Genomic DNA, 495,812 nt, shown 5'->3' with positions numbered 1-495,812 from the left:
TTCATTTTTCTACGGCATAGTTCAAAATCAATCAATCGTGATGATTTAAAACGGCTTTTTAATTAATGTTTTTTTAAATGTTCATCTTTCCGTTCCCATGTTCAATTTGTAAAAAACCGATTGCGAAAACGCACAGGGCAATGAAATGCACTGAATGTAAATGTAACTACCATATCAAGTGCGGAAGAATAAATAAAATTGTATATGATAAGCAACGGAACTCGAAAGATAATTGGTTATGTCAAGAATGCCTCTTCAATCAGCTTCCGAATGATGAATGCATCAGTGACATTAATATTCATGACGAATTTATTGCCGACACAAATAATGTGAATGAAACCCAACAAGATGGACATACATGTACAGAAGACATTTACGAGCATTTAAGCGAGGAATTCAACGTGTTTAACAAAGGCCTACATTTTATTCACCTTAATGCGCGGTCATTAGTTAATAAAATGTCTGAACTAAGGCACATCGCATCGAAGACCAAAGCTACTGTTATATCCATCAGCGAGTCGTGGCTGGACGAATCCATCACCGATAACGAGATCAAAATTGATGGATATACAGCGCTCAGGAAGGACAGAAACCGGTCTGGTGGTGGAGTTTGTATCTACGTAAAAAATGAACGCGCCTTCACACGTAGAAATGATCTGGATATCGACGATTTTGAAGCAATATGGATAAATATATATCTGCCTCGTTCAAAGGAAATTGTGATTGGTACATGCTACCGCCCACCAAAACAGAATGTAACTTTATTTCAGAACAACTTTGAAGAAACTGTATCAAAAATCAAAGAGAGTAGTGAAATTTATATTCTTGGTGACTTTAACATATGTACTTTAAATATTAATCCAGTATCGCAAAGATATAATGATTGCCTTATAAGAAATGGTTTTAGTAATGTTATTAAGGATATAACTAGAATAGGAAAAGAAAAAAGCTCATGTTTGGACCACATTGTTACTAATGTACAAAATAATGTGAAGCAATCTGGAGTAATTAACATTGGCCTTAGTGACCATTTTCTTATTTATTGCACTAGAAAAATACCTAAGTCTCATGTTCATAAAAATGAACACAACTCCGCAAAATTACGATCTTTAAAAAACTATAATGTAAATAACTATCTTGAAACACTTAACGATATCGATTGGTCTGTTGTCACTAATAATGTCGATGTAAATATCGCGTGGTTAACTCTTAAAGATATCATCATTAAGGTGATCGACTCAATAGCGCCAATAAAAAAAGTTAGACTTAAACAAAACATAGCACCCTGGTTTACCTCCGAAATTGCCGATGAAATCAAAGTAAGAGACACACTTTTAAAACAATTCAAGAAAGATAAATCTAATCTAGATATATACAAATATTATTGTGCCTCTAGGAACAAAGCTCAGCGGCTGATCAAAAAAGCTAAATCTAATTATTTTCTCAATAAGATTGATGAAAATAAAGACAACCCTAAAAAATTATGGAAAACCCTCAAACAGCTCGGATACGAGAAGAAATGTAAAACAAACACTAAAATCGTTCTCGATGACAATGGTAAACAAACTTTCTGTCCAAAAGGCGTTGCCTCTCGTTTTAATGAGTTTTTCACGAATGTTGCGTCAACACTCGTCAAAAAACTCCCAAAATGCATAGGTCTTTTCACCATGTCCACTAACGATCTTCTTAAATACTACGTTAAATTAAAAGGAAAAATGTTTAAGCTAGAGCCTGTTACCATAGAATTTGTTAAAACTCAACTCGAAAGCCTAAATGTAAACAAAAGCGTCGGTCTAGATAATATTCCCTCAAGATTCTTACGTGACGGTGCGATAATCTTGGCTGAACCGATAGCTCATATCATTAACCTTTCGTTTAAAACTAATTGTTTTCCTCATGATCTTAAAATTGCTAAAGTTACCCCTCTATTTAAGAAAAATACTAGAACAAATGTTGAGAATTATCGGCCGATTAGTATTCTGCCTACGGTATCTAAGATTCTTGAAAAATCTGTAGCTATACAAGTTGAAAGGTATCTTTCCAAAAATAATATACTTTATGCCTATCAATCCGGTTTTCGGCAGGCCCATTCAACTGAAAGCAACCTCATAAATCTCATCGACGGTTTAAAAAACAATAAGTCCAAAGGCCTTCTTACTGGAATGGTTCTAATTGACTTACAAAAAGCTTTCGATACCGTCGATCATGTGATTTTAATTAACAAGCTAAAATGCATGGGTTTTAAGTGTACTGACTGGTTTCAATCTTATCTCGCTAACCGCACACAAGTTGTCAGTGTGAATGGTACCTGCTCTGAACCTCTTATAGTTACTCATGGTGTACCGCAAGGTAGCATCTTGGGCCCTATTCTTTTTCTATGTTATTTAAATGATATTGCTTCTTGTATTGATTCTGATGTTCAATTATTGCTTTATGCTGATGATTCTACGATTCTGTATTCTCATCACGATGCCACCAAAATCGCTCATAAATTAAGTACTGTCCTAGCTAAGTGCCAGGACTGGTTAACTGAAAACAAATTATCTTTACATGTTGGCAAAACCGAAAGTATTATCTTTGGTAGCAGAGCGAAGCTTAACAAAGTAAAAGAGTTTTCTGTAGAATTAATGGGCCGTAGAATCAAAAGTACTAAGCAAGTTAAATATTTAGGTATTGATTTAGACCAATATGTATCATGTGATATCATTGCAACTAGTGTTATCAGTAAAGTTAAGTCAAGGTTGAAGTTTTTACATAGGCAAAGTTCGTGCTTGAATAAAAAATGTCGTAAACTATTAAGCACTGCTTTAATACAATGTACATTTGACTATTCTGCCTCGGCATGGTACGGCGGTGTCAATAAGAATCTTAAACATAAATTACAAACTGCCCAAAACAAGATGGCACGTTTCATTTTAAATGTTGGTCCGAGGTCTCACATAGGTGCCAAAGAGCTTTCCGATCTTGGGTTTCTTAATGTCAGCCTCAGAAATAAGTTTTTAAGATTAAATTATGTTCACAAAATTCGTTATAACTTTAATACGCCTTCTTTCCTTAAGGATAACTTTTTGTTAATTTCTGATCATCACAACCATTTCACCAGGGGTACAACATTTAATTTTGTCACTCCTAAGGCTACTGGCGTTAATGATACGACTTTTTATTTCTTAGGTATCCGTGACTGGAACAGGCTCCCCAATTCACTCAAATCAATACAAAATAATGCAACCTTCAAAATAAAACTTAAAGAATATTTTAATAATGAACAGCTTGGTATTTCAGTTTAATTAAGCTATTTTTAATATTGTTTTTTTGATGTTTTCTTGTCTTGTATGTATTTTCTTGTTTTTTCATTTTTACTGAGTCATACTTAACGATAATTGTACTAGGCCCAACCACTCACTTTTCAGTCATTACGGATTGGACCCCATTGGAAATAAGTTTACTTTTTTGTCGACTTAATGGGTTATCCAGGTATTCTTTTTATACATTGTATATTTTAACTTTTATGTATGAATATCAAATAAAATCAATCAATCAATCAATCAAACCGTTGCGCTTGTAGATCCGGTCGCCGGATTACATCATAAACTGTTAAGGGTTATTTTTGTTATAATTTCGAGGAACTAATAAAGATTTTTCACTCGGCCCAGTCGCGACGCGACGACGGTCAAGGCCTACAGCCAATTACGCTTACAAATTGTAGTAGACGACAGAGGCCTACTAATATTAATTTAAACTTGGCCAAATCAGGAGTGCAGTTTAATCATTCGCTGATATTAAATACGATAGGTAAAAATACAAATGATGGAGATACACAAGAAATATTAATTCTGTCCACTAAATACTCTTTATAAGATTTTCTTTCAAAGATCAAAGAAACATCTAAAATATGTTTTGAAAACAATCGAGTTAGAAAAATGAACGTGATTTTATCACAACGTGATTTGCAATCACCGTAAAATATATTTACATAATGTATATAAAACGCGGTGGTATAAATGATTGTAAAGTGAAAATAGCGTGTCCGGTATTTTTTATTCGGACCAGTTAGCTGTTCTTGTTCACGAGAGTAAACGACGGTAAACTACGGTGTTATTGAGTGTTAGGCCTAACTATAAAAACAACGGTGATATTTACTGCCGTATCACATGGTTTGGATGAGTAAGATTTCCGAATTTATCCATGAACGAAGTTCTCAAAACAGTATTTACTATTGGGAACGAAGAGATGTTCGTTTGTAAAATTACACTCAGAACAAGTTTAAGTAAAACTTAAGCTATAGAAAGTAATGTCTGAATAAGTGTTGAGTGTTCATATAAAATTTAACCCTATGATTTTTTATGAATACATTTTTTCCATTTATATCTTTCTGTTTGGTTTTATTCATTTGAATGTATCTGTTTTTACAATGTATAATAATAATATAGTTTATAGATTCCAAATGGGTCAAAGTGACCACTGTTGGGAATTGGGAAGTCAGGAATGTGTTCTTGCCAGTTGCTAGGCAACTAAGGTGATTATCTTCATTATGATGATGATTATACCTCACTTCCACTTGTGCCTGCTGCTCACAAGAAATATCTATACATCATGTTTAACAACTTTAAAGCAGGGCCCTGTTTAAAGGATGTCACCTTTTTCATATTTTGGCTCTTTTCTTAGATGATGAAAAAAGTCATATTTTCATCTTTTGCGTTATAGTTCATCACATTTAAAAGAGCGCGCATCTATATTTAACGTATTCAAATTTCTTCTACGTTAATATATTGTTGCTGAGATAATTTCCTTCCGAAAATTCCTATCTTTGTGTTTCATTTTGATACCGTCGACATGTTAAAAATAGGAATAAATGACGGGTCCCGTAATTTTACCTATTCCGCACTGTATGTAATAATATGTATTCAGAATATACTTGTAACAACATATTATATTCTTCAGTTCAGGTCATAATGCCATAATCTTTCTCTGTGTGCCAAACTCCAACGTATGACGTGCACATGGCGTTTATCGTGCGGATAACTAACTCGTCGAGTTCATGTCTAGTTTTATTTGTATCTCCTTTGAGATCCAGTCATCAGCATTGCCATTTTTTCTAAGTGTAATTTGCCTTTTCATTTTTCTACGGCATAGTTCAAAATCATCCAATTTAATTTTTGATATAAAACGGCTTTTTTAATTAATGTTTTTTTAAATTTTTATATTTCCCTTGCGTTTGTAGATCCGGCCGCCGGATTACATCATACACTTTTTGTTATTAATGCGAGGAACTAAAGTTAAGATTTTTTACTCGACCGTCGGCCCAGTCGCGACGCGACGACGGTCAAACATTGTTCATATTACTGTTAGGTACTTTAATACTCTGTCTACACTATCAAACTAGTTTGACAAAAAAAATGTGATGTGCCCAAATATGGTGATATGACATCATTATGTCCATATATGGGCACATCACATTTTTTTGTCACATAAAGTTTGACAGACCTTAACGCGGTAAGCCGAATATTTACCGTAACGCGGTGAACTCAGTCTGGTCTACTGTATGCATGTAATTCATAGCTAATTTACATACAACGAGTTTAGCCTGAGAGCTATTTGTAGAGTTGACCAAGGACATGCTCTACACAGTTTTCAATGTTATTGTATGTAGGATTATTTATTGTACAAATCCTGTACATGATACAGTACCTATATACAGTAAATATCACGGTCTGAAATCATGGCCTCCTACTGTATTAAATAACATTAATACTGTATATTAAATCTCTCGGACTTGGCTAGCTTGGCATAATAATAATAATAATAATAATAATTTATTTGGAAAACGATATATATATATTTTATATTTTGCTTAATTTAACATATCTGTTATTTTCTATTTGTCAAGGATTTTTAGTTTTATGTAATTAATTTTATTTTTTTGGTTTTATTTTTACTTTTCTGTTCTTGTTGTTTTTTGTATATTGTATCTGTTCTGAGGGTCCCAAATGATCAGCAAATGCTGGATGGATCACCCTCATTAAATATGGTTAAAATAAAAATAAAAAATAAATAAACAATATAAAAATATATGAGTATAAAAATATAATAACGGAAGTTCGATAAAACCAAGTCAAAAATAAACTGTAATACTAATACCAATTAAATGCAACCCACATACATAACCTTGGACACTAAATTAGCATATTAATTAGTATAATGAACAAAGGAATATACAGTACTTAGAAACTATGTTAATATATACACACTTTTGATACACAGTGTCTACCTGCAAAAAAAAAAAGGAACAATAGGAACCCAAATTATGGGACATCAATAAACAGGAAAGCATAGATTAGGTTAATTCAGCTGAATAGAATTATTCGATGACTGTACAGACAAACAGAATTGATCAAACTACAGTAAGATAGTGGAATATAGAGTAATAATACTAGCCTCGTTTTCAATATTAAAATGCTGATGAGATGTATCAAGTTACAGTGACTAAAAGCTTTTATAGTAGAGTAGACCAGTAGCGTACAGCGCGTTTGTCTGGCGGTGCCCTTTTGTACGAATTTTAGAACTATATTTAGAAGTTCGCCCAGTTCACAAGCGTCGATCTGGGTCATGCTACTGCACATACATCCAGGGACCATACCATACCATAGTTACTTTTAAAATTCTGCCCACCGTCACTTTCGTTGTGTTTACAACTCCAACGACTAGAATAAAGGCTGTCGTATACTATTGATAACATTTCGCCCACTCATACAAAAAAAAAAGGTTCACGCAAACGATTTTTTTTTATTTACGAATACGCCACTTGGCCCTTTCATGCGTGGCCGGGTACATTGCACTTTGTTCGCGGATATTTTATTTACCCTTTGGATTTTTATAGTAAATGTTTTTTCTGCCACTATATTAAAATGTATAAAACTAAATTATTTTTATTATACAGTACCCACTACTGACGTCCATAACGTTATAGAAGTAGAGGGCTGAGAAGAGAATATTTTTGTTCATCATAGTTTTTTTTGTATTTCCGTGTAGTAGGCCTACCCTATCGGACGTTCCGAACTTTGAAGTAACAGTTCTGCAAATTAACTTTGTGTTCAATATTTATTAAAGCAGCTTCATTTTTTGTCAATTTTTTTATAGTTAATTGGTAGGCTAATACTTAATGTGCATTAATTGATTATATTTATTAGAAAATGTATTACCGTACCGGAAGTTACCCTGACGTTTGCATGGGTTTGCATTGAACCATTGAACGCAAACAATATTCATATATTTTTCATTATAGGTTTAACCATGGAGAAATAAGTTTCTCCATGGTTTAACTGTTGAACTTTTTAGACTTAACGACACATCGATTGACCTGACCTAGGCTGGTCATCGGTCATCCCAATTACCCAAATGTGTTTATAATGACTTAGGCCTTCAGGTTGATCGTAACATTTGCTAATTAAATGACAACATCATCTTGTATATAGGCCGGTCACTATCAGGTAATACACCAATCAGAAGCTTACAGTTTAGAAGCTCTGATTTCGTCAATGGTGTTTGATAATTTACCTAAGTTTATAATGGAACATGCTAAATTTATTGTTTTAACATTGTTGGGTTTCAGATATCAAGGTAACACATGGATTAAACATAGCAGTTAATGATGAATCCTTGTTACGTTGTATACTGTATATTTAGTTACAATCAATATTTAAAAGTTTATAATTAACTAAAAGAGTTTTAAAACTTTAATTTTCATTCACTGTAGGCCTACATTTTTATATTCTCAATAAATGCAGTCGTATAAAATGTTGATGGGTCGCTAACATGTTATTACGTATAGACATTACACTGATATACAAAATAACTGATAGATTAACATCTGCAGATTTACATTGCATAAGATACCTTTGTTGCGTTTAGGGTAGATGCAAACAAATACATAAACAATCCTCATTACCTATATGGATATTTTGAAAGAAGAGAGACCCAAAACAAATTTAAATATTGACGTTATTGCAGGTCACTGTTTTAAAGATTGTTCAAAAACACAGACTTCAACAAAAACTTGTGATTTTGTTCCTTACAAACTTGGATTGGTTTACAATTTTTTTTATAAATCATCAAAGTGATGAACAAAAATAAAATGTGATTCCAATTTTAACCATACATAATTAGAAGTATCACTTTTAGATTTATCCAATTTTATTTTCCCAGCCGCTGACTCACTATAATCAACCACTTATTCATCTATATACACCTATCGCCAAAACATTTTTATTGAACAGGTCTCACAGACTACTGTAGGCATACATTATATATCTCGTACACTCTCTTTTCTTTCCTTGCTTTGGGGTTTGCGCATGCCCAGTCCGAGTTTCAAAATCATCCGTTAATTAGTACGCTTCCGCGTGATACATTCTCCTCCGTCCTCCCAAAGGCACTGCGCGAAATTAGTGGGCACTAAGAACCGATATAAATATGTTACACATTAATAAAAAGGATAGTATTTTGGTATGAAATGCATTATAAATATAGGTAGCAAAATTATTGATTACCGATATAAATGTGTCAAATATTGGAATAATGTGCATAAGTGTATTGTGATGTCGGATACACATAAAGTATAGTTTAATGAGGGAAATGTTGTGATGTGTATTTAAAAGGGGGCATGGGAAACATTTTCTGACAATTTCATGACAATTCGCCTTTTGTTCATGTTTATATTTTTATACCCATATCAGTTTATGGTAATATTAAATATGACTTGTAGGCCTATATATTATAAAACAACGTTGCTCAACGTTGAAACGGAATATGACAACATTCGCTGTCAATTCCTGAACAACGTCGGCTACCTAAACACAAATTAGAGGAAATTTATTTTCTGGTTTCAAAATAAATTATATACATTCGATGTCCCTTTTATAGACAATTATATTGAAAATGTTTATATTTGTATACCCATATCAGTTTATGGTAATATTAAATATGACTTGTAGGCCTATATATAACACAACGTTGCTCAACGTTGAAACGGAATATGACAACATTCGCTGTCAATTCCTAAACAACGTATAGGCTACCTAAACACAAATTAGAGGAAATTTATTTTCTGGTTTAAAAATAAATTATATACATTCGATGTCCCTTTTATAGACAATTATATTTAAAATGTTTATATTTTTATACCCATATCAGTTTATGGTAATATTAAATATGACTTGTAGGCCTTTATATAACACAACGTTGCTCAACGTTGAAACGGAATATGACAACATTCGCTGTCAATTCCTAAACAACGTATAGGCTACCTAAACACAAATTAGAGGAAATTTATTTTCTGGTTTAAAAATAAATTATATACATTCGATGTCCCTTGTATAGACAATTATATTTAAAATGTTTATATTTTTATACCCATATCAGTTTAAGGTAATATTAAATATGACTTGTAGGCCTATATATAACACAACGTTGCTCAACGTTGAAACGGAATATGACAACATTCGCTGTCAATTCATAAACAACATATAGGCTACCTAAACACAAATTAGGAATTATAGTTAAATCTTATATAACACAACGTTGCTCAACGTTGTTGTGGATTTGAAACGAGGCAGGTAAACATTCGCCGACAATTCATTGGAAACATAGAGTTATAATTATAACACAATTAAATGAAATTTTATTTTTGTTGGTTCATAGGTAGGCCTAATTATAAATGTCTATATTCTTAGACACATGTTAGTCTATAATATAAGGGAGTGATACTTAAATGTTATATAACACAACGTTGCTCAACGTTGTTGTGGATTTGAAAAGCAGGGTAAACATTCGCCAACAATTCATTGGCAACATAGAGTGATTTTACAAATGCCATGTTTTAGTTCATAGGTAATTATAAATGTCTATATTCTTAGACACATTTCAGTCTATATAAGGGAATTATAGTTAAATCTTATATAACACAACGTTGCTCAACGTTGTTGTGGATTTGAAACGAGACAGGCAAAACATTCGCTAATCCCTTGGCAACATAGGCGACCTACCGATATCATTTCAACACAACTAGAGGCAATTTCATTTTCTGATAATTAAGTAATTACTGTATTAATGTTTATATTTTTTTTTATCAGTGCCAATTAAGGCAGAGATAGGCATTTTATAATGTTGCTCAACCTTGTTGTGTATTTGAAACGGGACAGAGAAAACAATTAGTGGCAACAAAGGCGACCTACCGATATATTATAACACGATTAGAGACAATTTCATTTTCTTGTTCAACATTAATTAAAACTGTTTATATTGTGCCAATTTAAGGCAAGGATAGGCCTTGTATAATTATAACACATCATTGTTCAACGTTGTTGCATATTGTGTATTTCAAACCAGACAGGGAAAACATTCGCTAATAATTCCTTGGCAACATAATGCGACATACCAATGTTAAAACATAATTAGAGACAATTTCATTTTCTGATATTTAAGTAATTAATAATTATTAATGTTAATATTTTTTATCAGTGCCAATTTTAAGGCAAGGATAGAATTGTATAATGTTGCTCAACGTTGCTGTGTGTATTTGAAACGGGACAGGGAAAACATTCGCTATTAATTCCTTTGGCAACGTTGGATACCTATATTACAACACAATTCGAGACAATTTTATGTTCTGATACTTTAGTAGTTATTAATGTTTATATTTTTATATCAGTGCCAATTTTAAAGCAGGGATGTGGCATTTTATAATATAACACAACGTTGCTCAACGTTGGTGTGTAAACGGGACAGAAAAAACATTGGCTAATAATCCCTTTGGCAACGTTGGCTATCTACCGATATTACAACACAATTAGAGGCATTTCATTTCTGGTTCAAACTTACTTATAAATGTTTATATTTTATACCCGTGTCACTTTTATGAATAGGGAATTTTATAATATAACACAACGTTGCTCAACGTTGTTGTGTAAACGAGACAGGGAAAACATTCGCTAATAATCCCTTCGGCAACGCTGGACCTACCGATATTACAACACAATTAGAGGCATTTCATTTTCTGGTTCAAAATTACTTATAAATGTTTATATTTTATACCCGTGCCACTTTTATGGCCCATAGGGCATTTTATAATATAACACAACTTTGCTCAACGTTGTTGTGTAAACGGGACAGTGAAAACATTCGCTAATAATCCCTTCGGCAACGCTGGACCTACCGATATTACAACACAATTAGAGGCATTTCATTTTCTGGTTCAAAATTACTTATAAATGTAGTATATTTTATACCCGTGCCACTTTTATGGCCTTAAGGCATTTTATAATATAACACAACGTTGCTCAACGTTGTTGTGTAAACAGGACAGGGAAAACATTCGCTAATAATCCCTGTGGCAACGCTGGACCTACCGATATTACAACACAATTAGTGTTCAAAATTACTTATAAATGCTTATATTTTATACCCGTGCCACTTTTATGGCCAATAGGGAATTTTATAATATAACAACGTTGCTCAACGTTGTTGTGTAAACGGGACAGGGAAAACATTCGCTAAAAATCCCTGTGGCAACGCTGGACCTACCGATATTACAACACAATTAGAGGCATTTCATTTTCTGGTTCAAAATTACTTATAAATGTTTATATTTTATACCCGTTCCACTTTTATGACCCATAGGGCATTTTATAACACAACGTTGCTCAACGTTGTTGTGTAAAAAACGGGACAGGAAAACATTCGCTAATAATCCATGTGGCAACAACGCTGGACCTACCGATATTACAACACAATTAGAGGCATTTCATTTTCTGGTTCAAAATTACTTATAAATGTTTATATTTTATACCCGTGCCACTTTTATGGCCCATAGGGCATTTTATAATATAACACAACGTTGCTCAACGTTGTTGTGTAAACGGGACAGGGAAAACATTCGCTAATAATCCTTTTGGCAACGTTGGCTATCTACCGATATTACAACACAATTAGAGGCATTTCATTTCTGGTTCAAACTTACTTATAAATGTTTATATTTTATACCCGTGTCACTTTTATGAATAGGGAATTTTATAATGTAACACAACGTTGCTCAACGTTGTTGTGTAAACGGGACAGGGAAAACATTCGCTAAAAATCCCTGTGGCAACGCTGGACCTACCGATATTACAACACAATTAGAGGCATTTCATTTTCTGGTTCAAAATTACTTATAACTGTTTATATTTTATACCCGTTCCACTTTTATGACCCATAGGGCATTTTATAATATAACACAACGTTGCTCAACGTTGTTGTGTAAAAAACGGGACAGGGAAAACATTCGCTAATAATCCATGTGGCAACAACGCTGGACCTACCGATATTACAACACAATTAGAGGCATTTCATTTTCTGGTTCAAAATTACTTATAAATGTTTATATTTTATACCCGTGCCAATTTTATGGCCAATAGGGTATTTATAATATAACACAACGTTGCTCAACGTTGTTGTGTAAACGGGACAGGGAAAACATTCGCTAATAATCCCTTTGGCAACGCTGGACCTACCGATATTACAACACAATTAGAGGCATTTCATTTTCTGATATTTAAGTAATTACTAATGTTTATATTTTTATATCAGTGCCAATTTTAAGACAAGGATAGAATGTTATAAAATAACACAACGTTGCTCAACGTTGTTGTGTAAACGGGACAGGGAAACATTCGTTAACATTCCTTAGTAACAGAAGACCTACCGATATCATTACAACACAGTTCGAAGCAATTCAGTTTTCTGATACTTAAGTAATTATTAATGTTTATATTTTATACCAGTGCCAATTTTAAGGCAGGAATAGCCATTTTACAATAGGCTATATTACACAACGTTGCTCAACGTTGTTGTGTAAACGGGACAGTGAAAACATTTTCGCTAACAATCTACCTAATAATGGGTAGCACAGACTTAATGTGCATTTTATACCAAAATACTATCCTTTTTGTTAATGTGTAACATATTTATATCGGTAATTATTTGTGCTACCCAATATTTATAATGGGTGGCACACTTTATGTGCATTTCATACCAAAATACTATTTTTATTAATGTGTAACATTATATCGGTAATTAGTTGTGATACCCAATATTTATAATGGGTAGCACATACATACCAAATACTCTCCTTTTTATTATGTGTAACATATTTATATCGGTAATTAGTTGTCGCCGACCGTAATTCATTGGAAACATAGAGTGATATTATAACACAATTAGAGGAAATTTCATGTTTTGGTTCATAGGTAGGCCTAATTATAAATGTCTATATTTTTAAACACATGTCATTCTAAGGGAATATTGAATTTTATATAACACAACGTTGCTCAACGTCGTTGTGGATTTGAAACGAGGCAGGGTAAACATTCGCCGACAATTCATTGAAAACATAGTGATTAATGGACAGTGGTCGTCATTTAAACGGTTTAAATGACGACATATAGAAAACAAATGTTATGGCAACAACCAGATTAGTGTATGCCTAATGCTCAATTTTTAACATACGCGTATCAAAAAGTAAATTACTATATCAATTTAGGCCTAAATGTATCATTTAATAATTTAATACGGCGGATTGAGTTCTGATAGTTAAGGGTGTTACTAAAAAAACAACTGAACGATATTCAATACCGTTGTCGTTAAATTAACATTACGGTATCGCTATTTACTATCGTTAAGAAATACGTAAAAAATATGAATGCGCGTTGATTCGCCGTTAATTTGTATATTAACAAATAATAGCAAGTTGTAGGCCTATTTGAGTCCAACAAACTCGCGTGATTGAAAGCCAACACAACAAACTGTAGGCCTTAGTATTAAAAAGTAAAGTACTATAATTATACAAAAATGTATCATAATACATACAGATCGAGTTCAACCATGTATATACATTTCCTCCATGGTCAAACACATAATATGTAATTGTTACAAAGTGATACGATATTTATAGAGAAACACAACAGTTCTTTTCAGAGTGGTGTATCGCAAACTTTATATCAACGATATTTATATAAATTAAAACTAGGACTACATCGCTATTTGTAACTGTACTGTCGTTGTCGTTCATCAACTTTAATCAAAGATGTTTGCGTGCTTTAATAAAGTAAATGTAGAGGGCGCACATCTGATAGGTGGATATATGGTGGTGTTGCCGCGCCGGCGGTAACGTGTATGAAAGAGTCGAGCGCGATGAGCTGCAGAGATGATGATGGTTTGGCCGCCGTGTAATTGGATATGTGTGCACAAACAGTTTTTGGTACTAGGCCTAGGCTAGTACTGTATAGCCTTATTATACAGTTTGAAATAAAAGCGTTTTTAGAATTGGTTAAAATACCAATTTAAGAAACGTAATATAATATACACTGTAGTAGGTAAGGAAGCCTATCTAGCCTAGACTCTAGTAGAGGGAGGGGCTTAGTAGTAGTAGCCTTCCATAAATCACCGGCATGTTTATTGATATGACCCTGGTTATAATTAGTGGTGACAAGGGATTACCTTGGCGATGTATTTTATGACATTTATAGCAACGTTGTTTACCATAGTTTGCAACGGTGTTTACCATAGTTTACGACGGTAATAACCAGTAAAAAGTGTTGTTTTACAGTGATCTACGGTAAACGACGGTAGTTTTTTTTTCAAAGGGAATATCTCCTTCTCGATTGGTGCATAATTTAATTCGGCCGAATTTAAAAACCTGAAACCATATGCGACTGGTTGGTTCATTTGCATGATGTCTGCCCCGTAACCGTGGTTGCTCGCATCTGTGGCGAGTGTGACTGGTAGTGTCGGATCGTAAAACCTTAACACTGGAGCCGTGGTAGCAGCTATGATAAACTCATTGTGCGCTCGCTCTTGGGCAGTACTCCAATCAAATTCGTTCCCCTTTTTAAGAAATAGTCTGAGCGGCTCGCTCATTTTGGACATGTTAGGGAGAAACTTTGACAAATATGTCATCATTCCTAAGAATGTTTGGAGCTGCGCTTTATCTACAGGCTTCGGCATGTCTCTCAAGGCTCTAATTCGTTCTGGATTTGGTTTTAAACCTTCACTGGTGATTAGGTGCCCCACATATTCTACTTCGCTTCGGTTTATTTCTGACTTATCTCGATTTAATTTTAGGCCTGTCTGTCTCACCCGGTCTAAGAACTCTTTGAGCCATTGGAAATGTTGCTCGGTATCTTTTGCAGTAATTAAGAAATCATCGACAATTATATTAACAGGTACTCCTTCAAAACCTTCTATCATTGCCCGTTGCCTTTCTTCAACGATGGAGTTTATTCCGAATGGGGCTCTGTTAAATTTATAACGGCCCCATGGAGTGTTAGTTTGAGCTGTCAGTAGCCTGATGTGGCATCAAGTTTTAAGAAGATTTTAGCGTTTGACATTGTAGCGGCAACCTCTTCCACGGTTTTCATTGGGTAATGTTGTCTTAATATGGCCTTATTCAATTCTCTAGGATCTAAACATATTCGAACTTTACCGTTCTTCTTCGCAACAGATGTGATTTGGCTGACCCACTCTGTGGGCTCAGTAACGCGCTCTATTACCCCGAGTTTGGTCATTCTTTCTAACTCCTCTTTAACTTTATCTTTGATTCTGTGCGGTATTTGACGTGGTGGGAGTTGCTTGGGCTGTATAGACTTGTCTACCTTAATGTCGAATTCACAGTTCTTAAGACAGCTCAACCCTTCAAACAAATCTTTGTTTGCCTCTAGTAGTGACTCGATTTTGGCATTATAATTTACTTGTTCTTTCTCAATGGATTCCACCCGCTTAATTATGCCTAGTTGTTCACATGATTCTAAACTAAGTATAGGCGAACAAGGCCCCTTTATAATTTGGAATGTTAGCATCTGCTCAACATTTGCTTTTGATACTTTAGTTTTCAAAAGCATTTGAATTTGGCCCATTGGTTTGACTATTTTGCCTCCAAATCCCTTTAACCTATCCTGTTTCTTTATCAATTTTCGCTGAAATTCAGCATCAATTAAAGATATTACATCAGGTGAGATTACATTAGCTTCAGAGCCAGTATCTATTTTAAAGGATACTGGAAACCCATGTTGTACCAGGCATTCCTGGAACCAACCTTTTGCAGCCCTCTCTCATTCTAATTCCGATATTGTTATTTCTGTAATTTCAAACAGGTCGCAATTGTTGCTGTCTTCGTCGCTTTCCACTCTGAGTTCCTTCATCTGTTTCTCTATGTCTCTTGTTCTGCACGCCCCGGCTGAAATGTCCCTTGCGGTTGCACAAGTTGCATTGCGCATCAATTGCGGGACACCTGACACCATCCTTGTGGTTGTAATAGCCACAACGTCCACATTTGTTATGGTTCCCTGTAGTGGTAAACCTCTGCGATGGATGTTTGTTGTGTAGATTGGTTCAGCGGCTTGAAAATTCTTACCGTGTGAGTTTGTATTTCGGAACGATTGTCCATGCTTTTGTGGTCTCTCATATTGCCTCTTGAATCTCATTTCGTGGACCGTTTGCTCTTGGCTTTTCATGGACTGGGCTTCTTGAATGTCGTTCATTTGACGGGTTGTACATTCATGTGCTCGGATCATGGTCAGGGCTTGGTCTACCGTCATGTTCTTGTCCTTTGCGATGAGTTTCCTTCTGGTGGTTTCATTGTGAACCCCGGCTATGATACGGTCTAGCAGCTGTTGCTCCTTGTTTGTATAATCGCAGTCTGCCAGTATGACTTTGGCTTTTGTGATAAAACTGTCAATAGTTTCTCCTTCCTTCTGTTTCAACGCTCTGAGTTGAAATCGTGCTACCCGGAAGTTTGATTTTGGGGTGACATATGCTTCGAATTTCTCCCAATGTTTATCCACAGTTTCGTCCCCATCTACCAGGTTACAAGAATCTATAATATTAGTCATGTCCCGTTTCGCCTACCCAAAGTAGGAGGTAGCGTAGTTTGGTTTTGTCTGGCTTGTCAGTCAGTGGACCCTCGAAGATCAGTGTCACTGTGCGCTTGAACTTCCTTAGTGCTTCCGGCAAATTCTGTGCCTTCCAATCTATCGTAGGTATTGGAATTCCTGTTAATTCCACCATGTTTGTGGTCACCAGTACTTACTTCACAGTTCCTGTACTTCTGACACCATGCAATGTCCGATATTATGTTTAATATGTGTGATTCACTAACGAAAATAAAATACAATGGACGTGTGTGCTGGAGTGCTTTATTCACCAACCAATACATCAATCCACATCAGATAAAGGGCGCTGTATCATTATTCTACATGATCATGAATACAATACATTACAGTTTGACTAGACCTTCCAGCTACAAAACCATGTTGACAGGTTGACAATAGTTTGTGAGAACTTAAATGATCGAAAAAGTGCCTACTGACCACTCTTTCTAATAACTTGTCAAATGTTGAACATAGGGAAACCGGTCTATAATTGGTGATATCATTGGTTGCACCAGCCTTGTGTATAGGAATTACATTTGCCATTTTCCATTCGGAGGGGAAAACTCCTACGGAGAGTGACAAATTATATATTTTGGCCAGAGGCTCACAAATGTATGCAGAACTCCACCTCCATGACAATTCCTGTCAAAAAAAATGAAGATTAATTAAATCAGACTTTGAATATGTTATTTTGTAGTTTTAATCAAGTTAATCACTTCAGTAGAAAAAAAAAATGTTTTCACTTATAAAATGACAAAATAAATGGGTAAATTCAACCAAAAACCTATTGGCTGGCAGCCATTTGACATTTTTTGCTTTAAATTAGTTTTTTCAGGTAAATACATTTTTTTTAAATCCAATTTTTGGTCAAAGTGGATAACTATTATGTTAAAAATTTTGTTAAGAATTATTTTTCACTAGGGGGACAATACTTGCTAATTCTTCCTCAATTTTCAAAACAGAATCACTAATTATTTTTTTAATCTCTATTTGCTTAAGTTTAGGGAATGCTTTAACAGTATGACAAGTTGAATAAAAAAAATGCGTTAAGGCATCTTTTTTAACCCCCTTCTTGCTGTCAATGTAATCAACAATATAAGTATTTACATCTGATGATTTCCTCTTTGTTGCTGACTGCTCGTACTAGCCTCTGAATCGGAGTCTGCCAAAACTGGTAATGAATCATCAATGACACCATCCACGATGTTGCTTAATAACTCACTGCATACGCCACTGACATCAGTGTCTGGCAAATTTCCTGTACTTCTGAAAGTAGATCAAAAATACTGTACAGTTATATTTTTGGCAGCTTCAGCCTCATGTTTGAATGTGCAAGGTTCTAGGTAAAGTCTTGAGAATCTCTACCAGTAAATTATACGAAAATGGACACGAAAAAATTAACTTCATATTGAAGAATTTTATTAATATAATACCTTACCTCCTGGCGGTAACAAATGAATTTAAAAATTGCATTTGATCGGCCCATTTATATTTGTGGAATTTACCCCGAAGTCCTTGCCCACTTTGTGTTTGTCTCAACTTCCTTAAATACGAAACATATGCATCTTTGATGTTTGTAAACTTTTTTGATGCAATCTGCCCTAAAGTATAACATAAGGTAAAAGTAAATATGATTGCATCATAATAAAAAATGTATCATAGCGCACATAACCACCAAAGGCAACAACAGATACAGATATTTTATTGTCATACAAACCAAAATAGTACAGTATGAAATTTGTCTTCTTGTTGCGAAAAAGAATACACTCAATTAGTAGAAAAAAAAAACACTTGCAAAATACCAAAAATGTTATCAACAATGAAAATTCTAATTATCTTATCTAGCTTTGTTTTTATTAAATACACTGACTGCTGAAGGTAGAAAGGAATTCCTAAATCGAGTTGTTTTAATACGCATCATTCTTAATCTACCAGACTTATTAACTATAAACTCTCCATGCAAGGGATGCGTATCATCAGCGATAATAGATTTAACTTTCTTATTTACAAGATCATTGCACATGTTTTCTAAGGGGTTTAAGTAACATACTGGTACTGTAGCTAATTCAGTTTACAATTTTTTAAATTTATTTGTTGTGTTTTTTGTTTTTGTAATTTATACTCTAATATTGTATGCCGGAAAAAGGTGTGATTTTAAATGTTTTTTTTTAAATAATTTTCAGGAATTGTATTCAATAGATGGGGTGCAACAACGAAAAAGCATGACTTCAAACAAGTAAAGTAGGCTGTGTGGTACTTACCAGACTCCAATCCTACTTTAGATGCAATTTCATTCCACACATCTAGTTTCCTTCCACACATCTAGTTTCCTTCCACACATCTAGTTTCCTTCCACACATCTAGTTTCCTTCTTGAGTCTTTGTACCCCTTGTCACTTAAATCATATAGTAATGAATTCTGTTCCACCTCTATAATAAGACGTTCTATCTTTTGATCGTCCATTTTTCTATAAAAAACATAACTGGTCAGTACAGTAAAACATGTGAACAATCCCAACAAGGCCTAGGCTAGCCTAGCACTGGCCTAAATACAGGTCAACCCGTACCCATGCCAACTCGTACCCACCAACTCGTACCCAAATTTTGGCTTACTCGTACCCAAAATTTTGGCTGACCCGTACCTATCATTGGCTGACCCGTACCCATCATTGGCTGGCCCGTACCCAAGTTTAATGCTATTTAAAGTATATTTATATTACATTTAAACCCAGTTTTATTAAATTTTTAGATACCAATCATATGTTCGATATTATAATGGCAAAAACTATTGACCTAAAAAGTATAATAATATGTACAGACTCGTACGAAAAAAGCACAGCTTTCATCGTATTTGCGTACGTCGTATTTGGTCAAGTTAATACTTGAGGGCGCTGTTTTATATGGCTCTGTGGAAGATGTCAGTGGTCGGCTGTGCTGCATTCTATTTTTTTTCATTTATGTTTTATTAATCTATTATTTTCTACGAATAGTAGTACACGGACATTGAAATACCCACTGTGATGATGAAAACTTGAATTATTAAAAGTAAACATGAATATCTTTTATACATAATTTGTATTTTCATTTTATTTTACAGATAATGAAGTAATGTGCTTTTTGAAAATCGTTTTAAAACGAATGGTTTTTGTTGTTTTGTTTTGCAAGTTTTGGAAAATATTAAACTGTTTTAACATTTCGAAAATAATAATACATTTTTAAGTAGTCACTCGAAACTATTTAAGTGGATACCAGCCTCATTGCTGCTATGAGCATCTTAGTAGTAGATTAGATTATTGCCGTTTATCTAGTATACAATGACGGATGTGAGAGTAATAATAAAAGGTAACCTCCCAATAATTTAACATTTAATTACAAACGACGACATTTGCTGTTATTACGTTTTCATTTTATAATGATTATTACTGTATTATTATGACTACAAACCAAAATAAATACTACAAACGTAAAAAAATCATCTTATCGCTGACAGATACGTAAGTACTCAGACACGTGTAGGTAGGCCTTCAGAACGTTTATATTATTTTAGTAAATAAGACATCCGTTGCCATGGAAAAACGATCGTAGTTCATTCATTTGTCTTATTTGACACATTATAGAATGCGTATTTTTTTTTAAAAAAGGGAATCCCTCGTCAGCTGTAAGTTATTGAGGAAACATCTACCAAAAATGTTTAATTACCGTAAACAAACAGATAATTTTACTGAATTATTTAAGAAAAAAAATAAATAGAAAACGATCATACGCCACATTGCGTTGTCTATTTTTGGACACACTACAAATGGACCCGTGCAAATGCGTTTTTTTTTAATATTAAAGAGGAATCCCCATTCAGCAAAAACACGTACGTACTCTCTTAATGTAAAAGAGTGAGAAACCACTCAAACTAGAGTGAACTTCCACTCTTTCAAAGAGTTAACTGAGGGACAACTCGTTTTGGAGTGAAAAAAAGAGTGGTCACCAAATCACTCTAAAATGAGTGAAACCAACTCTAAAAAGAGTGAACATTTTCATCACTCTTTTAACAAGAGTGGAAATAATCCACTCATAAAAGAGTGAAAGTGACCCAATCTTTCAAAAAGAGTGAAAATAATCAACTCATAAAAGAGTGAAAGGAAACCACTCTTTTAGGAGTGGTATTTTTAGCTTATTCTTTTTATACTTGTATCTTCTGTCTGCAAAAGGCTGCTCCTGTGATCCCAAACTTGGTAGAGTAGCCTTAAAAACATGCATTGCAAACACAATTGTGCACAACCAAATAAATGAAAACGACATTGAGCTATATTAATTTGTTTATTTTGAAAAGCAAATCTCTTCTCTACATACTGTATAATTAAGAGGTAATTTAAATTCATCAAAAACATTTCATTTTAGTTACTCCTCATCGCGAATAAGATGGGAATATAACTCCCTAACAGTTGGTTTGATGTTTGTTGTAATTTCGTACAAGAGACCTTCAAAGAAATTGAAAAAGGTCACAAGCGGACTGGCAAATTGGACATTAAATATATAGTGAATTTTAAAAAGTCGATCAATTGCCTGAACAATTGTGTTACCACCAGGAATAGATGTTGCATCAACAATAATAAAAAACTCTGTAGGTTTTTTAACATCACCCAATGCAAGGATAAATGGCTGTGCATATATCTGGTCTTTTCCTGATGCAAAGCTGTCAACATCTGTCCCAGCCTGAAAAATATAAAAATACAGTATAAAAAGCTGAAAAATATGAATTTATCACAAATCCTCCGATACTCAAAAGGTACTATAGTCTATTATTTATCACATAATAAACACCACCATTTTGTATCTTTAATCACCTTGTTAATATACAGATCAACAATGCACGCTTGTTTTTGATCAGGTGGTTTAAATTTCAATTTGGTATACTGCACATTAGGCCTACAAGTTTACAAAATGTATGAGCTATAGGCATTTTCCAGTTGCCTTCCTTCTTTTCTTGTTTAACTTCTAATTATACCCATTTCCACATATGCAGAAAATAAATAATTTTTAACCAGGTTTGATCTCCAGATACAAAATTATGCTGCTGTGAAAAGGGTATTTTATACACTACAGTGATCTTGTGAGAAGCAAAGGAAGAAGATGACATTGCATTTTATTGCTCATTTTAGTATAGTCACATACTGTGTTTCAGTTTTGAGAATATTTTCATATGCTAAGAGTATTTTACAAAGAATGAAACACACATTTTGTATAGATCTATTGCAATTTAATGATGGAATTATAAAAACGTTTAACAAGTACTCACTGGCTTGTGTTGTACAATGTAATGAAAAGCATCGTAGACTTTGCTTTTCCCACCTCTTGATATTGATGGTAATTTTTCTAACAGATATCTGAACACATCCAGATCATCTGCAAAAAGAGTAAATGCACTTAAAGTTACAGTAGTTGCTTATTTCTGTTTTTAGAATTTTGTAAACCATCTTTTGTATATAAAATGTACTAAGATTATTGTATATTTTTTTAATCAATGAATATACTTTACAATGTAATGTTTCATATTCATGTATAAACAGGGAAGAGTATATTCCCTGATGCAAAAACTTTGTTGTTACATAATTAACAACAATTATCATCGTTGGTGCAGTTCCTGCTGCTTACTTGGGCTCGAATTCAACCCTAGACATCAGCGCAAGCTCGGTGGTCTAGAGGCCTGATGATTTGGTGGCCGTGGGTTTCCATCCAAGAACTTGAATATTTTTTCGCAATTGTTTTAAAATGTATTGAGTATTCGGTACACATTAAGTCAGAGTTGGGCAAAACATCTTCCTATTAGTGTAAATAAGTTATTAAATAAAACAGGTAAGAATTAACACTCTTTATAAACTTACTGAGTTTTGATTTATGCATCTGCACAAACTTGGGATGGTAATATGGCTTCCATTTGATTAACATTTTGGATCCACATCCTGGATACATCAGTTCAAATTCCAAGTTAATCTGAAACATTGAAATTATTACTAATCAACCTAAAATTTTCTGAAATTTTGTGTGTTAAATATTTATTTTATAATTTATATCCTCAGAATGAGAAATGATTCTCAAAGTAAACTTGAATGTGTAAATTTTACTCTTAAAATAAACATTCAGAAACATGACATAAATTTTCTCAGAACATAATTTGGAAGATTTGTACAAACATTAGAATGGATTCTATTAATGAGACAGTTTTTTTTTCTATTATATTTATAAACAATGACTTACCAGCTCATACATATCACGGAACCTTGGCACCATTTCAAGAATGCCAGTGATTGAAGGACAATTCATTTTCATCTGGTTTTTTCTGTAGGTGAAGGTACTCCTTAGACAATTTTTTATTTGAGTAGTATTTTCTCTTGTAGGGGGAAAATACTTGAACCACTCCATCTGCAATACAACAATTTCAAATTTCAACTTTCATGAAAACAATTTCTTTATAAATATCTAATTTTGAAAATTATCAAACTATTAAATTAACCAATCAATAACAAAAATTCACATGGTAGTCTGGGAGCAAGTTGTCAACTAATCTGAGTTTGTTTTGTCATGGTTTGTTTCATCAACTATTAACGGATATGAACAAGTACTACATTGAGGGAAATCACTGGTTCAATTTATTATACCTCCTCAAAATTTGCTTAATAAAGATTTTACTGACGACTTACCTGTTCTAGTACTTCTGGTGTGACCTCCTCTACTTTATTTATTTTTGCTTTTTTGGCAACAGGTTTTTTAGCTGTGTTCAAGGGAGAAGTTGGACCCATTCGCTTAGCAGTAGCACGTACAGTTTTGAGCCTATATTCAATCAATCCATTGCCGTTACTGTAATATAATTCCTTAAGAAAATTTAAAAAAAGAAGTCAATTTAAATATAATTGTGATGCGCACTGGTTTACAAACTATAACAACACATACTGTAGGTGTTCTGAAATGATGCCAAGAAGACATAACACATTACGGTAAAATTACATTAATAATTTAATAATATGTCCAGACATACAACATCATCAATAGAACCATGAAATTGACAAGGCCAAATTCAATTTCATTCTCGAGATTTTTATAAGAATACAGTAGTATTTCCATGATACTTACATGGCCTTGGCATCCAGGCGTTCGGTCCTTTAGATGTGGAAACTCTGCCACAAGTGCTTTTGCCAGGCTTTCCTTCTCTTTACTTCGGGGATACCTATATAAAAAACAGGGGAATAATTTATTCAAGCTTAACAAAGACCTTGCCAACAATTTAAGTTTCAATCTTTTTTGCTGAGTGGTCTAAAAAGTAGTAAAATATCAGTATGTTTACACCTATAACAATGGGAGTAAATTACTGTCCTGCAGGTTTTATTTTTAACTTAGCCTATGTTAATTAGTGGTTTGATAATTTTTAACAGATCCATATGCAGATACTGTGACTTTTCCAAGTGGATACGTATCTAGTTTTTTCATTCTGTTCAGATTTTTTCTACTCCCGTTATTATAAATTGTTTTGCATCATTGGCTGTTTTTATGGGATCTCTCTATGCCTATTAAATTTATAATAAAACAAAAAATACATTAGATGTGGAATACTTACAGATGTCCAACCTTGTCTGTCATATGGCTTGTTACTAATTGAACTAGTATCCTTCTTGCAGATATGTCAAGTTCTCCCTTTTCTAATTGTTTCAAGACCTTTTCCCCCTTTGCGGTTTGCCTTAAAATATCAGCAATTGTTGAGTTCTGAAATTAGTTATTTGGAAATAATGTTTTTTTAAACAATCATTTGCAATCTGAACAGTTGAAAAAGAGTGGTGTCCAAATTGAAAATCCATCACCAAACAAACTGAAACATTAACACGTTTAACCACCTGTGGTAATTAAGGTGATTGCGACTGAAATTATTATTATCATGTTCCATTGTACATACCTCATAATTAATGGGCACATTCTTGTGGGCAGGAGCTGCAATCACTTGTCTCTCGGGTGGTGCAGGTACCAACATTTCAGTCTCAAAATTGTCATGACTAGACTTTTCTTTTCTATGTTTTAGGGCGAGGGTTATTTTTCTTCGATCACCAAAGTTAAGGCCAAATTCTTTTAGGTCTTCTTCTGTAATCGATTCCAATACTTCATTATTATCTACACCATTTTCTAAAAAATATATATATATATATAAAAATGAATTTGAAACGATAAAGATGAGGAAATCTGTGAGAATGAGAAAAAGTCGCCCCAACCGAGACTCGAACTCGGACCGTCTGCTTGATATGCAGTTTTTGATATGCTTTTTCTCATTCTCACAGATTTCCTCATCTTTATCGTTTCAAATTAATTATTAAATTTCAGTATATCACCGGGCGGTTTAGAATTAATGTTCTTTGCCTACTGTGTTTATATATATAAAAGTATCTCTTCGGAGATCCCGCCTCGTGAATAAAAATACTGAAAGATGAGGGCGTATCAATTTGATCTCTGTTGCGCGTGCGTACAACTGAGGACTAGTGCTGTTCCGCCGTACCACGCCGAGAATGTTAAAGAGTCGCTATCCAATCGAGTTTGAACAATACCATGAAAGCCCCAGTGGTCTAATGGTTAGGGCAACTGCATATCAAGCAGACGGTCCGAGTTCGAGTCTCGGTTGGGGCGACTTTTTCTCATTCTCACAGATTTCCTCATCTTTATCGTTTCAAATTAATTATTAAATTTCAGTATATCACCGGGCGGTTTAGAATTAATGTTCTTTGCCTACTGTGTTTATATATAAAAATGAGTTATATCACATTGTAATAATAAGAAAGAATATAACTACAGTATTCTAGTGAAAATACACAGAGAGGAAAAAAATGTACTGTATACATAAATTAGATACTTGTATGATAGTAATTATCGCTGGTCGCTGTACCCCTCATGTGCAGTATGAAAGATCCAGCAACATTCTTGGTATATTCTCGGTTTAGTTCTACATGATCTTCCTGTATGTTGGCTATATCCTCTCTCTGAACATACTCTGCATCGTTATCAACATTATCATCATTTGCATTATTATCTGGACCTATATTGTCAAGTAGAGGTGGTTGTAATACATCATCAAAAACATGTTTGTGGCAACGATTGATGTGCTTCAAAAATGAATTCATTAACGTGAATGATTGACGGCACCCATCCTGATAGCAAATTAAATTTTCAATGCCTGTTAATAAATGGAAACACCTAAGATGCAATGCTAACTTCCTTGTGGTTGGAAATGGCCTCTCACATTTAAAGCATATTGCTGGCATTTTGTAACCATAACCATAGAAAAATGTCTAGGATATGTACAACTTAATCTGTTTTATCAGGTCTATGTCATCTGCTTGATTCTTCAAAACTGTCAGATATTAAACAACAAAACAATTTAAAATAGCAAATTTAACATCCCACATCAAATTTCTATCCATTTTAATAAAACAATTGTTTTTGTCCTAAACTATCAAATTCTTTAGCTTGGAAATCAAAAGGTCTGGACTACTGAACTGGAGATATTGAAACCGATTAGACTAGAGTATAGTTTACAAACATTCTAACATTATATTCCTCATTTGTGTTTAAGAAAACAACGTTCTGAAAATAATACAGTCCATTTCCAGGTGTCCACTAATTTGTTACAATGTTAAACATGTGTACCAATCAGGACAGTTTTTAACAGAGAGCTTTTGAATAAAGTTTTTGTTATCATGTTCGCTTTTTTATTTATAGATTCCCAAAAATTTTGATTGAAAATTGATTTTATTTTTTATTTTTATTATTATTTAATAAGGTTTATTATTAGGGGCCTATAGTCTGTTCCAGATTTACGGAAAAAATCTCAGCCATTTTAAAAACTAACCATGTACAGTTACAAGTATATCGCCAAGCCTACAGTAGGCGAGTACTAACCTATTGTAATTTACAGATCTCTGAAACTGTATACGATTAATCATTTTTTATTATTTATAAGGTTTATTATTAGGGGCCTATAGTCTGTTCCAGATTTACGGAAAAAATCTCAGCCATTTTAAAAACTAACCATGTACAGTTACAAGTATATCGCCAAGCCTACAGTAGGCGAGTACTAACCTATTGTAATTTACAGATCTCTGAAACTGTATACGATTAATCATTTTTTATTATTTAATAAGGTCAATAAAAATAGGAAGGATATCATGAAAAATCATTATATGAAATGCAAAAAATAGCCTAGCAGGCCTACTACTAGGAGGCCTAGTCTACAGGAATACCCAGCTTACAGTATAGTTAGTACTAGCTAAATAGAGCATGAAGACTGATATATTAGGCCTAGGCCTATAGATGATAAAAAATCAGCACCAACAAATCTCCCCTTTTCAAATTTTGTTGGGGTAATATAAGTAGGCCTCCGATTCGAGTCCTAGGCCTAAGTAAGTTGGGAGGCCTGGCTGGCTGTGCTCGGTCCTGTGAGTATGAATGGCAGCAATATTATATTATTATTTAATATTAGGCCTAATTATCATTATTATTTAATTATTAATATTATATTATTAGGGGAAATCTAGGCCTAAACTAGCTAGGCCTAATTATGATGTCTCACCTACCTATAATAGGCCTAGCTAGGCTAGTAGTAGTAGGCCTAGCCAGCCTAGGCCTAGCCTTAACTAGCTAGGCCTCTCTCTAGGGCCTGGCCCTAGACTAGGCTATAGCCTAGCCTTATTTATACTTGTAGTAGGCCTAGTAGGCCTCTGTCTAGGCTACTATTTATAATAGTAGGCTAGAGGCATAATAGCGGGGCCGGTAGAATAGCTAGGCCTAGACCTAGGCTAGTATCCTAGCTAGGTATAGGCCTAGATTAGGCCTAGTAAATAATAAGGCCGCAGTAGAGGGCCCTCCGGCCCATGCGTATGTTCGTTAATACGCCACAAAAAAAAATATTTTATTTTATTTAAGTGAAATTTGTAAATATCATGTGGGTAGCCTAGCCGGGTCTATAATTAATACAACACATTACAAAACAATCATAATCATTTCTACAATACACGGTGACAAAAACATATCCTGATTAAATGTTGATCTTGTTCACCAAATATCTGGTGTAAAAATTCGTCTCGTTGGAATGTAAAGTATGCAAATTATTAGTACAAGTTACATGAAATATGCAAATTTGAGGGTGAAATTACAGGTTCCTATATATCGAAAACCACTAAGGCTAGAAAGTTGATTTTTTCAATAACTTGTTCAGAATATACATACTTATATTTACTCTAATGAAACATTTAACGAAAAAATTACCGGAAATACAACAATTGACCCTCGACCCTATTTATCAATGTTTGCATACATAATGTGACTAAAATGTCTGTAGAGACTTTGTTTTGGACTCAAATAACTCTGATACATGTTTCCTATAGTCAGCATAAGACCGCTTTGTAATTCCCAAAATCACGCCTTCGTCATGCACCTCAAAATTATGCTAATTAGTAGTACAAATTACATGAAATATGCAAATAAGGGGGTGAATAAATAAATAAATTACAGTCTTCCCATATCTCAAAAACGATTAATGCTAAAGAGTTGATTTTTTCACAGCCGTACATGTACATATTTCTATGTGCTCCAATGAAACATTTTACAAAAAATTGACCGGAAGTATGACATTTGACCCTCGACACAACTGGTGCTGACCGGGGTTCAATTAGACCGATCCCTGGTTAGCGACGAAGGCGTATCCCTTTACTTCGGTTTGGGGGTTTTTTTGGCATGGTTGGAATTCCCTTTTTTCATATTAGTTTATGTACAGCGTTTAGAGGTTTCACAACATTAGGCGCTATATAAATCCAGGATATTATTATTATTTCTCAATATTTGCATATAATGCAACTAAAATGTATGTACAGACTTTGTTTTGGCCTCAAATGACTCGGATACAGGTTTTATATAGCCAGTATAAGTCAAGCACCTGAAATGTATGCAAATTAGTAGTACAAGCTATATGAAATATGCAAATTACAGTGAATTGCCTTATGTATCTCGAAAACGCTAATGACCGATAGAGATATGGCAACTTTCTTGTACTACTAATTTGCATACTTTCAAGCGAAGTAACAGAGGTGTGATTTTGAGAATTACTAAACAGTTCTATTCTATTCTGGCTATAGAAAACCTGTATCTGGGTCATTTGAGACCAAAACAAAGTCTGTACAGACATTTTAGTTGCATTATATGAAAATATTGAGAAATAGAGTCGAGGGTCAAATGTCATAATTCCGAAGATTTTTGCGTAAAATGTTTCATTAGAGCGAATATAAATATGTACATTCTGGATCAAATCTGAATTCAAATCAACTCTTTAGCATTAATGGTTTTCGAGATATGGGAATTAGACTGTAATTTCACCCCTAATTTGCATATTTCATGTAACTTGTACTAATAATTTGCATACTTTCAACGTGTGTGACAAAGATGTGATTTTGGGAATTACAAAGCGGTCCTATGCTGACGATAGGAAAACTGTATCCGAGTCATTTGAGTCCAACAAAATTATCTACAGACATTTTAGTCGCATTACTGTATGTATGCAAACATTGATAAATAGGGTCAAGGGTCAATTGTTGTATTTCCGGTCATTTTTTCGTAAAATGTTTCATTAGAGCAAATATAAATATGTACATTCTGAACAAGTTTTTGAAAAAATCAACTCTCTACCTTAGCGGTTTTCGATACATATAGGAACCTGTAATTTCACCCCCTAATTTGCATATTTCATGTAACTTGTACTAATAATTTGCATACCTTGAAGGTGAGTGATACAGGTGTGATTTTGAGATTTACTAAACATTCCTATGTTGGCTATTAGAAACCTGTATCCGAGTCATTTGAGGGCAAAACAATATTTCTACAGACATTTTAGTTTCATTATAAATTATATATATGCAATATTGAGAAATGGGGTCGAGGGTCAAATGTCATACTTCCGGGCATTTTTTTGTAAAATGTCTCATTACAGCAAATATAAATATACATATTTTAAATATTTTAGTGAAAAAATCAACACTCTAGCATTAGCGGTTTTCGAGATATGGCAACGCTGTAATTTCACTCCCTAATATTTAATATTACTTGTACTACTAATTTGCATACTTTCGAGGTGCGTGACGAAGGTGTGATTTTGGGAATTATAATACAGTTCTATGGTGGGTATTAAAAAACAATATCCAAGTCATTGAGTCCAAAATAAAGTCTCTACAGACATTTTAATCACATATTTATGTAAATATTGAGAAATGGGGTCAAGGGTCAAAATTTGGTACTTCCGGACATTTTTTTGTAAAATGTCTCATTAGAGCAAATATAAATATATATATTCTGAACCAGACTGTGCAAAATTGAACTCTCTACGATTAGTAGTTTTGAAGATATGGTAACCCTGTAGTTTTACCCTAATTTGCATATTTAAGCTAATTTGCATACCTTCGGGATGAGTGTCAGAGGTGTGATGCTCAAAAAATAATTACCTTATCATATGTAACCATTTAAAAAAAAAATCTCTGTTTGCAATTTGTTTCACTCAAAATGCTAGATTGACTAGCCTAATCCCGCATCTGTGTTGCTTCTTCCCTTTTCTCTCTCTCGTCCTCCAATCATCAGCTCCCCGCGAGTCCCACGTCCGACGATCAAGAAAAGGAGGAGAGGAGGAAGGTCATAGTACTCAACGCTGATTGGTCAGAAGAAAAAATCCGTACGATTTTACAAATGAAATGGCTTCCAAATCCATCACTCCAAATTCGTCCACCGGACTACCATAGGTAGTCTCTGTGGTTTTGGTCTACGTGGAAGTTGTGGAACATTTGTTCTATATCGCCCATAACAGCAACTCCCCGATTCTAAATCTGATGAGAATTCCAAGGAGACTGTTCATTTGATCAGGTTCCTGTAGAAAGGATTCATTTAGGGATGTGCTGTTGAATTTTGCACTTGCATCAAATACAACTCTTATACTTGATTTCTTGGGATGGCGGAAGGCAAAATGTGGTAAGTACCAGACAGTTCCATGTGGTGCACGGCGTTCGTTCTCTGGTACTGGCGAAGCATAATTTTTAGAAAATATAAAATATTTTCTCAAAGAATTTTTTTTTTCTTTCATCATCTCAGGCTTGCGCCGAAGCGTTTTTAAAAGATTGGTTAGACGACCTTCCACTTGGCTTCGGTTGTTCGGCAAACATGTTTGTTTAACTTTAAAAGGTAGTGGAAACAAATTTCCATATTCATTGGTATGTGCACCATCTCCCATCTGTCTTATAAATCTGTGGTCTTCTACCGACATGGCCTTTCTGTTGTCGCCAGTTGTTTCTACAAATATATCAGGCAGGGTTACTTTTGATGTGAGTATGTCTTTGGTGTAGATATGATTTACACATGTGGCTGTGGATTGGTCGGTGTTTTTTAAGACTGTTCGCTTGACCGCAGCATGTGGTCTTCCATCAGCTGCGCCGGTATATATTTGTCCGGAGACTGTCCAGCCAAGGTTGTTTCGTTGGGCCCACAGTGTGCCTCTAGGTCCATTTATAGATTCTTACTTTTAGTGCTTCGGGACGAGAAGTAATATGTCAATGCCCTCTCTCAATTCGGGTATGATTTCTGCAACAGAATTAAGTGCTTAAACTTTCTGCACAATGCTAGTGTTGGAATTTCTTTTCTATCTACTCTATTCGTAGTTTGGTCCGTCAAGGCCAAGTTGATTAAAAATGTTGGGGTCTCCCAAAAATGTGTTAGATTTATCGTCTGGGACAACGTAACCATAGATTTTGATAGACGGGTTTTCCTTGTGAAATATTTTAGTTAATACTATTTTAGCGCATGATCTCAATAAAGTGCAGGTAGAGGTTCTAGTGCAGTGGTTGTTTACTTCCTTTGGTTTTTCAACTGGTTTGGCCACTGTCTTGTCCTCTTCCTTTGGTTTTTCAACTGGTTTGGCCACTGTCTTGTCCTCTTCCTTTGGTTTTTCAACTGGTTTGGCCACTGTCTTGTCCACTTGTTTGGCAGGTTCTTCTATATGCATAAATGATGCATGTTTTTCAGATTGACATTTCTTGCACTTGACATTTGTTGAGTCACAGTCTCGTGCTTGATGTTTTCCTCTGCACCAAAAACACAGCCCCTTCTGCATACAGAATTGCTTTCTCTCTGCTATGGGTTTACGGTTAAAGGCAATGCAATCTGCTATCGTATGCCCTTCCATTTTGTGGAAGGCACAACTGTTGTCGGAAGGTTGCTCCCTTTTGGCTGTTGCCATCACTCGCACTGGTGGCGGTCTTGCGAAGATTCCTGTCATCTGATGGTTTGGGTTCCAATTCTATCGTGTATATTTCAAGATCATTCCTCATGCTGGCCTGTTCAGATATGAATGCCATTCGGTAGATTCGAGAGAACAGGAAAGAGATTGTGTGGATAGTCGAGTGTTGTAAGTCCTGGAAGGTCTTTCATCTGAGACCGTGTGTCGTTACAAAGATCTGAGAGGTCGCGCAGTTTCTTGTTTTCTTCTACCCTAAATCGTGGGAAAGCACTTAGGGTTTTCAAGATCCCTGATGTTATCAGTGTTTTATTACCGAATCTTTCTTGTAACTCCTTCCACGCCTCATTATAGGCGGTTTCCGTGTCCATAACGAAACAATGACGAAATCTGTCTACAAGTTGTTTATCTTCTCCCGATGTGTATTTCGATAAGAATGCAAGTTTCTGGGTTGCCGGAGTTCAAGCTTGGTGGACCATGGCTTTAAAGGCTGCTGACCAGGGTTTGAACATTAGAGCATTTCTGTTGTAAACATCTGGCTCGTGTGTAGGTTGACGTTGCCTTGCTAATTATTCTGTGATCTCCCTTGTCAGATCAATTTTCGAGTGGCTGTTGGTGCTTCAGGCCTTAAAATGGCGTTTGCTGCTGTAGTGTTTTTGTCAATAGTACGCTTGACATGGTCGTTGGATGTGTGATCCGGTGAAAATAGGTTAGGTTTGGTTAGTTCTTCTTCGACTGTGCGTAGAATGGCTGCCGATCTGGCCTGTTCTGTGGCGGCAGTCTGTCTGGCCCTTTGGATCGTTAATTCGGCCTCTGCTGCTGCCTGCTCAGCGGCAGCTTGTGCCTTTCGTCGAGCAACCTTCTCTTCAAAGTCTGCCATTTCTTTGGCTACAGCGGCGGCACCCATGGCACTAATTACTGACGATAAGGATGGCGATTTTGAGGACCGTGATCGATGGCTCGTTGAAGATACATGAGACTTTGTCTCTAATAAAATATCATTAGTTTTTCGCTAGCTCTAATAATCATATTGTTCAATTGGTTAGTGTTGTCTAGGTATATGGTTTTATGGTGAAGTAGTTCATATTTATATGCATTTGTTTTGTCTAGTTCATACAGTTGTGACAGTTTGGTCCAAGTTTCGGAATATTGTTGTAGTGCCCGCTTGGCTTCTGTAATTGTTACCTTGATTGTTTTTTTATCGTCAGGTGTTTCGTTTAATTCCTTCACAAATTGATCTGTTTTCCGCCAATGATGTGAAAAGTGGTTAAACTTTATTCCAACGTGTAAACTATAGAAGAATACAATAAACACTCTAAACGATAAAATGCAATAAATCGATCAACGTTATCATTATTAGTTGAAATGCCTAATTGAATCTACTTTACTTTAAACCTTATAATAGCCTCAAAGATTAGGTGAGGTTTTAATCAATATATATAGTGGGGCTCCTTAGACCCAAAATACTTCAAATTTGGGTAGAAGCATGAAATTTGGTATGGTAACTCGTATAAAAAATTCGCAACTTTTAAGATTTGAGGTCATTTCAAATTTTACCTTTGACCTCAGATAATGTCTGATTCCTCAGAACTCGTAAACCGTACACTCTAGAAACATGAAAATAATGGCAAATGATGCAGAAGTATTACTTTCTATTCATGTTTAATAGAAACATATGCATTTGATCCAATACAATGCGAGTTATAAAATAAAAGGCTAGTATACTTTGTATATAGTCCACAATAGTTTCAGTAATGATAGACATTTTGACGAAATGTAATAGGAAATGCTATTTTTCTGCACTATGGACCATTGACCTTGACTTGCACTGTAACTAATAAACGAGTGGTCAAAGAAATTTTAAAATCGTCTCAAATTGCTCAGACCATACATATTTATATTTATTGTAATGAAATAATTTGTGAAAAAATCACCGGAAGTAAAGTTATTAACCTTTGACCTAATATACAAGAACTTGATGTACAATATATGCATTTATTTATTTGAGCATGTATTGGCAATTATTTGTGTTAGGGATTACAAAATGACTTTATACATATCATTTGAATATCTAATTTATAACTCACTATTTAGTTTTTATATACTATAAATATTATATACTTTATAGTGTAAGTAAGCACATTTATCTATGTAAAGAACTTTGGACGATAGTAAAAGTTACAGTAGAAGTTCATTGCACTGTATTCATTTTCCTCCCATCCACTTCACTAATTAATTACGTAGTCAAATAGATTCTTCCTGCAGTTTTCCTGGAATGTTAATTGCTATACTTTTTACTTTTTCCTGATAGGAAGCTGGAGATCCAAAACAGGCTTAAAACATCTTTAATTACATCAATACCATGCAGAATAATTATTGTGTCAGCAAAAAAAGGCACAAAAGGTACAAAAGTTGAATAATCAACCACTCTCATTCCTTGACTGTCTTAATGGCGACGAGGATGCTGACACAATAATTATTCTGCATGGTATTGATGTAATTAAAGATGTTTTAAGCCTGTTTTGGATCTCCAGCTTCCTATCAGGAAAAAAGTAAAAAGTATAGCAATTAACATTCCAGGAAAACTGCAGGAAGAATCTACTGGCGATACATTATTACCTTGTCATAGATGACAATTTGAGTGCTTGGTTCAGTTGCTTGGTTAGATATGTTCCTTGGTTTTGCTTCTTGGATGTTTCGAGATATGAGAAGCAATCTTCAAATGCTAACATTGACTGCCATTTTGTCGTCGCCAAGCCAAGGACCACTTTGTGAGAAGTCACCAAGAGGATTTTGATGTTTACAGCATTTTATGATTTCATCTCTTTCTAGACGCACACACGTCATGACCGTCAAGCTACTAAATGTTTTTAGTTTCATTTTCTTTTTAGGGAGTCCATAACCAGACTTTGCACACAAACTTCAAAAAGCTTAACTCCTTTTTAAGATGTATTTCAAATTAATTACATTCTTTTATTTTCTGTTATTGGGTCATCTACTTCATGCCAAGCCGATTCATTTGTGGCAGGTGGAAATGTATCAGACAAGCATATAAATGAAAACCAGTCATGGGCAAAACCAGTCTGCAAAATACCCTCCTAATAATATGTGTTATAAATACCATCAAATCTGCTACTACTTTTAGCCATACCATAAATCTTCAGTTAATACATTTATAGAAGTTCAAAGTGGCAATTGAAACCAATATTTGAAAATATGCGAGTTTAGAAAAGACAACTGAATGCAACATAATTATCCTAGTAAACGCCAGGCTAGTGATCTGGTTGTTCGAGTTCAACTCAAAGTATTAATTATGTATTCTTAATGTAAATCAACATCTCAATATTTTTAATTATAACACAAAAGCCACTGCTTGGCCAATAATTAATTACTAGTATAGAGTATTAATTTTAAAAATATACTCGCGCTTTATATAAACATCATATATGAGTGGAAACATTGAATTTGTCTAAGAATTTTAACAATAAATGTTGAATAATTAACAAACATTAGATGTGTGGTATATAGCTACAAACACCATAAAACCAACTAATTGCCACTTCTAAAGTTGACTGTGTTAACATTTACCATGATAAAAACTGTCGTTTAACAATGATTGTTAATTTGTTTCGGATTGTACATTTTTGGACATGAATAAACAGTATAAATAAATTAAAAACTTGTTGATATTAAGAATGAATTCAATTTGCTATTTTATGCATTAGTACATGACGCCAAAAAAATGTACAACCATAACACTCATGACCACGGCCAAAACATCATCCGAGTAAAACAAAATTGAATTTGTCAGAGTTTTAACAAACGTTTTATCCAAATAAAAAAAAAATAATGGTCTTATTATAGCCAAACACCATAAAACCATCAGTTGGCACTTATAAGGTTTACTGTGGTCATATTTGGTACTTACTTTGATAAAAAGATGTTAAAACAAGGATTGTTTTAATGTGTCGGGAGTGGACAATTTTTGGACATTTTAAACAGGACATAAACAAGGCCAACAGCCATTAAGTCGCGTGCTACAATGCATAGTGATACCGGACCAACAGACAGACAGACCGACAGACATAGTGAACTATAGAGTCGCGTCCACGCGACTAAAAACTTCAATATTAAACGTGTGTTTTTTTTGCATTATACTTGAATTGATCACCTATAACAACCAGTATTAATTAGTAATTCATAACTTTTGCCATGGTGGCTTCAACTGGTTAAAAATTATTATCTGAGAGGCTAAAATGCCGCCTCGAAGCAGGTGCAGGTGGCTCGTTAACAATACACAAAATTTCGGAGATCGGCAGAGTGTCTCGTTCAGTTTTCTTAGGCTATGCAAATCTATTAATCCCAGTTAATGGTTTCATAAAATTAATGGTGGCAAAATCATCACCATTGCTCATCGTATACTAGTGCCACCCATGATCCAACTTTTAAAACTGTAGAAGCAAATGATATTTGATGTCGGTGTCAGTTTACACGTATGCCTACATTACACATGATGAACATTGATAAGATGGTATTACACAATGATGATTGATTGCGTTCTTTTTACCTGGTGTGACATAATTCTCAACCGAAACAGTTTCAACCTCATTGTGAGTGATTGGTTCTACCTCATCTATTGTAGCAGTTTCAACTTCATCATGTACAATGGCTCCAACTGTAAGGTATATGTTTACAACTATGTTTACAAAACAAAACATTTTTGCAGTAGTAGTAGTATATATGATGTATGTTTATATAATTATAAAGGTAACTAGAATAGAAGACTAAATTTACCTTTTGCAACTTGTAAGTTGTGGGTCATCCACGTTCAGCATACAAGATGTTTCTGCAACCTGTTCCTTCTCCTTTTGTACAGAAGACACAAAAGCATGAAAGTGGTCGGCTCTATGTTTGGTAAGGCCATCCAGTACTACTGCGAACGTGCATGGATCTTCATTGTTCCATTGACTGTTTTGGTCTTCTGCTGGGGTCTTTCTCTGTTGATGTTCTCAACAAAGAAGAACTTCCTAGTGGAGTTCCTAGTTAGGAACATCTGTGATGGAAATGCTGCACTGATACTAACATCTGTAAAATTCTCTTCACAGTACTTAAATAATTCTTGAGCATTTCTTACCAGTGCCTTTCCGCTGAGTTGTACAGCACGTGTAACAGAATGTTTTACTACTGCCGAGAGGCCGTCTGCTGCAACTTTGCCATGAGTGGACTTGTAATTACTTTTTCTCAATATTGACTGCTACAGAAATCTGAGAATTGGGTAACTTGTGTGACTCCATATTTGTCTTTCAAATACGTGCATGCGAGATCACAGTAGACAGCGGCTGCAGCAGCATCATGCTTCAAATCAGGTGATAATGCTTACCATGTTAATTATGTGAGTTGCTGATGATTTGGAGTCTCTGACATTTGTGTGGGCTACCATTTCATGAATGGTTACTTGATTTTGTGACCAGTGCGCAGACTGAACCTCATCCTGATAAGCACAGGCATAATTTTGAGCAAAATCTATTACCATGACTGCTGACCGAGGGGGCATTACATTTTTTGCATCAGTAAACTGACCTTATTGCCAACGTGCACGGAAGAGATGGTTGCTAAGGGGGTTGACTTCTTTTGCAGTTATTTTAACTATTTTCGCAGTTATTTCAACTACTTTCATGATGGTTGTGGTGTGAGTCACTAAACAGGTGCAAATTTTAGGTTTTTTTCCCTTGTCCATCACGAATCATCTTCTCCTCATGTACTGTTTGCCACTTGTTGTAACTTATTGGCTGATCGGCAGCCATGTTTCTCAAAGGCTGGTAATAGGACTTCACTGTGTCAACACAAGATTCACAACTGGAATTAAGGCATGTAGGATTTGGATTTTTGATGTAGGCACAGAGGTTGAGGTCAGCTACATCTTTCTCTCCTTTTAGTTGGAGGTTCCCAAGGTGATTTTTTTGGCATGCCTGATTCAAAGCTGTTACAAGAAACTTCACATTTTCACACTTCAGACAGCAACATATTATACTTAGATTTATTTATTTTTTTTTTTTTTATATTTTTATCTTGTTATTAGTTATCCGCATTCAGCGGATAACTCCTTGTAACTGTCCTGTTTCATCATCTTTTTTTTTTTTTTGGTTATCCGCAACTTAGTTGCGGATAACCCTTGTGATTGTAAATATCTTTTTTTTTCATCTTTATTAGTTATCCGCTTAGTAGCGGATAACTCCTTGTAATCGTCCTGTTACTTTTTTTTTTTTTTTTTTTTTTTCTTATTTCTTTCTCCCTCATTTTTGTGTCTCACGTATCTCAAAAACTTGTGAACATAACATTTCATAACTTTGTCAACATATGGGCATTTACGTGAAGTTGTGCACCTCCTATTTTTGAATGACGTCAGAGTTGCGCAACGTGACTTACGCGCGATTTTATGATTTTTAATGATTGATCATAGCTTAAAAACCAAGCGTAATTTTTTTTTTACCCTTTATGAAAATTTAAGTCATATCAAGGGCAAACTTTTAGTTAACTAAAAATGGCATGTTTTACAAGAAGTTACGTGCGCACGCGCATTTAAAATTTTAAAATGCGCAAGATTAATTTCTAATCAACTTTTTACGCCATTCATGACATTTTGCGCATGTCAAAATTTCCCGCGCGCGCGAACAATTTTACGCGTGCAGTGCGCACACAGCATGAAAATCATGTTTTTTTCTATTAAATTGAGATTTTCCAGCCTTTCCTAGTCATTTTTAAAAAGATTGACATCATTTCAAATTAAAATGACGTCATACGTACACGTTGATTTAGACCATTTGCATACGTTTTAGTTGCAAAAGTTACAAAATATTGTCAAAATTATGCCTATTTTGAATCTATTATAGCTCCTCAGGATCAACCGTTACCCCCGAGTTTTTTAACTTAATATGTAAGCAGATATGTTGTAGATATGAATTCATGCAGAATTGTTTCCTTACGGATGTTGTGACGTCATCGTATGGCCACACAAATGTAAAAAATAGGATTTTTGTCTCTTTCGTTATTGCTCATCATATTCAATGGAGCGCATCACGCTTATCCGTCTTCCATTTTCTCCGAGATTTTAATATTATCTAGGTCAATCAACTATCTTTCGCATGAGTTAAAAATATTTTAATTTTTATAACGTCATTATGCCTAAAAATTTAAATTACGTGGGTCATTAATTTTATCTTTACAGTAAATTTTAATCTGTTATAGCTCGTAAGAATAAAATGTAATAACCACGATTAAAACGTTTTCTGGAAGCTATTGGATTGTAGATACAAAATCATGTGAAAATTTTGCCAATCGGATGTTGTGACGTCATCATATGGCCAGTTAAATAAAAAAAGTCGTATTTTCATATTTTGTGTCATAGTTCATTACATTTAAAAGAGCGCGCATTAATATTTCACGTATTAAAATTTCTTCTACACGTTAACATGTTGTTGCTGAGATAATTTCCTTGCAAAATTGCTACCTTCGCATTTCATTTTAAAACCGTCAACATGTTAAAAATTGCAATAAATAGCGGGTCCCGTAATTTCACCTATTCTACATGTACACTGTATGTGATACGGATACAGATTATACTGTGTATACTATATATGAATCAAAACAATAGAATTCAGCAATAACAACATATTCTTCAGTTCAGGTCATAATGCCATAATCTTTTTCTGTGTGCAATATTTCAACGTATGATGTTCATGTGGCGTTTGTCGTGCGGATAACTAACTCGTCAAAGTGACGAGTTTCATGTCTAGTTCTTATTTCTTTCCCGGATTTTTGTGCGTCGCATATCTCTCATCCTTGTCAACATAAGATTATATAACTTTGTCATAAGATTTACCTGTAGGTGTAGATGTGCAAGAAACTTCGTTATATGACGTTAGAGTCGCGCAACGTAAGTTACGCGCGATTTTATGAATTTCAATGATTGATCATAGATTATAAACCAAAAGTCATTTTGTTTTGACACTTAGTGAAAATTTAAGTCATATCAAGGGCAAACTTTCTATGGATTAAAAATGACATGTTTCACAAGTTACGCGCGCACGCGCATTTAAAATTAAAAAATGCGCAAAATTAATTTCTAATCAACTTTCTACGCTGATCATGACATTTTGAGCATGTAAAAAATTCCCACGCGCGCGAAAAAAATTACGCGTAAGGTGCGCACGGAGCATGAAAATCATGTGTTTTTTTCTTGAATTATGATTTTACAGCCTTTCTTAGTCATTTTAAAAAAGATTTACATCGTTTCAAATTAAAATGACGTCATACGAACACGTTGATTTAGACCATTTGCGCGCGTTTTAGTTGCAAAAGTGACAAAATTTTGTCAAAATTATGCCTATTTTGAATCTATTATAGCTCCTCAGGATCAACCGTTACCCCCAATTTTTTTAATTTAATATAGAAGCAGATATGTTGTAGATATGAATTCATGCAGAATCTTTACCCCTCGGATGTTATGACGTCATCGTATGGCCAAACGAATGTAAAATTTTGGATTTTTGACTGTTTCGTTATTGCTCATTACATTAAATAGAGCGCATCTCGCTTATACGTATTCCATTTCCTCATATATTTTAATACTGTCTAGGTCAATCAACTATCTTTCGCATGAGTTAAAAATATTTTAATTTTTATGACGTCATCATGTCTAAAAATGTAAATAACGTGGGTCACCTATTTTCATCTTTACAGTAAATTTCAATCTGTTATAACTCGTCAGAATAAAAAGTGATAATCATGATTAAAACGTTTTCTGGAAGCTATTGGATTGTAGATACAAATTCATGTGAATATTTTGCCAATCAGATGTTGTGACGTCATCATATGGCCAGTTGAATTCAAAAAGTCATATTTTCATCTCTTGCGTAAAAGTTCATTGCATTTAAACGAGAGCGCATCTCACTTTTACGTGCTCAAAATTCTTCAAATTTGTATTAATGTAATTATTTAGATAATTATCTTCAAAAATTGTTATCTTTATATGTCAATTTGATGACGTCATCTTGTTAATAATTGGATTTAAAAGATGGGTCTCGTAATTTCGTCTATGCTGCACTGTATATAACATACAATATATTCTGTAAATACTGTAATATGCTGTATGCTACAAAATAGGTACAATTCAGCACTGTAAACATATTTAATTCATGTCATAGGATGGCATAATAATTGTCGGCGTTCATATATTTTAAACGTATGTGCATGTTGCGTTTGCGCGGATAACCCGAACTCGTCAAAGTGACGAGTTCAAATCTAGTTTTCTGTATTATTAGTTATCCGCTTAGTAGCGGATAACTCCTTGTAATCGTCCTGTTTCAATTTTTAGTTATCCGCTTAGTAGCGGATAACTCCTTGTGATTGTATTGGATCAATATTTTTCTGTATTATTTAGTTATCCGCATTTAGCGGATAACTCCTTGTAACTGTCCTGTTTCATCATCTTTTTTTTTTTTTTTCTGTATTATTCTTCTTTCTTTCTGTCATTTTTGTGCAGAGCGTATCTCTAAAACGTGTAAAGTTAACATTTTATAACTTTGTCAACATATGGGCAATCACGTGAAGTTGTGCTTTCCTATAATTGAATGACGTCAGAGTTGCGCAACATGACTTACGCGCGTTTTTATGAATTTCGCGTATTTAACATAGATCGAAAACCATACTAGACATGAAACTCGTCACTTTGACGAGTTAGTTATCCGCACGACAAACGCCACGTGCACGTCATACGTTAGAATTTTGCACCCAGAAAAAGATTATGGCATTATGACCTGATCTGAAGAATATGATATGTTGTTAGTGCTGAATTCTGTCAATTTTGTGTCATATAGTATATACAGTATAAACAGTATAATCTGTATACATGTTACATACAGTGTAGAATAGGTGAAATTACGGGACCCCCGTTTATTCCTATTTTTAACATGGCGACGGTATCAAAATGAAACACTAAGATAGCAATTTCGGAAGGACATTATCTCAGCAACCACATGTTAACGTGTAGAAGAAATTTGAATACGTAAAATATAGATGCGCGCCCTTTTAAATGTGATGAACTATTACGCAAAATATGAAAATACGTCTTTTTTTATTCAACTGGCCATATGATGACGTCACAACGTCCGATTGGCAAAATGTTTACATGAATTCGTATCTACAATCCAATAGCTTCCAGAAAACGTTTTGATCATGATTATCACGTTTTATTCTGACGAGCTATAACAGATTGAAATTTCCTGTAAAGATGAAAATAAGTGACCCACGTTATTTACATTTTTAGACATGATGACGTCATAAAAATTAAAATATTTTTAACTCATGCGGAAGATAGTTGATTGACCTAGATAATATAAAAATCGGGGTAAAAATGGAAAACAGATAATTGGAGATGCGCTCTATTAAATGTCATGCGCTATGATGAAAGATACAAAAATCCTATATTTTATATTCGCGTGGCAATACGGTGACGTCACAATGTCCGGTTAGCCATATTAATGCATGATCCAAAATCTACAACTCATCAACTTCCAGAATGTGCAATAAAAATAACTTTCACCGTTTAGTTTAGGAACTACGAATGTTTAAAAAAGGGCATAATTTTGACAAATTTTGACGATTTTTTGAACATTTTCATCAAAAATGCACGTAAATTATCCAATTTGAAGTGCCCGTATGACGTAATTTTAAGTCGAAATTGTTCAAAAGTTGGTAAAATTACTAGAAAAGGATGGAAAAACATAAATCACGTGAAAAAAATTGTTTTCAACGCTACGTGCGCACCACGCGCGTAAAAAAATGCGCGCACATGGGAATTTTTTACATGCTCAAAATGACATGAAACGCGTAGAAAGTTGATTAGAAATTAATTTTTCGCATTATAAAATTTTAAACCCGCGTGCGCGCGTAACTTCGTGTGAAACATGCCATTTTTTTTTCACAGTCAGTTAGCGCAAAATATAACTTAAACTTTTGTTAAGTTTCAATTTAAATTGTTATATGGTTTTTGATCTACGTTAAATACGCGAAATTCGTAAAAACGCGCGTAAGTCATGTTACGCAACTCTGACGTCATTTACAATAGCAGGTGCACAACTTCACGTGAACGCTCATATGTTGACAAAGTTATGAAATGTTATGTTAACACGTTTTAGAGATACGCTCTGCACAAAAATGACAGAAAGAAAGAAGAATACAGAAAAAAAAAAAAAAAAAAAAAAAAGATGATGAAACAGGACAGTTACAAGGAGTTATCCGCTGAATGCGGATAACTAATAACAATTTAAATTGAAACTTAGCAAAAGTCTAATTTATATCATGCGCTAACTTTTTGTGCACTAAAAATGGCATGTTTTAATCATATGGCCAGTTAAATAAAAAAAGTCGTATTTTCATATTTTACGTCATAGTTCATTACATTTAAAAGAGCGCGCATTAATATTTCACCTATTCAAATTTCTTCTACACGTTAATATGTTGTTGCTGAGATAATTTCCTTCCAAAATTGCTACCTTCGCGTTTCATTTTAAAACCATCAACATGTTAAAAATTGCAATAAATAGCGGGTCCCGTAATTTCCCCTATTCTACACTGTATGTGATATGTATACAGATTACACTGTGTATACTATATATGAATCAAAATAATGGAATTCAGCAATAACAACATATCATAGTCTTCAGTTCAGGTCATAATGCCATAATCTTTTTCCGTGTGCAATATTCCAACGTATGGCGTGCATGTGGCGTTTGTCGTGCGGATAACTAACTCGTCAAAGTGACGAGTTTCATGTCTAGTCTTCTTTCTTTCCTTCCTTTTTGTGAGGAGCGTTTCTCTAAAATGGGTAAACATAACATTTCATAACTTTGTCAACACATGGGCATTTACGTGAAGTTGTGCACCTCCTATTTTGAATGACGTCAGAGTTGCGCAACGTGACTTACGCGCGATTTTATGATTTTTTATGATTGATCATAGCTTAAAAACCAAGCGTAATTTTTTTTTTACCCTTTATGAAAATTTAAGTCATATCAAGGGCAAACTTTTAGTTAACTAAAAATGGCGTGTTTTACAAGAAGTTACGCGCGCACGCGCATTTAAAATTTTAAAATGCGCAAAATTAATTTCTAATCAACTTTTTACGCCATTCCTGACATTTTGCGCATGTCAAAATTTCCCGCGCGCGCGAACAATTTTACGCGTGCAGTGCGCACGCAGCATGAAAATCATGTTTTTTTCTATTAAATTGTGATTTTCCAGCCTTTCCTAGTCATTTTTAAAAAGATTGACATCATTTCAAATTAAAATGACGTCATACGTACACGTTGATTTAGACCATTTGCATGCGTTTTAGTTGCAAAAGTTACAAAATATTGTCAAAATTATGCCTATTTTGAATCTATTATAGCTCCTCAGGATCAACCGTTACCCCCGAGTTTTTTAACTTAATATGTAAGCAGATATGTTGTAGATATGAATTCATGCAGAATTTTTTCCTTACGGATGTTGTGATGTCATCGTATGGCCACACAAATGTAAAAAATAGGATTTTTGTCTCTTTCGTTATTGCTCATCACATTCAATGGAGCGCATCACGCTTATCCGTCTTCCATTTTCTCCGAGATTTTAATATTATCTAGGTCAATCAATTTTCTTTCGCATGAGTTAAAAATATTTTAATTTTTATAACGTCATCATGCCTAAAAATTTAAATTATGTGGGTCATTAATTTTATCTTTACAGTAAATTTTAATCTGTTATAGCTCGTAAGAATAAAATGTGATAATCACGATTAAAACGTTTTCTAGAAGCTATTGGATTGTAGATACGAATTCATGTGAACATTTTGTCAATCAGATGTTGTGACGTCATCATATGACAATTTTAATTAAAAAGGTCAAATTTTCATATTTTGCGTAATAGTTCATCACATTTAAAAGGGTGCGCATCTATATTTTATGTATTCAAATTTCTTCTACACGTTAATATGTTGTTCCTGAGATAATTTCCTTCTGAAATTGCTATCCAAGTGTTTCATTTTGATACCGTCGCCATGTTAAAAATTGGAATAAATGGCGGGTCCCGTAATTTCACCTATTCTACACTGTATGTAATATGTATACAGATTATGCTGTTTGCATGTATATGCTATATGACACAAAATTGACAGAATTCAGCACTAACAGCATATCATATTCTTCAGTTCTTGTCATAATGCCATAATCTTTATCTGTGTGCAATATTCCAATGTATGATGTGAACGTGGCATTTGTCGTGGTGCGGATAACTAACTCGTCAAAGTGACGAGTTTCATGTCTAGTTCTTCTTTCTTTCTGTCATTTTTGTGCAGAGCGTATCTCTAAAACTTGTAAAGTTAACATTTCATAACTTTGTCAACATGTGGGCATTCACTTGAAGTTGTGCTTTTTTATTTTTGAATGACTTCAGAGTTGCGCAACATGACTTACGCGCGTTTTAACGAATTTCGCGTATTTAACATAAATCGAAAACCATATAACATTTTAAATTGAAACTTAGTAAAAGTTTAATTTATATCTTGCGCTAACTGACTGTGAAAAAAAAATGGCATGTTTCACACAAAGTTACGCGCGCACGCGCGTTTAAAATTTTAAAGTGCGAAAAAATAATTTCTAATCAACTTTCTACGCGTTTCATGTTATTTTAAGCATGTCAAAAATTACCACGCGCGCGCAATTTTTTACGCGCGTGGTGCGCACGTAGCGTTGAAAACATACTTTTCCCGCATGATTTATGTTTTTCAAGCCTTTTATAGTACTTTTACCAACTTTTAAACAATTTCGACTTAAAATTACGTCATACGAGCACGTCGAATTGGATAATTTGCGCGCGTTTTTGATGAAAAAGTTCAAAAATTCGTCAAAATGATGCATTTTTTTAAACCGTCGTAGCTTCTAAACTAAACGGTAAAAATTATTTTTATTACATATTCTGGAAGTTAATGAGTTGTAGATATCGGATCATGCATTAATATGGCTAACCGGACATTGTGACGTCATCGTATGGCCACGCGAATATAAAATATAGGATTTTTGTATCTTTCATCATAGCTCATCACATTTAATAGAGCGCATCTCCAATTATCTGTTTTCCATTTTCACCCCGATTTTTATATTATCTAGGTCAATCAACTATCTTTCACATGAGTTAAAAATATTTTAATTTTTATGACGTCATCATGTCTAAAAATGAAAATAACGTGGGTCACTTATTTTCATCTTTACAGTAAATTTCAATCTTTTATAGCTCGTCAGAATAAAACGTGATAATCATTATTAAAACGTTTTCTGGAAGCTATTGGATTGTAGATACGAATTCATGTAAACATTTTGCCAATCGGATGTTGTGACGTCATCATATGGCCAGTTGAATAAAAAAAGTTGTATTTTCATATTTTGCGTAATAGTTCATCACATTTAAAAGGGCGCGCATCTATATTTTACGTATTCAAATTTCTTCTACACGGTAATATGTGGTTGCACTAACAGCATATGATATTCTTCAGTTCAGGTCATAATGCCATAATCTTTTTCCGTGTGCAAAATTCCAAAGTATGACGTGCCCGTGGCGTTTGTCGTGCGGATAACTAACTCGTCAAAGTGACGAGTTTCATGTCTAGTTTAAATTTATTTATGTACATGTCCATGCTAGCATTATTCATAAGTCGTTGCATAATTATCTATATACATTATATTTTGTCTGTAACATAGTCATCTAAGTATGCTGGTTGTCGGGTTTGACGTCGTGGTCGGTTTTGATCGGTAGTTTGACCATTTCTGTCATTTGTAACCGGTATGTCGTCATCCGAGTCATAGTTGTCATTGTCATATCTGTCAATGGATGGTATTGGCATGATGTGCCTGTAACCTTGACGTCACGTGCGGTTCTGGGAGTCAAAACGAATTAAACGCGTTCACAAAGGTATAGATATAAATAATGTTTATTCAACACGGCAATGAAACGAACGATTTGACAAATTGGTAAAACGATTGGTTGAATGGTCAAACAATTGGTTGAGCACACAATGGATAGATGTTGAACGAACACACAGCAGTGGAACGAACGATAGACTGAACGGTTTAAACTGTAAATTAATGGATAATTAAAGCCGTCATTGTAATTAAATAATCAATTGGTATAACAAATTGGAACATCTAAGCTAAATATCCTCAACAATCATATTAAACTAGATTTATAGAAAATGATCCATTCATTATTACCATTACTTCAATTTAACAGTAGATTATAGTTAAAATGTCATGTAAAATATTGTAAACAATGACATAGCAGTGATCAAAACAATGAGCAAATATGCCTTACTTGGCCTATCGAAGTAGCAATCAGACAAATGAATTAACGTTAATCATAATCAATCTAGGCTTATACATAGTATAATTGAGTCAGTATAGACATTTCACTAGGCCTAGGGCAGGCCTGGATCGGTACTGTAGGCTAGGTAGCTGACAATTTAGCACAGTACGCTATTTATTAATAATCAACAGTAATTTGTAATTATCTAGTAGGCTACAGTTAAATGATACAAAAGATTATATTATCTAAATATAAAGCATCATAAACTTACATCTGTTTCTTCACCAGAACCTATAGATTACAGTACATATTTTTAACTATCTGTATTTATCTAGGCTATGAACTATCCCAAAGAACAATTTTGAGAAAATCAGCAAACATGAAATAGAGGGTGACGTAATACTATTTCCTATTTTCTGCCTTGAGTAACTAGTAGTCATTGTGATTCAAAGTTAACAGTGCATTCTGTCCAGTCTATAGATATCATTTCCACATTTCACAAGATATGATTTATGAGGTAGTGATTTGTGAATTGTTCCAACTTTGTTCCACAACTTAGATGTTGTATCATAAGACTCTAACTTTCTGTCCGTATTGTATGGTTTCTAGAGTTTTTGAATGTTTGTTATAGTTCCGCGCTTGTTTTTGTTTTAGCTCATCCTTCTTTTCCTTTAAGTCAATAAGTTTTGGTTTTAGCGCTGACTCATTAATTGGGAGGTTTGATCTGATTTTCCTTGAGAACATCATTTCTGCTGGACTAAGTCCATGCTCGAGTGGTGTAGCACGATATATCTGTAGTATATATCTTCCTTTGTCTCTGTACATTTCTTGATAATTCCTTTGACTATCTTTACTGCATTTTCAGCTTGTCCATTTGACTGAGCAAAATATGGACTGGAAGTTGTATGTTCAATGTTCCATTCGTTGGTGAATTTCCGAAATTCTTCACTGACGAATTGTGGACCATTATCAGAAAAGAGTACAAATGGTGTACCATGTATCGCAAACCATGATTTCAGTATGTTGATTACAGCTGCTGAAGATGAACTTGTTAGTTGACGAACTTCAATGTATTGAGAATAATAGTCAACACAGGTGATATAATTGTTATTGTTTACCGTGAAAAGATCAACTCCAACTTTTTGCCATGGTTGGGTGTTATCGCCTGCATATACCATTGGTTCCTTTGGTTGCATTGGTTGGTGTTTCTGGCATGTCGGACAAGATTTTACTTTGTCTTCTATGTCCTTGTTGATGTTTGGCCAGAATATTACTTGGTTGAGGGTTGTGGCATATTTGTTATTGCCTTAATTTTCTCTGGATCTGGCTTTATGCCTTTATCTGTCAGTAAATCACCTAGGAATACAACTTGTGTTGTATATAGTAAATTATATATGTAATGTAAAGTAAGGGCTCTAAACACAGCGTGTACAACTAAAACATTTATTCAGAAGAGAGAGAACAATTATGGCACGCCAAAGGCGTCGTTACAACATGCATATATAACACATCCTCCCTACCATTTTAAGAATAGTAAAGACTATGAAGTTTGATTTCTAAAACATGTAATTAGAGTTCTGTACTGTTCTGTAATCATTCGTAATTATAATGTTTCAATCAAAGTTTTCTGAATAGTATCTTTTCAATGCAAATAATAAATAATAAAGTTCAACTAAAATCAACTTCTTGTTTCATGTCTATTTACAAGTCTAGTCTCTTTGGTGGGCGAATATTATTTCTTTTTGGATATCGACGTATGGGTGCAGTTTGTTGTGTAGGAGATGCGCTGCCAGTTGTGTCGGTGTCGGTGTTAACATTTCGAGTAAGGTTATCTGATTGTGGAGCGTCTGTTGGATTTAGTATTTCTGGAACATGGTCATCCTGGGTGAATATTTCTGTAGAAGTGACATTCACCATAGTTGGGTGTAGTTGATCAGCATGACGCCTCCATAGTGTTCCTAGTCCTGTGTCAACTGTGTAAGATAGTGGACCAGTTTTTCCTTGTATTTGAGCTGGTATCCATTTCTGGTTTGTGTTACGATAATCACGGACCATAACTGATTGTCCGGGTTGAAACTCTCGGATACTGGTTCCACAATGTTTTGCGAACTTCATACGATCTTGACCTTTCAAGACAGTAGCTGTTATATCCGGTTTCAAAAGATCCAAACGTGTTCGTAGATTGCGTCCGTAGAGTAATTTTGCAGGTGTTTCCTTGGTATGTGTATGAGGAGTTGTTCTGTACTTAAACAGAAATGTACTCAGATGTTGCTGTAGTGAACGACAACTGTTTCCTCTTGCTTGCTTAATGGCCAATTTAAACGTTTACACAAATCTCTCTGCTAGGCCATTTGTTCTGGGGTGATATGGGGATGATGTTGTATGTCGAATACCATTTGCTTTCATGAAATCTGTAAATTCCTCCGACTTAAATTGAGGACCGTTGTCCGATACAATTTGTCTGGGAATACCATATTGACTAAACATAATTCGCAATTTCTCAATAGTCAGTTGTGCTGTAGTAGATCTCATTGGATAAACTTCTGGCCATTTGCTATGGGCGTCAACAACAATTAAAAACATAGAGTTCATGAACGGCCCTGCAAAATCTATATGTAAGCGATCCCATGGGGCAGATGGCCACTCCCAAGGGTGTACTGGTGCGGATTTTGGCATTTTGCTTGTTTGCTGGCAACCGATAAAAGATTTACAAACTTGTTCAATTTCGCAATCAATGTTAGGCTACCAGATGTAAGAGCGAGCTAAGTTTTTCATCTTAACAATCCCAATGTGTCCATCATGTATTTCATTAAGAATAGCAGCACGAAGTCTATCTGGAATTAGTACTCGATTTCCCAAACACCCTTTATGGCAAGTAAGTTCTGTAAGACGGCGCTTGTAGGGTGTGTACGCTTCTTTGTCAGGAAGTTTGTTAGTCCCTTTTAAAACGGTATCTAATATGTGTGACAGAATCTGATCTTTCTGTGTTTCTTTCCGTATTTCTGTACTTGATATCGGCAACCTTTCAATCTGGGAGGTGTAGAATGTAGATGCCTCATCGACGTAATCAATCACATCTGTGGGTATAGGCAATTACTCAATCCATCAGCATTCCCATGAGCGTGCGTGTTGCGATATTCGATATCATATGTATGTCCAGATAGGTAAAGGGCATATCTTTGTAGTCTTGCAGCAGTCATTGCTGGAATTGACTTTTGTGGATTTTAGCGGCTTATGATCTGTAACCAAAGTAAAATGTCGGCCATGCAGGTAAGTATGAAACTTTTGTATTCCCCAATAAAGTCCTAATGCTTCCTTGTCTATTTGGGCATAGCCCTTTTCAGCTTTTGTTAAGGAGCGAGAAGCAAATGCAATTGGTCTTTCACTTCCGTCTGGCATATGTGAAAGAACGCTACCAAGGCCGTATGGCGATGCATCACAGGCTAGTTTAACTGTTAGTTCAGGATTATAGTGGCATAGAACTTGGTCTGAAGTTATAAGTTCTTTGACCGCTTTAAAAGCTTCATCACATGAATGTGTCCATTTCCAAGTTTTTTCATTTTGTAAGAGTTCATTCAGGGGTGCGACTATGGACGATAAGTTTGGCAAAAACCTACGATAGTAATTTATTAAACCCAAGAATGATCGCATTTGCTGTTTGTTGTCAGGTTTTGGCGCATTGATAACTGCATGTATCTTGTCAGGGGATTTCTGTAACCCTTTTTCAGTTATCACATGACCACAGTATGTGATGTCTTCTTTGAAAAACTCACATTTCTCACGATTTACTCTTAAGTTGTATTTCTCTAATCTCTCTAAAATTGTGTCCAGGTTTTTTAAGTGTTCCTCAGTTGTTTTTCCGCTGATGATCATATCCAATATGCAAGATGTAAAGGGTACATTTTGCAGTACCTGGTCCATCGCTCTTTGCCAGATTGCAGGAGCTGAGGCTACACCAAATGGAAGTCGGTTATATCTAAATAACCCTTTATGCGTATTAATAGTTAACAGTTCCTTTGAAGTGTCTTCCACTTCCATCTGTAAATATGCTTGTTTAAGGTCAATTTTTGTAAATTTCTGACCTCCTGCTAGAGATGCAAAGATATCTTCTATTTTAGGTAATGGGTACTGTTCTACTTTCATCACAGGATTAATTGTAACTTTAAAGTCACCACAGATTCTAACTTGCCCTGACTTCTTCTGTACAGGTACAATGGGAGCTGCCCATTCGCTGTATTTCACAGGGCTAATAATCTATTGATTTTGTAGTCATCCAAGCTCTTTTTCGACCTTGTCCCTCATTGAATATGGGACATTTCTTGGCTTGTGGAACTGTGGTTTGCTGTTTTCAGCGATGTAGATACTAGCTTTAATATTCTCCAGTTTCCCCAATTCATCTTTAAAAACAGCTTTATGTTTTTCTAAAATTTCATCCAGACCTTCAGTTGTTGCTTTTGCCTCATCAATGGCTTTTATTTCATGCCAATCTAATTTAAACTTCTTTAGCCAATCACGTCCGAATAAGGCTGGTCCGTTCAATGGAACGACCAATAACTCTGCAATTTCTTCATGATTGTTAACACACACTTTAGTATTTAGCATGCCTATTGGTACAATAGTCTCACCAGAATATGTTTTCAACCTAATTGTAGTTTTCTGTAATGGTAACGACTGGAATGATTTCTTGTAGGTCAACTCTGGAATCAGTGATACTGATGATCCAGTGTCCAATTCCATAGGGATTTTCTTTCCATTTATAGATGCAAACACTATAATTGGCTCAACTTTTGACTTATGATTTGCATATAGCATAGGTTCATAGTTGACTTCCTCTCCCTGTACATACTGTACATTCTTTTTGAGGTTACCAGTGTTAGGCTTTGACACATTATTGTCTTTCTTTTTCTTCATGCATACTTTTTCTAGATGTCCTTCCTTGGAACAGTAATTGCAAACAGTATGTATGTGCCTGCAGCGATCAGCTTTATGGCCTGTATTGCCACATCTGTAACAGTGTGTAGATGCTTTACTTTGTTTATGACCTTGGTGTCTTTTAGATTGGTAATTTTTTGTAGTAAATTTATTTACATTGCTCTCACCTGTAGTATTTGGTGTCCTTGTTTTCTGAAATTCTGTAGCATCACGACTTGCTGTTTCCATAGCTACATCGGTTTTAATTGCATCATCTAATTTAAGGTCATGAACCGCCAGTAAACGTTTCTGAATGTTCTCTTGACGCAACCCGCAGACGAAAATGTCTCGCAGTGTCGAGGTCAAAGTGTTTCCGAAATTGCAATGAATGGCTAACCTTCGTAGTTCAGCAGGTAACGGGACGATTCGGCCCTGAGACGATTCGGCTCGGGACGATTCGGCCCTGGGACGATTCGGCCTGGGACTATTCGGCCCTGAGACAATTCGGCACACTTACATTTATCAGCTTTGATATGCATTTTATAAGCATAAAATAAGCTTTTTCCCCAAACTTTATTTTCAGAGAGACTATGGGGTAATACTACTACTAGGGATAAAGATGCAATAAAGCAAACATTTTGAAAACATTGTCGAAAATGATCAATTTTTAGTCACGCTAACGATGTAAACAAGTTACGCCCTCTGTTGGCCGCTTGGCGAATGCACGAAATAATCAAGGTTTTCGAAGTAATAAATTGAATATAAAATTACGTTTTTTTAGTAATTTATTATATATATTATATCAACATTGTCAATATCAATAAAATGCGGATTGTTTACCACCAAACTTGATAAATACCCAAAACAATGAATATATAAAGTGATACGTTTCGGCCCACAAAGTGGGATGTTTCGGGCCAAAAGTGGGCCGAATCGTCCCACCAAAAGCGGGCCGAATAGTCCCGGGCCGAATCATCTCAGGGCCGAATCGTCCCTGAACCAGTTCAGCAATGTATGAAGCAATGCTTTCCCCGCTATGCTGTTCTCTTTTGTAGAACCGAAATCGTTCAGCGGTTTCCGATGGCTTTGGGCAAAGATGTGTCGTGAGCTTTGTAATTAAATCTGCGTAAGACAGTGTCGCTGGTTTCTCCGGTGAACACAAAGTAGCGTGTACGTTTTCGGTCCGATGAGTGCAAGCAATGCCGGTACCTTCCGATCATCATCGACCTTGTTGGCTACAAAATATTGATCTAACCGTTCAGTATACGAATCCCAAGCTTCTAAAGATGAATCAAATTCTTCCACCTTTCCTATTATAACTGCCATGCCCATCCTCGTCGCCAAAATTTATGTTGTATATAGTAAATTATATATGTAAAGTAAGGGCTCTAAACACAGCGTGTACAACTAAAACATTTATTCAGAAGAGAGAGAACAATTATGGCACGCCAAAAGCGTCGTTACAACATGCATATATAACAACTTGCTTGACACAGAACTCACATTTTCATTTGTTTAGCTTTATGCCGTTCTTCTCTATGATGTCAAGTACTTGGCTTAGTTTGTCTCTATGTTCTTCAATTGTTTTAGATGATATTATGATGTCATCTTGCATTGAGTTTACTCATGGTATATTTTCCAACAAGTTGCTAATTGCCACTTGGAACCCTTCGCTTGCGCAGTTAATTCCAAATGGTAAACGTTTGAAGATGTAACGTCCCACAGGTGTAATAAAGCATGTTAATTGAGCACTTTCCTCATCGAGAGGTTGCTGCCAATATCCTGATGTGAAATCTAGTTTTGTAAAAAAATTTGCATCAGCGAATTCGGCCATAATTTCTTCCCTCGACGGTAGCTTGAAGTGTTCACGCTTTATGGCTTTATTGAGATTTCTAGGGTCAAGGCATAGGCGAATGTCACCATTGCGTTTGTTCACGGTAACGATGTTGCTTACCCATTCAGTTGGTTCCTGAATTTTTTCTATCACACCAAGCTGTTCCATTCGATCAAGTTCCATTTTAACTTTATCTCTTATCTTGAAGGGTATTTTCCGACAAGGACTTTGAACTGGTGGAATCGATTTGTCAGTGTGTATGTGATACTTCCTTGGTAAGCACCCAAGACATTTGAAGACATTATCGTGTTTGTTTACAATATCTTGTACACGATGAATGCCGTTAGTGGTGTTTCGTTCCACTGTATTCAGTGACGCTTCCTCAAAGTTTGGTATTATTAGTTGTAGCTGCAAACATGTATCGGCACTTAAATAGTTTATAATCTGTCAATTTGTCATCAACTATGTATACTGCAAATGTTCCTTTACGATCCTTACTGTACGCTATGTCCAAGTTGCATTTCCCCAAAATTGGGATAGCACCATCAGAGTAGCTTTTAACTGGCGTACTTATGGGAATGAGGAGTGGTTTGCTGTTCAGTTTGCTGTATTCCGTGTATGGCAATATGTTAACTTTTGCCCCACTGTCAAGTAGAAATACAACTTTGTTGTTTTTTATGTCAAGTTGACAGAAAAATCCATGGGAGGGTTTGAAATGGCGTTTCAATTGTGCTCAATAGAAAGGCTTCCTCCTCAGATTCAGATGCTACAACCACATTCGCTTTTTTAAAGCTTTTGCTGTGATATTTGCGTTTATCATCTTTTGCGTGTGTCTTTACGTAGCTTGTTTTCGTTATGCAGCATTTTCCGAAGTGATTGCGCCCGTTGCATTTGTCACATATTTTACCAAATGCTGGACATGATTTTGGTCCATGTTTTGTGGCGCACCTTCTGCAGTCAAAGTGTTTAGTAGTGCTCCTTTTTGAGTTACTATGATTATTCATGCTCAATGCATTTAGTTGACTTGCCGATGCTTGCAACGTGTCATCACTAACTTCTTGATTTTGTGCAATGCTGATTGCCTTGTCCAGGGTGAGATTTTCCCCTTCATCCATACACTTTTCCTTGACTCTGGGATGAATGGCTCTCAGTACAATAGCATCGCGCAACATCCGTTCCTCTAGATCGCAATAGTCGCACAATTTTACAAGAATTCTAATGTCCGTCAAAAAGTCATTAAAATTTTCACTTTTGTGCTGGCATCTTTTGTGGTCTAAGTCTATTGTTGCCTTGATCACGTTTCGCTTGGGTTTTAGGTAATTTTCAAACTTATTTACCAAAAAGCTGGATTTTCATTGCCTGTATTATTTTTTTTTAAAGTATTATAATTTTCCAGATTTTTTTTTATAATTGCAGGCCGTTTTTCGAAAGGTCCAAGATTTGAGCTTACAACGAACATAACGGACGGATCCTGACACTCGCATGATTGTTCGCCGGCTGATGACACTGCCTGTTGCTCGTGTTGAACATGTTGAACAAGTGTACATGGACAACGAGGATGAGGTGGTTGATGTTTTGGCACTCCGCGAGTTGATGGATTACTACCGAACAACCTGGATCTACGGAACCATTTCCACTCCTCGTGACTGGGTCGTTTGCCGACAAGTTTTTCCGTACAAACAACAACATTGAAGGTTGGCATCGGCGAATTAATTACCGTGCGAAACGTGGTTGGTGTGTTAGTTCAATATTGAATCTCAATTTAACATAGTTGTCTTTGTTTCTTAGGTCACCTACACAAAAGAAGAAAACATTTTTATTTAATTACATTTTTTATCATTAAGTTTCTTCTTACACTTACAGTACTTGATGTGCGAGTTCCTGATAATCGTCTATATGTTTTTTTAGGTCACCTACGAAATGGAAGGAAAAAACATTTTTACAATTAAATTTAATATTTTTTATCATTGTGAATTTCTTCTTTGACAGGCAAACTTCAGTTTTATTTAATGTGCGAGTTTTTGTATGAGGAGGGGATAACAGTATCGCTAACAGTGGAATTCATTTTTCGGCAGGATGTGCAGCGATTGACATGACGACGAAGCATCGCCGCCAATACTTGTTTGGTGCGATTGTGAAACAAATATAGAGCCGGTGAGCGAGGTGTTCAATACCTGATGATTGCAGCCAGCAGACTGATTAAATATAACTAAAATGCAAATTGGAGTAGAATAAGACTAATAAAATAAACTGGAAATTATAATTAACGATAATAATAATTAAACCAAGTATTTTAATAAATAATTAATAATGTATAAGTATAATTAACGATAATGTATTATAGGTTATAGATAGTATTATATATAACAAAAAAAACAATAAAAAAGCAAACTCAAATTGTAATATCTTATATAATGTACTGTACATATGATTTGTAATAAATGTATAAATTATAACACGCTTACATTGTTATGTTTTATAAATACTTACTGTGCAATATTACATTTTTGTACATTCTACAGAACCACAAACAATGCTACGGTCTAACAATACAATGTCTGATTGGCGCGCCATAGAAATCGGTTGTGGCCGAAAAACTGTCTGTGGCCGAAACGGTCATATTCTTTATGGGTACGGGTTGGTACGAGATGACCAGCACCCATTTATGAATGCGTCTACAGGCGAGCGTAGGCCTCCTCCTGATCCTAGCCGGTCAGTGTTTACAGTCATGTCATGATTATAAAATTAATTATTCGAAAGAGAAGCAATATTGTTAAATGTTATCAAAATATTTATGTACACTAATTTAAAACTTATGCTTGGCATATTACACAAGACTTCAAATAAAACAAAAAAAACTAATTAACATATTTAAAAATCTTTTATCTTTTATCTGATCCTTGGTTGCAAATTCACAAAGAATGAAATCTACAAAGTGAAAACCACACCCAATACTCTCATTCATACTGGTCATGTTGTTTTGGACTTAGGTATATTGTTCTTTTGTGGATTGTTATGCAGACCACAATGTTTTGTGATTAATAAACAACAGTTAACACCTTTGTACAGTACTTACCAGTCTAGGTACAGTACAAAAACACTTTTTAACTCTTAAAATAATCATCCATCCCATCCATAACAAAAATGTACAATCTTACATTTTTGCATAACTAATTTCTACAGAACCACAATAAACAATAGCTACAGTCTAACAATACAATGTCTGATTGGCGCGCCATAGAAACTGTCTGTGGCCGAAACAGTCATGGGTACGGGGTGGTGGGTTGATGACATAGTTGCCATTTCTGGCATTATTATGCTTTTTGGCATTATTTAGAGGCCCACTGCATCTGGCATAATGCCGCGGCATTATTTATCCGTTTTTAGTATAATCTGGCATAATTTTGTGTTTTTTGAACAACTAAAAAAATAATATACCACAGAACAAGAATAATATTTTGTTTAATCTTGCAATTTCGTACATATCACCTTACACATTATCATATCGTACAAAACAGGTTTGTCAGGTTTTTTCGTACAATAGTGCATCCATCCTTTTGTTTCGGACTCGATCGACTCTAAGGATAGGAAGGCTGCTCACAAACTACCGTGTGTGCGATAGGCAGCACAACGAAACCGACGAGGCTAGCCGTGATTGACCAATTATGTACATTGTATTGTCGATCAGCTTTGCTCGATGGGCTACCCCCATGAAACATGGTTAAATAAAAACAATATGAAACGAAATTATAAGTCTACAGGACCAGCCCACCATGGTTGGATGGAGTTAATAATTTAGAAAAATAGAGTTGCCCGGAAATTGAACTCAATATGGAAAGAATATAAGTCTCCAAGACCAGCCCCTGCCTAACCTAAATTAAATCGCCACCCGATTTGTGATGTTGTAAATGTTATGTTTAGCACAAAAATCTAAATTTAACAGTGTGGCGTGTTGGCCGCGAATGATTAACAATATCATCTTTCCCACTACACCTGTACAAACTTATTTGCATAACAACGCCGGCATACCAACGATGAGATATAAATTCTTTTCTAAACACGTAACGAAGAGAGTTATAATTCCATTTTTTCTGACATTAAATTGTTAGTCATTCGCGGCGGTCAACACGCCACACTGTTGAATTTTGATGTTGTTAATCTTTTAAATTATATTATCCTAAATTAACTTGACTCTCTAAATATCTCTCTTTCAAAATAAAAGAAAAACATTTTATATTTATTTTTAAAAAAAAATCCGTAGAGGTTCGAACCCCAGCTAGTAGAGCTGGGAGAATCCAATCCAAACGATAGTTACTAGAGCACTACCCGTTATGCCACAATGTACACGAGTAATGAAAAGTGACAATAGTACAGTCTTATACGAGCTTCATATTACGTCATTCTAATCGTTACGTCATAAATTTGCATGTTCATGACGTAATCTTGAGGAAACGAATCTAGTTTTAACGTTGCTATGAACCAGAGGGCCGGATAGCTCAGTCGGTAGAGCGTCGTGGAACACGATTATCGTGGGTTCAAACCCCATGCCGGTCGGTGGAAAAGAGTTAAAGCTATGCGAGCTTCTGTGTTTGGGGTTCACAGATTTAAACGTCCCCCTTTCCACCACACATCATGAGGCAATAACATCAAAGCATCTGATGTGTGGTACCCCCAAGGCTATGAGAGAGCCTTACCGTGCTAGAGGCAAGGGAGCACACCATCATTTTTTTTTTGGCTACCTGCCTCTTTCCGATCTCGTAAATTTTATGTTTGGCGCCCTCAATTTTAAGAACACCTAAGTTATGTCAGAAAATTAGGAACAAATAAATAGAAATGTGTAAAGATGCCGATGCCTGGCCTGGCCAGTGTATTCTCTCTATTTATTTAAATACATATACATTATTGTAATAAATAATTTTCACAATTTGTTGTGAATTTTTAACTTTGAACAAACGAAAAGGATTTCAAACCATGTACTACATTTTACTGTGTTTGAGCATGAATAAATGATATTGAATTAAGTGAATAATTGATAATGAGAAATCAAAACAACTGATACAATGAATTAAATGATGAACAATAGCAGCCTGAACAAAGCCTGGCCATCCAACCAACCCAATGACATAGTTGCCATTTCTGGCATTATTATGCTTTTTGGCATTATTTAGAGGCCCACTGCATCTGGCATAATGCCGCGGCATTATTTATCCGTTTTTAGTATAATCTGGCATAATTTTGTGTTTTTTGAACAACTAAAAAAATAATATACCACAGAACAAGAATAATATTTTGTTTAATCTTGCAATTTCGTACATATCACCTTACACATTATCATATCGTACAAAACAGGTTTGTCAGGTTTTTTCGTACAATAGTGCATCCATCCTTTTGTTTCGGACTCGATCGACTCTAAGGATAGGAAGGCTGCTCACAAACTACCGTGTGTGCGATAGGCAGCACAACGAAACCGACGAGGCTAGCCGTGATTGACCAATTATGTACATTGTATTGTCGATCAGCTTTGCTCGATGGGCTACCCCCATGAAACATGGTTAAATAAAAACAATATGAAACGAAATTATAAGTCTACAGGACCAGCCCACCATGGTTGGATGGAGTTAATAATTTAGAAAAATAGAGTTGCCCGGAAATTGAACTCAATATGGAAAGAATATAAGTCTCCAAGACCAGCCCCTGCCTAACCTAAATTAAATCGCCACCCGATTTGTGATGTTGTAAATGTTATGTTTAGCACAAAAATCTAAATTTAACAGTGTGGCGTGTTGGCCGCGAATGATTAACAATATCATCTTTCCCACTACACCTGTACAAACTTATTTGCATAACAACGCCGGCATACCAACGATGAGATATAAATTCTTTTCTAAACACGTAACGAAGAGAGTTATAATTCCATTTTTTCTGACATTAAATTGTTATCATTCGCGGCGGTCAACACGCCACACTGTTGAATTTTGATGTTGTTAATCTTTTAAATTATATTATCCTAAATTAACTTGACTCTCTAAATATCTCTCTTTCAAAATAAAAGAAAAACATTTTATATTTATTTTTTTTTTTAAATCCGTAGAGGTTCGAACCCCAGCTAGTAGAGCTGGGAGAATCCAATCCAAACGATAGTTACTAGAGCACTACCCGTTATGCCACAATGTACACGAGTAATGAAAGGTGACAATAGTATAGTCTTATACGAGCTTCATATTACGTCATTCTAATCGTTACGTCATAAATTTGCATGTTCATGACGTAATCTTGAGGAAACGAATCTAGTTTTAACGTTGCTATGAACCAGAGGGCCGGATAGCTCAGTCGGTAGAGCGTCGTGGAACACGATTATCGTGGGTTCAAACCCCATGCCGGTCGGTGGAAAAGAGTTAAAGCTATGCGAGCTTCTGTGTTTGGGGTTCACAGATTTAAACGTCCCCCTTTCCACCACACATCATGAGGCAATAACATCAAAGCATCTGATGTGTGGTACCCCCAAGGCTGTGAGAGAGCCTTACCGTGCTAGAGGCAAGGGAGCACACCATCATTTTTTTTTTGGCTACCTGCCTCTTTCCGATCTCGTAAATTTTATGTTTGGCGCCCTCAATTTTAAGAACACCTAAGTTATGTCAGAAAATTAGGAACAAATAAATAGAAATGTGTAAAGATGCCGATGCCTGGCCTGGCCAGTGTATTCTCTCTATTTATTTAAATACATATACATTATTGTAATAAATAATTTTCACAATTTGTTGTGAATTTTTAACTTTGAACAAACGAAAAGGATTTCAAACCATGTACTACATTTTACTGTGTTTGAGCATGAATAAATGATATTGAATTAAGTGAATAATTGATAATGAGAAATCAAAACAACTGATGCAATGAATTAAATGATGAACAATAGCAGCCTGAACAAAGCCTGGCCATCCAACCAACCCATTGATTGCTACCCCTATACAAATACTGAACAGTTGGTATGCCGTGCGTTATTATGCAAATGGTGCAGGTGTATGGGGAAGATGGTATTGTCATTGCGGTCAACACGCCACACTGTTGAATGTTGATGTTGTTGATCTTTACATTAGAAGATTATTCAAATCTTGTAAAAAAACAATTTCTCCGGGCAGGAACCTAGCAGATCCCCTCATTTAGTTTGAAAGTAATCTCGAAAAGAAGTCCATCTGGAAAAGAAGCCCGCCTAAGAATACTAAAAAAATGAAGGAGCACATTTGGCTTCAATTGGCCTTAGTGTTGGGGCGGGTAGAGCACACGATAACATCTTTTATTTTTCTGTGGCTTTCGCCACCCGATTTTTGATGTTGTAAATGTTATGTTTAGCACAAAAATCACAATTTAACAGTGTGGCGTGTTGACCACTACACCTGCACAAACTCATTTGCATAACAACGCCGACATACCAACGAGGAGATATAAATTCTTTTCTAAACACGAAGACGAAGAGAGTTATAATTCCTTTTTTTCTGACATTAAATATTGTTAGTCATTCGCGGCGGTCAATTTTGATGTTATTAATCTTTTACATTTATTATCCTAAATTAACTTGACTCTCTAAATATCTCTCTTTAACATTTTATATTTATTTTTAAAGATGCATACCGATTCGAACCACAGCTAGTATAGCTGAGAGAATCCAAACGATAGTTACTAGAGCACTTTGATTTGATTGTTCGCATTTTAAAATTTTAAACACGCGTGCCTGCGTAATTTTGCGTGCAACACTCCATTTTTACTCCATAGAAATTTGACCCTTGATATGAATTATCATTCTTTTGGTTCTGAATTTAAGATAAATTTTTTTAAATTGTATAATCCTGCGTATGTTACGTTGCGCAACTTGGACAGCACCGAAAACCTTATTACGACATCTTCAGATACAGGTCAATCTTCTGATATAGTTATACAATGTTGTTATGTTGAGAAGATTGGGAGATACACGCACAGCAAAATTCGTGGAAAGAAAGAAGAATAAGAAAAGATAAGAAAAAAAAAGATCCTGACAATAACAAGGGGTTATCCGCGAAGTGCGGATAACCAAAAACATTTTCTCCTAGAGAATTTGTTTTCCATATTTCAAATTCAGTTCCATTTGCATCGTAGCAGCCTTATTTTTAGTCGCGTGCAACGCGACTCTACAGCTCACTATGTCGGTCGGTTGGTCGGTAAACACTAAGTTTAGCATAGCACGCGACTGCAGCCATGTATGGCCTTGTTCCAAATGTTCTTACCTCAGCCCCAGTGACCATGGTGGGCCGAGGTCCTAGAGACTTTTATTTCCGGCCATCGAGCAGCTCTATTTTTCCAAATTTTCTTACCTCAGCCCCATATATTTTTTCCTATTTTAAATTATAAGTGCCATTTTCGGAACATGGTGGGCTGAGATCCTGGAGGCACTAATAAATATATTAATTATTTCATTTGAAATTAAGTGCCATTTCCGGCGATTTGTTTTTTCGTACATAAGTTGGGGACCCCATGTGAAAGATAGCCGAACTACAGTACTTACTTCCTAAATATAACTAAACCTTAACCATAACCACACCTCATGGATATGAATATTAATGTTTATTTTGTGACGTTTCACAAGGGGTCCCCAACTTATGTACGAAAAGAAATATCGCTTCCGGCCATCGAGCAGCTCTATTTTCCCCAATTTTCCAACCATGGTGGGGCTGAGGTCTTGAAGACATTAATATATTTTTAGGATATTTCCAAACATATTTCAGCAAAAAAATTCAAAAATTTCCGTGGCTGTAGCAGGTTTTGAAATTAGTAGTGACATTTGCAATTACCATTTTCGCACCACCTCAGATATTGGGAATTATATTATTTTATTACACACAAAACTAAAAATATAAATTTGTAATTAACGACATGGGATAACAGTTTTGGCCCACTTTGTGTCAGTTGGGGTTTTACAGACGTTTTTTAATTAGAGCCACATTTTGGGGATTTGGCATTATTTTTCCCAATCTGGAATTATTTGAGACAGGCTACGGCATAATTTAAATTTTATCGCTGGCGACACTGTTGATGACCAGGGGCGGATTGCAATATAAAGACTTTGTCTTAGGCTTAGATCTAAGCCTAAGACCCCTCGCGAAAGTCTTAGCTAAGCCTCTCAGCAAAGTCGATTGCAATATCGCGGTCTAAGCTAAGCCCGATAGAAAACCTTAGTTACCACCGTTGAGGGCATTATTTGTGTGTACAAAAATAATAAAAGCTATCGTAAATAGATAAACGCCCTCAAGCTATAGACAAAATAACACGTGGGTAAAACTCGCGCGAGAAAGTGCTATCAATCATTAAATGACTTTTCTAACAACCAATAACAACACGCCATTTACTACAAAAAAGGGATGATTTATGAATATTTATGAGACCCCGCAACCGTGTACGTTGCACGTGTGGATTTTAATAAGGAGGTGTGTGTGTAAACGAAATATTAGAACAAAATCGAAACACATTTTTATACCACTGACGGCTGAATATTAATTACATATAGGCCTAATTAGTAAGTTTTATATTGTTTATTACTACTACTTTACTCTATGCCTAGGCTCCTCTAGTCTATCTAGGCCTAGCTAGTAGTATTATAGTAGTACTGTACTGCATATAATACAGCCCGTGGCCTAGCTAGGCGGGCCTAATGAATTAGTGTAGGCCTAACCTTTCATTCAAGATTAAATTCCACTTATTATTATGCATGTGTAGCCGGCAAATGTACTATCTAGCCTGTAGAGTATATAGACCTATAATAATAGACTGGCCAATTAATAATATTTCACATTATATTATATTATATATACTGTAATACGATAGTAGTATACCTATACTATATAATATTTATTATTATTTATAATAATATATGCTTTCCTTTTTAGACAAATGTGTATGAGGCCTACTTCAACAAGTTCAACAGTCAGAGAATAGATAAAGATGGAAAACAACGAATTATACTACTAGGCCTGTTTCACTTTTGTTGAAGGCCAAGCAAGGCTCAGCTAGTAGTATGATTTTTTACATACATCTGGATTATACTATTTCATCATGAACTTTGTGTGTAATTTTTTGCAGCAATTTACAACGATGATATTGCCAAAATGCTGTACGAAACAAACATTGACTGAGAATCAAAATAATATTACTGCGTGGCTGTGTACTAAATTGTACTGTAATAATATTATAGTACTAGTAGTAGTAGGCCTAGTAGTAGTAGGGCCTAGATAGTAGCAAGTAATTACAGATTCATCATCAGCCTATGTTGACACTACACTACTAGGCCTAGCCTACAGAGTACTACAAAACATGGATATATATTTAATGGAATGGCAAAGCTAAGCAGTAAATAAAAGAATTAAGGTATGCATGTTACTTGACATTGTTAATTGGTTTAAACTAATATTAATAATAATATTCATAATATTAATAATGTGTTCTACTTGCACTTGTTTTTTAATGTTTTTCTAACAAGTTTAATTTATACACCACTACCTACCTCCTCCCTCCCTTATAAATTATTATTAGATAGTAGGCCTAGTCGTTGATGTTTATTTAATATTGGTTAACTCCTTTTTTTTGGAATTTGTAATTTTTGTATTGTTCCATATGGACAGTTCAGTCTGAAATAAAGTTGAATTGAAAATGAATTGATTGGTATTGTAATTTTGTTTTAGATTCATGCTGAAGAATTTTAGTACCAGTATTATTATATATAGTGTTTCCATGGGGCCTTTATATTTAAGGTTAACAATTTTAATTTATACAGTATTTGTTTGTTGTAAACAAATATTAGGATGCAGAATATTTCATTATTTAATTAAAATAAAAGCAATTCTGCTTAAATAACGTATACAATTTTATAATAATAATCATTGTTATTATTTGAATATTATTTATAATTAATAACTATCTAGCCTGAGTACAGTAAGAATTGAATATATGTTTTTTAAATCACTGAAATACTAATTCTATCATTTTTAAATCAAGACAACTCTGTATACTGAACTTCTTTAAGTAGTAGTACTAACTACAGTAATAAAGAGGCCTAAACTGTAGCCAGGCCAAATTAAATAGCCTAGCTTTGTTTACATTTCCTAGCCTAGACTAAACTTAACTAGCCTAGGCGGTCAGTATTTAGTAGAGTAGGCCTAGTCTAGTGATCGCCGATGTTTAAATTTTTTTTTCTTTATATCACTATTTGGTTAATTCGATGAATAAATCATTGTGGGAGATCCGCATTATATATTAATTATTAAAGCTTTAAAAAAATGAAAAGACTCTTGATTGTACTATTTTATGTTACGGTATCGCGCGGGGATTTTCCCTTCGTTTTATCGTCTGACTACTGACAAACGACTCGGGAGTTATTAATAGGCGGCCTAGTTGTAGTATAGTAATAACGCGACGATGGACAACAAGCGTAGGCCGACGTTCACCGAAACTGAAAAAATATGCCTTATAGAAGCTTTCTCATACAAAAAAGACATTTTGAACTCAAAATTTTCGTCAAGAGTTTCGTTGCACTCAAAGGCTGAGGCATGGAAAGAGGTTTTAAGTAGTGTAAATGCCGTAAATGGTGAGGTTAATCGAACCGTCGACGAAATTTAAAAAAAATGGAAAAATTTATTGGCAGATGCCAAAAAAGACCTGAATCGTCAAAAAAATCCTCCTACTGGAGGGGGTCCACAATTTGTTATGCCGAAATGCAGTGAAATGGTTATCAATGTATACGGTGGGGAAGACTCCAGTTTGTTTGCTGGTTTATCCAGTGGAGTGGAAAGTTCAATTGGGAGTCGGTCAGCACTATCATCAGCTGCAGCAGGTGTGTATTTTTTTTTAATAGGGCTAGGCTAGCCTAGGCCTAGGCATATTCATAAGCCTAGAGGTCCTAGGCCTATTTGTTATGAATTTGGTCACAGGTGTACTAATTCAAATTTTAAATTCAATGCCTATGTATTGCAAACATTGTTAACATAGGCCTAGTTGTAAACAATAATAATATTATTATTAATTTTAAATATTTTTTATAAAATAGCAAATGACGATAATAAATGAGTTTCATTTATTTTAAGGACCATCATCATTATTAGAGCTCCCTACCAATATTCCCTCGGCCTCGACATCTCAAGAACCAGCAGAACCGATGAGGAAAAGAACAAAACATGGTGATGATGATGACGCATACCAATCTTTTTTAAAGTGGCAGACGGTATTAGCTCAGAAGAAAGTTGAGAAAATTGAATTGGAGAAAATTAAACTAAATGAAGAGGCCAAATACTACAAAGTTGCAACACAGAAGTGTGAATTAGAGCTAGCTGTATTGCAGTCCCAAGTTACAATTTTTGAAGAATAATTAATTAAATTTGGTGTTTACAAATAATTTGCAAATCTTTAATATATTATATATAAATTACAATTTATATACAATTTAAATATACTGTATTTAATGAATAATTCATTAAATTTCTATTGGTGTTTACAAATAATTAACAATCTCTAATATATTATATATAAATTACAATTTATATATAATTTAAATACTGTATTTAATGAGTAATTCATTAAATTTCTATTGGTGTTTACAAATAATTAACAATCTCTAATATATTATATATAAATTACAATTTATATATAAATACTGTATTTAATGAGTCATTCATTAAATTTCTATTGGTGTTTACAAATAATTAACAATCTCTAATATATTATATATAAATTACAATTTATATATAATTTAAATACTGTATTTAATGAGTCATTCATTAAATTTCTATTGGTGTTTACAAATAATTAACAATCTCTAATATATTATATATAAATTACAATTTATATATAAATACTGTATTTAATGAATAATTCATTAAATTTCTATTGGTGTTTACAAATAATTAACAATCTCTAATATATTATATATAAATTACAATTTATATATAATTTAAATACTGTATTTAATGAGTCATTCATTAAATTTCTATTGGTGTTTACAAATAATTAACAATCTCTAATATATTATATATAAATTACAATTTATATATAAATACTGTATTTAATGAATAATTCATTAAATTTCTATTGGTGTTTACAAATAATTAACAATCTCTAATATATTATATATAAATTACAATTTATATATAATTTAAATACTGTATTTAATGAGTCATTCATTAAATTTCTATTGGTGTTTACAAATAATTAACAATCTCTAATATATTATATATAAATTACAATTTATATATAAATACTGACACTGTATTTAATGAGTCATTCATTAAATTTCTATTGGTGTTTACAAATAATTTAACAATCTCTAATATATTATATATAAAGTACAATTTATATATAAATACTGTATTTAATGAATAATTCATTAAATTTCTATTGGTGTTTACAAATAATTAACAATCTATAATATATTATATATAAATTACAATTTATATATAAATACTGTATTTAATGAATAATTCATTAAATTTCTATTGGTGTTTACAAATAATTTAACAATCTCTAATATATTATATATAAAGTACAATTTATATATAAATACTGTATTTAATGAATAATTCATTAAATTTCTATTGGTGTTTACAAATAATTTAACAATCTCTAATATATTATATATAAAGTACAATTTATATATAAATACTGTATTTAATGAGTAATTCATTAAATTTCTATGGGTGTTTACAAATAATTTACAAATCTTTAATATATTATATATAAATTACAATTTATATACAATTTAAATATACTGTATTTAATATATTAATACCTGTATTATGTACAATGATGATGCTGTTATGACAGCGCCACAATTATTTTAATTAAAAATTGAATCTAATAAACCTTTAACATTTATACAGTATAAACATTTTTTTGCAAATTTAATTAGCAATTGCATTTGCAACCATCTGCCTGATTGCACGTCCATTGTTGTCTTCAATTTGTTCATTGCGCTGCCCTGCATCCCCTATATCAATATCCTCTTCATTTTCAATTTCTGGTAAACCCAAATTACGAGCCATATTATGAAGGACCATTGTTGCTGCTACCACAGCGCAGGTTCTGTGAGGCTGCATACGGTTTTCTTCGTGCATGCACCGAAACCGCCTTTTCCATGCACCTATTGTCCTCTCGACAATACTTCTTGTTATGGAATGTACATTGTTATACCTTCGTTCTTCCCGAGTAATTGGATTTATAAAGGGTGTCAACAGAAATGGCCGTAAAGCATACCCAGAATCCCCCAACAAATATCCTTCTGGCATTTCACCATTTTCAAAAGCTACGCCAATACCACTCTCTCTAAAAATTCTGGAATCGTGCGTTGAACCGGGCCAACGCACTACACAATTTGTGAATCGCATGTTTGCGTCACATACGACTTGGATGTTCAGGCTATGATATCCTTTTCTGTTAACATAAACAAATTCGTCAACTGTTGGAGCTTGTATCCGGACATGAGTGCCATCAACCGCTCCAATGACATTTGGGAAACCAGATATGTCGTGAAATTTAATTTTTGTTTCCCTAATGCTTGCTGCATCCATCGGGAAAAACACATACTCATTCATATGTCTCTGTAAGGCCAGTGAAACTTGCCTTACAATTCGGCAAGCTGTTGATTCATGAATTCCTACAAACAAAGGAATACAACATATTATAATCTTGAATTAACCTAAAGTATTAAATAACAATTGATAATAGAGAATATGTATAAATTTAATTTTATAAATTTATAAGAAAAATGTAACTTAATTTATATATTAAAATTATAGATATTTTTACCATAATTTTATTTTTATTAAAAACTAAACTAAAAGATAAAAAAAAAACAAACAAGCAGCCTATTTACTAGTACAAGCTTACTAATTGGCTTGTTGACTCCGCTCACTCACCATACCGCCGCCGTGCAGCTGGTGAATATTTTTAAATGGGTAAATAAACTTAAGGTGCGAGAGAGTAAACTAGCGCCGGCGCGATACTAGCGCCGGCGCGATAGTCATTGTCTAGGCCTAGGCCTAAATAATTATAATTTATTTTACTTAATTAGACTAAGTATTTACTAATTTTATACCTTCATTATTATCACTAAAAACTAAACAATATTATTATTGTAGTTGTGCTAATTATTAATTATTATTAATACTTACCAGAAAGATCGCCGGAAATGTTATGCATTGACCCACTTGCATAAAATCTAAGTGCTGTGCACACTTGGAGGATCGGTGGGACTGCATTATTCCTATTCGTTACATTCAAATCAATTGCTAGATTATCGCTAAGCGTCATTATACTTTGCCGGTTGAACCGAAATTTTCTATATAATTCGTTGTCATCATATTTATCAAGCGGATGCAATCTATCGCGAAAAATACGACCTATTCTCTCGCGATAGCCTTGCACCGCGATAAAGTTCGCCATTTTTTTTGTCTTCGCGACGAATTCTAAGCCTGCTACGAGGAGGCTTAGAATCTAAGACCGCGAAACGTCCTCTCGTAGGCTTAGACTTTATATTGCAAGAGGCTTTATTCTAAGACCTCCATTGAGGGCGGTATAAAGCCTAGGCTTAAGTCTAAGACCGCCGTTAAGACCTTTATTGCAATCCGCCCCAGCACCCATTCATGAATGCGTCTACAGGTGCGTGTATCCTCCTGATCCTAGCTCAGTGTTTACAGTCTAGTCATGTCATGCCAAAACTCACTCCAAATAAATGTATTGACCAGCGGTATACCTCAAGGTAGCGTTTTAGGCTCGATATTATTTATATCAGGGTCATTCCACAGTATTTTTTTGTTACGGACGGGACATTTTTGAGAATATATCTTAGGTATTAAAAAGAATACAATACAAGATTCAAAGTAGAATGAATGTATACATAATAGGCCTATGGCCAATGTTAATTATGAAAGTCAAAAAAAGAAAAAAGACTGTACACAATTGTTTTTATTATGAAAATTGTATGCATCGCTGATGGGACTGCCGGTGTAAGATTGAACATTGTCTGGTGCTTAAAAGTGTCCACCGGACAATTTTCAGCATTGAACATTGTAACACCAGCTGTTGAAAATGGATGCAACCACCCGGGCAGTTTTCATCGGTAACAAAATAGGTCCCTCGACTATCACATCACCTTTATCCTGTAACAGTTAGATTAGGCCACTGGACATTCAACTCCCATTAGGGTGTTTACAACTTGAATTGCAAAACATGTCGATTCAAATAAATATTATTATTATTATTATTGTTATATCAGGAGAAATAGTCTATTAAAATTATTTTTGGTTGAATTTAACCATTTATTATGTTATTTTATAAGTGAAAACATTTTTTTTTCTACGAAAGTGATTAACTTTATTAAAACTACAAAATAACCTATTCAAATTAGTCTTCATTTTTTCATGTTTTTGTGCCAACTATAATTTAAAGCTTTGGACATACTTTGCCTTTTATGACATGCACAGGTTGTACAGAAATTTGTCTTAATTATAGTGGTCTTTAACGAAGGTCGTTAAAAAGAAGACAATATATATGTCGTTATGGACGGGACATTTTTAACGTCGCGGACAGGACACCTTTGTCCAGGTTAAACAATTGTAGAATTAAGCATTGGATTGCATTGGAGCCATTACTTACTAAAGACAAGTGAGGAAAAATCCCCAATCGAAATGTCTCAGAAGTAACGATTATGAATTTTGAAATGAAGTATGAAATTAATAAACAATTTTGATAAAATACTTGATTATGAACAATTGGAGCTTACTGTTAAATAAAAAGTTAACTACAGTATATTTATGGGGAAAATGTTAACAAGATGCATGGTTTTATGAAATGAAAAGGATTTAAATGATCCCGTCCCAAAAATGTCTGTCCCATTCCTACAAAAAATGTCATTAATATATTTTTGAAATATGATATTTTCACCTAAAGTTTCAAAATATTTTTTATAATGTATTGCATATAGTTTTTAAAAGGAGAAAACAAAATATTAAATTGTGGTATCAATAATTATAACACCATAAAAAACACCATAAAATTACTATTCAAATGTCGCGGATGGGACAATTATGAATTTTGAAATGTATATATGAAATTTGATAAACAAAATATGTGTTATAAAATGCTTGACTATGTATGTACAATAGCAGGGGCGGACGCAGGGGGGGGGGGTTGCCCCAGTTGCCCGGGCAACACCCTTAATTTCATGGTAAATGTTTTTTTCAGTCACTAAATTAAAATTTAGATCCCATTTTATCAAATAATATTAACCATTAACGTTAAGAAGAGCCTATATGTAAATTGACAGACTGCTGTCGTTATGTCGTCTAAAAAAATTCAGTGTCCCCGTAGAAGATCTAGTAGCGGTTTATACTGGCTACATTAGGTCTACCCTTGAATATGCGGCACAAGTGTGGCATTCAGGTATAACTAACGAACAGAGCAATGCTATTGAGAAAATACAGAAGAGAGCATTCCGAATCATTCTAGGCCATAAATATATACTGTAGATTATCCTATCCTATCCTCCTAACCTTATCAGAACGTAGAACAAAGCTGTGCCTTAAACTTGCCGAAACTTGCGCAAAAGACGATCGCTTTTCATGGTGGTTCAATAGAAATAACACAGCTCACAATATGGTTCTTCGAAATCCAAAACAATATGCTGAGCCATACATTAGCCAAAGTCAGCCGTTATAATAGTGCAATCCCATATTTTACCAGAATATATAGGCCTAAAGATTTAACAACAGCGTGCATCATCTGTTGCCTCCCTTGTGTATTTTAGTGAATTTTTATACCATTTTAATGTTTTTAATGAATTGTTAATGAGTTTTTTTATATATATTATTTATAAGTGCATTTCCGTATCGTAATTTTTATAATTAGTAATTTAAAGATAATTCTTATTTTTGATATCTAATTGGTAAATTTGTCTTTATATGTGTATATTGATCAGTGCAATTTTTATTGTTATGTAAATCCTAAGCAATTTTTCAGTTTCTTTTCTTATCTGTGATTTGTGGAAAAAAAAGTGAGAGGCGCCCTATCTCGAGCGGTTCTGTAATTTTGTCTAAGCGGAGGCTCGGCGGTCCGTCCGTGGAGCGGAGAGTGTGATATCTTCATACTATAGGCCTGGCCTAGGCCTACACTATCTTTGGATATTCTTTGGTTGTAGGTTCTCTTTGGTGTGTGAGTCAAGCTAAGGCAAAGAATAAAACTGTACTTTGACAATTAAACAGTAAGTCTAAGCTAGGCAGGCTAGGCTTGAAGTATGGTTTAATTAAAACAGGAGCTTATAAATGGACTCTCTACTACTAGCCTAGGCTAGGCCTAGACTAGCCTAGAGCGACTAGGCCTAGGGGCAGGCCTAGTAATATTATTATCGGGTGCTGGTCAACCCGTACCCAAACCAACCCGTACCCATGCCAACTCGTACCCAACTTGGCTAACCCGTACCCAAATAATTGGTCAACTCGTACCCACTTTGGCTAACCCGTACCCAAACCAACCCGTACCCATGCCAACTCGTACCTAAATATTTGGTTTACTCGTACCCAAGTATTTGGCTTACTCGTACCCATTATTTGGCTTACCCGTACCCATTTTTGGCTTACTCGTACCCATTATTTGGCCTACTCGTACCCAATTTGAATAATTACTTGTAATGATTTGATCGGCGCAAAACTAGTGGTATTTTTATATTTAAATTGTTTTTTATTTTACAGGTCTCGGTGAAATGTGTGCTAATAAAAATGACCATTGATTTGATTGTAAACTTCGTTTAATTAGGCATATATTTGTAACATTTATTTAAATGTAGTATTATAGTTTTATAAACGTATGTTTGATGTGTCTTTTTTATTTACGTAAGAGAACATTAATTAATAAAAAAATATTTTAACTGTTGTATAGTTAGTATTACAATTCAATTAAGCCCAGGTAAAGTACCAACAACGTATTCTTTTATACTTATCAATTTTTATTCTTTTATTTTATTCTAATTATCTTCCCTGATTACATGCGATCAAGTAATTATTATTTCTATTGTATTGGTATATTTAAAATTGGTTTAATTAACAACGCCCTGTTTTAAGCAAAAAGCCTGCAGGGCTATGGGGTCGAATTACTCGTAGATTTCGTGTTACGTGTTTTTGCTGACCGGGATTAACCTTTTATTATAAAAAACACGCATTTATAGGGCGTCAAAGAGACGACTCAGTAATGACGTATGATCGTTTTCCATATATTTTATTTATTAATAATTCAGTGAAATGATCATATACACGTACTGTCGTACTGTAAGGCAATTAAACATTTTGGCAGATTTTCTTCTATAACAGCTACGTGTTTTTGCTGAATGGGGATTCCTCTTTAATATACAAAAAAACGCATTTGTACGGGTCCATTTGTAGTGTGTCAAAAAATAGACAACGCAATGTGGCGTATGATCGTTTTCTATTTATTTTTTTTCTTAAATAATTCAGTAAAATTATCTGTTTGTTTACGGTAATTAAACATTTTTGGTAGATGTTTCCTCAATAACTTACAGCTACGTGTTTTTGCTGACGAGGGATTCCCTTTTCTAAAAAAAAAAATACGCATTCTATAATGTGTCAAATAAGACAAATGAATGAACTACGATCGTTTTTCCATGGCAACGGATGTCGTCTTATTTACTAAAATAATATAAACGTTCTGAAGGCCTACCTACACGTGTCTGAGTACTTACGTATCTGTCAGCGATAAGATGATTTTTTTTAAAGTTTTTGTAGTATTTATTTCGGTTTTTAGTCATAATAATACAGTAATAATCATTATAAAATGAAAACGTAATAACAGCAAATGTCGTCGTTTGTAATTAAATGTTAAATTATTGGAGGTTACCTTTTATTATTATTCTCACATCCGTCATTGTATAGGCCTACTAGATAAACGGCAAAAGATAATCTACTACTAAATGCTCATAGCAGCAATGAGGCTGGTATCCACTTAAATAGTTTCGTGATTTTAAAATACAAGTGACTACTTAAAAATGTATTAAATATTTTTGAAATGTTAAAACAGTTTAATATTTTCCAAAACTTGCAAAACAAAACAACAAAAACCATTAGTTTTAAAACGATTTTCAAAAAGCACATTACTTCATTATCTGTAAAATAAAATGAACATACAAATTATGTATAAGATTCATTCATTCATGTTTACTTTTAATGATTCAAGTTTTCATCATCACAAACTAGTGGGTATTTCAATTTTCGTGTACTACTATTCGTAGTAAATAATAGATTAATAATAACTATTTATAAATGAAAAAAAATAGAATGCAGCACAGCCGACCACTGACATCTTCCATGTAAAACAGCGCCCTCAAGTATTAACTTGACCAAATACGACGTACCCAAATACGATGAAAGCTGTGCTTTTTTCGTACGAGTCTGTACATATTATTATACTTTTTAGGTCAATAGTTTTTGCCATTATAATATTGAACATATGATTGGTATCTAAAAATTTAATAAAACTGGGTTTAAATGTAATATAAATATACTTTAAATAGCATTAAACTTGGGTACGAGCCAGCCAATGATGGGTACGGGTCAGCCAATGATGGGTACGGGTGAGCCAAAATTTTGGGTACGAGTAAGCCAAAATTTGGGTACGAGTTGGTGGGTACGAGTTGGCATGGGTACGGGTTGACCTGTATTCTTATTATCTAGGCTAGGCCTAGCTATGCCATAGAATGGTACGGCTATGTCGAAGATGCTAGTCAAGTCGCCCCATCGCAAAGTCGCCCCATACAAAGTCGCCCCATCGCAAAGTCGCCCCAAAACACAGTCGCCCCATCGCAAAGTCGCCCCATCGCAAAGTCGCCCCAAACGTTTTATAGTGCGTAAAATATCACAATGATACATAAAATAACACGGAACAAGGGGAAGCCCCGCCATGATGTAGTCTCAGGTCACACGATCGGCACGCTCCTAGAGGAGAGGAAGCCCCCGACTCCGCGGTCGCATTAACACGCTAGCTCACCAGAGAAAAACCCCCGTAATTACTCCGCAGTTGTCGCACAACAACGCACCATCTGAAGAAGGGGAAACCCCGCCGGAGTCACTCTGACTTTTGCGATGATACCGGTCGCGTTCGATATCGGTCGCGTTTATTTTGTTCGCGATAAAATGATGTTAAGACCTAGATTATTTTTACTTTGGTCGATGAATATTTATTATTATTATATTAATAATTGATTTTTTTTTATTTTACAGATCTATGAGAAAGATGTGTGCCTTAAAAAATGACAATTTGTAAAAATAGTTTAAGATTATAGTATTATTCGGCATAATGTCATTTAACAGTCAGTACATACTTATTTTGGGTTAACATGAAATATTTTATAGGGAACGTAGGCTACGTCTGTGTCTTTATTTTATATGCAACAAATTACGTAAAACATTCAGTTTACTATTAGTATTACAATGAACATTTGATTATAAGCCTGGAAAGGCAATCCCATCATTATCCATTATAAATTGCATCATATCACCACTATATGTCGTAAATGATGACGTGCGTGTTTGTATTCGTCGTACGTCCGTGTACGTATATTATTCCGTGCCTCTTCACTGTCTTGTTTAATTTAAAACACCCGATATTATGAGGATATTTATTAGGTATGATAATTATAATGTTCTATAACCAAAAGGGTTGAAAGGAATTTCTTCAGTAAAATGATCATTGTGCTGTTGATTAAAAGGCGACTCACAATCTGAAACCAATCTGTTTCCTCTCAGCTGCTATGTCTTTCTGCTGACCGTCGGGGATTCCCCTTTTTAAAAAACACGCACACGATACTGTACGATGGTTTTTCCATGGTCAAAATGTAGAGTTTTAATTTTACTAAAATACCTGCATGTGAAACGATCATATCGGCGATGAAATCCTTTTTTGTTTAGTATTTTTTATTTCTTCATTTTGAAAAGTCATAATAAAATTAAATAACAATAGACATATAACTTGTCAATAAATGCAAAATGATCAATAAGTAGCCTATAACACTCATTGTCTACAACGCTGTTTGTTTTAACTAAATCTAGGCCTATACGAAGGCCTACTACACATTTATTATATGATCCTAAAAAAATGAGCTGGTATCCACTTGTAGGTTGAAGAAAGATGTGGCTCTGGTAACTAATTTTAAAATCATATTATATTAACATTTTCGAAACTATAAATCAGGGATAAACTTTTTAGAACTTTCAAACAAGGAACTATTTTTTTTAATGATTTTCAAAAAGCACATTACCCTCCATTAAAACCTGTAAAATAAAAATTAAAACACAAATTATGTATATAATACTAATAGGTTAAACATTATAATGTATACGACATTTAGCGCGACCAAAGTAACAATGCGATCGATATCAAACGCAACCGATATGATTAAAACAGCGTACTACCAGGGAAGAGTTAAATTACAATTTATTTTTAGTAATTTAACTCTTCCCTGGTACTACTAGCGGCGGCGCTTCATACCGAAATAAAGCCGCCAATGGAGTTAATATGTGATATGGTTTTACGAACAAACACATCGCGCTATTTGCAACGTGGCGGACGCACACTTGTTCCGATAACCTTGTAGCACACGTCGCCTACAATTTAAACCATAGCCAATTGTTTATAAGTATAGAAATAAACTACATTAAAAGTAAATTGTAAGAAGTAAAGGTAGCGATAGGTCTATTTAGGCTTATTTTAGAGCCTATATAAAAAGTGTCCGTATTTTTATTTTACACTTGTTTTTAAAAATGTTAGGTACGTGTGAATACAACTTACAGAGATCTTTTTTTTTTTTTGCATTTAAATATGTTGCTATGTGTTTTTTATCTATAATATTTGCCTATTGTTTATTATCTAAATGTATGAATAAATACATTTAAGATATTCATAAAAAAAAAAAAAAAGAAATAAATAAAACCGTGGGCGACTTTGCGATGGGGCGACTTTGCGTTGGGGCGACTTTGCGATGGGGCGACTTTGCGATGGGCGGCTTTGCGATGGGGCGACTTTGCGATTGGGCGACTGTGTCGGGGCGACTTTGTGATGGGGCGACTTTGTATTGGCCGACTTTGTATGGGCCGACTTTGCGATGGGGCGACTTGACTGGATCCCGTCAAAAGCGAAGGTAGGAATTGGGTGCAGGTCAACTCGGCCCTACATGAACTCGGCCTCAAGTCAACTCGGCCTCAAGTCATTTCGGCCTCAAGCCAACTCGGCCTCAAGCCAACTCAGCCTCTCAATCCAACTCGGCCAAAAATGAATCGGTCAACTCGGCCTCATTGAAGTATGGAACGCAAAAATTGCTAATAGTTAAAGACCCCTTCCCTACCTATTTTAGATCTAATTTTGACTGATTGATTGATTTCTGAAGTCAACACAGATACATACAATAAAAAGATGTAAGCAATTAAAAATCAGTACAACAGACTTGAGTTAAAAGGATATCCCAAAAAACTTATTTCCATTGGGGTCCAGAAACACAGAGAAACAAATTGCACAGATTCCTTATACTAAAAAGAAATTAGATTAAAAGTTAAAATCCAAAATGTTAAAAATGAAATATTTAAAGATGTATTGTCCCCCAAAATCATGAAAAATAAAGATTTTTAAAATCGAACTTTGAATAGGCCATTTTGCAGTTTTAATGAAGTTGTTCACTTCCATAAGAAAAAAAACGGGGAAAAAATTATTTCACCTATAAAAAGACAAAATAAACAGTTAAATTACCCAAAAACTCATTGTCTTCCAGACAATTTGACCATTTTTTGCTTTAAATTACATTTTTCTCAGATAAAAAAATTTTTTTCAGACCCAATTTTTTGTGAGACTGATTAACTATTATGTGACATTAAAATAACATATTCAACAAAAAAATTTAAAAAAATATTTTTTTAGGGGGACAATATATCTTTAAAAGATTTAAAATTTGTAAAATGCTTATTTAAAAAATTTAAAAATACAATGATTTTAGAGTCTGTTTAAAAAAGGTTATGTTCGACGATTTCTTAATATTAAGAGGAAGATTGTTCCATGCTTTAATAGCGTTAAAATAAAACGTTTTGCTAGCACATCCTTTAATTATTGGGATACGGAAGTTACACATAGTGCTACTTCTGGTCACCCTCTCATGAAAAAACCTGATAAGTGTAAAATGCTCATTTAGGTACGATGGAGCAGTGTCGTTAAAAATCTTAAAAACATAGCATAAACTTAAAAAATTAACCCTATTTACCACATTTAAAATTCTTAATTCATGAAGTTTCGACTGACCAACATGAGTTTGGTTCTTTCAAAATTCTTTGAATAGTCTATTTCTTTCATGAAATAAAGTTAGAATTTCGGCCTTCATCCACTCTTCTGTCTTGCCTTTGATACGTATGCACCGAAAATACCGGGTTTTCCCCAATTTGTATCAACGGAGTTCGGCAAAAATAGAAAGACAATTAATGTAGCAACTATACAACGTCAGGCTAGGTATAGCTAGCGTACGCTGTTCGTACGTTACCGATGTTTACAAAACTAAGCCTACTGTAGCTAGGCTAGGCCTAAAGACCGTCCACGAGAGGTCATTCGCCGCGAGCTACTTAGGTAGTGCATTGTTTCTCACTTTTTATCATAATTTACCATAAAACGTACATTTAAGACAAGGAATGACCTGGTTTAATGTTTTTAAAGTAATATATGTATTATTTTTACAAAACGTCACAAATTGTAGGGAAGGGGTCTAATAACATAATAATAATATTATAATATAATGGCAGGATTAGTAAGGTTTGGCCGATTAACAGATGATCGAGGTCAAGGACGATTGGGGCCAGACGATCAGGATTTTTTAAGATGGTCAGCTACCGACGCCTGTCTCAACTGTGTGGACGTTCGGGCCAATATAATTAGACAATCGGGCCCATTATAAAAATAAATTAAAGACGATCGGGGCCAAGAAAACGAATTGGATTTATAATTGTTCACCATAAAATAAATTAAAATGTGTTCTTTCCACGAGTTTGTGATACAAAATAATTTTATAAACTATGTACTTAAAAAGCCTAGACCTGTAAAGATTTCCATGGTGACAGAATCTCTTCTTTGGGACACCTATAATATTCAGGGGACACTTTCCCACGAAACAAGTGGATATTAAAGGGGAACGGGGACACATGCAATATAATTTAAACAGGCGATACTGACTTAGTTGCTGTTATTACGTTTTTATTTTAATTATACTGATTATTACTGTATTACTTATGACCAAAAAACGAAATAAACAATTTTAAAAAATATCTTTATGATTATCGCCGACAATACGCAGCTCAAACGCATGCAGGTAGCCTTTCAGAACGTTATATCTTCGTCCGTCCATTGCCATGGTAAAAAGCGATCGTCACATCATTCATTTCACACACTATAATGCGTATTTGATTTTAAGGGAATCCCCGGTCAGCAAAAACATGTAGCTGAACAAACTGTATATGATCATTTCACTGAATTGTTTTATACAAAAATGAATAGAAAAAATCATGATTGCGTTATTAATGCATGTTTTTTTTATATATAAAATGGAAATCCCCGGTCAAAACACGTATTTCACTTCCTCTCGGTATGTATGCCGAGAACTCAATTATAAACTATAATGGAATGGATTTACAAACGATACACTTGTCTATCGGGCCCAATGTTAAGACGATCGGGCCAAAAGTGATAAGACGATCGGGCACATAAAAGAATGGGCCCGATCGTCTCTATGATGGCTCTGATCGTCCTTGGCCCCGATCGTCTGTTCACCGGTTAGGCATAGGCCTATACACATCATAGGCTAGCTAGGCCTAGACAAAATAAAACGGAAAATTCAATATAAACTATATTTAATTCGTCACTATGACGAATTATAGGTTATATACATTGATTTAAATAAAGATAATTGATTTTTAAAAGATATATTAATTGATTGATTTTCTCAGAATCTTTAATTATTTATAATGATAGGATCTTGCTTATATGAAAAAATGTCGGCGGGAAGATTCTTTCTATATTTGGTAAGCCTTTACCATATTTGGCAAGTGAATTAGGTTCCTGATTGGTGAAATTTTACTGGATTTCTGGAGGCTCTTCCATGCAAAAATTCATCACGGTTTGTCACTAGGTGTAAACAATTTCTACTTGGTATAAAAATGGCGCATGCGCAGGGAAAAATTGAGCACTCTGCATCTCGACTGTTTTATTAATTGTTGACAAAAATGAGTACTGTATACTGTACGTAAGTGCAAGTAGTGTACATTTATTTTGGTTTATTTTGTATAATAAATCAATATTTTTTTAGCTTTAATGAACTATGTGACATATCAAATGAAAGCCAATCAGATATGCTATCCAATTGAATTGTAAAGTTGAAATTATAAAGCTAATTTAGAAAATGTGTTATACAGTTAGTGTAAATATATTTTGGTTTATTATACATTTAATTCTAGTGTTTTAAATAACTATTTGGTATCAAATTAAACCCCATAAAACATGCTACCTAGTATACAGATTATCCAATATGTATTGAAAATGAATCATTTTTTGGGAAAATATAGAATTATATAATATTATAAATAAACCAAAATAAATTTACACTACTTACTGTATACTCATTTTTTCAAAAAAAGTCGTAATTAAAGATTTTCAATACAAGTTGGGTACCAATGGATAGTATATTGTATGGGGTTTTATTTTTTATACCAAATATAACGCTAGAATTATTTAAACCAAAATAAACTTACACTAATTTATACTCATTTTTGTCTAAAGTTAATAAAATATTATGCACATTTTCCAAAAATAGCATCACATAATTAAAGATTTTCAATACAAGTTGGGCAGCTATGGATAGCATATTTTATGCGCTTTCCTTTGATACCAAATATGTCTTCCAAACATTTGAATTATTTAATATCATAAATAAACCAAAATAAATTTACACTATCTAGTAGTATACTCATTTTTTGTCAAAAATCAATAAAATATGCACATTTTTTACAAAATTAGCATCATAATTACAGATTTTTATTACAAGTTGGGTAGCAATGGATAGAATATTTTATGGACATAGTTGGGTAGCATATTGTGTATGCTTTCATTTGATACCATACAGTTTGTCCATTGGCATTTTAAAGAATAATTTAACCCGAAAATGTGTTTTTTGGTTATTTTTGGGTCAGTAAAAGCATTTCCGGTCATTTTTTCGCTAAAAGTTGTGTTAGACCGAATATAAATATGTATATTCTGAACAATTTGACACCAAAAGCAAATTCGAGATATAAGAACCACACATTTTTAACCTTTGACCCCGGTTTTGTTTTGGGCATATTCGCCCCGGACAGCGAATTTGGAACATATCCCATGTTGTTTCTTGTGGTCAAATTATCCTATAACAGTTGAGATATTCTCTCCTAAATTAAATGCATATAAATCTTACCCAGGTCCTAGAGTAAAAGGAAGTGGTGAGCTTTTGCAATTAAACTCGTCAAAATTGAGCCGTATATTTATTCACTGTAGCATGTAAACTACAATATTTAAACAATTGAAACTTAGTTTTGTAAATTTGTATACCTTATCAATCATAACAATAATATATTGTTTTCCTTTTTTAAGTAATGGAGAGACGCTTTTTGCTTCTATTTGGTTCTCAAACTGGACAGTCACAAGCCGTGGCAGAGGAGATATTTGAAAAGGCCCTTGAACATGGCTTTCAACCAGATCTACACAATATCAATGAGACAGAAAAGAAGGTGTTGTATTGTTTGTAACTATTTTGTATATTTTACCACAGTGTTAAATTCATCTTGGAGCTTTAACAGTACTGTAGACAAAGAATAAGATTTGTAACAGGCCGTTTTTTTGCTACAAGCATTTTAAGATTCGAGACACTATTCTAGAAATAGGCAACTATTTAGAAGCAGGTACAAGGATGTTTGAGTAATTTGGCCAGAGGAAATTAGGCCTATGTAATATACAGTTTTGCACATACAGTACTGTACAGTACTGTAGATTTTCACGCTGCTGCTTTAGCCAGCTACGTCCCAAGAGGACTACTCATTCAGAAGCTAAAGCAAGCAGCAGTTATAGTTCTAGAGGCTGACATTTTTGGTGATTTGTAAACTAGGACGGGTCTTGCTAAAATGACAAACCCCAAAGCACGTCTGGGAGAAGAGAGTCTATGAAAAAATTTGCTGAAGACAGTAATCTGTAAAATCTTGTTCAATAAATAATGACTTTGTTCTTGCTGTCAACATAGGCCAGTATTATAATAATTCACTGTCAAATAATCAAAACATTATTTCTGGTATTTACAATGAGTTCCATTTGACTGTCAATTTAGACCGATATTATACAGTAATGTAGTAGATTTTCACGCTGCTGCTTTAGCCAGCTACATCCCAAGAGGACTACTCATTCAGAAGCTAAAGCAAGCAGCAGTTATAGTTCTAGAGGCTGACATTTTTGGTGATTTGTAAACTAGGACGGGTCATGCTAAAATGACAAACCCCAAAGCACGTCTGGGAGAAGAGAGTCTATGAAAAAATTTGGTGAAGACAGTAATCTGTAAAATCTTGTTCAATAAATAATGACTTTGTTCTTGCAGTATTATAATAATTCACTGTCAAATAATCAAAACATTATTTCTTCCATTTGACTGTCAATCTAGACCGATATTATACAGTAATACTGTAATTCGCTGTCAGATAATCATTCAATTATTATCAAAACAGTCAATATAATAGTCAAGAATTTGATTGTAATAAGATACAATTTGTTGAAACTTGAGGCATCTAGGCTTGATGAAGTGACCCCCAGACTTGACCTTAGCAATAAAATAAACTAAAGTGACAGAAATTGAGTCTGTTTAGTATAATAAAGTAATATTATTTAGACATCATTTTTACAGATTCAGTATTCAATTTTGACATATCAAAGTATGAATTCTTGTTGTATTTTACTTCAAATACAAAACTTTTGTAACAAAAAAATAATATTTATTCATATATAAAAACAGAAAAGAAATGTTTAATTATAACCCAAAAACCATTGTCTGACAGTAGGTATCCCAATAAAAAAATTCATTCATTCATTTTTTGACTTACGTAATGGACTTAATGTAATTAGCATTTTGCAATTTAAATGATTGAAATCCGATTACCCGTTCTAAAGTTATGGTTATTTAAAGTGGTAAAAAAATATACGATTTTTTGCTTAAAAATGGTGTTTTTTGCAGTTAAAATTGGAAGCATTTTTAAAAGGTTATAACTTTTACAATAATGAGTTAAAAGATTTGTTAAACCTATAGATATCACAGAGTTGTACAACTCTATTTTTTTTTTTAGCCTCAATGAACCCTATTTTAAAAATTATTGGTCCGCAAAGTTGGTCGGAAAGCATTCATTTTTGATGGATTTCCCTAAAAAAGGAAAAAATGGCAATATTTCAATGATCTGTAACTTTTGAACTACTGTACTAATTCATTCATTTCATTTTTTTGTACTTGTTAGAATGTAGTGTATTTCATTAATCAATATATTTGAAATTCAGAGATATGTGTAATATGAAACAAAAATATTTTGTTAATGGTGAAATTTAAAATTATCAACAAAAAAAATGAAAAAGTATGTTAAAAACTGTGTGTACTGTTTCCTTTCTTTCACACTAATTTTTGGTAAGTATGATTATTATATTATTTTAATATACTTTATATTCATAATTTCAATCATAAATACTATTATATATAACTTTTGGATACGTAAAACAAGATTTTAGGCCCGTATGATTATGACACCAAATCTAAGCTGGGCTAAAATATTTTTAACCGTAAGTACATTATTAAATTGAAATATGGAGCTAAAGTTTAGGCCAAGTAACAGCTTACTCGCGATCAGCAGTAGATCCCGTCAAAGTATTTCGGTCGCAGTTAATAATAATAATAATAATATTTATTCGGTCATCAATGTAAAAATAACCAGGAATGAGAATAGGCTAAAGCCCAAACAGATTCTGCACTCACTCCATACAATACAATCAGTTAAAGATAAAACCATATACAAGAAAAATACAAATAAATTATACATAACATGAAATATAGTGTTTTGTTAGAGCAGCCTTAAATATTGAAATTGTTAGTGAATCTTTTATGTCATTTGGTATTTGCTCCCATAGTCTAGGAAAGGAAACAAAAACAGAATTATGAAAAGTATTGCCTTTCGAATTCCAACGTAAAAGCCTACCCGGACATCTTTCACTAGTTTTAATATACTCATTGAAAGAATGGGGACAGTAACCTTTCAACACCTTAAATCCTAATGAAAGTCTATGTAATTTAAACAAGTCATCAATAGATAATAATTCAAGCACTTTCAACCTATGAAAATAAGATGTGTCCCAGGAACCTTCCTTTCTAAACATTATTATCCTTGTTGCTTTCCTTTGTATACTTTCTATTCTATTAATATATGATTTCTCAAATGGTGCCCACATTGAACAACAGTAGGTAACCACTGGAAGTAATAGAGCTTTGTATAAGTTCAACATAGCTAACCAGGACATATTTTTACTACATTTTGAAATGAAACCAAGCAATCTACTTGCTTTACAACATATATAATTAACTTGTGTATGACAAGACAACGAACTATTTACATAAACACCTAGAAATTTGAATTCTGTAACTTTAGGAATATTGTCTGATTCTATGGTATAATCCCAGTTAACTATCTCTTTACATCTTGTAACATGCATTACGGCGCATTTGACAGGATTTAAGGGAAGTTTGTTTACATTTGCCCATTTAGCAATTAAATCTAAATCCTTTTGAAGCAATTTACAATCATTATTGTTATAAATAGGACGTGACAATGTGTGATCATCAGCAAATTGAAAAAGTGAAGAAGAAATATTATTTACAATATCACTTACATAAATCAAAAATAAAAGAGGGCCCAAAACTGACCCTTGTGGTACCCCTGAAGTAACATTTACCCACTCTGACTTTTCTCCTCTGTAAATAACCCTTTGGCGTCTATTTGAAAGAAAATCTGTAATCCATGCATTAGTGCTTCCACCAATGCCACAGTTATTAAGTTTCTTAATTAATCTTTTATGAGACACCTTATCAAATGCAGACGAAAAATCAAGAAAAATAATATCAATATTTTTACAACCTTTAAGTTCTAAGCTCTGTGCCCATGAATGAAAAACCTTTGAAAGTAAAAGTTCAGTACTATACATTTGTCTAAACCCAAACTGATTTTCTGAAAGGATATTATTGTATTCTAGATATTCCCTTAAGCGATAGCAAAGCAATTTCTCAATAATCTTACAAATTATGGGAGTTAAAGACACTGGACGATAGCTTTTCATTTCGTCTTTGGGTTTTCCATTTCTTTTGAAAATAGGTACAACATTTGCATCCTTCCATTGTTTTGGTAAAATACCTTTTTGTACAGTTAAATTAAAGAATGTACATAAAACATTAGCCAATTGTGCCTTACATGACTTTAAGAATATTGGAAGCAGACAATCAGGTCCTGGTGATTTGGATACATTTAACTGTGAGAGGGCATAAAATACCTCAGGCATCACAAAGGGTTCACATTCAAAGTTGGTAAGACAATCTATTGTATCCAAATCACAATGCTGATCATTATCTATGCAAAAGTTGTTTACAAATTGTGTATTGAAAAGATTAGCCAACACCTTAGCATCAGATACCATTGTGTTATTTATCTTAAAGCTAATAACATCTTAGTCATTTTTTATAGACCTTATATACGCCCAGAATTGTTTTATATCAGTTGTAGCTTTGTTTGAAATATTTACAACATAATCCCGATGGCTACAATATATTGACTTTTTTAATTCCCTGCTACAAGATTTGAATTTATTTATGCTTTCTTCAGTTCCTACTTGTTTAGCAATTTTGTACAACTTTCTTTTCTTTGTGCAAAGCTTTTTGATTTCTGGAGTTATCCAGGGAAAAGATTTCGATTTTTTACATTTCCTAGTTGGTACAGATTTTGAAATTGCAAAATTGATATTACTAGAAATACTTTCCCATATATCACTAATATTATTATATTGAAAACAATTCTCCCAATTAAAATTATCTAATATAGTCTGCATTTTTGAAAAATCAGCCTTTTTAAGAGCATATACAGTTTTAGTTATGTCCTTAGCACGTTTATATGACACTTTAACAGAGATCTCAACTGCTTCATGATCACATGATTCAAAATTATAAATTGTACGACATTTTTCAATCAGTAGTGGATTAGAAACAAATACTAAATCTAAGAAATGTCCTTTACTATCACGTGTAATATACGATGGTTGTTTTAAGACTTGAACTAACCCAGTAGAGTTTGTTGCATCTAATAGACCATTCGCTAGGCTAGTTAAACCACTACTTTTATCTACCTGTATATCATTCCATTCAATATGTATATTAAAATCACCAATAAGCGAAACCCATTTGTACTGAGTCATTTTTCTTTGTACTTTTTCTAAATTTGTGTATAAAGCATTTGTGTATTGAATATTGGAAGATGGTGGTCTGTAATATACACCTATAAGAATTTTTCCAATACCAGTGTAACACTCTAACCACAATAACTCCAGTATATTATCATTTAGTTCATGACACTCAGATGGTTGTAATGACGTTTTTACAGCAATGAGTACTCCCCCACCATGTGAGTTTCTATCCTTTCTAAAAACTATATAATCGTTATTAAATAGTTGACTATCATAAATGGAATTGTCAAGCCATGTTTCTGTCATAGATATAATATCATAAAATGAAGAATTAAATCGAGAATTTATATCATGCAACTTATTTTTAACACTTCTTACATTGCAATAGAATATATTTAGCTTGTTTTTACTATCAGAACCTAATTTTGAATCTATCATAAAATCACTTTGGTTTACATTATTACTTAAACTATTATCATAAGTACATTCAGCATTAATTTTAGCATTAGTAATAGTAATTGGTTGTGAAGCATTAACATTGATTATATTTACATTTCGTTCTTGATCATTTAACACCATTAAGTTCGTGTCGGCTATATCTTCTTTGCCAATAACTGACCTTCGACCACGCCGTATACAGAGTCAAATGTAACACATTTGCATTGTATACTTGCATAATAAATCTTCCGCACATTACACCAATTTTAAGTTGTTAAATTAATGTCTAAAAACAGATTTTCTACGACGGAAAAGGACATGTCAAGCTCCGACATCACTGCTATCCATCTCTCATCCATCCATCTCGCTTCGAGCCGACCGAACTCGAGCGAGGAAAACTAAACGACGGAACGTACCATTCGCTAATAGGGTGCATTAATGTATGTAACGGAAAACACCACAACACACGCGCGCATATTTTACAGTACAATATTTTACTCACTACAATATTCACCGGATTATAATGGTTGAATCTTTAAAATTCTGAACAGGATTTACGCCTCATGCACCATTTTAAAATGTAGTTCGCACAATTACCATGCACAATACGTTTGTAAATCTATGTTTTATCGATTTCAATGTAGATTTAGCTATAATTTAATACCAAAATCCATAATATTTTTCCATAAACAGTGATTCAAAATTGGATTTTTGTCACAAAAATTGACTTTCCGTTATAAAAAACCTATTTATAGAAGACGATTTTCATCTCAATTAAAAATATTTTTGGCTTTAATTTACATTTTTTTCAGGTAAAAAATTGTTTGGTTAATGTGAATAACTATTATGTGACAATAAAATGACACATTCAAAGACAAATTTGAAATAAAAAATATTTTTCAGGGGGACAATATATCTTTAAAACTGTTACGTCAACAAGCGAGCAGCGTTTTTTTGTAAGAAATATGTCTTGTTTATGACTATAATCTATATATACATTTAGGTAAGGGCAACAGTCGGTAAATTGCGCCTTACTTCTAGAATTTTTACTCGATGGTATATAAAGTTGGTTCATACGTTCGACACTGATTTTAACCACCTAATGTAACCATGTTTACTAATTAAGTTGAGTTAGAAAATTAGTTATTTACAATTAAAACGAATCGAGGTTCAATGATTTGCCCCAAATAAGGTGTTTTCCAATTGTGGTATACATTGTCTAATGGATATCGCAAAAATTATACGAGGATGCTTCGCTATCATTCTCCTCCTATGATAATTGTTTTTAATAGCTGAGAATTAATTAAACACCTCGAGTACAGCATCATAATGTTGAAGACAAGCCGATTTTCTTTAAAAAAAACTATTTTTATAGATTTAATATATGTTTATACATATTGCTTGGCGATGGAATAGAACATTCCAATCTCTCTTCCACAAGTGTCTATTCCCTCGTAATAACACGAACAGAAATTCATCCATTTTTTAAAATGTGACTGCAGAGGCGAGATATAGGTATTTTTTAAACAGTTAATGAGCTTGCGTTTTCAGTCGCTGTTTATATCTGTACAATCAACTTTATTATTGCAGTTCAACCACCACCCCTCCCTCTCAATGTCATGAGTAACGTTGTAAAGCCACTACTTCTTATTTCAATTGCTCAGACAGTTAACATATATAACTAGATTTAATCTTGTCACTATGGATGAGTTAGGTTATCCGTCGCACAAATGCCACATGCACGTCATACGTTAGAATATTGCGCACAGAAAAACGATTATGCCATTGTGACATGAAGAAAATAAAAAGAAAACATAATTCAAGCGACATGAAACTGCGTAGAAAGTTGATTAGAAAATGAATTTTCATATTTTAAAATTTTTAATGCAATATGCCTCTTTTTTTTCACAGAAAGTTAGCTCATAATATAAATCAAACTTTTGCTAAGTTTCAATTTAAATTGTTATGGTTTTCGATCTATGTTAAATACGCGAAATTCATAAAATTGCGCGTAACTTACACTGCACGACTCGGTCTAACGTCATATAAAAAAGTTTCCTGCACATCTACAGTTACAGGTCAATCTTTTGACAAAGTTATCAAATCTTATGTTTACAAGAATTAGAGATACAGCTGCAACAAAATGTTGGGAAAGAAAGAAGAGTAAAAAAAAAAGATTGTGACAATAACAAGGGGTTATAAGTGCGGATAACCAATAATATTTTACACTGAAAATGCTAAAATACCAGTAGATGTATAAGTAGTATACAACAAATATTAGGCCTATATATCTATCTATAATATAATAGCACTAAAGCCAAAATCGGGTAATTAGCAATATCGAGAAAAGAAAGCAGCACATGTGATCAGTGCAACTGCAGTTATAATATAACGATAGTGTGGGTGTGTGCCAAGTGAAACGAGCTGTAAGTATAAAACTGTATTCTTGCACATGTTTCTTGCGCCTCCCAAACATAAGAGCACCCTTTTCCCATTTTTTCAAACACCAAATGCAGTGGTGATAACACTAGGTTATGTTTCTATATATAAATTTACGTAAGGGCAAAATTAGATAAATCTCGGTTTATTTCTAGAATTTTTACTCGATGGTATATAAAGTTGGTTCATACTTTCGGTACTGATTTTAACCATCTGATGTAACCCTGTTTACTAATTAAATTGAGTTAGGTAATTAGTTATTGACGATTAAAACGAATTTAGGTTCAACGATTTGCCCCAAATAGGGGTGTTTTCCAATCGTGGTATACACTGTCTAATGAATGTCCATGGAAAAATACCCGCACACAATAATACGAGTATGCTTCGCATTTTCCTATCTCCTCCTACGATAATTGTTTTTAATAGCTGAAAACCGGTTGAACAGCTCGAGTATAGCATCATAATGTTGAAGACAGGCCGATTTTCTTTAAAAAATACTATTTTGATAGATTTAATATACATTTTATACAACTGTTTTGATCTGCGATAAATGGAACATTCCAATCTCTGTTCCACAAGTGTCTATTCCCTCAGGCGTCGTAAAGACAAGTACTGTACAGTCATAACAGAAATTCGATCCATTTTATCCAATCTGTGCTGCAGAGGTTGGATATAGGTATTTTTTTTAACGGATAATGAGCTAGCCTTTCCAGTCGCCGTCTATTATGTACAATCATCTTTAGTATTGCAGTTAAACCACCACCCTCCCCTCACTGGCATGAGTAGCGTTGTAAAGCCAGTAGAGGACAGGCCTACAGTACAAAGGATCACATGCCCTAAACGCAGAACAACTTTGGCGGTTATAGGAACCAACTTAAGTATGAATTGGCTATAAAAAACAATTGAAAACCATTAGACCTACTAATTAAGTTAAGTTAGATAATTATTCATTGACGATCAAAGCGAATTTACGATTTTCCCCGAATAGAGGTGTTTACTTTATTACTGACAGTTCCTTCTGAACGTTTATATTAATTAATAATTTAATTACTGTACAAAAAAATATAAACGTCGTATTAGTGATGTATCGTTACATGTACTGTACTATTTCAATCGACTGTACGGTGACAGTTTCAACAAAGTATTAAATAGCAATGTTTTACTGTGTTTAGTCATGGAGGTATAAATACCTCCATGGTTTAGTGGTATATTATTTATAAAACATGAAAACAATTAATATTTCGTTACTAAATGGATAAAGAATATATTTAAAAAATGTTCGTCTTTGCACCCATCCCTTTATTATATTTTTGATTCCTGAACCTTAGAATCATTATAAGAATATACCCGTCCATTGGACGGGTACCTGCTAGTAATATATAACATTTCTTAATTGCAAGACATTGTTGTAAGAAAACAATCATGTTTGATACGAATTTTATAAATATGAAGATACAACTCCATAATAAAATAATGAGACAGGAATGTGGAAGGCCTATAGCATGCAGTACAGACAATTTAAGTTTATTTTTCATTTTAAAATTCTCATGATGACAATTATGTTTGGCTACAGATTACATCGTGTTTGACTGTATTTATTTGCTCTGTGTTCATTTTTAAAATTTCCAGTTATTAAAATTAACGCCAAAGTTCCTGTATTCAAGGGCCATCTGGGCAATTTCAAGAGTATACATTTACATAAAAGGAAGTAGGTTTTTATAGTACGTAATTAGAGTTTTATTTGTATTCGGATTAAGGACATTTTAGTAAATTGTGCGTAACCTTTTTCTCAATGCTTTAGAAAGTGGGTTCATACTTTCTGTGGGTCATTCTTCAGTAAGTGTCTAATTTCAGGTTTATAAAAAATTTTTTAAATTTTAAAAGTTTATTCAGATAAATGAACATGTATTACATGGCAAGCGTATGTTTGGTGCAATCTTTATTATATATTTCGTATTTTATTCGTATTTATAAATACATGGTTCAATGTTACTGTCATTTCCGTCACATTTATGGAATATACAAAGATAGAAAAAATAACGGTTTAGGAATTATAAAATTATTTCCATTATTAATTCTTTGATACTATACATTATTTTTGTCTCTATTAATCAAAAAATGATTGTTTTAACATGTATTAGTATGATGTTATACGTTCAAAACCATTTACTATTCCAAAAAAATAATAATTTTCAGAAAATAGTATGACTGTCACTGATGTTTTACAAAATTCTGTTGAACATATATTACTATCCATTGACATAGTAGAAGAATATTGTTTATATTTCAATTATACCACATAATTGCGTTCATTACTTAAATATTTTAGGATTTAAAAGGATAACATATCCATGTGACGGAGATGAAACCGTGACGGATATGACGAACCTAAAAAATCATGTGACGGAGATGACTTTAAGATATGATTTGATTATGTTTATTGACCAGAGTCACATAGATATACAATGTAATAACATAATAAAGATATACAAAACAAAATGTGCAACAAAAAAAGGCCCTGGCAATAACAAAAAGTCATATCCGTCACGGGCCGTCATCTCCGTCACAACGAAACATTGGGAAATGTGACGGAGCTGACCGTGACGGAGATGATGTATTTAGCATAGGACAGCCTAGGATCACATCGTAGGCATGTCTGACAGCGGAGACGGATTTCATACTTCTAGATACCGTGAATAACTTGTACTTCCAGTTGAAAAAAAACAGAAATTATAATTATTTAATGAGTTCTATACCGTTCGGATATGACATTCAATAAAGGTACGCAACTGTAATTTTTCTAAAACCTCGTTTTATTAGCTTTTTTCCTCTTTTATTGAAAATGATGGGCGGCTAGTTTTAAATCAATATCTTCGCATGTTTACAATGCGCAGTCAATTTTTTCCCCGCCGTTCATTAAACTGTAGACGGCACATTTAAATTATGTGACGGAAATGACACAAAACTGCGGGACAAGCTTTTTCTAAACAAAAACTTTAAAGTTTGAGATGTAATGTATGTAGAGATGTATTTTGAAGAATATAATCGGATGAAATCATGATTAACTAACTTTTTACAATATTTTCGATAACAAAAGTCCTGTTATCAAATATATACGGCGATCATAAAATTGAAGATGTACGATCGGGACATAGGATTTTAGGGGGTTGCCTGAAACATTTTTATAAAAATTACCAACATCAATGTAATTATCTTTGTTTTGTGTAATTAATTATATTTAAAATAATGTTGATTATGATTTAAGTCAAGAATTTTTATTTTTTAATGATGAATTTTCAGTCTCTATCCCACCAAAGTATCGGGACACGATTTTAGACACTTACTGAAGAATGACCCCTGTACTAAATTGTACCAGCAATTGAAAACCATTAGGCCTACTAATTAAAGATGTATTGTCCCCCTGAAAAAATTATTCTTAAAAAATTTTTTGTTGAATATTCCATTTTAATGTAACATAATAATTATCCACTTTGACCAAAAATTGGATCGAAAAAAATGTATTTACCTGAAAAAAATGTAATTTAAAGCAAAAAATGGTCAAATTGGCTGCCAGCCAATGCATTTTTGATTGAATTTAACAGTTTATTTTGTCATTTTACAAGTGAAAACATAATTTTTTTTTCGTTTTTTTTTCTATGGAAGTGATTATCTTTATTAAAACTACAAAATAACATATTCAAAGTCTGATTTAATTAATCTTCATTTTTCATGTTTTTGGGGGACAATACATCTTTAAGTTGAGTTAGATAATTATTTATTGATGATTAAATCAAATTTAGCTTAAATGATTTGCCCCGAATAGAGGTGCTTTTACCAAAACCGCTGTATCACATAACTTTCTAAGGACCCGTTTAGGCATAGTTATTTACCTGAGTTAGTTGCTTTCTTGAACACAGTTAGCCTACCGCAAACTTTAGTGGGTAGGAACCAACTTAGCTGTGTAAATAACTAAGTACCGCATGAACTGGCTCTAAAATACTAAACAAATTAGGATAGGCCTACAGTACGAAGGATCACATGTCCTAACGCAGAACAACTTTGGTAGGTAGGAACCAACTTAAGTATAAATTGGCTCTAAGAATTGAAAACCATTAGACCTGTTAATTAAGTTGATTTTGATAATTAATTTTATTGACTATTAAAGCGTATTTATGATTTGCCCCGAATGGAGGTGTTTTTCACAAACTGTTTTACATTATATAAACACATTACTGACAGTTGCTTCTCAACGTTTGTATTAATTAAGACTAATTACAAAAAAATATAAACATCATAGTGGTGACATATACTTTACTATTTCAATCGACTATTTGTGTAAATTTGACTCAAACATTTGGACATTTGGAAAAGTTTCTCTTTCGGAAGTAATTCCACAGTTACAACAAAGTTTTAATTCGCAATGTTTTACCATGTGTTTATTGGTATATTATCGAAACAATAAAAACAACATATTTTGTTACTGAATGTATAAAGAATACATTTAAAAATTGTTCCCATTTGCACTCATCCTTTTCCTCATCCCTCAACCCTAATGTTACATGCAAAACACTGATTTGGTTTGTTTAAATTTGACTCAAACATTTGGACTTATTTTGTGATTTTCTCTTTCGGAAATAATTCCCAGGGTGCTAATTTTAGTTGACTACTTAAATCACTGTGTCAATTTATCGTTCCTGTAAACAACATGTCTTATTGTCCTGCGGTATATGTACATTTGAAATCACCACTTTTTTTTACGCTGAAATTGTATTCGAGAACCATCTGTGGGCACGACCTAGATGGTATGTGAGCAAAGCGAACAACCTCTATACTGGAGTTTTAAGGTCTAAGCCATCGCTAATTGGTCTTTAATATCTCGTGTTAGGCAATTATACACTGGGACTTAACTGGGATCATAAAGTCGGGAGTGGGATTACATCCATATGGTACTAAATTTGTCATCCCTCTTAATCAGCAAGCAATAAGAATTTTCTTCAAACAATTGCTATTATCAATTGGTTATATGATGTTATGCCATTGGGATTAGGTAATGTTGCTTTTGTTTTTACCAGTTCAACATTGAAAAGGAGACTTTATTGGTGCTTGTGATATCAAGTACTGGTGACGGTGAACCTCCAGACACAGCTCTCAAGTTTTGGAGAAGAATAAGAAAGAAAACATTGGGAAGCGATTACCTTGGTAATCTTCGCTATACCATTCTAGGTATGGTGAATACAAATATTAATACAAAATAATTCTACATAGAAAAAAGCGATTAAAAATGTAGATATTTTTCACTACAGTTGTGCAGCACCTCTCAAGATATTCTCAACCTTGCCTACTTCCTTTTAAGTAAAATATGTGTACTGTAAATTAATGTTCATTGATTTTATGCTTTCATTTAACAACTTTCATTATACAAGATTATTGATATTGTCTTTTCTAAATGCTGATAATATTAGGTCTTGGTGACAGTAACTACTCAAACTTTTGTCAGAATCCAAAAAACTTTGACTTGCGTTTTCAACAGCTTGGAGCTCAACATTTTTATTCAATGGGTTTTGCAGATGATGCCATTGGGTATGTTGGGTGTTTTTTAACTCTTTGGTATGTGGATGTATGAATTGATTCCAAAAATTAAAAAATGCAGTGATTTTGTTTTTAGAGAATAAAAGCTATGTGTCCATTTAAAATGAAAGATTATGTTTTATTTAGGCTACATAATAAAACAGCATGATAAAAAAAACCATAATTAATACAAATTCGTTTTTCCATTTTGGATTTTTCACTTCATCACCCATCTCAAACCAACACAGCCAAAAAACAACCATTGTGAATGATCAGAAAAACTAGATGAAATAATAACTTTGAGTCAATTGTAGTTAGGAAATCTGAAGACCAACTAAAAATTCCTAAGAGAAAGGATGGAGGAAAATTGTTTTTTTTTTTTTCAGGTTAGAAATTGTTGTTGAACCATGGATTGACGGTTTGCTGTCTGCTTTGACAAGTCAATTTTCAGAAAAATCTGAAAACTGCTCATTGGACCATGCGATAAGTGACAAAAACCAACAAACAGATTTAAAACCTCAGATAGATGAAACTGATAATGTAAAAGATGATAATAAACAGGATAATGTAGCAAATGCAATTACAACTGTGGATTTAGCTATAGTTTCAACTGAAAAGGAGCTTGGTGACATTAAGGTTGTTGAAAAAACAATTGAAGTTTCATCATTGGTGAAAAGTATACCTCCAATAGAAGGACAAATTGTTGTCCCAGCATTACCTCATTCATTTCTTGAAGTCCATTATTCTGAAGATGAAAGCATTGTGAGTTTAGTATTATATGTGATTTAACATGCATTGTTATTTTGGTTTTAGAATAAATAATTAAATTTGAATATACTAGATTTAATTCTTTGTTTTCCTTCCACTCTTGTTAGAATTTTGTCTAAATTACCATTTCTTAATTCAAGGTGCATTTGTTTTATTAAAGGGGACCCTTTTGAAAAAGGCATTTAGGCTTATCCACTGCTTTCCATGTTATGTATTTATTTTCATTAAATATTATGTTGTTTTATCAATTTTACTGTTCTTGAAAAACAATAGATATTACTTACTTATTTATAGATCTTTGAATATATTTAGGATGTTTCCTGACACAATTTGACTTCATTTGTAAGCCTTATGTTTTTTTTTAATCTACAATCAATAGGATCTTGATTCATTATGTATTCAAAACGGAGCAGCATTACCCTCAGCTACTACAGATATAGTTATGGCAAATATTGTAAATGTGTCTACATTAACAAGACAGGATGCTGTGAAAACTGCCCTTGAAATTCAACTTGAAATTACGGTAATATCTCTGTACATAACCAGGTAACAATTTCCTGGGGTTATTATCAATGTTGTTGCAAATATTAAAATTATATTTTATAATAAACAATAGACATTTTAAACTTGGAGGTATCCTTTAAAAAAGAAATTAAAGCATATATGAAAAAAGCTAATATACACAGAAAAGCACACACCCTGGGGACAGGAAAAAGTGTAAACTTACAAGATTCGTCTGCTTACAATAATTTAAGTTTATAGGGCCAAATTATTTATGTGCAAAAGAGACTGATATTTCACCTAATATCTAAAGAAATCTGAGTCTTATTTTCAAGAAATCGTAATTTTTGTTTCTTTAAATTTGATATTAAATGTGTGTTCAATAGTATTTGCATACGGTTTTTGTATATAAATTGTATTTGTTGAAAAATGGCATGTGTATACATATGTTATATGGTCAAAAGGTTTACAGAAGTTGTTACAACCAGAGGCATAGATGATTTAGTAATAATGTATATGCTTTTAATGAATGTTTGTTAATGTTGTGAGAGTTTTTCAAGAATATTGGCAATTAGATAAGTTTAGTTCATTGTCAAGTGATGCATTGCAACATGTTTTATGTAATAACTGAAGAAATCTTTCCAATGAAAATGTGTACTATTTCCCTATAAATAACCTCTGAACTTTAATAATGTTAATTAAATTATCGAATAAGAAATGTGCTAAAAACTCTTCTTCATAGTTTCTCAAATAATGTTGTTGTTAATAGGAATCTGAAATGACCTTTGAACCAGGTGACTCCTTTGGAATTGTTTGCGAAAATAGTAGAGATGAAGTAGAAGAACTTATACTGAAGCTTTCAGTTACAAATGTTGCAGATTCTGTATGTTACTTAAAGTTGAAAGAGGAAACAAGAAAAAAGAATGCTGCCATCCCTCCATTCCTACCCACACGTACAACTATTAGACACCTTTTAGTTACATGCTGTGATATTAGAACACCCATAAAAAAGGTAAGTTAGATAGTTAATCCCTTTTCATCATCATTAAGCCCACTCTTGTTATTTTCGTAAGTAGAGTGGTTGACCTGACAGGGTTGTCAGCCCAACAAAGTGTTTAAAACGACATGAGTTGAAATGAAACAGTATACCAGGTTATCGATGTTTTACGATGAAATAGCATGGCTTCCACTGTGGTTTTTCGATTGAACGTTTCAACATTGTGTGAATATTTAGGAATTTAATCATTATTTTTATCCATATATTTTTAAAAAATAAAAAAGTATAATATTATGTACCACACAGTGACATATTTTTGAGTAGTCAGCCGTTGTTGAGGAGATAATAGCGAGTTTTGACAGAGAGTCTTGTCGCATTGATCGGCGGGCCAGGCCCCAGGTAATCGGCATCGCTCCTTCATTGTTGATTTTCTCAAATTGAAGATTTCCTGAGCAAGAAAGTGACTCGTATATTTTTATTAATAACTCTTCATATAATAAACCAATTTTAATGAACAACACCTCAATTTAAAGCTTATTAAATATAGATTGTGAATATATAAAAATCTAAAAAATAATTTTTTCCGACACTACGCCGATTTTGTATGCCTAATATTGGGTGTCAATAAGAGGACAACAAACAATGCGGTCCTTGGTGATTTAGGTAGTTATCTGATTTTGTATAAGATGCTTAGTCTATCTGCTAAATATTGGCATGATTTGTCTGGGCCAACACTTAACAACATCACTAAACTGTTCATTCTACCAAAAAAAAAGAACTATAGCTGACACTCATCCTGTGTCACATTCCTCCCATTTATTTTCCTTCTTATCCCAGCAAGATGTTCTTGTTTTTTTGGCTACCCACTCAATTCTCACATGTCATCTTAACGACCTGTTCCCTCCCAATAACGCCATTCATAAATAAAACTACTTTCAACACAGTATTAGATATTCTGGGCCACTCATGTACAACAATTTACCCCCCTCAATTTCTAGTGCTGCCACCTGTTACTCATTCTCCAAGAAAATTAAAGATCACTTTTTGTCTCATTACAAAAATCAATATGTTAGATATGTTCTTGGTCATTTTTCCATGTTACATTACTTGCTAGTTATTTTTCATTTGACATTTTTTTATTCATTACTATGTAATTTTACTTTATTTTTTCAACTTGTATACTGCTACTATAATCTTAAATTGTTTATTTATTTATTGTTTATTTATTTATTTACTTGTCAAGCCAATTCCGCCCCAAGATTTTCATCTTCTTGAGATTCTGCTTTCGTCCAATATTTTATTTTTTAAATCTCAATCTGTCATTACAGTTTTTTATTAACTTATTTGTCTTTTGAATTGAATTCAATCTCAATGATGTATGAAAGACACTAACTCTTTGGTAATCAATTCAATGCTGGACAACAGAAACTTGCAATCAAATAACTCTATATTTACTTGGTCCAGTGGTTTAAATTCTCTACTTCAATTTTAAGGTGACGTCTGGACAAAACCAAATACACTTAGTGCCTCTTAGTTAAAAAGAACAGTGTGTCAGAAATGAAAACACTGGAGATTCGTAATTTCATGCAAGGGTCTCGACTGAAGCCGCTTGATTTATTCTCGCAATAGGCTAAATGAAAACTACAATAAGAAGCAATATAAATCAGTATAGAATATACAATGGTAACCAGGTCAACTATAACATAACAATAGTCATAGTAGTTATTATTATTATTTCTAAGAAGTTTAATCTATGTTGTTTACCTCCTTGCATCTCTAAATCTTTTCACATCCGTTGTCAACAACTGTCTCATTTACATGTCAACTCCTGAACCCTAACCTATATAAATAGAGGGCTCTCGCATAATCTAAGACTGCATTTACCTGGCTCCCTAAATTAGGTTACCTAATTTAAACGAAATTCTAGTGCAACAAGACCTGAAGTTGAGATGTCTACCCTTACATATTATTATTTTATAATTATATAAACTTAACTATCAAACTGTAAATAAATTATTCAACAATAAAATCGTTTCGGCTGCCTCGTACATTTTTGTTCTGAGTGATTCATCATTCAACTGGGTGGCCTGTTTCATTAATGATGCAAGTACTCTGCGCACTGAGCGTATGTGACGGTCCCAAACGCCTCTTGCGTGACTGGCAGAAGGTGCATTCATCTTGAACTCAAAGCTGTCACATCCTTCCTTCAGTAGAAACTGTGATACCTGGTCGAGGTACATTTCTTTCAAAGCTTTATCTAGTTCTGTGTGAGTTCCCACAAAATTAGTAACGGTCCATGACCAGTTACACGAACAATTATTATTTGTTGGCCTAATTTGTTGACTAATGATATCAACAACAATCAGTCGAAGATGGGCACTTATTGCCTATTTAAAAATTCTTTTGTCTCTGAAAACTATTGTCGATGATTCAATGTCGAAATGCATAACCATACTTTGCCCTCTGATAGATGTACATTTTGGAATAGGAACGAAATTGAAGATGAATTTCATTTTATAATTTGTATAGCAGTATTAGAAAGGGAGCAATTTACTTTGATTATTTAAATGACAATGACAAATTCATTTTTCATATAGGATTTCATAGTATTTTTCGGTTGTTAACCGTTTAGAAACACACAGAACTGGAAAATAGTATAGTAAGTTCATTATGGCTAGTGCGCTATATTATGTCAGTATATAAATATTCTCTTAAGATAAAAATTGTATCTTCTACTTCTTATAACGGTAAATCAATATAGATATTATATTGTGCTATGAGAGTGTCATTTCTGGCCGACAGAGGTGCCATTTATCATGAATTTCAGAGTAATATTTCCAGCCATCTAGGAGTGCCAGTGAACTAAATTCATTTCGCCACAGGCCCCCACGAGGGGCTGTGGCTAAAATACTTTGTGTCCGAATCACCACCCATCAAATCTCTCAGGTGACTATTCCTAGCCGATGCACTCATTATTGAACAATTTTGATCCATCACCTTAGAGCGCTGTTCCGCAACCTATGGATCGCAACCCAATGTTTGGGTTGTAAAAGAAAAATGATGGGTCTGGAAATTCTTTCCGATGCTGAAATATTTTATCAATTATACACTGATCTAGATGTGAAATGTTCTCAGTTTTGTAGAATCTAGAACACTACTTACATTTAAAATCTACAGTTTTTTCCCTATGTTGAGGCGAGTAGCGTACCGTCACAATTGGGAATCGACGACGGGCAATGGATGCTTTTGACACATATTTGTTGTGAATATACTAGTGGGGAATTACCTACCAACTGGTTACAATGAACATCCAATAGAAACAGGTCCATCCCAAATGATGTTACACTCATAGTGATGTTATTCAGGCACTAGCCGGGGAAACTTGTTATGGTTCGGGAGAACCACTCGACGTTAACATTGAACGCAAATGTTATCCTTAATCGTGTGTGTTTACCGGCCAAAAAAGTATGCTACGATCGTTTGCCAATTGCGAGTGCGCTAGTATTAGAGTGTCATTTCCGGCCAACTAGAGGTGCCATTTATCATGATTTTTACGTGCGAGAGTACCATTTCCGGCCATCTAGAGTTGTCATTTAGCTAAATTCGCTTTGCACAAATATGCAATGTTGGGTCGCGAGAATTCCCAAATTTGGATCATGAGTTCGCGGTCAAATAAGGTTGTGGAACGCTGTCTTAGAGCATATCAGCTTGACCTTATCAATGCCTTTTTTCTAGTTTCCATTTCCTGTAATATTTTCCTTGTGATTTTTTTTATGGCTGTAGACCTACAGCTAGGCCTAATTCCTTTAATTCATCCATTTTTGTAATAGTATGATTTACCTTAGTCAAACACTCTTGATGAACATCCTTGATATTATCTTGTAATTCTCAAAGTTCACCTTTGATATTGTCTTGCCTTAATAATGTCAAACTTTCTTTGAAATGTTTTGACAATTACTGATACAACTCACATTCCATGCCTCTATATGAGTCCAGAGCTTTGATGTTACAGGTTACCACAGAAGTCTTTTTTCGAAGGTGGTCTAGAGGTGGTGTCTTCCCTGCCTACATTGCTCTTGTCAGCTGATATTTTGGCTGATGCAGCCATGCCTAACAATCCAGTGAAATCCGAAAATAAACAACAAAATAACACAATTCCAGATTTCTAATCTATAATATATATATCGAAGTATAAAATACTGGTGTTACTTCTAGAAAAAGGCTACTCAATAATAATAATTTAGAAATTTATGTTTCACAAAATTCGCCAATCCAGAAAACCTGTTTGTCTACACAGTGCACCCTTATTGCGTGCATGATTTTGATATCATTTTGCCTGACATCAATTATGTTAACTCCACCATAAGTATACAACTGCAACAAGCACTAGCCTCAAGGCCTACAAACACCTACCTTCCACCACACTACGCACAAATTCTGTGTGATGTGTAAATTGGACAAGCTGTGCGGTTTTCCGCTTACCCTTGCACCGTTACAGCTCATCTGCCTCTCCATCACCACCACAATCTGTTTTCCATAAAGTTTTTTTATTTATTCTTTTATTCTTTTTTATCCTCCACATCTGCCTTTAAACTCTGACCTCATATCATTTTGTTATTGTTTTGTACGTTATTATCTTTTATGTCAAAGTATGTAAATCAATGTTTGGAAACTTGAATCTGTGTAAATTGGCCTTTACACTGGTTTCAGTTATATCACGTTAACTGTCTTGGGTCGCTGTCAATTGATCCGCTCGGCTGAGATCGACCATTCCAGTGCGGATCTATCGAGAGGGACCTACGACAGGCCGTTCTTGATAGGATCAGCTCACAAGACATGTAAACATTTATCGAGAAAAAAAACCAAAATAATTTGTTAAATTAATAGAATTATTGAGGAATTAACTGTGAGTAGTCTAGAATATTGTGATATGACAGGTAGCAGAGTTTGACACAATCTCGCCCCTGCGACCTGATAGACCGGCTTAAACACGACTGAACTATGCTTTAAGTGTATACAAGCCAGGTCCACTAGACTAGAAGAATATTTTTTAACCATGGCCAATGAGTGCATTGAACTTTTTCAAACAGTCAGAAAAGTAGTAATGTTTTTAATGTTAATATAAATGTATTGTCAATCAATCATGGTTGATTATACTAAACCGAATGTTTAAAAAAGATTGCTTACTTTCCCTTGCTTTTCAACATTATGTTACCTGTACTGTTACATGCATTGAAAAAACAAACTTGAAGCCACATCATTTTACATATAAAAATAATTATAATACTTCACAATAAAAGTGTACTACAGATTACACATTTTATAAGTTTGGTTAAAAACAAAAGCAATACAAATGTAATTACATCATATTGTTTTTCTTAGGGATTTATCCGGATGCTTGCAGAATACACACCAAATACTTTAGAGAAGGCTCGTCTTCAAGAGTTATGCAGTAGGCAAGGATCATCGCAATATACACATTTTATCCGAGAGCCTAATCTCTCACTTTTAGACATTTTAAAAGCATTTCCATCATGTTGCCCACCAATAGAAAGAATACTTGAACATTTGCCAAGACTGTTACCAAGACCTTATTCTATTTCCAGGTATAATATCTGCTTTTGATTCAACCTGGGATTATTATAGTAGTCCCAGGTGTCAACGAACTTTCAAATATTAGTTTTATCATTGTACCTGTTCATCCATTTTTATAACTAATCAATTTCTCCCCTGAAATATTGATTCAAATTTGTTTGGTCCTAATATATATAATTCCCAATAAGATCTCAAATTGTATAATGCATCGATAAAAGCAGTCTATCTGTTATATTGCGTAGCCTAAGCATACATGCCTCAGCGAAGAATGAACACACACAGTATGTCGCTCAGGTGCTGTGTACTGTGTAATTTTCAAATGTCTCTTACCTTACCAATATTCACTTAGCAAATTATTGTGGAAGGTATTGTTTTTGGATCATGAAACTACAAGAGGCCTTGTTGTGCATGCCTCCGATGGAAGGGTGTTGGCTCTATATACGAACGAATCAGCCAACACCGCTAAAATAATACATACATTGAATAAAATCCAATAACCCATGACCCACATTACGCATGTATGTAAATATGGATTTCGAATCAACCAATGATCATTTTGTTTCAAAATGAAAAAGATCGAGTACATACAGTGCCGAACTCTTTTTACTAATATTTTACAAAACTCCGTCTGGAACCCAGACTAGTACAGAGGGTGAAGCAATGCCAAGTAAGAAAGAATATTTCTCATAGTCACACCAAAATGAAATCAATTGCATTTTCTTTTATATTTTCTTCAGTTCACCACTGGTTTCTAGAAAACATCTCAATTTTGTGTTTAATATTGTTGAAATACCATCCGGATCAGGCCGACAATATTCTCGCAAAGGTGTCTGTACTGGCTGGTTAAGTTCATCACAAATAGATTGTAATAATAAGCCAAAGGTAAGAATGATAAAACAGAAAGTGGTTTTCCCCTTCAATTGAACAAAGAAACATATTACATAAATTTAAAAAATTTGGAATAATTGAAATAATAATAAATGAAATGCCATAAAAAAGTTTTTCATACATAATTTACAAATAATCTTTGTTGTTGAAATATTTATAATTTTTCTGATGAAAACGAGTTAAAGAAGGAAATGTACAACATTTACTATATATATACTAATCTTTGTTGTTGCACTATTTATCATTTTTGTGATGAAAAAGAGTTACAGTAGAAAAGGTGTTAAAATATTTAATTATATATTTAAGAGCTGTTATCTTGCTTACGCCAGATAATTAAGTGACGGATACCAGATAATTAAGTGACGGTTACCAGATAACAGCTCTTAAAATATAATTAACTAGTGGCCGAAACGGGCTTCCGTATTAATCAATCATGACTCTACATCAATGTAATGATGACAAATAAATCTATTGCAATACTGTTATGTACAGTAAATTACATTCCAGTAAATTACATTTCTTGTTATAAAATACAGACTCTGTTTTTATAGCTATTAGAAAAAAGCTTTGCCAAGCTCCTGTGACAATGGATAGCTGCTTTATCATGCAATTCAATTTTCAGATTCCAATATACGGAAGAAAGAATTTAAGCTTTCATCTTCCCAGTGATTTATCTATTCCAATGATCTTAATTGGAGCAGGCACAGGACTCGCTCCATTTATTGGATTTATGCAGCACAGAGAAGCCCAGGTTAAGCATGATCAAGATCTACTTTGTGGACCAATTTGGCTTTTCTTTGGTTGCAGGCACAACGAACGGGATTACCTTTACAGGTATGATATAGTTTTTTAATTAAATACATAACTCACCTAGGTTCAGCTTTTAAATAAATTACATTTTAATATAAAATATCTAAATTTAATTTACTTTTTAACTTGACTGTGTCCATTAGTAATAACATAATCTTTGCTATACTTTGCCACTAAGATTAGACTCCTTACACATATTGCAGATATTCAACTGCTTATAGATTTTAAACCCTTGCTTTCTTTATCAATAGACTATTCTATTGGAGTATATTACTGTTTAAATTGTTTTACCTTAATATTTTGAATGTTGACAGACTATTAATTGAATAGAAGCCATAAACCAAAACACAACATAGACAATACGATTTAGGTGTTTATTAAAACAAGAACAAATATACAATACCTCATAGGATATATTTTATACTAATATAAAAAATACAATATATTTTATTGAGCCATTACCTTGCTTAATTGTTTAAAATTTACTTCTAAATTTTGAGAACACCTTAAAATTCTCTGCTACGCAAAGGGTGTGTACCCTTTGAAAATAGTACCGAAGTTCCACAGTTCAACACCCACTTTACCACGGAAATTCTCAACATTATCTTGATGATGTTCTAGCTGCTATCAACCAGTTAAAAGAAAATTAGGGTGCTGGTCCTGACGTTGTTCATCCTAAAGTATTGAAAGAATGTGGTCTAGTGCTGGCATTACCTCTATATTATTTATTTGTTTCTTTATTCTGCAGGCACTTTTCAGTAATAGTGCACTGATTTTCAAATTGGTAATATCATAACAAACATAATAAAGTAAAAACAAAGAGTAATCAAAATTATAAATGTAGAAAATATACACTAAAAATATAAATCAACTAGAGGGTACTCCGAGAGTACAAACCTCCGCCTACCATAAAATTCCCCTACATAAAATGCCACCTGAATATTTTTTTTTTACATTTTTTTTTATTAGTTCTAAGTGTAAATATGCTAACTGCACACTACAAAGTTGTGGATGACAGTGTGGTGTAATGGTTATGTATCCAGCCTCTCACAGTTGAGATCGCTGGTTCAAGTCCCACTGAGGTTTTTTTTTTTATTGTTTTTTTATTTATTTTTTTTTATTTTTTGTGGACCTTGATCTTTGACCCTGACCCTTCAAAATTTAACCACAATTATATGGTGTGTCATTGTCATTGTGGCTAAGTTTGGTGAGAATCGGATAAAAACTGTGGTCTCTAGGCAGTAAAATAGTTTTTTGTTAGTTGTGACCTTGACCTATGACCTTTCCCCTCAAATTCGAACTCGTCCAAGCTTTTGGGGCATAGATCATTGTTGCCAAATTTGGTGAGAATCGGATAAAAACTGTGGCCTCCAGGCTGTTCACAGACAGACACACACACACACACACACACAAACATACAGTGAAAACATAACCTCCTTGGCGGAGGTAATTATAGAAAAGAAAACTGAAAAAAAAATGTTGCGTATTATTTGTATTGTGGAGTGAAGTTATTATTATCTACTGTCACGCCTATTCACAAGGGCAGTTCCCATCCGTTGCATGCAAGCTTATGGAAAAGATTTTAAGAAATGCTATAGCCTGGAGACCCATATCTTGCTCAGTATACACTAATATGGCTTTCGAGCTCGACGTTCCTGTCTTACCCAACTTTTTGAGTTTTTTCAAGATCTTCACAATGCAGCTGATGACAGAGATCCAGTCGTTATTTACCTCGACTGTAAAAAAGCCTTTGATACTGTCCCGTATCTACGACTAATTAATAAATTAAAATGTTATGGAATCGGCTCTCCTATCCTTCAATGGATAACTAATTTCCTTCCTTCCCTTCCGGAATACCCCAAAAAATAAGATTATTTATCCTCGTTAGATTTTCCAACTCATCAATTTTATTTTCTAAATCATTGATTATATGGCTGGTACTATCTTTTTGATTATGTCCTCAATTTCTTTAGTTGCAAACACTAGACCTTCATCTAAATCGCTAATGTTCTTTTCAATTTTTTTTTAGCAAATTCAATCCTTTGTAACTTGAGTTCAATCTTTTCAACCCTACCTGTAAAATCTTTCAGCATGCTAAGGATATTGTCTAGTTTCGAGTGAATGCCCTGCATGTCCTCCTTACCCGACTGTACACTAACTATGTGACTTGCTTCCGGTTGGTTTGGTGCATGGTCCTTCATCTGATTTTTATCGCCTTGCTATCTCCGATTGTCTAACATTTTGTGTTTCTGGCTTCTTTTTCTTTGAGTTGGACATTTTTCTCCAATTTTCCAGTAGAAACAATAAAATAGCACAGTCTCAACACATGTATAGGAGCTCACAAGAAAGAAACATCTTAGCTCTTGTGCATACCGCCTTTTTTTAAATCCATTTCTGACAACGAAATACTTCAAGCTGACCTTACAAAATGACGACAATTGAGACAGAAATGGTTAACCGAGTTTAACGAATCGAATAGTAAAACAATGCATTTTGACGTACAAAATCCTAAATACACCCTGGAACCTGTCAATTACATGAAAGACATCAAGGTTTTTGTTACACATAACCTGAAATCAACAGTCCACACTAATAAATCTTCAGCAGATTAAAAGATTAACAGATTAAATGAACATGAACATGTATCACAAACTACATACAGTAGCTAGCAAGTCAATGAAAGACTACAACATTTAGAAATTCAATTTCTACTGTACCAGTGGCGGATCTAGGGGGGGTGAATAGGGTGGCTAGCCAGCCCCCTTAATTCTCAAAAAAAAAAAAAACCAACCAACCACCCGCGACCGTCGCTAGACGTGGATTCGACGCACCTGACTTTTTTATATTTAGGAAGAGTAGGCTAGAGCTAGCATTATAGTTGTGTAAATAGGCCTACATAGTGAAAGAGCTAAGAGTTTAATTACTACTATTTATGAATTCAAGAGTTTAAAAAGAAAAGGCGATTTAAAATCTTCGGAAAATACGCACAACTGAGTTATTTTCAAAACACACGCACGTACCACCGTCACATTGTCTAGCTCGCTCCTCGTGCAAATGCTGGCGTCATCACTCTCCAAAAATACACCATTTTCCATTTCAGTTAGCGTTAGCTGTACATCGTGGAGTGTAATATCGTGAACTTTTTTCTCGCGTATGAAGGTTTTTTATATAATAATGGTATGCAGTATAAACGATTAAAATAAACGAGAAACAAGGTGTTCTTTTATTATTTCATAGGCATAAAATAAAATGTACACGGCCGAAAAAAAGTGTGTGGCGTATTTGGCGTTTTATTGATTTGTGTTATAGACACGGCGATTACTACATCATTGTAATTGATTACTCAATTACATTGAGTTATTCACCCGGCTGTAGGGTATATATCTGAGGTTAAGACCACCAAAACACAGTACACTAACACATGCACAACACGAGGCATTTGCGGAGTACCGCATTACCAAATGTTCATTTCGTTTGAAGTGTTTTTCGATCAAAGTTTATTATTAGTTTGTCGGAAAAGATCCGTACAGTATTTAGGAAGGATTTATTTAAATTTACAATATGTAACATTTGTTATTAAATGTGATGGAAACAGTTGCTCTAGCCTATTAAACAGTGTGTAAGCATCTTTTTTTTCACAAATTTTCTGAGGCTCAGGAGGGGGACACCCCCTCCCAAACCCACCCCCGCTCGGTGCTACGCACCTTGTTTTGCCACTTTCGTGGCCACCCCCCCCCCCCCCCCCCCTCGTCAGATCCTAGATCCGTCACTGCGTACATAATCTACATTGTATTGAGTACTATAATTGTTATTTCTGTATGAAATCACTGAACAAAATACATTTATTTTTCTTTCTTTTTATCATGTAGGTCGGAACTAGAAAGATTTCATGAAGTTGGCATACTTTCAAATATTTCAGTTTCATTTTCTCGAGACAATTCAACTTCTGCACGATATGTTCAAGATAACATACTTCTACATTCTGATTCAGTATGCAAGTTGCTTCTGGAAAAAAATGCTGTCATTTATGTATGTGGGTAAGTATTTTTCAAATTTTCAATATAACTTTTAAAATACAGATAGTTCTCCTTTGGGATACAACCCCTATTAAGGTGACACTTTCTCGTAAAACTATTGGCAACTATCAGCACTACAGACAACTTCTATTAGGGATACCCATACTTAATGATATTGTACTGTATCAAATATAGTAGTTGAATTCAAATATTCTTGACAGCTTCCATTATGTTTGGGTTTTATATAAACTAGAGGGGGAGCGAGCGAAGCTAGGAAGGTGGTTCTCGAAATGATAATGAATCGGGTAAAAAGGTTTTAGAAGGACGTTCTCCTTGTACGTTTTCTGTCGGTTACCATTATTGAAAATGCTTGACAGTCGTAAAACTAAACCTACTCTGTTTCACAGTGTCTTAGATGATTAATAACATTTTAAAGTATAGTTTATTCAAATAAATACCATCCTAATAATTAGTACATTATTTAATTTAAATCTTTTGAAACTAACTTCGGCGACAGAGTGGACCGTTTCGGCCCAAGAAAGAAGACATTACGGCTTGCAACATGGGCAGACATCCCGGTCCTAACGGGACACAGATAGCCTACAGTTATTCCTGCCAGCTTACTCAATAAAACTCGGCTATCGGGATTTGTACCGAAGTTTTTCCATTGTGCTCGCCTATGTCAGAATTAACCATAATTTATATATAGATACTGTACATATGGTATAATCCAAACATAACTATGAAGTAATAATAATTATTATAGTTACAGTATTACTCCATGACCTATCGTACTGTACTCCTTTTAAACTAGTTTCAAATGCCTCTTTTTCTTTGGCTTATTCTGTTTCACCATCAGCTTTCTGTCAGCAATTTCACCCCAGGTTCATGACTAGTGACTTGTATAAATTACAACCTTTACTGGAATCACAGTAATAATCTTTTCTCATATTTACTCACTTTAACTTCAATGTTCATCTTCAATTCCTATCACATTCTTGATTTAGTCTCTACCATCTTTTCCTACATGAACTATTATATTCATCAGGTTTTATCTCTCAAACCACTGTCACCTGCTCTGGAATAATTCCATTACCAATTATCTTTATCACCGCTTACAGAACATTTTGTTTAGTCTCCTTATTGTATTGTTATTACCTCCACCAGAATGTCAAGAGGTTTTGAGGTACGTCAATCGGGTGTGTTTGATTCTTTCTATATTTGTTAGCAGGATTACTCAAAAAGTTATTATTATTCAATATTCAGATGCCTGGGCAGAGGTTTGCGCTCTCGGAATTCCCTTCTAGTTATTTCTGCTGTCTAGGTATTTTATTTATTTTGGCCTAAACAGCATATTATGCTAACAATCAAGGGACCCTCATACACTCTAAAAATATACCACATCAATCGCAAAGAAACAGTTGTGCTGATTTAGACTAAAACTTTGTTCTGATATCACAATTTTGTTTTCCTCTCAAGGGATGCAAGAAATATGAGTAAAGATGTCAATAACACCATTGTCACTATCATTAGCCAACATCAAGGTATTGCTATGGAAGAAGCAAAATCAGTAACTATGAAACTAAGACAAGAAGGCAGATACCTTGAAGATATTTGGACCTAAACTTTTGTTTTATAATTTATTTAAATAATGTTTAATTTTCATGGTTTTAAGTAACAGTTAATTAGTTTTTGCTTTTTAAGAAGATATACATACCAACTATTTCGCAGTTTCTGACAAATTCAATTAAATAGGGCCTATCTGTTGCTTAAAAAGCTTCAAGAAAGCGTTTTTCATAATATCTTTTATATTTAAATTGTCACCTTTTGACATCTAGTGTTATTCCACTGTTTTTAGTACTTTACTTCCAAATGTTACTAGTAATAGTAATATTATCATGTGTATCAATTTTCCATTAGATCTGTAGGCCTACTGTAAGTTTTTAAACCAATAGAACCTTTGAACTGTGTTCCAGATTGCATCTAGAAATAAAAATACAATTTTAACATTGATATGTGTGAGGCTTTGTTTTGTGTGCGGCTTTGTTTTGTGTGCTATTTTCCTGCATAATAACTTTCAGTGTAACTGGTCTTAGGTTGCTTCATTTTTTTTAAAGTCAAGGTAAAATGTTGATTAGTCAGAAACAAAATAGTACAAGGAATATAAGTACTGTAATGGTGTGTGGATGTACCAGTCAAAAATAGACACCAAACATCAATTCTACATTTAATTGATCAACATAACAGATTGATTAATTTAAAACAACAATATTACATTAAAACCAATTAGGCCTACCGCAAGTCAGTGAATTATCACTACCCTTCAGGAAGTAATTAGTAACACATCCATGTGTTGTACAATTATTATAAGGAAGACAACTTGTGTTTCTCCGTTTTCAAGTAATGTTCGGAAATTATGTTTAAAAACATCTATGTGAAATTTAGTATGTCAGACAACAAAATTATTATGGATGTGTTAAGGTCAACTGCAAGCATAAATTTCAGATATTGGTTAAATTACATGAATTAAAGATGTGTAACCGAAAAAAACGACGAATAAATATGAATTTTTCAAAAAATCCATATGGTCGGTAGTCGGTAGTTCAACCTGATGATCTGGTGACTCTACATGAAATTAAGAAAGTGCACAAAAAGCCAGTGAGTATACAATTTTGTTAATTTCATATAGCGCGAAAATTAAGTTGAATAAAAACACCAAATGTAAAATTCAACTTATATTACCTATTAGTCAAAAATTAATTGTGAGTAAACAATTTCTTTACCACTATTATTACAGACGCCAGATGGAAATATTTAAACATAATTATCCGATAACATTTGTTGCCATCGTTTATATAAATGCGTCTGCTACAGTGTTTTCAACAAACTATAGAATAATAATTATCGGAATGTTTGATCAATATAAATGTTTTGGTCTGTTTAAAAATACGGCATATCAGCAAGCAAGTCAACAAAGTACCTCTAAATATTGAGTATCATTTTCTCTCACACCATATCGGTAACCTGTTCGCAAATAATATTAGTTTAGTAAATGTAAATAATTGATTTAAAATGTAATACCAGCATGTGCAAATTACCAATAAACCAATAATGTATTGGGTTTAGTTTATTATTTATATATTTTATTGTTTTTTTTTAATAAATTAGTAATTCTCAGTAAACACTAAAACAGCAACTTACAGGAGGCAACAAAGGAAAAGAAAAAAATAATTATGATGTCCATTTTTACCTTTTTTAAAGAAACAAACGGGTGGAGCTCTGATTGGATGATTTGTTGTTTATTTGGGATATTTAATATCCGTTTAGTAATTTGGTCAATTTACGATACAACGTCATCCAATTCCTGTGTCACCTTGATGCATATTATGTCGTTGCTTTAAACTGACGAAGAATATTACCAAAAACATTTTCATTCTAAATTTGACAGAAGTCAAGTTCTTAAATTGGCTACCAGTCTTTTTTTTATTTGTGCGTAAAGAATACCAAACCACTGTTTACATATCAATGGTGATTTAATGGAACAGTAGCTACAAAGGGCGTGATGATGGCACAATTATAGCTCCGCTGAATTTAGGAAACGTGCAATTAAATAGTAATTCCTTTTCATTAAACAAAACCACTTATATTTAACCGATTTTTACATTATTCAGATGACACTACGTACAAATTACACTGGTGATAATCTGGAAATGAAATCGGAATGGATTGTGTAATATGCTTATTCTTCGTATTAGTTTCTTCAAATGTGAATCGAATTCGTTTAGTTTTGGGAGATAACTTTAACCAAGCTGGTGTGTGCCCTCAGAATCAGAGGTAAATTATTATCTTGATATTATAATTTGTGGTTTTGCTGCTACGATTTATTATTTTAAACTACCTTAAGTAAAACAGGAATTTGTTTATATATTCGTTATTATTGTCTGTTATATTATACTGCAATTTTCAAGATTAATTAATCGTTTTATTGGATTTACATTTTATTTTTTTATAACAACGTTTCTACCAAATGAGATATATTCGTAAATTTGTAATATATTATTGATATTAATAACCGAAAAAATGTTTATGTAATAGAGTGATTCGTTATCGTATTGTAACACAAAAATTACCATCAGCAGCGTTACCACTGTGTTCCATAGGTTTAATTGATGTACTTCAAACAGAATCAAAGAAATGCAGAAGGTAGGACTATATTTAGCATCAAAGTTTAAATAATTAATAATAATTAATGTTTATGAGCAAAATTAATTAAGTTTATGTTGAATAGGAAGTATATTTTCATGAGTTAATGGATTTACTGTTATACGGGGTTTCAACGAATGAAAATAGTTTCCTTATTCAACGAATACAGAACGTAAATTATTTGTTTTATATCACGTCAAATCCCTGTCAAAGCTCTACGAGAGACATGAATTATCCTAAATATATCAGAGTGGCATACTTGTACGCAAGTAAATATTATTTGTTCTGTCCACAAATACAGGGATTCTGCTAATTTATGAAAATGGCATTATTGTACTATTTTAATCACTAGGGCGTTTTAACAATTTGTGTCACTGACCTATGAAATGTCTTTCCCTCCGGTGATGATGACAAACATAATGAATCATAGGTTGATAAATGAATTCCATTTACCAGGATTAGAAATTACAAGTTTGGGACTAAATGGCTATACTTTAAATTAAAGGACGTCATGTTATCACTTAAGCTTTTTAAAATAATGATTTATCTAGTTTGATTTTTCATACTAATGGTAGGTTTGTTTGTTTTTTTCTTTATTTATTTATTTGTTTTTACAATGTTTTAGAAAATGGGCTTACAATATTGCCTGTCGATAGCAATTTGGTTCCCGAAGAAATACTTAATTTCATTGTGATTGGTGCTAACCCATGATATATTCTTTAATCTCTCTACTTTTCCCAAGTCAAATTGAAGTTCAAATTAACATCTAAAACCAAAAGAACAGATAGCCTACATATTAATAGTAATAATTGTTTTTTTTTATGTAGAGCCACATCAGAAGTAAAGGAGGTGACTAGATTGGAAAAATATACCACAAATATTACGATTTTCACATGTTGTCCAACCTTCACACCCATCGGAAACATTTGTGTACCAGAAGCAATGTCAGGTAATGGTGATATGATATGTTTATGATTATGGACGAACATTTATTGAAGATAATGTAGGTCTAGCTGTATTTTTCAATGAAAGTGGTTCAGTCGATGTAGTGGTATTGTAGAATTTTTCCCCGCAACAGGCACAGTAAACACAGATATAACGTTGGCTTCATTTATGAGTGTGCCTCCGAAATGTTTTTGAACTATAGGTTTTTAGGTATTGTTTGAAATAAATGCATACTAGACCTACCAACTAAAATAAAAATTGTGACTGTGCTTAAAATAATTACTAATTAAATCTAATTCTTTGAATGTATTCATTTAATGGTTAATTGTAACTTTCCGTGATTTAATCTGATCTATTTGTTGCACTCACTCTATACTATGGGTTCACTGTATACTATGGGTTCTAAGTTACCGTATTAATGTATACTATACTATATTATTTATCAACAGAAAACGATACAATAATCGGTTTGAACCAGAAGACCGAGCCAGAGAAAGGTATTGACATGGACGTGTTTTTAATGGCATTTAGCATTGTTGCTGCTGGCATTGTTACAGTAATACTCATAATTATATTGTCTGTCCAGTGTAGATGGGTTTCTTGTCTTAAGATTAGAAGGTATGTATAGCTTCAATGTTTTCAGACAAACAGTTTAAATAATGGATGCTTAGAATATAGTGCCTATCAATGTTCTCTTTATTCCTCTAGTCAGCGTGAACTGTGTTACGTCTCATGTTCTATATTTATTTTGTGTTCAATCTATCTTGCACATCTATATTTTGTATCTCTAAATTGGTTACAGTGCGATACTATTATAAGTAGGCCTCTGTACGCCTGTAAATGTATAATACATAGCATATTATATTTTATCATTGGTAAATTGGTAGATTATTTGCCTGATTAGGCTACATAGTGAATCTTCATTATACATTTTTTTTTAACATTTAGATTAAAAGAAAGTGGGATAGTCCGAGTTACAAGACGCGGCAAAAATCGTAAGTAACAGTAACAATGTTCATCACTATTGCCGGTTACCGTACAATATAATTAGTCATGGAACATCAACAACAAAAAAATATTTCTTGTCTGATTTATATTTACAAAATATAAATTAAAATGATTTCCAATATTGAAAATTGTTATTCAACATTTCGTTCGTTCGTTCGTGATCGATTTTTAAAATCTGAATCATCATTGTCTATAATATAATACGAATACGAATACGAATACGAATAGAACTTTATTGCAATCAAACGAAAGATTGAAGTTTAACAAAAGCGTTTCACTCAGAAAAATAAAATGCAATATACAAATATAAAAGACATTCAGAAATGTAGAACATACAATCAAAACATTAAAACAAAATTACAATTAAAAATCACTTATTATAAAAACAATAAATATAAAATTCAAATTGTTAAAGACATAGGCCTGCAGGATAAAAATTTAAAAGTATTAAAAATGTTTACAAAAGTATTAAAAATGTTTATAATAAGACTAATTGCGTTGTTAAGAGTTTTTATATTTTGTTTTTAATATACTTAAACTTGGTGGTCTGATTTGTTTCTGATATGTTCTCCATGTCTTTTCCATAGTCATGTTTACTGAAGGAATTGATAATAAGCTTAATCCAATACAATCGTTAACACTGTTAATAGTTTTTCTATTTCTTTACGTCTAATATTAGGCAAAAATTATTATTTTAATTTCAAATAACCAAATTTTGTAGGAAATACAGAATAGAACATGAGCCCATTCATTTTCCTATGTTTGCTTCCAAGACCATGTAACCTTTTCACATCAACGGACATTAGGACCATGTACAGTATTTAACATATTCAAAATTTCAGATCATATAAACTATGGGACGAACATTTGCTTGGTATTTAAAGGGTCCTAAAATTATTTAATTTTAATTTGACTGTAAAAAAATGAAATTAAAAATATTAGAATGTCATTGTTATCTATTTTCTTAAAAAAACATTTGTGATATGATGATCATTTATACAGTATCGATATTTTATATACTCTTTTAATTTAGGTAACTCACGTCAACAGTTTGCATTTCTCGATTTGGCTCAGTCTGCTACAAGTAGTCGATGTTCTTGTATTGCTATGACAGACCATACAGATTTTGATGATGACGACACGTCTAATTCTACTAGTTTAAAGAGACGATCCTTGCCATCCGTTTACGAAATACAAGGATTCCACGTTCAACAAGAAAATCATACCAATCCTTATCCTGTGCTTGATCCGCCATTACACAGACCCAGACCTACAGGGAGAGCCGAATTACAGGAACCAAGTAAAAACCATTTTGATTGTGATGATTATGCAGTAGTGTTGTCGTTTGGAAACAGTTTTAAGCACAATCCTTCGACAGAAGAAGACGCAACAGCGTCCGCTAATGACTACATAACAACCCTGCGTTCAAAATTTGGAGATTTCAAAAGTAATTCCCGGCATGGTCACGTATTCTCAACTGACATGAGTGTTACCAATGACTATGTAACTGGTGTTGGAACACGTTTAGATGATATGACTGTAGGATATGTAACGACAATTGGAGCGCATCCTGACTGTTCGGAATCTAAAAATGACAAATGTCGTTTATTTCCAAGTCAGTTTTTTGCAGCCTCAGAACTGGATAGTGTTGCAGAATACATAACTTCAGTTAAAAAAACACACGATAATATTCGTTCGATGGTAAACCGAGAATCAACTTCCACCTACGATTCAAACTACATGACTCCAATGGATGCAACTCGAACATTATCTTCCAATGCTACCAGTGCGGACTACGATGATGTTGATCTACTCCACAATAATTTCATTTCTGAAGAATATTAACATTGTGAGATTATCTTAATTGCACGTTATTTAACTTAATTGAGAGTAACTAAATTCTTCTGCTTAGATATTTAATGAAGAGGTTTAGAGGATTTTGTGCCGGTGAACCCGTTCTACTTCCTCTTTCCAGACATGCTACAGCAACGCTTAAATGCAGTGAAACAAATGTAACACTTTTGTGAGAGCCTGGGTTGTCACACTTACCGCGAAAATGCTTGTTGAAATCAAAAGTCAAAGTACTTCACTTGCACTGGTGAAGGGCTAGTGTTGCTCTGCAACTTTTTCTGCCTGTACTTTTCTTTTTGGTTATTGAGATCCAAACACTGATACCCACAGCATTTCCATAGTCATGTCATCAAAATATCCGGGTCTATACGCTGTGTTAAAAGTAGGGCAGGGTGTCCTTTTCATGGGCAATGATTCCACCAGATGAGCGAGAAGAAATAAACGATTAAAGTAATTTTTTGAATTTTACTTGTAATATTAGGATGATGCAGGGTCGTTGTTCCTTTATACACTACTCAAAGTGTAAATATTGAAATCAAATGACGTGCACTTTATAATCATGATCACAACATGCATCTATATATAAATTATGCCTATTTCTGACATAGGTGAGCACAATGGAAACATTTCGGGAAAGACCTCCGCCTTTGATACCTACATCACCTATCTCAGATGTACCGCGAAACGTAGATCTGATAACATTTCTCTCTATTCCTTTATTGTTCCATATTTCTCTCTTAGGAAGATATCATGGAGGGTTTTAAAACGAAATTATAGGCCTACTACAAATTAATAAAGATCAAATTTAAAATATTCATAAAACATCTTTGTATAATGTGGGGAATAGTATATAAAATGACATCGGGAGAACTGACCTTTTTTCCCCGATATCCGAGTTTTTGAGTAAACTGAAAGGACTGTATAACTGCGCTACCTGTGTCATTTAGGACCCTGGAATACTTCTGCCTATGCTACAAGCTGTCTCAAACGTGTTCCTTCCTATCCCGAAACGGCCCACTGTGTCGCGGAAGTTAGTTTTTATTTGTAGTAGAATTCATACTATATAAGGGCTTTTTTCGTTAAAAGCAAAATTCCAGCTGATTTAGTGTCTTTAGAATGTAAAATAATAAAAAAATATGTTGCCATTAAAAAAAAGCTTAAAGGCCCATTTACAATAGGGTGATAACTAACATAACATAATAATAATTACATAAATGATAGGCTTATGACAACATAGTGATAACACAAAATGGTGACTCTCAGTAGGCCTAGAGTACACACTTCTTCATATTTTAACATCTCATCAACAACATAACATCGACCTTCACAATAAGGTATAAATATACTTGTTTTAATATTGTGGTCCTGTCTGAGATACTACAATGAAATAAAAGTTTCAGTGAAAAGAAATTAGATCTATAGGCTAATTTAGAATTTGAAGTAGTTATCTTGACTTCAGATAGCCTTATGTTTAGACAATCCTATGAGAAGTGACTATTTCAGAGTGGGGGGCGATCGAAGTGAGCTCACCCTTTAGTCGCTTTAAATTTGTACGGGAGGATTGTTACACAATTGATTTCCCAGTATTACGAATACGCAAAGCACAGAAAAGTAACTGTAGATTTGGAACTCAATGATTAAGTAAAAAAGAAATATTTCTTACAAAAAATGCTGCTCGCTTATTGACGTAACAGTTTTAAAGATATATTGTCCTTCTGAAAAATATTTTTTATTTCAAATTTGTTTTTGAATGTGTCATTTTATTGTCACATAATAGATATTTTACCTGAAAACATGTAATTTAATGCAAAAAATACTTAAATTGTCTGTCAGACAATGGTTTTTGGGTTATAATTAAATGTTTCTTTTCTCTTTTTATACGTGAATAAATAGTTTTTTTTTTGTTACAGAAGTGAATAACTTTGATATGAAACACAGATTCAATTTCTGTTACTTTGGGGGTCACTTCATCACGCCTAGATACTTCAAGTGTAAAGTATCCTATTACAAACAAAAACTTTAATGGGCTGTTTTGATAATAATTCAATGATTATCTGACAGCGAATTACAGTATTATATACCGGTTCAATCTGTTGATTTGCGTCAACCAATCAAAGGGCAAGAATCCAAAATCGTTCAACCGTGAGCCCTCATAGACTCTTTTCCAAGACGTTTTTTGGGTCCAGCAGCTGGTACCTATAAATTATAGTCGAGAATCCTTTTTAGCAAAAACGTCAGTGTCTAGTACTATAATTGCTGCTTGCTTTCAGCTTATAAATGAGTCATCTCTTGTGACGTAGCGGGCTAGAGCAGCAGCGTGAAAAACGACATGGAAAACATAATTCTGAAGTTTGAATATCACAAAGCTTACTTTACCACTTTTTCTCGCCAGCTAATGCCCAAGAGGACATAATCAATAAGAAACTGTATCAACGCGAAAGCTATTTATCTAAGTCTGACAGTTTTAATATTTTGTATACTCGACTAATTGATAGGTCCAAGCTGCTGGACCCAAATAACGTCTGGGTAAAGAGAGTCTATGAGGGCTCACCGTTGAACGATTTTGGATTCTCGCCCTCTGATTGGTTTACGCGAATCATGTCAATAGACTGCGGAAGAATTTTCTCACGTGTGCCGTTGTCTCTCTGAGGACTACTGTCCAACACACGTCGGGTAAATAATGTAATGAAATTCTTTGAATAAGGTTAAATAAACACTCTTTTTTATTTAATAAACATGTAATATATATATTTTTTTTTTAACGTAATTTTTAAAGTTCATACAATTGCCTACTGAGGGCGCAATTTATATACTTAGTTCGTGGCTAAAATCGATTATTTTCGGCGATGTTTTGGACCCTATAAACTATATTTCGAAACTACAAGTCAGATTTTCATAACTCTTTCTTCATTTTAATATTGATACAAAATATTAACTGGCAATGTATGCTATTAACTTCTAATGTTACATCGTTATCACTAGCCTAGATAGTAGACCTATATACTAGTAGTATGTGAGTGGGTCGCGGGTAGGGAGTTAATGCTCCTAGTACCCTGGAAATATAGGTTTACTGAAGTTTAGTTTATGATTATATTTTTGTTCTGTACAGTAGGCCAGACTATATTTACACAAAATGTTTACTACTGATTGTTAAACAAAAATAATAAATTATTATATCTGAAGAAAGAACAATGGTTTAAAATGTCAAAAATTCGAGCGGCGTTTTTTGTAAGAAATATTTCTTGGAATATCCTTACAAATGTTGTATACCAATTTGTACTGTCGCACTGTAGTAATCGTAATCATTGTATATAACAACACTGTCACACTTTCTAATAACTGCTGTAGCAGTTCCCTTCGTTAGACCTACAGCAGGCTATTATGTATTCAAAAGTAATGATTTGTGAAACCGATTTATACTAGTTTATATTATGTAGCTAGGCAGGACATGGCAAACGGATATATAATTGATTTGAAAACCGTCATTTTGGCGCAGGATTAAATTTCAATGCTGACCACAATGACATCCGGAGTAGGTCTACTGTATACTTATTTTGGTGACCTACAAAGAATTGTATTGTTTTATAGCAACCACTAATAATCATATACTCAAGATAGTTATTCGTATTTTTCTTTTACAGTAGACTCATTAAAAAATCTATATAGGCTATATATTTTTTTTATGGATTTCAATCTCAAATGTTTGATTTAATATTTAGATAGGTACATATGGAAAAGTATAATGGAAATGACTCAAACCGATACCAGATAAACACCTTTACGTCATACTATTAGAAGTTGAAGCAATGTATGTATGTAGTCATACTAGTTAAATAACAATAAGGAAGACATTGACTGCCCCTGATCTGTTGCTAAATCATTGGAAAGATGGGTGACATCTATCGCGGAAAATCATGGCTTTTTTGTGTTATTTTATTCATTTTGTTACTAGGTCTAAGTATAAATGATGATGTGGTTTGTGGAAACATAACCGATAATAATGACAATGTATGTACTACAGTAAGGTTAGTAAGAAATGTTATTATGTTTATAATAGGTTTGTGTAAGTAGTGAATGTTAAGACAGTGGAACGCGGTTAAGACAGTGGAACCGTAATTACGTAGCCATAACATCGGCAGGGGTTCGAGGCTCACTCACTCCATGGTTCTGGTGGTAGAACGAGTCTTCTCGGATACGGACTATAAACCGTAGGTCCAGTGTACACATCTAGCTCGTGTGCACTTTAAAGAACCTAGTACATCTTTCGAGACGAGTAGGGGGTTACCCCGGTGTATTAGTACATCACAGCCACTGATCACCAACTGGGCCCTCTGGGAGACCAGTCTTTGACTGAAGAGGTCGCCCAGTATAAATATATATTTCAATTCAATCAATGTCATTATTTTACTCAATACAAGACTTTGAAATAGATTGATGCTATAAAGTAGTGCTTAGTGTTATCAATCGTTTGGTTATTAAAGAAACTGTAATTACTGTAATTGGTTTAATGCAACATGCATCCCATTTTCACGGTATAATGTCCATCGACTTAACCCTGTAGTATCGTGTCTGCTAATGGAAAAAGGCCCAACCATAGGACCTGATTACTTACACCTACCCCTCTAAACAATCCACTATGAAAACGGTTCTCGGTATTGTATAACATTTTTCCAGAATCATAGGAAAGTACTGTCCGTGTTGTATTAAGGACATCTCATAAGGCTACAGGTTTTGATGGTATTGTTTTAGAAATCCTAAAACTAGTCTGATCTGGTGTGATTAAATAAATAAATTATAATAAAATAATATGATAAGCCTAATACTGGACAACATTGTTGAAATACAGCACTGAGAATCAGGTTTAAAACTTGAACCCTGGTATATCGATCGATTGGGAAGCTGACGTTTTTGAAAAGAGCAATACAGTGTGACACATGTGGGTTGAGCGCAAGGTAAATTCAATGTTGCCTGAGCATTATACGAATAGTTTGATACCCGTAAAGAAAAAGTATTAACATCTTGATAATGTGTATAGGTTAGATATGTTGTCCAACTGTGAAGCATTCATCTTATATTCGAACAATTGTGATTTACATTTTGATGGTAGATTGTGTGAATTTGTTCATCCGGAAAGGTACGTTTATTTTTGTTTTCACAGACGTATTCAGAACGTACATATTTCTATTTGCCCTAATGAAACATTTTACAAAACAATGACCGGAAGTACGACATTTGACCCTCGACCCCATTTCTCAATATTGTATATAAATATAATAAAATTAAAATGTCTGCCCTCAAAATAATGACTCGGATACATGTTTCTAATAGGATATAATAAGACTGTTAAGTAAATCTCAAAATTTCACCTGAATCACTCGCCTGGAAAGTATGCAAATTAGTAGTACAAGTTACATGAAATATGAAAATTAGAGGGTGAAATTACAGGTTCACATAATATTAGGCTAGAGAGTTGATTTTTTTCAAAGACGAGTTTAGAATGTACATATTTCTATTTGCTCTAATGAAACATTTTACGAAAAAATGGAGGTACAACATCTGACCCTTGACCCCATTTCTCAATGTTTGCATACAGAATGTGACTAAAATGTCTGTGTAGAGACTTTGTTTTGGCCTCAAATGACTCGTATAGAGGTTTCCCATAGTCGTTATACTTTGTAATTCCCAAAATCACATCTTGATTGCACACCTCAAAAGTATGCAGATTAGTGGTACAAATTACATGAAATATGCAAATAAGGATGAGGGGGGAATCACATGTTCACATACTATATCGAAACCCATTAATGCTATGAGAGTGGATTTTTTTAAAGCCTTATTCAGAATGTATGTATTTATTTAATTTGCTCTAATCAAACATATGACCATATTTCTCAATATTTAAATATAATGCAAATAAATGTCTGTAAAGACTTTGTTTTCGCCTCAAATGACTCGGATATAAGTTTCTGATAGCCAGCGTAGGACTGTTTAGTATTATTCTCATACTCGCCTCCAAAGTATGCATATTAGTAGTACAACGGGTGAAAGTTGCCATATCATTATCGTTGTAATTTGTAACTTGTACTACTAATTTGCATACTTTCGAGATACGTGGCAGGGGTGTGATTTTGTGAATTACAAAGCGGTCCTATTCTGGCTTTTGGAAAATAGTAGGCCTATTCATCAATTCATTTGAGGCAAAAACTAAATCTCTACAGACATTTTAGTTACATAAATGCAAATATTGAGAAATGGGGGCCAATGTTGTACTTTTTGTCATTTTTTTTATTACAGAAAATACAAATATGTACATTCTGTGAAAAATCATCTCTCTAAACATTAGCGGTTGAAAATATGGGAATGTTGTAATTTCACCCCATAAATTACATATTTCATGTAACCTGTAACACTAATTTGCATATTTTCGAGGTGCGTGATAAAGGTGTGATTTTGGGAATTACTAAACGGTCTTATGCTGGCTATAGAAAACCTGTATCCAAGTCATGTATGTCTGTACAGACATTTTAATTGCATCATTTATGCAAAATTGAGAAATTGGGTCATGGGAGCATATTTCAACTTGTACTACTAATTTGCATACTTTTAAGGTGAGTGATACAGGTGTGATTTTGAGATTTACTAAACAGTCCTATGTTGGCTATTAGAAACCTGTATCGGAGTCATTTGAGGGCAGAAAAAAGTCTATATAGACATTTTAATTTAATTATATATGCAATATTTTGAAATGGGGTCGAGGGCCAAATGTCGTACTTCCTGTTATTTTTTGTAAAATGTTTCATTAGAGCAAATTGAGATATGTACCTTCTGAATGCGTCTGTGAAATCGTTTATATAGATTAAAGTACAGTATAGCGATAAACGGTGAATTCAAACTAAATATAATCAAATGAATTCATGAATCTTGCACAGTGACATAGATAAAAAGACTTGATTTTTGTATTCGATAGTGATACGTCTTTATTACAAATCAACTGTTGTCCCGGATATACTGGTACTGACTGTTATGAAGGTAAGGGTTATGATATCCATTGCCATAATAATGTTTATTATAATGATTCATTATCATCATCATCACCACACCATCATCAACACCACCACCACCACACCATCATCAATAATAATAATAATAGTGGCCGATCTGTTTCGGATCACAAAAGCCCATTACAATGTGAAATACTGAAAACTGTTGATCTAATCTATCATTTATGCATCATATTTTACTTCTCTTGATTTCTTCTTCCATTGGTAGAATGTCCGGAGAATATGTTTGGACTTAATTGTCTTGGTAACTGTGAATGTCAAAATGGTGCCACATGTAACCCTATCAACGGATCATGCACATGCCCTGATGGTTATACCGGTGAATTTTGTGAGCGTACCTGTACGGAAGGATTATATGGTGGTGGATGCTTATTGACATGCCCTGATTGCCACACAGACAGCTACTGCGATCATATCAACGGTAGTTGCATTTGTCCTCCAAAACTTGAAGGTGAACTTTGTTCGGAAAAACAAAAGGGTAACCCAGACTTCTGTAGTTTTTGTCCACCAAGTGACGTATGTGGTGAAATTTCGTGCTGTGATTCTAGCAGTGACTTCTGCTTATGCGGACCTGGATGGACAGGGATTTATTGCACAGAACCATGTGAAGTAGGAACCTTTGGAAAAAACTGTAAAAATTACTGTGAATGTGAAAATAATTCTACTTGTTTGCATACAGACGGACGTTGCATATGCACACAAGGCTGGACAGGAACATTATGCAACGAACCTTGTGAAAGTGGGTTTTTCGGGAACCAATGTTTTCAGAAGTGCAACTGTCCAAATAATAGTACGTGTGACCACATAACAGGGGCATGTCATTGTGCTGGTGACTGGCAGGGTATGAGGTATCGTATTCTGTTTAGATTGATTTTATTCATTAATTTAAATTATTTATGGACCTTCTTCTTAAATTATGTAGTCCTGCTTTAGTTTAGATATAGATAGTGAATTATAATTTAATCAAATTAACTATTACGTTTATAATAATGATATATAATATAACTGCACCGCGCGGTACATCATAAATCGGCAATTACATGATATAGATGTAATAATTTACTGCAATACCGTATTTATTCGAATAAACTTTTTTAGGGGTAGTTGGGTGGGGGTATTTTTCGAGAGGGAGGTGTTTATTCGGGTGAGGCGTTTATTTATTTGGCATGTAATATTATGGTAACATATATAATCAAATAAATACCATCTTAGATATAAAACAAGGCCAACAGCCATTAAGTCGCGTGCTACAATGCATAGTGATACCGGACCGACATACAGACCGACCGACCGACATAGTGAACTATAGAGTCGCGTCCACGCGACTAAAAATACAACACAATTATATTAAGAAGTGATAAGTAAAAATTGTATCAACATTCTTGGTAAATTGTGGATCTTGTCAATCAATGAATTCTACTAGAAATAGAAATGCAATAGTGTGTATGGGGCGTTTATTACAGGATATTATTAGTACATGGGGCGTTTATTACAGGATATTATTAGTAAATGGGGCGTTTATTACAGGGTATTATTAGTAAATGGGGCGTTTATTACAGGATATTATTAGTAAATGGGGCGTTTATTACAGGATATTATTAGTAAATGGGGCGTTTATTACAGGATATTATTAGTAAATGGGGCGTTTATTACAGGATATTATTAGTAAATGGGGCGTTTATTACAGGATATTATTAGTAAATGGGGCGTTTATTCGAATAAATACGGTATTTCTTAAAATGAGTTCAAGAATGAGTTGACATTCGTTTATTTACAGATGTAATGAAGGAATACATTGTAAACCTAATGAAGATTGTCGGCCTGCAAACGGAACGTGCATAGGTAATAACTATTATTTTATAGTACCGGTATCGATAGCAATTGTCATGATAATAACATGATAATAATAATTATTATTATTGTTATTATTACTATTATTTACCTCCGCCAAGGAGGTATATGTAGTCGATCGCGTGTGTTTGTTTGTCTGTATATATATATATAAATCCAAAGGCAAATTACTGAAAAAAATGACAATGCTGTGGGTATCAGTGGCTGGATCTCAATGGAGATTTGTATTTGGCGTTGCTGTTCTATTGTTAGTCAACAGAATCTATTGCATACACATGCTTGTAGTGAAATTAGCCTAAATCACACACAGCATTAAGACACACACACACATATATATATAATCAAATTGTATGATAAGTGTTTTTATTTGGTTTTAGGTAAATTCCATGATTGGTTAATATTGTCATCTGACCCTTAGTCGCAAAGGATTGTTCTTAAGGAGACTGAATAAATATCTATATATAGCACAGCAATGTAATAAAAGACCAAATTGTGCTTCAATAAATTGGTTTTAATGCATATAGGCCTAATAATAATACAATTGTAATTTGTCAATTTTGAACTTTGACCCTAATACCTCAAAAATGCTTCCTATCCTGATCGATTCGTAATCTACGGAAAATTCTGGTCTAGAAAAGTTGGATTCGAGCTTAAAAACGTTTAATGACAATTACCGGTATCTTTATCAACAGCCGATGTGGAAACTATTTCAAAGAGGACACCACCAATTAAAAGTGGTATTGCAGCCGGTGCGGGCGCCACCACATTCCTCTGTCTAGTTGTATTGACAGTATATTGCATGAAAAGGACAAAAGTACAATCAAGGTATGTGTACCAATCATCAGATATCTAACTTGCATTATATGGTCGAATGTGCATATATACAGATCTAATCCAAACTTTTTCTATAATACGTTAGATTCTTTTAATTTCGACTATTATATACCGTATTTTTGTACAGTGTACTTTATTTTCTTATAATAATTAAGCATACTGTATTTATTCTTTACTGTTTTAGAACATTTAGTATGGAGAGAAAAGTTCCTATTTCTTCGAATGGTAAGTGATCAATTAAAATTAATAAATATTTATACTTGTTTGACTTACCTACTGTAATATATTACCTTTATAATATACATTGAGTATAAGTAATAAATATCGCTGAAATTATAGAAAACGAAATCTGAGTGAATCAGTCTATTATTATACTGCAGGGCCTCAACCACCACCACGACCAGGATTCGCAACGTTCAACAATGAACCAGTTTACGATTCTATTGGTGAAGATGGGCATTATATAGAAATAATTGATAATAAGCCATCAGGCATCTATAATCCCGAATATATAATATCAGGAGGTGAAGGTTACTTAATACCAAGCACAAGACCTACGTCATCAGAACATCAGGACACAAGCAGTAGTGGATCAAATTATTCAACTGATAGTTCGTAAAATTATGTGATTGATCATACATATATATAAACAGGCAAAGAACACTAATTCTAAACCGCCCGGTGATATACTGAACATTTATTAATTAATTTGAAACGAAGAGTCGCTATGCAATCGAGTTTGAACAATTACCATGAAATCCCCAGTAGTCTAATGCTTAGGACATCTCCATATCAAGAAAAAGGTTCCGGGTTCGAATCTCGGTTTCGTTTTCTCATTCTCACAGATTTCCTCATCTTTATCGTTTCAAATTAATTAATTAATTACACTTCAGTATTTCACCAGGAAAGGTGGGATCTCCGAAGATATACTTTTTTATATAATATAAACATCAAGGCACAGAATAAATTCTAAACCGCCCGGTGATATACTGAAATACTGAAATTTAATTAATTAATTAATTTGAAACGATAAAGATGAGGAAATCTGTGAGAATGAGAAAACGAAACCGAGATTCGAACCCGGAACCTTTTTCTTGATATGGGTATTTCATGGTAATTGTTCTACTACTACGCACGCGCACCAGAGATCAAATTGATACGCCCTCATCTTTCAGTATTTTATTCACAGAGCGGGATATAATGGATATATAGTATAGTGACAGCTGTTATAGCTACCAGCATTTTGAAATAATTTTGTATAAATAAATAAGAGAAAAAATGTAACACCAAAATAAACCGTTTTTTCAACGAACATGAATTTGAAAATGATATATCACAAAAGAAAGAAATTAATGATAATAATAATTGATGATAATATCATAAATTCAGGTTCTATGATTAACTGTATATATAGTACTGTATATCGATCTATACAGCAGCGTGGGAGCAATGTTATTGGAATTAAGTACTTTGTTTACTGCTGTGTTTTCTTTCAAATTCTAATTTGAAATACAAATTTAACATGTGTTCTTTTTGTTGCTACCATGAGTGCGGGAAATTTACTTTACAGAACCAAATACACATAATGGATTAGTCTTAACTCGAATAAAATAGATAGGTATATAAGTATATTATTAGAATAATATAATTTTTTTTTAATAAGTTGAATTGGTGGTGAACTGGTCAAAAACACTATTTGAACTTAATATTGTAAACCGAATTAATCAACACATACAATGTTATAGTACAAAACATTTTCTTTTTAGACAATACTTTAAATATAATAGATACTCGAGACATTTTCTACGAACGTCGACTGCTTTTAGACACAAAATCGTATATTTATTTTACTATACACTTGAATTCAATTAATAATTGAAGTAAGTAATTACATTTATATTGTTCAAGTTTAAGTGTACTATGTTTTTCTTATAAAACATCGGTATGTGATAATGTTTTAATCTTAATAAGAATTTGAAAGTGTCATTGAGTGTCAATGAAAATTAAAGATTAAAATTAAACTCGGTTCGTTAACCTCAATTAATATATTATAATCTTTAAAATTAATTACTAAACAATTTTAATATTCCAATTCGGCTTTTTGGTGTGGTAAGTTGCAAAATTTGAAAATGTAAATGTTTTAAAAATGAATCCGTTGAAGAATTATGGAGGTCTGGTCTTATTAGTAAAGTGAGTGTGTCATGTATTATATTATTATTGTGTAGACCTACTGTAAGGCCAATTTACACAGATAAGAGGAGCGGTAACGGTAAGCAAGCAGAAATGCGCGTATCGTACCACGTAGAATCTGTATCTATCCGTTTTGTGTAATCGGTCATAAGAAATAAATACAGAATAACAGATTCTATATTTGTGTTGACCGTTACTGATCGTCTGTATAAATGCGGCGCGGTCTATAGCCTATTCAAACGCCATGATAAACTAAATACAGAATTAGGGATTATGCCCTTTACAACAACATAAAACAAATAATGCATTCATAATGTTATTATTTTTAATGTTTGATTATTATAATTATTACTACAATAAATGGTACAATTCAGTTTCTTGTTCAGTTTAATACCCCTTTGTTTTCATCTGATCTGCACGAATAAGCTTAATTATTATTTAATATGCATTGCCGTAAAAAATTGAATAAATGGATTATATATAAATTATTTACTAAATCCAATAGTGTAGGCAATACATGTTTGTAATTTTAAACAGTTGCATAGAAATACCGTTTGATATCCTTATTAATGTATTTTATAAACGTGTTGCGGTAATGCCTAATGGTTTAAAACCCCAGAGAATAATGACACTGAACTTGAATGTTGACACAGAAGAATTATATATTCATTTATATAAAACACATTGTAAGTGACTTCACTAAATAAACATCATAAATGAATCATTAGAAATTGAAAAATCGCAACTTCATTTGCTGTCGTTACTCAGTCACAAACAGAAACCGAACAAAGGCATATTTACGTTAATGTTACAAAATCGATATGTTTTATTTTACGTTTGGGACAAAAATTATTTAATACTGTATTAGATGATTTGAAACTTACGTTTTAGTGCTATAATAAATATAAGTATCATACTACTAAGTTAAATTCACCGTTTTATACATCGATTAAGCACAACGCACATTGACATTTTAAAAAGCAAAGGCCCTGATGACAAAACATGTTTAAAAACAGATACATGTCAATTTAATTACAAAACAAAAACATCTGATGCTATCTAAGAAAGTGATTACAAGAATATACCAATTACTGACTATAAAACAGAATAAGAATATTCGTTTATGTTCTTACTCAGAATTGACTCCAGTGTATCGCTTGTCAAACGTTTGACCAACCGTCGATATTTCGTATTCTAAATATTCATTGACTTGCTAAAAGCATTTAGGCCTAAGACAAAATGAATGAATAACAGTTTCTAGTGCAATATGAATAAAGTTAACAGTACAATAAAACGATACCATTCTTATTCAATTGAACATTTTAGGAAATTATCCATCCAATGACGTTTTAATTGTTAATAATAATAATGCTAACATCATTCACTGAAAATATATTCATAATCTGTTGCATTTTCATTACTAAAACATCATTTATTAAATTTATTTTTATGGATACTATAGTTAGTACTACTTGCTTCAGTACTATATACTGCATTTACGAATGTTATTTGAAGGCAACTAATTCATGTTGGTATACTTTCTAAATGTATAACATAATGTCGCATATCGTGTATCTCACGATTCGTCTCTCATGAGTTGTCTACTGGTTGTTTAGGTCATTTTATTTTCCGATAATGAACTACTGACCATGATTTTTAATGCATTTTCATGGTTCGATTTCTGTTATAGCAATCTTTGAACAGACCTGTTTCAAGACAATATTCGCACTGCGAATTTAGATTGATTCTGCTTGTAACAGATGATAGTAATATATCTATGCTCCTGGCCACGTTTAACTCTTGTATCATTATAGGATATTATAATAATATTGTCCATAGGATTAAGGAGTCTACACCATGTAAACGTATAATAAGGTGATTTTGATTTATTCGATTGATCAGAACGTTTTGAATTATAAAAATTGATTTGAGTTGACGATGGTTTTAGTAATTACACCCGAATACAGAGGAAATCGTAATGACGAGGCGCGCTGCATTTAACATGGTGTGTCATGTTCTGTCGGTGTGGGAGGGGGAATGACGGTGGGCGAACCCGTGAGTCACAGCTATGTTTTACGTATATGGTTATACACTATACAAACACCTTAATGTGTTCGTATTTAGAACTATAAAGTAGTTGCATCAAGCAAACATGTTTATGATATAGGCAAATATATAGTTGGATGTATTAACTTTTGTATTCGAAAAAATACAATATAACTAATTTGTTCTCCTATCTTTACTAGTTTGTATTATTATATACAAATAAATACATTCATATTTGTTTTGACAATTGTAAACAGGTATGGACTTATCAGCGTGAATTAGAAGTACAGTGCTATAAATTAGTCTTGGTAGCCTATACCACGCTGCCAATCTAGGTAAGGATATTTACCATGAGCATGAATTGACAAGTAGCTGCAGCTAAAAAAGGCTGATTATATACAGTAATGTGACATAAATATTGGCATTTTATCCATACTTTGATCTTGATTAACGTTTAATTTTTGTTATATCCTGCATATCGGTTTAAAATTGATAATCCGTAAAGTCAAATGAATTGTTGATTAATCGTGGTATCCTACAAAAGAAAACATAATTAGTATTGACAAATTATAACACAAATTTAGGCCTATATTATCATTGTTGTATAATGTTTTAACTGTTGTTATTATGACAGCCATTCAAAGAAGCATGTTCATGTTTCCTCAACATCACATAAGATAGACGGTTGAATATAACAACTCAACTTACTTTATTCATATTATTTTCCATCCGATAAAACAAACAATATTATAATGGCATTGCGTCACATATGTTAATTGCCACCTATGGCTGGTAGCTGAAGAGAAACCAATAAGGGTCTTGATAAACACTGATATGACTTTGGATGTGTACAAAATGTATTTACCTATTCAGTATATGCTGTTTTCTTTAAATTATTGTGTTCAAATACAGTGAGCATCCAAGGTGACACTTTTCGAGCTTCATTTTTATTTTTAGATAAATTTCCAATCCAACTAGGTGCCGATTCCAGTCTCTTTTCTGTAGCAAAGCTGTGTATAATGACAAATAAGAGTATCAAATTATTCAGAGGTATAACACATTCGATGATAAACAATAGCTTTTATAATAAGAAAAAAAACTTATGGAAATTATAAATAAAGTCGAGTGTGGTTTTTTATGGATAAATGTGATGTGAGAAGCAATTTCACGTGCGAGATCTCGACCAAACAGGATTTAAAGAAAGTGATTTCCGTACCAAATGTACTTACTGAAAAATTATGCTTGTCGTTGGTAGGGAGAGGCAGTGTTTATACCTAACATAGTTAGAATATCAATTAATAGGACAATTTGACTGGTTGTTAATAAAACGGAAACAAAGGTATACCGTCATTTTAAAATAGCACCAATTATTATCATTATTAATATCATGATACTAATTTCTCAGTTTATAATGAATGCCATCAACCAAAATCATGCATGAGATATCTACATAAGAATAAGACAGTTTCCAAAACAATTACTAAGGCTTGAGTAAACGCATAAACTGCTCAAGTAAATGATTTGATTGAATAGGCCTAATAATTATTTGCAATGCCACCATATTAATTAACTAATTTGATCCAAATTGATCCGGTTAGCACAGCAAAGTTTAATCTATCGTTATTTTTCTAAACCACTTGATACCTTTCTTTTTCTTCACAGACACGAATTAGGCCTAATGGTAATCAGAAAATAAAAATAAAGCACACACTAAGCAAGATAAAACAATACACTTAGAGGTATCAAACACAGAGTGGTCAATATATGTTTCATAAGAGGCGTTTACAATTATAAACTGCAACATATATTGGGGATATGACATAAGAAAACAAGGTAGTCCTATAACTTCATTTGAGCAAAATAATTGTGTATGAAAAATTGCAGGAACAAGACAGAGGAAAAGTAGAAGGGAGAGGAATCGGTGTCCCTCCTTTCTACATGCCCGACCAGAGAATTAAGAACGGTAGGTCTAACATTTACATCTGGTCTAGTTTGATTGGCTCTGAGTAAAAATTAACACTATTGTATGAATTTACTTGTTGCCTTGTGAGATAAAAATGAATGAAATGATTGTAATAAAACTCTTTAAAACGGCAACCAATCCATTGTGTCAATATAGTACAGTATGGATCCATTATCCTTTCGCTATTTTTATTGAAGTTTGTTTTTACTGTTATTGATACAGTGTATAACCTTTATAGTCACTACTATTATGCTACTAGAAATTAGGATTATTACTTGCCTATTAGTATTGTCCCGTTTACCCCAGCGTTGGCGTGATCTGATTCTACAACCTTGTGGTGGGCATCCATTTGGTCTGGCAAAGCACGAGGTCAGTAGCATCACAACAAACAGTGTAACTATACTCAACCGCATCACCATTGTTCTTCTTTATTACATAGAAAAATATTTAGAAAAATAAACAATTATTAGAATAATTAATCTTTCTACACTAAAGACACAATGACAATTGAATGTGTTCGTGTGTGTTTAAATAATAACCAAATGAATTACTTAAACCGGATAATTAGTTTTTCTAATTGAATGACTTCATTTAATATAGTTAGCAACAAATTTAGTCTATTCATGAAAACACCACGATGAAGCGTGCAAAATGCGTACACAAAGTGTACATAAAATATAACAAATACTATTGACCGATACTGAAGTAAGTACCACTTTACTTACTGATACAGTCACAATAATTTGCTCTTCAATAGAGAAACAATGTGTATTGTGATTTATTGTTTCAGTTTATTAAAGTGTGTAATTTAAGATTAAAACGAAACAAACATACGATAGATATCACGATTGTTAGTAATAATGGTAATTTTCGTATTCAATTAACGAGTTTCCTGATGGAATTGATAGAATTGACTATTGATTTACAATGATGTTAATGCTATTTCTGCGACATTACGAATACATAACGTAAATGAATGTAAAGGGGTACCGCTAGTATCTCCCCTACGCTGTTATTATGCCAATTCAACAATGTACAATTAAGACCGTTGCAAAGATTTATACATATCTTCAGAAACAAATTATATTATGAGTTGCAACACTTCACCTTGGAATTATATCACAAAGTATAAACGGCAAAGCTCGCGTATTAAACTAATTCCAATCAGTGTTGCTCATCTGAATGATAATGTTATACATAATTAAAATGATTACAGTATTTAGTGCTTATAACATCAGGTATTCTAACAATTAGGATGATAATATAAATTATTTATTACGAAATGTAATCTGGTATCAAGCATGTAAATACTGATCAATCGGTATCGAGCATTCGGAAATTGAGTGTTGTATAATATCAACCTCATTCACGATGACCAAGTAAGAAAAGGGGTGCATGTGATCAGATATGTTATTAGGTTCGAGATTGCCATCTGACCTTTTGCCACCCGACCCACTGCCACTTAGCCTTTAACCACCCGGCCTTTCTCCAATGGCTTTTGTCACCGGCCATGATTACCAAGCTCTGCCTACACTTTCATTTGCCTATATGGACATGTTGAAGTAATATTATTACAAATCATATTTGGTCACATCACATTTTTGTTGTCAAACTAGTTTGATAGAAGACAGAGCGTTAGATTATAGTTGGGTTTTTTAAGTAAATTTCATTTTAAAAGAAATTCAAAGCGTTTATATCTGAATTCGTTTATACATATGCCTACTCGAAGAAACTGTCATTGTTTTAACAAGAGATTGATCTTCAATAATTATATATTATTTGTATAAATCCTTCACTGACGATGATGATTGAATCTTTTGGTAAAAGTGCACGACACTAACCTGCCTAAAAACTAGCAGGTTATATAATTGTTGCATTTAGTTCGTTTTAATAGTTAGCATATTAAAATTCCATTCATTTTATTGACATCGTCTAATAAATATAGCTGCAATTGAGAATGTTATAATTATGCTTTTAAAATAAAATCGAGATAAGATATTTCCAATGAAGAAGCGTTGCTCCTCTGAAATGCTTTCACTCTAAATTTAAAGAAAAATAATAATTTGAAATGGCTTATAACGCAGGCCTACATCTTTCCAGGCGGGATATATACTGGTACCATGAACTTAACATTACAATAATTTATTAATATATTGTAATACATAAACAAAAATAAATAAAGTAGATAAAGACGTTCTGAAAGACAATGAGGTAAATGTGTATTATAGTGTATGCATTGGAAATGAGTGTAGACATGTTGTCGTGTCTAACATACATCATGGTGTCACAGGTCAAAATGCAAGAAAATCGATTTTCATGAAATTATATCGTATTTGGCTAATAATTAAAAAAATATGCAACAATAATTACAATCTGCTGCATCCTTTTTTATTATTAAATATAAAAAATGAATGTGTCAACTTAGTTAGAAAGACGTGGAGGTTGAGGTAATATTAATTCAAAAGTTAACAATAATCATATATTAGAAATAAAGTAGAATATTTCATCATTGATCATTTTTAGTTTTATCCATTTTGAATGATTCCTAATAGTTCTGAATCGATCATGTTACCTACTAAATACTATCAGGTTGTGCAATGCACTTTTAGGTACATTTCACCTAAACAATTCATATTTCACTCAAGAATTAACACTTACCGCTGTGTGAAAGATATTGCAATGTGGCAATAAATTTTTGCGATGTTTCAGTGATGCATTTATAAAATTAGAACTTATTATGATTTCTATATCATGTATGCAAAATGATAATAAATCAGGAATTAGTAGTGGGATTAATTCAAATAACCTGTGGTTTTTGTCTTAAAATTGTTTGCAAGGAGGTGGTTATGTCTTATCAGATTAATTTGTCATGTTTGTCTTTGTAAACGATCTTTTAACAATTTTCTAAGCCGTCCTCATTTTGCCATTCCTAAAATGGATCGGAGTAAACGAACATTGACGAATAACCTGTACAAGTCAAAGACATTCTAATATCCATCCACTCATTGTTACAATATACTAAATATTAACAACCCGACCGATAGATTTAAATGACGGAAACTTATATTGTTCAGACACTGAATCTTGACACAACAAAAAAACACGGTGAGAAAAGATGCTTTTAGCTTTGATTTTAGATATTCAGGGTTACGAAAAATAGCGATGCACTTCCTACCACAAAAGCCTACAGTTCTGAACAACACAGCAATAGTAAACGAATAAACAAACGAATTGAAAGCCTGCCAGTGATTATTAATTAATTTGGTCGATTTTCAGAAAATGTGGGTGGGGGGGGGGGGGTGTTCTTGCTTGCTTGTACCTGTTTAAACTATCCAAGAACATAGTCAGCTGTCGTTTAATTACGCTGTTTTTAATAACTGTGAACTGAAGGCTGTTACGTCTCGTGTGAACCAGATTGTGCAGTTATTGTTAATGGTTCTCACTTTAGGTTTTTCCAAGTCACTAAACATAAAGGCGGCGAATTATCAAGGCTATTTGGCTGTAATATACTTTGTCAAAAACCATACATATGTATATAACCTAAGATTAGGTAATTTTTGAAAAAATAAGGTTGCCTTTCTTTTGACAACATTGCAATCGTCATAATTTATTTTCGTGACTATTGTTTACTGCTCGAATCGGGTACAGTTGATGTGCACTAAAGTATAGATGTATACGAAATGAAATTAACGTCATGACGTTGTTCCGTCACTAAACACCAGTGCATAATATAATGAATACTCTCTCTCCAGTGTACGATAATTATTTTTAATAGCTGAAAATTTGTTAAACAGCATCATAATGTGGGTTCATACTTTCCGTACTTAATTGTACCAGCAATTGAAACCATTAGGCCTATGATTAAGTTGAGTTAGATAATTATTTTTGCCCAAAATAGAGGGTTTTTCACAAACTGTTTTACTGCATTGCTTTTACCAAAACCGCTGTATCACATAACTTTCTAAAGACCCATTTAGGCATTATTTATTTACCCGAGTTAGTTGCTTTCATGAACAATTACTGTAAAATAAAATGCGTTTGTATTCATTTGTTTGTAAAAACTGATCCCGATAATGTCTGTATAAAGTTTCGATCACATTCTTGGGCGGATGCAAGAGCACGGTGCGATCGCACCCACTAAATTAAAAATGTGCATTTGCATGAGGTAGGCCTACAACTCATAATTATTGTTGAATAATTGCGCATAAAAAGATATTACGTTTTTGTTACATATATCTCGCGTGACATCACATACATTTGCACCAGTCATTGGTACGTGTAGTCGTCAAGCTTGTGGTAGCACCTGATCTAAGCGAACTTATAGGCCTACTACTCGTAAATCTGTCAGTCAATTTCGGGATTTTTTTTCACAAATGACATACACTGTAATGATAAAAAAACAAATGAGGAAAATAAAGAAATAGGCTACATGTACAAAACAAATTAGGCCTACAAAGAAAAATTAATTTTAAAAAAGCGTACACTGTATCAGAGAAGAGTGAATTCTTCCATGACTGTATCAATGAACACAAATTAAAATAACAACATTTGCAAAACATAATGCGTTATGTAAGTAGCTTAATTTTGAAATATGTGTAGCATTTCTGTACACGATAGCGTGTTTGTAACATCAAAGAAAAATCAGTCTTCGCCCTAAAGGTTCAAAATCTTTTTTTTTTTTCTATTGAAAATGACTGATGAGTGGAACCACTCTATAGCAATTTTGTATTTTTATTTTAAACTCTATATTAAAGTTGAAAGTATAAAGGTGAAAGGAAATGCAGTATGGTGTTGGACTTCACCTCAATCAGATTACCAATGATCTCAATTTCTACTTCACTGGTGATTTTTAAAATGTAAATTGCATCGAGCACCTCAACCCCACCATGATTAAAACTGAATTGCTTTGATGCTATATTGACCCCTACATTAAATACAGCATGCGCCCAATTATCGAAGAATTGATTAACTCCGTTCATTTGACATGAAAATATGGAATGTATCAATATTTTACCAGTAAATCAATGGCTAAAACAAAAGTGTGTGAATGTGATTTACACAATTATTATTTTTCTCTCGTCTAAAACCCGTTTATTATAATAAATATCAGAATTACGCCTTAGTACTAGATGACATCATAACGGTCGATGATAATTACGTTACACCACTTTACAACTGTTCAATCAATTTTAAACAATGATTACAAGCTATCAATCATAACAATTTACCTGTACTCTTTAGTATCTTTCGTCTTTTGTTTCACGTCAACCGAGAATTCCTGAAATATATTTCCATAGAGACGTTATCATGTTATTTTTATATAATTTGCATAGAAATACCGGTATCACACTAAAATTATGTAATACTGAAAACAGAAATACAAATGATGTGAAGTATAGTTTATGAGATAATGAATGAATGTTCTGTGCCTAATGTTATACTGAAATTTAATTAATTAATTTGAAACGATAAGATGAGGAAATCTGTGAGAATGAGAAAGATTTGAACTCGGAACCTTCTGCTTGATATGCAGATGTCCTAACCATTAGACCACTGGGGCTTTCATGGTATTGTTCAAACCCGATTTGATATTGACTCTTTAACATTCTCGGCGTGGTACGGCGGAACAGCACTATTCCTTCAGAGATCAAATTGATACGCACAAAGCGGGATCTCCGGAGAGATACTTTATATATATATATAAACACATTGGGAATAGAACATTAATTGGCTAGCGACTCTTAACATTCTGGGAGTAGTAAAATACTGAAAGATGATCGAGTGCGTATCAATTTGATCTCTGGTGCGCGTGCGTACAATAATGAAGTAAGTATAAACATTAGAAAAAGATTACCAATATTTCAATCTTTAAAAAATCGAGATTCGAACCCGGAACCTTCTGCTATATATATATGATATTTTAAAGTAAGTTTATACTACTTTTCTGGTGTTTAAAACTCGTAAATACCGATAAGATCAATAATACGAAGTGAATCGAAGAAATTTGTTGTTGCGATACATGATAAACCCATGCAATCATGCTTGACATTTTGAACGCCATGCGTTTAATAAATATGCGATGCAGCAATGGCCCATTGTTTGTAATACATACATAAAACAATAAATCCAACGTTCTATTGTGTTTGTTTTTTACGTCAATTGACTTAATTAACTGTTCTAGATATTTTCGTCAGGTCATCTCAAGTAATGATGCGAACAAAAATATATGATTGTGAGCTTGAAATGGTTATTTTTATAATAACACCTAAGGGTAATTTAATAAGAAGAATATATAAGTAAAATAACTTTACAAAGAACAGCGTCTAAAACGTGTACAAGAAAAGCAATAAAGTGCCTTTTATAAGTGTTCATCAGAACATGTCTATATTTAAAAAAAAAAAATGTATGTTAAAATATTTGGAACACCTAGGAGCAACGTTCTATGCACGCTTCGTCATATTTAATAATTTTAATATATTCGGAAGTAATATGTCTTATATATCAACCACGTTACTGTCATCTTACATCAAGGTTGGAGGAGATCCCACAACGAGTGTCACACAAAAATGAATGCAAAGCAGTAGGACACATTATTAAGCTAGACATATTTGCGGATATGAATTCTACAGTCATATTTATAAAATGGTTCAATAGGATAATATTGATAGTATCACTAAAGAATTTTACAGATTCAATCATGTAGTTATTATTTTATTTTAAATTTAAGTTGCAATATTTGAACTTTGACATTAATTGTTCTATTATGATGAAAATGGTAGTAATGGTAAGAATTATAATGAAGTGATAACTATAAACATTAGAAAATATATTTCAATTGCATGCACACGGTTCGTAATAAAGAAAAGTCATAATGATGTAACTTATTCAAAGTCAAGTATGTTTGTTAATGATGACACTTGATATTTAAAAATTACGATATAGTTGATAATTTGAATTGCTGTGCTTGTCAACAGTAATATTTGATAATGTGTATCGAATATCAATCTATTATTCATATCTTTTGTTATTTTGTTGACACTTGCTGAAAGGAAGCTTGCTTCTTAAAATAAGTACCGGTATTGATTAAATCCACTTTAAAAGGCGCACACCCACATCGACAACACTAGTATTTTTATCTCAGGAATTAGGGTTCTACTACAAATAATAATGCATAATGTTCTCATAAATCGTTGTTTTCACCCCTAATACGTGTTATTCATATAATAAAATCGATAATACTAATTTTGTTGTACTCTTAAGTAAAATATAGCACATATCTAAAATATTAATTTGATAGATAATACTAAAAATTATACCATATTGGTGTGGTACCATTTCTCGATATTAAATTTGAATGTACCTTACCCATGTTACTTTTTAGAATGTTTTATAGGTTTACAAAAATTTAAACAATCGCAAAATAAAGTGTAAAACTATCAAGATGTATTGTTAGTTTTATCGGTTCCTGTGGGTTGTCTAGTTTCAAAATTCCAATTTTAGAATTTGAATCTGTAAAACATTAAAACTCAAATATTTAGACTAGGGGATCACCGGCGAATGGACATTAAGTACAGTAATAATTACGTAAATATGTATTTTACATATAAACAAACTACAGAGTAAACTTAAATCATGTCGAAATTAGTCACCATATATTAGATAACTGCCCATGCGTTGAATTCTGACCATCTATCATATATGTCAAACATATTTTTAAAAGTTATTTTCTGTTGTTAATCGCGTTTGAAAACAAATATCGATGTGTGTAACAGAGAGGAAAGTTGATCTCAATTACATATTGCAGTAAATATAAATATAACTAAATCATTCCCTGGAGAGAATCGTTCAAACATAATGGCCACAACACACCAAATTCATAATTAACAGTCTGTTAATTTTACTTACGTTTTTGTTTTGACTGTACTCTTCCAAACTAAAGAAATGGTATTAATGTGACTATCGCATCTGGAAGAATATCTACCTTCAATTAGCAAATACACAGATCTGTTGAAACAGAGAGCGCTTTCAGCTTTCTTAATGAAAAGTCGTGCGATAGTTAACGTCTATATAACTGACAATTGCCGCTGGTAACGTTGGCAATGTGATTTCGTCAGCACAATTGATGTGTATTGCAACAAACTAGGCACTGTTCACAGTATCATGGAATGTTTAAAATGTACAATGTCGTCACGTTAAACGCGCTCGTTTGCGATACGTCGACAGGTTTCTCGTGTAATCCCTAGTTACCTGCAATTGTTGAGGCGGTAAATTGCAGTATCCAAGTGGGCATTAGCCGTCAAAATAAACAGACCTACACACGGTTAATGAATCTCAAGCGTCTGCTAATTATTGTAATATTGCAAGTGTTTTATGTAATTAGTAATCGTTTTTAGTTTTAAATATCAAACGGACCACCACCTGTGAACGAGAATATTAATGGTTTATGTATAATTTATTCTTATTATCATTACGCCCCGGATACTGTTATATTTAATTATCGATTACGTATGTGTAAACAAACACAGCTACATCGCTGCAATATCATACTTTTTAACAATTAATCTCTATGGTATTTCTTTACTCCATGGTAAAAATAGTATATTGTATTTCATACAGTAAGATTTAATCGGGTTTTCGCCCAAACTATTCTACATTAACAGCTACAACAAACACATATGCTAATTGGCTTTCGAGCATCAACGAAGGGAAGTTAACTGGTACTGTCTTTATCGATATGAAAAGGCCTTTACTCTGGTCCAGCATAATATTTTGATTAATAAACTTCCATACTTTATCACCCTCTTCTATTAAATTGTTTACTTCTTACCTCAATCAACGTTTAAAAAAGGTTTCTATTCTTACCGTACTTCTTCTTCTTACCGTAATGTTACATAGAATCCCCAAGGGATCACAGTTGACATGTACGCTGATGATACTATCCTCTATATTTCTGATACGCATGTTCCTAATATTGAACAAAAACTTACTTCTGATCACATTAATTTGCAAACTTGACTTTCATGCAAACTGCTGTTTAATCACACAAGCACCGAAACAATGTTGTTGGTACAACACAAAGATTATCGCATCATCCACAATCAACATTCACATTAATCAGCATCTCATAAAACAAGTCAATTCACACAAGCATTTTGACACAAACGTAAATCGGAGAGTCGGGACTTTTGTTTAAGGTATCATAATGTTAAGTAAAAGGTACACATATCCGAAATATAATTATCAACTACTGGTACCAACTTCGCACAAAAAGATAATATCATCTACTTTGTGGATAAGCATTTTACATTAATGTCCATCATTACTATAACTTTACCTTTTTTTATTTTATAAAGAAGCATCAGATGATTGTAATTACGATGTAAAATAACAAAAAGGTGTGTAATGATACTAATGTAATTATTTCTTGATAATCAGGTGTTTCTTTAAACACATGTTATTATTCAACATTTTAATTTTATAGAGATCAAATTACCATCAAGAGTATTGGACAAAATGGCAAAGTGTTTTCTAATTAGACTTTTGCTTAATTTGAAAAGGGCATTTATCAGTATACTGTTTGATGCTTTATTGAACTATTGTGTGCAGTAAATTACTTAGGCCTAACCACAAAAAATGGAATTACGATCTCTTAATTAAGATTAGAAAAGGTGACTTATAAATAGAATTTTAATTGTCTACGTTAAGCGACATTTTTATTGATCTTTAATTGGAAAACGGTCATTTTTATGTTTTATATACCATATTAGCTTTCAACAGTTAATACAATGTATACACACGATGAATAGGCCTATAATACCACGGAGGAAAACTTACTTAATTACAATTTCAGTTTCTGTTTTCTATGTATTCTTTCTTTGACTTAGACTTTATGGTTGGAAATTCTGTGCAATTTTAGGCCTAAGTTTCTCAATACGAGTTATTTGTACGAATTGTATGATTAATGTATTCTAATGAAGATGTTCTGAAATATATAAAAAATACATTCAAATTGTCGACCAGCATTAGGCCTAATCGAAAACAACTTGGTGGATCATGTAATAAAGTGAAGTAATTTTGTTACATCAGCAGGCTATATAGAAAATATATCGGAAGTTGTCCAACTAAAATTAGAAGCGCAATGTTATTACCTTCTAGGAGAGATCACATCTTTATGACGCCTAATTTCATCAAATGTAAAAGGCTCAAAAGATGACTATCGATCGGTTAAACCAACGCCTGAATTTAATAATACTGTATATTCATGTCATAATTGAGCACATCCTATAGATCTCGCTATCCGTGTCCGATTATATCATCCCAAATTTCAACAATTGTCATGAGACAATTCTCTTTACAATATATAGTGGGAGGAGGGGGAGTATCACCACCTGATGGGGACAAATTGCCATCCAACTTTCTAGACCATAATTTTCCGTAGATTAGGAATCTGGCTTGAAAGCGTGTCGAGATATAAGGGGTCAAAGTTCAAAATTGACCAATTTTATATATATAAATTAATTAATAAATATACTTATATTTATATATTAATTAATGTTCTATGCCTAATGTTACGGTCCGAGTTCGAGTCTCGGTTAGGGCGACTTTTTGTCATTCTCACAGATTTCCTCATCTTTATCGTTTCAAATTAATTAATTAAATTTCAGTATATCAACGGGCGGTTTAGAATTAATGTTCTTCGCCTGATGTGTTTATATATAAAAGTATCTCTTCGGAGATCCCGCTTCGTGAATAAAAGTACCGAATAGATGAGGGCGTATCAATTTGATCTCTGCTGGTGCGCGTGCGTACAATTGAGGGACTAGTGCTGTTCCGCCGTACCACGCCGCGAATGTTAAAGAGTCGCTATCCAATCGAGTTTGAACAATACCATGAAAGCCCCAGTGGTCCACTTTTTTCTTATCTTTATCGATAGGCATACAAATTAATTCTAAACCGCCCGGTGATATACTGAAATGTAATTAATTAATTAATTTGAAACAACAAGATGAGGAAATCTGTGAGAATGAGAACCGAGATTCGAACCCGGACCTTCTGCTTGATATGCAACTGTCCTAACCCGTATCCGGATATTCACCCCCTGGACATTTACCCCCCGGAAAACTACCCCCCGGACAACCACCACCTGGACAACTACCCCCTTAGGACAACTACCCCTTTAGGACAACTACCCCCCGGACAAATACCCCCCGGACAACTACCCCCTTAGGACAACAACCCCCTTAGGACAACTACCCCCTGGACAACTACCCCCCGGACAATTACCCCCTAGGAACAACCTGACTCTGCAACAGTGTATAATAGGTAGTTGACCGGGGGTAGTTATCCTAAGGGGGTAGTTGTCCTAAGAGGGTAGTTGTCCGGGGGGTAATTGTCCGGGGGGTTGTTATCCTAAGGGGGTAGTTGTCCTAAGGGGGTAGTTGTCCGGGGAGTAGTTGTCCGGGGGGTAGTTGTCCTAAGGGGGTAGTTGTCCGGGTGGTAAACATCCGGGGGGTAACTGTCTAGGGGGTAGGTGTCCTAGAACCGTCCTAACCATTAGATTCTCGGCGTGATACGGCGGAACAGCACTAGTCAATAGATTATACGCACGCGCACCCAGAGATCAAATTGATACGCCCTCATCTATATATCAGTATTTTTATTCACGAAGCGGGATCTTCCAGTCTGGCACCAGCAATCATATCGAACGTTAATGTTTCGATTTCACGCGGGTACCCGCATATTGATTGTGCGGTAGTGAAAACGAAACTATAAAGTTCAATTTGATTTGCCGGCGCCGGACCGTGCCGAAAACATGTGTGAAAGACCCTTAGGCATCTGGATTGAGTACAGAATCATTGTCATACATATTAAAAAGAAAGGAGTTAGAATAAAGGATGATTATAGGTAGGACAATCATATAGAGATGACCTACCACTAACATAACTATACGAAACAAAGAGATACATTTATTATGAACAACAAAACGTCGTAATGTCAGCAATAAAAGTCAAACGCCTTGGGAAAGTTTGAGTTAATAAATATATCACCAGGTCACCGAGAGAAATCGGGAGAGACCCGAGTCCATATTAATATATCTTTGATTTAAAAAAAAGAAAAGCCGACACGGGAAAATAATCGTCTAGACGCCCGGAGATAGCATCTGAGGCGTTTTGGCCAGTCGATTCTTGTCATATAATTATCTGAATATAGTGGGTTTTATAGACCATATTTAATATACGGAACTGTTTTTTTTTTTCGCCAATAGCCTAAAGCCTGTTTTCCCTTCGCGAATTTTTACACATTTTTTACGCGATCGTTAATGGTTTCTTGGTTCTTTCGACGTTGCTGGGACACATGGACGTGAAGTTTTGCAAAGCCAAGGCCGGTCACGCGCAGCCGGGCCCGTTGAAAATTGAAAAAGTTACGGGTTTTGCCCGGGGTTTTGATGCTTCAACCCAGCCGTCCTAGGACATGTTTTCGCTGATATCTTAATCTAGGCGTTACACTAAAGACAAACATTAAATTAAATTGTTTTTATATTAAAATTTAGTTTTACTTACACTTGTTATTTTGAAATATCAGACTTTAAAAGAGTAAACTAAAAAATAAAGAATTGTCAGCGCGTACGTAATTTTTCACAAACTATGGTGACGTAATTTATGAACTATTTGATTGGTCAGTCAGTTTTACCGATCGTAACGTTGAAGTTGAACTCGGCCGGTTCAACTTTTAAAAAAAATTGAAAATTTTAAAGATATATTGTCCCCTTAAAAAATAATTTTTTACATTTTTGTTGTTGAATATGCCATTTTAATATCACATAATAGTTATTCACTGTGACCAAAAACTTGAACATTTTCCATCAAAAAATTTTAATTTAAAGCAAAATATACCTAAATTGTCTGGAAGACAATGGTGTTTGGTTGAAATCAACCATTTCTTTTGTCTTTTTATTAGTGAAATAATCATTTTTGATGATTTTTTTTCTATAGAAGTGAATAACTTTATTAAAACTGTTTTTGGGGGACAATACATCTTTAACGATTTTTAATGTTGATTTGTACCCCCTTTTCCTGTAAAATCGTTTATAAAATCGTATGTAAATGGGCCCTCCCCCTCTAAATCCGCCCCTGAAAGCTATTTAGAAATTGTAGTCAAAAGAGAGTGGTACAACACCCCCAAGCCCACCAACTAATTAATTTAAAATAGGAAAATTATTGAAACGTTTCTAAAAAGAAGAAAATTGTCCGGTTTGAAGAAATTAAATGGTTACTTAGATTATCACATCCCGGTTCATGTATGAATGGTTTCGAATAAGTACGGTAACACATTGACAATTTCAGGATTTCATCAAGAATCATTCTCGGACAAACCTTATTTTTGAAGGGAAAAGAAAGAAATATTATTAACACTATTCGCTCATGCAGTGAATGTGTTACTCATATTTTCATTTAATTTAATGGAAATTCTCAATAATTAGTTTGGTTGTAGTTATAAGTGGATTGCTACTAATAATATCACTTTTGATAACATATTTTAATCACAGAAAATGAGTATATTGTGAAGGACCATTATCATCGACTAGATGAGCACTGTGATTAAATGTCCGCTCTTTCTCGACCAATAGAATCGACACAGTGACGCAATATTAAGTAGGTCTAAACATTTTAGCGGTGGATACACTAGTTTCTCAACACCGCTGATTTTACCACCCAAAAACGTTAAACAATTGAGATAATGTAGTTATGTTTAAATAATCATTCAAAATCAATTATTACAAAGAAATCTTGTTAACCGATCTTGAAATATGATACTACTTAATGTATAGTAAATTGAGGCTTTTGGAGTTAATAACATTACATTAACTCATTATTCAAACAAAATAATAATGGAGGAGTTGGACTATACACCACGGTTTTGCTGGCTCATAGTATCCACTTTCATCTACAAGAAGTAGAACAAGAGGATAATTAATTTTATATGCATTGGTTATTTGGTAATTTATTAACAGTGTTTTAATGTAACATTTTACTACTTTCTGCAATGGCGATGTTCAATACCACGTTAAGAAACATCGGTATTCCGCCGAAGTTAAGATAACGTCTATATATCAGATTGGCATATAAAATGCATCGGTTCAAGCGTACTTATGCAAGATTCTCTACTCTCATTGGCTCATCCTTCACTGCATTCTGGCTGCCGTGGGTCCGAAGAGGGTTAAGTCTTAGTTTTCAGTGTACCATCTAGTGATTATAAATAACGGAAGATTTGATACCACTTGTGGGCATTTTGTACGTTAGTTTCACGTAGAAGTTATAGAAGTAACCGAGTGTTGACAAAGTGCGAGGCAGCGAGGCAAGCGAGGCACGCCATATATTTGTGCGAGAGGCATCATTTTATCATTTCCAAAAGTGCGAGGCATGCGAGATATATAGTTTACAATTTCAAAAAGGTGCTAGGCATATCTTAACGTGCTATTATGCTATATTATAGGCCTAATAATCAATTATTCATATTTTGCTATTATTAGCAGCAGGTAGCGGAACGATTCTGCCCTGTGAGAGGATTTGGCCTTGTGGCGATTCCCCCTCCTATAGCACGTGCTTTCAGCAGCCAACGCACAGACTTCTCTCTGAGCGGCGTGCCAAAGACATTTTTGACATTCCATTCTCTCTCTCGCAAATAAAGTGAACCGCAGCGATGGTCAGGACAAGTTCAATAACTTGCGGTGAATAAAAGGTAACTGATATGCCGATCAAATAACATGCCGCAAAGAAAAAAATTGCGAGAGAATTCTGGAGCGCGTGTGAAAAAGACTTACGTCCGACAATCGTAATACTAGGCTTAAAGATGTATTGTCCCCCAAAAACATGAAAAATGAAGATTAATTAAATCAGACTTTAAATATGTTATTTTGTAGTTTTAACAAAGTTAATCACTTCCGTAGGAAAAAAAAGAAAAAAAAAATGTTTTCACTTATAAAATGACAAAATAAATGGTTAAATTTCACCAAAAACCATTTGCTGGCAGCCAATTTGACCATTTTTTGCTTTAAATTACACTTTTTTCAGGTAAATACATTTTTTTTCGATCCAATTTTTGGTCAAAGTGGATAATTATTATGTGACATTAAAATGGCATATTTAAAAAAAAAAAAAAAAAAAACATTTTTTCAGAGGGACAATACATCTTTAAAATTAAACTTTAGCTAATATGCTTAGCCCTAACCTAAAGGCCTATGTAGAAAATAATTTAATCCATTTTGATATAATAATAATTGGTGTAATACTATTTCTGTTTTAATAGGCTAGGTATATTACGAACGATTTTTATTTATTGTTGTCCATGTACGTACGTACTAATAAACCTGGCGCTAGTTTCCTTCGCTTGTATTTTGACTCCAAATTTGATAACTAACTTTATCGTGTGAATACCACACCTTAGAAGTATGCCTCATAAGTACTTTAATAAAAGAATCACATAAAAAGTAATAAATAAATCTTTAAATTAATGATTTTACAGGCCTGTTTCTCGCACACTGCGAATTTAACTTATTCAATGTTTAATATTTTTGTTTCCATGGAGCGCCAAAAGAGCAACAATAATAGAGAACTAAAACTCAGTGGAATGCGTCAATTTCTCATGCATTCTCATTATTGGTGAAAAACACATTTAATTTCAATATATTAATTAATTTGTCAATAAAAATGATTTAATATGTTACTGCTGATACTGTTCTGTTTTCAAAGAATAATAATCGATCCTAAATCAACATCACTACCTAGCCTAGACCTAGGACATCCTCACTAAGGCTATTATGGTGAATTTTATTCTTTAAAAGGTTAACGAAACCGTGTACAGTATCAACAGTAACATTTGTCCTTACTGACAGTGACAAAATCCATTGAAATTGTACGTGATTTTCACCAAATAATGCGTTAAATATATGGATTTCACAGAGTTTTTAGCCCTCTAATTAATTTTGCTCTTTTGGCGTTCCATAGAAACCAAAATATTGAACGAGAAAAACGTCTGTAAAATCCCCAATTTAACGGATTTATTGTCTGATTTGTCTTCATTAAAGTAGGCCTACTAATTCTATATGGGGTGGTATTCACGATAAATAATTTTTTTGATGATGGTAAAACCATGGAGGACGGTATAAAAATATACCTCCATGCCTCGCATTTTGTGACTTGCCGAGCTTGCCTTCCCTGCCTCGCGTGCCTCGCACTTTGTTACTACCCGAAGTAACCATCATGTGATATATTTTAATAGTTAATATTTTAATAGCTGAATTTCAACTTCAAATATAAAGTTTTGTTGTTGGTAATAAATACATTGATTAACATTTTAAATTGGAGAAACATTTTCAACATTTGTAATTAATGAACACCATAACTTTAACTCTTAATAAATACTGCACTATAATACAGTCATTTTAGCAAATCTTTCTTAACATCAATATCTTTTTTTTTAAATAAACATACATAAAGCCTATTGGTAATATAACTTGGTGTGCTGTTCACTAACCATGATTGAGATAAAATTAGATGTATAAGCATCACATTTCTCGTGTGTTCTTGGCGCTTTTGTTTCAACAATGGAATTATCCTGGCCATATTAAATAATTTAGATTAATTTATGAAATACATCACTGAATACACATAAAAATGTCTAATTAATGATTGAAATACTATCACTCACATTATTGCCAATCGTTGTTTTCGATCCAATAGTAGTACGGTAGTGTAACAATTTAATTACAAATACAGGTCAAATTAAATACACCTAACAACTAGTAAAATCTAATTCAGTCAATTAGTATCTATGGAATTCAACTTACTCAAATCAGGAGACACCTCTCTGATGAAAGAGAGATACACTAAAATAAAAAAAAATGTCAGTATATTTTGATACAGTATGTTGTTATTTTAGGTATAGTGGCAATATGATCATCATCAGCTGCTGCTCATGTGCTTTCAGACTGTTACTGAGTGATTTAATTTACATTGTTTCAAATTAGTAATAAGTGATATTTATAAATTATGTGGCATGTATTAAATTATTGTCATGTTGACGCAATAATGTACTACAATAACTATTTTAAAACCTTTTGGTGCCCAACCTTTGTACAAAAAAGTTTTAAAATAGTCCAATTCCTCATTTGATAAATTGTTATGCTTTAGTACTTTGTTCGTCCTTGGTTTTTTGAGATGGTTTGTTTAATGGGTTGATGTTCACTACTAATATTAAAGATTGGTTAAATATTGGCTTTGTTATATATGTACTACTGTAATTTATATATATATATATATTCTTTTTTTTCCGGTGGTCTCTAGGCCTACAATCTTTTCAATTCAGCTTTTTACAAAATTTTCTTTACTGAATTGAATAAAAAATTACCTTGAATAATATGTGTACATGGTACTTTTAAGTCATGTATGACTATGTTTATATATGTTGGTACCAATAACTGCATAATCTGCAATAATCTATCAATTATGCTTTTTACTACATGACATGATTCCAAATTGTTTTTAAATCAGCATTGTATTAAATTATAATATTGTATAAAGTACTTGTAATAAAAACCTCCAATTAAAGACCAATTTATAATGTCAAAAAAGAGTAGTCTTTATAATTAAAGATGAGTATTAAATTATTATTAGTATTCAAAATATTGCATTTCACTTAATTTATATTCTCATTTTAAATAAAAGCATTCAAAATCATGTTGTTCCAGTCACAACCAAAAACGAAAATAACAGTTTTATTATAATGTAAGTATATACATTGCAAAACCTTTCAACATTTAAAAAAAACGCAAATCAGCAAATAAACTAAACAGCTGGTTAAAACAATTTTATCTAGAATTCTTCGACTGATCCTTCAATACGGTATTTCATTGTAAAAGAGAAATCTTCAATTTTACTGGGAATTACCATTGTGTTTTACTCTTTTCAAATGATGTTGCCTTGCCAATTGAAGAGCACACCACAAGCCTGTCCTTGCCTTCCTTGTTGCTAAGTTCAAATGAGCAATGCTTGCAGCTAATCGCATTATATCTGCTGAATAAAAAAACAAACAAAAATGTAATGTTAATTTTAAATTGTAATGACTTGTGTCTGACAAACATTCAATAAATTAAAAAACTACACCTTCCTAGTTAAAATATAAATAAAGTAGGAAACCTTTCATTCTAAAACTAATAGGAGAACCATTTATGCTGTCTTTGATAAAATAATATTTTTTAAAAATCCAATCAAATGACTTCATGATCAATAAGAACAATAGAATTGTTGTATCGTCATGATATTATTTACATCTTACATTTACGTCATTTGATTGGATTTTAAAAAATATCATTTTCATCAAAGGTAGCAGTATAAAAAAACATAATATGACTTCTGAGACTTTTGAAAATAAACTAAACTAGAAAGAAAATAAGCACTCACATTTATTTTCCATTTTTTGAACACTAAAATGCTGAGTTGAAGTTTGATGAGCAAGTTCATCTCTACGGCAAGTCTCAACTTTACGAATAGCATCCATCCAGTTATCGTTGACTTTCTCTACACTAGGATGTAGAGCTTCAGCTCGCAGTCCTTCTATCTTACTGGCTATAGTAATGACCTTTAATGAAAATTACAACTACTACATTATCTAGTCATCCAGAAACAATTATCTGGCTTTACCATTCAAAAATGAGGTATGTAAAATGTGAATATTATCTTTCAGTTTCATAAACTATTTCTTAAATGAAAACAGCATGCTTAACCAGTAATTTAATACATTCATTTTGGTGAACTAAGGGCCTGTTTATACCTTATTATGTTCTCTTATCATGTCGACAATAAGCCTGTCAACCTTTGATGGATTAACTGGTAACTTTGGAATTGGAATAGTGTTTGAGCTGCTCATACGTCTACCAGGATTCATTACAACAAGGTCAGATTCAGTCTGTAGATGTAAAAAGTATACAGGCACTTCATAAGTTGCAATTGTAAATGTTTTAAAGGTATAATAAACAAGAAATATTTCTTACAAAAAATGCTGCTCGCTTGTTGACGCAACAGTTTAAAAGATATATTGTCCCCATGAAATTTTTTTTTTTCAAATTTGTTTTTGAGTGTGTAATTTTATTGTCACATAATAGTTATTCATGTTAACCAAAAAATGTTTTACCTGAAAAAAAAATGTAATTTAAAGCAAAAAATACTTAAATTGTCTGTCAGACAATGATTTTTGGTTAAAATTAAACGTTTCTTTTCTCTTTTTAGTCGCGCGCGACGCGACTCTACAGCTCGTCGGTCGGTTGGTCAGATATTTGACAGTGAATTATTATAATACCGCCGTAGGTTGACAGCAAGAACAAAATCATTATTTATTTATTTACAGATTACCGGCTACATGCATCTCAATAATACTGTATTATCAGAAAATGTTTTCATAGACTCTCTTCTCCCAGACGTGCTTTGGGGTTTGTAATTTGAGTATGACCCGTCCTAGTTTACAAAATTCCAAAATTGTCAAAATTACTATTAGAATGCAAGAAAATAACAAAATACAAAATTTGACTTACTTTTTTCCGTTCTCTTTCCATAAACCTAAGTTGTTCAGAGGCTCCTTCTAACTGAATATGTAGATCTGTTGACAAACTGGGTTTTCTTAAGAATTGATTCATATACTGGCCAGCATATGGAAATCCAGTTTGCACATTATGGTGCACATCATACATGTGAACATTTGACTGATGCAAAATTGGGCTGTTGATATGATGGTTGTAAAATTGTTGAGATGCCGGCATTTCTGGATTAACATCAACTTGATTATAATGTTTTTGAAGTGGCATAAAAGAATGATATTGTGGCTGAGTGAGCCTTACTGCTGGAAAATTTGGCATAGACAAGGAGTGTTCATCAGACAATTGCTGTCTAGTTTCAAACACATGTTGCATATTATTGTAATATTTATCTTGAATGTAGGAATCCCTGTTTTCAAAATTGCCAGACAGTCTTTCAGTAGGTAATGCCTTTGTGTGGTAAAGTTTGTCAAATCTGGAATTACTGGCAGTACTGTACATTTTACTAAAAGTCGAGCCATTCATAGGTGAAAAGGAATGTGACCGTAATGCTGGGCTAGTATTTGAGACTGAGAATGATGATGAATCATATGTATTTGGAGAACTTGAACCAGTTGAAGACAATTCAACGGAAGGTTTTATTTTGAAAAACCTTTGATCATCACCATGGTGTGAGGAATTACTTTCCTGATTTGGCTTGTTTATGTCATGCTTATGGTCAACATTTGGATTTGTAGAAATCTGTGATTCATTGATTGGTCTTTGGTCATATACGGAGGAAATAATACCATTTTCAAAATATCTGTCGCTTATAATATTCAGTGCCTTTAACTTGTTAATAGCATCTTGTTGCATTGTAGAATCTGTAGATTTTAAATATGTATTTCCAAAAACATCTTGAAACGAACCTGAATAGAATAATTTAATAAAATTGCTAAATCTAGAAACTTCATGTCTTCTGTATAATATGATGAAAACTGTCGTTTATGACTGGATGTAACAAGCATTCATTCATTCAAGGGGTTTCATGCATTCTATACAATAAAATTTGCAGTACAGATGAATGAATTCCTATTAGCATTTTAATATACCAACACATTTTGAAGAGCACTAATCAAAGCCATCACCCAGTAGATATTGATATTTAAAATGTATAATTACCTGGATTTGATTGATCTTGATGATCATATGTTGTACACTGGTGTTGAAACTGTGAAGTGTTGAGTTTGCAAGATTCAGGAAGTTGGTTTGAAGGTAATGTTTCAGAAAAATTGAAATCATATCCATCAACAGTGGTACATTTAGAATTGCTACCTAAATGCTGAGTTCTAAAAAAGTGGATTTTAAATAACAATTAACATTACAACATAAAGATTCATAGCCAATTCTTCTTATCTATATAAATTTACATAAGGGCAAAATTTGGTAAATCACATGTAACTTTTAGAATTTGTACTCAATGGTATAGTAAGTTGGTACATACTTTTGGTACTGAATGTAAACCCTTTTACTAAGTTTAGTTAGATAATTAGTTATTGATGATTAAAACGAATTTAGGTTAAACGATTTTCCTCAAAAAGGGATGTTTTCCAAATGTGGTATAGGCCTACACTGTGTAATGGTTGTCAATGCTGAAACATACATGCACACAATAATACAAGGATGCTTCCAATTAATTGCCTATCTCCTACAAAAATTCTTTTCAATTGCTAAAAACCGGTTAACAGCTCGAGTACAGCATCATAATGTTAAAACAGAAATACTACTACTTTTAATAGATTTCAATATACGTTTTTACCAGGGAAGAGCTTCCCTGGTTTATACAAACGTTTTGCTTTGCAATGAATTCTCTTTCAAGTTTCAATACATTCATAACAGAAATTCGGGATAGGTATTTTATGAGAGATATTGAGCTAGCACGTTTTCGGTCGTGGTATACAATCAACTTTATTACTGCAGTTAACTTGATAAGTTTTGAACTGTAGAATTTATTCCACCCACATCAAATGCTTTAAATGAATTTTAAAGTGCATTAAATTGAAGCACTAGAGAAGCACATTTATTTTAATAACTTTAACCTACCTATCATAAAATGAGTAGTTAGGATTTAATACTGCTTTGATAGGCCTACTATCTTTTTCATCTGGCTTGGTAGTTGCCCCTTCATCAATTATCTGTGTTACAAGATCATCCAATCCACCAAATTCATCATAGAAACTAGTCTTAGCAGATTTACACACATCAGCATTTCCATATACTTCATCTTGGTTATTGGCAGACCATGGAGTGAACAAATTACAGTGACCTCCAAGGCCCTGTCCAGCCTCATGTTTCTACACAAAAAATGCAGCAGATACACAGAACAGTGAAATATTTTAAACACTGTACTACTACAATACAAACAAACAAAACTAAAGTTGCCCTTAGACATGGAACTCCACTCAACTGTGTCGACATAAGCGCTCTGAGCAACTGATATGCACACCTGCCGACATAAGCTTAGTTCCTTTCAGTTCCTCTCAGTTCCTTTCAGTTGCTCATGTTCTATTTTTCTGGAACTGAAAGGAACTCAATGCAACTAAGATTTTTACGACTCAACTTCGTTCAGTTCCATGTCGACATAAGCGCTCGGACACTGGTTCTTTTCAGTTCCGTTCAGTTGCTCAAAGAGGCCGTGCTACTAGGCCTAGCCTTTAATTAATTTTTTTAGTAGGCTGGCCCTCCTCCTCTAGTCTAAGCCTAGGCCTAGTCCTAAAGGCCTACCTACTAGGCCTAGGGCCCTAGCCTAGCCTACTACTAGCTAGGCCTAGCTAGTATTGACCTCATTTTTGGAAATCATAGTGTTTACCAGGGAAAAGCATATGGTTGAGTAATGCAGTGGCTCAGTCCATCATATAGCCTAGGCTAGATGTATTGCATGCCTAGCTAGGTAGGCCTAGCCTACTAGTAGTAGGCCTACCTAGGCTAGGCCTGGCCTATAAAAGTCTAGGGCCTAGGCCTAGCCTAGTATAGGCCTATCCTACCTAGGCCTAGAGGCCTGACCCTATCTATAGTAGTAGGCCCTAGCCTAGCTAGGCCTACCTAGTAGGCTAGCTAGCCTAGGCCTATCTATCTAGCCTACTATAGGCCTAGCCTATGCCTAAGCCTAGCCTACTATTCTAAGCTAGGCCTAGCTAGTACTAGGCTAGCTAGGCCTAGCTAGCCTAGCCTAGTTAGTAGGCCTAGGTAGGCCCTATAGTTAGGCCTAGCCTAGTACTAGAAATCTAGGCTTATGCCCTAGCTAGGGTATAAGCCTACTTAGGCTAGGCCTAGTTAGCCAGGCCTACCTCTAGGCCTACCTAGGCTAGCCTCTAGGGCGGCTAGGCCTAGCTAGTGCTAGCCTAGGCTTAGCCAGCTACCTAGGGCCTAGTCCTAGCTAGAGGTTAGCCTAGCCTACTCTAGGCTAGAGAGTATAAGGGCCGCCTAGCTAGCTAGGGCCAGGCTATTACAAAGTCAGATATGCAAGGCTACAATTTCCTACCGGATTTAATTTGTTTACCATCTTTCACTTTCAGTTCAGGTAATACTAGGCCTAGGCTCAGGCCTAGGCTACATACAACTATCTCTATAGTTAGGCCGGTAAGTAGAGTGTAGGCTAGTTAGGCAGCTTGTGTGATGATGGATTGGAAAAGAAACATAAAATAACATTATTTACTTTTTTACGCATCCCTGCCTCCTACACACCCCACCTTTGATGGGTGTTGAATTTAATACAAACTGTTTTTTACAATAGTATGAACTGATAAAAGCACATTTGTTGTATTGTTTTAGTTAAAATATAAGTCACGTAAACCAATATTCTATAATTTTCGAGGAATTTATTTTTCAATACATCAATTAAAACATATCCATGGAGCGGGAGTACATCCTTTTGATTAAATCACTTATCAGTCAGACATATTCGCGCGTACGACGGCGCGCTGTGTGTGGTTGTTTGTACTGTGGGCCGGGGGTGTCGTGTGGTGTGCATGTGTGTCGTGTTGGGGTGGTGGTGGAGTAGTATGTGGCGGTACGTTCTGTTACTGATCATCCACGCCGGGCCGCATTATTTTTTCCTATTATTATTAGGTTAAGGCAGAAACTATAAAGGGCCTGACGGCAAACTGAAAAAAAATGTCTTCTAATGAAGACAATAATAATGCCTGTGTGTCGACGATAAAACGGAAAGAACAACATGACGAACTTGATACACAAGGATAATAAACCAACAAAAAACGAAATCGGAAGCCAATTAATTCTTCTTTGATATCGGATTCGAATCAACAGGAAGATGTCGCTCTATATTTCAAGAGCCAGGCCATCCCAATTGTTTCAGCATTTGACCGCCGACGAAGACAACGACTCGCTATGTAATGGTGAAAATAAGCCAATTGCTTTTTGATATAGAATTCGAGGAGTAGCAGTGGCGTATCCAGGATTTTGAAGTTGGGGGGGCCGGGAATTGCCAATTTGCCGACAAAATTGGTGTCATTATCTGTACATACACCTGATCAATATGAATGTTCTAGGATTGCATAGTCATATATTGTCTTATATGGGATAACGATGCAAAATTAAAACCAAACCAACATTATCTGTTAGTATGTTGTATTCATATTACAATAAAGAAAGAATTAGGAAAATCTGACTTGTAGTTTTCGAAATATAGGGTCTTAAACATCGCCGAAAATGATCGTTTTTAGCCACAAAAGAAGTAAAACACTTGCGGCCTCAGTCGACAATTCTATTAACTACGCCATTTTTGGTTAAAATAATTACATATAATTACGTTTTTTAGTAATTAATTTATATATCACCATTGGAAATATCAATAAAACATGTTATTAAATGCTTATAAAATAGTTGTTTACTTAACGGAATTCGGGCAAATTCATTGCTCTAACTTTGTGTAGTAACGATCAGAGAGATTCATGGTACACGCGCGAGAGAAAACATTCCGCTGCGGGTGATTTGCATCCACCAATCAAATCAGCTAGAATCCAAAATCATTCAACCGTGAGCAAGGCCAATCGCGAGAAAGCTCAGCTTTGATTGGCTTACGATGACATCATATCACAAAATGGTGGTTTTGTAGTTGAGCCTCACGGAATATTCTGTTCCAAAAATGAAATACATGGATATTTTTTATGGTATGTGTGCTTTTTCTTTAAAAATTTTGAATAATAAAGGCCTCATATCGAGAAAAAAAACCGGGTTTTTGGCACTTATAATAAATATATCTTAGACAAAAAAGCACATGGCATGTAGAACTATATAATCTTAGCGTAGGAAGACATACAAATCCCAGGTCATGAGAGGCTCAACGGCAAAAACAAGGTTGAATAGGGTAAGGTCAAAGACTTTTGAGTAAACAATCTACCGCGTACGGCCGTACGTACGTGCTAGGTAGTACGATATTTTGACCACATTTTTTACGTGTTTCGTTAGATGTAATGAAAATAAAAAATAGTTGATCTTAAGGGATCAATGATATGATATGTAAATAAACAAACACTCAAAAGAATTATGTTTACAGTTCAATTATTGTCAGAAAAATAGTTTATTTTTTTCCCCGGCACCTTTGTTTGCCGACGGACGCGATGGTGTGCCGACGGACACGAAATCAGGGGGGGCCCGGGCCCCCCCGGCCCCCCCACTGGATACGCCACTGAGGAGTAGGCCTAGTAAAACAGACAGATTTAACATAAGAACTGTTACTATTTACTAATAACATTAAATGCTTCTTTGCAAATAATTATATACCGGTACTGTATACATAATAAATACAAAAACTGTTATTTACATTTCAATTGAATCGGATCGGATACGGTAGTAGGCCTAGGCCTATACTGTAATTAAAACAAATAATGATTTTGTTTAGTGTTATTTATATAGTGAAAATAAGTACTATACTGTATACGTCTACAAAAACCGTTATTTACATTTCAATTGAATCGGATCGGATAGTATACCTTAATTAAAACAAATAATTATTTTGTTTAGTGTTATATAGTGCAAATAAGTATTGTACTCATGACATGTATACGTCTCTACAAAAACCGTTATTTACATTTCAATTAAATCGGATCCGATAGTATAGGCCTACTGTAATTAAAACAAATAATTATTTTGTAAGTGTTATTTATAGAGTGCAAATAAGTACTATACTGTATACGTCTACGAAAACCGTTATTTACATTTTAATTAAATCTATGGCAAGCCTCAGCTGTCTGAAGTATTCAAAATATTATATTATTATATCATTTTTTATTATATTATATATTGTATTGTAATGAATTATAGGTTTTGCGTTATATTACTTAGTTTTAGCATTATATTATATCTATTTCTAATATATTATGTGAAAAATGTAACAAATTATTGACTTTTTGTATTATATTATTGGGTTTTAGCATTATATCATGAACATTTACTATTATATTATTAATAAAATACATTATATTATAATATAATTGTATTATATTAAACGCATTTACCTTATTTTATAACATACAACATTATTATATTATACGGATTCGTTAGTTATATTATTATTTTGTATGATGTTATTTATACGTCACGGCTTATTTCACTTCTTCTAACTCTCTCCCTCCCTCCCCCTGTTCACTAGCAATCAGCGGCAGAATCTTAATTGTGTGACTGTTGAAGAATAACTAATTATCTTTACTACGTACTAGGCCTACTAGGGGATCTAGCCTAGACGTAGCTAGTTAGACAAGTGACCAAGGACCACCGGACAGCTATAAATAATACTACAATACAATAATACTACTACAATAACTACTACTGCTACTACCTAGGCCTAGCTAGTAGACTACTAGGTAGCCTACTACTAGCTAGGCTCTAGGGCGTATGTATGATATTAACTACTAGGCCTAGGCCTACTAGTACTAGGCTAGGCCTAGACTTAAGTTGTAGTAGGCTAGGGCCGGGCCTGCTGCCTTAGGCTAGGCTACTACTACTACTACTAGGCAGCCAGCCCATGATGGGTACGAGTAAGCCAAAATGTTGGATTTATAAGTAAACCAAAATTTGGGTACGAGCGAGTTGGCATGGCCCGGGTACAGGTTGACCTGTATCCTTCTAGCTAATCGTACTAGGCCTAGTCCTCAAGTAAGTCTACGCTACCCAGTCCGGCTACAATATGGTCTATTTTGTTTTACAGCTTTATTAATAGCTGGGTTCAAATCTGTGTTGGGAAGGCTTTTTCTCATTCTAAAACAGATTTCCTTATAATAAAATAATATATGAATTTGTAATATTGTAATGTATACATAATATAAGTAATTGCCATTCCATTTATTATTATTAATTATAAATTATACGGTTACCCCTTGATTATACTATAGTATAATTTCCTTGTTATATTTTACAATATTTTCTTCATAATTCTACAATTTTGTCTTTCACAGCACAAATTTATCATACTGAATCATCACACACCAAGTCTCATAAATCTCTACTGTATTTGTCCAAGCTACTCCAGCTACATGGTATTGCCTTGAGGCTAAACTACACGGTATACTGGCACTACTATTTACCATTTCAATTTCTGAACATAAGAGATGAACAACTTATATGGATGGATAACCGTAAGAGCGAAGCTCGTTTACCGGTCACCCGTTAGTGCAGTGACATTACAGACAACATAAAGACAGGACAAAGGTGCAATACATAACAAGACATGTGAACACTTGTGTTTGCAACCCCTTGGATAAAATAATATATTTATATAAACCGCCGATTGTTTGATCATTCACTCGGTATTTTGTTTGCGTTCAAGTTCAATGCGAAAGTACGTCTAGGAGAAGCCCCGAAAAAAGCACACTGGGTGAAGGCAAATGCAATTCTTATTATAGCTCTATCTATAATATTTATTTACAGAAATTTGTTGAGAAAATTAAATATACCAATGTAAATACATTGATACAGTTGAGTACGTATCGGCTGGTGGTCTAGAAAAAAATAATCGGTTCCCATAATGTGAACTACAGTACATGATACCATAGATATTATAGTGTAAAATAATTAATATTCACTATTATAATTCTCTATGATGATGATACATTTTATACTTCATAGCCACACATAAATACTGATGTACATCGGAAGGCTATATACTTTATGCATGCTGACTGGCAGTGATCTAAACAATTATAGGTACGCAGTTGTCTGGCGGTGTCCTTTGTATGAATCGTTGGTGCCCCAGCTCGCTGTGAGACGCGTCAATATCATGTTACATGCAGGGACAAAACATTTATTTTTCAGGCTAAAATCGGCAATTAGAAATTTACAGACACGCTGGGCATGATCAAAAAAGAAACATCATATATAAAAATCAACACATAATACTGAGACTATATAAATCACTTGTACGTCCACATCTAGACTACTGTATGCAGGCATGGAGTCCTCACTTAGAAAAAGACAAAAAGACATTAGAAAAAGTTCAAGCACGGGCAACCAAAATTATTCCTAACCTGAAAGACCTACTATACGAAACGCAGCTACAAAGATTAAGACTCACAACGCTTGATTGAAGATAGAAGGAGAAGAGGTGACCTTATACAAACATACCGCATTATAACACAGAAAGATAAAATTGAGCCTACAAAAATATTTTAAGAAAGCCGAGTATGGAAAGACAAGAGGACACTCGTACAAACTGAGAAAAGAAAAACCAAATCTGGACAGTAGGAAATTCTTCTACAGCAGCCAGCGTGTAGTGAATGACTGGAACAACTTACCACAAAGTGCAATATCTGCTCCAAACCTACTCTGCTTCAAGAAAGAGGTAAACAAACACATGGGTTTATAATGGGCCAAAATCCCCCTTAACCCTGCCACACTATCGAAAGAAGATGGACTGTGGTGATTCAAGGTAAATTCAATGTAAATAATCTTAATTCAGCCCACCCAACTATCAAATTTACAGCTACTAAATCCCTAAATCACTATAGTGACCATAGAAAATGGTACACTCAAAACTGACCTATTCCGTAAACCCACGGATAAAAATATGTACCTGCTCCCTAGCAGTTGTCAACCCCGACACTGTACTAAAAACATACCATATTTAGTGGTATATTATTTATAGGCTTATAAAACATGAAAAATATATTTCGTTACTGAGTGGATAAATAATATATTTAAAAATTGTTCCTCTTTGTACCTATCCTCTTCCCCATCCCTCAACCCTAATGTTACAGGCGCGAAGCGAGCATACCATCTAGTGCTAAAAATTGACTACAATTAGTAGATACTCACCAATGTTTAAGTTGCAATTGTCAACCCCAAACGACACGCAATTGACCCATGGCAGACGATCTCTTTCCAAGACTCAGTTTATTTCCCGGAAAAGTGTCTCTGCCATTGAGGCTTCCTCACCAGAAGAACTACATATATCGTAAAACTTCATTTCGACCTTCCGATACAAACTGCTATCTATTTTCAAACATTTTGTCTACCACAATTCTAACAAAATAAAAAATTACCATATTTATTTAAATAAACGCCCCACCCCCTCTTGAATAAACACCCCTTTTCTAGTAGAATTCATTGACTTCCATGATCTACAATTTACAAAGCAGTTTGATAATACATGTTACCCTTGAATAAAAACCCTCCTGAACAAATTCAAATAAATACGGTATTTAATATTATAGTAAGGAATACTATTACTATACGTACCTTTAATGAATGACTTAAAAAATCAGTACTTAAGTACACAGCGTATTCATTTTGCGGAGAGGGTCAGATGCGCGTCATAATGATTAGATCGTTTTTATACTTTTGATAAAACATTTTTGAATATCTAATTATTTTGAAGAATTACACAAGACAAAATAATATTGTTTTCAGACACAGGGATATCATAAGAGATGGTGTTTAGAATCTACCGTAATCACAACACAACAGCACAACACCCCCTCTTTTTATTTTGCAGTGTCAGAAACCATTGTAATTAGGCCAATTATTGTTTCTCCATGTTTATACATTCATCCACCTCTCCAACTAATTTGTGTAATCTGCAGGATATCTGTGACTACAGTTACATTGAAATAAAATCATCAAGACACGCAATATGAAGTACTGAAGACATTTTAATACTCTTGCTTTGGTTGAAAATATCTGAGTATAACAATACACACTTATTATATATTATATAATTAATTTTTATGATTGGTTTCATGAACTACATTTGGTTAATACACACTACCATACATACAAAACTTGGTTACATATATACTTTATGCTACATTGAAATATTGTTGTAAATGAGATATATGCAATATATATAATTATATTTATGATATAAATCATGGAATTTAAAGATGAAATATAAAATACAAGCAATCATAATATTTACTTCACGCACGCACTACAATTAAAATAGGCAAACATGTCCAAAATATGTAAACTATATCATATATGCTATTAATATTGGAATGTAAAAAATCCACTTTATATTTATATATTGTTATTTTATAAACACATTATTAAACATGAAATCATTAAAAATACTCTAATATTCTAGTATTCTTTGGTCTTTACAATTTAAAGTATAGATATGATGCTCACAGCTGTTTATATTTTAATACACTCTATACTGATATTATTTGCATAATTTGTATACAGTATGTTTCACTTTCAGGAACAGAAGTAAGTGTAATATTTTGTCCAGATATCGAAATCACTTGCTTTTTCTGTTGACAGATAACTTCTGCAAATAAAAAAATATATAAATTACAGATCTCCCTATTTATCCTTCTAGATATTGTAGGTGATATCCCATCTAATTGCAATTTATTCAGATTGTTTTTGATACACAAACAAATATTTTTACTCAGTGTACCCGAGTCTAGGACTCACTAATCTTCTCCATCTGGACACTATTGAATAAAAAGTGCGATTTATAAAGTACTACTCCTCCCTTATTCGTTGTAGTATTGAGCTGGGATTTGGCATGAATATACTACAGGGACATGTCCTCAAAGCTATAGAGCCGAATTTTTTAATTTCAAACTGGATGCAGCCATATTACATCTCGAAGATGGTACCGTATAGCCGTACTTGGTAGCGAGGTTATTGATGTGTATGTGTTACATCCGGTCTTACAGCTTCTTTTGCTGTACTCCGAGTATCGCACATTCATGCTTGTTTAGTTAAACTAAAGGCATTGCATTTTCCACTGTAGCAATGCACATAAACATTATGTCACACTTGGAATGTGCCTGACTTTATTAGAGAGCAGCAAACAGCACACATACTTGTGTTTAAAATTTACCTAATTTGATGAAGTTTTTAAATTTTGATTATGAATATTATTTATTGTATATATGAAACGATATTTATAACCTATTATTAGAGAGCAGCAAACAGCAATACAATAAACTTTATTTACCTAATTTGAATTTTGTTTTCACTTACAAATGATGTTTTTTTTTATTAAAAATTATGATTACCCCAAATACTTTTTTTCTTATGATTGATGTTAGTACCAAGTATAAACTCCCAGCAGAAGCTAGCCTTAAGTTAGAAAAAACAGTTCATTTACAGTTTTAGTGACTATTTTCAAATTATTATGGTTAAAACTTAATGAGATACAGGCAAAAAAGTGTATTTTTACTTGTGTGAACAGCGCCCTCAATCTTCATTTTTTCCCTCAAAATACCACATTTTTATGTGGTTTCATAAACTTAGCTGGTTGTAACTTTTTAAAAGATTTGTTGTCAGTGACGTGTAACTTACATACCCCTTCTACCATATACTAAGTAAGTTTCTGAGATAAAATGAAAAAAATATTTTTATAGCTTGATATTTTTCTTGAGGTTATTACATGGTGCACGCTAAAAAATATTTTGATTTTGTGCTAAAAATCCATCTTTTTGGTCCAGTACAAACAATCTTGTACACACATTCTTACACAAACAGCATATTTTATTGGAAAGATAATCATAATATCTATCCAATAAAATATGAATTTTGTGTATTAGTATCTGCTAGATAGCTTTTATTAAACCAAAAAGATGGACTTTTAGCTCAAAATTTAAATATTTTTTGGTGTGTATCATGTAATAACCTCAACAAAAATATCAAGCTATAAAAATATTTTTTTCATTTTATCTAAGAAACTGACCTACTACGTTATAAAAGTGGTATGTAAATTACAGGTTACTGTAAATAATCTTTAAAACAAAGTTATACCCTGTTAAGTTTATGAAACCACATAAAAATGTGGTATTTTGAGGGAAAAAATTAAGATTGAGGGCGCTATTCACACAAGTAAAAATACACTTTTTTGCCTGTATCTCATTAAGTTTTAACCATAATAATTTGAAAATAGTCTTATTTGATAGATAATTAAATTTTCTTTATATCAAAAAAATAAAACTTTATATTAAATACACAAAATTCTGATAAATTCATGTGAAGTGCTTAAAATCAGCAAATATAACACATTTTAATATTATAACAAATGCTAGTGATGTTAATAAATTACAAATTTAGTGATCATAAATAGAATTCTTTTACATTTCTATAAAATGTTGTTATTATACAACATATAAATGTAAATTTATCGAACAATTTCACACAAAAAACCCTTTTACGGCCAATAGTTTTTGAGATTATAGGAATGTATACTACCAGTACAGGTCAAAGGTCAATAAAAATATTTTGGGTCATTTTCTTGAAAAAGTTCTTATTAGACTGAATAGAAACATATACCTTCAGATTAATTTGAGCCCTATTTAAAGTTTGTCCAACTGTTAGTTACGGAGTTATATGATATGTAGGTCAAAGGTCAAAAATGCCAAAAATCATACTTCCAGCCATTTTTGGACAAACTTTTCCATTAGAACAAATATTAATATGCATCTCCCAAATAATTTGACACTAAAATTATTTCATTTAATCTAAGCGTTGCAAAGATATGACCATTTTGTTTTCAATGGGTCAAAACATTCAAATTGAGGTCAGAGGTCAAAGATGAATTTTAGAAATTTGACAACATGGGTTTTTATAACCAGCATGATTCAAATATTCATAAAACACAATGTTTACACTTTCCCCATGATCTGCACACGAAGGCACTTTTTTTGACATAGGGATCTGGACTAAATGTTCAGAACAAATTTATTAGATTCCTTACTCGCACTTGTCCTAATTATTATACTTCTCTTATTTCTCTTGAAAATCGTAGAGTTGTTTTTGATATGGCGTTTTTATACAACTCTTTCAATTCTGTTTATGATTTTCCTCTTGTTGCTTTGTTTAAGTTGAATATACCAACTTGTACTCGCAGCAAGTGTTTGCTTCACGTTCCTTGTGGTCGTGTTGAATGTACAAAACGAGGTATTTTTCAGCGGTTACCTAACACATTCAATAGGTTGCTTGTTACTTGTTTGGATATTGATTTATTTTATGATAGTTAGGTAAAATTATTAAATCTCTATAATGTTCCAATCTTTGTTTTTGTTATTGTTGCTTATTTGAATTTATTATTATAGTTTATTATGTTTAGATTCAACCTGTTAGTGGCGGTTTCATCGCTGTTGGTTGTCAACTGAATAAAATTTAAAAAAATAAAAGTAAAAAAATAAAATAAATAACGAATATACATTGATATATTAAAAGGCACACATATCCACAAAGTGCTCAAGGCGCTTGAAATAAAAAAGATCTCTAAATTATGGGGTTAGTGTAATTGTGATTTATTGACCATAGAATGATTTGATTTGAATTTATTAGAAAAATCATCATAAAAAATACTTATATACTTCGCTCGTGTGTTTATTGTTTGGTAGGAGTTAATTTGAGGGTGGTACTTATTCGAGGGATACTTTACATTTTTTAGTTTTAATAATATGGTACATTTACAAATAACATCCTCTAGTAGATATGAAAAGTGGTAAAAAAGAATAACAAATGTTTGGGTAAATCGTTGATAACAGTCCAATGAAATCTACTAAAAATAGTATAATTGTGTTATAAAATAATACAATATTGTGTGTATAAATGTGGACGGGCGTTTATTAGATGGTTGTTAATTAATTGAATTGATGTTTTATTGGGGAGGTGTTCCGGGCGTTTATTCAAATAAATACCATCCTAATTGGTATAATTAATACATTATTCCGTAACACAGTGAGCCGTTTTGGCCTAAGAAGGAAGATGTTTTTAACGGCTTGCAACGTGGGCAGAAATATCCCAGGGTCCTAACTGGACACAGATAGCACACAGTATACATAAAGTCCTGGCAGCTTACTCAACAACTCGGCTATCAGGGTTTCATTTGATATCAAACAAAAGCTCTTATCAGTTCTCTCGATGTAATTTTATATACTTATTCCCCACAATATACTCCTATGTTTTATGAATATATTTAATTTTATCTTTATTAATGTACTACTGTACCTTCACATGTGCGGTCCGAAAAAAACTAAAATGGCTATCGCCACCAACCATGCAGGAAGTTGCAAGGTGATTGACACACCTTACCGTGAACCCGGAAATTACTTCTATCTACCGTAGAGTTAAAAATCTACCGATGAAATCAGAAATATTGTTATAAAACCCTTTATAATATCTTCCTAAGATAGAAATATGGAACCATATCGTAATAGTGGAAACTAATGTTATCAAATCTACGTTTCGCGGTACATCTGAGATAGATAAGGTAGGTATCCAAGGCGGAGATTTGTCCCGAAGTTTTTCCATTGTGCTCGCCTATGTCAGAATTAACCATAATTTATATATAGATTACAAATAATACATTTATAAAAGATTTTCCAGGATAGCCCAAAAAGCTTATTAGCTTATTTCCATTGGGATCCTTTTATAATCTAAAATAATAAATATAAAAATTACAAAGTATTGCATTAAACACGTAAATATAACAAAAACAATAATATAATAAAACAAGTTAAATTAAAAGACTATGATTGACTTATAATTAAAAGACTATGATTGACTTTATTATTTGGTTGAACAGAAATGTGATTTAACATTTTTCTTAAAATTAAATTTGTTTTCTATTTGCTGAATGAAATGAGATAGGTTATTCCATGCCTTTATGCCTGAATAATAAAACATTTTAGATATTTGACTATCAGATGATAGCCATAAGAAATTTCAATGATGCAATAGGATGGTTATTGACACAAACTTTATTTTTCATGCTCTTGCATTAGTATCGCATGATTATGTCTGTGTTGAAAAGTACAGTTCCGTACCAGAGGATTCTGTTTTATGGCATTCCTTTCTGTGATGCAATACATGTCTTAAATCAACAGACTAGGAAAACCCGAGAAAACATTAGTTCTCAATCTCATAATGGCAAAGAAAGACCAGAGTAAAGTTTAGTTAGAAACTTACTAAATGAGTACATTACCTGTACTTTAAAAAATACTTCCTCGCTATGAACACTATTATCGAGTCTAATGGGATACCAAATCTTTTGGAAATATTGATGTAGACTCTGTTACAGTAACTGAAGGTGACTAGAATGAAGTATAGTACAATATGTATAGTACTGTAGTACGTCTGTATCTCTAACATTACACATACATTTCAGTCAATATAATGCAATTTACAAATAAAATCACATACAAGGTATTTTTTAATATTATTCGCTTCCACCATCTAAATATTCAAATATCACCCTTTTTTGTATCATAGAACATTTACTTTCTGTACTTGGGGAAGCCAATGTCAATCGGTTGTAAAGAAAAGGGACAAATTGCCATCCAATTTTCGTAGACCAGAATTTTCCGAAAGGTAATCGCTCAGGATACGAAGCGTTTTCGCGATATAACAGGTAAAAGTTAAAAAATGACCAGAATGCATCAGAGGCGGGGTTTTCTTGACACCAATTATTTTACGAAGTTTTGGCTCAATTTCGGTTGTTTTAATCAGCTTACAGAGACATTTTTTACCTACTTAAATCTGAGTTATGCAGAGAAATTATATAGTACACTACAGTATTCTATAATTGATAATTAATTGCACGATTTTGGAAGTGGGGCCTTTGTTTTTCAAGGGGAGGTTAGCTGGTAAAAGGGAGGTTCACGCAAAAGGGGGGGGGGGGGGGCGCCTGGCTACTGGCCTGACAATTTGGTCTTTTATTACATCTTTATGATTACAGATATCTATTCAATCAAATTCGGAGTGGAGTTGTGGCTTGGTGGTTATGATGCTTGGCTACCACTCCAAGGGTCCTGGGTTCAAGTCCCGTCACATGTCAGGATTTTTTCTAAGGACCAAATTACTCCACTCCCAAAGACTTGTAATAAGACTTTGTTTATGTAGAGCATCTTGTGTATATGCTTGTCTTGTGAACCTCTGAGGGTCCCTAATGATCAGCAATAGCTGGATGGATCACCCTCATTAAATATGGTTAAAAAAAAAAAAAAAAAAAAAAAAATCACCTTGTGAAAAAAAATCCTTCATGATAAAGGGTCAAATGTAAATATTGACAAATCATAGAACATACTGTACCTATAAAACCAAAGTAAAAACTAACAAACAAAAATTTGATGTTTCATCATTCTGTTTTTCAGACATGAAAGACTTCTCCAAAGCATTTGACTGTATCGATCATACTTTAGCTATCCAGAGACTCTTCGAGCTTGGTGTCAGAAGCGAGTTATTGCCATGGATAACCAACTTCCTTACATCTCGTCGGCAACGAGTGCAAAACCACTCTGTAGTCGACGACTAAACATGCTATCACGTCTCAAACGGTTTGGTGTCCCTACTGAAGATTTGAGTAATATCCAATAAGCGAGTAGCCCCGGTTTGGCATGGCAGTATAACCAAGGAACAGATTTACCAATTGGAGCGTATCCAAAAGAGAGCATGGCGCATTATCGTTGGTGCGGATTACGTATCATACACACTGATCACTGAAGCAGTTGGGACTCCATACCATGACCGAGAGACGTTACCGGCTATGCACTGAATTTGGAAAGAAATGTGCTAATGTGTATAGATATGCTGAGTGGTTCCCGAGAAATATGAGTACGCATGGCCTTACGGAAAAGTAATACATACCAGGTCCCCAAAAATAAGACAAATAGATATGGAAACAGTGCAATCCCGTTTCTTACTCATTGCATCAACAGTATTGATTAAATAATAAAAGAAAATAAATGAATAATGTAACCAACTATTAATTAATTTGGCATATATTGGAAATTTCTTGCAATTGTACTCATTTTATTTTTATTTCTCATTCAATTTTGTATATAATGTTTTGTTTAATTGTAATTATTTAATTGTCTGAAGTCGACTGATGTAAACCTTAATTAAGAAATAAATGTTAATTCTGCAACCTAAATATAAGACTATATATTTTATACTGTAATTGAGCAATAATGTAAATACTGTATCTTGCGATAATTTTGTTTAATGATGACCATTACTTTACTTGTCTTTTGAATGTATATTGTTCATTACCATGTAATTCAGCAGATTTGCTGCAAATTGGTTTGTTTGTTTTTTAATAAAATAAAATAAAAAAATAAAAATTATGAAATAGGCCTACATTATTATGATGCTAACATTATGTTTTATTATTTTTTGGGGATTTTTAATTGTTCGTTTTATGTGATATTTTCAATTTATTTTTCTTGTATGCCTACAAGGCGGGAGGCACATAAAAAAGGAGGATAAAGTTGTTATATTTACTACTTTCAAATTTGGCCTATACCACTAGAAAACATCTTAAAGACAAACCACCAACAATTAAGAAATTCCACTGAACAACAGGAGACTGCAAGAATATCAACCAGATTTAACTAAGTCACTCTCATAACACCTATTCGCAATTGGCCTGTTTTTATATTCAACAATTCATAATTTGTTCATAATTTTTTATTTTTTACAAAAACAGTGCCTTATTGGCGATGGCGAGTTATTATTTATGTTTCAAAAATTATTTCCAAGCTTTATATGTAAAGAAAATGTAGTTTCCAGTGAGGGACTATGAAAAGTAACATTTTGATGTTCGTTCCATGGCCAATACTCAATAGGAATTCAAAATGGTAATACATAATTTCACAGGGTCAGGAAGGGGTGGAAAGCCTATTCAGACCCTGATAAAGACTAAAATTCCTACAACTCTACATGCTCTCTTAAAGCGTTCATATGCTCACCTTCTTCTTGTCACAGAAAAACTAATTATATTATGGACTTCACGAAACAGGACGGTTATGGGAGGACGATGGATAGCCTGTGTTTGCTAGAGCTAAAATCATAAACAATCGACACACTACAGCTGTTTTATTAGTTACACACCCTTGCGCAAAGACAACGACTGGCCAGAGAGAGACAACCATGCCTACTAATAGCTACTACTAGCCTATATATTATGGCCTATTTCAGGGCTTGGATTAGGGGGCCTGCCTATATACCTTCTGAATATCTTGGCCCTGGTGGTACAGTATAATCCTTCCTAGCTAAGGGCCTCGCATTCAAACGCAGAGCAAAATGTATGCTTTTAGCACATACATTTTAACCCAATAAAAATTAAACAATTTAATTAGAATTTCAAATGTTATTTTAAGTTTAATTTGAACTGTATATTTAAGGTTATATGTACATTATTCTACTCTTTCTCTGTAAACAGAAAAACGTTATCATCCTCAAAAAGTTAAGACAGAATTTCACGCTAAGCTCCGCCTACTTTGTTAAAGCTCAGGCCTAAATTATTTATGCGCACCGTCCTTTGGCTTCCCATCCTGTTTCGTAAAGTCATTAAAATAATATGTCTGGAGAATTAACAGTCACTTCTCGTAAAGAAGCAGTCTATTACATGAAGTGGTTAATGTACCAGTTTATTCATGATTATCAAGATTCTTGTTCTCTTTCAATGTATTTGTGATATATCCATGAAGGTCTTAATTCCAGGGAGTTGCTTAATTCTGTCTGTCCTTGAAAGTAATTGGCCTTCTTCCCTCAAATTGATACATTTATTTATATTACACCAATTCCCTTTTTGATCAAGATCTGAATGTTTTATTTTTGGCCTTTTTCATTGATTTATCATCTAATCTATTGACTGAGGGAACAAATTCACAAATTGTACATCTCTTGACCTTTCCCGTCGCCATGCAAGCTATGTTTAGCTGAATCAGGTATTATCACCCGGAGTGTAGTTTTGTAATTGGATTTCTATCACAGTAGTGAGTTATGGCAGCCTTTAGTTTCACAATCTGCTCCTGACAGCCATTTAAATAGAGGATCGTAATGTTGGCTGATATGTTTTACTACTTTACAAAATACCATACATTTTGGATTTATTTGTATGTGCTTTGTTAGTTTACTAAGTTTTTAAATTAAAGACAATTTCTGTACTGATCTTACACTAAATAATAATTGTACAAATAAAATAGAATCTACTCACATATCTTGAAAGATCAACTAGAAAAATTGATTCTAAATCCAGTAGACAATGGAGAATCAGTAGATTGTTGAGAAGGATCACCACTAACAAAACGTACAAAGATCCTTCTTGTTGAACCCCAGCCTACAATGTCTGCTGGTGATCTCTATAAAAACAATCAGTATTATTAATAACTACTAGAAATGTACTGTAAATAGGCCTATTAAATCATTTTTTTTCCCTCTAACTTTTATTTTACTTACTCTGGACGCACCTTCATTCAAGAAGTGTGCCACTGTTTCAAAAGTGTAGCTTCCAAATAAATTATTATTATGTACAAAACTCTTGTTTTGTTATTGTACATTTTTAGCGCCACTTAATAACACAGTGTGTCACAAACTTACCTGTCCACAGTAGCGCCCTATAGCTGGTGCATTAGAATCTTGTCCATTATATATTTCAACTACACCATTGTTACATACTCCTTCAGGTCCAGGTAAGTTAATTTGTGTGAATGATAGTGTAACTGGTCCTCTGCCTGCTGGTACTTCAACAAGCCACTCACAGGTAACATTGCTGGGGTAAACCTGTGGATAAAGTGGACTTGTGAAACTACCACTTGGTCCTGTAATTGGTCCTCCACAGCCTAAAAAATAAATGAGAAAATTGCAGATATGTAATTACCATAGTTTTTAGAGGTTAATTAGCACATTTATTCACCTCATTTTTTTTCATTTTCTTTTATTTCATTTTTCACACTTCAAATAAAAAATGCAAGATTTATTTATTGATAACTTACCTGGTGATATGGTAGATGCTGAAAATGTAAGATCAAAACCAGCATATGTAACAGTTGTATCTGTGACAAATCTTAGGATCGCCAAATTGCCATTAAAAAACAATGGATCTGGAATAGTAGTGCCACAATATTTAGCAACTTCTGTACTTGTATCAGAAACATTATATATCTATCATTGTAAAAACAAATAAAAAAACTTGAATTTACTAGTATTTAATGTTTTTATGCTCAATAAACAAAATAAAAATGTTAAAACGTATTTATTCTGGTTTCTGGTCCTCAAGCTTAACTGGAAACTGAGGAAATTCAGATTAGGCCCTCCACAGGACCAACGGCTTTACATCCCATTCGAAGGACAAGGCAATGAGAGTAAAGCATTTTGCCTAAGGATACAATCAGTATGGGTACAGATAGGCTCGACCCATGCCTATTACTGTATATACAGCACCCACCACAATTCCCAGAAGGTCTCCAATTCAGAATGCAACCATTGCTTAACTTCGGTGATCTGACAAGAACCAGTGTTTCAACACAGTATGTAATAATACTGCTACTCAACAAGTGAACATTACTAAGTATATCTATTGTATGGCATAATTGAAATCATTGTCTATATTTTGAATGGTCATTAAAAACATTCTTACCGATAGGTAATCATAATCACAACTTGTATGGAATTCAATATCAAAAGAAGTAAAATAAATTGACAAAAATGTTCCTTGGGATGAAGTGATGTTGTTAAAGCAATCATGATTGTCATTATAAGTTCCCACTGGCCAGTTGGGACTGGTGACACGTCCGCTATCCTTAGTTATGTCATTACTACAATCTATAAATTAAAAGATCCTAATTTATATGTAAGGTTATTAATATCTATAATTAATTGAAGGTAAAAATCTGATCAGTAATGTATGTAAAAAAAAACGGTAAAATTCCAAAACTATAACACAATATTATAAATAAAAATACTTCCACAAAATATCTGAATAGTAATACAATACAATCTTAATAGTTAATTCACAATAAAAGGAATATACTAACTACCTGATATATAATATGTTAAGCTGAATCCTTGTCCAGTTGATGAAAAGTCAGTTACAAAATTGATCTGTGCTGAACCCCCAACTGAGTTGAACACTCCTGGAATAGTTGATCCACAGTACTTCATCACTTGTCCATTTGATCTCTAAAAACATAATTACATTATTAGTTTTAGCTAATAATCCTTGTTTGATGAAGGTGAGGTGAAGGATTCAAACTTAGTTAAACAATTAAATGGGTTTTTGTGTCCTTTACAAATGCCCAGGAACGCTTTTTATTGTTCTGTTTATTAAACAGACTGTTGACATAGTCAGCATAAGATTTAACAATGGACCGTTCAACCAAATTCTAAATGGCTTTGTATGATTTCCAATCATCTTCATTCGCTTTACTTTCTTAAAAACACAGTTTTTCTTTTGAATCAATTATCCATGGATTTGAATGTTTCCTGGCTTTCCATCTAACTCTGGATATAGAATCTCGAACTGCAGCATCAATTATATACATGAAACATTCCAAGGATGAATCAACATCATCATCACTTTTAACAGGATTAGCCACAGTAGATATATAATGTTAGTTACAAAAAGTAGGTCAATTACAGACCCTTCATTCTGGTTTTCATTTGCTGGTCTTGTAACTTCTTGTACTTCTGGGTAAAACCAAGTGGATCAGTAATATCAAACATTGATTTTAGGTCATTTAAGTTTGGGTTTAAAACATTGAAATAGGATTTAAACCTTTGTTGTTGAAATTTGGGACTATTTTTATTAATTACGGGAAATACTTTGCCAAAGAAAAGACTATGGAAAACAATGTGGCTGTTGTTTGTAAATATATAATTACAATAATGCAGCCTAGGACTGTAAGTAGGAGGAGGTAATTGGATGGTCGTCGTAAGATATTTATGATTATGAGATGGCAGTTACAGGTTATAAATCAAGTTCGTTTGGCGTAGAACATGATGACCAGGCAGCCCCATGTCAATTGGTTGCTGGTCCGCCATTGCTTGCTGCTCTATTAGGTGTATGGACGCTACAGGGGATAATCTGAAGTGAAATTTGCACACCAACCAAGAAAAGTAAATACCTAAATGTCAGAACCTTGTGTCCTGGCATGGAAAACGTCTTACAGAACGTGGCATTGATTGACCATGAACTTGCTATACTATGCATGGGTCTTAGCTCTCTAAGAAACGAAAAGAAATATCAACGACAATGCTCAACGACTTCTTGAAATATGCACAATGTTGGGTATGTGTATTACCAACACCTTCTTCAATAGCAAGCTACGTCATAAAGTATCATGGAGAAATCCAAGCTCGGGGCATTGGCACCAGCTCGATCTAGTGATAGTACTGACCTGGTAGTAATAAAGAATACTCGCACATATCATAGTGCTGACGGGGACACAGATCATTCATTGGTGTGTAGCAAAGTCAAAACACTCCCAAGAAATTTCACAATTCAAAGAATGAATCAGCCAAACATGAAAAATGAGAAGTACATCAATGATTTTGAAGAGGTTTTCAATCGAAAATATGAACAAGTAGATCAATGAAGACACAAATATTGTACAATCTGAAAATATCAATGTATGATGCAGCACTAGAAATCTTTGGGAAGAAAGGGAACATGATGAAGAATGATTTCAAACCTATTCAAACCTTTGGTGGACGCAAAAAGGCATGCCTATACTAATCGTAACAGGCATGCAACTTGTTAGAACCTTCGAATCCTAACAAAGGCAAAGTGCAAACTGCTGCTGATAATGGAGATGCAAGGAATATGAATGTATGATTCGAAAAGCACTTGGACCAAGAATAATAAAGATGTCACCATTGAAAGCTGTTGACGGATGTATCCTGTCAAATAAAACCAGTCAACTGGCAAGATGGGAAGAACACTACATGCTTTAGATAAAATTCCTTGTGTTCCATCTTGACACCAGGCCTGATACTGAAGAACTTAGGAAAAAAAAATGTTGTTTTATAAGGAATAAGACGTACTGTTACTATTTTATCTATTTTTTGGTTATCCGCACTTGGTGGATAACCCCTTGTTATTGTCAGGATCTTTTTTCCACGAATTTTGTGTAAAAAACTTTGTTATATGACTTTCTGTGGAAAAAGTTACTTCTAAATACGAAAAATCAAGTAGTTTGACCAATTTTTAGACAATTTCGACTTAAAATCACGTCATATGAGCGGACAATTCACACGTTTTTTATGAAAAAGTTCAAAAATTTGTCAAAATTATGTTTTTTTTTAAACAGTCATAGTTTCTAAACAACATGGTGAAGTTTATTGTTATTACATATTCTGGAAGTAGATGAGTTGTAGATATCGAATCATTCATCAATATGGCTAACCGGACATTGTGACATCCTCGTATGGCCACTCGAATATAAAATAGAGGATTTTTGTCTCTTTCGTCACAGCTCATCACATTTAATTCATATTATTTGTCTCAGCAGAATGGTGCATGTACACTCCCTTGGTATGAACTGAACATAAATAAAGATAGTTAAAATTGTATGGCATACTAAAATGAAACACAAAATATTCTTACCAGTGGGAAGTCTCTGAGCTCAAGATGGTCATATATGCAATTGTCATGGCTTTCAATGTCCATTGCATTGACCTTGATACGAACTTCTTCACCATTTGGTGCGGCCACTGTCCATCGACAACGGAGGTTGTGGTCATAATTATTAGGGTAGTTTGGTGAGGTGATAGTTTGCGGTGTACTGGTTGCATTGTAGACACCTCCACATGTGGCTACAGTAAAAAAATTGCCATATATTTACACTACTATTACTGAAATTTGATTTAATTAATACAAACATCTATTACCAGAGGGAACTCCCAAAGTATAATTTTTGAATACATACATATTAAAAACACTATATTTGCATTTGGACTATCACACCCAGAAACAACATACTATTGCAATATTTATATTCCTCTTTCTTGAATAAAATTGGGAAAAGTTAAAACTTTCAATTTTAAATAAATCGATGAATCAAAATGATTGAAAATATGGTTTTGTTGTGTAAAGTGAAACTGTTTTAAAACAATATTCTAATACACAAACAGACACAAAAAACCATAGGAGAATGAAATATAATCCGTTTCGGAAGATGTTATAATTTTGTGACATGCTCGCTCCTTGCTGTAAGTAGACGAAAAACCCTTAGGTATAATATTATTAGTACGCTTGAACAGAACAGAGCGATATAGAAAGTGTGGTATACCAACAATTATTAATGCGATCAACAAAATGTAATGGGAAACGGAATGAAATCAGATTTTTTTGGTTTCTTAGTGTATAAATTATACGCGGGATTTATAATGAAATCTAGAGAAAACAAGGGTGGTTTATGACATATATGCGGAGGGTATATGGCTCAATGTGCAGTGATATCGGCGATTGTATTAGCATTACCAAGATCCTATCTTTCATATTATAAATAATTAAAGATTCTGACAAAATCAATCAATCAATATATCTTTTAAAAATCAATTACCTTTATTTACATCAATGCATATAACCTATAATTCATCAGTGACTAATTAAATCTAGTATTTTATTTATTTTGGTATAAATGGTTTTTTTTAAACTTGCAATATTGAATATTATATGTGTTTTTTATATATGTTTGTTAACAAACATTTTCAGCCTCTAAAAAAGTGCTGCTGTTTTGTAGCTTTTTATACATACCGAAATAAATAAAATACAGTCATATTCACACACCATTACCATTAAAAAAAAAAATCAATACAGAAAGAAATACAAATGTGTACTTACGGTCAACGCTTCCATAGGTGATAGTAAAACCTGTACCCCCGATAGATGAATCAGTTAGGAATTTAACATACAACTGGTTGGATGATGCATTAAAATTTGACGGAGCATTGGGGCCACAAAATTTACCAACCAATGGTGCATAAGGACTTATTCCATCACGAACCTATAACAAAATAATTTTAAATTAAAAAATATATTTTAAAGTCATGAAATCATGCTGGTAGTGCATCAATCATTGTGGTCATTTTTATTCCCTATATGTATAGATGCGTGCTACATTCAACAGTATAAACTCTCTCTATAACTTATTATAATATAGATCAAATTGATTTTGATTGAAAACAGAGGCTGGAATATCAGTAATATTTTATCAATTTGTCAATAGAAATAATTTATTACTACTGATACTGTACTGTTTTCAAAGAATATTATTGACCCTAAATCAGCATCACTACAATGACTCATATCCACAGTATTTTAAATTTTAAAAAGGTATTGCATGAAAAATAAATATTTATAAAATCAGATTTTGAATATGCTAGTTTTAATTCTTTTCCATAGGTTAATAAAACGAACAAAAATAATGATTTCACTTATGAATGAACAGTTAAATTTAACCAAAAACCCATTTTCTCACAGACAATTTGATTATTTTTTGCTTTAAATTTTCAGGTTGATGATTCAATTTTTTAGTCAAAGTGAATAACTATTATGTGACATGTTGATATAAAGTTTGCGGTACACCACATGTATTAATTCTGAAAAGAACTGTTGAGTTACTCGATCAATATGCTTTGATCGTCCTCAGGAGTGAGAATAGAAACATTCTCACTCCTGAGGAGGATCAAAGCATATTGATCGAAACGTCGAGTAACTCAACAGTTCTTTTCAGAACTAATACACATGGTGTACCGCAAACATTTGATTTCGCCATGCAAATCTTCAAACAATATATTATGCGACATTAAAATGTAAAAAATATTCAGGGGGACAATGTATCACTGCCACTGCCACTAACAAGAACACTATTTATTTATTACAAATCCGAAACCTAAAATTGATAGTGACCAGGCCGTGTCTAGAGATTAACATGGGTAACAAGTGGTTAGCTCTAATCTCTGAATGTCTGCAATATCATCACAAGTTAAGGATTTGTTGTATTTTTATGTGATTGTCTTTCATATAAGTAAACTTGTGAGGCCTAATTCTAAAGTGTGCTCCACTATAAAGTTAGTTAACACATTGTGCAGAAAGTGCAGTAGAAGAATAGTAAAATTATATTACCTCAATATAGTCATAGTCACACTTTCCTCCAAGCCCAGACTCAATATCAAATGAAGAGCCAAATGAAAGTTGAACCAATTTGTTGACATCAACTGATATGAGCCAAGTGCAAACCAAGTTGTCTTCATACAGGCCATTATTATCTACATCAATATCTGTAAAAGTGCCTGATGGTGATGTTAGACTTCCACCACATCCTTGTGCCACACCTTGATTGAAATAATACATGAAAATTAACAGATTTTGCAAAGTGAAATTATTCTTTTAAAAAGAAGTTCAACTTCAGAAGCCAAGAAACAAAAGATTCATATTTCAACTGTAGTTACAATAATTTAATTTATTTCTCTTGATTTTTCCCTCTGTATTTTATAAAGAGTCTCATAATAGACTAACAGAAGGTGGAAGCAGCTATGCATGAATTATAGATTTTCTTTCATATATGCACCAAATAGTTATATTTACAAGAGAGAAAAATGGGTAAATGTTATTTCATGGGTAGATCAAGAGTTAATTTTGGGGTCCCTTTATTTTTTTCCCCAGTTTGCCGATGATGATACCTTTGGTAACGCTCAGCTAAGGCAATCATTTCAAATTTGGGTAAATGTACCTAAACTAAAAATGTGTAATAGAAATTTCTTTTTTATGAATTTGATTTCCTTTATGTTTTTTTAAATGCCTCTCTAGAAAACAAAAGATTAAAAAAAAAATCTAATATAAAAAAAACACAATGAAACATTGGGGAAACTATGGATTATCAGAATGTAATAAATCCTGTCCCAAAAATTAGATGTCTGTGTGTATATGTAAATTATAGTTAATGAATTTTTTTTCAACCTACTGAACGTCTCATAATATCCAGCTTTGAATCCTCCGTGTGTTGCAGATACATCCGAGAGGAAGTGGAGTAGCATTGTTTTATTTGTACTCTTTATAGGATCTGGTAAAACTTCTCCACACAATGGTCCAGCTAGTACAGGATCATTTGTTGTTGGTCCATCATAAATGGTGAGGGAATCATACAAACATGATGAATGTACTTCAATATCAAACATTGAAAAGCTGGAAAATGTTATTAGTGCATATTAAAAAATAATATATATAAAATTCATCTAAAACCTTTTTTTGTAAACATTCCTGAGTAAGGTCATAATTAGGTTTGATTAAATCTTTATGTTGTACTGTATTTTTTTCATCCTTTTTTACAAATTCACAGGCATAGAAGAAATTCTACACCACCTGGTGATAAAAAGAATGTGTGTGAATGAGAACAAGCTGCTCTTAAGCAAGATTCGAACTTGGAACCTTCTACTTCTTATTTTCCTTGCTTCATGCTCATATCGTTACAGATTAGCGTTATTATTCTGTTTCAAATAAAAACAAATAAACAATCGATTTTACTGCTTACACCAATTCCACCACTCTATTGTCATTGACTGTAATAAGCCATGTACAATTCTCATTGTTCCTGTATGTTCCTGTATCAGTTGTTGACACCTGACCAGCTGGGCCAACATATTCACCACCACAACCTGCAAATAACAATACATTTAAATACCTGGGTGTATTTAGGAGTTCTCGTAAGTAAAATATAGATTCTTATTAGCATAGATAGCATAGATATTATACTGAACTTGTACAGCACAGTATAGCTCATTTTGATGCTTTACTCATATGGTCCATACCATTTTTCACATATCAGGGATTAGCTTGCTAGTCATATTCACCATTTATGTACCAGATTTCTGACAATACCCTATGCTTTTTCGAACATGTACACTTCCAGAGGTATTAAAAGTATATTTTGCCAAATTTATTACAAAATGAAAATATGTTTAAAAATTTTTTTTTTTTTAAACTAAATTTCCAATTTAAATAAAAAGTATGAAATAAGTTGTTTTAAATGTTTGTCATTGAATGTGATATTTTTTGTATACGAATTTGTAATCCATTATACTGAATGTTCAAAAGTTACATATTAATACAATTTGTCTCAAGACTAGTTATGGCACTTTGCAATTGTTGTGTTGTAAATCAAGCTTTTTGGTTTGGAAATTATGGGATTTAGTTTTTAAAATAAATAAAATAAAAATAAAATTGTTCTGAAACATGGTAAATTATGTATATCGGCCATTGCAGTCATCTAAAGAATTAAGATCCAAAAAATATTTACTACCAAATTGTGATAATAGCAAAACTGTCTTTACTAGCAGCAAAACTGATGTACCTTGTTCAAATTTGAGTGAAAATCCCACTCTAGTATCTGACGCATCACTGTAGAAATTCAAAAACATTGAGCCTTCACTTTCAATTTGATCTGGAAGAGAATCACCACAATATGTGCCCAATACACTATTGCTACCATTATAGATTTTAAGTCCATCATATGCACAGTTTGTTCCTTCTGCAAAGACAATATTCAATAGTTGTTAATTATAAATCTCGAGTAAGTGTAAAGATTCTGGGATTTGGTCATACCCACTCCTGAAGTATCTATATATAAATTTACGTAAGGGCAAAATTCGGTAAATTGTTACTTCTAGAATGTTTACTTGATGGTATATAAAGTTGGTTCATACTTTCGGTACTGATTTTAACCACCTGATGTAACCCTGTTAACTAATTAAATTGAGTTTTATAATTAGTTATTAGCCACGTTCACATAAGATTTTATCGTGCTTTCGTATCGTGATATTGAATATCACGTTAACAGGAAGAGCGTTCACATAGAATTTAACATTGTGATATAAGTATGCTAATGAGGTGCACTGATGCGTGAAAGGCCAAACACGCATGTTCGGAGCACACGTGGGAAGGGATTGTTGATTTGTTTTTGTAGTGTGGGCATCTTCTTAACTGCTTCTATACTGCTTAACGATAACAAATAATATTAATTAATAGGCGTTGTCCATGGTTCTCTTGCGGATGAGCCATGGCATCTTTGCCTCAAATATTTTGTGTCAAACAGTAGGCCTAAGTAGCGAGCGTGAATTAATTTGAAAACAAACCTGGCCCGTCTGTAATTTCACGCTTACCTTTCCGAAGTTGTTACAATTTCGGCAGTAATAAAGAACGTTCAAAATCGATGATATTTATTAACTCCGTAAATTTGCAGAACTTTAGGTTTCAAAACACATGATTTTAACTATAATTATCTCATCTTGTTTGAAAATGGAGTTGGTAAGTGATTTATTTACACAAACATTCCACCGTACACTCTCTATTTGCACGATGGATTGATCGCGGACGAATTTATTCACTAGGCTATACATATTTGTTAGTGTCCCACACATGATACATTGGTCTATTAAATCACACCACAACTGTACTACATCGAATATTTTATTATTACAGTTCTTTAATTTTAATATATTTACTGAAATTCATGACAACAATATTAAATATGCATATATAGGTCTATGTACAATAGATGTTTTACTTCGTGAAAAGAATTCGGTCTAGAAATTTACGATGTTTAGGAATTAGGTTTGTTTAAAAAATCAGTTCCCCGTCAAGTCTATAAATTGAAGAATATGAATTCATCTACACATGAATCACAACGATATTTTATTATCCATTTTGTGGTTAAAAATCAATAGTTTACAAAATAAAGGCAAGTTGATGTGTGCATGCAAATAGCAGAAGTGTCAGCCTTTTCATAAGGTCGTGCATGCCTTTGTGGTGGATCGAGTGTGGGTTGGACGGTCTAGACTAGCTTTCGAAATAGTCATGGATGTTTCACATTAATTTCTGGTTCGTTCTCCCGATTTCGATTTCGGTATTTCATTCTTTAATCGTCTAACTAACTTGATGTATGATGTCCGAAACGATATACTGTACTGTAGATATATGTAAACCTAAGAAATTTAACTATCAAAGCAAAAACAACTTGTTGAAGCTGGCGGTCAAAGAAATCAAAACTACAACAATGGTGACTTCTTCTGGTGGGTGGCCAATGACGCAGTAAATAACCAAGCGCTGATTGGTTGAATTTCGTCTCTGCATATAACGGTGTCTAATATATCATGATAACTTCGTAAGATCATGTTAATTAACAGGCTCTACGAGAGCATGTTAGCCGGAATTAACGTGATAAACAAGATCACGTTAACGACTTCCTGCAGGTTCATATAGATACATCATGATAAAGAAACTCACGATAATTTCTGAACGTGAACCTAGCTATTGACAATTAAAACGAATTTAGGTACAAAAAAAATAAACATGTAATTTACTATTTCAATCAACTATGACAGTGACAGTTTTAACAAAGTATCAACTTTAAAAACAAATGTTTTACTGTATTTAGTGGTATTATTTATAGACCGATAAAACATGAACAAATAATTCTTTACTGAGTGGATAAAGAATATATTTAAAGATTTTTCTTATTTGTACCCACCCTCTTCCCCATCCCTCAACCCTAATGTTAAACATAATTGGGTTTCTTTTCGGAAGTAATTCCCATGGTGCTAATTTTAGTTCACTACATCAATCATCGTGTCTATTTAGTCGTTTCTGTAACGACATGTATGTTTTGCGGTACATACATTTGAAATCACCAGTTTTTGTACGCTGAAATTACTGTGTATTCGAGAACCATGCCATCTGTGGGCACAATCTAGATGGTACGCAAGCGAAGCCAGCATGCCATCTAGCTTTATTAAATTCAAAAACAAACCATCTTTGATGGAATTAATAAACAGAATTACCTTCAATTTCAAATGGCTCTTGAAATCGTATACGAAGTCGCTTTGTTGAATCATAATTTATAAGATAGTCACATAATAAACCATTATCATAATTATTTGGATAGCCAGGAGATGTAATTGTTCCATTTGTAGTGTTGAACGTTAAACCACATTCTAAAAACAAAGAATAACATCTTATTATTTAAAAGATTTTTTTTATGTAAAAAAAAACACTTAAAATAGTGAGAGACATGATTTAAACTTGAATTGTCCATTTTTAAATTGCTCAGTTTTATTGAATTGTGAATTAACATATTAATGTCTGGACACTATCTTGATAAACCTTATTTTCTTTTATTCCATGACAGTGCTTTCTTGGTCAGCATTTATAGCGCTCAAACCCTAGCTGCCTACCTACAGTCCATGTTCCCTGAAATCCTGTCCCTTCATTTGAGTTATCTGAACGCATTCTGAAGGTGAGTTGATTGTTTGTTGAATTAACTGTTAATGGAGAAGTGTTTCCACAGAAGTTGCCAAGAGGTCTGTCGGATGTAGAACCTCCATCAAATGCCTTTCAATAAAATTAAACATATGATACAAATATTTCATTTCACAGGGAAACAATTATTTTTTATATGAAATATTCAGTACTGTATTATACATTCAAAGATATAGATAAACAATAATAAGTTATCATTGAAGAGTTTTGAATACATACATAAAATACATTAACTCATTAACTCCTAATTGTATTAAACATTTAATTTTGGAAAGAATTTATTTTTAATATTCATTACTCATTTACTTACCAGAAATCCAAAATATACATTGAATACATATACAAAATATAATTGAGTACATATACAACATATACACTGGATTTTTAATAATAGGTTTTGAAATTCAGATGGAATGAATGAATTTATAAATCTTACAGTCAAAACATCACCAGTACATGAGTAGCCGGTTCCTTTAATATCAAAGTTATTGTCAAATTCAAAGTTGATGTGGTAACCGTGTTCAACAATAATAGTCCAGATACATTCTTCATTTGAGTGGTAATTACTTGGATAGTTACTACTTTTAATGGTGCCAGTGTTCCCATGGAAATTTCCTCCACATCCTGGAAACATAAGTAAATATGATATTAACTTTAAAAACAAACTGTTTTTTTTTAAAGTTTTGTATAAAATGTATTCAAGTTCTTTTTGTCTTATTTTTGTTTATATTGCTATAAGTAAATAATATAAATTTGAGTATACCTGATGTAACTGTAGTCCATTCCAATCTGAAACCTTGAGCTGCTTCAAATGCATCAGACATAAATTGTACTAATGCTTTATTTGAAGATGTTGTGACAGTTGATGGAAGAGTGTTTCCACACCATGGATTTTGCCCAGAAATCTTTGGTGAGTCAAAGTTACCTCCATTGAAAACAGCAAGATAGTCATAAATACAATCAGGATGACTTTCAATGTCAAATGCTGTAAATGATAACTGTGAGAAAAACAGACAATTTGTAGTTATTTATCCATATTAAACTTTTTCCTGATTTTTAATATAAAATAAAGAAATGTAATTATGAGTTTCACAAATGAAAGAATATATACAAAATAAAATAGAAATTTGATAAGACTATTTTGTAACAATAATAGTTTTACTGAGAAAGGACAAGTGTTGAGCTAGAGTGTTGAGGAGTTCTGCCCAAAAGCTGTGCACATTTTTTTCTGCCTGATTTACTTTATATCGTTTATCTTCATTGAGATCCAGCCACTGATACCCATAACATTGTCATTTTTCAGCAATTTGTGCCTTTTGTGCAAATAATAATATACACTGTTTTTTAAAGGCATGGGATATTTTGTCATCTTAATGTGGTACTGTATTTTTTACCACACATGCGTTACAGAATTCGTAAAATACAACTTGAATATAATCTTACCGTAAGCTGTGATCCTGGAGGTCCTTCAACCAGCCAAACACATTGATCAAAATGATTGTAATCGAGTGGAAAATTTGGACTTGTAATTACACCATCTGTTCCAGACACTAAACCACCACAAACTAAAAAGTAGAAAATAAACAAATATAATAATTTACTCATTTATATTTTGCAAATTCCATTAAAATATGTTCAAATGATGCACAAAAAAAGAAATCTTTTTTATACTACTACTACTACTACTACTACTACTACTACTACTACTATAACGCCTTCATTTATAAACGCTTCTCAGACTGAGGGGTATGAAAATGAAAAGGTCAAACGTATACATTATGTGACAGACCTGAGGCACCATATGTGGCAGAAAATCCCTCAAACTGAACTGTGTCATCAGTGACAAATCTTGCATAAAGAGAAGGATGTGGAAGAACAATGGGTAAAGGTGCATCTGGTCCACAGTATTTACCAATTAATTCCCCTGACACATCAACGCCTGTAAATTAAGCACATATAAAGAATATATACATATTATAACTCAACTTTTAAAAAATGGTAGAAAGTATGTAGAAATGTATTTCAATTTATTTATGAATTCCATTTGTATGAAATTTAAGTTCAAAATAACGACAAGCATACATCAAAGTATAAATGCGTGTGCTCTCCAATGGCAAATTTAATATACATGGAGCAAGGTTTGTTAATTTTTAAAATAACTAGATGTATTATGACAAGTTACAGCAGCACTGTTCTGTCAGTGTCCACATTTAATTATAATTTTTGACAAGACAATGTTACAAATCTAAATAAAAGAGTATTATTATCACAAACATATTAAAATGTTAATTAAAATTCAGGTTACGCAGAATTGAGATACACGCTCTTTTAAATATATGAACTATGACAAAAAAGATGAAAATCTGTCTTTTTAAACTGGCCATATGATGACGTCACAACATCCGATAGGCAACATTTTTACAAGAATTCATATCTTCCATAATAAGTTATCTTCCATAATAAGTTTAAATCACTTTCTTAGGAGCTATGATAGATTAAAATAGAAATATTTGTTCACAAAATTTGCATTATATTATATGCTAGAAAAAATTATCAACTTACCAGCCCTAATTTCCAGAAAGTCGAAATTACAATTGCTGCCATCTTCAATATTCCAGCCACTGTCAAAATCAAGATATATACTTGAGTTTGCAATGTTAGGATTTGTGATGATCCAAGCACAGTCTAGATTGGCACTGTAGTTGGCAAATTGATAGCCAGGGCTGAAGAATCTTGCTTCTGTAGATTGTGACGCTACTAACGTACCTCCGCAAACTATAAAAAATTAATCAATGTACATATTCATTTAATACCTACTATTGGGCCTTCCCTGGACTGACTTATCACAAATGTGAAAGTACAATCAATCTTAAGGCGACATTGGGCTAACCTAAATTGATTGATTTCTGATTGTAAGACTATACAACAAGAACTATATTTTATTATTGATGGTTTTAGCTTATTCAATACAAATACCCCCCCCCCTACTTTAATTTAAGTGCATGTAAAAGTTCAGAATTATAATTTACACATGCTTTTACCTGATGCATCCTGTGAATCGTAACGGGCTGAAAACCCACGAGCATTAACATTGCTGTCTGTACGAAAAACAACACGCATATGATTTCCAGATGATGCAACATCTTGTGGGGCTGTAACTCCACAATATGTACCAAGTATTGGAGAATCATTCTCTAAACCATTGTAAACCTAGAAAAAGTGAATGAGTTTATTGACTTAGGTCACACTGATAACATATTGTGAATAAACCAATCCGGGAGTGTTTAATAACAATAGCAGGTTTTCAAAATTGCAGCACCATTGCATTGATTTTCTCCCACACCTGCTAACTAGTAGAAAAAGGGCCGGTCACATGCGCATATATACTCTGGCAGCCTTAGATGTGATGACATGACCACAGCAACAATGCGAGTTCACATAAATAACCTCAGTAAAAATCACTGCTTCAATATCAGTTATATCATAGGTCAACCTAGTTGGTAAGGCTCTGGCTCTGATTTTTGCACACATATACTGCTTCTCATTGCCACATCAATGTCCCACCGCAACTTGGGTTAGGTAGGAGCTATCATTAAGTTTAGATGTAAGAGAGGATGTGTCTTCAAAACACAATAATACAGGTACTGTATTTAGTTAGTGGAATTGATTTAAGACACCAGTAATTATTGTTATTAAAGATATATTGAAAAATAATTTAATAGGTCAGGTCGCATAATAGTTCACTTTGACTAAAAACTGGATAAAAAAAAATGAGTTACCTGAAAAAATATAATTTAAAGCCAAAAATAGTCAAATTGGCACTTTTATAAATGAAACATTTTTTCTTTTGTTTTTTTTTCTATGAAAGAGATTTACTCTATTAAATCTACAAAATAACCTATTCAATATCTGATTTAATTATAATCTTCATTTTTCATGTTTTTTGGGAGACAATACAACTTCAATTGAAATTTATTGAAAGAAAAAAAAATACCTTTACACTATCAAACCAGCAACCTGAAACATCTTCCAAATCAAAATCATCAAAATTCAGTGTAATTCTGTGACCAGTTTGTACACTAATTTTCCATTCACACACACGGGCGTGTGCATATAAACCAGGATAATTTGGTGATGTGAATGTTCCTGTACTAGTGAACAACTCTCCACCACAAGCTTAAATAAATCGGAATAAAAATAAATCGGAATAAAAATTATTCATGTTTTTTTTGTTTAATGATAAACAGTATTAGGCTGCTTATATATGGCTTCTGGCACCAGATATATTTTATAACAGACATATATATTCTGTAAATAAAATTAAAATAAGCGCATTTACCTTCTAAGCTGGATGAAAATCCCATTATAAAACCTGATGATTGCTGAGTAGAATCAGTTATGAACTGTACAAATGCAAAACTATCAGAAGTATCAATGGCAGATGGCAAGGATGTTCCACAGCTTGTTGCCAAGACAGGATCTAAACACAATTAAAACATATACTTACAATAATTTATGTAAATTGTAACCTAGGCCCTGTTTCTGCTGCCAACAAAATATCGTATTTAATACGGTATTTTTTGAATAGCGTATTTATACCCTATTTTTTTGGCAGAAGAAACTGAGCTCATAAAAAAATACCATATTTAGCAGGATTACTCAAAAACTAATTACAAGATCTTTACCAAAATGATATACAGATAGATATGTGATCAAGGACCATTCCATTAAATTTTGGAGGCAATCTGGACCATGGTTCCAATTCTGGACCACTTTTCAGTATAATTTTCAGCAAGCAGTCTTAAAATAACAAGTAAATTGAAATTAAACTACTTGTCCAAAACACTTCATTTTTGTACAAGAGGCAAGAGTTATAATTTGTGATTTGTATTTTGTAACTATTTATTTTCAAATTCATCCGTTTGTTTTTGGCGTTGCTGTTCTATTGTTAGTCAACAGAATCTATTTTCAGTTGAAAGGCTGGTTACATAACAATTAAACCAAATTCGCATACACATGCTTGTAGTCAAATTATCCTAAATCACACACAGCATTAAGACACACACAAATATAATCTTATGTAGGAGAACCCTAATTAGAATTGGCTTATTTGTTTTATACAGTAAATACATACGGATTATGTTTATTTACATGCATAACTAATTATATCTTGATATCTTTATTTATTCGAAAAAAGGAAAATACTTTTTAAATTTTGTACATTATAATTATAAAAAATATATAATACTACTACAAAAATATCACAATGTAAAATACAAATAAATAAATTCAATTAAATGTAATTTTGTAGGCCTACTTTATAGTTCAAAACCCTCACAGTGAAAAAAACAAATTAATATTGCAGGCAGATATTATAATATCTTAAAGTGGTATTTGTGCTTTGTTGGAACATACAATGGAGGTTCATGAAATCATATCTTTAAATAACCTCATTATAGAAACAAATTGGGTTTGTTTAAATGAATCCAAATAAAACATCTGGACTCATTTTGTGACAAGTTTCTCTTTCGGAAGTATTTCCCAGGTTGCTAATTTTAGTTGACTACATAAATCATCGTGTTTATTTATTCGTTTCTTCTGCGGTACGTACATTTAAAATAAAACTTTTTTTTTTACACTGATATTACTGTGTATTCGAGAACCGTCTAGTTATAGAAATTTGTATTAGTCTACATTTGTATCTAAGCCTACAAGCACATTTCTGGATTTTCTATAACCTGATCTTTGTAATTAATTCAGATCCACCCAGGTAGAGTGCTCTATACACCTAGGTAGAGATCTATAAAATAAAACAATGTAAGTTGAACTGATTTCATATTTATTTAAAAATATATGAATAAATATGAAATCATCTTAGTTCATCTCGTATTCTTTTATTTTATGTTTACAGTATATATATATTTCATCATCAAATGTAATAATTTAGATATGTTCTTACATGAGCTATTTTTACCATCATAAACGACAACCTTGTCTCCTGTTGCACAGTTATCATTATTGACACCAAGATTGAAGAGAGAAAAACTGATTGTTAAGTAGTGGCCAGTTGTCCCATGGAAGATCCATTCACACTGCAAGTTATTCTCATAAGCTGCTGGAAAGTTTGGTGATGTAATGTTTGCACCAGCTCCTGACACAGTTCCACCACAAGTTGCTAAAATAATAATAATTTTACTTATTTACCTAAAATAACAAAATGTGATAATAATATCCTGGATTTATATAGCGCCTAATGTTGGGAAATCTCTAAGCACTGAACATTATTACCCCAGTCATTTTTTTTGGATCAAGCATGTATGGAAACATACTGTCATAATGCAGCCAGCAATCAGCGCAAAGTTGTGTCTTGATCTAACTGGGTACCCATTTATACACCTGGGTGGAGAGAATCTTGCCTAAGGATACAAGCAATGCAGCAAGAGTTGGATTTGAACCTTGATCTCATGATCAGTAGTCCAACGTCCAACACACTGCGCCACATGCCCTCACTGTAGATATGACCATCAGTTGTGACTCTACAGGAATTATATTGCACTTATTATACACAAATATTAGGATTGACATAAGTAAGCTGTATTACTGGCCTAGCGTTCATCAATTCAACATGGAAACAGCTAATTAATTAAATAAAGTTTACACAAAAAAGTAGCAGAGTTTCCATACATTCTGCCATCTCCCTCTGAAAGTGCAATTTCCTTCAATTTGAAAAGGAGAAAACTCTGGTATAATGGTTAGGGCAACTGAGTCGCTATCCAATCGAGTTTGAACAATACCATGAAAGCCCCAGTGGTCTAATGGTTAGGGCAACTGCATATCAAGCAGACGGTCCGAGTTCGAGTCTCGGTTGGGGCGACTTTTTCTCATTCTCACAGATTTCCTCATCTCTATCGTTTCAAATTAATTAATTAAATTTCAGTATATCACCGGTCGGTTTACAATTAATGTTATTTGCCTAATGTGTTTATAAATTTATCATCAGAGTGCACTTTGCATACCCATTGTTTAATATACATACCATATTTATACATTGCATTGAATCCTGCTGCTTCACTTAAGTAGTCAGAATGGAATAGTATGTACATTGCATTATTTAACGATACTACTGAGTTTGGAATACTTGTGCCACATAGTTTGGCTAATCTGTTGGAATGCTCCGTTGGTCCATCATGAATTTCCAGATAATCTAAATCACACCTTAATAAACCAAAGGAAATGTTTGAATCATTATGTAACATCAACGTCTAAAATATGACTTGGAATTTGAAAGAGATTTAATTTGTCACTATGACGAATTATAGGTTACATGCATTGATTCAAATAAAGATAATTGATTTTTAAAAGATATATTGATTGATTGATTTTGTCAGAATCTTTAATTATTTATAATATATGAAGGTAGGATCTTGCTAACGCAAATACAATAGCCAGTATCACAATCCGATCAAAGATCCCTCTGTTTATAATGTCATAAACTCCCCTGGTTACATAATAAAAATATAAGTTTTTTTTTCTCTAGATTTCAGTATACATCATGCTTATTATCTATACATTACTACTACTTTTGTTTCCCAAGGTGACTCGATCTCGGTACCTTGAATGCATACACAACTAAAAGTTAAAGAAATATTCCTCCGTGTATTTATTATGCAGTAACCACTTTGGTGAAGATAAATTATTACATACCTCAATGAATTGTAATTTTTTACTATGATGACATCTTAAAAAATTTTTTAAATGATGCACTGTCAAAGTATATACTTTTAACTTTAATATATAAACATTTTAAAGAAGTTATATGCGCTACACATGTACTTGAAATTTATGAGTACCAAATTTGGTTTAAGTATGATACATGCTTGTGAAGATATGATTACAAACGTGATTTCATTAAATTGACCACGTAAGTTTTGATTGCGCATCGTGAAAACGTAACCACATCGATTCCTGGCCATAAGGAATATACTCTGAAATGTTGACTTAGCTAGATGAAACTGATCTCAAGAAATAAAAAATAATGCCAAGGAAAGAACAAATAAATAAAGATTCTAACAGAATCAATAAGGTATGATAATGCATATAACCTAATTATGGGAAGATATTTTTAAGCATCAATATACAGTACATTCACTGAAGTAGAGACAAAATACATTATGTCAAAATATATCCTTCAATGAAGTGTTTTCTTACTGAGAATTAAATTGAATATCAATGGAAAGAAAGTCAATCTGGATGGCTTGACCAGCTGGAGCACTAATTGTCCATGCACATTCTGTACTACTTGGATAGTTATTTGGATAGCCTGGTGATGTGAAATAACCAGACTGTAGCTGGTCATTCAGAATAATGTTATCTCCGCAACCTAAACACAAAGAATATGTATCGATTTTATATAAAGCAATAAATAACTTTTTCATTTTAGATCATTAGCAGGTCTGGTGAATATTTCATTTATAAACAGAAAACACTAAGTATAAGACCTAGCAATGTTTCAACTATGAAATAATGTTCAAACTGTGTTGATGTACTTTCTTATATTTAGTAACTTCATTAATGTTAGCGCATTAAAAAAAAATCCTGGATTCCCTGATGGAAAGAGTAGCCTTTATCTAGCTGCTTGTTGTACTGGACCATTTTAAATATTTTATATAGCTAACAATAATAATAACAATAACAATGTCAATCACTTCCACATTGCAATAAATCATACATGGTAATGGCCTGGTTCTGTCAAAGTAAAAAATACATATGAGCAAAATATAATTATAAGATTAGATTACTTAGCACTATTGATCACTACCATAAAATATCAAAATTGAAGGAAATGTAAATAAAATATCAAAATTAGACACCATCTAATTCTGTGTAGATACAAATAGATGTTTACCTGTTTGTAATGCTGTGAATACTATACGGAAACCTCTATTATTGGTGTTTTCATCAGTTACCATTCTTACTACCACCAGATTACTACTTGTGGTTAGCATAGTTACACCAACACTACCACAATATTTAGGCTGTCCTAGAGCTGGAGAATTGGTTGACTCGCCGTTAAAAAACTATTTAAAATAAATAATGTAATGTAACTGTTTTTGTTCCTTACAGAAAATAAATGTTTGTTATAATTTAATAAGGGTTTACAAAATCAACTTTATATATTTTGTCAGCATTATAAAATATATAAAATACTGACTGCAATTCAATGCTTGTGTTCTCCAGTTGATAGTATCGCCAAATGTGTTATACATTGATGTGTTATATCAATCAGCACTACCTGGTTCACCCGAAATCTTACACTCTGTTTTTATTAAAAAATGTTATACCTGTAAATAATCACTGTCACAGTTTGTTGAAGTTTGTAGTTGAAACTCTGTAATGTTAACTTGTATTGTGCGACCCGGACTAACAACAATATGCCATTGGCAATCAAGATTATTTGCGTAGTTACTTGGGTAATTTGGTGATGTTAGGACACCTTGATCTGCACGGATTCTACCACCACAATCTAAATAAAACAAATAATTATAAAATTATATGATAATAATAAAAATAACATTCTACAACTACTGGTGTTAAAAAGAACCCAATATATGCTGATATAATTTCAGTTGCACTTAATTGAGCATGCAGTGCACATTCAACTCGTAATTCTATACAGTACATACGTGTTGTATAATTAGCCTGAAATCCAGTATAATTTACAGATGCATCAGTTTGAAAAACAACTAATAGAGTATTGTCAGATGAAACTATTGGACTTCCTACATCACGTCCGCAAAGGTTGGCCAATTGTGGTTTTTCTTGCGAATCTCCTGTAATTAAACATGGCAATTTATTGTCTAATCTATATATACAAATACAATTCAATACAAATTTCATTTCTTTATTCTTCAATTTTAATTCACATTATTCACTGGAAAGGACAAAGTGATGTTAAAATCAGTTTCTAAAGAAATTAAACTGTCAACAAACAAATCAAGTAAATCATTATCTATGCTCATATTAACACCAAAAAAAATGGCAGTATTCAATATTATACAATTCCATTATTGATACAATCAGGACATACCATCAAATACTGAAACTGAATCCCAAAAACAGCCAGCATGTGATTCCAAATTCATTGTTGTAAACTGAAGGTACACAGTGGATCCTATGGGTGCATGGATTAACCAGGTACAATCAAGATTAATATCATATCCATAGGGAAATCCAGGTGACTGCAGAATCTGATTACTTTCTGTAGACTGCAGGTCAAAGTGGCATAACCCTAAAATAACAGCAACAAAAACATTATTTTAATGCTTACTATACATACTGTATACATTTCTGAAAATAGAAAAATACATTCTTAATGACTTGAATTAAGTCTTCATATCAGACCATATATCGATTATTTTTTTTTAATTCATAAAAAGAAGGTATTCTACATTCTGTAAACAAGAGGCTGGCACTACAATGTCGAGGCCTTTGCACAACATTCTTAACCCATTATTGTAGCATACCTGAAGAGATCGCAAGGTACCATGATTATAGTTGCACCATAATGTAGCACATTTACACAATATGTTCTAAATAAAACACATTTCACATCAACAGAACACATGCTAAATTTTCTGACCAATGAATTGGCTCTGATACACATAGATCTGCATTACCGCTTTATATCTAATTCATCGCTTACTGTAGATCCAAGGAGATACCATGACCAAGATATGTGGTTGAATCAATGTATTCTAAGCTTTATCATTCGCAGCAAACAAAAGCAGGGCTGAAACAAAAACTCTTATGTAAAGAAAATCCTCGAAATTAATGAAAACTCCCTGTATCTCTTGCCTGACACGTCACATGGAGCTACAAATTGCAGGGAGGGAGATGTTTTATCACTGTCATTCAAAGTTAAACTTACTCTAAAACTGTGTTTCTCTGTTTTTGGGCCCTATTTAAAAATGTAATTTTCTAGTGTGATGTTACACTAGCATCCAAATAAGGTCACACTATGATTTACGTCATTGTTTGCCAGTTATTCTTTACACAACTGGAGAAATCATTGTCATTCACAATTCAGCCCATAGACGTTGCAGAATTTTCAAATGTTTCTAATAATTCAAGGAATACAACTTTCAAGTACAACCTAAATTCTCTAACTATTATCATTGCAACTCCAATAACCCTCAATTGCCTTACCACAACACTGCATAAAACATTTTCCTATTATTATTAGTAAAATAAGCACAGTCAATGCCATGGCTATTACCAAGTACTACACAACCTAACGCAATAATATTTTTTCATGTGATCCCAAATAATAATTTCAATTCTGTTTTTAATGAACAATTACCGATCATCACTTAAAGTCCTCAGGACAGATGTATATTATAGACTAGGGGTTTGTCACCTTTTTTACCTTTTTGTTGAGTTTCGATTTAGGTACACGTTTACTTTCCAATGATTCCCCTTAACTGATTGACACATTGTAGGCCTAAGTTTTTAAGTATTGCAGTACTGAATTAATAGTATTATAGTTCTGTAAGTATAATATATATATTTATTTTGTGTCAGTATGTAATAATAAACTACAAAAAAAAAACAAAAAACAATTATTCATATTTATATTGGTTAAAGACCCTAAATATTTTAAGTATTGAAGATATATTTAAAGTGTATAGGTTTTAAAATAATGCATGGCCTCTGTCCCTCATCCTTTAATGAGTTTGAGAGATCAAGTGAGAGGTGTAAAGGGCGTTTAATACATTGGAAGGCTAAGACTAATACATTTTTAAATTCATTGTTTGTTATTTTTCTTAGATTATGGGAGCAAGTTAATGAAATTAAACAATGTGCTACAATTTCAGACTTTAAAGCCCAACTGACCAAACATTTGATCTCAAAATATTAAGTTGTAATTGTTTATATTGTTTATTCGATGCAGCTTATTCTTAATTGGTGTATCCCATTATAACTTTGTTTTGTTTTGTTTTGTTTTTAATTAATTTGTACTACTTAGTTTTGTTATTTTTGTATTTTATAATAATGATGGAGTAAGAGCAGTTTTCTGTTTGGGCTCATGCTTATTACTTGCTCCTGGCAAGATGAAATGTAAAACATACTCTTGAGAACTTTTGCCGAATAAATATTATTATTATTGGTTATCCGCACTTGGCGGATAACCCCTTGTTATTGTCACAATCTTTTTTTTTTTCTTCTATGTTATTCTTCTTTCTTTCCCGGAATTTTGTTGGCAGCGTATCTCTAATTCTGGTCAACATATGATGGTATAACTTTGTCATAAGATTGACCTGTAGCTGTAGATGTGCAAGAAACTTCGTTATATGACGTTAGAGTCGCGTAGCGTAAGTTACGCGCGATTTTATGAATTTCAATGATTGGTCATAGATTATAAACCAAAATTCATTTTGTATTGACACTTGGTGAAAATTTAAGTCATATCAAGGGCAAACTTTCTATGGATTAAAAATGTCATGTTTCACAAGAAGTTACGCGCGCACGCGCATTTAAAGTTTCAAAATGCGCAAAATTAATTTCTAATCAACTTTCTACGCTGATCATGACATTTTAAGCATGTCAAAAATTCCCGCACGCACAGAAAAATTTACGCGTAGGGTGCGCACGGAGCATGAAAATCATGTTTTTTTCTCCTGAATTATGATTTTCCAGCCTTCCTTAGTCATTTTAAAAAAGATTGACATCATTTTAAATGAAAATGACGTCATACGAACACATTGATTTATACCATTTGCGCGCGTTTTAGTTGAAAAATTTAGAAATATTGTCAAAATAATGCCAATTTTGAATCTATTATAGCTCCTCAGTTTTCTGGAAGCATTTCATAGGATGGGATAATTGTCGACGTTCATAATAGTTTAACGTATGTGCATGTTGCATTTCCGCGGATAACCCGAACTCGTCAAAGTGACGAGTTCAAATCTAGTTATAGTTGATTTTAAATAGCTTTTGTTGAATCAAGTTAATTGGTTTATTGGATGCGTTTAATATCTCTGTCTGCCCAGTGTTTGAACTAAACTCAGTCTTAACTCAACTTAGTTGCGGATAACCCTTGTGATTGTAAATATCTTTTTTTTTTTCATCTTTATTCTTCTTTCTTTCCCGGAATTTTGTTGCAGCTATATCTCAAATATTTGTAGACATAACTTTTTATAACTTTGTCATAAGATTGACCTGTAGCTGTAGATGTGCAGGAAACTTCGTTATAAGACGTTAGAGTCGCGCAGCGTAAGTTACGCGCGATTTTATGAATTTCAATGATTGATCGGGCAAACTTTCTATGGATTAAAAATGCCATGTTTCACAAAAAGTTACGCGCGCACACGCATTTAAAATTTCAAAATGCGCAAAATTAATTTCTAATCAACTTTCTACGCTGATCATGATATTTTGAGCATGTCAAAAATTCCCACGCGCGCGAAAAAAATTACGCGTAAGGTGCGCACGGAGCATGAAAATCATGTTTTTCACTTGAATTATGATTTTACAGTCTTTCCAAGTCATTTAAAAAAAGATTGACATCATTTCAAAATAAAATGACGTCATATGAACACGTTGATTTAGACCATTTGCGCGCGTTTTAGTTGCAAAAGTGACAAAAGTTCATTACATTTAAACGAAAGCGCATCTCTCTTTTACGTGCCCAAAATTCTTCAAATTTGTATTAATGTAATTATTTAGATAATTATCTTCTAAATTGTTATCTTTATATGCCAATTTGATGACGTCATCGTGTTAATAATTGGATTTAAAAGATGGGTCTTGTAATTTCGTCTATGCTACACTGTATATAACATATACAGTTTATTCTGTAAATACTGTAATATGCTGTATGCTACATAATAGGTACAATTCAGCACTGTAAACATATTTATTTCATCTCATAGGATGGCATAATAATTGTCAAGGTTCATATAGTTAAGTATGTGCATGTTGCGTTTGCGCGGATAACCCGAACTCGTCAAAGTGACGAGTTCAAATCTAGTTTTTCTATATTCTTCTTTCTTTCCACGAATTTTGTTGCACGCATATCTCTAATTCTGGCTAACATTAGATTGTATAACTTTGTCATAAGATTGACCTGTAGCTGTAAATGTGCAAGAAACTTTGTTTTATGAATTTCGAGTCGCGCAGCGCAAGTTACGCGCAATTTTATGAATTTCAATGATTGATCATAGATTAAAAACTAAAAGTCATTTTGTATTGAAACTTTGTGAAAATTTAAGTCATACCATGCGCAAACTTTCTATGGATTAAAAATGGCATGTTTTACAAAAAGTTACGCGCGCACGCGCGTTTAAAATTTCAAAATGCGCAAAATCAATTTCTAATCAACTTTCTACGCGTTTCATGTCATTTTGAGCATTAAAAAAATTCCCACGCGTGCGCATTTTTTTTACGCGCGTGTGCGCACGTAGTGCAAAATCCTTTTTTTTTTGCTTGATTTTTGTTTTTTCAACCTTTTCTAGTAATTTTACCAACTTTCAAACAATTTCGACTTAAAATCACGTCATACGAGCACGTAAAATTGAACAATTTGCGCGTGTTTTTGATGAAAAAGTTCAAAAATTCGTCAAATTATGCCTTTTTTTAAAAAGTCATAGATTTCAAACTACGTGGTGAAATTTTTTAAAATTACAGATTCTGGAAGTAAATGAGTTGTAGATATCGAATCATGCATCAATATGGCTAACCGGACATTGTGACGTCATCATATGGCCACTCGAAAATAAAATATATGATTTTTGTCTTTTTCGTCTTAGCTCATCACATTTAATAGAGCGCATCTCCACTTATCCGTATTCCATTTCCCCCAATTGTTTATATTGTCTAGGTCAATCAATTATCTTTCGCATGATTTACCATTTTTAAAATTGTGATGACGTCATCATGTTCAAAAGCGTCAATAACTTTGGTCACTTATTTTCTCCTATTTTGCACTGTATGTAGTACGTATACAGTATATAGTGTATACTGTATATACTTAGAAGTGACACAAAATAGAGAGCACACTAACATTTTTTCAATGGCATAATCGTTATACTGCGCGCAATATTCTAACGTATGACGTGCATGTGGCGTTTGCGCTGCGGATAACCTAACTCGTCCGTAGTGACGAGTTCAAATCTAGTTTCTTATTTAAATTGTATTTTTAAATTGTAGTTAAGTACAAATAAAAGAGATTCAGTCAAAAAAGAATTTTAATAGAAAGGAAGGAAAATTTTAATTATGTATGATATAAATTTAGTAGAATAACTTTTTAACTTGATTTTGTGTAATCATGTATTTTACCATGTCATGTTTTTTGAGATGCAAATAAAACAAACCAAACCTATTGGACGAGTTCTGACGGCATGGTAGAAACACGTGCACTAGTACAACTGTGGATGTTCAACTTTGTGATTTTTGATACTGTATATCAACAAAGTTTCTTTATTAGGGAGTTTCAATTTGTGACAACCGATGACCAAACTATGTCATGTCAGTTCATTTTGCGCATGCAGGAATATTGGGACGTGTCCTCGCCCCTCACTTGAAAAACAGGTTTGTTGGGTTTTTAGGTCCAGCTGATGACCGATGATATGACCTAGGTTTGTAGTGGTGCCCAGTTGTCGCAAATGGAAAGCTCCTCATTTATATTGAATCAGGTCTTATGAACATTAAACATCATTTATCAATATTACCTGGAGTTGGTGTAGCTCCAATCTCTTGCCATTCAATCAAAAAACCCCTTGCAACAACACTAGAATCTGATAAAAAGTATAAGAAAGCAACACTACCAGTAGTGTACACTGTAGCTGGTATGGTAGAACCACAAGCCGATAGTAGTACAGCAGAATTTAAATCTGCACCATCATGTATCTGAAAACAAAGTCGAATTTTCACAATAAGTAAGATCTGCAAACATATAAACATTAGTTTTTTCTTTCTTCTACACTGCTGAGCTAAAAACACACCTGTGTCAGGTTTTGATAAATCTCCTTTTTACATCTGAATAAGTAAACCAGGACGGGCATGTATTTAGACTCTTTTTCTGCGCATTATAATTTCTACAATTGGTTATATAACCGAAATATGTCTACTTGTAAAGATTAATATTTCTTATCAAATTTAATCATACTACTTCAGTATTTTTGTCATTGTATGTAATGAAATACTAAAGTTAGCTGGCAACCAACCAATCATTTGATAAAAGCATGATCAAAATAAAAAATTGTTAAACAAAACACACCTTAATTACATCATATGAGCATAAGTCATTTACACCTGTTTCCAGTTCAAAATCTAGAAATCTCAGTTGCATTATAGCACCTGGAGATACTGTGACAGTCCATCTAAACACTACAGATACAGGATAAGCTGATGGGTACAGAGGGCTAGATAACTGACCAGTTGTACCTGAATAATCATTTCCCATTTCTACATAAAGAAAAAAATGTTAGTAAAGACACTTTCCATACAATTTTGACGTTTTGTAAATACAATGCATACATATATAGATTGGGCGATCAGAAAGTTTATTCATGTGAAAAGCCACAAAAGGTTTGATGGGCTGATTAAGTAGATATGGCTAAGATTCAATAATCAATATTGCTGCCGGGTCATATCCTGTAAATTTTCCCTGGGGACACCAAAAAACGAGGGGTAAAAAATGGATTTAATCATGTGAAAAGCCACAAGGCTAAAAGTTGTTGGACATTGTCCACATATGTGTATACAATGGTAAAACAGCAATGACAGCAACTTTACCCTGTAAGTTGACCGAGACAGTAGCCCCAAGTGACCACTAAAAAATAGTGTTATTCATGTCAAGAGCCACACAGCTAATTTCTTTTGCATTGTAACTGTTACACATTGGGGATACACAAAAATACCATTGACAGCAAATTTATCCTGTAACTTTCCCCAGACAGTAGCCCAACAATGCCCGTTGGCAATCATGCGAAGAGCCACACGGCAAATTCCTTTTACATTGTAGCCTAACTATTATCCTTTGGGATATACGAATACCGTTGACAGCAACTTTATCCTGTAAGTTTCCCAAGATACATACAAGAATTAATAACTTGAAGAGCCACACGCATATTGTATAACTTTCCATTGCAGGGGATATACAAAAATACCATTGACAGCAACTTTATTCTGTACGTTGCCCAAGACAGCCTACAGATTTTCCAGCCACCACAACATTTAACCACACGGCAAATTTTTTAATTTTTTTCGTCATTGAAATTATTACCCTAGGGATATACGAATATACCAGATATAAAAAATACATGTGAGCCAGCAGCAATTTTTCCCCCAGACAGTAACCCAAACATTTACTATAACACTAAGATTTAAGCGCGTGAAGAGACGACTAATTCCACTTTATAGGCCTTCAATCTCTAAGTTGGCCTAGACAGTAGCTCATAGACAAGATGTGAAGGGCTAACATGGCTAATTCTGTTTTTATTTGAACTGTACACATTCGGATACACTCATGACAGCTACAACTTTATCCCGTTAGCTTCTGAATTTTCTTGATTACAAAAGCACACTCATTTGAGTGAACAATATCAATATTTGCTGTTATAGTATGTCAATTTTCGTCAAAGTGACAATTAAATTCTAGTTTATTTTTGTTTTTAAAAGGTATTCTGTATTTTGAAACCATTGATGCTTTAAAAATCTCGAAAAGAAGCACACTGGGCTTCTCTTTTCAAGATAATATGGGCTTTTTTTCGAGATAAATTATTTGAATATCAAAAGAACAGTTATTTATGATCAAGTTTATATCATACATTTATTTTGCAGTTTAAAATGGTATTTTGATCATGATAAAAAAAAACTCCATTTCATTTATAACCATTTTCTTTCTAGCGAAGGTAATATTCTCTAAAAATCTTAATACCATGTGCCTGCGCATGATTGTGGTTTCTCAATGTTTCTTCTAAATGGCAATGTCTCCGAAACACTGTCTTAATGGTATCAATGCTACTTTGATAATCTAATTAGTTACACTTTATATTACATTAACCTTAGGCTACTTTATTCATGATTTTAACAATACGGATTCTCCTTCTAAAACATGTCTATAATTACAGCTGTAAACTTAACCAATTATGATATCATAACTCAAAAGTACTGATCTTGAGTTTAGTCAGTGCCCAGGTTTAAAATGCATAAATAGTGCGTTTACTAAATGGACTTGCTTTAGTTATTCCTCTATCACTTTAATTCCGCATAATATCTATTTCACTGCCCCCTATGAGTACACACCCCATAATCTGCATCCGCTGAATGTGGGATTTATAACGATGGGATGGTCAGTAAGTCATCGCTACCACTAAACATTGACAGGAGAATAAGAGCCGGGAAACGTTATATTTGATGTGATAACTTATATGAAGCAAATGTGAATAATGTGGCCTAGTATTCGAATTGTGGTTCTGATAGATAGTTATGAATTGTATATCATATACTATGTAAGATGATAATTTAGTTATTATTCGACACATTAAATCATTTAGGCATCTATGTTTTTAAATGATTAATCTTGGAGGACGGCCATTAGGGTTAATCTGTGACAGTTATAAAATGCCGTATGTTTTCACATAATTACCATATATCTATATATATACTGTAATTATTATAATTTCGTATAGGTCAATGTGCAAAAGTTAAAGATGTATTGTCCCTTGAAACACCATATCAAAGTAGTATTAAAGTTATTCACTTTAAGTCGAAAATTCGAGCCAAAAACAACAAGTTTACGTAATTAACAGGTAAATTAATTTGATTACATTTCGTCTGGAAAATCGTCGATAGCGAAAGTAAACATAGATTTCAAACCATGAGTATGCATTATGTATGATTCTAATTAGGATTGTTTACAACTCGTGACGGTTGAGAAGGTGTTCTCACACAGATCCCGAAGAAGTTTTATGATTATGCATACAGAGTAGCCAAACAAGCGCATTGCATTATGAGATATGCTTTGATCGAAAACTTTGACTGGAAGTCGAAGTTATTTTTTGAACAAAAAAACGTCTGTATTCCAGTTAAATGATTTTTTTTCGACTAATTTTTGGTGAAAGTTAATAACTATTATGATACTTCAAAATGACCCACTTTTTTTCGAAATCTTTTTTTTTTATAGTTTTTTGGAATTAGTCAAAGGGACAATACATCTTTAAGAAAACGAATTAGCCATTGTCTTCGATTTATTAAACCTAGTAGGGGACCGGAATCGGAAATTTGAGGCATTGCTGTCAATGGGATTTTTGTATATCCCAAAGCCATGGGGATTTTTTGGCTACTGTCTGGGGAAACTTACAGGATAAAGTTGCTGCCAATGGTATTTTTGTGTACCCTAATGTGTGACAGTTACAATGCAAAAGGAATTAGCCGTGTGGCATGAATAACACCATTTTTGGGTGGTCACTTTCTAGGGCTACTGTCTAGGGAAACTTACAGGATAAAGTTGCTGTTGCTGGGGACCATGTCCAACAACTTTTAGCTGTGTGGCTTTTCACATGTTTAAATCCATTTTTTACCCCTCCTATTTGGTGTCCCCAGGTAAAATTTACAGGATAGGACCCGGCAGCAATATTGATTATTGAATCTCAGCTATAAATCTACATAATCAGCCCATCAAACATTTTGTGGCTTTTCACATGATTAAATTCTCTGGGTACCCAGTCTAATATTATATAAACCAGGTCATTCCTTGTGTTAAATGTACATTTTATGGTTAATTACGATAAAGAGAAAAACAATGCACTACCCCAGTAGCTCCCGTCGAATGTCCTCTTGTGGATGGTCTTGAGCCTAATTAGGCTAAGGCTAAACTGTCTAGCTTTTAGCAGAATATATTAATACAAATTAGGGGTATTTCCGCTGAAAAGTTACAGTTATTCCATTTGTTTTGCCTTCGCGATCAAAAGTGGGTGTATCACAGAAGCAAAATTATTTTTACCATTTAAAGAGGAAAACAATTATGGCAATAAGCCCATATAGTATTTATATTTACATAGAATGCAGTTTGTGACCTTAAATTAGATAAAAAAAAACGTAGGGAATGATAATGCAGGTTTATATATTTCGATTCCACTGTATAACTGTAATTAATAATTTGTATACCTACTTTGTGCATAAGCAGCCATGAATCCAATACCAGTTCCTGATCCATCAGACACAAATTTTACCCAAAGTGACTGTGTAGATGATATATTAGTTGGAATCGTATTACCACAGATTCGACCAATCAATGTGCCCGTTTCATCTGACTCACGAAACTCCAAATAATCACGTCCACAGTTGGAACTCGACTCCATGTCAAAAACACTATCATAAGTGGGAAATCAAAGAGTTATCCAATCTCTACTCTTTATTAAAATTGTTTAGGAGATTCTATTTTTAATATTTAATGCATATTTTATACATTTCAAACTTTGGACGTTCAAAAGTGGGACATATATTGATTAATATTTTTTTCTGATTAGCCTAAATATTTGGAAAAGCGGGAGAATTCAGGGTTGGGCGGAACACAACATCAACATCCGCCAAACAAAGTCGATAACTATATTAAACAATTAAATGTTAATGTTTGTTCTTGGTGCTACCCTATTGGACTAAAGTAGCTACGCACAAACAGTTACATACAATATGACATCCTTTGTAGACTTTGTATACTGAGCCATGTTTGTTGTGTACCAAGACCTTATATTATGAAGAATTGTTTGGGTTTGGACTGCCGTAAAAGAAATAAAAAGGGCATTTATTTTGATCTTCTATACATTTGCTGTGTGCTAAATTCATTGTTCCTCTTTCACAACAGGTCAATTTTTCTGGTACTGGTAATGAAAGGTCAATGCTAAAGCAAAAATACATAATTACAGTAATTTTTAATAAATGTATTGAAAAACATTTTTCTTGATTTTTTTTATTGATTTTTTAAATATTTATTTGTAGTTGTTTTATTTAAACGATCTATTTCTAATTTAATTATGGAATGAAAATGTTATACTGTATATAAGTGATCAAACAAACACAGCACAATGTGTAATTAAAAGGTAAACATCTTGACAATCGACTACTTGTATACTAAATTTAAAAAAAAAAATGTTTGCGTTTGGAAAATATTTGTTTATACTATTGCTTTTGAAATACAACAGCGCCACCTATTTTGTACTTTTGCCGCAAATGTTATTGTTATGCCTGGTTTCACAATGGAAATACATTTTTGGAGATATATATATGTACTAATTTAGATCAAACCTGTCGTATTGTTGCCTTTCAGCCAAGCTAGGCCTAGGCGTTTTAGCCTTTATTTGGTCGTTTATTAACATAATTAACACTACATTAGGTGCGTTTATCAAATTCATATAAATAATGATATTTAATATAATTATTAAAAATGTGATCAAATGCAAGCCTTGACTAAGCCTACCTTTTATTTGATTCAAATGACAGGAATCTATTTAGATGTTATATAAAACAAATCATGAATGTTTTATATTTGTGTAATGGTACAATATATATATATATATCAATTTGGCTTCACCTCATTGAAATACAACCTTTCATCATTTACCTCATGCCATTATTTTTACCATTACACTCATAAACATTCATTATTTGTATAAAACCATAATGTTTTTGCTTTTGACTACTGAATTTAATTTCCTTGTGGTGATGAACATACCTGAATGAAACCTGTACTCCGGAGCCAAGAGAGGACTGTATACTCCAAACACATTCTGTACTAATAGGATAGTTGTTTGGGTATCCAGGGCTATTAAAGAATCCAGAGAGTGCTGTAAAGTCACCGCCACAGGCTAAATATAAATATATATATATAAATCCAAAGGCAAATTACTAAAAAAATGACAATGCTGTGGGTATCAGTGGCTGGATCTCAATGGAGATATAAAAAAAAGTGAAAAGCTAAATCAAAACGATAAAGTAAAACAGCCAGATAAGTTAGCAGAACTTTCAGGCAACACTAGCCCTTTATCAGTGCAAGTGAAAGTACTTGGACAAAGATATATAGATAAAATTTAATTAATTAATTTAAAACAAATAAGATGAGGAAATCTGAGTCGCCTCAACCGAGATACGCACCCGGAACATTCTGCTTGATATGCAGTGTCCTAAACATTAGACCACTGGGGTTTTCATGGTATTGTTCAAACTCGATTGGATAGTGACTCTTTAACACACTCGGCGTGGTACGGCAGAACAGCACTAGTGGGATCTCCGAAGAGATACTTTTATATATAAACAGGCACAGAACATGAATTCTAAGGTGATATACTGAAATTTATTTAATTTGACAAGATTAAGAAGAGAAAAAGTCACCCCAACCAAGATTTGAACCCAGAACCTTTTCATAGTAATAAACCTTAATCTGTAACAAACAAATTTTTACCTGAAGTTGAGGTAGTATAAGTAACTCTAAATCCAGTCTTTTGTACTGATACATCTGATAAGAATGTAATTGTTACTGCAGCACTATACGAAGTAAAAGCCTGAGGCAAGACAGTACCGCAATAAGGACCTATAACTGGCGGTGCATACTCATCATTTCCATTGAAAACATTAACATTGTCATGTGCGCATAAACCATCAGTGCTTTCTTCAATGTCGATGTGGGTGAAAGTTAATGTAATTCTATCTCCTGCAAAATTTTTACCAATCATATTACAAGAATAATATCCTCTGTACAGTACTAATATGAAATATGATCATAATAATTATGTTCTTGTGCTTTGCAACATATATAATAATTATTTTTTGCATTACCTGGATTATCAGATTCAATAACCCAAGAGCAGTTCTGATTGGCATTATAATTATTAGGATAATTGGATGATTTCACAACACCATCAACTGTTGCATCCCGTCGTCCACCACAAGCTGGAAAGGAATTTATTTTAAAGTTAATTTTTATTAAAAGAAACAAATTCGCACAAAATGTTCTTTTACGAATACACAGGAAAATATTTATAGATAAAGGTTTAGCATATTTACAGATAAAAGAAAACAAAAAAAAATAGATTTAATTTGTCACTATGACGAATTATAGGTTATATGCATTGATTTGAGTTAAATGATTTTTAAAAGATATATTAATTGATAGATTTTCTCAGAATCTTTAGTTATTTATAATATATGATAGGATCTTGCTAACGCAAATACAGTAATCGGTATCACAATCCGATCAAAGATCCCTCTGCGTATAATGTCATAAACCACATTTGTGACATAATAAAGACATAAGTTACTTTTTATCTAGATTTCATTATAAATCACGTGTATAATCTATGCACTAAGAAATAAAATTGAACAAACAATACGGATAATAAAAATATCTTATTTTGTTTCGTTTACCAAGGTGAGACTCAATCTCAGTACCTTGAATGCCATAGACACAAGCACAGACCACCGAGCCATACACAACTGACTAAAAGTTGTAGAAAGATTCCTCCGTCTATTTACTATACAGTAACCACTTTGGTGCATATAGACAATTACATACCGCAATGAATTAAAATGTTTTACTATGATGACATCCTTAAAAAACTTAAAAAATGATGCACTGTCAACCTATGTACCTTTAACTTTAATATATGAAAATTTTAAGGGAGAAAGTTAATGTTAAGTTTGGCATTTCGGCCTAAGAAAATGTCATAATTTATTTTTAAAAATTGAATATGCAATTAATGATGAATTTATCAACTTTTGTTCTCTTAATTTCATAATAAATCATACATATGATACATACACTTCAAGAAAATGAAATAGAGCATTCCGACGATCTATATTAATTTTAAAATTTAGCATATTTTCACCATTTTGTTAACTTACACGTGCGTAGCCTGTCACTTTTGACGTGCTCGTATAACACAATTTCAAGTTGAAAAGTGAATCAAATATGATGATATTATTGAAGAAAGGTTGAAAACAGAAATCGGGCAAAAAGAGTATGTATTAACGTTTAACGCGCAGTGCGCGTGCAAAAATCTGCGCACTCATGGCAATTTTTTAAACGCTTAAAATTGCCTGGAACGTACTCTAATTTCATCAAAAATAAATTTTGACAATTTTAAAAATATTAAGCGTGCGTACGCATGCGTTATATTCGCTACGCACGTAATTGTATTGCCAAATGATGAAATATGACCTGAAATTTATGAGTACCAAATTTTGTTTAATTATGATGCATGCTTGTGAAGATATGATTACAAACGTGATTTCGTTAAATAGCGCGTAAATTTTGATTGTGCACTGTGAAAACATAACTACATCGATTCCTGGCCATAAGGAATATACTCTGAAAAATTGACTTAGCTAGGTGAAACTGATATTAAGATAATTGACGGACAAAATAGTGTTAAGGAAAGAATAAATAAATAAAGAAATAAATAAAGATCCTGACAGAATCAATAGGTTATATGCATGATAATGCATATAACCTAATAAACAAAACAAACACTTAATTATCTTTGTAATGAAGCGTAAATACATAATAGGCCTAAGTATAAACAAGTTCAAATGATGCAACATTTAAATCCAAATTTACAAATTAATTTTCATTTCTACTTTCTCAAAAACCTGACACTAAGATACGGCCAAGTATAGTACTGCTATTAATTACTGCTTCGTTCCCACGCACAACCTTTCGTAGCCTACACGTGGGGCATTGTTTTATGATCGCAAACCCACAAATATTGTTTTTATTACGCTCCCACACAATACCACGGAAGGTATTGTTTTTGGATCGCGATATTACGAGACGCTTTGTTTTGCTATGCCTCCGATGGAACGACGTTAAATATACACCAATGTTACCAGGTATCAAAAGAGAACAATGCCAATATAATAACCCACCTTGGATCGACAAATTCTACCCCTACAGCTACGCCCAAGTAGGCCTGCCTAGCTACAGGCCTTGGCTAGGCCCAGAGCCTAGCCATTGTTGATATTAAATATTGATAAAATGTTCTGTTTCCATTTCGTCGTATGGGAGTTTCTCAAGAAAAATTGATTTAAATCAATATATTCCTTCAACTTCAATACTTCAATAAACTTTATTGTCAAACTCATAAATGGCTTGAAACTTTGGCTGAAAGTACACACATTAAAATTGTCTAAAAACATTGTCGCACAAACAGTAAAAAAGAAAAAAAATCACATAAAACAGAGAACAAGATGTTATATAAAAAAGTTAAAAGAGGACACAAAAAGTATAAATTGAGTTAAAAATACAGATTTAAAAAATACAGATTTAAAAAACTTATTGCAGTTATCGTTTCCACCTTAGATTAAAATGCCTCATAGCAGGTTTAAAAAATACAGATTTAAAATACTTATTGCAGTTATCGTTTCCACCTTAAATTAAAATGCCTCATAGCAGATGGGAGAAAGGATCTACGTAGGCGTTCAGTGTTCCAGCGAGGATATGTAATGCGCCCAGACCGGCTTAACGTAATGTACTGGTTAAGGGGGTGGCTAACGTCTGACATAATAACTTTAAGTTTATTTGTAAGTGCATTGTTAACAACTTCATCTGATTTCTTAATATCGTTTCCTATTATCTTTTTGGCAGATTTACTTATTCTTTGTACTTTTTTCATGCATTGCTGATTTAAATTGTTGAACCAAACTATTGCATTAAAAGTTAAAACAGATAAAATAACAGATTCATAAAATAAAGTCAAGATCCTATTGCACACATGAAATTTCTTCAATCTTCTCAAAAAGTACAGTCGTTTATAACAATTTTTGGTAACTAACTTAGTGTTTTCCTTCCAATTATGTTTATCATCGATTACTGTGCCTAGATACTTAAAGTGACTAACAACTTCCACTTCATCGTTTAATATACATAGCTTATCATGTGTTTTGTTACCTTTTCTAAAATCAATGATCATTTCTTTAGTCTTGTTAACATTTAATTTTAGATAGTTATTAGAACACCAAGTAGAAAAATAACTGACATTATCAAAATATGACTTAGGGTCATCATGTTTTATCAGGCCAACTAGACCGGTGTCATCAGCGTATTTCACAGTAAAGCATTTGGTTAAAACTAGATCATCTGAACATTTAAAATCATTAGTATATAAAGAAAATAAAATAGGAGATAAAACACAGCCTTGTGGTGCACCAGTATTGCACATAAGTTTTTCTGAAATATTATCATTAAAACAGACGAATTGTTCCCTATCTTTTAAAAAATCATTGATCCATAAAATAGTAGCTGGATTTATACCCAAGACATTCATTTTCTCCATTAAAATATGAGGTTGCAAAGTGTTAAAAGCGGATGAAAAATCTAAGAATAAAACTCTGGCATACGAATTTGGCCTGTCAACATGACCAAGTATTTTATGTAATAAAGTTGTAACTGCATCTTCTACACCCCTTTTAGAACGATAGGCAAATTGACAGGGATCCAAAAGACTCTCAGTCTCACTTAAAATCTCATTCTTAATTAATTTTTCGAAACATTTCATAGGTACAGCAGTTATGGCAATGGGCCTATAGTCATTGAGAGCTTCAGGTTTATTATTCTTTGACAGGGGGTGAATTAAGGATTTTTTCCAGATTCTAGGAATTTCAAATGTACGCAGTGACCAGTTGAACAACAACGAAAACACTTGCGAGAGTTGCTCATTGCACTCTTTTAGCACCTTTCCACTGACTTTATCCGGCCCTACTGCTTTCTTAATGTTAATTTTCCTAAACATGAACTTGACATCAGATGTGTCAACCACCACAGGGTTGTCATGTAATCCGCTATCTACTATCTCGTTAACAGTTTGAGATCTTTTTGCACTAAAGTCCTTGTCGTCAAACCGAGTGTAGAAAGAGTTTAACTCGCTCGCCATTTTTTTGCCATTTCCTGCTGTAATATTATTACCCATCTTATTTCCATAACCTGTCATGTTGCACATACTATTCCATACCTGCTTGCTGTTTCCAGACTTAAACTTTGATTCCACTTTTTTTCCATACTGTTTCTTACTGCGAGCTACTTCTTTTTTAAATTCCTTCTGTATTTTTCTCCTTTCATCGTGGTTAGCACATTTTTGCTTTCTTTGCACTAATTTCTTAATACTTCCATTTAACCAAGGTTTATTATTAGGGAACAGCTTAATTTTCCTTTCCTTAATAATACTTCCAACACAAAAATCAATGTATCCGGATATCGCGTCTGTCGCATCATGAATTGTGGCACCTTCCATAAAAATATACCAGTTGGTTGATTCAAAGCATCCTTTTAACTTTTCAATGTTTTCGTGGGACCACTCTTTTACAGACCTGATAATAGGTTTAATTGCCTTTATTCTCTGAACATATTTAGGCATCAGGTGAACAGACTTATGGTCAGAAGCGCCAATTCCTGGTTTTATCATGCATTTATAAGCCTTAGTAACATTGCCATAGCATTTATCGAGAATGTTCTCACCTCTAGTAGGTTTGTCTACATACTGGTGGTAGTGTGGTACTGCTTTATTTAGTTCGCACTGATTAAAGTCGCCTGCAATGATTTTAACCGCGTCAGGTGAGTCATTCTCCATGTCTCTTATTAGATCATGTAAATAATCAGCTGAGTTTTTCACAATTGCTGAGGTGGTAATGTATATGGCAGTAATAAAAATCTTAGGAAATTCAAGATATTTGAAGATAATAAGGCCTAAGAGAGAGCGTAAGTACTTCGATATCCGGTGAACAGTATTGTCTGAAAATGCTTACATTAGAGCACCAGCGGTTATTTATATAAATGCATACACCTCCCCCACATTCCTTAAGCGCATCTGGTGTCCTATCTCCTCGTACACATGTAAAACCATCAATATGGCTGGCTCAAACTTTGAGTGTCCTTATTTGGTTGGAACCATGTTTCTGTCACAACCATTAAACTTACATCTCTGTAGTTATTCAAGGTAGATACCTTAGTCGTAAGTTCATCCAGCTTCTCCCTGACAGATTGAGCATTGAACATTATGATCGAATGAAGCGGTGGATTGAAGGTTCTACGCTTCAGTCTTTGACGAACGCCTTCTCTCCTACCCCGCTTCCTAGGTTTCAATTCCCGCGGAAAATCATCCGCGAAAGCGGGCTTCTGATAGACAATGGGCTAACCTGCAGTGATTTTAGGGCCTGACTACTGTACACCAATCTCCTTGATATTGCACTTAAACACATCTAGAAATCACAAAAATCCACAAGACAGAGAAACACAAGTCACAGATATAGTTTGTCAAACATCAATAATTATCAAAAATCAATCAAAAAAGCGACTTAGACAACATTTATGCAGAGTGTGGACAAACACGTCGCTAACGAAGCAGCGCCACCAGTAAACCCCGCGCCACCAGTAAACCCTCCATGTTAAAATATCAAAATAATACTACGATTGCGTAAAAAGTAATTCTAAATATGGCCCTATATGAACGAATCAGCCAACACCGCTAAAATAACATATTCGTTGAAAAAAATCCAATAACCGACTGGGAGCAAAAAAAACATGTGGAACATCGGTGGTCGAGACGAGCACGAACCCAAAAGCGTAGGGTGCATTGTTTTTTTTTTTAAACATTAATCACTAAACATGGAGGTATACCTCCATGGGCTAAATAAAAATATCGGGTGCAACTGCTGTATTTTCAATCATTGTTCCCCTTGATTCATTGATAACAATGTTGTTTGTAACACATTACAATAGATGCAGGGCAAAACAATGGCTCTTGTAGGATTGCGATCAAAAAACAATGCAGTTCGTAGGATCGTGATAAAAAACAATGTCTCATAGTCACGCATAGCCACAAAGCTGGAACGTGGGTTTACGTTGCAGTAATTTTTAGCTGTACTGTATATTGATAAAATTATCTCAAACTTGAGACTCATCGTTGTGTTCACATTCCAAAAATTGCAAACAAGAATCAGTAGATTCTTAGATAAGTGAGGAGCCTTCACAATGATGATTTTATATGTGCTAGAGAAAGTGTATGATATAATTGCAATTTCATAAAATTAACTAATATTGGTAATTGTACACAAACCAGTGTCAAAATTTGCTTCAAATCCAGTGCTTGATACACTGCTATCACTCAAGATTCGGATGAACATGTGATTGGATGTTGAAAAATAAACATCAGGTATATCAGATCCACAAAGCTTGGCTATTAAAACAGCAGTATCATCTATTCCATCAAACAACTAAAAAACAAACAAGTAGTGAATGAACCTAATGTTGAAATCTCATTTTGAAATCATAAAATTTAATTCTTAATCAACTATTAAAATCGAGTGTGTACATCCTTCCATTTCAATAAATTAGGCCTAATTTAAACCTTAAAAAAAATATATATAAAATAAAAAAATCAATTGTCTACCTCCAAGTAATCATACTGGCAATCATTGACATTTTCAATATCAAATGCCAGGAAAGTTAATTGAACACGGTGGTCATCAGCTACATTTATCAGCCATGTGCATTCATAGTCATGTGGGTATGGTTGTGGGAAATTCTTGGATTGTATATGGCCACTTGGTGCAGTTTGATTGCCTCCACAACCTGAAAAATACATTTTATACAAACACACCTAATCATAGACACATGATGTTTGTCAGCATAACTTTTTTTTTGTCCACTCCTGTGGAATAAATATTCTTGCAATAACCAAATAAACTTTAGTTTTCATGTGCCAAACAACTATTCACATATAAATGACTTTTCAACTTGACAGCTGAACAGTGTGTAGCATAATGAATAATCTAATAATAATGTGTGTACATGCTCAACAGATCCACAACATATTTTGGGAAGTTCTCAGATAATAAAATCAAACATACCATTACTATTGGCCAAGAAGGTTGCATTAAAGCCTCGTCCATTAATGCTATTGTCAGTATAGAAACGGACATACATTTCATTACCAGTAGTTGTTACAACTGTAGGCTTGGTTTGTTCATTACAAAGTTGTGTAAGATAATTCAGTGAGTCATCTGTGCCAGAATATACCTAAAACACAAGTTGGTAACAGGATGCTAATGGAAATTGCAGTATAATCTTTTTCTTATTGTCTTGTTTAGTACCCTTTAGCAAGGATTAAAATTTAAAATTGTAATGCAAAAGATATGATACTAAATTCAGTTCGGCACCAAAAATGTGCCATTTTTAGGCCCTGGGGCCCCCTATTTTCAAAATCCTGGATCTGCCACTGAACATTCTGCAAATCTTTATGAAGGGCCGACTTTAAAACAATGTTTTAACTTCACTTTCATCATTTAAACAAGCATGTTTATAACATCCAAATATAGATATCCTGAATACAGTTGGAAAATTGACAAGGGAAAAAGTGATGTCATTTTGGTTACAATTGAATGTCATCTGCGTATATGTGAAATTAAATATTCTCATGACGACCAATCACACTGAAATTGTAATGAACGTAGTACGAGAAAAGATGAGGACCACAAACCATCTTGTCCTCAGTGTTTTCATTGCTAATTTTAACCAATTTACTAGATTACAAGTAGGAGTTTTAAAGGCAAAAATGTTAAAACGTTGTAACTAAGGCGATCTTTTTTACAAAAAATATCATCTAAAAAGATCCTTGACCATCATAAGAGGAGGTTATCTGAGTTATGATTATATTTTACAAAATTATGGCTAAAACATACCAATAAAGCATCAAACTGGCAATTAGTAGACGTTTCCAAATCAAAATCATTTATGGTTAACGTGATAGAACTTCCAATTTCTGAAGTGACAATCCAGTCACATTCTACTTCATGTGGATATCCTTGAGGGTATCCAGGACTTGTGATTACACCACTGTTGTCATTAATTTCACCACCACATCCTACAGAAGAAGCAAAGAAGAAGCAAAATGAATGTGTCCTTTATATTACAGAATACACGTTTTAATGTAACTAATTAAACGTTTTGATTACACAGTGAGCGAGGCATTTGTTTTGTCTCTCCATATGTCACAAAAGGCAAGGTTCTATTTTATTATTAGCGATTAATCCACCATGACCATGTCAGCACACTTCTCGATTGTTGAAGTTGAATTTTCTCTTTGTTTCGAGTGATGTGCAAGCTGATTGGGTCTAGCATTTTCGCTTAGCAATGTAGATAGCTACGCCTAGCCTATGGCCTAACTTTAAACAACTCAACAGTAATATCTTTGAGAATTTCTTGATTTTCCAAACCATTTACTTTTGCGATCATTGTACAATCTTGAAAGTTGTTAAAATTAAGGGCTCACAAAAATGTTGGGCTTTACCATAATTTAAAAGGAGATTGTTTAATGGGTTTTTTCCTTCAAAATGTTTAGCAAAAAAGTGTAAAGCATTAACATATTAACATTTGAGAAATTAGGACATAATAGAAATTCTATTTTCAACAAAAACGAGTACAGAGGTATTACCGAGTATTTGAGGTACACAGAATATTCACAAAAAAATAGGAAGACAAAGAAATAACAAACAAACAATGTCTCTCGTCTTAAAACACCTTACCATCTACAGCATATATTGCTCTGAAACCAAATTCTGAAACTGAGGAATCTGTTGCAAAGTTAATCCAAAGATTAGAACCAGTACTTCGAAGACTGTAACCTTCTGGCAAAAAAAGTTGTCCACATATAGTTATTATTACTGGTGCAGTCTCATCTTCACCGTCGCGAACCTAACAAATACAAGTATATAAAAATCAGTGTAAGGTATTTAGTTCTATTGTCCTCAATCAATATCAATTTAGAGTTAGCTTCTAGAAAAAGTAATTGCAAAACCTTGAATATTGACTAATCAATTAAAAACCATTGATTAAAATGTTTGTAATTTTTTCCTTGTTCTTATTCCTGGATTGTTCTTTTCTATGTCTATTTTATGTTCTGTGGTTCTGGTTTAAAGAGTTCTACCAGTGATTGCGACATCCCTGATTCATTACTCTGTTCATGATCTTTCATTGCCTTTTTGGTTTCTCTCTTAGTGTTTTTTACTCTTTCAAAGCTCTAGTCGGAGTATGGATAGCAATCTCCTAATGTGTCTCCTAATGCATTTCTTGATGTCTATCTCCATCTGTGGACACAATGCTTCACATCTGTTGACTAAGGTATTAATAGGGACTTTACATTTTCACTATGACTATGTCAACTGCTACCTATTGCGTCGGTTTTTTCTTTATATGTGGGTGCACTAGATGACTGGCATGTCAACTAGCAAATTTGAGCACTTGTTCAGTGTTTGGCGTTTGCTCTCTAACAAGAAGTCATAGCCGAGAATGATCTCACAATGATTTTCTGAGAATGTAGTAAAGTGAATTATATTTTGCAAATTTTGATTTATTGATTTTTTTTTTAAATAAAGCTTTTAATAATACAGCTTATGGCCTGGGTCTTATCACTAGGACACCAGCCTTCATTTAGAAAATTAAGGATCAGGTTAGGCCTAAGCTACACACGTGACCTAAGCCTGTGTACTTCCACTGGCGCAGCTAGGTGGACGGATGAGCGCTACAAGGAATTACCAAGTCATATATCATATGTTCACTGGCACGTCAACGAAAATGTCCACCTAATCTATACCTGTCAACGAGCAACTTTCGACTACGACCCATGTTCCTTCAATTTCACTCAAATCTAAAAGTCCCTAATAACACTCAGTTTGTGTTCCAAAGGATGATTAGAAGTTAAGTGCAGACACTGGTGTGTTTGTGTTGGTTTTCTGTAAACACCTGTTGGTCGACGTTAGTTAAATATTGTAGGGAGGTCTTCGGTGCCTATGGGGATAGCAGCTATGATGTCATCTACGTATATCTGCACCAGATGATAGGTTTGATGTAGCTGTACTGTTTGCTCGTTTTTCTAGATTTTCCATAAAAATGTTGGCCATAATGGGACTGACTGGGCTTCCCAATGCAATACCTTCTTTTTGTTTCCGTACTGTATGTGGTGTTAAGAACTATATTAGTATACAAATAATGTACAAGTAAAGAGTGCGTTAGTGGAGATGACTCTCCACTAATGTACGAATTTAAACATGTGCATTATTTGTTTTATAATATGGGTCTGTGAACCATTTTCACTTATATATTTTTGGGTGAATACACCAACTAGGCCTAGCTTAGAAAGAAGCCAGGCCTACCACGGCAAGCACCACTAGTCGGCAACCAAATCACCGCCCAGTGTAGGCGATCATACTCGTAAATCGTGCATCAAGCCTAGCACGATCGGTATTCTGCAAAACGAGTTAAATGCAGCAGAGTGCTGTTATGCTTTTTTGCTGCGCACTTTTTGCACTTCAGTGCATGATAGTAAAAAAATAAAGAGCGTGCACGTAACTCATTTCAGCGCATCTGATTGGCTACATCCTTGTTAACTTCAAATTTGATTTTAAATGATTCTGTTCAAATATTGTTTACATTTATATCTAAGTGCTCTGCATTATTTCAATGGTCTGGTTTATAGTTGTCTTTGTAAACAATGCAGTGACATCATATGAAATGACCGCGTGTTTGGTTGGTCAATTATGATGTTCTTCAAATCCATGGCAAGTTGTTAATGTGAAATGCTGCATTGTCCACTAAGGGTGAAAGTATTTGTGAAAAGCTGACACAAGAACGAGTGATTGCGAAGAGATATGATGGGTGATGATAGACAATGTCACTTGGGCTATCACATAAGGCTATCGATGCTAGTAGCTGCAACGCAGACAAATAAGTCTTTTATTATTCATTTTTTTGCTGACTGGTCATTCTCTTGCACAGCTCCATCCTCTTCCATAATCAATTAAGAAAGTCAATTTATTTGACATCTTTAAACAATTGGCTGAAAACCCATCTCTTTCGCATAGCATATGAAATGATGTAATTTCCACCTTGTTTCGAGCCTTGTGGTCATAGCACTTTAGAGAAAATTTATTTTGGTTAAGCGCTATACATATATATATTATTATTTTTTATGTTTTATCAATAGGAAAAAATACAAACATAAATCATTTAAAACCAGATAAATTTTTTCGAGAATTGATTAAAAAGTTTATTAAAACCATTACTAGGCTAATATAACAATGTTAAGATTGAAAATAATAAGGTATTAACAAACCTGAACATAATCATAACCACAGCTATTATGATCCTCCAGGTGTAGATTAGTAAATGTAAGATTTATTGTACTACCTAGATTTGCCTGAATACGCCATACACAATCAACATTATGAGGGTAAGGATTTGGATAGTTAGGACTCTCAATTACTCCATTTCTTCTCTTAAGAACAGTATTACAGTCTGTGGAGGGAAAAAAATCCAGTATTGGCCTATGCATAACTCACCTAGGTCTATTGTGATACTTAAAAGTAGATACAATGCATTTATTCCTGAAGCTTTTTTATATTGTGAGTTTTGAGTTTATTTTCATTTATTTTATAGAGGAAGATATTTTCAGAATTGAATCATTCTTCTTACTTGAAGCATAGGATGCCAGGAAACCACGGCCACTAATACTGTAGTCAGACCTGAACTTCACTCTCATCTGGTAATCAGTTGATTGTGTAGGTAATAATGGAAAAATGTCACCACAAAATGTTGTTATAACAGAATCTGCTTCTGTTGCTCCATCATATACCTAAAAAAGAAACTAATGTAATGTAATGGATATTCTGAACAATTTTGAAGTCCCCATGGCCTGTTGTTAACAAGATATAGAATGAATGTGCTGCTATCAACAGCATTTATTTGTCTAATGTAAAATATCGGAAGTTTGCTTTCTGTACACTACATATCATATTATACAGATATTGCCTGCTTAGAGGTTAAATATAAGATTTGATAGTCAGGCTTATTACAAAGGAGGCCTAGCTACACCCGACCCAGCAGTAGATATTCAACTTGTTGTTGGCTATGTAATATAAGGAAATATATTCCCTCAAACAAAATATCATTCTCAAGGGGTTGTAAAATCTTATATTTTACCGATATAAAAGGCGATATCTGTTATATTACATAGCCAACAACAAGTTGAATGTAACTGCTGGGTCGGGTGTAGCTAGGCCTCCTTTGTAATAAGCCTGCCTAGTTAGGCGTTGCATTCACTTTACCTTGCGAAGAATAATATACAGATAATTACTAATTAATGATTCCTTGGCAATAAAATATTCACTTAGGCCTAGGTTGTTTAAATTAACAGAAGAATTTCCATCAATAAGCCTACATTAATAATAATAATACTATTATCAGGTAGGCCGAATAACCGGATGTTCAGCGCGCCACGCATACCAGGTTACTACTATTAATGACAGGGACACGATAATTACTCGGTCAATATCATACTCGAGGATATATACGAATTACTCACAGCAGTAGTCATGTGATGCAGTTTCAACCTATCACGTTCACATATTTACATAGGCTATGTAGTATCATAACATATTACACATAAAAAAAAACACACATTATAATAAAAATATAAGAATATATATACGAATATGTCTAAACGTTTACAATCCGAATTTCCAGCAAACTTTAAGAAAATACGGCACTCTCTAGGCCCAGGAACCAAACAAGCTTAACTATAACTAAGGGCAGAACTTGCTTGTCTTTGTACATTGTTTTGAGAGCTACTTTTATTGCTTTTTATACTTGGTAATAAGAAAAACAATTTTCTGCTGATCTATATAAATCTTGATATACCGAGGACATTTTGGACACTGAATTCTTCCCTGAAGAAAAGAAGGTTGTTCTCAAAGGAGAAGAAAATCTAGCTTGTGAAGGAGATCTAAGCTTGGAAGAGTGTAGCCAAGCACTGGACACTATGCCAAATAACAGATCGTCTGATTGGACAGATTTCTATAAAATATTTTGGCCAGAAATCAAATTTGTTGTTGACTCAATTAAGTGGGCCTTTATAAAAGGAAAAATGAGCTGTTCACAAAATAGGAGCATCATTACCTTGTTCCCGAAAAGAGATAAACAACAATCGCTGCTAAAAAATTGGATATTTCCCTTTTAAATACAGATTACAAAATTGCTACAATTGCTTTTCAATTTTTCAGAGTGTATTCCGTATGACCAGTAAGTTAACAAAATGGTGAAAATATGCTAAATTTTAAAATTAATATAGTCAGAATTCTCGTGAACCCTATTTTTCATTTGTATGTATCATATGTATGACTTTTTAGCCACGTTCACATAAGATTTTATCGTGCTATGGTATCGTGATATTGAATATCACGTTAACAGGAAGAGCGTTCACATAGAATTTAACATCGTGATACAAGTATGCTAATGAGGTGCACTGATGCGTGAAAGGCCAAACACACATGTTCGGCGCACACGTGGGAAGGGATTGTTGATTTGTTTTTTTAGTATGGGCCTCTATGTAGTAGCTAGCCAGCAGGCCTAAGATAACAAATAATAACTAATAATAACTAATAGGCGTTTTTGCAGAACTTTAGGTTTCAAAACACATGATTTTAACTATAAAAATCTCATCTTGTTTAAAAATGGAGTTGGTAAGTTATTTATTTACACAAACAAACATTCCACCGTACACTCTCTATTTTCACGACGGATTGAACGCAGACAAATACGAAACTATACATATTTTTTAGTCACATGATACATTGGTCTATTAAATCACACCACAACTGACGTACTACATTATTATTATTTATTATTACATTACAGTACTTTAATTTTAATGTATTTACTGAAATTCATGACAACAATATTTAATATGCATTAAGGTCTAGAATAGTTAGTAAAAAATTCGGCCTAGAAATTTACGATGCCTAGGCCTATTTAAGAATTAGCTTTGTTTAAAAAATCAGTTCCCTGGCAAGTCTATAAATTGAAGAATATGAAATCATCTACACCAGGGGAGGATTTAGATGGGGGTGGGGTGGTAGGTCCGGCCATGGCCCCCCACCCCCCCCCACCCTTTTGTAATATATATATATATATTATGCACCCATTTACATACGATTTTACAGGAACAGGGGGTACAAATCAACATTAAAAATCGTTAAAATCTTCAATTTTTTTTAAAAGTTGAACCGAGTTCAACTTCAACGTTACGATCGGTAAAACTGACTGACCAATCAAATAGTTGATAAATTACGTCATCATTGTTTGTGAAAAAATACGTACGCGCTGACAATTCTTGATTTTTTACAACGCGACGATGTTTTTTGTACTCTTTTAAAGTCTGATATTTCAAAATAACAAGTGTAAGTAAAACTAAATTTTAATATAAAAACAATTTAATTTAATGTTTGTCTTTAGTGTAAAAACTAGATTAAGATATCAGCGAAAACATGTCCTAGGCTGGCTGGGTTAAAGCATCAAAACAACGTAACAACGTTGAAAGAACCAAGAAACCATTAACGATCGCGTAAAAAATGTGTAAAAATTTGCGACGGGAAAACAGGCTTTAAGGTGCAAAAAAAAAACCAGTTCCGTATAGGCTATTAAATATGGTCTATAAAACCCACTATATTCAGATAATTATATGACAAGAATCGACTGGCCAAAACGCCTCAGATGCTATCTCCGGGCGTCTTGACGATTATTTTTCCCATATCATCATCATCATCATAACAACATTTATTTCCTTCATAATAATAATACAAAATAAATAATACAATACAAAATTCATAACGAGAAGAAAGATAGTTAAAACAATACAATTTTGTTCTCATCTTTAAAATGAATAAAAAAAAAATATTATGAAGAAGGCACAATTTCTAAAAAGCACAAGCTTGTGTTGGAAGTGCCTGAACAGAAACAAAAAGTAACTATAATCAAGTTAGTAAATAAATGGAATATAGGAATAAAGTAATTACCATAATGGAATATGAAAACAATAAAAACTGATACCTAGAATATAACTAATTATTAAATTACTTTTGTATTAAATATTGTTTAGTGTTAAAGACGAAGCTATGTTTGTTTGCAGAAGTTGTAATTTTATCAAAATCCTAGATCCACCCCTGTACACATGCATCACAACGATATTTTATTATCCATTTTGTGGTTAAAAATCAATAGTTTACAAAATAAAGGCAAGTTGCAGCGTGCATGCAAATAGCAGAAGTGTCGGCCCTTTCGTAAGGTCGTGATGCCTTTGTGGTTGTGGTGGATCGAGTGTGGGTTGGACGGTCTAGGCTAGCTTTCGAAATAGTCCTGGCTGTTTCACATTAATTTCTGGTTCGTTCTCCCGATTTCGATCTTTCATTCTTTAATCGTCTATCTAACTTGATGTATGATGTCCGAAACGATATATAGTGGGTTAAACCTAAGCAATTTAACTATCTTCAAAGCAAAACCAACTTGTTGAAGCTGGCGATCAAAGAAATCAAAATAACAATAACACTCTTCCTGTTAACGTGATATTCAATATCACGATACAAAAGCACGATAAAATCTTATGTGAACGTGGCTAGTAACCTTATTCTTTAAAATATATATTAAAGTTGAAAGTATATACTTTGACAGTGCATCATATAAAAACATTTTTAAAGATGTAAAGATTATGATTCATTGCAGAATCTACAGATTTCTTTATTATGTAATTTAATGTGTGGAGGTTTTTCTGTATTGAAGACTCTACTCGCTTGGTTGATTGAATATCACAGTTATTTATTCAATAATATACAAATAATGAATGTTTATGAGTGTAATGATACAAATAATGGCATGAGGTGAATGATGAAAGGTTAATATCAACGAGGTGACAGCCGAGTTGATATTTAACCTTTCATCATTTACCAAATGCCATTACTTGTACCATTACATGAATATAAAACATTCATTATTTGTTTTGTATAACATCTAAATTCCCGCTCGAACTTGAAAACATAGTCTACTGTGTGTAATACGTGTATTTCCACAGCTGCCGTATATATGGGAGCAGTGGAATTCCCAAGTTACACAAGTGATTGTAGTTTGTAGTGATAAATTGCATTTTACTTATCTACATTCTACTATTCTACACCACTAAGTACTACTAGGCCTATTTTTTCAATAATTTTTCTTTTAAATAATGGCCTTGGTGCCTTCCAAGTACGCCTTGCTGCCCCTCAAATTAATGAAAAACCGGAGGCCAACTGGCCTTGCCCCTAAAATCCCCAAATTCGAGGTCTGTTATTAGACATACAAAATCCTGTGAAATAAAATTTGCGTTTGAGACAACATGTCTGCCTTTACTAGAAAAATAAAAATCTTCTGTATGTTGGGTTTGGAACTCAACCTTCTAACGAATGCGTCACATAGACTGGCTTGCAAAAATAGTGCAACTATTAACTTTATAATTCTAAAATGTGTGGTTTTTTTTTAATATAACAGAATTAGACTTTGATAGTAATATAGACAATTATTTATCAAAAAGCACAATAAGCAACCACAGGTAAATCATAGATATGGTGTTGTTACATTAAAATGTATCTGACCTTAACATAATCATACTGGCACAATGAATGGCTTTCAATGTCAAAGTCGGAAAATACAAGACTGACGGTGCTTCCTTGGTTCACTGTAATAATCCAGAAACACTCTGCATTGTGACCATAAGAATATGGATAATTTGGTGATGTAAAAGATCCAGTTGGTGTTGTCAATTCACCACCACAACCTTGTAAAAATAATCAATAAAAATTGCTATTGGGTATCCTGGTACACCAGACATAAATATAATATAAAATGAGTTTTTCAGTCTTTGAACTTGTTTTTCCTACCTGTAGAACTTCCGTCCCATTCCATTCGGAATCCATCCGCTGTCTGAGAATTATCAGAGACAAACTTTAAGTAGATGCGATTACTATGAGATATAATAACTGATGGATTGATATCAGTTCCACAATAAGTGCCTATCAAAGGTGATGTTGCATACCCACCATTCCTAAAATTTAAGAAACATTGTATAATGTCATTCGTTTTTGCTAAATGGCAAGAAGGAATGCAGTACAGTAAATAATAATAATAATAAAAATAAGTAGATTTAATTCGTCACTATGACGAATTATAGGTTATATGCATTGATTAAAATAAAGATAATTGATTTTTACAAGATATATTGATGGATTGATTGATTTTCTCAGAATCTTTATTTATAATATAGGATAGGGTCTTGCTAACGTAAATACAATAGCCGGTATCACAACCCGATCAAAGATCACTCTGCGTATAATGTCATAAACCACATTTGTTACATAATAATAAAGACATAAGTTACTTTTTTTCTAGATTTCATTATAAAGCATGTGTATAATCTTTACACTAAGAAATACAATTGAACAAATAATACGGATAATAAAAAAAATCTTATTTCGTTTCGTTTCCCAAGGTGAGACTCGATCTCGTTACCTTGAATGCCATAAACACGAGCACAGATAAGCCACACAACTGACTAAAAGTTGTAGAAAGATTCCTCCGTGTATTTACTATGCAGTAACTACTTTGGTGCGGATAGATTATTACATACCGCAATGATTTATAATTTTTACTATGACAAAAAATTTTATAAAATGATGCACTGTCAAACTATATACTTTTAACTTTAATATATGAACATTTTAAGGAAGAAAGTTAGTGTTAAGTTTTTTATTTTTTATTTCGGCCTAAGAAAATGTCATCATTTGTTTGATTGTCAAAATTTTTTAAAATTTAATATGCAATTAATGATGACTTAAACAACTTTTGTTCTTTTAATTTCATAATAAATCATACATATGATACATACACTTTGAGAAAATGAAATGCAAAATAGGTGTTCCCAAACATTTGATTGCACACCGTCAAAACATAATCACATCGATTCCTGGCCATAAGGAATATACTCTGAAAAATTGACTTACCAAGATGAAACTGATATCAAGATAATTGACGGACAAAATATTGACTGACAAAATAGTGCTAAGGAAAAAATAAATAAATAAATAAAGATTCTGACAGAATCAATAAGGTTATATGCATGATAATGCATATAACCTAATAATAATATCCTGGATTTATATAGCCTAATGTTGTGAAATCAGTCATATTTTTGAATCAAACGCATATGGAAAAATACTCCTATAATGCCACTAGTAATCAGTTGTGTCTTGATCTAACCGGGTACCCAGTTATACACCTGGGTGGAGAGAGGCAAACGTAAGTAAAGTATCTTGCCTACGGATACAAGCAATGCGGCGGGAGTTGGATTCAAACCTTGATCTCACGATCACTAGTCTAACGTCCAACACACTGCGCCATATGCCTTCACAAAATAACAAAACAATGTATCAGGAAGGCATTTGTAATTAATTTAATTCATAATGTATAAACTGAACAGAAACAATAGTATTCTAATACCTAATTTCAAGATAGTCATACACACAGTTAGTATGCACTTCGAGGAAGAATGATGTAAAGTTGAGTCGAATTTGTTGGCCCTCATTAACTGTGATACCCCATACGCATTCTCTATTGTGAGGATAGCCATCTGGGAATCCTGGTGATGTAATTACACCTGTGTTTGTGAAATAATATCCTCCACAAGCTGGAAACAAAATGAAAGGTTAAACATTTATTACAAAACTACTAAAACCTAAAAGATAGTTTATGGCAGTCACATTGAAGCTCCAGTCCCACTATCCGTTTTTTTCTTCAGTCTTCCAAAGGGAGACTGTATTGATTGATGTAAAGTGCCTGTTTCCAGTCACCTTTGGGGTCAAACCAATTATTTTTACTGCTCCCTTGTGTATAAAAAAGAGAAAATGGCTACGGTCACACTACAGCCTCAAGCCTGGCGCGACTCACCGCGATTGAGATTTTTGTAGTGTGACCGAACGTGGACCGTCTCGCGTCTGGCTTGAAATTGATTTCAATCCAGGCAACTCAACCCAGACGCGCTACCCAGATTGACCCTGGGTTGACCTTAGTGTGACCGGGATCGACATCTTTTTGGAATCTGGTCCATCACAGCCATCAAATCTGTGTTTTTTTATCGGGAATTTTAGTGGATGGATTTAGTGGATCATTTGACGGGTTTTGTGCATTAATTTTTCTTTTTGTAATCTGAGGTCCTTCATAACTATCACCGGCATTTTGTATGCTGTGCATTGCTATCTAGTGATTGAATTGAAGACTAAACTAGCATCGGCTAGCCTACTATTAGATAGGATGCCGCCTGTCAGCGGAAGGCCTAGACCTATCTATATTAATATTATGCTTACGATCAGTCGATTACATATATATTTTAAATTTAAATCATCTACAATAACAACAAAATGCATAGGCCTAGTGAATTATAAATAAAATTGTAAGTATGTACTACAGATTGGCTCACATAATTTATTTAGCTAGCCAACTGATTTCCGGTTTCGTTCGGAGAACAACCCAACAGAATTTGAATAGTGTGACCGCCCAAAGCCTGGCTTGAAATCTCAATCGCGGTGAGTCGTGCCAGACTTTAAGCTGTAGGGTGACCGTAGCCAATAGTGACTGAAAAGTTCTACTGGATGTAGAAGTTTGGGTTGGTAGGGATCAACATTAGCAGAGAGATATATTAGTTTACTGTAAAAATAAAAGACAAAGTTCTTGTTTCTGCCTCAAAATAAAATATTTATTGTACTAATTTCGACTATAGTCATCATCAGGTACTGATAGAATACGAATACATACAGAGAAAGGGTACACTAGAAAACAAAGGAGTCTTCAATTGTAACTCCTGCATATATTATAATTTTGCATACATTTGACAAGTTTCCTCGGTGCTGTTGAAAAATCTGTTAATCAGCGGGGCTCATACCCGTACTAATGCTAGTAACCTATAAATATTCAGTTCAACAGAATAACAATTTTTATCTTTTAAGGTTGAAGAATTTCGTAATTATGATGATTGTCAGAAAATCTAAGTACTGTAGCCACTGAAAACATACAGTAAAACGTGTATTTTACAAATTTTGAATCGTCGATTTTGTGAATAAGCTATGATGATGACGTCATCGACGACAAATAAATAATTGATTTCTAACTTATTTTAAAGTTCAAATGAATTCGTATCGGTAAGGCCTCGAAAAAAAAAAGCTAGCTACGCCGTTGTGGTCATTTGATATTATAGGAGCGGGTATAGGATGATTCCGAGCTGTTAGGTCCAATAACAGTTCCACGTTCCAATACCCTTTTCGTATAACGTATGATTTTTTTTTAGAAGGCATAAATAAAAAAAGAAATCAACCCACTTACTAACTTTATTTGGAACATAACGTACACACAGCTGGTTTTTAAATGTTTTATTTTTTAGCAATGCACTCTTTTGCTGCTGTTCGTCGTAAACCAATTCCTGACTGAAATAAATTGTTGTTTTGAATTCTTTGGATTGTGGTACAAGTGTGAGCTGAGCATGTGATACCACAGAGCTTATATCCGGCAGCAACCCAGAAGGTGGATTGTTTGACTCAAAGGAATTTGCGAAAACGTTTACGTGGGTGTGGACCGGGATAAAACGTCGGGACAGTGTTGTTAAAACATTTTGTTTTTTTGTGTGCGTCGTAGTGCCGGGACAGTGTACTTGGCTGAGGCCGGAGCTGAACAGTGTGGTGCGGAAGTTTACGTTTTTCCATGGATGCAGCATTGTGGACTTTGGACCTTGTAATCTTGTTCACATGTGCAACAAAACCGAAAATCGACTTTACTATACATGAATATAGTTAACAATTGCACACTACAAGCAAGTAAGTAAGTAATGTGCACAAGTTCAGTAAATAACAAATTTCAACTATAGAGTTAACAATAAACAGCACTGTTCACATTTGTGGTTTTTATCGGTATTTATTTCATTTATATCATGAAACTATTGAAATATAATTTAAATAATTTTGATAAAGAAGATGCTAGTTATGTTATTATACTGTAATTTTTTATCCTAAATTATATAATTATATATTCTAGGTTTATTTTTATTTTTTTAGTAATGTGTTTTGTTGTGGGTCCCTACGAGACAAGTTTTTAACTTCTAGAAGGGATCCATGATAATAATGACTACTACTTATCTATGTTCACTTTAATATCTTTTTTCTATTTTGTATATATTCATTCATTATTATCTAAATAAATATTATCTGAAATGAAATAAAATGAAATGTGTTTTCACATTTGTGTGTGATGCGTTTTCACATTTGTGGGCATTTTCACATTTGTGGGTTCAACATTTGTATCAAACAATCAATCAAGGATTCTTAATATTGAAGGCATATCTCATTTATGTTGCTTTTCATGTCTTTAATGTGACCCCCATCTTAGAATTCTTCCTCATTACAATGCTACGTTAAAAAATTGTTTTTTAGCATCAACAACCAGACACTGTGACATTTGGAAAACACCCCTATTTTATTCTCAATAACTAACTATTTTTCTTCAACCTTTCCTTTTACACCATTGAATCTAGAAAATAAATTGTTTTTTCCATATATATTTTATAAAATCAAGTTGTTTATTTAAGGTCTAGTAAATAGAAAACATGCAAAAGGAGAATGGTGTATTAACTTTAAAACTTACCAGTTGTGGCATCCAGTCCTACATATGAAGCAGTAAAGCCTTCTTGTGCTACACTTGAATCTGTGTGGAATACCACAGTAATCACATTGCCAGAACTAGTAAATTGGGGTGGAGGAGTGGTGCCACAAAATCTAAATTAAATCAGTAAAGTAGTATTAGAATTTTGAAAAATAAAAGAAACAAAAACTACTTTAAACAAGGATTTACTATGTTACATGTGTTAGAACTACAAAAACAAGTTAAAGATGTATTGTCCTCCAAAACACTAAAAAATGAAGATTAACAAAAGACTTCGAATAGGCCATTTTGCAGGGTTAATAACATTATGATTTCACTTTCACAAAAAGTCAAAATAAATTATCAATTTTCAGACAGAGGGATAATATATCTTTAAAGCTAAAAGAGTACAACCCAGAATAATTAACTTGATATACAGTACAAATATTATGTTAGGAAGAGTTGAGATAAACTTGAAAAATGTCCTGTAATATCTACTGTGGTTAAGCTATGGTTACACGCTCTATTGGAGTTAAATTGCAGTCTAGTGTTTGGTTTGTTCTGCATACAAATGCAATAAATACACCAGTTAATTATCAGATAAACAAACCAACAAACTATAAAGAAACACTAAAACAGTACAAAGAAAATAATTAACATTATATACTGCAATATTCAATTCACAGCATCTGATTAGTTATGTTAGCATGTCTGAATTCAATTGATCGACAAAATTGTCACGATGTAGGTCTGCAGTAACTGGAGGGAAAAACACAAAACAGTGGCTGGATGGGAAAATACAAAAAAAAAAACACAAAGCTAACCTCAAGAAGTTCAGCGGACAATTACAACACAAAGAAACGAGCAAAGTTTGTATAGAAATATTTATTGCATATCTGGAAGTGACAACCGCTTTAAAAATTCCTAATGAATATTGAATGCAGTATATTAAATGAAGCAGAATATTTCTTCGCTGCAATAGAATGCTTTGGCCAAGTGGTATATAAACACAAATATTGACTGGGGTTTTATCGAGGCACATACTATGCTACAAGTTTGTGAATAATACAGTATTAGTATAATACAGTACATATTAGCTAATTGTGCAAAAGATTAGTGCCCAATCACCAAGAGAACAGTGGTGCAACAAATATGTACACATGCTTCTTTGTGTGTTACCTGCCAACAAATCCAGGAATGGCAGAACGGTTTGTTGCTACTGTTGAGTTTTTACTCTCAACAACACCGGAACTGTGAAAAATATAATTTTTAAATGAAATAATGAAACAATAAAATAAAATCCGCATCAAAGCCTTTAAGATGATATGCATTTATAATTATCGAAAATTAAAAAGACATGCTACTTTATGCTTAAACAAAAAATCTATTGTTTTATGAATTTCAATTTGATAAATAGAAAAAACAATCTACAAGAAAACAAGGGAGAAAATAAAATATACACATCATTTGCATATTATCTTTTTTTTATCTTTCAAAGTACCTACACTTGTATTTTATAATAAGTATGGTAAGTATATTATTTATTTTATATGGTATGTTACTAGCAATATTATGATATTTTGAAACAAAAAGATGAATAAATGTATGACAAATTACCTTCCATAGAGAGGATTTACTGCATCAGTACTGTTATCGTACACCTCAACATAATCATAAATACAGTTATTATGGGTTTCCAAACTGAAAGTTTCAAAAGTCAAGCGAATGATGTATCCATCTTCTACCGTCACTATATAGAAACAATCCACACCATGTGGGTACTCATTTCCATTTGTGGGTGAACTAAATATACCTGTTTGATCTGTATATCTACCACCGCAGCCATCTGTATATGAATTATAGTAATTAGTATATACTAGCAGTTTTTCTTCCTTAATATGTGATTATTCACATATTATTATTATAATAAAAGCGCACTCTTCCGTAAATTGTATTAAGAATAAAAGTAGATTGATTGAGTTTAATACACAAAGTATTCCTTCAAAAATATCTGTAAGCTAAAAAATAAAAGCAATACTGGATATGGAACTTTATTGTGTTAAGATTTTACGAAAATAAGAGATGCTAAAGAAAATTGTGCTGTGTGAAAATTAATCTAGGGTGCACATCAAAAAGTGACAACATGCATGTACATGTCGAATAGGAGGGCAAGAAGTAGATGAGAGGGACATGCATGTTGAACTCTGTCAATCAGTGGTAGTCGAAATTAAATGAAGTGCACGGACACTAATAAAAGTGTATAATTTATAAAGATAAAATAACGCACAAACAATTTAGACTCAAAAATTAAATTGGCCCTCTCAGAAGAAGACATAGGAAAAAGGAAGAATAATAAAGGAAGGAGTAGTGATTCATTATCATTCATAATAGAACAATAGATGATCGTGTCATCAGCATATATATACATATTGGATGAAACAAGGTCAGGGAGGTCCAAAACAAATAAATTAAATAGAGTAGGGCCAAGTACCAAGCCTTGTATACAGTATGTTTCATTATGCTATGTTACATTACATGTGGGATACATGTAATTAATTAAAACTCGAACAATGCGATGAGACGATACTGTTGGCCGACTGGCTGCGGAGACTAAACACTGTTTTACCTGGCATGGTATTTGTAGATCAGGCCATTACGGTACACAACAGAGGAGGTTACTTGGTTGATACGCAATGTAACAACTCGAGAAACATGGCCGCTGAGATGTTAAATTACTGTTGTTTTTTACCTTTATTTAGTGTTTATATATTTCAATTTAATTTATTTTCCACATACTACACAACTACTACAACCTAGTACATGGAGGATGCATATATTAAGATCTGTGCAGAGCATAGATCTTTAAGCTAATAAGCAACCTTAGATAATAATAATAATTACAATAAACATAAAAGCATTGAATAAATAAGTAAATAAATAAATAAGTAAATAAGTAAGGCAGTATACAAAAAAGAAATTATTTCATGATTTATATATAGTATGATATATAATAAATAATAAATAAGTAGAGTGGTATTTACTCACCATATATCGAGATCAGAGACAGTTTATACGCATGCTTAAAGGTATTAACTGATGTTTTATCTAAGTTTAACTTGGAAATAAATTGCCATAATTTGGGGCCAGCATAAAAAATGGAATGTAGTCTAAGTTGGGAATTGCAGGGTGATATAGAATAAAAATTGTTAGCAGAAAATCTAGTTGAATAATTGTGAACAGAAGAAGTAGAAATGAATAAATTGTTTAGATGTGAAGGCAGTGTTTGCTTGTGTACTCTGTACATAAAGGCAGCTATTTGGACTTTATTCAAATCATAAATATTAAGAATTCGAAAATTATGAAAAAGACTTTTGGTATGTGATTGAAAAGAAACGCCTGCGCAGATTCGCAAAGCGCGTTTCTGGAGTCTAAATAGGTAGTCATATTTTGACGTTTCGGTACTTAGCCAAGGACATAATGTTTCGAATTTATTGATACAGACTCCCCATGCGATATTACCATAAGAAAGATATGGTTAATGGTGCTATAAAGTATTAAAAGAATTCGAGGTGGTAAATAATATTTTAGTTTGTTCATCATTCTTAAATTCCGAGAAATTATATTAGATACACGATTAATATGAGGTTTCCAGTTTAAGTTAGAATCAATGGTAATGCCTAAGAATTTGGTTTCAGTGACGCATAACAGTTTGGAATCAGCCATGTATATATCATCCTTGAATTTGCAAGATTTGCGTTTGTTGAACAAAATATAATTAGTTTTAGAAGTATTTAAAGATAATTTGTTTAACTTAAACCAATCAGATACTTTAACGAGTTCAACATTTATTGTTTGAAATAATACATTGTTGTTTTTATGAGAATAAAATATATTGGTGTCGTCAGCGAATAAAATAAAATCCAACAATTTAGAGCAATTTGCGATATCATTAATGTAAATTAAGAACAAAATTGGTCCTAATATAGATCCCTGTGGTACTCCAAATGATATTGGTAACAAGGGAGAATCTACAGAATTAAAAGAGGTAAGTTGATAACGATTTGATAGGTAGCTTTTAATTAATTTAAGAGAAAGGCCACCATAATGTTGGAGCTTATAAATAAGAATATTATGATTTATGGTGTCAAAGGCCTGCGATAGATCCAAAAAAAGTCCAATGGCTAACTCATTTTTGCTTAGAGCATTGGTTATTTTATCATAAAGGTCGATTAAAGCATGTTTGGTGGAATGTTGTCTTCTAAAGCCATATTGTCTGCTATAAAGGGCGTTGTGTTTGTCAAAAAAAGTAAAAAGTCTATTATAAATTATTCGTTCAAAAATCTTAGATAAACAAATTTACATAAGAGCAAAATTTATGGGCCCTTGGGGGACAAACTTAAAACCTTAGATATAGTATTGCAATACTGTAGTTAGTTATAAGTAGTGTATAACAAATTTTGAAAATACATATTAACCATTGTTGGTTGCCATTTGAAGTGCAAATTTCTTTAACTGTGAGTACTGTTTCAATGTTTTTTTATTAATTAAAAAACAAAAAAAAATATAAACCTTGTAGTGGTGTATCGTTACATATGTACTTTACTATTTCAATTGACTATGACAGTGACCATTTCAACAAAGTATTAAATCGTAAATATTTTATTAGTGGTATATATTTATAAAACATGAAAAGAAATATTTCAATACTGAGTGGATAAAAGAGTATATTTAAAAATTGTTCCTCTTTGCACACATCCCTCAACCCTAATGTTACATACAAAACACAAATTTGGTTTATTTACATTTGACTAACAAATTTGGACTCATTTTTCTCTCAGAAGTAATTCCCAGGGTGCTAATTTATTATTAATTTATTTTTTATGTAGACAGCATAGATTTTTAATGAAGAATGACAATTTTATTTAATTTTGAGACAATTAAATAGTTTGTTGTAATGTATAAAAATTAAAATTGTTTTAAATGGTCTTGTTATATAACTTACCTCCTCCAGGTATTTCATTTTCAAAATCATAGGTTGCTCGGAATCCATAGTTACTAATACTACCATCAGTTTCAAAACGAAGAAGCATTGTATTGCCAGTACTTGATACAGGTGGAGGGAGGTAAGAACCACACAGGTTTGAAATAAGATCATTTTCATTTGCACTACTACTATCATATATCTGAAATAATACAATAATGAGGCTAACATCTTTCGTAATGTTTTCAGAGTGGCATTGTCGATGAAATCAGGGATCAAATTTACAAGATAATAGTTTAAAACTATCCATCATAGAACATATATTATAAAACCATTCAAACTAACAGAAGAACTAAAATAATATCTTTGTTCCACATAAACAATATCGATCTCCTAAAAAATAATATGGCAATAGCCCTCAAAATGATTAAACATTTAAGAGTACTTGTCACCAAAAATCAAACATATTCGTAATTTAGTGGCAAGGGTTAAAATTGGCAAGCGCCACAAATTGTAAGAAATTCAAAGATTTTATCTATTGGCAATATCAATCAGATGTACCTATTGTTCTCTATTTAGCGCTTTAAGCTTCATCAAGCCGGTTATGTTTTCCACTAGGTGAATTTATTCGCGCGAATTGAAGGTTTTTGCGTATACGCGCGCATGCGCAGCCTAGTTTTATCAACAAAGTTTTCCATTGGCCGTGCGAATAAATTTGCCTAGTGGAAAACAGGCTTTACCAAATAATGCTCTTATCTTCTCATAATAGGGAGTTTTTGCACGTAAACGTTAACCTTAACTCTATTTCCCAAGCTCCACCCACTTTGTAAACAACACATGCATTGCGCTCTACACTTCCGTCGAAGGGCGAAATAAAAAAAGCAAGTACGTTAATGCAACTGTTTGCTGAACTATGTTGTTATGCAAATGAGTAGAATGTTGATGTCATCCGTTAACGTTTACGTGCGGTCACATGCACACATTGAGGGTCCGAAAAATCAATACGTCGGATTTTGATCTTAGTTTCTTTCGCTATCTTTGGTAATGAGAGCAATGCTAGGGAAGAGTGGTAGCATCCTGCATTATCTTGACGCAAATACACATGTACCTGTATATCGGGTGCAATTTGTTTAAGTGTTCGAGGTTACAGGTAACAATGACTTCAGCATCTTACGGCAAGTTGAACAGATAAAAAGCGTAAAAACAGGAAACTATTTTCGTTAGTATTAGTTGCGAATCTTCTTTGCTAATACCCCTATCGCACTTGGGTCCCTCTTTCCCTTGCTTTGGATGTGATTAGAGAGATCTGGAGGCACTCTACATACAGTATGTTGTTATTTCCTCGAGACCAAACAAACCCAATTTCCGATCATATTTTTTAAATTGCAACTTAATTCAAATTTATTCCAGGAACTTTGAGTTTATCTTTAAAGTTTGTTTCTCGTAATAAAAGTTTGGCTCACAGCGACTTAGATAGCTAAATAGAGAACAATAGGTACATCTGATTGATCTTGCCGACAGATAGAATCTTAATATAATAAAATTTCTTACAATTTTGTGGCTCTTGTGCGGAGCGCAAAATAGTTTCCCTCATTTTTTTTTACCCGATTCATAAATATTAGTATCTATACTTTAGATTGAGGATTTGTTTATTTAAAAAAAATTTGTTGCACATGAAAAAAAACACGCTTGTTTTTACATTACTTTTTATTAGTTTTATATATGCTAATTAGTAAATAATTTAGGAAAAATCTTTATTCAAATTGTTTGAAACTTTACTAAATTATTGTCCAGGTGCTAGATAACGTAAGTGTAAACTATTAAAACGCTAGGTTGTTATGTTTAGCTTCCACAGGCTGTTAAACATTATGTAAATTAAACACCAAAAATTAACAAAATTGGCCGAAAATCGTTATTTTTTTATTTTCTCAAAAACTGAGAGATATTTTACCAAACAAACTACACGTCAGGTTTACTTACATCAAGGTCTACCAATGTGCAAAATATTAGACAATTCGAATTTTTTACCCTTGCCACCTAATGTTTGATTTTTAGTGACTGGCTCTCTTAACAATTTATAAACAATATGAATATATCACCTTTAAACTATCATATATACAGTTGTTGTGTGCTTCAATATCAAAAGTAATGAAAGTAACAGTGACAATCATTTCTTCTGGTGCAATAACCAAGTAGTCACACTGTCTGTTGTGTGGATAAGCATTTGGAAAATAAGGTGACCTCATCTCACCTCCATCATCAGTAAAGATACCGCCACAATCTAAACAGAGATACTAACAATTAGTTGAAACACTGATTAATGTAAAGACGTTTGCTCTCCAAAAAAATGTTAGTTCTGATCGAGTGCATTTTTAAAGACACTTTAACTATGTTATTTTTAATCCAATTTAAGGTCAAAAACTACATTTTATGTAAAAATAAGTACTATATAGACATATTGCGATAATTTTGTTCGTCTTTGTGAGACATGAATGTGAAAAATAAGTCAACTCTCGAAATTTAAGCAGCCCACTATAAATACTAGAATTCATCTCAAACGGATTTACATTTTCGTTTTTGCGAAAAGGTAAAGACAATTAATTTATCAACGGGTCAGTAAGCCTGTAGCTAGCCTACAATATTCATCTGTTACATCTCTTTACCAGCTAGACCTACAAATTTAACGCAAGCTACTTCGGTAGTGCATATTTTGTTCTCTTTTTATCATAATTAACCTTGACAAGGAATGACCTGGTTTAATGTTTTTAAATTCATACACTGTATATTATTATTATTTTTATAAAACATCAAAATTGCAGGGAAATTGTTTTTAATGTTTTGTTTTTTCCAAAGCTAAGAAAAAAATAGGTGGCTCTATTGGATTTCATGCAGGGATGTTCACCAACTGGAAACTGAAAAAGATTATATTGCACACTCAATGGCATAAATCAAAAGTTCAATAGACTGTGATGATGTGATATTCCACATGATTCAACAAATTGTTGACAATTTAAGGAGATTTTACAAATAGCAAAAACTATTTTTAAAATTACTTCATGTTCAGTCATTTTGTAAACATTTTTTGATTTTGATATAGTGTACTAGTATGCTGATGAATAATAACTTGTAGAATGGGTCATCTATAAGTGATTCAATTCCTTGTCAAATTCTGATGCCAAGCCATCGTCTATATTTAAAGATGTAATCGCCAGCCATATAGATTTAATAAAAGTAGGTGTATTGGATTCATAATATAAAACAAATATACTTTGCCAATTTCGAGTTTCTGGTTAAAACTATGGGACTTAATGCTTCTCATAGTACTACTTAAGAGGCATAGTTTTAACAAGAAACTCATATATATGTTATTTTTATTTTTGTTTATGGTATCTTAATGTAACTAGTTTTTAGTGGGCCTCCTATCACAAGCCACTTGACTTGATCTGGAGGTCCCTTTCATCTTTTAAAGGAGGTATATGTAGTCGATCGCGTGTGTCTGTTAAAAAAAGTTATTGCAAGATGTTTACCAAAATGAAAATACAGATAGATATGTTATCAAGGACCACTCTATTTTGGAGGCAATCCGGACCAGAGTTCAATTCTGGACCACTTTTTAGTATTATTTTCAGACCTGCTAGTGTTAAAAGATAGGAGACAATTTAAGTCGGCGAGCAGTCTAACAAGTAAACTGAAATAATTACAATTCTTGAGAACTCCTTCATTTTTGTACAAAAGGCAAGAGTTATAATTTGTGATTTGTTTTTGACGTTGCTGTTCTATTGTTAGTCAACTGAAACTACTGTTAGTTGAAAGGCTGGTTTAACATAACCATTACACCAAATTTGCATACACATGGTTGTAGTGAAATTAGCCTAATCACACAGCATTAAGATTTTACAGTAGGCGGAGGTATGAACTCTCGGAGTGCCATTCTGGTTTGTTTACGAGATGAATAAAGAGAAATTGAATTGAATTTCAAAGGGAAGTATATTATTATATTAGTGACTATGACTGAATGAAGGGTACAAATTTTTTTTTTGAGACATTTTTATACCTACTACTACCTACTACCGTAAAACCTTGAAGAGAAGCCCATGAAATGCATCTTTTTTTGGACTCTTTGGAGATTACTTTTGCAAAAATGAAGAGGTGGGCTACTTTTTCAATATGATTTTTTAGACACAGGCCCTGCCAATTTTACAATTTGTCAAGGAAGCAAGAAGATACAAGCTGAAATCAAAGTACCATTTGGAAAATTGTAGGCTTGATTGTTGAGATAAAGTGTTGTAAGTCATTAATATTGATGTAATAACACGATCATACTAATTCAATATTCAATTATAAGCCAAAAGAATTATTCATAGTTTTAAAAATCAGTTTTACTGTAAAGTTTTAATGCAAAGTTTTCCCACTCTTACCTATATAGTAACGTGCCCTAAAACCACCTTCAGGTGCAACAGAAAAATCTGAGTGGAACTTTACAAACATAAAGTTCTGAGATGAGACTATCGGTGGTGGTATAGCTTGAGGGTTACAATATCGGCCCATAAATGGTGAAAGTTCATCTTCACCATCTCGAATCTGTTAACAAAACAAACAATGTCCTTTAAGTGTGCCATAAAAATATGTTGTTGCTAATCTATAAACGCATTGTCAAAACTGTATCACAATTTACCTTTGTAACTCGTTATCTTATTTACAAACAAAATCAATATCAAGCTGTAATTTTATAGAGATGGTCAGAAAACTTTATACTGCATGAAATATTTAGCTATTAGTTAGATAGTAAAATTAAAAGTTTCATCAATAGTACATAATTTTACCAAAAAATAGTTTAGTCTATATGCACATTGTTTTTTTTTATATTCACCCGTCGCTGGTGATGCATTAAACAAAATTGTATTTAACACAAACATATAAACTTTGTAAATGTTTTCCTGGATTTATGCCAATGTTCACAAATATGAAATTATGGGTAAATAAGTATAATTTAGGAAGTTTTCTTCCTTAAACCATTTTAAAAATGTTACATTGTCACATCACCATATTTTGAACTTTTCGGCAAACTTTCAGTGGATTCTGGATCACTGTGCAATGGTATGTCATCACAGCTATGGCCACCACAATGCACATATAAATTGGGAAGATGTTTGTAAATCTTAAACCAAAATTTATCACTTCGCTCTTGTGGGAAAATGGCCAACGCCTCTGGAAACTTAGGCCCGGGTTTGAACCTGTAATGTAAATGAGTCTGGCAAGATGTGAAATGGAGTGTGCCAATTATGAATTGTTATGTCCCCTGTCAGAAATAATGTATGGACAGCAATTAGTCATAAGAACGTAAAGGGAAAAAAAAATAGAATAGAATTGATAATTTGTAAATCAAATGTACATTTGGTTCATGTATTGATGTAAACACATAATCACAAGAACGTAAGATGCAAATAATGTAATTGTATAATGGAAAAGTAGACATAGGTGACATTGAGCGGTGCTTTCAACATTTTTATCACAATATCATGAAAACAGCATCTAATTTTGGAACAAAATGATCAAATAACAACTTTCGTACTTATATATCGGTCATACTGTAGTAGACACAATTTATAACATTTCTATAAACAGAGCAAGCAACTTGATAAGTATAAAATAATCGATAATATAAACATCAGGTGGTTAAAATCAGTACCGAAAGTACGAACCAACTTTATATACAATCGAGTACATTCTAGAAGTAACAAGTGATTTATCGAATGATTGATGTAAAAAATACTGGTGGTAGGCTAGATCAAGTCTATTTCAATTAAATGTATGGTTTTCAAAACCTGAATATCATTTTTAATATTTAAGATGGTTCTACCACCATAATATACTTTGTGTTACCACCATATTTATTTGAATAACTCCAAATTGTTCATTATTTTAGAGGGATTTTTTTTTGGTGTAAAATGGTATTTAACGACAAAGGTTACTAACGTAGATCTTTCAAATTCTGATATTTTCATCATTTAATTGATATTACTATTTTATTAATCTGTATAAAAAAGCTATTGTGGGAAAGGTTTTACGCTTCAGTAAATCCAGGTTCATCGCATAGTCAACCTATGTCCTCTGATTGGTTATATACTAGACGTGACCAGCTGCCGTAACCGCACATAAAAGCTTGACTTCATTAAGTCGACTACTTCTTTTATGAATCAAATTTGAAGCAATGGCTCGAACTAGCACTTTTTGAAGTTGAAGTTTGAACTACGACTAAAGTCCGATATAAGAATACGGGCATATACAGTATACCATATCATTAACCCTAACCAACCCTCGCAACCAGCTCATTTTTAGTCCTATATCAAACCAATAATACCACTAAACTCACTATGTTGTCAAAAGACATTGTAAAAAGGTTGTACATCATATAAACAATGTTCTATAAATTGTGGATATTTAGGTCTTTTGCACTGTGTTTATTTTTTAAAAAACATACCTCTACATAGTCATATACACAGTTGCCAGATGTTTCTAATTGTAAATCAGTAATATTTAGGGTAACAACCTCTGTTGACGGAACCTCTATTATCCAGATACACTCAGCATCATGAGGGTAAGCATTCGGAAAATTTGGTGAAATAAGTATTGCACTATCGGCCGTCAAATGTCCACCACATGCTGCACTTGCTAATATTTATAATTTAAAAAAAAACATGTTAATTTCCATTCAATGATGTAACATTGTTATTATATAGACCTCTCTGCAACCAGAGTGTCACAATTCTTTGCTGACCAAGGAATATTAGTCTGGTGGCAGGAGGTGGGTGTAACCACCCAAAAGGGGACAAATTGCCATCCAACTTTTCTAGACAAGAATTTTCCTTTGATTATGAATCTGGAAGGAAATTGATCAGGGTAGCAAAGTATTTTCAAGACATAAGGAGTCAAAATTCAAAATTGACCAATTATAACATTTTTATGATTATACATTACAGCTAAAAATTACTACAATGTAACCCACATTCCAGCTTCATGGCTACAAAGTATTGTTTTTGATCGCGATCCTACAAACTGAATTGTTTTTTGACCGCGATCCTACAAGAGCCATTGTTTTGCCATGTATCTATTGTAATGTGTCATAAACAACATTGTTATCAATGAATCAAGGGGAACAATGATTGAAAATACAGCAGTTACACTCAATATTTTTAGTCTATCAATTAATGTTTAAAAAAACAAAGAAGTATCACGCACCCTACTCTTTCGAGTTTGTACAACCTATCATGCAGTATTATTACTAAATTAGGCCTACCGTAAATGAAACCTATGAAATACGTCAGAATGTTGCCTTAAATGCAATAAAAATATTATACGGCCACATTTTTTATTAATCAAATTAAACATCGTTTTGGTTAAGTTTTAAACGATATGATAAAAATGATGCAAATCAAAAAATTGGCCCACTTCACTGAGGTTCACCGGCTAAATGTGTGACGTAGGCCTAGTATATATTTTTATTGCATTTTCACATATTTCATAGGTTTCAATTACGGTAGGCCTACTATCTACTGTACTACTACTGCAAGCTAAATAGGCACTCTGTACAAATTCAAAGGTGTAGGGTGCATGGTACTTCGTTGTTTTTCTTAAACATTAATCGCTAGACTCTGGGCCTAGCTAGCAAGGCTAAATAAAAATATCAGACATAACTGCTGTATTTTTCAATCATTGTTCCCCTTGATTCATTGATAACAATGTTGTTTATAACACATTACAATAGATTCATTGCAAAACAATGTAGTATCAGGATCAAAAACAATACCTCAGCTAAAAACGAATGTATTATTTTAGCGGTGTTAGCCGATTTGTTCATATAGGGCCATATTTAGAATTACTTTTTACGCAATATTATTTTGGGATATTTTAACATAGATATATTGATTTAAATTTAAAGTTTTCTAGAGAAACTCCTGTACGACAAATGGAAGCTGGAACATGGGTTCTGTTGAAGTACTTTTAAGCTGTACTGTAAGAGATAAGTTAACAGTTATTGGTTCTAAAATATAGTTAACCATTCAATTTATGTATAGAGCAACCGCACCCCCTTTCCTATTTTGATCTATCATTTCTAAAAATGTTAAAACCTTTTATAGCGACAATAATATCTATAATAGCACTAAGCCAAAATTTGTTTAAAAGACCCTTTACTAGGGTAGGATGCGCTCGGGATGACGGGCCAAGCAACAACTGGTGCTCACCAGGGTTTAATTTTGACCTAACTCTGGTTACCGACAAGGGTGTTTCCCCATACTTCGGTTTGGGTTTAATTTTTTCCTGCAGTTTCTACTGTATTTATTATGATCAGCGCTGAGAGAGTTTCACAACATACAGCGCTTTATAAATCCATGATTTTATAATATAAATACTCTGTGTATTTGTTAGACTCTCACAATGACAAGTGTCTGTCCATTGGAAGGGTACCTGCTAGTCAGTGATATAATTTTCAAGGCGAGTTGCAATTAAGACATAAAACGGGATAAGCATAAGCGCATGTGCTCTATTAAATGGGATTAACTAGTACCAAAGTGAAAAAATTTGAGTGGCCATAGGGTGACGTCAGAACATTCGGTAGGTACAAATTTCAATCAATTGATATCTACAACTCATCAGATTCCATAATACATTTATAAAAGGAGGAGCTATAACTGATTAAAAATAGGTATATTTATTCACAAATTTGCAATAAATCACCTATTATTTAGCACACGATTATTGAAGTTTAACATGCACAAGCGTCATTATTTTGCAATTAAAGTTAATCAAAAATCTACTGAAATGTATCAATTTTGCACATTTTGAAATTTCAATAATATAATAAAATAATAATAATTTTTTTGTAGCACGCTATTTTTATCATGTCAAAATTTGCTCCATGTATTATTAAATACAATTTCATAAAGTTTCGTTGAAAAATAATTTTTTGCTTAGAATTTATGAGCAACATCGCGCGTAACTTACGCTGCACGACTCTAAAGTCATATTACAAAGTTTCCTGCACATCTACAGTTTAAGGTCACTCTTCTGACAAAGTTATACGATGTTATGTCCACAAAGTGCAAATAACCAATTATTGTCAACATAAAAAAGCAGATCAAATCAGATAGTTCATTTCATTACACTCACATTCAAAATATTGCAGCACTGCAATTTTATGATTGGTCAATATTGACATTTGACCCTTAATCGCAAAAGATTTGTTTTAATTAGATGGCTGAATAGATACCTCTATCCATAAAAATGTATTAAAAGACCAAATTGTGCTTCCATAAATTGGTTATACTATATATATAATTATAATACATTGTTATAAAAGGTCAATTTTGAACTTTGACTCCTTATATCTCGAAAACACTTCCTACCTTGATCAATTTGGATGGTGATACTCCTCTTCTGCCACCGGACTAGTAAGATGATAATGCTAGGACTGGACCTTTTTTATAGGTATTATAACATTTGAGATTCTCCTTAACTAAATTTTTTCAGGGCTAAAATATAATTCCTCTGGTTCATCTCAAATTTTATATTACACCTCAATGTAAGCAATTTCTGTTTATATATGTATATATCTATATTAAAAATATTGAAATATCTTACATAGACTTGAAGTGTAGGTGATCTGAAAGCCTCTATCAGTTAATGATGCATCACTGTGAAACTTAAACCAGGCATACGGACCAATAGTGATTACTGGCACTGGATTTACTGTACTACAATACCTGCCAAGTAATGGTGATGTATCAGATAGACCATCACGAATCTATTTAAAAAATAAATATTTAAAAAAAACAAAAAAACTTTAATATGCACATATTTTAAAAAAAATACACTAGATTTAAACTCATCAACTAACATTGAAATTATGTGCGTGTGGAAATCGGGTCTATGTTATCCTATACATTTATTTCAGCAATTTACAAGCCATATAAAAATACATAAGAACAAAATAAATGCACATCAATCATAAAATCATCATTTAAATTAATTTTCGTTTGGTTGAAATTACCTGTTAACCATTGAATTGCAAGAGCTGAAAAACGCTTGGTCGTTTCCGAGTATCAAGGGATGTCAGCACTATGACACTCACTAGGACATTTACAAGTAAGCTTACTCACTTACCTCAAGGTAATCATAATCACAGGTTTCATGATGTTCAAGTTCAAGTGTGCCAAAAGCAATTGTAATGACTTTCCTCAAATCCACTGTTACGCGCCATACACAGTCTCGATTTGTTGGATAATTTCCAGGGTGCCCGGGTGAACTTATGAAACCATAGTCTGCATTATCTAAATCACCACCACAAACGGGTGCCTTACTGACCCAGTTGACAGTAAATCCATCAGAAGCAACACTGACATCAGATTTAAACCAAAAATACATTTCATAGGAGGTACTAGTGAGGGTGGGTGGTGGTTGATTTGCATCACAGTATCGACCAAACGAATAATCACTTGCTGTAGGACCATCATTAATTTGTAAAAAGTCATATGCGCATTCTGGATGGCTTTCAACACTGAATTGGGGAAAATTAATCTCTACAACAGAGTTGGAATCAACCTCTATAACCCAAGCGCAACTAACACCATGAGGGTAATCACTACCACTTGATGGAAATTGGAATGAACCTGTTTGACTTCTGTAGCGGACATTACAACCTACAAAATTGTAAAAACAACAATAATAATGGTAATCATAAAAACCTTTTGAGGAACCTACTACATATTTTAAGCTTGAGTTGACAACCAGGTTAACCTAACAATTACACAATTTCGAAATGAAACTTTACAATAGAAATGTTGTCAGTGCTCAGCCAAGAGCATCAACAGAACTGTGGCAATTTATGGTTGCAGATACTTCAACCTAACAAGGTCATATTTATGTAACTCAACATCCAGACACAACTACATTTCCGATAATAAGGGGGGGGGGGAGGGGGGAAGATGAGAGTCTTTTATTTAATTTTTTTTTTCTTAATTTCACCTGGAAAAATACTTATTTGGTTATGTTAAAAATCAAATTTTATTTATTCAACTGGATGTATGGAATATATACAACAGACATGCCCAAACACTCCACACCGCCCATTTCTATAAAAAGGAAAGAAATGTTCCCTCGCCTGTATATGCCAATTAAAACAACCCTATGTACATGAATAATTCAATTGTGTAGATACATACTGTAGGCATATTCTTCACAATTATCTCCAGTATACCCTAATGCACAGGAGCATGTATATCCATCGATTCCATCTGTGCAAGTTCCTTCATTTTGACAAGGATTACTGCTGCACTCATTAATATTGTTCTGACAATTATTTCCTTCATATCCTGGCTCGCATATGCAAATATATGTTGATCCAGACACCTAAAGTAAAATTAAATTAAGCGAATGATGTTATCAATAATTGTTTATATTAATACAGTGTTTCAATGTAAAATAATAGTACTAAATCCATAAACACAAACTCTATCTAGTGTTAAAAACTCCAACCTGACATCTTCCATTAACGCATGGGTTGTTGTCGCATGAACCACCACCTGTTGAAGTACATCCATTAGATCCTTCACCATTTCCAGTATATCCAGGTAAACATGTACATACCCTTCCAGATGGCACTCCTTTAGTCAGAAATAGAAAATAATTGAATATATATCTATATATACAGTTCTGCGGAACATATCATCTCGAAACCTAAGCTGCACTGATGAGATCTAAACAGTACAATTTCAGTTGGGGCAACTTTTTCTCATTCTCACAGATTTCCTCATGTTATAGTTTCAAATGAATTAATACATTTTTGTTCTGTGCCTGTAGTGTTTATATATATATATATATATATAAACACATCAGGCAAAGAACATTAATTCTAAACCGCCCGGTGATATACTGAAATTTAATTAATTAATTTGAAACGATAAAGATGAGGAAATCTGTGAGAATGAGAAAAAGTCGCCCCAACCGAGACTCGAACTCGGACTGTCTGCTTGATATGCAGTTTTCCTAACCATTAGACCACTGGGGCTTTCATGGTATTGTTCAAACTTGGATAGCGACTCTTTGACACTTTCGGCATGGTACGGCAGAACAGCACTAGTCCTCATTTGTACGCACGCGCACCAGAGATCATAGGCACAGAACATGAATTCTGTGCGCACAGTGATATACTGAAACTAAATTAATTAATTTGAAACAATTAAGATGAGATATATATATAATAACTGTTTTAATAACAGTATTTAACATTTATTAGTAAATGAGCAGGAGCAGATGGAGGATGTTGAGGTATGGGGAGTGGAGAGGTGAAAGAGTGTTATGGGCTGGAACCCTAAATCTAGACACATTTGATGATTTTATTTCCTTACCTTATAATATAAAATGCATGTTCACAATTTGAAACAACAATGAATATATTTGATTAGTGCCCATTAATAATGTTATTTGAGGATTTAATTTAATTGTGTTTGTTGTCAAAATCACCCACAATAAAACCATCATAATTCAGATGACCTTATAGATAAACAGCAACAGGTTTGACTTGTAAAACAATGACCCAAACTTGTTTGTATCTTAGTGATCCTTCAAATCATTTTAAAATACAACCTGACCTATTCAAATTCAAATGTGTTAAATACCTAACACCCTTTTTGTTATTTAAGGAAATATAATAACAGACACAAAGCTCGATAGTGTAATGTTGATATGCTACACATAAAAAATAATTATAGACAATGAGTGAACAATTTATTTTGTCACATATGACAAAGTTTTGTCACATACAGAGACTGAAAATTTAATGAGCAGCTAAGTTATGACTTGAAACACACGCCTACATTTTTGGCCAAAAAATAAACACCTTGTTAAATCTATTTTTTGGAGTAGATATCACAGGAGTAGATATCAAAGAATTAACGTAACTTTAACGAACCTTGGTTATTAGTACATGTTGCATATGGACTACAGCCACCATTGTCTTGAGAGCACATACCAATGTAGGTACATGTCACACCATCCCCAACATATCCTGTATAGTTTAAACACAACAACAAACAATTAAAACAAGCAAAATTACCATTACTAGATGATTACTTACATTGCTAGACCATTTAGTTTGTGCCCACAGATGGCATAGTAATTTCAGCATTTAAAAAACTGGCTATTTCAAAAGTATCGCAGGGCAATAATACATGTTGTTGACATGAACGAATAAATAGACAGTGATTTATGTACTCAACTAAAATTAGCAACCTGGGAATTACTTCCGAAAGAGAAGTTTGTGTCAAATTTAAACAAACTTAATTTGTGTTTTGCATGTAACATTAGGGTTGAGGGATGGGGAAGAGGATGGGTGCAAAGAGGAACAATTTAAAAATATATTCTTTATCCATTCTGTAACGAAATATTAATTGTTTTACAAATAATATACCACTAAACACAGTAAAACATTGCGATTTAATACTTTGTTGAAACTGTCACCGTCATAGTCGATTGAAATAGTACAGTACATGTAACGATAGTCTTGGGTTCTAGACGGTGTTTTGACTTAATATTAGTAAAAAGATTATTTTGGCACATATGGCATTTCATACATATACATTTGAGCTGGAACACCGTCTTGGCAAACACGTACAAGTCACATGGTTTGTCACCAAGAATTCTTGGTGCATACGATTATCCGGTTGCGCATTCGTCCCATCACAAAGTCGCCCAAATAAAAAGTCGCCCCTTACAAAGTCACCCCTGCACAGTCTCCCAAGCCAAATATGGTATGATAATCTACGTCATTCTTATCGGATGTTTGTGGTCTGCAAATCGATTTGTATACGCGTCTTACAAGTCTGCGTTTCAGGACAAAAATCGACACGCCGACTGACATAACAAAATACAGACTTTCGGCAAGTCTAGTGTCAAGTGTGCAACCAACCGTGAATCAATCACGTGATAACCGGAATATTATCAATTTTGAGGGGATCCAAGTTTTAACTAAATAAACGCTTTAATTACACAGTACTGTAGTTGAGACACGTTTTAAATAGTTATCACATTTTGAAACACTCTCATAATTAATGGACTCAACCAATGTTGATCTGCTGCAAAGAACAACAGATCGTACATCGCACGAGGTTGTTGAGGCGGTGCTTTTTGGTTTTACTGTACAGTACTACGATCCGATTACAAACTTGTTAAATGATTTAAAAGGCATGGATTCGCCAAGCAAGTAGGCCTATACGTTTAAAAAAAAAATTACCAAAGATTGATGTAAGCTCTATTGTTCAAACTTGTTATTTATATAGCGATAATCCACCCGTTCCGGCATGCACGCTAGGCCTGTAGGCATTTTAATGTTATATATTTAATGCCAGTGTAATTACGTATGGAATAATATGTTAACTCGCGTATTTTGTAGCATATAACACGGAAATAGTTTATTTCGATCTTGATTGTTGTTGCTTATAATTAGCTAGAGCCTCTAGGCCTAGCAGCACTAGGCCTTTGCCTAAAAAAGCTAGGCCTACGTTTATTTAATAAACCTATTTTTAAACTTTGTTGAAACAATATTTATAGCTAGCGTGAGCCTAGGGTGCTATGAAAAGTGTTTTTAAAAGTCTTTTAAGCATCATTTGTGCAATTTTTTTATTATTTTGCCGGCAACACATTTTTGGTCTAAAAAAAAAAAATAAAATAAAATTTTCCTACCGACGTACCCATTTTTGGGATTTACCCAAAACGTGGCCAACACAATAAATTTTTTTTTTGGCCTTGTGATGCTGTACTCGAACTTGTCAACCGGTTTTCAGCTATTAAAAACAATTATCGTAGGAGGAGGTTCAAGGTTCAGACAACACTAAATATAGAATAACTAAAATATGTAAAAATTAATATCAGAAGGTTTTGATATTTGAATTGTTGGTGACCAAAATACTGACTAATAGACATTGGCACAAACAAAAAAAACAAACTTACCAGCTGGGCATGGTCCACATGTTCTAGAGCCTTGTGTGTTTGTACATGTAACATACGGAAACTGTGAACACCCTCCATTATTTGTATTACATTCATTAATATCTGCACACTGATGTCCATTTCCAGTGTAACCTTATAAACAATGTTTTTGAATTTTTAGATGCAAAAGCAAGTCCATCTGACACACTAAATGTTTTGGTAGGGCCCTACATGAGTGCTTCAAATATTATGAACTGTTTAAAATCTCATAGGATCAATTAATGTTCTCCATTCTTAATTACTGCGTTGGGTATTTTAAAGACACTAGACATGCAATTTTTGACATTTTGTAAAAATAATGCATATATATATATAACTTTAAAAACATTAAACCAGGTCATTTCTCCTCTTAAATGTGCGTTCGAAGATTGTCTTTCCTTTTTTGGCAGAATCCGTTTGGTAAGACCTGGTATTTTTTCTGAAAAGTTACAGTTCTTTTATTTGTTTACCCTTTCATGCAATCGATTGAAGTGGGTGCATCACATCGCATCACAATATGAAAATATCAATCCGTGCGAGATGCATGTTGGGATTTATAGCGGGCCGCTAAAATCATAAGAATCATTTTTAACAGTTTAAAGACGAAAAAAATTATCGCAATAGGTCTATATGGTATTTATTTTAACATAAAATGTACTTACGGTGTGACCTTATTAGGTTAAAAAAAACCTAGGTCTAGTGTCTTTAAAATAGGCTCAATTCTAGTTAACCAAAAGTTTTATCCAACTCAATCATAATTTTGAAAACCCTAATTTGAGAATTTCACCTCGATAGTAAAGGTTAAAGTTTCTTACTAAAATCATAGGGCTTAAATAATTAGAAAAACACATTTATGCTATAAATACAAATATTCTTACCAGTTGGACATGTGCTGCAATAATACGATCCTTGTACATTAATACAAGGAACATATGGATCACTGGAACAAGGATAAACCCTAGCTTGACATTCATCAACATCACTTGTACAGGCTGGGTTGGCAGCATTTGCAGATTGCTGCCATCCTTCGAAGCATATACAATCATACTTGGCCTAATAATAAAGAAAAATCATGTTGCATAGATGAAGCTGGGAAGACATAATATTGAAACAAAAATGGAGGAATCAAATAAGTGATAGCTACAGTAAAAGAGAATGAATAAGAATTGTTTTTTTTTACACTAGAACGTGCATTTCATATAAACTAAATCAATATAACAATAAATATAGTTTGAGTCATATAATTTTCTCCTGCATCAGAACAATATTGAGAATTGAGAAGTATTTTCTTTTGGATGATCCAAAGGGAATAAAACCGTAAAACTATAATACTATACAGAGATCCAGATGAACCTTTTATACTAATATTGAGAAGTATTGTTTGACACAATTTACATAATTATCATGCACCAAAAAAACATAATAAAGAGATAGACTCACCTGACCAGGTACTACTCGATTCAAGTTAACACATGTTCCATGTCCACAAAGTTCAGTATTAGATGCTGTTGTACAATCATCATATTGAATTGTGCATTTTGGACCATACCAATTGGGTGCACATGAACAACTATGATAATGACAATTTCTTTTATTTTCTTACATAAACAATGTTTTTACATAAACAATTTTAAAATGAAAGTAACAAATAAAAATATTTATTTTAACCAAGAAAAGGGGAAATTCTTGAAGCATTTAAATGCTTATAAAAGAACAAACCCATTTAAATATTGCCAATTTCATTAAATAAACGAAAATCAGCTCTTAAATAATAATTCCAAAGGTTTTCGAACAAAATACAACACTAAAGGCCTGTTCCTGCTGAGCAGGAATAATATTTTTATAATCGATTATTTTTGGGCAACAGAAACGGCGCAAAATGACATAACCGATTAAAAACTGATACACATAAAAACAAATATCATCCCTTTCTTTATTAGGCTACATATAAAAAAATACTTATTTAGCATCACATCCTCAAAAAACGGAAGGACGGAAGGGTTTTTTTTTCCATACAAATTAATTGTACATTATGGGAGGGGTTAACCATCAATATTGAACTAAACTCTAGCCATCATTCATTGAAAAACATTTGGTTTGGCATAATTCACAGAAAATTTATAAAACACATTTTGTTGTATATAAGACTCGTGCTAGTCGTTCACCAAATCACTAACAGCAATTGGGGAATCCTGGCAAATAAATGTTGTCCTCTTCGCCAAATTGGGGACTGTATTTTGCCTCCGCTGGACATTAAAAAAAATCCTTCAAAGCTCATGGTAAAATCAGTCCTGTGATTACAGAATACGTACCCTGATTTTATGTTCCTTGGATTTTACATACGCACAAAATTACCAATGATGTCATTTTTAAAAATCAGAGAAGGGCCAAGATCCAGGGGCAGGCGGTGACGATAAACAAGTATTTTTTATATGTGGCCTTACTCTGTACTTTTGTGTAATTTTATGATGTTCAAATTTACCAGTTTTCTTATATTGATATCTATTTTGGGTAAATATCTGTAGGTGAATTAAACAGAGCAATACCTATATAACATCCAGGGTTTCAAACTTCTTCAATTATTTACTGAATACTTTGTTGTTTTGAAATATTTCAGAGAAGATAAATATTTGCTAAAGTTTATGTTACCTGAAGCCTCCTTGTGTATTGGTGCAGGTAGCTCCATTTTGACAATCATCAGGACCTCCACTGATTAAAGAGCATTCATTTACATCACTACTGCAGGTTGTACCCTAAACAATTCAAAATTTCAATTATAAATAACTATTGGAGAAAATACATAGTCCATGGCCATGACCAATTTAAATTCTCCAATTTAAGTTGTAGAAATAAAGAGATTTCACATATCAGTTTTGCAAGCTATAAAAAATATTCTCATAATAGTCAAAGTATAACAAGATAATCAATTAATCAAATCATTCCATTTGTACGACATCATTCAAATGACAAGATAAGAACAAAAGTGGGAGGGAGGAGGGACTACCCAGTAGGGTGCTATTCCACACACTAGTTCATTGCCAAGACTGGCAACCACAGCACACTTTCTCTAGTTATATGGAAGGCATCGTTTTTTATTTTTTTTAAATTCCTTACATGATTTTTAGACTAAATCATTATATAAATAAAAAATAATAGTTGTTTTCATGAATATGTAGTGCAATGCAACAATAGCTACTGAGCATACATTATTGTACCACATTGCACTACTGTTACCTATTTATGAAAACAACTATTATTACAACAATTCTGGGTTATATAACACAATCTTTTATAATAATGAATTAAATAAGTGGTGATGTATTTGATTAAATATATATGCATTATTTATTATGCACATATTATTAAATATAATTTTAATTCATCCATTCTATTTCATAAATTATAAAACAATAAAAAAGAGTTTTAGATTAGTTTTAAATATAGAATCATAATGGCTTGCTTCAATTTTTTGCAGTTTGTTTATCATAATCAAACTTATTAGTGTACTCTCTGGAAAAATATCCTATTGATAACAAAATAATATTAGAATAAAAAGGGTATGCCTACCTTGTTCTCTTTTAACTCTTAATTAATTGTGTTTTGCTTTTTCTATTATTTTCTTGTTTTACTTTGACTATTATGACCTTTGTACATGTTTTTTTATTGTTTAGGGAATACGATTTATTTGATTTGATTGATATGTTCTTTGTTTTCTATATTTGTTCATTCTTTTCCTATGTATTTTGTTTAGGCCTAATTGTTATATAAACTTGGCGAATAACCATTGAATGTGATAGTCAGGATCTTTGTTTTTCTGTATTATTCTTTTTTTTTTCCAGCCACTTTTGTTTCGGAAGGTACACAGTACATTTTGTAACTTGATTAGAATGTACCAATTTTGCGTTTATATCTACGTACAATGTGCATTTTGCATTTCCATAGATAAACTAACTCGTTCAAAGTGATGATGACAAGTTCAAATCTACTTGTTTTTTAACATTTTTCTTCATTTTTAAAACAAAATTCTCAACTTTTCTTACTTTAACTTTTATATTTCTTTTTGGAAGGTCATGGTATGGTCAACTGCAAAAGTATAATCAATACTGCTATTTTTATTGTATTCTTTAACAACAGTGGTAGGTTATTCAAAGCTTATTTGTTTGAAGGGGTTTATGGCAAAGAGTGATATGATATTGTTAATATTTAAACAAGTAACTTAAGAACTGTAAAATTACCTTCCAGTTACTGGTACAGTAACAATAAAAGCCACTATACATACTGACACAAGAACCTCCATTTTGACAAGGATTACTTGCACAATTGTTCAATTCTAGATCCTTGGTAATAGAAAAACATGTACAACGTTATCACATAAAATAAAATATGATCAAACCTGAATTTAAAACACAAATTAGAAATGTATATTTACTTGTGATAATAAACATTTTTAAATGATATACTTTTTAAAAATTTAAACAACTTTACACAACATTTTATAAAAAAATAAAAGAGGCTGCTTATTTTCAATGACCAATTACATATTACATCAATTAAATGGCAATGATATGGTAATTAATTTGTTTCTGCTGCATCGTGCTGAATAAACTGTTTATTTCAAACTAGATTTAAAATATAATTTTTATATCAACTGCATTTCTAGTAAATTTGTGCTCTCAAAATAACTGTTTAAATCAGTTGGTGGTAGTTAGCATTACATAAAATGCAATGGGCTCTGGTGGTCAATTCAAAGGATATAGTATTAGGTTCAATGTAGATAGTGTAGTTGATTCAATTTCATACTAGGCTGTCAATCAAATAACAGTTATTTTCTGTTGCAGCTAAACGTTAACAGCGATAACCTGTTAAATTGGGGTTAATTTATTTACACTTTTAATAACCAGTTATTTTTTTTCGCAACAGAAAAAGGACCTATGTAAGGTTACCATGAGCATAACGTCATGATTTTTGTAATTCTCTGAAAAATAAAAAAAAAAGCTAATATGAAACTCACATTCTTAATACCATTAACTTCAGATTGGAGGTCGGACATCTGAAATGCAAATTGTAATCAGATTTTAAACATTGTAAATATTATGAGATCATAGAGTAATTTAACAACCATAGAAAACGCTGGTTATTGTAGAAACAATCGTAGAAACCAACAATTCAACTGCTTATGTAAATTCTAGCTAAATGTAGAAACGGCCAATAACGAATGTGTTCACAGCAAATGAATATCATCATTAGCTAATTTTACCTGACTTTCCAGAGTACTTAATCGAGAATCAAAGTCTGGTGGAATTGTAGCACCTCCGTTGTTTTCAAGGTTAGTAACCCTGGCTTGCAATGATGTAACATCACCTTGTAGTTGGGTCACCTGATCACTCACATCTGGAGGAGGAGTTGTACTTTGTAACTGCTTAATTGCTTCTGAATTTTCATCAATCTATTTATAAACAATATATATGCAATTAATTCCACAAAAAAAGTACTACAGTACTAAAGATTCATGGTTTGTAAAATGTTACTTATACCCCTTTTACACCGCCGAGCTTATAACAAACCTGTGTCGTGTCCGGATAAATTTCTTTTTCACACCCGATTCATAACACGGGAATGACACGGGTTGCGTGTATTTACACTGAAAAATTCCAACCCGTGTATTTCAATCGGAATATCGCCCTCTCACGCATGAAGAGACACCATAGTGGATTACCACCTATCTGATAGGACAGTGATTAATTCACTATTGGTAATCCTTGGCCACATTGCCTAAAGACATAAAATAAATAAATAAAATAGTAACGGTCTGCTCATTATACCTCCCACAATTTTGTTTTATGGCAATACACACAAAAATTAAGTCTGAAAGAATAATATCTTGAAATAAAAATGAATAACAAATAACCATAAGTTTAATTTATTGAATAAGCGAATAAACAAAATCAATCTTATCCTAATTTTATGTAAATTAAATACTATAGTGAGCGAGGATAGTAAACAAACGGGTAAAGATACGCTGAGTGTTTTACACCGCAAACACGGGTTCATCCCGGGTACGTCCCGGGTTGACTTGACGCTGAATACATTCCGCATCACTTACTCGGGTGATTCAGCGACCCGGGTAACTTTTTACGTCGTTTACACCGGCCTACATTTCCGCATTTTTGCGTCCCGGGTACGACTCGGGTTATACAATTCCAGATCAACTCCGCATTTTTACTGGCGGTGTAAAAGGGGTATTATTCCATAGATGTGTTTTTACAAAGTTTTGATGTTTAAATATATCTTACGTCCCTTTAAGTCTTGATCGTGGGCTAGTCAATCAAATAACCACTCCTTTAGGCAGTCATATTAAAGAGAGCGGAAGCATTAGAAAACAGTTATCACATGGGCTAAAAAAAAATGTAAACCCGGAGGGGGGCATGCGCACATCCCAAAGCACATCTGGGAAGAGAGTCTAAATGGGAATTTGTAAACTCAGACATGGACATGTGCTCTGGAAGAAGTCATACTGTAGCTTCATTCGCACTTGATTAAATTATGGTAAGATTTTACCATTATTCTCACTTTGGACTTTCTACTCAGTTAATTTCACCCTCGATCAGTGTAAAACTATCTGTTTTATGAATTTGTGAGAGAAATTTGATTAATTTATTTTATTTATGAATAAAATGGAAAACATTAAATTTATTTTACATTTAAGCTAATTCACTGTCGTAAGTCTGGGGTACAGATGCTACATGTTAATAATAATTTCATGTCAAATATTGAAAAATGTATATTGTGGTATACCGCCCATGTAGTCCCCTTCTCGCACACAATTTGATTTACAATACAATTGGCACTAAAAGAAGCAGCTTGTTAATCGTAGTTGTCCAAAGCTGTAGTTGTCCTAGAGGGTAGTTGTCCTAGGGAATAATTGTCCTAGGGGATAATTGTCCTAGGGGGTAATTGTCCTAGTTGTCCTAGAGGGTAGTTGTCCTAGGGGGTAATTGTCCAGGTGGTAGTTTTCCCGGGTGGTAGTTGTCCAGGGGATAGTTGTCCTAGACCATAATTATATTAATCAATAATTTTCCCCTGGAAACTATTAAAAAACACATAAATCCACACACACTGGTAAATATTCAAATAAAGTGGTTAAGAGATTATAAAGTAACATGTGTTAAACTAGCTTCACATAAGTAAAAGCAATTTGTGAGCATTGCTTTAATGCTTAGGCAAGATGCAAAAAATGGAAATGTAAAATATCCCTGCCTGGTCTAATGCTGTTCACAGACCAAAAAACTCATCCTTGAAAAAAATTCAACCTCATAAGTACCAGCCTAGAGCAAGTACCAATGGCCTTCCATAGTAGAGGTCATGCAGTAGTAGTACCATAAATTCCTGGTAGTCCAACAGGTAGCAAACAACTTCTGGTTCAGGCATTATTTATGTACAATACAGTATTTGATGACAGATATTGACTGCCTTAATTCCATAGAGAGATGAGCTATATTTCATCATTAAAATAAATAATAAACCATATGTTTTTTACTACTATTATGTTTAAATGTTGGTTTCAATCATTACTGTACATTTTAAATTAAGCAATCAATCACTATATTAATGTAATGTATAATATTATTATTAAACCTAATTGCTGGGTAATAAAACATTGTTAAAAAACCCTCTAATAAATCCTGTATATCAAATGGATTATTGATGCTATGAAAAAATAATTGATTTATATTGGTTGAATAAATATATCCCCAAATTTGAGGCAGCAGAAATGGCACAAAATTTAAAATAAGTTAAATGGCATCCAGTTTACACTGGTCTCTGCTTTGACTACACCGGTACTACAAGGTACACTGGAAAACACTACAAGGTACACTGGTTACTCTCAAACCATTGATCGGCTCGCGAGTAGTTCCATCATGTAAATATCGCTCAAGTGTGGATTCTATCCACAACAGGCAGCCCTCAATCGGCTCTCAATAGAATCAGCTCGTGAGGCTTGTGAACAGCTATTGAAAGTCACTCAAATTGCGGATTGCGATATCTTTTTTGTGAAAATAAAAGAAACAATTAAGTGAGTAAAATATTTTGACAGAAGTGGAAAGAAGTGGCCAGATTGAGGGCCTTTTTTAGCAGTGCTGTGCCTATACTAGGCTTACATGGGTTAGCTACAATGTATATAAACTTCCACATCGAGATCGGTGTAGACGCAATTTTCTTATCTGACACAATCTCGTTAACAACCCAATCGACTCGAGAGTGGCTAACCACGTCTAACAATTGGTTAGACATGTAAACAAGGCTTCAGCTTCATTTCATATCGGGAAGAGCTTAGCAGAGTGGTTTGATTTTCTCATACAGTAATTTATGGCCCGATGTACTTAACAACTCGTGGACATAACTATTGAAGTGATTGTGAAGAAATATACAGTAGTACTAGTAGCCAATTCAGTAAATACCTCTATTATCGTAGAGCTGGGAATGCATCATTGCACTCATAAGAATTCTGAGTCAAGATGAACCAATATTGAATTATTATTTACACTAAACAATTCAGATTCAAGATTCAAGAAATGTTTGATTGATCCACTTTAAAATGGAAATTTGTTTTGCTTGGAATAATTAAGAGAATAAAACAGCAAAGCAAAAATACAATTTGCAAATGGAAATGCTAAAATATTATTAAAATACTGTTAAAAAACTAGTCCTGTCTCTATCCTAAATTTATGGTTCCGATTATAATGACAAATCCAGCTAATCAGTGGGATTTCAAACATATCATGAGATTGTTAAACAAATCCAGTTTGGCTCACGAAGAGTCCTGACCATATTGACAAATCTTGTCTTGGTGGCGGTTAAAAACAATTCCTGTTCATCTAAAATCTGCACTAAAAGTTTGGCCGATGAGAGTAGTCCAAAACAAATCCAGTAAATCAACTGTCCCGATCATATGATAAATACTGTCATAGCAGCGGAATCCTGTTTTGGGATCCAGAATTAGCGAGATCCAGCTTAGCTGGCGGGAGCCAAACAAAACCCCAAATTAACTCTCCCGATTATACTGTCCTGATTATACTGTCCTGATTATACTGTCCCGATCATGATATGTCTCTTAACCTCATCCAAAACTTATGCTAAATAATTCAAATGACCTACTGGGAAACTGAAAAAATAATGAATATCCCGAAATTGCGATCCCGATAATTCATTATAATATGGGTTCTTTTATGGTAGTTTTCCACGATCATGCACTAGAGTGCAAAACTGCGCAGCAAAAACAATAACAGCACTCTGTGTTTGAATCGTCTGACAGATTATCGATCGCGCTAGGCGCTTCACTATTTCCCCAGTCTTCTGCATCGCAGCCTATTTAAAAAAAACACATACAACTTGTATATCTTGTCATTTCTGGTACAGGGGTGTTTTGCTAGGCCTAGGCTAGGCAGTGATTTGGTCGCCAATACAATACAATTTAATGGAATCACTTGTATAACAGTGGCACATGTTAGCTAATACCTAACAGAGTGTTGCTTACAGTGGTAGGCATAGTTCCTATGCTAGGCTTGGGTGTATTCAGCCTAAAAGGTATGGGAAAATAGTTCATAAATACATGTTATAAAACAAGTAACACACAATTTTGTACGTTAGTGGAGATGCAGCACACTCGGGTATTCACAATGTCGCACCAATGTAAATACCCTCGCTACATATCCACTAATGCATTATTTGTATACTATCATTTAACATCAAAGAATCAGGAAATAGTAAGCAAAGAAAATACAAACTATAGTAAATGGAATTGCAGTTGATGATCCCCCACAACGTATCAAATAGCATGATGAGAACGGCCTTTAATAATATCCTGGTTCATATAAACCAAAGGCAAATTTCAATGGATGGCAAGCTATAGTAATTGGATTAAATTCCCAAAATGTGTTCAATTGGGATCATGCTAACCATTTACTATTATATGGGAATCAAATTGTTGGGGGGAAAATAGAAACTTTTAAAACAAAATGTGTCATCATGTACAATAAACATAGAATGCTTATTCCAGCACATTAAACAAAGCCATTAGAAACAGTACATCAGATGATGATCAAATGATAAGCTTACAGAATATATCATTGTCAATGTGTAGGGATGTAACTAAACACATGTTTTGACCTTGGTGGAGACTTGTGTTTCTGAGGACTCTTGAGTTTATTTAGCCATGGGCATATACAGATGCTTCCATATTCTACCAAATCAGATCTCACCTAATATACAAGCATTTCCAAATTTTACAAAAGCAAAAAAAAAAGATAATTCAAAGTAATACAGGTGAATATAAATATACTGACAATATGAATATCAAGTAGTATTTACCTTTCTTATCAAATAATGAAAATGATATCATTAAAACTTTACCATATTGATATAAACAATACTGACCTATCTTTAATGGGCTTTGCAATATCATAAAGTTCTACTATCAGTATATAATGTCAATATTTATTATTTTGTAATGATTTGTTTTAATTTTTCTTTTCAGTATCTTTGTATTGAAATAAAAATTACAATTCTGCTTAATACTAATAGACCTGAAATGGTTTTTCAATTTTTTCATTTTTTTTAAGAATGATGTTTTAGGTGTTAATAGAAGGTATTGTTACAAAATATAAATTCTCCCTTTTGGGGTAAGCCCCATTTGAAAATCTAAAATTTTGCGGGTGATGTCACTTTGCAAATATATTCATATTCCTCCAATAAACAATTTGCAGTTTTTTTTGCCGGGGCCTAGGCCTAGTAAAGATTAGTTTGAGAGGTAGGTCTAGGCCTTCTAAATTTGAGTTTTATTACAAACCAAAGTACATTTAGGCACTCTATTTCAACATCATTTGATATTGAATAAATTAGTATTAATTTTAATGCTTCGCGTACCTTTCCAAACTATGTGGAGAGCCTCTCGACGGTTATTTTTATTCATAACTTTTAGGTGATCCTGTCTCATTGAATTACTTTTGTAATGTTTTTATGTCTTTCTTTGTACTTTTGACGAAATAAATGATATGATATGATAAACTATCGCACGACCTGCAATGCTTTTGTGTATGATGTGGAGTCATAAATATAGATGCTCCCGACGGCCGTTGAAATAGAATATTGTAATGGTGTATTATTTTTTAGAGTATTTTTCAATAATCAACTATACATTTTGTTTTTATTTGTATGGGCTTGTGTTAATTTGATACATTTAAATAACCTTTGTGAATTTCAGGACCATTTTAAATTTCAAAAACAAAAAACTGTACATTACCCTATATATATCTACTAGTACTACTCTATTTACTCTCAATATTCTTATTAAAGTATTAAGGGATTAAAATGATTTTAAAGACATTCACAGTTGTCCTTAATTTGAATAACAGAATTTACAGTATTTTGAGAAAACAAAATTTTAAGTTAAAAATATCAGCTACCATCAATAGTTTAATTATAATTTGGTGTTCTGTATAGAAAATGCATACAACTGTTTTAATGTACATGTAGTCATATAAATTATGTACTATTAAAGTGGAGCTCCACCCAGAAAATTGCTATTTTTCATATATTTCAACTATTCTTTAAAAATATTATCCCTCATACTTCATATTTTTTTGAACATTTTTTCAATGAGTATGATTTTCTTGAAAATCACGCCTTTTTGCGTTTTGGGGGGATACCTTGTAATTTCCTATTCTTTTACATGCAAAAGGGGGGTATATTTGAATATTCCTAAAAAATTAATTTCTTCACTAAAAAAAAAATGTAAAATGTTTTTATATGTAATTTTTCCAGATCTTTTTATTTCTGGTATTGTTACTGCGTATACATTGCGCAATTTCGCGTAAATAGACACTTTCCCCCGTTGGGTCCAATTGGGTTTTTGACTTTGCTAGGGAGTATGATCACGTGACATTTCTCATGACATTTTTCACACTGCAGCTGGCGATCTGTTATTGTCGCGATGTTATTTTTGACGGGCGATAAGTATATTAAAACATTCTGGATGTGACCCTATCATGTTTCACAGTGTAATAAGTGATTATGAGATTATTACTGAAATGTCAAATTTAACGAGATTTGAGAAAGACATGGCTATATATTCAATAAAGCTAGGCCTAGGCCTACTAGAGTCTAGGTATGTAACGATGCTGCTTGGCCTCTAGCTGGCTGCCTGATAGCCTTACAGCAGTGAAGTTTGTTCTGGCACCCAATCTCGGCCTACCCATGGGCCATGATAGGGTGCCTGAGTAGTTGCTTTTTAGTCAGACATAAGCTTCCACATCCGTTACTATTCTTTACTATTCTGAGCAATACCAGTCTTGTTTTGTAGAGAATTCTTAATGTGCGAGAAAACCCAGGAACGATAAATGGGACGAAACGACCAAGCATTTTCGAACCCATGACTACAGTCCTACCTAGACATGAATTCAAGCCTATGCTAGCTAGGCTGAGCAGACGATTTAGCTAGGCCTAGCTTAAAATTAATAAGCAATTTGATTAAGATTATTATGCTGTTGTTGTACAGTGCAAATCATGATGTTACATGTAAATTACGCTGACATTTTTATCGGAAATATTACTTGGGCCTAAACAAATCGTATTAATTGTGTGTATAAACAGGGAGTTGTAAACATTATTTTACAACTCCCTGGTATAAAATTGATTCGCCATTTTCCAACACATAATTTACCAAAGGGAAGACATTTCACCAACGCGTTCACCGGCGACTAAAACGCGTCAGTCGCTAAGTGTAACGCGTTTTGCGACGTACTGTAAACTAATAACCCCTAAGTTACTGAAAAAGTGTAATGTAGTAAAAAACACTATTTTCTGACCGATTTTTTAGAAATTAGTTTTTGGAAAATATTGCCATATCTTCCCTGTTTTTTGTATGTAATCACTTTCAATTAAACATACTTAAACATAATATAAGCTGAGAAAGTCTAAGTGTAGCTCCACTTTAAAGACACTTTCCCTGCAATTTTGAAGTTTTGTAAAAATAATGCATATATGTTTTACTTTTAAAACATTAAACCAGAATTGTCATAAATGTACAGTAAAAACCCTCAATTACGAACCACAATATTACCGAATTTTACGAACGTAAATTGATGACATCATAATGAAATATGTATGTAAATATATTCATAATACTAAGTGCAGTTATTTATATTGTTGCATCATACTTTATTTTTTTCATTTCATTATCGCTATACTTTATGTTTATTTAGTTGACAATTCATTTACCATACACTGCATTTATGGCTGTTTTTAGGCCTAAAACTTTGGCCTGTCTATAATGGGATACGGTGTAAAATAGCTGAGGTTTGATACATATCGGTAACATCTTTGAAAATTCTCTTGATTAGAAATTTGATACAACAATAAAACAATTAAACTGATAATACAAGTACTTGCTCATATCAAAATTGCTATAATGATTTAAATTTAAACACTAACACAAGATAAAGAGATATTGCCATAAACATTTATTGTTGTAGACATAGACAAAGTACACAGTGATTAAAACTATTCAAACTCATTAAACCTTTTTTTTTAGTAATTATAAGCATGAATGCTAGTATATTTTGTAAGTCACTGCAGAGGCCGTTAGTTATCATCATGGTAAATAGCTCAAATGATTAGTCTTTGGTTAATGCATGCATTATCTACCTGCTTGAACCTACAATTCAAGTAGGTACTGGGGATTGTCAAATACCCTTAGACATATTGAAATGTTGTCAAAATAAAATTTGTTAGACATATTGAAATGTTGTCAAAATAAAATTTGAACAGACATCATCTTAGCATACAGGATTTTCGCGCCGTGGCTTTAGCCAGCTAAAACCCCAGAGGGTCACATAATCAACTAGAAAGCCACTCCGAGAGTGCATACCTCCGCCTACTGTAAAATTCTCCTACATAAGATTTCTCCGGTTAAAAAAAATATATATACTGTATATATTTGTGTGTGTCTTAATGCTGTTTGTGATTTAGGCTAATTTCACTACAAGCATGTGTATGCGAGTTTGGTGTAATGGTTATATAACGCGAAAATCAAACGAGTGAATTTGAAAACAAATAGGTTTTTTAAACTACTCGCATCAAAAAATGTGCACATTAAATCAAATTATGTTTTAAAATTACAAATCACAAATTATAACTCTTGCCTCTTGTACAAAAATGAAGTTTTTTGGACAAGTAGTTCTCGAGAAAATGCAATTTCAGTTTACTTGTTACTTTAAGACTGCTCGCCGGCTTTTGAAAAATTATGTCCTATCTTTTAACACTAGCAGGTCTGAAAAGTATACTAAAAAGTGGTCCAGAATTGGGACCATGGTCCCAAATAGTCCCAAAATTTTAATTTATGTGTAGCCTAGGGGACCAGCTGACAGCTAGACGAAACTGTCTTGCAAACGTAAGTTTACATAACTGGTTTACTATCAAAGAACTACATATCAATGTATGAATACTGTATGATTAAAAACATTTCAAACAATTGTTTTGATCATCTAAAATACAACGAAAATTATTACTTTTCATCATACAGTGATTTAGGCCTGGCTCTATCCAAATGCCTTACAAAAAGGTACAGGGAACAGAGTGTAGGCCTAATTTACATGGATAAATTGACTAAAATGTTTTTACCATTATATTTCATTAATTTTTAATTTTGGCTAAAGACCAATTCATTTGGCTACTTAGGTTAATAGATAAACTGACTTTTGCTAAATGGCTAATAAAATGAACTGTTAGTTCTAACCCAGACAAGGCAGTTTGGGGCCAGCATTGGAAAGTAAAAAGACCTTTAACTCAGTTGCACCTGTAACACTGCAAGCCTATTGCATTAAAAAAAAATTTGAATTCAATATACTGTACCTTCTTTGTGGCTTCTTCTAGGTCAACCTCATTAAACAGGACTCTACCACTCCCACCACCTGTTTTAAAGGATATATTATGGTTCTCTCCTGTACGAAAAACTAAATGACCACTGTTTGTCATCATTTTTGGCCTGCAATCAAAAATAAAAAGTTTATTATTAACACTTTCACCAGCAAAAACAAAAATCTCTGTCAGACTGCTAAAAAGACGGAAATTTCCATCTTTACCTTTTATTGTAGAAATTGTGTAGGTATCTATGTACCTGCTGTACAATTTACAACACTAAAATCGATCTGTACCACATATATATTACAATTTTAGAGAGACCTACTCTCATTGACCCCAGCTACTAGGGGTATACACAAGACCAGAGACCTGAGACCCACTTCGAAAAGCATGACCCGACTATATGAAAAGGGAGACTCTACGTACAAAAAGGGAGAACATACTATACAAAAAGGGAGTCTTTACTATACGAAAAGGGAGAATTAACTATACGAAAAGGGAGACCCAACTATACGAAAAGGAAGATTCAACTATAACTATACGAAAAGGAAGACCCAACTATACGAAAAGGAATTAGACCCAACTATACGAAAAGGAAGACCCTACTATACGAAAAGGGAGACCCAACTATACGAAGAGAAACTTAACTATATGAAAAGGAAGATTCACTATAATACGAAAACGGAAACCCAACTATACGAAAAAGGAAGACCCAACTATACGAAAAGGAAGACCCTACTATACGAAAAGGGAGACCCAACTATACGAAAAGGGAAACTTAACTATACGAAAAGGAAGATTCACTATACGAAAATGGAGACCCAACTATACGAAAAGGGAGACCCAACATATACCTTAAATGCAGGCCTAATTTCTAGAGAACCGGTGAGATCATCGGCAATAATCTTATGGGAAATCGAAAAGGATACATCTCGACTCCAGACTGCGATTGAATGTACCACTTATTTAATAGCAGACCTAAGTATTTAATAATTATCCTAAAAGTTTATTTAATTCTTCTCTCTTTTTACTATTCACTAAAAGTAATATGAACACCGTTTGCATGTAAGCCTATAACTGGGAGGGCCATGCTAATCTTTGCCCGGATAGGGTTTCATGATATAAAATGTTATCAAGTACATGCAAACATAATATTTAATGTTATTGTGATATTTAATTGTATGGGCCTGTTTCTGCTGCAACTGCTCAAAATATGGTATAAAATATGGTATTTTTTAGTACCCCGTTTCTGTTAAAGGCCAGGTGCGGGCAAAAAATTTCTATTGATCATACATTCTAATAATTATCGATCTATAGTTTCCCCTATGTTTCATAATTTTTGGGATTTTATTTGTGTTACACAAGCTTGTTGAAAATAAGCACTTTCTTATCAGTGGGGGGATAGTTCAAATTACACAGTAAAATCTCTATTCTTTTGTACACAAATTTTGTAAATAGAGAGGCATTTTAAAAAGCTATGAAAAATAAACGGTGTGGTAAAAAATGTTATCAGATAACTAAATATAGGTAATATAACTTGAATATTACATTTCTGGTATTTTTATTCAACTTCAGCTTTTTATTTTCATGCTATAGCAAAAATTATCCACCGTATATCCACCATCTTTTTTCACCTTCTAGGGAGTCACCAGACATGTTATTACATTAGGTTAACTACCTAACTACTGAAAAAAAGTCTTCCTGGTTTTTATGGAAGAATTTTGTCAAATTTTGTATTTGGCCATATTAAGGGAAATTCATGTTTTTTCGTCTTGATTTCTGTTACAAATATTTGATTTATGTACAATTAACCAAATATTATGTTTAAAATTCATGCCTGTACCTGAGCTTTAACAATACTTCTTGGGGCCTGTTTCTGCTGAGCAGAAATAATCGATTATTAACCGTTTATTTTTTTAATCGATTATTTTTGGGCAGCAGAAACGGCGCAAAATAAAATAACCGATTAAAAATAACCGATTAAAAACACTCAATCCATTGCGTGTTTTAATCGATTATTTCTTGTTTTAACCGATTATTGCGGAGCAGTTTTGAGCTGCAACACAAATAGCGATTATTGACCCCACTTTGACCTCTAGAGTATGGCAACACTCTCATTCACAAAGCATGCTGTTTATTTGCGCGATCGACGACGATCAGCGATGTGGACCGACCGAATAACAATCAAATGTTAAACATTTGATTTTTATTATTTTGTGGGGGAGAATTATACCAAGAGACTCCAAGATTCTGCGTTACAAGTACACCGTTACATTCCACCAGTCCAGGCTAACGATGTTTTGCATGTCCTTTTTTAGGCCTGTTGTTTCGGTAGAAATATATAGCCTAGCTAGGCCCTACAGTAGAACCAACGCCGAACGGCGAAACGAACTTTTCTCGCCGACGTGCCCTTATTAATATAACATCATTATTCTGTTGTATGTGGTACGGTAGAGGCCTAGTTTACTAGATGTTTATTTTACAAATAATATAGCTTTACGAGTTCAATTTTTAATCCTACATGTGAGAGTTTTAGGCAGCGATAGGATGTAAACAAACCAACTCTCATCGGCCTTCCATAATTTGAACTGCGCTGTGGGTATGGATGACGTGATTTTTAAAAAGCGATTACCAGATAACCGATTAACGTCGGAGAACATTTTTAGTTGCAACGCGATCATTTCTGTGGTTTGTGGTACTTACAAAAAATCGGTTATTTTTATTTTTTCAGCAGAAACAGGCCCTTGGTTTCTCAAAACATTTCATCTGGTGTCAAATGGATATCTAAAAATAAATGTTAACGTAGCAAGTAAGTACTTGACAACTGGTTTAACAAAAAAGTTAACATTTATTTCTAAATACTTCTTGGGTGGCTGTGTTAAAATTCATCCTTTTTACCCAAATTGCCATTCTTGGGCCGGAAGTCTGTGTTTGACCCAAGTATACTGTGCGTGAGCACTGACGTAACTCCACTCTCGATGAATTCCCACGCTCATATCATGCAATAAAGGAATTTTACGCCTCACTTTCAACAGCCTAGTCATAGAGATGTAGTGAGAGCACAGCTATGGCTCGATATCCCAATATCCGGTCCAAAACATCGTAATGGGGACAAGTAATTCGTTCCCTCCCCGAGTTATTATCAGTGTTTTGAAATTGTTGTACTGCTTTTGCAGGCACTTCAGCTTTGAGTTTACTTGCTTTGGAGACTAGTCTATCCGTACTCACAGATTTATAAAATACCATACCGCTCCACATTTTTTTTCATAAAAAAAAATACGGTATTTTTTATTGGCAGCAGAAATGGTTACAGAAAATACGGCATAAATTTGAAAATACTGTATTTTTTCCACAAATTTGGTGGGGAAAATATGGTATACAAAATATGGTATTTTTTTTTTTCAGCGCCCTTTCCGCTACCAAAAAAATACCGTATATATGTAATTTAAAAAATTGGCAGCAGAAACAGGGCCTATGTTTTATACATTTTTTAATATAAAAAACTGTCAAAATACTGATTAAGTTAAATTTTTTGTGACTAAAGCAACTTATTAACTCTTAACATTAACGATACCGTGCCCTACCTGAAGATACCGGGCGAATATTATAGCATGACCGAACAGAGATGCACCCTTCCATCCCTCAATAGCATGGGAAGTAAAATAATAATTGTTTGACGGAATATAGGAGTAGATGCCTTCTCCCTTTTCGTATAGTTGGGTCTCCCCTTTTCGTATTGGGTCGCGGGTCTCTGGTAAAAAGACTGCCCACAGAAGACCGTAAGTAATAAGCCCTTTTCACATAGAATTGCAGCAATATCCCAGTAAGCAACCTGGTATTTTGCCGGTCATTCACACAGAAGGTAATATTACGGTATTTTTACAGTTTTCTGTGTGAAAGGCCACAAAGGCGCAATATTTAAAGATTACTCATAACATAGAGGTCGCACTTTGTTAGAAAAAAAATGGCGGCCACCGCCGACGTAGCATCAGTGGCAGATTTAGGTTAACAGACCACCACCAACAACACAGTACACATGCACTATTTCGGAGGCATTTTCGGAGTACTGCAAATGTTGATATCGTTTGAAGTGTTTTTCGATCAAAGTTTATTAGTTCATTGATAAAGATCCGTACAGTATTTAGGAAGGATTTATTTTTAAATGTGATGGAAACTTTGCTCTAGCCTATTAAACAGTGTGGAAGCATCTATTTTTCCAAAAACGTTCTGACCCTCGTCAGATCCTAGATCATATATACTGATACTAATAATTGAATAGGACTAAAATAAAAAAAAGGAAAATGTCCCTTTTATGTTAAATCTTAACATGGAATCTATATATTAATGCTACTAAATCTTTCTCGTATTTTACGTATCTCCTCCGAAACCACTGAATGGTACATGCTCACATTTGGCACACTGATGTTTATTGATGGGCTGCACACGATAGGCTATGTCACTTTCCTGAATTTTAAGGATTTAAACACTGAAACCGGGCAAAAAAATAGTGCGTAATTTGACCATCTTTCGCGAGTTGTTACATCACGTATTAACTACACAACCTTCTCTGTTGTGTACTGCAATGGCCTGGCCTACAAACACCATGCCAAACCGCCAAATTAAAATGGTGTTTAGTCTCGGCAGCTGGCCAACCGTATCGAATGATCGCGTCGTTGAAGTTTTAATTAATTACACCTATATTTGGAACAGAATGTATTTTGTAAATCACGGTTTGGCTCATTGAGTAGATTCGGTGATTAGCGCACAATGCGTTGTACAATGGTTGTAACATTGTAGTGGAAAACGGTTGATAGTACCGTTTTAGCGTACGACGCTACTGTAACTCTACGTCGTATCCAATCAGAACGTTTCATGTTATGACGAGAAACAAGGTTTGACCTGGGCTCAGGCTGTACTGTATCGGCAATGTGTGAGATGGATTTCAACAACAAAAAAGGCCAGAATAAATAAGGCCTAACTAGACTACAAATACAACTGTTGAAACAAAAACTAGGTTACAAACTACATGCATTAACTGATACCAATATTTTTTCTAACAAATGAAATAAAAAAATGCACCTTGTATTTAAACATAGGGACTACGATCCCGTCTCCTTTTTTAGGCCTAGGCCTAGCTAGAGTCATTCACGCATTCATTCAACCTAAAAACTAGCGTGGGACATCAAGTCACTCATTCATAATACAGTATACAAGGCAGACTAGAAAACCCCCTAACTCTTAACAAATTCAGTAAACAAGGGGAGCTGTATCTTTTTTCTAGAAAGTTAGGGTTACTTTCAACAGACAGAATCACAATTTAACACACAATACAATCTTCATCAGGAGGCCTGCTTTATTTTCGTAACAACACAAGAGCCTGGGGGAGATGTTTTTACTACAAAATAAAAACAATAGAAACAGAAATTTGACTATATTTAAAAAAAATAAATGCTGAGGTATGTTTTATTTAAATGGCAAATTTTGTCCTAATTTTGTAGGGCTAAGATCTAGGCCTATATACAGTACAGTGGAGATAATGATGAAACACATGGGTAAGAGCACAAGAATATGCAACTGGTAACAACCTGAATGACGCACTTCCGTAACGATAATCGTACGCTATGGGTCTGAACACCTCATTTTTTTCTCTGCGGTTTGTAATGTGACCTTGCTAGTAACGTTGTACGCTAAAACGGTCTAACGCCATGGGTCTGAACATAGCCTTAGTTAAAGACACCTTCCCTACGTTTTTTAAATCTAATTCAAGATCACAAACTATATTTAATGTAAAAATAATACTATATGGTCCTATTGCGATAACTTTTTTCGTCTTTAAATGGTTAAAAATGTGAAAAATAAGTCGATTCTAATAATTATAGCGGCCCGCTATAAATCCCAAAATGCATTGCGCGCGGATTGATATTTCTGTTTTTCTTCTGTAATTCACTCACTTTTCGATCGATCGTGAGGCCAAAACAAATGGAAGACTCCTAACTTTTCAGCAAAAATACCAGGTTTTCCCCAATTTGTATCAACGGAGTCTGGCAAAAATAGAAAGACAATTATTGCAGCAATATACAACGTCAGGCTAGGTATATAGCTAGCGTACAATGTTCGTACGTTACCGATGTTTGCCAGCTAGGCCTACAAAACTAAGCCTAGCTAGGCTAGGCCTAAAGACCGTCCACGAGAGGTCAGTCGCCGCGAGCTACTTAGGTAGTGCATTGTTTCTCACTTTTTATCATAATTTACCATAAAACGTACATTTAAGACAAGGAATGACCTGGTTTAATGTTTTTAAAGAAATATATATGTATTATTTTTAGTGTCACAAATTGTAGGGAAGGTGTCTTGGATCCGGTGTCTTGGATCCGGTGTCTTTAACTAAGTTACTACAGAATGTATGAAATTGAAAAACAACAATCAATTGTAAAAAACTTTCTTTTTCTACGATAAGCTACTTGCAGATAAAAAAACGTTATGGCTAAAGATACAGTACCGTAGCAATACTTTTAAAAACTAAAGGTACAATAATAATAGAGGGCGCTAAATAAATTTTTAAAATAGATTCTAATCAAATAGGTTCTTCAGCAAGCCAGCTGTGTAGCTTAGTGGGCTTGTCGAGGCTTAAGGGGTTGGAGGTTTGATTCTCTACTTGACGTCTTTTTTTTTTTTTTTAGCTTTTAATTTAAGAGAGATTATATAGAGGGTTAAGTTTTTAATATTTAGGAACGAATTTAATATTTAGGTACGAGTTTTAGGAATGCAATTTATATTTACCGTACGTACCTTTAGCTTTTTTAGTTTAATTTAAGTATGGATACGGTACCGTATCTTTAGCCACGGCGATAAAAAAAATTGAAGATGGTTTCATACAATCACAAGGAGTTATCCACTATAGTGCAGATAACTAATAATAATTTATATCAAACACATACATGAATTAACAGATAAATACTAATACTTACTGCTCTTCGGTGTTTACCGCTCTCTTTTCGCGAGACTGCATCATCACTTCTTCTACCAAAAATAATAGGCCTACCAGAGCTAGCCCAACGAAGATGTTACACTTGCTACCATACATGATGATGATAGGTTACACCTAAATATTCCACTATGTCAATTATTTACTCTAAAAAACATAGATTAATTTTTTTTACAGTTATTGCAGATTTAAACGTGACGTGGGTAGTTGGGAGAAAACAAAGACACTACCATCCATTCCCAAAAGTCACCACACATTGCCAAAGTAAAGTATTCTGTACTCGTTGGGAAGAGTGTGCTGTGCGATTGGTTCGCGCTGATTGGTCAGCTTATTTTGGAATGTCACATTGGTATTCTCCTTTATACTCTATTCAATTCTACCTGCTTTTTATCGAACTCTTCCCTGTTTTTATGCACACTGTCTAAACTATAGTTTGACCCAAAAAAAAGTGTGATGTGCCCAAATATGGGAGTGATATTCCCACATAATAATGGTAGTGATATAATTAATAAAAAATGTCCATTATGGGATGGGCCACAGTGGGTTTTCCGTGCCCCTAAAAAAGAAGTACAAATTACAGTCGGTTAGTAATTTAAAAGCAAACTGTTACGTCGACGTACAGTATTTATTTATTATTAATTAGGCCATACACAGGCATATTCTGTGTCTACTAGGCCTACTATTATCTTATTTCCTTATTTTATGTACATATATACATTTTGTGTGAAATTGGTCACCTTGATAAATAAGCTAGCTAGAATAATATATTCATTGTGTAAACGTTTGAAACTATCTTACTTAACCAGGAAAGAGTGACTCTTCCCTAACTTAACCAAACCTGAAATATACAGGCCTTGGTTGGTTGCCTTTATTGTAATGCCATATACATTTGTCATTTCACCTGAACTGAGGACGGGGTTTGTGTTTTAATTCGCTATAATAAATGCACATCATAAAACCGGTTATTGAACTTGTGTTATCTCGTACCGGATCCGACAGCTCCAGTTTAATATCGTGTTATAAAAAGATGTTAGTATTTTACTTTTATTTATTGAACCATGTTTCATGAGGGTAGCCCATCCAGCAAAGCTGATCAGTGGGGCACTCGACAACACAATACAAACAGTACAAGAATACATTATCATAAACAAATTAATTTTAAAAAACTACTATAAATATAAAAATTGTGATAACATTTCCAGATTTCATAAAATTCAAAACTCAAATAATAAAATATAATACAAGAATTCCATATATACACAAAGGTTCAACATGCTAATATTATGAACAATTGAAAAATTCAAAAACAGGCAGGTCAGAAAACTAGTTAAATATAGGACATGGATCTCCATGGATAAGATATTGTTTAAAATTTTAAATTTCCTACAGTAGATCGGCGGATAAAGGACGGGAGATTGTTAAGTAAGATTGGGGCTCTATAGTCAACGCCGCGCTTGTAAGTATAAAGAATAATATGGATGTCGCGACAGTATGCCTTTATCATAATGTAGACTTATTAGACTCGTTATATTTTAGTACACCGGGACCCTTTTCTATGCATATGTGCTCTACTGTATACGGACTATAAATGAAAAACCAACATTTAATTTATTAGACATCTGATTACAAAGAAAACATAGGCTGAAATGTTAACAATAGAAATTCACATTTCAAGCTGAAAAATAAGACCATTATAATGTCCAAAATATTGTAAAGATTTAGTTTAATTTATTTAAAGAGTGTACTGTGGCACTTTGTAATAATCGTCGCACTTTGTAATACTTGTCGCACTTTGCAATAATCGTCACACTTTGTACACCTGTCGCACTTTATAATACTTGTCGCACTTTATAATACTTGTCGCACCTTGCAATAATCGTCGCACTTTGTAACAAAACTTTCGCACTTTGTAATAACCTGTCGAACTTTGTGATAACTTCTGTCGCACTTTGTAATAATCATATCCTCTATTATGAATGAATCATTACCGCAATGTTATTACGAGTTTCAGGAAAAAAAGACAATCCCACGAAGTTGAATATAAATAAAAATGTATCAAGATATTATGTGCTACCGGTAAACTTCTAAATTGAGTAGCCAAAGGCTGGGTATTACAATAATAGTCAGGGTCCTCGTGTATTTCCGTACGATTTTAATGCTCAAAGTGAGATTTCACTTGATTTCACTTTATTATGGTGCTAGGATACCAAAAATGCTAGGTAACACATTTTCACGATCCCGTAACCATGGTAACAGCCCCAAGTTCAAAATGGCGCACAAATGGATCATACGTTCTTCTAGTCGTCTACGGTCGCGTTCGGATGAGTTGCATTGTTTTATGCCAGTAACCCGTATATCATTAATATTGTGGTTATCATGAAAATGTTCTGCTACAGGGAGACCGGGTGTATTAAGATGAATGGAACGTAAATGTTCTAAATCTATCCCCAAGTCTTCGTTTAGTTTCTCCAATATAGATTACATTACATTTCGTACCATGGACTCCATGTTCGTACAAATAATGGCATCACATTAATAGAAACACAATTAAAATTATCTTGAATATCAAAATTCTTACGTGGTCCTATGATACTACTAGTACATATTACATATTTACACGTCTTATATCTATTTCTGTTACACTTAGTCATACCATCATCATTATGATTTGATGATTTTAATTTAGAATTCACTAACTGATCTTTAAGATTACGATCTCGTTTATATGATATCATGGGATGTACATTAAAAATGTTCTTAGTTACTGGGTCAGATTCCAAGATATGGTAGTTATCCATGACGATTTTTGCGATTTTATTTGAAGTAGGATGGAATGTTAGAACTAAAGACGTACGATCAGACACATCATGAACTTTAGGTATGAGTGCTTCTTCATGAGTGATGGTGTGTATCTTATCCAATGATTTATCAACAATGTCATTAGGATATCCACGTTGATAAAAGAATTCAGCCATTTCTGCGGTCCTCAACTTAAAGTCCTCATTGCTACTACAAATCCTTCTTAGTCTCAACAATTGAGAATACGGAATAGCTCTCTTACAAGAAGGCGGGTGTGATGATGCGTAATTATAAGGTATGTGTGGGCATCTGTATCCTTATAATGTACTGATGTTGTCAAATTTAAGTTATCAATAGGCCTACTTAATGTGAATGTCCAAAAATGCGACCGATTTAGAGGATATTTCATATGTAAACTCAATAGCTGGATGGTAATTATTCGCAAAATCAATGAACGCAAGTACATCTTCAGTACTACCACTAGTTGCTCCAATACAATCATCAATGTATCGCTTAAATAATTCAGGTTTCTGTCCTTCAAATTGTTCAAAGATATTATGTTCAAGGTAGCCCATAAAGAGACAAGCAAATGATGATCTTGCTACCCATACTGACTCCTGATATTTGACGATAATATAATCCATTAAAAGCAAAAGCTGTAGTAGTAAGTACTAGTTCAGAAAGGCGAAATTCGCGGTTGGTTTATGTCCTTCTATAGATAGTGTCTGAGTGCGATTAGTCCATCATTGATAGGTATTGACGTATATAAAGATTTAACATCCATAGTGAAAATATATCCTCCCATTGATGTAAATTGAAAATTCTCAAATAATTTCACAGCTTCATTAGTATCCTTAATATTGGTAATTTTTGCACGATAGGTTGCAAAATACTATCTATAAATTCACTAATACCACAGTGGGACTATTACAAGCTGAAACAATAGGTCTTCCTGGGTTACTTTGTTTGTGAACTTGATGTATAAGCATTTATCTATTTGAGCATGTATTATTTATGGTAGGATTAAAAAATGGGTTTATATTATTACTGTATTATCATTTGAATATCTTTTTTCTAATTCACATATTTAGAAATGTTTTAATATTATGTACTTGATAGTGTAAGTAAGCACATTTATCTATGTAAACAACTTTAGACAGTAGTAAAAATTACAGCAGAAATGCATTGCACTGTATTCATTTTCTCCCATCCATGATCCACTTCACTAAAATGACGTAGTCCAATTGATTAAAACATCTTTAATTACATGTGTCAGCATCCTCGTTGTCATCATTAAGATGGCTTAACACCTCAACTCGTATATTGAGTTTGCTGCGCTTGTCTCCGTGAAAACAAAATTAAGTATATAAAATGCGTGAAAAAATATGCTCACTGTGTAAATGTGCTTTGATCATTTTACACTAATTTGGAAAAGCGCTATATAAATAAAATAATAATAATAACAATAAAAAATGTGTAGTATTCGCTTTACAGCACTTGTGCTCACTGATTCGCGCATGCGCTAGGCTCGTATCTCACAATAATCTCGTAACCACGTATTATATTACGAGATGAAATATACCCAACATAACTACAACTGGATCCGTTTGATATTTCAATTGTATCAAACCACTTGATCTAGACGAAGATATAAAAAGTACTGGACCACGTTGGGATAGGCCTAAATGAAAAATCGAATCGAGACGTACTTCGTTGCAAGGAACGTGCGCAACGATGCACAGAAGACGGCTCAATTGCCGTACCGGCCGTAAGAATTTTTCCTATTTAAGCTTGGTTCCCACTAGAACGTAACGTAAGGACGTAAACGCAACGCAAGCGTTTTAACCAATGACAAGCGAAGTTATAGACAGTTAGCAATCACAAGCGAATAAGCCATCGCTTGTAATTGGTCAATTCACTTGCGTTGCGTTACGTCCTTGCGTTGCGTCGCTAGTGGGAACCACGCTTTAGGCTATACAGAAAATATAGAGGGCCTGAATCCCCACATCATGAAGGTTCATGATGTGACGGAAAACCCATAGTTGCTGCAAAAACTGTCACCAACCATGTTGTCTCATGTAAGTCTGACATTGTACTTTCTGACATAACATGAATTAATCCCTATATATACATGGGAAAATCTTAGGAACTGCTCAATGCAAAAATAAAATAAATAAAACAAAAACTTTATATATGTTGCTTATGTTACTAAACTATTTATTTTTTGACAACCAACAATGTACATATTAAATGAATTAATTAAAACTCACATATAACCTTTAGAATCAATTGTGTTTATACAGGTTTAATTATATCAAAGGCCTACATATTAACGGATTCTGCCAAAAAACAATTAATTCAGCAACGTGACAACGTCCGGCTAGGCCTATAGTTTCTGGGTGTCTAGAAAACTCAGATCTCAGATGCATCTGAGTTTTCTAGATCTAGAAAACTCAGATATCTGAGTTCAATATCAATATCTGAGTTTTTAAGTTCCAGAATGGAACTAGAAAACTCAGATCAATAATTGGTTGGTAGGTCATTTGGATCATTCCATTATTAATCAGAAGGTAGGTCATTTGAAATACTAGAGTATTATTAAAACTGATTAATGTGTACGTTTTCTTACTAATATTGTAAAATGTAGAAGCGGCCTACGGCTTAAATCATAAAGAAAATACAGTGCACGTTACCGTTAAAATGTAGGCCGGACCCGGCCTACCCCCTCGCGAGCGCCCACACGTTGAGCCTTGAATTGAGTTTGTAATAGCTAGGCTAGGCCTAAATACTAAACCTATATTTTAAAAGGTGTATACTGTATTTCTTTATGATTTAAGTTTGAGGACGCTACTACAAGTTACAATATTTATTATTAGTAGTAAGAAAACGTATAATAAAATACTGTAGTATTTCAAACAAGCTACCCTCTGATTAATAATGGAACTATCCATTTGATAATCTGGGCATTCTAGATCTAGAAAACTCAGATATCTGACTTTTGGTCTATATATCTGAGATCTGAGTTTTCTAGACACCCATCCATAGTTTCTGCCTTAATATAGGACAAAAAGTAATGCTGCCCGTAACCAGGAAGGATGGGTATTTAACAGTACGATTTACTACAAGCCTAAGCCCTAATAAAAAGAGAATATTCAATTTAAATCGAAATTTATTTAGAAGTCAATAATTACAACCAAAATCATTTGTTAATATTAGTTATCTCATTAGCAAATCTCATACAAATTTGAACTACCAAACACCAAGATGTCTGGATCTTTTATACAGAAGTTATGGTACGCGCAGTCACCAGTCAGTCAGTTTATAATTCTAGAGTTTATGAACCAAACAAAACGAGTTTGTGCTTATTATTACATATTCTTAAAAAATGGCTCTGACGCTCTATAAATAGTAAAGAAATTACACCTAATTCTTTAGTCTAGAAACACAAGCGAATAGCCGGAAATGCGATTTATGGCCATCTAGAGGAAAACAATTTCTAGGGCATTGTTCCGCGAAAAAATTTAAACGACCCACCCCAGCATCAAACCTGGTTACGGCCCTGCATTGGTGAGAAATCTTACGAAATTTAGGAAACTATAGCCAATCATTATACTTATAGCATTAAATATGAACAATGAATACTTAAATGAACTGATTAAAATCAATCATCGTCATCAGGAAATATTAACATTTAAAAGACTTAAAGCTCGGACTGATAGTGCACTGCATTGCTTACCTGTACGGTTTTGTAGACTTTGGATGCATTACCCATGGATTTAAGAAATGCTTTTATCTTATTAAAATGGAGTACATTTAAAAGTAACCTAAGGGAACATTACTTACCCGTTGATTAAGTTAATAAACAATTGGGAGGAAATATTACAGTACTTTGTACTTAATTTATTATTAACATATTTTAATGTAAATTTAAAATAATTTTATTTTATAGTTGTTTATTTATGATTTAATTTAGCATTTACATATATAAACTATAGGCTAATATAATTAAGTTATTCTTTTAAGATATTAACTCTATCATCATCTATATTATATATATTATTTGTAATAATTAGTCACTGTTGGAGGAACACACCTAATTGGTGACAGTGGCTTAGGTGCTTTTGTGCTTTCCTGGCAGCTAGTTACTATGATTTTATATTTTCTTTTGCGTTGTGTTTGTTTAATTTGTTGATTTGTATTATATTTGTAAAATGTATCTTTTGCCTGAATAAATAATAATAATAATAATAATAATCCAAACTAGATTTGAACTCGTCACTACGGACGAGTTAGGTTATCCGCAGCGCAAAGGCCACGTGCACGTCATACGTTAGAATATTGCAAACAGAAAAACGATTATGCCATTAAAACAATTTCAGTGTGCTCTCTATTTTGTGTCACGTCTAAGTATATACAGTATACACTATATACTGTATACATACTGCATACAGTGCCGTATAGGTAAAAATTTTACGCTTTTGAACATGATGACGTCATCACAATTTTAAAAATGGTGAATCATGCGAAAGGTAATTGATTGACCTAGACAATATAAAAAAAAATGGGGAAATGGAATACGGATAAGTGGAGATGCGCTCTATTAAATGTGATAAGCTATGACGAAAGATACAAAAATCATATATTTTATATTCAAGTGGCCATACGATGACGTCACAATGTCCGGTTAGCCATATTGATTCATGATTTGATATCTACAACTCATCAACTTCCAGAATCTGTAATTTAAAAAAATGTCACCACGTAGTTTGAAATCTATGACATTTAAAAAAAAGGCATAATTTGACGAATTTTTGAACTTTTTCATCAAAAACGCGCGCAAATTGTTCAATTTAACATGCTCGTATGACGTGATTTTAAGTCAAAATTGTTTGAAAGTTGGTAAAATTACTAGAAAAGGTTAGAAAAACAAAAATCAAGCAAAAAAAAAATGATTTTGATGCGCACGCGTGGGAATTTTTTAAATGCTCAAAATGACATGAAACGCGTAGAAAGTTGATTAGAAATTGATTTTTCGCATTTTGAAATTTTAAACGCGCGTGCGCGCGTAACTTTCTGTGAAACATGCCATTTTTAATCCATAGAAAGTTTGCGCATGGTATGACTTAAATTTTCACAAAGTTTCAGTACAAAATGACTTTTGGTTTTTAATCTATGATCAATCATTGAAATTCATAAAATCGCGCGTAACTTGCGCTGCGCGACTCGAAATTCATAAAACAAAGTTTCTTGCACATTTACAGCTACAGGTCAATCTTATGACAAAGTTATACAATCTAATGTTGGCCAGAATTAGAGATATGCGTGCAACAAAATTCGTGGAAAGAAAGAAGAATATAGACTAGATTTGAACTCGTCACTACGGACGAGTTAGGTTATCCGCAGCCCAAAAGCCACGTGCACGTCATACGTTAGAATATTACGCACAGAACAACGATTATGCTATTGAAAAAAATGTTAGTGCGCTCTCTATTTTGCGTCACGTCAAAGTATATACAGTATACACTATATACTGTATACGTACTACATACAGTTCAGAATAGGTGAAAATTTAGTGACCAAAGTTAATGACGCTTTTGACCATGATGACGTCATCGCAATTTTAAAAATGGTAAATCATGTGAAAGATAATTGATTGACCTAGACAATATAAAAAAATGGAGGGCAATAGAATACGGATAATTGGAGATGCGCTCTATTAAATGTGATGAGCTATGACGAAAGAGACAAAAACCCTATATTTTATATTCGAGTGGCCATACGATGACGTCACAATGTCCGGTTAGCCATATCGATTCATTATTCAATATCTAAAACTTATCAACTTCCAGAATCTGTAATTTAAAAAAATTTCACCACGTAGTTTAGAATCTATGACTTTTTTAAAAAAGGCATAATTTTCACGAATTTTTAAACTTTTTTATCAAAAACGTGCGCGAATTGTCCAATTCTACGAGCTCGTATGACATAATTTTAAGTCAAAATTGTTTAAAAGTTGGTAAAATTACTAGAAAAGGCTGGAAAAACAAAAATTAAGCAAAAAAAAGGTGTTTTTGCGCTAAGTGCGCACGCACGCGTAAAAAAATTGCGCGCGTGTGGGAATTTTTGACATGCTTAAAATGCCATGAAACGCGTAGAAAGTTGATTAGAAATTGATTTTTCGCATTTTGAAATTTTAAACGCGCGTGCGCGCGTAACTTTCTGTGAAACATGCCATTTTTAATCCATAGAAAGTTTGCGCTTGATATGACTTAAATGTTCACTAAGTTTCAAAACAAAATGACTTCTAGTTTTTAATCTATTACCAATCATTGAAATTCATAAAATGGCGCGTAAGTCACGTTGCGCGACTCTAAAGTAAAAAAACTAAACGTCCTGCACATCTACCGCTACAGGTCAATATTATGACAAAGTTACACAATCTTATGTTGGCCATAATTAGAGATATGCGTGCAACAAAATTCGTGGAAAGAAAGAAGAAAATAGAAAAAAAAAGAGAAAAAAAAGAAAAAAAAAAAAGATCCTGACAATAACAAAGGGTTATCCGCCAAGTGCGGATAACCAAAAAACTAGATTTGAACTCGTCACTTTGACGAGTTCGGGTTATCCGCGCAAACGCAACATGCACATACTTATAACTATATGAACCTCGACAATTATTATGCATCCTATGACATGAAATAAATATGTTTACAGTGCTGAATTGTACCTATTATGTAGCATACACCATATTACAGTATTTTACAGAATAAACTGTATATGTTATATACAGTGTAGCATATACAAAATTACGAGACCCATCTTTTAAATCCAATTTTTAACACGATGACGTCATCAAATTGACATATAAAGATAACAATTTTAGAAGATAATTATCTAAAAATTTACATTAAAACAAATTTGAAGAATTTTGGGCACGTAAAAGTGAGATGCGCTCTCGTTTAAACGCAATGAACTTTTACGCAGGAGATGAAAATATGACTTTTTGAATTCAACTGGCCATATGATGACGTCACAACATCTGATTGGCAGAATATTCACATCAATTCGTATCTACAATCCAATAGCTTCCAGAAAACGTTTTAATCATGATTATCACTTTTTATTCTGACGAGCTATAACAGATTGAAATTTACTGTAAAGATGAAAATAAGTGACCCACGTTATTTACGTTTTTAGACATGATGACGTCATAAAAATTAAAATATTTTTAATTCATGCGAAAGATAGTTGATTAACGTAGACAATATTAAAATTTCGGGGGAAATGGAATACCTATAACCGAGAAGCGCTTTGTTGAATTTGATGAGCAATAACGAAAGAGTAAAAAATCCTATATTTTACATTCGTGTGGCCATACGATGACGTCATAACATCCGAGTGGTAAAGGTTCTGCATGAATTCATATCTACAACATATCTGCTTTCATATTAAATTAAAAAAATTGGGGGTCGTGGATGATCCTGAGGAGCTATAATAGATTAAAAATAGGCTTAATTTTGACAATATGTTGTCACTTTTGCAACTAAAACGCGCGCAAATGGTCTAAATCAACGTGTTCGTATGACGTCATTTAAATTTGAAATGATGTAAATCTTTTTTAAAATGACTAAGAAAGGCTGTAAAATCATAATTCAAGAAAAAAACACATGATTTTCATGCTCCGTGCGCACCTTACGCGTAATTTTTTTCGCGCGCGTGGGAATTTTTGACATGTTCAAAATGTCATGATCAGCGTAGAAAGTTGATTAGAAATTAATTTTGCGCATTTTGAAATTTTAAATGCGCGTGCGCGCGTAACTTCTTGTGAAACATGCTATTTTTAATCCATAGAAAGTTTTCCCATGATATGACTTAAATTTTCACCAAGTGTCAATACAAAATGACTTTTGGTTTATAATCTATGATCAATCATTGAAATTCATAAAATTGCGCGTAACTTACGCTGCGCGACTCTAACGTCATATAACGAAGTTTCTTGCACATCTACAGCTACAGGTCAATCTTTTGACAAAGTTATACAATGTTATGTTGACAAGAATGAGAGATATGCATGCAACAAAATTCCGGGAAAGAAAGAAGAACAAAGAAGATGAAAAAAAAAAAAGATATTTACAATCACAAGGGTTATCCGCAACTTCTAAGTTGCGGATAACCAAAAAAAAAAAAAAGAAAAAAAAAAAAAAAAAACTAGATTTGAACTCGTCACTACGGACGAGTTAGGTTATCCGCAGCGCAAAAGCCACGCGCACGACATAAGTTAGAATATTGCGCGCAGAAAAACGATTATGCCATTGAAAAAGTGTTAGTGCGCCCTCTATTTTGTGTCACGTCTAAGTATATACAATATACACTATATACTGTATACATACTACATACAGTGCCGTATAGGTAAAAATAAGTGATCAAAGTTATTTACGCTTTTGAACATGATGACGTCATCACAATTTTAAAAATGGTGAATCATGCGAATGGTAATTGATTGACCTAGACAATATAAAAAAAAATGGGGAAATGGAATACGGATAAGTGGAGATGCGCTCTATTAAATGTGATAAGCTATGACGAAAGATACAAAAATCATATATTTTATATTCAAGTGGCCATACGATGACGTCACAATGTCCGGTTAGCCATATTGATTCATGATTTGATATCTACAACTCATCAACTTCCAGAATCTGTAATTTTAAAAAATGTCACCACGTAGTTTGAAATCTATGACATTTTAAAAAAAGGCATAATTTGACAAATTTTTGAACTTTTTCATCAAAAACGCGCGCAAATTGTTCAATTTAACGTGCTCGTATGACGTGATTTTAAGTCAAAATTGTTTGAAAGTTGGTAAAATTACTAGAAAAGGTTGAAAAAACAAAAATCAAGCAAAAAAAAAATGATGTTGCGCTACGTGCGCACGCGCGCGTAAAAAATTGCGCACGCGTCTGAATTTTTGAAATGCTCAAAATGACATGAATCGCGTAGAAAGTTGATTAGAAATTGATTTTTCGCATTTTGAAATTTTAAACGCGCGTGCGCGCGTAACTTTCTGTGAAACATGCCATTTTTAATACATAGAAAGTTTGCGCATGGTATGACTTAAATTTTCACAAAGTTTCAATACAAAATGACTTTTGGTTTTTAATCTATGATCAATCATTGAAATTCATAAAATCGATCGTAACTTGCGCTGCGCGACTCGAAATTCATAAAACAAAGTTTCTTGCACATTTACAGCTACAGGTCAATCTTATGACAAAGTTATACAATCTATTGTTGGCCAGAATTAGAGATATGCGTGCAACAAAATTCGTGGAAAGAAAGAAGAATATAGAAAAACTAGATTTGAACTCGTCACTTTGACGAGTTCGGGTTATCCGCGCAAACGCAACATGCACATACTTTAAACTATATGAACTTCGACAATTATTATGCCATCCTATGACATGAATTAAGAATGTTTACAGTGCTGAATTGTACCTATTTTGTAGCATACAGCATATTACAGTATTTACAGAATACACTGTATGTTATATACAGTGCAGCATAGACGAAATTTCGAGACCCATCTTTTAAATCCAATTATTAACAAGATGACGTCATCAAATTGACATATAAAGATAACAATTTTTGAAGATAATTATCTAAATAATTACATTAATACAAATTTGAAGAATTTTGAGCACGTAAAAGTGAGATGCGCTCTCGTTTAAATGCAATGAACTTTTACGCAAGAGATGAAAATATGACTTTTTGAATTCAACTGGCCATATGATGACGTCACAACATCTGTTTGGCAAAATATTCACATGAATTTGTATCTACAATCCAATAGCTTCCAGAAAACGTTTTAATCATGATTATCACTTTTTATTCTGACGAGTTATAACAGATTGAAATTTACTGTAAAGATGAAAATAGGTGACCCACGTTATTTACATTTTTAGACATGATGACGTCATAAAAATTAAAATATTTTTAACTCATGCGAAAGATAGTTGATTGACCTAGACAGTATTAAAATATATGAGGAAATGGAATACGTATAAGCGAGATGCGCTCTATTTAATGTAATGAGCAATAACGAAACAGTCAAAAATCCAATATTTTACATTCGTGTGGCCATACGATGACGTCATAACATCCGAGGGGTAAAGATTCTGCATGAATTCATATCTACAACATATCTGCTTCTATATTAAATTAAAAAAATTGGGGGTAACGGTTGATCCTGAGGAGCTATAATAGATTCAAAATAGGCATAATTTTGACAAAATTTTGTCACTTTTGCAACTAAAGCGCGCGCAAATGGTCTAAATCAACGTGTTCGTATGACGTCATTTTAATTGGAAATTATGTCAATCTTTTTTAAAATGACTAGGAAAGGCTGTAAAATCATAATTCAAGAGAAAAACACATGATTTTCATGCTCCGTGCGCACCTTACGCGTAATTTTTTTCGCGCGCGTGGGAATTTTTGACATGCTCAAAATGTCATGATCAGCGTAGAAAGTTGATTAGAAATTAATTTTCCGCATTTTGAAATTTTAAATGCGCGTGCGCGCGTAACTTCTTGTGAAACATGCCATTTTTAATCCATAGAAAGTTTGCGCTTGATATGACTTAAATTTTCAGTAAGTGTCAATAAAAAATGACTTTTGGTTTATAATCTATGATCAATCATTGAAATTCGTAAAATTGCGCGTAACTTACGCTGCGCGACTCTAACGTCATATGACGAAGTTTCCTGCACATCTACAGCTACCGGTCAATCTTATGACAAAGTTATACAAAGTTATGTCTACAAAAATTTGAGATATAGCTGCAACAAAAATCCGGGAAAGAAAGAAGAATAAAGATGAACTAGATTTGAACTCGTCACTTTGACGAGTTCTGGTTATCCGCGCAAACGCAACATGCACATACGTTTATTTTATATGAACGCCGACAATTATTATGCCATCATATGACATGAAATAAATATGTTTACAGTGCTGAATTGTACCTATTTTGTAGCATACAGCATATTACAGAATTTACAGAATACACTGTATATGTTATATACAGTGTAGCATAGACGAAATTACGAGACCCATCTTTTAAATCCAATTATTAACACGATGACGTCATCAAATTGACATATAAAGATAACTATTTCAGAAGATAATTATCTAAATAATTACATTAATACAAATTTGAAGAATTTTGGGCACGTAAAAGTGAGATGCGCTCTCGTTTAAACGCAATGAACTTTTACCCAAAGATGCAAATATGACTTTTTGAATTCAACTGGTCATATGATGACGTCATGACATCAGATATACAAAATTTGAATATGAATTTATATCTACAATTCAACAAACTTCTATAATAAGTTTTAATCAAGAGCGTCACTTTTTATTCTGACGAGTTATAACAGATTGAAATTTACTGTAAAGATGAAAATAGGTGACCCACGTTATTTACATTTTTAGACATGATGACGTCATAAAAATTAAAATATTTTTAACTCATGCGAAAGATAGCTGATTGACCTAGACAGTATTAAAATATATGACGAAATGGAATACGTATAAGCGAGATGCGCTCTATTTAATGTAATGAGCAATAACGAAACAGTCAAAAATCCAATATTTTACATTCGTGTGGCCATACGATGACGTCATAACATCCGAGGGGTAAAGATTCTGCATGAATTCATATCTACAACATATCTGCTTACATATTAAATTTAAAAAATTGGGGGTAACGGTTGATCCTGAGGAGCTATAATAGATTCAAAATAGGCATAATTTTGACAAAATTTTGTCACTTTTGCAACTAAAGCGCGTGCAAATGGTCTAAATCAACGTGTTCGTATGACGTCATTTTAATTTGAAATGATGTCAATCTTTTTTAAAATAACTAGGAAAGACTGTAAAATTATAATTCAAGAGAAAAACACATGATTTTTATGCTCCGTGCGCACCTTACGCGTAATTTTTTTCGCGCGCGTGGGAATTTTTGACATGCTCAAAATGTCATGATCAGTGTAGAAAGTTGATTAGAAATTAATTTTGCGCATTTTTAATTTTTAAATGCGCGTGCGCGCGTAACTTCTTGTGAAACATGTCATTTTTAATCCATAGAAAGTTTGCCCTTAATTTAACTTAAATTTTCACCAAGTGTCAATATAAAATTACTTTTGGTTTATAATCTATGACCAATCATTGCAATTCATAAAATCGCGCGTAACTTACGCTGCGCGACTCTAAAGTCATATAACGAAGTTTCTTGCACATCTACAGCTACAGGTCAATCTTATGACAAAGTTATACAATCTTATGTTGACAAGGATGAGAGATATGCGACGCACAAAAATCCGGGAAAGAAAGAAGAATAAAGATGAAGAAAAAAGATATTTACAATAACAAGGGTTATCCGCAACTTACTAGTTGCGGATAACCAACTAGACATGAAACTCGTCACTTTGACGAGTTAGTTATCCGCACGACAAACGCCACGTGCACGTCATACGTTAGAATTTTGCACCCAGAAAAAGATTATGGCATTATGACCTGATCTGAAGAATATGATATGTTGTTAGTGCTGAATTCTGTCAATTTTGTGTCATATAGTATATACAGTATAAACAGTATAATCTGTATACATATTACATACAGTGTAGAATAGGTGAAATTACGGGACCCGCCATTTATTCCATTTTTTAACATGGCGACGGTATCAAAATGAAACACTAAAATACCAATTTCGGAAGGATATTATCTCAGCAACAACATATTAGCGTGTAGAAGAAATTTGGATACGTAAAATATAGATGCGCGCTCTTTTAAATGTGATGAACTATGACGCAAAATATGAAAATACGACTTTTTTTATTCAACTGGCCATATGATGACGTCACTACATCTGATTGACAAAATGTTCACATGAATTCGTATCTACAATCCAATAGCTTCCAGAAAACGTTTTAATCGTGATTATCACATTTTATTCTTACGAGCTATAACAGATTAAAATTTACTGTAAAGATAAAATTAATGACCCACGTAATTTAAAGTTTTAGGCATGATGACGTTATAAAAATTAAAATATTTTTAACTCATGCGAAAGATAGTTGATTGACCTAAATAATATTAAAATCTCGGAGAAAATGGAAGACGGATAAGCGTGATGCGCTCCATTGAATGTGATGAGCAATAACGAAAGAGACAAAAATCCTATTTTTTACATTTGTGTGGCCATACGATGACGTCACAACATCCATAAGGAAAAAATTCTGCATGAATTCATATCTACATCATATCTGCTTACATATTAAGTTAAAAAACTCGGGGGTAACGGTTGATCCTGAGGAGCTATAATAGATTCAAAATAGGCATAATTTTGACAATATTTTGTAACTTTTGCAACTAAAACGCATGCAAATGGTCTAAATCAACGTGTACGTATGACGTCATTTTAATTTGAAATGATGTCAATCTTTTTAAAAATGACTAGGAAAGGCTGGAAAATCACAATTTAATAGAAAAAAACATGATTTTCATGCTGCGTGCGCACTGCACGCGTAAAATTGTTCGCGCGCGCGGGAAATTTTGACATGCGCAAAATGTCATGAATGGCGTAAAAAGTTGATTAGAAATTAATTTTGCGCATTTTAAAATTTTAAATGCGCGTGCGCGCGTAACTTCTTGTAAAACACGCCATTTTTAGTTAACTAAAAGTTTGCCCTTGATATGACTTAAATTTTCATAAAGGGTAAAAAAAAAATTACGCTTGGTTTTTAAGCTATGATCAATCATTAAAAATCATAAAATCGCGCGTAAGTCACGTTGCGCAACTCTGACGTCATTCAAAAATAGGAGGTGCACAACTTCACGTAAATGCCCATATGTTGACAAAGTTATGAAATGTTATGTTTACAAGTTTTTGAGATACGTGAGACACAAAAATGAGGGAGAAAGAAATAAGAAAAAAAAAAAGTAACAGGACGATTACAAGGAGTTATCCGCTACTATGCGGATAACTAATAATACAGAAAAAAAATAATGATCCACTACAATCACAAGGAGTTATCCGCTACTAAGCGGATAACTAACTAGATTTGAACTCGTCACTACGGACGAGTTAGGTTATCCGCAGCGCAAAAGCCACGCGCACGACATAAGTTAGAATATTGCGCACAGAAAAACGATTATGCCATTGAAAAAGTGTTAGTGTGCCCTGTATTTTGCTTCACGTCTGAGTATATACGGTATACACAATATACTGTATACGTACTACATACAGTGCAGAATAGGTGAAAATAAGTTACCAAAGTTATTGACGCTTTTGAACATGATGACGTCATCACAATTTTAAAAATGGTAAATCATGTAAAAGATAATTGATTGACCTAGACAATATTACAAAATTGAGGAAAATGGAATATGGATAAGTAGAGATGCGCTCTATTAAATGTGATGAGCTATGACGAAAGAGACAAAAATCCTATATTTGATATTGGAGTGGCCATACGATGACGTCACAATGTCCGGTTAGCCAAATGGATGCATGATTCTACATCTACAACTCATCTACTTTCAGAATATGTAAAAAAAAATAAAATTGACCATGTAGTTTATAATCTATGACTGTTTAAAAAAAGGTATAATTTTGACAAATTTTTGAAATTGTTTATCAAAAACGCGCGCAAATTGTTCAATTCTACGTGCTCGTATGACGTGATTTTAAGTCGAAATTGTTTGAAAGTTGGTAAAATTACTAGAAAAGGCTGAAAAAACAAAAATCAAGCAAAAAAAACATGTTTTTGCCCTACGTGCGCACGCGCGCGTAAAAATATTGCGCACGCGTGGGAATTTTTGAAATGCTCAAAATGACATGAAACGCGTAGAAAGTTGATTAGAAATGGATTTTTCGCAATTTGAAATTTTAAACGCGCGTGCGCGCGTAACTTTCTGCGCAACCTCCCATTTTTAATCCATAGAAAGTTTGCGCTTGATATGACTTAAATTTTCACCAAGTTTCAATACAAAATGACTTTTGGTTTTTAATCTATGATCAATCATTGAAATTCATAAAATCGTGCGTAACTTACGCTGCGCAACTCCGAAATCGTCGAAAAGCTTGGCTGCACATCTACAGCTATAGGTCAATCTTATGACAAAGTTATACAATCTTATGTAGGCCAGAATTAGAGATATGCGTGCAACAAAATTCGTGGAAAGAAAGAAGAACATAGAAAAAAAAAAAAAAAAAAAAAAAAAAAAAGATCCTGACAATAACAAGGGGTTATCCGCCAAGTGCGGATAACCAAAAAAAAAAAAAGATATTTACAATCACAAGGGTTATCCGCAACTTTATAAGTTGCGGATAACCAAAAAAAAAAAAAGAAAAAAAAAAAAAAAAAAAAAGATCCTGACAATAACAAGGGGTTATCCGCCAAGTGCGGATAACCAAAAAGATCCTGACAATAACAAGGGGTTATCCGCCAAGTGCGGATAACCAAAAATTACAATCACAAGGGTTATCCGCAACTTCTAAGTTGCGGATAACCAAAAAAAAAAAGAAAAAAAAAAAAAAAAAAAAGATCCTGACAATAACAAGGGGTTATCCGCCAAGTGCGGATAACCAATGATGGTTATAATGAGGTAATTACTAAGTTGTGTGAACATTTCAAACCCAAAAAAAATACAGCATTAGCAGTCTATTTGTTCAGAGAAATGAAGCAGAATAATGCGTGGTTCCCACTAGAGACGCAACACAACGACGTAAAGCAACGTAAGGGATTTAACCAATCAAAAGCGATGAATTATTTGAACTGTCGCATGTCATTGGTCAACTCGCTTGCATTGCGTCTACGTCCCTGCGTTGCGTCCTAGTGGGAACCAAGCTTAAGGGAGAGTCAGTGCATGGATTAAAGCCCGGCGCACACTAGAGCTATCGGCTGACACGCGCACGAGTAACATAATATAATAAAATACATTGCGGAGCACGGGTAGTAGTTAAAAAGTATTGACTGATAATATTGACCTTTCAAGTCCTGTACTGACAAAGCATCCCAATTATTTTTCGGCCAATTTGGACTCACTTAAACAAACCAAATTTGTGTTTTTTATGTAACATTAGAGTTGAGGGATGGAGAAGAGGATGGGTACAAAGAGGAACAATTTTTAAATATATTCTTTATCCACTTAGTAAAAAAATATTTCTTTTCATATTTTATAGGCCTATAAATAATATACCACTAAATACAGTAAAACATTTGCGATTTAATACTTTGTTAAAACTGTCATGGTCGATTGAAATAGTAAACAATACATCACTATGATGTTTATATTTATTACCTCCGCCAAGGAGGTTATGTTTTCACCCCTGTATGTTTGCGTGTGTTTGTGTGTATCTGTGAACAGCCTGGAGGCCACAGTTTTTATCCGATTCTCACCAAATTTGGCCACAATGATCTATGCCTCATCATATAATTGTGGTTAAATTTTGAAGGGTCAGGGTCAAAGATCAAGGTCCACAAAAAAAAAAAATAATAATAAAAAAAAAAACTTCAGTGGGACTTGAACCAGCGATCTGAACTGTGAGAGGATGTATACATAACCATTACACCAAACTCTCATCCACAACTTTGTAGTGTGCAGTTAGCCTATTTACACTTAGACCTAATACAAAAAAAAAAAAAATATATATATTTTCCGGGGACATTTTATGTAGGGGAATTTTACAGTAGGCGGAGGTTTGTACTCTCGGAATACCCTCTAGTTGTAATTATTAATAATACAAATGTTGAGAAGCAACTTTCAATAATAAAGATTATTTGTATATTGTGCGTTTATATATCTAGGGCCTACCCACACTCACAGTAATAAGTTTATTTGTACATGTGTTTATGTATTTAATAGTAGGGCCTACCCACACTCACAGTAATAAGTTTATTTGTACATGTGTTTATGTATCTAATAGTAGGGCCTACCCACACTCACAGTAATAAGTTTATTTGTACATGTGTTTATGTATCTAATAGTAGGGCCTACCCACACTCACAGTAATAAGTTTATTTGTACATGTGTTTATGTATCTAATAGTAGGGCCTACCCACACTCACAGTAATAAGTTTATTTGTACATGTGTTTATGTATCTAATAGTATGACATTTTATATAATAGTTAGAATTCCCTTTTACCAAAATTGGATGGAAAACAAAAATATATTTACCTGAAAAAACTGTAATTTAAAGAAAAAATAGTCAAATTGACTGGAAATCAATGGGTTTTTGGTTGAATTTTACTTTTTATTTTGTCTTTTTATAAGTGAAAACATTATTTTGTTTAGGTTTTTTTTCTACGGAAGTAATTAACTTTATCAAAACTAAGATGGCCTATTCAAAGTCTTTTCTTATTAATCTTTCATGTTTTTATTGGGATCTTCAATGTTTATGAGTGCGATTTGTAAAATAATTGTTATGAGATAAAAATATAATTTTAATTTCACAGAATTCAATTATTTATTTTGTTTATGTAACATCTAAGTAGATTCTTGTCTTTTGATTGAAATTAAATGAAAGGTACATTTGATTCAGTTTAAAATGTATCTTTATTTGTTTTTTTATAACACTTAAAGGTATTAAACATTTATTGAAACATTTATTATTTTAGTACAGTACATTTACAGTAGAATCTTTGTTTTACATACCCTGATTTACGTTCCCTGGATTTTATGTACACATAAAATGACCGATGACGTCATCATTTTTAGTATTTTATTACATAAATAGTATGCTATTTTCGTACATTGAGGGCGACTGTTTTTAATGAAAGAAAATACAAGAACTTTGATTTTTTATTTATAATACTTTATTTAAACACTGCACAGCCTGCATATTCTGTTCTAGTTAGGCCTCACAGCTAGGCCTCACATCTATAGCTAGGCCCTAGATTAGTCTAGGCCTAGCTGTAAGTAAAGTAGGCAAACACGACAGACTTTTTAACTACGATCTATGTATTTGGAGGATAAATGTAAGGTCAACCTGGATTTTATGAATCCCATGTTTTACGTATCTTTCTGTCCCATATACAGAAATAGTAAACTGCTATTGTAAAGTCCTCTAGCCTATGGATTATTATTTCTTTACGTACAATTCTCCTTTTTAGTCTGAATCAACATGTAATAAAAACAAGAATAATAATTATTATGTATTAATATTTCATACAGTACAATATAAATAATATAACACTCTATAATACACTATAGCACTGGTACCTTGGGAGAAAAAAAAATTACAATTTCAAGTATTTCAATCAATTTGTAAGTATGAACTTTTTGAAGAAAATGCTTTTATTGCTCTATTTGCATGTAATATAGAACATAATAATTACATAATATATTACATAATCACAATGTAGGCCTATTATAACCACTGAATAATTTGACAACTGTTAGTAAAAGCCAATGAAAATCATTCATTAACTGTAATATGAACAAGTTCCCAAATACAGTATTCAACAAGGTCAAATATTTCAGATTCAAGATAATACGACACTGTTCATCATTTTTGCCATTTTCTCTTCATTGCGTAAGATTTTTGACTTAACAGCGCCTATCAGCTCAAGCTGATCTGCAATAGACTGGTCTAGTTCTGACAATTGTGCATATAATGGTTCTAACTCGCCCTCTGTTACACTAAAATTAAAAAGATTAAACAACAATTATGAATAATTAGGTTTCAAGATGAGTTCACTCAATGCAACATGCACTGATGACAATAAACTATTTGCTAGAAATTGAGTGTAAGCTATACTGTGACTTTTTTTTAAAGTTTATTGTTAAATGGCCATCTATTAAAATCAGAATTCTAAAAGTATACAATACACCTTTTTCATGAAATGGAAGACATCTTCGATCAATGACAAACAATGCCATGCAACGAAGCGAAAACAACAGAAATAACATAGTGTTTTAAGCTTATTTTCGGAGGACAAGTTACTTAAAAATTCGTAACTCCTCAACTGACATTCCTATGGACAACATTTTTACTGTAAAATAGGATAACTGTAAAAAGATTAGCCTACATAACTGTGTGATTGTGATGGCTTAAAATCCATAAAAAAAACACCACAGTAATTTTTTTTCTTATAGATCGATCCATTCAAAAGTTTCGATTTTTTAGTTAACATGGTGTCCTGAAATCTCCTGAGAATGCTATGTTATTTCTGTTAGGCTTTGTTGCAAGGCATCGTTTGTCATCGATTGAATATGTCTTCCGTTTTGTGAAAAAGGCATATAACACATGTTGAATGTTTATGAGTTGAAGGAAATATTCTCTCCATTCAATACAAACATTCATTATTTGTTTTACAACACACCTATTTTTCTAAAATTTAATTCAATTCAATTCATTTTCCAGAAAACATAATTAACACGAAAAAAAAAAACAAGTATACATGATGGATAGCAATAAAAAAAAAACAGGAAACAATTCTGGCGGATTGTCAAAAAGCAATAAAAATATCGTTATAAACAGACTGGTAGACAATCTGGTTATAAAATTATATTAAACAGAAAAAAATTTAATTTCATTGTATAGGAACAGGTCCATAATATGTACCGGAATCTCATCCCACATCTGTGGAAAATGAAATAAAGACAGAGTGGAATAAAGCATTCGTACAAGACTTCTTGTGTCTGAAAAGTTTCTCACTTCTATGTTTTAATCAATTTATTTATCATTGACGAAGTCTAAGCCTGGAAGCTACTGTAGGCCATTCAAAAAGGCACTGCTGCAACTTTGGATAAGGAGTAAAATAGAAAACAACAATGCGCACTACAGATTGATTTTCGAACTAAATATATCAGCATGACAAGAATTCTCAAAATATATTAAAAAGCTGCTTGTGCATTAGAACCCAGCATCATCATACCGATGCGCAATTAACTAATCAAATTGCAAGAATACAATCAGGTGTTTCAAATAGCATAGAATAATTTCCAACCATAATATTGTCATCAATAAATGAATGAAAAAAAGGGAATGAAAAAAAGGGAATGTAAATTTGGGAGTAACTCAAGCATGGAAAATCAAATGAAAAATATCAATAAAAACACTTTTCACATTTTAAAGATGAACAAAATTATCGCAAAAGACTGATGATATAGGATTTATTTTTACAAACAAATTACAAATTGTGACCTTAAAATAGACAACCAAAAAATGTAGATAATGCATCTTATAATTTGGTGATAATTTTTAATAGTAAAGTTTAATTAGTTTTAACATTGTAAACTTATCTTTCTCACTTTACTTACTTTTGCTCTCGTTTTATTGCTAAGGAATGTTCTTTATTTTCTCTCTTCCATTTATCCAGTTCTTTTTGCATACTATCCATATCTTCTTGCAAATAATCCATAGTTTTTCCAAGCGGATTAGCACTACGTGTTAGTGTTTGAATAAACCCTCGCAATTTTTCAACTTCTCGTTGGACCATCTGGTGTTCCTTTTTACGTGCTGCATCAAGTACAATTGGTTTATCCTGGAAAATTCAAACAGAGATTACCTAATTATACAATTACTGAATATTGACTGATTGACTCGACAAGGATCACTGCAGATTTTACAACAATGTTATTATACACTGGTCACATTAAAAATGTCTATTGTTTTTTTAAAGGAATATTACTGATTTTGAATGAAGATTGTTTAATATAAATACAAACTTTTGCAACTTTAATAATAATCCTACTTCGACAGCTATGAAGCAGAACGATTACCATAAAAAAGCCCTTTTTTTAAATAGTGATGCTACAGGATTTTTTGTAATGTTATACTGTATAAGATTAGAATTTTACTGATTTTTAACGATAATGAAAACTACTGGTATTAAAAATAGTAATTCTAACATTGATTATTCTTTTGATTTACATACATTTTGGTGAATTTCCAACCACAAGAAAAAAAGTTTAAAAAGGGACATATATTAAAGACAATATCCCTAGCCTACAATTTTAGACGTTTTGTAAAATTAATGCATTACTTAAATTACTTAAAATAGAACAATAAACCAGTCTTAAATGTACGTTTTATGGTAAATTATGATAAAAAGAGAGAAGCAATGCACTACCTAAGTAGCTCACATCGAATGTCCTCTCGTGGATGGTCTTTAGGCCTAGCCTAACGAGCATCGTACGCTAGCGTAGCCTGACATTGTCTAGTTGCTCCATTAATTGTAAGTTACGATTTTTCTATTTGTTTTAGCCTTCATGATTGATCGAAAGTGGGTGAATAGCAGAAGAAAAATGAAAATATCAATTCGCACGCAATACAAGCAGTATTTATAACGGGCCGCTTAAATTAATAGAATCAACTTATATTTCATATTTTTACCGCAATAGGCTCATATAATATTTAAAATACAGTTTGTGACCTTAAAATTAGATAACAAAAATGAAAACTCAATCTTTTAGAAAACATTTAATCTAAATTATATCTTTCTGAATTAGTGATGTTCCAAATTTCAGAAATTCCAATTATTTTTAATTGATCTTTTGAAGTACTGTATCTTTGTACAAAAATCTCTTTTCATCAAAATTGTGGTTAATTAAAAATTGATCCACATGCCTCAATGAATTAAGATCTCTTCTAATTGTATTAGTTTAATTGTTTGAAAAAAAGCACAAAGCAGTTAGATTTTCTTAGATTAATATTAGTTCAAATATATAAAAAATATAGTTTACTCTGACGGATGATTCTCAGTGGAGACATATTATTCTGGGTATATATGGGTATGTTTTTCAACTTACCCTCAACAGATTATGGGATATAGCGCGAATTTTCCATCTTTTTAGCGTAGTGGGGTCTGTAAATAATTAATTGGCAATTACTCAAATGTTTCATGTAAATTTATAACTTACATCTTTTTTTTTATCATTCTTTTCCAACTCTGTCTTTGTTTCCATTATCTTCTTGACCAGTGATCCATGCTGACCATCATCTTCCACTTCATTAGGTCCAACCTAACAAGTCATAGAATTATAACTTAACCATGGAATTATAAAAATATACTGTACTTCCATGTCTATCATGCAAACTAATTCACAAAGGACCAGTAATATGTCCTTATAAGAGTCCAAATGAACTCAGTCATTTAAAGGTGTAAAGCCAAATCATAATTCTTGACAACTTGTGTAGTCTACAGAGTCAATTTGTTACTTTCTTGGATCCGAAAGGAGGAAGCAACCAACAGGGTGAATACAGTATTGAAATTTGTGTATTTTTACCAGACAGAACTATCCCAGTATTGGATTGCATGATGCAGGAAAAAGCAACGAATGAGGTTTTATTCCTTGCGTTTATTCACAAAGCCTATAGGATTCCTATACAACTAGAAAATGTTACTACTCAATGTTAATCATTTATGACTCTTTCACAATGATGAGAGTTTACACATGCCTGAGCTAGGCAATGAGAAAGGGGTAATAGACCTTCACCTTCATCACCTTCATAGGAAATTTAAATATGAAATTGCTGCACAAATCTATAATAGATTCAGTATTTGCTAATAAAAACCTTCTAAAAATATTACAAATTACTGTATGTATAAAAAGTGACAAACCTAATATAAAGAAAAGTGAATATAATCAAATTTACCTGTTGATTATCTTGGGTAAGTGGCTGTGATTCTTCCACAAGAAAGGTATCATCATCATCATCTTCTGAATTGGCACCATTGTCAACAATTACATTGTTTACTTGCTTTCCACTACCAATCCTGAAAAGAAAGCTCTCACTTCAATTAAATGTAAATATTGATGTTTCCCAAAGACACCTAAACACCCATGTTTTTCCTAATGTGTGGAAACGTGCAGCTATTACGCCTATTCTAAGACCTCTAAAGCCTCTAGCCCAGATGAATATTAACCAATATCCATTACACCTTTATTTGGTCGTATTTTTGAGAGTTTTATTTGCCGAGTGGATATTCAACCCCATTTGGACCCTCAACAATTTGGAAACTCTAAAGGTTGCTCAACTACACATTACTTGATTGACCTATGTAACAGGATTCTGTCGGGTACCGATTGTCCAGGAACGTATGCCTCGATTTGTACAGTTGATTTTAGTAAGGCATTCGACCGAATTAATCACACTACCTTAATCAACAAATGAATTAAATACAACATCTGTCCATCTGTGATCCCAACCATTTGTAGCTTTTTAGCTGGAAGGTCACAATGTGTTAGGTTTAATGGAAGTTTATCATCTTTCAAACCAGTCGCTTGTTGAGTGCCCCAGGGCACTAAACTAGGGCCTACACTTTTCACGGTGATGGTAAATGACCTGTTAGAGCACGTTCCAGAGAGATGGAAGTTCGTAGATGATTTGACGATCGGTGAGATTAATCGTGTACCTCAAGGTGGTGATACTAATTTGGTTAGTCATTCTCTTCAGAGTCATCTCGATGCACTTCAGACCAGGTGTGATGAGAATAACATGCAACCTAACCCTACTAAATGCAATGTAATGCATGTTCATTTTATGAGGAATGAACCCAATTTTGTGCCGTTAACAATTGGTGACAATGTTATAGAAGAAAAGTCTGTTAAGTTACTGGGTGTAACTGGGATTATCAAGTTAAAGAAATGATATCCAAGTCCTCTCGTTGTTTGTTTATGTGGTATATTTTAAAACGATATGGTGCACCTCGGGATGATAATAATAATAAATGCTTTATTTCAACACGGAGAACTTGATCACCAAAAGGTGTTTTTCGTAAATTATTCTTAAAATTAACAACAAATTTTCCCATGATAAAAACATAAAAACAATTTTAACATACTGTAAGCTACAGTACACAATACATTCAAGCAAGTAATAATAATTTGATTTAAAAGTAAAAAGGATTAATGAATGAACAGAATTTATAAAAAGAAAAAACAATTTAAAATTAAAAGATGCAAATTCAAGTACTGTATAATATAAAAAAGATACATCATAAAACATAGAAATTAACCTGCCTACAAGTCTTGTGCATTGAATTTAGCAAGACTTGTCGCATTTCTAGATTCTATGTTTAGGTTATTCCATAACTTAGCACCGCAATAGGTTAAACTCCATTTTTTGTATTTCAGTTTTTGGTTTTTCAACATATAATGTATCCTTTGATCTTGTGTTATATTGGGGATCTCTTAAGGTAAATCTGTTTCCAAGATATGAAGGTGCTAAGTTATGGAAAATCTTAAACATAGTAATAGTTTCATTGTAAGAAAGTTTTGATTCAAGGTTCATCCATTTAAGATACTGCAGGGCTTGAGAACTAGAGTCGTAACATGATAATCACTAAACAGCAATTCACCCAGTTGGAATTTCTTCAAAAAAGAGCCTTTAAGATCATCATCAGCTATAACAACTACACGGGGTACCAAGACACTTTAAAAAACTTGAATGTAACATCCTTACAAGACAGACGGTTAAGTGTATATGCCAAATTTGGAAACAGTCTGGTGACATCTGGGCGTTTCACTTTGTGGATACCTGAGAACATCAAGCCCGAGAGGACTTGACTGCATTTCTTCAACAAGTACAGTGTACCTAGATGTAGGACTAACCGTTATGGAAATTCCTTCCTTGTGCAATAAGACTTTTAAATAAATAAATAATAATACAGTAATTGTATTGATCTTTGTAATGACATTTTGAATTTAATTTCTAAGAGGACTTTATAAATAATAAATAATTTAAACCTGTATATATTTCTGAATTTCTAATAATTAGATCAAATAATAATCAATAATTTTAAATTTGTGCAATATTATATTTTTGTAAGATGTAATTATTGGGTTTTTTTTCTGTTCATTTTAGTATAGATATATTATTGTTGTACTTTTTGTAAACTCATAAGATTTTCAACTTTTGTTGCATTTTGAGTGTTATACCAAATAAATAAAAAAAATAAAAAATCATGTTTTCCAGTTGACGTTGAATTGCGGCAAGTTGCGTTGAGTTAATGACGATTTTATAGGAAAAGGGGTAAAAATCAATTAAGTTGGACTGAGTTTAACTTAACAATCGTTAAATCTGTGAACAAACTATGTACACACTGATAATGTTTTTCATCTTTTTTGTACACTTTTAAGGTCCGATAAAATGTAAAGCTCTGTTTACACTATCAAACTTCATGTGACAAAAAAATGTGATGAGCCCAAACATTGTAGTGATATACACAAATACGGTAGTAATATGACATCATCATGTCCATGGGCACATAATATTTTTTTGTCACATAAAGTTTGATAGTGTAGAGAGAGAGTCAAATTAAATTATAATACAAACGCCATTTAATTTAAATTTTGTCTAGTGTAAGCATAGATCAAGATATCAGCATTAAAATGTTCTAGGCTAGGTTGCAGCATCAAGAACCCAGCTACGCTCGATAGAACCAAGAAAACAAGAACGATCATGTATGTATAACTCAACGTCAACTGGCTTAAGGTAAAATACAATTTGGTTTAATTTTGTAAAATAAAAATGCAAATTTACCTTATGTTTGGGTCTTGTACTGCTTCTTGCTTTACTTTAGGTGGAGCTGGTCGGGCACTGCTAGGCCTGGTCATTTGTCGACTGTGAAAATAAAAATATTATTTCTAACAGTATGCTTCACTACAATTGTGACGTTTTGTAAAAATAATGAATATATATTACTCTAAAAACATTAAACCAGGTCATTCCTTGTCTTAAATGTTCGTTTTATGGTAAATTATGATAAAAAGAGAGAAACAATGCACTATCTAAGTAACTCGCGGTGAATGGTTATGCGTGGGAACGAAACAGTAATTAAATTAATAGCTGTACTGCAGATCGTGAACATAATTAATAGCTGTACTCTAGATTTCGAACATAATTCATACCCTTTTGCTGTAGCGTATGTTGATACACAGTACACGACGAATGTGTCGATAAACTTTGCCTGGATGGAACATGATATATCATGCGTAAACAACAATGAGCTGGACCCAATGTTGAACGATTCATACAAAGGGACAGCGCAAGTGTGTGCATATTGTTTAAGTTGCTGGCAATAATGCATGCCTATAATAAAGTGTAATAGCCCTCCGACGTACTCACGGTCAGTGCTAAAGTAAACTTTTATTCAATTAATCTGCTACTTCCATTTAAAACATTTTTTGAAGGCTAGGCTGAGAAGCTAGCCATTGAAAAGAGTAGAAGTGTTATAGACGGTAAACAGATGTATTCTCAAAATGACTGTTTTATGATTTATGGTATAACCAATACAAAATACTGAAAAAGTAAAAGTCCAACTAGATATGGGTTAGGAACATTTCTGGCATTATTATGCTATTTGGCATTTTTTGGAGGCCCACTGCATCTGGCATAATGCCAGGGCTTTATTTAGCCGTTTTTAGCATAATCTGGCATAATTTTGTGCTTTTGAACAACCAAAAAAATAATATACCATAGAACAAGAATAATATTTTGTTTAAATTTTGCAATTTCGAACATATCATATTTTACAAAAACATGTCAAATTTTCTTCCATACTATATTTCCTCTATCGGTTTCGTTTCGGACTCAATTGACTATTCGGCAGGCTGCTCACCAATGCGTGGCAAGGTTCATTGGATCATACTTCCATGGCAAATTTTTGACCTACTTCTAATGTCGCTTTCTTGTCCAAGATCCTTGAGAAATGCGTTGCTTTAGATCTCATACATTTTCCTGACGACAATAATCTTTTCGACCCTCTTTAATCAGCATATAGAAAGCACCACAGTACAGAGTCAGCCATTCTTAAGGTGCATAATGATATTATTTTAGCTCTGGATAAAGGAAATTGTGTTTTGGCTGTGTACCTCGACCTGTCGGCAGCTTTTGATACCATTGATCATTCCATTCTTATTGCAAGACTCTTGTCTATTGGTATCCGTGGATCTGCTCTGACTTGGTTCAAGTCATATTTGTCTTCTAGGAAGGTCCAGATTGGTAATGTCAGATCCACCTCTATCGACCTGAAATGCGGTGTTCCTCAAGGATCAATACTGGGTCCAGTATTGTTTTTAGTTTACATCTCGCCCTTGAGTGATATCATTAGGAGACATTGTGTTCAATATCATGCGTACGCAGATGACACGCAACTGTACATCAGCTTCAATCCAGCAGAGTTTAATGAGGCGAAGTCGGTTATCGAAGCTTGTGTTGTTGATGTTCAGGATTGCTCTGTTTTAACCCTGGTAAAACAGAAGTCTTATTTCTTCATTGGAGGTTAGAAATATCGGAGTTGTATTTGACTCAGCAATGACTATGTCCAGACATATCAACAACATTAGTAAATCTGTTACCTACCACCTTCGTAACATAAGATCAATTCGCAAATCCTTAACCCACTCCTCGCTTATTAAACTTGTCCATGCACTAATTAGGTTAGACTACTACAATGCCATTTTGTTTGGTCTACCAAATAAAGAACTTAATAAACTACAACTTCTTTTAAATACTGCAGCTTGACTTGTATCCGGCACTTCAAGATTTGCTCATATTACACCAATATTATATAAACTTAACTGGCTTCCAATTAAACAACAAATTATTTATTATTCCTCCCCAACCCCTTAAAAAAGGCCAATTTCCGTTGACCTAGTGGCTGTAATTTTTTTAAAATTTTTCTTCTTATTTTTCCCATATTTCAAATTAAACATGCCATTTCTGTGTATCGTAGCAGCTCTATTTTTCCAAATTTTCTTACGTCAGCCTCAACCATGGTGGGGCTGAGGTCCTGGAGACACTTATATATTTTTATTTCATATTTCAAGTTAAGTGCCATTTCTGGGCATCGAGCAGCTCTATTTTAAAAATGTTTTCTCAGAGATTCTTATATATTTTTATTTCCTATTTGAAATTTCTGAACATCTGTCAGCTCTATAAAATTCAAAATTGTCTTAATTACGCTAAAACCACAGTTTCTTTGGTTCATCTGCATTTACAATTTTCGTGCCCCAAATATTAGGAGAAATTACTAGTTATTACACACAAAGTTAGAAATATAAATTTTGAACAACGTGGGCCTTATTTTGTGTCAGTTGGGGTTTTACAGACCTTGTTTAGACATGCAACGGTTGGTGGGGATTTGACATTATTTAGCTCAATCTGGCATTGAATTACTTGAGCCAGGCTACGGCTAAGTTAAATTTTATCACTCTGGCAATGCTGATTAGGAATTAAGGCCAATTTATACTGAAGAGCGGTAAGGGTTTGGGGTTAATTAATAAAAATATAGAATCTATGTTATTGTTATTCTTTATGTCCATTTACACACAATGTGGATGGGCGGTTTCCGTTCAGGATAGATACAGATTTTATGTGGAACAAGCTATGCGGTTTCAGCTTACCGTTACCGATCTCTCTTCAAGCCGTAATACTTCCTTGTAGGTTTTAATATATAGGTACAACTACAAGGCTTTGTAAAATGGTGTGTACTCAATTCAAAATCATTAGTGTTCATATGCTACATCATTCTCACTAAAATGTATAAATAACTAGATTTAATTTGTAACTATGACGAAGGTTATATGCTTTGATTTAAATATATAAGATATATTGTTTTTTAAAAATGTAGATATATTGATTGATTTTGTCAGAATCTTGAATCTATATAAATTTACATAAGGGCAAATTTCGGTAAATCATGCATAACTTTTATAATTTTTACTCAATGATATAGAATGTTAGTACACTACTTTTGGTAGTGATTTTTAACACCTAATGAATTGATTAATTAACTTTAGTTAGATAATTAAATATTGACGATTAAAACAAATTTAGGTTAAACAATTTGCCCCGAATAGGGATGTTTTCCCAATTTGCTGAAACATATGTGCACAATAATTTGAGGATGCTTTAAATTGTTTTTAATTGCTGAATATATGTACACAACTCAATTACAACATTGTAGTGGTAAACAAAAAGTTTTGATAAATACTATTTTCCCTTGTAAAACATACTTTTATCAAATATATTGCTTACAGTTGGTAAAAATAAGATTCAGCGAACTGAATAAATAAGGTAGACTATAGGTATTTTTTTAATAAAATCCTAGTGAAATAAGAGGTAGACTATAGGTAAATTTTTGTTTCATTTCTGAGGACCAGAAAAATCACACATTTTTATAACATTTTCAAAATTATTCGAGTTTACACTTTTAAAGTGCTCATATAACATGATTTAAAGTTGAAGTAAGTTATAGGATGATATTGCTAAAAAGAAATTGTAAAACAGAAATCGTGTAAAATTTATGTGCAATTTTTAGTCACGTGCAACTCTACAGCTCCCTATGTCAGTTGGTCGGTAAAAACTAACTTCATGCGACTGCAGCCATGTATATGGCCTTGTTCAAACTAGTGTTAAAATGGCTTCAAATGTGCTTTAATTTATTCGAAAATTAATTTTAAAATATGTGCATGTGTATATTGTATGCGCTACGCACATAATTTTATTTCTATATGGTGCAATATCTGAAATTTATGAGCACCAAATGTGCTTTAATTTTGATAGCTAGTTGTAAAGATATAACAAACGTGATTTCATTAAATCGCGCGACCTCATAATGTTTTATTGTGCACTATGAAAAGCTTACAGCGATTCCTGGCCATAAAGAATATACTGAAAAATGTATGTGGCTTGATGAAATAGATCTCAAGATCATTGATGGAAAAAATAATGTTAAGGAAAGAATAAATGAATAAAGAAACAAAGATTCTGACAAAATCAAAAAGGTATTGCATGATAATGCATATACCCTAAAAATAGAAAACCTAGAAAACCTGTGCAATGGTAACCCAAATCATGACAATATTATATCATGTAATTTTAAATCCAATGTTTTATCTTCCAAACTCTATGTAATTATGTATTCATAAAAATGCTGATAATTATCAACCTTGCATTGACTTGTGGAGGAAGTGTATCAGCATCTTGTCTTTTCTGATCGTGGTCATAATCTGCAAAATAAATGCCATTGTAAATGATTTGTGCCTTTCAACTATAAACTAGAAACTCTAAATATAATTATTTAGTTATATTAATTAATTCTAATACATACAGTATCAATTACAAAATTATCCACAGAAGTGTAAAATATTGCACACATTAAATATTATTTAAAAAAACAATGAATCTGTAATAAAAACAAGAAATAATGATTTATTATGAATTATTAGTAGTTAAACATTTTGTGTAACGTAAATCGGAATGGACTCAAATTTGGTGAATGTACTTAAGGGTGGTGAGTAGAAAGTGATTTTTAAAAAGTTTTATTTTTTTTACGCTTTTTAATAATTGTGTGCAGTAATTTTTTCATACACACAAACACCTAATTCATGCTCTAAATTGATCAAAACATCATTTTAAGCTTTTAAAATATTTGTTATGCAATCATAAAAGGGTCATGCGCGATTTCACAAGCATGATTCAACGTACACGTGCATTTTTATTTGTATAGTGAATTTTATTGATATGTTATGACGAGTTATGGAGATATGATCGATAATCTGATTTCATGAGTGATCACACTGAAGTGAAAAGCTAATTAGCTAAATTATTTGAAAGATATTGTGAAATTTTTGTGATCATTGATATTTAACTTTTGTCATCGTGACGAGTTCCCTGACGTTATCCATGCATACTCAACAATAAAACGCCGAAAATGATTATGCCATCCTGTGACCTGAAGTAAATAATGTTTATATTGCTGAATTGTGCCATACATAGTACAGTGTTCTCCCCAGGCCCTTGAAGCGTCACGGTACCATGACGCTTGGGTTGTCTACCGTGACGCTTTACGGTCGGCCGATCGTTTTGCAGTTTGCTAGCGCGCTATGAAGTGTCGTTTTCGGCCAACTAGAGTTGCCTACTGATGAGTAGGCCTATTTTTTTCATTGGGGACTTTCTCCTAACGTTCGTAATGAACGCAAAAAATGTTTCTTATCGGGTATGTTTACCGGCGGAAAAATTAGGCTACAGTACGATCGTCCTGCCGTTTGCTAGCACGCTAAGTGTCATTTCCGGCCAACTACAGTTGTCCTACTGATGAGTAGGCCTATTTTTTTCCATTGGTGACTTCCCTCCGACGTTCGTAATGAACCCAACAATTTTTCCGATGAGATTTCAAAAGATTTTTCGTTTTGAGGAGCCATAACAGATTGAAATATACTGTATAGATTAATTTTTTTTAAATTTAATTTTTTTGACATGACAACGTCATAAAAAATTAAAATTGTTATTAATCGTGTTTAAGAGAATTAACTGAGAAAAAGAACATTATTACAATCCAAGAGTAAATGGGGTAAGCATAAGTTTCATGGTTTTGTATTTAAAGTTCATAAAAATGAATACATATGTTACCCCCTACCCCAAAAAAAACCAATTTGAAATGTTAAATGCATTTGTGTGAAACATGCCATTTTTAATCCACAGAAAGTTGACTCTTGATATGAATTAAATTTTTTTTCAATACAAAATGGCTTCTAGTTTTTAATTATGATCATTGAAATTGAAATTCATAAAATCGTTAAAATATATGAACATACATTAAACTATGAATGCTGTCTATTTGTTGTCATAACATTATACAGTATTTTTACAGAATACACCGTATATATTATATACAGTTTGTTATATACAGTGTAATGGTTTAATGGTTTTAAATTTATAGAATATATAGCATAGAAGAAATTGCGAGACCCATCTTTTATTCCAATTTTTACCATGATGAAGTCATAAAAATGAAACATGAAGATATAACAGAGTTACATAAATAATTACATTCATAAAAATTTTAAGAATTTTGGGCACGAAAAAGATGAAAATCCAACTTTTTAAATTCATCCGGCCATGATGACGTCATGACATCAGATAGACACAATTAGTATATGAATTCATATGTACAATTCAACAGCTTCTATAATAAGTTCTAATCAAGTGGGTCACTTTTCATTCAGATTCATAACTGATTCAAAGTTATTAAAATATACTGTATAGATGAAATTAGGTAACTCATGTTATTCTAATCTTATTTTTTTCACCCCCTATCTTATTCTTCTTTTTTCCCCCTGAATTTTGTCTGCAGCGTATCTTTAATTCTTGTTAACATAAGAATAAGATTGTATAACTTTGTCAGAAGATTGACCTCTATCTCTAGATGTGCAAGAAACTTCGTTATATGACGTTAGAGTCGCACAGCGTAAGTTACACACGATTTTATGAAATGTTATGGTTGATCATAAATTCTGAAGTAAAATTAATTTTTTAATGAAACTTTACAAAAGTGTATTTCATAATATGGAGCAATTTTTGACATGATAAAAGTAGCATGTTGCGCACAAAATTACATGATTACTCATATTTATTTCAATTTCAACATGTGCTAAATTAATTTCTAATTTCATCTAATTTCGCGTACATTTTAGGTCATTTTGAGCATATCGAAATTTTCTAAATTTGTTTGCGTTTTGCGCACGCACTTATGGGCACGGCTTATACAAAGCGTAGAAAAAAGGTTTTCCAATTGAATTTTGTTTTTCACACTTTCTGTAGTAGTAGATTTAATTTATTTTGATGAACTTTAATTGCAAAATAACGATGCACGTACACGTTAAAATTTATTAATCGTTTGCTAAAAAATAGGTAATTGAATGCAAATTTGTACAAAATATATTTATTTGGTTATCCGCATTTGGCGGATAACCCCTTGTTATTGTCACAATCTTTTTTTGGGGTTATACGCAACTTAGTTGCGGATAACCCTTGTTATTGTCACGATCTTTTTTCATGTTCTTTGTTATTCTTTTTTCTTTCCAAGAATTGTGTTGCACGAATATCTGTCATTCTGGTCAACATAAGATTGTAGAACTTTGTCAAAAGATTGACCTGTAGCTGTAGATGTGCAAGAAACTTCGTTATATGACGTTAGAGTCGCGCAGCATAAGTTACATGTGATTTATGAAATTATATGGTTGCTCATAAATTATGAACCAGCCATTCTTAGGAGCTATAAATGATTAAAAATAGGAATATTTTTCACAAATTTGCATTAAATTACCCATTTTTTAGCACACGATTATTAAAGTTTAACGTGCATGTGCGTCATCATTTTGCCATTAAAGTGAGTCATCATTTTGCCATTAAAGTTCATCAAAATTAATTCAATCTACTACAAATGTGCGGGCATACATTCTTGTGCAATAAGCCATTTTTATTCCGTTGACCCCTTATATAAATTATGATTTCATTAAGTTTCAATAAAAAATAACTTATTGTTCTGAATTTATGATCAATCATAGAATTTCATATAATCACTCGTACGTTATGCTGAGCAACTCTGGCGCTAACGAAAACCTTATTACGACATCTTCAGGCAAAGGTTAAAATTCTGGTAAAGTTACAAAATGCTATGCTTACAAGTTTAAGAGATAGGCTGTGCAAAAAATTGTGGAAAGAAAGAATAACACAGGTGAAAACAAAAATCCATACAATCACAACTTTTGTGTTGCGGATAACCAAAAATGTTGATGATGATCTCATACAATCACAAGGAGTTATCCGCTAAGGTGCGGATAACTAATTAGAGTTGATTTTAGTATTTGTAAAATATACAGTAAATACAGAAATTACCTTTAATTCTTTTGTTATTCATTCCTGATCAATTCTAATCAGTTCAATCAATCTTACTCTTATGTAATTGTTCTTTTTTTTGTATATTCACGGCTTAATACATTATTTGTTTATTATAAATTTATTTTAGTTTAGATCATGGGACTGCTGACTCTTGTAGTTACAGTAATCGTATTACTTTAGCAGTCCCTGACCAATTCATCTCATTTATCTTATGGCTTGTTGGTCAAATAAATAAATAAATAAATAAATGAAATGAAAATTACATTAAAAAAAGCTTACCTTTTAAATAAAAAAAAAAGTTTTTATTTCCCTTTTTACTTGTAATACTTTAGTAAATTACAATAAGAACTAGAACAATTGCATACAGGCTAGTCAGGCTTGGACATAATAAATCAAGCAATAAAAAACAATTTGATATACCAAAATAAAAAATTTTTTGTAAAGGCAATACTGTTTAACACTATAAAGAATTTTCTACATACAGAATCTACAGAGTACTATAAAGGGTAACCAACTACACTATACAAAAAATGAAACGATACATCACATTAGCAAAATATACCTTTGCAACATAAGGCTAATAACAGACACCGATGAGATATAAACAAAGAAAGAAAAAGAAGCTAAAGACCATGTTTTAGAGTATCGAAACATACCTTTATCCGAATCAGAATCTAATTGAAGAAAAAAACATATATAAAGCATTTTATATTAACCAAATTGATCATTCTTTGTATCTTGTTAATAGTAAAGGTTTATTTTTGAGAGAATTTAAGTTGCGCTTATGTGATATTGAAAAACAAAAATGCATTCAAAAATTTAGTTTACATAATAAGTTAAAGCTCTTTTCTCTTTATAAAAAAGAAATATGTTTAAGTTATCACTTGACCAACATCATTAATTTAATTAATAAACAAAGAAGATTATTAACTAAGTTACGTTTAGGGATATTAGAGCTAGAAATTGAAAAGGGCAGATGGGAGGGTGTAGAAAGGTATAAGAGAACGTGTAAATTATGTAAAAAGAACATTATTGAGGATGAATATCATTTTATTTTGCAATGCACATTTTACAATGATTTAAGAAAAAGTTTTATTCCAAGATTTATTCGTGTTTTTCCTTCTATTAATAAGCTATGTTTATTACTTTCCAACACAAATTTTACTTATAATTTAGGAAAATACGTCTACTTTGCTTTTGAAAGAAGAAACCATTATCTTAAGTTATAGTTATTTTTTATTTGTTTGTATTAGGGCCAAAGGCCAATATACATTGAAATAATAAATTCCCTGAAAAGGGAAAGAAAGTATCCACTTTAGTTTAAATACAAAAATGATTTCAATCCAAATCAACAAAAATACAAAAGGAAATGGCAATTATATATAAATAAAAATACTGTACATTAATCCAGTCAAAAATCACATTCATGGTAAAACATTTCTGGCATGAGGTGGATACAAATTGCATATCTAATCAAATTTTCTTGTTAAATCCAAGATTTTTAACGACGTAACAATAACATCAAGAAATTCTGAACTGTACTGTGTAAGTTTCATTAGGGTACAAGCATATGCCATGGTGAGGGTGGTTTTTGGAATGGACTAAATATGAATGACAATATAAAAAGAAAAACGCTGCTTGACTTTTTGAGTTTTAATCATTGTTCTTTCTTCAGATATAATGATTTATTATAGCAATTATTTTTGTTGAACAATCATATCAGTAGTAAACAGTCTGGCCAACTGTACAGAACAAAAATGTAATTCATAAAGTAAACTACTTGCCTTTGGATTGATAAATATATATTTTTGCGCCATGCCTTTAGGCAGCTATATTCCCAGAGGACATAATCATAAAGAAGCTTTATCAACGCGAAAGCTATATATCTACGACCGAAACCTTTGAAATTCGGCTAATTTATAGGTCCAAGATACTGAACCCAAAGAGAGGGAAAAGAGAGTCTATGAGGGCTCACGGTGGAACGATTTTGGATTCTCATCCTTTAATTGGTTGATGCGAATCAACACACTGCAGAAGAATTTTCTCATGTGTGCCATGAAGTAATGTTGTCTTTGAGAGTTTAATAAACATGTAATATCATAGATTTTATTTTACAATGTTGATATACAAAATATATTACTAAAAACCGTAATTTTATGTAATTATTTTATCGAAAAATGGCGTAGTTCATACAATTTGTTTACTTCGTTGGTGGCTAAAAACGGTTATTTTCGGCGATGTTTTGGATCCTATATGTCGAAAACTAGTCAGATTGGTTCCAAATTAATTTCAAATTGTAGAGCATATAATTCGGAAAAAATTAGGGGTCTCTAATGATTATCCGGTTCAGGGTTTCGGAATTATCACAATTTTTGTTCCACAAATTATTTCCATTTTCAGGGCTGTCTTTTATATACATAATAAATTGTGACTATCTCTTATATTGTAATGAACCCAAATACCAATGTGATAATATAAGTTTGTACTTTTGAAAATGGTATCGAAATGATCAAAATTCAAAAGGGCCGCTAATTTAAAAATTGCCGCTAATCTCAAAATAGCCATAAATTTCAAACAAACCTACCAATTATAATTTATTCAATAGCTCCCATTGGATAGTTGCCATTGATTTTCAAGATGGCTGCTAATTTTCAAAATGGCTGCCAAATTTTAAAATGACCGCTGGTGTGCATCATGGATCTTGAAAGACTTGCAAGGCGTTGGGTTATAGCGGCATAGAGTTGTGAGAGTTTGTCAGTGAGAGAGAGAAAAGTGAAAAATTGGAAAAGAAAGAAAACGAATGAGGAACAATGGCGAGGGCTCACAAATTAGAATTGCGCAGAAATAACCAATAGATATTAGAAATGCAGTTGTGTTAGAGAGAGGGGAAACTCCTTGAGTTAAAACAGTTAACCCAATCCCCAATAAGGTAATTACTCAAACTCCCAAGTTGCCCGCCTTCAATGAGGGAAAAGGTGACCTTGACTCCTATTTGAAACGATATGAAGGATATGCAGTTAGTCAGGGATGGAGTATTGAATACTGGGCTATAAATTTAAGTGCTTTATTAATGGGTATATCTCTCGAAGTGTATTCTGCAGGATACAGATTGTTACCGGACATTGAAAACCGCACTCCTGAAGAGATTTCAGTTAACAGCAGATGGTTTCCGAAATAAACTTTGATTGGCGAAACCAGAGACGAGAGAAAGTGGACATCAGTTCACAGCAAAGATAGGAAATTATCTGACCAGGTGGATTGAATTGGCAGAAGCAACATGATTGACTGAAACACCTTCTATTGAGAGAGCACTTTACTGATGGATGTGGTCAAGAGTTAGCATTATTTCTTTGAAAACGTCAGCCAAAAACAATTGGTGAAATGGCTGATATTCTTTGTCATCGGGTAGGACATTAGGAAGAAATTGTCGGGCCACAACTAGGCCTACCTTTAAACCAAATACCGGCCTTACATGTTATAGATGTCATGGAATGGGTCACTTAGCAAAACATTGTAGACAAGATGTAAATAAATGTGCTGGCTTACGTAATCCATATACTGGTCCTCCTCAGGAGGAACCCAAGTCTTTAAATTCACAGCAGGAACAATCCAATGTTACAATTACCCCTAATCCTTTCCGAACCCTGGAAAATTTGTGGTCATGAGTGCAACGTGGAAGGGATCTGGTCCAGGAAGTATGCCTGTTTCACCTGGATTGGTTGTGCAACACAAGTCTTATAGGATATTGCGGAGGTAATTGGGAGTAATTGAATCGTCAAGTGCGTTATGTGCTTCTCCAATTGTTTTGGTTAAAATACCGGAACGCACTTAAAAGTCAAAACTAACCAGTAAACCTATTCTTTTTCTCCAGATTTAAGTAAACTGTTTATTCTGCGAACATACGCTTGTGACGAGGGAATCGGGGTGGTACTCCTCCAAAGTTATGAAAACGAAAAATTCCCTGTTTATAGATATTTTGATACACACTTCAGCGATATTGTTGCCTGGGAATTAATAACTCCTCAACTTATAAATTCGGTTTTCCTTTACTGCTGATAATTGAGTTGTATTCGATTAAATGGCTTGACTAATGGTACACTTGGAAACCAGAACACTTGTGAGTACAAGACAGCATAATTTTGGGAAGTGATAGATAGCTTAGATTTCAGTACAGTATATTGAAATTGAATGGGAAGAAGAGGAGCTGCGATGCTTACCTACTAGTATAATGACACATCAGTAAATCGGAGACTGTTACATAAAAAGGACGGTTGCAGAAATACAATAATGTACAGAGCTTGTGTGAATGAAATAGCCACCTGATTATTATGGGATGTGCAAGATTATTGAAGGTGATCAAGTCAATATCTAGGGATGATTGTGGTAGTAAGTAAGAGGACTTGCAAGATATTTATTCGTTTATTGTTACCGGTTATTTATTTATTAGATATTATTGGATGGTTAAATGTGAAACTTTATTGGAATGCTCGCTTGAGCGCGAGATATAAATGTTGAAAACAAAAAGAAAAAAAAATTAAAATAACCATAGAAGCTCTTCACATATTTTACAATTATTTTTATGTAAGTGTAAATTAAATTGGCAAGGATTCTTTACAAGGCCTACAACTTATTAAATTTGAATGAACTGATGGACAGATTTTTCAATCAAGTCAAGCATAGTATACGTTGAATAATTTGTAAATTTTGTACAGTAAGCTGTTTTATTTTTAAATTCGAACAAAATGATAGGCTAGATTTAACATCGAATTCTTTATTTGTTGCCAATTTTTAACAAAAAGGAAACAATGGTGCCTAAGCCTCGCCGCCACATGTGGGATAACAGGAATAACACAGTACAATTTTCACTGAAATATTATAAAACCAAATAAACCAAATGAAATTCAACATAGATATATATAATATTGAATTCTAACATTTGTTTGAAAACAAATAAGAACATTGTATTAGAGAGAGAGGGAGAGATTATTTACTTAATTTTAGTTTAAAACACAAAAATGATACACACCATCAGTATCTCGCATTGGTCGGCTTCTTTTTCCCTTGGCAGAGGATGGTCTTGGCATTCGGCCACTACCTTCTTTAGACTATAAACATATAAAATTTGCACAACTAATTGTTTATTATTTAATTACAGGATGTACTATTTATAAATAAAATTTAAAAATAAACCAGGCAAAGAATCAAATAACAATAATAAATCAAATTGTAAAAGCTGTACCAATTGTAAAAATATTTACGATTCGACATAATACAAAATACAAGTAACAATAGAAAATGTGAAATTAAATGTTTTGTATTATAAATACAATATTTTTCTCAAAAGTATTATTCCATATTAGTGTTTTGATTAAAAATCACACAGCAAAAAAGTATTATACCGTAATTATTTGAATAAACGCGAGACATTTTTGAGAGGCGTTTATTTGTTAATATATAAATACCCTCTACATATGAAAATATAACACAAATTAATTTCAAGAAGTGATAAAATATAGTAAAAATTGTAAATCATGTCACTCAATGAATTCTCCTACAAATAGAAATGCCTTATGAATTGTGTGACTCCTTTGATTAACTAATTCTAATATAACGGCAAAAACTACAACCTAAAAAGTATAATATATGTACAGACTCGTACGAAAAAAGAACAGCTTTGATTGCTGCATTCTATTTTTTATGAATAAGTTTTTAATCTATTATTAAAATTTAATTAATTACCGAGATATGAGAATTTTGGCTGCCAAAAATTTTCCCCTAACGATGTATTTTATAAGGTTTTATTTTAGTAGGCCTTTCTGGAGTTTAACTGTAAGTAAATTGTTTGAAATAATAAAAACTCTGAAAACTAAGTTGGATTAGTTTTCTTTCAAAACTTTCAAATATTTCATTACCTCATCATCTTCAATTTGGGCCTCATTATGTTCTTCCTTTTTCTCACGCACTGGTTCATCTTTTTTTCTGGACTGAAAATAATATAAAATATCCAATATAATCCATTCTGTCTTTTAAAGTAGTTTTTTTTTTATAGACAATCAATTTCAAATTAAATAATGAAAAGCAATGCAGGCCTTTTAAAATGTTGGGTTGCCCTTCGGACCAATGTCTGAGGTTTAGTTGCCCTGACAATATTTTAGCTTGCCCACATTTTTTTCATTTAATTTTTGATTAATTTCTAGATTTTGAACATTAATAATTGGAGTTTTAATTACTTACAGTAGCCATGATAATTATAGGGATACATTATTATGATTTACAATTGCATATTTCAAACTTTTGTATAAACATTGCACACAAACTCAATATTTGTGACAGCAGTAAATTGTAAATTAAGCACCAGACCTTCATTTAAAGAAATAAGAAAGCACTATAAAATAGATGGAGTGGCTAAAAGTATTATTATTCTCGTTTATAAACACCAACTTGATTAGGTCAGTAATGTACAGTAGGCCTAATGGTGGCAGTATATATTATTTATTAAAAAATTTATTTAAAAAAGTACCTGTACATACATGCTTGCGATCAACGAAAATGCATTGTGCATTAAGCAATGTTGGGCCCGGTTGCATTCTGGATGGATTTCAAATTATTTTGTTTGTACCTACTAATAGTCTGGTAGCAGGAGGGGGAGGGGAAACAACCCGAAAGGGGAAAAATTGCCATCCAACTTTTCTAGACCAGAATTTTTCGTAGATTACAAATATGGTAATCGATCAAGATAGGAAGCATTTTTCGAGATAAAATGGTTTATAAAGTTTAAAATTGACCAATTATTATATATATATTATATGTATTATCTATAACCAATTTATTGCTTATCCGCACTTGGTGGATAACCCCTTGTTATTGTCAGGATATATTTTTTTTTTCCTTTCCCGAATTTTGTTCGTCGTGTATCTCTAATTCTTGTTGACATAAGATTGTGTAACTTTGTCAGAAGATTGACCTCTAACTGTAGATGTGCAAGAAACTTTGTTATATGACAGAGTCGCGTAAGTTATGCGCAGTTTTATGGTTGATCATAAAGTGTGAAAAAAAATTCATTTTTCAATGAAACTTTACAAAAGTGTATTTCATAATATAGAGCAATGTTTGACATGACAAAAATAGCATGCTACGCAAAAAACTACGCGTATTTAAAATTTCAAAATGTGCAAAATTAATTTCAAATCAATTTTGTGTACATTTCAGGTCATTTTAAAGCACTTCAAAATGTTATAATTTTTCTCTTTTGTGGGGGCAACCCACTTTTATTGCAATGAAAAACAATACGGTAAAGGTTATATATGTCTATCTATCAATGAATATTTAAGTGATATTACACAGACTGAGGTTAAAAGATTATATAAAATATTTTGATATTGTGTTGAAATCTAGATAAAACAAATATGTATACAGAGAAAATTTATATTACAGTAGGTATCCCAATGAAGCGGATTTTCGTTACCGCGATTTTAACACGTTCGTGAAATTTCAAAAAGTGACGTGTCTTTGAAGTTAAAAATATACTATTTCTTATGTCCCCATGTGAATAAAAATTATATGTCTGGAAAGATCTTGTTTAAGGGATTATTTTTATATATTTTTAATCTATGTTTATTAAATATTTTAATAGAAAAAAAAATGGTTAAAAATGAGGTACAAAAGCCGGCAAAACGAAATCCGCACGCTAAAAATAACTTTGGAAAACACCTACCCATTTTCAAAACACGATCGCACAAGGTCCATAATAGGTGGTGGAGTAATTTTTGTTGCATGTTATCAGGCTTTAAATACTCTTTATTTTGATACGTAAATCGGTTAATATTATTATGTACATCCGCCTCAAATGTCAATTTTAACGATAAAAATGAATTTTTGAGTCTTTCTCATTATCAAAATCTGGCTAATTTGGTATTGATTTGAAGCTAATTTATATTTCTGTTTGATAAACCACATCGTTTTATTTGACCTTGCGTGGACCTCGTGCGAAGAGGCCAATAAGACCAACCACTGAAAAAAATAATCCCTACCATAAATATCAGTTCTCCGCTTATTACTAAATTACCGTCACCCAGGCAATGTGCATGGTATGCATGTATTAGCATGTTAATTAATGATTGGATAACCCCCGCAGTCGACTGTTCCATTTTCTGAACTAGTCTTCACCGCACACGAGGCATGTCGAAAAATGTCGCCTCTCATTGAATATTTGCTTCGAAACGTCAATTTTACCGATTTATTAAATTATTTAATAAGTGGAATATTTATCAATCTACTATATAAAGCAAGTACGTTAGGAAGAAATGTACCGAAGAAATTTAAGAAGCTTTGAATTTGCTATGCAGCGGCCGTAACCCATTCTATGTAGACGGCCGAAACGCGCTTTGGTCAGGGTTGCCGTTGTACGTATACACTGTTTCTTGGCCTAAATTTTATTCCGTATATTTCAATTTAAAGTGCAACTTTCGGTTAGAATTATCGAAAGGGAAATAAAATTAAACATGTTAACATTATACTATTGAGGTAATTACTTTGTTAAATTTAAAATTCGTCTGTTTCTTCCCGATTTTCTTAGGCAGAATTTAGCGTTAGGCTTTTTTTTTTAGGCCTATATATATATATAACTTAACTTGTAGGCGCGGCCGAGTCTACGTCCGGTCCGGCGGACGCAATGGAATCGAACACATAATAAGCACGGGCTTAATTCTTATTTTTGGTGGTTCGAAAATCAATTAAAATAATATATGATTATAATTATAAATTTAAATACTAGAATTATAAAAAAATGTTTACTTACGAAAAATAATATTTAATGAAAAGAAACAATACCCTTACAGTTTTTTAACACAATATATATTTCTTTCACATTTTAACATTTTTTAACAATATTTTATGTTGTATTTCAGAAATACCTATCTGTCAATATAAATAACCTTACTAAAATACATATTACATTTTATGCAATGCAAAAAAAAAAGAAGTTAATTCACAAACTGGTTCAAAAGTTACGAATCATTTAAAGACGGGAACTTTTTGGGCATTTTTGAGACATTGGGAAAAACACGCGCAAATAGCCCTAGGACGAATTTTGGAGGGTGATATCTAAAAAAAAAAGTTATAACCCTTCAAAAATGGTTCCAAATATAATTGTTTTTGGGCACTTTAACGGACCATAACTTTTGAATGGATAATCTGATTTCAATCATTTAAATTGCAAAAGTTTTTGTTCAGTAAGTTCCTTGTGATTAACTGAAAGAAAAAGTACCATCATTAATTTGAATTTTTACATTGGGATACCTAATTACAGAGCTAAAACAATATAAAGATTGATATCCCACACCCCCCTTACTTTTTTCCACCGGACCATAATATTAATAAAATTAAAAAAACCCAGAGTACACCTCCACCTATATTCAATTATTATGTCATGTATAAAGAAAAAGGCCCGATCATGCAAGACATGGGAAAGGAATAGTTTAGAGAGTGTTACGTTTCATGTCATGTGATACAAAATCCAAGAACACGATTTTATTGACAGCAGCAAACTTTACGCGTGCGCTGATAAAGTTTATTGACTGCCAGTCGTATTTGAGTTTAAAAAAACATGTGAGGTTACAAATAGAGTACAGAGACTAAAAAATCTTGATCTGTATTATTACGATCTTCTGTCGGTAGTCCTTTTAATCTAGCGATCAACTGAACGCTCTGATACTATTAGAATGAAGTATAACTTGCTACGTTACATCGTGGGGAATTTTGACTTATAATCGCTGTGAAGTAGGTAAATGCGCACGAAGGAAAAGATTCCGATTAAAATATATTGTATATTTTTTAGTAATTTACAACTAGATCCTCTGCAAGTCAAAATTACCACGTTAATTGTCACACCTTGTTACTTCACAGAGAACATTGTAGGGTTGTTTATTACGGTTAAAACTCCCTACGAATTTCAGAACGTAGCTCATTGAAAGTTGTTTATTGAGGTTATGAAGCCAAACAACGTAACCTACGAAGCCTTCGTTATCTATGAAGTCAGCTCGTAGGAAAAGTTGCAGTATTTTCTTTCTGATAAAAAAAGTTGTAATCCTTAAAGTGGATATGTGGCCTTAACCAAATAACTACTTTTGGGCACAAATAAATTTCAGCATGTCTGTATCGTGGGTTCCATGACTAGGTTGGCAAAAAATAATTGTACAAATAAAACAACCAACCAGACCTTTCGTTTTTCTCTTTCTCTGTCCTTTTCTGAATCCTTATCTTTATTTTCTTCATCTTTTATTTTTTCCTTTCCTCTATCTTTTTTTTCCTGTTCTTTGTGGTTTCCACCTCTTTCTCTTGATCTTTTTCTTTCTTTACTTGCACTTCTTTGTTTGTTAGCCTTTCTTTCTATGTTCTCTTTTCCAGAGCCACCTCGTTTCTCAGAGTTGTCGTTTTGATCCTAAAATAAAAATAAGCTTAATCAAATTATTAAGAGTAAAATTTCAATCAAAGGACATGGAATGAAATATAATTTCAAACTTGTCAATTTAAAATGAAGATTCTCAATAGCAACAACTTTTTATAAATTGAAGTATGATTATTATATTTTAGAATAAATCATCTCACATTGATCACATTATTGTTGGTGCACTACTCTTACTTATCATTTTGTCAAGAAAGAGTTTGAACAACATACAGTAAAACGTGTATTTCAAGAACGCTCAGTTCAAAAGGGAAGAGTAGAAAATATTTGCTTTTTGACTTGATATGGTCATGTAAACTAGAGTACACATACTATTACTATACTTCATAGCCACACATACCGATAATGTAGGTAACCACGGCGTTCAGAGCGCTATACTTTATGCATGCATGACTGCCAACGATCTAAACAAATATATACGCACCTGTCTTGTGGTGTCCCTTTTTTCAATTTATGACTAGCCCTTGGTATCATGGCGTACTTAACATTTTATATTTTTTATTTATTGTCATTTTAAATCAAGTCAAGTGAAAAAAATACTGTAGTTAAGCTAAAATGTAGTTCTATTAGTAAACTTTTAAATTGTTATTGGCCTCATATTTACAGAAGCTAACACATTGTAATAAAACAAGGCCATATACATGGCTGCAGTCGCATGCACAAATTTGAGTTAGTGTTTACAGACCGACATAGTGAGCTATAGAATCATGTTGCACGCGACTAAAAATGACAATTAACATTTTTCAAGGAATTAGGCTTGAAACTGAAGCATAATAAAAATTGCGACAGTGAATTGATTCATATTGCATACTTTATTGTCTTTTAAACTTTTGTCTGCACTTGGTTTTCCCTCTTTCTCCTCTTTCTTTGGTAATTTACTTGACTTTAGTGTTTCACCATTTAATACTTTCTTCACAGCTTCACTGCTATCTAACTGTATATAAAAAAAAAACATTCCAAGTTAGTAAACTATCTGAAAACAAAGCAAGAACAAAATTATTCTTCCTCTGTGGATACCCCATTACAACGCGGTAGCTGCGTTATGAAGGTGGTTTGTAATCATGCTCAATGAAGCCTATAAAGACTAACGCATTTTCATATTTGGCTTTATGGTACTGGTAGAAGCATTCCTGGATAGAGATGTGGGTTGCCAGTGCAACCAGAACAAAGTTTGTTCTTTTGCGAGCGACAGGAGTGCTACAAACCACGCAATTTCTGTCATTCTTCTCATACTTCACAAGGTGCCTATTCCCTTGAAATCTCTCAAGTGTACTGGGTCTCCCTGGTCTTGGCCTGGATACATCTGCATTGGGGGAAGGTTCTCAACAGCTGCCTTCTCAATTTGAATCAAGAGATTGTTCTTGAACTTCTTCAAACTCAACTTGGGAGTGTCATCTGCACGTGTCAGACAATACAAGATGTAAGCATTAGACTGGCAAATCTCCAAGAGCCATAGGAAGATGCGTTTCCACCACTTGACCGTTTTGCGATTGAACTGTCCATAGTATGATACAGCTTGATCCATGCGATCACATCCATTCATTGACATGTTATAGTCCTATATGACTTCCGGGATGTCAAATGGATCACCCTGTAATCTTCTCGTTATGCGTTTGGTTTTGACCGAGGCTTGTGCTGACACAACAACAACTGGCTTCTTCTCCTTCTTTGCCTTCCGTTTCTTATCTTTCCACATTACACTTAGTATTTTATCATCGTCACTCCTGTACCACCGAGTCTTTCAATGGGTCAGTTTCAGTGTTTTCAGTTCCAGTGGAAAACCTTTCCGATTGAGAGCTAGCGTGCCAGTGTAGCGAGTCTTGTTTTCAATTAGATAACTAATCAGTTTCTCTGTTGTGTAGTATCTGTCAGCAAAAACATGATGACCTTTACCGAGAGGCCTCAGCAAATACTCAAACACTTTCTCTGCTTGACCAGAGTCCCTGTCTAGATCTGGATTGTACGACGTGTCCCTTCCAAAGTACACAAGAAGGTTGTACACATACCCAGTAATACTGTCACAGAGTCCAAAGGTCTTGATGCGATACCTGGGCTTTGAAGCATTGTACTGCTTGTATTTCCAATTTCCTTTCCACCTAATCACCATCTCATCCAATGATAGATTCTGTAATGGGTAGAATGCCTCCTGAAACTTGAAAAAGGGTTTAATTTTGTCCTTCGACTGTGCATCAATATCAGATGCATGAAGCATTGTGTGGTAGATTGCTTCAAATCTCCCTTTTGGAAACATCTTATGATACCATGGGTTATACTGGGGTCCAATTATCCTTGATTGATGGTTTTTTATTGAGACCCATGGCAATAAGTACGGCCAGGAATTTCAAAAGTTCATGACATATAGTACCTCCTATACTACCATTGATAACAAAGTAATCAATAATCAATTATTACCTTCTCAATAATACATTTTGCCATCGCTATCAGCATTTCATTGGTCTTGTCAGGCTCATGACCTGCAACAATCTTAGATGTCTTCACTGTAAGTTGTTTGCCACTAACCATACCTGTAATTATTTTTGTATGGAAATAAGTAATGTGATTGTGTCATTGGTCATTCTATGAAATATATTCTAGATTTTTAAATAGGTTCGCATTGTAAGAGTCAATTATCCTACATAGATGCCTTTTGCTTTGTGGTTTTATTGTCCTAATTATGCCAAGCAAAACAAATTTTCATTTTAAAGTGGACAAATACAATTTCTTAAATCTTGAATCTTGATCATTTTATACATCACTAAAAAACAGTATGTCTGCTTTGAAACTGCAATCTGGCTTTTTCAATATCGGTTATATAGTCCAGTCAAAAATCACTTTCCTTCACCGGGGTATCTTGTACCTTAATGAAACTTAAACTGTAAGGTTCAGTTTGTAAAGATCATTTCTTGTTGTTGCATCGTTCAAAATTTGGGATTTAACAATAAAATTAGACTTTATACCCTATTTTTAACCACCATGCATGAATAAAATTATGAGACGTCACAAGCACCCATTGAAAAATACATTGACAAAGCTATAAAACCTACAGTATGCTAATTAACTGTTTATACAATAATTTAAGTATAGTTTACAATACATTAACAGACCTTGATTTATAAATTTAAGAGGAGAGCTCTTAAAGCCTTTTAAAATGATTACGACATGTGTAAAGAAAAGGCCCGACCAGAATTTGGAGGGGAAAAACATGTGAGCAGTTTAAAGAGAGTATTATGTTTCATGTCATGTGACACATAATCCAGGTACACGATCTTAATTACTGTTTTATCGTCGTCAGACGGCAGCCACCCTCTTGTACCGAGTAAAAAAAAACATGTGAGATGTTGCGGTAAAGCAGAGAGTATCGCGTTTCATGCCATGTGACCAAAAAAACTAGGTCTGTATTAATTATGGTCTTCTGTCGGCAGTCTTTTTGAGCGACCGATTGAACGATTTTTTTCTGGGCATCGTTTCTGGATGGGCTGGACGTTCGCTATATTATGTTTATTATTAGTTGGCCTGTTCGTTGAGGTTCACCTGTGTTGGATCGTGTCTCTATGTTTACATCGTGGGAAATTTATATTTATATTCGCCGTTATTGAGTAGGTAAACACGCACAAAGGAAACGATTACGATTAAAAAATATTATATATTTGTTAGTAATTTACAACTTGGTCCTCCGCCAGTTAAATTTAACACATTAATTTCACACCTTCTTACTTCACTAAGAACATCGTAGGGTTGTTTATTTAGGTTACGAACTCCCTACGAAGTTCAGAACGTAGCTCAAAGTCGTTTACCCGCCATATTGACACATTCACAAGGAGATCAAGAAGTGAGGATAAGTGCGTTGTTTGTGTGAGTATGATCGAAGGTAAAAAACAAGCGCGCACAATATAACAAGTAAATCGAGTGCACAACTTAACATCAAAGATCGTAGGCGCACCTAGCCTATCGGGGGTAGCCATAACAAAGATCGTTTGCGCGACTATAGACTGTGTGTTGTATTCGGGGTTAATATTCTTATTATTATATATATTTTTATGACGCACTGTAACAGGTTGGGGAGCGCTATTTTAGGCGCTCCTTTGATCGTTTTCAGGATTGCCAACGCCAAATAAAACCTAAAATATTTACAGATATGTAAAATGTCTAAATAAAAAATTCCCTCAGCCCTGTGCTGCATGCCGTGCACCATTTCATATGATTTCATATGAACGGGGTAAGTACAATACTGTATTCTTGCTCATGTTTCTACCTCATGCACACCGCTCCTGCCAAACACCAAACATACATTGAGCACCCTTTTTTTGACAAAAAATTTTATCCAGGCTAGCTGTGCATGCTGATAGAGCCGATGACACATGACCAGAGGTCCCAAATTAAAAAAACGAAATTTCGGGCAAACAATAGAGGGCGTGCTATAATAATTTAAAATTATATAGAAGGCCTTTTATGTTTTTTCTAAACAAAAAAGGCCTTCTATATAATTTTAAATTATTATAGCACGCCCTCTATTGTTTGCCCGAAATTTCGTTTTTTTAATTTGGGACCTCTGGTCATGTGTGTCATAATTTCAGTCACGCTTCGTCGCATTCGCGATAAACAATTTACGACATGAGGTGGTTAAAAATTTCACATTTTGAACGAAGCAACATCAAGAAATGACATTTTTACATTATATTTTGAGCCTACTGTGTAAATTTCATTAAGGTACAAGCTTATGCCCCGGTGGGGGTGATTTTTGTCTAACTATTATTGACAAATCAATACAAAAATAAACAAACTTGTTTATTTTCAATTACTTACTTATGACATCTATGGCTTTCTGCAAAAATGCTACCTTACTGTCTTTATCCTAAAAATAGAAATTGAAAATAGATTAAAAGCTACAGGCATTTCAGATACAATTTGTTAAATGTAAACAAATTAAAAATGTGTAACGGAAATTATAATTAATAAGTTAGATTAAAGATGTATTGTCCCTTGAAACAAAAAAATGAAGGTCAAAATATTCCAAATTTAAATTGGCCATATCAAAGTGATATTAAATTTATTCACTTTAAGTCGAAAATTCGAGTAAAAAACAAAAAGTTTACGTAATTAACAGGTAAATTAATTTGATTACATGTCGTCTGGAAAATCGTCATGAGCGAAAGTAAACAAAGATTTCAAACCATGAGTATGCATTATGCATGATGTTAATTAGGATTGTTTACAACTCATCACGGTTGAGAAGGTGTTTTCACACAGATCACTAGTAAGTTTTATTATTATGCATACAGAGTAGCCAAACAAGCGCATTGCATTATGAGATATGTTTTGATCAAAAACTTTGACTTTGAAGTCAAAGTTATTTTTTGAACAAAAAAACGTCTGTATTTTAGTTAAATGAATTTTTTTCGCAATCTTTTTTAAAATTTTATTTTGAATTAGTCAAAGGGACAATACATCTTTAAAAAACCATGAATTTCTCTTAAAATTGTCAAATATCACAACTCTACAGCATTTACAATTTATTGGTTAATTCCAACTAATTAAATAAAGAGAAATTGTGAGTTTTTAAATATCGTTTATTTGCTACATCAAACTATTACAACAACAGACATTTCATAATGAAAAAATAATAACGAGAATTAAAAAAATAAATTTCATAGGGTCTGTTTCTGCTGAAAAAATACCATAAACCATACCAACCATACCATAAAGTACCACAAACCACAGAATTCACCGCGTTGCAACTGAAAATTTTCTCCGACGTTAAACTGCGTCATCCATACCCACAACGCAGTTCAAGTTATGGAAGGCCGATGAGAGTTGGTTTGTTTACATCCTATCGCTGCCTAAAACTTTCACATGTAGGTGAATTGAACGATTTGTGATTTGAATACATTCGTGAAATTTCAAAAATGTATGTGTCTTTGAAGTTAAAAATATACTATTTCTTATGTACCCATGTGAATAAAAATTATCTCGTTTATTAAAGATGTATTGTTGGAGTATCATAATAGTTATTAACTTTCACCACAAATTAGTAAAAAAAAAATAATTTCAAAATGCAATGCAAAACATATCTCATAATGCAACGCGCTTGTTTGGCTACTCTGTATACATAATCATAAAACTTCCTCGCGATCGGTGTGAAAACACCTTCTTAACCGTGACGAGTTGTAAACAATCCCAATTAGCATCATGCAGGGATGTCACCAGCATGTCATGAGTGGTCCGGCTACTCCGCCAAACCCACGCATTTCATAATAAGGTCGGAAAAAATGCATTACAATGTTTTTTGTGAGGTAACAAGGTGTGCACAATTAAATTAATGAGTCAATTTTGACTGACGGAGGAAATTACTTGGAAGCATTTATTAATAAATATTATTATCGTAATCGTTTTTTTGTGATATTTTTTTTATCTACTCAACGGCGAATATATAAATAAATAGAAATTTCTCACGGTAGTATAGGCTTAGGCCAACTTCTAAAAATAAAACGTCCAGTCGATCCAGAAACGATGCCGACAACAAAAGATCGTTAACATTCTAAATATAGTATTGGAACGTCGATCGCGAGCACAGACCTAGATTTTTGTTGTGGCTCATACATATGCAGGACTAGAAACGCGACGAAGATCGTGTACCTAGATTTTGTGTCACGTGACATGAAACGCGATACTCTCTACTAGTCTAAATTAACTGTTCCCACCACCACCACACGTAGCACATGTTTTTTTTCACTCAAAATTATGGTCGGGGTTAGCTACAGAATACTACTAGGGCAATTTTCATTACACAGTGACTAGTCGTACTAATTGAATAGGCCTAGGCCTATGTTAAATCTTAACATGGAATATTTTGATTTTGCATATATTTTGTTTATGTTTACGTCGGCATATTTATAATTCGCTAAGCCAAGGTAGGATTAAATAATTAGCGCAAGCCTAGGCCGCCGAAACTAGACTCCACTCCGATGTCGATTCGGCGCACGTATCGGCTAACCACCAAAATGTGTCGTCTCCTACTAGGCCTAGCCTTAGGTAGGATTTTTAGGCGGCGCCTATTTTAACTAGTGAACAGTACATTGTTAATTTTCATTGTCCATGCGTTTTCTAAAGGCGATGACAATGTTGTTTATTAACCCTACGAACCACCCTACGATCGAAGCGTTGATAATTATAATAACAATACATCGTATCGTAGTAGTAAGTTACGAACAATAGGCTACAATCGGGGCTACGATCTACATGCGTAAATATAGTGGTGGTCGGCGTCATGAAAATGGTGGTAATAATAAGCACAGGCTTAATTCTTATTTTTGGCGGTTCGAAAATCAATTAAAATAATATATGACTATAATTATAAATTTCAATACAAGAATTATAAAAAAAATGTATACAGAGAACACAAAAATTCAAGAATTGTATAATCTCTAAGTCTGTAAATAAGTCCAAATGCATACAGTAAGATCCCTCTAAGAACAAATTACTATATTTAGTGTATACAAAATATTTTATCAAAGTATATTTCAAACCAATGAGACTATGTATTTAAAGTAATACTTTTATAAAAAAAAAACTATACATTTATTTATTTTTAAAAAGTTTTCTTCAAAAAATACAAATTGCACAAATCAAATCTTTTAATTAAAATTATCTCAGATCATTTTAATAAGAAACGGGTACAAACTTTAACATTCTGTGAGTCCATCTCTGTTGGAGTATAGAGTCCTTTCATAAATCCTGTAGTTCTAATAACCTAAAAAATAATGAAATTTAAAAACTTTAGTCTATTGAAAATACAAATTGAATAAGGGAAAAATGAAAAAAATACACATGAATTCATACAGTATGTTGGTTTAAAAAATGTTTTTATCTTAAATAAACCAAAATGTTTAGAGATTTGTTAAAATTTGAAAGAGTTGGAACGTCTGAACACACCTACTTTTAATGAGACGCCAATGCCTAAATCATTCAAAGAGGTAGAACTTCAATTTGGGATGTGGAGTACTGGACAGAACTATTATATTGTAGTTTTTTTTATTTTTTATTTTATTTATTCAACTTCTCACTAACTCTGTTAGTGAAGGATCTGGACCAACAGGTGGTAAACACCTCTATAAAACGGTCCAGTCCCAATTGCACAGTGGGTGTGTGTGACAGTGGCTGTGTTTGTGTGGACTAGTTGTACGTGATCATTCAACAACAGCCGTGTACAGTAGTTAGGCGTCGACAAATTATTCCAAACCACAGAGACGCTTCAGTAAAATAGATGCGTCTCATTGACCTTCTTCCTAATTACCGAACCTCATGAATATTAATGAGATACACGCCCACTAACGCAGAACAGTCTACTGTAGCACCGCCTGGACGGAAGTGCATCGTTTAGACGCATGCATACCGATTCAGAAGTCTTCTATTTTTGGAATATACATATAAATACCATATTTCTTTTTGTTCCGTTATATTTTACCCTACATAAGCACTATTTCAATCAAATAACATTTTGGTCAGACTCGTCAAATTGATAGGCTGCATATTGTTATACTTTCTCTCCGATTAGACATTTTCATACACACGCATACGCGAACTTTAAGAAATTTTGAGAAAAATAATATAATATTATTCTATTCATTTACTGCAGACCGGAACAAAAAAAAAACAGGCCGCTTGTCAGTGTGCTGTGAAAGAGTAATTTTTGTTGCATGTTATCATGCTTTAAATACTCTTTATTTTGTTATGTAAATCAGTTAATATTATTATTATATAAATTGAATTTTTGAGTCTTTCTCATAATCAAATTCTGGCTAATTTATATTTCTGTTTGATAAACCACATTGTTTTATTTGACTTTGCGTGGTGGACCTCGTGCGAAGAAAAAAATAATCCCTACCATAAATATCAGTGTATACCATTTTCCTTATTCAGTTCTCCGCTTATTACTAAATTACCGTGGCCCAGGCAATGCGCATGGTATGCATGTATTAGCGCGTTAATTAATGATTGGATACCACCACAGTGGACTGTTCCATTTTTGGAACTAGTCTTCTCCGCACACGAGGCATGTTGAAAAATGTCGCCTCTCATGGAATATTTGCATCGAAAAAATGAATTTTACCAATTTATTAAATTATTTAATAAGTGGAATATTTATCAATCTACTATATAATCAATCTATATATACTATATTTACCAATATTCTATCAATACCTGATGATGACCTATGGTCGAAAGTACTCGTATAATAAATATTTTATTTTGAGGCAGAAACAAGAAATTTGTCTGTTTTATTTTTATACTATATAAAGCAAGTACGTTAGGAAGAAATGTACCAAAGAAATTTAAGAAGCTTTAAGAGTGCTTGTCACCAAAAATCAGACATATTCGTAATTTAGTGGCAAGGGTCAAAATTTCGAATTGGCTCATATTTTGCACATTGGTAGACCTTGATGTAAGTAAACCTGATGTGTAGTTTGTTTGGTAAAATATCGCTTAGTTTTCGAGAAAATCGAAAAATAACGATTTTCGGCCAATTTTGTTAATTTTTGGTGTATAATTTACATTAAGTTTAACAGCCTCTGGAAGCCAAACGTAGCTACCTAGCGTTTAAATATTTTACACTTATGTTAACTAGCATCTTGACAATAATTAAGTAAAGTTTCAAAAAATTTGATGAAATTCTAAGATTTTTACTAATTAATTACTAATTAGCATATATAAAACTCTTAAAAAGTAGGGTAAAAACAAACACGTTTTTTTTCATGTGCGACAAATTTTTTTTTAATAAAAAAATCATCAATCTAAAGTTTAGATACTAATATTTATGAATCAAGTAAAACAAATTTGGGGAAACTTATTTGCGCTCCGCGCCAGAGCCACAAATTTGTAAGAAATTCAAAGATTTTATCTGTCGGCAAGATCAATCGGATGTACCTATTGTTCTCTATTTACATATTTAAGGTAAATTTTACTATGAGAAACAAACTTTAAAGGTAAACTGAAAGGTCCTGAATAATTTGGATTTACGTTTTAATATAAACACAAACTAAAAATAAATTTTAATTTTTTAATTAAGCAATTACTATCTGAGCTCAACATTATAACTTGCTTAGCTTCATCAAGCCTGTTATGTTTTCCACAAGGTGAATTTATTCTCGCGAATTGAACATTTTTTGCATGCGCAGTTTATTTTTATCAACAACGTGTTCCATTGGGCGTGCGCGTATACGCGAAAATGTTTGATTTGCGCGAATAATTTCGCCTAGTGGAAAACAGGCTTTACAACATAATTTTCTTATCTTCTCATATAGGGAGTTTTCGCACGAGCACGTTAACGCTATTTTCCAAGCTCCGCCCACTTTGTAAACAACTTGATCTGTGCGTGCGCAAGCATTACGAAAAACTTTAGTTACGTGCGTCGAGAACCTTATTTCTGAAAAATAGCGTCAATGAAAAACGTTAACCAAAACATGATTAAACATGCCTGGCTAGGCTTAGTCTCTAAACCCAAGGTATTCCGTGATTTGTTTTAATACTTGTGGCGTATGTTGCGTGCGCTACACATGTGTTGCGTTCTACACTTCCCGTCGAAGCGCGAAATCAAAACGAGCAAGTACGTTAACGCAAATGTTCGCTGAACTCTGTTGTTATGCAAATGAGTAGAATGGTGACAACCGTTAACGTTCATGTGCTCGTGCGAAATTTCCTAATAATTCGTGGCCTAAACAATAAATTATTGTTTTACCATTGTTTCACCCCTTCGCTTTATTAAAAATTTACAGAACGCGACTTAAAATACTAACAATTTAGAGAACAGAATCGTCCCACATATTAAATTGTTATTTTAAAGAATTCTCACAGACACAGTTTTACCTTCGTTGCTACCTTAATCAATCGAGCAACTGCACGTGGAAACCAGCTTTCCCAGCAAATCAATGTATGGCTTCTTGCGCTTTATGGTTATATCTGTGGTATCAAGTTCAAGAGAAGTACACATTTCTTGCAACATTGGCAAAGAGAATCTGGAGAGTTTTTCTTGAGCTTTCAGTTCACAAATATTATGCCTTTCAAACATTATTGGATGCTGCAAGCCTATTGTGTCCAGTACGGTTTGCGACAAAATTTGAATTTCTCTTTCTTTTTCCGTTTTTGAATCGTCTCCATTTTCTTGGACTTCGTCACCATCTTCATTACTATCGTAATCATCATCTTCGTCATCATCATCATCATGAACGGCTGCATCTGTCCTCCTTTTTTTTAGCTAAGCGTGAGAAAAAACTTGCAATCTGCTGTGCTGTTAAAAATTCACTCTTGCTAAATAGATGTGAACCATCGCTGTGCCTGGCCGATCTCATCTCTCGTGAGACATCACATGGATCAGCTTTCTGTCCTGTCTGCTCTCCAACGTCAAAAACATCAATAAGGTAGGTTTTCTGTGGAACAGAAAATCGAGTTTTTTTTGCAGAGGACTTTAACGCCCAGCCCATTTGCAGGCCGGGGCCAATGTCAAACCATGGCAAATCGTTGGTTCTTGTTGGTTCTGGATTTTTAGAAGTACCCTCTTCTAGTTGTGTTGCGTATAATTTCATTGCCCTGTCATATAGTGTTTCATGTTCTAGTGCGTTCTTGTGATTTTCATAATCTAAGTGTTTCTCTAGGGAAGAGTATCTCTGATATGACCTAATGCAACCTTGTTCGCGACAAAAGAACAGTTTGCTGGGGGTGCCAGGACTTTCTTCACTTTCTATTTGTTCGTCGTCATTTATATCAGCTTGTTCTTCATGAGATGTCTTGGCTTGTATTCTTGCTTTTACTGTAATAAATGATACTTGATTTTGATCAGACGTTGTATCCTTGTTATGAATTAAATTGGGTAGTTTCGAGGGCACACATAATTTACTCAAAAGTAGATTTTGTCCTGCACCAATACCATACGCCATCCACATGGACCTGCTTCCATACTCTATGTTGTTGATGTGACTCACGCCTTTCCGTTTCCCTGCTGCACAAATAATACCAGTAGGTAAAGCACAAACTATGACTTTCACTCCAGGAATGCCTCCAAAGGACTCAATTGCTGCCTTCATCTGCTCTGGATTTTCAATATCTTTTCCTGAATTAAGATATTTATTCATGTGATTTTTGATATGGGCTGCCTTGCGGTCGCATGCGCCCTTCCCCCCTTGAGGGTCCGAAAAATCAATACGTCGGATTTTGATCTTCGTTTCTTTCGCTATCTTTGGTAACGAGAGTAATGTTAGGGCAGAGTGGTAGCATCCTGCATTATCTTGACGCAGATACACAGAGTGTATATCGGGTGCAATAGATGGCACCTGCCTCAACACATCGTCGATGATTGCCACAACAGTAGTACTATCCTGACTGCAAGATTTAAAAATATGCACAAACGTAAGCATCTGTACCTCTCTATCTTTATTCTTTTTCGTCAAGACCGTTATGTGCCACGGAAGTCCACGCTTTCCAAACCAGTCTCTTTGGCTTTCGCGGTATTTACGTGGTACAAACTTCATCGCCCAGTCTAAAACAATTAGGGCACAACCAGGATTCAAATCTCCTAAAATATCATGTCGTGCAGCGTCTTGGTTAATGGATCTTAAGATATGCGCCTTCCACGTCTCGATGTCTTGGACTGACCGTGTAATTACGTACTCCATGTCATCTTTTTCTTCAGAAGAGCAGTGCACTTCGTTTAAAGCTTCAAGAATTTCAGACAAAGCTTCTGGAAATATACGACATCTGTCACATCTTGCATTGTGGTCATGATCACAGACAGTCTGGTAATATTTGTCTTCGCAAGAACTAAGAGCATACGCCCTACAATGATCGGCAACTTCAGAATGGTTAGAAATGTGAATCTGCAATAATATATAAAAGGAATTGTATAAAAAATGTAATTAGTCTTGAATGTTTCTTACATGCTTTACTGAGCAACATACAATGCGCTACTTTGCCTTTTTTATTATATTGTTTTTCTATTTATACTGTAGCAGTTATCAAGATATTTAAACAAGATTGTTATTACCTTATAGTCACCTTTTAGGTAGCGCTTGGCATCCTTAAGTTTTTGGTTTGTTTGTTTGGCCCAAGTCAAACCCATTTCATAGCAATCTCCCAGCTTATCAACGATGTTCTCCAGGTCATCGAAGGCTTTTCCACCATTGGCAGAGATATAATCAAGGCCCTGTAAGGATTTGCGTACAGAAGCAGAACAAACACTGAGAACTCTACGCAATGTACTGCGGCTCATAGGTTGAAAATTCTTCTCTTGACAGTAACTCTCGTATTGAAGAATACATTGTTCTGGGATAAGATTACGCACAACATTTGGGATTTTTATAACTCTGTCTGTAGAAAGTTTTAGAGTTTTTTCTCCAAATGGCAAGTCTTGTATAACTTGAGAACTTGTTATAAAGGTAACAAAGTGGTCAATTTTCCCTGGCTGTACGCATACTCTAGTGTTCTTTAGAGGTTGAATTACAGAACCTCTACCATGTAACAATAAATGGTGTTTGGCCACGTTAAAACGGTATCTAGTCAAGTTAGGTATCCATTTCTGCAGTTCCTTGAAGGTAACCTTATCAACCATGATCGATAAAATCTGACGTCTTGTACTCCAGTGGTTAGTATGAAGATAGCATTCTGATAGAGCATCTAATAGAGAAGAATCGGTTCTTTCGTCAGCTTCTGTGGTTTTATCACTTGATAAGCCTTCAAGTAGAGTAGTCGACTGACCAGGTGCGATTTCTTCCAGGCACATAGAGACAACTTGACGAGCCTTGCGCATGTGGAAACGTTTAGTACGGTCTGAAACTTGCTCCAGCGGTGCAGATAAAGGATATCTAATTGGACTGACGTCCCTTGAATTGAGAAATGCATTTAATTTTTCTCTTGGTGTAGATTGAATTGATTCATCTTCTGAGGTAGCTGAAGCAAAAGTTGGATCGCAAAATTGATATAGGCTCATTTGAGTATCCATAACATCACACGCCGGTGTTTGACAAGTTGGAGTGGCTAATGGCATGTAAAACTCATCCTTATTACTTTCCTGAAAATAAGAATAATATTGGTAAAAAATTACTACTGACTTTGATTCAATTATTGACGCACTGATTCGTGATATATATAAAATGATGATGACAATGGCAGGGAATGCAGAAAATATTCCTCCTACCACCAACATACGAAAAAAAATGAACAAAGTAACATGAAACACATTATTTACTTAATCTTTCCGCCAATAAATGCGTATTCATAAATGTCATACTGTACGGTATTTTTTAACTTACAGTTGTTAGTGCGCTCATCTGATCGACGAGACTAGGGTTATTTGTTTCAGTGTTCGAGGTTACAGGTAACAATGACTTCAGCATCTTACGGCAAGTTGAACAGATACCTGATAAAAAGCGTAAAAACATTTACTTACAGGGTTTTGTTTAACAGTTTAAATTACATTAAATATATAAAAATATAAAAATTAAATTATATTTACCTGAACCAACTTGCAGGAAAGTTCCTGTTTTCTTTAATATTAGTTGCGAATCTTCTTTGCTAATACCCCTATCGCACTTGGGTCCCTTTCCTTTGCTTTGGATGTGATTAGAGAGATCAGGCGGCACTCTACATCTGTTGTTATTTCCTCGAGACCAACCTAAGCCAAGTTCCGATCGATGCAAGGGACAAACAGTCCAACTATGTATATCAGCGGGCAAGGTAAACATGGCTGCTCGACTAAGAATTAGGTCTACCTCACTATCGATGCCCGTAAACCTAAACATGTGTCTGTGTGCAGCGATTTCCTTCTGGCATGCTTGTAAAGGTAGGACTTCAGTGCTCTGTTTGCGGTCTTTTCTATCGAATCCACAAGCTCCGCCAACAACCGATTTAAAAGAACATGAAATCTCCATCTTGTTTGAACTTAAAGCCATCAGACAATAAGTATATATAAAAATTATTTTCAACACGTCTTTACATTGTAAGACATAAACTAAAATGGATAACAAATCAGTTCCGTTGTCAACGCCAATGAAGATATCGTTGTCTATATCGAATATATGCAGTAAAGTGTTTTGTCTACTGTGGTTAATGTTTTGAAACATTCTCGCTGAGTAAGTTCGACCAGGTTCGACAAACAGGAAAACGATAACAAGTTAAAACAAATGTGTTTTTCAGTTTTATCCTATAAACTATGAGAGGATGGAATAATTTATAATAATGTGGTTTGACAAAGAATAAGCGAGTGATTTTTAGTTAATTGCTTAATTTTGTATATTGATTAGTAATTGAAATTTTACCAGAAACGTATTTTTAGTTTGTGTTTAAATTGCAACTTAATTCAAAATTATTCCAGGAACTTTCAGTTTATCTTTCAATTTTGTTTCGCGTAATAAAAGTTTAGTTCAAAGCGACTTAGATTGCTAAATAGATAACAATAGGTACATCTGATTGATCTTGCCGACAGATAAAATCTTTGAATTTCTTACAACTTTGTGGCTCTGGCGCGGAGCGCAAAATAGTTTCCCCAAATTTTTTTTACTTGATTCATAAATATTAGTATCTAAACTTTAGATTGATGATTTTTTTATTTTAAAAAAATTTGTCGCACATGAAAAAAAACGCGTTTGTTTTTAACCTACTTTTTAAGAGTTTTATATATGCTAATTAGTAATTAATTAGTAAAAATCTTAAAATTTCATCAAATTTTTTGAAACTTTACTCAATTATTGTCAAGATGCTAGTTAACTTAAGTGTAAAATATTAAAACGCTAGGTTGCTACATTTGGCTTCCAGAGGCTGTTAAACTTAATGTAAATTATACACCAAAAATTAACAAAATTGGCCGAAAATCGTTATTTTTCGATTTTCTCGAAAACTAAGCGATATTTTACCAAACAAACTACACATCAGGTTTACTTACATCAAGGTCTACCAATGTGCAAAATATGAGACAATTCGAAATTTTGACCCTTGCCACCTAATGTTTGATTTTTAGTGACTGGCTCTCTTAAATGCCGTAACCCATAAGCGCGCTTTGGTCAGGGTTGCTGTTGTATGTGTATGCTGTATCTTGGCCTATACTTTATTCCGTATATTTCAATTTATGGCAGAATTTAGCATTAGGCTTTAGGCCTATATAACTTTAAATTATTAATTTAACTAACAATTTTTCTTTTTCTTATTCTTGGCGGTTCGAAAAACAATTAAAATAATATATGATTATAATCATAAATTTAAATACTAGAATTATAAAAAAATGTATACTTATGAACAATAATATTTAATGAAAAGAAACATACTCACACAGTTTTTTAACACAATATTTTTTTTTTTTACATTTTAAAATTTTTTAACAATATTTTATGTTGTATTTCAGAAATACCTACCTGTCAATATAAATAATCATACTAAAATACATATTACATTCTACGCAATGCAAGAGCAAGTGTAAACACAATAGTAGGGGCCGAGGCCCGTTTTTTGGGTAAGTGTAAACACACTGCAGGCTAAAAAGAAAGCCGGCGTCGGGCCGTCTAATAAATAGTCGATGAAGTGTAAATGGGGTCTAAATGTCCTCTCGTGGGTGGTCTTTAGGCTTAGCCTAGGCTTAGTTTTGTAGGCCTAGCTGGTAAACATCGGTATAACGTGCAAACATCATATGCTACTGTAGCTATAGGCCTAGCCTGACATTGTATAGTTGCTGCATTAATTGTGTTTCTGTTTTTGCCAAACTCTGTTGATACAAATTGGTATTCGACGGTTCGACAGGAAACCGATGAATTTCTGGATGAACATGCCCTACGATGCGATTTTACACCCTTACGATTACGCTTACGAAAGTTGACTTGAAGTCAGCTTTCGTTAACGTAAGCCAATCAGTGACAGGGATTATGTGACGTTGGTAAACATCCAAAGCTTTCAAAGGTAAAATATAGTACAAAGAGGCAATGAGGAAGTATTGTATATGGGAATATAAATTATAAATAATACGTATAATAATAAATAATAATATAAAGCACAATGTTTCGAAATAGCTTTGAGAACTATAAAGTATTGTTTATCACTTTATAGAAATAATGAAATGAAAAAAAAAAATAGAAATTAATATGATAAAATGATGGGTAAAATAAGGCAGGACCACACAAATAGGATAAAATGCAAATGCTACTAAAATATCAAAAAATGTTAAAATATGCCAAGTTAAAATATAAAATGGTTAGAGAACCGTGTCATATAAGAAGAATTGGATAAAAATATGATTCAACTGACAAAGTTTGCATTCAAAAGCCTCATCATAGCAGACTGGAGGAAAGAATTATAGTTAATAAATTAATAATATAATAAATATTTATTGATTCTTCACCGCAGAGTACGGTATTGTTGGAATGAGCAATTATATGCAGACCTACAAATTCTGTATTCATGAAAGTTTTCTTGAATCTAAGTTTATAATTAGTAATAGAGTATTTATGCTTACAATACAAGTGGAATACCAGAGTACATGTTTTAACCCAATATTATAAAATAATACTGTTGATTGAGGAAAGAATGAATCTACCGTAGCATATTGACACTATGGATATAAGAATACGATTTACCCACAAAAGTGTACGTGCAGGTACCGGTACTACCGGGTATAAACAAACGTTTATTTAATCGTATTTGCCTATAATATATAGCACCGGTCCCTCTATATTCTTTCGATGAACTTGAATATTTTTGCAAGTCATTAAAAAAAATTTTCAGCAAAAAAAAAAACGGCCCTCTATAGTTGTATTATCGTCTTGAAAATAATGCACCCTCTATAGTTAATTAATTAATGAATTATATATAGTATAGTATATATAATAGTATTTCTATCTTGGAAAGTTGTTTTGAGTAGCGTAACGGTAGCGTAATGGTTTGAAAGTAACAAAAATTTACCATCCCCAATAGGGCAATATCGTGTTTATCACAACACGCAAAAAAAAAAATTCTGAAACAATAGATAGTTTTTGTACTATAGTGAATTTGTGAAACTGTCATTATTTTCACGATTTTGCCCCAAAACTTTGATTTGTGCATAATTTTTTTAAAACAATAAAAATAATTCAATTTTTTTAAATATTTTTATTTGTTATACGTATCTTCATCAATATCCAGTTGGAAAAACGTATTCCATAAGAATTTCTTATAGAAAATATAGTTTTTATCATTGATAAAAAACATGAAATCCAAAATACCTGTAATGACGTCAATATGCAAATTACTTTTTTTTTTATACCTAACTGTAGACTAACCCTTTGCCCATCACACACCACAAAAATAATTACACAATTATCTCAATTAGTATTTTTTTGCAATTTATTAAAATATCATGTTTTTCTTAAATATATATTACGCACAGAGGTGGGAATAATGCTCCGCAGTGAAAGGGTTAAGGGGAATCCCCGGATTGTATCGCGGTAAACAAAATCAGGTGCTGAAGAACAACGGGCGCACAGGAAGGTTTACTCGTCTCATCTCCACCACATAACATTATTTTAAAATGATTACCTTACAAAATAAAAATAATTACATATATTACTTTAAAAACATTAAACCAGGTCATTCCTTGTCTTAAATGTACGTTTTATGGTAAATTAGGAGTAAATTATGATAAAAAGTTAGAAACAATGCACTACCTAAGTAGCTTGCGGCGAATGACCTCTCGTGGACGGTCTTTAGGCCTAGTTTTGTTGGCCTAGCTGGTAAACATCGGTAACGTACGAACATCGTATGCTAGCTATATACCTAGCCTGACGTTGTATAGTTGCTGCATTAATTGTCTTTCTATTTTTGTCAGACTCTGTTGATACAACTTGGGGAAAACCCGGTATTTCGCTGAAAAGTTAGGAGTTTTCCATTTGTTTTGGCCTCACAATCGATCGAAAAGTGGGTGAATTACAGAAGAAAAACAAAAATATCAATCCGCGCGCAATGCATTTTGGGATTTATAGCAGGCCGCTATAATTATTAGAATCGACTTATTTTTCACATTTTTAACCGTTTAAAGATGAAAAAGGTTATCGCAATAGGACCATATAGTATTATTTTTACATTTTAAATATAGTTTGTTATCTTAAATTACATCTAAAAAACGTAGGGAAGGGGTCTTTAACATTTAATTAGTATAATTATAAACAATCATATTTTTACAATAACACTGAACAGTAATTTGGAAAAGCACATCCTCTCCTCACCTGTAATAAAGTAAATGAAATATATAATTAGTATAATAAATACTCATCTTCTAAAAAAATAAATAATCTACAGTAGGCATACCTAGCCTATATTATAAAAACGATCACGAAATGTATAATAATCACGAAAATGTATTTAGTGCGCCAGATACAAAATGGCACGACGCAATAAAACCCAATCGATTTACAAAACACGACAGATATGATAAAAAATGCATAGCTGGACTGACGCGCGCCATAAACAATTCCAAAAGTTGGTTTAATTGCGACCAAAATAAAACGTGCCCGATCGTTGTGTTTATGCCCGATCGTCTCTGGTCCCGATCGTCTTAACACCTTGGCTTGTTGAGCCCGATCGTCTCACCATTTGGGCTCGATAGTCTAACAATGGGCCCGATCGTTTGTTCCCCGGTACCGTATCTTTTAAACACAGCGTAAAATAAATCCTCCACATAGCCAGTTAACACCATGAGCGATGCCTAGGCCGGCCGGCTAGGCCTATGATGTAGCCCGATCGTCTGTTCACCAGCCTACTGATCATTTATTTATAAACAATAGGCTAGGCCTAAGCTAGCCTAGGCCTAACCCACAAAACTCACCTCCATGAAAACGTCGTGCAGGAAACGAAATGGTGGTTTATTTAAGAGTTTTTCTGTCAAAGGAGGCTTTTTGATTAATTTCCCAAGACTATCCTGGGTTTTCCTTACAAAATGTTCACCCATAACGACAACAGAATTCACGAAATTGTTAGCTAGCCTCTCTAGCCTAGTAGGCTACTAGTAGTAGGTCCTCCTGGCTGCTGGATGGATGGATCCTGGTTACGTGATGATGATGCAAGCAATTATAGATGATATTTATAGAGTAGTAGAGTAGTATCAGCAGCGAATCCATTAGTTACGAGACGCGCGACATTGGATTTTTTGTTTTCAATAATTCTCTAAATTGGAATTCTATCCCAGAATTCTCTGGCGCAGCAACAATATCCAGAGAGAGAGGTGGTTGGTGGTGTAAATAAACCGAAGGTTAGAGGGCGTACTCCAGATAGGCTCAACCACCACCACGCACACTAGAGCTATCGGCTGCACGGTAACATAAAAATTGGTTTGATAATGATATTAAACAAGCAATTACAGAACAACGAAGAGAAGCTGCCAGAATTCATAGGAAATTTGTTAAATTAAACCCTAATAATGCTCACACGTACGTATCTTATGGCAGTCGTACCAAGAAAAAAGTGTTTATGTAAAAAACCTGATTTTAAAAAAAAATCACTGAAGCTAAAGTAAAGAAATCTATTAAAATTGACACTAAAAAAGGTGGACCCTCTTCTAGAGATTTTTGGGAAATCCTTAAAGGGTAAAATGACAAAAAGGTAAATCTGGTATTAATATTAGACTCCCACAAGATTTTAATTTATTTATTTTTTTTTTTTTTATTTATTAAGGTATAAAAACATCAAATTCCAACCAGCAGCAAGAGCTGAAAAGGTTGGATTACAATCATAAACTGAGAAATAAAATACATCAAAGAAGATCTAAACTAAACATTAAACTTAAAGGATTCGTGCTAAGTGTGGAATAGTAGACCGCCTATATCTTTCAGTGCGACATCTGCAAGAATCCAACTTTGAACTAGTATTGCTCCTTAACGATCTTGAATGCCTATCAGATTTATATGCTGGTAACATATTTCTAAATTTGGTAGATTCTAAAAGACTCTTGCCAAAATTGAGAAGAATCTGCTCTCTACGGGACTTTAAAGAAGGCAAACCTACTTGCTCTAAGGCTAATTCATAGCTAACATAATGTGGGCTCAAAATTATGCGCAAAGCCCGTTTTTGAATTTTTTCTATTAAATTAGATTGCTGAACAGTTAATGATGAATGCCAAACCTGGCAGGCATATTCCAGCACAGGTCTGATATATGATGTAAATACTGTAACCAGGTCACTGACTGGTGCACTAGACCTTTTCAGGATACATAGTGAAAATAGTCTACGTGAGGCTCTTGATGTTATATCATTAACATTTGAACTCCATTTGAGGTCATTTTGGATTATTACACCAAGCAGTTTTAACTTACTAACTATTGGAAGATTAAAGTTATCAATAGTGTAAACTAAATTAAGCTGCCGTTGCTTTAAAAAGTTAAATTCAATTACTTGGCATTTAGCTGGTTTTGGTAGAACATCATTAGATGCACACCACTCACTGACACTATTAAGGACACTTTGTAAGTTAGAGGAAGCACCACATTTGGTTACTTCCCCTAGAGTCAGGTCATCCACAAATTTCCAACGTCTACAACTTTCAATGGCAGCATCATTTACTAGAACCAAAAAAAGTATAGGTCCCAGTTTGGTTCCCTGTGGTACTCCACAAGAGATTGATTTGGTGGAAGAAATGTGCGTGCCAAGTTTGGTAGTATGAGTTCTTTCACACAGAAAGCTGCAGACGATGGAAACAATGGATGACCTAACTCCAAGTTTAATTAATTTATCTATAATAATTGTATGATTGACTCTATCAAATGCCTTAGTAAAATCAATTGTACAGAGTTCAACTGATTGTTTGGGCTTGTCAAGACTTTGATAAACATAAAACTGACAATTACAAAAGTACAATAAACCACTAGACAACCAGAAAGAACAAACGACAAAAAAGAAAACAGATACAATATTGAATTGATATTAACTACTTAAAAAAAAGAAGAAAAATATAACTCAGAAACAGAGGAGTTGAGTTGAAGTGGCAACAGCTAGAAACTATGTGATAAAGAAGAAATTCCACCGATCCAAAGGTGAATGGGTCAACAAATAAATAAATAAATAAACTTGGCTCACTAAAAAATTGCGCAGTGGAATTTGTTATGAGCTATCTGCTCCCGTTCGGCGCACACTTGAGGAAAATGCAGTGAGATGTAAGCCGAAGGCTAGAGGGCGTACTCCAGACAGACTGAAAAGTTATTCCAAACAGGAGGGGGAAACAACAAGATGGCGGCCGTAAATGTGTTCAAAAACATTATTTCATATAAAAGATAATAACCTAATATAATACATTAAGACCACATAAATTACAACACATTCTTGTTACAGCACAGTGAAGTTTTTATAAATTATAAATATATTGTTATTTTGATTCGCGTCAACCAATCAAAGGACGAGAATCCTAAATCGTTCAACCGTGAGCCCTTATAGACTCCCCAGACGTTTTTTGGGTCCAGCATCTTGGACTTATCAATTAGTCGAGTTAATAAAATATCAAAACTGTCGGCCTTAGATAGCTTTCGCGATGACACAGTTTCTTATTGATTATGTCCTCTGGGGTTTTAGCTGGCTAAAGCCGCGGCGCGAAAAACCTTTACCTACAATTTCCCGCTCATATACTAAATTCAGTAGCCTATACAGGTAGTTAGCAAAATTATACTGCAAATTAATAAAGATCAAATTAAATATAATAAAGCATCGGAGTATATAAGACCTTTCGTTTGAAATCGGTTGAAACCCCGATAGCCGAGTTGGCAGGAATAACTGTTGGCTGTGTCGTCCCGTTAGGACCCTGGGATACTTCTGCCCATGTTGCAAGCCGTCTAAAACGTCTTCCTTCTTAGGCCGGAACACGGCCCACTGTGTCGCGGAAGTTAGTTTCAAAAGATGTTTAAACTAAATAATGTATTAATTATTATACCAATTATAACCCCAATAAAACATCACTTAGAATAATAAACGCCGCCTCCAGACCCAACCATCCACATTTATAAACACAATGTTGTAATTGTATTTATAACACGATTATATTTGTAGTAGAATTCATCGGACTGTTATCTACAATATTACAAAGCATTTTTTATTCCTTTTTACCACTTTTCATATCTAGCTATTAGAGGATTTTATTTGATTATAATGTTACCATATTATTAAAATTACAAAAATTACAAAAAACGTATCCCTCGAATAAGCATCTCCCTCAGAAGAACTCCGCCTCCCCACCTAAGGGCCATACCAAATGTAATAATAAACACTATACTTAATAAAAATGTTATTAATCATGTAAGACACTGTGAAACAGACTAAGTAGGTTTCGTTTTACCAAATAATAGAAGGATATGCATCGACGGTGACATCAAACGATTTTCCAACGCGCTTGCCTAAACTAACGCACTGCCCTGCCAATCAAACAAACACGCTCATTGAACTCCGTGTCTCTATAGAATTGCTGCGAATCAACTGTTACAAAACAAAACGTAGCCATGTAGAAATCGTATGCGCAGACTGATTGTTCTATTGACATGTCTGCGTCGATGATTGACAACAACAATATTATATTGCTAAACAATTCTGTTTAATTTCATCACAATCGGACTACGAAAAGTTCACTTTCTTACGACCGGTAATTTTAAGTAGTTGGTAATATTAATAAAATATGCAATTTTTGTATTTGAATTATCATATTGGCCTTCCACCTCCTGCCATAAAAAATTGCGTTAATCTATCTATAGAATATTAAGTTATGCAGTTTCTACCGTATTGTGTCTAGCGCTCGTTTCGTTTTGAAAAGTAGACGCAAGGCAAACTAACCATGAACAAACAAAGCATAAAAGTACCTTGTCTATGACTATTATTATTCCCACAAGAAGTAGACAACGATGAGTATATAGATCATGATTACACGTTGTAGCTACTACACTTAAGATTAGCCTACCAATAGGCCTACCTATAGGCCTATATATCAAATGTTGGCAAATCATAGGGTTTACTAGTACTAGAGGGGTGAGCTCGCTTCGCTCGCTCCCCCTCTAGAAGTGTAGACGATGGTTCTCGGAATGATAAAAAGGGTTTAGAAGGACGTTCTCCTTGTACGTTTTCTGTCGGTTACCATTATTGAAAATTTGACATTCGTAAAACTAAACCTACTCTGTTTCACAGTTTCTTAGATGATTAATAACATTTTAAAGTATAGTGCTTATTGTTTGGTAGGGCGGGCCCTTATAGGGCGGAGGTGGGGAGGCGGACTCGGAGTTCATTTGAGGGAGGTGCTTATTCGAGGGATATGTTTAATTTTTTAGTTTATTAATATGGTAACATTTATAATCAAATGAAATCCTCTAATAGATATGAAGAGTGGAAAAAAAATAACAAATGCTTGGTAAATTGTAGATAACAGTGCGATTAATTCTACTACAAATAGTATAATATTGTGTTATTAGAGAGGTTTCGCAATCTTACGAATACGATAACGAAAACGAATACGTCACGCACACGTATTCGTTTTCGTAAGCCATAAAAAAATCTGTTTCGCATGGCAACGAAATATTGAGGCGCGTCCAAAATAGGACTGCGGTAAATTTGAGCGAAGCGCAGGTACGTGTTGCTTGGTGCTTGGCTGCCTAGGCCTAGCGTAACATCAAAGCGAGTGAGGACTTTAAAAACTGCTATTTATCAAAATTGACCTGGCATTTTAGTAAATTACTTTAGTAAATTACTTTCAATAAATCTATAATTATATTATAATCATGAATCATTCCTAATTCAAATGCAAAATGTGCAAAATAGATCAAAAACTATACTCGTTTCGTAGTTACGAATATGACTGGCGATATTCGTCAACACGAATACGCTTTACGAATATGAAATGGGGATCAGCTCAAAAGTTTCACAAATGTATGACGTATCCGTTTTCGTTATCGTATTCGTAAGGTTGCGAAACCTCCCTAATATAAAATATATACGATTTGTTTTGAACAACAGTAAAATTAATTCATAGTGCGTCAGACCTTTTTCAGTGCGCGATCGCCTTTTCGACGCGCAGCAGCGGTGTTCATCCAACTGTTTCGGAATCGTCCACTCTTAGCAAGGGTTGTCAACGTTATTAATAATACGAAATCGTAGCCTATAGGGGATAGGAGTAGGCTACTAAGCCTAAATATATAAATAAATCGTCAAATTCAGTAACCATATTTTTAAATTCTTTGCTTATGGTATGCTGCACAGCATGTAAATCGTGGAGTCACTTTCCCACGTATAAATGGATTGGTTCGTAAAGTACCTTGAACAATGTCGTATCGTACACTGAAGCCTAGCATCAGAAAGGACAATTTAAAATCATGAATTCATTAATGTAGTACACTGATTTGAGTTAATAGATGGACGAGAAGTATTATGAATATGTCAACGTTCATTAATATAACTTATATATGCAATACATAATGTTTTTAAATACAATTTTACAAAATACCTGACACACACCTCCAACAAGAGAAGCGGGAAAACGAAACGGAATGCGCTATGGTAAAGAAAGGCTTTTCCAAAGCTCCTGTAAGGCTTTTCCTGATTAGACCACATAATTAAAAGGGCTGTGCCGGTTACAACTTTTGTCCAATCAAATTTATTCTTATATAGATAGACAGCAAATTGAATTCCGAATCGATTATTGATAATTAATATAACGTGATTACTTTTATTCTGAGGGCGCTACAGATCTTTGAAGTTAGAAAGTGCCTCCAATAATATGTAAAAAACAGAAATTCACGCCGAGTACAACAGTGTATTTTTTGCCTTCTGCCGATGGTTCAAACCGTTTACTGCACTTATAATTGGTGCCATCTTATAGGTGTTATCAAATCAAACATTTTGGTAGGTTATATAACTTTATTGGATAATTATGAGAATTTCTAGAGCAGAAAAACACCTGAAAAACAGCCATTTTTATCATTATTATTTTTATTATTATTATTTATTGCCAAAAACCAGTTACAAACATACACAAACACAGAAACTAAGGGAGTAGGCAGGAACCTAAAAGTGAACCTAATCACTATAACAAGAGTTCAGGTTCCGTACTCCCAAAGTAACAACAAAGATATAAAATAAACTATCTATAAAACTTTATATTACAAATAGACGAATCAACATTGTCAATATAAAACAAAAGGATAAAATACTTAAAATCAATAAAGTCAATATAATACATGTGATTTAAGTGAATTTAAAAATGTTGGAAAACTGTCTAAAATTAAAGAATTTTTAATCATTTCCGGTAACTCTTCCCATAACCTAGGGAATATGTTAATAGCGGAATGATGAAGACAATTGGTTTGAGCATAGTGATGAATGAACTTGAGTGTATCAAGGTGTCGGCCATTAACAACTATACATTTTGCGTAATCAAGAGTGGCGCGTCCCCCCGTTTATGTGACTCAAAACAAATCGTTTTGAATTTGTGTGTAGGCCTATTATAAATGTGGATGGGCGCTTATTATTAGATAGTTGGGTTGGGGGAGGGGGATTATTATTCAAAGTGATGTTTTATTGGAGAGGCGTTTCGGCCCAAGAAAGAAGACATTTTAGACGGCTTGAAACTACAGTTATTCCTGTCAGCTTACTCAATAAAACTCGGCTATCGGGATTTCACTCGATTTTAAACAAAATGTCTTATCAAATCTCTCTATGTAATTTTATAATACTATTCCCCACAATATATTCCGATGCTTTATGGCGTATATTTAATTTGATCTTTATTTAAATTTGCAGTATAAATTTTTATTTCTTAACTATACTGTACCTTCACACACGCGGTCCGTTCCTAAAATAAACTAAAATGGCTATATAGCCACTATTTGAAATCATAAATGTTGTTAAAAAACTCTTTATAATATCTTCCTAAGATATGGAACAATATCGTAATAATAATATTAATATAGTGAAAACTAATGTTACATCTAATAGATCTATATAATATAGTATCCTTGCTGATTTTGTAATTTTACATGTAGGCTGAGACAACAACTAGTTGTTGCCTACTACAGGTCATAAAATGCTACTTTAAGGTCATAAAAACATTAGCGTAGATCATATCAATCGCGGCAGATTTCGAACATGGCAAAATTAATGTTTTTTAAACCCAAAGGGTACAACAATTTACAAACAATTTGTATTTAATCTTGTAATTACATTTATTAATAATCTTGTAATATTTCTATTTAATTTGAATTCAGAAAAGTTATATTAAATTCGTCGCATAAAGTTTTGTTCGTCGTCATAACTAAACAGCTAGCGCTAAAAATGTAAAGATATTAATCACGCCACCAAAGATAAGAGCGCACGAAAGCATACCCAACAAGGTTAAAGGTTGTTGAGCATGTGCAGTAAACAATATATCAGGCACGCGACCGTTTCGCGACTACCGTAAAACCTCGAAAAGAAGCCACCCTCTACAGTTTGCAAAAGTACTCTCGAAAAGAAAACCATCTCGAAATGGGGCTTCTTTTCAAGATAGTATGGGCTTCTTTTCGAGATAAACTATACTATACTGTATTAAGAATGTAGGTTTATTAATTGAACGTCAAAGGAACAGAAAATAAACAATACAAACACGTGATTAAGAGTTACTGTAGTAGGATAATTTAATGCCAGATACTTGTGATGTGTGATGATTATGTGATGGGTAAGATATGCGCAAGCGATAGGCGAATATAACAAAGAGGGTTGGCAATGCCTGGTCCATGATGAACACAAATCCATCGCTACAAATTCGGTCGTTCAGAAAGTGTGGGATAAATGTAGCCCTTGATGTTTCTGAAAAAGAAGTAAACGTCGAAGGGTTGGTTGGATATGAGATGCCATTATCGACAGACGACACTCTTGAATATTCCATTGTGAATGATGACGACGATGATAAAAAAATGATTGTATTTGACGGTGAATCATAGGACTGTTTTTTTGCTTTTTATATTGTTTTTTAATTGGTATATTAAACATAATTTCATGGTTGAAAAAATGTCTCAAAAGTCATATTATTGTAGTAGAAATTCACAAAATTTACAGCATTCATTTCGAAAAGAAGCCCTCCTCTACAGTTTGCAAAAGTACTCTCGAAAAGAAGCCCATCTCGAAACGAAGCCCACCCAAGAGCACTAAAAAAAGAAGGTTTTACGGTATATGTATGCATAGTTTAAATAGTTTAGTTGATTAATTTCAAGCAAGTTGCGTAGTGCGGCGTGTAAAACGTTGTATTGTAATGGTGTGGACTGGACAAATCGTCGCGAGTTCAAGTCAGTAGATGACTTTTGTTTATTTATCGCCAAACGAGAGTGTTCACACCAGAGATATGTTACGACAAATCACTGGTTGTTCCCACACGGAAATTACACAATCAACATCATCGTACTCGAGAATTTGCTGGATTTTATATGTTTAATGACAGGGACGCGAAAATTACTCAGTCAATATCATCGTACTCGAGGATATTTATTATACGATCCCCGCAGCGGTAGTCATCATGATCATGTGATGCAGTTTCAACCAATCACGTTCACGTATTTACATAGGCTATGTAATATAAAGTAATTTTTAAAAAGTTTTAATGAATAATAATCCAGTTCGCCTATTTTTAAGTACATTTGTTTTATTATATTTGTAACTTTTTTGTATGGGTCTAGGACAACTACTCCCTGGATAGGACAACTACCACCCGGACAATCACCCTTGGAGGACAACTACTCCCCAGACAACTACCAAAAATTTCAATCAGCTGTAGCTCTAAAACGTGTAAATATAACATTTCATAACTTTGTAAACAAATGGACATTTACTTGAAGTTGCGCACCTCCTATTTTTCAATGACGTCGGGGTTGCACAATGTGACTTACGCGCGATTGTATGAATTTCAATAAGCGATCAAACATTTTTTATTAAAACTTTGTGAAAATTTAAGTCATATCAAGGGCAAACTTTCTGTGGATTAAAAATGGTATGTTTTAACAAAAAGTTACGCGCACACGCGCATTTAAAATTTAAAAATGTGCAAAATGCTTTTCCTAGTAGTTAAAAAAACATGATTAAAACGTTTTCGGGAAGCTGTTGAAATGTAGATAAGAATTCATGTAAACATTTTTCCTAGTGATATTGTGACGTCATCAATTAAAAAGGTCGAATTTTCACGTTTTGCGTCATAATTCATCACATTAAAAAGAGCGCGCATCTATATTCTACGTTTCCAAATAATAAAAACATTTTTCAAATAATTTAACTTAACAACCCTAATAAGCTTTTCAGCGTGATTACAGTATTCATCTTTGACGTCATTTATACGCCATTTTGTGAAATCACATATTAATCAAATTCACTATACATAAATAAACTTCGGGTCAAGGGTAAAAATACTAACAATTAAAAACGTACACGTACACACACTCATGCGCGAAAATCACGAGTTAAAAATTAAAAAATTACATTTTGATCAATTTAGAGCATGCATTCGGCCATTTGCGTGTTTAAACACTAACCTTCTTATTCATCGGATTCGAGTCAATTCCGACTTGAAATAGTGCTATACGAACAAGTTACAAATGACAAAATGAGCACATTAATTGCACAAAAGTACTGAAATTGTCAACAAAAATAGGGCATTTTTAAAATGAAAATAACTCTTCAGAATGCACGGTGACCCCCAACTTATTATGGGAGCAATGAGTTGTAGATATGGATTCATGTACACATTTCACGTGCAAAATGTAATGGACATCATCATATGGCCATCTAAATTTTTAAATTACGATTTTTTTTCTCTTTCGTAATTTTTTCGCATTCAACAGAGCGAATCTGGCTTGTCTGATTTTCTCTCAAAATTGTTATATATGCTTGCTCAACCAATCATCTTTCTCATGAGTTGCCACCATTTTTATTTTTATGACGTTATCACGCCTAAAAATGTGAATAATGTGGTAGCGTAAAATATATATATATATATATATATAAACACAAGAGGCAAAGAACATTAATTCTAAACCGCCCGGTGATATACTGAAATTTAATTAATTAATTTGAAACGATAAAGAAAATGTGTATGCATTATGTCAAATATGCATTTCAAGAACAAAGTTCTGAGTTTGAATCCAAATTGTAGTATCATTTTAGTATTTTGTAGTTGATACTCAAATTAAAGTTTTTCTGGAACATCCTGGATCTGCTCATGCTCTTATGTGACTCACATTTCCTCAACTGAGTGTTCAAATTATGCCCACCCTTTTTTCTCAGGTCTGCTAAACAGCTTCCAATTCATAATTATTGTTTAGACTCAAAATATTTCCAGTATTTTACTGACAACGCACCTTGGATGCACTTTTAATTTCTACTGAAAACAACTTTATTTTGTTATTATAACATCACAAACATTAGTCAAACAGATAAAACATTAGCATACCATGTAGTAAATTGACATAAATATAAAATTATTCTTCTTCTATTTTAAGGATAAATAATACAATTATTTAAAGTTAACTGAACAATACTGGACACTGTACTAAACCAATGCATCAATGTCAAAACCATTAATATTCAATACATTATTCATGATCTAGATTTAATATAATATTTATTTTTCAAGAAATGTCTCATTTCAAATAAACCGGTAAGCCATAAGTAACTGGAGCATACCCAATGAGAGCAGTCAGTTTACATGCATTCCTAGCATCAAGTATGTAGTCCGTAATATATGAACTGTCTTTGCTTTTCTCCAGCCAAGATTTGAGTAGAGTCTTTGTGAATCTATCAATATCACGATCAGTTACATCCCATAAATTGCCAACAACACAAGGACTGAAAAATAAAAAATAAATTTGAGTTTACAGGTTTTGAGAGTTATTTTTTAACAAAATTACTTATAATAATCCATTATGAAAAAGGATACTAGAAAAATTAGATTACATTACTTACCAACCAGCTACTAAGTAGTTAAGGGCCATACCAGTTGCTTCCAAAGAACCACTGTACTTGAGTCTACCACTACTGCAACCCATTAGCATTGTGAGGGCTCTACATCTAATCTTTTGAATATCATCACCATTTAAGTACTGGCTACCAGAACCATGACCACAATATCTTACATGAAACAAATATATACACAATTAAATAATTATATTTGACAATTTGGTAATTATGCATAATAGAATTAGTCATACTGTAACTATTGTACTGTACTACTACCAGACATGTATACTGATGCTGTTAATACAAATTTAAGAATCTAGTACACTAGTAGCAGTGCATCATATAGTGTTTGTTTTTAACCATCCAAATAGTGGGTCTGGGTATGACTACTGTACTTCATTTTGTATACACTATTTATTTAGCCAAATCTATGTACAATGGACATTACGAAATAATTCATCACCTGAATATGATGGAGCTGGCTGGTGTTGATGGAATTAAAATGTATCACTCCGGCTTTAAAAGTAATTTATGTCCCGTTTTTTATTTTTTTAGAATATTTTATTGCTCAAATAAAAACAAAAGTACAGATAACATTTTCTAAAATAATACATAATAAATGAGAAAAGGGGTACCCCACTGGAAGCTTAAGCTTTAAAATGACTGTATATGAATACTGTCATTATTTCAAATGGAAAATACAATTTAGTACATGATCTAAAGGGCATGAAGATGAAGATTCAAATAAGTAGGAGGCACAGACTTATGAAGGTTATTTTGCTTATATTAATAAGCATATATTTTGATTTAAATTTTTGCTTGGAGGTGATTTAACTTGATTATTAATTACATCTCTGAAAAACAATATAAATCTATTTGAAAAAATTGTTTTGGGTCTCTTAAACATTACTGGTCTATTCAAATATATTTATGCAAGAACAATATTAAAAAATCTCTAAATAAAAAAACTTACATATATAATATAAATATATACAACTTACATGAATAAATCATGTTCAGTCAATCCAGAAGAATACTCATCCTTGTTCGGACCACGACCAACTACTCCATTCCAAGATAGATCGCTAAGTAAATAAAAACATATTTAAAAAAGAAACATATGTTTAGTAAAAAGATTTAGCTGTTAATAATCTAATAACAACAATAAAATCTTTATTTTAAAACAGAGGCTCAGTCACAACTACAGTATCACAACTACCAAACAAAGTGGACAAAGTTATACATAGAAATGAGAAAAAAAACCTATCTATTTATTAATGCTAATAAATTTCGCGTAATTTTACGCCGAAACCTCTGAATGGAAGTGCTCACACGATAAGCTATATAACTTTACTTTGACGTGTCAGCGGCCATGTTTTGCGAGTTGTTACATCATGTATCAACTATGCAACATCCTCTGTTGTGTACCGCAACGAATCTACAAATTAAAATGGTGATCGCGTCGTTTAAGTTTTAATTAATTACACCTATCCTTGAAACATAATGATTCGTAAATCATGGATAGCTCAGTGAGTAAAATGATGTGGCCATTGATATAAATGCTTAGTACATTAAAGTTTGAATCTGCGAAATGTGTAAATAATATTTATCACCGCTTCAAGCAAAAAAATCAAAACTAGACCACAATTTAATTACAAAAGTAACAAATCAACCACACAACAAAAATTATTATTTTCTGCAGCCATTACCGTAACTGAATGAACAGTTTAAAAGACATACGTGGCAAAAAAGCGCGCATAATTAATGTGAACATACTGCAACAAGCGATATTCAAATGGACATAAGTGTATACAGATTTTTTTGCTTTAAGCGGTGATACTTATTATGTACAGATATGGCGGATTCGAACTCGAACATACTACTACTAATAAGCGGAGGTCCAATAGCTTGTTTAGAGATCTCCCATTGCCATGTTTTTACACACTCAGCACAACAACTTTTTTTGTTAGCTAATACCCTTAGGACACAATAACCATGAGGTGTGCCATTGCAAATTTACTGCGGCCACCTTGAAATCCAAGATGGCAGCAAAAATGGCCGCTATTTTATAGTGATGCACTTTATTGTTCATAACTTAATAAATATTTGATGTATTTTGTTGACATTAATGTTGATTACATTATCTATTCAATAAAATATTTTTATTTTAACTTTATTGAAATGAAATAACTTTTTTAAAGCAAAAATATAGAATTTTAGCAAAAAAATCAGCAAAATCTGTGATATACGATATTTATTATGTTAATTAAGGCAAGAAGCCATAACTATTTTTTTTTCCAGATATGCAAAAAACTGACCTAATATATACTAGAAATAATGTGTAAACTACATATGTTTGTGAAAAGGCAAACATAAGTTATTAACGATTAAGTTTGGGTACTTGTAGCAGGGATTTAATAATGTTTAGTAAAATTGTTAAGGGCGCTATTTAAGTAAGAGACAGGTACTCTATTTTCGGTTGTAACTCATTAAATACTTAATAGTAGAGAGGCCAACTACACAAAAGTTCTCTATAAAAAGTTTGGGGGCATTTTTTTGTTAATAGCAGGAAACCATGTTGAATGTATACTTTGTGGGGTGACAAAAACGATAGGGGTGGATTTTACTCATTGAGCCAAACCGTGATTTACGTAAATCATTCGGTTAAAAGGATAGGTGTAATTAATTAAAACTTCAACGACGCGACCATTCGATACGGTTGACCAGCTTCTGAGACTAAACACTGTTTTAACCTTTTGCATATTATTGCTTGTTGCATGCGCGTACACACTAATTATGTGTTCGAGCCATTTTGGCCATGTATATTTTTTAAACTATCCGTTTTGTTACTTTAATGGCTGCAGAAATAGATTCAGGACCAAAAATTGTCTTACATAAAATGTATTAAAAACTCTAGGAGAGTCTGAAATTATGAACTTATCATGTTTTACATTGAAATTGCTACAAATACACAAAATGCCTTCATTTCATAGTCATCTTTGGACATGAAGGAATAAAGACACCAAACTGGTGTTTAGAACATAGCTGAATCATGCATTGATGAACTTATGAGTTTCAACTTTGGGATTAATTGCCCACAAGGGCAAAGGTCAAAATGCTGATGACAAGTGACATTTTGACTTTGATTTTTTAAATATTATGAACTTTTTTATATGGAAGAATTTGGCACAATATATTATTATTTATAAAAAAAAAAAATAATTGAAAAATGTATTTTCATATTTAAATAAGTGGTAAAAATTGCCAAAATAAAATTGGAGTGCCTAGGGACCAAAATCTTAAATTAAATTAATTGAGATACAGCTATTTTTTTTCATATTTTTTGTTTATGACCAAAATTATGTCAGTGTATCAATATTTAGCTTAATATCTTTATTAGTTTAAAAAATATGGCTAAATAAAAATGCAACTTTAATAAAATATAATTTATTAAGACCAAAAATTCCATAGACGACACATTTTCAAATGGCCATAACTGTTAAACGACTTGGAATTGGCAACTGAAATTGTTGGTGTGTTCGTGAGACATATAGTTGCCTTTTATATGTGAGTTTCATTTTCAAGGAAATCCGAGATGGTACCCAGCCATCCCATTTGTTGAGTTGGCATGAAATGACCCATTTACTTGCACATATAATCTAATTTCGACTACCACCACCATGTGCACATTTTTTTGTGTTGATTTCAAGTCCGTAAGCAGCTGTAGTTTTATTATTCAAATACCTTACATCTTATTTCTATAAATTACCAATTCATATTTTATCATTGAAATGTTTTAAATTGCCGACTGATTGACAGAGTTAAATGTGCATGTCCCGCTCATCTATTTCTTGCCCTCCTATTCAAAATGTACATGCACATTATCACTTTCTGAGGCACACCCTAGATTAATATTCACACAATACAATTGTTTAGGGAAAGAGCATTTTTTGTGTTTATATCAATTTCGTTCATATTCTGTATTTGGTTTAAATAGACACACATCGTTTTTAGATCTTGTATCATATAAGGATTTATTTAATAGATAGGTCGGAGTTAAGTCATTTGTTATTCTATACATTAAGACTTTTTCGTTCGTAGGTAAGTTTATATTCAATATTTTTCCATTTGAATTGCCTCTGTGGCCGAATCATACTTTCTTTTTTTTTGTGATTATTTTTGCTGCCCTTTTTTGAAGCACTTGATTTTTATTGTATCTGTCCCACACGATGTTACAGTAGTTAATAATAATAATATAATACTAATTTAAAAAACCCTGTTTTTGGAAACACTTACTTGCTGAACCATTTTTGAAACATTAACTGTGTGTTATCCAAATCATTTCTTGGATTTAAGACATAGTATGTATCATCAACATTAATGCCTTGGTGAAGAATACTAGATGCAAGTTCCATATCTTTTAGATGGCAAGCCAAAAAATCTAAGCTGGGAATACGACACATTGCTTGTGATCTTGCTGTTGATATATTCTCCCAAGGTAGTTGTTGAAGATGCTATAAGATAAGATATAATATTAACAATAATAATAAATATGTGTATCTATATATTATTATTATTATTATTATTATAGTTATAATTATAATTATTATAATTATTATTATTATGAAGCTCATTGATGTGTTGGGTAATTTATCAGTAGGCTGTACCGTAATTCGAGGCTCACTTGCTCCATGGTTCTGGATAAGGACTATAAACCGTAGGTCCAGTATACACATTTAGCTCATGTGCACTTTAAAGAACCTATCACATCTTTCGCGACGAGTAGGGGTTACCCCGGTGTACTAGTATATCACAGCCACTGATAACTGGGTCTTCTGGGAGACCAGTCTTGACTAAAGAGGTCACCCAGTATAAATACATAATACAAATATCAGATTTTTGCTATTATACATTATCTAACATACATACAGTGTCTAGAACACAGTGTATTACCTCCAAAACTTATATAGCACTTACTTTATCAAGAACAAGAATTACAGTTTGATTTTTAGTTTCTTTTAAGTCTTTTTCAAGTGTCTTTGTCAGGTTTCTGACTAGCTCTAAAGCAGCAAGCAGTTCGTCAGTTCCTCGTTCTAATCCTGCCACACTAGATAATATAGATGTCAGCTGTTGGAAGCTTAGGCTGGGTGTACATTGTAGTAACATCTGAAAGATTTGTTTTACAGTATCAGAATGAGGTAGACAAGTGCCAGTATTTTTAGTTACTAAATTCAGGCAGGCACACACAACTTAAAACTAAAGCCATTCGCCATTACGAGTTGTCTCTACGGCTATCAGAAATTGTATTATTCAGTTAATAGTGACTGAATTAACATTACTGCAGTGTAGACAATGTTTCTGGTAAAACATTAACTGAAGTATAGTTTCCACCTTCTCATATTTATCATATAAAATTCATAACAATTTTGTATTTATTTATTCAAAAATATTGTGATTGCAGCACTAGCCTGAATTAAAACAATATTAACATGCATATGAAAATACAAATAAGAAATATCGTAAAAATTTGTATCAAAATATTACAGTAAAAACCCTTAATTACAAACCTCTATTTAACGAATTCTCAATTTTATGAACACACATATATGATGTCATGATGAAATACGTACGTAAATATATTCATAATACTAAGTGCAATACTTAGTCAAGCCTACATGCAACTTTCAGTTTTATTTATATTGTTGTATTATACTTTATTATTTTCGTTTCATTATCGCTATACATTTAATATGTTTAGTTGACATATCATGTACCGTACACTGCATTTATGGCTGTTTTTTAGGCCTAAAACTTTGACCCGTCTATGATGCTTATGGGATACGGTGTATATAGCTTAAATCTATAACCTCAATTTTACGAATATTTTTAATTATGAACACCAACAGGCCCGTGCCGTACGTAATTGAAGGGATTTACTGTATATACAATTATAAAATGGAAAATGAGAAACTCGCAAAGAGAAATTGCACAAGATGAGTGTAAAAAACGGGAATCATTAAGAAGTTTGGCGTGGAAGGAATAGCACTATTGGCATATCGTTAAGTTCTGGGTGATAAGGAATTTGTATTTTTATGATTGTGAAGCTTTCCACTTACTCTTAATACAGTAGTAGTACGGAACTCACATAATACGTATAAAACTTTTTACTTTTTACCACAAAATCTATTGTATTTTTCAATTTTACCATTTTATTTTTTATTAAGGAACAAATCTGAGCTTTTGAAATTTAATTTTATTTTGAAACAAAATGTATGCATCTAACATTCTAAAAAAAAAATGTACCTGACATGCATGTAAGCTGATTTTATGCTTCAAACATATTTTCTGTTGAAGTTTCTTAGCTGCAACTGATAATTTCAAAGCTGTATCTGTATTATTAGGTTGTCCAATAAATATTCCCTTCCAACAATTCAAAAGTTCATCTTCCATTTCTACCATTAAATTCTACAAAATACAAATGTTCATAATTTAAAAAACGAAAATTCCATTTAAACTTAATAAATGTTTAAAAAGCAACAAAACAAATAATTTACCTGGTAGAAAATAAAGCTAAGCTAAAGTTATACTTCTGTGAAAAAAACAACTAAACAGTTACCTTCATACGTTGGTCAAGGCCTTGTCTGGATATCCACCAAGATTTCTTATCCAATTCTTTTGCACTAGCAACACTTTTAGAAATGATTGCTTGTAACTCTGCAACAATTTCACTAAGCAGTTTACTATCATCATCATTCTACAAATGTCAGATTTGTACGGATAAGTAAATATTTTTTAACATGCAAAGCTACTTTACAACGCAGTTATTATCCTGCTGCTTCCTTGGGCTCGAATCAAACCCTAGCCAGGCTGGGAGGTTGTGGGTTCGACACACTCCCAAGAAAATTATTTTGCAAGAGTATAGTGAACATTTTTAATAACTCTCTGATGCAAAACTACACCACAGAATGAAGTTACACGATTATCGTCTGTTTAAATCTAATCGTCTTGGCACAAAATTAGTTCGCACAAATTAAAATTTAAAAAAAATATCTTGTTTGTTCAGCCTCCCAGAAAGAAGTCCCAGTGTGTGAGGCTAATGTATTCAAAACAAGATTGGCGATGTCAAACAGAAAACTTTTTCCAATTCTTTAGTCTAACTTGCTTCCATAACAATTATTAAGAATTTTACAAGAAAATTAGTACTGCAAATGTACTTACTTTAACTGGAATTTTAAGCACTAACGGATCAAAACCATTGACAAGTCTTGATACTAGCAAACAATCCACATCATTAAGTTTGGATTTGTTGTCATCTACACCAAGACCAACAGCTGCCATTGTAACTACTGTCCATCCTAAAAAAATTTCATAATTAATGTGTTTATGGAGCCATGGCAAAATATAATTATTTTATCTTCCACAACCCTTTTCTAACAGAAAACACTTCCGATAGTATACTCCTAACCATGTCAATATGGTTTCCTATCTGCAGGCAAAATGACAGTATTAGCCGGACCATCTGGCAACCTAGTAACTATTACAGTACAAGGAAGACTCTGCATCAAGTTTTTCTAGAAAACATCAGAGGTTGTTATAGAACTGGGCATTAACCATAGATGCATAGACGGCTTTGCATATTTTGTACACAAAGAATGTAATAACTAACGTAACATGCATTGCACAAGATAAATGGGAAAACCAACTTTATAATTGTTTAATAGACTGGAATCTTTGTTGGAAAAACAAAGTTAAGTGTTTGTTACACATAAAAAGGGTGGCCTTTTAAAATTTTAAGCTAAAATTATGGAATTTGTCCAACTTCAATTCTTGTGAATATTGTAATGAGGAGAATATGAGAAGCATATGTTATTTACATGCAAAGGAGTAAAATAATTGCTGAATAAAATGTTGCGCCATGTTGGAAACGTGTTTTCAGGAAATTACATGGGAGAAATTTGTACTTGGAAAATATTATGTCAAAATTAATGAAATATTTTCCATTTTAACTTTTTGTATTTATAAAAGTAAAGTCAGTCATAGACTTGGTCTTGTGAAAAAATGTCCATGGGTAATGTTTACTGCTGAGTTAGAAGTTATAATCAATAGTGAGTTTTAATATACAAAGAAAAGGCAAATAAAATGTGGTCAGATATGGACCGTAACAATTTAGCACTTAGGTATAACATTAACGTTTATAAAATTGATATTTAGATTTAAGTAAAATATAACAATTTTGTGATTTCTTGAAAGAGAAAGAAAACGTTAAGAGGTAGAAAACAAAAGAAAAAAAAGTTTCAAGATGATTTAAACAAATTTTGTAACAAATATACTTAAAGATGTATTGTCCCTTGAAACACAAAAAAATGAAGGTCAAAATATTCTAAATTTAAATTGGCCATATCAAAGTAATATTAAAGTTATTCACTTTAAGTCGAAAATTCGAGCCAAAAACAACAAGTATACGTAATTAACAGGTAAATTAGTTTGATTACATTTCTTCTGGAAAATCGTCGCGAGCGAAAGTAAACAAAGATTTCAAACCGTGAGTACACATTATGCATATGCTAATTAGGATTGTTTACAACTCGTCACGGTTGAGAAGGTATTTTCACACAGATCGTGAGGAAGTTTTATGATTATGCATACAGAGTAGCCAAACAAGCGCGTTTCATTATGGGATATGTTTTGATCGAAAACTTTGACTGGAAGTCAAAGTTATTTTTTTAACAAAAAAACGTCTGTATTTCAGTTAAATGATTTTTTTTTTTCGACAAATTTTTGGTGATAGTTAATAACTATTATGATACTTCAAAATGACCCACCTTTTTTCGAAATCTTTTATTTTTTATTTTTTTGGGATTAGTCAAAGGGACAATACATCTTTAAATATATACATTAATTTTTAAGTAAAAGTTTATATATATTTTTTTGTAATTCTCATTTTAGGCAAATTGCCAAGGATAACCTTCTCAAAGGTGGCAATCCTGTTCACAAGACAAACATATACACAAGATGCCCTACATAAACAAAGACTTATTACACTAGTCTTTGGGAGTGGAGTTGCAAATTGTCATTAGAAAAAAATCCTGACATATGACAGGACTTGAACCCAGGACCCTTGGATTTGTAGCCAAGCATCATAACCACCAAGCCACAACTCCACTCCGAATAAAATAGAGGGAAAAGGGAAAATGTTTTGTTTGTTTTTGTTTTCTTACTATTGTATTTAAAAGTGCAATAGTGGGAGAGTTGATAATTATTAATATTAATTGAAAGTTAAATGTCAGTTGTATTTGCGTTATACTATTACATTAATATCAAGTGCAATGCATTGTAAATTAACATTTTTACTGATGAGGAAAGAAAAGTGGGTTGAACCTACATAACACACAAAAAAAATGCAACGCAACATGCACATACATTAAAATTGAGCGCAAAAAGTTGATACATAGGTGTAGTGCTGAATTGTGCCTACTATTTTTCATAGAATAATACAGCATATCTATATACAGTGTAGCATATAGGTGAAATTACAAGACCCACAATTTTTTGGTATGATGACGTTATCAAAATCAAACATGAAGATGACAATTTCGGAAGATAATGATTTGAGCAAAAAAGATATAAGATTTGGAAGAAAATTGGACACGTAGCGCGGTGCATGCTCTTTCAAATTTGATAAAAGAGATGAAAAAACTAATTTTTAAAGTCAGAGAAGATCGGGCACAGATAAGCGAGACGCGCTCTGTTGAATGTCATTATGACGATAGAGAAAAAAAGCATAATTTTTTAATTCAGATGACTTCATAACAAATGTGTACATGAATTCATATCTACAACACAGTAGGAGCAAATCATTGTTAAAATTTTGTAGATGATGCATTGTTGTACTTAAAACCAGTGAAATTGAGTAAAAAGAGGAGTGACATGTTCATGTTTCCTAAGGTTATACACCAACCTAGCTTACCCTCTGGAAGTTGCCGAGTGATTTTCAAAACACTGTTATCCTGCTGGTTTAGTTGCAAGATTTGTTTTTCAATCATTAGTTTGTTAATTTCTTCATTGTTAGGTATGTCATGGTCAGTTTTTAACTTTCTGGAAAGAAAATCATCATAATAATTAAAATTAATTCATTTTAATCGTCAGTAACTAATTAACTAATTCAAATTACTTTGTAAACAGGGTTAAAGACACCTTCCCTACAATTTGTGACGTTTTGTAAAAATAATACATATATATTACTTTAAAAACATTAAACCAGGTCATATCTTGTCTTAAATGTAGGTTTATGGTAAATTATGATAAAAAGTGAGAAACAATGCACTACCCAAGTAGCTCATGGCGAGTGACCTCTCGTGGACGGTCTTTAGGCCTAGCCTAGCTAGGCTTAGTTTTGTAGGCCCCAGCTGGTAAACATCGGTAACGTATGAACATCGTATGCTAGCTATATACCTAGCCTGACGTTGTATAGTTGCTGCATTAATTGTCTTTCTATTTTTGCCAGACTCCGTTGATACAAATTGGGGAAAACCCGGTATTTTCGCTGAAAAGTTAGGAGTCTTCCATTTGTTTTGGCCTCACGATTGATCGAAAAGTGGGTGAATTACAGAAGAAAAACAAAAATATAAATCCGCGCGCAATGCATTTTGGGATTTATAGCGGGCCGCTATAATTATTAGAATCAACTTTTTTTTCACATTATTAACCATTTAAAGATGAAAAAAGTTATCGCAATAGGACCATATAGTATTATTTTTACATTAAATATAGTTTGTGATCTTAAATTAGATTTAAAAAACGTAGGGAAGGTATCTTTAAAATCAGTACCGAACGTATGAACCAACTTTATATACCATCGAGTAACAATTCGCGATTTACTGAATTTTGTATATATATATAGTTCAAGTGTTTAGTGTAGAAAATAACTTGCCTATGCAGTCTGGTTAAGCTTAAAAGCTTCTGATGTCTCAATGTGTTAGCCATGCTCTTATTGAGATAAAACGCAAACTTCTGAGGATCAACATCTCCATGACACATGGCCAATAACTGACATATTTGGTTGAATATGGGGATAGGAGCCTTGTGTTTGATTAAGTTATAGGCCTGGTTGAGAGTGTCTTTTATCACAGAAACTGAAAATAATATGATATTAGGTTTTGATCAACTAAGATGTAATTGGCTGAATACCTAGTACATTATGATTTGAGAATACAGATACAGAACATCTTATTGTCAAAATAACAAACAATATGAAATTTGAATAATTTCTTGCAAGAAAGGAAATTGATGCAAGCAATTCAATATACTGTATGGACTAAGCTGACACAGGCTGAAAATGATGTGGATATAAGATCTTCAAAGAAGGTTATAAAACCTGTAAGTGGTAAATAACTTAAATTTAAAAGATACATTCGGTTGGAATTACAAATAAAATGTAATAGTTAATTATATCTCAATCGTAGGTTATAATAGTAAATAACGATTATTTATCTGACGTTTCGCCTACTATCAGTTGGATTTCTCAAAGTGTAGTGACACGTATGTCACCGTTGACCTCTAGATGACAGGACAGAAATTGGGCACTCGACTAAAATAACATGAAAGGACGTTGATTTGGTCTCGTAACGAGCGTACACTCGATCGCAACGCAAACAGAAATCAACAAGTCAGCAATTACTGACCATGCGGCGCAGACAAATCATGCTATTGATTGGGATAATTTGAAAGTAGTTGACAGGGAATCGGTCAGATTAAGACGCTGGGTTAAGGAATCCATCTGGATCAGGAAGACCCCCAATTTTAATAGAGATGAGGGCGGGTACAAACTCAGTGAAGTGTAGACCAATGTGTTGACCCTGTCATCTAGAGGTCAACGGTGACATAACGTGTCACTACACTTTGAGAAAGCCAACTGATAGTGGGCGAAACATCAGGTAAATAATCATTATTTACTATTATAACCTACGGTTGAGATATAATTATAACTATTACATTTTATTGGTAAATAACTTCTTTAGAAAAAACAAATATCCTAGCCTAGGCCATCTGAATGAAATTACATGAACCTACTTCGATGTTATAATTTCATCTTTCACCTCTTACAATTATTTGTACCATTCCACTCATAAACTATGAATATTAAAATATTTTTTTAACTATTTATTGAAGGAAAACACCTGTAGTGTAACTGTAGAGATTTAGAAATATAAGGAATATTTAAAATGTATTGTCCCCCTGAAAAAATAATTTTTTGTTGAATATGCCATTATAATGTAACATAATAGTTATACACTTTGACCTAAAATTGGATCGAAAGAAAATGTATTTACCTGAAAAAAACTGTAATTTAAAGCAAACAAATGGTCAAATTGGCTGCCAGCCAATGGGTTTTTGGTTGAATTTAACCATTTATTTTATCATTTTATAAGTGAAAACATTATTTTTTTCCGTTTTTTTTTCTACAGAAGTGATTAACTGTATTAAAACTACAAAATAGCATATTCAAAGTCTGATTTAATTAATCTTAATTTTTCATGTTTTTGGGGGACAATACATCTTTAAATGTACTGTACTAAACCTGAATTCTGTATTTTGATCACATCATCAATTTCCAACAATTTTTTGTCAGCTTGAAGTATCTTGTTCTGTTTGTGTTTATCCTCTGGCAATCTGGACTTCCTAATATATTCTTTCCTGTCATCAATATCATCTGATTCACTTCCAACCCTGAGTATTTCAATCTCACTGTGCTCATGCACATTCATTTCTTCAATAGTTAGAGTGTTGACGATCTGTATGTCATCATTAATGAATGGTGGTGTTTGCAATAAGTCTTCTGATAGCTCTGAAATTGCACTGAGCTCGAAAACATCATTCAAAGAATGATTACCATTTCTCATTGTTTCCACAGACATAACAGTTTTTGGTTTTCGCCCTCCTCGCTTTCTTGATTTAATCTCAATTTGTGTTTCCAATATTACTTCAACTTTCTCATTTTGCTTTATTTCACCTGTCTTTTTTTGGTCATTAGACTTCTTTTGTCTTCCTCGAGTTAACTTACATGGTTTTTCATCTTTACTACCTACATCTTGTGTTGATTTTTTCCTGCGATCCCTGAGTATTCTCTTTGTTATTTGTTGTTCCTCTTCCTCAATCTTCTCCACTAAAATGTCATCTAAAAGGTTCTGTTTGGTTTTGTTAGATAAACTTGTCTTAGAATACTCTTCAAATTGATTAGCAGATGATACCATTGCTACTTTTGATTTCTTTGAAGATTTAGCTCTAGTTCCTTTTTTTGTTTCTGTTGTGTTAGTTTTTAAATCATGATCATTGTCTTTATCATCACAAAATATGGCATCATCTTTGTTACACTTTCTTTCTTTTTTTTGTTTTCGATTTCTTTTAGATGTACTTGTGATGCTATAACCTTCTATAATTCCATCATCAGAATCTGTATCAAAACTGAACACATCCTTTTGTATCTTTTTCGACCTTGTTTCTTGTTTTACTTTAGATTTTGTTCTACTTTTCTTAACACTGTAATTTACATTTCCCTTTTTAGCTTTCATTGTACATTTTTCTGGTTTATCAAGTATATCATGGATAATCCCCAGCTCACATTCATTTAAGGATTTTTCAGAATCAGACATTTCTGGTCGAACTTCAGTAGAGACAAGGTGGATCCAGTTTGGTTTGCAATCTTTAGTTTCTTGACATTTTAAGTTTGAAGAGTTGCAACAAATGCTTAGTTCCTCAAATCGTTTTGCTAATTTATCACCTGTGTTATTACCAACTTTTGGTTCAGAATGTTGTCCTTTCCAGAAGCAACTAAAAATATCCATTGATTCACAGCCATACTCAATTGCACATTGATGGATATTGCATAATGCACCTGTAAAATGCAGTTTGCATAATGTATTTAGATCTTTGCTGAGAAAGAAATTACTAGTCTGAAATAGATCAAGACCCTTCTCATAATAGTCCATTGCTAAAGAAAACCGTTCTTGTTTAATAAAACAAGATGACATGTTTGCATACAAATGAAGAAGTGGCGAATTTAGTCCTTGATATATACTTTCAGATGTTTTGGATGCATTAAGGTGTTTCTTTCTAGTGCCTTGGGTGACTTCTTGCAACATACATATGGATTGAAATTCCATTGAGCCTCTGGCAATAACATCACTGAAAAACTGGTTTACAGCTCTTAAAATGTTTATCTCTTCTGCATGATCTCCTTCTACATTGCAGACTTCTGCTTGTAGTATCAACATTTCCATGTCCAACCTCTGCAGTATTATATCAACACAGGCTGAACAATGGCAACAGTCAGGGTGTTTACTATAGTCTGGTACACTTAACTTGCACACTTTCAGACTTGGTGAAGAATCCATACGTAACATGTTATCCGACATATGTTCAGTGGTCAGAGACAATTTCCGACTATGTATGAAGTTGTCCTCATCATCTGACACATCAAAGCTGAAGGAATTTGAAACTGATGAACTTTTGTTGGTACTTCCTTGAATTAAGACAAAGTTGTTTTCATCCATGTTTAGGAAATATTTCGATCTCTCAATATTAGCTTTTGCTTCAACAAGTTCACCAGCAACCAGTTTAACTCGTGCAATATCCATGTGAAACTCAGAACATCTATAAATGTAAATATTACAATAATTTTGTTTTAATAAATTATATTTTTGATGTTTTTTTAATAATTGTACAAAAAGTCAAAAATCAATACCTTCTTGGAACCATGAACTTTTCTGCCAAGGTCAGTCCTTCAGAGAGGTAACACTGTGCCTGTCTAACACATCCTTGCTCTGTATACTGGCGACCAATATAAAGTAGTGAATCAAGAACTGATCCAATAATGGACCATTTAGTCATACCACAGTTATCTGTAGACACACACACATTGAAGAAACATTTTTAAAACGTTAATTTAATAAAATGTTATTTCAGATCAGTTAGCTTAGAGGAAGTTTTTGAATGAATCCTTGAGAACAATGTTCAATTAAAAAAATGATTAATAAAAATAAAATGTATCAATAAGTCAATATTCACAAAGGACAAGGCACAAGAACATTTTTAATTTGTAAACAATCTATGTTCATTTATTTTAAAGATTAGATTAAATGTGAGCACAAGGCAATCTAACAACAGGATGCTGAGCTCAGCCAGATCAAAAGGTAACCACTAGTTTTTAAATGATCAGTCTCTGCCAACTAAACATTTTATTGCCAGTGGTATATTGTATTAAGTTTATATCTTGTAATATCATCTATTCAATTAAACCAAACACAAAACTGGGACACTCAAATTTTACAAAAAGGAACAGACACAATGAACGGACACTTTCATATATCTATGATGACATCATTCAGACCCAGGGAAACAAAGACCAACGTCAACGTTGCAATAAAACACATGGCCCTCAATTATACTGAAATTACTTTTAGGCTAGGCAATCTATCATTTTAAGTGAAACAAATGGCAAACAGAGATTTTTCTTTTTTAAATGGTCACATATGATGAGATCTAAATTTGAGCATCACACCTCTGTCACTCATCCCGATGATATGCAAATTAGCTTAAATATGCAAATTAGGGTGAAATTACAGGGTTACCATATCTAAAAAAACTACTATTCCGAGAGAGTTGATTTATTCACTGATTCATTTAAAATGTATATATTTATATTTGCTGTAATGAAAATTCTTGACCCCATTTATCAATGTTTGCATACATAATGCGACTAAAATGTATATTTATATTTGCTCTAATAAAACATTTTACAAAAAAATTATCAGAAATATGACATTTGATCCTCGACCCTATTTCTCAACTAAATGCAATGCAACTAAAATGTATGTACAGACTTTGTTTTGGCCTCAAATGACATGGATACATTTTCTATAGCCAGTACAGGACCATTTAGTAATTCCAAATATCACGCACCTCAAAAGTATGCAAATTAGTAGTACAAGTTATATGAAATATGCAAATTACAGTGAATTGCTCTATCTCGAAAAACGATAATGACCAATATGAGATATGGCAACTTTCACCTGTACTACTAATTTACATACTTTCGAGGGAAGTGACAAAGGTACTGTGATTTTGAGAATTATTAAACAGTTCTATACTGGCTATAGAAAATGTATTTGAGGCCAAAACAAAGTCTGTACAGACATTTTAGTTGCATTATATGCAAATATTGAGAAATAGGGTCGAGGGTCAAATGTCATACTTCCGATAATTTTTTTTTACATTCTCAATAAGGCGTTGAAAAAATCAACTCTCATTAATGGTTTTCGAGATATAGGAAGATGTAATTTCATCCCCTTATTTGCATATTTCTTATAATTTGTACTACTAATTTGCATACCTTCGAGTTGAGTGACAAAGATGTGATATTGGGAATTACAAAGCAGTCCTATGCCGATTGTAGGAAACCTGTATCCGAGTCATGTGAGTCCAAAACAAAGTCTCTACAGACATTTTATTTAGTCGCATTATGTATGCAAACATTGATAAATGGGGTCGAGGGTCAATTGTTGTATTTCCGGTCATTTTATTGTAAAATGTTTCATTAGAGCATATATAAATATGTATATTCTGAACACGTTTTTGAAGAAAACAACTCTCTAGCCTTAGGGGTTTTCGATATATAGGAACCTGTAATTTCACCCCCTAATTTGCATATTTCATGTAACTTGTACTAATAATTTGCATACTTGGGAGGTGAGTGATACAGGTGTGATTTTGAGATTACTAAACAGTCCTATGTTGGCTATTGGAAACCTGTATCCGAGTCATTTGAGGGCAGAACAAAGTCTCTACAGACATTTTATTTTTATTATATATATGCAATATTGAGAAATGGGGTCGAGGGTCAAATATCATACTTCCGGTCATTTTTTTGTAAAATGTTTCATTGGAGCAAATAGAAATATGTACATTCTGAATATGGCAAACTCTCTAGCATTAGTGATTTTCAAGATATAGGACAACTGCAATTTTTCCCCCTTATTTACCTCCGGCAAGGAGGTATATGTAATCGGTAGCGTGTGTTTGTTTGTTTGTTAGCAGGATTACTCAAAAAGTAATTACAAGATCTTTACCAAAATGAAGGACCATTCCATTAAATTTTTAGACCATTTGGGACCATGGTCCCAATTCTGGACCACTTTTTAGTACACTAACTCCACAAATATAACAACATTGTACACTGTTTGGAAGCAAAATTGTTTTGGTCCTAGACATGAAAGACATTAATACATTTTAAATTAACAAATAAGTTTTACCTCCTATATTTTCAGGATTTAACAAGACATTCTGTTTATTTTCACAGCTGCTGTACATGTCATTGCCTAAAACAAGCCTAGCAACACCCATTCTAAGTTTCAGTGAATCATGAAGGAGATCAAGTGGTGTTGGTAGATCAGGGCACACCTTGTGCAGGTCACAGCCATCGGTCATGTCTGTTGGTAGATTCAGAAGTTCAGCTGATAATTCCATTACACAGGCTTTGATCATGTATGCCTGTCTGTTGCGTTGCTCTAAAAGTTCAGTTTTCTTGATTTTTACAAGTATATCTACAGCATCTTTCACCTAAAAAGTACAAAATTGTTGAATAAGCATCATCAATTATATTCTATTCTTACATGATCAATAGTAAAAGGTCAATTAAAAGTTTTCATTTTTCTTGATTAGTACTTGTTGTAGAAAAATAAAAATAAGATTTGAAATAAAAAATCCATAAAGATTGGTCTTTTTATGTGTGTGTGCGTTTTTAATTCAGAAGAACCATCACAGAATACCTGGCAAGCACAGACATGACAGGAATTGGATTAAAACCCACAACTGCGTAAACAATAATATTCTGAATTATCCCTTTGTGATCATTGTTTTGCATAAAACAAATACTGTAGTACATCTTGCGATCACAGACTTCAGTTGTGGAACCCTTATCAAATATTACATTAGGGCAAGTGACTGAGATGGTGTTTTTTGATACATATTTTAAATACCTATATCAGAATTAAGTATAAGTTATATATGGATTTAATAACTAACTTGATTTATAGTAAACTGGATTTTATTAGGTTCTTTATTAAATATTTTAGAAAATAACATATTTTTCCAACATTTGACAAGAACATACAAGTGCATGCAAGGTATAGAGGATTTCGGATCACTAAACATAAACAAAAAAAAATATAACTCTACCTTTCCCGAGTACAGGAATGTCTTACATTGTGCTAACAGACAATATATTAATTCTACTGTGACACCAGTTTCCTTATTTTCATCATACATTTCAAGGAATTCGAAATTAGTTTTACAGTTTCCAAGTGTAGATAGAATACTGCACACTTCAAGCCTATGTTGGCTCTTCTCCTCCTCTGAACCAATTGTACTGGCTAATAGTAAAGTAACTACACGCTGTAAGGGCTATAAATAAAGAAATAAGGAAGAAAGGGAGAACAAATTTCATTAGATCTCTTAATATTTGGTCTACCATCTACCAAATCTTGTATCATATTTTTTAGAAATTGGCTTTAACATGTTTTAGAATTAGCTACTGTGCCATTCATTTTCAAATTAGATGTTCAAAATAACTCCTATTCTTCCTTTAATTTAACATATAAATCTAGCTTTTTTTAAATGTAACATAGTCAAGTCAAAAAAATCAATACATATATAGATTCATTCCTATTTAATATGTACAGCTGTGTGTGTATTTATGTGTGTATCATTATCAAGGAAATAAATATTTACTTGATTTTGCAAGAAGTAGATTGCTGCTGCCATCTGCATACATTGCTGTAATTCTAGCTTAAAATGACAGGCCAAAGTGTCACTGTCAACCAATTGTCTCCAGATACCAACAGCTTTGTTTAGTGGTTCCATTACATTGTTCTCTAATCCTAAGTTACTTGTAGGTGCAATAAATGAACCAGAGTACAAAAGCTTTTCTTCCTCACATTCATTGGTTTGCTGAACTCTCTTATTATTTGTTATTTCATCTTGTTTAATTGTTTCATATACCTGAAAATAATACTATAAACAATTAGTATTATTTTATTCCTTGTATTTATGTCGGCAATAATCTCCGGTGCTGTAAAATTCATGTCGGCATTTTAATAAAGTGTTTATTTTTAGTAATGGGCATGATCGCATGGTGGTGCTGGAAGTTTCAAATCGTTTTTATGCCTGGCTAATTTTTATATTTGGAACCATTTTTGAAGGGTTATAACTTTTATATTAATAACTTTAAAGTTCTTATTTTTGCCAAACCCATAGATACCACAGAGTTGTACAACACTATATTTTTTGGGGGGTCCTCAAAATATTTTTTGGGAGATATCGCCCTCTAAAATTGGTCTTAGGGCTTTTTGCGCTCGTTTTTTCCAAATGTCTCAAAAATGCCCAAAAAGTTCCTGTCTTTATAAGAATCGTAACTTTTGAACCAGTGTATGAACTGACTTCTTTTTTTTGCATTGCATAAAATGTAATATGTATTTAAGTAAGATTATTTATATTGACAGGTAGGTATTTCTGAAATGTATTGTGTTAAAAAACTGTGTTGGTATTGTTTCTTTTCATTAAATATTATTTAATTGTAAGTATACATTTTTTTATAATTCTATAATTTAAATTTTTAATTATAATCATAAATATTATTCTAATTGATTTTCGAACCGCTAAAAATAAGAATTAAGTCCGTGCTTATTATGTGTTCAATTACATTTCGAGCATGGGCCGGGCTTAGACTCGGCCGCGCCTACATATACAGGCCTAAGCCTAACGCTAAATTATGCCGAAGAAATATCGGGAAGAAAGCAGACGAATTTAAAATTTAACTAAGTAATTACCTCAATAGTATTTATGTTAATATGTTTAATTTTATTTCCTTTTCGATTATTCTAACCGTAAGGTGCACTTTAAATACGGAATCAAGTTTAGACCAAGATATATATATACATATAACGACAACCATGACCAAAGCGCGTTTCGGCCGCCTACATAGAATGGGTTACGGCCGCTGCATAGCAAATTTAAAGCTTCTTAAATTTCTTCGGTACATTTATTCCTAATGTACTTGCTTTATATAGTAGCTTGATAAATACTCCACTTATTAAATAATATATATTCCATGAGAGGCGACATTTTTCAACATGCCTCGTGTGCGGAGAAGACTAGTTCAAAAAATGGAACAGTCCACTGCAGGGATATTCAATCATTAATTAACGCACTAATATATGCATACCATGCGCATTGCCTGGGCGACGGTAATTTAGTATTAGAGGAGAACTGAATCCCCCTGTAAGGAAAATGGTAAACACTGATATTTACGGTAGGGATTATTTTTTTCATTGGTTGATCTTGTTGGCCTCTTCGCACGAGGTACACGCAAAGTCAAATAAAACAATGTGGTTTATCAAACAGAAATATAAATTAGCTTCAATTCAATACTAAATTAGCTTCAATTCAATACTAAATTAGCCAGATTTTGATAATGAGAAAGACTCAAAAATGTAATTTTTATCGGAAAAATTGACATTTGAGGCGGATGTACATAATAATAATAACAGATTTACATATCAAAATAAAGAGTATTTAAAGCCTGATAACATGCAACAAAAAAAAACAACAACTCCACCACCTATTATGGCCGTTGTGCAAATGGGTAGGTGTTTTTCAAAGTTATTTTTAGCGCGCGGATTTCGGCTCGCCGGCCTTTGTACCTCATTTTTAACTCGCGTTTTCTATTAAAATATTTAATAAACATAGATTAAAAATATATATAAAAATAATCCCTTAAACAAGATCTTTTCAAACATATAACTTTTATTCACATGGGTACATAAGAAATAGTATATTTTTAAAGACCCCTTCCCTACGTTTTTTAGATCTAATTTAAGATCACAAACTATATTTAATGTAAAAATAATACTATATGGTCCTATTGCGATAACTTTTTTCATCTTTAAACGGTTAAAAATGTGAAAAATAAGTCGATTCTAATAATTATAGCGGCCCGCTATAAATCCCAAAAATGCATTGAGAGCGGATTGATATTTTTGTTTTTCTTCTGTAATTCACCCACTTTTCGATCGATCGTGAGGCCAAAACAAATGGAAGACTCCTAACTTTTCAGCGAAAATATCAGGTTTTCCCCAATGTGTATCAACAGAGTCTGGCAAATATAGAAAGACAATTATTATGCAGCAACTATACAATGTTAGGTATATTGCTAGCGTACGATGTTCGTACGTTACCGATGTTTACCAGCTAGGCCTACAAAACTAAAAATAGCTAGGTTAGGCCTAAATACCGTCCATGAGAGGTCATTCGCTGCGAGCTACTTAGGTAGTGCATTGTTTCTTACTTACCATAAAACGTACATTTAAGACAAGGAATGACCTGGTTTAATGTTTTTAAAGTAATATATATGTATTATTTTTACAAAACGTCACAAATTGTAGGAAAGGGGTCTTAAACTTCAAAGACACGTCACTTGAATTTTCACGAACGTGTTAAAATCGCGACAACGAAAATCCGCTTCATTGGGATACCTAGTGATATAGATCATTGTTTAAATATTGAAATATGTTATAAATGTTAATGTTATTGTTATGTTGAGGAAAACTAAAATATACTAGGCTATTAAAAATGTAACCATTTACGTTTGAGGGCTGCATTATAGACACAGAGCATTTCAATTCAAACACTCTCACAAGTCAAAGAAATAAAATAAATAAAGCATCGCGTCTCAAATCCTGTGGAAATTGTAGGTGTATATTTCCATTACTTGACAGGTCAAAATTTATACTGAACATGGACAAAACTACCACCTACAAAAATTTACCTGACTTACAGTTGATTCCATTTCACACACATATAGCCAAAAGTATGCAAACGATAACTCAACAAGCTTATTCGATTGCCCAGCAGCATCAGACTGATTAATTCTGGTTATATTGAGAAGTTGTTCCAATAATGATATTGCTTCCCTTAAACAATCCTCAGATGAACTAATCAAGATAAAAACAAGTTTTTGTAAAAATACAATGTAGAAAAGTAATTTACGTAGAACAAAGAGATCAACTTTACATGGAAAGTGTTCGGTTATTACTGAGCACTATTGTTTGGTTTACATAATTGATTGAATGAAAGGACTTGCTTCTTAGGTTATAATTGGTGTTTTAGAATAAACAATTTTAAATTAATTACATTATCAATCCATACAAGCAAATTTAATGCTTTAAATGCTACTGGCTGGTTGAGAAGACCAATTTTTTTATTAACAAAACATTCGAACAAGTCAAAACATAACTGCTGGTGATGACATTTTCATGCTGCATGTTGACTGATATTTCATGGAGGCACAAATCTAATTAAGTAGCAAATCCTCAGGGCCAGCTCCGATTTTGAATGGGGGGAGGGGGGGAGACTTAAAATGTTTTTAATTGTACGTGAATAATTTTGTACTGTAACACGCTCTATCTATTGAACAGCATAACCAACTGAAAAGTTTACATATTCCCATCCCTTACAATGTAGACCTACAGTACAGCTAAAAATTACTGAAACATAATCCACGTTCCACCCTTCCATCGGAGGCATAGCAAAACAAAGCCTCTCGTAGTATCGCGATCCAAAAACATTTACCTTCTCGTGGTATCGCGTGGGAAGGCGATTAAAAAAAAACTTTCGTGGGAGTGTGATCGAAAGAGAACACTTTGTGGGTTGCGATCATAAAACAATGCCCCACACGTAGGCTACGAAAGGTTACGTGAGGGAACGAAGCAGTAATCAATAGCTATACTGTAGGACTATCATGAACAGTAATTTTTATTTTAGGTACTACCTAGAGGCACCAGCAAATCTGGCCATAAAGTTCTACTTCACAAACACAAAACACAAAAAATACAGAGGTAGGCCTAAATGCACACTTCCAGTTACTTTAAACAATGACATGAAAAGGTGAACCCCCTAGCATGATGAGGCTGGAGACAATGAAAGATGTTGACTATTTTAGAAAGTTGACCTGTTGTTGAGGAAAGTTGAGGAATGGAGAAACCTGGTACAAAGAGTAAGCAAGGCAGCCCAGGCGGAGAAATCAGACGATTACTCGGCGAAGAGGCACTAAATAAAAATAAAAACTAGGTTAGGCCGCCTACTAGTTTAGCTAGAGCTAGGCTGCATACATACACGTCAAACATACTTCTACATCGGAAAATAATGTTTTAGGTGTTGCCAAGTGCAGTTTTGGGAGATTCCACTGTATTAGGTCACACAATATGTGGTTCATTTTTAAGGTAAAAATGTGTGCATTTTCTTCAAAACATAATATAGTATGTATGGGGCAGTAATATTCCCTCATTCAATCAATGTTAATTCAATTGATTAATGTTTAATTACCTCCGCCAAGGAGGTTATGTTTGTGTGTGTGTGTGTGTGTGTGTCTGTGAACAGCCTGGAGGCCACAGTTTTCATCCGATTCTCACCAAATTTGGCCACAATGATCTATGCCCCAAAAGCTTGGATGAGTTCGATTGCGAGGGGAAAAGGTCATAGGTCAAGGTCACAACTAACAAAAAACTATTTTACTGCCTAGAGACCACAGTTTTTATCCGATTCTCACCAAACTTAGCTACAATGATCAATGACTCATCATATAATTGTGTTTAAATTTTGAAGGGTCAGGGTCAAAGTCCACAAAAAAAAAAAAAGAAAAAAAAAAAAGAAAAAAAACCGAACAGGACTTGAACCAGCGATCTCAACTGTGAGAGGCTGGATACATAACCATTACACCAAACTCTCATTCACAACTTTGTAGTGTGCAGTTAGCCTATTTACACTTAGAACTTAGAATAAAAAAATGTTTTTAAAATATATATATTTTCCGGGGACATTTTATGTAGAGGAATTTTACAGTAGGCGGAGGTTTGTACTCTCGGAGTACCCTCTAGTTGTAATATATTTTTGGGTTGGCATACTCACAAATCTGTGTCAAAATCTCTACATATGAGCAACTTAGCAAGATGAATAAGCATTGCCGCTCGCTTCAATGCAAATTGCTCACAATTGTAGATCTCCAGCAAATCACATACCACAGCATACTGTTCAACAACAGTGTTATATCTGAGGGGGAAAATTCAACAACTTAAATTTCTTTACAACAAATACTATTTAAAGATATATATATAAATATTTATAATAATGTTGAAAATGTTAAGATGAAATGAAAAAGAGCTCTTAGAATCATTCTAGGGCCTGAATATATCTGTTATGACCTAGCACTTAATTATTTATATACCGACTCTCCATGACAGACATGAGAAACTTGTTTTTGGCTTTGGTAGCAAACTAATCTCCTCAAAGAAATACCGTAGCATGCTTCCCCTTGTACATAATAATGTTAGACAACTAAGGAATGGCAACTCCAATAAACTGGAAGTACCACTAGCTCGGACGGAAATGTATAAACGATCACCAATCTCAAAATTAGTCAAACTCTAAATAGATAATTGAATGAATTTTGGATTAATGCTTATATTTAATTAATTTTGAATTGTACATATCTTTATAACTGGGTCATTCCATGTCAAATCAACCAGATTTTTAAAAAGTTCCTGCTCCACCGTCTTGGATTTTGACGAAACTTCTCAAAATTGATCCACTATGTGAAAAACCAACTCAACAAAAAAATTAACCAAATACGATATGTGGTTTCCGAGATATTGACGTCGCAAAAAAGGGGCATGGTTGTTTTGCAAATACACTACAATTTCCTCTGACTTTGGAAGCTTATTTTATAACTCAGGATTGGTAATAGCTATCAAGCTCAAACTTGGGATTCCAACTTATTTCTGGCCATATTATAGAATATGTTTTGAGATTAACTCTTATCACTTCCCTTTTAAAGTTACCAGGAACTTCAAGATATTCTTCAGATCATGACGATATGAAAATTTCGCTAAAATTACACTTCAGCAATATTGCAAAATTTAATACAACTAATAGTAACGATATTCTCCACTCTTCCCACGATAATAATAATAGTAACAGTAATGATATTCATTGTGATCATATTTTAGATAATGTAAATATTTCATTTGATGATGTCGCTTATGCTATATCAAAGGCAAAAAATAACAAAAGTCCAGGTATTGACTCTATAACAAACAAAATGTTAAAAAATGGAGGTAATCTAATCACATTATCACTTTCCAAAAATTGTTTACCAGAATTATACAAACTGAAACTATACCGAATGAATGGAATGAAGGGATAATTATCCCAATATTTAAAAAAGGAGATCGACGTGATCTCAACAACTATTGAGGTATCACACTTAATTCATGTGTTTCTAAAATTTTTAATCGAATTATTGCATATAATATTTCTCAATTTTTAGAAGAAAATGACATCCTTGGTGAAGTCCAAGGGGGCTTTCGGACAGACATAAGATGTGAAGACCACATTTTTGTCTTGAAAAGCATTATCGCCACAAGGCGTGCTGAGGATAAAAAAACATTTCTGGCCTTTTTGGACTTTAGAAAAGCCTTTGATTCAGTCTGGCGACAAGGGTTAATTACTGCTGCCAAAAGAATTGGTATCCGTGGTAAACTCCTTAACTTACTAAGAAATATGTACGATGATGTTAAATGCAAAGTTTTGTTCAATGACTTAGAATCTGATAAGTTTAGCATTAATGAAGGAGTGAAACAAGGCTGTTCATTGTCACCAGTTCTTTTTTCTATTAAATTAACGAACTAAATAACCTAATCAAAAGTCATAAGAGGTGTTCAAATCTATGGCACACAAATAGGTGCACTATTCTTTGCTGATGACATGGTTTTAATCGGTGACAATGAGTCTGAACTTGTGAAACTACTTAAAGTAGCAAGTGATTATTCACAAACATGGAAATTAGAGTTTAATTTTGACAAATCAAATGTGCTGGTCACAGGGCAAAGAGTTAATCCACATAGAACATGGAGCCTTGGTAATCATTATATCACGTTCATATACAGATTCAGACAATATCAATGAAGTAATCAAAAAGGGAAATAGGATAATAGCCATATTACAGTACCTCTATTATAAACAATCAGAATGATTTCAATAGGGTATACTATGGTGATCTTTTATGGAGAACAATAGGACTACCAACAATTAATTACGCCTCTGCAATATGGTTATGTAACTCTAAAGGTTCACTAAATAAGTAAGAAAATTTACAATACCAAATGGCTAGAATTATTTTGAAGGCACCAAGAAACGTCGCGAAAGCGGCATTGATTGGTGACCTAGGATGGGAGACACTCTACACCATTCAAAATAAATTTAGGATGTCCTACTTTAACAGAATTAAAAATATATGGACGACCAAAGGTGGCAAAAACTCCTGTGTAAATCTATAATAGATGTAGAAGATAAGGTGAAATGGAAGTGGATTAACCATATCAAAGATTTAATTTAAATCCGGAAAGTCAATGGTTTAAGAGTTTTACACATGCCAACTCTCTAGAAAATATCAAGGAATGGTTAGAAGGTGCAAAAACAAAGTCAACCCTCTCCGAATATTTGAAATATAAACATGAACCTAAAGCAGAGACATACATGTTTAATATGGTGAATTTTGATTCCATTAGATTAAAGTTTAAAGCGAGGTCTAACTCTCTTGATTTAGAAGAAGGTAGAAAAAATACATGGTCAGACAATGAGACTGGTTGTTGCAAGCTATGCAACAATCAGTTAATTGAAACTACAGACCATTTTCTACTTGAATGTTCAAACCTTAAAAATGTAAGAGATACACAGTTTAACAATACTAAAAATTGATTTATTGTATTGTGGTTATGATACATTCTGGGAGAATTTTAGAAGTGGTACAAACTAAAATCGAATACCAACATCATATTCCAACATCATATTTTACTTGATGACCTTTATTTAGAATTTCCATTTGAGAGAATAGGTGAAATTGTAGACTATCACTGTAAACAATACTTAACTGCTGCATGGAGACATAGAAAAACTACACTTAAAGACCCCTTCCCTGCAATTTTGGACGTTTTTTGGAAAATAATACATATATATCACTTTAAAAACATTAAACCATGTCATTCCTTGTCTTAAATGTACGTTTTATGGTAAATTATGATAAAAAGTGAGAAACAATGCACTACCTAAGTAGCTCGCGGCGATCGACCTCTCGTGGACGGTCTTAGGCCTAGCCTAGCTAGGCTTAGTTTTGTAGGCCTAGCTGGTAAACATCGGTAACGTACGAACATCGTACGCTAGCTATATACCTAGCCTGACGTTGTATAGTTGCTGCATTAATTGTCTTTCTATTTTTGCCAGACTCCGTTGATACAAATTGGGGAAAACCCGGTATTTTCGCTGAAAAGTTAGGAGTCTTCCATTTGTTTTGGCCTCACGATCGATCGAAAAGTGGGCGAATTACAGGTGAAAAACAAAAATATCAATCCGCGCGCAATGCATTTTGGGATTTATAGCGGGCCGCTATAATTATTAGAATCGACTTATTTTTCACATTTTTAACCGTTTAAAGACGAAAAAAGTTATCGCAATAGGACCATATAGTATTATTTTTACATTAAATATAGTTTGTGATCTTAAATTAGATCTAAAAAACGTAGGGAAGGGGGCTTTAATATATAATAATAATATATAAATATTTACCGCCCACCATATTATCTACTAACTTTTCAATAATATATTATATATATTTTTTTAAATTTTGTTTTCTTTCTTTGACATTATATAATGTAACCTAAATCTAAATAAAATAAATAAATAATACAGTACTAAAAATAAGACTAAATAGTATAATAAAATATTATCACGTTTAATTAAATTACAAATAACTATTGAAATTAAATATAATAAGAACAAATAATCATATAATAACAGTTGCATTTATTTTAATAACAATAACAGTATAATAAAATTAATTATCAATTATATTTTCTTTAATAATAATAATGATAATATTCGCTTTAAACTTGAAAATATTAATAATACTGATAATAAATAGATAATAACATTAATTCCATCATATAGGTTAAGTATTGTTAATCTGTTTTTACTATTTCATTTTACTTGTATAATTTGCTTCTTATTTAAGACTTAAATGTTATTTTTGATACTTTTCGTTTTGTTTTTACATTGCCTTATAAACGTGTGCCGCTGATACAAAAGCGTTTGTTCAATAAATTTATCTTATTTTATCTGCACTCAAAATAGCCATTTCGTTTAACAACGCAGATTTTTTTTAATTTTCGGGGTCACCCTGTGTCTAGTGTAAGAGTGGGTAGATACATTTCATATTGCAAATATATTATCTGTGGATAGTTTTTGTCTATAGCCACAAAGAAGCACAGGCTGATTAAATGAATAGAAATGGAATAATATCTATTCAAAGTTGGGATCAGATTGGCTATATTTCTTATTAACGGCATGGAGTAAAGAATAAGAGGAGACACAACTTGAATAGTTCAGTCAGTTCACAGTGTTTACCGCTTCCTTAAGGCTATGCTTGTAATGAGTATCTAATAGGTGCTAAACACTGCTGTTACGTAACCCAATTAGCAAAGATTACAATGTTTACTGCCCGCGGTCAATTTTGGTGTAAGTACACATGCGTATTAGGACGTCACAATACTCTTGCTAGGCGATGTGCGTTCAAGCGTGAAAGGTGTACTATACTGTTTGTAGACCTACTGAACTTGTATTTCGACCTTGTTTATTAATTTTTATAAAAAGCAACGCTATTCTACTGGATATCTTTTATTAATAAATTAATAATACGAGTTTTATACGGCACCAATAAAGGAATTATATTTATATGGTTTACTGTGTACTAAATGTTGGTAATTTCTCCAGACAACTTATCATGAATCATGATGGATTAATGGGTTTAATAAGGACCAGTGGTGGTGCCAGCGGGGGGCTAGGGGGGGCTGTATCCCCTCGTCGGAGAGCCTATCTCCCCCACTCCCCCGTCTGGGAAACGCGAGTACTTTTCGTCGGGGAATATGAATATGATATACAGTAAAAATCATTCGCGTTCACTTCGTATAACTTCAGCGCCTAGAAAAACCTCGACGTTCCATTTTTTCTAGATCTAGTAAACAATGAATAAGTACGCACTTGTCTGGCGGTTCCCCTTTGTACGAATTGTTTAACATTGGGCCAGCTCCATTGCGGTTTACGTGTGATATCATGTTCCATCCAGGGACCAGAATGTGTACTGCACTAGTTACTTTCCAGGCGAAGTTTACAGCCGCGTCAGTCGTGTACTGTGTATCGACGTACGCAATACAGCAAAAGGGTACGAATAATGTTGGCGATCTATTGTTCGTATTTCCGATTTTTTAATTTTACGATTAACCGCTATGTACCGAACTGCACATAATCCTTTTAAACAATAGCTTATAATTACAAAAGAGCATGACTATATTTGTAATTAAATTTTTAACCAACACACATATAATTTGTAGTTGTTGTTACGGGTTGATACTAAACGAATATTCTCGTAGTACCATTTTATACCATATTTTATAATAACGACTATCCGAAAACTAAAACTAATTGATTAATTTCTTCTTTAATAAAATATTACTACTATTTCTAACGTTATTACAATTATTAATATATTAATATAGACCTACATAAAAAAACCTATTGCTATTATTATTGATATTGTTTATTATTACTATAGGCGCGCCTATGCCTGAACCTATTAGGCCTACCGGTTACGGTATGTACTAAATATGTCCATCATTATGGGATTAAATATTATCCTTATTTAGGCTATTTATTAAATAATAATATATTACGAACTGAGGCCTACTATGTAGTAGGCCTATGTGTAGCCACAAATCGTTAAACGATATATAATTTAGTCCTACAATTTCACTGAACTCTAAGTATGTGATCGTAAAAATCATATATTTTATGATATTATAATATCATAAATAATTTAATTATACAATATCAGACTAAAATAGAAGAATTTTAGTTTTGCAAAACGGTCATAATATAGACTGAAACATAAATTAATTATGTCATATACAGTAATAAAAATAAGAAATTGTGTCGTTGGAATTCTAATATACGTATATTTTTGAATATTCATGAGAACAAATTATATAATTTTTTTCATGCGCGCACTAAAATATGATTTTAAAATAAGTTGGAGTCTTTATTATGCTACAAAATGCACTAGGGTTCGTAAATTAAAAAGTTGCTTAAACGGTAAAATTTCGATTTACCAAATGATACGTCTATGGCTTGATAAAAAATATGATTAATTTGTTAGCTGGTATAAAAACTGCGATATCTCCGTGAAAATTTACTTGATTTTTAAACGGTTTTTTCGAGAAAAAAGCTTAAAGAACAATGAACAACTGCACAAAGGTCATGCTTCACTATGATGTATTAGAAACTACTGCGCAGCCTCTGTTTACTTTTCTTGTCACCGATGTCATGCCTGGCTTCTTCCTTAATTAGGGTGTTACGTAATCAGAGCCGACTCTGCAGCGAGTAAACACGGGTAAACAGGATGTTCTTCAAAGGATCGTTATGGGAAGTTTATTACCCTATGCTTAAGCACTACCGCACAGCGTGATATTAATTGGATTAACTGGATAGCTAGGCCGTGTTGTGCCTCCTCTTATTCTTTACTCCATGTTAACGGTTAGTCATGTGGACAGTGAAAACATGTTTTAAAATTCACACCAGTTAATCAGACATATTGGATCTACATATAAACCAAATTTCAGCTTTGGTACTTAACTCCTTCATGATTATCAAATTACTTAAATTTTTTTAATAACAAATCAGGAAACATGCATACAAATAGTGCTTTTTACTGTCGATCGAAAAGACTTTATACCATAAAGCAGGTATTAGTAATTAAGTAGTTTGCTTCTTTTTTTTTCCATGTGTAGCCTACAGGATGTACACTTATGTAGAGTGTTATCCAACGTTACGGACGGACACTTTTCCAAAACATTTGACTTTATCAATTGATAAAAATGTTCTTGCAGGAGTTTTAAATTCGTTGTATGTTTTTTATGCAAGTATACCAAATACCCACTTTCCAAAAAAAAATTCATGCCAAAAAATCCTGTTGCTAAAAATAGAACAGCGAAAATATGAACGTTACGGACGGACAAGATAGAGTTGACAGTTTCCAAATATTAAGATTTTAGTACAATTTCTATCTAGGAGAGTAAGACTAGACCATAAATTTGTATTGGTAAAGTAAATTTAGTCAAAACATTTTAGATTTTGAAATAATCCAAAAACTAAATTGTTACGGACGAACACTTTTTTGTGTTACGGACGGACACTTTTGCTCCTAAAACTATTTGACCCACTTTCATAATAAAAATTGCCAAATATGTTTTTTATTTTGGAAATATATTGTTTAAACATATTGTTTGCTTGTACTGTATTTAGGTTTAATATAATTCAAAAATGCAAAAGTTATGACCTGTTAAAGCTAATACGTTCAAATGACTATAAACTGGCTACAAAAAACATGGTAAATGCCTATTCATTGACATAGTAAACAATTAAAAAGTTGTTATATGATCATGAAAACAGTGTAAAGTTATAAAATCACATTATGATTATCTCATTAGCATTGGTAGTTACACTTTTACAGGAAAAATTAACTTTTTTTGTTGCCGCTCTATGCAATATATTACAAAGATGAAAATGAGTTAAAATGTGCCAGTGTTGTAATGATATCAGACTGTATGAAACATGATACAACTACTGTTCATGGATTTATATCCACGCTGGTTCCATATATTAAGGAGCAGCTTCCTGGGAAGAGTAAGGTTGTTTATTTTAGTGATGGTGCTGCTAGTATAAAAACCACAAAAATATGGCAAACCTTTGCAATCACATTTCATCACTACAGGACTTGAAAATGATTCAAGAAAAACTGCCCACTTTTATTAAGTGAACTCTGTACAAAAAAGCATGAACCTGTTATAAATTAAAATCTGAAATATGTTTATTGTTGTTTTTTAAATAAAGGATATACTGTATCAATATGATTCTGTGTTTCCGATTACCATATGTTATTTTATGTGTAGTTTTTAACAAAGTATCTAAATATGAATGAGTTGAGTACCAAAGCTGAAATTTGGTTTATATGTAGATCCAATATGTCTGATTAACAAGTTTTCACTGTCCACATGACTAACCGTTAATAAGAAATATAGGCGTTTTTCAATTTTTTAGATCTGATCCCAACTTTGAATACATATTATTCTATTTCTATTCATTTAATCAGCCTGTGCTTCTTTGTGGCTATAGACAACTATCCACAGATAATATATTTGCAATATGAAATGTATCTACCCACTCTTACAGACACAGGGTGACCCGAAAATTAAAAGAATTAAGTTGGAATTCCAAGTTTGAGCTTGATAGCTATTACCAATCCCGAGTTATAAGCTTCCAAAGTCTGAGGAAATTGCACCACCCCCTATAGCTTTTTCTGTAGGTAATTGACCATTAGGTTGTATACCATGTTCAAGACAGTACAGCTCCCAACATGCATTGCCAATTTGTACACGGTTAAGTAAGTTGTACAAATTTTTAACAACCACGCCCCTTTTTTGGGACGTCAATATCTCGGAAACTACTGTACATATCGTATATGGTTAATTTTTTTTGTGAGTTGGTTTTTCACATAATGGATCGTTTTTTTGAAGTTTCGTCAAAATCCAAGACGGTGGAGCAATCTTTGACATGGAATGACCCAACTTTTAAATTAAATTTAAATTTTTTTAACTACACCGTAAATAAAAAAAAACCCACTCTTATCGTTTTTGGCTTTAAAAACTGGTTGGCTAGGCCTAGCAGCCTTATGCCTCAAAACGCTAGGTCTATGTTTCTTTAATAAACATTATTTCAAACTTCTGGCGAAACAAAATTATACAGTAGCTAGTCGTGAGCCTAGATGCTATGAAAAGTGTTTTTAAATTTGGTCTTTTTGCATCATTTGTGTACATTTTTTGATTTTTTGCCAGTATCACATGTTGGTCTGAAAAAGAAAAATAAAAACTTTTCCTACCGAACTACACATTGTTGGGATTTACCGAAAACATTTTTTTTTTTTGGCCTAATAGTTATACTACTAGAATCAACTTACTGTAAATCTTCTAATTGTAACCTTGGGTTATTATTCTTTGATTGTTTTTTAGGGTGGGTTACTATTAGAAGGGTGGTTACTATTAGAGTAGTGGGTTACTATTAATAATCTTAAATTAGGCACCTGAAAATAGTAACCCACCCCCATCTGTTCCGGTCAGCAACTCATAGCAAAATAATAAAACAGTACGAATAAACAAATTTGGTTGAACTCTAACTTTATTTTATAAACTCAAAAACACTAAATCCGCCACCACTCCTGAGATCATCAACAGCATTATCTCATTATTTTCAAAATACGGCTGCATCATCAGTATTAGAGTAGTGGGTTATTATTATAGATTGACTTATAAGGTGGGTTACTATTAGAAGGGGGGTTACTATTAGAGTGTGGGTTACTATTAGAAGATTTACATTACAGTATTTTTCACATTTTTAACCGTTTAAAGATAGAACAAATGTTTACAAATTATAGAATACAGTATCTATTAAAATTTAGTTTGTGATCTTAAATTAAAAATGTAGGGAAAGTGTCTTTCTCATTCAAATATACAGATCCACAATGTTTAGCTGCAATTTTTAGTTGTTTTATGTCAATAAACTTTAATGTTACCTTTGATTCTTGTAAATGTCTAGTTCGATTTGTAAGAGGGCTGTAACCTGATTTTCAACAACTCCATCTACCTGCTCTTCCAATATAGCATCTTTAACAGTTCTACAAAATTGATTCAAAAACATACAGTAGTATTAAAGGCTCAATTAAAGTAATTATTTGATGAACGATATATTTTGGATTAACTGAAAAATTTTACAATTTTGCAGTACTAGTTTTTAATAGTAATGTTTATTGTGTCTGGATGGACTGACAATGTCCTGCATGAAATTGCAAGGGAAAGTTTTTTTTTCTGGGCTACAAATCGGAAGCCCAGAGCTGGCCCTTTATTGTCTCCTATGAAAATTACCAGGGCACAATTTACACTGGCTCTTAAACGCTGCAGACAGGCTGAGGAAATGTCTCAGGCTGATGGTAACCCCCTTGAAAATAAAAATGTTAAGGACTTTTGGTCTAGCGTCAAAAAGTCTAATACAGTAGAACCTCCATTTTACGTACGGTACGGGACCGAAAGGCGTACGTAAAACAAGGGATTCGTAAAATCAAGGTTGACCTTAAATTGACCCCAAATACGTAGATCGTAGCTAAAAAGGCTGCCGTGTTTGCCTACAGCATGCAGGTGGTCACTAGCTTAGCTAGGCCCTTCCTATGCCTAGACTAATCTAGGCCAGGCTAGCAGGCCTAGCAAGATGTGAGGCCTAGAAATGTACAGTATATACAGGCTGTGCGACTTAGTTTAAATAAAGTGTTATAAATAAAATATCAATGTTCTTGTATTTTCTATCAATAAAAACAGTCGCTGCTGTAGGGGAATGCACATGATGAGTTCCTCACACAGCCATGGCTTTGTGCTTTGTTGTTGTTAAATTGCGCCCTCAATGTAAGAAAATGATGACGTCATCGGTCATTTAAGCGTACGTAAAATCAAGGGAACGTAAAATCAGGGTACTTAAAACGAAGGTTCTACTGTAATAAAAAAAGCCTGTATCACTCATGACATCGAGGATGCACATGGAGAGCAGGAGGTGTGTGGGCTCAGCACTATGAGGAGTTATTGAACTGTGTTTAACAATCATTCAATAATAAATAATAATATACTTATTTTAAAAAGTTTGCTTCTTTTTCTTCCCTTGACTCCTGGTCTAGGGCATTTATTTTCACAGAATAAGTACATAGATATATTATTAAAGACCCCTTCCCTGCAATTTTGGACGTTTTTTGGAAAATAATACATATATATCACTTTAAAAACATTAAACCATGTCATTCCTTGTCTTAAATGTACGTTTTATGGTAAATTATGATAAAAAGTGAGAAACAATGTAGCTCGCGGCGATCGACCTCTCGTGGACGGTCTTATGCCTAGCCTAGCTAGGCTTAGTTTTGTAGGCCTAGCTGGTAAACATCGGTAACGTACGAACATCGTACGCTAGCTATATACCTAGAAGCCTGACGTTGTATAGTTGCTGCATTAATTGTCTTTCTATTTTTGCCAGACTCCGTTGATACAAATTGGGGAAAACCCGGTATTTTCGCTGAAAAGTTAGGAGTCTTCCATTTGTTTTGGCCTCACGATCGATCGAAAAGTGGGCGAATTACAGGTGAAAAACAAAAATATCAATCCGCGCGCAATGCATTTTGGGATTTATAGCGGGCCGCTATAATTATTAGAATTGACTTATTTTTCACATTTTTAACCGTTTAAAGACGAAAAAAGTTATCGCAATAGGACCATATAGTATTATTTTTACATTAAATATAGTTTGTGATCTTAAATTAGATCTAAAAAACATAGGGAAGGGGGCTTTAATTACAAAAATTAGATACAAAATTACTTTTTTTTTCTTCTTAAATGCACAAAAAATAAATTTAGACATATTTTCAATTAAAGTAATATTTCTGGAAGCCATTAAATTAATAAACTAACTTTCAGAAGGGAAATTATAAAACAAAACTGGTAAAACTCCTGATAACTCATTATAGAATGGACAAATTAACAGAAAGTGATACTGTATTCATCTTCTATCTTTTGTGACATAGTTTATATATTCTGTTTTCCCTTAAAACCTCAATTCCTAGACTAAAGTTTAAATTAACGATTTCGATTTATTGTCTTTTTTGCCTTCTTACGCCCGTATTCTTAAACTTGAAAAAGTTGTAGTTCGAGCTATTACTTCAAATTCGATTAAAAAATGAAGTAGTCGAAGTTTGCAGTTCGACTTAATGAAGTTGAGCTTTGGCCAATGACAAGAGAGTGACGAAATTTTGCGCATTGATATCACTTTCCATTTTCTTACAACACTTTTTACACATCAGGACTATACATGAAAAATAATTTTAATCGTTAATTATTAGAACAAGATCAGTATTAATTTAACAGTGAAGTACCTTTGATTAACAAACAAACAAACAAAATCTTCGAAATATATTTATGAACCATGGCGGTACGGTAACTTTCATATTTTCTAGGCCTCCAACAAAGTATGATCGCGACGAACCACGCAATTCATAGCGTGACAAGAAAGCGCTAGGCCCCCTAAACATTCCATCGCGTGGTGAATTTCCGCATCTCCCATTGTCGCTATGGCGTGACGTAGTTCAAGTCGGACTTGCGTAAAGAAAATAATGTAATTTGTATACGGTTGTAAATAAAGATGATTTTCATTATTATAACATATACCAATGTATATATAATTAAGCTATATAAAAATAGATATTTCATTCTTCAATATCTGGCCAATATAACAACTCAATGACTGTTACATTTTTCATAAACATCGTTTAAAAACCATTTCGACCATTTAGCCTGCCCCCTCCAGGACTAAAAAAAATCGATCAAAATCCGTCTCGATTTAGTCGAGGTTGGCCTGAATTAGTCGGCGATTTAGTTGAAGTTCGGTTTATGAATTAAAATGAAGTCATTTTTAAAGTTTTAGCTCGAACTACGACTAAAGCCCGGTTTAAGAATACGAGCGTTAAGCCAATAAACGTCATAAAAACTATGTTAATGTCAGTAATATGATAATTTTTCCGAAAACCCACTTATTTATACATTCTGTTAATGTTATTAATGATATTCAAATATATTTTACACATAATTTTGATCTTGGGGCTGTTACCATGGTTACGGGATCGTAACAATTTGTTACCTAGCATTTTTGGTATCCTAGCACCATACTGTAATAAAGAAGTGAAATCTCACTTTGGGCATTAAAATTCTACGGAAATACACGAGGACACTGACTATAAAATGCATACATTATATACGTTTTTAATGGCGGCCATCTTGGAATCCAATATGGCTGCCATATGCTATTATTATAAATTGTACCATTGGACTGGTTTATCATAATATTGTAAGATTTATCACACAAATTACGTTCGTACGTGGTTTAAAATGGGGGCCATTTTGAAATCCAAGATGGTGGCCAAAATAGGGTCGGGAAAAATTGGCCCCTAGTTGCAATGAATTCTACTAGTCCTAAGGATTCCAAAACTGCCAAGAACTCAACTTGAGCATTAAAATCTCAAGGAATTGATATTTGAAACATTAGGTTCCCCACTATAATACTAGTTATTTATTACAGAAATGCCTCTATAGTTATCTGTATTTACTATAAGACTAGATGCCCATCTACTTGAGAAATTACCTGAAATAAAAATGTTATTTTTGAACAAATTTTAAGTTAAAATATGCCATGAACTTTATTTAAGAGATATAAAGTTTGCAGTACACCACAAATGTAGTTTGGAAAATTACTGTTGAGTTTCTCAATGTTTCAATCAATATGCTTCAATTGTCCTCAGGAGAAGAATGATCAACTTAAATTTGGTTACAAATATGTTTCGGTGAAGACTCTTATTCTCAACATCATCGGCTAAAGTTTAGACATACGATAGTGACAAAAATTTTACTTAGGTCTAATAAAACAAGCAAAAATAGCAGGAGGCCTAGAGATAGCTTGCACATTGCCTACAACAACTTCTACCACAAGCAACCGAGTCTAAATAAGGTATTTTTAATAGGTTTAGGAAAAATGCAAAATACATTTTTATGACTGTAACTTTCTGCAATTGTTTTATTGTCATTTGGACCTAGGTCAAATAACAAATGCTCAAAAAGTGCAATTCAGTGACCCCAAAAAGTCAACCCGTACATATACAGGCCTCTTGTCCTGGAACAGTAAATTACCCTGTATGGGATATACGGGCCACGTCTTCAAAGAGTTAACAATTTTGCCTACATTAAAGAAGCTTGTCCAGGTAATTGTATGTGTTAGTTAAAAATAACCTCTAATTAACAGAAACACCATGAAAAAAACCCCCATTCATTACAGACAATATAGTACCTTGTTTGGATTTCCTCTTGGCCATTTTTTACACTATCCCTTTTACATTTAATCCACAGTTCAACAGTAGACTTCAGTACCAGCTCTGTGGTTGACATCAATGCTATGGACTTCTCTAAGCTTGCGATGGCATCACTAAGAAAGCCTGCTTTTCTCTGGCAGTCCGCAAGTAATTCTAACTTTGTGAAAAGTCGAATCTATAAAACAAAGGACATAATAAGTTGTACCTAAACTGTGTAAAAATTAAGCAATTTGATATATAATGGTAACATTTTGAACTATTGCATTTTCATTAGAGGACTATCTTTTAAAAACAAGCACGATTGTGGGATACTCGGGGTACAGCAAAAGAACGTCACATACACATCAAATACGGCTATACGGTACCATCTTCGAGACGTGATATGGCTGCATCCGGTTTGAAATTTAAAAATTCGGCTCTGTAGCTTTGAGGACATGTCCCTGTAGTATATTCATGCCAAATTCCCAGCTCAATACTACAACGAATAAGGGAGGAGTAGTACTTTATAAATCGCACTTTTTGCTCAATAGTGTCCGGATGGAAGAAGAAGAGGAAAAGATGAGAGAGTCCTAGACTCAGGTACCCCGAGTAATAAAACGAGATATACTCTATATCATATTACGTATACAGTATATTTCACCATAAAGTTTAAGAAAAATGGTCTCGCCAGGGCTCGAAGCGGGGACCTTTTGCGTGTTAAGCAGACTTGATAACCACTACACTACGAAACCTCTTACACTAAAAATGTGGGTTACACAAAGTTTTTTAATCCATTTAAATTACAAATAAATTATTATGGTAATAAGCACAAAGCAAGATAAACATGTGTAAAAGTGATAAATACCGATTACACAAAATAGATATTTTAAAAAATAATAAAAATAAGATATAATGTATATCATATTGCGTATACAGTACTTTTCACCATAAAGTTTAAAAAAAAAAAAGGTTTCGTCCGGGCTCGAACCGGGGACCTTCTGCCTGTCGAGCAGACGTGATAACCACCACGCCAAGAAGCCGCATATAACTACATAACGCTGTGGCATGTGTCACACATTGTGGCTTCTTAATTCAACAAATTAATTAACAAAAAAGCACGAATGTGCGATACTCGGGGTGCAGCAAAAGAAGCTGTAATGACGTCATATGACGGGATGTGACGTCACATACACATCAATAACCTCTACCAAATACGACTATACGGTACCATCTTTGAGACGTGATATGGCTGCATCCGGTTTGAAATTTAAAAATATGGCTCTATAGCTTTGAGGACATGTCCCTGTAGTATATTTATGCCAAATCCCAGCTCAATATTACAACGAATAAGGGAGGAGTAGTACTTTAAAAATCGCACTTTTTACTCAATAGTGTCCAGATGGAGGAAGAAGAGGAGGAGAAAATTAGTAAGTCCTAGACTCGGGTACCCCGAGTAAAAACCCACTGACCCACATCATTTCAGGTACCCTTTCCTTCTCCCAGAGTTAAAACCGAACGTTCGAAAAGATTTATCACAACTATATAATTTTGGTCTTTTCAATTCTTGGTAGTTTATTCCTGTACCCGAGTGACCCTTTCTGATAAGAGTCTTTATTTTCCCGTATTTGTAAATAATAATTATTAATATGTATTTTTATATTAATTATGTTTTGTGAAGAGATATCTAATGTAACAATAAGTTTGATTGCCTAATTAAGGAGATGCTATGGATCATAGAGTTAAAACCTACACTCTATAAACAATCGGATTCCATCAAAGCTAAATTATTTATCTAACTCAGTAGGAGGAGCTAATTACTTAATTAGCCCTCAGTAGCATTTCCTGTCACCAACTTTGTTGCTTAGTGCACATAATTATTATTGTTTTGTATTCACTCGATCTTGAAAATGGTTCTATGATGGTACCGAAACGTCGATCTCTCTTTTTGTCAATACATTTTATATTGAAAAGATATATTTTTTTTACCTATATTTTTATATGATGATGATGATTACTGCCCGTCTGCTGAAATTTATATATATTCATAATTATTTTTGATAAACTTCAATTTTAAATGTTTTATTTAAGATTGCAATCAGCTTTCCTATCGTATTTATTTGTTAATGGTGTTGCACACCAAGGATAACCCACTAAGTCCTTAGACTTGTTTTGGTGGTGAATTGAGACAATTCCAAGTGACTGCACTATAGATTGCTCTTACATATATACACAGTGTCTATTTTGAGTTGAAAGTGAAAGAATTACATTAAATGTCTTTAATAAATATTTGAACTAGAATTTAATTCGTCATTTTATCAATTTTTATCAATTATATGTGATCATTTCATGAGTTTACTGACAATGACATTTAATTTTTAAAAACGATGCACGTATGTTAAAAATTGATGTATGCCATCCTATGACCTGATGCATATATGCATAGTGCTGCTGAGTTGTGCCTATTACAGTATGGGGCATATGTATAGTATCATGTATATCTATATACAGTGTAGCATAGGTGATATATTTTCTAATTTTTTTGGTATGATAACGTTATCAAAATAAACTTGAAGATGACAATTTCGGAATATAATGAATTAAGCAAAAAAGTATAACTATAAGATTTGGAAGAATATTTGGTATGTATTATATGTATGTATTGGTATGTATGTATAGTAGGTATCCCAATGAAGCGGATTTTCGTTACCGCGATTTGAACACGTTCGTGAAATTTATAAAAGGGATGTTTCTTTGAAGTTAAAAATATAGAGTATCATGGTGCTGACGTCACAACGGTAGGCGGTGCTGCGTGGTTGCTAGCGCAACCAAAAATGCGTTCAGCCTGTCTGAGTGACTCTCCAAAGTCACCAATGGTTTGGAATAGGCTTATTGAAGTAGTCATTTTAAAACTTAATAATTTTCAATAAAACAAACTAAAATTTCAAAAGATCACTAAATATTTGTTTTTAATAATCTATTTATTCTTCAACTACAGTTTAAGTTTTAAAAAATCAAGCTAAGATACATAATTTGATAGAAATACAGATCTTTACAGTTTATCAAGTAGCGTTGAACGCATTTTTTGGTTGGCTAGCAACCATGCAGCGTACTCTATCATTGTGACGTCACACCGTGATACTCTATACTATTCTATGTACCCATGTGAATAAAAATGATACCTCTGGATAGATCTTGTTTAAGGGTTCAATTATATATTTTTAATCTATGTTTATTAAATATTTAAACGCGATTTAAAATGAAGTACAAAAGCCGCAGACCCGAAATTCGAAGTAACTTCGGAAAACACCTATACATTTTCAAAACACAATCACACGGTCCATAATAGGTGGTGGAGTAATTTTTGTTGCATGTTATCAGGCTTTAAATACTCTTTATTTTGATATATAAATCGGTTATTATGTATTTTTCCAAAAAAAATTGAATTTTTGAGTCTTTCTCATTAATTATCAAAATCAGGCTAATTTAGTATTGAATTAAAGCTAATTTATATTTCTATTTGATAAACCAACCAATGAAAAAAATAATCCCTACCGAAAATAAAAGTGTTTAACATTTTCCTTTATTTCTCCACTTATTACTAAATTACCGTCGCCCAGGCAATGTGCATGTATTAGCACGTTAATTAATGATTCGATACCGTCGCAGTGGACTGTTCTATTTTCGGAACTAGTCTTCTCCGCACACGAGGCATGTCGAAAAATGTCGCTTCTCATGGAATATTTGCTGCAAAACGTCAATTTTACCGATTTATTAAATTATTTAATAAGTGGAGTATTTATCAAGCTACTATATAAAGTATGTACGTTAGGAAGAAATGTACCAAAGAAATTTAAGCAGCTTTAACTTTGCTATGCAGCGGCCCTAACCCATTCTATGTAGGTGGCCGGAATGCGCTTTGGTCAGGGTTGCTGTTGTATGTACTGTATACGCTGTTTCTTGGCCTAAACTTTATTCCATATTTCAATTTAAAGTGCAACTTACGGTTAGAATAATCAAAAGGAAATTAAACATGTTAACATTATACTATTGAGGTACTTACTTAGATATATTTCTTAGGCAGAATTTAGCGTATATTTTATTCAATATTTTATGTTGTATTCCAGAAATACCTACAGTACCTGTAAATTATAATCTTTACTAAAATACATATTACATTTTATGCAATGCAAAAAAAAGAAGTCAATTCACATACTGGTTCAAAAGTTACGAATCATTTAAAGACGGGGACTTTTTGGACATTCTTGAAACATGAGAAAAAATGCGCGCAAAAAAGCCCTCAGACCAATTTTTTAAAATAGTCTACAACTCTGTGGTATCTATGGGTTTGGCAAAAATAAGGACTTTAAAGTTATTAATATAAAAGTTATAATCCTTCAAAAATGGTTCCAAATGTAATTGGGAAAAGTGATATTTTCAAGCAAAAATCATTGTTTTTTGGCAACTTTAACGGACCATAACTTTTGAATGGATAATCTGATTCCAATCATGTAAATTGCAAAAGTTTGGGTTCAGTAAGTTCCTTTTGATAAACTGAAAGAAAAAGTACCTTCACTAGGTAGGGAACCTAGTACAGTAGAAGCGCCATGCTAGCTCTTTGAAATTTGTATAACTTTGACGAAAGAAATTAAAAAGTAGTTTTTAATTTTAAAAATAATATTTGAATTCATATCTACATTTCAGAAGCTTTCATAATAACTTATAAGCGTCAAGGTCACCTTTAATTACGTATCCCAACTTTTTAGAATGTAGTGTATATTGTATTGATATAATTATTTGATTCTTAGGGATAATTTGAAATATGAAAACAATTAATAATTAACTAGAATTCACTAGGTGAAATTACTGGACCCACATCATTTTGAAATTTTTTGGGCATGATGAGGTTATCAAAAACAAAGTGAAATTTGGGATGTAGAAGCCCAGTGCGCGCTCTTTGAAAATTGTATAACTTTGACGAAAGAGATGAAAAAACTACTTTTTTAACTGGCCATACTGTATAACATAACGTCACAACATACGATAGGCTTAATTTTTATATGAATTCATATCTACTGTACATTTCATCAGCTTTCATAATAAATTATAATCATCAAGGTCAGCTATAATAGAGCTGAGATATTCAAAATGAAAATTATGGTAATTCATGAGAAAGATAATTGATTGAACAAGCACATACTGAAATTTCAGAAAAAAAAATCGGGCTTAAATAACCGAGATGCGCTCAGTTGAATGTGATAACCTACAAAAAAGATAAAAAATCTTTTTATGTCAAAAGTTTAAATTAATTTATATCTACAACTCAATGGCTTCCAGAATCGTGCATTCTGAAGAATTGTTTTCATTTTTAAAATGCCTTTTAACTTTTTTTACCATTTTCAGCACTTTTGTGCAATTAATGTGTGCACTTCGTCATTTTTAACCTGCTCATATAGCATTATTTAAGTCGGAATGGACTCAAAATTGGTGAATGTGATGTGAATGTAAAGGATAGCGAGTAGAATGTGATTTGGTCAAAAAATATATTTTTTACGATTTCTAAGTATTGCGCGCGCAAAAACAGTAATTGTGCAGTAATTTTTTTAAACATGCAAATGACCTAATTTATGCTCTAAATTGATGAAAACGTAACTGTTCATGGTGTACGTGTGTGTTTTTATTTGCTAATATTTTTACCCTTGACCTGAAGTTTATGTATATGAATTTGATATGAGATGAGTTATGAAGATATGATTGATAATGTGATTTCACAAAATGATGTATAAATGACTTCAAGGATGAATAATCATGCTGAAAAGCTTATTAGGATTAAAGTCTGTTTTCCTGTCGACGTTAGTCAACGCTATCATCGTTAAACGTTGAAAGTCCTGTCGTCTTTCTCAACGTTATCGTAACATGAAAAATGAATAGAGGACTCCCCTGCCTCTCACAGTGTAGGAGACGTGGGCCTAGGCATACTACTATCTCTATAATGATGGTTCTTCGTTCTCAGTAGGCCTATCCGAAGACTTAGATCTACCTAATATCCCCACGCCTAATTTCCGGAACATCATTTTATAGTCACTTTGGCAAGTCTAGAACTAGCTTTGACCGCGCCGCGATGCAACAAAAATAAATGTAGTCAGCAGAATTTTCCATCAATTATGTGACGTCATGTGCTGTATCGCCAAGATGATTGGTCAGTTCTTACATTTTAGTGTTGCGATATCGCTAGAGTTGAACTGGATTCAACTCTGGCGAGTGTCAATGATTGCAACTTGTAGCTTTGATTACCGTCGATTATTACACCTTTTCCTGTAAATCGCAGACGATTTGTATTGTCGTCGTTAGTTAAAAAATACCTTCTCCTGTAAATCGTTAAAATTTCAATGTTTACATAGGAAATTATTGTTAACGATAGCGTCAAATAACATCGACATGAAAACAGGCTTTAGTTAAATTATTTGAAAGATATTGTGAAATTTTGGTGATAATTGACATTCAACTTTTTCAGATATTTGTTACACAAAAATTGAACAGAAAGAAACAAAGAATAACAATAATAAAGATTTCATACAATAACAATATGTGATCATTTTATTCTAAGTGATCACCTAATAATGGACGACAAGACTTTGAGAAGAAACAAAAAAGTTATCAGTTGAGGGTCGTGCACAAAATTGTACAGATGAGTTAAAATGTGCATACCTCTTGTAAATTATCATTGTTCATACACTGTCCTTTGATACACCATTTACGAAGCTGATTACATGCAAGGCTAAGTGGCAAGATAGCATCTTTATACCACTCCTGGCGGTAAATCAATAGACCTAAATTGAATGCATTGCAACCTGTAGGAGAAAATAGACAAATTCCAGTAGAGTTTAAATGAACTGATGTATGTTATTGTCAGTAATACAAGTACAGTAACAGTTTTTATAACGAGAAACTACAGTATATTACAATAGCATAAGGAACATTTGCGCGATGTTTAAGTTGTTGTAACTACAGTACAAATTTCCTTCTTGAGTGAGTTATCACTACTCAGTACTATTTAATAAATATTATCCTTTGTTTCAAAGATAATGTTTTGTTAAACTCACCAAGCCAACGATGTTCATTTGTTTGTACACTTCCACCTCTTCCTGAAGAGACTTGTTCGATTAGGGAGACATGTTTTTGTAGTACCATAACTACTTTACCAATAATACTCTTTGGCTCCAAACAGTTGTGTTCTATCATTCTCTTCTCATCTAACTGAAATATAAGAATATTGGCCAAAAGATGTAGGACACTCAACTGTCGCTTGACATTCATCTGCTGCTTAGTATGTCTTAGTTTACCAACTTCTTTATTTGATGTCATTTTAGAAATAATTACTTGTTGAAATTCTAATATTTTCACATTTGAAATCAGAAAGTCAACAAAAACATCTGAAAAATCATCATTGTACAGATTTTTGTCTTTTGCATCATTGTAGATAGTGGTTATTGTGTACTTTCTGATCATCTCTAATGCTTCTACAAGACTTTCAGCCAAGTGATCATTCAACATGTTTTTCTCAAACAGTTTTGAGATAACATTGAGAAAGTTCTTCATTACAACAATAATTCCAGCTACATTTTGTATAATCAGCTTTTGTTGTTTCCCTTCCTGTTTTTTATTCACAGTATGGAATTGGAACATAATCAAACATTGAAGAAGCTCCAAAATTGAGTGAAAAACATCAACATTGTAATTCACACCAATTTTTGCTTCATTGAACTCTTTCTTAATAAATTCAAGGATATATTTAGCTTGTGATGTATCATGGAGAAAACTACAGAATTTAACAGTTTGGATTCCAAGACGAATTACAGAACTCAATTGTTTTTCCAAAAGAGTGTCCTGTTTTGAAAAATGTTTATTTGCTATAAGTGTAATTGATTCATTAAAGAATTTAACCAGAATCTTCCATTTCTCTGTTTGATCCAATTTATAAGAACCCTTTTCAAATTCAGTTCCACTCCTAAGTATCAAGTCAACAACATTACTCAGTGGCATATTGGATAACAGAAGAAATGACAAAGCTTGTTGCCGAAACTGCAAAACCAAATGGAGTTTAGATGAGTTCTGTTTTGCTTCGGAAATTTCTAATTCAACACAAGCCTTCCATAATAGGTTGTATGATTGCTTAGCAACAGTATCATAATCATTTTCAACTGTGTCTTCTTGAAAGTGTTCCAAGTGACATTCTTGCATCTGCTTCAATAGATTTTCTGAAAATGCCAAACCATCTAGAAATAACCCCTTTTTCAGAATCTGTGACACATTATGAAAAAGGAGTTTCTCCAAGGCTAATGGCGATGTTTTCATCATGTTTTTGGCAATAAGTATAGAACTATAGGCTGTGTTGCAAATCACAATGAGGCTTGCTAGCATTGGATTGTTTGGTTTGCAGTCAGTCCAGCATTGCACACATACATGTAGCAGCTTCATAGCAAACAACCCATATTTGTTTGCCTTTTCTCTACATCTTTTCTGATTGTGAAGAGGAGCAAGATATGCCTGAAACAAATAAATAAGAATAACAACCATGAGGTAGAACATTGTAACAAAGTAACATTCAATTCTCTTGTAAATTAATCTATATTTTATTATCTAGAGTTTGTACATTTTTACCTCCGCCAAGGAGGTTATGTTTTCACCCCTGTATGTTTGTGTGTGTGTGTCTGTGAACAGCCTGGAGGCCACAGTTTTTATCCGATTCTCACCAAACTTAGCCACAATGATCAATGACTCATCATATAATTGTGGTTAAATTTTGAAGGGTCAGGGTCAAAGATCAAGGTCCACAAAAAAACAAAAAAATTATAATAAAAAAAAAAAAAACTTCAGTGGGACTTGAACCAGCGATCTCAACTGTGAGAGGCTGGATACATAACCATTACACCAAACTCTCATCCACAACTTAGTAGTGTGCAGCCTATTAGACCTACTGTAATAAAAAACAAAATAAAAATATATATATATTTTCCGGGGACATTTTATGTAGGAGAATTTTACAGTAGGCGGAGGTTTGTACTCTCGGAGTACCCTCTAGTTTATACATATATTAATTCTGTACACATTTTTTTACTTGGATTCAAGTTAGTGGCCAAAATGCCCCAATTTTTTCTAACTTCGGATGTTTGTTCGTTAAAAAAATGTTTACTACTGCACACAAATGACCACAATCGTACTGGGAATGTCTACATTATCCGCCATCTTGGATGGATCAAAGTTAGCGACCAAAATGTCCCACTTTTAATGGGGTATCAAGGTTTTAAATTACATTTGGCACTTGTTAGTAAAGTACAATAATTTCGGTAAATAAGAGGAGCAAAATCTAAAATAGCAAAGCTTGTGAGTAGAGAGGCAGCCAATAAACTGAAACAGAAAAAACAAGACACACATGAACCGGAAACAAGAATAAACCCTTATAATTTTAAAGTATACAGTAACTTAATAACTTAACTAATAAAGAAATTCTCTGAACTTTGATAATGCACTTTTGATTGTCATGTCAAGAAATCATTGAAAGATTCAACGAATGAAAATATTCTCCCTACTGTACTATCCATTCAATGAATGAATGCATACTGTAAATATACAGAAGTAAAAGATTGTGCTATTGTGGGATGCATAAGTAGGGTTGTTTATTAAGGTTACAAACTCCCTACAAATAGGAACGTACATTATCTCATTGAAAGATGTTTATTGAGGTTAAAAAGACAAAAAATGTAATCTACTAAGCCAACAACGTAGCCTACGTTCTATCTACGAAGCTATGTCGTAGGAAAAGTTGCAGTATTTTTTTTCTGTACTGTATCTATAGCTTCCAGAAAACGTTTTAATCATGACTATCAGTATCACTTTTTATTCTAAGGAGCTATAACTGATTGAAATTTACTGTAAAGATTAAAATATGTGACCTAGGTTATTCAATTTTATTATTTTTCAATAATGCTTATAACAACTTACTATTTCCCAATAATAATGATGAATGCACATATGAACTTCTTGATAGTTTTAATTCTAAACACTGCGAAAACACTTCCTCTTTTAGTGTTTTTCATTTAAATGCAAGAAGCTTAGATAAGCATTTTGACGAAATCAATGATTTTGTAAACATTATGAATCACAAATTTACGGCATTATGTTTTTCAGAGACTTTTTTTAATAATAGTAAAACAATTTTTTCTTTTTACAGTATGGCCGGTTACAATCTATTACAGAAATCAAGAACTGATAGGCCTGGTGGTGGTGTCGCTATATATCTAGATCAGAGACATCAATATATATTGCGTAATGATCTTTCTTCTATTATTTCCAACAATTCTGAATCCATCTTTATTGAAATTAAAGCCCAACCAAAAAATGGGTTCTAGGACACCTACCCCCTAGACAGTTACCCCCCGGATGTTTACCACCCGGACAACTACCCCCGGACAACTACCCCCTTAGGATAACAACCCCCGGACAACTACCCCCGGACAACTACCCCCGGACAACTACCCCCTTAGGATAACTATTCCCCGGTCTACTACCTATTATACACTGTTGCAGAGTCAATTTATTCCTAGGGGGTAATTGTCCGGGGGGTAGTTGTCCAGGGGGTAGTTGTCCTAAGTGGGTTGTTGTCCGGGGGGTAGTTGTCCTAAAGGGGTAGTTGTCCTAAGGGGGTAGTTGTCCAGGTGGTGGTTGTCCGGGGGGTAGTTTTCCGGGGGGTAAATGTCCAGGGGGTGAATATCCGGATACGAAAAAATGTAATCCTTGCTGTAATATACCGAAACCCTGAATTACCTGTAAACTCTTTCAATAACAATATTTCAACAATTCTCGAAATTATACACAATGAAAACAAAACTGCATACCTTACTGGAGATTTCAATTCAATATTAACTTACTAAACTGCAATTCATAGTCAAACATCCGAATTTATCAGGTACTTTGTTTAACTTTAAGTTTTATCCTTTAGTTACTAAACCTACTCGCGTTACCAACAACATAACTGATAAAATTTCCCCTGGAATTTTCTATTCTGATATATCTGATCATTTTCCCATCTTCTTTTTAAATAACTCGTCTGGCAATACAATGCAAACCAACCAAGAGTCTAAATATGTATTCATATCTAAAATAAACAACAAAACGATTTCTAACTTTAAAAATGATTTAACAAATATAAATTGGGCAGATTTATATAGTGACAGCGATCCTAATTCTTCTTTCAATTTATTAACTCCTTATTTAGGTCAACATATGACAAACATTTTTAAAAAAGGCGATGTAGAAGGAACATACACGTCAGGAAAAAAAACCATGGATTTCAAATTCTTTAATTAAGTCTGACAAATTGAAATACATTACAGAAACAAATTAACTAAATTGCTCAACAAGTATGCCAAAAAAAAGTAATTACACCAACAAATTTGATAACTACAAATTTAATATTCAAAAAACATGGAAAACTATCAACAACATTTTAGGTAAAAATTCAACTAAACCAATGCCATCCTATTTTGTTTATAATGAAAAAAACATAACTGATCCTTTATCTATTGCTTCACATTTTAACGATTATTTTACAAATATTGGTCCTAAACTTGCAAGTAGTATTGGAAACCCATAGAACAGTAACCTTGACTACTCATCATTTCTAAATCAACCATTAAAAAACTAAATTTTTCTTACACCTGTTACGCTGTATGAGGTTTCCGATCTTATTTCAAATCTAGATATCAAAAAAAGTCCTGGCATTGATGGCTATTCAAATAAGGTTATTAAATCTGTTTCGTCTTTAATTTCTACTCCATTATCCCATATTTTCAATATTTCTTTAACCAGTGGCACCTTTCCCGATATCCTAAAAATTGCAAAAGTTATTCCAATTTACAAAAAAGAAGACAAACACCAGTTTGCAAACTATAGGCCTATCTCGCTACTTCCGTATTTATCTAAGATTTTTGAACGAATAATAGACTTTTTACTTTTTTTGACAAACACAACGTCCTTTTATAGCAGACAATATGGCTTTAGAAGACAACATTCCACCGAACATGCTTTAATCGACCTTTATGATAAAATAACCAATGCTCTAAGCAAAAATGAGTTAGCTATTGGACTTTTTTTGGATCTATCGAAGGCCTTTGACACTATAAATCATAATATTCTTATCTATAAGCTCCAACATTATGGTGTCAGAGGTCTTCCTCTTAAATTAATTAAAAGCTACCTATCAAATCGTTATCAACTTACCTCTTTTAATTCTGTAGATTCTCCCTTGTTACCAATATCATGTGGAGTACCACAGGGATCTATATTAGGATCACTTTTGTTCTTAATTTACATTAATGATATCGCAAATTGCTCTAAATTATTGGATTTTATTTTATTCGCTGACCACACCAATATATTTTATTCTCACAAAAACAACAATGTATTATTTCAAACTATAAATTTTGAACTCGTTAAAGTATCTGATTGGTTTAAGTTAAATAAATTATCTTTAAATACTTCTAAAACGAATTATATTTTGTCTTCAAACGCAAAATGATTCCAAACTTTCATGCGTCACTGAAACCAAATTCTTAGGCATTACCATAGATTCTAACTTAAACTGGAAACCTCATATTAATCGTGTATCTAATATAATTTCTCGAAATTTAGGAATGATGAACAAACTAAAATATTATTTACCACCGCGAATTCTTTTAATACTGTATAGCACTTTAATTTTACCATATCTTTCTTATGGTAATATCGCATGGGGAGTCTATATCAATAAATTTGAAACATTATGTCCTTGGCCAAGTACCGAAACGTCAAAATATGACTACCTATTTAGACTCCGGAAACGCGCATTGCGAATCTGCGCAGGCGTTTCTTTTCAATCTCATACCAAAAGTTTTTTTCATAATTTTCAAATTCTTAATATTTATGATTTGAATAAACTCCAAATAGCTGCCTTTATGTACAGATTACACAAGCAAACACTGCCTTCACATCTAAACAATTTATTAATTTCTACTTCTTCTGTTCACAATTATTCAACTAGATTTTCTGCTAACAATTTTTATTCAATATCACCCTGCAATTCCCATCTTAGACTACATTCCATTTTTTATGCTGGCCCCAAATTATGGCAAATTATTTCCAATTTTTAGATAAAACATCAGCAAATACCTTTAAGCGTGCATTTAAACTGTCTCTGATCTCGATATATGGCGAGTAAATACCACTCTACTTATTTATTATATATCATACAATATATATGAAACATGGAATAATTTCTTTTTTTGTATACTGCCTTACTTATTTATTTACTTATTTATTCAATGCTTTTATGTTTATTGTAATTATTATTATTGTCTAAGGTTGCTTATTAGCTTAAAGGTCTATGCTTCGCACAGATCTTAAAAAATGCATCCTCCATGTACTAGGTTGTAGTATTTGTGTAGTATGTGGAAAAATAAATTGAACTGAAATACCAATATGAAACAGCGTATCTAGCGGCACTACATACAAAATACCAGACCAAAATAAAACCGAGAATACTACTAGGCCTATATACTACTTTTTTGTCTACTCTAGCTAGTCTTGTAAGATATTTTCCATACTTATAGCAACAAAAAATAAATTAAAAAACCATATTTGAATTTAAATCTATAGTATTGTAACGTATTAAGGGGCGACTTTATGATGGAGCGACTTTGTGTTGGGGCGTCTATGCCGGGGTGACTTTGTATTGGGGCGACTTGACTGGATCCCAGCCTAGCCAGAGGGCCTCCAAGGTAGGGAGGTCAAAAACCGCATGAGGGCGCTATATATTTTACGGAATAGAAATCGGTGACTGCAAAATCGTACCAATCAAACATTTTGCGGGTGGCTTTACTTAAATCGGATTGGTGTATATAAAAAAAGATGTGTCGTACGATGATCACCGGTAAATTCTGTATCGGAATATGTTACTTCCTATATCAAACTAGTTAAGGGTACATTAAATAACATGCAAGATATTTTTCATTTAAACCGTTGATATCGAAAATATCGACTTTAGTTATAATTTCTGCACATATTGTATTTATAAATATGTTGTTAAACAAATGAAATGTGCTTTAAACGTAAAATAAACGTTGTGTAGGTGCCCTAGATGTTTAAAAACATGTAGGTTCGAGGTGCTCGCCAGACACACACTAGGCCTAGACCTGTGCAGCGAAGCGGATTGTCAGACGATCGGGCCTAACTGTGTGGACGATCGGGCCCATTCTAAACATAAAGGAAAGACAAATGGGTCCACGAAAATGAATCGTCCGTGGGCATGATCATCTGTATACCGCTAGGGCCTAGGGCTTGGCTGGCCCTAGAGCTAGTACTAGTAGGCTAGGCCTAGCCTAGGTAGAGTCACATTAAAAAGCATTACCGGCCTAGGACTGCAGGGCTCCTACAAACATACAGTGGGTCATAGACATTATTATGATTATTGCCATTGTGAAGATACTATTGTTCTTACTTTTATTGCACAACTAAGATTTTCAAAGTCATCTCCATTTTTCATACACTGCAGTATCCGTTCACCTTCCATAATACAGTGTTAATAAATAAGCGAAACTGTACACAAACAAGTGACACAACAATGATGGTCAGCTAGCCAACTTCGGCTACATTTTATGTATTTTACCAATAGATCTTAAAGCCGAAGCCTTATCACCTCTCTGATTTTACCATGTACACCACAGCCGGCCGACCAAAAAACGAATCTTCCGCCGTCTCGCGGATGACGGTGGTGGGGTAATGATATGATATGCGAGCATGCAGGTGTGACGTGTATTGTAAAATTAATCTGATTGGATGTATTCCTTTTAAACAGCCTTATTATCAACCAATCAAACGTCATGAGACGTCCTATAGCTGTGGAATAGGTTGTGACCAATGGCCCTCTGGTCGAATTTGTCTGACGTGGTTTGTACGCCAGTGTCTGAAATCGAGGATTATAGCAGTTTCGATGTATTGCACCTTATATGGAACGCCGTTTACGCAACATTTCGATGATATGAATTTTATGACGCGATATATAAATGAAATGCATCGATATGAATTGAATGGCGCAATATATGAATGAAATGTTTTGAATTGAATGTTTTGAATGAAATGTTTTGAATAAAATGTTTTGAATGAAATGTTTTGAATGAAATGTTTTGAATGAAATGTTTTGAATGAAATGTTTTGAATGAAATGTTTTGAATGAAATGTTTTGAATGAAATGTTCGAATTGAATTAAAAAGTCAAACTATTGGCGGCGTATGTCATTCCCGCTCGCGATTTTTTTAATGGCAGCGTGGAAAGGAGATAGGTACCCAGGCTTAAGAGGTTGTCGTGAGCGGAAATGACATACGTCGCCAATAGTTTGACTTTCCAATTCAATTCAAACATTTCATTCAAAATATTTCATTCCAATGATGATAAGACATTTTTGTTTAAAATCGAGTGAAATCCCGATAGCTGAGTTTTATATTTTTATTGAGTAAGCTGACAGGAATAACTGTGTAGGCTATCTGTGTCCCGTTATGACCGGGATGTCTGCCCATGTTGCAAGCCGTAAATGTATTCTTTCTTGGGCCCACTCTGTCACGGCAGTTAGTTTCAAAAGATGTTTAAATAAAATAATATATTAATAATTATTAGGATGGTATTTATTTGAATAAACGCCTCTCCAATAAAACATCCATTTGAATAGTTATCTCCCTCCCCCCCGCCGCCCCCCCCCCTAACCCAACTATATAATAAACGTCCATCCACATTTATAATAACACAATTATACTATTTGTAGTAGAATTCGCACTGTTATCAACAATTTACCAAGCATTTGTTATTCTTTTTTACCACTTTTCATATCTATTAGATAGAGGATTTAATTTGATTATAAATGTTACCATATTATTAAAACTAAAAAAATTAACATATATCCCTCGAATAAGCACCTCCCTCAAATGAACTCCGCCTCCCTAAAGGGCCCTACCAAACAATAAACACTATACTTTAAAATGTTATTAATCATCTAAAATACTGTGAAACAGAGTAGTTTAGTTTTACGAATGTCAAGCATTTTAAATAATGGTAACCGACAGAAAGCGTACAATTTTTAGAACATTTTTATCATTCCGAGAACCATCGTCTACACTTCCTACGAGCTCACCTCTAGTTCTTTAAATTACAGTTATAACAATAATAGTTAAGTAACTCACAGAGGTTAGGTGTAATAAATCTTTTATTTAAGAGTGGAAAAGAGAGAGAGACCAATTATATTGTTAAATGTAGATTACAAAATAATGGCACATGCTCTACCAAACAGACTAAAAACTAAAAAAAGATCCAAAAGGATATATTAATGGGAGATTTGGAGGAGAAAATATTAAACTGGTTGAAAATGTGTTGTCTTGTACGAAAGAAAAGCAAATACCAGGAGCCATGATTTTTTTTTACTTTGCTAAGGCTTTCGACTCAATAGATAGAAAATTAATGTTAAATGTTCTAAAAAAGTCTTTTGTACATTAGATAAATGTAATTTACACAGGCACTAGATGTATGGTTAAAAATAACGGATGGGTTTCAAAAAGTTTTAATATAGAATGTGGAGTACATCAAGGTTACCCATTGTCAGCACTATTATTTACTGTTGTAGTTTAGGTAATGGCAATAAATATAAGGAATAATCCATTGTGTAAGGAAATTGAATTACCTGAGAATAAAGATATTGATAATATTGTGAAAATAGCTCAGCTCGCTTAAAATATTTTTTCACTGAAATCAATGCATTTTATAATATTTCGAGGTTAAAGCTCAATTCAGAATAACCTAGCAACCCTCTTGGTATCACTTGGACGAAAGAGCCAGTGATTTCTTGGAATTTATGTTGGCTATTAATGCTATTTATGATATGTATGTAGCTATACCTTATTGAGTTACTGCTATTTACTTGTAGCTATATATGATATGTATGTAGCAGCTATACCTTATTGAGTTACTGCTATTTACTTGTAGCATATACTATGTATGCAGTACCATGTATTTGAAGGTGATAGCTATGCAGCTTACCCTATTGAGTTACTGCTCTTTAGTTGTAGCTATAATGGTATGCATGTAGCTATACCTTATTGAGTTACTGCTATTTACTTGTAGCTATATATGATATGTATGTAGCTATACCTTATTGAATTACTGCTATTTACTTGTAGCTATATATGATATGTATGTAGCTATACCTTATTGAATTACTGCTATTTACTTGTAGCTATATATGATATGCATGTAGCTATACCTTATTGAGTTCCTTATTGAGTTACTGATATTTACTTGTAGCTATATATGATATGTATGTACCTTATTGAGTTACTGCTATTTACCTGTAGCTATATATAATATAGCTATACCTTATTGAGTTACTGCTATTTACTTGTATCTATACATGATATGTATGTAGCTATACCTTATACAATACATTATCTTAAGAAAACACCAGAGGTTAATAATCTTTATTTAATTTAACAATGTAGCTTTATTTAAATCCGTTATTTTTAATTGATCGAATTCATTTCAGTACAATATTAAATACTTTCTTTAAAGTGAAAAATACTCAATAATGTTTGTAATATTTCAGAAAGGATCGTCACCTTTACATTTGGCTGCACAATACGGCCACACAGATATTTGCACTATTTTGCTCAAGGCAGGTGCTAAATTGGATCTTCCAAGCAATGTAAGTGTTACAAAACAGTATTATTAAGTGGTGCTATATAATTCAGTGTGGTTTAAAAAAATACAATAGGCCTAAAGGGCATTCTAGTAATAACATACCTAAATGAACTAACCACATTGCGGGTCATATTACAGATCATCTTTGTGGCGAGAATGACTGAATTTCAAGAATTGCACGCTGCCTCGTCAAGTTTAAATTGAGAAGTTAGATCAACCAAAGATAGTTTGTAAGTGGTGGTCATTTAAAGCCCTGAACCTGGATATATGAATGAATAATTACTACTGCAATGTAGTGACAAATGTTAATACGATAAACATGCAATTCAAATTTAATTAAACTTCATTCAAGACAAACTATTCATAGTGCCATTAAATAGTAAAACTAAAGAAAACATCGAATTACAATAATATAAAACAATACACAAATTAATTACGAAAAAAAAATCAGAAAATGAGTGCATTTATTTTTGCTGTTAATTTACTGAATGATTGTGAATTGAATGTTTTGCTTTATGGCGGCATGTTTGGTGCAGTGGTTTGGTTGATGAGTAGGCAGTGATAATTGCTGATTTATGCTTTATTTGTGTCTTTTCCGAAATCATTTTTACAGTATAACACTGGTTTCGAAATATTCACCTTTCCACTTGAAAACATTATAACGCACCTTTTTTTCCAACTCAGTCGTTCAAATATTGATAGTGACAAGAACGTAAAATATAGTTTGTTTTCACCTCTTTTTTGTTGTCATTGTTGTGTAGGCCTACCACTATTTTTAGAAAGTTTTTGAAGTGAAATATGTATTATCCTAACAGCAACAAATATACGAAAAGAGCTACCTATTTAATAAATAATGAAATTTGTGAGTATACTTAAAATAATATCATTAAATGAAGAATGTTACTAGAATATTGGAATTTTCTCACTAACATGTTTTATCTAACCAAATAAAAAAAAAATTAGCAATAAATATAAATAATAATTTAACTATACTGAATAAGCTTAACATAATGTTTTTAATAACGGAGATTTCATTGCCCGTTTATTTGAGTTTGAAATAAAAGACAATTTCGAGCATAAGCAACAAAATCCAACTATTCGGAACTGTTATTTGAAATAGGCCTAATTAGCCTCTTAATAGTATAATTTAAATGCAGAAGCTCAAAGTAATTTGACATCTTCGTACCATTGTTTATGTAAATATTAAAACATTTAAGTTTCCTGATAATCGGACTGTAATCAGTTTTGATTATTTTGTCAAATTTGAAATCACTATAATGTATATAAGCTCCAACTGATTTAAAATCAGTTAAGTTCAATCAGAAAACATCACTGATGACGCAATTTATAAGCATTTTAATTCTTATCTATAAATTATCTATCTAATTAAACACTACATCAAAAACACTAAGATTTTCTAAACACAGAACGAGCTAAACACAGAAAATGCTAAACACTTGAAAGATAAGCATATTTTTCTTCCAAACACTACATCAAAAACACTAAGATTTTCTAAACACAGAACGAGCTAAACACAGAAAAAACTAAACACTTAAAGATAAGCATATTTTTCTTCTAAACGCCAAAGTAAAAACACAAAACGAAACTAAACACAATAGGCTTTAATCTATAAATTATGGTTAATTCTGACATAGGCGAGCACAATGGAAAATCTTCGGTACCAATCTCCGCCTTGGATACCTACCTTTTTCTATCTCAGATGTATCGCGAAACGTAGATTTGATAACATTAGTACTACGCTATTGTTCCATATTTCTATCTTAGGAAGATATTATAAAGGGTTTTATAAGACATTTTCTGATTTCAATCCGTAAATTTTAACTCTACGCGCGGTAAGTAATTTCCGGGTTCACGGTAAGGTGTGTCAATCACTTTGCAAGATCCCTGCATAGTTGGTTTCAACATGGAGGAAATATACAGTATATTTCCTCCATGGTTTCAACCAGGGAGTTGTAAAAAACAACTCCCTATTTCAATTAAGTTGGCCGTTTGGTTTTTTGTTTATTTTCGGAACGCGCGTGTGAAGGTATAGTACTGTAGTACATAAAGATCAAATTAAATATATTTATAAAACATAGGAGTAAATTGTGGGAAATAATTATATAAAATTACATCGAGAGAATTGATGATAAGAGCTTTTGTTTGAAATCGAATGAAACCCCGATAGCCGAGTTGTTGAGTAAGCTGCCAGGATTTTATGTATACTATGCGCTATATCCCGTCAGGACCCTGGGATACTTCTGCCCATGTTGCAAGCCGTCTAAAACGTCTTCTTTCTTAGGCCAAAACGGCTCACTGTGTCGCGGAATAATGTATTAATTATACCAATTAGGATGGTATTTATTATATTAACTCCCCCCCCCCCCCCTCCCTTCCATTCAAATACCATCTAATTAACGCCCATCCACATTTATACACACAATATTGTATTATATTTATAACACAATTATACTATTTTTGAGTAGATTTCATCAGACAGTTATCTAGGCCTACAATTTACCAAGCATTTAATTGTTATTCTTTTTTTACCACTTTTCATATCTACAATCGACACTATACGTAAAACTCTATAAATCACAAAGACACTGTGAAACAGGTTAGTGAGTAGGTTTAGTTTTTTTACGAATATCAAAAGCATTTAAATAATGGTAACCGATCGAAATAGTCCAGGCCAGAATGTCCTTCTAAAATTTTTTACCCGAGTCATTATCATTCCGAGAACCATCGTCTACACTTCCCTCTAGTAACACTAAATGAGCCTAAGCACATAGAATGCTAAAAATGTTTAGCATTCTATGTGTCTCCAAATTGACTACAAGAATTGTGTTTAGCATTGTGTTTATAGTTTTTACAGTGTTGAGTTACTGCTATTTAGCTGTAGCTATATATGATATGCATGTATAATTTACTGCTATTTAGTTATATGTTATTTTTTATGCTATAGCTAATCCTGCGCCTGAGTGCCGCAAGATAGCTGGTCTTATATCAAATGATATTACGTCATCGTGATAAAAAATGTGTTTAGAAATCAACCAGTAGTCAAGCCGTCTGTCAATTTGCTTAGATTTTCTACGCTAGGTATAGGCCTATTGTAATTTTTCTGGGTTTTTATTTTTCCAGGCATCTTTTAAATTAAGTTTTTTAATAACATTTTTAAGTGTAAAAACAGATGTATCTTTTCTGTCTTTACTGTTCTTTGGTCCCATTTTCTGTCCAAAATACAATTGAAGTCACCACCGATAATAATTATATCGTTGTTTAAGTCAACAATATCCAAAATGGTCTCATTTAACTCTCTGAAATATGAGCTTCTTAATGTATAATTGTTGGGAGAATATACGTTTACAAAAAAAATGCATTTTACCATTAATTTCAACATTTAGAATTATATATCTTCCATTTTTATCGATACATTCGTTAGTTATTTTAAAATTGAATTCATTTAAGAATGTTATTGATACCCCTGCACTATTTGAAAAAACAGTGCTATGTATGCAAGGACTGTTCCAAACTAAATTAAATTTGTCAAATAAGTCAGGTGTAAGGTGTGTTTCTCAATGTCAGCCTTTTGTTGTTGACACCAACTACGTATCTGCCTTTGTTTATCTATGTTAAGCGTGGTTCCCACTAGCGACGCAACGCAAGGACGTAACGCAACGCAAGTGAATTGACCAATCACAAGCGATGGCTTATTCGCTTGTGATTGCTAACTGTCTATAACTTCGCTTGTCATTGGTTAAAACGCTTGCGTTGCGTTTACGTCCTTGCGTTACGTTCTAGTGGGAACCACGCTTTACGTAAACCTCTTACGTTTATAGAGACGCAATTAATGCTTGCTTTATCCATCTATCTGTTATAGCTGATAAATTAATTAAATTGTATACACCAAACAGCTAACCCATTTGTCTATATAAAGTACGGTACACACACACATACTGTACACATGCGGTGGATCGTAAAATACATACAAAATGGTTGTTGGTATCTGTAATATGTAATATCATAGACACTATTATACACTTTTTAGGTTGGTGTGTCTACAAAATTATTTCTTTCTTTTGTCCGTCATTCTCACTTTTACTTGCTTTGTGTCTTCTTTTCGTTCCCGGCATCGAAGGTGAGATTTCTGGCTCAGCTTGTTCCTCTTCTTTTTTGGTATTTTCTTTCTCTTTAACCACTTGAAGGCCTACGCTGGAGCTAGCGGGAGCATTCATAAAACTTGTTATCTTCCCTTGTTTCTCCTTTGTTGGCTCGCTTTCCTCATCATCATCTTCGTCACTCTCTTCACTTTCATCTGATACTGATTCTTCTTTATCTTGATTAGTGTCCAGAGCCTTGTTTCTATGACACGTTCCAACATTTCTTGGATGAGAATTTCACCTGAATCATTGTGTAACAGCTTTTCTGCACCACATTGGTCCTTTTTATGACCCTCCAGACCACGAACGTGACAGACAAGCTTATTGGAACATGTTTACGCACTATGACCATTTTAAAGGCATTGTCCATCGTGAAACTTTCTCGTTTTGAAGTTTAAAACGCTAACAAACCTCTCGGCACCTTAACCGGAAGTAAAAGTCTTTCTCTCATAAAATCACCAACCAAACTTAACTACATCTTAAATATCCCTTCTATATTAAATACATGTTCAGGTAAATAAAACAAATGTATAACTTTTATTCAATCTTCAGGTATCTCGGCACCTTAACCGGAAGTGGAAGTCTTTCTCTCATAAAATCACCAACCAAACTTAACTACATCTTAATTCTTAAATATCCCTCCTATATCAAATACATGTTCAGGTCAATACAACCAATCAAATCATCCTGTTTTATCAGCAACCAATTAGCACAAAGCATCATTCATTTATATGCAAGCATTTTCTGTACATAGACCAATCAAAGTTATAGGAAGTGAAGACAAACTTAAGAGAGATAAACAATTATCAACACTTAAAGTTGTAGTTGTTGTCTAAAGAAACAAATATGCAAATGAATATGTGAACTGTGTGAAGATGACATCCATCTTGAACTACAATACAACCATGGAGGAATATAACATAAAATACAATGACTTCACAACAGGTACATGTGTTAGCGACCCCTTATGTGAAAGATAGCCAAACTACTTCCTAAACGTAACTAAACCTAACCAACCCTCTAAATAATCTCTCTCACTATAAAGTAAAAAGAAGTTGCTCATGGGATTCGAACCTCATACATCGACATGTAAAGTCCATAGTCTAACTATAGTCGACTACACAGAAGGCTCGACACAAAGAGTTTGCATTAGAGAATTTTAGTCAGTGTTGCCAGCGATAAAATTTAAACTATGCCGTAGCCTGTCTCAAATAATGCCAAATTGGGAAAAATAATGCCAAATTCCCAAAATGTGGCCCTAATTAAAAAACGTCTGTAAAACCCCAACTGACACAAAGTGGGCCAAAACTGTTATCCCATGTCGTTAATTACAAATTTATATTTTTAGTTTTGTGTGTAATTAATATAATTCCCAATATCTGAGGTGCGAAAATGGTAATTGCAAATGTCACTAATTTCAAAACCTGCTACAGCCACGGGAATTTTTGAATTTTTTTGCTGAAATATGTTTGGAAATATCCTAAAAATATATTAATGTCTTCAAGACGTCAGCCCACCATGTTCCGAAAATGGCACTTTTAATTTAAAATAGGAAATTAAAATGTATATTAGTGTCTCCAGGACAAGAAAATTTGGAAAAATAGAGCTGCTCGATGGCCGGAAATAAGAGTCTCTAGGACCTCGGCCCACCATGGTCACTGGGGCTGAGGTAAGAACATTTGGAACAAGGCCATACATGTTTACCGACCAACATAGTATACCGACCAACATAGTAAGCTGTAGAGGGCTGCTACGATGCAAATGGAACTGAATTTGAAATATGGAAAACAAATTCTCTAGGAGAAAATGTTTTTGGTTATCCGCATTTCGCGGATAACCCCTTGTTATTGTCAGGATCTTTTTTTTTCTTATCTTTTCTTATTCTTCTTTCTTTCCACGAATTTTGCTGTGGGTGTATCTCCCAATCTTCTCAACATAACATTGTATAACTATATCAGAAGATTGACCTGTATCTGAAGATGTCGTAATAAGGTTTTCGGTGCTGTCCAAGTTGCGCAGCGTAACATACGCATGATTATACAATCTTTAGTCGCGTGGACGCGACTCTATAGTTCACTATGTCAGTCGGTCGGTCTGTCTGTCGGTCAGGTATCACTATGCGTTTTAGCACACGACTTATGGCTGTTGGCCTTGTTTTAAATTTATCTTAAATTCAGAACCAAAAGACATTTGTTATTGAAACTTAAGAAAATGATAATTCAAATCAAGGTCAAATTTCTATGGAGTAAAAATGGAGTGTTGCACGCAAAATTACGCGCGCACGCGTGTTTAAAATTTTAAAATGCGAACAATCCAATCAAAGTGCTCTAGTAACTATCGTTTGGATTCTCTCAGCTATACTAGTTGGGGTTCGAATCTGTATGCATTTTTAAAAATAAATATAAAATGTTAAAGAGAGATATTTAGAGAGTCAAGTTAATTTAGGATAAAAAATGTAAAAGATTAATAACATCTAAATTCAACAGTGTGGCGTGTTGACCGCCTCGAATGACTAACAATTTAATGTCAGAAAAAAAGGAATTATAACTCTCTTCGTTACGTGTTTAGAAAAGAATTTATATCTCCTCGTTGGTATGTCGGCGTTGTTATGCAAATGAGTTTGGGCAGGTGTAGTGGTCAACACGCCACACTGTTAAATTTTGATTTTTGCTAAACATAACATTTACAACATCAAAAATCGGGTGGCGAAAGCCACAGAAAAATAAAAGATGTTATCGTGTGCTCTTCCCGCCTCAACACTAAGGCCAATTGAAGCCAAATGTGCTCCTTCATTTTTTAGTATTCTTGGGCGGGCTTCTTTTCCAGATGGACTTCTTTTCGAGATTACTTTCAAACTAAATGAGGGTATCTGCTAGGTTCATGCCCGGAGAAATTGTTTTTTTACAAGATTTGAATAATCTTCTAATGTAAAGATCAACAACATCAACATCCAACAGTGTGGCGTGTTGACCGCAATGACTAAAAATACCATCTTCCCCATTACACCTGCACCAACTCATTTGCATAATAACGCACGGCATACCAACTGTTCAATATTTGTATAGGGGTATATAGCAATCAATGGGTTGGTTGGATAGCCAGGCTTGTTCAGGCTGCTATTGTTCATCATTTAATTCATTGTATCAGTTGTTTTGATTTCTCATTATCAATTATTCATTTAATTCAATATCATTAATTCATGCTCAAACACAGTAAAATGTAATACATGGTTTGAAATCCTTTTCGTTTGTTCAAAGTTAAAAATTCACAACAAACTGTGAAAATTATTTATTACAATAATGCATATGTATTTAAATATATAGAGAGAATACACTGGCCAGGCCAGGCATCGGCATCTTTACACATTTCTATTTATTTGTTAATAATTTTCTGACATAACTTAGGTGTTCTTAAAATTGAGGGCGCCAAACATAAAATTTACGAGATCGGAAAGAGGCAGGTAGCCAAAAAAAAAATGATGGTGTGCTCCCTTGCCTCTAGCACGGTAAGGCTCTCTCACAGCCTTGGGGGTACCACACATCAGATGCTTTGATGTTATTGCCTCATGATGTGTGGTGGAAAGGGGGACGTTTAAATCTGTGAACCCCAAACACAGAAGCTCGCATAGCTTTAACTCTTTTCCACCGACCGGCATGGGGTTTGAACCCACGATAATCGTGTTCCACGACGCTCTACCGACTGAGCTATCCGGCCCTCTGGTTAATAGCAACGTTAAAACTAGATTCGTTTCCTCAAAATTACGTCATGAATATGCAAATTTATGAGGTAACGATTAGAATGACGTAATATGAAGCGCGTATAAGACTATACTATTGTCACCTTTCATTACTCGTGTACATTGTGGCATAACGGGTAGTGCTCTAGTAACTATCGTTTAGATTTGAATCCCCCAGCTCTACTAGCTGGGGTTCGAACCTCAACGGATTTTTTTTTTTAAATAAATATAAAATGTTTTTCTTTTATGTTGAAAAAGAGATATTTAGAGAGTCAAGTTAATTTAGAATAATATAATTTAAAAGATGAACAACATCAACATTCAACAGTGTGGCGTGTGTTGACCGCCGTGAATGACTAACAATTTAATGTCAGAAAACATGGGATTATAACTCTCTTCGTTACGTGTTTAGAAAAGAATTGATATCTCATCGTTAGTATGTCGGCGTTGTTATGCAAATGAGTTTGTGCAGGTGTAGTGGGAAAGATGATATTGTTAATCATTCGCGGCCAACACGCCACAATGTTAAATTTAGATTTTTGTGCTAAACATAACATTTACAACATCAAAAATCGGGTGGCGAATAGCACAGAAAAATAAAAGATGTTATTGTGTGCTCTCCCTGCCTCAGCACTATAAGGCCAAGTGAAGCCAAATGTGCTCCTTCAATTTTTGTACTCTTGGGTGGGCTTCTTTTCTAGATGGACTTCTTTTCGAGATTACTAATTGAGGGGATCTGCTAGGTTCCCGCCCTGAGAAATTGTTTTTTTTTACATGATTTGAATAATCTTCTAATGTAAACATTAAGAACATCACAATTAAACAGTGTGGCGTGTTGACCGCAATGACTAACAATACCATCTTCCCCACTACACATGCACCAACTTATTTGCATAATAACGCACGGCATACCAACTGTTCAATATTTGTATAGGGGCAGCAATCAATGGGTTGGTTGGATGGCCAGGCTTGTTCAGGCTGCTATTGTTCATCATTTAATTCATTGTATCAGTTGTTTTGATTTCTCATTATCAATTATTCACTTAATTCAATATCATTAATTCATGCTCAAACACAGTAAAATGTAGTACATGGTTTGAAATCCTTTTCGTTTGTTTAAAGTTAAAAATTCACAACAAATTGTGAAAATTATTTATTACAATAATGCATATGTATTTAAATAAATAGAGAGAATACACTGGCCAGGCCAGGCATCGGCATCTTTACACATTTCTATTTATTTGTTCCTAATTTTCTGACATAACTTAGGTGTTCTTAAAATTGAGGGCGCCAAACATAAAATTTACGAGATCGGAAAGAGGCAGGTAGCCAAAAAAAAATGATGGTGTGCTCCCTTGCTTCTAGCACGGTAAGGCTCTCTCACAGCCTTGGGGGTACCACACATCAGATGCTTTGATGTTATTGCCTCATGATGTGTGGTGGAAAGGGGGACGTTTAAATCTGTGAACCCCAAACACAGAAGCTCGCATAGCTTTAACTCTTTTCCACCGACCGGCATGGGGTTTGAACCCACGATAATCGTGTTCCACGACGCTCTACCGACTGAGCTATCCGGCCCTCTGGTTAATAGCAACGTTAAAACTAGATTCGTTTCCTCAAAATTACGTCATGAATATGCAAATTTATGACGTAACGATTAGAATGACGTAATATGAAGCGCGTATAAGACTATACTATTGGCACCTTTCATTACTCGTGGTCATTGTGGCATAACGGGTAGTGCTCTAGTAACTATCGTTTAGATTTGAATCTCCCAGCTCTACTAGCTGGGGTTCGAACCTCTACGGATTTTTTTTTTAAAATAAATATAAAATGTTTTTCTTTTATGTTGAAAAAGAGATATTTAGAGAGTCAAGTTAATTTAGGATAATATAATTTAAAAGATGAACAACATCAACATTCAACAGTGTGGCGTGTGTTGACCGCCGTGAATGACTAACAATTTAATGTCATAAAACATGGGATTATAACTCTCTTCGTTACGTGTTTAGAAAAGAATTGATATCTCATCGTTGGTATGTCGGCGTTGTTATGCAAATGAGTTTGTGCAGGTGTAGTGGGAAAGATGATATTGTTAATCATTCGCGGCCAACACGCAACAATGTTAAATTTAGATTTTTGTGCTAAACATAACATTTACAACATCAAAAATCGGGTGGCGAAAGGCACAGAAAAATAAAAGATGTTATTGTATGCTCGCCCTGCCTCAGCACTAAGGCCAAGTGAAGCCAAATGTGCTCCTTCAATTTTTGTACTCTTGGGTGGGCTTCTTTTCTAGATGGACTTCTTTTCGAGATTACTAATTGAGGGGATCTGCTAGGTTCCCGCCATGAGAAATTGTTTTTTTTACATGATTTGAATAATCTTCTAATGTAAACATTAAGAACATCACAATTAAACAGTGTGGCGTGTTGACCGCAATGACTAACAATACCATCTTCCCCACTACACATGCACCAACTTATTTGCATAATAACGCACGGCATACCAACTGTTCAATATTTGTATAGGGGCAGCAATCAATGGGTTGGTTGGATGGCCAGGCTTGTTCAGGCTGCTATTGTTCATCATTTAATTCATTGTATCAGTTGTTTTGATTTCTCATTATCAATTATTCACTTAATTCAATATCATTTATTCATGCTCAAACACAGTAAAATGTAGTACATGGTTTGAAATCCTTTCCGTTTGTTCAAAGTTAAAAATTCACAACAAATTGTGAAAATTATTTATTACAATAATGCATATGTATTTAAATAAATAGAGAGAATACACTGGCCAGGCCAGGCATCGGCATCTTTACACATTTCTATTTATTTGTTCCTAATTTTCTGACATAACTTAGGTGTTCTTAAAATTGAGGGCGCCAAACATAAAATTTACGAGATCGGAAAGAGGCAGGTAGCCAAAAAAAAAAATGATGGTGTGCTCCCTTGCCTCTAGCACGGTAAGGCTCTCTCACAGCCTTAGGGGTACCACACATCAGATGCTTTGATGTTATTGCCTCATGATGTGTGGTGGAAAGGGGGACGTTTAAATCTGTGAACCCCAAACACAGAAGCTCGCATAGCTTTAACTCTTTTCCACCGGTTTGAACCCACGATAATCGTGTTCCATGACGCTCTACCGACTGAGCTATCTGGTTTATAGCAACGTTAAAACTAGATTCGTTTCCTCAAAATTACGTCATGAATATGCAAATTTATGACGTAACGATTAGAATGACGTAATATGAAGCGCATATAAGACTATACTATTGTCACCTTTCATTACTCGTGTACATTGTGGCATAACGGTTAGTGCTCTAGTAACTATCGTTTGGATTGGAATCTCCCAGCTCTACTAGCTGGGGTTCGAACCTCTACGGATTTTTTTTTAAAAATAAATATAAAATGTTTTCTTTTATTTTGAAAAAGAGATATTTAGAGAGTCAAGTTAATAGTTAGGATAATATAATTTAAAAGATGAACAACATCAACATTCAACAGTGTGGCGTGTTGACCGCCGTGAATGACTAACAATCTAATGTCAGAAAACATGGGATTATAACTCTCTTCGTTACGTGTTTAGAAAAGAATTGATATCTCATCGTTGGTATGTCGGCGTTGTTATGCAAATGAGTTTGTGCAGGTGTAGTGGGAAAGATGATATTGTTAATCATTCGCGGCCAACACGCCACAATGTTAAATTTAGATTTTTGTGCTAAACATAACATTTACAATATCAAAAATCGGGTGGCTATTTAATTTAATTTAATTTAGGTTAGGCAGGGGCTGGTCTTGGTCTTTCTATATTTCGAAGTTAAATTTCCGGGAAACTTTCTAAATTATTAACTCCACCCAACCATGGTGGGCTGGTCCTGTAGACTTATAATTTCGTTTCATATTGTTTTTATTTAACCATTTTTCATGGGGGTAGCCCATCGAGCAAAGCTGATCGACAATACAATACATAATTGATCAATCACGGCTAGCCTCGTCGGTTTCGTTGTGCTGCCTATCGCACACACGGTAGTTTCTGAGCAGCCTTCCTATCCTTAGAGTCGATCGAGTCCGAAACAAAAGGATGGATGCACTATTGTACGAAAAAACCTGACAAACCTGTTTTGTACGATATGATATTGTGTAAGGTGATATTTACGAAATTGCAAGATTAAACAAAATATTATTCTTGTTCTGTGGTATATTATTTTTTTTTAGTTGTTCAAAAAACACAAAATTATGCCAGATTATACTAAAAACGGATAAGTAATGCCGCGGCATTATGCTAGATGCAGTGGGCCTCTAAATATATATAATAATGCCAGAAATGGCAACTATGATTGTAGTATTGTATTGTTAGCTCAATTCTTATGTCACACCTTTTGGATATGACCAATGAATATTCATGTTTATTTTGTGACGTTTCATGCGGGTCCCCAACTTATGTACGAAAATAAATATCGCTGCCCGTCAACTCTCAGTTTCATCCGTTGTATAGATTCCAATAATTTGCAATTAAAACGCAGAAGGCTTTTTTTAAATTCTTCATCCGATACAGATACAATCAGATCTTTAACAATAATGCAAGTGGCATCTTTAGTCGTATGGCAATTGGGTTTCTATCATAGATGAATATTATTATTTTTATAAATAATATATTAAAGCCAATGTTAGACCACTAAACCGACTCAATTTCTGTCACTTTAGTTTACTTTATTGCTAAGGTCAAGTCTGGGGGTCACTTCATCAAGCCTAAATGTCAACAAGTGATAAATTGGACATTCAAGTGTGAACGAATTTTGGTTTTAATCAATTTTAATATTCCAATTGTTTGTATTTTTTCTTTGTTATGTATTTTAAATGTATTGTTGAATGAAATCCTATTACAAACAAAAACTTTGACTGTAATAATTCAATGATTATCTGACAATATTATAATATCGGCCTAGATTGACTTTGACAGTAAAACGGGAGCCATTGTAAATACCGGCCTATAGGTTGACAAGCCAAAATAATAATTTGATTTGGTTATTTGACAGTTTATTATTCGAGGGAATATATTTCCCTTGAACAAAATATCATTCCCTCGGATGTCAAATCTTATATTTAACCTCAAAGCAGGCAATATCTGTATAATATATATAGAATATATAGAATTAATATATATTTTTTTTCTTTTATTCCTGTCCACCCAGGTAGCACTTGCCAGCTCTTATACTATGACGTTATCCAAATTCTTTCACTTGCACTGATGAAGGGCTAGTGTTGCCCGAAAGCTCTGCTAACTTTTCTGGCTGTTTTACTTATCGTTTTGATTTAGCTTTCCGCTTTTCTTTTGTATCTCCATTGAGATCCAGCCACTGATACCCACAGCATTGTCATTTTGTCAGTAATTTGCCTTTGGACTTATATAAACTCATCAGGCAATGAACATTAGTTCTAAACCGCCCGGTGATATACTGAAATTTAATTAATTAATTTGAAACGATAAAGATGAGGAAATCTGTGAGAATGAGAAAAAGTCGCCCCAACCGAGACTCGAACTCGGACCTTCTGCTAGATATGCAGCTGTCCTAACCATTACACCACTGAGACTTTCATGGCATTGTTCAAACTCGATTGGATAACGACTCGTCGAATTGTCGCCCGAGATTAAACAAAAGAAAAGACATACTGTTACAACGATCAACGTCAAACGCATTTTGGTCCCTGGATGTATTGACAGCGAGCTGGGGTACGAACGATTCGTACAAAGGACACCGCCAGACAACCGCGTAGGCCTAGCTATTGTGTATATACGTCATAAATGGAACGTCGTGGTAACCTACAGTATGTGTGGCTATATAGTATAGTGATCATCATCATAGACTATAGAGGATATGTTAATAACAAAGTACACTAACTGTGTTAACTATATGTGTGTACATTATAGCAACCGATTTTTTTAAGGCAACCCACCGATACGTACTGAACTGTATCAATGCTTATTTATATTGATATATTTAATTTCCTCAACAAATTGATGTAAATATTGAACTATAATAGGCCTAAACATTGAACTTAAACGCAACGCAATCAAAACAAAATACTGAGTGAATGAAATTGGCAACAAAATGTTATCGTCCTTTAATTAGTCACGTGTGTTTATTGGAGGGGAATAGTTTTGCTCATTGGTAGCATGCTACATGAGAGTGCCTTTTCCTGAAAATTAGAGGTACCATGAATCTTATCATGAATTTTATGTTCGAGAGTACGATTTCCGGCCATCTGCTGGGCGTCATTTAACTAAGTTCGCTTCGTCACAGGTCCTCCTGTCGACGGCCCTGGACAACCACTTTTTCAGCCTGACTTGCGCGAAGCGCCGCTCTGTTGTGACTCTTCGACTCAAAATAGGCCTATGGGGAAAATGTCACCTTTTAATATGCTAGTACTTCAGTTTTCAATTTTGAATACATTTATAATAACGTGAGAGTGCCATTTTCGGCCATTTAGAGGCGTTATATCTTAAATTGCCTCAACTCAGGCCCAACCATGGATTCTCTACAGTTTAGTAGGCGTTTTGCCTGGAATTTGTTTGTAATTTAAAATGCATGCGTCGGCTCCTTCTTCGTGAGGGATATTAGTATACAATGATGAAACATCTAGTAGTCAGAACAGAATGATTAGGTAAATTTGAATTTGGTTAATGTTGCGGATAAAGTCCGTGGAGTCCTGAAAGGGAGATCAGTCACATTATGTCTAAGTAAATCATCCGTTGTAAGTCTACGATAATGAAGAGGATTATTTAGCTGTCATATGTACTCCTCTTCATAAAATTTGTTGTCCATAGCGACAGTCGCAGAGCCTTTATCAGCGGGTTTATGATGATATCATTACGGTGATGCAATTTGGCAATGACGTGCCTCTCTTGTTTCGAGAGATTGTCACGTTGATCTGGACCAGGGACGTAGTTTTGTACATCTTCCTCAATAGCCTGAATAAATGTTTCTAAAGCTGGACAACGATTTTTAGATGTATTCCAGGAATTTTGGGTTAACATTTGTTATCGTTTTACATTCGTGTTGCGTGGTGTTGCTGTCTGAATCAGCAAAAAATTCACGTAAGCTAAAATTTTTCCAGAAGCTTTAAAAAGATTCTATATCCAAAGATAGTTGTTGTGCGCCGACCTGCCTTGATTAATTTAAGTCCTCGGGAAATTCTCTCCACGACAATTCATTTCAACAACGAATCAGAGGTGTTTCTCCGATTCTCGTTATAAGTCCGAAATAACCTTCTGCAGGCTTTCCTAAAGCCCTGAAATCACCCGAAGGTAGAGTTGAAATGACCAAGTCTGCAGGTAGACCAAATTTGTGATGTCTCCTCTGTAGTCTGGGCTCCAGACGGAGTTTTGTCTTAATATTAGTAAAAATATAAATATTTTTGCACATACGTGTATTACTTGAGTTTGGATACTCCGTCTGGGGAAACACGCCTCAAGTCACGTGGTTTGACACCAAGAATTCTTGGTGCATACGATTATCCGGTTGACTAGTTTCAGCTGCATGCGATTGGCTACTCACTCGTACCTCGTTTTAATATTCATATTTCAGAATGTTGAGAAATCTAACAACTTAAATTGCGCATGCGCTCTGTTACGTTGAAAAGATCACTTTCGGTGTTAAATTTTCCACGTTTGTGTGTAGTGTGCGTTGAGAAAACTTAACAGCTTTTGTCTTTTCTTTTGTTATTAATACAATACAAATTGACAACTCAATTACAAATTGGCAATTGCCGAAGAAGTATTATGGAAGACGTGAAGATAAGCATCGCTTCTGTGACTCAGTTATTTGGATATGAAAACGCACCAATGTAAGGTTTTAGAAGAAATAATTCGAGAGAATGATGTTTTGTTGTGTTCGCCTACTGGAAGTGGTAAATCTTTTTGCTACTCAGCTTTACCGTTTGTCCTAGAACATCTATCAGCCGGAATAGCAGCTCCAACCTGTAACATTGTACTTGTGATAACACCGTTATTATCGCTCATGGTATGTATAGGCATTATGGTTCCCCTCTATTATTAATTATCTATATATCTATATGTATGTCTGTGTTTAGGTTGTAGGATTGTGAGCCATATCGATAACAGTATTTGACGCAGATACAAATGTTCTATCTAGAACTATAATAACTTTATTGTAATAAACTATACAGTCGGAGAGCCGCGTTGGGAAATATGACCGTTATCGCTGAATTTTCGACTTCGCATGACGTCATAAATTTTAGAAGCCCTCTCTCGGCACAGAAGTATCAACGTTTCGCGCGAAAACATTAGCATAAAGTATACGTCATTTAATAGCTGTTTAATAAACATTAGTAGGCGAAAAATTAACCATATATGGTAAGATCAGTTCCTTATATGTTTAAGATGTCGCAGGTCACCTAATTTTCTGAATAATTTGTTGGATTTGTTGTCAGCGACAATTTCTTTCCAAAGTTCGTGTGCGTCCGTCAAAACTGAAGTTTTCTAACAGGTGTTTGTTTACAAATTTTCCATTAGTGGGATTTGCATCCCATACAGTGAATTACCAAAAAACCGACGTATATGGATAGAGTAAGTATCAATAGTCTGTTTTACGTTAAAATTGGCTTGAAACCCTATTTAAGCTTCCTATAGCGAACATTTTAAAAAAGGTCCTCATGTCATATATTGTTACGTCTCGCGGCACTAGTTCCGTCGTGTGTGGTGCATGGTGTGTTGATTGTGGTTGTTGTAGGTGAGTATATGCACGACCTGGTGGATCGTTGTCGTATTATATCGGCCTAGGCCTAGTAACATGTTCTGTTAATAATTTAAATACTTTAGTTACAATTTAGTATTATTAAAGTATCGTTACAATCCTACTCTATATTGAAGATGCATTTGGAAGTTTTAAAAAGATAATTAAGCAAATCGCAGCCTGATACAGGTATAGGCCTACCTATTCTATATAGTTAAATATTTATTTATAGTAAAATTATTGACAACTGAGGGGTACAATTTATTTATAATATTAATAATTATTACAATAAACAGACATAAGGAAATTTTGTATTTGCTGCTTTTTCATGGTAGGCCTATATCTGAAAATGTTTTCAGGTTGTTGAATAATTATACTGTATAACGATGCAATGTTTTGTTCATATCATAGTGACAATTATTTAAATAGTTTCATTCATTACATTTCAGCTATTCATTTTCATTTTAGGTTTTTTGTTGGTATCAAGACTCGACGATTTTCTGTCTCGTTCTTCAATATGAGGCTGGACGGTGGAAGCTGTAATGGTTTTCTCGATTTCAATATCATTGCTGCAGCTGATAGTTTTTCATTTTATTCGCTAATAATAATATAACATATACATTCATGCGCATTCAAGTTTTAGAAGCGTTTCAGATCAGTCAATGATAAGATATAAATTAAGTTGCAATTGATTGATTGATTTACTTTATTAACCAGAGTCACACAGATACATACAATATAAACATATAAAACAATCATAAAATCAGTACAACCGTAAGACTCACGTAAGTTAATATGATATAGGCTAAGGCCTAGCTAGTTTGTTATGTTTGATGAACAAGGTGCTATTTAAATAATATATACAGTAGTAGTAGTATTTACTATTTATATCAGTATTGTTTGAAAGATATTTGTATTAAAAACTGCTTTTTCACATTCTGTATACGTTAAAAAAAAATTGGTTGCTTGTGTGAAATGCAAGTTGTATCTAATAAAGTAATATTTATATACAAGTAAATGATGGACTTATATTTTTATATCTTGGTTTCAGCTGGGCCCATAATTATCTTTTTTAAAAACATGACCATATAAAAATACACGTTTGAGTCTCTGAAACAAACATGCCCGATTTTATAAAACATTCCCCATATATAAATTGAAAATGGGTTATTTATTTTTATTTTTCCATTTATTGTTTTTTTAACAGTTTTTTATTTGTTCTGGGCCTAGTTTCTCCTTCAGGCTTCTTCTTGCTTGGTATATGAGCAGAGCTGGGATAGACCTACCACCAGCCTAGACTATAGAATATCCAGCTACTATTATTAACACTCACTAGGGTAGGCCTACCTATCTAATATTAGTATTATATCAGAATTACTCAGCCTAGCTAGGCCTAGAAAATACTATTTTTAGGCCTAGCTAGGCTAGAAATCAAGTAAGTAATTATAGTAGGTAGCCTTTCCTAGCTCAGAAACCAAATAGAACAATAATCGGGGAGCAAATTGAAATCTTAGGCCTATGACGTAATACGCCTGCATGAAAACCGTATTGAACACAGACACGATTCGGTCCGGGACGATTCGTACCAGCTTCGTAAAACGTAAACAAAGTTTCAAAATGGCGATTTTTCGATCGAAACAGAACAGAAATGTAGTAGGTTTGGTTTGATTAGTGGGAGTTGCATCCCAAGAAAGCTTAAAATTAGATTTTTATTTTAATAGATAGCTTAATAGTTTATCTTGAAAGGATTTTAAATTCGCTTTGAAACCTTATCTAGAAAATATGAAATTTAATGATTTTTTACCATCATTTAAAAAAAAATTAAAGTAAAAAAGTTTATACATAAAATAATGATATTTCTTGAAACAAAAAATCTGTGGAATTTAGATCACAGTTTTTATCATTATTTACGCTTGTAGTTCAACTATTGAAATACGTTTATTGATTTCATTTAATATCAAAATTATACCATTTTCTAAGTGTACTAAAATAGCAAAAATTCCAACATTTTCCACGAAGCGCGCCCTCACAATGAATGAAATCAGTGATGCGTTACCAACGCGGCTTTCCGACTGTATACAAAGTACACATCTACACAGTAGGAATAAATATGGAAGAGTGATTCACATAGAAGAATGTTATCATCTTAAGGAGTGAGCAAAGCAATGATGGATTGTTTTGTGGTCTGGGGACAGTTCCGGTATATCATCTATTTCTTAGAACAGGAACTTTCACTTATCTATAGGTGAATGACCAGTAGGCTATTGGTAACATTTATTGTACAATGAGAGCACATTTTAACAGTCTGTAACCTATTTAGGCTAGGTTAGGCATACTAATCAGGGGCGGACGCAGGGGTGTTGCCCCAGTTGCCCGGGCAACACCCTTAGTCTGCCACTAAATTAAAATTTAAATCCAATTTCATTATATATATTAACCATTAACGTTATAGAACGTTATTGAAGAGTCTATATGTAAATTGACTGACTGCAGCGTAAAATTAACCGTGCACAATTTTACGGCGGTCAGCGTATTTTTGTTTTTTTAGATATGTTTCCAAACATGCTCAGAATTAATTTCTGACTGTTTGGATTGCTTGTGTGCGTCATGAGAAGATACAGTACGTGGAAAATCCCCGGTCATATGGGTCGTTGATTTGTCCGTAATTATTGCATTTTGCCGGGGATTCCCCATCATTTAAGTATTTCCGTAGTACCCTTTCATCTTCATTTCCCTACTGTACGTCCGTAATATTGGGCCGAATTTCTGTAGTAATTACGGACGTTCCGAACTTTGAAATAACAGTGTTTAATTACTTCTTTCTTTTCTGGAGTGTGGATTGAGCAACACTGTTGTACAGTATAGTGGATAAATGAAAATGAATTTTGGAAATTGTTGTTTTACTGACTTATTTAGCATTTATTTCAAAATAATACAATTCAACGTTTTGCTCAATATATTTATAGCAGCAGCTTCACATTTTCTGTCTAATTTTTAAAATTGTTAATTAATAATAGGCCTAGTAATTAATTTGTATTAATTGATTATAATTGCTAGAATAATATTACCTTACCGGAACCTTCGTCGGGGACTTTCTCTGATGTTCGCACTGAACGCAAAAAATGTTATCCTTAGTCGCGTGTTTTACCGGCGGAAAAATAGGCGGGATAAATATTGCTGTTTACTACTGTAGTCCGATAGATATAGAGTGTCATTTACGGCAAAAACTAGAGGTGCCATTAATCGTGAATTTTACGTGAGAGTACCATTTCCGACCACCTAGAGGTGTTATTTAACGAAATTTGCTTCGCCACAGCCCCCACCATGGGGGGCCTGTGGCGCAAATACTTGGTTTCTATTATGGCCCTGACCTCTTAGGCAACCCCCTTAAAATAGTCCTGCGACCGCCCCTGCTAATATTTAATAGTAGTAGGGCTATTAGTATTAGGACCAAGGCTACGCCTAGGTAGGTTATCGACAGGGCTAGTAGCCTAGTAGTAGGCCAATATGTAATGGTAAAATATAATGCTATTGATAATGCATCAAAATCCAGACCTTAGAGGCCTAGACGGTGTTGTATCATGGAGGTATGAACATTTATTTTTATACCTCCATGGTTGTATAAGGCCTTCGCACAGCATCTGCTCACTCAAATCATGGACCTATGAATTTATAATAATGATCAAATTGAATTTGGTGAATTTTTTTTTCAAATAGTATTAGGCCTAGGGCCTATGCCTATGATGAATGTGTTGATTATATTCTGTGCTAGCCTAGTAGTAGGATAATGAATTATCTTTTTTATAGACCAAATCTCTGAATCAGAAGAAGCTGAATGCAACTTATATCGGTAAAACTGGCGATGACAATGATTTAATAAGTGGGAAATTCAACATTGTATTTCAAGCCCTGAAACTTTTTTAACAACTCATAGGCAGATGTGATGTTGTCCAATCCATACCAAAAATCTGTTAAAGCTGTTGATGAGAGTCACTGTATTGAAAAGTGGTAAGATTTTATTTGTAAGATTGATATTTCAACATTAAGACATTTTATTTTAGTCAATCGCTGGGACTGGGATAACGAAAAACAGTATTACATACAGACAGTAACTTAACTCAATTAAACTAGTGTAGCTGTAGCTGAGGTTGAGTCTGTTGAAAATTAAAATGTTTATTTTTCAGTGATCGATCTAGTTAAATAAATAACTTTCAAACAATGTTTTAATTAATAAGTCTGGGGTTTATTGTATTGTTGTGAAAATATGATTTGCACAACAAGAAAATTGTAATAATTGTGTTTTCCATATTTTATAGAGGTCACACCGTTGGAGGAGAGAGTGTCCCATTTCGTGAACACTATGCCAGGATTGGTGAATTACGGTCTATATTGCCAATGTTTGTACCGATGATTGCTTTTACAGCAACTGCTAGCAAGAAAACAAGAGCAACTATTATTAATAATCTACACATGAAATTCCCAGTGTTATTAGTGGATTTGGGTGTAAATAAACCAAACATTCGGTACACAGTAATTAAGACGAAGCAAGGGTTCCGTGATGTTGATGCTTTATTTAGCATATTTGTGCCAATTATTGAAGAATTAAAAATTAAAAAAAAAAAAATCATCCAGAACAATAGTGTTTTGTAGGAGAAGGAGTCACTGTAGAGATCTCTACGAAATGTTCATGACGGCTTTAGGTGTTGAAGCATATGACGCCACATGTGAACATGTAGATGGCAGAGGAAGATTTGTGGCAATGTTCCAGCAGGGAACAGATGTTGATGTTAAAGAGAGCGTAATGTCATCATTTGCCGATCCGAATGGAGTAATTCGTGTTATATTTGGTATTGGAAATGATGTCAAGGGACTGCAAACAGTAATTCATCTTGGCTCACCTGCAGACCTGGATGTTTATTTACAAGAAACCGGCCGTGCCGGGCGTGATTCATCGAAACAGAGTTTTGCAATACTACTCAAATACAGCCACAGTACAAGTAGAACTTCTGAATCAATGAAAGAATACATTTCAGGTAATGAATGTAGAAGGAAAATGCTAATGAGCTTTTTTGAGTGTGAACCAAGCAGTGTGGTAAAACATTTGTGCTGCGATGTCTGTGCTGCCGTGTTCAAATGTGAATGTGCATGCAATGGTGCTTGTAACTGTGATATATGCACATATAATGACAACCAATTAGAAATTTCCATCAAAAAGATAATCCAACAACTAGATGCACGGCATTCTGCTTGATTTCATAAAAAAGTGAATTGTGTATCTATTGAAAAGACATCCCAGATTAGAAATGATTTATATAGATATAGAACTGAACTGGCAGGTGGTCTAACAGATAACAAATTATTCACAAATGTAAATATTTCAACACAGTACAGTAATCAACTTATTGACCATATCATAAAGGATTTGCCCTACATACCAAATCGTTCAGTGTTTATGTAATATTTCTTATTTTATTCATCTGAACATGCAGAATGTTCCTGGGATATTGTAAAATCTGTAATTAGTGATTCACAGATATTGGTTAATGACCAGTTAAATAGTGACAACATTTCTTCATCTGAGTCTTCAATTCAGTCCAGTGAAAGTGATTCTGATAATCATGCAAAACATCCTTTACTAAACAGCAGTGATGATGATTAAGTAATTGGTAACGGTTTATAATAGATTCAATGTTAACCTTTCTTTTTGCTAATGAGGCAATACTATTTATAGAAAGAACTGTCTAATGTATAGCAATTTTAAGCAACAAATTATACTTCATAACTATCTACTGTACATAATAGATATACAATACTGTATGACTCCACTCTATTTATATCGCTAATTTTGTAATGAATACAATACATTGATATATGTTGTTATATACTTTAATCAATAAATACTACATTATTCAAGTTCAACAGGTAGTCTACTGTAGTGGTATACAGACAACCTTAGCACAATTCAACAATAGAGTACTGATAATTAACAGATGATGAGATATGTCAAGAAACGTTTTATACAGTACAGTAGTTTTATTTTGTTTAAAGTACAGTAATCTGGCTGTTGTATTAAATGTAAAATTCCTTTTTTTTCCATTGGTCATATTTTGCAAACAAGACATCAACTCTTTTGTGGTAAACTTTAAAATTATGATTAGTAAGCATGTCGATATTCACATAAATTAAGGAAAAATAAATTGCACATCACTTTCATTTATAACACTCATTTTGTATAAATTATCAAGTTAATCTGGTAGTCCTTAACACAATTCAACAATAGAGTACTAGCTGAACGAACACTACAGATGATTTAATTATAATATTTACTCCAAATTAATACCACAATAAATGTGTTGTGAAGATGTTTTATACAGTAATGACTGTAGTTTTACTTTTGTTGCAATCCTAAAGATAAAGTGTAACAGAATTTACATATGCAAAATGCACATTACAGTAGTCATTCACTCCCACCTTCATTCAATTGCTGCGTTGAGGGTAATAGTGTTTTCTGTAAATTGTCTTTAGTGACTTATCCATCCATGTTTTCATTTTCTCCATGTCCAGCTTATTCAGCATGTTGCTTTCAACGTCTGGGTATGTGGTGTACGCCCTACCCGGAATATACTTAAATAAGTCAAGGTTGCTGAACTGATTAACTAGAGTAAGTACATCTTCAGTGAAGTCGACATCACTATGTTTCCCACTTGGTTTTTTGACATTTGATTGTTTGTCAAAATTGTTCAAACTTCTGCTTATACGGTTGATAGTTTTCTCAGTGACCTCGCCTCAATTCTTCCTTAAACTGTTTGTTTGCATGTTCAACGTCTAAGTCCATTGGAAAATTGGTGTCTCGTTGACCTCTGTAATTTACAAATCTGTTCCATGTAAGGTTGAATGCTTTGCCTTGGAGTCAACAGACATAATATCTGGGCTAGTGTCTCAAAAGTTCCATAACCATACTTTGGTGTGTGAGAGGTTGCTTTGTAAAATAACAGGAAGTACTTATAATCTGACTACTCTACCACCATCTCCCATCTTTATTGCATTGTTGTGGTTGCAACGAAGCATGGAGAGTATCAGCACTTTTCTGGTATAGTTGTAAATGTGGTCTTCCTCTTGTGTAGGTATTGGAGGGCATTCTTGTGTTCGTCGGAACCTGTGCACTCTTTCTTCATACTTGATTAGTGCTGTAGATTGTTCGTACACTTTTGTACCGAACTTGCATTGAAAATCTGTTTTTTCTGTTGAGACTTCACAAATAGGCGTCTCTGAAAAATTGTGATTCCCTATAAAGTTAGTGATAGTTGACTTGACATACTCTTCCTTACCAACAACATCTAATTTGGATCCAATAAATGCATTTACTGATGGTGCAGAGTTAACATTAGCCATACCAAAAAAGGATAGAGCACCAGATACAAGATAGCTATCAGTGTACTTATCCAACAAGTCAGATGCAGCATAGTAGCAGTTATGAGGATGTTTTGTCACATTTCTGGCATTTAATACATTTCTTGCAGCATAAAGAGTACCAATGTCACGTGCTGATCTGGTGTCGTATAGCTGCTTCCAACATACCTAAAAGAATACATGAACAATTGTATCAATATCATGATATGTCTGATGCGAAAGTCTTCACAATTACTGGTGTAGTGTCTATAGACACGGCGACCGAGAGGTCAAAGGTTGTTGAGCACATAAAGTGTGTGTGCGGTTTTGTTGTGCTACGAGTACGAAAGTATCGATAATAAATGCACCGTTGTTTGTGTTAAATAGAGTTAACCCGTCTCGTGTTATTACTACATTGTTATGACGACTAAGAGAGTAAGTGTATAGGAACTTACAGAGGTAACTAACTTTACAGTGGCGACGAGTATAAATTCATAGAATGGCTTTTCAGGTAAGCCCAATTTCCGGTTTTGATACGACGGACAGCCAAGCCCTCGGACAACGTTGGGAAAAATGGCGGAAATCTTTTGAGTTGTACATAGTTGCGAGCAACGTCAAAAACAACCAGCAAAAGAAGGCTATATTATTACATACAGCAGGGGAAGGAGTACAGGAGTTATTTGAAACGTTAACAAAGGAAGATGACACTTATGAAAAAGCAATCGAAGCGCTAAATGCTTATTTTTTGCCGAAGAAAAATGTTGCATTTGAAAGGCATGTTTATCGACAAGCTGTGCAGGAGAACGGGGAAACGATGGACAGTTTTGCTACACGCCTGAAGAAATTGATAAAAACATGTGAGTACGAAACTGAACTAGAAAAAGATATGATAAGAGATCAAATAATTGAAAAGTGTAGATCAAAGAAGTTGAGAATTAGATTGCTTAGAGAGGAAAAATTAACATTAGACAAAGCGTTAGAAATAGCACGGGCACATGAGCTAGCGGACACGCAGGCCCATCAAATGGAAGCTTCGAGATTACAGACCACGCAACAACAACAAGGTAGCGTCGAAGGCGCGTACGCAATGAGTCAAAACAACCGCCGCGAAGCAAGTCGCGATGGTAACCGAAAAAAGTGGGCGGAGTCTAAGAAAAGTTACAGTAGTGCTTCGAGCTCGAGTGGAGGAGATAAAACGTGTTATCGTTGTGGCAAACCAGGTCACATGGCTAAAACTTGTAGTGTTGTGAATAACAAGAAATGTCATAATTGCGGAAAATCTGGACATTTTGCGGTAGTGTGCCAGTCAAAAAAACCAAGTAATCACTCAGGAAAGTCTAAACCAAGAAAAGTGTATCAAACCACGACGAACAGTACTAGTAGTAACTCTGATACTGATAGCTCTGAGACTGCATTTGTTATACAAACAAAAGATACTAAACCATTGTGTACTGTAAATGTTAACGGTAAAGATGTAAGGTGTTTGATTGATTCAGGAGCCAGTGTAAATATTATTAATTATGATATTGCTAGAGAATTAAACTTAAAGATTAGGCCTAGCAAGATGAAAGTGTATACTTATGGATCAAAAGAACCATTAAGAGTAAAAGGAGAGTTTGATGCCTATGTGCATTATGGGAAAAAAGGTATAAATACAACATTTGTGGTAATTGATAATAAGGAATGTTGTACAATCCTTGGGTATAGAGGTGCAAGTGATCTTAACATATTAAAGATAGATATGTTGTGTAATGTCCAAGTCAATGACAAAAATGATCAGTTGTTTAACGAATACAAGGATGTCTTTACCGGAGTTGGTAAATTAAAGAATTATGAATTAAAGATACATATTGATGATAAGGTACAGCCCATAGTTCAACCACAAAGAAGAATTCCTTTTAACTTAAGAAATGCAGTAGAAAGAAAGTTAAATGAGTTGTTAGATCATGACATAATAGAGCCGGTACAGGGTCCCACATCGTGGATATCACCACCAGTTTTTGTACCTAAGAAAAATAGTGATGATTTGAGAATGTGTATAGATATGCGTAGGGCAAATGAGGCCATAATGAGGGTTAGATATCCCATACCGACGATTGAAGAAGTTTTACATGACATGAATGGAGCCACACTATTCTCGAAAATAGATCTTAAATGGGGGTTCCACCAAATTGAACTGGATGATAAGTCACGTGACATAACTACATTCATAACACATTGTGGGTTATTTAGGTTTAAACGTCTCATGTTCGGTATTACAAGTGCCCCTGAAATGTTCCAGCATATCATGGAACAAGTACTGACAAAATGTAAAGGGGTAAAGGTAATTGCCGATGACATAGTGGTGTATGGTTGTAATCAGAAAGAGCATGACGTAAATCTAAAGAATGTATTAAATACATTAAGAGAAAGAGGGTTAACGGCAAACTTGGAAAAATGCAAGTTTGGTCTAGATAAGTTAGATTATATGGGAAATGTATTGTCCAAAGATGGATTAGAGGTGTCTAAACAAAAAGTAGTTGCTGTGAAAGAAGCAAAGGTTCCGACAAATGTTGCGGAAGTTAGAAGTTTCTTAGGTTTGGTCGGGTATTGTGGAAGATATATAAATAATCTTTCAACAAGGGAAGAACCATTACGAAGATTAACACGGGCAAAACAACCCTGGGTCTGGGGTAAAGAACAAAATGATTCTTTAAATGACCTGAAGAATGCACTTACAAGTGCAGAAGCAATGGCATATTACAATAACAAGGCTAAAACACAAGTTATAACTGATGCTAGCCCAGTTGGGGTAGGGGCAATTCTAGTACAAAAACAGGATGATGGCATGTTTAAGCCTGTGTTGTATGCCAGTAGATCGCTAACTGATGTCGAACGGAGGTATTCCCAAACAGAAAAAGAGGCCCTGGGGATAGTTTGGGCATGTGAGAGGTTCCATTTGTATCTGTACGGAATTAAGTTTGATTTAATTACAGATCATAAACCGTTAGAGGTTATTTACTCAGCACGATCGAAACCATCAGCGAGAATAGAACGCTGGGTTTTAAGATTACAACGGTATACTTTTAGTGTTATCTATAGACCAGGAAGGTTAAATGCTGCTGATGCCCTCTCAAGATTGCCACTTGTAATAGAGTCTAAGAGAAATGTAGCTGAAGAGTATATATATTTTGTTGCAAAGAGTGCAACACCAATGGCCTTAACCACTAAAGAAATAGAACAAGTTTCAATGAAAGACGAAACAATGATATGCTTAAGGGAAGCAATCACTAATAATAATTGGTCAAATCCAAAAGTAGAAAGCTTCAAACATGTAAGAACGGAGCTAGCAGTAATAGGGAAGTTGATTTTAAGGCAACATAGAATTGTAGTGCCAGAAGAGTTAAGGAAACAAGTATTGAATTTGGCACATGAGGGACACCAAGGAATAGTAAAATGTAAATCTAGATTAAGGACAAAGGTTTGGTGGCCTGGAATCGATAGAGAAATTGAGAATTATGTAAAAGTGTGTCAGGCTTGTCAGGTAGTCGATAGACAAAGTAGACCTGAACCAATGAAACCAACCGATCTGCCACGAAAGCCATGGCAGCATATTGGTATTGATTTGTGTGGTCCGTTTCCTGGAGGGGAAAGCTTATTAGTAGCAGTGGACTATTATTCTAGATGGTTTGAGGTAGGTGTACTACACTCAACCACAGCAGGGAAAGTGATTGAGACCTTAGATAATTGGTTCACAACTCACGGATTACCAGAGATGATCGTGAGTGATAATGGTCCTCAGTTTAGAGGTGATGAGTTTAAGAGGTTCGTAAATGAGAACGGAATTTCTCACAGAAAAACTACACCTTATTCTCCTCAAGCAAACGGAGAAGTTGAAAGGCAGAATAAAACACTCCTAAAAGCTATTAGAGCAATGTCTGCCGAAGGGAAAGTGTGGAAGAGAGAGATTAATAAGTTTCTGTTGGCGTACAGAACAACACCACACTGTGTTACTGGTGAAAGTCCAGCACAATTGATGTATGGTAGACAACTCAGGACCAAGTTGCCTGAGATGGGTAATGAAGGGAGAGACCCAAACGATGATGATATTAGAGTTAAGGATTATGAAAGTAAAGTAAAACAGAAGGAATATTGGGATAAAAAAAAGAAATCGAAAGAATCAGAAATTAAGAAAGGAGATAAAGTGTTTGTGAAACAGGATAAGAAAAATAAGTTGAGTACGACTTATGGAGAGATGCCATATAGTGTAATAGAAAAGAAGGGAAACAGTGTTCAGATCGAAAACGATGAAGGTGTACAGAAACGAAGAAATGTAAAAGACCTTAAAAAGATTGAGTTTGAAAAGGGTAATGAGAAAGTAAATGAATCTGATGTTACAGAGTAGAAGTTTATAGTTTTAATGTTATAGTTTTAATGTTAGTTAATTTTAGTTGTTATCTTAAATGAGAAAAGAAGGGATGTAGTGTCTATAGACACGGCGACCGAGAGGTCAAAGGTTGTTGAGCACATAAAGTGTGTGTGCGGTTTTGTTGTGCTACGAGTACGAAAGTATCGATAATAAATGCACCGTTGTTTGTGTTAAATAGAGTTAACCCGTCTCGTGTTATTACTACATTGTTATGACGACTAAGAGAGTAAGTGTATAGGAACTTACAGAGGTAACTAACTTTACAACTGGTAAGGCCAATTTACACAGACTTTGGCCTTTAGAAGGATAATGCAATAAAACCGAGGTAATTTTAAGGTGTGTTTATGCATTTTTCAGCCCTACACACATATAACTCTACATCCTAGGTGAGGAAATAGGTTCCACTTTATTGCTTATGAAAAAATGCAACAGAATTTGAATGGACTCATTGATTTAGGTCTGTATGGTTGATTACTGTATATTAAGTACAATACTGAACTACAGACTTACAGCTTCTAACCATTCTGCTTGTTGTCTCCATTTTCGGAATCAAACCTTCCAGTCGTTTTGATGGTGTTCGTGCATCTTGCATAGTCGACTGTGCTCCATTGTGTCTCTCAAAAGTGAGATTGTCACCACCACTTAGAATCTGTTTGATAAATTATGAAAACTTGATTTATTCATTCAAATATTGGTAATTCAAGTTGCACTTATTAAAAACCATTTGATTCATTAATGTCAATAATAAATGAATTTGTTAAAAGACATTAATTACTATTGCAGAAAACAAACATCTCCTTTTAAAATCTAATATTAAATATAATAACTAGAATTTAATTCGTCACTTTGACGAATTATAGGTGATCATTTTTATAATTTTATTGACATTAATATTTTTTAAACATGCACGTATGTTAACATACAATCAGAAAATGTTGATGTATGCCATCCTATTATACGCTTATACTATAGTGCTGTGCCTATTATATGCCATATACATTATGTACAGTATATACTGTATATCTATATACAGTGTAGCATTGGTGAAATTACGGACACGTATCATGTTCTAATTTTTCGGCACTGATGACATTATCAAAATAAACTTGTGGATAACAATATCGAAAGATAATGAATTGAGCAATAAAATATAACAATTGGAAGAAAATTTGGCACGTAGAAGGGCGGTGCGCGCTCTTTCAAAATTGTATAACTTTGACGAAAGAGATGAAAAAACTACTTTTTAACTTCAACTGGCCATATGATAACGTCACAACATCCGATAGGCTTAATTTTTATAATAATTCATATCTACATTTCACCAGCTCTCATAATAAGTTATAAACATCAAGGTCAACTTTAATTCAGAAGAGCTGTAAGGTATTCAAATATACATTGTAGGTAAAATTACGTAACCACCGTTATTTAAATTTTAAGACGTGATAACATCATCCAAATAAAAATATTGGAAACTCATAAGTAACATAATTGGTTGAGGTAGAATATATTAAAAATTTAAAGAAAACCGATGACGAAAAAATGATGACGTCATACCATTTTATACGTCTAATGTGTATATACATTTATATCTACAACTCATTGGCTTCCAGAATAAGTTAAAAAAATTGGGGGTCATCATGCTTTCTGAAGAGTTATATTAATTTTAAAAAGGCCTTATTTTTTACTATTTTTAGCACTTTTGTACAATTAATGTGCGCATTTTGTCATTTTTAACCTGCTCGTATAGCGTTATTTTAAGTCGGAACAGACTCAAATTTGGTGAATGTACTAAGGATGGTGAGTAGAATACGATTTGTAAAAAAAAATCATATTTTTTACGCATTTTAAGAATTGCGCACGCAAAAATGCATTTTTGCGCAGTAATTTTTTGAAACACGCAAATGGCCTAACTCATGCTCTAAATTGATCAAAACTTAATTTGGAGCTTTTTAAATTTTTAACGCGCAATTTCACGTGCATGACCTTGAAAAATGTAAGTTTTTATTTGTTAATATTTTTATCCTTCACCTGAAGTTTACGTATAGTGAATTTTATTGATATGTGATAAAGAGTTATGGAGATATGATTGATAGTGTGATTTCACAAAATCGCGTATTAATGAGTGATCACGCTGAAAAGCTTACTATGGTTAAGTTAAAGTGTTTAAAAGACATTGTGAAAAATTTGTGATCATTGACATTTAACTTTTTGAGATAATTGTTACACAAAAAGTGTACAGAAAGAATAATAACAATAACAATAAAGATTTTGTACAATAACAATAGGTGATCATTTTATTCTAAATGATCACCTAATAATACCTTTACTGGTTTCTGCATACTTGTGGCCTCATTGTCTGTAGTCGATGGCAGGAATAAAGTGCATGGTACAGATTTTGAATCTAAAATTGGATTTTCATCAGGAAGGTGCTTTCCACTTATGCGATTTTGATATACAATCAACTGGTAGAGATGGTGGTCTTTATGCTGTCTTTTTGCAGTCATATGCCTCACTTTGAATCTGACATCAACATTGTCGCCTTGTTAAAAAATAAAATATATCACTGTGTGTCTGTCCACAACCCAATGATATCATGTACATGATACATGGTAATCAATTATGGAATTGATTCCTGGACTCTGGGATTGGAAGACAAACATGTTTACAAGCTACAGCTCCACTATATTCAATTATGTCATCATTACGTAACTAAAATTGGGAAATATTAAATCTCAGTTTTATTAATTAAAAAAGGTTAGGTTAGTCACAATAAACTTAACTATCCATGCTGAATTTACCTGTAAATGAATAACCAGGTGGCATTCCTTGTCTGAAATCTTCCAGCCTAGAGTTGTGGTGACCATCATGCAATCTGTCTATTAAGTCTTTCTCTTCTTGATGTACTTTCTCTTCTGTCTCTTTCCATTCTAGAAGTGGTTCTGCAAATGATTCACCAAAGGCTTCCAGTGTATCATTTGCAGACCTGTATGACATGGTGTCATACAGTGCTGCAAGCCGTTGAAATCCAACCTAATAAAATACAGAATTTTCATACTTATCATTTACATGTTTTTCCCACAGCAATATCCAACGTAACAAGTCAAATAAAAGTATATTATTGAAATTGAGGTTTATTACCTTTTTAAGCCCAGCCTTCTTAAGAATTATTCCCTTAAGCTTTTTCATTGCATTAATTTGCTCATTTTAGATGTTTAGAAGTTTGGAAATGCAATCTAAAATTGCTGGCATCAGGGTTGTGGTGTTTTTTTAAACATTACGTTGTAATTGTTTGATGAGAACTGTAGAAAATGAGGTGCTTTTTCCTTTAGCTCTTCGTGGAAGACATCCCAACTAAATTTGGCAAGCTCTTCCTTTGTTGTTTTTCTGAACTCTGACTCACTTTTGAGCAAATTGTATTTACCTGCAAACAATTGCAATTTGCTAATCTATATAATTCAACACAAATTCTATAATTCATTTACACAGTTTACTCAATATTTGCCTATAAAAACCCTCTTCAATAAGAAGAAAAATAAAAAAAGCTTGCATTTTCCTTAACAGTTTTTAAGTATTACCAGTACCATAAACAAGGTTACTTTGTAAATAACATATCATATAAAAATTAATATTTGTATTGTTTTACATTGTATTTTAGTTATTTGTATTTTGTTTTGATTATTATGATGCACTACTGGTTAGTTTGTTCTGCTTTTGCAAAACATCATCCCAAATAAAGTTATTATTATACTACATGCCTACCTCCTGTTTGATGATATTACAACATTCTGTAAAAACACATTCCTTAAGATGATCACAACTTAAAACAGCTCTACCAATACTGGAAGAATCACCAACAACAATCTGCTTGAGGACAGTGTTGAATTTGTGTTTTGCTGTTCTTGTCTGGGTACCACCAGGAAACGGTAAAATAATCTACAAAAACCACACACAGTAACACTCTATTAAGTTAATATTATTGATTAAATGTCGGCCTAGATTTATACTGTAATAAATCTTTGAGTTAATTCATTTTTATTATTGTATTTGTTAATATTAAAAAAGATAAGTTTTTATGACCCAAAATTCAATCGGAATGCATCATTTTTAAGCCTGTTTTAATTGATGTCGATTTTTTGTATTATAAATAATAATATAAGTTATATTATTGTCATTTATTTAATATTTATTTTGATTGTGAATTTATTAATTATTGGCTAGGCCTAGGCCTAATTGCTAGCCGAACTAGTTAGGCCTACTACTAAATTCTTACCTTTAGTAAAGTTAAGAGGCAATGAGTTTTTAAACTCGTAGGGAGCCTCTTCTCTCATATGTGTGTATGTGTGTGTGTTTGTCAAGTTTGTTTTTGAATGAATTTACACTCTTGCTATTGACAACAGATTCGGGCAGCGAGTTCCACTTGTTAATTACTCTTGTATCAAAAAAATTATTCCGTTTAGTTGAGTTCCATCTAGGTTTCTTTAATTTAAAAGTTGAGCCTCGAGTGATATTTGGACCAACTTCAGATGCTAATTTAAAAAAGGAGTGGCGATCTATATTTTCGTAACCATTCAAAAATTTAAAAACTTCGATGAGGTCTCCACGTTCCCTTCTTTCCTGTAAAGTTGGTAAACCAAGCTGTATCCTGCGCTCTTCATAAGGCAATTTTCTGAGTTTTGGTACAAGTTTTGTTGCTCGTTGTTGGATTTTCTCAAGTTTATTGATGTCTTGTTGTAGATATGGTGACCAGGCTTGAACTGCATACTCCATAACCGGACGCACAAGAGAAGAATAAAGCGACATAAACAAATGTAATAAATGTAATACCTAAATAAAAATATATTAATTATGAACAATAAAGAATAGGTCTAAGTATTTAAACGCACCTTAGTATTACTAGTACTTCTAGCATTTAAACTTAATCCCTTGTTCTCTGTGTCGTCGAGAGGGATGCTACCGAGTTGTGAGGGGCTTTCTCCGCGACATCCTAAGCTCAGCTCCATTTCCAAGCTTCTTTTTGTATTAGAAGAAGGCACTGCTGGGGCAGCTCTTTTTAAAACGGTTACCTGCTTTACAAAGCGAGCAAATGTGTTTTTAACTTGCCCTTTTAGTTTCTCAATATTTCTATGTATCGTTTTTATTTTCATGTCGCATAATCGACAACACGATATTCCGCTACCTTTGCTTTGGGTGACGTACATTGTTGAGGGCTAAGGAACTCATCCATGTTTTTGTGGCTGCGCGATAACTTTCATCCTGTATTGCACAATGTATTTAGAGCCCTAAAATGAGGTCCCTTGATTTGTTGATTCTACATCCATATATTTACATAAACCCGCCCCACATAACCAAATACGGTATGATAACCTACGTCATTCTTATCGGAGGTTTGCGGTCTGCAAATCGATTTCTATACGTGTTTCACAAGTCTGTATTTTCAGACAAAAATCAAAACGACGACGTGTGGAATGACATAAAAAAGACAATAAATACAGACTTGGAGCAAGTCTATCTCCTCTGGGACATTTCTTTTGATTGCTTACGGCAATCATTGGCTAATCCTGAGTTTGTCTTGAAACTCTGATGTAGGAAGTTCTCTTTTTAAAGATGTATTGTCCCTTGAAACACAAAAAAATGAAGGTCAAAATATTCTAAATTTAAATTGGTCATATCAAAGTAATATTAAAGTAATTCACTTTTAAGTCGAAAATTCGAGCCAAAAACAACAAGTTTACGTAATTAACAGTTAAATTAATTTGATTACATTTCGTATGGAAAATTGTCGCGAGAAAGTAAACAAAGATTTTAAACCACGAGTATACTAGTGACGCTCACAAATATCTCAAAGTAAAGACATTTAAATACAATGAATATAAATACATAACAGGCATCGACTTCTCAAGCGCTTTCGACACCATTCATAGAGACAAACTTCTATAGAGATATTCTAAAAGAAATTATACACGAAGATGAACATCGCATTGTCAGATTTCTTCTTAGCCAGACGGACCTTAACGTGCGTATTAAAGGTTCATCAGAGATATTCTCACTAGAGTCAAACATCGGAACATCACAAGGGGATAATTTGAGCCCTATATTATTTACAGTGTAGGCCTATCTGGAGCACGCACTTAAAGGATGTAGGCAAAAAATTTCTATTCCTCATACATTCCCATAATTATCGATCTATAGTTTTCTATGTTTCATAATGTTTGGGATTTTATTTGTGTTATACGAGCCTGTTGAAAATAAGCACTTCCTTATCAGTGGGGGATATTTCAAATTACTAAGCAATATCACTATTCTTTTGTGCACAAATGTAAAAAACTATGAAAAATAAACGGTGTGGTAAAAAATGTTATCACATGACTATAGGTAATATAACTTGAATTTTACGTTTCTGGAATTTTTATTCAACTTCAGAGTTTTATTTTCATGCTATAACAAAAATTATCCACCATCTTTTTTCAGTAACCATACATGTTATTACATTATGTTATTATTATTATTACTTAACTACTGAAAAAATTTTGGTTGGCTAGCAACCACGCAGCGCCATCTATTGTTGTGACGTCAGACCACAGAACTCTATAGCAGAATTTTGCCAAATTTTGTATTTGACCATTTTGTTTAAGGAAAATTATTGTTTTTTAGTAATCCGCACTTGGCGGATAACTCCTTGTTATTGTAAGGGATCAATATTTTTTTCTGTATTATTCTTCTTTCTTTCTCTCTTTTTTTTGTGCAGCGCGTTTCTCTAAAATGTGTAAACATAACATTTCATAACTTTGACAACATGTGGACATTCACCTGAAGTTGGTCACCTCCTATATTTTAAACACGTCAGAGTTGCGATTTTATGATTTTTTATGATTGATCATAGATTAAAAACTAAAAGTGATTTTTAATTGACACTTTGTGAAAGTTTAAGTCATATCAAGTGCAAACTTTTTGTGGATTAAAAATGGCAATTACAAGAAGTTACGCGCGCACGCGCATTTAAAATTTAAAAATGCGCAAAATTAATTTCTAATCAATTTTTTACGTGATTCATGACATTTTGCGCATGTCAAAAATTCCCGCGCGCGTGAAAAAAATTACGCGTAGAATTAACACGGATAATGAAAATCATGTTTTTTTCTCTTGAATTGTGATTTTCCAGCCTTTCCTAGTCATTTTCAAAAAGATTGACATCATTTTAAATTAAATGACGTCATACGAACACGTTGATTTAGACCATTTGCGCGCGTTTTAGTTGAAAAAGTTACAAAATGTTGTCAAAATTATGCCTATTTTGAATCTTTTATAGCTTCTCAGGATCAACGATTACTCCTAATTTTTTTAACTTAATGTGTAAGGAGATATGTTGTAGATATGAATTCATGCAGAATTTTTACCTCACGGATTTTGTGACGTCATCGTATGGCCACACGAATGTAAAATATAGGATTTTGTGTCTTTCGTTATTGCTCATCACATTCAATGGAGCGCATCACGCTTATCCGTATTCCATTTTCCCCGTGATTTTAATATTGTCTAGGTCAATCAACTATCTTTCGCATGAGTTAAAATATTTTAATTTTTGATGACGTCATCATGCCTAAAAATTACGTGGGTCATTAATTTCATCTTTACAGTAAATTTTAATCTGTTATAGCTCGTAAGAATAAAATGTGAAATCACGATTAAAACGTTTTCTGGAAGCTATTGGATTGTAGATACGAAATCATGTAAACATTTTGCCAATCGGATGTTGTGACGACGTAATCATATGGCCAGTTAAATAAAAAAAGTCGTATTTTCATCTTTTGCGTCATAGTTCATTACATTTAAAAGAGCGCGCATCAATATCTCTCGTATTCAAATTTCTTCTACACGTTAATATGTTCTTGCTGAGATAATTTCATTCCGAAATTGCTACCTTCGCGTTTCATTTTGAAACCGTCAACATGGAATAAATAGAGGGTCCCGTAATTTCACCTATTCTACACTGTATGTAATATGTATACAGATTATCCTGTGTATACTATATGAAACAAAATAACAGAATTCAGCAATAACAACATATCATATTCTTCAATTCAGGTCATAATGCCATAATCTTTTTCTGTTTGCAATATTCCAACGTATGAAGTGCACGTGGCGTAACCATATTTTATGTTTAAAATTCATGCCTGTACCTGTTAAAATTTAACCTAAAAGTTAACAAAGATAAAACTGATCCGTGCCATAATAAAACGAAAAGAAAAGGAAGAATGGAGAAAAACAAACAAAATAGGATCACTTCTGGAAGATAGCGAGGATATCGCACGCCGCAAGCAACTCGCGTCAGTTTCATTTCACCGTTTTAAGTCCAGCAGCCAAATGCCTATTTTTCATAACCTTGCAATGTTTTCTATATTTTTTTATTGATTCTCGATACCATCAGATCAGATTGAAGATAAATTTTTTTACTGGACGGCTGTCAGCATTTGAACAATTTTGACCTTTGACCTCTTTTCGCCAAATCTAAGTAACGGCAGGTCGGAGAGAATTAAAACTAGGAGCAAATTGTTCCCAAGATATACATTTATATTCAGTTTAACAGATGTTTATGCTTGAAAATGACCGGAAGTGTGGTTATTGACTTTTGACATAATTTAATAAGTTTAGGCCTATATTATAATAACATAAATTAATAAATATTTGTCGCAGGGAGCAGATTTTGGTGTCAAATTGTTCACAATATATGTTTATAATTTCCATAATGCAACATTTTTTCAAAAAGTTACTGAAACACGCATTTGTTTTTCTGTAATTTTAACCTTTGATCTGTTTTTCTCATCTAATAACGATATGGCATAGAGATTTCTAAGCGCAAATTGTTTATAATAGAAATTTTTATTCAATCTAATGGATTATACTGTTTGAAAAATACAAGCGAGATTATTGCTTTGAAATCCTGTACATAAAGAGCCTATCGGGGTGGATTTTAATTCAAAGAGGTGTGAAAGGAGGTGGTGGCATGCGGTGATTGTTTGGTAACATTATAACATTATATCTTAATTTAAAGAAAAGCACTGACCCCGGTGTTTAATTACTTAAAGCAATAAATTCCAATCAACTAAATAAAAAATTTACTATACTATTACTACTACTATACAGTACAATGTCTTTCAGAAAAATTTGACAGGCAATAGTGAAGCAGAATGGTCAGAAGTTATTGGACAACATAATACAGTGTGAATACGTCTCAACCAAAATTTGGGCTGCAGACCAACTTAAAGATTTATTGAGTACATTTCCTACTACATGGACCAATGAAAGGGATTCACAGTTCGATCGATATATATCCGAAGATTCATTTTGGGCAAATCGATATGAGTTCCTTAAGAATCGCAGCCTTTTCCCATATGGGTGAATCCATTTAAGACAGTTTTATCCAGGTATCATCTCCAATAAAGGGCATGTATGGCCCATAGAGAATCCGGAAGTTACCCATGGTTCATTTTGGAAAATCCATATGGGTTCTTTAACGATCGATGATTCACAGGCTTTTCCAATGGCTCAATCTTGGAACCCACAGTTTTACTGAAGGATCGGCCTTTGGTTTCATTTGAGCAAATCCATATGGGTTCCTTAAGGATCGAAAGTGCACAGGCAGCTTTATTTCATGGGCCTGTGTATATGAACCCACAGTGTCACCCCTTATATTTCCAATATGGGGCTTTGTGTAGGCCTAGTCCAGACCACAAAGTAAATGGCCATGGAGGACCGGCCATTGGGTTAATTAGGACAAATCCATAAATGTTCCCTAAGGATCGAGGGTGCACAGGACATAACTTTATGAACCCACATTTCACAATACAATATTTACAATAATTTGGTTTTATTGCATATAGTTCAATCTATGAACTATTTACCCCATATTTATAATTTATACTACAGGGCCACATAGATAATCCGAAAGGGTCCTTAGAGGATTCATTCGGGAAAATCCATATGGATTATTTTAGAATCCTATGTGTGCAGGCAATTTTTTCCTGTATGGGCCAGCCTATTGGGACCAAATGTTTTACCCATTTCCATTACAGAGCTGGTATGGCCCATAGAGAACAGAAAATATCCGATCCCACTTGGCAGCCGTCAAGTACACAAATTCTTCATTCTGATGGTACAGGTATTGAGAATAAAAATCCCTAAAAAACAAGGCCATTATATACATGGAGTCGCGTGCTCAAGTTAGTGTTTACCGACCAACCGACCGACATAGTGAGCTGTAGAGTCGCGTGTAACGCGACTAAAAACTATAGAAGACATTGCAAGGTCCTTGGCTGCCGGACTTTACATAATATATGGATACGAAAGGACAACGTTAATTAAAGAAAAAGTCCGACCAAAATTATACAATGCCCTAGTTAAACCAATACTATTGTATAACTCGGCAACATGGGGATTGAAGAACGAAAACTCGACGCAATGTGCCCGGAACCACCGGTAGGTGGCGCTGTACGGTACACACCTTAGAATGGTTGCAAGGCTGGAAACGCTGAAAAACATACAAAACACTATATATCTGAGCCTAAAAGTGAATTTTATTATTTTATTTAAAGTACCTGTGACGTCACAAAGAACTTCATCTTCGGCATGTCTTCGGAAGCATTGGGATGTTCGGAAATATCACCCAAACAAAGTTCAAAATGATCATGCTGATTGGTCGGTTAAAATGCTTACGTATATGTTTTATTCATTCATATAAAAGTAAAACCCGATTGAATCGACGAGCTGGATGGCTTGAGCTTGTATTGAGGTGATTGCCCAGGGGGTTGCAATAATTCTCTACTTGACAATCTTTTTTAGTTTGAGAGAGATTATTTAGAGGGTTAGGTTTTTAGGACGAGTTTTATTACTTATGTTTTTATCGAGACAAGTTCATAGTTAATAAAATTAAGCCGTCAGACAGATAGATGCACTATTAGACTAAACAACGATGCCACATACATGACCAATGTGAGTACAGACACTATCCCAACATTCACTTCCAACAAAATCAGTAGGTGAGAGGATGCATTCCCCGTATGGGTAATGCATCCTCTCAGCACCAGAATCCTTTATCAACAACAGTCATCTTCCAAGCACATTCATCTTTTAATTATTGTGCAACGGCACAACATCTATAAATGTACGGGTAGCCCTTTCATCTGACCAGACGCAACACATGGCATTTAACTCTGGATACATTTCATCGGAAGCATTTAAGAAAAATTATCAATTCGCTATCCATATAAAATCAAAAACATAAAATTATACGATAGGTAAAAATAAAGCAGCCGAGGCGGGAAAGTCATCAGACTATCTGGCGGACCGGCAATAAACTAAACTAACTAGTTCTAGAGTGAATTTCAAAGTATAAACTCTTTGGGGATTTTGCGGCAATTGCCAATTTGAATCTCATTGAGTTGACAAGCATTTTAGTAATGCAATCCAACCGAGATTCAACCCGGAACCTTCTTCGTGATATGCAGATGTCTTAACCATAAGACCACTGGGGCTTCCATGGTATTGTTCAAACCCGATTGTATAGCGACTCTCTAATACCCCTTTTACACTATCACCGTAACAGCGGTGTAACCCCGCAGTTGTTAGTACACCGGGCCGGGCCGTTAAACGCCGGTGTTGTGGTTTTTATTGACTGGTGTAAATGGGAAAATCAAACCACCCCGGTGTGCTCTCCCCGGGGTGAAACGAAGCTGAATGTTTTCCGCTGTACCTTCCGCTGTAGATTCGACTACACCGGAGACACGAAGTGTAAACGGTTTTTGTGGTTCAACACCGAGCTGTTAAAGGTCATTGACGTGAAAATGTAACATGTTGTCACAGAAACACAATATATTATGCAAACAAAATAGGGTTTTTTGCTTAAAATACCTTTTTTTTTGCCTCAAATAATAATTGTACGATATATTGTGCTGTTCGTTATTTTCTTTTAAAGGCACAAAAACATTTGTGATTTTTCTTTTCTGCTGAAAATATTGAAATTGTTCGTAAGCATTCTACCTTACCAGAAAGCTTAAAATAATGTAATATTTGTGTAGATATCTATGTAGGCCTAATTATTGAAAAAGTAAAAAAAATATATAATACTGACGTCTCAATGGATGAAATGATATCTTTTTTAGGAACTCAAAACGTACCATACAATAATTAATTTTCCTTCATTGATACATTGTTATGCTAATTAACAAAAACATTTTTTATTTTAAATACCTACCGTACCTACCCTATTTTTAAGCCAACCTAACAATTTAAGGCCTATTTAATGTATGTACAGTCTACAAGGCGGAAATGCAGTCATTTTAAAAAGAAAAATAATTGTTAATGTTTAAAATAATAAATGATAATCTTAATAGCCACAAAGAAAATTTAACACTGGACTACATTCAAAATTAAATAAATTGTGTGTAAATTCGGATTATTATGTTTTGATATGAGATTTGTCGATATGTTCCAGTGTTTAAACGTTTAAACCATAGACAGTTAAGTTCTACGTGTGCGCTCGCAATGGTGATTTGATTGACAGCACCGGGGTGATCGATGTTGTGTAAATGGGCGCAACTCGAGTTCATCTCGCAGTTTGTTTGGCTAGTTTAAATGGAAATTGCCTCCGAGTTCAACTCGTGTTCCTCTCCCAGTCGATAGTGTAAAAAGGGTATAACATTCTTGGGGTATACACCAGAGATCAAATTGATACGCCCTCATCTTTCAGTATTTTTTTCACGAAGCGGGATCTCCGAAGAGATACTTTTATATATATAAACATTACAGGCACATAATATATTCTAAACCACCCGGTAAAATACTTAAATTTAATAATTAATGCTTCTAATCCAGAGAAGCATTCGTTCAGCAAAGAAATTTTTTTATGATAAATCAATGCGAGGCCTTAAAAATAATGATCTGGCAACATGGCATCACAGTGTACGTAAACTGTGCAATCTAAAAAATCGAACCATGCTAAAATTCCCTGGCCACTCAAATCAAGATCTTGCAAATGATATCAATAACCACTTTGCATCTGTGTGCCGACAGCTTCCCCCAGTTGATGTAAATGCTCTTCCTGCATATTTGCCTTCACCTGAACCCCCGCCAAAAATTTTCCTGGACAAGTCAGACGATTGATTAATAAACTAAAGTCAAAGAAGTCTAGTCACCCTGATGACTTGCCAATTAAACTTATAAAAGAATTTACCTTTGAAATTGCTATCCCACTTGCCCATATTTTTAATTGTTGTCTTAATGAAGGTGTATTTCCCGAGTTATGGAAGTTAGCAACAGCCATTCATGTTCCAAAAATGTCTAATGTGACATCATTTCAAGACCTCTTTCCAATTTCACTTACCCCCATCTTTGCCAAGTTGTTTGAGTCATTCCTTACTGATTGGGTGACTAGTGACATTCATGAACATTTAGATATTAAACAATTTGGTTGCCGTAAAGGCTCATCTACTAGCCATTATCTTGTGGACATGATTCAGTCTGTAATTAGTGACATTGAAAAGGTGATTCTTTTGTGGATATTTGTGCCGTTGATTTTACGAAGGCCTTCGACCGAATTGACCATACGGTCATTGTTAAAAAGCTAGTCGACATCGGAGTGAGAACATCTATTATTCACACCATCTGTAGCTTTCTGACGGATCGTAAAATAAATACTAAACTTAGTTCATCCTTTTCCCCTTATGCCAACATCACATGTGGGATTCCACAGGGTACAAAGCTTGGGCCAATTTTGATTCTTATATTAGTCAATGATATCTCTATGGAAGGCTGCAGATGGTGGAAGTACGTTGATGATCTCACTCTTGGTGACACTGTTTTTTGAAAAGAAATATTCCCCCTTCTAATTATTACCTTAGCGGTACAACACTTAATGTTGTTTCGTGTATGAAGCTCCTTGGACTTATAATCCAGGATGACTTGAAATGGGATAATAATGTCAGTGACATGGTAAAAAGAGCATCCAAAAGGTTGTATACGTTATATATCCTTAGAAGGGCCAATGTACCAGTTCATGATATGTTATCCGTTTATGTTTGTTATATTCGCCCAATCTTAGAATACGCCTGCCCTGTGTGGCATGGAAGAATCAATAAGGCCCAAATATCGACCATTGAAAGAGTGCAAAAGAGAGTTTTACGTATTATTCTGGGTCTCGCTTTCCTTACGTATGATTCAGCTCTTGAGCTTACAGATATGACCACTCTCGCATCCAGACGAGAGACGTTGATTAAAAAATTTGGAGAAAGGCTCTTGAAATCGGAATTGTACAGAACTATTTTGCCCGACTACCGCATTATTACTAGAGAGCTTAGATCAACCACGGTAGATAAACCCCTAATTAATATGCCTGTTTGTAGAACTAACCGTCTTAAGACCTCGGCCCTTACTATAAGTAGAATCCTTAATTTAAACAGTACCTAAACTGATCACGCTGAAGATGGCTATGTTATAAATATTTACATATATAGGCCTATGCATTTGTATATAAATTTTGTAATTTTTTTAACATAATTTTGTTTTTTTAACTGACTTTTTCAAATTTTTTAATGTTTTGTATAAATTTTTGTATTTTTTAAATATTTGTGTTTCCATATATATATATATTTTTTTGTAAATCAACAATTTCAGCCTTCGGGCTGCATGTTTTTCATTATATAAACCTTAATAAATAAATAAATATGAGGAAATCTGTGAAACCGATCTTCGAACCCGGAACCTTCTGCTTGATATGTCCTAACCACAGAGCCATATGGTATTATCACAGATTTTCACCCACCAAATACATTCTCTCATACAACAAACGCCCTCACAATCAGTGGAGGCCTAACTAGTCAGAACATGGAGGAAATATACAGTATATTTCCTCCATGGTCAGAATAAATTCCAACTTTAATACGTAACGATTTTTTAAATAATATTGTGTATATGTAAATCAATTGTCTTGCGTAGCACTGTGTAAATTATATATAAATCATACTGTCAAATTATAGAAACAGTGCTCATATTCGGAACATGATCTCATAATCGCGTCGAGCATAGCTCATTGGCGAAAGTTCCATATTTTTTCACCTGTCACCTGTCGGTGTCCTCTGCTCGAAGCAGATTGACTGTCATGGATTTCCATTCTTTCCTCAGCTGCGCCTTTCTCACACACTGCTCATAACTCATTATTGTCCATTCCTTTATGTTGGTTGTCCATGTAAAACGTGGCCTACCTCTGCCTCTTTATCATCATCTAGTATTTCCCTTTGAAGACTTTCCTTCCTTATGATATGACCAACCAATTCTAGCTTTCTTTTCTTGATGGTATAAACTAGACATCTATTAGCTCCCACTCTTCTCAACACCTCTGCATTACTAATACTATCTTTCCATGTGATCTTCATTATGCGCCTGTATACCCACATTTCAAATGCTTGAATCCGGTTTATATTTGTGTTTAAAGTCCACGTTTCTGCTGCATATAATAACTTGGACCATACGTAGCATTGTGCTAACTTTCTTCTTGTGCTTACTTTTAAACCTTCAAAAGCCGCGCGAGCAATTTCAATCCGTCTGCGCACTTCCTTCTCACATTTAGCATCTTCTGTCATGATGATGTGTCCCAGGTAAACCAAGTTCAAGTTCAAGTTCAAGTTAAAATTTATTGTCAAATACAAAGTAAATGAAATTTGCCTTCCAAGGTTCAAATTACAATAAAAAAAATAACAACAGTTAAAAACATACAATACTATACAATGGATAAGATAATAGATAAGAAATATGCTATGTATAAAACATTATGAACAGTATAAATATTAAAATACTATATAAAGAATAAAATATAAAACGTCTCAAGTTATCTTTTAAATTGCTTGTTGTATTGCCTGATTGCACACGGAAGAAATGATTTATTATGACGCTCAGTCTTCTTAATTGAAGGAATTATCCTTCCGGATCTACTGAAATTTATAAAGTTAAAAAGAGGATGAGACTGGTCGTTAATTATACATTTTAGTTTTTTCTCCATAACCTTATCGCATATATCATGGATAGATGGGACGTTTGCACCTATTACCTTCTTAGCCATTTTTATTATTCTCTGTAATTTATTTGAGTTATACTTAGATAAACTATTTATCCATACAATACAGCACATAATATGGACTGTATCATAGCCATGCTTGACACTTGATTTAACTGCTTGCCATCAAGTTGTATATGGACATTAGGTGTTAATTTTCTTTTATGGATAATCATCACTTTGGTTTTAGTGATATTCATCTTCATTCCGTAGGCCTATAACAGACATTCTTCATTTATCATAGTGATTAAGCTTTGGAGGTTGCTTTCGCTGCTGGATAACAATACTGTATCATCAGCGTACCTCAGATTGTTGATGTTAATTCCTTCAATCACAACACCTTCTATAGCTTCTGCAGTTTTAAGAATATGTCTCTGGCGGTATTCGAACCTGCGACCCGCTTACTGGGCGAGTATCATACCACTAGACCACAAAGCCATATATGGTATTATCACAGATTTTATATACACATATATACACACATTAGGCACAGAAAATTAATTCTAAAACCACCCGGTGATATACTGAAATAAAATATGTGAGAATGAGAAAAAGTCGCCCCCAACCGAGATTCGAACCCGAACTTTCCGCTGGATATTCAGATGTCCTAACCATTAGGCCACTGGGCTTTTATGGTATAGTTATTGTATATTCGTCGTCCGAATTCGATTGTCGCACCTTTTGATTAAACAAAATATTGACGATAATATACAGATAAACTTTTCTTGACGTTTAAACGGTTGATACAAAGAAGGTTATATAAAAGTCAAGGGTATGTTTGCCTAACCTCTACTGAACTTATATAGATTGAACAAGTTATACAGTACCGTACTGTTGCAATCACGCTAACAACTACCGGTTAAATGTTGCGTTTCTGCTTTTTAAGATGAAGCACCTATTGTAGGCCTATATAATAATACGGAGGCCTACCTATGTTATGTATGTTATTTTCTAGCTTATTTAGTAGGCCTATAGAAATTCACTATAGGTAGAAGTTATACAACATAATACACAAAAGATTTTTTTAAATAGTTAAATTATAACTCTCACACTTGACGGGTATACAGTGGGCCTAAATATATAAAATCAATAGCAAATTTGTTTGTATAAAATAAAATGATGGAAAACATTTCTTAATTAATGATAATTATTTGATTGCATACTTGTGTGTACTTAATCCCCTTTCACCGAAAAATAAAGACCCAAAAAATAATTTCGCTTATAAAAAGACAATATAGAGTTAAATATAACTTGTACCTGTTAGACAATGGGCTTCCGATTACTCATTTTTTCTTTAATATTTTTCCCGATCCATGATGTTTGGTTAACGGAACTTGTGCAACCAAAATATAATAATAAACGATGTTGAAATTTCTTGGAATAGAAATAGCTTGTAGACTTAATTAAACAAATAAAACATGTTAAACGTATATAAACAAAAATTGCTAAAAACATCAGTATAATATATCAATTAAGACACCTTCTATATAAAGTAGTGTATTATTTATTTTGTATAATTCACTAGTATTACCATTAATTATTATTGTCAATATTAGTATAACACGACTGTTTGGACAAAACCGAATTTTATTAATCATTTAAAACATTTACACCCACAATAGATACATACAATTCTAGATTAAAGGATGTATTCAATTTAGATAAACCCAAAACGGAATAAAAAAGACAGTTTTTCATATCAAGTGCTAGATGGAATACTCTAGAAAAACCGGTACAAAATTCCACAAATTAAAATACTTGATGTAATTTTATGTTGTACCCCTTATTGTAATTAAAGTTTCTGTTTACATTTTTTTTTTCTCTTTTTTTTTTAAAATTAGTAATGTATTAAGTTGATCACGGCCTTTTAGATGAACACTTTTGTGGTGATACAAGATTTTTCGATGTTAAAGTATTAATATTATCATAGTTATCGTTGTCGTCATCGTTAGTATAAATAATAATAATAATAATAATAATAATAATAATAATAATAATAATAATAATAATAATAATAATAATAATAATAATAATAATAATAATAATAATAATAATAATAATAATAATAATAATAATAATAATAATAATAATAATAATAATAATAATAATAATAATAATAATAATAATAATAATAATAATAATAATAATAATAATAATAATAATAATAATAATAATAATAATAATAATAATAATAATAATAATAATAAATAACACATTTCTACTAGTATTTATTTCTTTAAATATATTTTCATAAACACTTTAACGTTGTTTACATTTCTTTGTGTAGTATTGTTGTATTTCGTTAGTAAACTTGTTTGAAATTATAATTTAAGAACTGTTTTTTGTTTAATTAGTAAAATTGTTATTTAAAATTGGATTATTTCTTTAATGCGCATTAGTATTACATTTCTTTACCCTGCCAAACAGTTTAAACGGGTTTCATTGGGGTCCTGCATTCAACATTATACCTGAAATCAAATCAACGGGAAAACAAAAACGTGTGAGGCAACTCTCCTTTTTTGCAAAAAGGACCTTAACCATAACATTGGACTGTCATTCCTTTGGGTGTCGAGAGTGGCTTTTTGTAATACCACTCTTTATGAAAAGGAAGCCATTCAGTTTTGAAAACATTTCTGATGATGGGGTAAGAAAATCGCAGTTTAGAATTAGTCTAGCTGGTCTTTTCATACACTTGTTAAGCAAAGAATTATGTGATATCGCCCTCCCCATACTGTACCGTACAGCAGTAGTCCAGCGATGGTCTAAGCTTACATAGAGTATGTTTGCGTTGGGGACACAATACCGTACTCTGCTTAACATGTGGCGTCCAACTTAAAGTCTCATCAATTATTACCCCTAGGGCATTTACAACGTATTTCTCTAACAGTAGTATCAATATTAATATTAAAATCTACGTTATTATTAAAATTTTCTTTTTGGATCCGATAGGCATAGAATTAGTCTTTTTAGCATTTATTGGAAGTTTGTTTCTGGTGGTCCACTCGTTGACAGCTTCTAGTGCAATATTCAAATTTCTTTCAATTTCTTTAACATTGCCAAAACTGCATGTCAAAGTTTATATAACAAAAATAAATGTCGTGATTTACCAAGTCAAAAGGTTTGCTGAGATCTATGAAAGGTCTACCAGTAATTTCTCCTCGCTCAATAGCATGAACACATTCGTTTGTAAGATCGTGTAACATCGTTTCCGTTGAGTGTAGCGGTCTGAATCCTGATAGACAGGATGGAATAAGACTATTTTCACTTATAAACGAATAATTAGCGGAGTGCACCCATCTCTCTAATATATTTGAGATGATTAATAAGATTGAGATAGTCTTGTAATTGTCTGTCATTCATTTATTATCACATTTGTCACCTCTCTTGTGATTATTATTATTAGGCTTCAAGAAATTACCACTTTTCATTCCACAAAGAGAAAAAAGATATTGTCATTGTCAACCCGAAAAATGAATGAAATAACAAAAATAAATAATAATTTTATCGGAAACGGAATACTGTATTAATTAATTTATAAACATATTTAGGCCTACGTGGATAGTACATCATTTTCTTATAAATAATTCAATAATCCACGATAAGACAAACAATTAGTAAGGCCCTAGATAACAAGACAATATTTATCGTTTGAAATATATACTTTTTTAATTTAAAATAAAGCATCGGATATATGTTTTTATACAAATAGTCCCAAATTAAAATGTTTCTCTAGAATACTTGAGTCGATATTTTTTCCATACCGTAACCTTGTAACCTCTAGTTTTGTGGTCTGTGAACCTCGTGCTTCTTTTAGCAGTGATGGGTTAAAGTAATTATAATATTAATAACAGAAATAAGGAAATTAAAGTAAATAACGATAATAATACTTTCAAGACGGTCCCTCATTGAAGTGTGCTAGTTGATAATGCGATATACAAACGGAAGTAAGAAATTCCGATGCGTTTTCAAATACTATCTACCAGAAAGGTCATATCCAAAACTTGTACTTTTTAATACATAACCAGTACAGTACTGTAGGCCATAGAAATGTTATGAATATGATCCAATATCGTTGACAAGAAATGTTATTTTACTTATAACCGGAAGCATTAATTATGCCTTGCTCATTATGAATAGGTACATTTAGGCCTAATAGTCTGTTACTATTATCAGATCATAGATAGGCCATATTGAAAATAATAACTATAGAACTATAGGCCTAAACCATACATATCAGTAAATTATTCTGTGCCCATCAAGGCTCTCGATTTCGATGTTTTTCGTGTAGGTGATAGAGCAGCATTCGATTGTACTGATGCACAATATTTTAACAGAAAAATAAACCGGTAATGAAATGGACAATTGTAAAAAAAGTGTTGAAAAACATAATTATCGAATAATTGTGGGGGAAATAGATTAATACAACAATAATTATAATGATAATGGAGAGGATACAGTATTGATTTAGGTAGATAGATAAATATTAGGCCTAATTATGTTGGTGGTTAAAAGAATGTTCTAATAGATTAGGCCTATAGGCACATTTTTGTATTTGAAATATCACGGTACGGTATTCTATTACAGAAATGTGCAATATTATGATAGATATAAAGGTTCATTATAAAATGGAAAGTGTTACAAATTCAACGACGTTTATTTATACAGATGATACAGAACTAGAAACCTATCATGAGCCTTCATTAGAAAAGTTAACATTCATTTTGATCCGCTTTAACTGTATTTTGTGTCTTTTATGTGTAAACTGACTTTAGGTTTGGGTCTGTATCACCCACTAACGTAACAATCAACCACTAATGTAACATTAACCACTAACGTAACAAAAATCAACCACTAATGTAGCAATTTCATTAACCACTAACGTAACAACAGTTTAACCACTAACGTAACAAACTTCATTACCCACTAACGTAACCAAATGTAACCACTAACGTAACAACAGTAGAAAATGTTGAGATATGTTTAGACTTGGTGGTCGATTAACAGACAAACGTTGTATATTAGCCAAAGCCAAGTCAAAGATTTTAGTGAAGAAATGAAGAATTTAGTTAATGTAATGTAACACCATTATTTATCAAGTTAAAGAGAGCTGACGAAAAATAGACAAACAGGACTGAACTCAATTCCTAGGTTTTCAACTTTCAAAACAAAAAATACGAGTTTTTAAAGTCTAAGACGTTAAGAAGTCTTAACATTTTCTCCTATTCATTCATAATAACATTTATTTCTTATCATTTCAAAGTAAACAAAATAACAATTTAAATATAAATAATTAAGAGGCAAAACAGAACAAAAAAGTAATAACAAAAAAAAAAGGATCCCAATGGAAATAAGCTGATAAGCTTTTTGGGCTATCCTGGAAAATCTCTTATAAATGTATTATTTGTAATGTCCGTAATTTATGTTATCACTTTGTATGTTTTTTTTATGATGATTTTCCAAATAAATTCAAATCAAATCAAATCAAACATTTGGAGGTTTCCCTCCAAAAAAACTTGTGACGGGTAGCCAGTTAAGAAGTTGTAATCATATTGAAGTTTAAACAAACAGAAACAAAACAAGACAAACAAACAAGTAAAACAAGACAACGACAAGTTAATAATAATTGTTACGTTAGTGGTTAAATTTTGTTACGTTAGTGGTTAAACTGTTGTTAGTGGCTAATGAATGTTACATTGGTGGTTGATTTTTGTTACGTTAGTGGTTAATGTTACATAAAGCTTGGTTCCCACTAGGACACAACGCAAGGACGTAAGACGCAACGCAAGCGAATTGACCAATCAAAAGCAATGGATTATTCGAACCGAGAGAACGAGATTGATCGTCTGAAATACATAATTTTTCATACGATGTCCAAGGCGATGGTCCAAGAGATGTGTTATAAATTTATGTTCGAGAGGGTCATTGACTGTATTTTAGAAAAAAAACACGTGTATTACACCTATTATTATAAACCTTGCCCAAGGGTCTACGGTAATTTGAAAGTGCAGCCTACACAATTGGCATATTGTAGGTATAATACTAAACACGGTTTCAAAAGAAACACCGCAGACTACAATAGATAATATAATTTGCCTCTTCAGCTATTATTTTCAATTGAAAAAAAAGTAACAGTTCGTTAACATAAAAGCTAATTTTATACAGTATAATACATAAATGTAAATAAAAAACGAGTAGGTACCATATAACACATTCATACACTTCTATTCATTTGCACTCAACAGCCTATCTCGGAATGAAGCCCATATATCACGAAAAGATGTCCAGCGGGGGCTTGATTTCAATATGGGCTTCTTTTCGAGGTTTCACGGTATAGACCTACCAGTACATTGGCACTTTTAAAACAATATATATGGCTTATCGCATATAAAGTGTTGTACGTACCGTATCCGTCAAAGTTGATTTTTCTTTATCTTTTTACGTAAACGAAGAGTACTATTTTGTACGTTATTGTTGGAACTTTGATAAATCAGAAAGACACGGTTTGTTTTTTTTAATCGATTTTTGTTATCTATGTAAATGCATTTAAAATAACATAATCCAATCATCGATAATAAGTTTCTAGAACCAAACTGAATTATCATCCTATTTTGCTGATCTGACAAAAGACAAATACAGAGATTCTTCTCAAGGGCAAGTTAGCGGCTTGATTGTGTCTTTATGTCATTGCAAAAAAGATTTGCAAATAATATTGAGTTTTAAGCTTGGGTATTACGTACAGACGCGGTTTTGGAAAGCCGACAAAGAGGAAGATCCTTTTTATTAGGCCTAAATGTGTCGTAACGATACTTTGCCAAACTTTCAACACTTTGTGCTTTGCACCAGCATTGTAATCTGGACCTTATGGCTGTTATGCTAGCCTAAGGATTGTCATGTTCGACCCCTTGCAATACGGATTATATATTTTGTTCCTGAAATGTTTATATAACATTAGGCCTATACGTCAATCAGTAATATTGTAATTTATTTAATTATAAGCTTACATATACATCATAAATGCAATTTACATTTAAGTTAATTACTTATCTATTACTGGCTTCAAGCATCCAGGTCGTTATTGTTCAAGTAGGCCTACAACCGATACCTTGTATTCTTTATTTGTCGAAGATGATAATTCACGACTTTCATTATAATTCCTTATTGGATTTAAATGTCTGCAATACGGCCTGGGTGCAGTGGTGTAACTTACACACCACGGTTTTATGAAACTGGTAAGGTTAAATTAAATAGAATAAAAATAGAGAACATTTTACTTACTTTAGTTTACTTTATTATTTGTTAATAATTTATGATTTTTTATACACTTTGTATGACTTTATAAAGAATACACCACGGCCTTTGTGTTGCTTCCGTATTTTATTATTTCAAGAATAAAGATATTTAACGACATTTAAAAGTGATGACCGATGATAATCATTGGGTCATTATGACGTTGTGTTGATCAAATAGGATTGTATGAACCAAGAAAAGTAGATAAATAGAGGAGATAAATATCATTATAATAGGCTAGGCAATCTATCATTTTGAGAGAGAGAGAGAGAGAGAGAGATTTTTCTTTTATAAAATGTCACATATGATGAGGAGATCAAAATTGAGTAATTCTCACAAGTCAACATTTTCACGCACCTCGAAAATATGCAAATTAATAGTAAAAGTTTCATTCCCATATTTCATGCCATTTTTACTACTAATCGCATACATTCGAGGTGTGTGACAAAGATTTTGGGAATTACAAAGCGGTCCAATGGCGACTATAGGAAAACTGTATCCGAGTCATTTGAGGACAAAACAGTCTCTACAGACATTTCAGTTCTTTTGTGCATACATTGAGAAATGGGGTCGAGTGTCAAATGTTGTACTTCTGGTCATTTTTTCGTAAAATGTTTTATTAGAGCAAATATAAATATATAAGTTCTGAATAGATCAGTGAAAAAAAATCAACTCTCTCTGACTAGCAGTTTTTGAGATATGGTAATCCTTTAATCCACACTAATTTGCATATTTAAGCTAATTTGCATATCATCGGGATGAGTGACAGAGGTGTGATGCTCAAATATTCCTCATCATATGTGACCATTTAAAAAAGAAAAATCTCTGTTTGCAATTTGTTTCACTTTGGACTGTTTTTTAGATAGATTACCTAGCCTAATACGTTTGTGCCCATCGAACGTGACAATAGCGTAAATCCTTGTAAGCCGTCTAACGCTTCGCGTTACTAAAGTCTATGAAACCATAAGCGATTTAAATTACTTGTCTTGTTGTTCGGAAAGAATCGGTCTTTGAATTTTTGCCTTAAATATCTTATAGGTTGATATTGCAGTCGTGTGCTATCTTTATCGCGTGGAACGAGTTGGGTGGAAAAGAAAAAGAAACCGTGAGAGAATTAATACAAACGGATGAAGTGAATTTATGCCGGATAACAACGGCCCAATTGCTGAAATAATATAATTATTATTAGCATCATTATCTATCAAGCCTAAAAATAAAGAAAAAGGAAGGAATATTTAAACATTTTAAGAAAGTTTGTTTACAATTTTAGACCACTAAAAACGAATGGCGAATGGCGAAGCGCCAGATATTAAACGGACAGTCCCTTTTAAGTTAAATGAATTTTATCGCCTACTATGTTACAGTAGGTGATGAGTCTGTGAATAGAATCTAGAATGTTTTTTTTTTACATTTTGTCAAAACGTTGGATTTTATTTTTGGTCGGATTCATCATCAAATTGTGTCAATTCATAGACAATGAAATGAATAATTAAAAAATCAATTAACTCTATATTACCTAATATATAAACAGTATTATTATTTTATAATTTCTTCTATTACTACCAGTTCCATATAGGGCCTATCATGCAACTTATCATAGGCTCTTGTTGAATGTTACACACCGCAGAGAACGTTAGACTATTAATTAAGAACAAGTTCAGATTCCACCAGAAACTTTGCCACATAAAAAGTGTGAACATAGATATGTTAAAAACTAATATTTAGTTTAGTTCACTTAATTATACAATATCGATAAAAAACAAATCACAAGAATATTTTTTTAAATAAATAGGATTACTGAGTTGATGGAATTGTAAACACTGCCATTGGGAAAATAATTCAAGCAAGTTAGATTATCAACACTCAATTCGTAGTTGTCAACAAATCCGGTAGGCATTTCAATTGGACACTTTCAAACAATGTGTGTTTGACTTGAATTAGGCTATACAGTAATAAATGAAATTTCAAACTCATCTCAATTTAGAAAATTCAGACACCTTGTTCGTTCCCATATCACTCCATTCACTCATGAGTTGGGGCTTAAAGCCACAATATTCTATCAAGTTATGATAATACTAATCTCCGTTTTAACGAAGTCGTATGTTCAGCGTAGACGCTCCCTAGGCCCCGAAAGAAATATTAACATTACATTTTATTGGCGCCTACCAAATCATGATTAAAACGTATCTTCTAACAAATAGTACAACACATAAAGGTCGTAGGGAGTTGAAGGAACCAAATATCCTATAATTATTTTGAACACCAACTATTTGTCATAATACATGTTTCTATATTATTTCTTCACACGCCAGTTTAAATCAAACAATTGTTTAATGCTTCTTACCTTTTTAAAACAATTCTGATGTTCTCACCATTGTTTTTATTATTTACTGTACAATAATTTTTCTAAATAATATATAGCTAGAACGTCTAATATCTATTTCATTGCACTGATAATGTTATTCGGCATAACAATGAAAGATGTTTGCAAACTGAAGTTGGATCAAAATGTTCGGCGTTTTTCCGAAATGTCTAAATATAATATTTGAGCACAAAATTGTTGGCATTTATACCAACCATATGATGTGTCGAAAGACAATTTTTCTTTTATATTTCGTTCCAGTCATTTACCATTAATTAATTTATTTATTTATTAACTTTTTTTAAACTGAATTGAATTTTAATTATAGTCACGATAACATTTGCTTATGTAGCCTTGATGAAGGAGCAAACAAATTGTAAGTGTTTATCCGTTAAATAATGACCAATAATTTTGGATAAACCTATTATGTTTAGAACAGAAAATATACAGTGGAGAAAACAAAATAATATATATATATTTATATATATATATATTTATTACAGCTGCAAGATTGTCTCAGATAGCAACGTATTTTAAATCCATATAATTTTGCAATAGCTACTTAAAATAATGCATTAGATTGCTTACGTGCAACTTTGTGTTTATAAATACACTAATTTGTCATGCGTAACATATCTTACAACATACCCTGAGAAAGAAACTACACATGTCAATCCTTCCAATATAATTGCACGCTTAATTCAGCACCTACAAATTATGTCACCAATAATAATAAATCAGGGAAGGAATCTTTTTTTTTTAGCCTACAATTCCTTAAAACTTGCAAAGTTAGGCCTATGTATTGGGATCCTTGTGATAATGTTGCAAAAAAGTAATATCCATCATAAAAAATTAATCTATTGTCGCAGGCCTATACTATAATTTGTTCCAATGTAGACCTAATTACTGAGCAAATAATGTTATTTGTATACATTTATAAAACTATTAAATAGAGAGATACTGGTAAAAAGTGTAATTAAGTAATAATAGTTATTCCAGATGCAAGTCTATCTGGAATTTTCTTTGATATACAATAAAATAGAATATTTTTAATAAAATGTCATACTTCAAATAAACCTTCATCCACTTCCTCTCTCTAATACACAAACTCACACAATTCAAATAGTATGTGGCCTATCGCGTTATAAAATGGGAAACAGTTCCTCGTTTTTAAAAGAACATTTTTATTTTATTAAATCTACATTAAAATAATTAAGATATTTCATTGGCCTAAGCCAACACTTAACGAGTCCAAGTTGGTATTTGAATAATTTGGGTATGTAGTAGAACTAACTGTGTGCATTGGTGGTGGTGTACCAGTGTTCATACGGTTGAATTGCCCGTTACCCGATACTTTTGGCATATGCGGTCGATTTTGTTCTTGTCCTCTCATAACAAATCTGTTTACGTGAACCGGTATTGGTACAACAAGTTTTGAGTTGTTATTTCCACCACCATTTCTTGAATTCACAATTCCCGCCTTCAATCGCTTCCATTTTGCACGTCGGTTCTGAAACCAAATTTTAACTTGAACCTCACTAAGCTGTAAAGTATGAGCAATATGTGAACGTTCACTTAGAGTAAGATATTTCTTATGTTGAAATTCTCGTTCTAATTCTAGTAGTTGTTCACTTGTGAATGCCGTTCGTTTTCGTCTTCCTTTTCCATCGCCATTATGTCCATCTGATGTTTGAACAGTACTGTCTTCCACTACTTCTTCGTCAAGATCAATAGCGTTTGTCACGTCTTCTGTATTGTCACAACAGTCTAAAAGAATAATGTGTCAGATTTATTTATTTGACTCTCTTTTTGTCGAGATATATCAATTAAATCAAAACATTTTTTTACCCGAAATACGAATTATAATGATTTCTCGTTATTTACTTCTACAACATGTCAATTTCTTTACGAATTATAATGTTTTGATAAGTGGAAAACCAATTTGATGCCAAGTATAGTAAGTAAGCATTAAAACATTGCACCTTTAGTCATACCGTACTGTATACGAATATGAGAGAGAGATGCTTCATTATTCTCGCTTTTAATTTATCAACAATACTTCATTAGAAATTAATTTATTTCTTGTGATTGAATATTTAAAAATCAATATGTTAATATTAGTTTTTAAAAAAGATTGAAAAAAGGGTAAATTATTGTATCCTGTCATAACCATATAATTCTTTATAATGTAATTGTATATAGGCCGATTTTTCTGTCACATTCACTTCAAACACTCGGTCAATACATACAATATATATAAATATTTTCTCGAGAAAATTGTTTAAGTTGTCTACACATAGGCCTATGGATGCGATATTAGTCTTTTGATACAGAAATATTTTATTTTAATCTGTATAATATAGGCCTACAGTATGTTGATCGACAAAAAGAAAATCAATTTTGTATATGTAGGCCTAGTAGTATTCCTGATTTCCAGCATATGACATACCGAGAAAAAACAAACGATCTATGGAATTGATCTTGAATGCTCATCATTTAAAATGTGATATTGTCTGTAATATAGCAGCTGAAGATAAGCTGGGACAAACGGAAGCTATCGGCGGCTAATAGCTTAAATGAATCGTTAGCTTAATCTCAAAAAGGATCAACTCCAAGTGCTGCTTTCAGTACATCTAAAACTTTATGATTCAATGTACACCATGCAAAATAGACAGCATGTAGAAAATTGAATCAACATACATAAATCAGTGCTTTTTTACCTTTAAAATTATTTAAGTGAGTAGTCTACGTCAACCACTAGGAAACAATAGCATTAGCATTGGATGATACAGTTATGCATTGTAACTCCAGTCGAAGGCAAGTATTCTAGCAAAATGTGTCTGACCCAACCGATAAAGTGGTCGACTAACTTGAAATGGGCTATTATATTGTCCTATTGACGGAATATTAGATCAAAATTATCATAAAAGTGTCTAAAAAATGTTTATAATTTATAATGTAAGCACAATAAATTATTTATTCATTTTCTTATTAGAGTTTATATTATATTATGTTGCAGTTAATACTTTATTCGATGCTGTTATTCCAAAAATACATTATGTAAACCCTCCACAACACATCGATCTAAACATAAATATCTGCCATTCGGAATAAATTTTATTGTTAAAAAAATGTTTAGTATTATTACCAACAAACATTTCTTTTCAACACAGGAACCATAGGCTATAATGCTAATGTATGCTAAATATACACCATATAGGTAACAAAACAATTTATATGTTTTGACTTTAGATCTCTTGCACTGATGAAGGGCTAGTGTTGCCCGAAAGCTCTGCTAATTATTCTGGCTGTTTTACTTTATCGTTTTGATTTAGCTTTTCACTTTTTTTTTTTGTGTATCTCTATTGAGATCCAGCCACCGATACCCACAGCATTGTCATTTTTCCAGTAATTTGCCTTTGGATTTATATATATATATATATAAAGCTCTGTTAACTTTTCTGGCTGTTTTACTTTATCGTTTTGATTTAGCTTTTCGCCTTTTTTTGTATCTCCATTGAGATCCAGCCACTGATACCCACAGCATTGTCATTTTTTCAGTAATTTGCCTTGTAAGCGAGAGGTTGCAGGTTCGAATCCCGCCAGAGACATTTTTTCATACAACTAAAAAAATACGGAACTTTCGCCAATGAGCTATGCTCGACGCGATTATGAGATCATGTTCCGAATATGAGCACTGTTTCTATAATTTACAGTATGATTTATATATATATATAATATATATATATATATATATATATATAGATATCCAATCTGCAGACAGTACTGTTTCGATCTTATTAGATCTCGTCAGTGCAGCTCATGTTTTATATTTACATAAATCATACTGTCAAATTATAGAAACAGTGCTCATATTCGGAACATGATCTCATGATCGCGTCGAGCATAGCTCATTGGCGAAAGTAAACAATATAATATATAATTTAATTTGACAGTATGATTTCTATATATATATATATATATATATATGAAATCATTTCTTTTAAGTAGAGGTAATAATTAATAATATTGTTTTAGTAGTTTTGCAGCTTATTATTGTACGAGAATCTATATATGGGATTGAAAGTTGCTATCGGAAAACGCAATAATATCAGTTGTTTAATTTCGCTATACCTGATACCGTACGTGTATCGGGGGAGTTCCGTTATCCCAAGCAAGATATAGTTGGATAAAATATGGGTGAGTAAAGTAAAATAATGAAACAGCAGAAATGTCACAATTTAAAAGATCAAAAATGACGTTAAAACATGAACAACATGTAAATGATCTCCATCTTTACATATTCTATTTATAATCATACATAAATCCAAAAATGTTCATGTTTGATAAGATAAATATAATTTGTTTTGTGGAGAACTACAAAATCTTCAAAAAATTAATATTCATGTAATCAACATAAAGCAAATGTTAGAGATAACTTAATTTCATTAATCAACTTATTATGATTAATTATATTGAATTATATGAAGATAGCGAGTGTGCGGTATTGGAAGGAAGCAAAGAATCTACATGATTCAAAGTCAATATTGGCGTGAAGCAAGGAGATGTAATGCCAGGCTTCCTTTTCTTAATTGTAATTGATTGGATAAATAGAACAATAGAAGGAATACGCTGGAAATTCATGTGCAAGTTCTTGATCTTGATTTTGCAGATGACACTGCATTACTTTCACCAAAAGTGTATGCAAGTAAAGGTAGCCAAGATGAATCAAATATCTATAAAACTGGCCTAAAAACAGAAAGAAAACAGAAGTTCTAAATAATACGCAAAGACATGGTATCTTTTCAAAGTTAAAAAGAATCTGGAAAACAACAATAATCAGTCTGAAAACTAAGATAAGGTTATTCAAAACATTGGTAAAGCCTGTTCTTTAATGTAGAGCTGAGAATTGGAAAATCAACGAACACGATAACCAGAAACACTGTTATTCAAATGTCTACGGCGGATTCTTAAAACAACATGGTCATAATTATTATATCTAATGAAAATCTACTAAAAACAGCGGGAAAAGATAGAGAATACCTTGAATAGAGGACATGGAACGAAGCAAAACAAATCGCTGCCGATAGAACCAACTGGAGAATTTTTATTTTTCAATTTACACAGAACAGCGGTAACGGTACAGTCACGTAGAACCTGTATCTATCTTAATCGGGTTTTCGCTCCGAGTTTTGTGTAAATGGTCATAAGGAATAACATAGATTCTATATTTTTGTTTTCCGTTTACCGCTCCCTGTGTAAATTGGCCTTTATCTGCCACGATGCCCGAAGAGGATAGGTAATTTTTTTAGCTTTTTGTTTTTACTTTATATTTAAATATTTAAAAAATTAGTCTCAAATAATATTACAAATCCCTTCTACCGATGTCTTATATATAAGGATGCACATTATTATGTATCTATAATTAAAAATAATGAGCTAAGTATAGTTACTTAGTATAGTTACTTAAAGAAAAATTATATTATACCTATGATAAATTACAGCTTCATTACAAGGCCTATAGATACTTGTGGAGACAGGTTTAAACAATACTAGTTACAATATTAAATAAATCGTATTTCTTCTTTTTTGCTTTGTGATCAATAAATTATTAATTCTTAAGCTGCTGCTGCAAAATTGAAGCATTATAATCTAATGTATCTTATGCACTTTCCGAAAGTATTTTCATCAGAAAGATTTCAGGTTTTAAGAAAGGGTTATCTCAATAATGAAATATTGTATTTAACACCATAAGCGATTTTCATCATTTTACAATACATACTTACCCTTAAAAATTACACTGTCCGCCGGCATATTTGCAGTAGGATCCATTGCATGCCGACCTATCCCTAAACCACTACACATACTTGCACCCATACCAGGAAGTAAGGGTGACGATACTGTGGGTGGCGCCGACTGCATAGGCGAATGCACTGATGAAGACGTAAACATTCCATACTGATCAGTGTATGGTAACTGGGGCTGAGTCAAACGGCCCGTAGTGTTTCCATGATAACTATTTTGAGTATCATCAACCGATCTTAGACCTGTACATGGAGGGTTTGAATCTTGTCGTAAATGGTACATTGGTAAAAGACCACCTGTGCTTACCAGCATTCCCGCCGATGAACTGTGCATTGCAGGTACTCCATGATAAATTTGTCCCAGTCGTCCTACCTGATATCCACTACCAGGATAGCCAGGTGAACCGGCCTGAGGGGTTCTTGTCGGTGACATAAGAGAATCTATAGTAAAAGCCATGAAGAGTTTTGATGTTGGTTAGTCTTTTCGAGTGTCAACTTGTCAATCGTTTTTGCAAATGAAAGTATTGGCATTGTCTGTAAGGTTGTCCCAATCGTCTAGAGCCGATGCTATTATAGAAGTGATCAATCACGAACAACATCAAACACCTGATTGCTAACTATTTCAGAAAGGACTGTACACCGACGGAGGCCAGAAGCTACAAACGAAACATGTGATTGGCGGGGCGGAGACTACTGGTCTTACACAGGGATTCGCTCTACAAAATACTTAGATATGATTGGTCGAATATGTTGAGATTTTGGCTGCGAGATCGCTGTTGCATTTAACAGAGTGGCAAAGAAAGCATGGATCAGTTGGGGTTAGAGATAATTATTAGTCAAGAACAGTGAGTAGTAGATATGTCTTTCTTTCTACCAAACATCATTAATGTATTGTAATATAAATAGAATAAGATAATTTTTAAATATTCGTTAGTTTCTTATAAATTTAAAACAGATTAAAGCCTAGTTTACACTAGCAAATTTTGTTTGTAAATTTGAGTATTCTCCGAGTACAGTCTGCATACTTTTTTGTCAACATGTCTACTCTAGCAAACTTTGGAAAACTTTTCTTTTTTTCTTTAAGTTTACAAACAAAGTTTTGCTAGTGTAGAGCAATTTACACTTTACTAAGCACAAATATACGAAAACACAACATATATAGCCTACTTAAGGTAACGGAGGTATAACGTCATTGTCAGTAACATCTCCATACACTATTTCATATGATTTAAAATGTTAACGAAATTATGTAAATGTTGATTGTAAAAATCGTTCATCCCTATTTGTTTATTTTATTTATTTACGCGATATCGATTCATGTCCGCAGCTGAGAGAAAGGTCAACTTTTTACTATTTTAATTATATAATAACTTATAATACTAATTAATAACAATGTAAATAATGGTTGCAAATATTAGTGTACTTTGAAATTAATAAACATTATTAAATCAATGTGGCCTTTTAAAATATTCTTTAAAAATAAATCTTTAATTATTGTAATGATTATTATCATTAGTATTACCATTATTATTATTCATGGTATGTGGAATGCTATATTCATGCTAAACACCTTTATTTGTTGCAAATCCCATCCATATTATTATTTCACATCACCATCGATAAAATACTTTATTGTAATTAAGAATATGTAGGCTAAAGGAAACCTTTTAAACATGTGTATTCTATATTTTATATATCTATGTTTTTTTATCGTACTAATATTTGCCAATCTTTAAGAAGAATTTCTATTGTTATTTTATTATGATAATGTAAAAATAAATATTTTCAGTATTCAGAATTTTTTATTTTGGTCTTCAGCCAAATCAAATTTTATTGTAACTTAATATTGTTGAATTAAAAATGTTATTTCAAAATTATCGTAAGCTTACCTAAAATCGTATGATCATTGAGTAGTTATGCCGACCCTGAGCCGAGATAATTTTGAGAGGCCTAACAGTCTGGTTTTATTTATATTTCAATCCAGGTGCTTAAATATATCAAATCAAGTGTTACCAACATTTTTATAGTAGGATCCATCACATAAATGTGAAAATAATTTCATTTGGATCCTAATATTATAAACGTCGTTGTAAGTACTATTTTTAATACTTTCGATCAACGAAAAACAAAACTTTCTCTTTTACATAAATGTGAATTACTATTTTATATTAGCTTCATGATTCTTCAAAGCCTTTTCTTCAACATTCATATTATTTCACTAGCATTACATTTCGTGTTAATGATCTTACCTACGTTTTCACATAAAATTACTTTCTTTCGAATGCTGAATAATTAAAAAATAAACTTTACATTTTTTTAATGAAATTTCAAAATGCAACAATAATCAACCCTATGTCCAATGGATGAATAGTGAAACAATATTTATGCGTTATCGTAGTTGGTGGATTTATAACATAATAATTAGGTGATTTTTAAATATTGAATAATAAATCAAAACATTAAAACTGTAATTATTATTTCCACTATATATCTAATTTATTGTACAGTACATTGGTCTATGTATTCTGTGACTGTGATCAGTTTACGTGTGGAAACTTAATAAGCTAACGAATTTGTTAAATTTAGTATATTAAATTTTAGATGTGTTGGTTTATAAATGTTAATATTACTTGAGTTTTAAGACAGATAACATGAATAGAAACAATTAACCAATTCTACACAAAGTTATCAAAAATGTTTATTACATGTGATTCACAAAGTGCGTGTATTAATAATAAAAGAGTGCATATTTTGTATAACCAAAGATACATAATGTGGTGAAAATGTACTTATACTTTTGGGGTAATTGTGAATTGAAACCTCTTTTCTCCATTGATGTCTTCTTGAAGTCTTGGTTGAAGCTATTTTAGAATGTCTTGTACTAGGTTATAACATATCTGTGTAATCACATCAAGTATAGATATAACTATGTGTTTTTTTTATGGAACCACACGTTAAAAAGACCGCCTTTGTTACTACAGTATTGCCAGAATTTTAAATATGTTGTAAGCTGTTTCTGTAAGTGTTTGTTTCTCCGTTTATAAGTTTTTTGTTATTTCAGTCTTTGGCTATGCTTGTTTATCATAAATACTGTTTTTTGTTTTTATTATTGAAGTATACCTGAATATATAAAAATGTAATAAGATGATTTCCAAATATTTTCGAAATTCTACAATGGTGGTCGTATAACACGGTTTATTAAATGTTTTTTTATGTAGGTGGTACCTACTGGTTGTCGTCGAACACCATGAATTAAGAAAGGAAAGTAAGGGAGGCAATGCCGTAAATGAGTTTATAATGTGACTAGTTGTAAAAATATTATGTTGTGATGCTCGTGATTATGGGTAAGGTAATTTTTGTATGGTTTCCAACCCCGAAACCAGTTCTAGAAATACCGGGATGGTGTCCGGCGGGGATAGTTTCACCAAGTATAGTTTAAGTTCTATTTATTTGTTGTTAGCCGAAACCGTTCAATTCATTTCAATGTAAATGTTTTTTATAAATGACAATAAATTTACTTACTTACTTCTGAGATGGGGATTTGTTGCAAACAGTTATGTCAGTAGGCGCATTAGTTCTCAACAAAACAGGAATGCTTACAATCTGTGTGCATAGTTTCTAGCAATGCTTGAATTGTTTTATGTTGTGTTTTTTATATATATATATATTGTTTTGAATTTTTTAAAAACACATATTATTAACGACGACGATGATGATGGTGATGATGATAATGACGACGAATGTGGTGACGATGCAAATGTTTGTTAAAGGAGAATTCCAGCACAAAGCCTAATAACTAGTTGAAAAGATTATTTTAATGGTTTCAATCTATGATTTTACATTTGTACAGGACGTGAATATGATGTTATGCTTATGTCCTTGAGGTTTATTGTGTTCTGCTTTCACACCAACTAATTAATTTATTCTTTGTTTGCTCGTTTGCCTCGTAGAATACTTGTAAACAAATTTCAATAGCAAGAGGTTGTGAAATAGTAAAATGATATAGCATTTTTAAATTATAGAAAATTGCTCTTATCTGACATATGTAGCGTTGTGCGTATACGTAAACAAAATATATAAATCTTTAATAAATAATAATATTAATAACAGAACAAAATTGCAATAATGTTTAACGCGATAACTATATTTTATGTATTGAGAATAATAATAATAATAATAATAATAATAATAATAATAATAATAATAATAATAATAATAATAATAATAATAATAATAATAATAATAATAATAATAATAATAATAATAATAATAATAATAATAATAATAATAATAATAATAATAATAATAATAATAATAATAATAATAATAATAATAATAATAATAATAATAATAATAATAATAATAATAATAATAATAATAATAATAATAATAATAATAATAATAATAATAATAATAATAATAATAATAATAATAATAATAATAATAATAATAATAATAATAATAATAATAATAATAATAATAATAATAATAATAATAATAATAATAATAATAATAATAATAATAATAATAATAATAATAATAATAATAATAATAATAATAATAATAATAATAATAATAATAATAATAATAATAATAATAATAATAATAATAATAATAATAATAATAATAATAATAATAATAATAATAATAATAATAATAATAATAATAATAATAATAATAATAATAATAATAATAATAATAATAATAATAATAATAATAATAATAATAATAATAATAATAATAATAATAATAATAATAATAATAATAATAATAATAATAATAATAATAATAATAATAATAATAATAATAATAATAATAATAATAATAATAATAATAATAATAATAATAATAATAATAATAATAATAATAATAATAATAATAATAATAATAATAATAATAATAATAATAATAATAATAATAATAATAATAATAATAATAATAATAATAATAATAATAATAATAATAATAATAATAATAATAATAATAATAATAATAATAATAATAATAATAATAATAATAATAATAATAATAATAATAATAATAATAATAATAATAATAATAATAATAATAATAATAATAATAATAATAATAATAATAATAATAATAATAATAATAATAATAATAATAATAATAATAATAATAATAATAATAATAATAATAATAATAATAATAATAATAATAATAATAATAATAATAATAATAATAATAATAATAATAATAATAATAATAATAATAATAATAATAATAATAATAATAATAATAATAATAATAATAATAATAATAATAATAATAATAATAATAATAATAATAATAATAATAATAATAATAATAATAATAATAATAATAATAATAATAATAATAATAATAATAATAATAATAATAATAATAATAATAATAATAATAATAATAATAATAATAATAATAATAATAATAATAATAATAATAATAATAATAATAATAATAATAATAATAATAATAATAATAATAATAATAATAATAATAATAATAATAATAATAATAATAATAATAATAATAATAATAATAATAATAATAATAATAATAATAATAATAATAATAATAATAATAATAATAATAATAATAATAATAATAATAATAATAATAATAATAATAATAATAATAATAATAATAATAATAATAATAATAATAATAATAATAATAATAATAATAATAATAATAATAATAATAATAATAATAATAATAATAATAATAATAATAATAATAATAATAATAATAATAATAATAATAATAATAATAATAATAATAATAATAATAATAATAATAATAATAATAATAATAATAATAATAATAATAATAATAATAATAATAATAATAATAATAATAATAATAATAATAATAATAATAATAATAATAATAATAATAATAATAATAATAATAATAATAATAATAATAATAATAATAATAATAATAATAATAATAATAATAATAATAATAATAATAATAATAATAATAATAATAATAATAATAATAATAATAATAATAATAATAATAATAATAATAATAATAATAATAATAATAATAATAATAATAATAATAATAATAATAATAATAATAATAATAATAATAATAATAATAATAATAATAATAATAATAATAATAATAATAATAATAATAATAATAATAATAATAATAATAATAATAATAATAATAATAATAATAATAATAATAATAATAATAATAATAATAATAATAATAATAATAATAATAATAATAATAATAATAATAATAATAATAATAATAATAATAATAATAATAATAATAATAATAATAATAATAATAATAATAATAATAATAATAATAATAATAATAATAATAATAATAATAATAATAATAATAATAATAATAATAATAATAATAATAATAATAATAATAATAATAATAATAATAATAATAATAATAATAATAATAATAATAATAATAATAATAATAATAATAATAATAATAATAATAATAATAATAATAATAATAATAATAATAATAATAATAATAATAATAATAATAATAATAATAATAATAATAATAATAATAATAATAATAATAATAATAATAATAATAATAATAATAATAATAATAATAATAATAATAATAATAATAATAATAATAATAATAATAATAATAATAATAATAATAATAATAATAATAATAATAATAATAATAATAATAATAATAATAATAATAATAATAATAATAATAATAATAATAATAATAATAATAATAATAATAATAATAATAATAATAACAATAATAATAAATAATAATGACAATGATAATGATAATGATGACTACAACTCCAATGGTAACGCACCAAAAGCAACCATTGTGCAGACATGATTGCTTGAATGGTTGCTCTTGATGTTTCCATTGTATTTATCGTGGGCAATCATGTAATGTTTGTGTAATGTTTCTAGATAAATGGTTGAAATATGTGGTATAGCTTTTTCAGTCCAAACAATTTCAAAATGATTTTTTTGTTAAAACATACTAAAATCTAGGCCTATATAGATATTAGTAATTAGGTATTAGTAAATACCTAAAATTCATAATTTCAAAATGGCTGCCATTTGAAAACTTTGACCTTAATTATCTCTTTACCACCATAAGTATGTTGTATAAGAATGTATTAAACACAAATATAAACATTACCCTTAAGATTCAGAATAAAAAAATATAATTTTGCCTTTGGAGTCTAAGTCAAAGGTTATTTTACTACACTATATGAAATTATGTTATTTTATATTATTGAATAAGAATGTAGTACAAATAAAAATATAAATGTGACCGTAAAGATTCAAACATCTAATCTGTGCTTTCTTATGGAAATAGGACACAAGGTTAAAGGCGAAAGGTTTAAAATGTATTGTCCCTAAAAAACATGAAAAATGAACAGTATTTAAATCAGACTTATTTTGTAGTTTTAATAAAGTTAATCTCTTCCGTAAAAAAAAACCCGAAAAAAAACTTTTTTTATATTATTGAATAAGCCATTAATGGCACAATAGTTATTCACTGTGACAAAAATTTATGGAAATGAACAATTCTTTAACCTAATAAAATCATAATTTAAAGAAAGAATAGTAAACTGGAAGCCCATTGTCTGAAAGTCAAAGGCTTTTATTTGATTTCCTTTTTTTTGTTCTTTTAAATTGTTTTAAAGCTAAATCATTATTTTTTAAATAACCTGATTAAAACTACAAAATGATATTTCAATGTTTGATTTTAGTATTTATTTATTTTATTTTTTTAACCCATAACTTGCATAAAAAAAGAAAGGGATTGTCAATTTTAAACGTAATATCATTTATAGTATCCGATTAGATAACAGTTATGTGACTGTTATATACTGGTATGGAATTTAGAAAAGCAATAGAGAATCATATTAAAATCAATTGACAAAGTTTGCCTACTCTGAGTACATGGTAACTGAGTTATTCCAACTCAAACACAACTTCAAAGAAAATGTCACCTAGAAGGGACACAGGCCAATGCTATTAAATTGTTTGCAGAGGTGGTCTTTTCTGTTGGCCTGGGAAAATTAATAAAATCAAGCGGTTAAGACAGTGGAACCGTAATACCTTGCCATATTAACATGGTAATGGTTCAAGCCTCACTTGCTCTATGGTTCTGGTGGTAGAACGAGTCTTCTCGGAAAAGGACTATAAACCGTAGGTCCAGTGTATAAAGAGCGGTACTATACTATTAATAATTATACACACAGCCACTGTCACTCATTAAGAGGGCCCCTTGATTGTCAGCAAACGCTGTTTAGGGTCACCCTCTATAATAAAATAAAATAAAAAGGAGACACCCCAACATCTTGTCATTACGTTCTTGGCCATGGTTATGGTTTGAGCATATGGAGTAGTGAAGGGAAAACGGGTTACAGTACATGGGCTATGAGAGGTCTACACTACGTACATTTTAGTCGCGTGCCCTTGATTTAAACACATTTCTAATTACACCAATCAGTTCCAGAATTTTGAACAATTTTAGGGTTTAGGGTAATACAAATATCTATATAAATGCAGTTTTCCTAGCTCATAATTTTTGGTATCAATGTATAAAGCAATGCATACTTTTTATTTTTTAGCCATAAGTGGCCAATAAGGTTTTTCTTTTAATTCTTTATATTTGTTTTAATTTTTACAATCCAACCTACATCAGCGTTGGTGCAAATTGATATTCTAGGATATTGTAGGTTGGTTTTGTAGAAGTTGCTTATACAACACGCTAAGGGCGCGTTTATACAACACGCTATTACACGCATATTCAACACGCGATTCCGTGGAATGAGATTTTAATTGCGAAAAAAGCTATTTGGCTGAATCCTAAAATTGGAAGTGTCTCCAGGGTATGTTTTGACCTATCGTTAACTAAAAGTATGTCCTGTGACAATTTTGACCAAATCTAGTAGATAATTGTACATTTTTTTGCACATTTTAACCGATTTAGAGCTTAACATTAACGCTAATCAAATGTTGGCATAATTTTACAAAACGTAGCATAGTTTTATCCTAATTTTTAACCCTTTTTTATACTTTCAGTTTGTTTCATCATCATTTGTTATTAAAGTAAAATTTAAGTTCAACACTCCGTGTAAGAGCTATATTGAAATCAACGTTTACCTGATTTTACAGTGAAATAATAGGAAAAATACAATAAAATGCTGTAATTTTAACAAGATATCCAAATAATTTTATCTGTGCATGTTTCAACCAAACACATTTCACTGTACAAATTTTAAAGAAAATATATTTTTGACCTAAAAGTCCATATTTATAGACAGCTGATCTAACTAAGCATACTTTGAATAAGAAGTATCAATACAACATATACAAAGAAATAAAAGAAAATAAGAATCGAAATAAGTGACGAATATTAATCATGAAGATGCAATTATTTTATTGTAAAAACTCTGCCAATGTGAAACAACTATAAAACAAATCGTATATACATACGTATTGATTAATAATTAAGTATGGTGGTTGTAAAAAGGGCAAGTGCGTTTACTATTTTCATTATATAGGCCTATTTGCCTACTTAATAAATAAATTTAGACGATGGGTTCAAAACTATCTTGAAATTATTTAGCTTGGAGAAATTGATTGATAGTTTGACAATACAGTAAATAAATTAAACTTCACGTGGTCTACTAGAGGCCATTTTGATTATGCAGTGAGACAATCTTCATTGTATCAGCACCAATGACTATAAATACCACACCAGTTTCTTTCAAAACTAATGTCGCAAAAGGTCTAAATCATTTTACGTGTTACACTTATGAAATTTTCTCTCCAGGATTTCATCCAACAAACGCAGACAGCTTGTTAAATGATTCAATACAGAAGTAATAATTTGTACCGAGTCTACTGAAATGAGTGTTTCAACATCAAAGAAAAACCGCCCGATCGTTTACACTGACAAGGATAATTAGACAGGCTTAAAACCCCCTTTCGATACTGGTTCAGTGGTCTGAAGTGTACATAACAAGTCCAGTTACGACTCATTCGGATGAAGCGATTTATCTCATGGGTATCATGGCCTTCGAAAACATTCATCACGAATAGAAAAAGATAAACCGACCTTTCTCTCTGTTTCTTGATGATACTGGGGATTTTAAAACAATGAATGAGGTTTCGCAGAGGGGATAGTCGTCGCATGAAAAAGTATAGATTAACATGAATACAACTGTGCTCAAAAGCTTTGCAAATATTGAGAAAACATTATTATAATAAATCAGCTTTATCAAAGAAAATACAACTTTTTTAATACTGCTTAGATTGAATATAATATCGTATAGCTTTCAAATGAGTTTTAACAAATACCGTAAAACCTCGAAAAGAAGCTCATGGACTTATTCTGTTTAGTACTTTTGGATGGGCTTATTTTCAAGATGGGCTTCTTTTCGTGATTACTTAAAATAAATGTAATGATTAATAACTCGTTCATACATTATATCTGCATCATACGTTGCCTGCCATTAAATCACCTTTATTCCTTTGATATTCAAATAGTATCTCGAAAAGAAGCAATACTATCTCGAAAAGAATCCCTTTGGCATACCAAATTCGAGGGTTTACGGTATAGGCCTACATATTTTATATCGTAAATCATCCAATTATTTTTTCGCTTAACAACGATCAAACGATATTGAAATCCTTCATTCGTGGTGTTAAATTACGCAATAATCTTCAAATTGTAATAGATTACAATGCAATTGTTTGTAATTTTTAGAGGATAGAGAGCAGTTTGTTTCAATAAGAACATTTTTGAAATACTGTCAATATCATATATGTGTACGTCTCAAAGATGATGCGTTCTCATTGTTTCTTCGTGAGGTACTTTTACTTTTTTCCTCCTCAGACTTAACTCAACAAAGCGATATATTTTTTTTCTGTTGCATTTTCAGTTATTCAAATATTACCGATGGAATTTTAAAAATGTTTTGGAAAACATAACATTATTACTAATATTTTAATATTTATATTACTATTTAAATTATTATTATTTTATTAGTGATCCTATTATTTATTTTTATTACATTTTTTAAAGTAACAAGCAGAGGAATAATCGGTAACCAATAAAGTCAACAATCTTACTTTTGGGAAAGTAGGTCATAATAATTGATGCATAAACCCGCTTTAATGATTGCGTTAGAAATGACGTAATAAGAAGTAATATCATACGGCTTGACCCTTGTTGTAAACAGTCTGAAAGGAGGTCAGTTAATATTTGTCATTTGTTTATTCAAAAAGTTGGCGAGTCTGTCAAACCCATAGAGGGCGTTCTTTCTAATTCATGTTTATAAACATTTTCAATAATTATAGAATTTGGTAAACACAGACGACAGCAGCGTTTTTATTCGAATAAACGCCTCCCTCAAATAAACGCCTCTGGGCCTCTTTTTATTTCCTCGAATAAACGCCCCGCCACATGCATATAGACCTATACAAAATATTGTAGGCTATTACCACAAATTTTTATTTGCAGTAGAATTGAATTGATTGACATACAATTTACCAAGCATTTTGATACAGTTTTTTACTGTATTTTATCACTTCTCGGTATTAATTGTGTTTTCAATGGGGTATTTATTTGATTATAAATGTTACCATATTACACCCAAAAAAAATAAACGCCTCTCCGAATAAACGCCTCCCTCGAATAAATAAATACGGTAACTTAAATAATGTGAAGGCATAGTTTTATGATACATTAAAATTATGTAAGTCTATTTAAAACAATTTACAATTTTACAACACAAATCTATAAAGAAATAAATCTGAAAGATCCACAGATATATGCACGATTTTGTTTAGGGTTGAAAGAGGAGTATTTATGCTTCCTATGATGGACCAAGGCAATCTAACAACATGATGCTGAGTATTGAAAGGTTTATCTGTGGTTGCGACACGATCAGTTCTACGTCCATTGAACAGACAGTACGCACCGAGGAGAATATGTACATTGCAGAGGCTGTTGGCAGTGTCGCAGCCAGACATAAAGATCAAAGACTGTTACGAGTTTCTATTTCAAGGCGAGCTCTTGTCCTGTTGTTAAATTGTCTTGGATCTTGGATGGACTAACCATTTGTGAGAATATATTTTTCCGATCAGAAATTTTATGAGGCCTACAATGGTAAAAATAAATTAGACTTTATACAAAATCAATTAAAAAAGTCATTGTTTGATTCGTAATATGAATATTTAATGACTTTAACAACTCATCAAAATTAGGCCTATAAACCATAAACATCTAAACAATAAAATAGCAATTTATTAACTCAAATTTTGTTTTTGTAGTAGGATAAACTGAAAGAAAAATACGTCCAATTTAATTTAATTATAAATAAGAAGAGCAAATGGTAAATTGCTGATAAAAATCAATGACACTCAGATAAAAAAAAGCTGGTGACAAGATAATTAATTTAATCATGAGTATTACTTTTTGACAAAAAAAAAACACGTTTGGATTTTAATCTATGATCAATCATAAAAATTCATAAAATCGCGGGGAAGTCTTGTTGCGCAACTTTGACGTCATTAAAAAATAGGAGGTGCAACAACATATTAACATGTTGACGAGATTCGAATACGTAGATGCGCGCTTATTTAAATGTGATGAACTATGACGCACAAACGATGACAATTCATGACATCCGATAGACAAAATGTGTATATGAATTCAAATCTACAATTCAACAGCTTCCATAATAAGTTTTAATCATGTGGGTAACTTAATTCCAAGGAGCTATAACAAATTTAAATATACTGTATAGATGAAATTAAGTAAATCATGTTAGTCTAATTTTTCGCTTCGCTCGCGTACATCATATCTAGGTCGTGTCCACAGATGGTTCTCGAAAACACAGTAATTTCAGCGTAAAAAATGTACGTACCGCAGGACATTAGTACATTGTCGTTTACAGAAACGAATAAATAGACACGATGATTTATGTAAAATTAACACATGAGTCCAATTTTTTTATTTGAACTCATTTAAACAAACCCAATTTGTATTTTGTATATAACATTAGAGTTGAGGGATGGGGAAGAGGATGGGAAGAACAATTTTTAAATATATTCTCTATCCACTCAGTAACGAAATATTGCTTTAAATGTTTTATAGGCCTATCAATAATATACCACTAAACACAGTAAAACATTTACGATTTATAATACTTTTTTTAAACTGTCCCTGTTATAGTCGATTGAAATAGTAAAGTACAAGTACATACACCACTACGACGTTTATATTTTTTATAATTATTAATTAATACAAAAACGTTGAGAAGCAACTGTCAGTAATCTACCCACAGTCACAGTAATAAATGTTCTTTGTATATTTTGTTTATATATCTAACAGTAACCACATTCACAGTAAGACAATTTCGATTCAAATGGCGACCAAAAATGGTTAATACGTACAGTATTTACAATATTGTCAAAGTATTGCAATACTATTGTAAGTTTATTCTCCAAGGGCTCATAAATTTACCTACAAACTGAGAGTCTGAGAGATTGGAATGTTCCATTCATCGCAAATCAAAACATTTGTATAAAGAAAGAAAATCGGCCTGTCTTCAACATTATGATACTGTACTCCAGCTGTTCAACCGGTTTTCAGCTATTAAAAACAATTATCGTAGGAGGAGATAGGAAAATGCGAAGTATCCTCGTATTATTGTGTGCAGGTATTTTTCATGAGAACATCCATTAGACAGTGTATACCACCACGATCGGAAAACACACCTATTTGGGGCAAATCGTTGAACCTAAATTCGTTTTAATCGTCAATAACTAATTATCTAACTAAATTTAATTAGTAAACAGGGTTACATCAGGTGGTTAAAATCAGTACCGAGATTCTAACCAACTTTATATACCATCGAGTAAACATTCTAGAAATAACGCGCGATTTACTGAATTTTGCCCTTACGTAAATTTATATATAGATGATGGCGTAATATAATCTAGGAGAAAATGGGGTACGCATTTAGCGAGATACGCTCTAATAAATAGGATTAACTAGTACAAAAGAGAAAATAACCCCAATTTTAAATTTGAGTGGCCATATGGTGACGTCAAAACATCCGGTAGATACACATTTTTTATTTTTTCACGAAATTTGTAATAAATCGGGTCAACTTTCTATGCAATGAAAAAGCGTGTTCCACATGAAGTTTTGCGCGCGCGCATTTGAAAATTGCACAAAACTGATTTCTAATCAATTTTCCAAATTCCTTTTGTAGTAGATTTCATTCATTTTTATGAACTTTAATTGCAAAATAACGACGCACTTGCACGTTAAACTTTAATAAATGTGTGCTACAAAAATAGGTAATTTAATGCAAATTTGTTTTAAATTATACCAATTTTTAATCCTCAGGATGGCTGGTAACCCATATGGTTTTAATGCATATTATAGAAGGTGGTGAGTTGTAGATATCAATTAATTTAAAATTTATATCTACCGGACTACTAGCATTTTTTTTCTCTTTTGTACTAGTTAATCCCATAATAAAGCGCATCGCGCTTATGCTTCCCCGTTTTCTTCTAGATTTTAATATGTTCTTTCTCAATCAATATTTTTTTTCACATGTTTTACAAAAACTACCATTTTTATTACGTCATAGTCAAAATTAGAGTTACTTAATTTTATCTATACAGTATATTTCAATCTGTTATAGCTCCTCGGAATGAAAAGTGACCCAAGTGAATAGTCTCGTACTATATTAAAAAGTACCGTTTAAAAAAAAAGTCACATATAATTTTTCGTTTAAAACCCCCCACAAAATAAACGTTTTGAATACTGTACAATTGTGATATCGCGTGTATAAAGTTTAGTTTTGATAAAATAATAATAATTTATTAGGAACTTCGCTTTTGTAACAGTGGCACACTTCACATTTTGAAGGTGCGTACAACAAAAATATATAATAAATGAATGCACAAAATAGACAAAAATAAGTAAGTAATCTTACTTAATCTACATAACATGTAATAAAACCCATTCACTCCCCTCCTTCTTCCCTTCCCACTTCCCAAAGATAACAAGTACACCACTATCGTCAGCATCATAGAGAAAATGTCTCTATGCCAACATGTAATTTAAAAACAGTATATGATTACTCTTAATATACAGACTCATTCACTAATCAATTACCACATGGAGAAAGTAAATTAATTTTCTCCATGATTACAATAGAAAAATAATATCATAAACAGTGTTAACAAACAGGAAATACTTATTATTAGGTACAGAGACGACATAATTGTTTATGCAACCACTTAGACCATAACTGTTAATATGCATACCTGCATAAGGAAGAAACAAATTTTAATGTGTCTTAATAAGCATATTTGTTCATGACCTGTGCTGAACTCCAAAGCCATACGGAAATATCGGCTTGGCTAAAGTATATAAGTGAGTAATCATTTAATACTCTGTAAACTATACCTCGGAGATAGGAAGCAAATATGAGCCCTTTACTAGTCGACCCAGCTTAAACATGGGTAGGGATCATTATTCATCAATCCCATTGATCTGCCGACAATTGTTATTTTAGTCATGGCTCAGAAAAAACTCCAGGTATTTTAAAACGCCATTGTTATGGTGCTAAAGCCTAAAAACCTTTAGTTATAATTTATATTCAACACCGTCATCAAAATAATTTTCAACAAAATGGTCACTTAATCTAATAGTGAAACGACCCCAGTCTAACACGTTCTTTGATTCATCGTTCATACCGCAGTAAGGCCGTATGCAGGATTTTATATTGGTCGATGCGAATTTAAGTAATTAGACCAATTTCATCAATTATTGGCCCCATAGGCTGGGGCCAAGTTTGTAAATTAATTTCAATCGGTTCTTAAAATATATGGCAAATTACTTTTACGTATAAAAATGATGAAACTTAAGAATGTTAAGTAGTAATTTAAAAAAAAAAGTAATTAAAAAAGAAATAAAGATAAGTTATTATGTGATCATTTAGAATAAAATGATCACCTATTGTTATTGTATGAAATCTATATTGGTTAAACCATTGGGATTGTCAAAGATCCATCATCTTTTTCCTTTTCTGTAATTTGTGTGTCTTGCGTATTTCTAAAACTTGCAAACATAACATTTCGTAACTTTTCTGAACATATCGCCATTCACGTGAAGTTGTGAAGCTAACATTTTCATGACGTTTACAATTGCGCAACGTGACTTACGAGCGTCTTTAACATAGGTCGAAAGCGAAATAACATTTGAAATTGAAACTTAGCAAAAGTGTAATTTATATCATGCGCAAACTTTCTGTTGAAAAAAAATGTTACGCGCGCACGAAAAATCAATTTCTAATCAAATTTCTCCGCGTTTCATGTAATTTTAAGCATGTAAATATGTCCACGCGCGCGCAAATGTTTACGCGCGTGGTGCACACATAGCGTTAACAACATTTTTACCAACTTTTGAGCAATTTCGACTTAAAATCATGTCATAATTGAACAATTCGCGCCCGTTTTTGATGAAAAAGTTTAAAAATTCGTCATAATTACAGTAAATTTCAATATGTTATAGCTCCTCAGAATGAAAAGTGATTTTCATGATAAAAACTTAAACAATAAATTATTATTGTCATTGTCATTATCATTATTATTATTAATTAATTAATTATCTTTCTCATGAGTTGCCATTTGATTTTAATGACGTCATCATGCCTAACAACTTGAGTAACGTAGGTCGTGTAATTTACCTACACCATATAATTATTTGAACATTTTACAGCTCGTCAGAATTGATGATTATAATTTATTATGAAACCTGTTGAAATGTAGACATGAATTCATATAAAAATTAAGCCCATCGGATGTTGTGATGTTATCATATGGCCAGTTCAATTTAAAAATTTTTTTTTTATCTCTTTCGTAAAAATTATACAAATGTTAAATAGTGCGCATCACGCTTCTACGTACCAAATTTTCTTCCAAATCTTATATTTATTTTGCTCAATTAATTATTTTTCGAAATTGTCATCTTCAAGTTTATTTTGATAATGTAATCACACTCAAAAATAAGAACATGATGTGGGTCCCGTAATTTCACCTATGCTACACTGTATATAGATATATTGCAAATTTGGGGGTACGATTGTTTCTTGATAAAATTTCAATTTGCACGTCCACTATGTCAAATGATACCTTATGTGTCATTTTTGTGATATGCGCATTCAAGTCGACTGGCAGTGGAGTCTTGCGTTCACCGTGTCAACATGAATAATGTCAACTTCAATCAAAAAGTTCATATACCTGTGGACGAGTACCAGGCATATCGAAAAGTCTCATATTCATCAACAAATTGTCCAACAACTAGTCCTATTTTCGAGGAATAGGCCTAGGTTAGACCGCATTAAAACAAAAAGTTAGGATCACATGAATGATTAGGTTTAGAAAGAAAACAATCGTATTTACAGCCTCCTGCAAAAAAGCTGAAATTATTAAAATAATATGCTGTCCGGACAACGCGCCGATACGATTTAAAAGTTTTGTTTTTCTCCAAACGTTGAGAGCGCTATTCCATGTTGATATATCGACGTTATAAAATTGTAAAATCAAAGCAACTTACAAAATTAAAAAAAAAACCCTTTAAATCAACAACGCAATTCTTAAAATGTTTTAGTTTAAACGAAATATTTTTTCATAACTTTTTTTAGGATCAGGGGCTACTTTATGTTGTACGACCGCACTTTGTAACAATGTCGTAAAACTGACTGGGTTGTTTTGTAATTCTTTCTTCTGCACCATAACAATAATATTACACAGGAAAATTACTGAACCGATTTTTTTTTCTAGGCCTAAGTTAGATCGCATTAAAAACATTTACAAAACGTTCAGATCACAGGAATGTTAGGTTTATTCTATAAGAGAAAACAATCGCATTCACAGCTTCTTGCCAAAAAGTTGAATAAGTTAAAATATATGCTGATAATCTATGCTGTAACCAGTCTAATCTGTTTTTCTTGTTATTTATAATAATAATTTGTACATAACATTCGTCCGATTATTGTTGTTATGCATATACCTACATTTAATTTTTTGCACGTTGAGAAACTAAGCCTATTGATTCGTTGGTTTGAATTCAAATACGTATTTTATGATTAATGTGCGTTTTGACTTTAAACTCTAAGCTACGTCGGGTAAAATGCAGTTGCCACAGGAAATAATGCATTTTCTTGTATCTTTTTGCAGATGACACCGGGATATAATCGGAACTTACCGTTAAAAATGATTTATCGATACTTCATTGCGCGTGCATTTCTTACACAATGTTGTGATGTTATTGTTTAAAATGGTGGTTTTGTGGATCTTGGATCTGGGATCTCTGAATAGATTATCTGCATATATTATAGTTCATTAATTAATTTTCTACAAATCCAAAGAAAGTGTGTCATGATCTCGTCGATGCAAACATGTTTCGTTTGCAGCGCATGGAAGAATTGGCCTATGCCTCTGTATCGTTAAACTACCGATGACTCTGCCACTTTATATTTTAGATTACTTGCTTTTAGAATTAGGCCTAATGAAAACAAAATAGACACTGAAATATAAATAAGACTACATTGTGCCTTCCTTCTAATATAAACGCTTTATAATGTACCTTCTGTACATCCATTTATAAATTTGTGTATACTGCATTGTATATTACTGTACTATCTTGATTCCCCAACCTTAAAATCATTATAAGATGTTGGTTAGTATATATATATATATATATATATATATATATATATATATATCTACAGTAAATTGGACACGAGCCTATACCTTCTGGCAGTAAAAGTTACAGATAGACAAATAATGTATTTGAATCAAGAATTTCTGGGGTCAGTAAAACCGATTCAGGAAATATTATCTAATGTGATTTCTAAAATGGCGGCTAAAAATAAAATGGTAGGCAGTGAAATTGAAATACCGTAAATCTTCTAATTGTAACCCTGGGTTATTATTCCTTGAGTAACCCACCCCAACTTTTCCGGTCAGCAAATCATAGCAAAATAATAAAACAGTACGAATAAATAATTTGTTTGAACTCTAACTTTGTTTTATAAACTCAAAAACACTTAATCCTTTCACACTCCCGAGATCAACATGCATTATCTCCTTGTTTTCAAAATACGGCAGCATCATAAACGACCAGTCTTCATAAATGTCATTTTGTCAATAGTTTTTGTGACTCTAATATGGGTTACTATTAGACTATTAGAGAAGTGGGTTGTTATTATTACAAAGTCACAATAGTCCATTCCTTGTGTCTTTCCGTGTGCAAATCATAGGTTAATTGCAAGCATTGCATTTTATGAATATTTGAATCACCAATGTTGGGTAAGAAAGTATAGCATAATATTGTGAAATCATCAATTATGAAACATCTTGTAAATAGGATACCAAGAGCAGGCCTACTGCTGCCCTAGAATTTATAATCTTAGGCCTTTTTAAATAAATCGTAAAAAATATAAATGTTGAATTTGTTTAGCCTAATGTTTCTTTTGCCTATCTGGATATTGAGGTGTTTCTTCAAAATAACAGACTATATATTTTGGCAAATTTAAGCCTCATGTAGGCCTAGGTCAAATTAGCAATTGAAATGACGAGTACCTATCGCTTGTATGTTAAAAACAGTGAAAACTCATTAGGTAAATTTTGCTAAGCACACTTGCCGTCACAGCAAACGGCGACGGTTGTAAAGCGAGTGCGCGCGGCGATATCGTAAATCTCGAAATTATTCTGAAATCATATGTACATCCCTAATACGTTTTCAAAATATGGTTATCGGTTGTCCTTAAAGCCACCTGTCTAAAAGTAGGCCTGTTAAGGTGCTTATTTGAGGCAAATCCTTCAAATTGTGATAACATTCTAAAACTTGGCTCAGTTCTTCATTGGGTATCAAAAACATAAAATGGAAGGGTTGCCCAAAAGTTGGTAAGGGGAAACGGCCATTTTGGATTTCAAAATCCACACTCAACATGGGCAATAATAATAATAATAATAATACTTTTTTTCCATTACACCCATATCAGAAAATATTTAGTTACAGTAGCTATATAGTTATTGAACAATTAAACAAATCAAATGACCAACAAAGGTCAACATCTAATTTGTTAAATTCTAAATATAGGCCTAGTTTATGTCCAATTTCATTTTTAAAAATCGCATTATGGCTACTCACGCTATTATTTCGGCGTTATTAACGCAATGGGCATCTATATTCTCAAGCTAATTGTATCTTATTGTTTACCTCCGCCAAGGAGGTATATGTAGGATTACTCAAAAGGTATTGCAAGATCTCCAGACTGTGTCAAACGATTTTTGGAAGTCTAAAAAAGCCTTCTGCTTGTCGGGTAGCAATAATGCTTTTTAATACAAATATGTGGTCCATATCTATATGCAAGAAAGAATATTTCAATCAAACGCAAAATCAAACAATTAAGATTTTGCACACAAGCTTCGAAATAAAGCTAACTAGAGGGTACTCCGAGAGTACAAACCTCCGCCTACTGTAAAATTCCCTACATAAAATGCCCCCTGAATATTTTTTTTAAACATTTTTTTGTATTAGTTTTAAGTGTAAATATGTTAACTGCACACTACAAAGTTGTGGATGACAGTGTGGTGTAATGGTTATGTATCCAGCCTCTCACAGTTGAGATCGCTGGTTCAAGTCCCACTGAGGTTTTTTTAAAATTATTTTTTTATTTCGTTTTTTTTAGTTTTTTGTGGACCTTGATCTTTGACCCTGAATTTAACCACAATTATATGATGTGTCATTGATCATTGTGGCTAAGTTTGGTGAGAATCGGATAAAAACTGTGGTCTCTAGGCAGTAAAATAGTTTTTTGTTAGTTGTGACCTTGACCTATGACCTTTCCCCCTCATTCGAACTCGTCCGAGCTTTTGGGGCATAGATCATTGTTGCCAAATTTGGTGAGAATCGGATAAAAACTGTGGCCTCCAGGCTGTTCACAGACACACACACACACACAAACATACAGGGGTGAAAACATAACCTCCTTGGCGGAGGTAATAATAATTAAGCACAATTAGCATCAAAATTGTATTTTTGCTATCAAAAGTCAATACGAATTTTTCATTTGGCCGCTTACGGGAGGTAATTTACCATACAAACAAATCTAATTTTTAGTGGAAAAGGTGGTCGCTTACGGGAGGCGACCGTTTACCAAATGCACTGATTAGATATGAAGAACAAACAGGCTTTTGAAAGTGAGGCGTTAAGAGAGGTGGCCGTTTACGGAGGTCAAACTGTATATCTTATTTATGTAGTAAAGTAGGTTTATAAAAACTGTTGTATCCTTCAGTAATCTTCTAAAATACTTGACAGATACGACACCCAACCTAATAATCATAGGGTATTACTGGAAAAAGTACACTAATTTATGAACAGTAGTCTACTTCATTGCAATTACAGGATTATAAATTATGTCCAAAAAATGGAAAGCCATTATTGCAATCAAAACTATAGTCAATGAAAAGGTGACACAGAACTGTTTGTCAAATCACTATCATTCAAATTCTGAATCTGTTTCAACAATGTACGATAGCAGTAATCTTTTCCTCTTTTTTAAATACATAAATATACCGTACAATACAAAGAAGCATCTTGGGTTTCTTTTTGAAAAGAAGCCCATCTCGAAAAGAAGCCCCCTCTTTGGTCTGCAAAATAATCTTGAAAAGAAGTCCATCTAGAAATAAAGCTAATTTGGCTTCTTTCAAGATAGATGGGCTTCTTTTCGAGATAGGACTATTTGAATATCAAAGGAACAATGTGATGTAATGCCAGATAACTTGTGATGTAGATATGATCAAGTTTATATCGTACATTCATTTTACAGTTTAAAATGGTAGTTTGATCACAAATGTGTAATTGGCAGTGTAACGGAGACAACGCTACGTTAATAGAACAGGAGACCACCTAAGACCAGGAGCCCAGATGGGTTTACCTAGCTGGAATTTCTATTCTATGCATGTGGCAATTATCTACGTACATATCAATGCATGGAAATGACAAGAGGCTGGCGCAATTATTTTGGTGGGTGTGGCTAGGAAGAACATTGTAAAGGGTAAAAGAAATGATCTAGATCAGCCGAAAAGCTGAAATCTTTTGCAAACTGTTTGCCATAGAGCTGCTAAGTGTAATGAATGAATATTGCCAGATCATTTTAGTGGTGGGAGTGCCTGCCAGACCCCCATTTTAGGCGGTCCAAAAATGAGCTAGATCAGCTTAAAAATTAACCCTCTAAAACTGGTGGGAACATGTTCAATAACCTCATAACTATCATGAATGACCATTGCCAGACATTTTCAGTGGTGGATTGTGTCAGCCAGATCCCCTCAAACACCCCACCCTCCAAAAAATGAACTAGATCAGCTCAAAAGCTCACTTGTAAAACATGCCTCTTAGTATTGAACAACCATCCCAAGCAGACATGGATCAGCTAACTTTTGAAAAATAGTTGAGTAGAACTAACTCAAAAGCTTTTTTAATTAATACATTTTGGTAGTATTGGGTGTACTAAATAACAAAAAAAAAGTTTTAAGAATGACACCACCGGAAAGTGTTTTTTTTTCAAGATGGCCGCCAAAATTGATGAAAAATAAAATTGACCGTAGAGATAAAAATTATGGCTTAAATTGTTCGGAATGTACACATTTACATTTATTGTAATGAGACATTTGGTCACAAAATGGTTGGAAGTAAAGGTTATTGGTCTAATGTAGCATTTCTATCGGCAACTATGTGTGGTTGAGATTTAAAATTAGGCTCTAAATACTGAGAAAATACATATCTATATTCACTTTAATGAAACATTTTGACAACAAATGACCGGAACGCCATGACCGTAGATATACAATGCTCCAAATGAATATACATTTATATTTCGTATAATGAGATATTTTGTCACAGAATGGTTGGAAGTAAAGTTTATTAACCTTTAACTTTTATATATTATACACTAGGCCTATAGCAATTCCGTATTGCGACGATTATGTGTGGAGAAAATAATACGATGTCTGTATTGACTGTATTGGATTGTTAACATGAACAAGTTTACTAGAAATAATTGGAAAGTGGAAAAACACCAACAATTCGAGGAACAACTGTATTCGGCCTTAGCACTGAGTATTGGCAGATGTTGTCATTTATCCATAACATAATAGCACTAAGCCAAAATGTGTTCCTATCCTCCTAAGCTGCAAGTCCGATACTAGCGCCGTTCGAGCTGGGGCACCTTTTAATTCCCCTTTCTCCATTAGTCTATATTAGAATTGCAAATGTTTACAAAAATGTGTGTTTTAGACCATGTTTCTCGCTCCTGCTGCCAAACATAGGATTAAGCACCCTGACCTTTTACCATTTTTCACCAAATGCATTGCTATCACTACACTAGACAGGGTTATGTTTCTTACTAATTACTATTTATAAGCTGCTATATTGGCAATAGTTAAATTCGGCCCAGGTGTGACAGGACGATTCGGCCCACTTTTAGGCTGATAAAAATGTCTGACTAAGAGAGGATTTTTATTTAGGATAGGATCCCGGTAGGATTTTATGATATGAAATATTGTACATTATGCTAACATTATGTTTTGCATTACGTTTTATGTAATTTATTTTCAAGGGGTGTAGGCCGTAACAAGGTACAAGGGGGAACAAACAAGGAGGATGAAGTTGCAATCATATTTACTTCTTTCTAATTAGGCCTACACCCTCAGAAAACATACAATGTTGTTCATCTCAAAGACAAACCACCAAACATTCTACCACCACAAATCAAGACATTCAACTGAACAACAGAACCAAGTCACTGTTCTCCAGTTATAAATGATATTTACATACTTTGGAAGCTTTTACAAAACATGACAATTTACCAGACGACTATGAAATGCAGGATTATGTCCTATACCAAATATGAGGACGGAAAATATACATAAATGACATAATAGTATTAATAAAACAAAAATAATAAAAGTCTATTATTTTAATATATTTACACAAACAAAACAAGAACAATGATACAGATGTATTACAAATTATTATATTAACAAACATTCTTTTTACAGCACTACTATTATTTGCGATGACTCTGTACATTTGTATTTAAAATTGCTTGCTTTTAGAACTAGAAAGCCACTCCGAGAGTGCAAACCTCCGTCTACTGTAAAATTCTACATAATAAGATTTAGTCTCTGGACAAATTGTGTGTGTCTTAATACGGTGTGTGATTTAGACTAATTTCACTACAAGCATGTGTATGCGAATTTGGTGTGATGGTTATGTAACTGGCCTTTCAACTAACAGCTGACTAACAATAGAACAGCAACGCGAAAAACAAACGAATGAATTTGAAAAGAAATAGGTTTTTTAAACTACTTGCATAAAAAAAACTTGTACTTTAAATATAATTCTGTTTTAAAATTCCAAGCCACAAATTATAATGCTTGCCTCTTGAACAAAAATGAAGTTTTTTGGACCAGTAGTTCTCGAGAAAATGCAATTTTAGTTTACTCGATACTTGCTCACCGGCTTTTAAAAAATTCTGTCCTATCTTTTAACACTAGCAGGTCTGAAAATAATTCTAAAAAGTGGTTCAGAATTAGGACCGTGGTCCGGATTGCCTCCAAAATTTAATGGAGTGGTCATTGACCGCATATCTATCTGTATTTTCATATCATTTTGGGAAAGATCTTGTAATTACTTTTTGAGTAATCCTGCTAACAAACAAACAAACAAACACACGCGATCCTTGGCGGAGGTAAATTAAAACAAAATAGACACTGAAATATAAAGAAGAATACAGTATGCCTATTAAATTTATCTTCTTTCTAATATAAATGCTGTGTGGCTTCATTTGGGATTTTATACGGTACTTGTAGATCCTGAACGTCTGCAATATGACATTTATATTATTTGAGGTATTCTAGCTCATTTTTGGCCCTCCTGAAATGGGGTATGGGTTAACTTTTCAGCTGCTCTAGATCATTTTTTTTACCCTTTACAATGTCTCTCCTAGCCACACCCACCAAAATAAATGCGTCAGACTGTCATTTCCATACATTGATATGTACGTAGATAATTGTCACATGCATAGAAATTGGTTAACTTTCCAGCTAGGTTGACTCCTTTGGGCTCCTCCTCTTTTGGGTTTAAAACAAGGATTATGAATTACGCAGAAACTTGCAAGTCGTCTTTCCATTTATTTCTTGTTTTACTGAACCACATTTATCCAGCAAGCTGCCTGGTAATTCAAAGTAGTCCTACAATTAAATATGTTAACACGCTAATTTAACTAGTAATAAAACGTCTTCACGGCAAAGACTATATACCGTTGTTCACCTGTGCGTGCTATTGTTATTTAAATTATGAGATCGTTCAAGAATACAGTTACGGTTACGTAAATAGGCCTACACACGAATCATTATAGGGATTCTTACAGGCAGGTAATGTCTCAAAAAATCCTATTATTGTAGTAGAAATTCACAAAATGTACAGCATTCATTTCTAAATAAAGCTCCCTCCACCTAGTTTGCAAAAGTAGGCCTAATCTCGAAAGGAAGCCCAGCTAAGTGTACTAAAAAGAAAAATAAGCCCATTGGCTGCTTTTTTACGGTATAATGGTATAATAGTATATAAATCAAAAGGCAAATTTACTGAAAATAATGACAATGCTGCGGGTATCATCAGTGGCTGGATCTCAATTAGTGGCGTTCCTATCCTTAAAAAAAAGAGTCGATGCTTCAAATTTGGTTAAAAGCATGAAATTTGGTATGGCAACTCGCATCGGAAATTCGCAACTTTTAAGATTTGAGACCATTTAAAATTTGACCTTTGACCTCAGATAATGTCCGATTCCTCAGAACTTGTAAACCGTACATCCTAGAAACATGAAATGACAAATGATGCAGAAGTACTACTTTCTATTCATGTTTAATAGAAACTTATGCATTTAACACAGCACTATAGGAGTTATTTAGAAATAATAGATCTGGATCTATTGCGCGAACCTTCAAAATGTAAAAAGGTGCACGATAGAAGCTATTGTTAACAATCCATGATCAAAATATTTTATACAGTATAACATTATTTTCCATGCAGTGTTGCATTGTGCTAGCTAATTGTTCAAATCATTATAGATATCACAATTTATTACATTTAATGTTACTTACAGTTATGTGTTTTGGTAGCTGGTTGTACTGAGCAAAATCTGTACAAATTACTACATGTTAACTTTGACTTTGCCTCACCATGGTTTGACTGAGGTAAAAAAAAACAAAAACTTTTAGTAGCCCAACACTCTTTTAGTCACTAAAAATCTCTGTACCGGAGTATCTTCAGAATGTTTGAAATAAGACTATGGCGAAGAACGTACTGTAACTTAGGATGCGTGTTAACTAATGGTGTTATTGTAAGGATCGTTTCTTCTTCAACAAACTTTTAGGAATATAGACCTGGAAAATTCAATCATTTAACGATACCATTATAATGTTTTTCAGAGGATTAAATTAGCTCCTTGTCAACTAGACCAGGGTTCCCTTTTATCACACACACACACACTGTATAATATATAAATATAATAATGCCTTCAAAGTTACTTGCGAAGATAAGAAATACATCCTTACAATGTTAAACTCGGCACTCTCTATAGAACGAATGGTTGCTGCAATTATAACTTTCTTACTAGTGGTTGCTGAGATATTGATATGACAATTTTCTTGACCAATGGTCAAAAATAAAGTTTCACGGTCATTTATGGCAAAAGTTGTCCATTAAAGTGAGAAGTGATACACCAACTACGACCATATCCGCCCAACGATTTCTGAGATATGAAAAGTGTGCTCTAAGCCAAAAATGTGCTGGCTATATCCAAATTAGGGGTTTATTGACAGTTTTATGATTTGTATTACAAATATAAACATATACTTTGCCAATAATTTGAGACCACAATTATCACTTTCTGACCAGTGGTTGCTGAGATAATCATATGGCAAATTTCTTGACTGGTGGTGGTTTCTGTCCACTTTTGTCAAAAGTCTCCCATTAGAGTGAATATAAATATGGGTCATCTGAGTAGTTTGGCACAAAAAATATTCCAATAAACCCAGTAGTTACCAAGTTACGCAAAGTCTTAACTTTGACCATATTGACCTTTTGGCCCCTGTACTGACCAAGCATCCCAATTTTTTTTCAGCCAACAGCAAAAAATTGATTTGTATAAAAACAAAATAAAGTAATTAGATTCATCTTAGGGAAACATAATAAATACCATATCACCAAAGACGATTATACTTTTCTTGGTTTATTAGATGTTAAAACCAGGGCCGAACAAATGACACTACAACACGTACAGACAATATATACAAAAAGTTGTCCAGACTTTATGTTAAATAATTTTAATAGGATAAATCATAACCATGGTACTAGAGGTAAAGATTGTAATTTTATTGTTCCAATGAATAACTATACTGTTAGTAAGACCTTTTTTTTTAATGCAATCACACTGTGGAACAAATTACCAATAGAAATAAAAAATATTTTTACACACAATAGTTTTAAAAGGACTCTTAAGAAATTTTTATTAACAAATATGCAAATTATATAGACCTAAAATTATTATTGACTTTTCTTGTAAATAATAGTAGATATTTTTATAATAATAATGATTATCAGAATTAATTTTTAATTTTAATAATTTATTAATTTGTAATACTGTATAAAATAATAATAGATCCATATTTTTGTATAATTATTGTAATTTTGTTTTATTATGTTGGGGACCCCTTTGGAAACAAGCCTCTGGGCTTAAAGGGCCATCCCCTGCTTTCCATGCTTATTTTCTTGTCTTGTCTTGTATTTTTATATTTAATGTTTCTCTATTTATTTCATTTTCATTATACTGTTTTATATATTTGTACTGTATTTGGAAAGCAATAAATATTACTTACTTACTTATTGATATAAGGAAGCAAAAAAAACATTGTTGGCATAGTTTGCTAGAGGGTGCAGGTAACCCTTTCTGGCTCCCCAACAAAATACAGTTCACTTGCTCGTGGAGGCCATACAGGTTATTGGTTCTGATGAAATGAGTAGCTATCTTTGAAATTAAGCCTTTAAAGATAAATGTAAAACTATTTTAAAGATTCCACAAAAATTCACTATAAATATCTATATAGTTTAATGATTGAATATTATATTATGTATGTAGTTTATTTTACATACATACATACATATACATTTTGTACAATATCCATCCATTTAAAATGTTTAATAGGCACTTGACAAGTGGGCTCATAATAGTATCTAGAGTAGTCCTAGCTAGTAAGTAGTACTAAAGACTGGTTAGATTGAGTAAATGTATGCCCTGTGTGTGTGTAAATTTTTTCTGGCAAAATTAAATATAATTTATTTATTTAATTATATAAATATTTAACCAATTTCAGTGTAGCACATAGCTTATATGGCCTAGGCCTAGTGAATGTGTTAAACTTACAAATGCTAACGTTCTTGCGCCGTGCCAGGAAAGTGGTATCAATCAATGTCAAGTGAGGTGAAACCGGAGTATGGAATCTTGTAGTTTAGTCGCGTTATTTTGTCTAATTTTTGCAGATACCATCCATAATCTGCTACAAGCAACAACCTTATTAAATCTAACATCCGTAATGTTTAATGTGGTTTCTAAACACTGCTTTCATGGTGGAAACAATATTTTATTTATATTTTCCATAATTGACGCCATGTTGTTATTGTGTATATAGGCGCTAGGCCTACATGAAATCGTAAATATTTGTATTAGGATAAAACTATTTTAATCTATTTTTTTGCTCCATGGAGAATCACTTTTTCTCGATAGAGAGGGAGCCAACAAGATGGCGGTTGCAATCGACCAATCAGATATGCCCTACGCAGTACGCACTGCTATTACATCTGTGTTGAGCCTATCTGCATGAGAATGATACGCAACGCAGCGTGTTACTGTTAAGCGTATAATCGCGAACGCATTCTATATGATCCTTGTATACAAAAATTGCTAGATTACCAAGAAATTACTGATTCCATTGCGATTAACAATATATTTAATTTTATAAAAACTTCACTGTGATTTGACAAGTATATGTTTTGTAATTTATGTGGTCTTAATGTTATTAGATTATTATTTTAAAAATTAAATAATGTTTTTAAAAACATTTACGGCCGCCATCTTGTTGGTTCCCCCTTCTGTTGGAAGCACTTTTTACTCTGGAGTAAGCCCTCTAGCCTTCGGCTTATTACACCTCTCTGAATTTAAACTAACTACAAGTTTTGAGAAATCCAGAGAGGCGTAATAAACATAGAGCATTAGAGCCATATTATAGGTCCTAGGCCTATAATGGCACTTGTTGTGAAAGTTATATATTTCATCAAGAAATTTGGTAAAGGGGCAGTATTTGGTCCGTGGGTTGAAAAATTTCATTTACTGATTTTGATATAACTTGACCATGTTAAAGTTCTGGATTTCATATAAAAGGAAATCAAATCTTTGCACTTTATCACTATTACAGTGAACAAGTTTTAAAGGTTCCCCAAAAAATCATATTGCCATATAGAGGTCGGTGTTTAGTCCTTTTGCCATTCCCTACCAGATGATATCACCTTTATCAAAAGAAAGATGAAGAAGTTTTTTAACGTCTAACGTCTTTTTATTTATTTTTAGTTAATCAATACAATACAAATAGTGATAATTAATCATTCATCTACATTTGACACAGATGTTGGCGGATTCTTAAAGGTACAAACATTGTAAATTTTGGGAAGCGACAAACCTGTGTTGAACATAAACAACAGCTCTTATTCATTTTATCAAGATATTAAAATTGTGAGCAACAAGTTAAAAACATAATTTAATTTTATTGTTTCATGTTATGTGTATCAATAAAAAAAATTTGATTAATTGGTAACTAGCCACAATCGAGGCAGAAACCATGTTTGAAAAAACATTTTAGGCAAGTGCATAGAGAGGGTGGTAAGGGAAAATATATCAAGCAGTTAATGCACAGTGAAAACGGGGTAAATAAAAAATATCTAAATACCTATCTAAAATATCTAAATGCTTATATCGCTGTGTTACATAATCTAATATTTTAAATTAAATTTAAATGAAGTTCCAAATCAATAGTTTTAACAAAATCCACATTATTTATCTTTACTGATATTTTAATCTAATTTTTGTAAACATTCATGTGGGCAATTTAAATGTACAACACCAGAAATGATTCAGTAACTACCAGAGTGGGGATAAAGATGTAAGCAGACCGCCGAGCATAAACACAGGAACTTGTGTAACAGAAAGTGTAACAAGGCCGACAGAGGTCGTGCTGAAGTGATATGATAATACGGCGAGTGAGGATTAAGTAATTCTTTGAATATAGAAATTGATTTGTGATCCTAGGCGATGTCCCTGAAGCTTTAAAAACAAAGTGTAGAAACTGCATTGTAATAATGTTCTTTAGTCGAATTATACACGACTAAACAAATCGCAGTAATAATGGTCTAATTTTAACTTGGGTTGAGATAAAAACAGAATTAACAAAGCTCACTCATATTAATAGTGTTATTTTCATACTGATTATATACTGCTAAAGCATAGACAAATTAAAGTAAATGTTTAAAAGCACTGATTATCAATTGTTGTGTAGATTTTGCCATTAATATACCTACTTATCAAAAGGACAGAGTAGGCCTAGTAAGCTATTTGAAAAAAAATGGCAGAAAAACAGATAAAAAGGAAAGTAAAAATGAGAGCAGAAATGCACAATCAGCTGCAGTATATACTTACCTCTGTATTCCAAGACCCTGGTTACTCACAGATATGACATCCATACAGGAAAAAAAAGAAAAAGAGTAGCATTGTCATTGTGAAGGTGTGACTGTAATGCATTTTATGCGTACAAGTGTGTACTGTATTAGGATGCAAATTAGTACTGTAGCATTATTATGCAAATCGTGGAATTGTGGAAAGGACAATGAGATGCAGTAGGGAGCTAGACCTAAAACTAAGAGGTAGCAGCCCAATGGTAGTTCTCAGAGGAGGAAACAGATGAGGCTTAGGCGCAGGCAAATACTTTATATGCCAGGAGAGAAGGCAAGCTACTCATTGTGATTTTAGTAAACGGCCAAGAACTCATTGTGATTGTGGGAAATGGCCAAGAATTCATTGTGATTGCTGTAAACGGCAAAGAACTCATTGCGACTGTGATAAACGGCGAAGAAACCATTGCGATTATGGTAAACGGCGAAGAAACCATTGCGATTATGGAAATAGACCAGGCTATAACTGAGTGGACATTGTGGTGGACAATAAACG

The 495,812-nt window shown here is 33.0% G+C and overlaps 12 protein-coding genes, 1 long non-coding RNA gene and 2 pseudogenes across 22 annotated transcripts in view; 5 read left to right on the top strand and 10 right to left on the bottom strand.

Annotated features, from left to right (window-relative positions):
• Positions 1–110,986, top strand: part of LOC144845549 (methionine synthase reductase-like) — a 261,440-nt gene extending 150,454 nt beyond the window's left edge. The window contains exons 1-12 of one of the 2 annotated variants that reach the window (XM_078702973.1): positions 72,479–72,640; positions 82,087–82,223; positions 94,905–95,055; positions 95,295–95,412; positions 95,787–96,162; positions 96,548–96,691; positions 97,439–97,681; positions 103,049–103,272; positions 103,999–104,143; positions 104,772–104,983; positions 108,829–108,996; positions 110,455–110,986. In XM_078702973.1, coding sequence (XP_078559099.1) covers positions 82,089–82,223; positions 94,905–95,055; positions 95,295–95,412; positions 95,787–96,162; positions 96,548–96,691; positions 97,439–97,681; positions 103,049–103,272; positions 103,999–104,143; positions 104,772–104,983; positions 108,829–108,996; positions 110,455–110,599 — 2,061 coding nt within the window. In that variant the 5' untranslated portion in view covers positions 72,479–72,640; positions 82,087–82,088 and the 3' untranslated portion in view covers positions 110,600–110,986. Of the gene's footprint in view, positions 1–72,478; positions 72,641–82,086; positions 82,224–94,904; positions 95,056–95,294; positions 95,413–95,786; positions 96,163–96,547; positions 96,692–97,438; positions 97,682–103,048; positions 103,273–103,998; positions 104,144–104,771; positions 104,984–108,828; positions 108,997–110,454 lie in introns of those variants that run through there. The other variant, XM_078702965.1, reaches the window with a different exon arrangement.
• LOC144849178 (uncharacterized) lies at positions 17,902–19,477 on the bottom strand. Of its 2 annotated transcripts, none has more exons than XM_078706331.1 (4): positions 19,319–19,477; positions 19,217–19,255; positions 18,394–18,556; positions 17,902–18,221 (listed from the first exon to the last, which is right to left on the bottom strand). In XM_078706331.1, exons 1-4 carry the CDS (start codon positions 19,416–19,418, stop codon positions 18,059–18,061), a joined length of 465 nt encoding a protein of 154 aa, XP_078562457.1. In that variant the 5' UTR covers positions 19,419–19,477; the 3' UTR covers positions 17,902–18,058. The 2 variants fall into 2 exon arrangements, with proteins under 2 accessions (XP_078562457.1, XP_078562377.1); XM_078706251.1 differs by having other exon boundaries at positions 19,217–19,270; positions 19,328–19,477.
• Positions 21,256–24,681, bottom strand: LOC144849093 (uncharacterized). Its single transcript, XM_078706129.1, has 7 exons — positions 24,558–24,681; positions 24,077–24,170; positions 23,647–23,817; positions 23,204–23,368; positions 22,831–22,939; positions 22,245–22,351; positions 21,256–21,661 (listed from the first exon to the last, which is right to left on the bottom strand). The coding sequence occupies exons 1-7, from the start codon at positions 24,578–24,580 to the stop codon at positions 21,347–21,349; spliced, it is 984 nt and encodes a 327-aa protein (XP_078562255.1). The 5' UTR covers positions 24,581–24,681; the 3' UTR covers positions 21,256–21,346.
• Positions 49,806–52,947, bottom strand: LOC144845264 (uncharacterized). Its single transcript, XM_078702456.1, has 2 exons — positions 52,245–52,947; positions 49,806–49,930 (listed from the first exon to the last, which is right to left on the bottom strand). Exons 1-2 carry the CDS (start codon positions 52,788–52,790, stop codon positions 49,892–49,894), a joined length of 585 nt encoding a protein of 194 aa, XP_078558582.1. The 5' UTR covers positions 52,791–52,947; the 3' UTR covers positions 49,806–49,891.
• LOC144852932 (uncharacterized) lies at positions 65,981–66,757 on the top strand. The gene is made up of 2 exons (XM_078710990.1): positions 65,981–66,226; positions 66,477–66,757. Exons 1-2 carry the CDS (start codon positions 66,100–66,102, stop codon positions 66,755–66,757), a joined length of 408 nt encoding a protein of 135 aa, XP_078567116.1. The 5' UTR covers positions 65,981–66,099.
• Positions 110,987–114,641: 3,655 nt separating the features above from the next.
• On the top strand, positions 114,642–454,224 carry LOC144845837 (uncharacterized). 2 transcript variants are annotated; one of them, XR_013612599.1, is made up of 4 exons: positions 114,642–114,741; positions 115,072–115,118; positions 116,165–117,169; positions 454,132–454,224. XR_013612599.1 is itself a non-coding variant. In XM_078703291.1 (3 exons), the coding sequence occupies exons 1-3, from the start codon at positions 114,644–114,646 to the stop codon at positions 116,974–116,976; spliced, it is 957 nt and encodes a 318-aa protein (XP_078559417.1). In that variant the 5' UTR covers positions 114,642–114,643; the 3' UTR covers positions 116,977–117,370. The 2 variants fall into 2 exon arrangements, 1 of the variants encoding a protein (XP_078559417.1); XM_078703291.1 differs by lacking the exon at positions 454,132–454,224 and having other exon boundaries at positions 116,165–117,370.
• On the top strand, positions 120,821–128,964 carry LOC144845703 (uncharacterized). The gene is made up of 8 exons (XM_078703134.1): positions 120,821–121,007; positions 122,018–122,116; positions 123,950–124,011; positions 124,252–124,891; positions 125,821–125,885; positions 126,587–126,719; positions 126,913–126,953; positions 127,109–128,964. The coding sequence occupies exons 1-8, from the start codon at positions 120,871–120,873 to the stop codon at positions 127,345–127,347; spliced, it is 1,416 nt and encodes a 471-aa protein (XP_078559260.1). The 5' UTR covers positions 120,821–120,870; the 3' UTR covers positions 127,348–128,964.
• Positions 129,017–138,205, bottom strand: LOC144845969 (uncharacterized). Its single transcript, XR_013612614.1, has 4 exons — positions 138,156–138,205; positions 133,207–133,350; positions 131,830–131,974; positions 129,017–131,499 (listed from the first exon to the last, which is right to left on the bottom strand). It is a non-coding gene; the product is annotated as an uncharacterized LOC144845969 (long non-coding RNA).
• LOC144848666 (uncharacterized) lies at positions 149,602–156,064 on the bottom strand. 3 transcript variants are annotated; one of them, XM_078705711.1, is made up of 7 exons: positions 156,033–156,064; positions 154,595–154,845; positions 153,674–153,840; positions 152,513–153,420; positions 151,756–151,890; positions 151,382–151,563; positions 149,602–150,995 (listed from the first exon to the last, which is right to left on the bottom strand). In XM_078705711.1, exons 1-7 carry the CDS (start codon positions 156,051–156,053, stop codon positions 150,869–150,871), a joined length of 1,791 nt encoding a protein of 596 aa, XP_078561837.1. In that variant the 5' UTR covers positions 156,054–156,064; the 3' UTR covers positions 149,602–150,868. The 3 variants fall into 3 exon arrangements, with proteins under 3 accessions (XP_078561837.1, XP_078561668.1, XP_078561749.1); XM_078705542.1 differs by having other exon boundaries at positions 149,602–150,998; positions 151,386–151,563; XM_078705623.1 differs by having other exon boundaries at positions 151,386–151,563.
• On the bottom strand, positions 162,637–270,771 carry LOC144845374 (cubilin-like). Of its 2 annotated transcripts, XM_078702663.1 has the most exons (66): positions 270,523–270,771; positions 263,546–263,678; positions 253,896–254,084; positions 253,650–253,688; positions 252,874–252,975; positions 251,288–251,391; positions 250,079–250,208; positions 249,517–249,691; positions 248,621–248,752; positions 246,585–246,680; positions 245,150–245,277; positions 244,837–245,023; positions 243,779–244,314; positions 243,257–243,419; positions 240,099–240,289; positions 238,036–238,198; positions 235,717–235,898; positions 233,639–233,819; positions 230,254–230,482; positions 229,816–229,887; positions 228,640–228,770; positions 225,454–225,640; positions 223,839–224,002; positions 223,554–223,735; positions 218,572–218,731; positions 218,213–218,394; positions 215,628–215,796; positions 214,785–214,966; positions 213,954–214,122; positions 213,494–213,675; positions 213,161–213,317; positions 206,892–207,005; positions 206,518–206,766; positions 205,792–205,924; positions 204,232–204,431; positions 200,335–200,522; positions 199,787–199,964; positions 194,146–194,346; positions 193,742–193,888; positions 193,400–193,581; positions 192,964–193,135; positions 192,267–192,438; positions 191,095–191,273; positions 190,018–190,233; positions 188,398–188,538; positions 188,053–188,234; positions 187,100–187,268; positions 186,621–186,833; positions 185,848–185,997; positions 185,502–185,623; positions 184,822–185,056; positions 184,495–184,682; positions 183,974–184,130; positions 183,581–183,733; positions 181,096–181,272; positions 180,277–180,400; positions 179,710–179,930; positions 178,872–179,080; positions 177,588–177,750; positions 176,349–176,557; positions 173,782–173,923; positions 173,382–173,566; positions 172,738–172,906; positions 172,343–172,584; positions 171,960–172,104; positions 162,637–163,274 (listed from the first exon to the last, which is right to left on the bottom strand). In XM_078702663.1, the coding sequence occupies exons 1-65, from the start codon at positions 270,636–270,638 to the stop codon at positions 171,973–171,975; spliced, it is 11,127 nt and encodes a 3,708-aa protein (XP_078558789.1). In that variant the 5' UTR covers positions 270,639–270,771; the 3' UTR covers positions 162,637–163,274; positions 171,960–171,972. The 2 variants fall into 2 exon arrangements, with proteins under 2 accessions (XP_078558789.1, XP_078558799.1); XM_078702673.1 differs by lacking the exon at positions 229,816–229,887.
• LOC144845636 (TRAF3-interacting protein 1-like) lies at positions 290,993–337,686 on the bottom strand. Of its 4 annotated transcripts, XM_078703074.1 has the most exons (15): positions 337,319–337,685; positions 325,175–325,243; positions 322,300–322,348; positions 319,909–320,021; positions 318,308–318,430; positions 317,251–317,472; positions 312,947–313,018; positions 312,061–312,139; positions 307,691–307,708; positions 303,301–303,361; positions 298,890–298,970; positions 296,001–296,121; positions 295,265–295,366; positions 293,663–293,886; positions 290,995–292,039 (listed from the first exon to the last, which is right to left on the bottom strand). In XM_078703074.1, the coding sequence occupies exons 1-15, from the start codon at positions 337,439–337,441 to the stop codon at positions 291,883–291,885; spliced, it is 1,614 nt and encodes a 537-aa protein (XP_078559200.1). In that variant the 5' UTR covers positions 337,442–337,685; the 3' UTR covers positions 290,995–291,882. The 4 variants fall into 4 exon arrangements, with proteins under 4 accessions (XP_078559210.1, XP_078559213.1, XP_078559200.1 ...); XM_078703084.1 differs by lacking the exon at positions 312,947–313,018 and having other exon boundaries at positions 290,993–292,039; positions 337,319–337,686; XM_078703080.1 differs by lacking the exon at positions 307,691–307,708 and having other exon boundaries at positions 290,997–292,039; positions 337,319–337,683.
• Positions 347,567–401,239, bottom strand: LOC144845429 (separin-like). The gene is made up of 22 exons (XM_078702757.1): positions 401,139–401,239; positions 393,709–395,152; positions 393,314–393,456; positions 386,608–386,804; positions 382,259–382,360; positions 372,439–372,579; positions 370,301–370,466; positions 367,207–367,476; positions 366,655–366,879; positions 365,730–366,036; positions 363,164–363,320; positions 361,001–363,072; positions 359,350–359,555; positions 358,391–358,514; positions 355,642–355,778; positions 355,040–355,177; positions 354,727–354,888; positions 353,401–353,589; positions 352,720–352,937; positions 349,425–349,508; positions 348,430–348,594; positions 347,567–348,312 (listed from the first exon to the last, which is right to left on the bottom strand). Exons 1-22 carry the CDS (start codon positions 401,208–401,210, stop codon positions 348,108–348,110), a joined length of 6,924 nt encoding a protein of 2,307 aa, XP_078558883.1. The 5' UTR covers positions 401,211–401,239; the 3' UTR covers positions 347,567–348,107.
• On the top strand, positions 424,569–426,282 carry LOC144835373 (ATP-dependent DNA helicase RecQ-like; annotated as a pseudogene).
• Positions 427,804–428,730, bottom strand: LOC144835362 (uncharacterized; annotated as a pseudogene).
• Positions 454,225–459,121: 4,897 nt separating the features above from the next.
• Positions 459,122–464,972, bottom strand: LOC144845804 (homeobox protein MOX-1-like). Its single transcript, XM_078703252.1, has 2 exons — positions 464,363–464,972; positions 459,122–460,343 (listed from the first exon to the last, which is right to left on the bottom strand). Exons 1-2 carry the CDS (start codon positions 464,835–464,837, stop codon positions 459,799–459,801), a joined length of 1,020 nt encoding a protein of 339 aa, XP_078559378.1. The 5' UTR covers positions 464,838–464,972; the 3' UTR covers positions 459,122–459,798.
• Positions 464,973–495,812: the final 30,840 nt, after the last annotated feature.

Source organism: Antedon bifida, chromosome 1 (assembly GCF_963402885.1).
Source record: "Antedon bifida chromosome 1, ecAntBifi1.1, whole genome shotgun sequence".
Classification (NCBI taxonomy): domain Eukaryota; kingdom Metazoa; phylum Echinodermata; class Crinoidea; order Comatulida; family Antedonidae; genus Antedon; species Antedon bifida.
The sequence above is the reverse complement of the archived record's forward strand: the minus strand, read 5'-3'. Positions and strand labels throughout refer to the sequence as shown.

Bases quoted from the DNA above. Each gene is read 5' to 3' on its own strand.
- LOC144849178 (XM_078706251.1), bottom strand. From the start codon at position 19,418: ATGGACGATCAAAAGATAGAACGTCTTATTATAGAGGTGGAACAGAAT. The intron at 18,557-19,216 runs GTAAGTACCACA...GTTATACTTTAG, and splicing joins TAAAGTAGGATTGGAGTCTG to GGCAGATTGCATCAAAAAAG. The intron at 18,222-18,393 runs GTAAGGTATTAT...ATCTACTTTCAG, and splicing joins TCATTTGTTACCGCCAGGAG to AAGTACAGGAAATTTGCCAG.
- LOC144845804 (XM_078703252.1), bottom strand. From the start codon at position 464,837: ATGGCTTTTACTATAGATTCTCTTATGTCACCGACAAGAACCCCTCAG. The intron at 460,344-464,362 runs GTAAGTATGTAT...TTATTCTTTTAG, and splicing joins GGACAGTGTAATTTTTAAGG to ACTGTTGTGACAATACAGAA.
- LOC144845636 (XM_078703074.1), bottom strand. From the start codon at position 337,441: ATGGGTGAACATTTTGTAAGGAAAACCCAGGATAGTCTTGGGAAATTA. The intron at 320,022-322,299 runs GTAAGTAATTGA...AAATAATTACAG, and splicing joins GAAAGCCATAGATGTCATAA to GTATGGTTAGTGGCAAACAA. The intron at 295,367-296,000 runs GTAAATTTGATT...ATGACTTGTTAG, and splicing joins TTACCCAAGATAATCAACAG to GTTGGACCTAATGAAGTGGA.
- LOC144848666 (XM_078705542.1), bottom strand. From the start codon at position 156,053: ATGGTAAACAAATTAAATCCG. The intron at 151,564-151,755 runs GTATAAACAGGC...TTTTCATTAAAG, and splicing joins TGATAAGAGAACATAATAAG to GTCATTACTATAGCCAGTAA. The intron at 150,999-151,385 runs GTGAGTGCTTAT...TTTTTTATTCAG, and splicing joins TCAAAAAATGGAAAATAAAT to CAGATATAATGCGATTAGCT.
- LOC144845837 (XM_078703291.1), top strand. From the start codon at position 114,644: ATGGCATTTAGCATTGTTGCTGCTGGCATTGTTACAGTAATACTCATA. The intron at 114,742-115,071 runs GTATGTATAGCT...TTTAACATTTAG, and splicing joins TCTTGTCTTAAGATTAGAAG to ATTAAAAGAAAGTGGGATAG. The intron at 115,119-116,164 runs GTAAGTAACAGT...CTTTTAATTTAG, and splicing joins TACAAGACGCGGCAAAAATC to GTAACTCACGTCAACAGTTT.
- LOC144845703 (XM_078703134.1), top strand. From the start codon at position 120,871: ATGGGTGACATCTATCGCGGAAAATCATGGCTTTTTTGTGTTATTTTA. The intron at 122,117-123,949 runs GTACGTTTATTT...TGTATTCGATAG, and splicing joins GAATTTGTTCATCCGGAAAG to TGATACGTCTTTATTACAAA. The intron at 125,886-126,586 runs GTAATAACTATT...CTTTATCAACAG, and splicing joins TGCAAACGGAACGTGCATAG to CCGATGTGGAAACTATTTCA.
- LOC144852932 (XM_078710990.1), top strand. From the start codon at position 66,100: ATGCCGAAATGCAGTGAAATGGTTATCAATGTATACGGTGGGGAAGAC. The intron at 66,227-66,476 runs GTGTGTATTTTT...ATTTATTTTAAG, and splicing joins ACTATCATCAGCTGCAGCAG to GACCATCATCATTATTAGAG.
- LOC144845429 (XM_078702757.1), bottom strand. From the start codon at position 401,210: ATGGAAGGTGAACGGATACTGCAGTGTATGAAAAATGGAGATGACTTT. The intron at 395,153-401,138 runs GTAAGAACAATA...TATTTGTTTCAG, and splicing joins ATCTTAGTTGTGCAATAAAA to GCATATCTTGCTCCTCTTCA. The intron at 355,779-358,390 runs GTAAGCTAGGTT...AAATTTTTTTAG, and splicing joins CACTCGGCAACTTCCAGAGG to GATGGACAGTAGTTACAATG.
- LOC144845264 (XM_078702456.1), bottom strand. From the start codon at position 52,790: ATGGAAACAGCAAGTCGTGATGCTACAGAATTTCAGAAAACAAGGACA. The intron at 49,931-52,244 runs GTACCAATAGGC...CCATTAAGCAAG, and splicing joins CATATTCTGGTGAGACTATT to CAAGAGGAAACAGTTGTCGT.
- LOC144845374 (XM_078702663.1), bottom strand. From the start codon at position 270,638: ATGTATGGTAGCAAGTGTAACATCTTCGTTGGGCTAGCTCTGGTAGGC. The intron at 215,797-218,212 runs GTTTGTTAATAC...TGTATTTGTTAG, and splicing joins GTGGTTATGATTATGTTCAG to GTTCGCGACGGTGAAGATGA. The intron at 200,523-204,231 runs GTAGGTATACAA...TTCTTTATGTAG, and splicing joins CATGGCTGCTTATGCACAAA to AAATGGGAAATGATTATTCA.
- LOC144849093 (XM_078706129.1), bottom strand. From the start codon at position 24,580: ATGACAGACAAGGTTGGACATCT. The intron at 24,171-24,557 runs GTAAGTATTCCA...TTTTTTATATAG, and splicing joins ACAGACAAGGTTGGACATCT to GTATCCCCGAAGTAAAGAGA. The intron at 22,352-22,830 runs GTAAGTTTATAA...CTCTTTTTGCAG, and splicing joins GATGCATAAATCAAAACTCA to ATGATCTGGATGTGTTCAGA.